General features: G+C 46.5%; 186 protein-coding genes across 186 annotated transcripts in view; 103 read left to right on the forward strand and 83 right to left on the reverse strand.

Annotated features, from left to right (window-relative positions):
- Positions 1-761: 761 nt before the first annotated feature.
- Positions 762-2,672, reverse strand: N7457_009342 (putative sterol o-acyltransferase (APE2); the record flags this gene model as incomplete). The annotated part of the gene is made up of 7 exons (XM_057180385.1): positions 762-788; positions 856-897; positions 954-1,209; positions 1,274-1,981; positions 2,038-2,320; positions 2,412-2,482; positions 2,548-2,672. The coding sequence occupies 7 exons, from the start codon at positions 2,670-2,672 to the stop codon at positions 762-764; spliced, it is 1,512 nt and encodes a 503-aa protein (XP_057028771.1).
- Positions 2,673-3,379: 707 nt separating this feature from the next.
- N7457_009343 (AP-1 complex subunit gamma) lies at positions 3,380-6,168 on the forward strand (the record flags this gene model as incomplete). Its single annotated transcript, XM_057180386.1, has 5 exons — positions 3,380-3,389; positions 3,458-3,581; positions 3,638-3,826; positions 3,879-6,006; positions 6,073-6,168. 5 exons carry the CDS (start codon positions 3,380-3,382, stop codon positions 6,166-6,168), a joined length of 2,547 nt encoding a protein of 848 aa, XP_057028772.1.
- A 685-nt stretch (positions 6,169-6,853) lies between these two features.
- On the reverse strand, positions 6,854-8,346 carry N7457_009344 (putative nucleotide-sugar transporter; the record flags this gene model as incomplete). The annotated part of the gene is made up of 4 exons (XM_057180387.1): positions 6,854-7,127; positions 7,187-8,053; positions 8,129-8,205; positions 8,263-8,346. 4 exons carry the CDS (start codon positions 8,344-8,346, stop codon positions 6,854-6,856), a joined length of 1,302 nt encoding a protein of 433 aa, XP_057028773.1.
- Positions 8,347-9,087: 741 nt separating this feature from the next.
- N7457_009345 (uncharacterized protein) lies at positions 9,088-13,602 on the reverse strand (the record flags this gene model as incomplete). The annotated part of the gene is made up of 5 exons (XM_057180388.1): positions 9,088-10,425; positions 10,482-10,876; positions 10,927-11,781; positions 11,832-13,324; positions 13,388-13,602. The coding sequence occupies 5 exons, from the start codon at positions 13,600-13,602 to the stop codon at positions 9,088-9,090; spliced, it is 4,296 nt and encodes a 1,431-aa protein (XP_057028774.1).
- Positions 13,603-15,076: 1,474 nt separating this feature from the next.
- Positions 15,077-17,182, forward strand: N7457_009346 (LMBR1 domain-containing protein; the record flags this gene model as incomplete). Its single annotated transcript, XM_057180389.1, has 2 exons — positions 15,077-15,384; positions 15,448-17,182. The coding sequence occupies 2 exons, from the start codon at positions 15,077-15,079 to the stop codon at positions 17,180-17,182; spliced, it is 2,043 nt and encodes a 680-aa protein (XP_057028775.1).
- A 3,750-nt stretch (positions 17,183-20,932) lies between these two features.
- Positions 20,933-22,111, forward strand: N7457_009347 (Ubiquitin supergroup; the record flags this gene model as incomplete). The annotated part of the gene is made up of 1 exon (XM_057180390.1): positions 20,933-22,111. The coding sequence occupies one exon, from the start codon at positions 20,933-20,935 to the stop codon at positions 22,109-22,111; it is 1,179 nt and encodes a 392-aa protein (XP_057028776.1).
- Positions 22,112-23,258: 1,147 nt separating this feature from the next.
- N7457_009348 (uncharacterized protein) lies at positions 23,259-24,972 on the forward strand (the record flags this gene model as incomplete). Its single annotated transcript, XM_057180391.1, has 2 exons — positions 23,259-23,354; positions 23,464-24,972. 2 exons carry the CDS (start codon positions 23,259-23,261, stop codon positions 24,970-24,972), a joined length of 1,605 nt encoding a protein of 534 aa, XP_057028777.1.
- Positions 24,973-26,082: 1,110 nt separating this feature from the next.
- N7457_009349 (glutaredoxin) lies at positions 26,083-26,519 on the forward strand (the record flags this gene model as incomplete). Its single annotated transcript, XM_057180392.1, has 2 exons — positions 26,083-26,233; positions 26,365-26,519. 2 exons carry the CDS (start codon positions 26,083-26,085, stop codon positions 26,517-26,519), a joined length of 306 nt encoding a protein of 101 aa, XP_057028778.1.
- Positions 26,520-26,821: 302 nt separating this feature from the next.
- On the reverse strand, positions 26,822-28,075 carry N7457_009350 (chalcone isomerase domain-containing protein; the record flags this gene model as incomplete). The annotated part of the gene is made up of 1 exon (XM_057180393.1): positions 26,822-28,075. The coding sequence occupies one exon, from the start codon at positions 28,073-28,075 to the stop codon at positions 26,822-26,824; it is 1,254 nt and encodes a 417-aa protein (XP_057028779.1).
- Positions 28,076-28,775: 700 nt separating this feature from the next.
- N7457_009351 (iron-containing alcohol dehydrogenase) lies at positions 28,776-30,200 on the forward strand (the record flags this gene model as incomplete). Its single annotated transcript, XM_057180394.1, has 3 exons — positions 28,776-29,123; positions 29,242-29,748; positions 29,829-30,200. The coding sequence occupies 3 exons, from the start codon at positions 28,776-28,778 to the stop codon at positions 30,198-30,200; spliced, it is 1,227 nt and encodes a 408-aa protein (XP_057028780.1).
- Positions 30,201-30,232: 32 nt separating this feature from the next.
- N7457_009352 (quinone oxidoreductase family protein) lies at positions 30,233-31,237 on the reverse strand (the record flags this gene model as incomplete). Its single annotated transcript, XM_057180395.1, has 1 exon — positions 30,233-31,237. The coding sequence occupies one exon, from the start codon at positions 31,235-31,237 to the stop codon at positions 30,233-30,235; it is 1,005 nt and encodes a 334-aa protein (XP_057028781.1).
- Positions 31,238-31,970: 733 nt separating this feature from the next.
- N7457_009353 (uncharacterized protein) lies at positions 31,971-33,080 on the forward strand (the record flags this gene model as incomplete). Its single annotated transcript, XM_057180396.1, has 3 exons — positions 31,971-32,199; positions 32,269-32,641; positions 32,726-33,080. The coding sequence occupies 3 exons, from the start codon at positions 31,971-31,973 to the stop codon at positions 33,078-33,080; spliced, it is 957 nt and encodes a 318-aa protein (XP_057028782.1).
- Positions 33,081-33,335: 255 nt separating this feature from the next.
- On the reverse strand, positions 33,336-36,985 carry N7457_009354 (nuclear import receptor PSE1; the record flags this gene model as incomplete). Its single annotated transcript, XM_057180397.1, has 6 exons — positions 33,336-33,543; positions 33,609-35,680; positions 35,729-36,160; positions 36,219-36,394; positions 36,465-36,687; positions 36,803-36,985. 6 exons carry the CDS (start codon positions 36,983-36,985, stop codon positions 33,336-33,338), a joined length of 3,294 nt encoding a protein of 1,097 aa, XP_057028783.1.
- Positions 36,986-37,778: 793 nt separating this feature from the next.
- N7457_009355 (CBS and PB1 domain protein) lies at positions 37,779-39,970 on the reverse strand (the record flags this gene model as incomplete). Its single annotated transcript, XM_057180398.1, has 4 exons — positions 37,779-38,609; positions 38,660-38,754; positions 38,807-39,680; positions 39,758-39,970. The coding sequence occupies 4 exons, from the start codon at positions 39,968-39,970 to the stop codon at positions 37,779-37,781; spliced, it is 2,013 nt and encodes a 670-aa protein (XP_057028784.1).
- A 369-nt stretch (positions 39,971-40,339) lies between these two features.
- On the forward strand, positions 40,340-41,201 carry N7457_009356 (40S ribosomal eS26 domain-containing protein; the record flags this gene model as incomplete). Its single annotated transcript, XM_057180399.1, has 5 exons — positions 40,340-40,391; positions 40,444-40,480; positions 40,680-40,807; positions 40,927-41,029; positions 41,096-41,201. Coding segments are annotated over 5 exons (426 nt in total), but the record flags the coding sequence as incomplete, so codon positions are not given.
- A 407-nt stretch (positions 41,202-41,608) lies between these two features.
- On the reverse strand, positions 41,609-43,504 carry N7457_009357 (uncharacterized protein; the record flags this gene model as incomplete). Its single annotated transcript, XM_057180400.1, has 1 exon — positions 41,609-43,504. One exon carries the CDS (start codon positions 43,502-43,504, stop codon positions 41,609-41,611), a length of 1,896 nt encoding a protein of 631 aa, XP_057028786.1.
- A 1,096-nt stretch (positions 43,505-44,600) lies between these two features.
- N7457_009358 (lanthionine synthetase C family protein) lies at positions 44,601-46,396 on the reverse strand (the record flags this gene model as incomplete). The annotated part of the gene is made up of 4 exons (XM_057180401.1): positions 44,601-45,454; positions 45,514-45,527; positions 45,584-46,157; positions 46,216-46,396. 4 exons carry the CDS (start codon positions 46,394-46,396, stop codon positions 44,601-44,603), a joined length of 1,623 nt encoding a protein of 540 aa, XP_057028787.1.
- Positions 46,397-47,274: 878 nt separating this feature from the next.
- Positions 47,275-48,878, forward strand: N7457_009359 (putative histone acetyltransferase Spt10; the record flags this gene model as incomplete). Its single annotated transcript, XM_057180402.1, has 2 exons — positions 47,275-47,772; positions 47,826-48,878. 2 exons carry the CDS (start codon positions 47,275-47,277, stop codon positions 48,876-48,878), a joined length of 1,551 nt encoding a protein of 516 aa, XP_057028788.1.
- Positions 48,879-49,347: 469 nt separating this feature from the next.
- Positions 49,348-51,384, forward strand: N7457_009360 (chaperonin-containing T-complex subunit CCT7; the record flags this gene model as incomplete). The annotated part of the gene is made up of 6 exons (XM_057180403.1): positions 49,348-49,393; positions 49,476-49,642; positions 49,717-50,053; positions 50,113-50,485; positions 50,545-51,206; positions 51,281-51,384. The coding sequence occupies 6 exons, from the start codon at positions 49,348-49,350 to the stop codon at positions 51,382-51,384; spliced, it is 1,689 nt and encodes a 562-aa protein (XP_057028789.1).
- Positions 51,385-52,493: 1,109 nt separating this feature from the next.
- On the forward strand, positions 52,494-54,059 carry N7457_009361 (caspase family protein; the record flags this gene model as incomplete). The annotated part of the gene is made up of 6 exons (XM_057180404.1): positions 52,494-52,573; positions 52,643-52,793; positions 52,856-52,901; positions 52,961-53,317; positions 53,373-53,981; positions 54,034-54,059. 6 exons carry the CDS (start codon positions 52,494-52,496, stop codon positions 54,057-54,059), a joined length of 1,269 nt encoding a protein of 422 aa, XP_057028790.1.
- A 575-nt stretch (positions 54,060-54,634) lies between these two features.
- On the forward strand, positions 54,635-56,582 carry N7457_009362 (uncharacterized protein; the record flags this gene model as incomplete). The annotated part of the gene is made up of 2 exons (XM_057180405.1): positions 54,635-55,313; positions 55,372-56,582. The coding sequence occupies 2 exons, from the start codon at positions 54,635-54,637 to the stop codon at positions 56,580-56,582; spliced, it is 1,890 nt and encodes a 629-aa protein (XP_057028791.1).
- A 1,314-nt stretch (positions 56,583-57,896) lies between these two features.
- Positions 57,897-59,169, forward strand: N7457_009363 (uncharacterized protein; the record flags this gene model as incomplete). Its single annotated transcript, XM_057180406.1, has 2 exons — positions 57,897-58,135; positions 58,218-59,169. The coding sequence occupies 2 exons, from the start codon at positions 57,897-57,899 to the stop codon at positions 59,167-59,169; spliced, it is 1,191 nt and encodes a 396-aa protein (XP_057028792.1).
- A 361-nt stretch (positions 59,170-59,530) lies between these two features.
- N7457_009364 (Major facilitator superfamily domain general substrate transporter) lies at positions 59,531-61,398 on the forward strand (the record flags this gene model as incomplete). The annotated part of the gene is made up of 5 exons (XM_057180407.1): positions 59,531-59,911; positions 59,968-60,440; positions 60,507-60,624; positions 60,676-60,854; positions 60,909-61,398. 5 exons carry the CDS (start codon positions 59,531-59,533, stop codon positions 61,396-61,398), a joined length of 1,641 nt encoding a protein of 546 aa, XP_057028793.1.
- Positions 61,399-65,440: 4,042 nt separating this feature from the next.
- Positions 65,441-66,789, reverse strand: N7457_009365 (uncharacterized protein; the record flags this gene model as incomplete). The annotated part of the gene is made up of 2 exons (XM_057180408.1): positions 65,441-66,671; positions 66,722-66,789. The coding sequence occupies 2 exons, from the start codon at positions 66,787-66,789 to the stop codon at positions 65,441-65,443; spliced, it is 1,299 nt and encodes a 432-aa protein (XP_057028794.1).
- A 2,438-nt stretch (positions 66,790-69,227) lies between these two features.
- Positions 69,228-71,591, reverse strand: N7457_009366 (VHS domain protein; the record flags this gene model as incomplete). The annotated part of the gene is made up of 7 exons (XM_057180409.1): positions 69,228-69,428; positions 69,490-70,497; positions 70,567-70,839; positions 70,892-71,185; positions 71,245-71,320; positions 71,374-71,461; positions 71,525-71,591. 7 exons carry the CDS (start codon positions 71,589-71,591, stop codon positions 69,228-69,230), a joined length of 2,007 nt encoding a protein of 668 aa, XP_057028795.1.
- A 274-nt stretch (positions 71,592-71,865) lies between these two features.
- Positions 71,866-73,098, forward strand: N7457_009367 (ribosome biogenesis TSR3 family protein; the record flags this gene model as incomplete). The annotated part of the gene is made up of 3 exons (XM_057180410.1): positions 71,866-72,107; positions 72,166-72,302; positions 72,368-73,098. 3 exons carry the CDS (start codon positions 71,866-71,868, stop codon positions 73,096-73,098), a joined length of 1,110 nt encoding a protein of 369 aa, XP_057028796.1.
- Positions 73,099-74,229: 1,131 nt separating this feature from the next.
- On the forward strand, positions 74,230-75,480 carry N7457_009368 (uncharacterized protein; the record flags this gene model as incomplete). Its single annotated transcript, XM_057180411.1, has 1 exon — positions 74,230-75,480. One exon carries the CDS (start codon positions 74,230-74,232, stop codon positions 75,478-75,480), a length of 1,251 nt encoding a protein of 416 aa, XP_057028797.1.
- A 1,718-nt stretch (positions 75,481-77,198) lies between these two features.
- N7457_009369 (uncharacterized protein) lies at positions 77,199-78,094 on the forward strand (the record flags this gene model as incomplete). Its single annotated transcript, XM_057180412.1, has 4 exons — positions 77,199-77,247; positions 77,298-77,676; positions 77,760-77,969; positions 78,028-78,094. The coding sequence occupies 4 exons, from the start codon at positions 77,199-77,201 to the stop codon at positions 78,092-78,094; spliced, it is 705 nt and encodes a 234-aa protein (XP_057028798.1).
- Positions 78,095-78,897: 803 nt separating this feature from the next.
- N7457_009370 (phosphatidate phosphatase App1 family protein) lies at positions 78,898-80,148 on the forward strand (the record flags this gene model as incomplete). Its single annotated transcript, XM_057180413.1, has 1 exon — positions 78,898-80,148. The coding sequence occupies one exon, from the start codon at positions 78,898-78,900 to the stop codon at positions 80,146-80,148; it is 1,251 nt and encodes a 416-aa protein (XP_057028799.1).
- A 473-nt stretch (positions 80,149-80,621) lies between these two features.
- N7457_009371 (Alcohol dehydrogenase superfamily zinc-type) lies at positions 80,622-82,646 on the forward strand (the record flags this gene model as incomplete). The annotated part of the gene is made up of 1 exon (XM_057180414.1): positions 80,622-82,646. One exon carries the CDS (start codon positions 80,622-80,624, stop codon positions 82,644-82,646), a length of 2,025 nt encoding a protein of 674 aa, XP_057028800.1.
- A 457-nt stretch (positions 82,647-83,103) lies between these two features.
- N7457_009372 (GOLPH3/VPS74 family protein) lies at positions 83,104-84,363 on the reverse strand (the record flags this gene model as incomplete). The annotated part of the gene is made up of 4 exons (XM_057180415.1): positions 83,104-83,154; positions 83,207-83,700; positions 83,759-84,005; positions 84,091-84,363. The coding sequence occupies 4 exons, from the start codon at positions 84,361-84,363 to the stop codon at positions 83,104-83,106; spliced, it is 1,065 nt and encodes a 354-aa protein (XP_057028801.1).
- Positions 84,364-85,333: 970 nt separating this feature from the next.
- On the reverse strand, positions 85,334-86,127 carry acpA (acyl carrier protein; the record flags this gene model as incomplete). Its single annotated transcript, XM_057180416.1, has 6 exons — positions 85,334-85,341; positions 85,396-85,434; positions 85,502-85,550; positions 85,625-85,705; positions 85,808-85,825; positions 85,915-86,127. The coding sequence occupies 6 exons, from the start codon at positions 86,125-86,127 to the stop codon at positions 85,334-85,336; spliced, it is 408 nt and encodes a 135-aa protein (XP_057028802.1).
- A 286-nt stretch (positions 86,128-86,413) lies between these two features.
- N7457_009374 (NuoI/complex I 23 kDa subunit family protein) lies at positions 86,414-87,250 on the forward strand (the record flags this gene model as incomplete). Its single annotated transcript, XM_057180417.1, has 4 exons — positions 86,414-86,679; positions 86,785-86,875; positions 86,920-87,049; positions 87,120-87,250. 4 exons carry the CDS (start codon positions 86,414-86,416, stop codon positions 87,248-87,250), a joined length of 618 nt encoding a protein of 205 aa, XP_057028803.1.
- A 790-nt stretch (positions 87,251-88,040) lies between these two features.
- N7457_009375 (putative 60S ribosome biogenesis protein Rrp14) lies at positions 88,041-89,761 on the reverse strand (the record flags this gene model as incomplete). Its single annotated transcript, XM_057180418.1, has 2 exons — positions 88,041-89,519; positions 89,639-89,761. 2 exons carry the CDS (start codon positions 89,759-89,761, stop codon positions 88,041-88,043), a joined length of 1,602 nt encoding a protein of 533 aa, XP_057028804.1.
- A 609-nt stretch (positions 89,762-90,370) lies between these two features.
- Positions 90,371-90,929, reverse strand: N7457_009376 (putative phosphoglycerate mutase family protein; the record flags this gene model as incomplete). Its single annotated transcript, XM_057180419.1, has 2 exons — positions 90,371-90,597; positions 90,707-90,929. The coding sequence occupies 2 exons, from the start codon at positions 90,927-90,929 to the stop codon at positions 90,371-90,373; spliced, it is 450 nt and encodes a 149-aa protein (XP_057028805.1).
- A 2,059-nt stretch (positions 90,930-92,988) lies between these two features.
- On the forward strand, positions 92,989-93,651 carry hel10 (putative high expression lethality protein Hel10; the record flags this gene model as incomplete). Its single annotated transcript, XM_057180420.1, has 1 exon — positions 92,989-93,651. The coding sequence occupies one exon, from the start codon at positions 92,989-92,991 to the stop codon at positions 93,649-93,651; it is 663 nt and encodes a 220-aa protein (XP_057028806.1).
- A 487-nt stretch (positions 93,652-94,138) lies between these two features.
- On the forward strand, positions 94,139-95,317 carry N7457_009378 (mitochondrial 37S ribosomal protein uS2m; the record flags this gene model as incomplete). Its single annotated transcript, XM_057180421.1, has 3 exons — positions 94,139-94,169; positions 94,232-94,435; positions 94,506-95,317. 3 exons carry the CDS (start codon positions 94,139-94,141, stop codon positions 95,315-95,317), a joined length of 1,047 nt encoding a protein of 348 aa, XP_057028807.1.
- Positions 95,318-114,624: 19,307 nt separating this feature from the next.
- On the forward strand, positions 114,625-114,979 carry N7457_009379 (uncharacterized protein; the record flags this gene model as incomplete). Its single annotated transcript, XM_057180422.1, has 2 exons — positions 114,625-114,672; positions 114,821-114,979. Coding segments are annotated over 2 exons (207 nt in total), but the record flags the coding sequence as incomplete, so codon positions are not given.
- A 6,081-nt stretch (positions 114,980-121,060) lies between these two features.
- On the reverse strand, positions 121,061-122,306 carry N7457_009380 (uncharacterized protein; the record flags this gene model as incomplete). The annotated part of the gene is made up of 5 exons (XM_057180423.1): positions 121,061-121,091; positions 121,164-121,792; positions 121,848-121,984; positions 122,036-122,047; positions 122,198-122,306. The coding sequence occupies 5 exons, from the start codon at positions 122,304-122,306 to the stop codon at positions 121,061-121,063; spliced, it is 918 nt and encodes a 305-aa protein (XP_057028809.1).
- Positions 122,307-122,595: 289 nt separating this feature from the next.
- On the forward strand, positions 122,596-125,713 carry N7457_009381 (translation initiation factor 2; the record flags this gene model as incomplete). Its single annotated transcript, XM_057180424.1, has 3 exons — positions 122,596-122,619; positions 122,670-125,508; positions 125,562-125,713. 3 exons carry the CDS (start codon positions 122,596-122,598, stop codon positions 125,711-125,713), a joined length of 3,015 nt encoding a protein of 1,004 aa, XP_057028810.1.
- A 576-nt stretch (positions 125,714-126,289) lies between these two features.
- N7457_009382 (uncharacterized protein) lies at positions 126,290-128,479 on the reverse strand (the record flags this gene model as incomplete). The annotated part of the gene is made up of 3 exons (XM_057180425.1): positions 126,290-126,676; positions 126,731-128,365; positions 128,420-128,479. The coding sequence occupies 3 exons, from the start codon at positions 128,477-128,479 to the stop codon at positions 126,290-126,292; spliced, it is 2,082 nt and encodes a 693-aa protein (XP_057028811.1).
- A 599-nt stretch (positions 128,480-129,078) lies between these two features.
- Positions 129,079-129,981, reverse strand: N7457_009383 (EI24 domain-containing protein; the record flags this gene model as incomplete). Its single annotated transcript, XM_057180426.1, has 3 exons — positions 129,079-129,253; positions 129,304-129,881; positions 129,931-129,981. The coding sequence occupies 3 exons, from the start codon at positions 129,979-129,981 to the stop codon at positions 129,079-129,081; spliced, it is 804 nt and encodes a 267-aa protein (XP_057028812.1).
- Positions 129,982-130,394: 413 nt separating this feature from the next.
- On the reverse strand, positions 130,395-131,002 carry N7457_009384 (haloacid dehalogenase, type II; the record flags this gene model as incomplete). Its single annotated transcript, XM_057180427.1, has 2 exons — positions 130,395-130,948; positions 130,999-131,002. 2 exons carry the CDS (start codon positions 131,000-131,002, stop codon positions 130,395-130,397), a joined length of 558 nt encoding a protein of 185 aa, XP_057028813.1.
- Positions 131,003-131,327: 325 nt separating this feature from the next.
- On the forward strand, positions 131,328-132,212 carry N7457_009385 (HNH endonuclease; the record flags this gene model as incomplete). Its single annotated transcript, XM_057180428.1, has 2 exons — positions 131,328-131,516; positions 131,634-132,212. 2 exons carry the CDS (start codon positions 131,328-131,330, stop codon positions 132,210-132,212), a joined length of 768 nt encoding a protein of 255 aa, XP_057028814.1.
- A 437-nt stretch (positions 132,213-132,649) lies between these two features.
- On the reverse strand, positions 132,650-134,791 carry N7457_009386 (uncharacterized protein; the record flags this gene model as incomplete). Its single annotated transcript, XM_057180429.1, has 2 exons — positions 132,650-134,229; positions 134,530-134,791. The coding sequence occupies 2 exons, from the start codon at positions 134,789-134,791 to the stop codon at positions 132,650-132,652; spliced, it is 1,842 nt and encodes a 613-aa protein (XP_057028815.1).
- Positions 134,792-135,623: 832 nt separating this feature from the next.
- N7457_009387 (neutral/alkaline ceramidase) lies at positions 135,624-137,972 on the reverse strand (the record flags this gene model as incomplete). Its single annotated transcript, XM_057180430.1, has 2 exons — positions 135,624-137,703; positions 137,761-137,972. 2 exons carry the CDS (start codon positions 137,970-137,972, stop codon positions 135,624-135,626), a joined length of 2,292 nt encoding a protein of 763 aa, XP_057028816.1.
- Positions 137,973-138,840: 868 nt separating this feature from the next.
- Positions 138,841-139,554, forward strand: N7457_009388 (pre-mRNA-splicing factor SPF27 family protein; the record flags this gene model as incomplete). Its single annotated transcript, XM_057180431.1, has 2 exons — positions 138,841-138,877; positions 138,941-139,554. The coding sequence occupies 2 exons, from the start codon at positions 138,841-138,843 to the stop codon at positions 139,552-139,554; spliced, it is 651 nt and encodes a 216-aa protein (XP_057028817.1).
- Positions 139,555-140,256: 702 nt separating this feature from the next.
- Positions 140,257-141,771, reverse strand: N7457_009389 (putative 3-beta hydroxysteroid dehydrogenase/isomerase family protein; the record flags this gene model as incomplete). The annotated part of the gene is made up of 2 exons (XM_057180432.1): positions 140,257-141,491; positions 141,549-141,771. The coding sequence occupies 2 exons, from the start codon at positions 141,769-141,771 to the stop codon at positions 140,257-140,259; spliced, it is 1,458 nt and encodes a 485-aa protein (XP_057028818.1).
- Positions 141,772-143,239: 1,468 nt separating this feature from the next.
- N7457_009390 (MFS transporter) lies at positions 143,240-145,142 on the forward strand (the record flags this gene model as incomplete). Its single annotated transcript, XM_057180433.1, has 4 exons — positions 143,240-143,571; positions 143,631-144,007; positions 144,069-144,345; positions 144,413-145,142. 4 exons carry the CDS (start codon positions 143,240-143,242, stop codon positions 145,140-145,142), a joined length of 1,716 nt encoding a protein of 571 aa, XP_057028819.1.
- A 384-nt stretch (positions 145,143-145,526) lies between these two features.
- N7457_009391 (nuclear telomere cap complex subunit Ten1) lies at positions 145,527-146,079 on the reverse strand (the record flags this gene model as incomplete). The annotated part of the gene is made up of 2 exons (XM_057180434.1): positions 145,527-145,905; positions 145,994-146,079. The coding sequence occupies 2 exons, from the start codon at positions 146,077-146,079 to the stop codon at positions 145,527-145,529; spliced, it is 465 nt and encodes a 154-aa protein (XP_057028820.1).
- A 477-nt stretch (positions 146,080-146,556) lies between these two features.
- N7457_009392 (ESCRT-III subunit protein SNF7) lies at positions 146,557-147,451 on the forward strand (the record flags this gene model as incomplete). Its single annotated transcript, XM_057180435.1, has 4 exons — positions 146,557-146,731; positions 146,827-147,031; positions 147,095-147,303; positions 147,372-147,451. 4 exons carry the CDS (start codon positions 146,557-146,559, stop codon positions 147,449-147,451), a joined length of 669 nt encoding a protein of 222 aa, XP_057028821.1.
- A 997-nt stretch (positions 147,452-148,448) lies between these two features.
- N7457_009393 (chromatin structure-remodeling complex subunit RSC7) lies at positions 148,449-150,387 on the reverse strand (the record flags this gene model as incomplete). Its single annotated transcript, XM_057180436.1, has 3 exons — positions 148,449-149,058; positions 149,119-150,229; positions 150,339-150,387. The coding sequence occupies 3 exons, from the start codon at positions 150,385-150,387 to the stop codon at positions 148,449-148,451; spliced, it is 1,770 nt and encodes a 589-aa protein (XP_057028822.1).
- A 3,623-nt stretch (positions 150,388-154,010) lies between these two features.
- Positions 154,011-157,047, forward strand: schA (serine/threonine protein kinase SCH9; the record flags this gene model as incomplete). The annotated part of the gene is made up of 3 exons (XM_057180437.1): positions 154,011-154,060; positions 154,156-155,547; positions 155,610-157,047. The coding sequence occupies 3 exons, from the start codon at positions 154,011-154,013 to the stop codon at positions 157,045-157,047; spliced, it is 2,880 nt and encodes a 959-aa protein (XP_057028823.1).
- Positions 157,048-160,904: 3,857 nt separating this feature from the next.
- On the forward strand, positions 160,905-163,266 carry N7457_009395 (uncharacterized protein; the record flags this gene model as incomplete). Its single annotated transcript, XM_057180438.1, has 2 exons — positions 160,905-161,296; positions 161,361-163,266. The coding sequence occupies 2 exons, from the start codon at positions 160,905-160,907 to the stop codon at positions 163,264-163,266; spliced, it is 2,298 nt and encodes a 765-aa protein (XP_057028824.1).
- Positions 163,267-163,893: 627 nt separating this feature from the next.
- Positions 163,894-165,837, forward strand: N7457_009396 (glutamine--tRNA ligase; the record flags this gene model as incomplete). Its single annotated transcript, XM_057180439.1, has 1 exon — positions 163,894-165,837. The coding sequence occupies one exon, from the start codon at positions 163,894-163,896 to the stop codon at positions 165,835-165,837; it is 1,944 nt and encodes a 647-aa protein (XP_057028825.1).
- Positions 165,838-166,276: 439 nt separating this feature from the next.
- On the reverse strand, positions 166,277-171,046 carry N7457_009397 (uncharacterized protein; the record flags this gene model as incomplete). The annotated part of the gene is made up of 7 exons (XM_057180440.1): positions 166,277-168,094; positions 168,155-169,674; positions 169,734-169,770; positions 169,821-169,855; positions 169,912-170,492; positions 170,536-170,778; positions 170,826-171,046. The coding sequence occupies 7 exons, from the start codon at positions 171,044-171,046 to the stop codon at positions 166,277-166,279; spliced, it is 4,455 nt and encodes a 1,484-aa protein (XP_057028826.1).
- Positions 171,047-173,013: 1,967 nt separating this feature from the next.
- Positions 173,014-173,910, forward strand: N7457_009398 (uncharacterized protein; the record flags this gene model as incomplete). Its single annotated transcript, XM_057180441.1, has 2 exons — positions 173,014-173,035; positions 173,111-173,910. 2 exons carry the CDS (start codon positions 173,014-173,016, stop codon positions 173,908-173,910), a joined length of 822 nt encoding a protein of 273 aa, XP_057028827.1.
- Positions 173,911-175,124: 1,214 nt separating this feature from the next.
- N7457_009399 (proteasome regulatory particle base subunit RPT5) lies at positions 175,125-176,693 on the reverse strand (the record flags this gene model as incomplete). The annotated part of the gene is made up of 3 exons (XM_057180442.1): positions 175,125-175,783; positions 175,836-176,251; positions 176,380-176,693. 3 exons carry the CDS (start codon positions 176,691-176,693, stop codon positions 175,125-175,127), a joined length of 1,389 nt encoding a protein of 462 aa, XP_057028828.1.
- A 298-nt stretch (positions 176,694-176,991) lies between these two features.
- On the reverse strand, positions 176,992-179,039 carry N7457_009400 (putative trimethyllysine dioxygenase TmlH; the record flags this gene model as incomplete). Its single annotated transcript, XM_057180443.1, has 8 exons — positions 176,992-177,107; positions 177,161-177,232; positions 177,289-177,771; positions 177,829-177,928; positions 177,979-178,078; positions 178,133-178,285; positions 178,328-178,510; positions 178,984-179,039. 8 exons carry the CDS (start codon positions 179,037-179,039, stop codon positions 176,992-176,994), a joined length of 1,263 nt encoding a protein of 420 aa, XP_057028829.1.
- Positions 179,040-179,322: 283 nt separating this feature from the next.
- On the reverse strand, positions 179,323-180,517 carry N7457_009401 (putative peroxisomal dehydratase; the record flags this gene model as incomplete). Its single annotated transcript, XM_057180444.1, has 5 exons — positions 179,323-179,665; positions 179,756-179,849; positions 179,911-180,231; positions 180,295-180,343; positions 180,398-180,517. 5 exons carry the CDS (start codon positions 180,515-180,517, stop codon positions 179,323-179,325), a joined length of 927 nt encoding a protein of 308 aa, XP_057028830.1.
- A 573-nt stretch (positions 180,518-181,090) lies between these two features.
- rmtA (protein-arginine omega-N methyltransferase HMT1) lies at positions 181,091-182,512 on the reverse strand (the record flags this gene model as incomplete). The annotated part of the gene is made up of 7 exons (XM_057180445.1): positions 181,091-181,097; positions 181,156-181,627; positions 181,684-182,015; positions 182,074-182,183; positions 182,254-182,273; positions 182,351-182,364; positions 182,421-182,512. The coding sequence occupies 7 exons, from the start codon at positions 182,510-182,512 to the stop codon at positions 181,091-181,093; spliced, it is 1,047 nt and encodes a 348-aa protein (XP_057028831.1).
- A 698-nt stretch (positions 182,513-183,210) lies between these two features.
- On the forward strand, positions 183,211-184,379 carry N7457_009403 (PGAP3/PER1 family protein; the record flags this gene model as incomplete). Its single annotated transcript, XM_057180446.1, has 4 exons — positions 183,211-183,336; positions 183,385-183,427; positions 183,484-184,258; positions 184,325-184,379. The coding sequence occupies 4 exons, from the start codon at positions 183,211-183,213 to the stop codon at positions 184,377-184,379; spliced, it is 999 nt and encodes a 332-aa protein (XP_057028832.1).
- A 415-nt stretch (positions 184,380-184,794) lies between these two features.
- agm1 (phosphoacetylglucosamine mutase PCM1) lies at positions 184,795-186,784 on the forward strand (the record flags this gene model as incomplete). The annotated part of the gene is made up of 6 exons (XM_057180447.1): positions 184,795-184,887; positions 184,959-184,972; positions 185,082-185,226; positions 185,301-185,315; positions 185,374-185,865; positions 185,924-186,784. The coding sequence occupies 6 exons, from the start codon at positions 184,795-184,797 to the stop codon at positions 186,782-186,784; spliced, it is 1,620 nt and encodes a 539-aa protein (XP_057028833.1).
- Positions 186,785-187,063: 279 nt separating this feature from the next.
- rrp3 (RNA-dependent ATPase RRP3) lies at positions 187,064-188,560 on the reverse strand (the record flags this gene model as incomplete). The annotated part of the gene is made up of 2 exons (XM_057180448.1): positions 187,064-187,297; positions 187,361-188,560. The coding sequence occupies 2 exons, from the start codon at positions 188,558-188,560 to the stop codon at positions 187,064-187,066; spliced, it is 1,434 nt and encodes a 477-aa protein (XP_057028834.1).
- Positions 188,561-188,768: 208 nt separating this feature from the next.
- N7457_009406 (Brix domain-containing protein) lies at positions 188,769-190,168 on the forward strand (the record flags this gene model as incomplete). The annotated part of the gene is made up of 2 exons (XM_057180449.1): positions 188,769-188,969; positions 189,020-190,168. The coding sequence occupies 2 exons, from the start codon at positions 188,769-188,771 to the stop codon at positions 190,166-190,168; spliced, it is 1,350 nt and encodes a 449-aa protein (XP_057028835.1).
- A 708-nt stretch (positions 190,169-190,876) lies between these two features.
- Positions 190,877-191,689, reverse strand: N7457_009407 (riboflavin synthase; the record flags this gene model as incomplete). Its single annotated transcript, XM_057180450.1, has 3 exons — positions 190,877-191,424; positions 191,480-191,602; positions 191,659-191,689. The coding sequence occupies 3 exons, from the start codon at positions 191,687-191,689 to the stop codon at positions 190,877-190,879; spliced, it is 702 nt and encodes a 233-aa protein (XP_057028836.1).
- Positions 191,690-191,901: 212 nt separating this feature from the next.
- On the forward strand, positions 191,902-193,545 carry N7457_009408 (CaiB/BaiF CoA transferase family protein; the record flags this gene model as incomplete). Its single annotated transcript, XM_057180451.1, has 6 exons — positions 191,902-192,075; positions 192,135-192,166; positions 192,248-192,371; positions 192,428-192,932; positions 192,984-193,277; positions 193,334-193,545. 6 exons carry the CDS (start codon positions 191,902-191,904, stop codon positions 193,543-193,545), a joined length of 1,341 nt encoding a protein of 446 aa, XP_057028837.1.
- Positions 193,546-194,153: 608 nt separating this feature from the next.
- N7457_009409 (phf1/phf2 family PHD finger domain-containing protein) lies at positions 194,154-195,659 on the forward strand (the record flags this gene model as incomplete). Its single annotated transcript, XM_057180452.1, has 1 exon — positions 194,154-195,659. The coding sequence occupies one exon, from the start codon at positions 194,154-194,156 to the stop codon at positions 195,657-195,659; it is 1,506 nt and encodes a 501-aa protein (XP_057028838.1).
- Positions 195,660-196,187: 528 nt separating this feature from the next.
- On the forward strand, positions 196,188-197,455 carry N7457_009410 (Short-chain dehydrogenase/reductase SDR; the record flags this gene model as incomplete). The annotated part of the gene is made up of 2 exons (XM_057180453.1): positions 196,188-196,709; positions 196,868-197,455. The coding sequence occupies 2 exons, from the start codon at positions 196,188-196,190 to the stop codon at positions 197,453-197,455; spliced, it is 1,110 nt and encodes a 369-aa protein (XP_057028839.1).
- Positions 197,456-197,649: 194 nt separating this feature from the next.
- N7457_009411 (rRNA-processing protein SOF1) lies at positions 197,650-199,049 on the reverse strand (the record flags this gene model as incomplete). The annotated part of the gene is made up of 2 exons (XM_057180454.1): positions 197,650-198,990; positions 199,047-199,049. The coding sequence occupies 2 exons, from the start codon at positions 199,047-199,049 to the stop codon at positions 197,650-197,652; spliced, it is 1,344 nt and encodes a 447-aa protein (XP_057028840.1).
- Positions 199,050-199,270: 221 nt separating this feature from the next.
- N7457_009412 (proteasome regulatory particle lid subunit RPN6) lies at positions 199,271-200,594 on the forward strand (the record flags this gene model as incomplete). Its single annotated transcript, XM_057180455.1, has 2 exons — positions 199,271-199,532; positions 199,588-200,594. The coding sequence occupies 2 exons, from the start codon at positions 199,271-199,273 to the stop codon at positions 200,592-200,594; spliced, it is 1,269 nt and encodes a 422-aa protein (XP_057028841.1).
- Positions 200,595-200,924: 330 nt separating this feature from the next.
- N7457_009413 (SWIB/MDM2 domain-containing protein) lies at positions 200,925-202,522 on the forward strand (the record flags this gene model as incomplete). Its single annotated transcript, XM_057180456.1, has 3 exons — positions 200,925-201,015; positions 201,077-201,945; positions 201,998-202,522. 3 exons carry the CDS (start codon positions 200,925-200,927, stop codon positions 202,520-202,522), a joined length of 1,485 nt encoding a protein of 494 aa, XP_057028842.1.
- Positions 202,523-203,103: 581 nt separating this feature from the next.
- Positions 203,104-204,440, reverse strand: N7457_009414 (TLC domain-containing protein; the record flags this gene model as incomplete). Its single annotated transcript, XM_057180457.1, has 2 exons — positions 203,104-203,838; positions 203,961-204,440. 2 exons carry the CDS (start codon positions 204,438-204,440, stop codon positions 203,104-203,106), a joined length of 1,215 nt encoding a protein of 404 aa, XP_057028843.1.
- Positions 204,441-205,169: 729 nt separating this feature from the next.
- On the reverse strand, positions 205,170-213,411 carry N7457_009415 (uncharacterized protein; the record flags this gene model as incomplete). Its single annotated transcript, XM_057180458.1, has 2 exons — positions 205,170-213,240; positions 213,329-213,411. 2 exons carry the CDS (start codon positions 213,409-213,411, stop codon positions 205,170-205,172), a joined length of 8,154 nt encoding a protein of 2,717 aa, XP_057028844.1.
- Positions 213,412-213,920: 509 nt separating this feature from the next.
- On the forward strand, positions 213,921-214,941 carry N7457_009416 (60S ribosomal protein eL27). The gene is made up of 4 exons (XM_057180459.1): positions 213,921-214,010; positions 214,068-214,123; positions 214,292-214,628; positions 214,694-214,941. Exons 1-4 carry the CDS (start codon positions 214,004-214,006, stop codon positions 214,699-214,701), a joined length of 408 nt encoding a protein of 135 aa, XP_057028845.1. The 5' UTR covers positions 213,921-214,003; the 3' UTR covers positions 214,702-214,941.
- Positions 214,942-215,869: 928 nt separating this feature from the next.
- N7457_009417 (uncharacterized protein) lies at positions 215,870-216,667 on the forward strand (the record flags this gene model as incomplete). Its single annotated transcript, XM_057180460.1, has 1 exon — positions 215,870-216,667. The coding sequence occupies one exon, from the start codon at positions 215,870-215,872 to the stop codon at positions 216,665-216,667; it is 798 nt and encodes a 265-aa protein (XP_057028846.1).
- A 2,798-nt stretch (positions 216,668-219,465) lies between these two features.
- Positions 219,466-220,079, forward strand: N7457_009418 (putative pathogenesis associated protein Cap20; the record flags this gene model as incomplete). Its single annotated transcript, XM_057180461.1, has 2 exons — positions 219,466-219,516; positions 219,588-220,079. The coding sequence occupies 2 exons, from the start codon at positions 219,466-219,468 to the stop codon at positions 220,077-220,079; spliced, it is 543 nt and encodes a 180-aa protein (XP_057028847.1).
- A 413-nt stretch (positions 220,080-220,492) lies between these two features.
- On the forward strand, positions 220,493-221,691 carry N7457_009419 (MAGE domain-containing protein; the record flags this gene model as incomplete). The annotated part of the gene is made up of 3 exons (XM_057180462.1): positions 220,493-220,516; positions 220,570-220,912; positions 220,991-221,691. 3 exons carry the CDS (start codon positions 220,493-220,495, stop codon positions 221,689-221,691), a joined length of 1,068 nt encoding a protein of 355 aa, XP_057028848.1.
- A 1,569-nt stretch (positions 221,692-223,260) lies between these two features.
- Positions 223,261-224,763, reverse strand: N7457_009420 (translation elongation factor EF-1 alpha; the record flags this gene model as incomplete). The annotated part of the gene is made up of 3 exons (XM_057180463.1): positions 223,261-224,369; positions 224,429-224,697; positions 224,759-224,763. 3 exons carry the CDS (start codon positions 224,761-224,763, stop codon positions 223,261-223,263), a joined length of 1,383 nt encoding a protein of 460 aa, XP_057028849.1.
- A 1,183-nt stretch (positions 224,764-225,946) lies between these two features.
- On the reverse strand, positions 225,947-226,508 carry N7457_009421 (DNA-directed RNA polymerase III core subunit RPC11; the record flags this gene model as incomplete). The annotated part of the gene is made up of 4 exons (XM_057180464.1): positions 225,947-225,982; positions 226,036-226,130; positions 226,217-226,426; positions 226,499-226,508. The coding sequence occupies 4 exons, from the start codon at positions 226,506-226,508 to the stop codon at positions 225,947-225,949; spliced, it is 351 nt and encodes a 116-aa protein (XP_057028850.1).
- Positions 226,509-226,963: 455 nt separating this feature from the next.
- N7457_009422 (ankyrin repeat-containing protein ANK1) lies at positions 226,964-227,611 on the forward strand (the record flags this gene model as incomplete). Its single annotated transcript, XM_057180465.1, has 3 exons — positions 226,964-226,975; positions 227,038-227,215; positions 227,286-227,611. 3 exons carry the CDS (start codon positions 226,964-226,966, stop codon positions 227,609-227,611), a joined length of 516 nt encoding a protein of 171 aa, XP_057028851.1.
- A 256-nt stretch (positions 227,612-227,867) lies between these two features.
- On the reverse strand, positions 227,868-229,649 carry N7457_009423 (alpha-1,2-mannosyltransferase ALG11; the record flags this gene model as incomplete). The annotated part of the gene is made up of 2 exons (XM_057180466.1): positions 227,868-229,209; positions 229,264-229,649. The coding sequence occupies 2 exons, from the start codon at positions 229,647-229,649 to the stop codon at positions 227,868-227,870; spliced, it is 1,728 nt and encodes a 575-aa protein (XP_057028852.1).
- Positions 229,650-229,907: 258 nt separating this feature from the next.
- On the forward strand, positions 229,908-230,921 carry N7457_009424 (putative mitochondrial export translocase Oxa2; the record flags this gene model as incomplete). The annotated part of the gene is made up of 1 exon (XM_057180467.1): positions 229,908-230,921. The coding sequence occupies one exon, from the start codon at positions 229,908-229,910 to the stop codon at positions 230,919-230,921; it is 1,014 nt and encodes a 337-aa protein (XP_057028853.1).
- A 610-nt stretch (positions 230,922-231,531) lies between these two features.
- ptcF (type 2C protein phosphatase ptcF) lies at positions 231,532-233,438 on the reverse strand (the record flags this gene model as incomplete). The annotated part of the gene is made up of 3 exons (XM_057180468.1): positions 231,532-231,643; positions 231,701-232,720; positions 232,774-233,438. 3 exons carry the CDS (start codon positions 233,436-233,438, stop codon positions 231,532-231,534), a joined length of 1,797 nt encoding a protein of 598 aa, XP_057028854.1.
- Positions 233,439-233,726: 288 nt separating this feature from the next.
- N7457_009426 (transcriptional repressor TCF25 family protein) lies at positions 233,727-235,913 on the forward strand (the record flags this gene model as incomplete). The annotated part of the gene is made up of 1 exon (XM_057180469.1): positions 233,727-235,913. One exon carries the CDS (start codon positions 233,727-233,729, stop codon positions 235,911-235,913), a length of 2,187 nt encoding a protein of 728 aa, XP_057028855.1.
- Positions 235,914-236,607: 694 nt separating this feature from the next.
- Positions 236,608-237,825, forward strand: N7457_009427 (PQ-loop repeat-containing protein; the record flags this gene model as incomplete). The annotated part of the gene is made up of 5 exons (XM_057180470.1): positions 236,608-236,697; positions 236,803-237,404; positions 237,457-237,506; positions 237,560-237,618; positions 237,676-237,825. The coding sequence occupies 5 exons, from the start codon at positions 236,608-236,610 to the stop codon at positions 237,823-237,825; spliced, it is 951 nt and encodes a 316-aa protein (XP_057028856.1).
- Positions 237,826-238,781: 956 nt separating this feature from the next.
- On the reverse strand, positions 238,782-239,528 carry rpp1 (ribosomal protein P1; the record flags this gene model as incomplete). The annotated part of the gene is made up of 4 exons (XM_057180471.1): positions 239,377-239,528; positions 239,123-239,200; positions 238,885-239,017; positions 238,782-238,828 (listed from the first exon to the last, which is right to left on the reverse strand). The coding sequence occupies exons 1-4, from the start codon at positions 239,443-239,445 to the stop codon at positions 238,782-238,784; spliced, it is 327 nt and encodes a 108-aa protein (XP_057028857.1). The 5' UTR covers positions 239,446-239,528.
- Positions 239,529-239,870: 342 nt separating this feature from the next.
- Positions 239,871-241,594, forward strand: N7457_009429 (uncharacterized protein; the record flags this gene model as incomplete). Its single annotated transcript, XM_057180472.1, has 8 exons — positions 239,871-240,090; positions 240,147-240,228; positions 240,283-240,307; positions 240,380-240,658; positions 240,720-240,886; positions 240,940-241,153; positions 241,203-241,388; positions 241,439-241,594. The coding sequence occupies 8 exons, from the start codon at positions 239,871-239,873 to the stop codon at positions 241,592-241,594; spliced, it is 1,329 nt and encodes a 442-aa protein (XP_057028858.1).
- A 1,165-nt stretch (positions 241,595-242,759) lies between these two features.
- Positions 242,760-244,346, forward strand: N7457_009430 (uncharacterized protein; the record flags this gene model as incomplete). Its single annotated transcript, XM_057180473.1, has 1 exon — positions 242,760-244,346. One exon carries the CDS (start codon positions 242,760-242,762, stop codon positions 244,344-244,346), a length of 1,587 nt encoding a protein of 528 aa, XP_057028859.1.
- Positions 244,347-244,603: 257 nt separating this feature from the next.
- N7457_009431 (uncharacterized protein) lies at positions 244,604-247,870 on the forward strand (the record flags this gene model as incomplete). The annotated part of the gene is made up of 1 exon (XM_057180474.1): positions 244,604-247,870. One exon carries the CDS (start codon positions 244,604-244,606, stop codon positions 247,868-247,870), a length of 3,267 nt encoding a protein of 1,088 aa, XP_057028860.1.
- Positions 247,871-248,341: 471 nt separating this feature from the next.
- Positions 248,342-248,707, forward strand: N7457_009432 (uncharacterized protein; the record flags this gene model as incomplete). The annotated part of the gene is given in 3 exon segments (XM_057180475.1): positions 248,342-248,466; positions 248,478-248,526; positions 248,666-248,707. Coding segments are annotated over 3 exon segments (216 nt in total), but the record flags the coding sequence as incomplete, so codon positions are not given.
- An 18,480-nt stretch (positions 248,708-267,187) lies between these two features.
- N7457_009433 (uncharacterized protein) lies at positions 267,188-268,061 on the forward strand (the record flags this gene model as incomplete). The annotated part of the gene is made up of 3 exons (XM_057180476.1): positions 267,188-267,212; positions 267,659-267,778; positions 267,991-268,061. Coding segments are annotated over 3 exons (216 nt in total), but the record flags the coding sequence as incomplete, so codon positions are not given.
- A 4,323-nt stretch (positions 268,062-272,384) lies between these two features.
- Positions 272,385-274,889, reverse strand: N7457_009434 (DEAD/DEAH box helicase family protein; the record flags this gene model as incomplete). The annotated part of the gene is made up of 1 exon (XM_057180477.1): positions 272,385-274,889. The coding sequence occupies one exon, from the start codon at positions 274,887-274,889 to the stop codon at positions 272,385-272,387; it is 2,505 nt and encodes an 834-aa protein (XP_057028863.1).
- Positions 274,890-274,963: 74 nt separating this feature from the next.
- On the reverse strand, positions 274,964-275,803 carry N7457_009435 (uncharacterized protein; the record flags this gene model as incomplete). Its single annotated transcript, XM_057180478.1, has 1 exon — positions 274,964-275,803. The coding sequence occupies one exon, from the start codon at positions 275,801-275,803 to the stop codon at positions 274,964-274,966; it is 840 nt and encodes a 279-aa protein (XP_057028864.1).
- Positions 275,804-281,287: 5,484 nt separating this feature from the next.
- N7457_009436 (uncharacterized protein) lies at positions 281,288-282,160 on the reverse strand (the record flags this gene model as incomplete). Its single annotated transcript, XM_057180479.1, has 1 exon — positions 281,288-282,160. The coding sequence occupies one exon, from the start codon at positions 282,158-282,160 to the stop codon at positions 281,288-281,290; it is 873 nt and encodes a 290-aa protein (XP_057028865.1).
- A 3,621-nt stretch (positions 282,161-285,781) lies between these two features.
- On the reverse strand, positions 285,782-287,076 carry N7457_009437 (Heat shock protein 9/12; the record flags this gene model as incomplete). The annotated part of the gene is made up of 3 exons (XM_057180480.1): positions 285,782-285,916; positions 285,988-286,000; positions 287,054-287,076. 3 exons carry the CDS (start codon positions 287,074-287,076, stop codon positions 285,782-285,784), a joined length of 171 nt encoding a protein of 56 aa, XP_057028866.1.
- A 7,949-nt stretch (positions 287,077-295,025) lies between these two features.
- N7457_009438 (uncharacterized protein) lies at positions 295,026-295,382 on the reverse strand (the record flags this gene model as incomplete). The annotated part of the gene is made up of 2 exons (XM_057180481.1): positions 295,026-295,109; positions 295,158-295,382. The coding sequence occupies 2 exons, from the start codon at positions 295,380-295,382 to the stop codon at positions 295,026-295,028; spliced, it is 309 nt and encodes a 102-aa protein (XP_057028867.1).
- Positions 295,383-296,545: 1,163 nt separating this feature from the next.
- Positions 296,546-297,134, forward strand: N7457_009439 (uncharacterized protein; the record flags this gene model as incomplete). Its single annotated transcript, XM_057180482.1, has 3 exons — positions 296,546-296,862; positions 296,927-296,944; positions 296,999-297,134. 3 exons carry the CDS (start codon positions 296,546-296,548, stop codon positions 297,132-297,134), a joined length of 471 nt encoding a protein of 156 aa, XP_057028868.1.
- A 321-nt stretch (positions 297,135-297,455) lies between these two features.
- N7457_009440 (glycoside hydrolase family 71 protein) lies at positions 297,456-301,049 on the reverse strand (the record flags this gene model as incomplete). The annotated part of the gene is made up of 2 exons (XM_057180483.1): positions 297,456-300,914; positions 300,969-301,049. 2 exons carry the CDS (start codon positions 301,047-301,049, stop codon positions 297,456-297,458), a joined length of 3,540 nt encoding a protein of 1,179 aa, XP_057028869.1.
- An 873-nt stretch (positions 301,050-301,922) lies between these two features.
- On the reverse strand, positions 301,923-302,438 carry N7457_009441 (uncharacterized protein; the record flags this gene model as incomplete). The annotated part of the gene is made up of 2 exons (XM_057180484.1): positions 301,923-301,982; positions 302,049-302,438. 2 exons carry the CDS (start codon positions 302,436-302,438, stop codon positions 301,923-301,925), a joined length of 450 nt encoding a protein of 149 aa, XP_057028870.1.
- A 2,187-nt stretch (positions 302,439-304,625) lies between these two features.
- N7457_009442 (transcriptional regulator family TF) lies at positions 304,626-305,916 on the forward strand (the record flags this gene model as incomplete). Its single annotated transcript, XM_057180485.1, has 6 exons — positions 304,626-304,824; positions 304,892-305,005; positions 305,083-305,427; positions 305,505-305,591; positions 305,646-305,669; positions 305,771-305,916. The coding sequence occupies 6 exons, from the start codon at positions 304,626-304,628 to the stop codon at positions 305,914-305,916; spliced, it is 915 nt and encodes a 304-aa protein (XP_057028871.1).
- Positions 305,917-306,288: 372 nt separating this feature from the next.
- N7457_009443 (uncharacterized protein) lies at positions 306,289-308,250 on the reverse strand (the record flags this gene model as incomplete). The annotated part of the gene is made up of 1 exon (XM_057180486.1): positions 306,289-308,250. The coding sequence occupies one exon, from the start codon at positions 308,248-308,250 to the stop codon at positions 306,289-306,291; it is 1,962 nt and encodes a 653-aa protein (XP_057028872.1).
- Positions 308,251-322,572: 14,322 nt separating this feature from the next.
- N7457_009444 (aconitate hydratase ACO2) lies at positions 322,573-325,020 on the forward strand (the record flags this gene model as incomplete). Its single annotated transcript, XM_057180487.1, has 3 exons — positions 322,573-322,617; positions 322,667-324,145; positions 324,172-325,020. 3 exons carry the CDS (start codon positions 322,573-322,575, stop codon positions 325,018-325,020), a joined length of 2,373 nt encoding a protein of 790 aa, XP_057028873.1.
- Positions 325,021-325,798: 778 nt separating this feature from the next.
- On the reverse strand, positions 325,799-328,123 carry crzA (putative C2H2 transcription factor Crz1; the record flags this gene model as incomplete). The annotated part of the gene is made up of 2 exons (XM_057180488.1): positions 325,799-326,814; positions 326,869-328,123. 2 exons carry the CDS (start codon positions 328,121-328,123, stop codon positions 325,799-325,801), a joined length of 2,271 nt encoding a protein of 756 aa, XP_057028874.1.
- Positions 328,124-329,142: 1,019 nt separating this feature from the next.
- Positions 329,143-330,271, reverse strand: N7457_009446 (uncharacterized protein; the record flags this gene model as incomplete). The annotated part of the gene is made up of 2 exons (XM_057180489.1): positions 329,143-329,874; positions 329,942-330,271. 2 exons carry the CDS (start codon positions 330,269-330,271, stop codon positions 329,143-329,145), a joined length of 1,062 nt encoding a protein of 353 aa, XP_057028875.1.
- Positions 330,272-331,650: 1,379 nt separating this feature from the next.
- N7457_009447 (putative serine/threonine protein kinase) lies at positions 331,651-335,199 on the reverse strand (the record flags this gene model as incomplete). Its single annotated transcript, XM_057180490.1, has 1 exon — positions 331,651-335,199. One exon carries the CDS (start codon positions 335,197-335,199, stop codon positions 331,651-331,653), a length of 3,549 nt encoding a protein of 1,182 aa, XP_057028876.1.
- A 5,044-nt stretch (positions 335,200-340,243) lies between these two features.
- Positions 340,244-343,075, forward strand: N7457_009448 (uncharacterized protein; the record flags this gene model as incomplete). The annotated part of the gene is made up of 1 exon (XM_057180491.1): positions 340,244-343,075. The coding sequence occupies one exon, from the start codon at positions 340,244-340,246 to the stop codon at positions 343,073-343,075; it is 2,832 nt and encodes a 943-aa protein (XP_057028877.1).
- Positions 343,076-343,670: 595 nt separating this feature from the next.
- N7457_009449 (bifunctional chorismate synthase/riboflavin reductase [NAD(P)H] ARO2) lies at positions 343,671-345,002 on the reverse strand (the record flags this gene model as incomplete). The annotated part of the gene is made up of 3 exons (XM_057180492.1): positions 343,671-344,491; positions 344,553-344,914; positions 344,968-345,002. The coding sequence occupies 3 exons, from the start codon at positions 345,000-345,002 to the stop codon at positions 343,671-343,673; spliced, it is 1,218 nt and encodes a 405-aa protein (XP_057028878.1).
- A 238-nt stretch (positions 345,003-345,240) lies between these two features.
- Positions 345,241-346,578, forward strand: N7457_009450 (putative lipoate--protein ligase; the record flags this gene model as incomplete). The annotated part of the gene is made up of 1 exon (XM_057180493.1): positions 345,241-346,578. The coding sequence occupies one exon, from the start codon at positions 345,241-345,243 to the stop codon at positions 346,576-346,578; it is 1,338 nt and encodes a 445-aa protein (XP_057028879.1).
- Positions 346,579-347,097: 519 nt separating this feature from the next.
- On the forward strand, positions 347,098-349,173 carry N7457_009451 (glycoside hydrolase family 154 protein; the record flags this gene model as incomplete). The annotated part of the gene is made up of 3 exons (XM_057180494.1): positions 347,098-347,579; positions 347,647-347,945; positions 348,020-349,173. 3 exons carry the CDS (start codon positions 347,098-347,100, stop codon positions 349,171-349,173), a joined length of 1,935 nt encoding a protein of 644 aa, XP_057028880.1.
- Positions 349,174-350,186: 1,013 nt separating this feature from the next.
- Positions 350,187-352,214, forward strand: N7457_009452 (sugar porter family MFS transporter; the record flags this gene model as incomplete). Its single annotated transcript, XM_057180495.1, has 8 exons — positions 350,187-350,282; positions 350,342-350,418; positions 350,475-350,699; positions 350,758-351,302; positions 351,357-351,364; positions 351,451-351,881; positions 351,941-352,014; positions 352,075-352,214. 8 exons carry the CDS (start codon positions 350,187-350,189, stop codon positions 352,212-352,214), a joined length of 1,596 nt encoding a protein of 531 aa, XP_057028881.1.
- A 477-nt stretch (positions 352,215-352,691) lies between these two features.
- Positions 352,692-355,467, reverse strand: N7457_009453 (uncharacterized protein; the record flags this gene model as incomplete). The annotated part of the gene is made up of 3 exons (XM_057180496.1): positions 352,692-354,362; positions 354,412-355,272; positions 355,342-355,467. 3 exons carry the CDS (start codon positions 355,465-355,467, stop codon positions 352,692-352,694), a joined length of 2,658 nt encoding a protein of 885 aa, XP_057028882.1.
- Positions 355,468-355,777: 310 nt separating this feature from the next.
- N7457_009454 (glycosyltransferase family protein) lies at positions 355,778-356,673 on the forward strand (the record flags this gene model as incomplete). The annotated part of the gene is made up of 2 exons (XM_057180497.1): positions 355,778-355,876; positions 355,933-356,673. 2 exons carry the CDS (start codon positions 355,778-355,780, stop codon positions 356,671-356,673), a joined length of 840 nt encoding a protein of 279 aa, XP_057028883.1.
- Positions 356,674-357,271: 598 nt separating this feature from the next.
- On the forward strand, positions 357,272-358,537 carry N7457_009455 (SDR family NAD(P)-dependent oxidoreductase; the record flags this gene model as incomplete). The annotated part of the gene is made up of 9 exons (XM_057180498.1): positions 357,272-357,321; positions 357,389-357,533; positions 357,613-357,699; positions 357,753-357,815; positions 357,877-357,984; positions 358,048-358,099; positions 358,161-358,249; positions 358,302-358,364; positions 358,427-358,537. 9 exons carry the CDS (start codon positions 357,272-357,274, stop codon positions 358,535-358,537), a joined length of 768 nt encoding a protein of 255 aa, XP_057028884.1.
- A 102-nt stretch (positions 358,538-358,639) lies between these two features.
- Positions 358,640-359,993, reverse strand: N7457_009456 (methionyl-tRNA formyltransferase; the record flags this gene model as incomplete). Its single annotated transcript, XM_057180499.1, has 4 exons — positions 358,640-359,372; positions 359,431-359,558; positions 359,606-359,676; positions 359,735-359,993. The coding sequence occupies 4 exons, from the start codon at positions 359,991-359,993 to the stop codon at positions 358,640-358,642; spliced, it is 1,191 nt and encodes a 396-aa protein (XP_057028885.1).
- A 160-nt stretch (positions 359,994-360,153) lies between these two features.
- On the forward strand, positions 360,154-362,760 carry N7457_009457 (uncharacterized protein; the record flags this gene model as incomplete). The annotated part of the gene is made up of 4 exons (XM_057180500.1): positions 360,154-360,419; positions 360,477-360,570; positions 360,620-361,867; positions 361,924-362,760. Coding segments are annotated over 4 exons (2,445 nt in total), but the record flags the coding sequence as incomplete, so codon positions are not given.
- An 814-nt stretch (positions 362,761-363,574) lies between these two features.
- rho1 (Rho family GTPase RHO1) lies at positions 363,575-364,534 on the reverse strand (the record flags this gene model as incomplete). Its single annotated transcript, XM_057180501.1, has 5 exons — positions 363,575-363,742; positions 363,807-363,941; positions 364,038-364,235; positions 364,350-364,377; positions 364,467-364,534. The coding sequence occupies 5 exons, from the start codon at positions 364,532-364,534 to the stop codon at positions 363,575-363,577; spliced, it is 597 nt and encodes a 198-aa protein (XP_057028887.1).
- Positions 364,535-368,016: 3,482 nt separating this feature from the next.
- N7457_009459 (mitochondrial 54S ribosomal protein uL24m) lies at positions 368,017-369,207 on the forward strand (the record flags this gene model as incomplete). Its single annotated transcript, XM_057180502.1, has 2 exons — positions 368,017-368,433; positions 368,518-369,207. The coding sequence occupies 2 exons, from the start codon at positions 368,017-368,019 to the stop codon at positions 369,205-369,207; spliced, it is 1,107 nt and encodes a 368-aa protein (XP_057028888.1).
- A 282-nt stretch (positions 369,208-369,489) lies between these two features.
- rtt106 (putative negative regulator of DNA transposition (Rtt106)) lies at positions 369,490-371,081 on the forward strand (the record flags this gene model as incomplete). The annotated part of the gene is made up of 4 exons (XM_057180503.1): positions 369,490-369,592; positions 369,679-370,023; positions 370,092-370,448; positions 370,528-371,081. The coding sequence occupies 4 exons, from the start codon at positions 369,490-369,492 to the stop codon at positions 371,079-371,081; spliced, it is 1,359 nt and encodes a 452-aa protein (XP_057028889.1).
- Positions 371,082-372,432: 1,351 nt separating this feature from the next.
- N7457_009461 (casein kinase I) lies at positions 372,433-373,978 on the forward strand (the record flags this gene model as incomplete). The annotated part of the gene is made up of 4 exons (XM_057180504.1): positions 372,433-372,685; positions 372,742-372,890; positions 372,945-373,350; positions 373,404-373,978. 4 exons carry the CDS (start codon positions 372,433-372,435, stop codon positions 373,976-373,978), a joined length of 1,383 nt encoding a protein of 460 aa, XP_057028890.1.
- A 7,521-nt stretch (positions 373,979-381,499) lies between these two features.
- Positions 381,500-382,567, forward strand: N7457_009462 (regulator of G-protein signaling domain-containing protein; the record flags this gene model as incomplete). The annotated part of the gene is made up of 1 exon (XM_057180505.1): positions 381,500-382,567. The coding sequence occupies one exon, from the start codon at positions 381,500-381,502 to the stop codon at positions 382,565-382,567; it is 1,068 nt and encodes a 355-aa protein (XP_057028891.1).
- A 1,024-nt stretch (positions 382,568-383,591) lies between these two features.
- On the reverse strand, positions 383,592-385,207 carry N7457_009463 (RUS1 family protein; the record flags this gene model as incomplete). Its single annotated transcript, XM_057180506.1, has 4 exons — positions 383,592-384,329; positions 384,395-384,439; positions 384,516-384,856; positions 385,195-385,207. The coding sequence occupies 4 exons, from the start codon at positions 385,205-385,207 to the stop codon at positions 383,592-383,594; spliced, it is 1,137 nt and encodes a 378-aa protein (XP_057028892.1).
- Positions 385,208-386,563: 1,356 nt separating this feature from the next.
- On the reverse strand, positions 386,564-387,009 carry N7457_009464 (alpha-ketoglutarate dehydrogenase subunit KGD4; the record flags this gene model as incomplete). Its single annotated transcript, XM_057180507.1, has 2 exons — positions 386,564-386,847; positions 386,934-387,009. 2 exons carry the CDS (start codon positions 387,007-387,009, stop codon positions 386,564-386,566), a joined length of 360 nt encoding a protein of 119 aa, XP_057028893.1.
- A 1,052-nt stretch (positions 387,010-388,061) lies between these two features.
- Positions 388,062-388,933, forward strand: N7457_009465 (mediator of RNA polymerase II transcription subunit 18; the record flags this gene model as incomplete). Its single annotated transcript, XM_057180508.1, has 2 exons — positions 388,062-388,555; positions 388,615-388,933. The coding sequence occupies 2 exons, from the start codon at positions 388,062-388,064 to the stop codon at positions 388,931-388,933; spliced, it is 813 nt and encodes a 270-aa protein (XP_057028894.1).
- Positions 388,934-389,351: 418 nt separating this feature from the next.
- On the forward strand, positions 389,352-391,149 carry N7457_009466 (putative DNA 3'-phosphatase Tpp1; the record flags this gene model as incomplete). The annotated part of the gene is made up of 8 exons (XM_057180509.1): positions 389,352-389,442; positions 389,498-389,655; positions 389,726-389,838; positions 389,896-390,201; positions 390,252-390,379; positions 390,451-390,705; positions 390,779-390,924; positions 390,985-391,149. The coding sequence occupies 8 exons, from the start codon at positions 389,352-389,354 to the stop codon at positions 391,147-391,149; spliced, it is 1,362 nt and encodes a 453-aa protein (XP_057028895.1).
- A 1,493-nt stretch (positions 391,150-392,642) lies between these two features.
- N7457_009467 (uncharacterized protein) lies at positions 392,643-394,213 on the reverse strand (the record flags this gene model as incomplete). Its single annotated transcript, XM_057180510.1, has 2 exons — positions 392,643-393,832; positions 393,934-394,213. The coding sequence occupies 2 exons, from the start codon at positions 394,211-394,213 to the stop codon at positions 392,643-392,645; spliced, it is 1,470 nt and encodes a 489-aa protein (XP_057028896.1).
- A 937-nt stretch (positions 394,214-395,150) lies between these two features.
- Positions 395,151-395,345, reverse strand: N7457_009468 (uncharacterized protein; the record flags this gene model as incomplete). Its single annotated transcript, XM_057180511.1, has 1 exon — positions 395,151-395,345. The coding sequence occupies one exon, from the start codon at positions 395,343-395,345 to the stop codon at positions 395,151-395,153; it is 195 nt and encodes a 64-aa protein (XP_057028897.1).
- A 1,162-nt stretch (positions 395,346-396,507) lies between these two features.
- N7457_009469 (putative NRPS-like enzyme) lies at positions 396,508-399,863 on the reverse strand (the record flags this gene model as incomplete). The annotated part of the gene is made up of 4 exons (XM_057180512.1): positions 396,508-396,900; positions 397,025-399,201; positions 399,252-399,519; positions 399,582-399,863. Coding segments are annotated over 4 exons (3,120 nt in total), but the record flags the coding sequence as incomplete, so codon positions are not given.
- Positions 399,864-401,407: 1,544 nt separating this feature from the next.
- On the forward strand, positions 401,408-402,682 carry N7457_009470 (M20 family metallopeptidase; the record flags this gene model as incomplete). Its single annotated transcript, XM_057180513.1, has 1 exon — positions 401,408-402,682. The coding sequence occupies one exon, from the start codon at positions 401,408-401,410 to the stop codon at positions 402,680-402,682; it is 1,275 nt and encodes a 424-aa protein (XP_057028899.1).
- A 364-nt stretch (positions 402,683-403,046) lies between these two features.
- Positions 403,047-405,232, reverse strand: N7457_009471 (glycoside hydrolase family 47 protein; the record flags this gene model as incomplete). The annotated part of the gene is made up of 3 exons (XM_057180514.1): positions 403,047-404,011; positions 404,067-404,711; positions 404,773-405,232. 3 exons carry the CDS (start codon positions 405,230-405,232, stop codon positions 403,047-403,049), a joined length of 2,070 nt encoding a protein of 689 aa, XP_057028900.1.
- An 855-nt stretch (positions 405,233-406,087) lies between these two features.
- On the reverse strand, positions 406,088-407,653 carry rpt4 (proteasome regulatory particle base subunit RPT4; the record flags this gene model as incomplete). Its single annotated transcript, XM_057180515.1, has 4 exons — positions 406,088-406,208; positions 406,267-406,723; positions 406,785-407,171; positions 407,233-407,653. Coding segments are annotated over 4 exons (1,386 nt in total), but the record flags the coding sequence as incomplete, so codon positions are not given.
- An 852-nt stretch (positions 407,654-408,505) lies between these two features.
- N7457_009473 (uncharacterized protein) lies at positions 408,506-408,936 on the forward strand (the record flags this gene model as incomplete). The annotated part of the gene is given in 3 exon segments (XM_057180516.1): positions 408,506-408,579; positions 408,643-408,796; positions 408,811-408,936. The coding sequence occupies 3 exon segments, from the start codon at positions 408,506-408,508 to the stop codon at positions 408,934-408,936; spliced, it is 354 nt and encodes a 117-aa protein (XP_057028902.1).
- A 434-nt stretch (positions 408,937-409,370) lies between these two features.
- Positions 409,371-410,872, forward strand: aspf22 (enolase acuN; the record flags this gene model as incomplete). Its single annotated transcript, XM_057180517.1, has 4 exons — positions 409,371-409,494; positions 409,562-409,618; positions 409,685-410,024; positions 410,077-410,872. 4 exons carry the CDS (start codon positions 409,371-409,373, stop codon positions 410,870-410,872), a joined length of 1,317 nt encoding a protein of 438 aa, XP_057028903.1.
- A 405-nt stretch (positions 410,873-411,277) lies between these two features.
- On the forward strand, positions 411,278-412,260 carry N7457_009475 (eukaryotic translation initiation factor 3 subunit J; the record flags this gene model as incomplete). The annotated part of the gene is made up of 3 exons (XM_057180518.1): positions 411,278-411,296; positions 411,397-411,473; positions 411,562-412,260. The coding sequence occupies 3 exons, from the start codon at positions 411,278-411,280 to the stop codon at positions 412,258-412,260; spliced, it is 795 nt and encodes a 264-aa protein (XP_057028904.1).
- A 1,304-nt stretch (positions 412,261-413,564) lies between these two features.
- N7457_009476 (14-3-3 adaptor artA-like protein) lies at positions 413,565-414,956 on the reverse strand (the record flags this gene model as incomplete). The annotated part of the gene is made up of 8 exons (XM_057180519.1): positions 413,565-413,942; positions 414,023-414,110; positions 414,180-414,454; positions 414,525-414,536; positions 414,593-414,612; positions 414,681-414,727; positions 414,792-414,799; positions 414,945-414,956. The coding sequence occupies 8 exons, from the start codon at positions 414,954-414,956 to the stop codon at positions 413,565-413,567; spliced, it is 840 nt and encodes a 279-aa protein (XP_057028905.1).
- Positions 414,957-417,562: 2,606 nt separating this feature from the next.
- On the forward strand, positions 417,563-420,828 carry N7457_009477 (calcium-transporting ATPase; the record flags this gene model as incomplete). The annotated part of the gene is made up of 6 exons (XM_057180520.1): positions 417,563-417,680; positions 417,743-417,900; positions 417,980-420,105; positions 420,126-420,294; positions 420,351-420,673; positions 420,726-420,828. The coding sequence occupies 6 exons, from the start codon at positions 417,563-417,565 to the stop codon at positions 420,826-420,828; spliced, it is 2,997 nt and encodes a 998-aa protein (XP_057028906.1).
- Positions 420,829-421,754: 926 nt separating this feature from the next.
- On the forward strand, positions 421,755-424,340 carry N7457_009478 (putative l-fucose permease; the record flags this gene model as incomplete). The annotated part of the gene is made up of 7 exons (XM_057180521.1): positions 421,755-421,889; positions 421,949-422,049; positions 422,159-422,376; positions 422,439-422,783; positions 422,840-423,276; positions 423,333-423,511; positions 423,965-424,340. 7 exons carry the CDS (start codon positions 421,755-421,757, stop codon positions 424,338-424,340), a joined length of 1,791 nt encoding a protein of 596 aa, XP_057028907.1.
- Positions 424,341-424,523: 183 nt separating this feature from the next.
- N7457_009479 (uncharacterized protein) lies at positions 424,524-424,792 on the reverse strand (the record flags this gene model as incomplete). Its single annotated transcript, XM_057180522.1, has 2 exons — positions 424,524-424,737; positions 424,767-424,792. The coding sequence occupies 2 exons, from the start codon at positions 424,790-424,792 to the stop codon at positions 424,524-424,526; spliced, it is 240 nt and encodes a 79-aa protein (XP_057028908.1).
- A 305-nt stretch (positions 424,793-425,097) lies between these two features.
- Positions 425,098-426,030, reverse strand: N7457_009480 (LysM peptidoglycan-binding domain-containing protein; the record flags this gene model as incomplete). Its single annotated transcript, XM_057180523.1, has 1 exon — positions 425,098-426,030. One exon carries the CDS (start codon positions 426,028-426,030, stop codon positions 425,098-425,100), a length of 933 nt encoding a protein of 310 aa, XP_057028909.1.
- A 6-nt stretch (positions 426,031-426,036) lies between these two features.
- N7457_009481 (uncharacterized protein) lies at positions 426,037-426,883 on the forward strand (the record flags this gene model as incomplete). The annotated part of the gene is made up of 4 exons (XM_057180524.1): positions 426,037-426,111; positions 426,170-426,541; positions 426,593-426,640; positions 426,692-426,883. The coding sequence occupies 4 exons, from the start codon at positions 426,037-426,039 to the stop codon at positions 426,881-426,883; spliced, it is 687 nt and encodes a 228-aa protein (XP_057028910.1).
- Positions 426,884-426,923: 40 nt separating this feature from the next.
- N7457_009482 (uncharacterized protein) lies at positions 426,924-427,168 on the forward strand (the record flags this gene model as incomplete). Its single annotated transcript, XM_057180525.1, has 2 exons — positions 426,924-426,992; positions 427,034-427,168. The coding sequence occupies 2 exons, from the start codon at positions 426,924-426,926 to the stop codon at positions 427,166-427,168; spliced, it is 204 nt and encodes a 67-aa protein (XP_057028911.1).
- A 30-nt stretch (positions 427,169-427,198) lies between these two features.
- Positions 427,199-427,732, forward strand: N7457_009483 (uncharacterized protein; the record flags this gene model as incomplete). The annotated part of the gene is made up of 3 exons (XM_057180526.1): positions 427,199-427,253; positions 427,332-427,392; positions 427,471-427,732. 3 exons carry the CDS (start codon positions 427,199-427,201, stop codon positions 427,730-427,732), a joined length of 378 nt encoding a protein of 125 aa, XP_057028912.1.
- Positions 427,733-427,924: 192 nt separating this feature from the next.
- On the forward strand, positions 427,925-428,707 carry N7457_009484 (uncharacterized protein; the record flags this gene model as incomplete). The annotated part of the gene is made up of 3 exons (XM_057180527.1): positions 427,925-428,188; positions 428,257-428,638; positions 428,688-428,707. The coding sequence occupies 3 exons, from the start codon at positions 427,925-427,927 to the stop codon at positions 428,705-428,707; spliced, it is 666 nt and encodes a 221-aa protein (XP_057028913.1).
- Positions 428,708-429,047: 340 nt separating this feature from the next.
- Positions 429,048-430,007, forward strand: N7457_009485 (uncharacterized protein; the record flags this gene model as incomplete). Its single annotated transcript, XM_057180528.1, has 2 exons — positions 429,048-429,101; positions 429,150-430,007. The coding sequence occupies 2 exons, from the start codon at positions 429,048-429,050 to the stop codon at positions 430,005-430,007; spliced, it is 912 nt and encodes a 303-aa protein (XP_057028914.1).
- Positions 430,008-452,386: 22,379 nt separating this feature from the next.
- Positions 452,387-453,014, reverse strand: N7457_009486 (uncharacterized protein; the record flags this gene model as incomplete). The annotated part of the gene is made up of 2 exons (XM_057180529.1): positions 452,387-452,593; positions 452,616-453,014. The coding sequence occupies 2 exons, from the start codon at positions 453,012-453,014 to the stop codon at positions 452,387-452,389; spliced, it is 606 nt and encodes a 201-aa protein (XP_057028915.1).
- An 899-nt stretch (positions 453,015-453,913) lies between these two features.
- On the forward strand, positions 453,914-454,305 carry N7457_009487 (uncharacterized protein; the record flags this gene model as incomplete). The annotated part of the gene is made up of 2 exons (XM_057180530.1): positions 453,914-453,975; positions 454,062-454,305. The coding sequence occupies 2 exons, from the start codon at positions 453,914-453,916 to the stop codon at positions 454,303-454,305; spliced, it is 306 nt and encodes a 101-aa protein (XP_057028916.1).
- A 1,755-nt stretch (positions 454,306-456,060) lies between these two features.
- N7457_009488 (non-specific serine/threonine protein kinase) lies at positions 456,061-458,985 on the reverse strand (the record flags this gene model as incomplete). Its single annotated transcript, XM_057180531.1, has 5 exons — positions 456,061-458,369; positions 458,434-458,581; positions 458,630-458,747; positions 458,811-458,839; positions 458,935-458,985. The coding sequence occupies 5 exons, from the start codon at positions 458,983-458,985 to the stop codon at positions 456,061-456,063; spliced, it is 2,655 nt and encodes an 884-aa protein (XP_057028917.1).
- A 733-nt stretch (positions 458,986-459,718) lies between these two features.
- cdc43 (protein geranylgeranyltransferase type I subunit CDC43) lies at positions 459,719-461,152 on the reverse strand (the record flags this gene model as incomplete). The annotated part of the gene is made up of 5 exons (XM_057180532.1): positions 459,719-459,852; positions 459,901-460,009; positions 460,059-460,396; positions 460,449-460,494; positions 460,556-461,152. 5 exons carry the CDS (start codon positions 461,150-461,152, stop codon positions 459,719-459,721), a joined length of 1,224 nt encoding a protein of 407 aa, XP_057028918.1.
- A 271-nt stretch (positions 461,153-461,423) lies between these two features.
- N7457_009490 (uncharacterized protein) lies at positions 461,424-462,219 on the forward strand (the record flags this gene model as incomplete). Its single annotated transcript, XM_057180533.1, has 3 exons — positions 461,424-461,561; positions 461,655-462,077; positions 462,148-462,219. 3 exons carry the CDS (start codon positions 461,424-461,426, stop codon positions 462,217-462,219), a joined length of 633 nt encoding a protein of 210 aa, XP_057028919.1.
- Positions 462,220-462,477: 258 nt separating this feature from the next.
- On the reverse strand, positions 462,478-463,240 carry N7457_009491 (CFEM domain-containing protein; the record flags this gene model as incomplete). The annotated part of the gene is made up of 3 exons (XM_057180534.1): positions 462,478-462,830; positions 462,950-463,079; positions 463,157-463,240. The coding sequence occupies 3 exons, from the start codon at positions 463,238-463,240 to the stop codon at positions 462,478-462,480; spliced, it is 567 nt and encodes a 188-aa protein (XP_057028920.1).
- Positions 463,241-463,718: 478 nt separating this feature from the next.
- Positions 463,719-464,345, reverse strand: N7457_009492 (nuclear transcription factor Y subunit beta; the record flags this gene model as incomplete). Its single annotated transcript, XM_057180535.1, has 1 exon — positions 463,719-464,345. One exon carries the CDS (start codon positions 464,343-464,345, stop codon positions 463,719-463,721), a length of 627 nt encoding a protein of 208 aa, XP_057028921.1.
- A 1,420-nt stretch (positions 464,346-465,765) lies between these two features.
- N7457_009493 (putative MFS transporter) lies at positions 465,766-467,831 on the forward strand (the record flags this gene model as incomplete). Its single annotated transcript, XM_057180536.1, has 6 exons — positions 465,766-466,014; positions 466,095-466,484; positions 466,544-467,008; positions 467,057-467,465; positions 467,523-467,690; positions 467,761-467,831. The coding sequence occupies 6 exons, from the start codon at positions 465,766-465,768 to the stop codon at positions 467,829-467,831; spliced, it is 1,752 nt and encodes a 583-aa protein (XP_057028922.1).
- A 1,000-nt stretch (positions 467,832-468,831) lies between these two features.
- N7457_009494 (Eisosome protein 1) lies at positions 468,832-469,287 on the forward strand (the record flags this gene model as incomplete). The annotated part of the gene is made up of 1 exon (XM_057180537.1): positions 468,832-469,287. The coding sequence occupies one exon, from the start codon at positions 468,832-468,834 to the stop codon at positions 469,285-469,287; it is 456 nt and encodes a 151-aa protein (XP_057028923.1).
- Positions 469,288-470,518: 1,231 nt separating this feature from the next.
- N7457_009495 (uncharacterized protein) lies at positions 470,519-473,284 on the forward strand (the record flags this gene model as incomplete). The annotated part of the gene is made up of 4 exons (XM_057180538.1): positions 470,519-470,570; positions 470,627-470,710; positions 470,771-472,198; positions 472,251-473,284. The coding sequence occupies 4 exons, from the start codon at positions 470,519-470,521 to the stop codon at positions 473,282-473,284; spliced, it is 2,598 nt and encodes an 865-aa protein (XP_057028924.1).
- A 248-nt stretch (positions 473,285-473,532) lies between these two features.
- N7457_009496 (alpha/beta hydrolase) lies at positions 473,533-474,547 on the reverse strand (the record flags this gene model as incomplete). Its single annotated transcript, XM_057180539.1, has 2 exons — positions 473,533-474,363; positions 474,428-474,547. 2 exons carry the CDS (start codon positions 474,545-474,547, stop codon positions 473,533-473,535), a joined length of 951 nt encoding a protein of 316 aa, XP_057028925.1.
- A 1,316-nt stretch (positions 474,548-475,863) lies between these two features.
- Positions 475,864-477,569, forward strand: N7457_009497 (Cytochrome P450 E-class group I; the record flags this gene model as incomplete). The annotated part of the gene is made up of 4 exons (XM_057180540.1): positions 475,864-476,247; positions 476,298-476,818; positions 476,875-477,163; positions 477,252-477,569. The coding sequence occupies 4 exons, from the start codon at positions 475,864-475,866 to the stop codon at positions 477,567-477,569; spliced, it is 1,512 nt and encodes a 503-aa protein (XP_057028926.1).
- A 2,460-nt stretch (positions 477,570-480,029) lies between these two features.
- On the forward strand, positions 480,030-480,262 carry N7457_009498 (uncharacterized protein; the record flags this gene model as incomplete). Its single annotated transcript, XM_057180541.1, is given in 2 exon segments — positions 480,030-480,136; positions 480,154-480,262. 2 exon segments carry the CDS (start codon positions 480,030-480,032, stop codon positions 480,260-480,262), a joined length of 216 nt encoding a protein of 71 aa, XP_057028927.1.
- Positions 480,263-480,801: 539 nt separating this feature from the next.
- Positions 480,802-482,130, forward strand: N7457_009499 (ankyrin repeat domain-containing protein; the record flags this gene model as incomplete). The annotated part of the gene is made up of 1 exon (XM_057180542.1): positions 480,802-482,130. The coding sequence occupies one exon, from the start codon at positions 480,802-480,804 to the stop codon at positions 482,128-482,130; it is 1,329 nt and encodes a 442-aa protein (XP_057028928.1).
- Positions 482,131-483,727: 1,597 nt separating this feature from the next.
- Positions 483,728-484,863, forward strand: N7457_009500 (tyrosine-protein phosphatase; the record flags this gene model as incomplete). The annotated part of the gene is made up of 5 exons (XM_057180543.1): positions 483,728-483,834; positions 483,910-483,946; positions 484,028-484,107; positions 484,175-484,387; positions 484,440-484,863. The coding sequence occupies 5 exons, from the start codon at positions 483,728-483,730 to the stop codon at positions 484,861-484,863; spliced, it is 861 nt and encodes a 286-aa protein (XP_057028929.1).
- A 538-nt stretch (positions 484,864-485,401) lies between these two features.
- On the reverse strand, positions 485,402-486,272 carry N7457_009501 (Frag1/DRAM/Sfk1 family protein; the record flags this gene model as incomplete). Its single annotated transcript, XM_057180544.1, has 3 exons — positions 485,402-485,822; positions 485,873-486,142; positions 486,193-486,272. 3 exons carry the CDS (start codon positions 486,270-486,272, stop codon positions 485,402-485,404), a joined length of 771 nt encoding a protein of 256 aa, XP_057028930.1.
- Positions 486,273-487,956: 1,684 nt separating this feature from the next.
- Positions 487,957-489,629, reverse strand: N7457_009502 (cytochrome P450; the record flags this gene model as incomplete). The annotated part of the gene is made up of 2 exons (XM_057180545.1): positions 487,957-488,516; positions 488,570-489,629. 2 exons carry the CDS (start codon positions 489,627-489,629, stop codon positions 487,957-487,959), a joined length of 1,620 nt encoding a protein of 539 aa, XP_057028931.1.
- Positions 489,630-490,549: 920 nt separating this feature from the next.
- N7457_009503 (uncharacterized protein) lies at positions 490,550-491,333 on the forward strand (the record flags this gene model as incomplete). Its single annotated transcript, XM_057180546.1, has 4 exons — positions 490,550-490,630; positions 490,683-490,719; positions 490,877-491,071; positions 491,206-491,333. 4 exons carry the CDS (start codon positions 490,550-490,552, stop codon positions 491,331-491,333), a joined length of 441 nt encoding a protein of 146 aa, XP_057028932.1.
- A 1,856-nt stretch (positions 491,334-493,189) lies between these two features.
- Positions 493,190-494,395, reverse strand: N7457_009504 (uncharacterized protein; the record flags this gene model as incomplete). The annotated part of the gene is made up of 1 exon (XM_057180547.1): positions 493,190-494,395. One exon carries the CDS (start codon positions 494,393-494,395, stop codon positions 493,190-493,192), a length of 1,206 nt encoding a protein of 401 aa, XP_057028933.1.
- Positions 494,396-494,421: 26 nt separating this feature from the next.
- N7457_009505 (putative COPII vesicles protein Yip3) lies at positions 494,422-494,940 on the reverse strand (the record flags this gene model as incomplete). Its single annotated transcript, XM_057180548.1, has 1 exon — positions 494,422-494,940. One exon carries the CDS (start codon positions 494,938-494,940, stop codon positions 494,422-494,424), a length of 519 nt encoding a protein of 172 aa, XP_057028934.1.
- A 619-nt stretch (positions 494,941-495,559) lies between these two features.
- N7457_009506 (uncharacterized protein) lies at positions 495,560-496,873 on the forward strand (the record flags this gene model as incomplete). The annotated part of the gene is made up of 3 exons (XM_057180549.1): positions 495,560-495,629; positions 495,683-495,748; positions 495,849-496,873. The coding sequence occupies 3 exons, from the start codon at positions 495,560-495,562 to the stop codon at positions 496,871-496,873; spliced, it is 1,161 nt and encodes a 386-aa protein (XP_057028935.1).
- Positions 496,874-497,658: 785 nt separating this feature from the next.
- On the reverse strand, positions 497,659-498,171 carry N7457_009507 (uncharacterized protein; the record flags this gene model as incomplete). The annotated part of the gene is made up of 1 exon (XM_057180550.1): positions 497,659-498,171. The coding sequence occupies one exon, from the start codon at positions 498,169-498,171 to the stop codon at positions 497,659-497,661; it is 513 nt and encodes a 170-aa protein (XP_057028936.1).
- Positions 498,172-498,992: 821 nt separating this feature from the next.
- N7457_009508 (putative DnaJ chaperone (Caj1)) lies at positions 498,993-499,806 on the forward strand (the record flags this gene model as incomplete). Its single annotated transcript, XM_057180551.1, has 4 exons — positions 498,993-498,999; positions 499,054-499,065; positions 499,119-499,179; positions 499,230-499,806. 4 exons carry the CDS (start codon positions 498,993-498,995, stop codon positions 499,804-499,806), a joined length of 657 nt encoding a protein of 218 aa, XP_057028937.1.
- Positions 499,807-500,385: 579 nt separating this feature from the next.
- On the forward strand, positions 500,386-501,443 carry sec53 (phosphomannomutase SEC53; the record flags this gene model as incomplete). The annotated part of the gene is made up of 5 exons (XM_057180552.1): positions 500,386-500,487; positions 500,545-500,607; positions 500,658-500,974; positions 501,059-501,133; positions 501,194-501,443. 5 exons carry the CDS (start codon positions 500,386-500,388, stop codon positions 501,441-501,443), a joined length of 807 nt encoding a protein of 268 aa, XP_057028938.1.
- A 327-nt stretch (positions 501,444-501,770) lies between these two features.
- N7457_009510 (CCDC90 family protein) lies at positions 501,771-502,807 on the forward strand (the record flags this gene model as incomplete). Its single annotated transcript, XM_057180553.1, has 3 exons — positions 501,771-502,287; positions 502,352-502,685; positions 502,750-502,807. The coding sequence occupies 3 exons, from the start codon at positions 501,771-501,773 to the stop codon at positions 502,805-502,807; spliced, it is 909 nt and encodes a 302-aa protein (XP_057028939.1).
- Positions 502,808-504,721: 1,914 nt separating this feature from the next.
- Positions 504,722-506,081, forward strand: N7457_009511 (uncharacterized protein; the record flags this gene model as incomplete). The annotated part of the gene is made up of 3 exons (XM_057180554.1): positions 504,722-504,962; positions 504,992-505,256; positions 505,319-506,081. The coding sequence occupies 3 exons, from the start codon at positions 504,722-504,724 to the stop codon at positions 506,079-506,081; spliced, it is 1,269 nt and encodes a 422-aa protein (XP_057028940.1).
- Positions 506,082-506,282: 201 nt separating this feature from the next.
- N7457_009512 (V-type proton ATPase 16 kDa proteolipid subunit) lies at positions 506,283-506,964 on the reverse strand (the record flags this gene model as incomplete). The annotated part of the gene is made up of 4 exons (XM_057180555.1): positions 506,283-506,353; positions 506,418-506,521; positions 506,584-506,740; positions 506,793-506,964. 4 exons carry the CDS (start codon positions 506,962-506,964, stop codon positions 506,283-506,285), a joined length of 504 nt encoding a protein of 167 aa, XP_057028941.1.
- A 1,172-nt stretch (positions 506,965-508,136) lies between these two features.
- On the forward strand, positions 508,137-512,827 carry N7457_009513 (uncharacterized protein; the record flags this gene model as incomplete). The annotated part of the gene is made up of 5 exons (XM_057180556.1): positions 508,137-508,170; positions 508,237-508,421; positions 508,484-511,721; positions 511,776-512,233; positions 512,288-512,827. The coding sequence occupies 5 exons, from the start codon at positions 508,137-508,139 to the stop codon at positions 512,825-512,827; spliced, it is 4,455 nt and encodes a 1,484-aa protein (XP_057028942.1).
- Positions 512,828-513,228: 401 nt separating this feature from the next.
- On the forward strand, positions 513,229-519,069 carry N7457_009514 (ECM29 family proteasome component; the record flags this gene model as incomplete). Its single annotated transcript, XM_057180557.1, has 3 exons — positions 513,229-518,145; positions 518,295-518,568; positions 518,684-519,069. The coding sequence occupies 3 exons, from the start codon at positions 513,229-513,231 to the stop codon at positions 519,067-519,069; spliced, it is 5,577 nt and encodes a 1,858-aa protein (XP_057028943.1).
- A 1,610-nt stretch (positions 519,070-520,679) lies between these two features.
- N7457_009515 (uncharacterized protein) lies at positions 520,680-522,710 on the forward strand (the record flags this gene model as incomplete). Its single annotated transcript, XM_057180558.1, has 5 exons — positions 520,680-520,728; positions 520,781-521,418; positions 521,477-521,659; positions 521,712-522,233; positions 522,288-522,710. The coding sequence occupies 5 exons, from the start codon at positions 520,680-520,682 to the stop codon at positions 522,708-522,710; spliced, it is 1,815 nt and encodes a 604-aa protein (XP_057028944.1).
- Positions 522,711-523,324: 614 nt separating this feature from the next.
- N7457_009516 (WW domain protein) lies at positions 523,325-527,328 on the forward strand (the record flags this gene model as incomplete). The annotated part of the gene is made up of 4 exons (XM_057180559.1): positions 523,325-523,772; positions 523,829-526,082; positions 526,132-526,738; positions 526,792-527,328. The coding sequence occupies 4 exons, from the start codon at positions 523,325-523,327 to the stop codon at positions 527,326-527,328; spliced, it is 3,846 nt and encodes a 1,281-aa protein (XP_057028945.1).
- A 351-nt stretch (positions 527,329-527,679) lies between these two features.
- On the reverse strand, positions 527,680-528,892 carry N7457_009517 (lipase family protein; the record flags this gene model as incomplete). Its single annotated transcript, XM_057180560.1, has 2 exons — positions 527,680-528,621; positions 528,677-528,892. The coding sequence occupies 2 exons, from the start codon at positions 528,890-528,892 to the stop codon at positions 527,680-527,682; spliced, it is 1,158 nt and encodes a 385-aa protein (XP_057028946.1).
- Positions 528,893-529,226: 334 nt separating this feature from the next.
- On the reverse strand, positions 529,227-529,566 carry N7457_009518 (uncharacterized protein; the record flags this gene model as incomplete). Its single annotated transcript, XM_057180561.1, has 2 exons — positions 529,227-529,267; positions 529,323-529,566. 2 exons carry the CDS (start codon positions 529,564-529,566, stop codon positions 529,227-529,229), a joined length of 285 nt encoding a protein of 94 aa, XP_057028947.1.
- Positions 529,567-529,661: 95 nt separating this feature from the next.
- N7457_009519 (WD40 repeat domain-containing protein) lies at positions 529,662-530,493 on the reverse strand (the record flags this gene model as incomplete). The annotated part of the gene is made up of 2 exons (XM_057180562.1): positions 529,662-530,203; positions 530,271-530,493. 2 exons carry the CDS (start codon positions 530,491-530,493, stop codon positions 529,662-529,664), a joined length of 765 nt encoding a protein of 254 aa, XP_057028948.1.
- A 274-nt stretch (positions 530,494-530,767) lies between these two features.
- Positions 530,768-531,451, forward strand: N7457_009520 (U2 snRNP complex subunit MSL1; the record flags this gene model as incomplete). Its single annotated transcript, XM_057180563.1, has 3 exons — positions 530,768-530,841; positions 530,902-531,118; positions 531,176-531,451. 3 exons carry the CDS (start codon positions 530,768-530,770, stop codon positions 531,449-531,451), a joined length of 567 nt encoding a protein of 188 aa, XP_057028949.1.
- A 117-nt stretch (positions 531,452-531,568) lies between these two features.
- On the reverse strand, positions 531,569-532,445 carry N7457_009521 (ATG3/ATG10 family protein; the record flags this gene model as incomplete). Its single annotated transcript, XM_057180564.1, has 4 exons — positions 531,569-531,742; positions 531,802-532,014; positions 532,073-532,174; positions 532,254-532,445. 4 exons carry the CDS (start codon positions 532,443-532,445, stop codon positions 531,569-531,571), a joined length of 681 nt encoding a protein of 226 aa, XP_057028950.1.
- A 1,219-nt stretch (positions 532,446-533,664) lies between these two features.
- Positions 533,665-535,602, forward strand: N7457_009522 (uncharacterized protein; the record flags this gene model as incomplete). Its single annotated transcript, XM_057180565.1, has 1 exon — positions 533,665-535,602. One exon carries the CDS (start codon positions 533,665-533,667, stop codon positions 535,600-535,602), a length of 1,938 nt encoding a protein of 645 aa, XP_057028951.1.
- A 792-nt stretch (positions 535,603-536,394) lies between these two features.
- On the reverse strand, positions 536,395-537,000 carry N7457_009523 (Hsp20/alpha crystallin family protein; the record flags this gene model as incomplete). The annotated part of the gene is made up of 1 exon (XM_057180566.1): positions 536,395-537,000. One exon carries the CDS (start codon positions 536,998-537,000, stop codon positions 536,395-536,397), a length of 606 nt encoding a protein of 201 aa, XP_057028952.1.
- Positions 537,001-537,712: 712 nt separating this feature from the next.
- Positions 537,713-538,112, reverse strand: N7457_009524 (succinate dehydrogenase assembly factor 1; the record flags this gene model as incomplete). The annotated part of the gene is made up of 2 exons (XM_057180567.1): positions 537,713-537,853; positions 538,032-538,112. 2 exons carry the CDS (start codon positions 538,110-538,112, stop codon positions 537,713-537,715), a joined length of 222 nt encoding a protein of 73 aa, XP_057028953.1.
- Positions 538,113-538,294: 182 nt separating this feature from the next.
- N7457_009525 (fumarylacetoacetate hydrolase family protein) lies at positions 538,295-539,353 on the forward strand (the record flags this gene model as incomplete). Its single annotated transcript, XM_057180568.1, has 3 exons — positions 538,295-538,309; positions 538,437-539,158; positions 539,221-539,353. The coding sequence occupies 3 exons, from the start codon at positions 538,295-538,297 to the stop codon at positions 539,351-539,353; spliced, it is 870 nt and encodes a 289-aa protein (XP_057028954.1).
- A 188-nt stretch (positions 539,354-539,541) lies between these two features.
- Positions 539,542-540,449, reverse strand: pre4 (proteasome core particle subunit beta 7; the record flags this gene model as incomplete). Its single annotated transcript, XM_057180569.1, has 3 exons — positions 539,542-540,146; positions 540,220-540,367; positions 540,420-540,449. 3 exons carry the CDS (start codon positions 540,447-540,449, stop codon positions 539,542-539,544), a joined length of 783 nt encoding a protein of 260 aa, XP_057028955.1.
- Positions 540,450-540,460: 11 nt separating this feature from the next.
- The window catches only part of N7457_009527 (uncharacterized protein), a gene marked incomplete at both ends in the record, with an annotated part of 1,154 nt that continues 1,060 nt past the window's right edge, over positions 540,461-540,554 (forward strand). Inside the window, one exon of the mRNA XM_057180570.1 lies at positions 540,461-540,467. Coding sequence (XP_057028956.1) covers positions 540,461-540,467 — 7 coding nt within the window. The remainder of the gene's footprint in view (positions 540,468-540,554) is intronic.

Consider the following 540,554-nt stretch of genomic DNA (forward strand, 5'->3'; position numbering starts at 1 on the left):
CACCTGTAAACCATCGAGTGTGCACCATGCTTCCTTTCCGGTTCACAGATAGCTGGATGCACCGAGTCCCTGTTGGTACCGGATCATACTATGCGGAATACCTATTCTGTCAAGCCAAGTACTAGGCCGGGCTTCAAAGATATCAGCTTCTCGTCGTATTAACCGAAGGTTGTGCATGATGAGAAGAAAGAACACTGTGAGATAGATGGTCGAAAGACGACCTTTTACTACATTGGATCAGCTCTGCGTAGTGGTTCACAACTGGAATCAATGTTGCTCGGTTTTTATTCCCCTACACCGAATATATTGCAGGCATGTCGAGGCTATTCATTGACGGGCTTGTGGATAAATCTCTATTTTGAAGATGGCACACAGAAATATATGCAGGAGAGAAATTTGGGCAAGCTGCAAAGAAACCCAATGATTTAGTGCTATTCCCCAAGGCCGTCTCAATGGCCAGAATGAGTTCCTACTCTGTGATAGAGGCGCATCAGCGTCAGATCCCCTTGTAGAGCGTACAGTTGATTAAGTATTGTGGCGGTCTACCTGGTCAAGATGGTATCTATGTATACTTCATTAGAGTTAGGATCATTGTCAAAACACAGTTCCGAGACTAATAATAATAATAATCGAATCTATATACAAGAGCAGAATGAACCCAATGATGGGGTCATATATTAGTAGCAGGCTCCCCGGGTCCCATTCCTTTGCCAATCTATCAAACTCCGCCAACCTCAACCGTATGAAAATGCGTGTCCAATTTAAACCAGGACATAAAGTGCACACATCTAAGCGCCAATCACGGTTAGAATTTTGCATATTGCACATATCAGATATAAACATTAAGGAACTTACCATGGATAGTCCCAAGATCATTGAGAACCAGAAGAATGCGTTCTAGTAAGAATGTCAGTGCAATCCACAATATCTCAGAGTATCCTAAAATAGCTTACATTAAGGGTTGTGCGACCCCGGAAGAAACGAGACTTCTGAATCGCAACAATAGGTAGCTGTAGCATCATAGCGAGGAAGCCGTATCCCCGGAGCTTCTTGGTGATGCAACTCATGACCAGCTCATGGAACACAGAGCTGACCAGAAATGTGATCACCATGGCCACAGGTTGGGAAAAGTTAGACCGGGCGGGGAAATAGACGTGGCGGAAAAGGAAATGGTGAACAGGTACGTTCCATTCGCGAGAGAATTCCATCCTAGATAGAGGGAAGATTGATTAACCAAAGTAACAAGTCACCTATAATTAGAATGCCAACTTACCAGTCGCATGAATTCCACCAGTCTGAATAGAAGTGGCGATCAGCGAATCGGGTTAGCTCTGCAAACGCGCCCAGCACATATTCAAAAATGACGAGGAACACGAGCAGGAAGATGATCATGAAGGGAAAAAGTAGCATGCTGATGGTTTCGGCGAGGACGAGGGCCTTATCCGTAACGTTGGAGACGGCGCGAAGCTGGGAACTGGCCTCTGACAATACAGGAACAATGAATTCCTCGCTAGTTAATGTGAGCAGAAAAATGCAACCAAAGACGGCAGCAGCCTTCCAGCCAATTTCTGACCAGCGTCGCTCTTGACGTCGTGGATACTCTAGCTCATAACAAAGGGTCGGACAAAAGAGGAAGTCGACGTAGTTTCCAACGTGGAGGTTCTGTGGATATGATATGTTGCCTAGTGGGGAGGTCAACTCCGTGGCTAGATCTTCGCGCAGCCTTTCCAATGGCTCCACAGACTGATCTTCATTAGACTGCTTCAGTGACGGTCGATGTCTGTGTATCTCCGGGTAATGAATGGCAGCCGCGGAATCGGTGGACTTGTGGTCCGGTTTGTCGAGGGAAGAAAGACGGATCTCGGTCTCGCTAAGATGGCCATTGTAGAAGGCGTATGAGTGGAGTTTCATTAAAATGGTCAAGGTGTGCAGCGTGAAGAACACCTGCGCAGTCCAAGTCCATTGCATCATGAAGGGCCAGCTTAGTTGCCATGTCAGCACTCCTAATCCCAATATCTAAACAAGCTGTCAACTTACTTGATCCACAGGACCAACCAAAAGGCTTCAGCCAGACTCTGCAGAATCATACCCCCGCGCGACCATCGCAGCCATTGTGGACCACTTCGCCAAAGCCGGTGCATAGGTAGGACGAGTCCGGAGCTCATCACCATGGCTGCATCACTGAGTCCCATCCCCCATACATTGGCTGTCAAGAGACTCCAAACACGCACTTGCAGGGGGTATCCGGTATCCTTGATATTGCGCAAAATACTGGTCCCGACCATGATGGCCAGGCCAATCCAGAAGAGAGTAAAGAATCCTCGGAAGTTATGGTAGTCACTGTCGGGATCGAAATGCGACACGCGAGGTACATAGTCTATAGTATAAAATAGTCGATTGCGGGCGCGGACTTGCTTCCTCGCGGATGAGATGGAATGCGCGGACGGGGGGTGCATCTTCGGCGACGGGGGTAGAGCGGCCACTAGGATTAATCAATTAGTCGTTATCCTTTGTCAATTTCGATTGTTATAATGGAGAACAACCTACCTTGTGTCGTGGACTAACTTGTCCACTGGGAGGGGGAGAGCAACATGGGACTTTCCGTTTGGTTGAATCGGCACGGCGCGCGGCCGTAATGTTGCGAATCCATCTTGAGACACGGCAGTAGACATCCTTTCTGGATGCACTTGCAGAAGTAGGGGGGTTGCACATTGAAAACACAAGAAGTGGAAAGATATTAAGCCCCTAGGATTATGTGGGGACAGTTCTTGGCTTTGTGTCAACTGGAAAGTTGAAACCAAAAATAACACTACATACGTCAGACTGCTTTTATATGTTATACAGTTGTCTCATTCTTCACATGCGATCTAGGCAGATAAATTTACAGAGGCAAAATGTTGTGTATATCCTGTATACTCCTTTATTTTGGCATTAGCTGAACGTCAACATGTTACCAATTACGCATTGTATACATGTCGCTGTGCCTATACTCCGTATCATACACCGTACTCCGTACTCCGAACTCCGTCCACGGGTCCCCTCGGTGCTGGTGACTTCCGGGCGGAGCATGCCACTTCCGTCATATTGATGCCTCAGGTGTCCGGCCCAAAGGCGGTGTGTCTGGATGGGGTAGCAAAAAGTCAGGTGACTGGGACTCCACGCTAGTCCGCTTTTACACTAGTGCCCCATGCCAAGAAGCCAGGTCGACTGCCATGAGGAATAATAATAAAGCAGTCCAGACCTCTAGACAGCCCCGACGCTTCTCCATTTCATTGAGTTTATGACAGTCCTTGATTGACCTTCCTGGACCTTATCTTTGGGTCTTCTTATCCATTGAATATATCTCCTCCTCGCCCCGCCGGGGGTCCTTCTAGCTGTCATGTCTTCCCGTAAGTGCTGCCCGCCGCCCCTCCTCCCCTGAGATGCACCCTAACCGCGCAATTCAATCTACCAATAGTCAAGCAATTTATTCGAAATGTCCGATCAGCCAAGACCATCGCCGATGAACGTGCGGTCATCCAAAAAGAAAGCGCCGCTATTCGCGCCTCGTTTCGAGAAGAGAGCCATGACTCCGGCATTCGGTGAGCCTCAACACTCACGTTGGTTGAACACTGGATCGAGCTCTAACAATTGATAGGAGGAATAATGTCGCCAAACTCTTGTATTTGTTCACACTCGGAGAGCGTACTCACTTCGGCCAAATCGAGTGTCTGAAACTACTGGCCTCACACCGATTTGCTGACAAGCGATTGGGGTATTTGGGGACTATGCTGTTGCTGGATGAGAATCAGGAAGTTTTGACACTTGTGACCAATTCTTTGAAAAAGTATGTATTACCGTGCTTGATCCGGTTGAAGCTGTGCTGACTTGAGATGCAGCGACCTCAACCACTCCAACCAATACATCGTCGGACTCGCCCTATGTGCCCTCGGAAACATTGCCTCGGTCGAAATGTCTCGTGATCTATTCCCCGAAGTCGAAGCCCTTATGTCAACGGCCAACCCTTATATTCGACGGAAAGCAGCGATTTGTGCCATGCGAATCTGTCGCAAGGTTCCAGACCTTTATGAACATTTCCTCGAAAAAGCCAAAAACCTTTTGTCAGACCGAAACCATGGCGTTCTGCTCTGTGGGTTGACGCTGGCGATCGATCTATGTGAGGCGGAAGAAGAGGACGAGGAAGGACCGGAGGGCGTGATCGAGGCGTTCCGCCCGCTGGCTGGAGGACTGGTGCGCGCTTTGAAGGGACTGACAACATCCGGATATGCCCCTGAGCATGATGTATCCGGTATCACGGATCCTTTCCTCCAAGTCAAGATCCTTCGATTCTTGCGTGTGTTAGGTCGGGGAGATGTCGCCACCAGCGAATTGATCAACGACATTCTGGCCCAGGTGGCCACCAACACAGATTCTTCAAAGAACGTTGGCAACTCTATCCTGTACGAGGCTGTTCTTACGATTCTGGATATTGAAGCCGATTCGGGCTTGAGGGTATTGGGTGTCAATATTTTGGGCAAATTCTTGGCCAACAAGGATAACAATATCCGCTACGTCGCGCTGAATACCCTGAACAAGGTTGTCGCAATTGAACCAAATGCAGTGCAAAGACATCGCAATACGATCTTGGAATGTCTGCGGGATCCTGATATTAGCATTCGCCGGCGAGCGCTCGATCTCAGCTTCATGTTGATCAACGAAGGTAATGTGCGGGTGCTGGTGCGCGAACTGCTGGCCTTCCTGGAGGTGGCCGACAATGAGTTCAAGTCCGTGATGACGACACAGATAGGTATTGCGGCTGATCGTTTCGCGCCCAACAAGCGCTGGCACATGGATACCATTTTGCGGGTTCTCAAGCTGGCTGGGAACTACGTCAAAGAGCAGATTTTGTCCTCATTTGTTCGTCTCATCGCGACAACCCCTGACTTGCAGACCTATGCGGTTCAGAAGCTTTACTCATCATTGAAGGAGGACATTTCACAAGAGGGTCTCACACTCGCTGCGACATGGACCATTGGCGAATACGCCGACAGCCTACTCCAGGGTGGTCAATATGAAGAGGAGGAGCTGGTCAAGGAGGTCCACGAAAATGACATCGTCGACCTCTTCAACAACATCCTCAACAGCACCTACGCCTCTCAGATTGTTGTCGAATACATCATCACTGCATCCATGAAACTTACCGTGCGCATGTCAGATTCCGCTCAGATCGAACGCTTGCGCCGTTTGCTTTCCAGCCGTACCGCAGATTTGAGTGTAGAGATCCAGCAGCGTGCCGTTGAATACACCAATCTCTTTGGCTACGATCAAATCCGCCGTGGAGTACTCGAGCGGATGCCCGCACCCGAGATTCGTGAGGAACAACGGGTACTAGGTGCCCCTGCCGCCAAAAAGCGCCAGAGCAAGGTCCTTCGCAGCAAGGCAACAACGAAGGCTGCCAAACCCGCAGAGCATGACCTACTTCTTGATCTGGTTGGCGGGTCCGATGCCCCCGTCACCAGCCCGACCTCGAACGGATCGAACACCGCCGATCTGCTGGCAGACATCCTTGGTGGAGATTCGGGCGTGTCATCGCCTTCGCCGGGACCTGCCGGCCAAAAGAACCCGCACAGTGCCATCATGGATCTGTTTGGCTCTACCGGTGCTTCACCATCCCCTCAGCCTGCACAATCAACATCCGCATCGATGGATCTGCTCGGTGCTGGAGGCATGGGCGCATCTGCTCCTTCGCCTGCTACCTCTCCCGCTCCTGTCACCGCTTCCACCCCTGCACACACCGCGCTCAACAAGGACGGTCTTATCCTCACCTTGCAGGTCCAGCGAAGTGGCACCAATGCCCAGATTCTTGCTCGCTTCCGCAACGACTCCAACTTCGACCGCTTCACTAACGTCGGCTTACAAGCCGCCGTGCCAAAGAGCCAACGCTTGCAGCTGAGCGCAATCAGCAAGGCCGATCTAGAGGCCGGTGACGAGGGCACACAATCAATGCGTGTGACCGCTCTGAATGGGGTATGTCAAGTTTCTCCCTTCGCTATATTGCACTTCTGAACCCACCAACTAACCCACTATCTCCAGGCTCTTCCTGCCAAACTCCGTCTCCGTCTCCGTGTCACTTCCGCTCGGGATGGTGGAGATCCCGTCACCGACCAGGTGGATTGGTCTGAGCCATAAATCAGACCGGTGCTTAACAACCCGAACGAATGTTTAATTTTCTCATGAACAGTCACATCCAGTTTTATACACTCTAACTCTCTGCGCCTTCGCTTTTGCTCCCATCTAGACTTTTGTTTTGCCATTCAGTTTTCTTCTCTTCTCCTGTCTCACTACAGAGAAGGTTGTTCTTATTGTACATGCTTCTAGCAGATGAAAATTTTAGAGCGTGAGCAAGTGCAGGGTACATTGCATTGAGTCTAAGTTTCCGGTGTGTAGTCTATGTAGAGCCCTGTATGTGAAGGTATAGACTTACCTACATGCGTGGATCTAAAACCATGAAATATCGGCGTCAAGCTTCTGAAAGTACCCTATCTTCATACAGCTACTGTAGACTAAAATCAGAACATGGACGCAAGATGCAACACACGACATGAATCAAGACTCTATAACTCGAGTAGGAAATCGAAATGAATTGTAGTCGCACGAAAAACGAGAAAGAAAGTCAGTATATGATCAAAAACACAAGACGATAACTCCGCCGCAAGGTAACCAAAGAAATGCAAGATCGTATGATTTATCCAAAAACCGAAAACATGAGACCAATCTATAACACCAAGCCCAGGTCTTCCATGGTCCAAAAGGGGTGTTTATATGAGATAGACTTTGACGGAGATCAAGATCCAAAACAAGCACATCGAATTAATCAAATGTGCTCAATGGGTTCCTGGGGAAGCAATACCTGTCCCTCTCTCCGGTGACGGGGTAGACAGGCTTTGAGCGGAGGCCGAACGATATCGTTGAACATGAAGGTTCCGTAGACGAGGAGCACGAAGCCGAGAACTTGAAGCCATTTGAAGGACTCCCAGCCAAGGCTCAGCGAGACAAGCCAGATAAAGAGCGTCCGACAAGTATCGATTGTGCTGCGGGAAGTGGCGGAGACCGTGCGAGTGACGGACAAACCAAAGAAGTTGAAACCACTAGGACGAACGTTAGAGAAAGGGGGACAATGATGGCTTGAGAAGCAAGAAATACATACCCAATGCTGATCATGATAAACACACTGGAAGTGGCAACAGCACGGTTGTTGAAGACCTGATGCAATCCCTCCTTGATATCAAAGTAGCCATACCGACCGGCATCGGTCCGTCCAACAGCAAGATACATGATTACCATGCCGACGACAGTAACCAAAAAGCCGAACACGCCTTCCCAACCCACAACCTGGATCGGGTCCATGGCGTAGTTCTCCAAAATCCACTCTTCCAGCACAAACTGCGAGGCTGTGAATATCTGCGCCGCAGCAATAAGGAGTACACCAATGATGGCCTGTACAGCCTCGGGGGTTCGGGCGACAGCACGCGCCTGCATCATAGCATGAGACGCTTTCTGCGTGACATCGTGGCCCGGCTCATTACTAAACAGAGCTCCGGCGAGACCAACAATTGCCACGCCGAGGACGACAATGAACAATGCACTCCACTGGTACAAGTGGAGCTTGCGGCGCAGGAAGATGACACTGAACAAACCGACGAAGAGGACGAGGGCTCCACGGGTCATCTGATAAATACTTGCTGCCACAAACAGCAGACCTACGTTCATGAGGGTTGTGCCGGCAATGTCGCAGCTTGACGGCGCTGCAAGAAGGAAGGTCCTCCACCCGCGGAGCGGGACGCGAGTGTCATCCTCTTCCAGGGGCTTGGGGCGTCTGCTATCGGAGTCGAGTCCATCCACTCCGTGATCATCGTCGTGATCGATGCCGTCATCATCGCCGTTGATCGGGTGATATCCGCCGGCTAGGAGGGGTGAAGGGCCGCTGGATAGGCGTGGTGCGACGTATCGGCGGTAAAGCAAATTGAGGCCGAGTACTAACCAACAGCCCATCTCGCCAATGAACATTGTAGCTCTGTGAGAACGCGTGGTGTTAGTGTTTTATCGCGAGTGTTGCAAAGCGGCATGATAAGCATGAAGCGAGACCTACGTTTGAATGACCGGCTGCTCGAACAGCTTCCGCTGGCTGGGGTCAGGCGAGTCGCAATTCCGCACACATTGCATATCCTGTCCGTGAGAAGGAGATTAGCCCGTAGTCCTCAGGGTGACTATCTCTGGACGAACCTGATACTTATTAAGAATGGTATTGCACACCCCGGTCACGAGCATCATCGTGACCAGGAAGGGGATAAGGGCGTTATTGGCCATCTTGATGTGTTGTAAGCAGTTAATGTCAGGACTCGGATTCGAGTCCCTGGGGTGAGGAAAGAAGGTCCCCAAGTGAGGAGAACGAAGTGTAAGCTTATCGGCTGATAACATCATTGTCACGCGGCACCTCCGCACCCCGATTCGGGAGGATCGACATCACGGGGATCGCCTATGCTATCGAAGAGGATTTGAAGGGCACATAGTTGTCCTTATATCTGAGGAAGATCTGAGGTAGGAGGTAAAAAAGAAAGTCCAGAATACAGATTGGAAATAGTACGAAATCATGATCTTGAAGGCAAATCCAGCAAGTCGTGGAGAACTTCTTATCAGGAAGGGATATGAGATATGACCATTCTGAAGGGCGAGTGCCTATATAGCCCAGGGTACTCCGTAAGCATCGACTACCTACGAGCTATCACCGTCACCATAGTCAAAATGTTCGAGTCAAAGAATAGTTTTCAATCAGAACCTAATCCCTATTTTCCCCTCAAAACGCCATCGCTGAGGCCAATGGACAGTCCAAAAAAATAATTAGAACCCCAAAAGGTTGATCTTCACAAGAAATTAACCAGGAGTTCCGCGTAGTGTACAGACGCACCGCTCCTGAATCGTATGTACGCTGGAAACGAAACCGCCGAAATAAAAAAGACATTTCATAATATCAGACCATCTTCATGTGCACAGCCTAAAATAGGACGAGCCATGTGTACATGCTTTGAATACAACCCGGAAATCCGACTTTCAAGTCATGGGGATGGATATCCCTTCCTTCTCATAGCGCGCAACGGCGTCCCAGTCAACCTCGAGCTGGCCCATAGGACCGATGCCCTTGACCTGGATCTCAGGCGGGATGCGGATGCGTGCCGCAGCCAACGCAATGGACTCATCGTCCCAAGGTTCGTAGAATTTCTCCAAGAAGGCAGCCTCCTCGGCCTCATCTGGAGGAGTCAGACTAGCAAAGGCTACCCAGTCATCTACCGGGGTAGCTTCGTTGATATCAAAGTCCTCGAGCGAATCATATCCCAGATGAGGTAGATCCTTGCTCGCGAGATTTGAAAAGGTATCGTGGAGAGTGTCTAGCGAGGTGGGACAATCCGCCCACGGGTCCTTCGTCTCGCTATCCTCCAATTTAACAACAGCATCTTTCTTTTCGTCCTTGCCAACAGGCTTGACTCCCTTAACGGATGACAACTGTGGAGTGAGCAGCTGGGCTGATGCAGCAGGAGATGCGCTCTTGACTCCGAGTTGGCTGGTAACCCGAGCCATTGGCGTAGTATTAGCAATGATAGGGGTAGAAATACTCTGTTTCGCGGGAGAGGCCGCTGCACTGAGTTTGGTGGAGGACGGTACTGGTCCAAGTGTAGCCATCTGCTGAGCTTCAAGACTATCGTTGGAATTCAGACCAAGTCCAATGGAGATACTCTCATGATAATATTTTAAGGGGTCTTCGATGAATTCTTCCTCCTCGGGTTGATGGCTTTCTTCGACGTGCTTGTCCAAGGCAGCCTGCGTAAGGAATCCTTGATAATGGTGTTGACACTCAACCGCACTGCACTTGAAAGCACCCACCATAGCTGCAGCGTTCGATGTGGCATCCGCCACCGCTTTGTTGTACTTCGTCGCAGCGCTAGGCGTTGCAGCTGCTTGGATTGGGGACGATGCTACACCGTGAGACTGCTTTCGCTTTTTAGGCGGGGGTAGCTTGAGATTCTCGGGAGCAAGTCCTCCCGAGGCATACTGAGGAACACCTCTTGGAGATGGAGCCGCAAATGGTGCAGGCGGAGCGTTCACGGATTGGCTAGAGGCGCGCCGAGCTCGTTGCAGTGCTTCTTCCTGTGCCTGCAGCTGCTGTAAATTGGTCGCGTTCAATGCTGGCATAGTACCTTGTGTTGCTGGAGCGGTGGCCCCAGGAGGTTGCGGGGCATTTGGGCGTTGGCCGTGATGAATGCGAGAGATCATAGCTGCAAACAACTTCCGCATGAAAAGGATGGCACCAGCAAGATAATCGGGTTTAATTGTGAAATGTTCGTTCACAACCCAATCCTGCGTAGGTTTGAACTGTCTCATCAATTGAATCCGCTAAATGATATCAGATCAGTGAAAAAAAAAAATATTATGATCGAATAAGAACTCACCATGGCAAGAAGATTCTTCACATTCTTCTCCTGGCCTTGTATCTTTGAGAACCACTGCACCAAAGCATCAAGGCGGCAGAGGAGATCCAAGGCTTCACGCAATTGCTTTGTCATAGCAGCCTTCTGATCTGGGGAGAGAGGTGTAGGCATTGCGGGTGGAGCGTTAGTGGCGATATCTTTATAGACTTCCATGATCTGCGGTGGCAAGTTCCTATTCCATGCCTCTTCAGCAGCAGCTCTACTGAGAATCTGGCCCCGATTTTGAGGCTGTTGCTTCCGCATGTGCGCCTCAAACTGAGCCCGCTGCTGGGGGTCATTTGTGCAAGCTGTTCCTGCGTAATTGGGAAACCTGGCCGTTGGGGGGTATTCCCTGGAGCGCCTGGAACTGTCGCTGGCTGGCTCATCTGAGGGGTAGCTGTGGCTCGAGCTTCTGTATCATCTGTACTGGGTCTCTTTTTCGAAGGCTGCTTCCCAGTAGCGCCCTTGGGCCCCTTGGTCGCGACTCCAGCTTGGGCCTTTGAATTCATCTCCGGAGAAATGGTTTGCGGTTGTTGTGAGGGGGGTTGCGGTTTGGTTTGGGGAATTGGTTGTGCTGCGGGAATGGGAGGTTGCGCGGTCCCTTGACTTTGCTGACCAGAAGCTTCGAGCTGTGATGCTCGGTTTTGGGCTGCCTGCGCTAGTTGCCTATGCCGGTTGCGATACAAAATCTCACGGATTTGTTCGTCGGTGAAATTGGACGCCTGCGGTCCGAGCTTCTGACGAGCCATTTGGACCTCTTGGGCGGAAATTGGTCGCATGGCAGACATATTGAAAGGAGCAGGTTGTTGACCAGGAGGGAAGCCCGGCGCATTCGTAAATGGAGACTGTGTGCTTTGAAATGGTGTTACCGCTGGACCATGGCCATTCTGGTCTCTAATTTGATTGGCGGAGGCAGAAATGAGTTGGCCAAGATGAAGTTTTTGTAACATCATGAGACGTGGGAGGTCGTTGGGGCTGGCAACTTGAGGGTTTGAAATTGCCCATTGCTTTAGTTGGCCCCAAGTCTTAACATGCGGAGGAACCTGCATTGAGGTGCCATGCATGTTCAGAATGGACGGTGGAAAAGCTATGCGATCCATTTGCTTGCCCTGCTCAGAAGTCATCTCCACGCCGTTATTCTGCTGGCGTAGTAATTGAAGCTTAAAGGCCTCATTCTGGCGTTGTTGACGCTGCTGCGGAGTCATCTGCTGGCCTTGTGGCAATCCCCCTGGTTCAAGTCTTGTGGGGCACCCATCGAGCCTCTCATCATAGCGTTGCCCATCTGGTTATTCATCATGGATTGTCCTTGACCTTGAGGCTGGGGCTGCTGACCGGGATTGGCCCGAGCCATGTTGTTGAGAGCGGCACGACGCTGTTGCATGATGAAGGCTTGAGCCTGTTCGGCGGGCATTCGAGCAAGTTGTTCCTGAATGTGCGGTGGAATATTCGTAGGTATTTGGGGTCGGCCTTGCATCGCAACCTGTCCGCCAACGCCAGCCGGATGCTGGCCCATAGTCGCGGGTCGTGATGGGGGACGAGCTTGGGCAGGGACTTGGACTGGAGACATCTGACCGGGAGCCATGGGTTGATTCAGCATTGGCATGACGGGGCTTTGTCCGTTGAGTTGCGCCTGTGCTTGAGGGGGGCCCTGACCGCCATGCCCCGAGATTGCCATTTGAGCCTTCTGTGCTGCTTGCGCACGCGCCTGAGCTTGAGACTGTGGTGTCTGGAACTGCATAGGGGTATTGGATCCAGTCTGCATAAGCTGCTGGGCAAGGAACTGGGCCTGAGCATTGGGGTTATTGCTGTTCATATTCGCCTGGCCATTCTGGCCCATCTGCTGCGAGAACATATTATTGTTATTGTTGGGGAACGGCGCCTGGTTCATTTGTGAGGAGCTTGCAGGAACCACGAGCTGGCCAGCCTCCTGTGAGCGTAGGCCATCGGCTTGCTGTCCTTGAATGTTTTCCACATTACCAATGAAGTTCGGAGGTTCCATCGTCTGACCGGGATTTCCAGGAAATGCGGAGTTGCGTTGAAGGTTCAACATGTTCTGAAGCATCTGGCGCTGATGTTGAGAGTTCATCGTCGGATCGCCCATCATGTTGCCATTCACATCCACCCCGGCATTTGGTCCACGTCCACCCATCTCCAGACGAGCACGACGATGGCGTCTGATCTGGGTGAGTGCCTGAGATTGGAAGAAATAGGTCATTGGATCAAGCTTCTTTCGTTGTAGATATTGGCGCTGTTCGGCAGTCATGTTTGACAGATTCATCTTGATCTTCTGAATATCCTCTGGGGTAGTTTTGTTCAACATCTCGGTGGCCAATCGAGAGACATGGTCGTGGTCTTGGGGGGAGAGTGTGCTGAGCTCGTCGACCATAGGGAAGCCATTCACAGAGCGCTGTTGGGTCCGCTGTTGCGGCTGTTGCTGCTGTGGCTGTTGGAGCATCGCCTGTGACTGCTGTTGCTGTCGCTGCTGTTGCTGCATGGCCATCTGCTGGTTTTTTCCATTCATTCCCATCGCTATCTGTGGTTGACCAGGAACTGGGGACGCCTGCATGCTCTGGTTGATGTGTTGTGGAAAAGTGCCTGGGATCTGATTTTGTGCGGCACCCGTCTGCGGCATCATACCAGTTTGGTAAGCGACCGCGGCCTGTCTCTCTCGGGTGTTTCTGATGTGCAGGAGCTTCTCGGTGCATTCTTTTTCGTACTCAATCTTCTCGTTGGCCTTGTTGAATGCTTTTGACTCGAAGCTCATGGCCGCCTGGGCTGCTTGGTGGAGGTCGATGCGAGGTTGGATCAACCGGAGGGATGTGATCCTAGGTAGCAGATAGGTTAGATCAAATCAAAAGGATCATATAGCAAATGTCAGGACAACTCACATTTGATAAACATTTGTCGCTCGGGTCTTGATTGGAACCTCTGCCTGCCAACCTGGTTGTGGACCCTGACCTTGCAAGATTTGCGCAACGTAGCTCATCATAGATTGCACATTGTCATTCTTCGGGGCCTGCATGTTTGCCTGCATCCTCATCGCGGCGTTCGGGGCTGGCCGGCCAGGCCCCGCGCCCGGGTTGGGGAACTCTCCGGGATTCATAGCAGACACCCCATCAATGGAAATAGAGTAGCAATCCGCGAAGAGATTCCTTGGAGATTAGCATTCGCCGGAACACCACACGCGACTGCGAAGACGTCACAGGGTCTGCAACAAATATGTAAGAAAGAGATTCAACACGGGTCGCTGGTTGGAAGGGAGGGAGGGAGAAAAAAAAAGGAAGGCAAAGCAGGTGCTGGTGTGGAACCGTGATTCGAGTCGATCAGGGAGGGTGGGGATGGGTAGGAAATGGACGAAACGGAGGACGGGAGGGACTAGAGGGAACCAACACCGACCAACACGACGAGGAAAGCAAGGCGTTCGGGCACCAGCGTAAGAAGGATTCAATTCGCTGGTCAACGCCTGATTGTGGCTTGGGACGAATGAGAGCAGGTGTAAGGTGGATGGGATCCGTGACAGGGATCATGCAGCTTTCAAGTTGCACCGGACCTCAGTTGCTAATCCTCTCTACTCCGTACAAGAGATTCGGGGAGAAGCAAAAGAACACACGTACCGAAAGTCAAAAGGACAAAGAGATGCACAGATATCTCGAGATGGGAAGCAATGAAGAAAGTGGATGTATTATTATCTTAAGAATTTATGGAAAAGTGACAGGAAATTCAAAGGTGTTTGATCAACCCGTTGAGGGTTGGATTGAGGAAGAATCCATGAATGGGGGGGGGGAGGAAGGGAGGTACATGGAGGTATCAATAGTCTGGTATTGACTCGTATTGCGATGTCCTGGGGTCAGCAGGCAAGCTCGGAGGTACTTGGAGGGTGGCTGGAGTTGCGCAGAGGAGTCCAAGTACCACGTTCTCCCTCGTTTCTTACGGGTACTGCAAATACCGTACTGTCACTCCCGCTGATCCCTCAAGCCGTTATCCCAAGTGAAGCCTCACCACCCATCGTCATCATAGTGTGGATCTTAAAGAATGCTGTTTTTAGACCTACCTAATATGTATATAGGGAGTCGGAGGACGGTTATATGGGAACCTCCAGGAGCGAAACGCTGAGATGAAAATGATTTTCAATTTGCATTAAGTACCTTAACCCCAACCTTACGAATCTCCAAAAGCAAAAAAAAAAAGAAAGAGAGAGAGAGAGAGAAAGCCATTCAATTCCCATCGGGATCGACAGGCGTTCTGGCCCTGACCTGATCCGGAGAGACCAATTGGTCAGAAATTCGGAGACACTGCCAGGAGGCTATGGCTGGGTACCAGGTACTCCACTTTACACCTGAGCACACGACCAAAACAAAGTCTCCAGTACTTTGATTCAGTTAGTCAGAGCTTAAGTCAGCCACTCTCCTGGAAACGTCAACCCCCCCAGAGTGGACTGTGTTCTATATATACACTTCTCTACTTTCACCTTTCGACATCCGGTCGCGTATTGCCCTCAATTTGCGCCATCCATATCTCGCCATGAACAACGCTTGAGATCGTTTCTTCACCTTTTTCTTTTTGGCTGGCTCTTCAGCATGTTTACAGTATCTGTGCCCACCATCTCGGTGGGCTCGAACGTCTTTTTCGCATTTGCCTTATTCCTCATCTCCGCACTTGTGTTACTTCTCCTGCGCCGGTTCCTCACCCTCCGGGCCACTCCGGGGTATTTAATTGTCCCTATATTCTTGGCTCTGGCTCTGCCCGCTAGTGTGGTACTGCTTGTCCCCATCGATTTGGCGTCCAGTTCGCGAGATGGATCCGGTCCTAAAGCAATCTGGCTGCCAGAGCGAATGGTTCTGGTATGCTGGCGCATTGCCTATTGGCTGATCTTCGTTCTCACCTGGTAAGTGTCCGCGCGTTCATCCAATTGAACAAGAACCGTCGCTTACTTTTGTTTGACTTGCAGGGCTATCCTCCCATTACTCGGTGAATACGTTGACTCGGGTTACCGTGAACCAAAAGGCCGCCTTATGTACTCTCTTCGCTCGAACGCTAAATACCAATTGACTGTCCTGGGATGTGCCCTGGTGGGGCTGGTCTACGTTTCAATCTCGAATGGATTCGAATTCACGTCCATCAAGGGTCTGGTGATGGCATTGGCATATGTGTGGGGTCTGGTTCTTGCCATTTACCTCATGGGCCACGGTCTTGTCTCCATCCCGCGCAACCTACTTAGAAACTCCAATGTGAGTGGTCGGTTACGCAGAATACAGGCACATGCACCCCGAGTGCACGATCGCCTAATGGACTCGGTCAATGAATTGGAGAACCTCAATTCTCAGGTCTCTCAACTTCAACGCCGTAAGACCGGAACCGCACGTGACTTCAAGGAGTGGATTGAGGAGCTTCGTGATGGGCGTGATCAATCAGATGTGCGAGCCCCGATTCTCGAGGCTCCGGATACATCCGCCACGGTGCCTTCTGTCATTACGGAACGCTATCTGGCTGATCTTACACGGCGGCTTCAACGTGCTCGTCATATGAAGGCCCGGTTTGTCGATGAGTGGGATCGTTTGGTCCAATTATCAGCCGATCTTCAAGCCATCATCAACTCTGCCGCCTCAAAAAAGCTCGAATTTGCCCCAGCTCCTCGTCGGTCGTCATGTATCCCTCGTGTGAAATTCATTACTCCGTACATGCGCTATCAAGTGTATTCGAACGTCATTCCCTCTGTTAGGCTGGTGCTTGGTGTCTTCTTCGCTGTGGCATCAGCCTGTATCGTTTGGTCGGAACTAATCAAATCCTTGGCACCCCAGCTCTCTGCCGTGAGTTTGACCGTGGTTCCCAACTGGAAAGACCACCCTGTTGGGTTTGGTGGCCAGGTTACGGCGTCTGCCTGGTTGTTGTACATGTGTTCCGCCGCTCTCGTTGGTGTCAGCGATGTCAAAGTGTGGGGAAACCGCGCGCTGGTTCGCCGTAATACCTATGGCGAGAGTGCCTGCTGGTACGCTGGTCTTGTTGCTCGGCTGACAGTTCCAATCGCGTACAACTTCTTGACATTCTTGCCAAAGGAGTTCCGCAGAAACACCACGTTCTATGAGTTCCTTGGTAAGCTCATCAACCTGACGCCACTCGGTAAAGGATTTGATTTTATCTTCCCGATACTCATCCTACTACCTATCTGTGCAACACTTTTCAATCTGTATGGGCGTATCAAGAACATCTTTGGGTTCGGTCTTGCAGAGGATGATGATATACACGACGTTGAAAACAACCCTGCCGGATATGGCATGGGTGGCTGGCGTGAAGGTCGCGATCTCATTGAACGGGAACTGAACGGTTTCGGTTCTCTGGCAGTGTCCTCCCGTGGTAGCCGTTCAACTTGGGCGTCGGACCGTGAAGATGAAGGCTCTCCTGGCTCGTCTCGACTCCGGATCCCGATCGCAGAGGGCTCCCAGTCTGCCCAAAGAACAGTAGCCGCGCCTACTATCATAGACGGCGAAGACGAGGAAGATGAAAACTTCTTCCAGTCATTCGCGCACCGCGTCAAGAACACCTTCGACACTACTAACACACCTCGATGGTTCCAAGGCGAGCCATTCCGACTTCCACGATGGATGTCGGGAGAAAATAACGCCTCAGAAGAGGGCGCTTCGTTGATTGGAGGTCGGGCTGTGCCTGGTCATTTGCGTCTGGGTTAGAGCACGGATTGTGGTGTTTTGGTCTTTTCAACTGCTGGACAGTGTAATCTGTATCGTTTTACTTGTATATAGCTCAATTCTTTTTGTCGGGATCACTTGGAACCCTTGCAGTTCGAACCAAGTATTATTATAGAACATAGCTAATATGCGGGAATGGAGAACAGGATCCAAACACAAAAAAAAAGATCTCATTGAACTACAAAAAAATGCATCCATCTCCCAACGGGCATATAACAAAAATATAAAAAGATATGCCCTCGTCCAGGATCGAACTGGAGACCTTCGGATAGCAATCTTGTTACCAAGACCATCATAGGAATATATATGAGACCAACGTCATAACCAACTAGACCACGAAGGCATTTGATGACATCAGCCACACTTTTATGATATATGACAGGGATTGGAGTTGAAGTCAAACTTGAAACGGATATCGAACACTTTTAGGCAAATGAATGCGAACAACCCAGCATTTCAAAAAAAAAAAATTTACACAGAACTAATTTCAATCGAATTTGCCCTGCTCCACCCACTGGGTCAATGCTCAGTGGGCAAAAAAAAGAAATGCCCTCGTCCAGGATCGAACTGGAGACCTTCGGATTGCAATCTTGTTACCAAGATCATCATAGGAATATATATGAGACCAACGTCATAACCAACTAGACCACGAAGGCTTGTTATGATATCCGTGCGATTTGATGACCCTATAAGCCAAGACTCAAATCAGCAGCCACACTACCTGTAGTAAATTATTGAATTATCCATTTAATTCTTGAAAATAATTCTGGCGCTTTATATTTAAGTTGTTCTCCTTATTAATATTCATCATTCTATTGGGATTAGACATGGATACGAGGAAAATCGTGGATTGTGCATCATAGCATTGTCGAAAAATATATATCGGGTGCTAGCGGGAATAACTATGGATAGGGCTACGAGGATAAACCCCGACCACCCTGAAAAGTGCCAGAAACAATGATAGAAGACGTAATTTAGCGCAAATATAGCCCGGATGTCGTCGTCAACAATATGGGTAACTCACAAGGAAAGAAAGGATCACTGGATTCTCAAACCATCATAGTGCGGACATGGAAGCATGGGCATATCTGACAACCCAATAAAAAGGTATAACCCGAAATACCACAGAGCCAATGAAGGCAAACAAGCAGCAGTCCACAATCATACAAATTGGCCATATTCTAATACATCTCGATAGATGTATAGATCTAGGATCGTGTGCTCCAAACTCTCGACACGGACTCCAATGTGTGATGCATACCCCCCGAAACAACGTATGTATACAGCAAGTCCAAGTATTCCACCAAGGCATCTGTATTCAGGGAACCATACATATTAAGTGCAGAAAATCAGTACCATCGAATGATCCATAAGCATCTTGTTCTAATGCTTTGATCACACCAAAACTACCATGTAACAACTAAGAACGACGTCGGTTCCCATGACAGACTTGATATAGAAGAGGACTGATTTAACCCAAGGCGCTAAAGTACGAGTGACTATTAGTAGCGACAATAATACGAGGAGTTGGATAAATTGCTACCCGAAGCGAGTTTTAGCTCCATCCGATCCTTGCTACTCCTATGTCCCTCCATCGCAGTTACTATGTGCATAAAACCTCATTACAGACACACAGGGCAATATGACCTGGAAGGCATGACTTGACGTGTAGCTAGATATCATGTCCATAGGCCTATCTATATAGGTATGTACCTATGGCCAATAAGAACATAACATACCCTGGACTGGAAGTATGCATATAACCGCGGATATTCTCGCTCGTCCGGATGCTTTTGATAGATCTAACGTCAGCAATCGGCACGGGTCATCCATAACTTATCATACAGTGGCGTTCAATTTCCCAGTGCATCAATTCATCACCGATACATCACCCGCATACCCAATAGTACCTTTCATCACACACCATGTCGAGCCGCCCAGCCTCGACACAAATAATCGCATCGGTTCCTAGACCTCGTCAACAGGAAGATATATGGATATTTTAGGGATGAGATATCGATATCATGCTAAGAGACAGCTTACGCCGTTTCCCTCAAACGGCAGAGGCTGGACCATGGAGGTGCGCGGGCTGCGAACACCGTCGATAGGAAGAAGACCTCAAGCGGCCACCAAAAAATGCACGACACGTGTATAGGGGGTTCATAAGGTGGACTATGGAGATCATAGTAGGTAGAAGCTGAGTGACTATAATGGTAAGATCGTGGAAAGTACCATCTGTTTTATTCTTCTACACAGAACCCAAAGGTAGGATACACCCGTGGATGTACATATACCTCAGTGAGCGAGTCCATTCAAAGCCAACGAGAGGGACAGAAGAAAAACCACTCGACTCATATCGAAAGAGAAGATAGATTTAATACATAGATGAAATGATAAGATAGCCTTGTAACCATCGTACCATGTAGGGAGTCAGCACAAAAACAGCAATAAAAAGATTCGAGACGATATAACTCATCAGTTGTATACATGACCATCTCAAAACTAGCACATTAGTCGGTAGATGCCCAGTGATCAAATCAAAGTACATTGATAACAATGATCTGATCTTTGGAAAGAAGTGAGTCTGATTCGCACACTGTACAGAAGAATACCCTGGCACAGCCAGACTGACCGTGGATTGGGGTTCATGTGTATTTATTGTATGGCGAGCTTCCAGGGGTCATTTAGATGCTAGCCGAGTATTTCCCAGCCTCATAGAATCTATGGACTACTTGACTTGAATTCTGATGCGTCGAAGCAAGTAGGCACAAGGGTGCATGTTAGTACATACCTATACCTATCTAGCTCACACCAAAGTTCGACGACACCTCTCCTTCACAGGGAAGCCTAGAGACATCAATTGGAAAAAAAGATAAAAAAAAAGAAATGCCCTCGTCCAGGATCGAACTGGAGACCTTCGGATAGCAATCTTGTTACCAAGACCATCATAGGAATATATATGAGACCAACGTCATAACCAACTAGACCACGAAGGCAGTGATGAAGTGACCGTTAGGCCACCTGATCAGATTATATTTTTGGCAGCGATATTTGGCTACATGAAGCATTACTATTTCCCGCACATAACTGTGAGACAAACCCGTAAGTCCACGGGTTAAGTTGCATGTAATGTCCACTAGCGACTTTTTTTTGACTATTTATTGCCCAGGATAGCAATATACCTAGATAACTGACCAGCAATTTATATCTATTTGTACTTATCTCTCTACCTACAACATAGGTCGGTACATACCGATTAAAAAAGGTGGGGAGCTGCTCAACCCCACGTTTTAGAGCGTGTATACATACGCCGATCAAGGTCAAATGGGGTTACTCGACGTGGCAAAAGAGCCTCTATCTTACAACAAATGAGGAATGGATCTCGCTAACGCCGGTGGCATCAAAAGTAGATCATGAAAAGAAAAGCATATGATCGTCCATAGCACAATATGTAATCTCAGGCCTCAACTGGAGACTGTAACTATCACCACATTTCCCGCTTATAGGAAAGGAAGGCATCGGTCGATGTACCCCAACCATTCTGAATGCCAAAATCCCAACATTCAAAAGGGCCGATCTGCAAGCAGACGAACCACTAGGCAGATACGCCCTGGGAGTACACAATTGTCCAATACGATGGCAAAAAAAGCACTCTCCGCCTTATCTGCCTATTTGGGACCACTGGGGGGCATGACTTCACTACCACCTGGTCCTTCTCCTCCACAGAGATCCATGACTCTACTGCCCCCGACTATCGCTCAGTCCACCTTGGGCGAGAAGTGCGCAGTCTACATAGATCACGTCACCGACATTATTCCCATTCACCTGCACTCCCTGCGCTCCCAACTGGATCCTATTCTCACCTACCTGTCCACCACACCCCTCGGTCCCCTTGCGCAAAAACTGCCACTCGCTGCCGAAGACCAACTCCCTGCCCTCCTAGCAGCTATCATAGTCTGCTTGTTTACTGTCGCTGCGATGAGTTGGCGCAACCCCTTTAGTATGCTGCGTCGCTCGCCGAGCTACGCTCCCGCCACAAACCCGCAGGTTAGCGATGAACACTTCAGCTATATCACCCCCGACGATATCGTGGACCCGCCCGTCGACGATACCGAGCCGGATATAATTGCCCTCCGCCACCGCGGCACCATCTACCCACTTCATTTCCGTGCCTACGCAATTGACGACGGCGTGCTGACCATCGGAGATCTACGAGAAGCTGCGGCCAAGAGCACGGGCGCCGGACACCCAGACTGCGTGAGACTGCTCTACAAGGGCAAGTTGTTGAAGAACAACACACGGACATGCAAAGCCGAAGGGATCAAGCAGCACTCCGAGGTGTTGTGCGTGGTTTCCGAAGTAGGAGCAGGCTCTCCAAGCGATGGCTCTGATGACAACGGACAGAACATCCCCGTCACCGCGTCAGCTCCAGTAGCTACACAGCCGTTCCACCCCAGTAGTGCAGAAGCATCATCACCTCCCACATCGAGTGGGAAGAACAAGAGCTCGAGAAAGAAGAAGAACCGCAACGGCAAGAAGTCACCCGTTAACGCAGAGCCCCCGGCCCCCCCTCGGCCGCCTCGACCTACCTCTTCTGGCCGTTCAGGCAACCCGGCACTAGCGCCTAACCTCAAGTTGTTCCATACCCCCTTGGACCAGGTCAATGCTTTAGCTGGATGGTTCAAGCAAGAGCTGGTGCCGCTTTGTGAAGAATACGTCCTGGATCCGCCTACCGACCCGAAGAAGCGGGATTATGATTACAAGAGACTGAGCGAGACGATTCTCGCACAGGTCATGCTGAAGGCAGATGGAATTGAGCCGGACCATGACATGGCACGTGCTGCGCGACGAGCCCTCATCAAAGATGCACAGGCGAGTCTCAACAAACTGGATTCAATTGCAAAGCTATAAGGGAGCTCACCGGTCGTTTCCTCTTGTTAATCTGCTCTGCATATTCTGCATAATATGGGATTCAAGTTTTGGGATATGGACATACGTTGTAGACATGTACAACAATCATTTATCTCGCACGGGGCACTGTTTTAGCGGTCAAGTTTCACTTTGCTAGGACCGGCCAACTCCTCGGGATGTTTCTTTGCATGGAGAGGATCGGCGTATATGCGATGTATCATCTTTGGGGTTGCCAAAGACTATGGAGTCAATCTGTCAAGAGTGATTTGCTGACATGTATGGAGTCCTTCCCCATACTCTGTACACATCTATTCCACCATCTATTCCCTTTTTTTATATATATTTCGTGTAAACATCAAGTGGGGGAGCTCAGCAGTCCCCCCTCGTTGCCGTTATTGTCTCGATCGTGATCAACATGTCCAGCTCAGGGGCAATGCACGGCCCAGGATTGAAAGCCGCGAGCATCCTCGGAATTTTCTTTTGCATTTTGGGTAGGATGTTGGGTACAATTATTGATTAATACAGGGAGTCAGATAGAGTCCGATAGACAGGGTCATCGGCACCGAAATCCGTCAAGAGGCCTCCATGTCCGTACGGAGTACTAAGACTGGGATCTAGGCTATTCTAGTCTTCTGGCTATTTCCAGGACTATTCCTAGTCTGGCTATCTTCCTCCTTTAGACGCTCCCTCTTTTTCTTCTAGAATTCCCATATTCCTCTTGACATTTCTGACATTCGTGCCATTTTCTATTTGAGCTTCATTTATTCGTATCCTCAATCACCCCGTGGTAATCCCCCCCTGTCTCAACCTCCGACGCTCCGAGTGGACCCCGCGAAACCTCGAGGAGTGCATTCCACCGGACCAATCCTCCAGCAGCCTTCACCTGTGGTGCTAAAGTCACCGACTGGGCTTAAGAACCCTGCAGTCGTGTACTTGCCACCGCAAGGTTCCTCGCTGTTGACAATTTTCTGCTTTCGGCTTGTGTATCCCCCTTACACACACTCTTACTCCACCTCCCGCCTCTGGATTCCAAGTGGAATGGCTTGATCCTACAAGCCAATTAACCCATTTCAATTTCGGCAAGCCCTTTTATTGAATCGGGTTTCAGCTGGACTGGCCTTTTTCCTCTCTGACAACAATCTCTGGGATGGCGGGCGTCGCTACAGCGGCATATTCTACAGATGCCTTAGCATCGCCCGTGGACGGCTCGCAATGGGAGTTTGCGGTGCCACTCGGGAATGAGGTTAGATGATCCTGTCTACCACCCCAGCTTTTAGCCTAATAGCTTGGGAATGTGAAAGAGAGAGTGTGAAAGAGAGCAACAAAGCGCTGATCCCTTTTTTCCCCCGCAGGAGCACCACCTCTCGAACTCACGCAACTCGCACGACTCGAATTCCATCCCAGCAAAATTTTCTCGACAGCATAACTCCAACGGTTCACGCAGTTCCTCGATCTCCCGCACTATCCACGCACATGAATCGCCGTATCTAACCTCCAACCGAGGCCGGAGAGAACATAGTCTCAATAGACATGGGAACGAAGTAAGCGGTATGCGAGAAGCTCCTGGAAACGATGCAGCCACTCGCAAAGAGCTCGAAGACGGTAACGACAGTCACAAGTTGCACTTGGACGGTCAGACAAGCCAGGAAAAGTGGATCCACCGAGACAAGCTAGCAAAGATCGAGAGCGAAGAGCTTCACCAGGCCGCTATTCTCTTCCAGCGACGGATGAGAGGGGAAAGCAAATCGAGTGCAGGACGCGGAAGGCACCATGATGCCCATCAGAACGCTGCTAATGGAACCGGTACGGCGACCTCACCAACTACAGAATACTCCGAACCATGGCCGGAAATGAAGGAAGAACGCGGCACTCGGGGCGTGAATAAAGAGGTAAAAGATGAAGACCGGCAGCACTGGGATCTCCGCCGACCGGAGGAGATTGCTGCGGACGATGCAGCCACTAGCCTCTACAGCAACCCAAGTCTTGGAAAAAGCGCCTCTCGTATACCCGTTTCTACAGTTAGCCCAGTTCCCGTATCCGGCGGCATGGGACGTGATTCTCGCAGTTCACGGAGCCGTGCCGCAACAGACGAAGACGACCGATCTTCCCGGAGCCGCAGAGCTAGCGAGCCTATTAATATCGAGCCCGATACTTCGACTCCTCCGCCAGGAAGTCGACCAGGTAGCCGGGGATTTAGCAACACCCCAATTACCTCAGGCAAGAAGATAGCAAAGACCGCGGGTTCTACCAGTCGAAAGACCTCTGCTCCCCCCGCAAGCAGAAAGACAAGCACTGCTCGCTCTCGTGCTGTATCCGGTAACACTACACAACGACCTACCACCCGGTCAGGCGAAAGCCGCCCTCCGACTGCGGCTAACCGACCTGAAGGAGACCCACCCTGGTTGGCAACCATGTATAAGCCCGACCCTCGCCTGCCACCAGACCAGCAAATGATCCCGACCGTCGCCAAAAAGATAATGCAGGAACAATGGGAGAAGGAAGGTCGGACACCGAACATATACGATCGCCATTTCGCGCCCCTCGCAGTAAATGCATACGATACACGACCCCCTGCTCCCACCAAGGTTGAGGATGAGAAGCTCGAACCGGAACCGGAACCGGAACCAGAATCACAGCCTGTTGAGTCTTTGCAGCTCGAAGAATTGCCACCTCGACCCCCGAAGAGCCCGGAACCGCCGCGCCCGAACACAAGTACAGGCTACAGCACTATGCCCAGGGTGCAAGATACTCCTCCAATGGGACTGATGCCTAACCCTAACCCCAATTGGAACCCCCCTGTTGTTACCGCGCAGGAGCTACCAAAGAAAGAGAAAAGCTGTGGATGCTGCATTGTGATGTGATGGGGTCGCACTCTCTCCACAACTTTCTTTCTTCAATCTCTATTCATCTCTAACATATGCTTGATAATTGCACATCTGCTTTATTCCCTTCTCTGTTTTCTTTTTTTCCAGCGTCTCCGGCGGGATGGTGTTCAGTCTGTTTTTTTTTCCCGTGGCTTTATATCCCGCAATTTAGGGCTATTTCCCCCCTTCGCCTTGAGTTCAATTTTCTGCAGACTCCCTTTTTAATCCGACGTCCTTCTTCAGCAACAGAGCATGGCTTTCTCCTTCCTTCTCCCATGCATCCATTCCTTGTCATTTCCCTTCTCTTCATCTCTGACCATCGCTCTTCCTATCGACATGATGAGAAGGAGCTTCAAAAGAACTTGTTCCAGATTGCAATGGGTAGGATGGGAACGAGGGGCTAGCCCCGAAAGGAATACGACTTGGAGGCTAATGCCTTTCGTTTCCTCTCCTATACCTGCCTCTGAATCTTCGACTCGACGCTCTCTTTTCTTGTTTCCAATCTTTTGGTTCCGCATTTCTCTCCGAAACATATTGAAGCCTCTTTTGCCATATTCCCAACCGTTCTTGCAAGCGCTTCTTTCTTCTCTCTCTTTTTTCCATCTTATCTGCCTGTCAGCAAGAGCAGCCAGGTATCTGGGTTCGCTCGCATTCCAAATGCCAGACTAGTCGTTTACAGGGCTAATCAGATATCAGGTTGAACCAATACATACCTGCACACAATTGCCACCTTTACTTGTAAGCATGTAGACAATCAAAATTCCTACATGTAGGCATTAGATTATTCCACGATCCAGAGCATTCTGCCTTGCAATCACCGGAACCTTCAAGAACCATTCTTGAAGATCGGGGCCTCAAAGGGCCCAGGGCCCCGGCCCCGGGGGAGCTCCCAAGCTGACAAATATCACCTGACATCATTGCCGCAATGTATCCCGCAATCTTGACCAAGCCAACCAATCCACGCTTCATCTTTATTTGCCTGACCCCGCCCGAATATTGCATATAAAGAGACCCTTCGCCTCGTCCCAGACCCAGCACAAACCGCCCACCATTTCGTCCATATTCACCCGTCTTTTCGGCTCCTTCGCCGGCCCTACTCCCGCCGCCATGTCCGCCGCAAAGACCCGTGCCCAGTCTCTCATCGATGAGAACGCTGTCATCGTCTTCTCCAAGTCTTACTGCCCTTACTGCAGCTCTTCCAAGAAGCTGTTGTCGAGCCTTGACGCCAAGTACACCGTCCTTGAGCTGGACCAGGAGGGTGAGTGTCTTTGTTTTGCTTCTGCGCATTGCGTGGATTCGCTATTCCTCGGATAAGAAGAGATCCTCTGGCTTCTCTTTCTTGATTTGTATACATCCCGCTGAGCAAATGCTAACGTGATTATCTTGCAGAGGAAGGATCCGCTATCCAGAACGCCCTCGCCGAGATCTCGGGACAGCGCACCGTGCCTAACATCTACATCAAGCAGCAGCACATTGGTGGTAACTCTGATCTCCAGGCCAGGAAGGACCTGAAGCAGCTGCTCCAGAATGCTGGTGCGCTCTAAGCGGTGATACCGCGGGAATTTTCCCGAGGTCCGATACTCGAACATAGTTTATTATTTTACAGCCATTTACCATCTAGAGGTCTCCTCGATTTTCTTTTTCTTTTGTCCACTTTGATCTAGTAGATCTACACAATGCAAGAGTACGTTGAACTTGGAATTTAACCACTACCATTTTCCGAGGTTAGATGCGTATTTTGAAGAGTATTGCCATGCGGTTCTGGGAGTATTTTGTAGAGCCTGGGGAGAAACGGAAAAGCGACGACCTAACGTACAGGTATGATGATACAACAAAATTAAACCTTTTAGATAACCTTCTGCACAACTGTTCCGAGCGGCCTCTCGACAATCGACATCAATCCATCAACAACGCTCTTGCGAGCTCCCTCACTCGAAACAGTCTTGCCAGCAAGATAATTCAACCAAACAAGACGACTGATCCGCTCATCCGCAACACGTCCCATCCACTTCACGGGCTTATCAGCGCCGGGTTGGAAAAGCGCATCCAAAGCGCCCTGCGCGTCCCGCATCAAAACAAGTGTCTGTCCCTTCGGCACAGCCTTGCCCTTGCCGGACCCGAACACTGCCTTGAAATCATTCATCGAGGTTCCAAAGCTCTCATCCTGGAACTCGCCATCGCCAGCGGCAGACTTCTTTGCCTGTGCGCGCGCAGTGATACCGCGCACCCATCCGTCGCGCAGATGCATGAAATCGGTGTTACGGGTGGGCACGATGCGGAATGCAGTGCGGATTCCGTTATCCTTCAGGATAGCAGACCAGGCGGCGTCACCGCGCTCGGCATCGAGGAGGAGCTCCTTGAGCTGCTGGCGTTCGAGGGAAACGAGGGAGGTTGCGGCATCAGCGCCAGCACCGGAGATGGCAGCATCGGCTTCGGAGGAGGGCGGGTGGACTGCTGTGCGGAGGAGGCGCTGCTGGAGGTCGGTGATGTCGGATTTCGCGACGTACAGGCCGACCACGTAGACTTCGATTGAGAGGAAGGAGACGGTGCGGACGCCCAGGCCGAGGAGTTGGTATTCTTCGCCTCTGGATGGGGCGAGCTCGTCGCCGGATTGCTTGCCTTCTGTTGCCTCGGAGGTGGGGAGGCGGATTGTGCTGGGGAAGTGAGGGATTGTGCTTGTTCCTGTTGGCACTTGCTCGAGTCCGTCTTGGCCTTGGATTGTTATTACGGATGGGCCGCCGTTTGTGAAGCCGACTGGTCCGTCCATGCGCAATGCGCCGCTCTTTGGGGGTGTGGGGGTGGCCTTGTCATCTTTGGTTTCGATTTCGTTGAGTCCGAAGACGTCGAGCTTGATGACGCCGTAGAGACCTGCTGCGCAGGTGATGATGCCGGCTCCGGACAGGATCATCTTCCGCTGGGCTTGAGAGGCATGCTGGAGATCCGCGGCGGCGGATCCTCGGGAGCGGAGAGGGTTGTTGGTTGCATTGGAGCGGAGTGTGGTAGTGGAGAAATGGCGGGAGGACAGGCGTGTCGTGCGTATTTGTTGCCGGCTGAGGCATTGGTAGGCCCGCCAGGGGCTTTGACGGAGTGTAGAGGCCATTTTGAGCTTGTTTCGTTTGATGAGGAATGTCAACGGCAGGATTGGCGGTTGGTGACGGAGAGTGTGGGGATGCACGTGATATGGTATGATCTACATCGCATCTTCAGTCTCGAAACGTACATCCATGTACTCTGTAGGTATACGAGTATTATTGAGTAGAAGTCTGTCCCGAGATCCGGAGAAAAATTAATAGCACTGATGGCTACGGAGCTTCAGAATACCTTCACAACCACCTATATATGAGAGGCGCCTCTCGTCATTGCCTATACATACATCCTTCGATCCCAAAATGCCTACTCTGATGACACTGGAAGAAACGCCAAAGAATATGTATACCAAAAGAGATACTCAGAACCAAATATTTAAGATGCTGTTAAGTGGGAACTTAATAAATGTACTTTATATCATCCCGAACTATATCTTTTGCAGTGTGGTCGCGGACCAAGCAAGCACGCAGAATATAGATGAATGGACAGGTTCAATGTTGAAATTGCGACCAGACAAGTAATCGAGGGCCCTCATGTCTATCTAGGTACGTAAATACATCAAGCCAGTTCATAATACAAGCATCAACCAGCACAGCGGACCTCGGCAGCCCCGCCTTCCAATTATAAATCTACCAGGCCATGCTCTTTTCCAGACTCTTGGTTTACCATCCCTATTCGTTTAGACAATATTTGATATCGTGATCTGTTATATCATGTCTGAAGAAACAGTTCGACCTGCCTTCGAAAGCCGTGAGCGCCCAATCCTTTCCTATGGCATTGCCTTCCCCGCAGCCACGGCCTCCCATGTCACGCACACCTTCAAGGCCTCCCGTGTATATGTCATCTGCTCTGGATCACTGGCCCGAAAAATAGATGTTATAAGCCAATTGGAGGATGCTTTAGGACCAGAGAAGCTGGTGGGACATTGGATTGGCATGCGAAGCCATACCTTGTGGTCGGAGGTACTGCAAATTACCGAAGAGGTTCGGACTGTGCATGCCGATCTGCTCTTGACTGTTGGAGCTGGGAGTTTGACTGATGGTGCCAAGATCATTGCATTGGTTAGTATTTTTGTTTTGCTGTGGAATCCGTTGGGTTTTGCTTTTCTTTCATTCCCTGTTCATATACTGTCTCAAGGATCATAAGTAGTTATTTATGGTCAACCTAACGTATTTTTAGGCCCTAGCAAACCAGGTCAGCACACCAGAAGAGCTTGAAACCCTTGCACAAGGTCCCAAAAAGCGATCAGACATCAAAGCACCAACTCTCCCGATCATCTCTGTGCCAACATCCCTCTCCGCGGGCGAGTATTCCAACTTTGCAGGTGGCACCGAGGACCATTCAAAGCGCAAATACAGCTTCCAATCACCGACCCGTGGACCCGAGCTTGTGATTCTAGATTCAGAGCTGGTCAAGACCACTCCTGATTCAGTCTGGCTCAGTTCTGGTGTACGCGCAATTGACCACTGTGTTGAAACTCTCTGTGCTGTAGTCGGTACAACAACAAAATCAGACGAGTTGGCCCGTCGTGCGCTGAGTTTGCTGGTCCCTGGTCTCTTGCGCTGCAAGAAGGACCGCAGAGATAGCGATGCACATCTGCAATGTCAACTTGGATCAGTAGATGCCATGGCAGCCTTTACGAGTGGATCAAGTGAGTTAGGCGCTAGTCATGGGATTGGACACCAGGTATGCATTTCTGCTCTTTCAATTGTCATTCAAGATGCACAGATCTTCCGAAACACTGATTCTGACTAACCTTCACCCAGCTGGGTCCGTTGGGTGTTGGCCACGGTGAGACTAGTTGCATCTTGCTTCCTGCTGTCTGTAAGTTCAATGCGAAATATGATGCCAACCGTGAGAAACAAGCCAGCTTGCGCCAATTCCTGATTCAAGACCCGGTTGTCTCAAGAGTGCTACGTAAACGCTTGGTTAACTTGGAAACATCCGACTTGGGCGACGTTTTGGATGCCATTGTTCGCGAATTGGGAATGCCTCGTACTCTGAGCCAGGTCCATGTAGGCCGAGACCAGTTGGATGCTCTAGCAGAAAATAGCCTACACGACCGATGCTGCAAGTCGAACCCGGTGCCACTGGAGGAAAAGTCTCAGGTACTGGAGATTCTGGAGATGGTGGTTTAAACGAAAGCGTGAAACAACAATTATATCATTTTTCACACTCGTGCCATTTCAATGACCACCTTCTCCCCAGCCTTCCTGTAGCCATCTTCAATACTATCCTCCAATCTTACCCTCTTAAACCCTCCCTCATCTTGCGCACCAAGTAAACCCTGTTCAATCCACTCACCGAGGTTTCTCAGAAGCCCGGCCGCACCCTCAATAGACAAGCTGACAGAATTGCACCCAACTAGCATCAATTCTCTCCGATAAGCCTGGAAGATATCAAAAGACAACATCTTGCTGACATCCCCTCTTGGCGCAGCAATCCACGCATAGCGACCCCTTCGAGCCAACTGCTCAATCGCCGCACCCATCAAAGCAACATTACCAACAGTATCAATGACGACATCCACACCTCTCCCCCCAGTCAACTCAGCAACTTTCAATGCAAGATCTTCAGCCGCCTTCTCCCCAGCCAAAATCACATCCGGCTTCGCCTCCACCCGCCGCGCAGCACTCAGCACCCGCTTACAGCCCATAGCTTTCGCAATCTGCACAGCAGCAGAGCCAACAGCCCCCGTCGCACCAATGACGAGAACGACATCATCATTAGTGACCTGTGCCTTCTGTAGACAGACCAATGCCGTCGTGAACGGAACACCGACAGTCGCGGCTTGCAGAAGTGATAGTGAGGTTGGTTTTTCAACCAGCGCCTCTAGCGGTATCAGGCAGTACTCCGCGTGGACTCCGTCAACAGTGAAGCCCAGAGTTGATCCACTGGTCCCGTAAACTTCTTTGCCAATCCAGGCTTTTGATGAGCTTGTCTCGTCGGCTGTGTCGACTACTACGCCTGAGAAGTCTCGCCCTGGTACGCGTGGGAGCGTGGTGGAGGGGAAGAGGCCTTGTGCATTGAGTCGGTCCGATGGATGGATGCAGGCGTAGTGGATTTTGACTAGTGCATGGCCTGGTTTGAGGGTTGGGATTGGTAGAGTGCTCAATGATAGTGTGGGGGTGGAGCTTGTGGAGGTGATTTGGAGGGCATTCATTCTGTTGGCCATTGTGGATGGCTCCTAGATTGAATAATTGGGATTGAGGGTTGGGATTGGGAGGATTTATAAGAACCGTTGAGATGTTGCAGTATAGTTGGATGCGGTATCGGCCCCCATTTGGAGTCCTTATAATGGGGGTTGTGATCCACCTGGACAAGGCCGACCTCGGAAGTTCTCCCGCGTTTGAGATGACTTCAAATGTTATGCTGGTCTGGTCGTCGTATTGATGTTTATATCATTTAGATGTTTTTTCGGACTCAGATCTGGGTTATCGCCCGATTTGAATCTGAACGCGTAGATATCAGACCCCAGAGCGTGATGAGAGGCATTGGAAGAATGTGGGCTTGAGGCCTTGTGCCTCAGCTTCCTCATCGTGAGACTGCGAGAGTTGAAGCCATTCAGAACAAGGAAGAAGAGTGACATCCTAGATGAGACAATCTGGAAGACCAAGATACTTCAAGACGAAGTTAGAGCCGATGTCAGGGAGCGGACAAAGAGCATCTATATAGTCTCAATATCCATGGATTCCTGCAATTGATCCTCTAAGCCTGTTATAAGGTCCTATCTAGATATGATCCAGAGGTAGAACACCCTGAAATAGAATACATATCGCCCTGACCTTGTGGAAGCCTTCAGAAATGGGGCATTGAATCGTATTGATAAGCAACCCCCACACCCCACATTCCACCGCGTATATAGAGCCCTCAGTCTACACTAAAACACCCCATTGCTAAACTCCACCATGTCTCTCGCCAAGAACATCCTCCTATTCGGCGCGACGGGCAACATCGGCTCGTTCATTCTGGACGCCATCCTCTCCAAGCGGTCCCAATTCGGCCGCGTCGCCATCTTCACTTCCCCACATACAGCCGAAAATAAGGCCTCACAGCTAAACAAGCTAAAGGAGCAAGGCGTCGAGGTGATCGTAGGCAATGTCGAAGATGAAAATGCCGTCAAGGCAGCATACAAGGGTAAAAACTGCCTCTACCAACATCAAATCTGCCCAGCCACAAAAAACAAAAGCTAATCACGCAATGTAGGAATCGATACTGTAATCTCAGCTCTGGGTCGTAATGCCCTGGCCCAGCAGATCCCGCTTATCCGCCTGGCAGCTGCCAGCACCAGCGTGAAATGGTTCTTGCCCTCTGAGTACGGCACAGATATCAAGTATGGGCCGGCTTCGGCGAATGAGAAGCCGCACCAGCTGAAGCTGAAGGTGCGCGCGTATATCGAGAACGAGATCTCGCGTGACGACCTTGCCTACTCGTATGTGGTTACTGGTCCGTTTGCGGAGATGTATCTCAATCTCATGCCTGGGTTGGAGGAGGCCGGTGGGTGGGATGTTAAGAAGCGGAAGGCCGTCTTGCTAGGCGAGCAGGGAGCGGGGGATATTAGTTTGACGACGATGAAAGAGTAAGATTCTTCTCGTTACCTCTTTCTTTCTCGGAGCTTTTGTTTCGTTGGAACGAGTGGATCATAGGCTGACTATTCTACTAGCGTTGGAACTCTTGTCTTGAATACTCTGCTTCATGCTTCGGTTGAGACGCGCAATGCTGCTTTGTGCGTCAATTCATTCACTACGAGCCCTGATCAGATTCAGGCGGAATTTGAGCGCCAGCTTGGTGGTCAGTCGTGGGATGTGTCTCGCGCATCGCTGGCAAAGTTGCGTGAATCGGAGGCGGCGGCGTGGGAGGCTGGGAATCCCGCGGCTACTGTGTTGACTTTGCGTCGGATCTGGGGTGAAGGTGGCACGCTGTATGCAAAGCGGGCTAATGAATTAATAGGAGAACCTAAGGTGATGGGGTTGGAGGAGGTGGTTGCGAATGAGATCCAGAGGGTATCAAAGCTGTGAATGTAGATAGTTTTCCGATTGGTTCTTCATAGCCACACTGGAAAGGCCAGTATGCGATCTACTTGGATATGGTTCACATAGTGGAATCCAACGTCTAAAGCTCATGGCATTCATACGTAGGAGATAAAAATTAACGAAACATGTCGGGGGTTCAGGTAACATCAGATTTCACATGATCGAGGGGAATGATTTGGGGAAATAATAAGAAAGAAAGGGCATGAAGCTCTACCGGATATAAAACAAAAGGTTCGAGCTTTATTGGAAGAACTTGCGCACGCGCTCCTGGCTGGCTGGGTCGACGGAAGCCAGGATCTGGTCTGCATTTGCACCGGTCACTGCCACCAGTTGCTTGGCAGATGTAGCCACCCGGGTAGCAGTCTGGCCCTGCAGGGTAGCCGCCTCAAGGGCCTGCACGATGAAACCAAAGACACGGTCAGCCTTGGCAAAGACAGCCGGGTTTTGCCTGGAAGTAGAATAATATTAGTATATGTATCAAGCAAAATGTTGGTACGGATCGAGGAAACATACTGGTCAATCAGCTGTGCGACAAAAGAATAAGCGTAGGGAGCAGCCTCTTCGTCGTAGGTAATGGGCAACGTCTCAATCCAGTTAGTCACGACATCCTGGGGAGCCTGAACCTTGGACGGGTTGTAGTGCAGAATCTTCGCGATACTGGCAGATGCATTCTCAGTTGCGAAGACATTCTCCTCTGTACGAGACTGCGCGTGCTGTGTAATCTGGAATAGGCTGGGAAGACTGGCTGCCACAAAATCGCTCCATGCGGCACCGCCCTTCTGAGCAGCCACACCCACTCCGTATGCTGCTGCCTGACGGTTGGCAGCATTCTCATCTTGCAATCCGGATGCCAAAGGCTGCATGATGTGATCCTTGAATGCCCATGACTCTTCGCCACAGAACTCAAGCACATCATCCATGATGCAAAGAGCCCATTGCCGCTGTGTGGGATCTTGGCTTGTGATGAAAGCATCATAGAATGGAACAAGTTGTTGCCAGGTTGGCAGGAACGTGTTGCCCTGATTCTTGAAAATAGTGTGGAATGCCTTGTTCATATCACTCAGCAAGTTTTGGTCATCCTCAACTGCATACTCGAAGTCAAGGTTCTCCTCGTCGCCGTCCTCGAGCTCAGCCTGCTCCTCCAACCGCTGCTTCACGCGCATCTGGTAATCTTCAAGAGTAGACTTGGCCGATTCAATGAACGCCTGCAAGTGCTGAGGCGTGAGGGAGTTTCTGCCAACGACCTCTACTGACTCGTAGAAGCACTGGTACATCTCAGCCAGCGTATCGACAGTCGGCTCAGCGCTCAGAACCTCGATGATCTTTTCAGCCACCTTGTTCCACATTTCAGCGAAGCCCTGTGATTGGCCACCGTGGGCCTTCTTGTAGGAGTTAAGCAGCTGGGGGATCAGCTTGGCAGCTGACACCCGCACAGGATCGTGGAAGAAGAAAGCAAGACCGGGAACCGCAATCTTCTCCATGGTTTCCAGAACGTAAGGCTCGAAGTTTTGCTCGAGAATCTGCGCATAAATGGTGATCAATTCAATAGCGGTGTTCTTGTCCTCCAGAGCACTAGTCTTGATGCCGATGATCTTGCCCTTAAGTGGCACCAGCTCCCAGCCGTCATCCTGCTCAACCTGTTCGATCTGATCCTCGTCATCGAGCAGCTGAATATCAGCCTTAGCAGCAGCCACAGTCAGAAGAGGAGGCATGACACCGGGGAGATAAGGCACGAAGTCTTGGCCTAGAACACGGCACATGCGGCCCCAGCAGTGAAGGAGGTACTGTGATTGTGGGTCGTCGGCGTCGACAATGTTCTGTTGAATGTTGCCGAGAATCTGGACAAGGTTCAGGGCATCCTGGCCCATCTTCTCCTTACCAACAGCCAATGCAATCAGAGTAGCACACTCCATGGCTTTAGCACGGAGAAGGCGGTACTCCTTACCCTGCTCCTCCTTAAGGACGTTGAGCAGAAGAGGCATCAAAGTGGCATAGTATTGATCGAAAGCGGTCTCAGCGGAATCGGCAATGGTTGCAATAGTGGACAGGGCCTGCTCCTGCAAATAACGCTTAGGGCTGCGCAAAAGGTCCAGCAGATGGCTGAGAAGGTTTCCGAGATAAGGCTCCAGAGTGCTGCGCTCTGCTTCCTCGCAGAAGTTGACAAGAGCGGCAGCGGCGTGTGACTGCACACGAGGCTCGGTAGAAGCGAGAACGGGAATAATGTTGGTGAGGACGATATCGTGGTACTTCTCCTGCATAGTACCAGCAAAGTCGGTACTCATCTGACCAAGGGCGTTGCAGCCTGCATAACGAACTCGTGGGTGGGGGTCTCGGAGGGCCGGAACGACCAGGGCCAGAACTTGGTCTAGCTCGCCGACCATCAGGTCACGACAGCCCTCAGAGATGGCGGAGATGGCCATCAGAGCAGCGTGGCGATCGCGCCAGTTAGTTGATGACATCATGCGAGGAATCCAAGAGAATGCGGGCTGAAGAATGGCCTGTCCACCCAATTTGTTGGCGAGACGATCCATGCACTGTTCACCAGCAATGTGGTTCAGGTCGTTCTCTTCAGGTTCGAGCTGTGGCTAGAGTCAGCGATACGTCAATTGTGACAAATAAGATATCGAACTTACATCCTCAGACGCGTTCCATTCCTCCGCATCGTCGTCATCCGCACCGACATCGGTCATCAGGCTCAGACACTGTGTGACCATCTCCTGTGCGAAATCCGACTCCTTTCTACACATATTCGGGGCGTAATCGGCAAAGGTGGCCATAAGCTCGAGTGCGTTCTGGCGCACCTGATCGCTGAGCTCCTTGTCAGCAATGACACTGATGCTGAACTTGACCAAGTTGTTGAACATGGCCCTGAACATCTTTGGGCTGATTTCAGCCAACTCAATCAGGGCGAGCAGTGCTGAGGAAAGCTCCTCGCTGTCGGAGGACTCCTTCAACGGAGGGAGGATATTGAGGAGATCGGGCATGAGGCCGAAGAATTTGGGCTGGGACTTCTTGGAAATCGACCGGAACAAAGACGCAAAGGCCTCCATAGCGGAAATTCGCACCTGGTGAAATCGTCAGCACTGACCTCAAAGTACGTAACTTAAACCCATCGTAACATACAGAAATATTATCATCCTTGAAGCCCTTGGTGAAAACACCCACGACAGCCTCTTCGTGCTGTCTCTCAATGATACCGGGGGTGGTTGTGAACACGCGATATGCGGTTTCCCGCAGGCCCGAGTCGGGGTTCTGGCTGGCCTGGAAGAGGACACCGAGGAGTTCAGGCCACTGTTCTCCTACAGATCATAGTTGAGTTCATCAGCATCCACAATCCGAATTCCATCTGGGGCAGTTCGAAGGACATACCATTGTCGGTGTATTGCCGAGCCACCTCAGCCAGTGCGTCTCCAATTTTCTTGCGTACGTCTGTAACAGTCTCGCTCGTTAAGCAGGCCACCAGCTTCTCACGAATGGCGACTCGCTGCTCAGTGGGGAGGCTCGAGAAAACCTCCTTGGCGTCGCCTGAGGCAGGGTCCTTGCGGGTCTTTGTTGCGATTCTCCGGAAAAGCACAGCGGAGAAAGCACGTGTCTGCCAGTGACAGTTTCTCGTTAGCTTCGATTTGAGAACAAAGTAAAGGCTCTTCTGGTGATTCGATCTTCTGAAACACTCCTTCCAAGCACCCCTAGAGTCGAGTGGGACTTACTATCGTGTCATCTGCACCTCCAAGCTGCTCTGCCAATCCCATCAACAAGACATCTGGTCGATTCTGAACCCAGTCGTTATTGAGCTGGTCTTCCGCCTGGGATCTAACGGCATTGTCCGGGGTGCTCAAGGCGCGGAGCAGCTGAGAAAGCGCGGTGTGGATTTCGGGGGGTAGAAGGGACATGTTGGGCGTGTCTGTTCCCAAGTTCCAGACGATCCAAGCAACCCAGTTCTTTCAACCCTCGTAGAAGTAATTTGGTGGGGGAGAGGGGTGGAACGAAGGAGAGGAGTTTTGTTTTTGGTGGGGCGGGGAGAAAGGGAAAAAAGAAGAATTTCTGATTAGGAGAGCGATAGATAGGCCCTCGAGGAAGTGAAGAAGAATGAATGTGCCACTGCAATCACCGCAACAAGTGGTGGAATTTGACAGAGGGCGCCGAGGGTTGCAGATTGGATTCCTTCTTGACAAAGACTGATCTTTCACTATCAAAATAAATTCCAAGGACACTTCAAAGAGCCCGTAGTGACGATGATGCAGTCGGGCGCTAAGCCGAATACAGTAACTTTCAGGCAACTAGGCCACAGGATCTGAACCGACATGACTATAAAACGGACTATAAAAAGGACTATAAGAAGGACTATATACATAATGGGAACATGGTCGATCGCGTCAAAGGACTGTTTCTAGAGAGACACCAGCCATAAGCACCTAGTTAACGCGGGTGGCATTCAGCCAAGGTCTATCTTGAAGAATTATTTGCATTGAAGGCTAAACTGAGGCCGCAACTGCTCACGTGAACAGCGGTATCTTGACGCGACATGAATATCGATATTAGAAAGAATGGGTATGCAACACTCCGGACAATCAAAGAAGTTTACTCCGCTCTCTCAGGAGGTGTGATAACCAAGGTGAATGAGACAAAGGGAAGTATTTGGAGACGAAAGGAGAGATTTGGGAATAGCGCCGAGGCCAAATTTATTTAGCGTCCACTGGGACGGCTGAGGATGAACACACCTGCAATGACCGCAGCTAGGGTGACAATGGCACCGGGGAGCAGCAAATCGTTGGGCACGCCAGCGATCAATTGCTCGTCTGGAGAGTGAGCGGACATAGCTTGTTGCTGCGGCCGGACCTTGCTCACAACAGATTCTTCTGGTGCAGGTTCCTCAGCGAGGGTCTGCTCCTCGACAGGAGTCACAATTTTGACATGTTGTTGGGATTCAACGGGAGCAGCAATGGGTGGCTGGGCGGGGTCGTGAACAAACAAATCGACCTTGTCGCGGTCAGCACGACGAGCCAGATCGATGGCATCTGTCATATCCTGGTCCGTAGTGATTGAGACGGTATCCCCTTCATTGTCCAGGTAGCTGAGCGCATATCCAGTATTGCTTAGGCAGCCCTCCTCAACCGTAGGCACACCTCCAACTGCCTCGACTTCCTTACCAAGCTTCGCTGTGACCTGCGACACAAGGTCGGTAACACCGCTGGTGGTGAGTACATTCACACGGTGTACTCGGCCGCCAGGAGCCTTGAACTTGAAGGGGAATGGTGTAGGAGGAGCTGGTTCTGCTGGGTGGTGCTGGGAGATAACTTCTGAGTGCTCGTCACCGTGGTGCGATGCAGAGTCGTTGGGAAGAAGACTGTTGTCGTAGCCCGAGCGAGTGAGATCGGGGCTCACCACAGAGCGGTGTGGGGTGTGAGGCTGATGGCTTTGGCTGCCAGAGATCATAGAGTCGGACTCGTGATCCATAGACAACCAGAACTTGTTCCACGCGGGACCCTCGTCGTCTTGGGTTGACATGGTATTGATCTACATGCATGAGTGAAACGAGCTTCAAAAGTGAGACCTGCCAAACATACCTGTTCAAGAGTGGCATATGTGAGCTTCAAGACATCCACCATGCCGACAATTTCACCACCCTCGTTCATCACGGGTAGATTGAGGTAGTGGCCATCTGCTGCGGAGTTAGCATCCTCTAGATTTGGTTACAGAAGGGAGGAACCGACCATGCATCTTGCGAAGCGCAGCCTGGATACTCATATCCGACGGGGCAAAATCGGGGTGGGGAGTCATAACACGGACAACACTGCAAGTGGAAGGGTCAAGGCCGGGAGCAATGACACGAAGAACAATATCCTTGCTAGTAAAGATACCGGTGATGGAGCCTTGGTCCTGAACCAGCAGAGCAGTAGTGTGGTGTTCCTTCATCAAAGCCGCAGCCTCCTTCACTGTGGTGCGAACAGAAACAGTGACGGGCGGCAAGCCATCCAAGACGGTCTCAAGGGTCGGGCCGGACATCTTCGACCGCAATGCTTCCACATATTGGATGACCTGCTGGGGTTGACTAGAGCCAAGTTCGGTCTGTACACCCTCCAGCGCGTCATAAAGTTTGCGAGAAGAACTGTACGCACGTTCCAACTTCTCCATAGCATCATAGAAACACTTGGTAATATCCAAAACACCGGAGATGTCCTGGTTCTCGTCCATGACAGGCAAATGTCTGAATCCTTTTCGCACCATAAGGTCGAGTGCGTCGGTCGCACTGGTATCCGTTCTTGCGCATAGGGGGTTTTTGGTCATGATCTCAGCAACGGAGACATCTCGCGCCTTTAGGCCCATTCCAATGACTCTGAAAGCCAAATCCTTGGCAGTGAAGATACCCGAAATTCGCTCGTTGTCGTCCGTGACCAACACACAGTCCTCTCTCTTGGCCGCCATGAGCTGTGCAGCCTCTGCAATGCTCATGGCGGGCTTGATCTGGAGAGCCTGACTTGGCTTTAGGGCGAGGACGGTACCAGGGGGAGCCTTGCGGGAGCTTCTCGATTTTGCTGGAGCATTCCTCTTTTTGCTGAGGTCGGCCTCCATTTTGCGGCGGATAGCCTTGTGTCAAAGTTAATAAAAAGTCAAAGCTCAAATTTGGCATCAGGAGATTCCCCATATAAGCTCTCATGACGTACCTCATCGCGTTTCGACTGGTTTTGTCGCTGTCTGCTACTTGCGGCGCTCATTGTGCCACTTCCAACTTCACTTGAGGGGGTTTGGGTTGTAGCAGCAGTTTCTGGTCGGGGTCGGGGGATGTGGGAAGCTGTGGGATCGTTTCCGAAGTCGGGCAGCCTTCCTCTCCCGATTGTTTGATTGGGCTTTCCCCGAAAAGTACCAGTGGCCGACATACTGATTATGCCAAAAGGGGAAAGTCTCACTGAAAAATGGACGGAGGGGAGGACACAAACAAGACAAGGATGTCAAGTTGTGAGACTGGTATGGGAGAGATAGCAAGGAGAATTCCTGGCAAGAGCAGGAAAAAATGGGCAGTTCAATAGTCGATCCTAACAGGGGTGTTCGTATGAGCAGCCGTAAACATGAATGATACGGTACGATCCGGGCACTAGTCTCAATTGGGCAGAGGTGCTGGTCGTGACTCGGACCACGTGATGCACGTGATTCCGACTTATTTTCGCCTGACCTTTGAGGCATCAGCCCCGTGACCCATCTCGCTTAAGGGCTTAGGGCTACCCGCACAACGCAATCCCAATCCATCCCGAACGAGACTGTGTGAGCGAGCTTCGACAACCCACTCCCGACAAGTCAACCGTACGCTATCTACCCCCCTTTCACCCACAGACCAATATCTGACCACCTACAGAACAAACCGTCAAAATGGTCAAGAAGAGGGCGAACAAGTAAGACCAACACCCCCATCTCGGCGAAGCAGTATCCCATTCGACATCTCCGCAATGACGCCGACGGAAGCGCACACGACATATATACACCAACAACATCGAAAACCGCGACCTACGCACATTGCCGGAAACGATGAATGGGAGACTGGATTCGATCGATTTGCAATCTCAGGGGCACGGTAACTAATGGATTTAATAGCGGTCGCAACAAGAATGGCCGCGGCCACGTCAAGCCTGTGCGCTGCTCCAACTGCGCCCGCTGCACCCCCAAGGACAAGGCCATCAAGCGCTTCACCATCCGCAACATGGTCGAGTCCGCTGCCATCCGTACGTGACAACTTTCCCGACACCTCGAATCTACGCCAAGATCCCGAATCTACCGCTGCAGATCCATTCGAGGAAGTTCCAATATCGAACCAGTCCAACTAACAATCTCCGCTCTACAGGTGATATCTCCGAGGCCTCCGTCTTCGCTGAGTACTCTGTCCCCAAGATGTACCTGAAGCTCCAGTACTGCGTGTCCTGCGCCATCCACGGAAAGATCGTCCGGTACGTTTCCACCGATTCTTCGCAATATTCAAATTCGCCTATCATATACTGATTTCTGGTCTATAGTGTTCGCTCCCGCGAAGGCCGCCGCAACCGTGCTCCCCCTCCCCGCATTCGCTTCAACAAGGACGGCAAGAAGCTCCAGCCCCCTTCTGCCGCTAAGGCTTTGTAAGGAGATGAATGTCGCATGACGAACAAAATAAAATGGAACTAGTTTGAAATGAATTCTTTTATTTTGTCTTCACTCTTCGCATTGGTGTTCTTGTCGACCGGATCGCAGGGGTGATGCTCGGTCCCGAAACTGCCGGCCATGCTCCTACACAGGATGAAAAAGACGACACCAGTTGTCCGATGAAGGCAGGTTGCGTGTCTCCTTACCATTGTGATGTTCATGGGCCCTTTGACGACGGCTTGTTATGACTGGGAGGATGGATGGTTCAAGTCCAAAGAAGGATTTAGAAAATATCAAAAATTCCTACAAAACATGATTGGATGACGTAGAAGTATAAGGAGTATAGTCCCTAAGTGATCTGTGCAACTGGATAGCTTGCCAAGTATGACCTTGGCAACCCACATGGTTCATGGGTACAGGTAACCCTTCTCGAAATAGTTCCCATACATGTCTACCATCCCGGTCCGCACCTTGGGCATTGGGTTCCGAACGATCTTCACTTCTCCCTTCCAGTATCCCTCGACATAGTGTGACAGTGAAACATGGGGTGATGATGGCACCAGAAGCCCGGAAATACCCGCCCCGGTCGTGCTCCGCCGCCCTCTCTCACGTCGAACCACCTGCTCGTATTCAGCCTTCTTGCCCCGACGAAAGGCCGCAAGCTCTGAAACAAGATCAACCATCTGCCCCGCATTATTCCTAGAGGTCAATGGGGAGCTGGGGCCTCTTGTGCTTTGCGATACATGTTGTCTGATTTGAGGAGAATCGGGTGAGTATATCGAGTCATCCTCGGAAGGCACAAGCGTAACCTTTTCGTTAAGCACAGCCATTGGAAAGTACTTGCTAGGATCGTTTTCAGGGACTCCACACTCTTCTTCGCCAAAGAAGCTGAAGTCGTCGGCAGCTGCAGACCAAAGATTTTCCGAATCGCGGTCACCTGTGCTTGATTGCCCCATGGCATTATATTGATTTCCGGGTTTCCATGATGTCAGTTTGGAGGTGTCGACAGGTGTGATTTCAAGAACTAAGCGTCGCAAGCCAAAGAGAGAGCGTGAGCGTTGCTGCTCGGCTTGCATGCGTGCTTTCCCTGGTGGAAGGGAGTAATCCGATCCCGCCTGTAGAGTTGCGAGCAATGCTTCATTGGAGCAGGCTGTGATGAATCGAGTGAGAGCAGAGACAATCGATGAGTTGGGTGCCACATGTGACGGTACATCCGTCAGTACCAATGTTTCCATGTGGGGAATATGTGATGGGTGCAGGTAAGGAAACCGGCTCTCCTTCCCTCCTTGGAGTGGAATTGATTGGTTACGGGGTCGTTTGGCCAGTAACATTTGTATCATCTGAGCGCGAAGATCGTTGGATGAATTCGGGGAACTGCCTCTTAAGGTTGTCTGGAGAGAGAAATCCGTCGCGGGAGTATCGCAGTCTGGAGACATGCAGATAGACGGTAATGTATTTCCATCATTCTGCTCTGTACCCGAAGTTTCTGTCCTAGAAACACCAAAGCTCATGCTTCCACTGGCGTGGTTGTGTACAGAGGTGGACTGTACAACTTCTGGAGCAAAAGCTGACCCACGTCGGACCGACGGCAAAGGCTCATCCTTGTAGAGGGTCAATCTATGGGAAGTTTGTAACCCTTTGGTTGTCCAAGTTGGATTGAGTGCACCGCTCATTGACGTATCTGCAAGTTCAAAGATTGGTCGTGTGTCTTCAGGCAACTCATGAACCAGCTGTGTGGCGTCTAGCTCGAATTGACTAACTTCACGGGGGCTTTCTTGTGCCGAAAGCTCTGGAAGAAACTCAATCTCAGATGCAGCGTCCTTGGCTGGTGGCTGGCCGGTAAGAACAGCATGATGCGCTCGAAAGTATATCAGATTGTCCCCTGCAACCTTGCCCAAAAGCGGGACAAGTTTCTCAGCTCCAGGATATTTCTCCTTCCCATAGTGGTGCGATTGATGTGCTTTATCTGGAATGCTGATGGTCCCGAAATCTAAAGCGTGTAACTGGGCAGAGACCAAAAGACTGGCGACAGCTTCCACTGATATCTGGTTGCCAGTAATATAAAGATGCGTGATTCCCGTGTTTGGTAAGTCTTCGACCCATGGATGATATAAAACAGGCTGGGCAAGTAGTCTGGCAAACTGCTCATCTAAGTCTGGGCGTCTGAAGAAGTCCGACCCAGATTCGTGGATTGAAAAGTGAGAGAAAGGATCTGGCGAAGCAGTAGATCTCCTTGGATATTGCTGCCGTGCTCTCTCGTTTGGCGAGAGAAAGGATGCCTGTAAAAGGGAGCGAACTGCCATGTCTGTGAGGATATTGTCTCTCAAGTCCAGACAACGGACTCGTCGTCCGATTGCATTAGCTAGAAATTCAGCGTCAGCATCTTTTAGCCCAATACCACGCAATTTTAGTACACGCAGAAACGGCATTCGAGTTATTGTAGACAACACGCCGCGGTCTCGTGCTGGGGTGGTGTACGAAAGATCCAAATAGGCCAATGCCGGAAACAAGAGGAGAGTCTCTGCGAGACTCGCGGATGTAGTGTTCGGCTCGCGCTCAGCTAATAAGAGCCGTATATTATACTGACTCAACCTTTGATGGTTCTTCAAGGCTGTCATGGCATTGTGATCGAAGAAAGGTAACTTTGAGACCATCAGACATTGCAGGCATGGCAGGCATTCGAGGATGTCTCTCAGCCAGCCTGGTCGCGGACCACCGTAGATTTCCGAAAGAGCTGGTGGAAGATGGAGGGTATGAGTCAATGCTCGCACCTCTCGGCGAGCAAATTTAAGAGTTCTTCTGAACCGAGTGAGAGCCACTATATAATCAAATCAGACGCTGCTTTTAAAACCATCCGCTATTGTTTTCATTCTTACCGTAGACTGCATCATTGTCTGTACCGAAGTGAGATGCTGGATCGCCCCAGAGGAAGGGCATGAATAAACCATGCCAACGACGACAGACTAGCGAAACAGCACATAGGTCGCTAGATGGGATGTAGCGCGCGATAATTGTCCAAGCATCTCTGTCCGTTGCGGATTCGTAAGAGGGCGGGATGAGATCCATATTGTCACTTCACTCCATGTATACCTTTAGTATATTGAGAAAATAATATCTCATTATGTCGTAGTCTACTGGCTTCCTTCGCAGATGACAGAAATCGAAGGCTTCTGGAAATTTGGCCCGATGTGTTGCCCGACTCAGCCACGCTGTTGTTTACAATTGCTTTTTTGGGGGGGCCATTAAGCGATCGTACCCGTGACGTGTATATACTTCGTTTGTGCCATACAGTTGGCTTGAGAAAGAATATGGGAGATATCTATCTTGTAAAATGCTTCACGATGTATTTTGTGTATCAAAGTCCCCTTTCGATGCCAATATCGGGAGGGGAATATGACGTCACCGGGGAAAGCAACTATATAAACACGTGGGGGGCTGGAAGGGCTGTTCAATAAATGCCCTTTGCACCATTTCCCCCAAAGCTGGGCAGCCTAGCTGTCTGTGTAAAGCATCACGGAAGATTTGGTCTTGTGGAAAACCTTTCGGCGGGCATAGGCCCTGCTCAACCAACTCCATCTTGCGCATCCTGGCTCGAAGCACCGCACACGTATCAGCCCACGCGCAAATATTGCCCGCGAGACCTTCAAACAAAGAATAAGGCTCATCGGGCGTACGGTAATCTTTATCGGAAGATGTAGGTGAGGTGTTGTATGGCTTCGTCTCACGTGCATGCAACATAAACGCGAGGGCCTTGGAGAGGAAGAAGTCACTAGTGAGCTTGGGACTCACCTCCGCATCTGGAAGTGCTGACAATTGATTGCGCCGAAGAAAGTTGGCTCTAGCCTCGTCTAGATTGCTTGAGTAGTATTCAAAGCAGTCATGAAGGAGGAGCCATGCCCATGCATTGCCGGCCACGCCGTGACACAGACTACCTCCCTTGGACAGCAGGCCTTCTTCCCATACACGCTCAGTGCCCAAGCGTATGGCTTGGTCCCAAATTGGTTCCCAATAATTACATGTCAACCATTCATTCTTCAAGGCAGCTCCCAACAGAACTAACAGCCCTGGGCTCCCGTGGCAGAGTTGAACTAGCTCCGTGCGTTTCCCAGAGCCAAATGGAGGTAGTGCCATCGGAAGATGACCGTTGGCGGCAACGGATGTCTTGCAAAATGCAGTGATAGTATCACCAATCAGAGGAAGGTAAGCAGTAAGCTCTCCAGGCTTACATGAAAGTAGGATGGTCAAAATACCGGCTGAAATCACACTTCAGGGTTAGTTGTTGTAAGCACCGAAAGATCATTTGCTAGCTTACTTATTCCATGGACGCTAATGAAACTTGTTAGTGACCCATTACGATGCTAGTGAAGTGGCCATGTACTCACGCCCCAAAACAGTAATATCCTTCTACCCACGCATACATCAATGGATGTGCGTCTTTGTGTCCGTTTTTCTCAATGTATTCCCTGGAACCTTGTTGCCCAGCATCAACAACTACTCGGATGAATTCAGGGATCGTCTCCAGCACAGGTAGAAGGAGGTTCTGGGTCTCTTGATCGAAATTATGAGCACGAATATTTAACAGGGCCCAAAGTAGTCCTGCTCGGCCAAACAACATCTCATCTCCGCCCATTCTGCGGCCATCATGGGCAACAAGAGGCTCGTTATTTAGAGCCAATTGCACGGCATCATGAAGACAAGTGATATCCTCTCTTGCGATGCTGACATCGGCATTCTTCTGCCAATGTGTCTTCGCAAGAGTAGCCAGAATGCGCAGAGAGACAGCAGTCATGGGCGAAGATGAACCAATCGGAGACAGTCGGGAGGCTAGGAGAGGAGTATCCGGGAGGCTTGACGGTATTCTTTGTAGCGCGTAATTATGGTAGTCGGGAGAGTTAACCGTGGGATCTTCTAGCACTGGCAATTGATAATCCAGACGTAGGAATGCCAACGCAATGCCTGTCATCAGCTGTTAGTTGATCATCGTTTCGAAAGGCGCGGCTCGAAGATGGAATACCAGGCAAATCTCTAAATAGGCCATTGGCGCCCCATCCCTTCGGGATCAAAGTATTCTCCTGTATCAACTTGGCCCCATTGCGAACGGCGATGCGGAGTTCTTCGAGACTCTCGGAGAGCGTGGCTGCGTTGACCGATACTGGGCTTAAGGTATTCTCGAAGTATCGTGGACGCTCTGACATGATGCAATTTTTGTATACTTCAAATTTGTATAGATTTGCGAGAGATTGCGTGGCAAAGAGGAAGCTCAGCTCTGCAGGTCTCAAACTTGGGGCTTTCTGACAGTGGGGGCCTCCCGGGGCCGCCCCCAACCTTGTACTTCTCTATAGTTACTTGGAACACACAGTCATCGGCAAATTCTCCCATCTCCTCTAGCAAGTTTAGTGATATGATCACAGAATGACTCTGTTGTACATAGATGTGTCAAATTGGACCCACCAAAACTCAGCAGCCCCATAGTCCCACAAACCGAATTAGGTACATATGCAGAACTCCGCAGTATGTACTCCGTACATACATATTACCTAGGTACATCTATGCTACCGGATGGCTCCATGTCTTGGTGCGGGTGAAGTGTCGTTTCTATCCTTCGGCCCTCAATGATGCGTAGGTGATATTGGTCGTGTCTGCCCTGAGATCCCGTCCACTGTTTATAGGTCATCGTTTCACTTCAAACCCCAGTACGGAGGACAACATCACCTGGGTAGGCCTGTACCTACCCCGGACAACGGTGTGCACCGATCCAGTTCCTTCCCCAGGACATAAGGCAGCAACAGGGCTGCCTGAACCCCTTACCTCAGCCCTGAGTCAGCACGGACCACGACTTCCCGAGTTGCGTTGTGGCCGTTCCGGACTCGAGAATACTCACGCGGTCCTCGAAGTGCGATTGAGGACATCCTTCTAGAAGCAGCCCAGAATGTCAGTGAATAGACCCCTGTTAAGTCCAACTTGATATAGCCATTGCGATTTTTTGTTACATCCATTTAGCTTTGTGGAATAGATTCAAACTAACCATGGCAAACAGTTGTGTGATTGGCAGATCCCAGAGTGCCATCTTACCATGTCTGAAGTACATGGAGATTCAGAGCTCGTCCCAGCGGGCCCTGAGCTAGATTATCCGCTTGCTCTGGCGCCGCGACAGGTGACTTTGCGAGATCGGGTTACAGTCGCAACGTTGGTCCCTTTTGCCTCAGCAGAGGAGGTACCCCGGGCCCTAATGAAGTACCTCTCTGATCAATTCAACAAAGAGATCGAAAAGGGTGATACATATGCTATGACTGAAGCCATTCCATTAGCTCAATTTGGACGCTATTGGTTCTCGAATTTTGGCGTGGTCATGCTTACTGGTGAAATCGAGAGTGCAGAACAAACACATGCAATGGACCGTGCAGGAGCCAATTGGAACAAGATCTGCCTCGGTGGCTTCCATATTCGACCCAACTACCCTGGCCGTAGTAGTCATGTCTGCAACGGTACATTTATTGTCACCGATGCTGCTCGAAATAAGGGTGTGGGTAGACTGATGGGCGAATCATATCTGGAGTGGGCGCCTCGGCTCGTGAGTGTTTCATCGCTAGATCTCTAAATGGGCACTTCATTAACATTGACTAGGGCTACACATATGCAGTCTTCAATTTGGTCTATGAGTCCAATGTTGCATCGTGTCGTCTGTGGGATTCGCTTGGCTTTAAACGCATTGGTAGAGTCCCCGGTGGAGGCAGTATCAAGTCTCAACCTGGAGAATTCGTCGATGCAATCATCTATGGAAGAGGCCTCAGTCTGGATGGGGAGGACTCTGTGTCTCAGGATCGCTTTGAGAAGATTCGTTATTACCTGAAGCACGCCAAGTATCCCCGTGGTGCGGATCGAGCTGAGAAGAGTCGACTCCGCAGTGCGGCGACACATTACAAGCTCCTTGGAGGCGAGGATGGCGAGCCTGAGAGGCTGATGCTGAAGGATAAAGAAGTGGTGTCAGACCCGCAGCATCAGTATAATATTGCCCAAGACGTTCATCTCAAACAGCATGCAGGAATCAACAAAACCACGGCAGCTATTGCAACCAAATATCACTGGGTCAGAATCAAAGAAACTGTCAATCGTGTGATTCGAGACTGCCCTCAATGCAAGGAGACTCTCAAGACGCCCCCCATTCCAGGGAGCAAAGAGGATGATCGTTCGCCATCGGAAACAATTTCTGGCATGGACATGGACAGTACACTGGAACAGCCACATAAGGAGCCTGTCAACCTTCCGCAGGCGATGGACGAAGCACCCGATGAACCTAGCTACAACCCTCTCATGCACCAACCCCTTCCTGCTGCTGGGCCCGGCACGGTCCAATCCATGGCTGGGTTCGCACCTATGCCTCTTGACCCTCAAATCATGCAAATGCAGCACCAACTACGACGCTACCAGCAACATAATGCTATGGGGCAATTCGCACCGGTCCCGCACAGTATTGGCATGTCAAGCTTTGACGATGCAATGCGCTATCATACAGCCAGCAACGCTTATCAAATGATGGTCGATGACGGCTCAGATCCTTTTCGACAAGACGTCCTTGGGCTTGTGAATCCACCGCCACACGAGTTACAGCATGATGCTGAGTTACTTGCCAAGTTCGAGTACGGAAGTCCATCGGATGGGAATTACGACTTTACGTGAACAAGCCTCCACTTTTTCTTTCGGCCTTTTTTTATCCTCTCGGGGTTTTCTCTTATAGCTTGATCCTTTCCCTAGTTATTATTATTTAATTGTCCATCGGCGTCTGAGGCGTGCATTCGTTGGTCTGGGATACTACTGATACTCCACCAGTCTTGTACTATGGGCAGTGAAGCGACGCATTTTGCTACATACACTTCTGGTTCTCTTTTTCTTTGAATGTGATAATATCATCAAGATCATAGAGCTTGGTTCTCAATGTAAATTGGGTATATTACATGTGTACATACATAGTAGGGTTGAGGAGCCCTGATTGGTCACCGCCTTGCGCGACTGGGGGGTTTTGGGGGAACAGGAGCTCTGGGAAATTTTGGCAGATCAACCCCTCCGACCTTTCACCCCAACATACCCCTTTTCTTATTTCTTTTTTTTTTTTTATTGAACCGTTTAGTATCCGAATACCGATCTAATCATGGCCTTCAACGGCCAAACCCCCACGATTGTCGTGTTGAAGGAGGGTATGTGTTGTCTCCAGCGCGGGCAGTTTTGTTGGTGGGATTCCGTCACCCATGCTAACTACTGCTGCTTTGCAATCTACAGGCACCGATGCCTCTCAGGGAAAGGGACAGGTTATTTCCAACATCAACGCATGTGTTGCAGTGCAAGCAACAGTCAAGAGCACTCTCGGCCCGTACGGTGGTGATCTCCTGCTTGTGGATGCCAATGGCAGACAGACCATTACAAACGATGGAGCCACAGTTATGAAGGTGAGTTTTTGTTTTTGATGCGAATCTGAAATCGGGATAAAGTGCTGGCTCTAACTTTTGTTTCTCTCTGACAGCTTTTGGATATTGTGCACCCCGCCGCCCGCATTCTCACGGATATCGCTCGGTCCCAAGATGCCGAAGTTGGTGACGGAACGACCTCCGTGGTTGTCCTGGCTGGTGAGATTTTGAAGGAGGTGCGAGACCTCGTTGAACAGGGTGTCAGCTCCCAGACCATCATTAAGGGTCTGCGGAGGGCGAGCGCCATGGCAGTCAACAAGGTTAAGGAGATTGCGGTCGATATGTTGCACGAGGCAGATAGCCAGGAGAAGAAGGTCGAGACACTAAGACGGTTGGCCGCCACAGCCATGAACAGCAAGCTTATCAAGCGGAATTCGGACTTCTTCACAAAGAGTGAGGAACTTCTACTTAGCGGCTGCGATTATTCAGAGGCTGACGATATGGTATCATAGTGGTTGTGGATGCGGTGCTTTCGCTCGATCAAGATGATCTTAACGAGAGATTGATCGGTATCAAGAAGATTACCGGTGGTGGTCTCCAGGATTCGCTTTTCGTTGACGGTGTCGCCTTCAAGAAGACTTTCTCCTACGCCGGTTTCGAGCAGCAGCCCAAGCACTTTAAGAACCCCGGTATCGTGTGCTTGAACGTCGAGTTGGAGTTGAAGAGCGAGAAGGACAATGCCGAAGTCCGTGTCGAGCAGGTCTCAGAGTACCAGGCTATCGTCGATGCCGAGTGGCAGATTATCTACAACAAGCTTGAGTCCATCTACAAGACAGGAGCGAAGGTTGTGCTCAGCAAGCTGCCCATTGGCGATCTTGCCACACAGTAAGTGTTCTTTATCTACTCTGTGGCATGCGTCTAGATACTGACGGTACGATTTATAGGTACTTCGCGGACCGAGACATTTTCTGTGCCGGCCGTGTCGCCTCGGACGACATGGACCGTGTTTGCCAGGCCACCGGAGCTGCAACCCAATCGACCTGCACTGACATCCAAGAGCGCCACCTGGGTACCTGTGGTGTGTTCGAGGAGCGCCAGATCGGTGGAGAGCGTTTCAACCTGTTCTCCGACTGCCCTCTCGCTAAGACTTGCACTCTTGTGCTGCGTGGTGGTGCTGAGCAGTTCATTGCGGAGGTGGAGCGCAGTCTTCACGATGCCATCATGATCGTTAAGCGTGCTCTGCGCAACACAACCATTGTCGCTGGTGGTGGTGCTACTGAGATGGAGCTGTCGAGCTACATGCACGGCTTCGCCGACCGTAACGTTCCTCACAAGCAACAGGCCGTTGTCAAGGCATTTGCCAAGGCTTTGGAGGTTATTCCCCGCCAACTGTGTGATAACGCTGGCTTCGATGCTACAGACATTCTGAACCGCTTGCGTGTGGAGCACCGCAAGGGTAACACCTGGGCCGGTGTGGACTTCGACAACGAGGGCGTCCGTGACAACATGCTCGCCTTTGTTTGGGAGCCCAGTCTGGTCAAGGTCAACGCCATTCAAGCCGCAGTGGAAGCCTCTTGCTTGATTCTGAGTGTGGACGAGACGATAAGTAAGTGACTTGCCAACCCTACATCGTATTAATTTTTATTATCTGCAGCATGGCTAACACATCCGTTCCCACAGAGAATGAGGAGTCAGCTCAACCTGGTCAACAGCGCGGTATGCCACCAGGTGCTGCCCAGCGCGCCCTTCGGGGCCGTGGCCGCGGCATGCCCCGCCGAGGATAAACGCGTTTGGCCAAGATTGGATGATGGTCGATGATATTCCCCCTAAAAAAGAAAGACATGCAAGGCCGATGGACACGCAGCAATCGGAGCGAACTCTGCTCCGGGCTTGGTGGCCTCCCAGCCAGTGTCTGTGAGATGAATATTGAATATGAAGTACAGGGCGAATAGAAGACGAGTTTGTAGACATAATCAGACTTGAACCGGTCTTCCCAAGTACATAGTTCTCATGAAAGTATTGCTTCTTCGATTTCGATCTCGTGCATGCAGGGGATGTGTCCCATCTCTCAAGACCGATCAATTCCGGATATGGCCTACCTACCTAGGTACCCTGGACATTCGCGAGACCGGGTATACTTTTAGATTAAGTGGAATGAGATTTGAGCCATACTCAATCGACTCCGTACTCCGTACTCCATATCGCGTAATTAGCCCGGTAATTAGGGAAGCCCTTGGCCGTTTTATTGGCCAGTGCAGCCTCTTTGCGCCAAGCCAGCCCTATTGAATCCCCCCTCTGTATGACGCGCAGGACGATCAATAGTCCTTGTAGGTGCTCCGTGGCAACACGGAGGATTTTGTATGAATCAGTCATGCCCAGGTCATTCAACGTACTCGGTAGTTGCAAGTGGAGCCCAATGGCTGGGGCCTTGGGCTTCAGTCTGACAGGGGCTGGTCGGAGGCGCCGATGAACGCATGTCAGATATAAATCCCCATTACGTGGGATTCTTCTTCTTCCTTTCCCCCTATTTTGCTTGATCTTTCTGGGACTTGGTGAGTTCCAATCAACTGCCTTATCGGGAAACACGGGAGTCTTCGTAAGTGATTCAGGTTGACGATCCCCTCATTCCCAGAACTGCCTCGGCGCTGTAAACCTGCGAATCCCAGCTTCAAAGTTCTTTTGATTTGTCTTTTTGATTCTTTATCTTCTTTGCTTCTGCTCTTTCCAGGATTGATTCGTTGCACTGTTCGAGGCTTGGCGGCTGCCGTGCTTCCGATCTCTTTTGCCTTCAATCTTTCCTTTCCCCACATCCAACGTCGCGTGTTGCTCTTGATCTTCATTTCGGGGCCTCGGTCGTTTTTCCACTGGTCTACATTTGATCCTATCGCGAGTGATGTCTTACTATCCACCCTACTCGGGCGCGCCGGGTTACCCCCCGCAGCAGCCATCTTATCCCCCGCAACAGCAGTACTCGTATGCTTGCTTGATCCTTTTGCCTGCAGCCTGGAGAACACCAAGAATCTGACCATAACCTGATCGCAGACAAATGAGTCATCATCAGCAGCCATCTTATGGCGGTTATCCCGGCCAGTCGTACCACCAACAGCCGCAGCAATCCAACCCCTATGGATACAGCCATTCGCCTCAACCCCAACAGTCCTACGGCGGACATGCTCCTCAGCAGAGCTACAACGTATGCGATGACGAGACTCTGGCTTAATGTATACGGATCTGACGTATCTCAATTATTTGCAGGCCCCGCCATCCGGATACAACCAGCAGCCAATGCAAGGAAGACCAGGTTCGACTGCTCCAGGCTCAGCAACACATTCACAGCACAAGCTAATGCCAAAACTCTAGCTTACGGTCAAAGTGGCGGTCCACCTCGTCCTCCCAGCAACCCCGTCGCCTTCGGTCACGGCGCTCCCCAGGGATATAACTTCCAATACTCTCGTTGCACGGGCAAGAGAAAGGCATTGTTGATTGGTATCAATTACTTTGGCCAGAAAGGACAGCTGCGCGGATGTATCAATGATGTCAAGAACATGTCGGCCTATCTGAACCAGAACTTCGGTTATGCTCGTGAAGACATGGTGCTCTTGACTGATGACCAGCAAAACCCGATGAGCCAGCCGACCAAGGCAAACATTCTGCGGGCCATGCACTGGCTGGTCAAGGATGCCCAGCCCAATGACTCGTTGTTTTTCCACTACTCCGGTGAGTAATCAAGTTCAACTGCACTCCCATGAAGATGAATTAACAAGATATGCAGGCCACGGCGGTCAGACACCTGACTTGGATGGCGATGAGGAGGATGGATATGATGAAGTAATCTACCCAGTGGACTTCCGTGCGGCAGGCCACATCGTTGATGATGAGATGCACCGTATCATGGTGCAGTCTCTACGACCCGGCGTCCGGCTCACAGCGATCTTCGACTCCTGCCACTCTGGCTCCGCTCTGGACCTCCCTTACATCTACTCCACTTCCGGTGTGCTCAAGGAGCCCAATCTGGCCAAGGAGGCTGGACAAGGGTTGCTTGGCGTGGTGTCGGCATACGCGCGTGGTGATATGGGCAGCATGGTGTCAACTGCCATGGGCTTCCTTAAGAAGGCCACCAAGGGTGACGAAGTGTATGAACGCAACAAGCAGACCAAGACCAGCCCCGCAGATGTCATCATGTGGTCCGGCAGCAAGGACGACCAGACCAGTCAAGACGCCCAGATTGCCGGCCAGGCTACGGGCGCCATGTCCTGGGCTTTCATCGCGGCCCTTCGGAAGAATCCTCAGCAGAGCTATGTCCAGCTTCTGAACAGCATTCGTGACGAACTCTCTACCAAATATACCCAAAAGCCCCAGCTGAGCTGCAGCCACCCTCTAGGTAAGTGTCCTCGGGTCACTTAACAGCCGTAAAATTCTGACCAGCTTCACAGATACCGACATTCTCTATGTAATGTAATTACAACTGGAACTGCAGATAAGGAGTGATGAGTGTTTAGCTCGCAACGAAGCATGCTTTGAGTCTAATGAATCGTTCTGTACGTAATTTCGCCCTCGGCTGCATATTTGGCCTGTGGGTTGGTGCCCTATTCGGTGCGCTATTTGTGATTTATTATCATAATCCCTTGATCACTGTCTTCTTCCTTATGCAGATTGGCTCGGTGACGAAAAGCATCGGTCTGTCTGACATCATTCGTAGACCACTTAGCCCATATGCACGACCAAATACACCACACATGTACACTTGTCGCTGTGAGGCTACTGCTAGCTAAGAGCAATCGACTACATGTTATTCGTGAATTGAACTAGTCGCCTCTCCATATGATGAGATCCTTCGTCGGTCCATCATTGGCGGGAGAGTGGACCGAGTGAAATGGCGTAGGGCTGTGCGGATTTCATATCCCCAGTGTGGGGATGTTTATATGTCATTCTTGTTCCCGAAGTATTGAAACTCCTGAACTAATATGACAGCTTGTACATTTGTCAATTGAGAGTGGCTTTGGTGCTGGCACGCAAGCTTCTCCAAGCAGCACGATGCAGTCTTTCTATCAGCACCGCAGGATCCGCAGAAAGCTCGAGCTACAATTCGTTACGAGGCATGAGAAACCCGAAGACATCTGGACCCACGAGGGCCGCTACTATTACCGTGATGGAGAAATCCAAACATGCCCTCATGAGCCAGATGACGACCTACCTGCCGATAGAAGGAGGGAGCATGGCCACCGTACTTTCATATCCGGGCCTTCGCTTTACCCTCGCCATTCAGTTCGATCCCATTTGGAGCGGGAGGGAGACTTTGAGCGAGCGGATTTCGACCCGGAGCTCCAAACAGATCCGCATACTATCAACACAGAGGAGACGCTGGGAGATACAACTGAGATGATGATAACTGGCATTGAGAGACCCCGGCCAGGCATCGGTGCAGCCGCTGGGATATCCGAAGGTGCTCCCGTTGGGGTTGACGACCGTCCTATCGAAACTGATTCTGATATTGACTCAATTAAGAAAGACAAACTCATCGCCGTCACTTTCGAGGGGGAATGTGATAAAATGGATCCTCACAACTGGAGCTTGGCATGTCGAATGTATACTACGATTCTTACTTCGCTTCTTGCGTGCGTGATCTTCTGGTCGTCTACTATCGATACCACTGCCCTTACCTCAACCAAGTTATTGTTTCATACTAGCCTCGAGGTCCAGACTTTACCAACCGGTATGTAACGAATCTCTTTTCATAACACGAAGAACACTAACCGACATTCTGTCATCAGCTATGTTTTTGATCGGCTCTGGGCTGGGGGCCTTGGTAACAGCACCTGTATCAGAACTTTTCGGCCGCAATCCCGTGTACATACCGACCATGGTAGCATTCATGCTGTTCAACATGGGTGCAGGGCTTTCCCAAACAGCGGTACAGCGAATTATTTGTCGTGGCCTCGCTGGACTCTTCGGATCTGCCCCGTCAGTTCTAGCAGCAGCAACTCTCGTAGATGTCTGGTCCCGCATTGAGCGAGTCTACGCCTTTCCAGCTTTTTCCATCATAGTCTTCACGGGTCCACTGGTCGGCCCAATACCGGGGTCTGCCGTCGTGAGTGAGACAAGCTGGCGCTGGGTGGACTGGATGACTATTATCTTCGCAGCCCTCATCCTGGTCCCGGTCATACTGTTTCTACCAGAGACATACAGTCCAATTTTACTATACTGGAAGGCAAAAGAGCTCCGTCGTCTGACAGGCGATGACCGATACCGGTCCCCACTGGAGTTCAAACGAGTCTCGTTCCTCCATCGCCTACGAACCTCACTATACCGACCAATTCTGCTCTTCACGACCGAACCAATCATCATGATCCACTCGGCCATCCTCTCCCTCCTCTTCATTATTCTGTATACTTTCGTTGCAGGCTATGTCGCCATATTCGAACATGAATACAAATTCAGCTCGGTTACCACCGCCGTCGCATTCCTGGGCATAGAGGTCGGAATCCTCCTCTCTGCAGCGGTAGTCCCACTGTCAATGTGGCTCATGCGCAGAGAGATCCACCGCAGCCGTGCAAGGGGCCAGTCACGCCCAGACCCGGAAATCACTCTATACATGGGCATGTTCGGGGCCCCGGCCGTGCCCATCTCGCTGTTCTGGATGGGCTGGACGTCCAGGCCGGAGATCTCGCACTGGAGTCCGCTAATCGCCTCCGTGCTTTTTGGCTTCGGCACATTGTGTATCTTCATTTCCGCGTATCAGTATGTCGCTGATGCGTTCGAGCTCCATGTTGCCAGTGCGCTTTCGTCTCTACAGGTGTTGAGACTTGTTTCTGCGGGTGTCATGGCTATTGTGGCGGAGATTATGTATCATGCGCTTGGGATTGGGAGGACTTTGACGCTTTTGGGTGGTCTTTCGTTGTTGTTTTTGCCTATGCCGTATTTGCTTTATTGGAAGGGGTATAAAGTGCGGAAGTGGAGTCGGTATGCGCGTAGTAATGAGTAGGGTTGAACTATATATACGTACATAGATCAGCTGTTGAGTACAGGAATATCAGCTATCTGTCAACCTGATACTGCGATACATTTTTGAAGTGCTCACCCTTTAACACAGAGTCAGCTACAGACTGGGACACTAACTATGAGGAGTAAGTGCGGACGAAGCAGATGTGGATTACGGGAGTATATTCATTGTTCCTAGCAAAGATATTAGCATATACACCGGATTTTAGGTGTTACAACCTAACGTACGCGGAGTACGAATACGGTGCGCATATATCTTGTAGCACATATCGGGTATTTAGGTTGGTAACCTGACATGACGACCAGTTGGTCGTCATAGTGGCTCTTTTGGTAAACGCTCTACCTTACCATTACTTCCTAGTTTTGCAGTGGTGTCAGGCCCACTTGCCTTAACAGAAATAGATGATAAAAGTAATATTCAAACCTAAACAGTGCTAAATAACAGTGTCTAGGGCCTAGGCGAAAAGAGAGTCGTACCAAGCTAAACAGGTCGTGAGTGACAAGCTCCCCATTTGATAATTCAGAGATGTTCATCTTACCTCGGACTTTGCTTTGCTCAGCCAGACATATACGGCCGACGACTCCATTAGCGACTTGAAAATCTTCCTCGTGGCGGGCTACATGCTTCCGCAAGTTTGCAGTGGCATAGCGATGCTAATAACAGGAAGAGCAAAGCTATCGGTTACTGATGCCTTGTAAATGCATTAATGCTTTATTTACCTTTTTTGTAATACATCCAGGGTAGCGACAGAATTGCTCCCCAACGTGGATAATCACTCGGTTCTGCTCATCCTATATGTTATTGATCAGCCACTTTACACTCGCTATATCCATCACCTCCACTCTTTGGTTTCGCAATTTTTTCGAAGTGTAGGAGCTTATACTCTCGTACTCAGGCATCACAAATTCACCAGAGGCAACTTCATAAATGTAACGGACATATGAAGGGTGCTTGGCCAGAAAGGCTGGACTAGTCATGATCAGGCAAATTGGGACCCGGAGGAATATTTTAACAAGAAGCTTCGAAGGCTGACTATCAAGAATTTGATGGCATAAAACGATCCTGCCCTCAGTGTCGAAGATCATTTATGTTTGTATGCACTCTATAAAGATGGTCACGTGCGAGCATCAAACAGTCGTACTTGAGGTTGTGTCCTCGAATTTATCTATCTGATTTTGGGAAGACATCGGGGCGTTTTCTTTTTCTTCTAATTCTATGGGGTGGGAGATAATCGGATGAACGTTTACTGATCGCCAGCGTCCGTCTGGTCTCCGTCATGATCCTGTTGCTCTCAAGATGTCCATCACCCTTGAAGACAATCAGCCCCCTGGGTTCTTGCGTTTGGGTCCCACCTGGTATCATGAAATCCCTTATTTGCCTCATGGATGGGAAACGACCAATGATAGAGGCTCTGGATCGCTCAAGCATGCAGCAATGAAAGCCCTATTGCAGGACCAGTCTGCCCTGGGACCGGAGTTGTTCGAACATATCCACTGGTATCTAGCAAAGTACCTTTGGGATTGTCTCAAAAACTGGTAAGTCAACCCTTGAATTTTTTTTTTCGGATGCCCTAGCAGGTCTGTGGATTGACTTATTCCGATCTAACTGTTCGCACAGCAACAAGCAGACCATGCACATGTGGAAAATCATGGCCGCTGTCTATCCTGCGCAGTTCTACAAAATTTCTCCCCACTATTCCCTCAATGCTGGCTGTCCCAAAAAACCACTAGAAGACTACATGGGTATCCTTAATAGCAACGACTTTCACTGGCGTGCAATCTTGACCATTGCAACTACCTTCTGTTCTACCACAGATCTCACCGCTATCCCAAATATCAAGAATTTGGTCGCACTGGATGTATACAGTGAGCCCTACGCATCGAATCTCGTCCCATTAAATCCCGTGGACGTTGGCAACGGAGGTCTTTCCCTGCAAGATGGATTTGTGCGGGGTTGGATCGAGTCCAAGGCACTGCAGCACTTGCGCATCCTCCGGTTTTACCACCAGCACGAGATGACTATTGCCACACTGAGAGCTCTGCGTGAGCTACCAGAGCTCCAGCTTGTTGTAGCATACGAGTGTAAAAAGATCAAAAAGACGATTCAGGAATACGATAAACCCGCAGATGCAATCATTCCCATCGAGGGTTGGTCGGCCTGCAGACTCGATTGGTTCTGGGAGAAACATGGGACGGCCAAAACAATTGATGATTATCTCCTGGCTCTGTTTGATGTGTACCAGTCCAGTCTGAGGACTTCCGAAGGCGAGCAACCACAGAGACCATCGTCGTTGGATACAAATCTTCCGATCTTGGAGTTCAAATTACCTACTGTCGATCACAGCAGAAGAGAGAGGGTGGTTATCCGCTCTCGTTACAATGCAAAGTCAATTGTGCTGTTTACAAGAGATCCTGCGAAGTTAAATTCTGACGCTGAGAAAAGGAAGCACCGCGACAGAGTGAAAAGGCGAGCTGAGCCACTGGAAAAAGGTGATCGTCCTGCTAAGAGGGCGGTGATGAAGGAAAGAGGAGCAACTGATATTTCCAAGACCTTGAGTGATTTCTTTTGATCGCAGACTAGTGCAATGGAATTGAAAATGCTGTGTCATTTCTCGGCGTTTCTCCGCATTTCTCGGCATTTTTGCGTATGTCGATCTCAGTGCGGAGTATAGATCAGTCTGTACATGTATGCACACACAATCCCAGTCTGTACTTTGATCCCAGGGACGCGCGAATAGAAGATGACTCATCGGGGAATGATGTCAGCGAGGTCAGCATCCACGCTGATTGGCTCGACGATCAACCCCGCTCAAGATGATCAACATCACCTGATGACCTCAGTAGAGGCATAAGGAACACTCTGCATCTCATACCATATTGATGACCCTGCTGTTTAAATAAGCATCTCCAAATTGGAGACGATTGACCTCCATGACGGACCGGATGCACTCCCGCGAAGGGTCCGAAAGTTCTCTCAACAATGCCATTGTTTCTCCACGATCAAGCGCCGAATCTCGCTCTCCCTCCGCACGAACACAACTCCGCGTTTCACACATGCCTCCATCAAATCATCAGCATAGACCCAGTTTGAGCGAGTCACTTCGGGGCCCTCCTGGCTCTCCCCGTGCACGCCGACAACCGTCTCTTCCACAGTCTGCTCTCCAGAGCCTTATCGACAACCCTCCGCCACCGAAGGCCACTGACCCTGCCTTTGTTGGACGTGATTGGAGAAAAATTTCAATTGGCGAGCTAGTCAGTCCGGATGATTTGAAGTTTGTGGAGCTCGATACGGGCGTCGAGGAGGCAACTAACGTGGGTTACATCAAAAAACAATACTGGTTCCTGGACTAACTAGGTTGTTTGTATAGATCCTCATCGACTCCGGTGCACCTGTGTTGCTGATCCGCGAGACTCCTGAATCTACCTCTGCTGTCGCCACGTTTGATTATTCCGATCTCAACTCCTATCTTTTGCTGGCAGCGGGCCTGACCTCTCCCGACGAAGCGTACCGAGCGTCGTATGACGCGCTGGCCAAGAAAGCCCATGATGGGGTGCCGATTCCCCTCCGCGATGTCAAGAAGTTTGGCATGGAAAAGGAGCCGCTGATCAATCTGCCAACCTCGGCCAATGTCTTGAATGCAGTGGAGATCTTTGGTGGTGGTGTTCACCGGGTTGTGGTGGTCAATGAGTCAAATGACAAAGAAGTCGTTGGCATCTTCAGTCAGTTCCGATTGGTGAAATTCCTCTGGGAAAATGGTCGCAGCTTCCCGATTATTGAGGAGCTCTATCCGAAAGCCCTGCGGGAGCTGGTGATTGGTTCCCATGAGGTGATCTCTATCAAGTAAGTCGTTGTCGTGTACAAGGAAGTTTTTGAAGACCAGCCTAACCACCATGATGTCATCTGTAGTGGTGACAAGCCTCTATCTGATGCCCTCCATGTGATGAACAACGAGGGAATGTCCTCAATCGTGGTCGTTGACAATTATTTGAACGTACTTGGGAATATTTCCACGGCAGACGTTAAGGTACGTGCAACGAGTGATCTTAATTGGTAAAATCGACTGACCGTTTGGTAGCTTTTGACTCGCTCATCTTCATTGCCGCTTCTTCACAACACGTGCACTAACTTCATCTCGGTCATCCTGTCCACACGGGGGTTGGTTGAGGGTAAAGACTCATTCCCGGTCTTTCATGTCAACCCAGGATCGACACTGGCTCATACCGTCGCAAAGATCGTGGCAACTCGATCACATAGGTAATGATTGCAAACTCGAGATACAAAGACGAAATATACTGACTGATATTCTAGGCTGTGGGTGACCGACCCCTCATCGCCCGCCTCGTCGGGACCGCCAACTCCATCTCATTCTTCAGTACACATTCCTATCTCTAGCGGCATCGGCCCAACTACTGGATCGCAGTCCGCGAATTCTCCACCACCATCCCCCCTTCCAGCACCTGTGACACCCTCAGCACAACCCTCTCAATACACCGCTCCTCATCTACCAGCTCCCAATCCACCTTACACATTCCCAGCCACAGGTGTGCCGGCTCCAATGCCGTCCCCAATTTCGCATTCTATCCCTTCCGCGGCCCTAGACGGAGCCAGGCTCTCCGGGCGCCTAGTTGGAGTAGTCAGCTTGACTGACATCTTGAACCTACATGCCCGAGCCAGTGGACTGAACCCAGCAGATCCCTCCGAGTCTCGGAACCGCCGCCGACGCAGTAGTTCGTCGAGCCAGAGTGTTCGTCGCAGTGGTGATATTGGCCGGGAGCTTTTCAGCCGGGGTGGTATGTAGAAGCATCACTACTCCGTACATGGGTGCACTTGGGCTCCTTCGTAGAGCATGGAGCATGTTCTCTAGCGCTTGCACATTTGGAGACAGGACACACCCACCGCCCCTGTCCTATGTGTCTGAACTTGTTACAAGCCCAATCCCACTCCCCTCCTCCAATCACCATGGATATCTGTCACGTCTTACCGATCTCGCAAGACCAGAGACAAATGAGTTGATTTTGGACAGTCATCATTATTAGCAGCGGATATGATCTCCATTGTGGAATAGCATTACCAAATTCTCCAATTGACCATGCGCCGTAATCCCTCGTTTCCATCTAGTCATCCAGATAGAAGATCGGTCTACAATTTGTCACGATGTTCTCAAATTTGAGTCTCTATCTAGCCTCCACTCTGTCAAGAGTAAACCAGATCTACGCATCGTCTCCTTGAGGTCAAGATCACCACCCACCGGACAAGCCCGATCCAATCCCATGTCGAGTCACCGATCAGCCCAGGCCAACGTCCCCACTGTATTCCACCCAAACACCGAGAAATCCCCTATCCGCACGCACAACGTGCGGATTCCCCTCTCAGCGGAACACCGACTGACCATACAGAGTACTCCGTATAACATCCACCATCGCCCATCACACATACCGGAGAAACATCTCCGGCAAGCAGTGAAGGCAAATGTCTCATTGAGTCCCACACGAGTCCAGTGGCGCAACCACCCCCATGGACGCAATTGTACCCACTTTCGCACACACCAGCGGACCAAGCCGCTCGACGTGTTGGGATTTCGTGATGGACGATGCATATCGTGGAATGGCAAAGGTTGCGTTTGGGAATTAGTCACGATGTTGTGATCAGCTGCAGGGTCCGTATATCTCTGTTTCCTGGTTCTGGGGCTCGGGGGCTTGACGCTCACTGGCCCGTCAGATTTTTCGCTGGCGCTCTGTTTGTGACACAGGCGCGGCATTACCGGATGAGGTAGGTAGGTTTTGGCTGACATAGGAGGTGGCTGTGGATGGTGGTGCGATATATGAGTGCTTTATATACAATAACATTGCATGAGAAGTGCAGTCTACTCGAATATATAGTGCGGTAATGTATTTTGATATAGTTTGACGATATCATGACAGAGATATGAAGACATACACGAACAAACAAGAGGAAAAAGGAAGTCTATGTACAAGATACATACTCGACAACAATAATGGCCGAGATCCAAAATCCGGGGAAGACCACGGACTCGTTCACAGCCACTTTGAATGCTTCTCCACCTCACCTACGTGGATGTAACCAGAGCCTGAGCCACTCCCACTGCTCCCGACTGACTGGTTAGGGTTTCTACGGAAACCCCGCCCCGGTGCTTTTGCAGGCGCAATTGGGCCTTGTTATTGGGTGTTCACGGGTATGGAGATCATCTCGATTAGGAAGGAAGTATGCAATTGATGTCATGTGGTTGGAGAAGAGCGTTTGGGAGGTTCAGGTTCAGAGGCTTCGCAATTCGTGTTTACAAGGGGAGGAACAATAGCTGTGGATCTAGTACATATATCTTGTAGTCAAACTGTACATACAACATAGATATCTAATAAACGTTATGTGTGTATATTTTATCCTGGCTACAACATATGACAATAACCTCGATTATATATAGAATACCTATTATTGTATACCCCCACATACATATTAGGTTGTTGCAGATAGTAAGATTAATTCCACTTCACCCGATCACCAGATAGACCGATCTAGCCTCTATGGCCTGGCCTCCAAAAAAGAACTTAAAAAACGCAGACACGCAAGCCTCAGGGCCAAAGGTGACGAGAAGGGAAAACCCAATAAATCAGCATTACCAACCATCATGCCTCACCTAGGCATCACCTGCACATGCCATTGTACTCATCCCAGAACCACTTCCCACGTCAATCAGACAACCCAACGGACCCCCAAGCCACACACCCAGCTAAGCGCAGATAAGCAAAAATAAAAAAAGGCCTCGCCACCAATCACCCTCCACACCCGTGCACGGGGTCAACGTTACAGCCCAATCCAGCCAGACCCAACGATCCAACTCTATCGACCCAGACTACAGTCCTCCAGCCGTGGTTGACAACTGGACCTGGCCCCGTTGGAGCTGCGGTCAGAGGAGACGGGGGCGTATGGGAAGGTCGATCCAGGAAGAAACAGAGTTTGCAGGTGGACTCTTATCCTGCAGTACGGTTTATACCCTGGGGATTTGCAAGGCCGAGAATACCCAGCTCGGAATCCATTGGTAGGCTTCGCTCGGAATGGTCTTTGGGTCCCTGGTTGAGGGGTGGACTCTATAGTTTGTCGTGGGTCAGTGCGGCTAGTGTGAATAGTTGGCCAATAGAGAAATGGACTTGGCTGCGCCGAGCTGCAACCTTAACCCCGCAATCTGGAGACTCTCTGCAGGTGGCTTGATTGGGGGGTTTTTTTTTTTTTTTTTTCTATTTTTTTCGCTTGTTTTTTCATATTTTTTCTTTGGTCTTGTCTTGTTCTTGTTACTTTTGTGGTTGGGTTGGTTTGTTTTGAATGTTGCGTATGTACCCATGTTTTTACTTACGAGTTACTTGATCCAGTTCACCGAAGCTCGTACATCATACCACCAACACTACATACCTAAAGCCTTAAGGACATCGTACATAGACAAGGGTCATTGAATCCTGCACGATCGCCGTTGATCCACGATCCCGGGAACGCCTCTTCGAGCCAAGAGGAAGAGACAGGGCACGGGGCATCCAGTTTACTTTCCATAACACCAAAACACCCAATTCATTCTCAACAAGCAATGGGACCATCCAAACCACCCTTTATTTTCTGTTTTACTTCCCCTCCCGGAGAATTGCCACCTAGCTACGAAAGTCTAACATAGCCACGAGTCGGAAACGGCCCTGGCACCTACACAAAAATCAAGGAATAGAAAAATTACAAAACAAGACGTCAGAGCTCGTAGACCTAAACACAACCAAGGCAGAATCGGAATCAGAATCTGTCCCCCCTGCAGCCAAAAAAATCCAAGTACCTGTTTCGAGCATCACGCTTGGTCTGGTTTGGGAATTGCTGGAGGCTATGACATAGCACCGTGGTCACGGTATGACTAATTAGGTGGGGGGATTCCCTGGGCTGACGATGGTCTGATCGCTGGAAATAGATTAGACTACTCCCGTGAAGATCTAGCGCAAATCCCTCATACTTTGCCCTAAGATACGTGTGGTAGGGCTGGAGATTGGTTATGCTGTAAATTGGGTGGGGGGGGTTTTCTTTTACAGTTTGCTGGATGTGCGGCATTTTGGAAGGTGAGGTTTTTTTTTGTGTAGAGCGCTCGTTAGGGTTTGGCCATTGGAGGTAAAATTCTGAGCACGAATGGGAAGTCGGGGAAGTTACTATTTGTTGCCTGTATGTAATGTCTGGTAGGGCCTGAAGGTGGGACTGGATAGGAGCTGTAGCTGTAGCTGTAGCCACAGCTAGCTGGCCCGGCCCGATGGAGCATTTTTTAATCCACAGTAAGAGGTTGAGATGCCAATCATGGTGCGGTACGTAGTGCGTGATGGGGGTCAACGTAGATCATGAGAGGGGTGGGGAGTCTTGGAGAGTTCCGGATTAGGATGAGGAGGGTTGTTTGCGGATCGATGCAACGTCAAACCGACTTGGGAAAATTTGAGGTCAAAAACAGAGTTACCTAGGTTAAAAAAGGTAAATGGGGAGGGAAAGTCAAAGTTATGGAGTTGATTCGTCTCTTCGCTGTATGCACAAGGGGAAATAAAGTAAATGAAGAAGCAAAATAAATTCACCTGCAAATATCTGCCACCCTGACTCCTGTTCAGGATATTAAAAAGAAAATATGATATGATACAAGAGCAAATGTACATAGCCAACCCGATATACAATCCCAAAATCCAAAATCCAAAATCCAATCCCAGAAGAAAGTACCTAATGTGAGGGGGAAAAAAAAACAAAAGAAGAAAAATCAGAGCCAAGAACTACCTGGGTATATCAGGTAACAGATCGTAATGGGCGTAACAAAAGGATCGAAAAGTTTAACAAGTGACGCTGGTGAAGTCGTCCACAGCGATAAAGTCGTCGAAGCCAAAAGGCTGCTCGCGATCAGACATCGGAACCGCCGAGTTACCCAAGTGCAGGGCAAATTGGCTGAAGTCTGTAAAATCGGGATCCATCCCCTCGTGCGAGACCATAATACCATCACCCCCAATCTTCCCACCCGGCGACATAGTAGCATGCATAGTAGCAGTCGGCGACAGAGGCGTATTGGGAGTGGGACAAAAGTCTGGAGTGGAGTGAGTGCCAGCCGAAAGTGCCTCGTTCTTGGGCGAGCTAGCGCTTGAAGGTGGGATCTGGGAGTGGGCGAAGTTTGTGGTCTGGGTGAGGAGATGGAGGTTGTAGTTGTTAGAAGGCTGGGACTGGCCGCGCGTGTGTCCATGGGTAGGGCCGTGGCCGGTGGGGCCCGCAACGGAGCCTGAGGGAAGCAGCGGAGCTGCGTGCTGCAGAGGCAACTCTGGTGCAGAAGCGAGGCGATCTCTGAACTGACGCATTTGGATAGCCGAGTCGGGCATCTGGGCTTGTTGCATCATTTGTTGCTGCCACATCTGCACGGCGTGTGCATCACTGGGGTTTTGCCCTGGGGTGTGGGCCTGCTGTTGCATCGCCGCCCAGGCAGGTACTTGCGAATTCCACATGGGAGTCTGTTGATTCATGTACGCTGGGATTTGTCCCGAGGAAGCCCCTGTCGAGGCGGTGACCATGTTGGAGTAGGAAGTCTCGGGACCGCTCATACAGGGCATGTATGATTGTGCGCTCTGGTCGTATGATGCCGAGGGTGATAGTACGTAGCCATCACCCGTTGTAATTGGGCTTGCCAGTGATCCTGGACCCTGGGAGAAGGAGGAGTGAATGTTGGATAGATCCAAGCTCATCTTGGAAGAACCACCGTCGACTGATGGGCGAGGTGTCATATGGCTTGATCGGCGGCTGTGGATCGAGGCATTGGAGTAAGAACGGGCTGCTAAAGCGGCCAGGAGATGGCGGTTGAATTGTTCCTCGATCTGCTTGTTCTGTTGCTGCAGCATGCGAATTCGCTTTTCTTGGTACCGCTCGTCCACCTCTTCATACATGGCTTCTTTCTCGACAATCTCCTTGGTAATGTGAAAGGCCTTGCCCGTACGCTTCTTGTGCAGCATAGAAGCCCGATTGGCAGATTCCAGACGAGCATCTAAGCTGCGATCCTTCCGCCGTGAAGCCGCAATAAAGGCTCTGCGTGGTCGTCAGCGGATTGCACTTTTTTTTTGGGTATATTCACATACCTCTCTTGGTTCTCCTCCCGCGAGCGGGGGACAGGCGCAATATCGTGGTCAATATCTGGCAAGGGCATGTTGTAAGAATAGAATAGATAAGCTCCGATATGAAGCGTGAAAGGAGTGAAAGAGGGGAAGGAAAGCAATATTAAATACTGAGGGGAAGCAGCCCTGGAGCACAGACTCTCTCGACCCTAAGCCAAGCTCGGGGCCAGAACCATGGAACCGAGCCGATCATAGTTTGGGCGCTGGAAAAACTTACGGCCACTCGGTCCATGGTTGTCCGCTTTCCAGCTTCATGGCCCAGCTCGAGAGCGCCACGACCCGCTAGATACGAATGGCCGAATATGGTGCCACTCAGAGCCGGAGACTATTTCCAGCTTCTGCAAGTAAGCTGCAGGATACATCTGGGCACAGTTAACGGGCAATTGGCGTGCAACTGAGGGGCCTAGGCCATTGGCAGTTAGGAAGTGGGGGAGGTTACTCCAGACCCCGATACATGGACTCCGTATGAGATGTTACTGTCGACTCTCTGCAGATCTTCTTCCTGAAGCAGTTGGACATGGCTCTTTTTTCGTATTTTTCTGTTTCTCCGGCGAGACATGGCCGTTCGGTGCAGGAAAATGGGACCACGTGATGGCCGGATCGGGTAGGTGCCTTGCGTTACTCAGGGCGTCAACCTGAATTCCCAGGCGCTGAATCCCTCGAGCAGATCCCGGGATAAGGTTACTGCACATTCGGCCTGGTGCAGTAGTGTTCCGGACTCGATCTGATTCCATTCAACCGGCTCCAGCGCGTTTTACTCTGTATACCGCTTTACTCTGGCGACGAGTGCCTATCAGAAACACTAGATGCAAGGCCTAGACTAACCATGATTGCTCTACCTGTTCTCTGTTCTCTGTTCCTCCATGGCTAATCCTCGGGACAATCCAACAGCATGGCCACCTCGGCGTGCCGGTCACCCGGTAACCCTTCTCCGGTACTTTTTTTTGGTTAGCGGGGAGTATTGCAAGGTGCTAGTAGTAAAACATCGTACGTTCTAAACATCTAGAAGCATAACCTCCCCACGATGTGAGTCAGCGTTATACAGCCTTTTTATGTATACACAAATCCATTATAATCACAATCACAAACTAGCTCCAGGGGCTAGCGATGCAGGTGAACATAAACGTAGACCTGCATATAGGTCCATGTCAGTTGATACTGTAGGGCTACCAAACACTCGAACTCCATTGGCCTCGGTTCGGTCCCAACTGCCATTTCGCGTCAATTCACCAATTCGCCAATTCGCCCATTCCTCCAATCCCCAGTGGACATATACCCGGTCCAGTGTGCGTTCCCATGGGAAAAAACAGTGAGATTTGCCACCGGGCCTAAGGCTGTTATCTCTTATCGTCCGGCCGGGACTAGGCGATTTCGAGATATTGCCACAGCACTTTTCTTCAGCTGAACTGCCGACGTCTTACGGAGGTACGGAGTACGGAGTACGGAGAACTCCTTCGTTCCCAATCAGTTAGCAATAGTTCCCAACAAAAGCACATTTGTCATACAGCAACACATCCACGATTAGCTAGTGGGGTCTTGGCGATCAGGGCGATCATTCCGATCCTGAGTCCACATTTAATTTGCCAAAATAACACTATCCCAAACCAGATAATTCCAAATATGTGGCAAGAGGAAAGAAAAAGTGTCCCCAAATCCCCAGATTCCGTCTCCAACGTTGATCGGATAATCATCGGCTACGCGAAAATGAGAGAAACTCCCTGCTTTCCGATCCCCATTTACAGTGCGGTTGCATCTGTGTCGCATGTTTCCGACGCGGAACTCCCCGATTGTGGAAAGGCCAGATCGAGATCTGCAGGCATCCCTACCGAGGACGGCGGTGCCTGCCCAGGTGGTTATCCCATGGGCCTGATGGGGAAAGGGGGGATCTCCGCGGATTTGATTTCAGGGTCTTTTTTTATTTTTATTTTCACTTCGAGGTACTACCTACGTAGGTATGATATGCCTGGTGGATACACTGCTAACGCTGGCACCTCGTGTTGGATGTGTTCGCGATGGTTACCTAGTAAGGTAGGAGAGTATTGTCACTCTGGAAAATACATAGATGCGAGGATTGGATGACGTGTGGCAAGGGTGCGTTGGGAGAGAATGGGGATTGGTTCACTGCGTGGTTCTGAACTATATCATTGTGAATCAACTCATTCACGAAAAGAAAAAGTGCAAATGGAATCTTTATAAACAACATGAATAGGTAAAAAGACGCTAAGTTCTCAATGAGTGCAAAGCCAAGGGGGAAAGAACATCAATCAAGAGATCAATCAAGAGAACAGAAGAGGCGAAGCCGCCGATGACGCTGCACTGGAAGTAACCGGCATCCAGAGATAAGGAACCTCCAACGTTGCTATCACGGTGAATGCGAGGTTATTCGTTGAGCGCGAGCTTTCCACCGGACAGATCTAGGGAAACCTCGGACAGGGAAACAGTAACACAAAGAATTATGGCATCGATTCTCTCAGGCGATGCCTAGCGGTGGCACCATACCCTGTTCCTCGCGGGCCTCACCGCCGAGTTGGTAAGACACCTTGAACCGGATTTTCACTGAGTTGCCCTTGCCTATGTCGATCCCATCCATAAGCATCTCCTGTTGCACACCATGCTGCTGCTGAGGTGCTATGTCGCGGCCCGATTGCGGGCGGAGCTGGAGCGTGTACGACTGATTCAATATTAGTATGTAACCTCAAAATGAAATACAATACGAGGTGAGGGCTATTTACCTTCTCTACGGCGACCTGGAAATGGAGCGCCCCAATGGGTTGACTGGTTGTGTTGGAGAAAACGGCCACAACATGAATTTGGCGCGGCTGATTCGGCACCCGACGCACAGCAAAGTCAACACGAAGTTGGGAGTTGAGGACCTGAATCTTGTTGGTCGATGGGAGGGCATTGCTGGCTGGCAGCGAGGATGCAAAGTTCCACTCATCATCTTCTGCCGGGGCTTGCTGCACGGGTTGCGGAGACGAACTCGGGCCTCCGACCAGATCAAGCAATGAGGACGAAGGAGCATGTTGGCTTTGCAGCGGTGGTTGGAAGGGACTGGATGTTGCCCGCGGGCTGGCAGAGACAAGGGATGCGAATGGGTCAGCCGCTGGTGGTGGCGGAGTCGCTGTAGGCTGCACTTGGGGTGAGGCTCGCATGATGGGTGTGGGGGACTGAGAGACAGGTCGCGAACTGTTCATAGAAGCAAGCATATCATAATTAGGTTTGAAGGCTGTTGATGCCTGCTGTTGGGGTTGTGATAGAGCAGGCGGTGTTGAGCTTGCTGACATAGACGGGAAGTTGACTTTGATGTTGGTCAGTGATATTGTTTCGAGCAAGAATGCGCCGAGGTACTTACTGGAAGATCCGAGAGAGATACCACCTCCAGGAGAAGGTCCTTGTTCGCCTAATGAAAGTCCGAGCAGGTCATTCTCCAGTGAGCTACCACTTTGAGCTGGCCCAGCCTCGTTACCATTGGAACTGGTTTCAGGCTCCGGGTCGAAATCGATTAGAGAGAGCTCATTGTTTGCATTCTTCGAGACACCGGTGGAGGTGCCCAGTGTTCCCTTGGGGATCCGCGATGCTGCATCCAGATCACCCTTCTTGACTAGCTTATACCGCTCGATTGTGCGATGTATGCTGTCGTTAATTTCCAATAACTTGTTGACGGCCTCGGGATCATCGGACTCTTCTTCGCACATTTTTTGAATCTTGGGGTGGGCGCTTTGCAAGGCACCCGCAAGCTCCTAGTAATTGGGAAATTGTGTTAGAGACCAATCAACTGACATCAGCGCAAAGTGTAGCCCATTATTTACCTCGAAAACGTCGCCCTCGGGGAGAGGTTCTCCAGGCTGCTGATTTTGTAGCATTTCTTCCAGAATCTTGGCCTTCTGTTGAACCTTGACGACCTCCTCTGCAGCTTTGGCCCGGTAGTCAGTTTTATGCCGATTATCGAATCCGGCCATGACCTTCATGAGCCGATTTGCTTCCTGTAGATCGGAGGGAGTGCCTCTCCGGATCAATTCTTGGAGTTTAGCAGACTGCGCTTCTCTCTCTTCCTCCTCCATCTCATCAGCAGAACGAAGATTCTAGCTAGCGTTAACTTGAATCCGACGGCAATACCATGTGGGGGCCACATACATCACTTGGGTTCAATACCGCTGCATCTTCCCGACGGACCTCTGGGAACATATAACCCTTGTATAGCAACAGGCGATGCATATCCCGAATGAAGCCGAGATCCTCTTTATAGCGCGAAGTTTGGCAGATAGTCTGGCGCCACTCCTCGATCGACTCCAGGATGCGGTGTTGGACCCTGGAGGCCCGTATGGGGGGTCGCTCGGGGAACCTGCGCACCAATTCATTGAGGAATTCCTTTGTGGCAATCTGGAGATGGAACGGATAGCCGCAGTTCTTGACGGCAATATCGAGTAGCTAGACAATCGGGTTGTTAGTCTCCCCCGCGCCAGCTGTCATTTAAGCTCCCTACGTACCGCCAACGCCAACAACGCCACATTTTGATTTCGGGAATTGATGAGATGAACGATGTCGAATGCGGATTCTCGGGGCCTGAGAAGTAGAACTATAAGCATGCGCCATCCAATATAGAGGTGCCTACTCACGCATTGCCTTTCTTGGAGTTGATTAGGTCCGCAACTTCGAGGTTCAGGGCCAGGTTCGGTTCGTAGTTCTGAGGATCGCAGGCTCTTCCTACAAGAAATCAAATATCAGTATAAATCATAGGTGTTAGATCCATTCTTAAATCAAACTCACGAATTGCCCGCTGTAATGGCGAAGAGCCGGGGTCAGCGTAGGCACCGAAGCGGTCCCTAGCCGCCATTCGTGCAGATGCAGCCTCCAGGATGACGGTTGTCGAAAAAACCGGAGGAGAAAAAGTACTAATCGGATAAAAAGGGAGCTGGACAACGCAATGAACCCAGAGGGGAGATGTGTACAGTCGATGGGGAGGCGGGCGGAGAACCGGTAGTTTGCACGTGTGGCGCTTGTGCTTGGCCTTGATCTTTTCTCAATCGGCCCTGCGTTCACCACTACAAGTTACTACAAGCAAATTACTCTTTGGACATTCTCTGCGCGATTTGTTCTCCTTCCTCACCATGGTTCGCCACAAGAAAGACAACTTCGCGCGAGGGGGCAAGAAATTCAACAACCCCCGCCCCCGAGTGCCCCGCGGCGATGAAGAAACTGAGGGCGCGACCTCCTCGCGACCTCCTTACAAAGCTGCCTGTTGGGATATGGGTCACTGCGACCCTAAGCGATGCTCAGGAAAGCGATTGATGAAGCTGGGTCTGATGCGAGAGCTTCATATCGGCCAGCGGCACTCCGGCGTGATCGTCTCGTAGGTTCTGCGCATTCTTTTTTTCATTGTATCGGCATGAATACTGACGAGATACCAGTCCTAATGCCAAAAAGATCATCTCCCCAGCAGACAAGGATATCATGGAACAGTACGGTGCCGCAGTCGTCGAGTGCTCTTGGGTGCGAGTCAGTGAAGTTCCCTGGTCGCGGATCGGCGGAAAATGCGAAAGACTTCGTATGTGATACGGATTGGACAGTGATGATTTGGATATATTGGACACTAACTATTTTGGTATATAGTTCCCTACCTTATCGCTGCCAACACAGTCAACTACGGCAAACCATGGCGTCTGAACTGCGTTGAAGCGCTCGCCGCTTGCTTCGCTATCTGTGGCCGCTTGGAATGGGCGGAAGACTTGCTCAGACACTTCAGTTATGGCCCGGCTTTCTTGGAAATCAACAAGGAATTGCTAGCGCGCTACGCTGCTTGCGATTCAGAAGAGGCAGTAAAGAAGGCGGAAGTGGATTGGCTCGCCAAGATCGAGCGCGAATATGAAGATTCCCGTGTCGATGGCGGTGATGATATTTGGACCAAGGGAAACACCAACCGCTTGCCTACGCGGAATTCAGATGACGAGGACGACGAGAGCGGAGACGAGGATGACGAAGACGAGGAGAGCGACGAAGAGGAAGAGGAGGACAAGGATCCATTCGCGATTTCTGATGACTCTGAGGATGAAGAGCAAATGGCCGAAATCCGCCGCAAGATTCTCAATTCGAAGGCGTTCAAGAATCCGGAAGAGGAGGAGAAGCAACAGCCGGAGAAAATTTCCCGTCCTGAGCAGGTATATGTCGACTCCGACGCTGAGTCCGGCTCAGCAGGAAGCGAGGACGAGGCTTTCGACAACATCATCAATGCGACCACCGTCACTGACCGCACCGGGATCAAAGCAATTCAGCAGCGGAAAGGAAAAGAGACTGTTTCTGCTTCGTTCTCTCGGACAGAGATTTCTGCTCCGAAGAAATGGTGAAAGTGAGACTTGTTGGATCTTAATCACTCACGCGCTGGCTTTGGGTAGCCTGTTGCTCTAGGTCTCAGAAAGACACAACCATTATCTAGAGTATCTTGGGGTTATTCGCTTCTTGCGACACCTGAAGCCGGCACCACTGCTTACACAAGCGCCACCCTGCCGAGTGGACTAGAAAATCGGGCACTCTGGCAACCAGTACTGTCACTCAGTCTTTTTTATGGGACGGATTCATGTTTTTAGAAGTGCGCTTCAACTTATCTTCCTGACTACCCTGAGGACGTGCAGCCCATGCAACTGTATACGTCCCCTGGTGCTCTGTGGTCCTGTTCTTTCAATGATGTATGACTTATGCTATAAGCCTTCAAAATCTATGGATGTGTTATGACTCATTTCCGGTCTTTTTTTTATGGCTATCACAGCAGCCCGGGTCTCTTGCTGGCAGAAATCCATACTTCCAACCACCCAGCAATAACCTGGACTACCACGGTCATCCGGTTTTCCAGGATGGCAATGATCATGGATACATAATGTAGATAGGTACATATTTCTATGTATATTCTAATATTTCTAAACTTACATATATTGGATTCCCATCGAATGTGCTAAATTGTAGCACCTAGGTACTATATGGCTGGGCTCTTACTAGCATCTTTCAACTTCATTTCTCTAGATTTCTTTTTTTTCTCATCTCTCTCAGGCTAGTAATCTAATATAGGGCAATATGGAGGTCATAGGTATGATCCAAAAAGCACAAAGAGTACATGCTTTTCTTGTATACACGAGAGAATGTCTCTACATATCAACCAACGCATCGAGATATCGTACCCGGGGCAAGATATATGCATCAACCTTGGAAGGAAAGGTTTCAACTAATAGTACCTTGGTAGAATATTGTTCTCAGTCCAATTCCCAATCATAGAGTTTGCGGTCCTGCTTTTATGACTCCCAAAGGCGAGGTCATGTTTTCCATGCCGAATTAGGAATCGGAAGCAAGGCCTGATAGGTATTCGGCGATGAACAAGAAGACAGCAGTCCCCCCGATCTCTCACAATAAACACTCGCCTTGGAAACATCCATCATCTTCATATACTCAGACATCACTTTATCTTATACTCAACGGCAAAAAAAGACATGACCATCAAAGACATGCCTTCCCATCAAATATCGATTAATAATATCGACACCAATGACATACCGGCACTCAAAGCGCAATGCATGAGTCTGACTCGAGATCTGGAAGAGCAGACAGCAGCCGTATCCAGCCTCGAAGAAAGACATCAAAACATGGCCCGCTACCTTCGCGAAGACACCGAGTCGATCAAATCCTCAATCAAAAGACAACATAACATCAGCGACATTGGAACATCATGGGACTTCATGCGAGCGCAGCCAAGAATTATTCTAATGCAAGCTTTGGGCCAAAATACACGTCTGAGGCACGAGATGGAGGAACAGGAGAAGATTATCCAGCATCTTACCCAATATCACTCCAAAGCAATGAACGAATTTGGAAAATACACGACAACCATGATGTCCAAACTCGAAGAACAAACAAAGACAATCGCAGAGTTGCAGGGAAAAACCAGGATAGTGCCTGCACAGGAAAAGCGAGAGAAGAATATGAAAGAAGTCCTCGATATTATTGCCGGCATCATGTTTTCCGAGCTCGAGTACCAACAAGAACTGATTGATGAGTTGAAAACGGACGATGAACAATATTTCCAGCCAACGCATAATACCTTGCTGGATTTGGTTGGAGTTATTGAACAATGGGCTGTGGACGACGAATATCCAGAGATGATATTCAAGCTCGAGGACGACGAGTCACAGATGAAACAGCGAAATGAGGAGCTGGGGTCCCAGGTTGATGATCTATCCCACAAGCTAAAACTGCAGTCGATGAAGGTCAACGGACAGCAGAACTTGATCAAAGAACAGGCCAACGTGATTCTAGAACTCGAGGTCCAGAAAAGAAGACTTGCAGGCGATCTCGAGGCAGTTGATGAACAGTTGGCTTCCATGCTTGAAATCCAAGGAAAGAATGCATTATCGCAGACCGAGCAAAAACATAATGAGCAGGAGAATTCGATGAAGTGTGAGATCGAACAATTGAACCACAGACTCGGACCTCTCGAAGACAATCTGTTCAATGTCAGACAGGCCAAATTCTGCAACTATCTCCGCGCCAACGGCTCTATCGGTCTCACAGAAGCCAATATCATGTTTCACAATATCGACCAGATAGTTCCGACTATCAGCATGGCGGAGGTAGATGCGCGGATGTTCGAAAAGCGACTGGGCAGACTGAGCGGCGACTATATCCCTGATTTTGTCCGTGTCTACGGGGTCCTCCCCTCAAAGATTCTAAATTCTAGTCAGTAAACCCTTTCTCTGACCTAGGCCCCATTGCTAACTGGATATCATATTTAGATACCATCAGACACCCTTTCGTTATCCGGGTCTTCAACGAAGTGGGTGCTATCCATCTGGCAAACCGAAGACTCACCAAAGAGAGCCAGGATAAGTTCAACTTGGTTCTGAGACTGCTGGAAGAGGAAAAGGCTGGGGATGCAATTTTGCTGTGTAGGAAAATGTCTGTACATGCGAGACGAAATTGAAATGATTGTTTGAAGATGGAGAAGGGACTAGGTAGTGAGACTTGCTCCTACGAGTTGTGACTTGCAATTGGAATAAATCTGAATTTTTTCTGACCTCTGCATGCTAGAACAGACACCTTAACTCCACTAAAAGAGATATATGTTTATTTGTATAAATTGTGTGAAGCATTATAGCCCTCACCCATTCCATGGCCTAACAAATTCCACTGTCTGAATGGCCCCCCTCCCAAAAGTATAGTCATAGGAAAGTAGTATGAAAAAAGAGAGAAAAGGATAAAAAAAAGAATGAAAAGATGTAGTTCAACAGAATAGAGACAGCACCGTTGTCTGGAATGCCACTATGTCGAAGATTTTGTTTGCGAAGTCAACCTCTTCTCGCTATCGCTGTTGCGTGCAGAAACTGACACCGTGGTGTCGATGGCATCGTAGACAGTCGACCGTATGATGCTGAGGCCAAGAATGCGTCAAAGAGTGTGAAGAAGGGTGAAAAATGAAGGGATTTGCGTCTGTATAGACCGGGCGGATGGGAGTTTGATGAGGCCGGTACCGCGGATTGGGAGCGTCACTGTAGACCACTTGCGGTGGAGATGATGAGGGCATAAGTAGCATAGGTGAGATAATTGAAGGCATATTGAAGGGACTTTGTGGACTGATTTCTGTGTACTCCGTACTCCGTAGGGATTGCCTATATATAGTTTCAAATGGTGTGGTAAAAGAGGTACCCAAGAGGCTACCACCTGCGGAGATCTTATTTTATGCCCAAGTCAATGTGATGTGTCCGCTGAAGATAGTCGGTTAATTCGGCTGTGTCTCTGCTTCAGGGGCAAGTATCGTCTTAAATCGATTTTCGAGATGGAAGACTACGGAGTCCCTGATACATGTATGCAAGGGTTAGACCACACAGGTTCAGTTGGCCCTGGGGGTTGATTCGGATATATGCACGGGATGGCGATCTCTGGATACATATGTCTGAGATGTGATATATAAAGGTATCAGGGGTCTGAAACAGTGGCTTGCATTGTATCACATTCTATGGAGTATGGAGTACTCCGTATTGATCTTAATGTATGGACTAAAGGGAAGTGAACAAGCAAAAGCCTGCATCTGCCTGAAGAAAACCAGATATAAGACGTGAGATTTCAAACCTGCGCCCTATAGAGTAGATCCTTCAATCCTCAAACATCCAAAATCAAAACATCATCCACCCATACATCCTAGGGAGACATCGAGAACACAATACCCTCTCCCACGTTATAAACCCCGCGGTTGGCGGGGCACCGATTCCCGCAGGCCCAACCCCCCCCTTGATCAAGATGTTTTGTACCCTGTAGATGCAATATCTCGAGTCTACAACGTAGAATAAAATCGGAGTCCAACCCAATGCCTTGAGCTAGTCCACGTGGCCGGTGAAGGGACCGGGCGGCAACTCTGTCCACTTTTCCCACAGTCCCGCAATCCACTTCCTCCAAACAAGTTCCCAAAATGCCTGATAAAGATTCCAGCACTCCCCGTGTCTTCCTTTACCGACACGGTATGTTTTAGAGTGATTCCGCCTATTTCCGTAGTCTAACTAGGTTCTAGGGCAGACGGAGTGGTCCAAGAATGGACGGTACACCGGAATCACGGAGCTTGAACTCACTCAAGATGGTATCAACCAAGTCAACGCATCCGGCAAGATGATTGTTGGATCGGGCAGACTGATTGACCCGGCTAAACTTGCCCATGTCTACATCAGTCCTCGCAGGCGAGCGATGCAGACCTTCGAGATTGCTTTCTCGGATGCTGATAAGCAGGCGCTGAACGATGCGCAAAAGGTCTCTGAGACTGATCGACTGGCTGAGTGGGACTACGGTCTGTATGAAGGCCTCTTGACTAAGGAGATCCGCGCGTTGCGTAAGGACCACGGTCTCGACACCGAGAGCGAGTGGGATATTTGGAGAGATGGATGCGAGAATGGCGAGTAAGTCACTGTCCTTTTATCCAACGCTATCTCAGCTGCACTTCTGGTTTCCACCCGGAGCATATCTGACGAGGTCCATGTAGATCCGCTCAACAGGTGACGGACCGTCTTGACAATCTGATTCAAGAGATCCGTGCGATCCACAAAGACAACATGCACAGCGAGAAGCCTTCTGATGTCCTGCTTGTTGCACATGGCCATCTGCTTCGTGCCTTTACGAAGCGCTGGTTGGGATATCCCATGGAGTTCCCCCTCTCTCTGATGCTCGATCCCGGCGCCGTTGGCGTCCTCAGGTAATTTGCTCTCATCCCATCTCACTCATTGACTTCGCCGTTAACCTTCCATCTCCAGTTACCAACATCATAGCATTGATGAGCCTGCCATGTTGGTTGGATACGGATACCCATTGCAGGATTGATCTGACACGTTCGGACAGTGTATATTTCAGCATAGAGGGTGACTAGATACAGGATATAGACTAGATATATGATGCTGTGGACGGCTTGGTTGAGATAATCAACTAATGTTTCTGACAGGATGGTTAGATGCATATCCGGAGCCTCTTTATGACGTCTCTTCTCCCCCCTGACTTGAACTATAAAAATAACAGAAACCCGCCAGTAAAACAAATCCCCGATCAATAAAAACAAGCAGGGCCCTGAAAACTGCATTATTGGGATAGTCCCTGAGAACGTATTGATCATTCAGCCCGTTGGCGTCAACATCGCAAGAAATGACCTAAATCCCAGCTTCCAGAAGTTCGCCTACGAGGCTATGCTTTTCGATCACCAGGCCAAAAAGGAACCTCCAGGGCTGTTCGTCGAGTTCGTCAGCAGAGCCCTACTGCCAAGCGTACGCCTGACCCGACTGATGCGTCACCCGGGTAGCCCCCTATACATCACGGTCTTTCATGTCCCCAATGGACATCACAATACGAGTGCTTTCAAGGACGCAGAAGTAACATCAGGTGGAAATGGGAGGCTCTTGGCTGGCACTCCCCATGACACTAACACTAGATCAACTAACCGGGGCTAGCTATATGATCAGCGTCTCTCCCGGGTCTCCCCTGATGAGTTTCCAACACCAATTTCTCGCGTCTTGACAGGTGCTTATTGTATATCGGGGAATTTCTCTCATTCTACACGATTATCTTCACATCTCAACACCCCAAACAAGAAAATAGCTTCAGATCTGAGACTGGACGCTAAGCTGGCGGCCATCATGTCGCTCGACAAACCAACCGACCTATCGGTCGCTAGTGCCATAAAGACCATCCACCAGACATCAGAAACCTGTTCCCCGACATCTCCACCCTCAGCAACAGAAAGACGTGGCTCCTCTTTCATGAGCTTCTTCTCATCCATCCTCGGCTCTAAGAATCCACTCGCGCAGCCGGCAGACCCTCACAAAAACACCGTGTGGCTGCTGGACAATACAGCATACCAACCCGTAAATGACGAAACAGACGAGATCCCGACGTGCTGGCATGCCGAGGTCGTCGCCTGTATATTCGAAACAGACGGCAGGAAAGATGTCGGCAAGCTCGTCGCCACCATCGCCGACTACATCGGGCTGGACGGTGAGCTGGGCGGCGACCAGGAAGCCCGCAGACGTATCGAAGAGCGCATCCAACCCTTCGTCAACCAGGTCTCGCCGTCTCGCACGGTCACGCTGCAGGTACCCGTGACTAGACCGGCACAGTCGCACGGTCTCGGCCCATCCGACCGCAATGGCATCGTCAGCCAGACGGTCGATATGGGCGCAGTGGGTGTGTACGATGGGACGATTGTGCGACCACGACTGCAGGACTTCGGCGATGAAGCCGTAGCGATGCACACGACTTTTGCTGCGCCGGAGGGCTGGCTGGTCATCTCGGATATTGACGATACTATCAAGCGGACTATGACGCTGGAGTCGACGGGGGTGATCCGTACGACGTTTGCGGATATCCCCGAGCCGATTGCTGGCATGTCTGAGCTCTATCGATATGTTCATGATGAGCTGAACCCGGCATGGTTCTATCTCTCTGCATCGCCGTATAACCTATATCCCTTCTTGCGTGACTTCTTGGATGAGTACTATTGTCCCGGCACGTTGGTGCTGCGTGATTACTCCTGGATGGATATCACGGGACTTATCAGGTCGTTCACGGAGAAGACGCAGGAGTACAAGGTTGACCGTATGGAGAAGATTCATGGGTGGCTGCCTCGTCGGAGGGTGCTTTGTATTGGGGACTCGACGCAGAAGGATCCCGAGGCTTATGCGGAGATGTATAGTCGGTATCCCGAGTGGATTCATGCTATTGCCATTCGTAAGGTTACGGATGTGGCTCATATGGAGGAGAAAAATCAGCCAGAGAGGTTTGAGAAGGCGTTTGAGAATGTGCCGTCACATCTGTGGACGGTCTTTGAGGATGCGGAGGAGTTGTATAATTTTGTTGATTGGCTGGGGATGGAGGATCAGGTTTTGTAGTTACAGTATAGCCATTTGTACATATTTAGCTGGAATGATCATGGGTCACATAATGTATAATTCTATTTCTCTGTCTGAACAACTTATCTTTGAGCTTTAAAGACGCCGATCTAGGTATCTGATGTTGATCTTCGTGCCCGAATACACCTGCATGGCCAGCCCCTATCCTTGCACTCATCCACATTCTATGAACCACAGACCTTTCCCAGCAGGTTCATATGATACCGAGCCATACATAAGACAGATAAGATCTATTATTGATTGCAGAGGAATTGACCGGGATTGTCAAGTGGCGATGCTGAGCTCGCCCTACATACGTCAAGATTAGGAAATGGCCTCCGATCTATAGACCTCAGGGCAAAAGAGAAGACTCCTCAACCTTTCGATTAAAGACACGATCTCTCTGTACAAGCAAATCATTAGAACATTTCAAAAGAATACATACCAACAAATTGCATCAAAGCCCCAATTCCATGAACATGCAGCCAGAAATACCCCCAACGCAACCCACTGAGGAACCCGAGCCCGCAAAGAAACGTCCCTCTGAGGTCTCCCCAGGAGACACAGAAGGCACAGAAGACACATCAGAAGCAATAAAACCTGCACCAGAAACTCCCAAGCGTACTTCACAGCGCGCAAAGCCCACCTCAACAACGCTCAACGACTCACCCTTGACGCCGCTCTCAATGCGAGCCCTCTACTACACCCCCGAAGGACCAATCAACGACACATCCGACAGAATCCCAGAAGGAGACATCAGCGAAGCCCTCGCGCCCGATACAACCACAACCACCATCCGCAAGAAAGGAACAAATCTCGTCTTCGACGCTAGCTTCCCAACACCGCAACCCTCCCCTCAGCAATATATGCTCAAGGTCTGCACAGCAGCCTTTTGCCATGATGAGGTCCGTCTCGCCGGACTGCTCAACCCGCCAAATACCACACCGTATATCCCACTGCACAGTCTCTGTGGAACAGTCATCAGCACGCCCAGTGAAGACGACGAGCGGGAGGAAGGCCCGAAATTTAAAATCGGCGATGTGGTCTTCGGTCTGGTGAGTTATACGCGCGATGGTGGGGCTGCCGACTATGTTGTTGCGCTTGAAAAGGAGCTCACGCTGAAACCGGATAATGTGACCGTCGCTGAGGCAGCGGCACTTGCGTTGCCGGGGCTGACGGCCTGGCAGGCGCTTTTCAGATACGCTGGGCTTGATCCCGATGTACCTGGAGGGTTGAACGATGATGAGGCTGGCGCCGTAGGAAATAAGACTGGACGGTGGATGTGGCAGCGCAAGCGGCGCGATACCGTGGTCGGCAGCGGGGAATTTGGCTATGGGCATCGCAAAAGCACGGTTGCTGGTTTAGGAAGCGAACAGCGTGGTGCTTTGACTACTGACACTGCCAGTGGCAGTGTTAGCGGGAACGCGAATGGGAATGGGCGTTGGGTTTGGCAATGGAACCGCAATGGCGGTGTTGACAACAATGTCAGTGGTAACGGTAACAACATTGACAGGATACCCGGCACAGCCAGCGCAGCAGCCGAGCCGCCTCCTGATAAAAAGACTGTACGTCGTGAAAGCCTCATCAGTCTCGTCAGCGGTAATCCCAGGGGCAAAAAGGCCGTTCCTCGCGCCGCCAGCACAGTCGACCCCAATCCCAAAGGCACAGTCCGCCGTAACAGCTTACTCAGTCTGATCAAAGGCAATACCAACGCTTCCGGGTCGGTTGATTCGACTGCCAATGCCGGCTCAAATGGCACTAGTCGGCGTGCCAGCTTAGTCGAACTAATCACCCCTAGCCCCGGCCGACGAGGCAGCAAGCTGGGAAACCTAATCAGCGCCGCCACTAATGGCAACGGCAATGGAGAGGATCAACTGCCCAAGATCCGAGTGCTTGTTACCAACGCACGAGACAGCGACATTGGTCGCATCGCCGTCCAAATCCTGCGAGCAGAGTCCCTTTTTCCAGATCCCGTTCGGCCCTGGATTTGTGTGACTTGCACGCAAGTCGAAGCCGATATCATCGAGAAGAACTGGCAAGTCGACGAGCTCATCATTATCCCGCATCTCCCGACGCCTGATGAGTGTAATATCGCCAAGGTATTCCGCACGCGCCGATGGCAACCGGTTGATATTGTGCTCGACTGCGCCGGTGATGTAGTGTTCCAGGCTGCTCATGCTGAGGGTGTCGTGAAGGACTACGGGGCTGTGTTGACTGTTGTGGATGGGAAGGTTGCGCAGCAGTCTCCTCTTGTTCCTGAGAAGGATGTGTTGGGCGAGAGGAAGCGAGGGATTAGGAGCCGGTTTGTACCTGTTAATCCCGATGGGTCAGCCTTGGAGCGGATTGCAGATTTGGTTCAGGAGAATCTTGTCCGAGGGAGAGAGAGTAGTATTGTTGATATCGCACGGGCGGCGGACCTTTTGGCGGCTGGAGCAGCAGGGACAGCGGGGAGTCGGCGTGGTGGTATGGTGGTTGTCAGGGTAAATACTGTTGCTTGAACATTGAGAAGTTTGTGCATTGTTTTAATACAGAGGTCTCAAAAATATAAGCACATTGAAGACACCATGGCAGCAATACCTAGGTAGTTCCGAGGAGAGCAAACCAGAGGCTGCATATCAATTTGAAGCAGACGACATTGGGCCACTTAATAGGCGTAAAGGACTTTCGCAATGAATGCCATGCCCCAAGAGCCAAGGAAAAAAAGGATTCAGAAAGGGGCAAAATAAAACAAAAGGTGAAGTAGATCAAGTTAATGAGATATCCCATACAAGAATAAATTTTGACCCAATGGTTCCATATAAAAAGAAAAGACGACGCTCTGCCCTGATCCCAACCCACAGGATCAAACTACATCAACAGAGAAAAAAGAACCGAAGTTTTGTGGCCAGGGTGTAAGGCAAGCGGAGGAGAAGAGGTCGTGAAAAAAAAAAGACAGTGTATTACGCGGTACGTCCGTTAAAGTAAAGAATCAAGTCTGGTAAAAACGCTCAAGCATGCGGCGACAATCTGTTGGTTGGTTAGCAAGAGTCATTGTGGAAGAAATAGGGGTGCATCTTACCTCCATCTGAAGCTCCTTATCCTTGTTCCGATTGATCTCCTCGTTGATGGCTTGAGCCAAATTGGCTCCAATCGCCTGCGACCCTCCAGTCCTCCGGCCAAATGGCCATTGCGAATACTCGGCCAGCAATTCATCCACCTGCGCAAAAGCTCTTTCGCGAGCCTCGTGGCTCATGGTGACCAAAGCGTTTTCAAGGACATTAGCGGCGTATGCAGCACAGACCATGGTGATCGAACGAAGATATCGGTATTCAGAGTCTTCAGGGAGCCATGGAGTGGGGGGTAGGATCACAGTGCGGTTGGTGCAGATGTTGCGCACCCGTCGATGAAGGTCTTCTTTCGCGCCGCCATCGGCCACAGGATGCGTTGCCATATCAAAGAGGAGGAAGTTGCGCTTTTCGGTCCGGAGAATGCCCTTGTCCACAAGGCCCTTGGCCAGTCTTTCCCGGACTTGTTTCAATTGATATCCGATCTTCATCAAATTCCAGGTTTCGCCTACAAGCAAACCAGTCAGTATTTCATATCACCGAGTGCTGCTCTGGGCTTTTCTCACCACTCAGCAAATCAATCCATGAGTTGACGCTCATCTTCTCGCTCGACTTCATCATCTTTAGCGTCTCGTCCAGCAAGACCTCCCCAGTCAATGTATCGTCGATGACCTCGATGATGCGGTCGGCCAGGGGGAAGCGTCGTCGCGACGAATCCTTTTGCATGCTTATACGACCACGGAGCGCCAGCTCAATGACAATACACCCTCGCAGGGCGTAGGAGATGTTTTCGTTCCAGAAAGACAGATAACCCTGTTACAGCGCGGGCGCGAAGTCAGCATCCGAACTAACAATTGAACAATCAAGCAGGGGAAAAGCATCCCCCATCAGGACTCACCTGTTTATCCTTCAAGCCCAGCAATAAGATATCCTCCATCAAAGTCAATTTCGGCTGCTTGCCCCGTTCCTCGTTTTCACTGATATCGCGGGGGTCGAATGCGATCTTGTGGCCATTCTCCGCACTGGTGAACGATGTCTCCGGCCCGCGGTTTTCCACCGCGGAGCCATTTCGTGAGATGGGTGATGACACTCGGCTGTCATCTTGTTCGTCTGCGCCAGCGACTCGACCGGCGCCTCTGCGGCGAGTCAAGCCCCCGGCTGGTGAGGCCATGAGATCGGGTCGGGTTGGGTGATGGGAGGTTCAAAAGGGGGTGAAGAGGAGTATGGCCGGATATGACCAAGAACTCGAGACCGATCTATATGGCGGCTGTTGGAATTGTCTAGATGGTGATGAGATGTGAGACCGTGTAGACCGAAAGTCTGCGGCGGTTGAAGTGGGACTCTCGGGGTCAGGGGAAACCAGGGACCGAATGGGCTAGCCAAAATAATAGATTGTCGTAGGATCTATTAAGCTAAACCCGCTTGAACGTGGGGGGGGACGAGAACACAGGACTGTCGTGAAGTGGGTTGTGGAAAGGGTGATGGGCCAAGGTCAGTTCGGTGAGGTGGCTCTTCAACGTTCGCCCAAAGAGAACCTGGTAATCTCCCCGATGTGATTCCTTTTTGCGGCTCTACTAATTACTAAAACTGCATTCTAAATTACTTGGCATAAACCTGCAAATCTTTTACTCCAGATCCGTTCATTTTGTCTTTCACACACTGTTCTGGTATTCGAGGCCGTATATGTACATATAGACATAAAGATTCGCTCCAGACACTGCCACTACCGTCGTATGATACGCTGATGGTGCGAGCTAGTTGGATGATTGGACATGTCCCTATGTACATACATGTAGCTCCATCTATCATGTATATAGCTACATCCAGGTCTGTATGTACCTAGGTATCAACCGCAACATTACATACATGTACTCTACGCAGCTCAATGCATGAGCTGAGAACACATACCAATCATCGCACATATTGATGCTTCTCAGCAGACTGCTTCAAAATTGCATAAATTGCACTCAAATGATATACACGATATAGGAAAGAAAAAAACCACTGGCATGTATTCAGCATACAAAGTGGCAAGTCAGTCGAGGGTCACTATGCTCAGCGAGCCCCTCCGATGCCAACATCCCGATTCCTTTTTCTATCCGACTCTCCAACAACCGATCCCAAGTTTTCAAATTAAATATTTAGTGGGCTGTGGAGAGGTTAGCAAGTGCGAGAGAAAAGAAGTACTATGGGATTCACATACCATCGGGCTGGGCCAGGATGTACTCAACAGCCTTCTCGACTATGCGCAACATTCGTGTCAGCTCTAACCAACCATATACATCAAAATCACCGGATGATAAACGTACCGCTGTGGATCTGGTCAGCCTCCTTGTCGGGGATCTCAATGCTGAACTCCTGTTAAGACTGTTAGATATCCATCACAAAATGTGCAATATTGATGTTTTCCCGAGGGAAACCGGGGCGCGTACCTCCTCAATAGCCATCACAACCTCGACGGTGTCCAAGCTGTCAAGACCGAGGTCGTTGGTGAAGTGGGAAACGCCGTTAATCTGCATATCAAACGGTTTTAGTTGATGAACGTTTTTGGTCACCTCTACCGTAACTCATGGCTACGTAAAGGTCACAACGGTGCACCCGATAGATTGACTGACCTTGCTGGCATCGGAGACCTAAAAGTAAGAACGATTCTAGTTAGCATTTTGATTTTCATGCAGAGCCAATAGATAGCGAGGTTCCCCGGGAAAAGAAGATGACGCACCTTGTCGAAGTTCTTGAGCAGGTTGACTATGCGGCCCTCAGCCTCGGACTTGCTGAGACCAGCAGGGGCGGAGTAGAGGCGGACACCCTGAGCGAAGCAGGGAGTGAATTGAGGGACAGCAATGGGGGAGCTGCGGATGTGGAAGGGAGCCGGGGTCTTGACGACACGGGGCGCGGAGGCCTTCAAGGAGCGGACAATGGCGGAGCGGAACATGATGGAATTGATTGGTCGGACGAGCGCAAAGGCTGAGAAGATCTAGAAAAAGGTATTAAAAGGAAAGAAAGGTGGAGAGTAAAAGGGTAGAGATGGGGGAAGACGGCTAAGAGGAAAGATGTGAGGTCGCGCCCAGCAAAATCCTGCGGGCCAATCAACGCCCGACAGATGAGAATGACCTAAGCCCGAAACCTGCAAACCACCACAACCTGAGACTTGCTCCCCTTCCACCTCCAATTGAACCTCGACTCCCTCCCACACACCGTATCCTCACTCTTCTCTAACTATGGCCGCCACCCGATCGGTCGCGAGGCTTGTCGCCTACCGCCGGCCGACCCCCTTCGGCTTGCTGGGCTCGACCGCAAACTTCTCTTCCTCGATCTACCGCGCAGCAACCCCAGCGGGACCCCCTCAGGCCGGGTTCCGCCTGCCCCCGCCCAAGCGCTGGGATCAGGACTCCGAGTCCGCCTTGGACAAGGCCAGCAAATACTTCCTCATGGCTGAGATCTTCCGCGGCATGTACGTGGTGCTCGAGCAGTTTTTCAGACCACCGTAAGTCCTTGTCCCACAGAACATTGCCGGCGACGCGGATATCAATCCACAAAAACCAATGGCATCGAAATATACCAGCCGACTAATTGCGTCGCCCCATTGTAGTTACACCATCTTCTATCCCTTCGAGAAGGGTCCCATCTCCCCCGTTTCCGTGGTGAACACGCCCTCCGCCGCTATCCCACCGGCGAGGAACGTTGCATTGCTTGCAAGCTCTGCGAGGCCATCTGCCCGGCCCAGGCTATTACCATTGAGGCCGAGGAGCGTGAGGACGGAAGCCGCCGGACGACCCGTTACGATATTGATATGACCAAGTGCATTTACTGCGGTTACTGCCAGGAGAGCTGCCCTGTGGATGCCATCGTTGAGAGTGAGTCCAAGGCCTTCTATTTATGCTTAATCGAGATCCAGTCCAAATTTACTAACATGCTTTCTTTCAGCTTCCAACGCTGAGTATGCCACCGAGACCCGTGAGGAGCTTCTGTACAACAAGGAGAAGCTCCTCTCCAACGGTGACAAGTGGGAGCCTGAGATTGCGGCTGCTGCTCGTGCAGATGCTCCCTACCGATAATCTATTTCCCTCCAATTTGATTGCCATCTTCAAGTACACTCACATCAATTCCAGATGTTAAATGTGAGGACATGACGATGCTGATCGCAATACCCCTTCAAGAGGCACCACTCGTGCCTTGAAAAACAAGAAAGATTCTAAGCCCCATCACATCACTGTACATAACTTGCCCTCGACTGTGTTATCATCTTGTACTAGTCAAAATCCTAAAGGAAATGTTTTCCCTGGATCCTTGGCTCCCTTGTCCCTTTTTATTTCCTATGTTGTGGAATCTAGCATTTCGTTTTTTTTTTTCTTTTGATTGAGATTCACTTTTAAAATATAAATATGAGATCAATTCTACCTATCTTACATCTGCGTGGAACCCTTTTCCGCCAACCGTATACTCACACATATTGAGATGTAGAAGTTGACATGGATATAAAGACATAAGGAACACAGATACAGCTCGATAAGAAAATGATATTGTATTCACAGATAAATCAAATCGCTACCGATGCTGTCATGCATAGACATAAATTGACGGACCAAGCCGCCAAAGACACAAACGCAAACACCAGGCACCTTGATCTCCGGACGGATATTTCCCAGTTCAAAGTCTCAAAACACTTTTTTTTGTAGGTTCGGGGGCTTCTTTGAGCAATCTTGGTTATAGGATGTGGCATCCAAGAAACAAAGATCGGTTCGAACGGAATGCAGAGAAAAGAAAAAGAAGAGTTTAAAAGAAGACGGGTTTATGTAAAAGCAAGTGAGAAGTGAAGTAAAGTTAAGCCACTGTGTAGAAGCTCATTTATTTCTTCTTGCCACCACCCTTGAAGCTGCCCTCAAATCCAGGACGAGCCTTCTTCTTGCCACCGCTGCTGGACTTCTTCTTGCCGCCCTTGGTGCCCTTCTCATCCCGACGCTTGCGGAGGTTTTCATCACGCTTGTTTTGGCGTTGTTCCTTGGCGTTGGCGACAGTGTCGATGCGGTCTCTCCACTCGCGCTCAGACTTCCTCTTCGCAGTCTCCTTGCGCTTGAGTGCCTTCTTCAGCAAAGAGGTATCGTCACGAACACGTTCGCCGTGAGCACGCTTCTTAGCATTGAGCCAGAGATCCTTGTCTTCGACATCGGCACGCTTGGCAGGGTCCATCTCTGCGAGACGAGCCTTCTTGGCCTCGACGGCCTTGAGCTGGGAAGCAGGGTCACGGGCACCATTGGTCTTGGGCTTGTCACGCACGCTGGTTCCAGTGGCATCTATCTGCTGACCGTCGGTGAACATGACGCGGCCGAATGAGAAGCTGTTGCTGGCGGAGCCGACGGACTCAGCGGGAGAGCGAGGGGATGCTAGCAGAGATCCGGAGCCACCGGGGGAGAAGCGGCGGGCCATAGCCTCATCGTTCTTCTTTTCTTCCTCAACCTTGGCCTTTTCACGCAATTCCTTCTTGTGTGCCTTTCTTTGCTCTGCCTTCTGTCGGCGGGCTTCGATCAGCTCTTGGCGGTTACGTGCAGGCTTGCCATTGAGTCCGTCTGCGTGACGCTTGGCCCGGAGCTCATCCAGACGCTTCTGTAGGCGCTGCTTCAGCTCTTCGGGTGTGTGCTTGAGGGGTTTGGGCTCTGAGGATTTCGCTTCGGCGGAGGCGGAGGGAGGAACGATGGAGGAGGTGGAGGAACTGCCGGATTTGGGATTTGAGGCATCGAAGCTGGGAGAGTGAGGGGTGGATGAGGCAGAAGAAGGGTTTTCTGGCTCAGCATTGAACTCAATAGAGAATCCTTCCTCAACAACGCCATCCTCTTCGTCATCATCTCCTTCATCCTCGGACGCCTCGTTATCCTTGGCTGCACTGGCCTTAGGCTTGGGTGCAGATTTTTCCGAGGCCTCAGTGGAGGTAGTCGATGGCTTTTTATCCTGCTGGGTTTTCTCCTTTCGGGCAGCATCCTTGGCCTTCTTTTTCTCCTTTTGGGTGGCCTTCTTCTGAGCCAATTTCTCTTGCTTTTGCTTTTTCCGTGCCTCGGCCTCTGCAGCCTTGACAGGGTCTGCCTTCTCAGTCTTCTCGGCCTGCTTCTGCTTCTTCAGATTGGCGGTTCCACGGTTGAGTCCTTCTTTGGGTGTTTCAGTGCCCATCTCTCCGTCCGATGAGTCGGACTCAAGGGTGCCGTCCTCCCGCTTTCGCTTGCGTGCTTTCTCATCCATCACGTCCTTGGCAGTCTTAGCGGCTTCGGGGTTCAGCTTCGCTCGCTTTGCCTCGCGGGCTTGTTCTTTGGTTTGCTTTTTGCGTTGCCATTGATCCTACAATTGAGGATGATGGTTAGACAGAGATCATCAGAATAAACGATGCGGCGAATAACGCAGAATTGATATCAATCCCAAAGCGTTCCGCTTGTCAAATGCAACAAAGGCCTACATACACTTGTATCTTCTTCGCCATAATAGTATTTGGCGGGGATCAAAGACAGCAAACCGTCAAATGCCTGCGCATGGCTGCGCAGCCGTTCCTGAAGGGCAGTCAGCTCGCAATCCTTGCGGGACATTCTCCGAGTGCACAAACCTCGATGTCATCCATGATCTTTCCCGTAAACAGAAATTGAAGTCTGGAGGGGAAAGCTCGACAATCAAGCGCAACGAAAAATTTGGGGGGAGGAAATCTTGGCGCTATAATTGTCTCCGCTTCGGCTGGTTCACCGCCCTCCCATTGCGATTTTGCTGGCTTGGTCTGTGCGTTGATAGACACTTATTTACTAACGTCGATGCTTTTTGTTCAACTCGTCCCATTGTTCGGAGTACATACTTCAATCTCTTTATTGATCTCTTTATTGAATCATTCAACTCATGAATATACCTGAATAATAATAAACAGACTTCATATGCCTTACACATCCAGATCAGGACTGATCCACGAGGCTCGTCCGGATATCTAATCCAGGACAATTCTCGCTTTTGATACTCGTCACGTTTCCATACGGCCATGGATCAGTCCAAATGAGGTCAAATCTGAAGCAGTCAGCGACAGCATGCACCATATGACAATTATATACTCTTCAAGGGAGTTGCAGGCTGAGCCTTCACTGGAACAGCATACTACCAGACACTCCAATGCGACTCGGACTAACATCGAAAAGCACAAATTGAATTGCAAACACTTACCGCTCATCCGGATACTTGATAGGCTCAAGGAGACCAAGCTCCTCCTCAATGCCGCCCATATTCGAGTGCCGCCACGCAATCAGAATATTGCCCGGTCCATCATATGACCTAATGGTCTCCGCCACGCATTCCACTTTCTTCCGCTTGCAATGCGTGTCGACTGCGAGGCCAAGATCGTTAGCGAGGGGCAAAACAGTCTGAAATGCACGGCCATGTGCGCCATCTGCGGTCAGAAAACATATCGTCAGCCATCTCCATGAAGCTCAATCTACCCTGCCCCTGGTCCAGGTAGTATGGTTTTAAATTGCCTTCGAGTCTTGTTATCAACCTACCCCATCGCACATGAGGCGCCATGATATGCCCAATCTCATACTCCGAGGCTTTGCCGAAAACATGTCGCAGACACTGGGCCCGCTTGACTCCATCCAAGGTCAAGCCATGGTCGTTTGAGTTTGCAGGCTTCTCGCCGTGTCGGATTATATAGACTGTCGGATGGAGCTTGGCGGATGCGGCGAGTTGAAAACACATAGCTGGGAGGATCCAATGCAGTAACATTTTGGCATGTAGACTAACTATAGCCCAGTCATGTACCAAAAAAAAATGCCAATAGCTAATGATCAGGCAATGAAATTCAAAGAATTCAAAGAACAAGGTCTCGCTGTGGTTTTCAATAAAAGTGAGTAAAAAGCAAACAACCCCCAAGAACACTCCGTCGACCGGGTACCCATAGCTTCAGTTATATGTGCAGGGCACGATAGTTCTGACCGTCTTCTTGAGTCCACAAGAAAAGAAAAAAAAGGTAGTGGATCAGCAGAGCAGCATTCCAATGATCATTCAGTTATAAAGGCGCCAGGACTAAAAGAGGGATAAAGTGCTGGAGCTACGGGTGGATGGTTGACAAACTACAGGTGAGCACTCAGTCGATGTGCTTCGTCCTAGCGATTTGATTGGTCTGCGGTGTGCTGCATGTCCACTGCACTCCGCTGATCGGCTCACGAGGGATGAGATCCCGAGTGGTGTCAGTAAATATCTCATTTTGCATCGATTTCGTTGTACATGTAGAGCGGGGATGGATTCCTAATATTGCAAATTTGATTTGCGACCAAGGCTGTGTTTTCGGGGCATATCTCGGGCTTTGTGCGAATACTTGACTTCGAAATCATTCACTACGTATATGGTGTTGTACAAGGTGATATATACATGAGAACCCTGAGGATGGATTAAGCTTCCGCCATCAGATCATGTCCCATGTACGATTCATATCCTAGTCCAACGCTTAGATCGCAGTCACCGGTTCATGATGATCAATCCACTAGCAGATCACAAACACGAGTGTCCGAGTTGCCCACAGGGTCAGGAGATAGGCAATATGGTGGGTTGCCTCGAGATAGCCCTCCAGAGATGATCAGATGACGATTTTCCTTATTAACATTCGTGGCGACCCGCGACCCCATTATATATATGTATATTATAGGTTTTGGTCGCAGGCTCTACATATCAATGTAGGAAAAGATCTCACTGATAATCCAACACTTTGCATTGATATTCACACCCCCGAAGGCAAAATCACCCATAGGATCGGCATGTTAAGACAGCATCATGTGAAGGCCGCTTGAGTATGTCATTATGATTTCAACTCAATCTGGTTTGTTCTAGCGACTGGATTTGGAATGTCGCAATGTCGAACAAAACAAAATAAGTGGGCTAGCTGATGCTAAAGCCTTGGCTTCAGGTGGTTGGGCAGAATAGGGCTGGAGATGTATGGTTCTTAGTCAGACTGTGGGCCGGCTGAAGCCCTCATGACGTCAATCACCGGCTATGAGGATCACCTCTTTGTACTCCGTACAGATGCTTAGATCGGCTGATCCCGCCACCTAATATCGATGGAGTACTCCGTATGCACCTGGTAGTTCCCATGTCAGCTCGGAGGGCAACAACTCCTGGAATCGGTGATCCCGCTCGGTATCGGGCAAACCGGAGAAGAAAATCATGGAGGGGCTTAGCGTAGGCAACCAGATAAAATACCCCAATCCAGAATGCCGAGCGCCTTTGTGCAGCGTCTAGCGGAGAACGTAAAGGCTCGGCATTGCCCCAGGGCGCAAATGCAAACAGAGATTCAATACGGACTTCTGGAAGAACCGTGGAAGCCGAGGGATCCGTGTAATTTATCTATTTAGGGATGTCGATCTGGTATTGCATAACCGCCGAAAGGGCTCAGCCTGGCATAGCCACAAGGCGAATGGAGTAGTATGGCGCGCTCAGTAGTGTGGCGGTGGCTGTGATTAACCTGATCAGGAACAAGTGCGTCTTTCTGGGTGGATTCGAATGCAATTACGGAGGGGGAATGGTAAGAAACGGTAAATGCAAGCTGCACAGCGTGCACAAGGCGGACGCTTTGGACGCTGCGCCCCTCGTCCCGTAACTTTTCGCTTGCCATGTGGGGTTCTTACCGTCAGCCCTGTGGTTACTTCAAGTCACGTCTTATAAAAGGTGACCCCTCTTCGCTTTGCTTCCGTTACACTCTCACCCATCACTCCTCCAAGGTTCTTACAATCCTTCCATCAATCTTCCATCAACTCCCATCACATCCCATCACATCAAATCAATCTTCATCATGTCCGGCTACGATCAATACAACCAGGGTGGCCAATACGGCCAACACGGCCAACAGCAAGGTTACGGTCAGCAGCAAGGTTACGGCCAACAGCAAGGCTATGGCCAGCCTCAGGGTTACGGCCAGCAGGGTGGCTCCTCCGACTACTACGGCGGCCAGCAGCAGCAGCAGGGCTACGGTCAGCAGCAGGGCTATGGCCAACAGCAGGGCTATGGTCAGCAGCAGGGTGGCTCCTCTGACTACTACGGTGGCCAGTCTCATGAGCAGCAGCAGTATGGTGGTCAGCATGACCAGAACCGCCAGAGGTATATACTTTCCTCATCCTCCACTTTATTCGGCAATGTGCTAACAGAAAACAGTGGCTATGAGCAGCAGGGTGCACCCGGTGATGCCCAAGAGGGCGAGCGTGGCCTCGCTGGTGCCCTCGCTGGTGGTGCCGCCGGTGGCTTCGCTGGTCACAAGGCCAACCACGGTTTCCTCGGAACAATCGGTGGCGCCATCATCGGTAGCATCGCCGAAGACGCCGTCAAGAAGCACCGCAAGAGCAACAGCCAGTCTCCTCCTCAGTACGGTGGTCCCGGCAGCCAATACGGCGCCCCTCCTTCTCATAACGGCAGCAACAACTCTATGATGGACCAACTCGGCGGCTTCTTCAAGAAGTAGAGAGGTTCTGTCCTTCTTTCGACTCCATGATGACACGTCTCTCATGAATTTCTTTGCTTTTCTTTCTTTGTTGCAATGGGTTGGCATGCATTTCTTTTCGCCAGATCGCTCTTGTTCTTGACAGTATTTTTTTCTCATGGGTTCTTCTTCTTCGCCCTCAAGGGGCTTTTGTATCATGACAGAACTGCATCGATATCGGACACCGACTTTGCGTGATCTGACCATAATCTTCCCAATTGCAACTCAATCATCTTCATGAAAATATGTGCCTAGACCATAACAGACCACAATCGTAGAAAATGGTATTAGTTGTTGCCATTAGGTACGGAGTACTCCGTAGATGTACTTGTTATCGCGGGCGGAGAGGTCAAAACACTGGAATGTCTGGCGGCCTCAGGCACCAAGTGCCAAGCCCGACAAAAGTTCGAGCGGACAAGTCCCCCAGTAATCTCCCTGCCAGACACATCTGCAATTCAGCATCCCCAAAATGATTGTACGGAAGCTTTGTATGCGGCAGAGTGAGTGTGGTTCAATTGCTGATATTATATCTATTACTTCTGCTAACAACACAATTCCACAGGCCGCCAGCTCCTTGCTCTGAGCCGACGAGCCCCGGTTTCGAGTCGCTTCCAGTCGACATTGCCCGAAACACCAGTTGAGACGGTGCAAGCGCTTCCTAGAGATGAGATTTCTCGTCCTGAAAATCCCCTTTTCGAGATGGTGCAGGCACAATCAGAGGCCAGCACTCCTGCACAGCAAGAAATTACATCAAACGCATCGCATAGTAAGCCGCGAAATCCTGATCAGAGACCCTTGGGATGCAAGAACTAACAGATGCTCTTCTCTTTCCCCAGAAAGCAAATTTAACAAACTCGGCACAACCGTGAAAGCCCTCTACGATCCCGAAAATGTCATCCGCAACCCTCCCAAGCCATCCCAAGTCTCGTTGGAAATGCTGCTCGCAGCAGGAACCCACCTTGGCCACTCGACCTCGCGCTGGAACCCACAGAACTCGAGATATATCTTTGGTATCCGTGAAGGAGTGCATGTTATCTCGCTGGATGTGACCGCCGCACACCTCCGACGTGCCGCCAAGGTGGTCGAAGAAGTCGCCGCACGCGGTGGTCTTATCCTCTTCGCCGGTACACGCAAGGGCCAGAAGCGGGCCGTTGTCAAGGCTGCCTCGCTGGCCAAGGGTTACCACATTTTCGAGCGGTGGATCCCCGGTTCTCTAACGAACGGTGAGCAGATTCTCGGCCACTGCGAGACTAAGGTTGTCAACGCATTAGATGAGGAATTGCCTAATTTCAAGGCCGATCTTGCGGATCGTCCTTCCCTCAAGCCTGATTTGGTGGTTTGCCTCAACCCATTGGAGAATGTTGTTCTGCTGCATGAGTGTGGATTGAACAATGTCCCCACCATCGGTGTTATTGATACTGATGCGGATCCCACTCGTGTTACCTACCCTATTCCCTCCAACGATGATAGTCTGCGGGCTACTTGTCTGATTGCGGGTGTTCTGGGTCGGGCTGGTGAGGCTGGTCAACTGCGTCGGTTGAAGATGGCGGAGGAGGGTCAGACTACTTACAAGCCTATCACAGCTGCGGAGCTGCGTCTTGATCCGTTCACGGGCCAACCTCCCGGTGGTGAAGGGCAGAAGAAGTAGATGGATGCCTCTTGTATCTTCTGATTGCATTTTGCTTTTTTCTTAGTATCCGGTCGATTGCATTGAAACGACGGGACTCTGTACTGTATAGATGATTCCAGGTCTTGGTGTTGACATATGTATTAACAACTCTCACTCAATTTTGGTTCTTTTTTACCTAAGCTTCTTATGATTGTGGTTCTATCTTGCAGCGATGGGGTCACTCGTCAGTAACAGCTTGTTAGGCCTCAACCATCGTAACTTCGCTACGGGGCTGCACAAACTTATAGTCTTGCACCTGTAAAACCTGATGTTAAGGTCAAAAGGCTGGACATGATCAGTATGACGGTTCTTTTAGGACTATCATGACAATGTATACATGTATTCTGACATTTAGAGAGATATACAGACCTATCTGTAGGTAGATCATTATCAACTGCAATATAGATTTTGGATCAGGTATACATACCACATGCTATAGCCCCGGAGACGAGATGACTTGAAAGTATCTCCTGGGTACGTGTGACGGACGAGTGACCGTTTGGGTCACGTGAGTAGTCACGTGTGACGCCTCCGCGTCAGTAGCTAGTGGCAGATAGCTGAATATCATCATCTTGATCTTCCCCTAGCTTTCTAGCGCTACATCTGGTAGCACGTCTCTGGTTGTTGATCCAGATCCACATACTGGAGGGCGTCCGCCCTCTCAAAAATTTTTTTAACAACACCTGTTATGCGATCGGCACACTAGGTGGGTGGTGCGCACTGCACCACGCTATATAGTACGCCACTAGCGATCAGCCATTAGCTTCATCCACCATCAATATCATAGCGACGAGGACGTCGCCAGCCTTTTCGTATGCCGGTAGACCTACCAGCATATAATCGCCTCTCTTTATTACTAGTTAGCAACGACTAAGCTATCTAAGCTACCATCACGTGATACGGCTACCCCGCTAAGGAGACCCTAGTGTTACGTCATCAATATCCACACCTCATTATAGACCCGACGGGCATATATCCAATATAGGCACTAGCCTAGCCCTCGGACCGTCCGAGTAATACCGAGCGGATACTATAGAAGGTAGTAGAGATAGTATACTAGCTTACCACTTATACTGAGGATCTAGAGCACCCCCACCTTAACGTATATACCGATACGCTAGCTTAGCGTCTAGCCTTCTTCACTAGGGTCTTTCTACCCCTAGTTAATTAGCGCGCTTACCCGTATCCGCCGGACTAGGCGTTAGAATCACGGAGACCGTTAATATAAGCGGCGAAGGGATTTACGAGACTAGCAGCGAAGCTCCTAGCGAGCTAGCTAGACGGATACCTAGCTAGCCCCCCGCTACTAGCGGCGTCGGAGGCACCTATCCTAGCGGCCCCGCTAAGAGTAGTAGCACCGCTAATTAATAAACCCTAAAGGCCTACGACTCTATAATTTACGTAGGCGATATCTCGCGTAAGAGACCCGCTATAGCTAACGCCGCTACTAGGCCCGGAACCTATATACCTACCGCCGTTATATAGACCTCTGAATCTACGGCTAGACGAGAACTATAATTCTATCTTCGGCCCTTCGAGACTAACGAGGCTACGTTTTAACGACGGCCTATAGCCGGAGCCCTAGTAGCCTAATCATGTGCTAAATAGCTTCTAGGAATATAGGGAGCTACCACTACTAGTACCTTTGTTATTACTACGTATACGCTAGGTACCGCCGTAGGTACCGCCGCTAGATCTAAGTTAAAGGTTACCGTAGTATATATAACTAACGGTAGAAGAAGCCTATACACCTCTAGTTACGGAAATAAATATAACGTAACGAATACTTAATACTATTCGTTAACACGTATCGGCGTAATAGTTAGCGGATATTTCCGCTACGTTAGAAGGTAACGGCGCCTAAACGAATATAAGGCCGAGTATAGAAGCTCCTATACCTATAAGACCCCCCTATTAGCGCTTACTAACTACCGAGTCATATACCGGCTCGCCTAAATTAGGGTTCTCGGATAAGCAGCTCTAGTAGCTAGTAGCTATAATAGCTACGGCGCGAGGCCCACTAGGACTATAAGGTTAACCTAGTATACCGGGAAGAAACGGTTACGACGGCGTTAGTGCCTTTATACCGACTACTTTATAGAAGCTAGAGGAAATCGGCCTATTTACGCCTAACCTAATATAGGAGCGCTATATACGTATAATTAGAGGTGCTATATACTACTCTAACGTTTATGTGTTTCTAAACTAGTTACGAGCGTAGTTGCCCTTAAAAACCGAACTAGTAGTACGCGCGAACGTCTAATCGTGTGTTACGGTATTTCTTTGTTATACTATTTTGCCTTAGGCTCCCTTTCTCTTAGACGGAGGAGACCCCTCCGAATACCCCACGATGTTGGGATAGAACTAATATGATCCGGTCCCGAGAAGCGGGGAACCTAAATCATAAAAGGAAGACACCTATAGGAAAAGGGAAGGTAAGATTTAGTCTTATAACTAATATAGAATCGAATACCCTTCGTTCTAACTACGTATCCCTCTCGTATCATTATTCACCTAGTTAATAAGTACTACCTTAATAAATAGTTACCTTAATAATTCTAAATCTTCTTCTTTAACTACCTAAAGAAATGATAACGAGATAGAGTTCACGATCCCGATAGGGTAATAAGGAGATACCTCTATAAGAAAACCCTACTATTTATAAGATAGAGGAGGGAGAGACCTAATCTTTATTAGAACTCTCGGAAGTACCTACTACTACTAGTGGAGATAACCGATAACCCTCCGAAACCACCCCGAATCTTTAGCGAAATAAGGATAATTCTTAAGTGATACTTAAGAAAGAAACCTTCTAAGCCCTTATAATAAGGATCGAATAGCTCGAAAGAGTAGCCGAAACACTAATATACTATAGCCGGATTCGTAGTAATTCACTAAACCTACGTAGTTAGGAAATCCGTTTTAAGAACTCTAACTTTATAGAAGAATTCTCGATCTAAGAAAGAGAAGACTAGTTACTTAGACTACGCCTAGAATTCGAAGGAGCGAGTAAAAAATATAGTACCGAAAAATAAAAGATCCTCGGTGCCCTATTGTTAGGACCGGCGTGCTAGCGGGTCCTAGTAGGTAATATAGAACTAGAGTGAAGGAATAGTAGGGTGCTGGTATATTCATAAACTAATCGCTAAAGAGCTAAGTTCCCCTAGTAGTCTCTATATAGATGACCTTTAGCGGGTCACGGGACTAGGTCACCTAACCCGGTAGGACTTAGTCTCCCTAGTGCGGTCTCTAGCGGGGGGTTATGCTACCCCTACTGGGTTACGGGTTCTAGGTCACTAGACTAGGCGGGATCTAGCCTATAAGGCACTCTCCTAGTAGAGGGTCGTAACATTTTCCCTTTCCTTAAAGAGCTACGTCCTCGTAGCTGAGGGTCGGGGTCGAGGGTCTTTTGTAGTCGAGATAGGGAGGGTTCGAAAATAGTATATATGTCTAGCTATCTAAAAGAGGGTAATTTGTCTTTGTGGTGGAAGGTGTAGATAGACTCGGAGCTTTGAGCGTTGTCTCTCTTTGTCGCGTATGATCTAAGTTCTTTGTATATTTTTCACTTATCTCTCTTCGAGTTGTAGCTTTCTTCTTTCTACACTTCCTCGTCCTTTCGCTTTTTCTTCTCGTAGCTTTTCGTCGCTTTACTTTTCTTCTTATAGCTTTTCGTCGTCTCGCTTTTCTTACTATAGGTTATTTCGACTTATTATAGTAGCTCCCTTTCCTCTAGTCGCGAGTGCGACGTATACCTCTATTAATAATTACGCCCCTCCGGCCGTCGTCTCCCCTACTAACCCTATAAGTACGTAGTGTCGGCGTTATATAGACCGTCTTAGATATAACCCGGGGTATATATATATCCCTCCGCCTAGCGGGATTAACGTTAATACTCCCCGGTATAACTATTATACGAGGAAGCGGTAGTCTTATATAATAGTAAGTATAGGCCTCCGCTCGTATTAGCGGTTATTAACGTTCCTTAGGTCAATTCTAGGCTCGACGCTTAAGCTAATACTTATATCTTAGCGCCCTGTACTACCCCCGCGTAGAATATATCGTTCCTTACGATTATATAGGGGTTTCGAGGTACGCGGAACACTTTAACTTAAGATATCTATACGGGTATAGTTACGCCTTTCGGTCCTCCTCGCGCTACGCCCCCTCTACCTCCCCCTACCCCCTCCGCCCCCTTCGGCGTAGGTTTTATTAATAAGTCGGGTTATAGGTTAGCTTCGGGCGCCTCCTTAGGCTAGGTTACGTATATAGCGGTAAGGATATAGGTATATCTTAGAGGTTACTCGTCTAGTATAGGTAGTTATTACGTTATACCCTTAGAGAGTGTTAGCTATATTACTTTTCGTCCTATTTTTCGGCGATAAACTCCTATATATCCTTATTATACGTCTATAGTCTCTTTAGGATATTTTTCGTCCGCTCCTTATCTTTACTAGTATTCTAGATCCTCCCCTAACCTATCTATAGCGTATACTTACGTAGCTAGTTATTTTCTAGGGGTCCGTTCGGTAGTTAGCTATCGGGTTCGGCGTTCTTAAGTCTACTCCGGTCCTTCTAACCTTCCCGGAACGTATCTAGTAGTAGATCCTAGGTTATATTAACTTCTTCTTTACGGATCTTCCTCGGTATATTATACGCTTTAGCCGTTCTTTCTTCTTATTATAGTAGCTCTCGAATACTAGTATGTCTTCTACGTTTTCTCTTAGCTCTTAAGTATTTTCCTCGTGCCCGTATCCTCTCTATTTAATAAGGTATTCGGCGCCCTTACAGTTATCGGTAAGGATCTCCTCGATCTCCTATTTAGGTTAGTTATCTACTAGTATAGGATTAGGCCGCTCTTAAGCTTTTAGTGGGTCTCCGTAGTATAGCTCTAATATTAAAGTATATTATATAGGGTAGATCTTACGGTATCTCGGCGTAAGGATTAGCTAGTATACCTATTATCCTACCGTACCTACTATCGCGAAGAGTCCTATATAGCGGTTATCTAGCTTTTTATATAGTCGTCCTAAGTCAATATACTTATTTCTTAGTATAACCTATTATCCGATTACGAAAGACTTCTCCGTATATTTCCTATCGTAGGCTCGCTTTATTATAGTTTTCGACTCTTCTAGGCGCTTCCTTAGTGTTTCTCGTATCTTTAGTATTTCCTCTACGCGGCTTTCGGCGTCGTTATAGATTTCTATCTTCCTATCTAGCACTAACGTTCTTAGTTCCGGTCGGAATCCTAGTAATACTTTAGCCGGGGATATTTTTAGTACGCTATAGGTAGTAGTATTATAGACGATCTATATAAGGGGGATCTATCTTATCTAGTCGTCCTAGCACTAGCTTACTATATTACGTAGGTAATACTTAATACTCTAGTTTTATCTCTCCGTCTACCCGTCGGTTTATAGGTAATAGGCTATTAATAGTCTACGTCTCGTAGCGAGGAGGTAGTAGAAATAGCTCTAGAATTTTAATATAAAGACGGTACCTCTATTACTAACGAGGTTTTCTAGTATTCCCTATAGGGGTATAACCTTTTCGTAAAATAAGGTTACGAGTTCTAGCGAGTCTACGTCCTTAGTGTAGGAAATATAGAGGGAATATTTTAAAAATAGATCGACTATAACTATAATTACGTCGTAGGCCTTCCCCTCCTATTTTAAAGGTAGTAGGCCTATAATAAAGTCTACGCTTATCCACTAGCCTAGTCTCTCTAGTACTAGTAGTAGTTCGAGTAGTCTATATAGCTTATAGCGTTTAATAGTATTAGACTAGTAAATCTAGTATATAAGGACGTAGTCCTATATATCCTTAATAAGGGTTTTCTACTAGTATTTATGTCTAATAGCCTATAGCGTTCTCTTCCTCGTATAATAGCCTACCTATAGATCGTCGTAGTAGATCCTTATAATTTCCTAGTAGATTACGGGTTCGCCTTCGGGAATATAGACGTAGTTATTATATCTTAGTAGTCTATCCTAGCTCCTTACGCTCTATCGTGTCTTCGGGGGTTATTTAAAGTCGCCGGTTTCCCGTACCCTTCTAAGCGTATTCCTATAGAACTTATTCTTCGCCTATATCTTAAGTATAAGTTCTACTATAGTTTCTAGCGGCTCGTAGGTATATACGGTTTCTCCTTTAGCTACTTCGCGTACCTCCTTTTAACTTAGTAGTCTATTCGTCGCGGGCTTAGTAGGGATCTCTACGCGTGCTATAGTTATTATAGCGCCTAAGTATATTATATCCCGTAGATCCCTTTAGTAACTAGCGCCTTTACCGATAGTCTCCTTAAGTCTCTATATAAAGATATTACGACTTATAGCGTCCGGTAGCTCGTCTACTATATAGTTAGGTCGTCTACTAGGAGCGTCTATAGGGTTCGTTTTCCCTAGGCGGAATATAATAACGAAGTTAAAACCTACGAGGTATTCTACCTAGCGTACCTAGCGTCTCGTAAGCTCCTTAGTCGTTATAAATTAGACGAGATTAGCGTAATCCGTTATCACTATAATCGGGTACTTATTTCCTTTAAGGAAGTAGCGCTATTCCTTAAACCCCGTAAAGATTGCTAGTATTTCCTAGTCGCCGACCTAGTAATTTCTCTCTACTACTAGTATCTTCCGGGAGTAGAAAGCGATAGGATACTAGTGTCTATCTTTACGGAGCTATAATATAATTACGTAGATAGCGGCTCCTAACGTATCCGTTTCTATTATAGTTTTTAGCGTAGCGTCGAAGTATACGAGTATCGGCGTAGTCTAGAAAGCGGTCTTAGTCCTTTTAAAAGCTTCTCGCGCTTCTTCTATAAAGACGAACCCTTCTTAGCGCTTATTTCTTCCCTTCTTTTATACGTCTAGCCCCTTAATTAGATCGTTAAGGGGGGCGCTAATTATCGACTATTTCCTAATAAAACGTCGGTAGAAGTTAGCGAAGCCTACGAACTACTATACGTCGAAGATATAGGTCGGCTCTAGCTACTAGCTTATCGTTTCTACTCGGGTAGGGTCTATAGTAACTCCGTAGCGGGAGACGATAAAGCCTAAGAAGTCGACCCTCTCTATATAGAACGTATACTTACTAGGTTTAATAAATAACCTCCACTTAATTAGGCGTTCTAGTACTTCTCGGACGTGGTATACGTAGGTCTCTTTATCCTTCGAGAAGATTAGTATATTATTAAGATACACTATTAGGTAGACGTTAATAAGTCCTACTAAGGCTCTATTAACGTACGCCTAGAAGGTAGCGGGAGTATTCGCGAGTCTAAACGGTATTACTATATATTCGAAATGTCCGTAGCGGTATCTAAACGCTATTTTCTACTTATCTCTCTATTTTATATAGATCCTATAGTAGGTATCTCGTAGATCTAGTTTAGTATAGATCTATACTCCTAATAATCTTACTAGGGACTTATTGATTAGTGGTAGAGGGTAGCGGTTCTTAATAGTGATCGTGTTTAACCCTCTATAGTCTACGTAGAGTCTAAGCTTACCGTCTTTCTTTAGTATAAAGAGAATAGGTATACCCGATTAACTCTTTAAGTGTCGGATCTAGCCTTTTTCGAGGTTCTCCTTAATATACTAGCGGAGGACTTCTAACTCCTTAGCGGATAATACGTATACTAGCCTCTAAGGGGGTATCTTACCTAGTATTAGCTCGATTACGTAATTATACTCTACGTAGGTTAGAAGGGCTATAGTACCTTCTTTACTCGCTACGATAGCTAGATCTTAGTATTCTAGCGGGAGTTTAGTTAGGGGTTATACCGGATAAGGGGTCCTATCCGAGCTTTATATTGCCCTTAGTATCACTATAAACTCCCCGGTAACCTTATCGACGTCTAAGCGTAGCTCTCCGAGTATACCTTATAGTCTTACTTCTTCCTCGAAGTCTTCTAGCGGGAGGGTTTTAACCTCTAGCGGGGCTATATTTCTATATACCTACTTACTAGTTACCTAGTTAATATCCGGGTTTACTAGTCTAAGCTAATCTATTCCTAGGATTATATCGTAGATCGTTATATCTATAGCTTCGTAGGTTATTTTAATAACTCTATAGGTTCTATTCCGGTCTATTAGACTAAGTTACACTTCTCGGCTTCTATATAAAGGGATCTTACGCCCGTCTACGGCTTCTACTAGGCGGGTGCTTATTATATACGTCTCTTCTAGGTTCTCTTTTACCTATTTCTAGCTTACGAAGCTCTAGGTTACGCCACTATCTATTAGCGTCTTAGCTACCCCTATCGGGGCTCTAGTCTTAACGTCTAATATTAGTGCGTTATAGATAAGTGCTCGGTACACTTCCTTACGTTCTCCGAAGAGAACTATCCCTAACACTATAGGAGTCTATAGTATAGGGTCGTCTATTTTTTTAACTCTTCCGCGGCTATAGCGTTTACTATAGCTTTCTTACGGTAGTCCTTTATATAGTGGCCCGGCTTACTATAGAAGTTATAGAATTTACTATCTCCGCTTTAGTCTCGTTTAGACCCTATAGTAGCTTTTCTACCCTCCGTAGTAGTCGTAGCTTACTATATAGGGAAGGCGCTATTTCCCTTAAAGGGTCTTCTACTAGATCCTTACGAGTCTATAGTATTTCTTAGCGCTATCTTCCTAGCCTCCCTAAGATATAATATCCTACCTAGTATTACTTTCTTAATTTAGTTATAGAAGGCTACCTAGTCGTCCTATTAATCTATAGCGGGGGCTATAAACCTCCTTACTTCGTCTCGTACCTCCTTAACGATACCTATCTCTAAACGGTCGATTCTTATCTATCTAGTCGGCGTATCTTTTAGGCGGTTATAGAGTCCGGTAAGCTTTAAGGCGTATTAGTATATATCCTAATACTTAGCTTACGTTATCTACTACTAGTCGTATTTAGCTTCTCGCTATATCTCGACGGGATCGGTGATCTAAGCGAGCGCCTATATTTCGAAGACCGACTAGGTAAACGTCGTACCTAGGTTATTCCTACGGTATTCTATCTATATTATATTAACCTTTAGCGCTAGGAACTCGGTCACTCGGTCTACCTTATATACGTCGCTAGCGAACTAATCGGGGTATCTATTCTAGAAGGCTTCCTAGTTCGACTTAAAGAGATTATATTCGCCCGAACTCTTAGCTCTATACGTTATTATATTATAGGGTATACGTAGTTCCCTCGCTTCCTTCTAATAGGATAGGTAGCCTCCGGCACTTCCTTACGATATAATCGAGTTCGTATAGGTAGTATCGGGTAGTTAGTAGGTAGTTTAGCTAGTAGTGCTACCTAGCGAACCCCGACGGATCCTAGATCCTTATATTCTCGCCTATAGGATTACTACGTTTTCTTCTTCGTCTTATAGCTCTACGCGGATCCTATTTTTCTCCTTTACTAGAGCTAGACGTCTTTTAAGGGTCTCTAACTCTCGGAGTTCCGCCTCCTCGTCTACCTCGGTCGGGGTTATCGGATCCGGCGGGTTTCCTCCCTAAGGGTTATCGTCGACTCCCTATATCTCTGCCTCTTCTAGTAGGGGTTATAGGGGTCCTAGGACGTCGTTCGTTTCCGCGATTAGGGCTAAGGTTCCCCTTAGGCGGTCGCTCGTATGTCGAGTTATCGATATTACGTATTCTAACGGTCTAGTTCAATTAAGATTTAGCGATTAGAATATTAGGACCGGCGTACTAGCGGGTCCTAGTAGGTAATATAGAACTAGAGTGAAAGAATAGTAGGGTGCTAGTATATTTATAAACTAATCGCTAAAGAGCTAAGTTCCCCTAGTAGTCTCTATATAGATAACCTTTAGCGGGTCATAGGACTAGGTCACCTAACCCGGTAGGACTCAGTCTCCCTAGTGCGGTCTCTAGCGGGGGGTCATACTACCCCTACTAGGTCACGGGTTCTAGGTCACTAGACCAGGCGGGATCCAGCCTATAAGGCACTCTCCTAGTAGAGGGTCGTAACACCTATCCTATATAAATAGGAACTACTAACGACTTTAGTATAACTACCTAGACGAAATACCTTCGACTCTAAGCCGAATCGTATAGGGTTCGTAGGCTTACCTTAAGGAATAGACTCTATCCTTAATAAAAAATTCTATAAATATATAAGCTACTATTACTAACTAAATATAAAGGATAATCTAGCGAAACGATTAAGACCTAAGAGACTTTTACTATAAGTTAAATCTCTTAGAAAAATATTTCCTAAAGTAAAGCGAGGAATAAAGAGTCTTTACCTTTTTCTTAAAACTTAATTATAGACTTTAAGCCTATATCTATAAATATAACCTAACTCTTCTAAAAACTCGGGGGGAGATAGTCTCTATTATATTAAAATTTTAGGAGCTTTAAAACTAGAAGACGAAACCTAAACGAAAAGCGACCGAATCGGGATAGGGAGACCTAGATATAAAAAAGAAAAAGAGAAAGTTCGAAAAATATAATAAAAACGAAAACTCCTTCGAAAAAAGAAATCTAAAGGACTTAAGGTCGAAAAGGCGCGGAAACCCTATCGATAAAAAGATAGGAAAGAAACTTACCTATTATATCTATTAAAGTAAGGATCACCTTTTAAATAAATATCTAAACGACTCCCTAATAAAGAAAATAAAAGTATAACTAGTAAAAATAAAAGGATCCTCGACGAAATAGTAGGGAAACGAGAGCGGGTCGGAGTAGATTCCCTTACTCCGACCCTCTAGATCGGAACGATAACACGCTTCTATACTCCGATCTTAGTAGGAAAAATTAAAACCTATATAAACCTAGATAGTTATACGGAAGTCGACCTCGTTAGTTACGAGTTCGTAAAAACTTAAAAACTTTAAAAAGCGAAACTTATACCTCCTATTATTAAAGTAGTAGGACGTAAAGAAGTAACTACGTATAGGGTATAGAACGTCCCTATAACTATTACGGATAGTAGAGGAATTACTAGAACGTTTATATAACCTTACGTTACTATCGATAGAGATCTAAGGATTTCGGGTAGTTTAATACTACTATTAATAATAACCCTAATCGACTAAAAAATTAATCTCTCTTTACTAAATCGAAAATAGTAGTTTAATACCCTAAACTATAAAGCTATAATACTATATCGGTTTATAAAAGAGTATAGGAACCGCGTATATATCTATACCGTAGTAAAAATACCCGAAGAAGTATAGCTCCTATATAAAGAGGATAGGAATATAGAAGAATCTCTTAACTTATCTTTAGAACTATAGGGATTCTATAACGTCTTCTCTATAAAAAACGTACGAACCCTTCCCTTAAATAAGGTTATAGACTATACTATCGATATATTACCGGGAGAAAACCCTTCTTACGGACTAATCTACCCCTTATCCTAAAAGGAACTAAAAGAACTTCGGGAGTATATCGATAAGAACCTAAAAAACGGACGAATCCGACTATCTAAAAGTCCTATAGAAGTACCGATCCTCTTCGTTCTAAAAAAGGATAGCGGATTACGTCTCTACGTAGACTACCGGGGGCTAAATAAAATCTTAGTTAAAAACCGGTACCTATTACTATTTATCTTAGAAATTCTAGACTAATTAGCGGGAGCTAAATAGTTTAGTAAAGTCGATATCTAAGATATATATTACCGAATTTATATTAAGGAAGAAGATAAGTAGAAGACTACGTTTTACACTCGATATAGGCACTATAAGTATACGGTTATACTATTTAGACTAACTAATACCCCTACTATATTCTAAAGTTATATCTATAACGCACTAAGAGACTACCTTAATATAATCTATATAGTATATCTCGACGACGTACTAGTGTTTTCTCCGATAAAGGAATCTTATACGAAATACCTCCGAAAAGTTCTTAAAAACCTTAGGAGAGCTAGTCTATATATAAAGGCCTTAAAGTATATATTCTATTAGGAAGAGGTAGAGTTCCTAGGATTTATAGTAGGTTCGAAGGGCGTCTCTATAGACCCCCGAAGAGTAGAATCTATTAGGAACTAGGAACTCCCTAAAAACTATTATAATATCTAAGTATTTATCGGATTCTATAACTTTTACTATTAGTTTATACCGCGGTTTTCGTAGATTATACTCCTATTAACTTCCTTACTAAAAGGGTTAAAAAATAGAAGAAAACCCGGATAAGTCTAGCTTAATATCTATAAAAGACTTACGTTTCGCTATCTAATTATAGCGTTTTAGTTACCGACACTATTATACTATTTCGACCTAGAAAGGGATATATAATTAGAAACTAATACTTCTAATAAAGGAATAGGAGGGATTATATCCTAGAAGGATAAAGATAGGAAATAGTACCCTATAGCCTTTTAGTCCTAAAAGTTTAGTAGGGCTAAACTTAACTATTCTACCCTAGATTAAGAACTATTCGCTATCGTTTACTCGTTTAAATATTAGCGAAACTATTTAGAAGGAAGTATCCGACCTATAGAAGTTCTATCTAATTATATAAATTTATAGATTTTTATAAAGTAGCTAAAGCTAAATAGAAGATAAGTAAGATAGTATATATTCCTATCCCTATATAACTTTTTTATTAAATATAGACTAGGAAAAATAAATCCTACGGATATATTATCCCGAAAAGTAGATTTAAAACTAGGGGACGCCTTAGTAGAAGATCTACTTAGACTATTACGTAATAGAATCGTTACTAGAATACTACCGAAACGGAGTATTACTATAGCCGAATCGCTAAGTATTAGCGATTTATATACCGATAAATCCTAGTTTAATCTAGAACGGACTAGTATAAATAGCGACGAAGCTAGTATAGAAGTAGCTAACTAGGCTATATAGGAAGAGTTAGGTCGCGACTAACGGATACTCTATAAAACGGTTAAGTATATATACCGAAACTAATCTATATATATATAGAAAGTGTAACCGGACCTCTAAAACCTAATCGAGAAAATCTAGGATAGCGATCCTAAGATATACCGCCGAAAACTTACTATTTCTTAGTCGAAACTAGGTAATAAAGGTTAGGGCGTCGATTTATATAGTATTACGAGGTATAAAGAAAGACTCTATATCCCTATAGGGGAGAACTTAAGGAAAAAACTCCTTAGTCTTTATTATAATAATACCCTAGTGGGATATTTTAGTAAATATAGAATATTAATATTACTATAAAGATATTTCTACTAGCAAAATATATACTAAGACGTCGCGGAATACGTATCCGAATATATAGTATATTAAGGAAACGTAGCTCCGAGGTATCGGCTATATAACGTACTCGGAATACTACCGATTCCTACTTAACCCTTCGCTAAATTATCAATAGATTTTATTATAGGATTACTACCTATAATTTATAAAAACGATATAGTAGATAGTATCCTTATTATTATTAATAGGATAATAAAATAAGCTCTATTTTTTACTATTTCTATATTAATTAACGCCTCCGAGCTCGTAGAGCTTTTCTATATAGAAGTAGAACTTCGCTATAGACCCCTATAGAGTATTATATCTAATCGAGGCCCTATATTTACTAGTAAATTTTAGTCTTAACTATACTACGAAAGTAAGGTAAAACTACGCCTTTCTACTACGTTTTACCCCTAAACGGACGGTTAAACCGAGCGTATAAATTAAACGCTAGAATATTATCTTAGATATTTTATTAATATAGAGTAACTTATATAGCTAAAACTACTACTAATAGTATAATACGCCTATAATAACTCGCCTAATATAACTATAGGCTACTCTCTATTTATAGCTCTTATAAGCTATAAGCCTAACTTTCGTATACGTTCCGAGGACGAAACGTATAAAAAGAAGGTCCTAGCCGTAACTAAAAGAATCGAGATTCTAAAAAAGTTATAGGAAGATATAACGGAACGATAGCGAAAAGCTTCCGAATTATCCGCGAAACAATTTAACTCCGTTTATAAACCTATAGTATTTAAAAAAGGCGACTTAGTAGGGTTATTAATAAGAAACCTAAAGTTTAAAGTCTATACTAAGAAACTAGCCCTAAGATATATTAGACCGTTACGGGTCCTAAACCCTATCGGATCCTAAGCGTACCGGTTAAGTCTCCTAAACTAATACGATAAGATATATAACGTATTCTATATCTCTCTTCTAGAACTATAGAAGGGAGAAAAGTCCGAAACCTTACTAATACTAGAACTTAAAAAGTCCGACGAATAGGAAATTAAAAATATTAAAGATAAGAGGCTATTTAATAAGGAGAGATACTTCTTAGTAAAATAGAAGGGTTAGCCTACTAAATATAACTAGTAGATCCTAGAAGAAAATATAGGAAATATAAAAGAAGCTATTAAGTCCTTTAGAAAACTTAAGGAAAAGAAGAAGAAAGCTTAAAGTATACGGTTAAATTTAATACCCTATTAATAAAAAGAAGATAATAAATCTAGATCGAAACGAGCCTATTTTACTATCGAAATACCTCTAAGATATTATAGAAGAAATAACCTTTAAAAACGAGAAAATAGAATAATTCCGGAAACTATACCGAATATATAACGAACCTATAGCGTATCTAATATAATCGGAAAGCTAGCCTAGACACTAAGGGAAAGTATAGGGCTTATATCGGTATCTTAACTACTTATAATAATCGCTATTATTAAATCCCCGATAAACGAATACTTTATAGCGTTCTATAAGGTATATCCCGAATCCCTATAGCGGATAAAGTAGCGAATAGAAACGTCGTAGGCCTTCCGCTCGGCTAGTATAGCTAAAAGACTAGGGCGAGGTAAAGGGGTTAGACCTCGAGAAGAGAGGAACCGTTTATAAGCGTTAGCGATATCCTACCGATTCGTTAGGGAAATATACCTAAAAAGGAGAAGGTAATACTTACGATAGGAGTCTTCTTTCGAGATAGGGGGAAACTATAAGTAGCTTAATAACTACGGATTAACGTAGAAAAGTCGGAGATTAACCTACGGATCCTATTCTTAACGGTAGCCTAGATAGTAGGCCTATAGAAAAATCGGGACCCGTTAACCCTATCCTATTCTATATAGTCGGGGCGATCCTCTAGCTTTTCGAAAAATTAGGTAGACTATTCGATAATTAAGGTTAGATCTATAGCGTTACTAGTAATACTACTCGGAACCTATATAATTAGGGTCCGATACTAATAAGAAAGGCGAACGAATCTATACCGAGTTATATATCCGTTATTTCTCTATATAATACTAGTAAGAGATAGAACTAATAGCCTTAGATTTATACTTAACCTTAAGGGGTTCGTCGGTAACCTACTTCTTCTTAGCTATATATAAATAGGTAACGTACTAATTTAAGCGATATCGGATAGGACGATTTCGTTTCGGGCGCGTAGAAGAACCGGAGTTTCGAGTACGACGAGTAGTCCTAATAGGATCTATACGAGAAGGAGTCGATAGTAGATCTACGTCGGAATAGTTATAAACCTTAGATACTATCTTAGAAGTAGCCGAAGGAGAAGAGGGTATAGACTAGTCTATAGATAGGTCGTTAATAGGAATTATACTATAACCCTAACTATAATTATAACCGCGACTACGACTACGACCTCGCGCTATAATAAAAGAAGGTTCCTATAGAAATAAATAGGACTTATAAAAAGATAAGACGATAAGATATAAGGGGATTACCTACGAAATATATAAGGAACTACGTATAAATAATAACGAAATAACGTAAAGAAAGAAAAGATTATAGTTAGAAAATTAAAATAAATTCCTCTTTTATTCTAGGCTACCTTTATTATAAGGAAAGAACTACGTATATAGTACCTTCCCTTTTATCGAGGAGAATAAGTTATAAACCTCCTATACTCGTTAATCCCGAAAGTATTAAGTAGGATCGTTCCTATAGCTTCCCCGAATATAGCTATAAAAGTATTAGAAACGGACTCTAAATACCTCTATTTTATAATAGTCTAATAAATATATCCTATATCCCTAGGGAGTAGACTTAAAAGTCTACCCCGATCTAATAGAGTTAAACTATAACTATTAAGTATAGTCTATATATCGGCCCGACGACCGTTCGTAAACTTATTATAATTCGCTTAAAATAGCTAGACTATTATTAGAAGACGAATCGTTAACGAAACGGCTACGAAATACTTATAGCTTATATTTTCTTCGTACTTACTAAATTCTAATACGAATAGTAACTAATAACCGCCGCGTTAAACGCCTAGGCTAAATTATACGAACTCTTAGCGACTTCTATATAGATCCACTCCGATAACTCTATTTTATTATCTAAGAGAACCTTTAAAAATTTTAAGATAGTAGAAAAATCCTAAGTATCCCTTATTATACTAATAGGTACCTATACGGGATAAGTACGGATCTATTATAATAAAAGCCCGAAAACGTACCGTATTATAAGTCTTCTTATCTATATAATATCGCTCGTAAAGGATAGACGCGATCGTATTATACCGATAAGAGATAGAGAAAACCTCCCCTTCGGTAGTATTAAAGGACTTTAAGTTAGAACGTAAGTAGCCTAGGCACTAGACTAGTTCTAGTTCCGGTATTAGATCGCTAGTATCCCGCCCGTTAGCTACTACTACGGCTATACTAACGAGGCTCTATAAAATAGAGAAAAGAATAAACTCGATAGGAACCCTTCTTATCTTATAACTTATACTTCCCTTTATTTAACCTAAAACCCCGGGACGGGTTTTATAGAGAAGGGGGGATAGTTATTACGGTATTTCTTTATTATACTATTTTGCCTTAGGCTCCCTTTCTCTTAGACGGAGGAGACCCCTCCGAATACCCTACGATATCGGGATAGAACTAATATGATCCGGTCCCGAGAAGCGGGGAACCTAAATCATAAAAGGAAGACACCTATAGGAAAAGGGAAGGCAAGATTTAGTCTTATAACTAATATAGAATCGAATACCCTTCGTTCTAACTACGTATCCCTCTCGTATTATTATTCACCTAGTCAATAAGTACTGCCTTAATAAATAGTTACCTTAACATTGTGTCTACGAGAGGTAGCGGCGGAGTGGTACGCCTTAGAGCTAACTAATCTATACCGTAACGGCCTACTAACATACCCCGTTAACCACGAATACGGTTAGTTTAATATATTACTATAGAGATAGAAAGGTAAGGCTACCACGGCTACTTAGTAATTTATAAAAGGCTATTACTTATAGCGTAACGTTTAAAATAACCGCTCCCTAATATTATAGTGCTAGACTATACTACGCCTAGCACAGTTAGTAGAGATAATAGACCCACTACTATAGCTACGTATAATCTAGATACGGATCGACCTATACTTATAACGCGATATACCCGAGCTAATAATAGGCACTATAGTTATAGTATTTATAATATAGCTAGAGAAGAAATATTCCTAATAGCTTAATATAGAATCCCGTAATAGGGATAAGCGCCGCGATAGAGGTAAAACCGATAGGCCCCGTAGGAGTATATAGCCTAACCCCGCTTATTAGCGTAACTACGGAAATAGCGAGAGAAACCGCGATCGCGACCGTCGTAATAACGACTAGCGTAAGGATAAATACTATATACGTAAGCGTCCCTAAAGAGATTACTTCCGTGAACGTACCGGTCGTAACCGTGATAATAACCGTAATAATACCCGTAAAAACGGTAAGCTAGATAGTAATAGGCGCCCTTAGAATAAACCCTAGCGGAATACGGTGTATATAACTAAGGCTATATACGACGCTACCGACGACGACCGAAGATCACTAGATTATAGCCCTAAGCGCTACGATCCGGGTAATCCGTACGATAAGAACTACTACGACTCTCTAGACGAGGACAATCCCGAGGAATACCCCGAGGACCACTCTCCTTTTCGGGAGTTAGGAAGCGGCCCCTACGAGCACGATACGCGTAAAGGAAACCGCTACTAACACTTTTATCGCTAACTACTAGTATTATAACGCGGGCTTTCTATCAAAGTCTAAGCTATATAACCACTTACTATACTAGTAGAGCGAGCCCGCGAAGGTCGGTAAGGACCTAAGCGACTCCCCTATATATAAGCTAATTATTAAATCGGACCGTATCTATAACGCGGATAGCGTAGGTAGTATATATAAACTATAGCACTACCTATCGTTACGGGTAGGTATAGGCGTACTAGAAAACACCTACGATATTTACCTAGACTTAGGTTATATTATAACGTTAATTAACGAAGTATTCGCTAAGACTATTAAAGGAACGATACCGTTAGAATTAGCTCCTATCCTAGTATTAGGTATAGGCTCTAACCACGTATTATCCGCTTATATTAATATACCCCTATATTTCGAAGGTATTTATAATATTACACGTATTAATATCGAAGCGTACCTTATGCTAGACCTAAACGCTAAACTACTCGTCGGAATAGACGTTATAGCGTACGAAGGCTTTCGTATAGACCTAGAGTCTAGTCGATTACGTATTATATTATATATAGGACTTATATACCTAGTTAATATCCGCGCGAAATCATATCACTAGAAGTCTAGACTAGTAAGAGTATCTATAACTATAGTGATACCTCCTAACGCCCGTATCTACGTCGAAGCTAAGACTAATCGAGACTTACTATAAGACCGCGACTATATATTTAAAGGTAAATATCTATAACTAAGCTTCTACTCTTACATCGTCGACGCTAAATTTTTATAGATACTTACTATAAATACCTCTAATAAGGAAGTACGCTTACCCGCACGAACGAGAATTAATAACCTACTCGAGTACGAAGGAACCTACTATTACCCTATAGCCGCTCACGTAGTAGAGCTAAGTCGTTCCGATATAGTACCTCGTACTTAGGATAACCTTAGGCACGCCTAGAAAGAAACCGTCCTACTAAATAATATAACGATCTACGGTAACTAAAGAACGGCTAAGAGGTTAGCCGATATCGTTAACGCGTATAACGTATAGGTAATAGAAGGAAACACCGGCCTCGTCGATATTCCCTAAGATAGATAGATATAGATCCTACTAACGGACGATTAGGAAAAAGTGATACTAAAACCTAAGGTCTACCCGCTAGGCACTAAAGACCGTAAGCTCGTCGATAAAACGTTCGATAAGCTCTACTAAGAAGGTAAGATAGAATAGGTAATAAATTATACCCTAATAGGGTACCTAGTATTTATAGTCTATCGTATAGTTAATAGTATAAGCAAAGGACGAGTAGTAGTAGATATTAGGGGCTTAAATAAAGCCTCCTAACACAACGTCTATCTAACCCGTATATAAGAAGAAATCGTATATATATACTATAGAGCGAAGTATATCACTATAGTAGACGCGAAAAGGTTCTTCTATTAATAGTAAGTAAAACTAGATAACCGTAAGAAGCTTATAGTTATCTTATACCGTAGGTAAGAACTATTTAATATCGCTATTATAGGCTACTATAACTCTATCGCCTACGTTTAACGCTAAACGGATCTTATTCTTAAGAAATTCTACGAATAGTGCCGTACGTATATAGACGACTTCGTATATACCTCCGATATACTAGAGGATCACGAACGCTACCTATATAGCTTATTTAGTTACCTAGAAGAGCATAATATCAAACTAGAACTAAGTAAAGCCTATATTAGCTTTCCCGAGGTTACCTTACTCGGATAGCGCGTAGACGCCTTAGGTCTATCTACGCCTTAAGAAAAACTTAAAGCTATTACTAATCTATAGTTCCTAGACACTCTAAAGAAGCTAGAAACTTATATTAGCATAACCGGAGATCTACGCTATATAATACCGTATTACGTATAAAAGGTAGAACCACTCTAGATACAAAAGATAATATTACTTAAAGGGAGCCCGCTCGCGGGCCGCCCGCGATAATAATAGGCTATAAAGACTCGCCTAGATATACCGATACCCACTAAACTCCGCGCGTTCGAAGACCTATAGAAGGAATTCGGTACTAATTCTACTATACTTTCGCACTAGGATATAACCCGTTAGGCCTACGTCGATATAGACGTATCCTAGTAAACCGGTTTCGGTGTGATTATATACTACGTAAAACGTACCTACTAATATCTCGATCTAGCGAGGCCTCCCCTAAGGTCAGCTATTAAGCTAGTTATATTCCTTAGCCGACTACTTATAAACGCTAAGAAGAACTACTAGGTAATAGAACTAGAAGTTAGCTATATTACCTAGATAATACGGAAGGTTAGATACCTTATAGAAATAGCGAATAACCTAGTTATCTTCTATACCGATCACTTAGCTACGATCGCTATCGTAACTTCCTTACGTATAGTAGCTACTAAGAAGCTTAACCTTAGGCTAGTACGCGCCGCTATATTTATCTAGATATACCGCGTTAAGGTATATTATCGGCCGGGCAAAATAAATAAGATTACGGACGCTTTATCTAGGCTACCTAGTAAGGACCCTACGCTAACCCGGCTAGATAACGACCTTACAGCTCTAATAGCTATAGTAAATCCTATAAAGGAACTAGAATATAACTACCCTTACGCGTTTCTAACTTCTATTATATATCTATCCGACGAGATATATTAAAAGATTATAGACGGCTACACGGGAGATCCTAGATAGTTAGTAGTACGCGAGTAACTATAAGTAGAAAATAACGACCCTATAACGCTAGTCCTACTATATATTATCGAGGACGACGGCTTCCTCTACTTAATATAGGAAGATAGTAGTCACTAGCTATATATTCCGAAATTATTAGTAAAGGATATCTTTTAGCTAATATATAACGACTAAGGACACTAAGGGTTCGAGAGATATCGCTAGAAAATGAACGGCCTCGTTATCTATTAAGGTATACGTAAGCTTAAATAGTATATCTAACACTACCTAGAATACCTACGTAATAATACGCGTAGATATCGACTATACGGATTACTCTAGCCTATAGTAGGGCCGCTAATCCCTTTCTATATAGTATATATCGACTTCGTTATAGGGCTCCTAGCGAGCTAAAGTAGTCTTAACGTAGTCGCCTTTATCACCTATAAGTTCACTAAGCGTATAGGCGCTATCCCCGGTAAACTAAACTACACTAGTAAAGACTAGGCTTTAGTAGTCCTAGTGTATCTATAGAACGCTAACTAGGGCCTACCGACGGTATAGATATCCGATAGGGACCTAAAGTTTATCAGAGGCTTCTAGCGTTCGATATTTAACGCTCTAAGGGTAGCGCTATTCTTTACCGCCGCCTACTACGTATAGGCCGATAGCTAGAGCGAACGTATAAACTAAATAGTAGAAATCTAGTTACGGCACTAGGCAGCACTATACCCTATAACTAACTAGCTAACTAGCCTACCTAGCCTAACCGTAGCGATAAATAGTGTTATATCCGCGTCTATAAGGGAAACGCCGTATAAACTAATATTTAGATTCGACTTACGTATACTATAGAACCTACTATATAACGCCCTAGGCCGCGACTAGGACCTATTATCGCGCTAAGACGCCGTAGAATACTTAAAATACGCTACTATATAAATAAAGAATTACTACGATCGCCGTTATTAGCTAAAACACTTCTCGGTCGGCGATAAGGTCCTATTACGAATCGGTAAAGGCTATAATATTCTAACTAATAAAGCTATATCCCGTAAGCTAGGCTAATAATACGTAGGCCTATTTATAGTATTAGAACGAGTAGGCCGCCTAGTATATAGACTAGAGCTACCGCTATCCTAGCGTATATACTTAGTTATTAGCGTATAATATCTCGAGCTAGCGCTAACACCCGATCTATTTAACCGCGAACTAAGGGACCCGTAAGCTACGTTCGACCCCCGCTTCCTGTAAGACACTAATAGATATAACGTCGCTAGGGTCCTAGACGTACGCGTACGCTATCTTAGTAGGTATAGAATACTAGTTAAAGAATACCTTATATAATAGGAAGGCGAAGCACGCGAATAAGCCGAATAGGTTAAAGAACGCGACGCCGTCGGCGTAGAAGAGAAAATCGTAGAATTCGAGGCTACTAGGAATATCCTAGTCGTAGAAGGTAGCGACTCCTAAAAACCCGTATAAATATCACTATATCTATTATAATTATAATTAAATATACGTTTACCTTCCTTTACTCGCGCTTCTCTTACTTCCGCTTTTCCGCTTCTCTTATTTATATACCTCCTATAATCCACTATTTATAGTTATACTTAACCTCTTTTATCCTACTAACGTATAATAATATCTCTTATATCACCGACGTAGTTATAGAGCCCGTTATCTATAACGAGAGGATTAAGTAAATACTTATTAATCTAAAGGATCTACGGTATAAATATAAAAACGCTATTAAGCGAGAGCTATCTAAGGGCGTTTATCCCCTAACCCTAGCGTAGTAAGACTAAATCGGTTAAGACGCGGCTACTAAAGGCGGTTATCTTAAACTCGCCTCTATTACCGGATAGACCTTTAGAAACCTACTAGACGACGCGGATATAACTAACTAGGGTAGTTAAGCGTGGCACCTAAAGAATTAATAACTTAGTAACGCTATAGTTATCTACGCCCTCCTTACACTATCTAAGGATTATAGAGTAAAGCATCTCGTATATAACTTTAATAAGCGAGGAGACGTTCGCTTAGGACGTATACTAAGACCGCCTATAATTATCATTTATTAAAATAATATCCGCTTCTTACTAATATAGAAGGGCGTCTATATATTTATAGGAGGTTATAATACCGCCGGCTAGCTACTATAATCCTACTATATTAATAGTAGCGCTTAAGCTATTATATCCGGCCTAGTTATAGCACTAAAGTCTATTATCGCGTTTTAGCCACTTAACACTACTATAAACGTATTCGACTAAGGACCCCCCGATAACTCTATAATCTAGGGATACGTACGGCTCTAGTTTAGAATCTAGTTAAAAGGCTCTACTTACTTCTCCCGTTACTACCTCGTCCTACACGATAATAACGCTATTACCTTATAAATTATAAAATACCTTACCGGTCTACGCCGATTTATATCTTAAACCGTAGAAGACTACTATAATAAATACCCCTTCGTAAGGCCGCTATCTATAGTAGCTATCCTACGACCGTAGTTACCTATCGAATATACTATATAGATACCGTACGACTAGCCCCTATATAACTAGATAAGATAGCTAGATATTCCTAAGAAAGTTATACCTAGGAAGAGTATATAGAAGCGTCCCGCTAAGTACGATAACGATTCTATAGATAACTCTATCGCCGAAGACTACGCCGACGACGACTCTAACCTAGATATCCTACCTAAGCGTAACCGTATAGATATAAACCGTACCGATATAGATATTTACCTTATCCTAGCCTCTATCTCGTATACTACTAACAATAGTATATCGAACGTATTTATAATATACGCTACGCGCTTAGCTATATTAGACTCGTTTAACTACCCTAACCTCCGTATAGCCGCGCGTTATCTAGAATAGCTATAGCTATCTTAGATATCTAACGACGTTACTACGCATATAATAGCTTAAGGTCCTATTTCCGATACCGACATCGATTATCTATCTATAGCCCTCTATACTAAATTACCCTAGTATCTAGAACTTATCCGGTAAGCCGCCTTAACTCCCTAAGACATAGACGCCGTAAGAGACGCCTTAGCCTTTAAGAGAGGCTTACGCGCATTCTAGTAGAATTTAGAGTCTATACCCGTATCTACCGAGACGTAAGTAGCTAGGGACCTAATTCTATTCTTCGCCGTAGCCTCATAACGCGAGATAAGCGACGACTATACGCATACACTATAAAGCACTATACGATACGCTACCACCAGAAGACCCCTAACGCGTTTAATAACGAAAACTATTATAAAAAAATCGGGTCATACGTCCACGACACGCTCATTATATAGCCTCTTATCACGCATAAGAAGCTACTTCTCACGCTTCTAGTCATTACATAAGCCACGAGAAGCTTCTTCTCGCACCACGAATCAAGCATTACTTACGAAGACGACAAGGGAAAGGTATTCAGCCAAAAACGCCATCTACTACACGTAGTAGATATCGGCCGAGGACGGCCGACTCTTTATGAGCCGGCAGATATGACGGACGAGTGACCGTTTGGGTCACGTGAGTAGTCACGTGTGACGCCTCCGCGTCAGTAGCTAGTGGCAGATAGCTGAATATCATCATCTTGATCTTCCCCTAGCTTTCTAGCGCTACAGTACGCATGGCATGTGAGCAGCATCTTTCCGAAGCTGATATACACAAGGTTCTTTACTTTCTTTATCAGTGTTATTCGTGGTGTCTGCAGGGAATGACCGTACAGGCAGTGATCAAGGCAAGTCTCTAATATGGCTTGTTGTTGTGGTCCCATAAAGAACCCCCGTACTCCATATATTGGTGACCTGCAGGTAAATAATGTATGTATGAAGCTGATTCCTAGTCCTTGGACATTAGAGAGTAAGTGTCTCCCAAGAGAGAGAACCGGTTATATGCAGGTACATGCCAACAAGTGAAGTCTGGACCTGACTATAGTTGTGTAAACTCGAGCAGATGGCACTTTCCATTTAGTAGCAAGATTCCTATATATACCTTGGTGGTATCAATTCTCTTCTTTACATGTACTTTTGTCCTCCTCGTCTCCCCTCTTCTTCTCTTGCCTCCTCTTGCCTACTCTTGTCTAAATGTTCCTTGTTTCTCTCTGGCAGGCCTCTTGATCAGCATGGGTGGAAAAAACGGGAAGTGATATGATATCACCGCTGAATGAGATGCCTCGAGGAAACACAATCTAGACGGTTCATCAATAACAGCTAAGCAAGAGCAAGATGTTACTGTTATGACATCTGAACATCTGTGGACCGCTTTGAAAATCCCAAGGCACCTCGTGCCAAAGCGCTGAGGATACCATATCAGTGAATTCATCTCGCTTCCACAGGCAATCCGTAAGTAGAAACCTCACACTTGTATCTTGATCCAAGCTGATAACCGACAGTCGTTGAACTTGAAATGACGAAAGAGTTTGACTCTACCAAGAGAGATAACAACTGAAGCACTGTAATCGCGAAATTCGTAAGAGTCACGTACAAAGACTTTCGGGGTCCAGAGCTCCTTGACGACTCTTTCTACTTCGGCGAAAAAGAAGAACATGCGACTTACATGATACTTGTTGAGGCAAATCACATTGGCCTCTCACATATCTGGCTATGGTATGGCTGGGACAGAGTGGCTGCACAGTGTATTGATGCCATACTCAAACAGGCTTCGATTTGTTGCAATTGCACTCAATGCCAACGATTCCATCCCAAGACTGCGTTCTTCCTGACGCTATTATGGCTGCTTCTTCTGAAGCGAGAATCTCAATGCTTCGGACTCTCATTCTCATACTAGGTTCACGTTCTCCCGAAGTAAACCAGCGATTGAACTTTAAATAAACCTAGATGTTGCTTTGTCTTCTACTTTCCTATGACTATTACTTGATACCCAAACGCGAAATTTTTGGGCATTTCTGGTTGATTATAGAAATCTCAAGTCTTTAGATCGGGAGCTTTGTGTATATCTAATCTGCTCAATGCCAGATATGGAAATTGATCTCTATAAGCTTTGAATCGCCGTGCACTTTTGTAGTGGACCTCCATCCAATTCGTAGATGTTGAATGGGTCCTGGATATCAAAGAATTAAAGTGAAACCGAACGGAAACCAAATGCGTCAACTTTCATCATAGACCAAACCCATCTCGGTACTTTAGCCGAGGGCTTGCATGGCCAACTCGACACTAGAGAAGGATATTAGCAGCGCTTCGAGAATGCAAACCATTAATAGCATGCCAAGGCAGGAAAAAACATACGTTAGGAATGTTCCGGCGGAGACAGGCATAGCTCTCAGCAGAGTAGGGCCGATACCCTTCCAGAAGCCACCGAGACCCTCGACAGCATAGGTCTTCTTGAAGCAGTCGCGCATGGTGCTGAATTTCTGCTGCGCGCCGAATCCATCGGTCTGCATCTTACTCTTGATAACGTCAAGCGGGTAGCTGGAAAGCCAGAGAACCTCACCGGCCAGACCACCGTAGATAGCAATCTTTGCCTTAGAGAGATCCTCGCGTTTAACATTGTTACGCTTGGCATCCTGGTTCATCATGTACTCAAAGGCCATGAACCAGGCACCGTAAGCCTGGGCCTCACGAAGGATAGTGACAGCCTGACCACGGTAAAGACCGCGAAGGGTACCGCCCTGTGCAGCCAGCTTGCGCACACAGTCGAGGGGCCCCGAGTACAGACGACCAGCGCCATGGGGCTGTGCCTGCAGACGAATACGGACGTGCTCAATGGGGCCCGACAGCACGGAATTGGTGACACCAGCAAATGAACCGGCCAAGTAGTACTGTGTGTAAGAAAGATCGGAAACGGCATATTTCTTCTTGTTCAGCTCTTCCAAGCGGCGGCGCGCTTCATGGTAGGCGCCGAATTGGACAGATACCTGGATTGGTGGGTTAGAGGGGTGTCTATGGTGGACCCAAACGGAGACAACTCACGCAAGCACCGATACCGATAAGCGGGGTTAGTGTGCCTTTGTAGAAGGCTGCGGGGCCTTCATTCTTAAAAATCTTGGTTGCGCACTCCAGCGCACTCTTATATTGAGTGGTAGTCTGCAGGCGCACCTTAACAATATCTGCGGATTGTTAATCAATGCCTCGCGAGGACGTGCATTGGAATTTCATACCGAAAGGCTGACCTGGGGTTTCGTTAGCAATTGCTCTGGTATTGCATTTGTGTGTATATGTCAAGGATCCTTCAGCTCAGGATGAGACAAAAAAAAATCATATCATCATGTTCAAGCCGTGGAGCTTCCCCGGAATTCATATAAATTAGGGTGCACACATACCGAGGAGAACTTGAGCCATTCCACCTGCTGCGCCTGCGGCCAGATCTTTAATAGTCCGGAGGGCGCCACCGCCGCCCGGATCCATCTTGTCAATCACTTCGGTCTCCATTTTTAAAGAATTCAATTGCAAAAGATCAAAAGTATACAAGACAGGAACTCATTCTGGAGACTCCAGACTTTATATCCATCCCGCTTATCTTTATGGCGCCATCTGCCCTCTGATTGGCCAAAGGGGCCGAAGCACGTGACTTTACCGGCGGACAATTCACAGGCCCGGCCCGGGTCTTTAATGCTGACCTAAGCAGTGACATAATCTGGTCCCGTGCCCGCGGGCCTATCGATCTTCTGGAAACGGTAAAAAGTGTTGACAGATCCAGATGTGGAGATATTTTTAAATTATGCATCGCCGGCCAGTCTGCAGGGTGAGTCCAGAGTTATTTGATGCTGAGGATTTATCTAACCTCAATCATAGCTATCGCGTCGGGCTGAGTGGACGAATTCAGTCTACCGAACGCCATCTTTAACAACTCTTACAGTTCGACGGGCCTTACAATCATCCGCTACCCGTCGCGATTCGTCGGATCCATCGACCGGAAACAATGATGGCGCTGCTTCACCTCCAGACGCGGCGAAGCCCAAGTTCGGCAGCCGATGGGGACCTACACAAACTACGAAACCGGCGGGTTTGAGTGCCGCAGAGCAAGCGATGCGCCAAAACCTCGTCGCCAAAAGCCAACCGCCGCCGCCACCACCGCAGCGCAACCGGGAGCAACAGTCAAACCAGCAATGGAACTCGGGGCAATCGAACCAACAGAGGAAACCGTACGTGCGACGCGACGCGGCCTCTCGGGATAAGCCAGAAGGCCTAATGAAGTGGCCGAGAGAAAACTCGCGGAACAGGGGGAGAAATCTGCCTGCCCAAGAAAAGAACCCATTCACATCCGAAAAGAACCCCTTCGTGGCCGAGGAGAACCCATTTACATCTGAAAAGAATCCGTTTGCACCAGAAAAGACCCAGAACAGATTCCCGGATCGATTCCAGCGCAGGACACAGACTAGGCCGCAGGAAAAGATTTATAACGACTGGGAATGTCCTAGTTGTAAGGCAAATGTGTTCGCTTCAAAGCTAACGTGCCCATTTTGCAAAACTGCTCGACCGGGTGGTGCTCAACCAAAGCCCCGGATAACCAGAGACTATGGCGATTCTTCAGCACCTTCACATTTCCAACGGTCTCGACCTCAATCCGAGAATACTCGGAAGTTCCAGCGGTTGGGAGACTCATTCTTGTCCGAGCTAGAACAAGACGGTCAGCCGGAGACAAAACAAACTACGGAACGCGATCTGGAAAAGTCTGACAGCGAAAAAGCAAAGCCTCAAACAGAGCAAGAAAAAGAAGATTTCAAGAAGAACCAGTGGACCTGGGATATGTCTGCATTAGAGCAGCTAGAAAACTTGGAGGCGCAAGAACAACAGCCGCAAAAACCTATTAAGCGCCGCGATGGACGCGATGGACGCAAGGGACGGCAGGGCCAATCTGCTGACGCCGACTTTGACGCTGATGACCGTGAGCGCCTCCGCGGGGAGCGGAGACGTCAACAGAAAGAAAAGAACGAACAAAGAGCTGCGAAGAAAGCCGCCGCGGTGGCAGCGCCAGCTCCTCTTTACCTACCTGAATTCATCAGTGTCAGCAACTTGGCCGATGTAATCGGTGTGCGGCCAGCTCAGTTCGTGCAGCGAATGGAGGACATGGGTTTCGAGGAAATCACGTATAGGGATATCCTTGATGCAGAAACTGCTGGATTGGTGGCAGCTGAGTTCAACTTCGAGGCTATTTTCGACAGCGGCAAGGAAGACTTGCAGGCTGCTCCTGAACCAGAGGACAAATCTATTTTGCCATCTCGTCCACCTGTGGTCACCATTATGGGTCATGTCGATCACGGTAAAACTACCATTTTGGATTGGCTACGTAAATCATCTGTGGCGGCGTCTGAACATGGTGGTATCACCCAGCATATTGGTGCCTTCTCTGTAATGATGCCTTCCGGGAAGGCCATTACCTTCCTTGATACCCCCGGCCACTCTGCATTCCTGGAAATGCGTCGCCGGGGTGCCGACGTGACAGATATTGTGGTCCTTGTCGTCGCTTCCGATGACAGTGTCAAGCCACAAACCATCGAGGCTATCAAGCACGCCACTCAGGCCCGAGTTCCAGTCATTGTTGCTATTAGCAAAATTGACAAGGAGGGCAACAACCCCGATCGAGTCAAGGGTGATCTTTCTGTTCATGGTATCCATGTGGAGGACTATGGTGGTGATGTCCAGGCCATCGGTGTCAGCGGTAAAACTGGCCAAGGAATGGTCGAGTTGGAAGAAGCTATTGTGGCACTCTCAGAAATGCTCGATCACCGCGCAGACAAAACCTGCAATGTTGAGGGTTGGGTCATCGAAGCCGCTACGAAGAGCCATGGCCGTACAGCATCCGCCCTCATCCGACGTGGAACCTTGCGCCCGGGCGATGTTATTGTTGCCGGTACCGCGTGGGCGCGTGTTCGCACTCTCCGCAACGAGGCTGGTGTGTCCATCAGTGAAGCTACCCCAGGAATGCCTGTTGAGATTGATGGCTGGAGAGAGCAGCCAGGTGCTGGCACTGAGCTCCTACAGGCCCCAACCGAGCAGAAAGCCAAGGATGTCGTGAGTTACCGCTTGGAGAAGTCTGATACCCAGAAGATGGGTGTTGATATGGCTGCCATCAATGAAGCCCGTCGTGAACTTGTCGAAAAGCGCAAACGCGAGGATGAAGATGAAGATACACCTCGGGAGGTCGAGTCCACCGGGCCCAAGTCGGTCAATTTCATTCTGAAGGCCGATGTGGATGGCTCGGCGGAGGCGGTATTGAACTCCGTCGCGGCAATTGGCAACAACGAAGTCTTTGCCAATATTCTCCGTTCGGGCGTTGGCCCTATCAGCGAGTTTGATATTGAACATGCTAGCAGTGCCAAGGGCAAAATCATCTCCTTCAACCAGCCCATTGAGGCTAACATCATGCGCATTGCAGAGACCGAGGGTGTTGAAATCATGGACCACAACATCATCTACAAGCTGATTGATGATGTCAAAGCCATTCTCAGCGAGCAATTGCCCCCAACTGTCACTACTCGCGTGACTGGAGAAGCCGAGATCCAGCAGCTGTTCGAGATCACTGTTAAAGGCCGCGAAAAGATGGCCATTGCCGGAAGTCGTGTACGTAACGGTATGATCAACAAGGCTCGCAAGGTCAGAGTGCTTCGTGGGGAGAAGGTCGTCTACGATGGTAAGCAGATTGTAACCCTCGTAACTTGGGATCAAGCTAACCTTTAACAACAGGTACCATGACCTCCCTCAAGAACGTCAAGAAAGACGTCACCGAGATGCGCAAAGACACAGAATGTGGTATCGGTTTCGACAAGTGGTCAGCTTTCGAGATCGGTGACCACGTCCAGTGCTACGAAGAGATCTTCGAGAAGCGTTATCTGTGAGATACTCGCTTCTTGCGTCCGACTTCTGTGCGGTCTTCTTGACCGCTTGTATTATTTGTCTGGGTCATTTGGCATTTCTCCATTCCCTTCATGATCTTTGTCATTCAAATTTTGTATTATATTTCCCCCTTTTTCTCTCTGCATGATTGACTTGCATCCAGGGTTTGGGCGTTGTTTGCATCCCTAGTGGAGGGGATTGGACCAAAGACATACAATCGATGTAATTAGGGAGGGTGCTGCCGTTGCAGCGCATTTGTAAATGCTGAAACAATATGGCCGAATAGCCAAGTTGTGTACCTGCTCCTTTCTTCCCATAAAGTACTATTTGTTTACTGTTTCATCGAAGCCCGTCGGGCAATAATGCATCATAAAAATGTAGTGGGTAACCAGACACCTGTATATGAGGTTGATGAGATTAATGCCATACTATAAAGAGAGGATATATTGCCCAATCTTGATCCACCACGCCAGAACCCCTGGCTTTTCCATGCCAAAATATTACAAATGTCAAAAAGAAAGAGAAGGATGCAAAGGGAAGGGAGGGAATGGCTGATTATGAGGATGATGATGAAAACGCTACAACTCATATAAAACGCCTCCAGCCTCGGCAAATTTGTGCTGATACTCCTTCAAACAGGCCCACTGGCTCAATTCTTCCTGGTCACGCTCGTAATCACTCAGATAGCTCATAGCGCGGCCGTTCATTTGTGAATCCGCGCCATCGGAACTGACAAGTGCGTCAGGCACGGACGAGTGGCACTCCAATCGAATGAGAGTCTTGATGAATGCGTGCAGGTAGGACTCCGCCTCTGTGGCAGTGAGAACGTGAATGCCCGGAGGTGCTGTTGGTGATAGTGATGGTGCTGCGGGGGTTGCAAGGCTCGGGATGTCTGTGGATGGTGATGATTTGGGTCGATGAGAGAGGCTGAGAAGAGTTGATGCTACCTGGCGGATTTTGTTGGTCTGTCACGTTTTGTTAGTTTGAGACACGACAGGTTGTGGGTGAGGATCACGTACAATGCTTGCTCCATTTGGTTCCATGTTCACTTCGTTTACTGTTCGTAATAGCACGAAGAGGTCCTTGATGACCAGCTTGCGCTCCTCGGCCATCATATGGTTGATATAGTCTGTTTGTCCATGGGGTTGAGGTTGGGTATTGGTGTCTGACGAAGTTGTGCTAGTTGCAGTCGAAATCGAAATCGGGTCCAATTTGCTTGCAATCTGAATATGTGGTGTCGTGCTGCCCGAAGCAGTAAATTTGTGAGATTTTCCGTACCTTGAGAAGGTCTCGAAAAGGCTCCAATACTTTTCTACAAGAAAGGATCTGGTGCACAGCTGACTGGCGTAGATATTGGCTTTCTGGATCTCATATTGTATAGCACGTCGTTCTTGGTGGATGTGATCATCTGAGTAGCTGTAGATTGTGCCGTCTCCACCAAGGCTGGCAAAACCAGATAGATTCGTGTCTTTCGGATGGCAGAGAGACAACTCAGAAGGAACATTTAGTAGTGCAGATTTTGCTTGCTTGAGACAGTCCCAAATGCTATTGCGCTGGTGCTCCCAGTCAAAAATCTGGCCGCTGCCAAAAGCTATCTCCCAGGCTAACAGATTGGTATATGAACTGTAGACACGGACATTCGCGTTGAATCCGACCAGCTGTGAAACCTGACCAGCTGGCTGTGGCTCAATATGTGTCGCAAACAAGAATTCGTCGTCGATCTCCAAAGGTAGTGGTGGATAACGGTCAGTTGGAGTCTCTGGAGGAACATGGATCTTGACATCGGAGGAACCCAGTTGATGTAATGTCTGGTACCCGACTAGTGTGACATAGAACAGACGCCGACCAAGCTCCTGGGTGATGAAGTCGACTCCTTGAGTTTCCATGAAAGTATGTGCTGGTTGATCCTGTGCCATTGCTGGCGCTGGCGACAACGGGCTGGTTGGCCCTAGTGTCGATGATGGAGGGTTGGTACGAGATTGGCATAGATCATATACCTGAAGCATGGCTCGACATTCCGACAGATAGATACGGCATCGGCGCATGTTATATATATAGCCGGCACATATTGCTAAAAAATAGCTGATCGCCGCATCATATACAGTGGCGTTGCGATCAAGATAACCGGTGCCGCGAGCTTGAACGGCAACATCAACGCACTGTTTTACCAGAGCTATAGAGTGAGGGAAAGCAGTGCGTTCGGCTTCAGTGTTGAGGCGAAGTTTGGGTCTCCGTGGAAAGGAGGCCACTAGCAATCCAATCATTGAGGCCAAAAGTGCCAAAAATGTATGATTTGTCACATCTTCTCGGCGCTCAAAGGCTGCTCGGAAAGATGGCTCATGTGGTATTGGAACCAAAGGATGAATGTAAGTAAAGTAGTCATCAACTAGCAGCTGCACTGTATGCAAAGAGCATATCGATTCCGCCGAGAGTGAGAGTGACACAGATTGGGGGTGGAATGATGACGTTGTCTGGGGAGTCGTCGATGGACCATCTGCGGGACTCAGCGACGCCGTGTCATCGGGCTCTCGCTTTTGTTTTTTAAGTGCTTCTGCATGGCGGTTGGGAGGCCCACGTCGTCTGCTTGGTCTTTCATAGGTGCAGGGAATATCCAAGCTAGCGCATGACCGACAAGGTGGCCCACCAGTATCACACTTGTATGAAAATCAGTATTTTCTAACTGGCTATGGCAGAATAAAGTACTATACCTTTACTTTCCGAATACTGCAGGCATCGCAGGCCTTGCGCAGCCTCGTTTTTAGGTCCATCTCCGAGTAAATTGCGCAGGGATGACCACGCCTCGGTCTATAAGGTCATGTTCCATCCCATGAAATATCCAAGCTGAGAAACCGAAGATGTGCCGGTGTCCGAGTCCCGAAAGCCAGAATAACTCCCAAGGTGTTGACTGAAACCCGGGGAAGAAATCCAGATCTCACCTGGGCAGTGGGCGGATTGTGTAAGCGGGCGGACCTCAATTTTGGAAAATCTGGGGAAGTCGACTTTGCCAAGGCGACTATCAAAGGGCTTCTCTAAGAAGTTCTGCTCAAGGACAAACCCTCTATGGAATATACAACATACAATTCTGATAAACAGGATTTCAAAAACATCTCAGATGGTGGCGCAATCACGTGGCATATGTAATTTAGTAATGTGAAACAACAAAGACTTTTTCTACGAAACGCAATGAAACAGAAGAGAATTACGATTGGACTGAGGGAGACTCATTAAAGCCATGATCGGCTCTCCCCCTAGGGCACAGACCATGGGGGGCCAACAAGTCGGCTGAAATCAGGGACCCGAGGGGGAAAACCAGATGCACCTTGTAGCACCCTTGGTCACCCAAAAGAGATAAAGGATCGTTCACAGGTCATGGCATAATGTCATCGCGGTATTGCTCGCCCAGTCGGCTAGACTGTTGGGCGGCGGCTCGTCGTTTACGTTCGAGGTCCGTCACCCAAAGCGCCGACCCAGCAGCTGTGGTCATCAGAAATAGCATGGAGAAAGGAGGAATCAATTGGAGGAGCAAAGCAACCGTCCCGAAGCTAGATATTCGTCAGATCACGTATAGATAGAAAGAAGGTCCAAAACTCACGTGGTGTACTGGAGCTGGCGCCGTCTTATACTTTCCTTTCTCTGCTGCTTAGACATGTCAAGCAGGTGGAAGTAGCGCCAATGGTGGAAGGGACCGGCACGATAGCCTGTCAAAACTAGGAACATAGGAGTTCCAGCGACCGGAATAAAGATGAGTGGAAGCAGGATGATAAACTCGGCGATCTGGCGTAGCGAGAATGGGGAGTAGACGGCATTGGTGGTCGGTGTGCCGAGACGCTTGGCCGGGTTACCGGGCTCGGGATAGATGACGCGCGATGTAGTAACAAGCTCCTCTTGGCCCTCTTTCACCAATACTGCATCAAAAATATCCACCAAGGTCTCATCGACAAAGAATGCCTCGAAGAGTGCGGCAACAATTGCTGCACCTTCACCAAGCACCAAGAAGGCGCCGCTCACCCATGCTGAGCTGCCCTGGAAGACAGCAAGGAAAGCTACCTGAGGCAAATAGGTGAAGAAGAAGAGAATAAAGTATATGAAGGTTGATAGGAGGACGATGGGAAGAAGACGAGCCTTGAAGAGAGGCCATAGGAACCGATTGGACGCAAAGTAGTAAATACCCTATAGAAATTAGCTGGGAAGATTCCAAAGAACAATGATATTAACACACCCGAAGAGGATACAGCCAAGCAGCTCGACTGGGGTCCCAGAGTCGCGACATGGCTTGCAGTGTTCACAGATTCAAAGAATCCCTGTCATTGACGATAGCCCAGTTCGAAAGCAGGCAGCAGCTTATCGATAAGCTTCACACGTGATATGTGGATTCATGGATCCATCCCAGCTCCCATGATGACTAAGCAGGTACTATTTGTTCTCGAAATTTTTCGCCGAGCGCCCTTTTCCTCTTCTTCTTCACATAAACTGAATTCCTCCCTATTCACTCTGAACTTTTGTTACAATCGAAGTTCTGGAGGGGAAATGGGAGGAAAGAACGAATCTGCTGGCTTACCCCAAACTCTTCTACTCAAGTGTGGAGCGTTTGGAAATATATTCAGCTGTACATCCCTCCTTTTCAACCCTCTTTGGGGGTTGAAAGCCCTTCTTTTGAAGACTCGATTTTGTAAGGCTTTTGGTCTAGTACCGATGCCCATGAATCTTGTCCGTAATATGCTCCAAACTGTGTACAATGGCAGTTGGCTGTAGATTTGGAATCGCGGCATCTGCCCATCCAGTGCCAGCACGGTCAATCCAGATAGCTTGCATTCCAGTTGCGCGTGCCCTGACGATGTCGAAAGGGTTACCGCTGATTAGCCAAAGCTTGCTCATCTGTGATGGGTTTGTATCTGTCTGCTTTGCGAGGTGCTCGTAGCTTGCCTTCGCTGGTTTGTATTGCCGGACTTCGTCCACAGTGACAATATCCTTGAAGACACTCGCGTGCGGCGAAAGGTCCTTGGACTGCAACACCGAATTGGATACCATGGTTTTAGTCCCGTTGGAGAATATCACTGCTCGGATAGTAGGGTCCGTAGCTATGTGGGCTAATGCTGGATTCACGTCGGCGAACGTAGAGAGGCTGTCGTACGCTTGCATTATGTCTTCGATATTGACATCGCTCAACTGCTCGCTGTTCTCGGCTAGTGCATGCTGTAAAGAGTGACGTGTGATGGCTGAGAAGTCTTCATAGTGACCTGTCGACTATCAGGTTGATATTGGGAGCATTGAGGGTAAGATTGCTCACCCATGCTGTTCAATCTCCAAGTGTACTCCAGTTGGTACCGCCTCCAAAGCGCGGAGATCGACTGCGCCCTGGCAGGGTCGTACTATTTCTCTAATTGCTTTGCAATTGAATCGGTAGAGAGTAAAGTCCCATACAGATCAAAAGCCACCGTTATTGTGTCTGCCATGGTCAATGACATGGATGGGCCAAAGTACAATCGACAAAGTTGGAGCTTCGAAAGAATGCGGCTGAAGAATGATGTCAATCATCCGTGGCGGGGCAACACGGGCACATTCAACTCACCTTCACCATGACACAGGGTCGAGGACGTCCTCTCGAATCGAGTTCCAATGACCTCCCATGAAAATTACGCCGTCTTTCGCGAATGTCTATCCAACGCCATTGTCGCCCGCTCCGAGGACAAACCAAAGCCCACCAAACGGAAACAAAAGGGCAAACGAAATGAGCCTAAAGACGTGACCACCTCATCAGTCCCTACTGGAAGAGCAGACCCTGAAGAATTGGCCGAATTCGTCGATGTAAATCTACCCAGATTGCCCAGCGCAGCGCAAAGCGATGAAACCTCTTTCCAGAGAGCTAGTCTAGACAAAAGGAGACAGCCTCCAAGCTAACAGAATCAACGCTAACAACCCCAGTTCCTGGCCTCAGAAACTTTCACCTCATTCCCAACCGCCCTCCAAACCCTAAGCTTCGCCGCGATCCAGCACGACCCAGCTCTGTCAACGCTCTACGTCGCGCCGGACGCCGATACACCCCTCCCGCGCAGTACACTCGAAACCCTTACCTCCCCAATCCCAGTCAGCGTCACAGACTCGCTGCTCGTCTATGGCATAATTCCCGACGCGGCAGACTTGCTGGACTTCCTTGCCCCCGTGCTAGCGGAATATACATCGAGCGTGACAACGGGCCCACCAGTGTGGGCTAGTACGCGTGCGGACGCGTGCGAGATCTGTGAGCGCGACTGGATTCCGCTTTCTTACCACCATTTGATTCCGCGCGGGGTGCATGCGAAGGTGATTAAGAAGGGATGGCATGATGAGTGGATGTTGAATAGTGTTGCGTGGCTTTGTCGTGCGTGTCATAGTTTTGTGCATCGTATGGCGAGCAATGAGGAGCTTGCTAGGGAGTGGTTTACTGTGGAGAGGATTTGTGAAAGGGAGGATGTGCAGGATTGGGCTAGGTGGGTTGGGAGGGTTAGATGGGCGGCGAGGTAGTTGGTCTTTACATTTATATCTACTCTGCATAGTGTTCAAGGGCTCAGACCATGGAAAGCATACCTCTAGGGCTCTTGGGGAGTAATTAGGAAAGAGACATGGCATATAATCACAGCGATACATATACATGACTTTCGATCAGCAATGATCTCTAAGCAGCGTCTTCGGCAGGGAATAGCAAAAGCTTAACCCTCAGTAGCTAAGTGAACAGGCGGTCCACTGAACAGATTTTGGTTCATGGTCCAGCATGAAGTAGGCATGATTGACATAGTGAATTATGCAAAAGGCATGATAGATCAAAGCCCCAAAAGATCGGACATAACTTGATCAAGCATGAAAAAGGACTGAAAGTCTTCCATAAACATCGGATTGAATAGGACCTCGATGTATTTTATAGGAAGCAAGAATTAAACACAATTTTCCTCCCAACTTTGTACCTAACCCCGAGTTACAGTAGCAGTGACAGTCTCAGTCACCCGATCCGTCACCGTCGTAGTTTGAATCTGAGTCATAGTCTCAGTGATAGTGATAAATCCAGCCGGTGTCACTGGATTCACAGAAAGGATGCCTTTGCCCGGCTGGAGCGTCGTAGCAGCAGGTTCTGCATCATCGGCATCGGCAGATGTGCGAGTCTCTGGATGTTTGGGATCCACTATGTTTGTAGCTTGCGCTATCGCGGCAGGGACCGTGTTTTCGGCTGCAGAGGCTGAAGTTGTCGGATAAACAGTCACTTGAACGACTTTCGTGGAAGTAACATGCACTGTATCCGGAGGGGCATTCTGGGTTGGGGCGATCTCAATTGAGGGTGACACTGATGCCGCCGAAGGAGGCAGCGATGTGTAAATGGTCACAGCGATGATTCTTGTGGAAGTGATATGCACTGTCTCTGTAGGCTGCGTCTTTTTAAGGGGCTCCCCGGTTGGGGCGATCTCGCTCGAGAGCGGCAATGGCGATGCCGAAGAAGGTAGCAATGTGGTCGCGTTGATAGTCACAGCAATAATGCTTGTGGATGTGACGTGAACTGTCTCTATAGGCGCTGCATTCACACTTGTAGCATTCGCACTTGAGGGAGGCAACGACACAGGCAGAGGAGGCAAAGAAGTTGTCGGATAAACAGTCACACGAACGACAGATGTTGCTGTGGAATGGATGGTCATGAATACCAACGACGTGGTTGTTGGTTCGGGCTCGGGAGCCGGTTGTCCTGTGGGTACTGCCGGTGGGACTGACGAACTGATTATAGCGGGTGCAATCTGTTGAATGGTGCTTGTCGAGAAGGGATTTGGTGATCCCTTGGTCACATAGACAATCACAGGCTCGGTTACCGTCAACACTGGCCGAAGGGTTGACACAGAAAGCTGTGCTGATGCAGATTGCCCTTGCACGGAATTCACTGGTTGGTTGGCTTTGGAAGTTGGTATCACTGGTGGATTTGTAAAAGCCTTGGTGCTGTTTGCAGGTAGAACAATTCCAGCAGCTGGGCTGTTGCTCGTGGGAACTATCGGCAACTGTGTTGCTGGCCGGCTAATAGCAGAGGTTGGATTTGCCGGTATGGCTTGTGTACCTGTGCTGTTACCTGCATTAGAGAGTGGAGCGATGATACCATCACCCTGATTGGTTTTCTGAGGGGTGATAGAGCTCGTTAACTTGGATGAAGCAATCGCCGGGGCATTGGCAGAGTACAACGGTTGAGTCGTCTGGCTGGGCGCAGGAGGCACTGCTGAATCTGCTGAAGTCTGGGGTGCATTTGGTTTCGCACTTGATGATACGCGAGGCGCTGAGGAGCTTGAGACATGTATGGGATCCACATATATAGGTAATGAACTAGTTGCTACTGGCGGCTTCTGCGAGGAAAGGCCTCGAGCAGAGCTGATAATGACGCTGGTCGGTGCTGGCACAGCTTGAGAGATGATTGGCACAGTATGAGATGCCAATGGTTTGGTAGATGTTGAAGGCAGCGATGTCACAATGTTGGCCAAGGTTGAGGAAGCAGGCGTTGTTGAAGTTGTAAGAGGTGCTATAGATGATATCAAAATATTGCCGTGAGAAACTGAAGACGATGAAGTTGAAGTTCCAAGAGGCCCAAAAGGCCATGGAAAAGGAATGCTATGGGAAATCGAGGATGAAGTAGTTGAAGTTCTGAGAGGCGCAAAGGGCCATGGCAACAGAATGCTATGGGAAATCGAGGATGATGTAGTTGAAGTTTTAAGAGGCGCAAAGGGCCATGGCAACAAAAAGCTATGGGAAATCGAGGATGATGTAGTTGTGCGGGATGAAGAGGACGCATGGGTGGTAGTTGGCTTGGTGGTCGACTTACTGGAGCTGGATGACCGATGAGTAGTTGGCTCAGCAGGACTGGCGATGGAAGTGAAATTTGGATCATCGATGGTAAACGGTAACTGGGTAGGTGCAGCAACGGGGGTGATTGTCAGTATCCCGCCACGCCGTTCGAGATCTGGCGTGAAGGGAGAAGTCGGCTCAGGGGCCTGTTCCAATTCCTGAGACTGCCAGCGAGAGATCGGGCCAGCCGAGGCAGTCCATGCCAACAGAAAGAACCAAAGGAACTGGACGCGGAGCATCCTGATTTAGAAACAACGCGAACGAGTGATTGTTGCAAGTGATCAGGATGCCACTCCGACGGAGGAAGGGGAACTGTAAAGAGAACGGGGGCACTCAGGCAGAGATATAGAGCGGTTGAATAGAATGGAAGATGTCAGCTGTATAGGTACGCATGATCAAGGAGAATATTACTGCGATATTAGTGGAAAGGCACACCAGGTGTCTTGATGGCTTGCAAAATGAAAGAATGGCTGGGTCACTAGGGAACCACAAAAAGGAATAGAAACAAAAGAATGAAGCAAGATGAAGCAGGTTCAATCTCAACCGGAAGGCAATTTTTCTTTCAGATTCTTTGCCATCGAGGATTCTGGCGAGTATATCTGCACTTGTTTCGTTGGTGCCGCTTTGGGCTTAGGGCTTCTTGACAACCGCCCATTGTTGCAAGGTTGCAAGGTCTTCAGTAGAGATGCAACTGGCTATGACCATTCTGAGAAGCAACCGCCATTGCAAGGGGCTCTTTGTGGGACGTTTCACTAGAAATAGATGGCGCGACAAAGAGACGTTGCAGTAGGCGCCCTGGTCAATGGCGCGTGGTGATTGGTCGGCTGCAGGCACAGGACCACCCTCGATTCTATTGAAGACTCGAATGTTGACATATGGACTGAATACATATTGTCATAGGTTTGGCTAGTCCATTTTCTTACGTCCGGGCGCGTAAGTCGAGATGCACTGACTGTGGGCTGGTTACTCTATAATCTTCAGCAATTTAAGATGAGTTACCACCAACGTTTCATTTCCATTAGCTATCATCCACTCTTATAACTAGATGATAAGCACCGTAAAGTGAGTAGACTACGAAGTCGTAACCGCAAATGTCCCGCCAATGCCCTCGAAGGACTTGATATGGCCCAGGCTGTTCTTTGACTCCCCATAATAATGCATCCGATAGGTTCCAGCTTGCAGGGACTTCGGATTGTCGACATTGTAAAAGTCATCCTCAATATGCCACTGAATAGTCACCTCGCTTTGCCCAAGGATTTCATTGGTCCGCTTCCACAAAAAGGCCAAGTTCCAGTCACGATCATCGCGCACAACCTCCCAGCCGGAATCAGTTTTTCTTTCGACAGCAGCATAAGTCGATTCTAGATGCAGATTGTTGCGTGGGTTAGCACCCACAAAGACAGTCTCGACAATATCGCCGGGGCCATAGGGTCCATTTTCCGGGTTCGATAGCACATTTCCATAGGACTTGCCCAAGGGTTTCCCATCATACACAACCCCTGTTATGAAGCTCAAGGAATTGTTGGTATTGATTGGGGGATTGGGACCGGGCTTGATGGCAGGAAGTTTGGCAACCTCTGATGTGGTCCCCAGATATGGCAGGTAGGTGAGAGTCAGATTGATGTACGCCGCCAAGGTATTCGGGCCGTATAGCGTAGACGCGCCTTCGTACCGTTGGACACCGTATTCTTCCTCGGTTGTCACATAGTGAGCGTAGGTGTTTGACGGAGCTCCCAGGACAACTTGAGGGTCGGAAACTGAAAGATGTTGCTTTGCTCCCTTCGCAATAGCCTCCTTCCAGCGTCTGCCAGACATCGTGGTAGCCTCGCTGGTGGAGATGATGATAAACAGCTGGCCCACTCGCAGAACTTGAATATCAACAATGTCTGCGGCCCATGCATACGGTTGAGTGAGTCGGCCAATGTCCAAAAGCACCTTTTTGGGAGCTTGGCACTCCTGCTGCTTTTTGGTCGGCTGGTGAATGAATGCACGCGCAACTTGCCACAGGGGGTTCTTTGAAGCCGGACCAGTGGCGTTCTGGGTAAAGTCAAATGCACCCGGTCCATCGGTGGTTCCAGCAGCAAATGAGTACCCCATAGCCGCAGGGCACGTCGTCAGCGTACTCGAGTTGAAGGGCGAGGGGAATGTATAGCCATCCATATTTTGATATACATGGAAAGCTTTGACTGCTGAACTTCCAGTGACCTTGATAGGGTTGGTGTTCATCTGTTCATAGAGTTTCTTTGCTGCAGAATACTGGCGCCGTCCAATCTCGAAGCAACTCTTCGCTCCATTGTCTTGCTCACGGAAGAATGGACCTCGACCATGGCAATCTTCGTTTCTGCCACCGCAGGTGCTGTCTGAATATCGGCACCTCTGTCCAGAGCCATCTTCACACCAAGCTCCTAAGATGTTAGGGCTTGTGTCTCCGACATTGGCTTGGGAGAATCCAATGACGGCATCGTCAGTGAATCTCGCATCGTCTTTGATGCTGCGCTCGAAGAGATAAGCTGCGACACCCTTATTGTCACCAGTGACCAGACTGTTATTGTTATACAGAGAGGTACCATGAACAGGGAACCATGTCAGGACTGCCGTTGTTTTGCTGTCCGATTCGCGATCGAACCGGATGAGAGAAAGAGTTTTTTCAACATCAGCAGAATAACGTGCCCTTTCTTCCTCAGGGTTGTGTTCATATGAATAAGGACTACGGTTAATATTGGTGTCCTGCAAGTCGATGGACCCAACGGAAAGCCGACCTGGCGCCAGGTTTTCATGAGCGCGGATGATTGACAGAATAGTACCATCGACGATAGCTTGGTAGCTCTGTTTGTCAAATCCCAGCGAAGGAATTTGAGGAAGCAGGTAGTTTGTCCACGCTCCAGGCCCGGAGTGCGAATGTGTTCCTGTCATTGCGACGTTGTGTTCGCCGTACCGTGCATACTTCCCACCGAGCGCACTGAGACCCTGCAGAACACCATGTCGCACAGCCGTATCACCTGTGAGTATGTCGAGGACCAGGTACACAAATGTCTCATCGGGCTTGTTTGGGTCTGCGAAGATGAATGCGCGAGAATACAGTCTCTGCTTTAAACCAGTGCCTCGTTGGTCCAAACTAGCATAACCACCGAAAGCAATCTCCACTACCGGTCTATGAAGCAATATTAGTCCAATAGCCCAACAAGGAAGAAAGGATGGATGAACGTACCCTGTTATATCTGCCTTGCCCGCTCCGACCAAAAAGATATCATCAGCTGCTGCCTTGTTTGCCCTATGTTTCCACTGGTTGAAGTTCGAACTGAAATGAGGCAAAGGCGACTGCGACTGATTATCGATCTTGAAGACTGCAATCAACTGCAAAATCACCAGTGCGGCAAGAGTCACCCCAGCAAAGGTAACGCCCATTCGAAGGTTAGCCATGGTGGGGAATGATCGCCAATATAGCACAAGTTATATAGGATTATGGCATCCGCAAAAAAAAGCCTTGCCAATGATCTGAGAAGACTCGAAAAGCCGAGAGGAATTCCACGCCTTCCGAGGAAGACATGGGTATTTATACAAGTCAACCAGCGGGGGAATCCAGCGGACCACGAACCTGTTAGTCCCGAAGATCATCGCCCAAGTATCCCAAGAACGGGAGAGAAGCTAAGAGTTAGTGTACATGAAGTACTCCTTACTCCGTACTTCGTAGGTGACGTCCGTCTAAGCGATAGGCAGAGGCTGGGATCGTCATCCATAGTACTTCACACTCCCCAAAAGAGGAATAGGCTCTGGCTGAACTCCCCCGCATGGGGTAGGACTTGATGTGATATGCCTGCTGATCGGGCATGCGAAGCGACTCGCTTACAGTGATTTGCGGCCAGTCACTGAGTTGAGAACATGCATTTGTCCTCAGGCACCTCGGGAAAAACTGTTGAATTTGGTTAGGATCATCGGTGCAGAGTCCAGCAAGCATCCTACAGGGCAATGGCCTTACCATTTACCTAAATCTTCAGCCCTGTTCTTGTTGGTGTATCCCATGACTCGGATGTAACTGTGAGAAATCCCATTTTTAGAATATATTAATTATGTCACGATTAGACGTACTCTTTCATCCATTTGAGGTCTCCCAAGGTCGTTACCTAAGTACATACTTCGGTGTATAAATATGCATAACTCGAGATCACGTGCCATATACCCACTTAGTCATTTCTATGCATCTTGAAGCTCACCGCCTTCGTATAGCAATCGTTCTCAGATTAATCTACGGATTCTAGTCTTGACATCCATACACCAAGACCACTCAAAAATGCCTCTCATTAACGAATCCCACGACTCTCTGCCATGTATGAATCGACCATAGACACAGATTGTCCATTTAGAACCCAATAACTAACCCTTATCGCCAGACATTGATGCCGCACCCACTGCCTCCGCGCAAGCGCAAGCGCAACAGCTCATCAATGCAGACCTATCCTCCGAGCATGCTACTACACTACACCCTTGGATTCCAGAAGCACGAGAACCCAAGTTCACCCCGTTCATGCAACAAGAAATCGCTCGCAAAGCGCAAGGAGCACCCCTCACAGGCGGAATCGACCTATCCCGTTACGAAGCACCAGAAGGCCCAACTCGCACATCAGACACCGATGCACCCAATCTAGACGAATGGCGCCAGACCCTACAGAAGGCCTACGCGTCAAGCTCGCATCTGTCCAAGCGCCACGAGAACCTGACTCTGCTGGAAGAGTATGGCAAGAATGCGTGGCTGATTGGCAATTCGCAGCTTGAGGAGATTCTCGGTTCTCTGGAGAAGGAGCTGGCAGAAACGAAAGAGGCTGCCGAGGAAGTGAACAAACAGAGAAAGATTGCACAGGAGGCGAGCCAGGGCGAGCTGGTTGGTCTGGAGGAGACGTGGAAGCGTGGTGTCGGTGCGATTCTTGATGTCGAGCTTGCGTCGGAGGGTCTGCGCATGCAAATTCTTGAGCATCGGCGGCAGATGGCTCAGCAGCAGGCGCGCTAAGGAACAAAAACTTTCGTCTTGTCTGTGTACTTTTCCATAAATGAAAGCGTGTCTCTTTAGCAGGCTAAGCGGGGCTAGCACCTTTCTGTTTGGCCGTGCGACTTGACCATGTTCTTTGTCGCACGGTCTGCTTGGTGGAACGCTTGCATGGTGGAGTGTCATATGTGCGACTTGAGGGTCGCTCTGCGCCTGGTTCCTGCGTCCATGAACGCCTAGGTTTACCGGCCTTGGTGTATCATGTATCGCCTTGACTTTTCCGCCGAGAACTTCTGTTCATCGCAGGGCTGTGAACACTGTGTGCTCGGTACATTCTCATCTACAACCACCACCATTGATCTCGGGCTACGGAGTACAACTTCCAAAGTTTTGATTGAGGCTGGCAAATTCTCATCCCAGCTCTGACAAAAGCCTTTACATCTGTGTGAGGATAGGAGAGGAGTCAGTCGCTGATATAGCCGGGTACTGCGGGTCGGCTCCGGATATTGCAGAAGATTCAATGAATAATAGCTCATATCAGAGCTTTTCTCTCCAAGTACAGTTTCCTGTCGCACTATCCTCTTATCCATATTAGGCCTTGAAATTGACAATTAATGTAATTTGCTTGCTGTACGCTCCATTATGCTAGTCGAAAAAGATGAACTGAATGTTTTCTAAAAGGACCAATGGACCCATCCATGGATCATACCAAAGAAATCCTCATCCTCACACCTTCGGCATAACAACATCAACACCAATTCCATCTTCCGAGATCTTCACAGGACCCAAAATCACCTTCTTGCCTTTGACATGAACCCCCTCCGCCTCAGCCTTTGTATTCCAATCCACAAGTCGTCGACACATACCCTCCAGAGTGTTAATAGGCGGGTTATAACCCAACCCACCTAGTTCCGGCGCCAGCTTCGCCCGCGAATCATCCGCAAACACATTAACATTCAAGATAGAGAATAGCGACGGCTGAATCTGCTCCAGATCATGGGGCAACCTCGGCAGCCACGAGAGATAGTTAATCTGCAAGAAAGCGTAAACCTCTACGAAGTACGCCATAACCAAGAACGGCACGGGCTGTAGCTTCGGGAAAGAAGTCGGCGTCTTAGACAGCGTCTCAAGCAACAGATACATATCACTAAACGCAATAGCCGGGCTGGGATCACTGACGACAAACGCCTGTCCACCGGTGTTTGGAAGCTGGGAACCCGGCTCGCTCTGCTGGATCAGACGTTGTTCGTAGAGGAGATGGGCGAGGGAGACGTTTTCGGCGTGCACGAAGCTCTGCATAATCGGGTGAGCCCAGGTTGGGTTACCGCCGTTGCGGAGGTAAATGTCCGTGACAGCAGCATTGGCTTCGCCGCCTGTGCCGTAGATACCGTTCGTGGGTCGAATGCAGCCGGTGCGGAAGTTAGATGTTAGATCGTCGGCTGCGCGGACGAGCCGTTCTGCTTCGGTTTTGGTGACGGCGTAATTGCTGAAAAATTGTTCGTGGGATTCGGGCAGTTTGGTTGAATCGCTGATTACCTGCACTACGCGTGAGGGCTCGGTTGCCCACGGGGCGATCCAGAAGTTTGGCTGGTGCAGGGCGATGGAGCCGGAAGATGTTGAGATGAAGACTGTGGCGCCGGCGAGTTTGGAGGCGTTGAGAATGTTCCGTGTGCCATCGACATTGACCTTGCTGCAGAGCGGTAGGAAGCTCTTGAGACGGTCTTGAGGACGGATTACGGCTGCTGTGTGGTAGACTGTCAAGGGGAGCTTGGTGACTGTTGCATTCCATGGCTCTGCGAATGCAGCTGTCACTGCGAGTTCGTCGGTGACGTTGGTTTTGATCCAACCCACACCTTGGCTGAGGATGTTCTGCTCCGGGGAGGCTAGATCCAGAATACGAATGGCCTTGGGGTCTTCGCCACGTGCCAGGAGATGAGATACTATCCAAGCCCCAACTAGGCCTATACCTTGTGATCAGTGGATGGTTGTATTAAGAGATACCTTGTATCTAGACGTACCGGTTCCACCAACGATCACATATCGGCGGGATTGCTTTGGTGGCAGGCTCTTGGTCACATCGATGGGGGCTTCCAGGCTCTTCTTGTAGGTAGCATTGATTTCTTCGACCGTCCAACGATGGGGCGATAGCTTGTGTGCCTCTTTAGCGACTACCTTCATAGCAGAATTCACTCGACACAGGTAGGCAGCACCTAGAGCCAGGCCAGCTGCTATGAGCCACATGATGGCGATGCTAAATGGTTACTTTTCCAGGTGTTTGCGTTTCACAAGGTTTTAATGGAGAAAGATTACAAAAGAGCGTGGGAGTCTAGGTCCAAAAGAAAAAGTTGGCTATAGGGCTGTTCGAAGGTTTGGCCTCCTGGAGCAGCATGCTGTTTCAAACAAATTGGAATCTCCAGTCGGTTCCTCAGATTGATCGCGGTTCGATCGGATCAGATCTATTTTGGCAGATCGCTTAGGCCTTAGTCGCTTCGGTTATTTTAAACGAGCGACCCAGGGCCCTCTGTGGCCAGTGAGAACAACAGCAGCATCCGGAGTTGACCCGAACTGCACACCATCGATCCATTCAAACCGGGAGTCAACGGATCTGATTGAATAGAGACCCATTTGCACCAGAGATTTTCCTGTCATTTGCGACCAAGCAGGTTTATGGAATAGGGGGTACCTATATTTAGCAGTTCTAGGTCTCGAGACATCAGACCTCAGGTTTGAAGCACTTCTTCTTTCACAGGTGGCGTTGACGTTTTATATGTTGTACATGGTCGATGGAATGGATCAGAACCCCTACTGCACGACCCGGAGCATCTAATATTCCGGGGGCTCGGGACTCTTCGCTTCGATATCACTTTCGCCAAGATCCTCCGTCCTATATGATAGACCACATGCAACAGGCGACACATGGCCACAGGCCGTATTCTAGGAATTGCGATACACCTTACGCCCTAGCTCAGCACTTTAGCGAGGTTGAAACTCTTGAAATTTGAAATCGGCAAACCGGCACGCTAGGACACCTGCAACCCACTTTTTTCGGGGTTAATAGGGGCGTGGAGACGATTGGGTCGACACACATTCAGATGGGGACATGTGAATGATGGAGTCTTTGCTCGTTGCCCATGGGGCCCCATACCATCTACAAAACGGGGCATGGAGGAGTATAGAAATGGATATTAGGCAGTACTCTGGTGCTCCGATAATAGATACCCAGTTGCTCTGCTTTCGGGGAAAGCTGGCCTGTGTCTCCCAAGCTACATCCCATGCAGTCGAGAGATCATCTTCCGATGCACACGTTGTGCTCGTCAAATATGCTTATCATCTCGGCTCCACCTTCGGAAGATTCCAAGGTGCCCAGCTCAAGGCTGTTTGGATGTTAAACGCCGACTTCACTTCCGAGGCTATGTATGCTGCTTCCCCCTGGACGGTGTTCTGAATCCGTCTCAGCTGCAGGCTTTCCTCCAGCTTGTCTATCGTTTGACTCAATCATCCCCATTTCTGAAAACAGAGAAACACTAGCCCCGCGCTCTTATCTTGGGACGAAGATCGCAGGACAAAGGAGCTACCTAGCCATATCTTTTCCTTTCGATTAATAAGATCCCCTAATTCTCGAATAACGTGTTCCATAATCTCGGGGATCCCTCACAGGCCCTATTTCACTGTCCACTGCCCTAAAAGCCCTCGTGGGAAGCGTCTGAGAATGGCATCTCAGTGCCCTCATTCGGCATCCCAAGAAAAATTTCCCCAAAAGACGGAGAGCCCGTCCCAAGACTCCGACTCTATCGTGTCTATTTCTACAGTAGACACGAAGACCGACCATGATGCATTGGGAAAGGCGTTAACGGCTCGCGCCTCGCGAAGCTCTCACATGTCACTGTCGGGACGGATAACGACCGTCGCAACTAATGCCACCACCGACCCCGACTATGAGGTCGATTGGGATGGCGAGGATGACCCACAGAACCCCAAAAACTGGAATTTCGGATACAAGTCCATGTGCATCTTGTTTCTGTCATGGAACACCCTCATCGTGTGAGTATTTATATTCGATCTACCATGGCATGAGAACTTCTAGCTAATTCACTTGGAAGTGTGCTGTATTCAACATCTTATACATCAGGTACCGCATTGATTGCTGAGGAGTTCGGTCAGCCCAAGACCATCGTCACCCTCGGCCTGACCTTCTACCTCTTCGGTCTTGCCATTGGATCCATGTTCATGGCCCCGTTGAGCGAAGTCTACGGAAGGAAACCCGTCTGTGTGATCTGTCTTGCCGTGTTCACCGTCTTGATCATTCCCTGCGCGCTAGCTAAATCTGTTACGACACTGATCGTAGTTCGCACTATTGCTGCTTTCTTTGGTAGTGTCATGATCTCCGCGGCGCCTGGTATGGTGGCTGATCTGGTGGATGATGAGCACCGTGCACTTGCGATCTCTGTTTGGAGTATCGGGCCGCTAAATGGACCGGGTATGTCCTTTATTCTATCCTCTTTTTATACCGCAATGGATCCATTGCTAACAGGCTTTAGTCGTTGGTCCTGTTATCGGAGGCTTCGTCACTCAATATCTTGGCTGGCGCTGGATGTGCTGGATCACGCTCATTCTCTCCGCTATTGCATTGGGATTCGCGATCATACTGAAGGAAACATATGCCCCAGTACTGCTCCAACAGAAAGCAACCAGACTTCGCAAGGAGAGCGGCGAGCTCCGCTGGTGGAGTCGCTATGATCAGAAGGAGAACCTTTCTGAGATCCTCAAGTTGAACCTCAGTCGTCCATTTGTGATGGCAGTTACCGAGCCAATCTGGTATGTTCCTTAGCCCTTGTAAATGCGCCAGATATTCATTGAAGCACGACGCTAACCGACTCTCCAGTATCTTCTGGGACATCTACATCGCAATCATCTACGGCATTCTGTACCTCTGTTTCATCGCCTACCCAATCGTCTTCCAAGACATCCGCGGCTGGGGCCTAGGCCTGTCAGGTCTAGCCTTCCTCGGCATCGGCATTGGTGTCTTACTCACAATTGCCTGCGAGCCTCTAATCCGGCGGCTCATCAACAGCCACGCTAAAGACCCCGAAACCGGCAAGCCACCCCCGGAAGCAATGGTCTCATTCGTATGCATCTGCGCAGCAGTCATTCCGATCGGCGAACTCTGGTTTGCATGGACCTGTTCTCCAGCTTCAATCCACTGGATTGCACCCTTGCTAGCGGGCATCCCGTTCGGCGCAGGTAATACTGGCGTCTTCATCTATGCGTCCAACTACCTCACCCACAGCTACGGTATGTATGCTGCTTCTGCTCTGGCCGGTAATTCCGTTATTCGGAGTGTCCTTGGTGGTGTGCTACCACTTGCTGGCTCTTATATGTATGCTAGTCTGGGGCCTAATTGGTCGGGTACCTTGCTGGGGTTGTTGGAGGTTCTTATTGTGCCGATTCCATTTGTGTTTTACAAGTATGGACATAAGATCCGTATGAGGAGTCCTCTTATTATGCGCATGCAGGAGGAGAAGAGGAAGTTGGAGGGGAAGCGGGCTAGGAGGCAGCTTCAGCTTCAGCAGGCGAGCCAGTCGGATGAGGAGAAGGCTGAAGAGGTTGCTTAGCTTGAGGTTCTTGGGTCGCTTTTTGATGTACGTCCCGATGCCCCTCGGCTTATTCTTGGGGTGGGCGAAAAGTTACTTTTTAACAAAATGTTTAATGTCTGAATGCTCGTCTAACTGCTCTGCGTGTATGGAGTCAATGTCAAGACTACATATATACACTTTTGACCTCACTTTTAACCAAGCAAGCTGATAAACACGACCTATCTTATGGCCATGTGCTATACCAAGTGGATATCATGATAAATAACACAAATTCCTATGTAGATACCAAGGGGCCTAATAGAAAGGGATTTAAGTGTCAAATAGAAAATCTCTGTGTTTCTAAAAATTCCTCGATCTATGACCGATTTTGTATGCAATCTGGTCATGTTCACAGGTGATTCATCAGTGAATAGACTGTATCATCCGCTCTACTTGCTGGGAATTGCAAAGGATCCGCTCATACTCGCCGAGTGCAATAGCTCCTGCTGGGAAAACCATGATTGCCTCGATGTACACTGGACGAGGGAACACCGTGGAAGGCCTCTGACTTGACCGGTTTGCGTCTTTAGCAGTCGAAGAGAATGAAGATGGTGGCAGCGCTGGCTCCGACTCTCTAACATAGCCCAGAACATTCAACCATGCCCCCACGCGCAGATCTTCGGCGGTCAGGTCCTCAAGGAGGGCATTGACATCGACAGATACAGAGCTTGGCGCAACCTTGCTGCGTGGATAGTTGTGTTCCAGGATCAGATGTCCGGTGGCGATGGTATAGTGCGTCACGCTGTGTGCGACAAAGAACGTAGATCATCGTTAGTCTTGCAAATCCTCGAAGCTATACTACTTTGTTCTCTGCTCTATACCGGACGCACCAGCCAAGAAAGCGGATCTTCGAGTCCGCCTGTAGAGATGAGAGATCGGATAGGAACGCGCGAGTCGAGGGACGCGGTCCATTCATCTCTGCGCTATTGAAACAGGACGTTTGACATTGTAAAGCGATAAAGCGCGGCAATTGGAAGAGAAAAGAAAAACAAAAGATCGAAATGTCACAAACACATCGGTCTTGTTGTCGCACGTGACTGGCCTTACTGTGTATGTCATAGGCCCAGCGAGGGGAAACCCGGGCGCTCTCCCCTCCAACTTTGCATTCATCCAGAATTATCTGCCTGAAAGCATTCCCCAACGAGACGTGTGCCCCGAGCCATACCGGTCATTTGGAGCTTATTATCACTAATCTTATCTCACCTGTCAGCTCACTGAGTTTGCTTGGAGCCTATTGCTCCACCTGACTTGCAGCAAAGAAATCAACCTACTCTCCACTCCTCCGGATTTTAGGCAACTGTCTGGTCTGCTTTAGGTATATTTCTGACTCCTGAGGGTCTATCATATCTTTTGATTTCCTTTGGTTCTTAGTTACACAGACACCGATATCACCATGTGGTCTTGGTTTGGCGGGGCCGCCGCTCAGAAGCGAAAGGATGCGCCCAAGAACGCTATCCTAACGCTGCGCGAGCAGTTGGATATGCTGCAAAAGCGCGAGAAGCACCTTGAGAGCCAGATTGCGGATCAGGAGGCTTTGGCGCGGAAGCATATCAACACAGATAAGAATGGTATGGATGCAGATCTTACAGATTATTGCCGAACATCTATCTAAGAGTTTCGGATGGTGGCTAACTATGTATTTATCTTTTCTTATGTTAAATAGCTGCCAAAAATGCCCTCCGACGGAAAAAAGTTCATGAGAAGAACCTCGAGCAGACAACGGCGCAGACCATGCAGCTCGAGCAGCAGATATACTCCATCGAAGCTGCGAATATCAATCACGAGACCTTGGCTGCGATGAAGCAGGCCGGTGCCGCTATGAAGCAGATCCACGGTGGAATGAAGCTCGAGGATGTCGACAAGACGATGTACGTTGCTGCCGGGCTAAGGCTTTTGTTATACGATGTTACAGCCGTACTGATCATCTGCAGGGAGGAGCTCCAAGATCAACATGCGCTCAGCGCCGAAATCGGAAGCGTCATCACCAGTTTCCCTATCGGCGAACAGCCCGACGAGGAAGAGCTCGAGGACGAATTGGGGGCTCTGGAGCAGGAGGCTATGGACGCGAAGATGCTCAACACCGGAACTGTACCAGTGGGCACTCAACTGGACCGGTTACCAGCTGTGGGGAACACAGATCGTATGTTGGAACGAAATCCTATATCTAAGCGGCATATGTATCGTTTACTAACCATGCGGGTTGCACAGTCAAACACCCCACCAAGGCACAAGAAGAAGACGACGAGGAAGCCGAGCTGGCGAAGTTGCGCGCGGAAATGGCCATGTGACAGCCTCTTACCTCCAGCCACGCGACCAATGCAGCTTCGTTTTCTCCGTTGAAATTTCATCCGTCAACTCTTCCTTTGTTCCTTGCCTTACCCTCGCATGCATGACCCGGCCGTTCTATCAAGCAAGCCTCTTTTTGCCTTTTGTTCTCGGTGCTGACTTTCCGAATTACTTACTTTTACTCTTTTTTACCTAACTATCTTCCTCTCCATATGATTCAGCATTAACTGCTCATTTACGGCATATCACGCCGATCTGTCTTGCCCTCTGTCACTTTTCCATCTGGCTGTTTCACTCACCAACACCCTTTTCCAGACCAACTCGATCGATCTCTTGGGTCCCTATTGTTCATTTTTGCTTTTGAAATGGAGTTTCTAGATGACTTCGGTTTATTCTTTCTTTCTTTCTTTCTATCTATCTATTGGTGTAAGCTATGATCCTAATTCTACATTTTCAACCTGGAATACGCATTCGGATTTGATGTTGTAGTTACTACCTACATGCAACCCTGGATGTAGCTATCCAACATTTACCAAGTGAAGTACACGCATGGCATCATGGATCTGTAGCACCTACTATAGGTAGTTATGCCATATGCTACAATGTGTTTACCATACTCTGCCTTCCTTCAAGGCCGCTCAGACCGAGAACGACACCTTTCCAGAAAGCCCCAGAAGAGCAAACTTACTCGGTTAGACCAACGAGGTAACCAACTACAAAGAGGCAAAACATATTCGTAAAAAAGATGGTTCATTATTATCTGAAGTTCCAGCACTCAAGAAATAGAGTGCTAATATGGACCGAGAAAGAGAGAACCATTCAATAGATCATGAAGATGAAAATCCACCCATGACACATGTCGAGAATGCAAAAGCACCCTCCAAGCACAAAGAAAAAAAAAACTCCGGCGTTCGCCCGCCATGTCCAGCCACCCAGCCCATGCTAACCCGTAAATTTCGCCGACGCACAAGAAAAAAGAAAAGAAATTAAATCCAGGATTTAGGGGTACCAAGCGTAGCTCTTAGTGGGCTGAGTACGCTCGCCGTCCGTGGTCTCGGTGCTCCACTTGGACTTCCACTGAACTTCCTGCGCCGCAGCATCGAGGAGAGCTTCCTTGCACTCAGGAGGGAGCAACGCGATGATCTCGGGGCTCATGAACTCAGGATGCTGGGGGTTGGCGACGCTGACCAGACCGTTGGGGCCGATATCGTGCACATCGCCGTCGGGACCCGGGATGCCCATGTTTGAATACTGGGGGGATTCGTAAACGACATCCTGGATAATGTAGCGGTCGTGGAGATGAGCGGGAACAGGAGGGAAGGTGGTGGTGGATTGTTGAGTAGAGCTTTCGCCAGTAACAGCCTCGCGCGACTCTTCGGGTTTGTGGGGGATTGGATCTCCGGGGGCAGGGGAACTTCCGTTGGCGAGGTTCATTGAGTCCATGTCCGTTGTCAATTCAGTCGAGCCGGTCGCTGGAGCAGGTGGGACGCGCTCCCAGCGGGCGTGAGTAGGCTGCATGATCTTCGGATACTGCATGGTGTTGGTGTGGACATCGTAAACTCCACCCAGGTTCGCACGGCGCATTTCGGCGAGTTTCGAGTTGAAGTTGCTAGAACATGCGTTAGTTGACAGGTTTCAATGGGTTGCTCGCAATCAAATTTGGGCTCACCTTGCAGCACGGGCATGCTCGAGCATCCAGTTGTCATCAGTAACTGGGACGCGACGTTTCTTGATATCAACTGGCTTTCCGCCTGCAAGAGGAACCGAGGGCGCATTGGTATGGTAGACACTGCTCGCGCCGTGCCAAGCGACATACTGGTTCCTGTTGTAAGTTTCTCCAGGTCCTGGCAGTCTGTCTTCTGGAACAACTAGCTCGCCCTCCACATCGCCGCGCTCACGAGCAGCGGCCTCGTCGTAATCATCAGTGATCTTTTTGCCGCCGACGATGATCTTTGCGCCGAACTCGCGGAACACAGATCGCGCGGTCACGACACCAATGGCACGTCCTTTGTAGGAGTGGGGGATGAGTTCGCGTTCAATCAAATCACGCTTGGCATCATCGTCAATAATGATCTTGTAAAGCATCTTGTGCTTCTGGAAAAACAGGTAGGAGTCACGGAAACCAATGCAACGGGCGGGTTCAGTCGACAACATGTAGAGACGGTCTCCACGGCCAAGGATCTTGAAGGTACGGACTCGGTACTCACGTCCACCTTGGAGATGACCATTCTCGTCGACCTTGGTGGCGCCAATTGGGTCGGGTGGGATCGACACCTCGTCGTTAATCACATCCATCATGTTTCCTTCTTTGTCGACAGGAACCTGTGTGAGATGGGAAGGTCCACGGTTGCGCGCCCAGCGTCCGCCACTAGCAGCAGGGCGACCACGGCGTCGTTTCACTGGGGTAGTTACTCGAAGTGGTGTCTCGCCGTCAGGCGCATCCCATTCAGGCCGAGGGTTCTTAGGTGGACGACCGATGCGACGTTTACCGCGGGGTGGAAGTGACGGGCGGCCAGGACCATAGGAAGGCGTATTGTCGGTATCGGGGATAATTGAGTCTTCTGCGGGGGTCGATACACTCAATTCCTCTTCGGGCTTGGGTGTAGTTGTAATTTCGCGAGGCTGAACTTCCGCGCTTTCGGCTTTGGCTTCAGGTTCAGCCTCGAGCTCAGGATCTTTCTCTGGGGAACTTTCTTTTTCGGGTTCGGGTGAGGAATGATGGGAAGAAGGCGCGTCAATCATCTCCTCATCAGACCCATCTGGAAGTGTTGGTACATTTTCTGAAGCTGGTTAATCGCAAACGCGTCTAACGGGAGCGTGGAATTTTGAATGGTGGGACGTGGTTTTTATCGCAGGTGCGGGCAAAAGCGGGGGTTGAAATCAACTTACTGATCAACTTCGCAGCCGCCTGGGCGGCCGCCCTTGACTTTCGAGGCATTTTGTCGATGGTTGATCGATGCTGGGGAAGCGCGAATGGGGAGGAATAGCTGTTTTGCGAAGGGCCGACCTTTTTCCGAGATCCCACTTAGTCACCCGGGACCCACTTTTATCATGCAAATCAGACAAACATCAATACAAGCCTTACCAGTGCAAACAAGGCAAATCCATATCGCTTCCTACCTCCTGACATCATATGTTCTTCATCCCCACCAACCCACCAACCCACCAACCCATCAACGGAGGATTTCGGGCAGATGTGCTGTCTGGCCGTTGATCGGCAAACATACTGCTTCTGGCTGTTCGATGTTCATTCTTTTCTAATTCTAGATTCCCAACCGCCATTGCCGGCCCAAATTGCTCATGTCAATTGGATATTACAGGCTGCCCGCATAGGACAGCATTGCGGGCTTTGTGTTACCCCCTAGTTGGGCAGTATGAGAGTGCGGGGGTTCAATGTTCAGCAAGATGAGTTCATCTATGGATCTACAACTCAATGAAGCCCCGTAAATACTCACCGATCGTTTATTGCCTCGTTCCCTTCCGAATCACATCGCCCTTATTGGGTATCAATCGTGTCAATCCAATAAAGAAACCACTGCATTGAAACACATTGGTTAATTGCTCGTATCACCACTGACCTCATTTGGGTCCCTATACATCGTACGGTGGACGCCCACTGGTTCTCCATACAGTCAATGTTCAATATCACATGTGAGTGATAGCTCCTGGTTTGCAATTCTCCCAGGCTGCTTGAACATTTCATATCTCGGGATCACTAGAAAACCGTGGATTGCGAAATATTTGCATCGTGATATCTGCCCAAGGTACTGCTTGGGGTCATATCGAATTGGCGCTACTTGTGGGGTTGAGCTCTCAAGCTAGGTAGAGCTCTGCCCGAACAGCATATCACAAGCTCCTTGTCAGGCTTCGGAATATTAACTGGTGAAACCCGACGAGCATAAGAACGTGCCCGTGAATTGTGATCATTTTCTGCAGAGAGTTGGAAGCTTGGCAGAGATTATGCGAGTACATAGCTGCTGACAAGTCCGCAGATCGTGACACCCCTTAGTGCAGATGACCTATAATTTGTAAATTAGCTCTAGGCTCGGACTCGGTCCTGTGCATAACGGAGAATGCACATTGAGCCCATGCAGGTTTCGGCTATAGGTTGTATGCTCCAAGGTTGTCGAGGAACCCGAAATTAGAATATCAACCGCACGAACCCATGATTCAATTGAAATCGAGTTCCCTAATTATAACTGGATTTGGGCTGGTAAAACGCTAAAATACCCGAGTTACTATGCCAGCGACCTTAATAAATGCCTTGCCAAGGTACCTCAGTCCAATCTTGCAACGTGAAGCAGGCAAAGTGATGCTTTTCATATAGTCGCCTGCGTTCCAAGGTTTGCGGGCTTGCAATCTCTTTTTAGTAGTCTTTCCAACTGCGTTTTTAAAGTCATTTTTACACATATATTGTTCTCAAGATACTCCGTGTACGTGGTATGAATGGTTTCAATTAGGGACTATGATTTACAATACAATCATGAGCGGTGTCAAGAGCGGTCCAAAGCCAGGCATATTTAGGCAGAGGTTGCGATTTTAATTGAACCCGACCCCTGGGCGCTACCTAATAGGTATACACCTTCGCATTCGGGTCAGGAATATTAAGAAATTACCATCTTAAATACGACAGCCTGAGAACAAATTGTGGCCAGCGGGAAATATCCAAAAAGCAAAAGTGTTAGTCAATACGGAGTAGTGTGCCCGTAGTCGGTCTCTTACTCAAAACTTTTCTTCGTGCAAGTCCAGGGTATGCGGAAATCAGATTCCATTCTTGAATTCATCTACGGGATCTTTATTTCCATCCCACACCATTCGTCATACATAAAATCGAGGGGTTAGGAAGACGATCCCCACTCCACCTCTTATAGGCATGGATACTACGGAGTACGGAGTACTCCGTCCAGGCTGAGCACCGGAGATCAGCAACAGCTCTTTTCCTAGCGTCGCGTTTCCTTCTTCTACCAGCAAGCTCACATCTGTGGCACGTACATTGTACATCACTCGCGCACGACCCGGGTCTTTGATCCGCCAAACCACATGTTAGCGTTGCAGGGGCTGGGACCTCGCGGCGCCCGATGACGCATGTGGAGGGACCGCCTTGAGCACCCCAACCACAGCATATTTCATCTTTCACCGTGGTATGCAGATGCAAGGGGAGCTGAGAGCTAGGCTCGGGCCATATTGAAAGCTGAAAGGCCACGATCGCGATCGGCGTCGATCGGGACTTGATCAATGGTTTCACGAGGGATGTAGTGGGCATGGATAGGGATAGACGTACCATGGACTTCACTGTATACAACGTACTTCCTGGAGTCCGATGTACTGGTACAAGAGAGAAAACGGACAACACTGCTCCGAATCAAAAGAAGCGGTCTATCGCGCTACGCCGATGTTGTCACCAGGTGATGAAATGAGAAACTGCCCCGCTGCAACTGCGGAGAGGAAGCATTCAGAGCGCGATAAGAGAACTAAATAGGAAAAGGGAGGAACCGAGAACACGGCGCATGCTGAGGGCATGAGAGACAAACTCCCGCTCAGCCTCGAAAAGGCCGAAAAAGATACCATCGTACTCCCTATAGCCACATGCCGAGCCCAATGTCATCAATGTCATTCGGACTACTCCGTAGTGACCGTGACCTGACCATAATCTTGCTTTCTGTGCATTTCGCTACCTTGGGGGAGACTAAATTAGGAAGGGAAACGCCGAAAGGCCAAAAAAGGTCACCAAAGGAAGAGGGCAAAAGCCAATTTGGCAATTCCCTTGATACTCCTGGGGACTCGAAAGCGACACTATTGACCACTCAGGTCTCCCCACATGACGTTGGGCCTTCTTCTTTCTTTCATTTTGCTTTTTCTTTTTTTTTCTTTTTTTTTCGAAAAAGATTTCATTTTGATTTTGATTTTGATTTGATTTTCATTTTCATTTTCATTTTCATTTCCATTTTACTCTTAGTTCTTTTCTCTGAATTTCTCATCTGGAGTTCCCCTCGGATTTGGCGCAGTTAGCGGGTTAGGTCATTAGGCGTATAGTGCGGGACTAGAGAATACAAAATGCCTCCTATGCCTTTTTTTAGGTCCGGTCTCTTTCAGAAGCTTTTGTCCTGCTTACGGTCAGCTTCCTTCAGCTGGGCCGATTAATTGTAACTTCATTCTCCCAGGCTATCTCTCAAAGCCTCGCATATAACCCCGAAGCTCGGAAACATGGACTATCAATGAGCCTATGGTTTATCTTCAGCCCAGTGGGGTCCTATTACCGAAACCAACAAATCCCACTCTAAAGCCAGAATCCTCTCAAAGAAAACGATCGAATCACGGCGTCGAGTCACAAAGGGAAAAAAACGAAAAAAGGGAACTCCATTTGCCAGCGCCATTCAGATTCATCTGTTGGGGGGAAAGCACCGAAGCCGGGTTCATCAACCCGCAAAATCCCTTAGCTCATCAAAAATCCTCAAAGTTTCTTTTTCCAACTTCCTCCATCTTTCCAACCCAACCCCGCCCCCTCGTTCCTCTTCATTTTCCGACTCGGTTCTCCTCGAGAGAACGTTGAATGGAAACGCAATGGCCGCGCCGAGTGGACCCGTGTTGCACGACGACATGAAGCCAATGAAGTGAGTCACTTCTATATTCTTAATGATTCCGAAAGGCGGGGTTTGGAATGGGAAAAAGAGGGTCCATGATCCCCTCACACCGCATTGCATTACAGTCTGGTTGTTTGTATTGGGGTTGTCCTGCATGAAACACTGCTCGAGGAGAATGGCCTCCTCCCCGTGTCTCCATGTCTCGCCATTCGTCTCGGACCTTGTCGGAATTTGCCTACAGCTCCGGAATTGATGTTTTTTGTTGGAGCCATTGTTCAGCCCGTTTTGTTGCATGAACTAACCACCTTCCGTCTCAATAGCGCTGGACTGGACGACGAGAGCCAAGACCAGATCAGGTCAAACGGGTCTACCCCAACGCCGACTGGAATCGCAACGCCCGAACCCGATCTCGCGGACAAGCGTCTGCCTTCCATAATGCACAACTACTTCCAGGTTGGTTCTTTCTCTGGTGATAAAGCGAGTCTGCCACGGTTATGGTCATGTCTGTCGAAACCCTCTGTGGACCCTCAATCAAATGCGCTTCCAATCCATTCCTCTGGTTCCTCCGAGTCTTTTGTCATGATGGAGCAGGAAGATGGGTCGGATAAGATGGAGGATGAACACCCCAGCTTGCCCACACCTCCACATTCGTTGTTGCAGCATGAGTCGGACGAGATGGAACTCGGGACGAGTCCAGGCGTGTCCTCGATTTTTTCAACTCTGAAGAAATACCTCATCCCACCTGCAAGCACTCCTCCTGATGACTCTTCTTCCCGCCGTCAAACATCTCTCCCAGTGTCCAGCATCTCTGACGACTCTGTTCTTGCCACACATTTCTCCAACCCCACTCTCCCTTCTTCCTCAGATGCCTTTTCCCTGACCGAAGCCCCCCTCCTCGACCATGAAAAGCCGCATGTCTCTATATCTTCTGAGAATCTTGCCAAGCTAACTGAAAACGCGCCCGATGGGTCGCGTCTTAAGAATACCCCACCTCTTACTCCCCGGGCCATGTCCAACGAGGTCCCAGCCGCCCAGGACAAGACCATCACTTCGGCCCCGCAGGAGACCTCCTCGGAGACTCCCCAAGAAACGCCACAATCCGAGTCGAAGTCGGACGATATGGAAAGCTCTACAGATGAGATTACGATGAAACTCGATGAAGCATTCCCATCTCAACCCCAGTCTAAATCTACGACAACTCCATCCAACGGGGCACCCACGGGCCCGATCAACGGTAAATTGTTTGTGAAAATCACCGACGGTCGAGGACTGCGACCCAGTTTCGATCCGTATGTGGTGTGCGTATTTGAATGGAATGAGTACATTTCAAAGGGTGCTCGCGACGGCGAGGAGGAAAAGAAACGACGCCAGCAAGAGTCAGATGCCGAGGAGGCTGCTGGTCGGCCCATGGCCATTCCCTTGAAGAGCCGCTCTAGTAGTCACAACAGTGCAATCGAGAGTGATCACAAGGGGCGGACGCCTGTGACAGACCCGCACTGGGATCACGAGGCCACCTTGTATGTTACTTCCTAACCCAGCTTCTCAAACCCGAAACGCTCAACTAACATGTTCTATGAAGTGACGTTATGGGAGATCAGTCAGAGCTCGATGTCACAGTTTATGACCGCAACAATCAGGAAGCTTTCTTGGGCCACGTACGCCTCTGCATCAACCTCAAGGAAGATCACAGCCGACTGGAAGGCTGGTTCCCCTTGGTCGCCCGCGGTGCCGGAGATAACCAAGTGTCTGGAGAAATTCACCTCGAGATGAAATTCGAAAAGACAGATCGAAAGCAGGTCGGACCGAATGATTTCCTCATCCTCAAACTCATCGGCAAAGGAACGTTCGGCCAAGTCTACCAGGTTAAGAAGAAGGACACACAGCGTATCTATGCGATGAAAGTCCTCTCCAAGAAGGTTATCATTCAGAAGAAAGAGGTCATACACACCCTCGGAGAGCGCAACATCTTAGTGCGCACTGCGATGACAGCCTCTCCGTTTATTGTTGGGCTGAAGTTCTCTTTCCAGACTCCAACAGATCTTTATCTCGTGACGGATTATATGTCGGGCGGTGAATTGTTCTGGCACTTGCAGCGTGAGGGTCGGTTCCAGGAGGCCCGGGCGAAGTTCTACATCGCCGAGTTAATCTTGGCTTTACAACACCTACACGATCATGACATTGTCTATCGGGATCTTAAACCGGAGAACATTTTGTTGGATGCCAACGGTCACATTGCGCTTTGCGATTTCGGTTTATCCAAGGCGAATCTGGCACAAAACGACACCACCAACACCTTCTGTGGTACCACTGAGTACTTAGCTCCCGAGGTGCTGCTTGATGAGCAAGGATACACAAAGATGGTCGACTTCTGGTCCTTGGGAGTATTGGTCTTCGAGATGTGCTGTGGCTGGAGTCCGTTCTATGCCGAGGACACTCAACAGATGTACAAAAATATCGCATTCGGCAAGGTTCGATTCCCCCGTGATGCGCTCAGCACTGAAGGACGAAACTTCGTCAAGGGCCTGCTGAATCGTAATCCCAAACACCGACTCGGTGCGAACGGCGATGCCAAGGAGCTCATGGCACACCCGTTCTTCCACGATATCAACTGGGAGACACTTTGCCGCAAGGAAGTAATTCCTCCGTTCAAACCACAGCTGCAGTCTGAAACCGACACATCGAACTTTGATCCCGAGTTCACAAATGCGATGGAGCTGAACAACTCGCTCAATCTCCGAGCAGCAGCTCTCGCCAACGGTCTTATGCCAGCCTCTACGCCCTTGTCCCCTGGGATGCAAGCCAATTTCAAGGGCTTCACCTTCGTAAACGAAAGCTCTATCGACCATCACTTGATGGATGACAGCGATCATATGGATGAAGACGCCATGCATGACGGGCATTGGCAACATGGCCACCGGTCGGGCGATTCGACCGACCAGCGCATGACCGGCGTTCAGAAGACGCACGACGGCACCGAACCCGGTATTTTCAACGTCGATGATACCTTTGACATGTGATTACGTTTCCTTCACTCTCTTTCTGCATGATCATGGAGTCTTGATCTGGCATACATTATTGTTTCTTTTCTTGTTGTACATGCCCTCGGATTGCATCACTTCCCACCCGCAAATATGGGTTTCGATTTCCATTCCCATTTATTCTCGTCTCGTTTCCGACTCCCGTTTCCTCAAGTTGGTTTTTCCACGAACTTCCGCCCTCCTCCTTACTTTATCTTTTAAGTCCGATTTCGGTGATGTCGAGCACCGGCTCAGATTGATCTCAGATTCTGGCCCTTTCACGAACTTTTCATGATATCAAACTTGATACTCGATAATCGAGATGATTCCATTCTCTGGTTCGTTTCCTCGGCCAGTTCCCAGTCACATACCCCCTTCTTCCGGGTTTCCGGTGAGTATCCTCACGTTCCATCTTATAGGGAATCCCGGGAGAATTTTGCGTGTTTGGAGGAGTTGGGTCTTGGGTAATGTTCATTGCGTGCTTTCCTACTGCCAATCATCGTGCTCTGGGGGTGATTAGTCGCAGCGAACTTGCTTTGCCGTGTTCTTCTGTCTTTGATCCTGTCTCCAGCGCAGTGTTGATAATCTTATTTTCTATCTTCTGGGATTGATGTCCTGAATTCTGATACCTGCTCTTCTTCATTGAATCTTTCCCATGGTATCTCCTACCGTCACCTACACTTTCTACCTCTCTTTGTGGGCATCAACATGGCAACGGTGGTAATTTGAGAATTTTCCTGCCTCGGGGCTTTTTCCATTCTTGCACATCTCGGTGTGATTCGAGCTGTTCGGATTTGATCTCTGGGTGGTAGCAGAGCGTTTCGTTCGAGTTCCATTTTCCATGGCGTTCAGACTGGCATCGGCACGGGCTCGAGCTGCATCTGCATTGGGGGGGGACGGATATCCTTTTCTAGTTGAATGTCAGATTTTCCCATATGATATCCTTGCAGTAAAGGTCATCACTACTTCTGGGAGATTTTCTCGGGATTGCAGGCTCCTGTAGATATTTTTTCTCTCACTGGTTCACACTGTATACTTGCTGTACCGAACATATAATCCCTCGAATTTAATTGCTTCACTTCGTGCCCATTGGGATCATGTCCCCTCACTCTCGCACGTTCTTATCTACCTCCGTCATAGTGTCTACTCCCTTCAGTATCCACACGCCGCTAATACCTACACACAGACCAAGCGGCCAGAGATCTCAACTCCTTTGTAATACACCGATACAGTGTGACTCCCGGTCATTGTGGGCTCCCACTTGGAAGAAGCAGTTATCGAATAGCCTAATATAGACTAGCGCAGTTTCGGGTACGGGCCGAGAAACAATGCCGGGAGGACTCCGGACAGTTAGCACTCCCGGGAAAACGGCACGGTGTCGATTCCATCGCTCTGGGTCGTAGTAGGCTCGAGCCCTTCTCCAGAGGTGGCAGGCTATGGTCTGATCGTCTTTTTGTCGGATGATCGGCATACAATGGTCAATACTGGGACTGTGGACTTCAGATGGGTGAGTTTTCTACTGTGAGTTTAGGAACGTTGTTTATCGATTTATGGTGGATATAGAAGGGAGGGAGACGAGATTATGAGGGGACGAGACTTTTTTAGACTTTTTGTTAGATGTACGAGTAGGTATGTAACGAGATGCAAAGCTCGGATTTCCGTTCGAGGTCAAGATATAATATATTGTGTTAGTATTTTGTGCGACTTATATACATTCTCGTCTACTCCGTACGGAAGAACAGAATGGAATCGCCCGTAACCCTCTGTTAGCCGCGTGACCCGAACCAACCCTTCCAAGGATTGAACATATGCATGTTCCAAGGTTGTATATTGAACTCCGTATCCGTCGTATGGTCTATGGGTATCACATGTGGAGGCAATAGACAGAAGCGTCGTGGCTTGACCTAGTCACTTTTATCGTATCCATCAAACCCACTCGAACATTCTCTCCTTATTCTACGCGATTTCCCGAAACTACGGCACGTTTAAGTTTGCCTTGCATTTTCACGCGAGACCGCGTGGCTGTCAGCACCTCGTAAAACCCAGAGACGCGTGGAACTCAGCTCCAGCACGCCCAAGAAACAAAAGTGGCCATAAATAGAACGGATTCCAGGCCGCGCTCGGTTCTCCCATGGTATATCCAATGCCATCAGGCCCGCCACGCCATATCATAGGCACATTAGTGCACAGAGAAGGCACGGTGGACCCACGGTATGCTGCAGGCACGGAGTATAGTACAGCGAACGGACCATGAACCTTCCAATTGGAATTCCGAATTCCAAGGACAACGACAGTGGCACCTTCCAAGGTTCTATCGGTACTTACAAGATCCAATGGTGCCATTGGCTGCGAGACTGCCAATGGAACCCCCCAGCACGTCTCCACCAGATCGGAAATTCAGCGGTGATGCCCATCCATGGATATTCTGATGGATTTGAGACATGCTCTGCCGGGCTTTCCGCCATTTCTATGATCACCATATGGGGTACATACAGACGACGAAGCAATGAGGTAGACGAGGTGTTGCACTGGACAGAGGAAGCGCTGAGCTCCTTTCGTGTTGAGGGCTCTAGTGGCCAATCCACCGCCGATCTTGCTAGATCGATCTTGGGAGATTGCACGGAGGATAGATTTTAGTGGCGGAGAACACGAATCATGTTTTTTTTTTTAGGTTTAATAATAGGCACGAAGTGCTAAAGTGTGTACAATCCACCTGCACAGTACGGAGTATAAGGAGTACGGAGTAGTGTCAATAGTGATATGCCGATCACCTAGGTTCTCTGTTGTACGTGCAGGGACGCGCAGACCACTCTGGAGTACAAAGCTAAACCAAAAAAATCAAAGTGAAAAGGTGTTCCTGCACCAGCCGTCTAGTTTCCTATTTCATTGGCCTGCAGGGCGATATGCGCTTGGGCCGTTTGGATATAAAATGCAGCCTCGGTACTCCGTACGGAGTAGATATCACGATAACCGACGATGAAAAAGGAGAGAACAATATAGATCTACTATAATCTGAAACCCCTCCCAGAGTACAATCTAAAATCAATTAGAATACGAAATCGTCAATGCAAAGCAGCAAGAAAAGCCCCAAAAAACGGCCAAAAGTAGGGGAAAAAAAGAGAAGGAAAAGGGGTTGATTTGGCCCTAAAGAGGGCCCACCCCGAACTAAACCCGAACGGGTAAGGGCGCAGTTAGTTCGCGAACCCTCGACACTCGGACCTGGCGAGCCGTTATTTTGATATTCCTGCGATTTGAAGAATAACACCGTACTCGAACCAAAAGAAGATGCATAGGAATCTTGGGTGAGTGGCATCCACTGCTCAGTACACGCTGATCGGACGACCAGATGCGATAGGGCAAAGGATTGAATGTACGGAGTACAACTAGTTCAACCCCTGAACCGCCCCTGTCACCCGAGCGTCTCCGCTTTCCAACACGCGTGCTGCACGGCTTACTCCTTCAGCCCATTCCTGATGTGGGGGGAGATCGCCTTGCTCACTGTCTCGTTTTTTCCCTACTGGTTTTGGAAGAACGTGGCGTGGTACTAAGGGTCTCCAGCGTTTCTGATCTAATGGGCCTCGTACTCCGCTCATTCTCGGAATTATATCCCTCTATCATTCTTACCACTCTCTTCTCCTTCATTTTTCACTTCTTGTGACGCACACTATTCAATACAACGCTGCGTGTTGTGGCTATCAAAAAGCATTGGAATTCGCCGATCTCTACTCCGTAATCATTACGCCATATCCCCAAGTCCCCTACATTCCTGCACCCCTCCACCTCCCTATTGGGAATTGACATTGCTTTTTTCCCCTCGTGTCTCTTGTCGTTTGTTCCGATGCCAGAGCAGATTCACAATGAGTGTTGTCGCCACTAGAACAGCAAGCCCTGCGCTGTACAATCCCATTTCTGAGGACCATGTCGACTATTCCATCCAACCAACTGCCTCCCGGACATCCTCAATATCATCCTACAGATCAAACTATACCGCCTCAACAGCACCTACTACATACTCGCCATCCTCACCATCTTCATCCTATTGCCAAGGCGACTCAGTCAACTCTTTGCCCAAGTTCACTGAACCAATTCAACGACGAGTGCCCAGGGAGGTCTATGAAGTGATAATCCACCATTTGGAAGAATTACACAAAGGACAGCATCAAACAGGATGTACAACATGTTTTCAACGCGATTTACATGCCTTATCGTTGACTTGTCGGTCTTGGGAAAAGGCTGTCAGAGGTCCTCTGTGAGTTTGATCAGTCGGGGTTCTCCTTGTTTCATTCAATGGCTAATTGAACATGCTGTGCTAGATATCACAGTATACATATTGTCGGAGCTGACTCCCCAGCCCAACTCAAGAAATATCGCCTGAAGAGAGGGAGTCGTTTGAAGCTCCTGAGACGGACTCTTCGCGAGCGAAAGCTGCTGGCCAATCTTGTCTACGAACTACGGGTGCCCCAGTTAGACTTGCTCTTCACCACGACGAAGCAAAACTCGCCATGGCAGGATTATCGCGACTTGGTCGCATCCGTGGTCATGGTGTGCCCAAACCTGGAGCGCCTCTTGGGCTTAAATATCCCGTACCATCACGAATTCGATCGGTTGACCCATGCTCTATCAACGAGAAAAAAGCTCAAAGAGCACACATGGGTATTAGGCGAGGCCACAGAAGTATCTGAGGTGTCACCGCGCGATGACTCCTGCCCTGGGAGTCTAGGTCCCTCCCAAATGTTCGAGTTTTTGGACTACCATACCTCGTGGACAAACCTCGAGACATTGATGCTCTATGGATTGAATGGAAACGGGTCGTTGGAACCTAGCGTCTCCCTCCGCATGTTCGATCTTCTTCCCTCATTGCGAAACCTTTGCGTCTCGTCATTCAATGAAGACTCCTTTGATGACAACACATTGATGTGCCTACCCCCGTTGGAGTCACTAAGGCTGGAGAACTTGCCTGGGATCACAGATGCCGGTCTCTCGCAGTACACGTCACGACCCGAATCGGCCTCCCTCAAGACATTCGTCCTGGTGGAACAGAACATCGACTCGCTGCTAGTCATTTCCAAAATTCTTGCTTCATTGCAACAACTCGAACGCTTCAAGATCATCCAGACCGGCAAGTGTTTAACTTTGCCGAAAGCACACATGGTCTTCCAGCCTATCCTCGCCTCCTCAACCCTAAAATACCTCCATTGGGATGTGGCGTGCCCCGATCCAGGCACAGCTCTCACCCAACTTGATACCCTCCCCTTCCAGAAACACACAAAACCATCTGATACTGCCAACTATCATCTCGCTCAAAGTATCCTATCCGCCGGTTTCCCTGAATTGGAATCGCTTCGTGCACCCAACGACGTGGAGCCCCCTGGTGCGCTCCAAGCTACCTGTCGACCCATATTGAAGGGACAAGCTTTACTCCGACCAGACCGATATAGCTTGCCTCGCAGCTCCCACGGTTCCGTGAGCACCCGACCGATCGCTCTACCTGCGGGCAACAATCTGACTTCGGCTCGAATCCGCGCCCAGACATTCATCGATATGGCCGCCAAGGACACCGAGGAGGGCATGTCGGTACTAATCCAAGATTTTTCGGATGAATACGTGCCGGACAACGCGCAAGGCTCACAATTTGAAGATGAACCCGAGCAAGAAATGGACGACTACGGCATCTGGGCCGCATGTGAGCGTTTCAAACATCAGGACAAAAACCACAGCGGCCCCAAAACGGTCTACGAGTTCCGCATGCCAACCTTGATGGGCCGGAGTGGTGTCCGGGATCCAGCAACAGGTGCATCGATTCCTCACTTCGTTCTTCGTCCGGATATTACTGGCCAAGAGTTAGACGGCGGCTTGATTGGGTGGAAGCAATTGCTAGCCTCAAACCAGTCACTGACATATGCCGCCGGTGTAGGCGTGAATTGCTTCCGCGGCGGAAGTCCTTGCCTCTCATCCCCCGAAGACTTTACCTCACCTGCCTCCAGTACGTCCCGGTTTGGCTGGAGCAGTTTGAGTGGTCGCTCTATGATGGGTACATCTCCAACTACACCCACGACACCAATCACGCCCATGAGTAGTACAATGGGCTCAGCTTTACCCTGGGATAAGGATACCTGTACTGGCTCCTGGAACCACAAAATGGGTCGAGACTGGTGGTTCCATATGGAGCGTGATCGTCCGGGCAATTCAGAGCTCATTGACGTTAAACAACTCTTCTGATCCATTCTCCTTCCTTCTGATCATTTTTCTTCTTCCCTTTCTTGTCTATATCATCTACGCCATATACCCCACACTTGTTAGAACATCTTTTTATCCTCTCTTTTTCTCGATTCTCGTCTCATTGTACCAGGTCACGATATACGCGCTGCCATGTCAGGCGTGCGGAGATGGGCGTTGCATAATGATTCGATGCGCACCAAACGCTTCGACCTTTGATCATGTGGATTTTCTTTTACTATTGTATCATTATTTGCGTGTCTGTGGAAGGTTAATGAGTGGTACTCATATTCTTCTTTCTTGTCATCTTATTTTTGAGTCTGCACACTCTTTGTATCATACTTGTACAGCATTGACCACATAATTATAATCAAACAGCATATGCAATGACTCAAGATTCTCCATGTCACCTAAAAATAGCCCTAAGCTGGTCTAGATATCCTATCTGAACAATAAGCAGCCATCCAGGCCCAGCTACAGGGCTGTATCCCGGCAGTATAGATGATGACTCATCCCGGGCTGAATCGGACCGATAAGCGAATGCCAACTGATAAGCATCGAATACAAAGAGCCCCTCGTTGAGAAAAAAATATCCCCCCACCTTCGCTTTCCCAATCGCTATCCGTCGCAATGGACCCCGCAAAGCCCGTTGACCTGCCCGAGAGGCCTAAGGAGGCCGTCGATCCCACGGCTCCGCCCAAGAAGTCCAAGAGCCAGGAAAAGAAAGAGGCCGCAGCCGCTAAGAAAGCCGCGGCCAAGCTAGCAAACAAGGATAAGCCCAAAGCAGCTGGAACGCCCAAGGCACCCAAGGCCAAGGAAGCTCCTGCGCCCCGGGATCCCAATGCTATGTTTAAGGTCGGCTTCCTGCACGACGTGTACCAGGAAAAGCCTCTCTCCGAGACCGTCCCCAAGATCCGCACGCGATTCCCGCCCGAGCCCAACGGATTCCTCCACATTGGTCACAGCAAGGCTATCGCAATCAACTTTGGATTTGCGAAGCACCACGGTGGTGAGTGCATCCTGCGCTTCGACGACACCAATCCCGAAGGTGAGGAGGAACGATACTACAACGCCATCCGCGAGATCGTGACATGGCTCGGCTTCACACCTGTGCGTGAGACCAACGCCAGTGACAACTTCGACCGCCTCTACGAGCTTGCAGAGGATCTTATCCAGCGCGATGGTGCTTACGTTTGCCATTGTAATAAGTCCGAGATCAAGGCCCAGCGTGGTGAGGTCGAGGGTGGCCAGCGTGGTGGAGAACGCTTCTCCTGCAGCCACCGCACACGGCCCATTGAGGAATCTTTGGCTGAGTTCCGCGCCATGCGTGACGGTAAATACAAGGCCGGTGAGGCAGCACTCCGCATGAAGCAGGATATCACAGACCCGAACCCTCAGATGTGGGATCTGTTCGCCTGGCGCATCATGACCACCGAGGACAAGCAGCACCACCTCACGGGAGGCAAGTGGAAGATCTTCCCCACTTATGACTTCGCCCACTGTTTGTGTGATTCCATTGAGGAGATCTCACACTCTTTGTGCACCACCGAGTTCGAGCTTTCTCGCGTGTCGTACGAGTGGCTCTGCGACAAGCTGGAGGTCTACCGCCCTAACCAGCGCGAGTACGGCCGTCTCAACATCACCGGCACAGTCCTTTCCAAGCGCAAGATCATCCAGCTTGTCAAGGAAGGTCACGTCCGCGACTGGGATGACCCACGTCTGTACACTCTCATCGCACTGCGCCGCCGCGGTGTCCCCCCCGGGGCGATTCTCGCCTTCGTCAACGACCTTGGCGTAACAAAGAACACCACCAACGTCCAGGTCGCCAAGTTCGAGCAGATCGTCCGCCAGTACTTGGAAACCACCGTCCCCCGTCTGATGGTCGTCCTCGAACCTCTGAAGGTCATCATCGACGATCTTCCCGATGGCTACGTCGAGCTGCTCGACTCCCCCTTCTCCCCCAAGGACCCAGCCTTCGGCACCCACAACATCCCCTTCACGAAGACCGTCTACATCGAGCGCTCTGATTTCCGCGCCGTCGACTCCCCAGACTACTTCCGTCTCGCCCCCGGCAAAACCGTCGGCCTCCTCAAAGTCCCCTACCCGATCACGGCGACCTCCTTCGAGACCGACCCCGCAACCGGCGAAGTCATCTGCGTGCACGCCAAATACGAGAAACCCGCCGAAGGCGAAGCCATCAAGAAACCCAAGTCCTTCATCCACTGGATCGGCGAGTCCGCCGCACACAACAGCCCCATCCGCGCTGAGGTCCGCTCCTTCAACCAGCTCTTCAAGTCCGAGGACCCCTCCGCCCACCCGGCCGGTTTCCTGGCTGATATCAACCCGGATTCCGAGGAGATCTTCAAAGATGCGATGGTTGAGACCGGATTCCAGGATATCTCCCGCTCAGCTCCCTGGCCCAAGGAGGAAGGCGCGACCGAGCCTGGTGAGAACAAGCACTCCATTCGCTTCCAGGGTATGCGCGTTGCGTACTTTGCTGTTGACCGTGAGTCCACTGATGAGAAGCTGGTGCTTAATCGCATTGTTACTCTTAAGGATGCTGGCAAGAACTAGGATCTAGAAGTGAGGGGCTTTTGTGAATGCCTTTTTCTTCGTTGTACTCTGTTCTGTTCTCTTATCCTGTTCATTTTAAAGAACGAATCTCATGGCGGAAGGTGTGTGTGATGAGCCACGGTTGTTGGTATGGATTAATGACCAATTGCATCTTTGCGTGTCTTTCTATTTCTAGTTTTTTTCCCCTTGAGGGATTTTGTTGGGTCATATCTTGCAGAAGTGATTATAGTAGCATTTAGTATCGAGATATGTTACAATGCATAGTGATTGACAAGGACTTCTGAGCATGAACATTTGTGTTTACGTGTGTGATATTTCTTACCTTCAATTTAATGCGCCTGATAAACGATCTACGCCCAGGGGAAAGATTTTCTTAGTTGGCTCTACCTATATCGCTCTATGTCTCGACATTTATTTTGTCATCTCTTCCGTTGTGGGATCAAGACCTCAATGCGCTATGGGGATTTTTGGGAATCTCCAAGAGCAAGACACGTCCTGAAGCACAGCCGATAGCTATGGTCGTTTCAAACATAACCCATGAACAAGACGGCCGGTATTCCGGGGGAAGCCACAGAAAATTTTGCCCTCCATCTGTTATCCAGGAAGAACCCTTGTCTGATTGGCCGTTCTCTGCCTCTGGAAGAGGGATGGAAGGGTTGAGAGAGGTCGCAACGAAATCGCTGGGTTCTAGATTGGATGAGCTAACGGTGGTATGTAGGAGGTCAAAATTGTCCTCACCAAGCTTGTTCGTGCACTTTCCAGTCGTCAGGTCCCAGATCTTAACTGTGCCACCGTTTGACGCTGACTCGAGTCGATTTCCATCCTTCGACCAGGCAATCGACGTGACGCGATGACGATGTCCCTGGAGCTGTAGTATGCACTGTCCAGTCCTCGTATCCCAGATTCCGATTCTCCGATCCGCTGATGTTGATGCGAGTCGACTTCCATCCTGCGACCAAACAATTGATCTCACCGAACCGCTGTGTCTCTCGAGCGTCCCGCGGCTTCCCGGGGGCGCTGATATGCATTTTCCAGTCGTCCGGTCCCAGATCTTGACGGTGCCATCCATTGACGCCGATGCGAGTCGACTTCCATCCCGCCACCACGCAATTGAAGTCACCGAACCATCATGTCCCTCAGCTATTGTTGATATACACTGTCTGGCCGTTAGGTCCCAGACCCTGACTGTGTTATCGACTGACGATGATGCAAGTTGCCTTCCATTCTTCGACCAAGTAATCGACGTTACTCGACCACGATGCCCCTTGAGCTCTGATATACACTCTCGCGTCTTTGGGTTCCAGACCCTGATGATTTGATCCTCTGACGCTGATGCGAGTCGACTTGCATCCTGTGACCAGACAATGGACGTGACCGAGGCATGTTGTTCCCCGAGGGTTGATATGCATTCCCTAGTCGCCAGATCCCAGACCATAATTGTTTTATGATCTGACAGTGATGCGAGTTGCCTTCCATCCGGCGACCAGGCAATAGCAGTGACTGCATCACCATGTCCCTCGAGTGTTAAAATGCACCGTCCAGTCATCGGGTCCCAGACCTTGGTTGTGTTATCGTATGACGATGATGCAAATCGGCTTCCGTCCTGCGACCAGGCAATGCAACGGACCGAATTACGATTCTTGTCGACCGTTGATAGCTTCTGTTGGGTCGCTAGGTCCCAGATTCTAATAGTGTTATGAGATAACACTAATAGAAGTCGACCGCTATCCGGGGACCAGGTAATTGACGTGACTCGATCACTATCTCCCTTAAGCGTTAATATACACTGTCCCGTCACGGGGTCCCAGATCTTGACAGTGCCATTATTTGACGCTGATGCGAGTTGACGTCCATCCTGCGACCAGGAAACCGATGTGACCGAATCATCATGTCCCTTGATAATTAATATACACTCTCCCGTCACCGGATCCCATATTCTGACCGTCCCATCGTTTGACGCCGATGCGACTCTAGTCACTCTACTTCCCGGTGACCAGGCAATGGACGAGACCGGACTCCCATGTCCCTCGAGTGTGTGTAGGCATAGACTCCAGTCACTTTCTATCATCTGTTCGTTCAGAACATAGTTTGGTCGATCTCTCTTGTAGCAGAGCCTGGTCAGACTACTGCTTGGGCTGAAGATAAGCGAAGAACTGTATAGTTGAAGGGGGCTCGTCTCGATTGCCACTCTATGGTATCGGATGAATCGAGAAGCATCATCGACTCGCTTCAAGAGTGCCAGTGCCATGTCTTCGTCCTATCAGGAAGTCAGCGAGTGAACGAGGGAAATCATTTGCACATAGGAACGACTGCTTACATGGCTATTCTCCCGAAGGATGACTCCCAAGGCCAAGATGGATGAAATTGCTTCCGAAATCTTCCCCATCCAAGAAAGAGCCTCGATCCAATGCAGGAAATGCTTGTCTAGAACAATGCGAAGGCGCTCTAGGTCACCGCGCTCAAATACTGCTCTCCGTAGGTGCTTGATCCAATAGCGACAGGCATATTGGACCTCTGGCAAAAGAAATTCATCAACTGACACTTCAGACACAGTGGTACCAGGTGCTTCCTTCTTGCCAATGTCTTGCTTAAGGTTTTTGCACATGACATTTACACAGCATTCAAACACTGCCCTGTGCGCTTCTTTTTCACAGACCCAGAAGTTTGGATCGAGACATCTCTTGTCATCAAGAAGGAAGTAGCGAAATGAGGGATGGTGTATCTTTAGTGGAGTGTCCTGACCCGGTGGGATATCCAAGACTGAATGACAGTGGTCAAGCGCTTCGTGAACATCTCCCTTCGGTATCTCGAGCAGACCACCGAGACCACGTTCTGAGAGAGGGGACAGAAGAACCGCTATGGTTCTCAGGAGCCTCTGGAGCAGTTCTTTTTCCGTTTCCAAACATTCGGGTGGAAGAGATTTCTCCAAAACTGCCCGGTAAATCTCCCCGAGATGTTTCACCGGCAAGGAGGAAACATCAGTATTCTCGAGGATGACGCGGAGTCGGCGGGTGGCATAGTTGCCGTTCACAGACTTTATTTGTTGACAGGCGCTCGCTGCCCAGACAAAGATCCGGGCAGATCGGCGGACGAGTGCTTTAATATCACCATCGGTCACGATTTCCCTCGATAGATTGTGTTGAAGGAAAAGTGTAATATCGCGGTCTACTGTGGCTCCGTCGACTCTCTGAAGAACAAGATCCGGTTCGAACAGACAGCGAGCAAGGTTGCGGATCCGAGACTCTGGTCTGCTTGTAATGAGGACCCGGAGCTGAATGTGCCTGAAAGCACTCCCAGGATTTGCCAGAAGCTGCAAGATCTGTCCGATGTCCTTGTCATTCTCACACTCATCCAACGCATCTACCACAATGACGAGTCGAGTCGGTAGAGATGAACGGGCAAGCCGAGAGATCGGCGTAGCAATGAGATTTTCCCATTGGTCAGTCAGTGATATGCGCTGGGAATTCTGCTTGTGTTCGGATATGACCTTTTCCAAAACGGTTTGAAATTTCGATTGTTTGGAGCGCAGTTGGTAAGCAATTGTGCTGAAGAATCTTTCGCCATGGCTAGTCTCCTGATCTCCTCGGGAGAAGAAAAAGGAGGCCATCCAATGCTGATCATCGAATCCATCCACGTCCCGAGCAATTGTCGAGGCAATGGTTGATTTGCCTGTGCCAGGCCAACCTGCTAACCAAAAGATATGCTTCTGGTCATCGCTATCCAGCCATACCCTGATCCTGTTCTGAACTTCGACTCTTGTACCGGGAAGACAAAATTCTCTATCGAGTGAGTTCCAGGCGGCCCTGGAGGCATAGGGCAAGGGGCTCGGATCGTTTCCTGTCCGGATACGGGGTTATTAGTCTTCTGGGAAGTAGAATCCTACTTTGAGCACTAACCGATCTTCAGATCTGCCTGCTGTCTACTGGTATATTCCTGTACTTTTCAGCAAGGAACAGGGGCGGACCCGGCAGTGATGCACGTACCTCTATCACAGTGGCAAATTCCAGTCCAGTCTTGTCTGCAAACATTGTTAAATGTCTTTAATTCGCTATGCAAAATCTTCGAGATACACACTCTCTTTGAGTCCCATGTTCTGAATACAATCTCGCACCCGGAACTTCTGTGTCAGATGTCTGAGGAACTCCTCTGTTGCCGAATCTATCGCTCCCTTCTTCTCACACTCATTCAGCCCAATCCCCTGCAGCCCCTGGTCGACATTAAACCTGAAGTACCGCTTCTTATCGAAGTGACTTGCCCATCTCGCTATCATTCTCTTCTCCGTGTTCTCTGTCTCGGTTGCAATCTGCACCAGTGTCCTCCCTAGGAACTCGAACATCTGGTCCTCAAACGGGTTGATGCCTGGGTGGCCTGTTCCGATCGAGATGAAGCACTTGACCAACGGCTTCAGTTCAGCGGTTTCATGGCACCATATGTTCGACGCCTCGCCTTCCACCTCTTCCACTGGATTATTTGCGCCAAGTGCGCCATCAGCAAATGAGCGGTCTCCGATGCTGACGGGTTCAAAGAAAGTTGTAGCGGCCGATGTCGCGAGGGCGGCCTGACATATCGTCGCCCGGATATTTGATTCGTGAGAGAGGCTGTAGCTTCGGAAGCGGACGATGGCCTTTGTATAGCGATCGGCGGTGCAAACGAAGCTAACTATGTTAGACCGATCCCCTTGATTGGAGATATACTCACGTTCTGCATCCGCGTTCAATGCCGTCGTCAAACAGGTCCTCCTTGGATGCACCGCTGTCCTCAACCACTTTTTGGATCGCGCTTTCCAGCTTCCCCAGGTTAAACCGGGGTCTGATACCACCCCTAAGGTTGATAGGGATTGATCTCAGCTTCTCGCCAAAGACTGCTGCTGCAAGTTCGCTATAGGCATCTATGCACCTATCAACATCCATCTCGAGGCGTCCCAGCATAATCGCAATGAGGCTGGCTGATAGTTAGCACGTCGGATTGAACAAGGTAGGCCCACTCACCCGCCAGTGCTTGTGCCTCCGATAAGGTCAAACACTTCGCACGGTTTCACCGGAGGGAGCCCTCGCCTCCGCCGCGCATCGTTTAGTCGGTCCATGATCCTCTTCAAGATATAGAGTGATGAGAGGCCTCGCACGCCGCCGCCATCCAAGGACAGCAGGCATAGGCCCTTTGTGTCAACTGGGTGCAGCCCGGCGGGCGCGAGAGTACTTTGTGCCTCCATGGTGGGTTCAAACGTCCAGCGGTGTGCTCATTTGCAATCTTGTTTATTCACAAGCTGATGACGCGTTGAGCAGTGGGAGCATTAACAGTGAGCCTAGGTAATGTAGCGGTTATATAGTGGCCTGCAGGTCATGAGGTACGCTAGGAGAAAAGGAATTTGGGAGGGGGGGGGGCTAGAAGTGAACACACCTACATGTAGGCAGCCTCCACTCTCTTGCCAGCTCCGAGGGCAACACCCGTCTCGTATTAGCCTACCCCCCAGGATCAGATCAAAGAGTAATTTAGATACTCGGTACAGTATTCTACCACGGTCATCGCCGCCTGCCATCGAGAATCCACATAACATGGTAATTAGAGCACGGGCCGCTGGAATATGCAGGTCTCCTAATTTCCCTTCGAATTGATAAGAGACCACAGGAAGCCCGGAGCCTCACAATTTGGATGGGGCCGTGCTAGGTACTGGGTACTTGCAGGGGGAATACCTACATGTAGGTATGCTCCGTCAACTAATCACAACCCATAACTCCTCCTGCAGGCCAGTGACGGACAGTGACGGGCCACAATTCACGGCGCCCATGACCTCGCTGGCAGTGCAGTCTACTTGACCATCGCTGGCTGTTACCCCTTGCCCTGCCCACTCATGCATCTGAGGGATTTTCTTTGTGATATGTTGATCTCTAACTGGCACATTTTACGGAGTTCTCCGTACTCCGTACGGCTTGCCGTCTTGCTATAGTTTTTAGAAAAGCCACGCTAAAAAACATTGGCGGGTGGGTCCTCCGTACCTTTCACTAGTGAGCTGTACATTTGTACGTAGGGGTCTTGGTAGGACAGCGAGCCCATCCAAAAGTACGGAGGTCCGGCTTACTTAGGGCTAGGGGCCAGAGCCCTGCGCCATACATACCTGTAGGTTCAAACATCCAATGCCACCGTTGTATCAGCAGCTGAACGGTGGAAACAGCACAAAGCGTCTGGCAACATAACACGAACTTGATTATTGCCGTCTACGGAGTAGGGAATACCTTGAGGCCCTGGAGAGGAGACAGTGCCGTTGAAGTCTGGTGGAGATTCCACCCGATGTATGGAGTCTGGAGTATGAGTACATGGAGGTACATTAGGTACTTCGTTTGAGACATCGAAATAAAACATAACATCATGAAATATAATCAAATCAAAATGATAAAAATGATCAAAATGATAAAAATGATAATAAAATGAAATAAAAGATGAAACGAAAAAGAAAAGAAAAAGAAAAAGAAAAAGAAGAAAAGAAGAAAAGAATAATCGAAAAAAAGTCGGAAAAAAAAAAAGAACATCCTCCGTGTCGCCAGAGAGAAAAGGGAATACGAATACGCCTTTTTTTTGTTTGCTCTTTGATCTAGACAGGCGGAAGATCGGCGACGATCAGCAGCTACCAGGGCTTTTTCCTGCGCCCTCGTGTGCCTGCTGGCCGCCTCTGCGGAGTAAGATCATCCATCCCAGCTGAGCCCCAAAAGAGATTGCTACATTGGGGGGGGGACACTTCATGTTGGTTCGGATCCTGCCAAGGATCACATACATCACATTAGGCATGGTCTAGCCACCCGCCACAACATCTTGAGTCGGGTCCCTGGGAGTGTGTGCACTCGGGAGCCAGTAAGCAGTCAGTGTTCTAGAATACTGTACGGATCCTCCGTCCTCCGTATGAAGGACTGTAATTCGGATTTAAACCTGCGGGTTAGACGGGTCCGGGACCTGCATCTCCCTCGGAGCTGGCCAGAGAGTGTATAAGGAAACAGTATATGAGAGACCCTCCTCCCAAGTCGATTTGCATTTAGCTTCTTTCCAATTCGTCCCGCCAGAGTCCCTCTTCCTCCCCTTGTTGAATATCTCAATATCTCAATAGCCTTCATGGCGTTCCTGGGAAATATGTATAGTATGATCTACATCAGGAAGATTTCGGTTTGCTTCCTGATATTTTGTGCTATAATGACTGTCCTAGCGGAACATGGTGCGAGCAACCCCAACTCCTTTTTTGCCTGTGAAGATCGTTGATAACTGATTTTGGATTGCTTCGCAACTGAAGACGACGGATATAACAACGACGAATCTGACAACGACGAATTCGACAACGACGAAGTCGACAACGCCAAATTCGACAACGACGAAAGCGAAGACCCTCCCATGATCACAGGCCTCCTTATAATCGAAGAACCTAGTCAACCGCTCCCTACCGATGCGGTCACTATCAGATGGACTTACGACGCCACGGAAGATGATATATACACCGTCGAACTATCCCCCAACAACCGCCTAAACACCAATCCATACAGCGACTCGTGCAACGGCCGGTGCGAATCTCGATCCTTTTTTGCGTCTGATATCTCAGAATATCCGGCCTCCCGTTGGAGAACAATCGTTTCTGCATCCCGTTCCGAGCTCACTGTTCCTGCGGCTAAGTTGACCTCCATAAGGCCGGGAGCGACGTCTGATATCAACCTTGTCGTTTATCAAGCGTACTACAATAGTTACTTCGGAATATACGAGATTCAGTCTGGATGTGCCTGTATCTCGATAGATGTGTTCGCCTCAACTTCAACATCTGCTTCGCCTGTCTCAACTGCCCAATCTGCTTCTTTTGCATCAACCCCCACGCTTGCGACGGCGATGGCTACTCATACGACCACAACTGCCGACAGCGAGCTTGTGTCGACACCCAATCCGGGAGACGGCGAACAAGAAAGAGAATCCACAAGTCAGGGTTTATCAAATGGCGCCAAAGCCGGTATCGGGGTCGGAGTAGGCGCCGGGGTTCTGGCTATCCTCGCACTGGTGCTCTTTTACCGATTTCGTCGCCGCGCCGCCAACGGAAACGCGACCACCTAGGCTGCTACCAGAGACGTCTCTGATGGGTGTCGGGGATGTTCGGCTGGAAGAGCCTGTAATACTCTTGTTTTATGGGAAAGCTCGCACGGCTAGCTTGAAGGCCTCGGTCTCTGGTGGCTGGTCAAGCCCCTATGTACCCGTGCGGGTATAACCCGGTGTAATATTGATATGGATTTCCGAGACTAGCAATTTGTACCAGAAGGTCCTCGATGGGAAGTGGGAGTGGTTGGGGAAGTGGAATTCCACGACTCCTGGTTTGGCAGGTGTCCTTGGCTGCACGCCCGTTTACAATACAATGATCAATTTAGGCGTTGGTGTGTGAAGATTGGACTTGGATATGTGCTTTGTTTCAGGCTACAACTAATATATTCCTCGTCATGCTTCAAGTGTTGTACTCCGGTATACTTAGATCTCGTCGATCTCTTCCGTGAACATCCTCTTGCCTGAGGTCTGGGTCCACCCGAAAATGGTTTACACTCTCCCCTGTCACAGCTCGTGTTATCCGGTCCTTATTGAGATTGCTATTGTCACTGTCGCCCCCGATGGCCATAATGTCGTGCTCTGGTTGGAGGATTCGTCTTGGACCGCGGTATATATATATCTAGATATATATCTGTATTGTGTGCAATCTAGCCCTTTCGCGCCATAGCTATCCTCTCTATCTCCGCCTGAAATTCATTGAGAACTGTATGTAGATTAAGATTTTCCCTCATAGGAGCCCAAGATTCCGGGGACGCATCTGGTCCAAGGATGCGAGAGACCATGCCAATTTCACAGCCCACAGCCACGTGATATAATTGGTAAAAACGTCCCTCTTCCTCACGGATGACCCTTGCCATCCATGCACTAGTCATCAGCCCATTCTCTCTTAGATAGGTGACGCTGTGATCATAATATGATTTCGCAGTCGCAGTCTATCATTGGCCAAATGATGCAGGCTCAGGTCGAATTAAAACGGACAAACATTATACAAGGGCAATTCTAGTATAGGCCTCAACCCATGGATTAGATGGCAAGTGGTTAGACACTACTGACTTAGAAGTATCAAGACGAGCGTAATAAAGGGCTCACGACGTTCATGCATAACGAATTACCGGCTCCCATTCAAACCGAGGGAGCATACATACACGAGATGACTCGAGACACATGGGTGGGGAAAAAGGGCATAGAGATAACGTGTATGAATCAGGACATAAAAACCAAGACAATCTAGTCTAAACATAGATGCCCATGTTGGTATCCCTCTTCTTAGCCTGGACTTCCGAAATAGCATCAACGTAGTTCTCGTGACCGATCTTGCTCTGACCCTTCCGTAGCGCAATCATACCAGCCTCAACACAAACAGCCTTGAGCTGGGCACCACCGAACTCGTCCGTGCTGCGAGCCAGCTCAGCCCAGTTGACGCTGTCCTCGACGGACATCTTACGCGAGTGGATCTGCAGGATGTTGGCGCGGGCTTCCTCGTTTGGCAGAGGGAACTCGATCTTGCGGTCCAGACGGCCGGAACGGAGGAGGGCAGGATCCAGCACGTCGACGCGGTTAGTTGCTGCTAGAACCTTGATACGGTCGTCTGAGGCGAAGCCGTCCAGTTGATTCAGAAGCTCCAGCATGGTTCGCTGCACTTCACGGTCTCCGGATTTCTCTGAGTCGAAACGCTTGGTACCAACAGCATCCAGCTCGTCAATGAAGATGATAGAGGGGGCCTTCTCCTTGGCTAGGGCGAAGCAGTCGCGCACAAGCTTGGCGCCGTCTCCAATGAACATCTGCACAAGTTGGGGTCCGGCGAGCTTGAGGAATGTGGCATTCGTCTCAGCGGCACAGGCACGGGCCAAAAGTGTTTTACCAGTTCCAGGGGGTCCGTACATCAAAGCACCTAAGGGAATTCGTTAGCTCCGAAGTACATATGAGAGGAGAGATGGACTCACCCTTGGGAGCCTTAATGCCGATTTTCTTAAAGCGCTCTGCCTCCTTCATCGGCCATACGATGGCTTCCACAATCTCTTCAATCTGTTTATCCAGACCACCGATATCTGTGTACTTCTCTGTAGGCTTTTCGTCGACCTCCATTGCCTTGACACGGTTGTCATACTCGGCTGGTAGTGTGTCCAGAACGAGATATGAGTCCTTGTTGACACCGATCAGGTCACCGGGCTTGAGCTTTTCGTGGTCTACGAGGCCGATAAGCGGAAGGAAGATTGTTTGGCGGGTGGAGGTCTTGATGACAGCGGATTTGCCTACGCGGGTGGCATCCAGGTCGATATTAGCCCCTTCCTCTGCTGCCTCTGCCTCCACATCAAGGTCCAATAGTTCGACGACATTTCCGACAAGGTATGGTAGTTGTCTAGATAATTGTAGATAAAAATGTCAGTATACTGTTGAAGATAAACCATGTTTGGGTCGATCCGCAAGCTGGCCATCAAGCTCCGCGGCTTTGCAGAACAGCCAATCTGGGGACCGATGAAAGCGCACCTGTTGTTTTCAATCTTCTCTTGATTATCCTTCACCTTCTCCCTCATTGTGCTCTGCTCATGTGTCAAACGCTGGAACTCGCTTTTCATGATGCGCATCTCGTTCTCCAGCATCCGCCGTCGCGTAACGATGTCTGCCGTGCTTGAGTTCAGGATATCCTCGTCCAACATCTCTTCTTCTTCATCCTTCTTGTCGGCGTCTGCCATTTCGGCATCATCGTCGCCTTCGGGCTTCTTGCCATTGCCATCGTTCTGGTCTTGCTTCTTGTCTCTCTGCTCCTGCTCGAGGTCGTCGAGGTCCTCAAGAGTAGACATGGTGGGATCGGAGGGTTGGAAATTATAGGTTCGATAAAATGAGAAGCTCCGTAATGCAGAAATAGCAGGCCGGTGGATTTGAAGGGGATGGGGGAAGATGAGAAAAGGTTGCTGGGACGAAGAGCTGTCGGTGGCCGAGCTCCAACAACGTCAGCCATGGAGCATCACGTGATGGGATCTAGGTTTCTAATCAGGTGCGATTGGGTTCTATCTACTTGCATTACTTTGTTTTTGTATAATATCTCATTTTCTGCTCGTATCTCTTGGAGATATATTTTGAGTCAAGTCTATGTCCAACTCAGTTATAATAATAGGGGTTTCTGGGGCTACCTCGGACGTTGCCCAGGTTGTTCAGCACCTCTTCTCGGCCAAACTTGAGCAGACGAAGTCGAGAAATGTAGTCATCGTTATTGACTGGTACAACGTTAGAAATAAATCATAAAAGAAACATAACAGCTGGTACATACCGTAGCCACCACACATTCGCCTCTTCCCAGTAAACTGAGAGCGACCATGCAACATTCTCCAGTTATCGAAAACTAAAACAAAGATGTAAGTTGATATGATCATCAAAATGACAAATGAAGAAGCCTACTGAGCGCAGAGCCTGGTTCAAGCTTCGTCCACATTTCCTTGCTCTTCAAAATCTCGTTATAGTGGCGCGCAGCGCGGTACCACGAGGATTGTTCCACTGCCGTCCAATTGACCTTTGGTGCGCGGTCATAGTTGTTCCAGCGGATTTGATACAGCGACCGGAAGTCTGGATGGAGCGAAAAGACTGGGGCCATGGAAGATGGTTGGATACAGGTATCTTCATTCCCGCTTGCGTGCCATGGCTGCCGATGCTTCAATAATTCGCCATAATGCATCGGTTCCTCGAGGCGTAGTTGGGATGCGGCTGCAAACCCATCGACTAAGAGATTTTCTCCCCCAGAACCCTCGGTATGGGATAGCAAATGGAAGAGCTGGAGTCTGGCAGGATCTGTGAAATAAGTGTTGTCTGTGTGAGCACCGAGGAACTCATTGGTATATGCCGTATCTTTGAAGGTCAAATCGGCTGTAAAATCCCAAAAGCCACCTGAGGTTTATATGAGCCAAGTAAGACCTTAGCGCAAATCAATTCTGGAGTACATACCGTAGTGGGTATGTCTGATGAACGCGATCCGCTCGATGAGCTTCTGTGTGGCCTCTGGGTTCACAGGAACACCGTCTACAAAGCAAAATCCCCGATCCCACTTCTCAGATATTAGTAATTTTCACGAGTGGCTCAGGTCCAGGCGCTTACAATAAGGCTCAACCAAGTAGCAAGTGCTTTGTCGTCTGCCATTACGTCCTCATATTTGACTCTGGGACTTCGACTCGGATCCACAACTGGCTGAAAAGGCCTCCGGGGTATCAATATCAATATCAGTCAGTCCATGTGCCTTTAGGAAACTTACCGTGGCCCTTTTACATAATTTGGATTGAATCCAATTGAAGGCGACGATTTAATCGCTTCAAGATTGGCCCCAAACTTGTTCTGTGCGTGTGGGTGAAGCCAATCATATGGGTATATTCCCAAATGAGTATCAGACCCTGAGACAGTGTCAGTTCTGGAGGGTAAGAATTAAACCCGTGCGTGCCATCTCTCACACTGAATCTCGACGACATTGTCCTTATGCACGATTGACTCTGCCTGAACTTCCTGTGGAATCTGTAGGAGCACCGTTAGAGATAGAGTACGAACACCTTGGATTATCATATGTCCTACCGCAAAAGTGTCGCTTGTTCTTTGCCTAGTATCCGGATGAATACATTTGGGACACTGGCAGTTCTCTCTGATCGAAAAGATCAGTTGTCAACAAACATCCAACCTTCTACTTTCATATCTCGGCCACTAACCTGAGAAAAAATTGACCACTAGCGAATGAAAGTCAGTGATTATTCGACTTGTCTTGGGGCTATGACTCACAATTTTAGAGTGCTTGTTTGATCCTGTTTTTCAATTCCTGGAAGAGTCACTATATCAGATCTGGACCAAGCTGACCGAGTAACTTCGTTGGTTATCGTGATGTTCTGCAATCTTGGGGAGCCAGATGTGACATGTCGGGAACCATTCTATCGACAATAGGACACAAAGATCAAGTTAGTTCCAGAGATCTTCGTCGATTAATTCGAACAAGATCAATTGTACTGGATACATACCAGACTACCGGGGAAAAAGCGGGGTCTCAAGCTCTTGAGCCTACTCCGAGATGAATTAGCGTCCAATGGATGTTCAAAGACAAAAGAATATGACAGGAGGTCTTACCCTGCGCGACTCCACATCTCACTCGATCTAAGTGCCGTACGCCAGCCGAAACTCATGGTTGTTATGTAGGTAGTACTAAAGGTGCAAAGGGGGGAAAGGTAAATACACAATGCAGTTCCCTCAGATCCGGGGAAGCAATTAGGGTCAAAGCTTCAAGTTCGGGTTGAGGGGGCTAGCCGAGGGTAGGATCACGTGCAAGTATAAGAAGGACGATATTAGACCGGAAAGGTATAGATCAATGGATATGGTACGATATTCGGACCCGAGATATAACTATTTACCGCTTATACATTTTAAGATGCAACCGGTATCTGATTGCTTTCAGCTCGGTTGTAACAATCACAGCTTGCTCTTCACGCCCGTCACTTTCAATAGACAACGGCCATTGCTCAACACAACCCGACCCTTGTCGTTTTTAGTAACAAAGCGGACCTCCTCATAGCCATCCTGGACATTGCCCATTCTCCAAATTTCGGTGATGAGCTTGTCGCCGGGTCGCACAGGCGAGGCAAAGCGAGCCTGAAACTCTTTCATATTGGCAGGGTTACTACCACCCAATTCACGTAGAACTCCATGCGCAGCGGAATTCCAGCTGAAAAGGCCATGAATAATAGTGCCACCGAAGCCCATCTTCTGTCCAGGCTCCGGGGTAGCGTGGAGAGGGTTGTAGTCACCGTTGAGACTGGCAAGAAGTCAGCATCGGATGTCTCAATCATCTACTTTTTACCGCTCGGAAATATCAGAATGAGCCTTGTATGCAAAGTATACTTACCGATACAGGTGAGCTGTCTCCATATTGCTCTGAACAACATGGGTAGCATCGGGGGCCTTGCCCTCGGGCGGGGGGTAGTTGACAGTGCTAGGTCCTATTCAAATCAGTTGGTAAGTACTCCATATTTTCCACTGAATAGAGTAAATTGAACTTACCCTTAGGACCACCCCAGCCACCTTGGCCGACCAGGAAACTACTGCTCAGGACCTTTGTGTACACCTCGCCGCTCTCCTTATCAACAATAGACTGTTCAGTCTCGGTCACAGTACCGGGCTTGCCTTTATCATAAACACCAACGACCTTGTTGCGCAGCTCAAATTTGCGCCCTGCGCTAGTAGTGGGAAGCGACTTGAGGATCGTGATCTTGCGCTGGCCATCAACGCCATGGCGATAGTCCAGGTCCGGCACGCCGGGAATGCGAACTGCACTTTGACGGGCATAGAAATCAATCACCTCCTGATCAGTGAGCTTAAAGGCTAACGGGTTTTGGCGAACGTCAATGTGATGGTCTTCAAGTTATGGGATACATTCAGACATACGGAGAATGAGAGAATAGGTCGGGAAGACCGAGAAGTTCGGATCAAGTTCCTTTATACTGGTTAGATGAAAGTACCTTGCTAAGCTATATGACTTATTGCTTACATAGAGGAAGTGCAACTCGTCGGCCTTGACGCCGATGCTGTTGGCGAATAGTAGCACATCGCGCTTCTGCCAAGAAACCTCTTTGGCGGGAAATTCGTGACCAGCTCCGGGGGCCGACATTGGAATAGTTGTAGATGGTAATTGACAAAAGATCAAATGGACAGGGAAGTAGAGTGAAATCAAGACAAGGGAAATTCGGCAGTTTAATATAGCTCCAGCAACTGCGGGGACTGTAAGAAGCCGAGGATCTGATAAGTTTTTGGGGCGCCCTTTGCTTTGCCGACGACGGCCTTCTTGGCACGTTTTCCCGCTGCCAATCACCGACGCTCGTTTCCTATGATATTGTACCCTACGGGGTACAAGGGTGGGTTTTGATTTACATGGAAATCATGTCCAGAAGAAGAGCGTTGGGGTTTGCTAAACTAAGCATCGACTCGGGGTATCTACCTGGAAATTCGAGGAGCTTCAGAATGATATGCCTCCGTTCGCGCCGCAAAATGCCTTTTTTTTCCTGCCTCCCAAGAACTAAACGCCGAAATAAACAAAGGCAAAAGCAGATGTCCGATTCGCCTCGGGCAATTTCATATATGCCCATGCCATAATGCATTGCCTGGACGAAAATATTTCCCTCAGATGGTGCAATCATGCACTTGTACATCACAATGACATCATATTAGAAAAGAGATAGAAGATTTAACACCTATAATGCATTAGTATGATGACCTAAATCCGAGGACAAATCTGAAGAGAAAGCTTACATGCGGTAGAAGCAGCCACCCTCGGCAGCACGGGTGGGGTCAGCGGTCTCAAACTTGTATGAGACGCTGATGTCCAAGTCGCGCTTGTTCTTATCGTTAGGGCGGTTCTCGATCCAACCGGTCACACGCTCATCCTCTTCAACAGTGAGGACATCACGCAGGTAGAACACGGTCTGCTTCCAGTGGGTGTACTTGGCGTGGGGACCAGTGGAGAAGTGGATGGGCTTGTGGCAAGCGCTGAATTCAATATCGAACCAAGCGATCATTGCGTGGATGAAGTCGGGGCGCTTGGCGGTGAGAGCATAAGGCACCTTGAAGGCGAGATCGGCGGTGGTGACGGTGTTGAGATCAAAGGTGATGATAGGGCAAGGATCAGTCACAAGGGCCTTCATCTCGACGGTATCGACGAGGGGCTCGTTGAGGGCAATCTCCTTCATGGGGCTGTAGTCGAATCCGTAGACGTTGTCCCAGACTAAGCTTGGTTAGTAAAACATACAGAAAAAGGTCTGACAGAAGAATGCTACTCACATCCGATCTTGTCATCCTTGTAATCGCCATCCTCGATACCAGCAACGTACATGGTGGCCTTATCGGGGAAGATCAGACCACCGGGGTTGAGGTAGGTGTCACGAGCGTAAAGCACGGTATCCAGCATGGATTCGTAGAGAAGGAAGTAACCCATCCACTCAGAGATGATGATATCAACCTTGGGGAAAGGAAGGTTGACCTCCTCCATCTTTCCCTGGAGCAGAGTGATCTTATCGGACAGGCCGTTGACGTGAACGATCTGACGAGCCTTCTCGATGATCGAAGACATATCAACACCAATGACGTGCTTGGCGCCAGCACGAGCAGCGAACCTATGACAAAAGTCAGTCAACAGGATATCCTGGACTAGGGCAAGAGGTCAATACATACATGCTCAGGATACCAGTTCCACAGCCGACATCGAGGACAACTTTGTCCTTGAAGATGTGGCGGTTCTGGTAGATGGAGTCGCGGTAGGAACGTGTGCGGACATCGTCTTTCTAGAAGAAAAAGAAAGAACGTCAGTATCATATACATAAATAGCAGATGAGCCAGCCAATTTATACTTACAAGCATCTCCTCGTGGATACCTGTGGCGGGATAAAAAAAAATGATCGTCAGTAAAAGCCACACTAGAAATTTCCCGTCATGCATCGGAATAATTTACCGTGGTGGTCGTAGCTATAGATTTGTTAGCATCAATGCCCAGATATCCCAATCAATGAAGAATAACGTACCTAGTGAAGTAGCGGACTTCAGAATGTTCCATGCCAACCATGCGATCAGCACTGCTGGTCATCCCCTGAGGGGTATCGGCTCCGGTATCCATCTCGACGGTATGGAAAAGAAGAACAAGTGTTGAATGAAAAAAAGGAAGAGTGAAAAAAAATAACAGGAAGGATGTTAAAGATAAAACCTCAACAGCGATCGAGTCCCTCAACTTTTTTTTTCTGATTATTTGCCCACCCGCCAAGCTTAACTCCAATCCCCGCCCGCGCTAACCGCCTCCGGGTATCACGTGAGATAGTCACATGAGATTGGAAGCCCTTATTTCCATAGGGCTACCGGTATAGATGTACAACCCTGAGAGGCCCAGAGTACAATACCTACATAACATACATGTAGATATGTACCTGCATCTTACCTGGGTGATATTTGTGCTGAAATTAGCAAACTTGGCTGTTTAAACCAAGGACAATAAATACCAATCAATTATATCCATAGATCCGATATCGAAAGTAGATCAATTCCAAGGTTGCGCCATTAGCCTTGCATTTTGCTACGATAATGCTATATATCCTTGAAGGCTACACGCAATAAAACATACAAGACTGATAGGTTCAATTAGACTTTAGAGATTGAAGTTGTACAAGTCGATCCATGGCGCTGTGGGGTAAATAGAGAACTGGTTCGATCCTGCCAAGACCACCGAGGGAGGCTCTGTGATGCCGCCGGGAGCTCCGCTCAACGTGTCATTCTTCACCAAGCTTACGCGTGGATCGCCTAAGTTGAGATATTTGGATCAAAATGTATCTGGGCGTTGGAAAAGTGAATATCTACACTCTCTTCGCTTTTGTTTTCCTAGCCTCACTTATTGGCAGGTCCAACGCGTCGTTAGGGGACCACCTCCCGGACTTCAGAGAATGCGTCCAGGTACGGGTCCGCAATCAACAAATCCGTGGACACAGCTAACGATCCCAGGTCTGTAAAACGGAAAACTGTCAGGATGGGAATTCAGTCTTACGTAGGTCTATCATTATTCTCACATTTCTCCACGTTCCCCCTTTCTGACCTTGCTAGCCTTGCACCACCGTTTGCTACTATGGACCTGCCCTGCCGAATGTGACTACACCTGTCAACATGTCATTACCGACCGTCGAGTTGCGCGTGACCCTCCAATGATCAGCCCGATCGTACAGTTCCACGGGAAATGGCCGTTCCGTAGGCTTTTGGGTATGCAGGAGCCCTTTTCAGTGCTCTTCTCCTTCTTCAACTTCGCCGCGCACTGGCACGGCATGTCGCGTATCCAGGAATCGATTCCCTCCTGGCATTCACTCCGCCCGTACTACATGATGTTTGGGTACATTGGTCTTGCAAGCTGGAGTTTTAGCATGATCTTCCACATTCGGGATTTCCCCTTGACCGAAAAGCTGGACTACTGGGCGGCCGGGGCCAACGTGCTATACGGACTCTATCTATCTGTTGTCCGAATCTTCCGTCTGGACCTTGAAACTACTCCATACCGGCCAACCCTCCGTCGTCTGTGGACTGCTATTTGCATTTTGCTATACACGTTACACGTGTCTTATCTCACCTTCTGGTCCTGGGATTACACTTACAACATGATAGCCAACGTGGTGGTTGGTATTATCCAGAACCTCTTGTGGACCGGGTTCAGTATCTTCCGATACCAAAAGTATATGAAGTCTTGGACCGCCTGGCCTGGTATGATTGTGGCGTGGATTATCTTGGCCATGAGTCTGGAGTTGCTCGATTTCCCTCCTTGGAATGGGCTGATTGATGCGCACAGCCTGTGGCATCTGGGCACAGTTGTACCCGCTGTTTGGTGGTATTCGTAAGTCTTCTCCATTCATACGACTTAAGGTACTCCTATGACTAATACATCGGGCGCTGCCGACAGGTTCCTGATCAGGGACACACAGGACGATATTGCGGCGCATAGGCTGAAGGCATAGAGGGGATAGGAAATCAGTAAAAATTGGGGGTCTGTATCCAAAAAGCCCCTACAGAACAGCATAGATATGCCCACATGTCATGCTTGACTGTATCTTAGAAGTGGAGGTAGCTATAATGAAGATGGAGATGCTCCCCACCAGAATGTTTACAGTCACGATTAATTTCCACGGGGGCTCGTGCGCTAGATATGTTATTGCCACGTCCTATGTCGCGCCCTGGTACCTGAGATCCCCGCTATTCGCTCTCACCGCTAAGGCCGTCGCAATAAGTCGTGTCTCACCCCAAACCCCTCAGCCGCTTTTTTTTATTTCAAGTGCTCCCCTTCTCCTTGACCTCGACTTGACTGGAAGCTTCAAAATACCTTTTCTTTTGAAAGTTCTTCCTGTGATTTATCCCTAACCACAGACTTGCACCATGGCGTCCCCGGCCGTCAAGAAAGCGATCACCGAGGCCGCCTTGCAGTACACAAAGCCCGAGGGCAAGGTCTTTGAGTATGGCACTGCAGGAGTAGGTCCCATTGCTGAAGGAATACTTTATTATGGAACCTGTTCGACTGACTTTTCTGTTTTCCATTACAGTTCCGCATGAAAGCGTAAGTTTTTCTTCCAATATGGCTGATCCACCCCGCCTCCACATCCTCTAGAACCCCGCGATCATCCTATTGTTGACGCCGACTTGTTCTGACCGATTTGGCCGCGCAGCGACCTGCTCAACACCGTTGTATTTGCAGTGGGCTTGCTTGCAAGCCTGAGATCCAAGAAGCTCAGCGGACAATGGATTGGTGTTATGGTTACCGCCAGTCACAACCCCGCGGAGGACAATGGTGTCAAGTTGGTTGATCCCATGGTGAGTTGAAGCCATTGATACCCGCTATATTAGGATTCCCCTTAGGACATATCTGACTATTTATATTTCTTTAGGGTGAGATGCTGGAAGTGAGATTAACCCGCGTCGAATGACCAAATTCGGAAATGTGCTCACTGTCATAACTAGGCCGAATGGGAGGAGTATGCGACAAGACTGGCAAATGCTCCACTGGATAAGATCGCCGATGTCTATGATGATCTTGTCAAGGAGATTGACGTGAAGATGTCGAACCCCGCCCGTGTCGTCTTCGCTCGTGATACCCGCGCTTCTGGCTCCCGCCTGGTGAGTGTCCTGAACGCTGCGCTTACCGCAACAGAGGTCGAATTCATCGACTTTAAATATATGACCACTCCCCAGCTTCACTATGTTGTTCGTTGCAAGAACACTCTTGGCACACAATACGAGTATGGCGAGCCCACCGAGCAGGGATACTATGAGAAGCTCGCCAACTCCTTCAAGAAGGTTATGCGAGGAGTCAAGGTCCAGGGTTCTTTGACTGTCGACTGCGCCAACGGTGTCGGTGGACCTAAGTTGAGGGAACTGATGAAGTTCCTCTCTGGAATTGATATCAAGGTTGTTAACGACGATGTGATCAACCCTGACGCACTGAACTTCGATGTACGCTTCCACCTAGTTAAGGTCCAAATTTCGATCATCCCCCTAACCATGTGTGCAGTGTGGTGCCGATTACGTTAAGACCAAGCAACGCGCCCCTCCTTCTTCTAAGGCTGCCGTGCTTGATCGATGCGCTTCCCTTGACGGTGATGCCGATCGCCTGGTTTACTACTTCCAGGATGAGAGCAACGTGTTTCGTCTCCTCGATGGTGACCGCATTGCGACGCTTGCTGCCTCTTTCATTGGAGATCTTGCCCGTAGTGCCGGAATCGCCTCGAAGCTCAAGATTGGTGTTGTCCAGACCGCCTATGCTAACGGCGCTAGCACCGATTACATTGAGAAGGTTCTCAAGCTTCCCATTATCTGCACTAACACTGGTGTGAAGCACCTTCACCACGCCGCATTGCGGTTCGATGTTGGTGTGTACTTCGAGGCCAACGGACACGGTACTGTCACCTTCTCCGAGAATGCCCTGAAGGTCATCAAGAACACCGAGCCCCAATCACCCGCTCAGCAGCACGCCCTGGAGAGCCTCCAGGCTCTGACTGACCTGATTAACCAGGCTGTCGGTGATGCTTTGTCCGATGCGCTTCTTGTGGAGGCCATCCTCGCCCACAAGGGCTGGTCCCCCAAGGAGTGGCTTGGAACCTACACTGATCTTCCCTCGCGCCTTGTGCGTGTTGAGGTCAACGACCGTTCCATCTTCAAGGCATATGACGCCGAGCGTAAGCTCGAGTCTCCTGCCGGTCTGCAGACCGTTATTGAGTCTCTGCAGTCCCGCTACAACAAGGGCCGCAGCTTCGCCCGTGCCAGTGGTACTGAGGATGCCGTCCGAGTCTACGCCGAGGCGGCCAGCCGCTCCGAGGCCGATGACCTCGCTACTCGCGTTGCCAACGCTGTTAGCGAGGCAGGCAGTGCCTAATGGATTCCCTGGTTTTAGTTGGTTCTCCAGTCTTCACGAATGTCGCTAGACATCGGTGCAAATTTGGAATATGTTGCATTTGAGTACTGGCCTCAGTGAATCAAGACAGCGGAGACCTCTGTTGACTGTATGGGCCCCCGCAAATATGGTCCAGGAAAATATTCGATATCATTTTGACGCAGTAATGAAATCTATGGTTCTTTTATTATTCAAACTCCCCAAATTCGTAAGATAGACCACTTTTTCATGTACAAAGAGCAATAAGACCAGACTAACATTCTAGCCCTCTTCCTGATCCATGGCATCCCGACTTCGCTTGCCCTTAAAGGAGAACTTTCCTTTGCCTTTACTTCCCTTCTTCTCATCATAATGCTTCATCGCCTGAATGGCGTCACGCTGTGAATCACTGGTTCTTTCAGCAAAGACCATGGCCTCTTCTTTATCCACATCATATTCAGGAAGCTCTTTTCCAAGTGCTGATTCTATACGCTGCCAAACTTCCACGTCGTATTGCTGTAAACGGGGAGAGGAGTTAGTATCAGGATCCCGTAGATGAAAGAATGAAATATAACTTACCGAGACGAGGGAGATAGCTTTTCCACTCTTTCCAGCACGCGCGGTTCGACCCACACGGTGAATATATGTTTTACTATCCGACGGAAGATCGTAGTTGAGAACCACATCCACACTGGGAATATCCAAACCACGAGCAGCAACGTCAGTGGCGACCAGAATCTCTCGACTCTTGGAACGGAATTTGCCCAGTGCTCCCAGACGAGCAGATTGCGACATCTGTCCATGAATTGGGATTGCGCCGAAGCCCAGACCGCGCAGCAAGAAAGCGACACGCTGAGTTTCATGCACGGTGCGCATGAAGATGATAACGGACTGGCCAATAAATTCATGGAGGAGGTAGACAAGGTAAATATCCTTGTGCTTATAGGGCCGCAGCAGATAATATTGCTGCAGGGTCTGCACTGTAGCGTATTTGCTGGTGGAGATCGACACGCGAGCAGGGTTTGACAGTGAAGCTCGCTGTAAGGATTCGACCTTTGAGCTAAGAGTTGCGGAGAAAAGGAAGGTGCGGCGTTCGCGAGGCAGGACCTTGAGAATTTTATCGAGGATGGGACCAAAGTCCATATCGAGGAGTCTGTCGGCTTCGTCCATGACGAGGTATTTCAGATTGCGGAGGGAGAAGCCCTTGGTGTTCTCGAGGTGGTCGAGAAGTCTGCCGGGTGTGGCAACGATAATGTGAGGCTTCTTGCCCAGGGCGATCGATTGGGGAACCATGTCCATACCACCGACCAAGCAGGTGGATCTCACGTTGATTGTTGAGCCGAGGGACTCGAACGATTGTGAGATCTGGTATGCGAGTTCACGGGTGGGAGCCATGACGAGACAGAAGAATGGCTGGGGCTTATCCATCAGGGCAGAAAGTACAGGCAGTGCGAAAGAAGCTGTTTTTCCGGAACCTGTCTCCGCAAGTCCGATAATATCACGACCTTGAAGTGCCAGCGGAATCGATTCGGCCTGAATTGGGGTAGGTGCCTTGTATCCCATCTTCTCGCAAGCCTCGCAGAGTGAGTCAATGAGGCCTAGCTCCTTGAATGTCTTGGGGGCGCTGGGCGCACTGGGCTCGGTTTCGGAGGAAGCATCTTCGACATCCTGCTCCTCAACTGCAGCTTCGGGGCTTGGAGACCGTGCAGAAGCATCGCTCTCTTCAACCGTTTCAGCAGGTGCCGCGTGTGCGACCTTGCGCTTCTTGGTAATCGGCATTTTGGATCGTGTTTTATCAAAACAAATAGGGAAAGATGTCGTCGTCGTTGACTATCTCAAAAGAAATAATTTAATGTGGGTCCGCAACATTGTTGATCCGGCGCTGTTTCTGAAGTTAATTTTTGGAGAAAAAAAAACCTCGAGCTGTTGGACTTGGTATTCATTGCTTTTCGCTGCCAATTTCATTTTTCTCGTTTCTAACATCAAAATGGCCAAGCAACGTGTTAAGAAGCGCACCCACCAGAAGCCGCAAAATGCTTCTGCCGTGAAGGGCACTGCTGCCTCAATGTCCAAGACCCCAAAGTCTATGGTCATTCGAGTAGGCGCTTCTCAAGTCGGTAGCAGTGTGACCCAATTGGTTAAGGATGTCCGTCGTATGATGGAACCCGATACCGCTGTGAGATTGAAGGTATGTTTCATCACTCGAGGTTTGCGCGCTCTATCTAACAGACAACCTAGGAACGCAAATCCAACAGACTGAGAGATTATACCGTTATGACCGGCCCTCTCGGTGTTACTCACCTTATGCTATTTTCCAAGTCTGCAACTGGCAACACAAACATGCGACTCGCTGTCACCCCTCGTGGGCCGACTCTCCACTTCAAGGTTGAGAACTATTCGCTGTGCAAGGATGTTGAGAGATCCATGAAGCGCCCAAGAAGTGGCGGACAGGATCACAAGACCCCGCCGCTGTTGGTCATGAACAACTTCACTACGCCAGACGCAACCGAAGATTCCAAAGTGCCAAAGCGCCTCGAGACCCTCACAACCACGATCTTCCAGTCCCTCTTCCCTCCCATCAACCCCCAAAGCCAACCTCTGTCATCCATCCGCCGTGTCATGCTGCTCAACCGAGAGCCTGCCGAAAAAGATAGCGATTCATATATCCTGACTTTACGCCATTACGCCATTGCCACGAAGAAGACCGGTGTGTCGAAACGAATCCGTCGCCTGGATCCCAAAGAGATCCGCAACCGAGACAAGAAGAAGACCGCCGTCCCCAACCTTGGAAAGCTAGAGGATGCCGCCGATTATCTTCTTGACCCATCTGCTGCAGGCTACACATCAGCAAGTGAGACCGAGCTAGACACCGATGCCGAGGTTGAAGTTGCAGAGAGCACGACCCGCCGAGTCCTGAACAAGCGGGAAATGCAGCGCCAAAAGGCCGCAGAGAAGGGTCAGGACAAGCCAGCCCATACCCCTGGTGTCGAGAAGCGAGCGGTGAAGCTGGTAGAGCTTGGCCCTCGCTTGCGGCTCCGCCTGATGAAGGTTGAGGATGGAGTCTGCGATGGCAAGATTATGTGGCACGACTTTATTACGAAATCTGAGAAGGAAGTGCGGAAGCTTGACCAGAGCTGGGACGTTCGCAGAAAGGAGAAGGAGCAGAGAAAGAAGCTGCAGAAGGAGAACATTGAACGAAAGAAGCAGGCCAAGGCTAAGGCCAGGGCTAATGGCCAAGAAGTGGCTGATGACGATGAGGATGTTGATATGGATGATGATGAGGATTGGCTCAGCGATGATGACTTTGACAAGGAGGCTGATGGTGAGGGTGAACCCGAGGATGACTCCGAGTCTGAAGCCGATTCGGATGATTCCATGGAAGAGTAAATGGTCTTCTCGAATCACCCCATGCTTTTTTATCAACTTCTACTTGGTTGCGTACGTTTGATGAAGGAGCCGACTCTTGCGATTGAAGCATCTCAGGAATTCAATGGCTTGTGCCCCTTCGTCTGTCAAATTGGTGAACTCAATCAAAAATGACGGGCCCCGCCTTCACGTCTCCAATGTTATATCCATGTCATATATGGACCAAAATTTCTGTCACTGTCACATACCCGAAGGCATCTCGGCGTTATCTTAGGTTTTGTCTTCACATAATGCAGTCTTGCAAATCCATTGTTCAATGTCAAAAGTGTCTAAGATTTAAACAAATCACGCAGTATACAGTGCCATGTATGGCAGTAACAGTAGCAAGATTGGGGGCCTTTTCTCAGGCTTGCATAGAGCTGCGAGTCCTACTCGTGAGTCTCATTAACAATCGCCATGCAACCTTGGGTGCCTAAGGCCATTCTGTAATGGGTCGTAGGTCGTGCCTGCCTTTTACGCATTCGCGTTCCTTCCCAAGTCGACAGGATGTAAACAAAAATCCAACTTCGTCTTTAGCGCTACATCTGAAGTTCTGAACTATCTCCAATTCGCTACAGCCAGGCCTTGGAGAGAACAAAACAATGGCCAGGTCAAATATCGATTCATTCATTTCAGGATATACAAAGACAAGGGTGATCCATTCCGCAATTCGTTATTCGTGAATGTGGTCTATTTCTTCAGCTTTTCATCGACGATCCTGTTGACCATCTTCTCCAAGATAGCAAAATCTCCACCGGAAGTACCAGCAAAGTATCCCTGCACGCTCTTCTCGACATACTTGCCGACGATATCGATTTCAACGTTGACAAGGTCACCGGGCTTTTTGGCCGCAGTGACCACCTTCTCTTGCGTGTAGGCAATAAGCATAACCTCCCAGTATCCATCCTGACCATCGACAACCTTGGTGACAGTCAAGCTAGCACCATCGAGAGTCACGTAGCCCTTCTCCACAACATAGCGCAAGATATCTCTATCGCGTGGCTGCAGGCGGAATACCAACGAGTTTCCATCGGGCGTGACCGAGAGAATCTCTGCAACGGTATCAACGTGGCCCTGCACAAAGTGTCCTCCCATCCGGGTGTTTGCTGAGACGGCGCGCTCGAGGTTCACGGGAGAGTTTGCCTGCAAGGAGCCTAGATTTGTGCGCCGCAGCGTCTCCGGTGCACAGCCAACCTTGAACCAGGTCTTATCGAATGCGGTGACGGTAAGGCATGTTCCTTAAGCCCAAGATTTAGACAATATCCCACAGATCATAGTTGAAGAGCGAATTACCATTCACTGCGATACTATCGCCCAAGTGCGCGTCGGTAAGGATCTCCTCGCAGTCGGAAATGGTGAGCGACGTTCCCCCGCCCCCGCTTGACGAGGTATCGAGGGGCTCCAAGGCCGTGACAGCTAGTAAAACCACATAAGCTATGGTTTCGATGGTCTCATGGATCGGCGAAACTCACTTCCAATCGTTTCGACAAGACCTGTGAACATAGTTGCGGTTGATGATTACGAAAATGTGCTGTGGTCCACCGTGAGCCACCTCGGCTTCGGCAGCTCCTCCGAGCGGTGTCGGCGTCGGCGTTTTGGCGGAGATTCGCCGGTTTCCCCAGATCCCATTTAATGGGTCTCCTTGCTATGTATTTTAACTTCGCTGTTTGAATTGCATCCTTTTTGTCTCTGCTGCGCTCTCAGTATATATCATCATGACAGTCGCGCTGAGATTCCACGCTGTTGCCCGTCGATCGGGCTTGTCCTGGGGTAGCTATACCCTGCGGCGCACGGTGCCAGGACGGAGCTATTCCACTGCAGTTCCCGCTGATGGATCATTGCCTTTGGCTGGTATTCGGGTGCTTGATATGACGCGTGTTCTGGCCGGTGTGAGTATATATCTGGACATGTATGCCGTGTGTTTGTAATTCGTGCTGACTTGTTTTAGCCTTATTGCACCCAAATCCTAGGTGATTTAGGGTATGTACTGAGCTTTGGAGCTATAAAGAAGCTCTGATTAGTGACTTCTGTGATATGATATGCTGACACAGCGAAATATAGAGCGGACGTCATCAAGGTTGAACATCCTGTACGCGGCGACGATACTCGAGCCTGGGGTCCGCCGTATGCGCCGTATGAAGATGCTTCCAAGAAAGGACCTGGCGAAAGTGCCTACTATCTGGCTGTACGAGCATTTTTTAAGCCATGAACAAACAATCATGATCCTAACAATGGATATAGGTCAACCGGAACAAGAAATCTCTTGGTCTCTCCTTCCAACACAAGTCGGGCGTCGAAATTCTACACAAGCTTGCAAAGGAGTGCGATGTCCTAGTCGAGAACTATCTCCCTGGAGGTCTCAAAAAATATGGCATGGACTATGAGACATTGCGGGAAATCAATCCTAAGTTGATCTACGCCAGTATCACCGGGTATGGCCAGACAGGCCCATACAGCAACCGAGCAGGCTACGACGTCATGGTGGAAGCCGAGATGGGATTGATGCATATCACCGGTGCCCGGGATGGCGCACCAGTGAAGGTCGGTGTTGCCGTTACCGATCTGACCACGGGACTGTACACATCAAATGCCATTATGGCGGCTTTGATTGCTCGGGGTCGCACTGGGCGGGGTCAGCATATCGATGCTTGCTTGAGTGACTGCCAGGTCGCTACGCTATCAAACCTGGCGAGCTCTGCGCTTATCAGTGGCAAAAAGGATTCAGGCCGTTGGGGCACAGCACACCGTAAGCAGCGAACGGTCTCTTGTGGTATAATGACAGACTAACATCTCCCAGCATCCATTGTGCCTTACAGGAGCTATAAGACCCTCGATGGAGACATTCTCTTCGGCGGTGGCAATGACAGACTGTTTGGTGTGTTGAGTGATCGATTGGGCTTCCCTGAGTGGAAGACAGACCCCCGCTTCGTCACCAACAGTGACAGAGTGCAACACCGAGCTGAAGTTGACGGTATGATCGAGAGCACCACGGTTCAAAAGACCACACAGGAATGGCTGGATATCTTTGAAGGCAGCGGTATGCCCTATGCAGCTGTCAACGACATTCAGGGAACCCTGAACCACAAGCATGGTCAGTCTACTTGTTTTCTCTACATATAACAAGACCCTTGCTGACTCTATAAACAGTTTTGGCGCGAGATATGGTCACAGAAGTTGACCACCCTGCATGTGGCCCCATCAAGCTGGTCAACACACCTATCAAGTACTCTGAGGCGAAGCCGGGTGTGCGCACACCTCCTCCCACTTTGGGCCAGCATACAGATGAAATCTTGGGTAGTGTCCTTGATTATGGAGAGGCAGATATTGCCCGTCTTAAGGAACAGGGAGTCATCTCCTGAACCTGAACTTATTAATGAGAAACATGAACAACATCTCCCGAGGTCTGTATATAAAAAATTAGAAACATAGGAAGCTAGAAATCTCTGGCATTCGAATGGCCACTCGGCGTTTGTCGTGTCCTTTTCTTAATTTTAAATTGTCTTTAATTTGCACATAAATTGTTGTAGCTTAGCTATAATTCTATAGATGAACGTGAAGGTAGTCACAAGTACTATGCAGGTCTCAAAGGCGACACTCAATCGTGCACTCAATCGGCATATAAATGAACAAAAATCTCCGATAATGTGTACAAAACAGAATAATCATAACGAATAGCCTACAATCAACCTTCAGACGTCAGTTAACAATGGAGCAGGGCGATTTAAGGTTGCATCGGAAGCACGTGACCCTATACAGAAGGCTTTCATTCGACGACTTCACTCCAATCCTGCTTTCAATACAAGGGTTGAGAGGGACTCACTATGTTTGTCTGATCATTTGAGCAACCTCCCTGGTGCCTATTGTGACCAGTGTTGAATTGGAAGACAGGCATTGTCCTAGAAAAAACACAACTATTCTCTTGAAAAATCTCCGCCAAATCTCGTTTTAAGATTAAATTGCAAGAAAAATGACGATGCGAGTCTCAGCAGCACTCATGGATCTTCCTGCCCCAGAGATCAACCCTGTTCATCCCCAAAACATTCACGAGGGCGATATATTTGACCACAAAGGCATCTCTGACCTGCCACGCCACCCTGAGCTTATGGCTAACAATCTCCCTTGGGAAAGTCGTCAAAACCCAGCACAACTTGAGGAAGAGGCAGGTTGGGCAAATTCCAGAATCACAGAAATGATCCAGCAAAGTGCCGGTGCGGAGCTAGCTTCAAATCGAACTCGATCTGGTCGTCGTGTCAATCAGCCAGCTGTCCCAGATGCGAATTCCATGACAACCAATGGGCTAGCTGCACCTGTCAAAGCAAAAACAAAGAAGAGGAAGCGTCAAACCCGCCAGGTGAACATAATTTGCACGGGTTGCTATCGAGGAAATAGCCCCTCGAACAATTTTATTGTTCTCTGTGATACATGTGATGCTCCATGGCATCAGAAATGTCATAGTCCGAATATTGAGAACGAGGTCATTGAGATTCCGGAGATGCAATGGTTTTGCATCAAGTGTAAGCCTGCTCAACGCCAGCCGAGCCAGACCAAATCTCAAAAGAAGGCTGCAGTCATAGGGCAAAAGGCTGGACGCCCAAAGAAGCACCCTGTGTCTACACAAGAAGTTGGTGGAAATTACTATTCAGAAGAAGAGAGACGGGCATATCTGTCGTCCCTTTCACACGATGCACTGGTGCAGCTCATATTGAAAGTCTCAAACAAATGGCCCTCTGTCCCCATGTTTCCACCTAACATGGAACCCGTGACTGATTTCACTCCATCACTTCCAGCGGCGCCACACAATCAGCGGACTTCAAATCCCGCATTGAATACAATCTCTGATTCTGCATTCATTGAGAGAGCAAACATATCTTTGAATCCCTATGCCATGGATTCGACTACCACTGCCCCGGAGTCCACTGGCCCGGAAGCCCATCAACTCTTGACTGAATTGCTCTCCGAATCTGCTCCCATTCCTTCTCTACCAGAGCCTCTTGGAGATCTAAATACCCATCAGGAGTTGACTGCAACTTCACATGGATACCCAGCAACAATTGCCCCCATGTCTTCTGTTGCGACGGCGTTGCAGCACCCCTCGGAGACTGTGCTCAAGTCTACATCTCAAGCTGCGAACACAGCTCAACCTGCCCGCAAGGCTTCTCTCGTTTCTTGGAACTCTGACCTGCTTACCGATGACGAATCATCTTATTCTCAATCGCGCCCACAGTCTCTTACCCCATTTGCGTCTCGATCCTCACAAATCGGATCCTATCATGGATCGGAGTTTGATGCTGAAGATTACCGCGCCTACCCTGAGCCTGGTCAGGGATTTCGTGTGCCGTCGACCCCGAGTGATCTTGACATACTCGCCGAGGATAAAGATTGCCCTACCTTCAGTCATTCGATTAGAGCAGTCAAGAAAGCTCAGAACAAGAAGCCTCTTTCGCCCTTGGGTCAACGCAAAAAGGGTCTTTGATCTACGATTTCGTTTCTAACTAATAAAGGGAAGGGTTCAATATCTGGCATAACCATGGGGGGACTTTCGGCGTTCTGTACTGGAGTTTCTTTTCAACGAAAGGAGAAAGAGGCATAATCGCTATGATCATGATCTGGTTTGAATATCCAGCTTTGTTTTCCAATAATCTATCTCCTTTCTTTCGTGTTTTCCGCTACAAAGATCTCGTCATTTGACATGGAATTCTAACAATGTTGTTATTTCCTTGCGTAGCCTTCTTACCTTTTTTCCGGGTCCGAATGAGACCAATACCTATCGGTAATCCAGCAAGCAGTGCTTTCTAGGGCTATTTCTAGTCTAAACCTTTCTCTTCTAAACAGACAGGCAACTTGGCTGGAGAGAGCTGATCTTTATAGATTCCCTTATCTTATCGGCCCCGCAAAGCCAAACGCGTGTCGAATCTCGTGTCTGACCAGGTACTCACTGCACACCTGCACGTCCTGCGCATCTGATTGTTAGACCGGAATCAAACCCAAAGCAGACTTTGCAATGTCGACTCCAAATCCCCCGATTCTAAAAACAACGGCGAAATCACCCCGTCCAACCGCGGGGCAAACAAACTCACGCTCCAATCTCCTAACAATCGACACCCTAATCAGCATCCTCTCCAAATCTCTCCTAAACCCCTTTATAGCCTGGATCCTCGTTCTCTGTCTGCGTGCTCAAGTAACACCATCAACAGATCCAGCCTGGATTCTGACAGTGAGCTATGCAACTGCCATAACAGTCCTGTTCGTTGCGCGGACCATCAACCAGCGCATTGCGCACGGTGTCCCGCGCACAGTCGACTTCGAGAATGAGGTCGTTGTTATTACAGGTGGTGCGAGTGGCCTGGGTCTTTTGATCGCACAGATGTATGGTATGCGTGGAGCGAGTGTCGCCATACTGGATATCCAAGATGTTCCGGAGGATAGCCGGGATGAGATCTTTGGGGAGAGTGTTTTATATATCCCGTGTGATGTTGCTGAAAGGGAGGCATTGGAGGCTGCGAAGGGGAGGATTTTACAAAAGGTATGTTTGCTTTTTTGCTTTTGATTTCGTTGTGTGACCTTTGAAACCAAATGATGCTACTAGTACTCGGTACTGGGGATTTGTATGGTCGGACAGGTTGTGTTTATAGTGCTCTATGGCTTGCTTCGATTGAGGTCTGATTTGCTAAAATAATGCAGTTAGGAACACCGACGATCATTATCAATTGCGCCGCTGCTAGGATCAACGGTCTTTCGCTGCTCGATTTGCCAGCGGCGCAATTTGAGAAGACCATCCGCACCAACCTCATGGCGGCGTTCCATCTGTACCAAGTCTTCCTTCCTGGGCTCATAGCAGCAGAGACCGGGGGAACGCTTGTCACAATCAGTTCGGTGCTGGGTCAGCTCACTGCCGCGGGGCTGTCAGATTACGCAGCAAGCAAAGCGGGACTCAGCGCGCTGCATCGGACAATAGAAGCGGAGACCCGAATTTATCCGTCAATCAAGACATTGCTAGTGGAAACTGGGCAGATGTCAACGCCACTGTTCGATTGGGTGCGTGCGCCGAACAACTTCTTTGCGCCAGTCTTGGAACCTGTCGAAGTTGCGCGGGAGATGGTGGCAGCGATTGATAGCGGTCGAGGCGGCGTGATCAGATTGCCTTTTTATGCATCACTCGTGAATTGGTATGCCGTGCTACCCGCTGCGTTGCAGCGGATTGCGAGATATATCAGTGGAATTGATGCGGCTGTGACTCAAAGTCAAAAAGCATCTCGGAAGGTGGATTGAGATGTGGCTCGAATAATGACGAGCAGTGTATATTGGCATGAATCATGAAAAGGGCTTTATATGGGCCCAGACAGCATGTAAATAAAGCAGAGCGGTTTGCTTCACTGAACATATTCTCCATTCGACCATATTCTCGATTGCAAGACTTGGGGCGGAGCCTGGCCAATGGAAAGTCATAAAACAAGTTGAATGGTTTATTGTTCGCTGGCCAAAATCATCTTCTCACGCTCATGAGTTCTGGGCGCCAGGTTGGCCTTCTTAGTATGCTTGCGCACATTCTCCTCACGTCTCTTAATAGCATTGAGCTCCTCGCGCTTGATTTCGCCAGCCTTCTTGATAGGCTTGGGCACATGACGCTGGCGCTTGATGCGGCGGATTTGGGGCATGTGTGAGTAACGCTTGATCAGGGCTTGATCATATTCCAGCTTGGAACGTTGGCGAGCAGTCTTAACTCCACTGCGGTCCGATGCCTTAGCACGCCAGAGACGCACATTGCCATCGTCGGATCCCGTCAACACATACTTGTTGTCGGGCGTGAATGTTGCAGAGAAGACACGCTGCATCCGCTTTGTGTGATAGATGTCACGCGAGTGACCAGTTGATCTGTTCCATAGGCGAATTGTCCGGTCATATGAAGCAGTGACCAGCTCTTCACCTGTGGGGCTGAAGTCGACGTCCATAACAGCGGCCACATGATCCTTCAGAACATTGAGGGCGCGGTCCATCTTTCTCATATCGAAGATATAAGCGTTGTGATCTTCGTTTGCCACGGCAAAGTTGAATGCTTCCATGGGATTCCAAGAAATGGCGTTAGAGGCCAGTCTCAGAATCGTCTTGTGGACCGGCTGGGAAGTACGCAGGTCGTACATGATAACCGAACGGTCAATGGCAGTTGAAGCAAGGATGGAGGTCTCAGTCTGGTTGAAAGCAACTGATGTAATGGTATCAACGCTGGTCGGCCAGTGCATAGTCTGCGATGGTGTAGAAGAGGGCCGTGAGAGGTCATAAATAGAGATAACACCAGATGCAGCAGCAAAAGAGGGGAGAGTCCGGTGATGCGAGACGCTAGTGAAGGCACTGTTTCCAAGATAGGTTGCCATCGGCGGAGCCTCAGATGACGAGTTGTAAGGATCCCACAACTTGATTGTCTTGTCACTTGCGCATGACAAAAGTTTTCGCTCCGGCGTCCAGCACAAACCCTTGACCATGTTTTCATGGCCTTGGGTATTCCAGACTTCGCCCTGTGTCGTCAGATCCCACACCTTCACCACACCATCGCCACTGCCACTGGCAAAGCGTTCAAGAGAACCGGGGTCCTTTGCCATGGAGTAAACGCCATCAACGTGACCGTTGCCCATTTGCGCGAGGAAAGGAGCAGCAAACATGCGCTCCATCTTGATTGCATTGAGAGCTCGAGTATATTCACGAGCCCGCTCAAAAGGGTGCTGAGTCGGGTCCAGATTCCGCGACTGGCGAACGACAGCGGACCCGGGGGCCTGTTGAGACGCCGTGGAGCGGGAAAGTGCTTTGATTTTCTGTACATAATGAGCATGGCCATCCAATAAGCAAATTTTATAGGAAAAATACTTACCATGTTGGCGTTGTGAAAACTATGAAAAGAAGAAAAGAAAATCGCTGATGGAACTTTTTTTCTGTTTGATTTGCCAAGCGGGCGGTGAGAGGACGATGAGCTGCCGCCAGCTTCGAGCTCCCCGTTCAACCTGGTCATCAACCTCTCTTCAAACCACCATCTTTTCTTGCTCCCTTTCCCTCTAATTCCTCATCTCGATCGCTCGCCATTTGCCGTCTTTTATCATGTCATCCCAGGTCTCGCCACGGATTCAAGAGGTCCGAGACTTGGTCAAGCAGGATCCCTCGAAAGCAGCGACCAGTTACCAGAAGATCCTCTCAGAGGGCCCCGGCTCCACAGAGGCCTCTTCGCGAGACTATGAACATGCTTTGATTGGTTTGGGCGAGTTGCATCGGGATGCGAAGAAGCCGCAGGAGATTGCGGACCTCATCAAGACCAGCCGTGACACCTTCTCATCATTTGCCAAAGCGAAGACTGCCAAACTGGGTAAGTTGCGCGCCAGTTTACGTGCATAGAACCTAGCTAATGATAAATAATCTAGTCCGTCAACTCTTGGACCTGATTAGCGAAATCCCCAACACACTCGAACTCCAAGGCAACGTCATCCAATCATGCATAGAATGGGCTATCACTGAGCGGCGATCGTTCCTTCGCCAGGCCCTTCAAGCCCGACTTGTTGCCATCTATATGCAGAAGCAATCTTATTATGACGCTCTTACTCTTATCAATTCTCTTCTTCGGGAGCTGAAGCGCCTGGATGATAAGCTTATGCTGGTGGAGGTACAATTGCTTGAATCGCGAGTGTACCATGCTCTGGGTAACCAGGCTAAGGCACGCGCTGCTCTGACAGCAGCACGGACATCAGCTGCTTCCGTTTACACGCCGCCAAATCTACAGGCCGGTCTAGATATGCAAAGCGGCATGCTGCACGCCGAAGACAAGGACTTCACCACATCATACTCCTATTTCATTGAGGCACTTGAGGGATACAGCTCGCTCGATGAGGGCGACCTTGCTACGGCGACAATGCAGTACATGCTTCTTTGCAAGATCATGTTGAACCTGGTTGATGATGTCACACAGCTGTTGGGCTCGAAACAAGCGCAAAAGTACGCCAGCCCACGTTTGGAGGCTATGAAGGCTGTTGCACGGGCCCACGCCAATCGGTCCCTCGAAGAGTACGAGAAGGCCCTTTCAGACTACCGGTACGAACTGGGCAGCGATGTTTTCATTCGGAACCATCTCCGTCGTCTTTACGATGCCATGTTGGAACAGAACTTGATCAAGGTCATTGAGCCCTTCAGCCGGGTGGAGCTGGACCACATTGCCAAGATGGTGGGTCTGGACACACAGCAAGTGGAAAGAAAGTTGTCTCAAATGATCTTGGACAAGGTGATCATCGGTGTATTGGACCAGGGTTCGGGATGTCTGATCGTGTATGATGAGACAGAGCGGGACCAGGCTTATGACGCAGCACTGGAGACAATTGAAAAGCTCGGAAATGTGGTGGAAGGGCTGTATACTAACCAGGCATCTCTTCTGGAGTAGAAAGATGGGATTTATCCAATGCTGTTAGATGATGACTTGATAGGAAATAATCGAGACAATGCACGATCACACTCGACCATTAATCCTTGCAAGTAGCTATAGAGCACATCATTCCATGACAATTAGCCCTAAGCTCTTTTCTGGAATGTTAGACCGCAAAATCCGCGTGAAATCATAAGTTTGTTCTCTTGGATGGTGTTCTTCGCGATCGTCCGAAAAGGGTAAAGCGCGACGGGCAAAAGAATCGCGACCTCGCATCTCCAACATCTCGCATCTTTCCCCTCCATCCGCCATCTTACCACCACCGTTTCGGTGCTTGATTCCTCTACAATGCAAGCTCCAATGCAGCAACACTATGCTCGGGCTATGCCCCCAAACGCACAACGATCCCCAGCCGCACCACGTCGCCCCCCAGGGCCGGGTATGTCCCCTTTCATCGGTCTCCACCTATTTAACTAGTCTCTAATCTTACATTTCCATAGGCGGCGCAATGCCTGTTCCGATGCCACAGCACGCGGTTCCTCAACAGTACATGGCTGCGCGTGCCATGGCCCACCCCAGCGATGCTTCCCTTCGGCGCAGCCGCAAGCCGACCGACAAGAACCTCCCCGATGGCATTGAAGACGTGATCATCGGCGAAGGTGTTCAACAATACAAGAACCTTCGCGATTTAGAAAAACGGTTGGATGCTGCCGTTGTGCGCAAGAGGCTAGATATTCAGGATTCCATCAACAAGACCGTCAAGAAGTATCGGACTATGCGCATCTGGATCTCTAATACTGCTGAAAGCCAGCCGTGGCAGGGCCCGGGTAACAATCCAGGCTCGGGTCGATACAAAGTACGCATCGAAGGGCGGCTATTGGATGATGAAACCGATCCTACGGTTCCCGCTGAGGACGAGAAAGATGACGACGCCATGGATCACGACGGAGCCGAGGAGGATAAGACGAACAAGTCCGAAACTAAAAGCTCGTCTCAGCGTTTCTCGCATTTCTTCAAGGCCATCACCATCGATTTTGATAAGCCCGCTGCAGCAATTCCTGACGAGGTTAAACCAGTCAACTGGTCTAAACCAAACACGCATGCCAACACACCAGCGCCCCCGAACGCTGAATTCGATAGTCTGCAGTTCTCTCGAGCCTCGCAGGATAATTTGAATGTCACCATTAGTCTTGTCCGTGACGAAATCCCAGAGCGATACAAGCTTAGCAAGGAGCTGGCTGAGGTTCTGGATGTTGAGGAAGAGACCCGCAGTGGAATTGTTCTCGGGCTTTGGGATTACATTCGTGCTATGGAATTGCAGGAAGATGAGGAGAAGCGACAAGTCCGCTGTGATCACCGTCTGCGCTCGGTATGTGCTATGACCATTTGATCTCTGTATAAAATACTAACGATCCAGGTAGATCTTCAATCGGGAGCAAATGTTCTTCCCCCAAATCCCTGAAAGCATTGGTCATCACACCAGCCCAATGGAACCAATCAAGCTCCCTTATACCATTCGCGTGGACGAAGAGTTCCACGCTAATCCTACGCCGACGGTCTACGATATCCAGGTTGCAGTTGACGACCCCCTGCGTACTAAGATGATGGCTCTCACTCAAAACCCGGCGTACGCAGCTGGCCTGCGCCAAATCTCCTCACTTGATGAGCAAGTTGCCCTGATTGTTCAGGCCCTTACACACTCCCGCGCCCGTCACTCTTTCTACACCGCTTTAAGCAAGGATCCAGTCAACTTTATCCGTCGCTGGGTCAGCTCTCAGCGCCGCGATCTCGAGACTATCATGGGCGAAGCTACCCGTGGTGGCGGTGAGGATGGCAGTGGATCTGAGTTCCGTTACGGCGGCGTTGATGGCCCCTGGGACTCTAACGTTGCCAAGGAGGCTGTGCGTTATATGTTGGCCAAACCCGATGCTGCAGCTGCTCGGTAGATTCCCCAGCTTGTCTTTCCTTTCTAAATTGCAGCTCCACAGTGTTTCCCATCATTCAAGGGGGATGGAGCGGTGTATTCTTTTTTTTTCTTTCTGATCTAGGGCGCTTGTGTGGTGTTTGGGCTGGTGTCGCCGGGGTCTGACAGGCAGGATTGAAATGTTTCAAAGTCTGTATTCTAAAAATCCGATACGATCCAATATGATTTCGGATTTAATTCACAATCTTGTGAGCAAAAGAACAAAAGACTGCTAGAAACCCCAAATCTGGTGGTCTGTATTGTTGACGTGTGCAATGGTCTCCGGCGCAATCAAAGCTGACTGTGCCCTAAAAACTCGCAAATATTGTGGGAAAGCCATCCTCATCTCAATGTGTCGTTTCTCTGCGTCAAGTAGATCCAAGAGGCCAACAAAACCAATACATATATGCATCCAAGACAACCAATAGAACTCCAAGGGAAAGCAACATCATGAAGATTCACAAACACTCCACTAATAAACTATGAAGCCAACTGCACGAAAGGGGAGAAAACTTATCATCTTTCAAAGCCAAAATTTACCAATCATCAACTTCGATCCAGACCTCAAGCGCCGGGCAAAGGAACCTTTGCAACAAGGTCTGCTCTTCGTTTACGCAACTCTTCACCAAGACCCGCGTCCACAGCAGAAGAGACATGTTCCCGCACTGCAGAAAGATCGCCTTGCAAGACAGCAGTCTCCTCTTGCTCCAGCTGGGCGGCTGTTTCGAGCACAACATCACGCATAATGTCTTCCTTGGGTTGCGCAGCCTTTTCCGCGCTAACAGTCCCCTTCTTGGCATCAGACTCAGCCGGAACGCGGAAGCGCTTGAGAACGGTCTCGACCATCTTGGAGAACCAGTAGAAGTTCAAGGAGTTCAAGATCAAGTTCGATCCAACGTAGGTCAGGATCAGCCAGGTCGGCACGCCTCCGGCGGTGTAGTCCTGATACTTGGCGATCTCGGCGTTTGCGCGCAGACAGGCTTCGTTGACGCATGAGCTGCCGTCACGAGCTGGGTAGAAGACGTTTGCGTTGATGTTCACCGGGTCTGAGAGTGGGGCGGTGGATGCAGACCAGGTTAGCTGCAGCGCATTCCACATATCCCCGTACACCACAATGCTTTGCCAGGTGCCCCAGACGAGGCGGCAGGCGAAGAAGCTGGAGAGAAGGGCCATGCCGTTGTACCACTGAGTGCGGCTACCAGTCATGTCGACTTTGTCGAGGAACCAGTGGATATTGAGGAATGGGCTTGAGAGCTCATAGAGGATGAAAGTCGGGGCGAAGTAGTTCAGGAAGGGTCTCTGTGGATACTCTGTTAGATGATGTCTTGTATCTTTCTCTTTTGTTCTATATATGAAAAGCATGTAGGGCGATGATCTTCTTGATATCGAAGTATATCAAGCAGATCGGCAAGGCAACTTACAAAGCCAAGACTAAACACCCACAAGGCGCTGACAGCATGGAAAAGCAAACCGATGCCAAACATGCGCACATGCACAATGCTAACAATGAGGTCGTAGACAAAGTATCCCACGGCCAGAGCCTGGATGAGACCACAGGCGCCTGTGTACCCGAAGACTCGCTCACCGGAGGTCATAGACTTGCGCTCCTCGTCGAAGAACATGACCCACAAGGCGACAACATTGATAACGATACTTTGAACAAGTGAGACAACGTGAATATCCCAGTTCAGCTTTGTTCGAGGTGTGAGTTTGTTATAAGACCGAGCAAAGAGAATTGGCGAAAGCACAGGCGAGACCACTGCGTGAATGAACAGGTAGAAGGCAAATGCTCCTATCACCTCATGGATATGGTCGACAAGTGTTGGACTATTGAGCGGGAGGAGATAGGGCTTTACGAAGCTCCGCAACCATTCTGGAGGTGGTGGGAAGGGGTCCAACATTGTCGGAGTCCCCTTAGCTAGTTATGATCGCCGATGTGGGGGGAAAGGGTCTTTCGAGGTCGTTGGACGGTTGGAGGAATGTGAATCTATATGCAGTTGAGAAGGCACCCTATCCCATCTAACATGGAGAAGAGACAAAGGAAAGATGGAAAGGAAACCAAGGACACCCCAACAACCAGGAATAGGAGAGAGGAAGCTCTATGGGAAAATGGAGTCGAGATAAGATGGCCAGATGAAGCCTCGGCGGAGCCTTAGGCAACAACAACTGTTGGGAGCGTCACATGACCACCTGCCTTGTTCGGTTGGTCACGCGGACTTATAACGGAGCAGGCTGACGCTGCACAGGAACACGTGGACTGCAGGGGTTAGGCAGGGACTAAAGTGAATGAGATGGCTAGAAATATGATGGTGATTCGAAGAAATATATCCTGGTGACCCTGGCCACATGGATCTACATACGTGGATACACACACTATATACATATACAACACAGCTACGTCACATAAGGAAATTCATTATTGAGGAATTACACATTGAGAGTCACAAACGAAAGTCATTCAACATCATCCAAGCGCGAAAGCATAACAAAAGTGGTATATGGAAAAGAATGAAAACTTCACTGGTGCTTCCAAGCACTCAACTCCAATCTGGAAAACATTTCAATCAAACTGTAACACCCGTGGCAACTCCATTCTCAGTAGATGGAGCCAGCAACTTCATGACTTCGGCCTATGCGGCCTCATTGGCTTCCCTAATCGGGCAGCACATTTTGTGATCTCCCGAATTGTGGTCCTCGTGCTCAAAATGCGCTTTTTGTGTTCGCGCATTGTCTTCTGACTCGGACCCATTAATAGAAATATCATCATGATGCCTCTGGTGGGCATCCTCAGCAATTGGGCTTTCAGCCGCACCAGATGGGTTTATGGAGCCCACTCCGCTGACACGACGCGAATTTGTGATATCCGTGGCCACACTGTCGGCAATACTGCCGGCGTAACTTGTCTTTCGTTCAGGGCCAAAGTCTGATTCTGCGTAGCTTGTCCTGCGGTTGGTAGTGGCGTTGCTTGCTGCGTAACTAATCTTCCGTTGGGGAATAGCATCCTCCACTTCGCTGGCAAGCTCGTCTTCTTCATAAAAAGGCTCGTTCTCCTTGTCGGCAACCGAAATTGGGCCAGCCCAAGAGGTCTTGCGAGGAGAGTTCGATTTGAAAGAGTGGCTGCGCTTCAAGCTAGTGATACCAGATTTACCGCTGACCTTTCGGTCGGCTCCACGGTTGCCTGTAACGTGACTCAAGCTCAGGATACGACGCTCCTTTCCGATGTTGGGCGACACAGCGACTGTTCCAGCCTGAAGCGAGGTTGGCACTCGGCGTTTCAGAGCCATTCCGACACCATTGCCAACTAGACAACTGTTGTCCTTAAGCTCCTTGGCGGTGCTGGCGGTGCTTGCAACACTGGGGCTGCGAGCACCTGCTCGAGAAGAACGGGTACTCCGGGTACTGCGGTTCCTCCTCAGGTTCATGGCATGCAAGCTATTGGAACGACCGAGGAGAACGGTGCGCGCATGGTCGAGCACACCCTCCAAAATACGTTTCTCAAGGCCGTCCGCACGTTCCTCCATTTGTCGCATTTCTTCATGACGAATTTCTAGAGCGGTTTCAAGCCCAGACAGATCCTTATTGAGTTTGTTGTTTTGCTTGATCATATCTTCCTTCTCGGCTCTCAGACGGTGGATCATCTTCAGCATAGAATCCTTCTCTTCATGCAAGCCGACGAGCTCGGCTTCCACTTGCTCACGCTGGGCGACTCTCCGTTCAAGAGCAATCGCGGCCTCCTCAGCTTCGCGCCGCTTCCGCTCAGTATCCTCGGCGATGAACGTGGATTGGACAGCAAACATTTCGTTCATTCTGCGGGAGTTTTCCATGATATCCATATGCATCTCGTGCAATTTGGTCATCTGGGTGACCGACTGATCAGATTCTGGTGGGTTCGTGGGGCGACTGAGGAGCGCATCCAACTTTTCGTGGACAGGACCACTACCACTGGTGGCGTGATCGAGAAGTTCATTGAGCTTCTCGTATATCTGGTCGTGTGAGCCCGATCCTTGATCCAGAGCCCGGTCAAGTTTCTCGTGAAGTTGGTCGTTCTTTGAGTGATCAAGGAGTTCAGTGAGCTTTTCGTTTATCTGATCATTCGATCCGGATGTTTGGTCCAGGACCCGGTCAAGCTTCTCGTTTAACTGATCGTTCTTCGAGTGGTCGAGGAGTTCACTAAGCTTTTCGTAGATCTGGTCGTTTGACCCGGATGCTTGATTCAGAGCCCGGTCAAGCTTCTCGTGAAGCTCATCATTCTTCGAGTGATCGAGGAGCTCGGTAAGCTTTTCGTGTATCTGATCATTCGATCCGGATGTTTGATCGAGGGCCCGGTCAAGCTTCTCGTGTAACTGCTCATTCTTCAAATGATCAAGGATTTCACTAAGCTTTTCGTGTATCTGATCATTCGACCCAGATGTTTGATCGAGGGCCCGGTCGAGCTTCTGGTGTAACTCCTCATTCTTCGAGTGATCGAGAATTTCCCCAAGCTTTTCGTGTATCTGATCGTTGGAGCGTGATGCGTGATCCATGACTTTGTCAAGCTTCTCATGAAGCTTGTCATTCTTGTAGTGGTCAAGTAGAGTGCTCAAAACCTCGTGAACCTTGTTATCCCTAGCAAGTTCCAATAGGTCATCAAGCTTGCTTTGCATCGGAGTATCCTCTATGGCGAGTTGACGCTCAGTTTCTGGCGGGGGAAGGGCGGGCAGCATCGCTGGGATGTTGGAAGGCAATGCCGAAAGCTCTGATTTGAAGTCCTCCGCTGATTTCTGAGAGTGATCGTAGTGCTGGCTAACGATCGTCAAGATTTCTTGCACGGATTCCAAAATCTGAGGGTGGAACTCCAGGAGTTTACTCTCCACTCGGTCGGTGGCAGCGGCAGCCCTCTCATTCTCGGCCTGGGACTGCTCCTGGCGTGATCTTACATCGTTATGCATCTCCTCCATTTGCTGGCGAGACTGACCGACTTGTTCCATGAGGGACTTGGTGTCGACACTCAAACGTTCGCAGGTCTCATTGACACTATCACCCATAGCTCCAATTACCAGCTTGATGTCTTCAGCAAGGCTCTTGGTGGTCGTCAAAGATTCAGTGTGTGCAAGATCTCTTTCCTCGGTTTCGGCAAACTTGGACTGGAGAGAGGTGTGCGCGTCCTCGTATTTTGCAAGCACTTCGGAGATTTTTTCATCGATCTTTGTACCAAGGTCCACAATGATGGCGGCTCGCGTCTCGTCATGTTTGACTGAGATAGCAGCGTCTCGCTCCTCTTTCTCGGCCTTACTAGCGTCTTCTTCGCCGCGGGAACGTTCGAATTCCCTGTTGATGAGATCGGTGAGTTCCTTGATGTTGTCGACGGTGCCGAAATTCTCAGCGGTAACAGCGAGGCCTTCGAGGAGCTGTTTTAGCTCAGCCAAACCTTCAGAGCTGCCATCAAGTTTGCTCTTGAGTTCGTCCCCAAGCTCGCCCACGACAAACTTCGCCTCATCAATCTTCTCGGCTAGACCACCATGTTCGATCTTGCGAGCATCAAATCCTTGGGCCGTCAAGTCGTTGTTGGCTTCCATCGTCTCTCGGAAGTCGCTGACGAGGGAGGAAAGCTCGTGGATTTGCGTCTTTGTGGGGAGAGTTTCTACATCAGGAAGCACCAACTCGTCCACTTGAGACTTAACTTCGAAAATCATGGCTTCCATGGTTTGAAGATCTGATTTCAGTAATTTCTCCGAATCCTCTCCTTCTTCTCCTTCCTTGGTCTTGCTTATAAGTTCTACCAGCAGAACCCAGACATCTTTGATGAGACCCTCCAAAGTACCGATCTCAGACTTTGTGGGAACCTCGGCTTCGACATGACTGGAGAACTCAGCAATCGAATCCTTGGCCTCGCGGATCATTGCCTCAAGTGCTCCTATCTGATCAGGAGTGGCGACTTGATCTGGCGAAGGAATGACCAACTCGTCAATCTGTGTCTTTGTGCTCAATAGTAACTGTTCGAGGGCCTCTGTGTCTTGCTTGCGAGCGGTATCATCGTTCTGGGGGTTGATTTGAGCCCCCATTTCACCTATGGCAAGTTGAACTTCTTGGAGGGCAAGAAGGACTTCGTCAATATGCGAGCGCTTCAAGGCATCCTCGGCGGGCTCTGGGGCGCGAGGAGTAGTGTCAATGGATTCAACTTTGGCTTGAAGCTGGGTGATGAGCAGTTTCAGACCATCAATGTCAGGTGCTATGTTGGTCTCATTTGCCAGCACGAGCTCATCGCCGCGGGTGGTACTGATATCCTGCAGCTCTTTGTTGGTTTGACGGAGAGAATCCATCTCAAGCTTCAGGCCAGCGAGACCATCTTTGATGGTGTCGAGGATCTCGGAACTGTCGAACTCAGTCGGCTTCTCTAGTACTCTTTTCAAGTCTTCACGGATCGAGCCAACACCGTCGGTGAAGGCATCAATGAGCTCGCTTGTCGCAGATAGCATGCTATCGTTTTCATCTCTCCGCGAGGTCTCTTCGCGTAGGTTGTCGAAGTGCTCGCGAAGTGCAGAAATGATTTCGTCTTTCTCGACACCAGGCTCTGAACGAACGACACTCATATCCATTTGTTCGCGAAGGGTGTCATCTCGACGCAAGGTCTCTTCACGTAAGCTGTCAAATAGCTCACGGAGCGTGGAGATGATTTCGTCTTTCTCAGAACTGGGCTCTGACCGAACCACACTCGTGTCTATCCGCTCTCGGAGGCTCTCAAACTCCTGCTTGACAGTGGTAATCACCTCCTGAGTACCAGATCCGTTCTTTTGCTGATCAGAGACTTCCCGGATAGCGTCTAAGATCTCATCTTTGTCCTCGGTGCTGTTATTGCGCAAAAGCAGAGTCGTGATTGTTCCTCGCAGGTGCTCAAACTCCTTTTCCATGGCATCTAGGAGCTCAGGGGTATCAGGATTACCTCGAGGCGCATTTGCAAGAGAAGTTTCGGTAATAGTCTTCTCCATGTTAGCATGAAGGAGACGGAAGCCTTCCTTGACCGTGTCGATGACTTCGTCCTTCCCCGAAAGATCGGCAGCTGCAACCACGTAAGTTTCGATCTCCTTGTGGACGATATCAAGACCATCCTTGATCGCGTCAAGCACCTGTTCAGTGTCTCGGCCTCCGGCGGAAGAGTACTGTTTGAATTCCTCTTTCATCCCGTCGAACAATGTCTGGAGTCGCTCTGTCATCTCCCCGCTAACATTGGTATTGGTAGTACCCATAGCCTCACTGAGACCAGCCGTGATCGCCTGCATGAGGTCATCCTGGTTGAGTTCGATCTCCCGGGTAATAGAGTTACCATTCTGAATGCCTTCTGCAATGGCACTCAAAATCTCTTCTCGTGAGATGGAGGGCTCTTTGACATGTGTGCTAAGCGCTGATTGTTGACTAACTGTGGAAGCCTCAATGCCTTCAACGATCGCGCTCATGATATCCTCTTTGGAAACACTAGGCTGTGAATTTGAGCCGAGTGCAGCATGAGAGTGTTCAATGCCATCGACAATGGCAGTGAAGATCTCTTCCCGGGAGAGAGGGGTGTTTTGATTCTCGGGCTCAGGATGCGTCGACATGAGAGCACGCGAAGAAGAGTTATTTGAGTTCTCAATACCATCCGCGATAGCATTCAAGATTTCGTCTCTGGAGATAGTTGGCTCTTTCTGTCTTGACGACTGCTCCACGCCTTCCAAAATGGCTCCCAGAATCTCGTCACGAGAAATGCTAGGCTGACCGCCAGTGCCAGAGGAAGACCGGGATTGCTCAATGGCGTCTACAATGGCGCCGAAGATTTCTTCACGGGAGACTGTTGGTTGAACATTGGTGCTTAGTGCGGATTGCTGGGCATGCATTGAAGTTTCAATTCCTTCGGCAATGGCGTTCAAGATCTCATCACGAGAGATATTCGCGTGGGCAATGGTGAGGGCGGATTGTTGAGCGTCAAACGCTTCATTGACGGCGTTCATAACGTCATGTCGGGAAAGGCGTGGCCCATCTAAATCCTTGGCCGCGGTGAAGTGAGCCTCCAAACCATCAGAGACAGCACTGACAATCTCATCACGTCCAAGCCCAGAGTCATAGGAATCCTTGCTGAGGGCGCTTTGAGCCATGGTGCCAGCTAATGCCCCGAGGATCTCATCACGCATAGAATTGAGTTGACCAACATGATCTTCATCCATAGACCTAGAAGCTTGCTGGTTGGCCATAGCTCCAGTGATAGTCTCGATAATTTCATCGCGAACGGAGTATAGGTGATTGATGTGTTCCTCGTCCAACTCCTTGCAGCCTGTATTGTTGCTCACCATCGCCCCAGCGACTGCTTGGAGGATTTCGTCACGGAGCGAAGTCAGATGACTAGCATGGTCTTCGTCGATGGGTTTGGGACTCTTGGCATGATTGGTCACTACCCCGGTCACTGCTTCAATGATTTCATCGCGGACAGAGTGAAGATGATGGAGGTGATCTTCATCCAGAGCCCTGGGCGCTGTGTTATTGGCTGCCATGGTACTCGTAACGGCATCCAGAATTTCATCTCGGACGGAGTAGAGGTGGTTGACATGTTCCTCATCGAGAGACTTCGTTCCTTCGTTGTGGGCGGCCGTGGCTTTAGCCACCGCATCGAGGATCTCATCTCGCATAGAATGGAGGTGGCCCACGTGTTCCTCTTCAAGGGACCTCGTAGCAGGCTCAGGCTGCTTCTCTAGACATTCGCGAATAGTCAAGATGATCTCATCCCGAGACATACTTGGTGAGTGCTCAATTTGAGGAGGAATAAACTTCTGCATGCCGTCTTCCACGGCCGCAAGCACCTGGTCGTAGGTTACTGCTTCTTCATGCTGCGGCTGATAAGATTTGAGCCCTTCTTCGAGACAAGTGAGGATTTCGTCTCGTTCCAGGCCAAAATTGTTGAACTCGATCTCTGGCTTGTACGTCTCCCACGCTTCACGGACAGTCTCAAGAATGTCTTCCCGGTCCATTTCAGCGCCTCTCGGCTCGGCTTGGGGTTGAGGAAGTTCTAGCTCATCGAGGGCTTTTTTCACAACAGAATAGATCGTGGCGCTGTTCATTGTTGATAGGAACTCGGATAGGTCGGAAGATTGCTGTCGACTCTCATTGATTGTGGCAGCCAGCTGCTCTTTGAGGTCGTCCAAGCTGCGGTTGACGATGGCTGAGATTTCCTCTGGGCCAGCACCCCGAGGCTGCTCCTCAGGGCCTTCATTGGCATGCGAAGTCTCGATTTCGTCTAGTCGACGACCTAGTTCTCGGCCCATGCCCAGAACCTCCCCTCTCAGTTCACGTACCAGGGACTTCACACCATTGGTCATTCCACCTCCTTCTACCACACTGTGTTTCACACTTCGAAGAATGGCCATAACCTCGCTAGCGCCATCTCCTTGATCAGACTTGGAAATATCTAGTGCACGTACGATTTCGGGATCTAGACAATCCATAGAACCAGATCGGGTGGCCTCGGGGGAGGCATCGTGAGCGTGGGTATCATCGAGCGCGTCTGCTTTTCCGTAAGACCGCACAAGGGCTTTGCTTGAGGGATCCTCTTTGACGAGATTGAGAATCTCTTCGAGCATGACGGTGACTTTGGTATCAGCTTCTTTGTCAGAGGAGCTACCAGGGGGTCGGGATTTGATTTCTTCGACGACCTGCAACAATCTCTCCTCGCCTTCCTTAGTTGCCATTTCGCGCAATACCTTTTCGAGCAAAGCGAGAGCCGCGGAACCGTCCGAGATCGGCGCAGGGGAGGAACAAGAATCTCGATCAAAGGCGAAAGGATTAGGACTCGGCATGCGAGGCGCGGAGTAGCTTCTCTTCGACAAGGGACTGTCCGGATCCTTGGGGTTAGGCCCATCACCACCTTTGAAAAGATTACTGAAATCAAACCTTGCAGCATCGGTATCAAGATATTTGTTTGTGAGATGTGAAGACAAGTCTTTGAGGCTTTTGCGAATGTCCTCATCCCTCGCATTTGTTGCAGCCTTGAGACTGACCAAGTCGGTGGCGTTGTCTTTGCTACGTCGGCTCAAATTCATCATCTCACGTTGCAAGCTGCTTGCAATGGCAGTAAGACTGTGGATTTGGCTTGACAGAGTGTCCATATTTACGTTCGTGGTTGGTTGCGGCAGAGGCTCATATGGCGCAGCGATCAATTTTGGTGCTTTAGAAGGTGACGGAGAATCGAGTTCCACAGGCAGCTGCATGTTCTGCAAAGCCAGCATTGTAGCCGATGGCGGAGTGCTTTCCCCCAAGATCGGCTTGGATAAGTACCGGCTTGATAAGGAGTAGTTCATCTCCCGGTCTGTCTCTTGACGGAGGGTTGGCGTACTGACAGACTTGCTTGGATCGCGTGGCTTAGCCGCTTCAATAATTGTCGCACGAAGAGGTCGCTCTGGTGATCTGTTCTCGAGATAATTTAAAAAGTCACTGCGCGCGTCGTGTCGTATATCCTCAGACTGTAGTGACTGCATGCGCTTGTGATGCTGACCTTTAACCAACGACCTCTCTGGAGAGGACGACTTCAAGGGCATGGGATTTGTTGTGTACGAGCTAGGTGCATGTTCGCTCGGTCTCTCTGTAAATTTTGCGGCAACTGCTTGAATGTTGGGCGACACGTTGGATCTCGTCGTCGGGCTCATTGAACGAGGATTCATTGGTAGTGGCGGAGGCGCACGCTCAGGATCCGAACTGTCCCACCTGCGCAAACTGCGTTTTAGCATTTGTTTCAAATCACTCATAGGTGCCGTCAAGTTAGGAGTTGGAAAATATTGGTCGCATAACCTACATTGGAACTTTAGACTCGGAGTATGTCAGCGAATGCCGGACCAATTCCCGGTCACGGGGTATGTCCTTTTCTGGGGACAGCATGATGGGTTCGTGAATGGATTGCCAAATTGTCTCGGAGAGTTATTGGCAGTATGGATGGAATGTACTGTAGGGGGTATGTGTAGAATGTGTTCAAAGTTAAAACAAAGCAAGGTCATCAAGGCATATCAACACAAGGGAGGAAACGCTGGGAGAGCAAAGCAAAAGCTGATAATCGCCAAACTCGGTGGAAGCGAGAAAATCACCGAGAGATCAACTTGATAAAGAAAAAAACAAGTGGAGATGAATGTTGTCTGCAGAGGATGACAGAGGGAGCTACATATGCGACCTTGTACACATCACTCCTGCCCATAGCAACCGGGGCAACTAGTCGCAATGTAAACAAATCCCGAGTCAGCGCAAGGCGGTGAACCGTCGACGATTATGTCATAGATTTGATCCGGGCCCAATGGGGAAACTATCCCTAAACAGGCTAGCCACCGTCTGTCGGTAAGTCGACCAATCAATCGACAGCACACAAATCGCTACTGTGCCCTGAAACCCTCTACCTCACACCCGAAAAAACGAATACTTCGATCTTGACCGTTCCGTATCTCGACAACCACCCAATCTCGCCGCCCCCGGGACCTTCAAAATGAAGTGTACGTCTTCACCATTCGATCCCCCTTGCGATTTATATGCTGACGGATATGCTACAGTCATGAAAGTGGGCCGTGTGGCCATCATCACCCGTGGCCGCTACGCCGGTAAGAAGGTACGACAACATCCTGATCCTCCCCGATTTGAATACGAGCATGGAAAGAGGCGAACGACCTGCAAGCGAAAGACTCGAGATTGAAAGAGCACGATCAATGAGGAGGAAATGCGCGACAAGAAGAAAAAAATCGGAGTGCTAATCAGGCATTTTTGTTCGGATTTACAGGTCGTCATTGTCCAGCCTAACGATGCTGGCTCCAAGTCGCACCCCTTCTCCTACGCCATTGTCGCCGGTATCGAGCGCTACCCCCTCAAGGTTACCCGTGGTATGGGCAAGAAGCTCGTCGACCGCCGCAGCCGCATCAAGCCTTTCATCAAGGTCGTCAACTACAACCACTTGATGCCCACCCGTTACACTCTCGAGCTTGAGGGTCTCAAGGGTACCGTCACCAACGACACCTTCAAGGAGGTCTCCCAGCGCGAGGACGCCAAGAAGACCATCAAGAAGGCTCTTGAGGACCGTTACACCAGCGGAAAGAACCGTTGGTTCTTCACTGCCCTGCGTACGTTTGGCCCAGGATATCCATCTCCATACCATCTGGAACTCAACACTAACCCTCCGGAACAGGTTTCTAAACGGTTTACTTGGGCGTTTTGTCGTTTTGAGCGCACGGGTCTAGGTGAAGGCGAGGTCGAAAAACCATCGAGCACATTCGGTCCCTGCGAACATGGGATGGGAAAACATATACCATGGCTGGAAACAGATTCGGGGATGTGTCGATGAACTCCAGTTTTTAACGGGGACGCCACTTCCATACCTGGTGTCCGTCTGAATGAAATGGAAAATGAACAATTATTTCAAAATCAATGTTGTCTGTTCCCCGAAAACCGGTCGAGATTTATTTTTCTCCCCTATAGGCCGGGCTCGATTTTTGGTTTGGCAACTACGTGCAAGTTATGCTCGCGCCACCAAAATCTATTGTAGCTATGGGGTTTGTCCCATATCTCTCACCTTGATAGTATTGTTCCCACGATTGAGATACCCACGCCCATCCACGTCGCGCTATTCTACGAAGTAGCTCCAAGAGTGCAAATACGCCTTCCCTGCTGACAATGCTAAATTATCCTCTGGATCTAACCCCAAGCCTGTAATTTTTTTCCCTTAGAAGACTCGAGGTTCTCGACTCTCGAGGAAGGTATGTTAAAGGCCTTGAAGGTCTAGGTCTAGGTCCTCACATTCATGTTCAAGGAGACAATTATAGATTTTCCCCCTCCACAGCCCGTTTACCACATGCGAACCCCACCCCCGCCAAGAAGGCAAGTCTATCATTTCCCAAGGGAATGTCGCCCTCGAATGCTTCCACATTCCCAATATCTGTCTTATGCCGTGCTATATTGATCTTACCAGGATAGTCCTATCTACAAGGCAAACAACTCAAACAAAGAATTCATGGACTGCTTAGCCCCCAGCCGATGGTACACATCCTAGACCATTCTCATCAACGAACGAGAGAACAATGGCAATGAATGATCTTTTTGATGTCATTTTTGGAAGCAGACAAAGACAATCTTTATCTCCATTGTCTTCTTTCTATCTTTGCTGGTCTCCAGAACTTCGATTCTGACCTTTCATCGAATACAAGCTATATAACCTTCTTCGCCAGGAATGTGATGTCCACAAGCTTCTTCCCAGATCATCTCATTATTACTACGGTACTCACGCAACTGTCCAAACAACATTCAATCAACAAGACACATACCAAGTCCCAATTTTAATATCGCTAACCGTCCCATTCCCGCAAGCATGTTCCGGCCCATTCCTATCCTCGAGGCCGACAACGAGGAATGGCAAGACAACCAGATTCATAATCATTATAAAGTGCCCATGCAAGCTGTGCGAGCCAAGCCTCGAGTTCTGATGCACTGCGATGTGTGCCGCGATACCACCTCGGGTCTAAAGACATCAGTCAGTATCGATAAGTGGATTAACGCCGATTATTTCATTTGGGAGATGGCAGCAGGTCTAGCTGACAGCGGCACTAATCCAAAGTGGACTCAGTTCTTCGATGAGAACTACAAGGAAACGTGGACGCAAGTCCAGCACGAGTTCGAGGGCATCGCCGACCTCCCCGAGAGATTCCTCCACAAGGTCCAGCCCCCGCCCTTCCAGGTTGCGGAATTGAGAATCCAATCTGACCGAGCCTCCCGGTATTGGCGGCTTCGTGCAAACACAGATCAAGATATGGTCAACAGTGCCTTCTGGGATCTTTGGAGTTCCATCCTTAAGTGTGATGTCCCCACAGTTGGTCCCTTTGCCGTTGTTCTCAAAGCACCCTTGCGTACCCCTGCTGGCGAGGATCCTATCGATCCTTGGAACATGTCTCCATCAAGCGATCGCCAGGAGTGTGGTTGTCATTCGGATATTTCGAATTTTATGGAGCCTCACACATTCGATGATACCGCTCCGTTGGATTCCTTGCGCCTCCCGGCCGAAGCATATGGAGGTTTTTGTTCCTCAACTAACCTTGGCCCATCAGAGTCTCTCGCAGCCCCTAAGGGACTAGTACAATGTCTGCAAGATTGTCTATTTCGAAGAGGGTGAGTAATAGCCATTATAGCTGAGTGGCATACTCTTTGAGACCCTGTGAGTTCTTTACTTTGTTTCTGCGCTTGCCTTTTTTCCGAGGTGGTATCTCTTTCTTAATACAGATTCTCAAATGTAAACTGTGATCGAACTAGCCTTTCCCACTATTGCAATATTTAGATTCACATGTAATAAAAACGAATATTATAGAAGTAGGTAAGTTCTACCCTTCCAGAAGCATGTGCCTCATAAAGAATTCATTCACCATTCCAACATAAACTCCGAGGATCCATCTCCGAGCTATATTACATCGGAGGAAGACAATTCAGAATCAATGCCTGCATGCTGTACATCATAACCCCTCATTTCCAAGGTTCTCTACATCGTAACATGCTGACATGCTGTACATTCATATGCTATCACCGATTTCTAGCTTCCAGACAACCCATGCAATAACATCACGAATATGAGAAAACTGAAGAGCAATTAGGTGGCGTAGTCTAGATAACAAAGCGGCAAGAATATATTATTATATACCAACTAATGCATGGCATCAAAGCCCCCCGACGGCTGATTCTTGGCATACTTGTTGACGTGGTATCCCTCTTGGGGGCTATTATGCGAAAAAAAACAATGCCAAGCCAAGCTAACAAGGGCAAAGCGCTTCGAGACTATTGGGATTCAGAATAACTGATCTGTCGTCTATTATTGGACCAAACCGCATAAGAGCACACATAGTATCAGATGGTGCGTATTGTGATGGACAGATAATCACCAGAGCCGTTATTCGCCTAACGCATGTGATATTCGCCTGGGTTGACAAGGCAACAGAGAACCCTTGATATCAAGAGTGGTAACGTCGAATGGCAGGCCAGTTTCGCATGTGAAACAGATACCTTCCAACCCGATGGCGGATCACGGGCGTCCGCGAAGGCTAGATTATCATAGGGCTATACCCGAGATGCTACCTTCCACCCTTCCGGAGAGGTATTCGAAGCCCGCCACCCGGAGTTGGTGCATAGATCTAGGTAGGCAATTGCACATATATTCGATCGTATTGATAGGTATTTTCTCTGTGGGAAGATTCCTGTAATGAGGTCAAGTGTCTATAGAGAGTTAAACATGAAAAGGGAGTGGCGTGCTTGTCACAGTCTATTCCAAGAAGTCCGCCGCACAACTTTACACTGCATATCGCAATGTCATTTAGGGCAGCAATAGGGTCAAGAATGATGTTCCAGTAATGATTTCAGCAAAGCTTCATACCTGGAAAGGGAAATTGTTATGGAGTTGTATATGAAGATGTTGAGACCACTGCAGATGAAGGCCGATATACCGTGATCTGCAAGTAGCTCAATTGCCACTCGCGGGAAGCCGCCTCTACGGAATTCAAAATTAACCAAATTAAACGCAGGCAAGGTCCACCTCTCTCCCCTCCCTCTCCCCCCGGCTTCGGCTTCGGATTACGGCGCTATGTATATTCTAATTCCCTTAGTGGAGTCTCCAGTTTGGCATGTGCTACGTGCTGGTAACCTTGAGAGTCGTACCGGATAGCGGTCCCGCCATTCGCTGGCTGGGTATCAATGAGTCCACAGCACGAGGTGAAGATACGTACCAAATACCTCCGAGTCCGTAAATCGCCCGGGCCAAGACATATGATATACATAGCATGATCATATGTAGTACTCCGTACAAGAGATTCACTATCAAACGCAACCGTTTCATATGTCTATATGTCAAACGCCGAGATTCGGATGAATCCACAACGAGTCATCTCGCCAGCAGTTGCATGCCCGGCCAAGGGAACGATCTCCAATCTGGCTAGGAACTTGCGCAATCCCTTGCTCGTCAAAACCGCACTTGCACCGGAAGCCGTTACGTACTCCCGGAAAGTGACCTGCGTACTTCGTACAGAAGGGAGGTTCGGGGGCCGACGCTCAGGCCAATGGGTGGATACATCATGGGCATCGCTAATGTAGGTGCAAATGGGCTAGACCCCGGGGCCAGTATCCGATGCGAAAGTCAGAGTATCCTGGCAAACCCCGATCTGCGGCCATAGGCAGTTTTATTATAGGACGCAGATAAGCAAGGTTGTCCAACGAGGCACAGGTGAAAACAAGGTTTAACTTGCAAAGCTGACCCCTCATTTAGACCCGGAGGTCAGAGAGATATACCTTGAGTGTATTCCAGGATATTTCGGGGAAAACATACCAGATGCATCTAGAGAAATGGCAAGCTCCAATATTGCCAGAGGGTAACGTGAAGTGGAACAGCGTTTGCGTCGATGGACCCGCTATCACATGTGAGAGCCGCTTATCAGAAAACTCATTGGCGAGTCTTTTTCGCCGCTTTTTACTCCCTGTGATCTCATTAAGGAGAAACAACTATAGCAGATATTAAATAGAGGGAATGGCCTATATAGAAAGCTCAAATAGCAGTAATCCGATTGCGGGCAACAGTTTCAGGTGCATAATGCCCAAACTCAATGGCGCATTGGCGTGGGGGCATCAGGCCCGAGACCTGAGGCTGTTATACTCTTTGCCCACGAAAAATAAAAGCAAAAAGGAAAGAAGAAAAGTAGAAAAGATAAAGCAAAATTCCAAGGCGAATAACCAGCCGAGAATACAATCCAGTGCACAGATGATGCGATGGCGGTAGAACCCATTGCATAATGACAGCGCAATCACATGTGAAAATCCTATTTTTCTATATCCCAGTTTATCTTCGCCTTCTTCCCTTCTTTTTTTTTTCTTTCCTTCTTAACTATTGCAAGATTATACCTTACTCTTACTATCTTCATGCCTCACGCAGAAACCAACATGGGTGAACCGGTCGTCAACGGCGAGAAGCACTACTCTCAATTCATCGATGTATGTATACCCCCCACTAGCCAACACACCTCAGAATCAGAATCACCCCACTAACCACGCTCAAAATCCAGCATCTCACCTCCTACCCTATCGTCTCAGACTCTATTGCCTACTACAAGGGAAATCCCTACGGAGCCAAGTCCCTCGAATTCGCCGACCAAGGCTACACCCGTCTCGCTAAGCCCGTTCTGCCATACTTCTCCACTCCTTACAGCTATGTCGCACCCTACATCGCCCGTGCCGATTCTCTCGGCGACAAGGGTCTGACTGAGATTGACACCCGTTTCCCTATCATCAAGGAGGATACTGAGAAACTGCGCGGCTCCATCTACAACAGTGCCTCCCTGCCCGTCCGCGTCGTCGGGGATGTCAAGCACCATGTCTATGATATCTATGGCTCCGAGTACAAGAAATGCGGCGGTGATGGTGTCTTCGCATCCGGCAAGGCTGTTGTCACTACCAGTTTGGTCCTGTCGCAAGAGTCACTAGCTTGGGTCAGCGCTTTCCTGCAGACCAGGAAGGAAGAAGCGAATGAGGTTGTCAATGCAAAGAATAGCCATTGATTTGAGATACCTTTGAGCTTTTGGGGCGTTTTCTTTCCTGTTTTTCTGCCCTTTTTTAGAGAAAATAATACCTTGTCGCTGTTTTGTTCGGAGTACGCTACTTTGCTTTCGGTGTATTTACTTCCCCTCTCCCGGGTTTTATTGATATATCTTTTTCTAAACCTCCCTAGGTATTATAATCAGCTTCATAAGCATGTAAATCTCTCTTTTCATAACATATAGAAATTTATTTCCTTGTGACATAATCAAAGACAGCCCTCGAAATAACCCCGAAATAAGAAGATTCGAACATGAGGTCTCATACACTGCAACAAAGAAGCCATTGATAAGGGCCGCGCACAGACCAGTCCAGATGGGGTAAAATCATCTATCGCGTCGCGTCTCCTCGAACGCAACCATAATCACCAGCCAACATGCCCGTAGGTCTTAAAAGACGAGTACGTGATCCTAATTCTACTCACAATTTCCATCAACTAACCTCGCTGTCCAGGCCAACGCAGGACCCGACCTCGCCACCCCGAACGCGCGCCGGCGCAGAAGGCAAAGCGAAGAAACAGAGTCATCGGCACCGGCAGACAGTGACGATGGCGGACCAAGCGCACCCACAAGCACCGATGCAATGGTCAAGAAATTAGTACGCCTAGCCATGGCAAGCGAATACTCACGACTACCAATCCGGCGCAACGACATCAGCACCAAGGTGCTGGGCGAGCAAGGCTCACGACAATTCAAGCCGGTTTTCGAGCAAGCCCAGCGCGAACTGAAGCAGCGGTTTGGTATGCAAATGAGCGAATTACCAGCGCGAGAAAAAGTCACGATTTCCCAGCGACGAGGTGAGTTTTGGTGCGCATTGCTATGTTGCGGCTGCGAGTCCCCAGACTATTTTTTTTTATTGACATGGCGTTCAATAGCTGCGCAAAAAACCGAAAAACCTTCTGCGGCCAATAAATCTTGGATCGTAACTACTACTCTGCCAATGCCATATCGCTCCCCAGCTATCCTGATCCCGACAAAGGCCCCCTCCTTCTACGCTGAAAGCACATATACGGGCTTTTACAGTTTCATCATAGCGGTGATCATGCTGAATGGTGGTTCGTTGGGTGAGCAGAAACTCGACCGGTACCTGGCCCGCACAAATGCGGATGTCGGTACGCCGATCGATCGCACGGACAAATTGCTGCAGCGGCTATGCAAGGAGGGGTACATTATCAAAACGCGGGAGATGGATGGCGGTGAAGAAGTGATTGAGTATATTGTTGGTCCGCGGGGCAAAGTGGAAGTTGGCACCGGTGCTGTGGCGGGTCTTGTGCGTACTGTTTACGGCAAGGAGAAGGGTGATCATGGGAACTTGACACAGCTCCAGAAGGATGAGCTCGAGGACTTTGAGGGGAGGCTTGGGAGGAGTCTTGGCATCAAGCCGGCGACTGTTCGGCCTGCTGATGTGGATGCTGATACTGATGGAGTAAATACTCAACGTGAGCAGAACGGAGTCGAGCGCGAGGCACCGCCAAGTACGGGACCTAGACGATCTTCGAGGCGTGAGCCTGCTCACGACGAGGACGAAGATGACGAGGACGATGATGAGGAAGATTCTTATGATGAGGACGAGTAAACCATTACTGCTCTTGCTCTTTAGTTAACATGCTCTGATAACTTCGGGATACATACTACGTGTAGGTATCTACAACTTGATACCCAAGATACGATAGGCCAATTGAATACATTCGACCAGCATTTACCTTGTAAACAATCTGGGTCGTAGCGGTGGGACCGATTTAGGCCTTCATGGAAATATTGAAGACCAATAGAAGCTTGTATCAGATGTGGACATGTGCTCACTACGATTTCTGGGAAGACAAATTGACACAACTAGTTGTATACCGATAGAATAGAACAGAGCCAATCCCTAGTTTTCATCTTAGATCTTGACCTCTGCTAGAGTTATAATCGATTCTGGGTCCTCCTAGGTTAACAACTGGCCTTCAATGTCTTCTGAAGTTCACGTTAATTTGTCAACTTCGCAGCTGTGTATCTCTTTGGTCGAGGACGGCTAACGGGGAATATCAGGAGTTTATGGCAAAGATGTCTATGTTTCTAGGTATTCTCAATGACATTGCATCACATATTATAGTCCCTAGGACCTTCCCAAATACTACAGCTTCAACTACCATGTCGACTATAATCACGGCTATAACCGTCTCCAATTTCTAGGTTGGGCACGATCACTTTCCCTACCATTACTACTACCACAACGGTCCTTCTCCCCCCATATACAGCAATGAACTTTCCAGTTTAGGTTCATAAATTTGAATTCACTTCGCTTTGAGGATCGACTCGACCCTTCGACAGGTTGAGATCGAGTTGAATACATCTATCTAAGGTCTAGGTAGGTAGAGTAAAGAACTTTACCTACCTAGGTACACCATGGAACATATCTTGTGCACCTAATTACATATAGGCCCTCGAAACAATGACTGTCCGACCATCGTTTTTCATTCAGAAGGGTGAAGTCCATATTAGGACTATATAATTCGACTTTGAGGCATGTAAAAGTCGCAAAGAATATATATTCACTGTGAATTTCCACATATCTGGGTTACAATTAATCGGCATTAAAACTGCACAGAGGGGGTATAACAATCTCCAATGAAGCTTGATAAAGATCCATAATCCATAAGTCTGTGGTAATCCTGGTATTTCCAAATATTGGGATGATGTAGTGCTTCCAATGAACATCGCTCGAGTTGGAGTCAAGGCAAGGTATAGATATTCCCTTCTTTAGGTGGATGAGTTTAGGTACGAGCTAGAAAATAGGTGTTATGCAGTGTCAACTACGTTGAATTGAGGCTACATGTACCTTGTGATGATGTAGTAGGGAGGTATGTACAGACGTTGCCAGCCCTAGGCCCACCAAGCGCAGATAACAGACATGAACGACCGAGTCAACGAGGGAGGACACAAGGGTCAAGTTATAGGGACATGCAGATTCTAAGATTCTACCCTACGGCCTCATTTACGTATACACGAGTTGTCAAAATTAACGAGGAAAAGAATTGATTTGATTCATGAAAAATGTATGTAGCCATTTTAAGCAACTACACAGCAAATCTACCTCGATCCATAATTGTTTTTGAAAGAAAAAAAATCATCACGGCATAATTGAGCATCATCCGAGAATCATTTATTTCTTACCAGCCTTGACAGCGGCCTTGGTGACCTTGCCAGCGCCACCAGCGTTCTTCTCAACGGACTTGATGACACCGACGGCAACGGTCTGGCGCATATCACGGACGGCGAAACGACCGAGAGGGGGGTAGTCGGTGAAGGCCTCAACACACATGGGCTTGGAGGGAACCATCTTGACGATAGCGGCATCACCGGACTTGATGAACTTGGGGGAGGTCTCGGTGGCCTTACCGGTACGGCGATCGATCTTCTCGAGGAGCTCAGCGAACTTGCAGGCAATGTGGGCGGTGTGGCAATCGAGGACGGGAGCGTAACCAGCGCCGACCTGACCGGGGTGGTTCAGGACAATAACCTGGGCGTTGAAGGAGTCGGCAGCAGCGGCGGGGTCGTTCTTGGAGTCGGAAGCGACGTTACCACGGCGAACCTCCTTGACGGAAACGTTCTTGACGTTGAAGCCGACGTTGTCACCGGGGTTACCCTGCTTGAGCTGCTGGTGGTGCATCTCGACGGACTTGACTTCAGTGGTGACCATGGCGGGAGCGAAGGTGACGATCTGGCCAGGGGTGATGATACCGGTCTCAACACGACCGACGGGAACTGTGCCAATACCGGAGATCTTGTACACATCCTGGAGGGGAAGACGGAGGGGCTTGTTGGAGGGACGGACGGGGGTCTCGATGGCATCGATGGCCTCGAGGAGGGTCTTTCCGGTGGACTTGCCAGCCTTGGTCTCCTTCTCCCAACCCTTGTACCAGGGGCAGTTGGCGGAAGCCTCGAGCATGTTGTCGCCGTTGAAGCCGGAGATGGGGACGAAAGGAACGGACTTGGGGTTGTATCCGACCTTCTTGATGAAGGAGGAGGTCTCCTTCACAATCTCGTTGTAACGGTCCTCGGACCACTTGCAGGTGTCCATCTTGTTGAGGGCAACGATGAGCTGCTTAACACCGAGGGTGAAGGCAAGCAGAGCGTGCTCACGGGTCTGGCCATCCTTGGAGATACCAGCCTCGAACTCACCAGTACCGGAGGCAATGATGAGAATAGCGCAATCGGCCTGGGAGGTACCAGTGATCATGTTCTTGATGAAATCACGGTGACCGGGGGCATCTGTAGTGGCATTGATTAGCATGCTGGAAATACTAGATGGAGAAAGGACAATCTCTTACCAATGACGGTGACCTCATACTTGGAGGTCTGGAACTTCCAGAGGGCAATATCGATGGTGATACCACGCTCACGCTCAGCCTTGAGTTTGTCAAGAACCCAAGCGTACTTGAAGGAACCCTTGCCGAGCTCGGCAGCCTCCTTCTCGAACTTCTCGATAGTACGCTGGTCAATACCACCGCACTTGTAGATCAAGTGACCAGTGGTGGTAGACTTGCCGGAATCGACGTGGCCGATAACGACGATGTTGATGTGGGCACGCTCTTCCTTACTGTAGAGTCAAGTCAGTCCGAGTGCTCTCCATATCAAGTCGCAAACCCAGAGAAACATACCCCATGATGACGGTTGAAACTTTTTGTAGTTCTTTGGAAGATACTAGAAAAAATCTGTAGGAAACTTGCTCAGAGACTACGGCAGAACGCGTAGAGGTACTGAGCAAATGTAATCAGTAAGAGTAGTCGAAGAGGGAGAGGCTGAATAGCAGTAGGGGGGCAGGAAATACTCACTGTAGCAGACGGAGGAAGAAAGAAAAACTCTGTGGGAGGGGGAGGAGGGGAAATCCTTATATGGAGGGGCAAGCGAGAGAGGCGAGTCAGCAGGTGGGGCCCAGCCCTTCTCGGTTAGGGCTGCTGATTGGCTGTAGCCCTTACCCGTGCACGCAGATTTTGCAAAGTGGGTTGACGGGAAAAAGTACTGCTACCTGCTACAGTATGCTGCTTCCCATAACTTACGATGTACTCACTACCTGGATGCTTGAAACTCCCCTCCGTTTCCCTGGTTTCGTCCTGCCCAGGGGCTCCACTTCGAAGTGAATTTTTTTTTCATCGGCTCGTTCCCAGCCCACTTCGTGGCTCTAAACTCTTGAGCTGGGCAGCAACGCAGAGTGGTTGGGTGAGAAACCACTCGTTTGCATTGTTTATTTTACACTTTTTTTTTGCCTCTTGTGTGCCCGTGTGTAATTTGGTCTGTGATATTGGGTGCGAATTAAAAATCTCTGCTATTTCGACTTTTCTCTTTGTCTTTTGAGAACCCCGCGGGTGAGGGGCATATCCTCACCGCCAACTCATCCCACCAACAATGTCATGCATAGCATTTCTTATTTTTTTTTTCTTTTTCTCCCACCTACCCACCTAGGTAGGCTGTTTTGCCTCCGATGATTCATACACAATTTCCTAGGCAGACGCTATCCTGTAACGTCGGGCTCTTAATTTGTACTAGATTCAATTGTATTTATAGGCGAAATTGAAATCATAACAAAAGTCAAGCTAAGCCACCATGTGATAGAAAAAATTGCGAAAGAAGCTAGATCCAATATGTATGTCCCACCACAAACTTTCCGGCAAAAATAATACATAATCAATGCGCTGGACTGTGACGTCGATCAATTTGGGTATATCAAACTCGATGGTCTGATACCCAACGCCAGTCCCTCGAAATCAACACTCGATCAATGCGCCATTTACACCTCGCTGTAAAACCAAAACCCTCTCTTTTGAATGTAAAAAGAAAGACATGTAACTCTAATTTTCTCTCCACCGAGCACCGCAGGAAGTACACTAGAGCTGTCAGAAACGGGTACCTCGCGTTAGGAGTAAGGAGGGGAACGTACCTTCAAGAATGTAGTCATCGGTTCATCTGCACTACGAATCTGCAGCTGGAAGAAGTATGCACGTTCCCCGTTGCAGCTTTCAGCGGGGCATTGAGCTGCAAGAGAGAAAAAAAGAAAAGCCATGTTAGCCTTACATATCTTGATCGACATGTCATCCGAACACGAAGCAATGAAAACTTACTTCCAACACTGTCTGCATTGGCAAACTCCTCCTTGCCTCCAAAGACATCGTCGACTTCCTTCTGCTTCATGTCTGTCTTTTCGAAATATTCCTTGTCCAGTGGGGCTTCGTAGGGACACACGCGACATTCGAAGCGGTTCACGCCCATGGGGAATCTTGTGTTCGAGTCGGCTTTGGAGATTGTAAGCGCATTGCTGCAGTTGGGGCAGACTGGAAAAGAAGTAGTCAGTTTTCACGCTCTAGGTTGTTCCTGGGTAGTGTCGACTCGGACATAGCACATACAGACGAGCATCTTGACGGTTTGACTGAAAGATATAGTGGGTAAGGTTGGAATATATCAGACTGGCCCACCAAAAAAGGGAAAAAAGGGTTCAATAGCTGTTCAATAAGACGCTGTTAGGTGCAGAACATCACCGGCGACGATAAGAGGCATAGGCGCGCGGCTAATTTGGAAGACGGAGAATACTAAGTCCGGACGGGCCGCGCGTGGGATGTCCCTGGGGAACAACTCCGATAACCTGTAGGGTAGCTTGCCAGGAATTTGAATAATCGTTTGATCCAACAATCCACCTTGTACATATCCCACTTCGTCTGCTGGCACGAGACACATAATCACTAGCAAAAACGCCCATACAAAAATCTTTGGCGATCAGCTCAACTAGCTTCTTTTGTCCCTTACCGCCAAACCCCGAATCCTCCACTATCCCCTTTACTCTCGGATATTCCGGACTGTCATTCCAAGTTCAAATGGCTGACGAGGTGACTATCGAATTTCTGGTTAACACTTGCTGGTGATCGACGCTAACGCTACTGTGCACTAGGGTGCATCACCCCGCGAACTGATCGTGGAGGCCTGCCGCCGGGATCAACCCCACCTAATTGAGCAAGTGCTGAACGATATGGAAGAGAAGTCAAATGAACAAGTGGCAGAGTTCTTCAATGGCGTGACAGACTCAATGGGAAACTATGCATTGCACATCTGTGCCCAGTATGGCAGCTGTATGTGTTTACTTTGCCACTTCCTGGTGCCTATCTTGGATCTAACCTTTTATTGTTTCTCTTTTTTCAGATGACACTGCAGACGCGTTATTTGACATCCAGTTCTTCGAATGTGACCCCTTGACCCGGCTGGACAAGGATACACCGCTTCACATTGCTGTGCGGTATGCCAACGAAAAAGATGCAGCGCTGGGGGAGGCCATGATTAAGATGATGTGTGAGGCTGGATGTGATCCTCGGGTGCGGAATAAGCATGGTCAGAAGCCTGCTGAGCTGGTCTTCAACAACAGTGAGATCAAGAAGACCCTTCAGCAGAGTGAGTATATTATGGCTGAGGGAATCCACAACACCAATGGAGCCGAATCAGATGGTGGTGAGGCTAGTGACAGCGATTAGAAGGGAACCTAAGGACGGCTGCGTTATCACTTGTTAGTATTGCAGGAATTATCTGTGTCTGCTTGGAAAGCTTGAGATGCTTGAGTTGAGATGTCTGGTTTACACACAAGTTCTAGACGTGGCCATGCCTTTATTTCCATTTTACGATTATTACGAATTCAATTCAGTCTCAAAGACTGCTATCATAGATTTGACATCGTCTCGGTGAATCGCCAGTAAAATTAATGAAATGTGATTTGTCTATTTCAATGGGATATCACAATTGAGTCTTCGATGCCTTGACAAGCTTTTGCACTTGACCCAGCCATTTGCGGGAGAACTCCTCTTCGGTGAATCTTTGAGCTGAACGACGAGCCCGCTGTCGCATAGCTACCTTCTCCGCCTCAGGAAGAGCAAGAGCAGCCTCGAAAGAAGCAGCGAACTGCTCCTCTGTTTCAGCTCTGAATCCAGTCGCACCATCACCTAGGTCAACAACGATGTCTTCACGTGGACCACCGGAGTCATGTGTCACGCAAATGAGACCAGCAGCCTGATACTCAACGACACAAATACCGAAGTGTTCATTCCACATGGCATTGACACCAACGGAAGCCGTGCCAAGATGTGACAGCACAACAGGCCAGCTGGCATCGCATAAGAAAGTGGTATGATCGCGGATGCGGAGCTCATGTGCCAGGAGGCGGAGATTATAGATGTGGGTCTCGTCGGGGCTGGAATGGCGGACAGACCCGATAAGCACAAGGCGTGGAGTAGGTTGATCTGCGTAGGTTGGGTTGCTGGCTCGCTCTTGTAGAAACCGTGCAAAGGATCGTAAGACTAGCGGGTGGTTCTTCTCTGGCCGGAATTGGGCGATGTAAAGCACGACTGGCTCGCGAGTCTTTTCGCTCTCCGCATCAACGGCGATACTTGATTGCAATTCGGTCACTGCCGTTGGGGGAAACACCACAGCCGGCGATGATGCGGTCCCATCGCCGCTGGTGTTGCTGCTCTTGTTGCCGGTGCCCCAAAGTGTGCGAATGTGCGCTGCCGTCCAAGACGAGTTGCACATCACTACATCCACCTGGCGGCCAACCCAGCCATATAGCTTGGCAAATAGCTGCCAGTACCGACGCTTGAGCTTACCTTTCATTCCTTTCCCTGCACCAGAGTTGATCCCCTGCACCCCAGTCTTGTCGTCAAGAGAGGCGAGCATATCGGTTGATATAGTCGGGTAATGAACATAGGCGCCGACAGGCACTTTTGGGAAAAGCCATTTGCAAAGAGCCAGCGTAAAGGCATAACCCATGGTGTCAACAAAAACATCCGGCACGAGCAACGTGAAAGCATCGTAGGCGACAACCAGTGACCCCAGTGATTGCCCCAGCAGCGTCATGTAAGGATATGAGCTGCTAACAACGTACTTGCGTGTCGTCAGGTATAAAAGCACAACATTTGGCGCGTGTAGGTGAATGTTGAATCGGTGTTCCACCCGCTCTAGCATCGTAGCCTTGTTGACTTCGTGGTCACCTGTGTAGATAGCGCAGATTGCTTTCGGCCAGCGCTTCTGCGTTGCGCGTACTGCTTCCCATAAGACTCGTTCACCACCTCCACCAGCATTGCTATCGTATTCAGTCAGTGCTGCGTACATCAATCATGTATAGAGAATGCCATACCAGAATGGGTGGAAGAACCCAATAATGCCATCCCAGTTATCTGACCCCTGGTTGCTTTCCCCAGCAGTGCTGCCGCTGTTTTCACTGTTGGCGGCCTTTTGTACCTCGCCCGGGCCTGAACTGTCCACCTTCTCCCAGTCCTCATCTTCGGCACCATTCCGCGATGGTGAATGAGTCGAAACCTTCGGCTGTGAGGCGCGTAATTCTTCCTCCTCAGATCGCGCCCGCGCGACCACATAATCGCGGCGAGACCGCGTTCTTCGCCATATCAACCAGCCCAATCCTCGGAACACAAGACCGAGAAGAACGCCTGTCAGCTTTGGGAGCAGGACAGCTGTGGCGGTGAGGACCAGAATGGTCGAAACAACGTTGGATAGGAGGGCCATGGTGGAAAGGCAATGATCAAAGAGGCCTCATCAGAGATCACACATAGTAAGAGGATTTGGAGCGTAACTGAAATGACTGGTTGTAAGAAAATACTCCCCCTCTTGCTGTCAATAAGTTGATCAGTCGGGCCAAATGAATAACTTACATACGCGTCACATGATAATCCCCAAACATCCGTTTTCCGCTCCCCAATTACTCCAGCTCCCTTTCTCTGGGTTCTTTCTTTTGGTTGCTTCTGCTCCCAGCTGCTCGCAGCTATGTATTCCCTCCACTCGGTACAGGCTTTGCAATCAACGCGGCTGGTCACGCAATTGACTCGCACGCAAGTTCGACACTTCCACCCGACAAGACCAGCGTCATTCTCTATGATCAATCTCGTCTTGGACGGCTCTACTGCATTCATTCATGGCGTTCACACTGTTTCCTGTCTGCCATGGGTTGCCTCAATCCCTCTGACGGCCGTACTTGTTCGAACATTTATCGGATTCCCCCTCCAGATATACACTCGATACCAGGCGCAACAAGAGAAAAGATTGCAGCCACTCTTATCTGCTTGGGCATTAAGATATCAACAGAAACATAGCATGGCAGCTGACTCCCGGCTTTCCAAAAGGCAAGCTATGATGGATCTACAAAAGCGAACCAGTGAGCTCCACAAGCGCTGGGGTATCTCCCGCATATATCGCCCTATGATGTTCCTACAGCTGCCTGTTTTCATTGCACTCATGGAAAGTCTGCGTGGTATGAGCGGTAACAACAATGGTATTATTGCCTGGTTGCTATCGCTTGTTGAGCCATCACAAGATCCCGCGTCTCCTACCCAATCTCTGCATTTAACCGTCGAGCCCACATTTGCAAATGAGGGCGCCCTGTGGTTCCCAGATTTGTTGGCTGGTGATACGACAGGTGTTCTGCCAGTCCTTCTGACTGCATCAATCTTGGGAAATGTAATGACTGGTTGGAAGACTAAGCCTTTGTCAGAACTCTCGGAGCTTCCAAAGCCTCAAATGTTTAGGGAGGTCACTTTCCGCGGCTTGCGGCTGCTTATTCAAGTCTTAGCATGCCAGGTTGGCGTGGCAAGCTATGTCTCTCAGATGCCAACCGCGCTATTGCTCTATTGGATCACTAGTACCAATGTTGCCACGCTGCAGACTTGGATCCTGGAGAAAAAGGTGTTCAAGCCGCCAGTGACTGGGTCTCATAAGACGCGGTTCGTCGGTTTCGAAAAGCCGGGTGATTCGGATCCCTTCCAACTGAAAAATTTACGCTGATTCCATTGCCGGTGATATCTCGTCTGGAGTGGCATGTGCTCCAACTTTTCCACACCGTGACTCAATCATAGGATGCTCAGTCATACCCCATCACACCCTTCTTTGCATCCCCCACAACATTCACTTGCAGGCTTAGATTGCTACATTCGCATCGAATTCTGACAGAATCTAATCAACCTGGAAGAGGCTCTGGTCGACTGGTACATACCGTATGAGTGGACTGGGAGAGGCTCAGTTTCGCGAAACGGCTTTGAGACTTACAAGCTAAAGTCCATGATTTGGTTCAAGCCTGCAAAAACCTCCTATAAAAGCCGCATATTGTTCCTCGACTGGTTTCGAGGATTCATGTAAACATCATTTTCCTTGTCTCCGCCCACATTCATGTACAATATTCTTTACTTCTCACGCCGCAAATGCGCGTAATGCATTTTACAAACAGTGGAGGCCTGTAAATTTAAAACCCTTTTCTGATATTTGATATTGGTCTTGCCATAAATCGCAACGATCGCCTACGAGAGACTGTACGTAAATTGCAAAACGTATTAGAAAATCCGCCGCCTTTCAAGATGCTTTCGCGATTCCGCGAAGAAAATACAAGACAATGGAACACCTAAAGCTTCGACTTGGGAGACTGTTCTGAGGCACTTGCTTCCTGGTTCACTTCCACAGTACGCGAATCGGGGCCCTGTCCGAAGAAGATAACCTCAACAGTAACATCGTCACTAAGAAAAATTAGAGAAATTGTGTCAAAGGAAATGTGAGATATATGATATACATACCGGTATCGGCGAGAATAAGGACTGGGTAGCGTCAACAAAGCACACATCATATCCTTATCCTTTCCACCCATTGCATTTCGCACAAGATGAGTTGCCGCATTCTTGTCCTCAACAACAAATCGACTAGCCACGCCAGAAATATCATATTGCTGCTGGCGGATCGGACGGCGTTGGCCCTCGGTCGAACCATCGGCTGCGGCTTCTACGGGCAGTGTCTTCTGGCTATCAAACTTGAACCAGCTTTGCAGCCAAGCCTTACTACCAGTGCTGGCAGAAGCAGATTGTTGTTGCTCAACCCACTGACCTACTAGACCAACAACTTCTTCATTGCTCAGCATTTCCCATAGACCATCGGTAGCCATAACGAGGAAATCGCCCTTGGAGGGATCGATCTTGGTAGTAGTAATGATAGGCTCGGCGGTGACGTAGGGGGGTGTCTTCAGCATAGGATGAGGAGTGCGTCCAAAGAACTTCGCTTTGATTGTATCTTGAACGTCCCGGCTCCACTTATAGAAAGCATCACCGAACGCACGACTAGGTTCAAGCTGGCCGAGGATTCGCCCATTCTTGGTGACATATTGCTCGCCGGGGTGTTCCTCGCGCAAGCGCTTCATTTCGGAAGGAGTACCGCCAGTCTGATCTTCGGAAAGGGCAGTAGCAGTCCATTTGCCGGTAGGGCCGCGACGGCCCAAGACTGCGCGAGAGTCTCCGGTAACAGCAACCTTGAGGTCTTTGGACTGTGAATCATAGAAGCTGAGAAGAGCACATGATCCAGAGAGAGCGGGAGCAAGGAGCTCGGCAGCAACTCGTCGTGATTTCGACTTCATCACCTCCTTAACGCTTTCATGTACGATGTCATTGTCGAGGCGGACAAAGCCCTTCTTGATAGCAGCATCAATAGCCTCAGAGGTCGGCACAAGAAGTGATGGATCGGCAGAAGCCGCTTTGTAAGTAGTGTTCAATTCACGGGCCACGTATGAGATCAGAACGTTCCGCAATTTAGCGGACGTTGTCCAACCCCTGGTTCATAGTCAGTACTTGCATGGTATTCTTCCAAGCTTAATATAACGTACGAGTGACCGTCGAAAACTCCCCAGAACATCCAGTCACTGCTCGACTCGCCATTGTTGACAGCAGCCACGGATGCTGGGATCTCCACTATCTTCTCCGCATGGTCATCCTCAATGGGCGAGTTGCTGGGAACTTGGACCACATCATAACGAACAACACCCTTGCCCCGATTGACCAAATATGACTCCTCATTCTTGCGCAGCTTCTGCGTTGCTTGGTCCGGTGTCAACATCTCCAGGACTCGGCGGTCTGAATCGTCTGTATTCTTGGCAAGAGGCTGGTCTCCGGAAAGTGTCGCGGTGTAGAATTGATCCCCACTTACTAACAACGCACGGCGCGTGGACTCGGTGGGATTTTCTGCGTAGGCGGAATTGAGGGCACCTGAGGCGAAGCCCCGGATCTGGGTTGCTGCCGATCTAACAGTGTCACCCTGATAAGCATACCATGCCCCGGAGGCAACGACGGTCGAGATAACGGCGAGGGAAAGGTTTCGGCGATGCATAGATGTTTGAGGAGCTACTGAACTGTGTGATGAGCGTCTGCCGCCGGAATATGGTCGAATGCCTCGTAGCTGGTTGAAGGTCAAAGAGCACGGCCGTTTAGCGGCGATGTTCCATACTGGGGCACGCCGAGCAGTACGGCAGACCTGAACAGTGGCCCGACGCATTGTTTCGACGGTGTAGGTGACGGTTGATAACCTTGGAGACTTCCTTGCCTTTTGTCAGGCGAAGAAAAGCTCTGGGACTATGTGTAAATCAAGATTCAAGCTTATCGAGGAGCTGGGCTTCCTCAAGATGGAGGTCACGTGTGGAGGTTATTCAAAACGCGCTAGTCCCCATTGATCTGTGTCGTCATTCCCCGCGGTTTCGTTTCGGCGAGTTGCTTCTTTTTTGTTTTCACTCCCGCAGACAGCGTTTACTTCACACGTTAGAAGGCTTTTGCCTCAGCGCACAGGATGTCGTCACGAGCAATTCGCAAGCTACAAAAGCTGCGCGAACAAGAACAACTGCAAAATTCCGACCAACAGGATGAGTCAAGTGAAGATGAAGCCCCACGCCCCGCGAAGCCAAAATTCAATGCCTTCGATTTGCTAAATGCAGACGATGAAGATGAGGAGAATGAGGAAGAGGAGGAGGAAGAAGAAGAAGGGACACACGAGCAATATCGAACTCAATCACCAGAACCTGCACCAACCCCATCAAAGCCCAAAAAGAGCAACAAGAAAAAGAAGAAGAAGAAGGCTGCCAAAGCCTCTGGACTGGTCAATACGCCACCAACAAAATCAAATGAAGGAGAACTGGATGAAATTGATCGGGCGCTGAAGGAATTATCAAAAAAAGGGCACTTGCCCTCTGGCGCAAATTCATCGAATGCGAAGCATGATCGCGACGCCTCCTTCCCGAAGACCACAAGTGAATTGCTCGGGATTGACCCCAAATACCTCAATGCAACAAATGAGATGCGCCGACTATTTGGCAATGTTGTTCTAGAGAACTTTGATCAAACACCGGATAATGGAACGGGCCGCCGTCGAGAGCGCAATCGACAGATGATTGATCTTGCGCAGGCCTTATCGGGAAAATATAGTCCAGCTAGCAGAGGTCAAAGTCTGGCTGGAGCCACACAACGACGTAATGTTCTCATGCAAGGCAAAGAAGAATGGCCTCGTGCTCCAAGTGGAGGGCTAGGCATGGAGACTGTAGAGAAGCTTTCCTCCGGGGAGACTCTCTACCAATTGGTACACAATACCGGTTATCAAGATGTCCAAAGACAGTTCGATCTCTGTGTCGAATCCATGGACCCACAAAGAATGATCGGACACTTGCAATACAACCCATATCATATCTCTACTCTTCTCCAGGTCTCGGAAATTGCCAAACACCAGGGTGATCATGCTGTTTCTGCTGATCTGATGGAAAGAGCACTTTTCAACATCGGGCGCTCAGCCCACTCTTCATTCACTAGTCGCCTCAAGGATGGCGAGGCCAGACTTGATTTCATGCTTGCAGAGAACCGGGAACTCTGGCTTGTCGGGTGGAGGTACATCTCTAACCTAGCAATGAAGGGCACATGGAGAACTGCTTACGAATGGGCCAAGTTGTTGCTGAGTCTGGATGACAATGATCCTTACTGCATGAGACTGCTTATTGACCACCTCGCGCTCCGAGGTAGAGAGTATGCCCAATTCGTGCAGCTGTGTACCCAGACACGCTTTAGTCGGGATTGGGCCAATCTCCCTAACATACAATGTTCGCTGGTAATGGCATACCTCCGGTTGAACAAGCCCCAAGAATGTCGTCGACAGCTGCAGCTCGCCATGTCCCATTACCCTTGGATTTTCAGCAGACTGGCTCAGGAACTTGATGTCCAGCACGTTCCCAAACAAATCTGGGGCAAGATGCCTCCCACAGGCACCCACGAGCTACTTACCGAACTCTACATTGCTCGTGCAAAGGATCTATGGAACACCCCCGAAGCTATTTCTCTCATCATGGAAGTCGCAGATTCTATGTCCGGCGAAGAGCCGTATGATCCGCCTGAGATTACTTTGGACATTGCTCGACATGTGATTTTATCTGATATCAAGGCTGTGACAACCCACCTGCCAAACCACTTTGTGGCTGGTCGACTTTCTTCCTCCGATCCTCTACCCCCCTATGAATCAGAAGCTTATAGGCAGCAGTCTGAGCCTGCTCCTATCTACGCCGCTCCCGCTGCCGCTGGGGGTGGTGAGAATTGGCTGCAGGATCTTCTTGGTCAGATGAACATTAATGCCCGTGATCCCGATGCTCCATCCGACGATGAAGAACCAGCTGGGTTCGATGATGAGCCCGAGGATAGAGGGCACTTCGATATTCCGCAATCGCGCCCACCTCTGAGAGACCCGGCGGCCCTCGAAGGGTGGCTCACACGCGAGGGCATGCAAACCCTTCGCATCTTCCTCGCTCAATATGGAGTTGATAGGGGCAACTGGAGCGAAGTAGTCGTGGATTATGCACCTTTGACAAATTATTTGGAGGCATTACAGCGTCTCCCAGAAGCAACGCGCCAACGATTGTTGGAGGGCCCTATCAAAAGCTCTCTTGGTGACTTTGCGATCAGCATGCTCGAAGACGAACTCGAGATCATGCGAGGCGAATAATCCAGCTCCATGATGGACATGAAATCCAATTGTATTATTCCGAGTACAGTACAAACTAATTGAATGATTCCATGTACAACATCCTTGATACCCTAGCAACAATTTCGGTGTAGCCTCGCATCTTATAGAGGGTCCTCCTTAGTTAAAAAGCTTGGATTTGTGGATTTTGAAGGAATTTCTTTCTAGCCATTTCCTCAAATCTTGACCGAGGGATGTATAGATATATCTTCTACATCCTTTGAGCATCGGAGAATTCCCACGGAGAATTTTAATCCCACCGAGGCAATAATGCCCATTTTGTACAACGTGTCTTGAAATCTTGCTCTCGATAACCTCTATGTGTTCGTATAAAAAAAGCGCAAGCAGCGTATTACGCTTCTGACTGCATGACCATAACGAAGTATATCATTGGCCATGGAAAGCGCCCAAATGCTTGGCTGATGCACATCATGCACCGACATTGAAAATAAAAGAGTGCTTACCTAGTCGATATAAGGAAATGATCCGAGAATATCTCCAATGGATACCTAAATAGCCCTATTTTGCCACTTAATTTGAGTCTCTGTCTCTCCTGGACATCGTATGAAGTGCGCTTAGACTGCAAACCCGGGGGACAAAGCGGGACCCGAGTAGATTGTGTCATCGCCTTATCTCCCGCGCAATTTTCTTTTCCTCCACATATTCATTGCCCAGCATGGAACAAGGTCCTATACCCTTGACAGCCCGAGAGGCTGCATCTGGTCTCTTGGGATCGGTCTCTATGACCTGTTGGGTTTTCCTTTTGGTATGTTCCCCATTGAAGAGTGTGCGAACACGGGCGCGATAAACCAAATTCACACCTTGAAACACAACAAAAGCACGTAACTCCTAGCTAACAAGACTTCTACAGGTTCCTCAGCTGATTGAGAATTACCGCAATGGCAATGCAGAAGCTATATCTCTCCTGTTTGTCTTCGTTTGGTTCATTGGCGATATCGCCAATCTCGCTGGCGGCCTCCTTGCTGGGCTCGTACCCGTCATCGTTGCGATTGCAGTATACTTCTGCATTGCTGACGGTGTACTGATCGCCCAGTGCCTTTATTTCAAGGCGCGCAACTCTCGCCCCGAGCCTTTCAGCCGCCGACGCTCATCCACCGAGATCCCGGATCCGACTACCCCACTCCTCGGCCGGCCCTTCAGCGACTCTGTTGAACCTTCTGAGTCGCGGCGCCGGCCGTCGGGCTCGCAGCGTCGCAACCAAGCTAGTGGTCGACGTGAGAGCGAGATCGAGGATACCATAGCCAAGATCGTCGAGGAGAATGATCATGGCCGTAAGGCGTGGGTGAAGAACTTCACCAGCGTTATCGGGATCTTCTTCATTGGCATGGTAGGTTGGACTATGGCCTGGCAGACGGGAATGTGGGCGCCGGCGCCATTGGAGAACAACAATCGTTCTGAGCAGGCTACTGGGGGGCTGGTGCTGGGATATTTCAGTGCTGTGTGTTATTTGGGGTGAGTAATACTCTCGATTGAGGCTGTGAATTGGAATTGACTTTGGTTGCAGAGCGAGATTGCCTCAGATATACAAGAACTATAGCGAGAAGTCTTGCGAAGGTACGTTGCCGCTCCCCCGTGCATGTGCGAAGTCGAAATTAACATTGATACAGGGTTGTCGCTGTTATTCTTCATTCTATCCCTTCTTGGAAACCTGACCTACGGTGCGGGGGTGAGTGATTCTGCAAAGTGCTTCATAAATCGAAGTAAGCTAACAGTCTGGATATAGATCCTTTGCCATTCTACAGAGAAAGATTACTTCCTCACCAATCTTCCATGGCTGATTGGATCTCTGGGGACCATGGTTGAAGATGTGGTCATCTTCATCCAATTCCGGATTTACGCTGTCCAGCAACCTGCGCTCTCGGCGGTTCTATAAGCCTGGATCTCTTATATTTGAATTTCCCATTATACTAGACAACGACTTGCGTCTATATACTGTCGACGGGAAGTCTGATTCTGAGCTCGCTCGTCGGTAGGCGAGAATGATTTATGTGTGTTTGTTGGTGGTGCTGGACATCAGAAAAAAAAGGGAATCGCATAGCGTTTTGTTTTTGATAGTGAAATGCCCAGGTGGCGATTGGGCTTCATGTACAACGTTCAAATGTTATTAGAGTCGATACGAATTTTAGCGACGTGTTGGTTGAGATAGTGCAATGAATATCAGTGCCTGAGAACCATTGTGACTTGATGTAACCCCGAACAGCAGTAGGGCACTGCGATGTTCACATATACCAAGTACATCTAGATGGGTCTTAGAGACAACATGGAGACTCAAAGATCCATGCGAGTTCGAGATCAACACCGACGATCAGCCCTACAGCACTACGTCATATGGCCTACAGATACCCCGTAAGATTCAGACGGCATTCGTTGGCTCGTGGTCGCATGACAGACACAACAGCAGAGCAGGGCGAACTAAGCTATCTGATCCGTGAACAGGGCGAGATAGCGCATACATCTACTCGCCAAACCAAAGCAGAACTTTGATTATGGACAAATCAAATAAGTGTGCCAAACGTCTTTCTTCAATTCCCCTATAGTCCAGGAAGCAACAAAGTTTCGGAGTCGCAGCGGTATCCGATCGAGTCTACCTCGGCCACATTATGACGCGAAGGCACACCGAGCACCCAGTCTCCATTGAATGTCCGTGTCCGTTTGAATTCTTTTGCTAATTTTCTTTTTTTCTTCCCCGGGTTCTAGGTCGTAGCGGGGGTCGTGGAGTATCGAGTACAATAGAGAATCGTCGAGGGAGCCGCCATGCGGCAGTAGGAAAGGAGGTGAGGGATAGAGAAAAAAGGAAACGAGTTCAAATTCGATATGGAGATAAGACGCTTAGTCGAAGAGACCGAAGCCCATGTCCTCATCAGACTCCTCCTTCTCTGTAGGGGGGATTAGTATAGTGATTCACAAACCAGAAGTCCATGTCAAAACTTACCCTCCTCCTTCTCCTCCTTCTTCTCCTCAGCGGGAGCGGCGGCACCGGCGGCACCAGCGGGGGCACCAGCGGCGGCGGGGCCAGCGGAGCCAACGTTGGTCAGGAGCTCCTTGATGTCCTTACCCTCGAGGGCCTAAGTTGTAAATCGGGTCAGTCTTCGAATCTCAAAATTGTCGCGCGCGGCCATTTCCGTTGTTTCGATATTGGCGCGGGTGGTGGAATGGGGTCAGGTATTTACCCGGGCGAAGATGGTGGCCCAGATGGGCTCAACCTCCTGGATCTTGGCGGCATCGAGGATGGTCTGGATCTTGTCGGCCTAAATGAACATTGAAGGTCAGTCACATTTCTCGCGTGATGATTGTTCGTTCCCTTGATTTCGCGGCGGCTTCTGGTGTTCCTCCGAAGGCCCCATTTCACACAAAAAATAAAGCTTCAAGTGCGATCTTCAAGCCTCCACTATTCCATCAACATCAAGGAATTTTGGATACGTACGGAGACCTCAATACCGTCATCGGCCAGGATGAGGGCGGCGTAAGAGCAGGCGAGCTCGGCGGTAGACATGTCGACGGGTGGTGTTGACCGGACTGGGTGTCTTGAGGAGAGTTGGGGATGGGAAAGAAGAAGAGAGGAGAACGCCAATGATAGACACCCGAACGGGCAAGCCCGTGTGTGGGAAAAAGCCCTCGCTTAGGGCTTGGACTAATTGGGCCTAGTCCGTGCCCCTCCTCGTGACTTTGCGCTAAGCCAAAAGCAGAGCTAGCCCAAGATGACATAATCCCCCGTTAAACTGTAGCGGGCCCGTGCGGTCTGGTCGTATCTGCATGATCTCGCTATCAATCGATCCATTAATTGACATCACAGTCCGGTGGGGTTCAACCGTACGATTGCTTTAACTTCCCTTCACATTCAAAGCAACTTACTTCTTCGACTTGATCTGCCTTAACCCCTGCTATTCCGAACTTTCCTACTTATCATATTCTCCAACCATGGAGTCCCCCGCTATCCCGGTCCCGCTGGATCCGCGGGAGCAGCCCATCCTCGAACGCTTGCTCCGAACCCGTGACGCCTTGCTTCTCATAAAACAGGACAAGTCCTCATATATCAAGTCTCGCGATGTGTTACCACTTTACGAAGAAGTGATCGAAGGAGTTGAGAAGATCAATGCTGCCCGTAAAGGACAAGAGCGACGCATGGTACACAATCGCCGTGAGTTTTACATAGGTCGCGCACTGAACTCAGACCTCTCTGACACTCAATGATAGTGGATTATGTCTTGGATGACTGCTTCCAGTTGATCTCTCTGCTCTTTTTGACGGTTGGGAAGAACAACGAAGCTCCTGCAGTGTAAGACAATACCTTCACCCCGCCATCTTATGATTATGACTGATATCTTGATAGATATTCTTTGGTGACCACAATCAAGGTACTGATTTCTGGGTCTTCTTGCATTTCATCGAATTAGATAGGCAATTTGGGCACTGACATTTCTCTGTAGCGCTTACTTGACCACCTCCAAGAGGCCGGCTTTTACAGCTCGAAAGATTTGAACTCGATCACCAAAACGCTAGAGTCTACAAGGGAAACTCTTGAGCGAGGACGCAACACATACTCACCAGCTCTTCTGACACTTCTGGAAAGTCGCCTAGAACATTGTGAGCAATTGCTGGTGAAATTGCAAGAAGGTCTTGCCTTATTGACTCCGCCCTTGGCGCAAACACACGAGACACTGGTTTCAATTTTGCGGTCAACATCCGCTGTTAATACTCGGTCAAAGGTACGGCACCGGATGGTCGCATTGTTCGGGAGCTTTTCAACTAATGCTTAACCCCCAATAGTTCTCAGCCTCGGAAGTAAACGGTCTTCGGGAACAATTAAAGAGGATTGAAAAGACACAAAAGGATGGTAACTTCGTGGATGCCGAGGGAAATCCGTTTGAAGGACAGGATGGTCTCAAGTCTTTGATCCAAAGGTGTTGGCAATGGACCGATACTGTGCTTGAGCGGTATGTTGAAAGCGCTCGGCTTGATGACTGGACATTCACTGATTCAACCACAGCGAGGGAAAAATTGACGAGCGATTCCAAGATCAGTATGAGCGATTGTTGGACATCCGTAACCAGCTAGACCGTTTGTCTGTGACCCAGGCCTGGTCGCTGCGCGAGACCGATCTGTTCGGTTACCAGCGAAAGCTAGACCGCATTGATGAGGCACGAATCAACGGAAACTTTGTCGATACCGAGGGTCAGCCAGCGGACTTGCATGCGCAGCGGGTAAGAATCTCCAAGTATTTCTTGGCGAATTTAACTAACATAAGCCCAGACGCTGTTATACCTCATTCGCCGCAGTTATGCATACATTTACGCACTTTTGATCTCATCAGAGCCTGTTTCAGAGGCTCTTCTGCCAGTCTATAACCAACTTCAAACTCTCCGCCGGTGCTTGATTGAAGTTAAGGAATCTGGGGGCGTCGCAAACTCGCGCGAGCTTTACCCCTACAGCATGAAGGTATATGACTGTCCACATTCCTTTCATAACACCGAAGCTGACCAAAACAGCTCAACTCGATTGACAACATGCGAGTCGATGGGAAATTCTACGTGGGTCCAGATATCCCTGAGGGCCAAGGCAGTGTCAATAACCTGCTGGCCGAATGTTACGATCTGGTCTGGGAACTACGCGCCGCAGTGGTCGATGAGGAAGAGGAGTCTTAGAACAACGATTCTAGTAAACCAATTTCTCTTTTTCTGCCTATCTGTTGTATCTTCCACTTATGTTTGTGAATTTGCACCGATGCCTATGAAGAAATGGCCATCGATATGTTCTTGGCATACAGTGGTACTTGATTGTATGATCAGAGTTTTCCTTGTTTTCTCTTCCTCGGTTTATGTTATGGTAGGCGTTGGCAGTTGGGCAGTTATGGGCCATCTATGGCATTGTTATTTGTGTTCACGGCTGGGAATGGGGGCACTCTAGTGGCCTTAGGTGGTTTTACTGAAATTTCAAGGGAACTTCCCTGTCAACGGACGAATTGATCAACGCTTTTGTTTCGTGCTATTGAATTTCATGGAGTTCTAACTGCGACTAGAGAGAAGTTATGCCCCCAAACGCTAGATCAACCCCTGATCAGTAGGTTTCCTCTGACTCAACCCGATTTTGCCGACTCTACTGCCGTGAGTTTCCACGACGGCGTCACAACTATCCCAGACTTCTATGTTGTAGGCTCGCTCAGACATGCCGATGCAGCTGTGACGAGCCTAAAGAATTGCTGCCCTTTGAGGCACACGTTGCTATAAATTCTATCAGCAACCAAAGTACTCCGAAGATCATCGAAGTCCTGCGAACGAAACGCAAGAGTCCATGATAACCTTCGTGTGTACGAAGGTGACTCCTAAGATAGGGCTGCAAACGGTGGTGTAAGGGACTCGCTGATTTAGGCTGTCGGGCTTGCCTAGGACTTGGGATTACTTCGAAGGCAACTATGACTATATATTTTACAGAGAAGCCCCTACCTACCTAGGTAGTGTCTCTACATTTCTGATATGGGAGGCAAACAAAGTAGTTACTCCTATTCAAGAACCGAATTCCACCGCACCAGGAGGTTCCGCTATACACGCCCTAGAAGACTCCGGTCCTCCTTCATTAGGGGCTATTCGGAATAACCAAATCTGTTGCTAGCTCCTTTCACTTAGTGTGTTAAGTTATGCTCAAAGAGGCAAGGTTCGCACGGGGCTCTCATCTGAAGGGTCATCCTTTCGCCTGGACATCATGAGTCACGGTCGAGGCTCAATTGCCCCGCTTCGTATGTCTTACTATTAAAACCCCTTATCATCGCAGAGAAAAATCCAGTTGACCATTCTTTGCGAACAATCTTGGAGAATGATTCCTGAGGCTCTGCAACCCAAGGCGCTCCTTGCCCACCCGAGGACTTTGGCCCCACACCTCCGCACTCTGATAGTTGCTGATGCATCGACCGAGAACCTCGACTTTATCAGCTCATGTATTCTGGATCAAGTTCAGACGGAGGCAATTCCTTCCTCCGTATTCAATATCTGGCTGTCATTGACATGCAAGCACTCTTGGTATTTCCCCGTCAAAGCACTCCACGATCCGTCTTACGGAGTCCGTGCCGGCGCCACTAAAGTTGTCAAACATCGTCTTTTCCGTGGTAGTCACTGGAAAGAGCGAGGATGGGATGTACTTGGAGGTGCGCAGGGGACCAAAGACATCCTTGACAAGCTGCCTTTGGTGGAAGTGCCACGCTTGGTCGATGCCATTTTCGGCCGCTGTGACGGCTTTTCCGACAGAAAGTTAGTGTCGACGTGTATCGAGGAGTTCCTGACTCTGATGGAGGATACAAATCGCTGGGTTTCGAGATCGTTGCTACCCCACCTCACCTTCCTATACGCGCTTTGTAGCGCCGAAAAGGTCGAACATCTGCTTCGATCCCAGTCGCGAATTTCTTTCAAAATCCGCAGCCATGTTCCCCGATTTCATACCCATCTTCTGCGGCTGATCGGAGTTGGAGCGGTGCATATGCCCAACGAGGTGCGGCTCGGCATTATAAAGCGGTATCGAAGCTCTTTACTGAGCTCAAAAGAACCATATGACCCAATCTACTATCAGAAAAGGGCATTCGACATGTCCCCCGGACTATTATTTGGCATGGATCTCCTTATGGCCATGGAAAAGGAGCCGGAACAACACAGTAATGATGAGATTGATCAATGGGTGGAGGAAATCCTGGATAAAATGATTCGTGAAAAGCTGCCTGTCGAATCGATATTGTTGATTCTGAATCAGGGATCAGCAGTTTGCCAAGCTAGTGCATTGGCTCGACCCAAGGACAGCGTGGGTTGGCTGTCGCGGGGTCTCTCTCAATTCGTCATTCAGCTTTGGTCGATTTCGCGATTTGGGCGTGTGGGAGGCTCCCTAAGTGGGCTAATGGCGAAGTACCGACAAAGGCGGCGCACGAAACCATTATCAGGCCATCAGGCCTCTTTGGAGCAATGCCTAATCCAGAAGATATTGCACGTTAATGATGAGAGCTTCAGCATTCAACAAGGCCGTCCACGATTCACTAGGACCATAATCAATCTTCTCTCGCTCGTGGATAAGCAGGGAAGAATGGAATTTCTTCAGCTGCTATTCCAGCATTCCCCAAGCCTGCAAATTGACCTTACAGCCTGGCCGCCGTCGAAGAAAGAGGAAGAAGTTATGCCATGTTGGGACATAGATGTTTTGCGGATACTACCACCAGAGGACTCGAAGTCCCTTTTCAGACGTTCTCTTCACATTCATCATTGTGAAGAGTTCCTTCCAAGCTCTCAGGGCAAAGATTCAGGCTCGAAGATTCCATCATGGGAAGCACAGTGCCGGCTTTGGGCAACTTGGGAATCTGTTGGTTCCCAAGGGGATGATTTCCCTGTCACACGCAAAGGTACACAAAATCTTGCCCTTCTCTAAATTCCGAACGTTTTACTAAGAAAGGTAGCACTTGATGAGATGAAGCAAAAGTCGGTGCGGGCACGCGAGCCCCCTGAAAGGCTACGCTGGGCAAAGTCGGCCATCGAGCTGGCCGTCGCAACAAGCTGCGTTGATATCTTCATTCAGATAACAGAGTGGAGTAAAAGATTCATACGAGACCCAGTGAGTTTCATATCCTCATCGTAACGACTGCTTTACTGACCGAGACATAAAAAAAGCTTGTATTTTCTGGTATAATGAAGGAAATAACCAGCAATTGTGGTCGCATGTTCTCCTGTGGTGTCGATTTGCGAAGAGTGGCATCTGTTCCGAAATCCTGCCTGCTGCAAGATGCGCAGAAGGGGCATCAATTCCTGAACGATTTACTCAAAACCTTTTTACTTCTTCTGCGTGAACCCTGGGCTCGATCATCGATGAAGAAAATGACAGGAAGTGTCCCCCGCATGCTTTCTACCGTCATCGGTCGCAGAATGGACTTGATACGAAAGAGGCCCTGCGGTGAGTCAGTAACTGAATCTGAACTAGCTGAAATACTTCTCAACCCCATGATTCCAATACTCATCGAATACGAGCGGGAGGGCAACGCAGAGGGCCAGACAGCTGTCGGATGGAGTGGTATATCCGGCATGATGGAATGGCGCTGTCTTCCTGATAATCCCAATCCTATGGAATTGTCATTTATGGACCGGCTCGCAAAGGCACGAGACGAACTTTGGCAGCAACACCGAGTTCAAAATGATCCAAACGTTCTGGAACTAAGCGATGCTTGGCCTCGAGGACTCCCAATCCAAAAACTAGTCAATAGTTCAACCTGGTTATACCATGCTATGAGACACCAAAATCACGCGCCATTTTTGTCATCAAGAGCCAATCGCGTGCTTTTCAGTCCGGCTGACACCGTTATGGTTGTCATAAGGAATGAAATAGAGCATGTTGGTGAATTTGTGGATGATCTTGGATTTATCATTCGTGCTCTCCTTGAAAATGACGCAAAACCAGACAAAGCTCGCGAGGCTTTGCGCATCTGGGAGTATTATTCACAGCTATTACAGCCACATCCGATTTATCTTGGATTATTCCAAGACTGGCTGGTCAATATCATCCAAGGCCAAGAAGACATGATCGGAGTCTCCGGACTCATTCGCCCCTTTTCTTTGTCGGCCATACCGATGGTATCGGCGGTGCCTACAGGATCGGAAATCATCGAATGGGATCCCCACGAGGGTGAATATCCTCTTCCCAAGACAATCTCCAATGATCAGAAAGAGCAACCTGACAAAATACCCTGTACAATCCTCAACTGCCGTATGGGGGGCACAATACCCTCAAAAGCTCCGTTTGTGCGTGCTTGGAAACCGCGAGCATTGCCTGAGCCTCTTTCAATCTGGTCGCCTGACTTGAGTTCACTAACAGAAGACCGCCAAGATCCTTCGCGTTGTGTACAAGACTCGGTCATCTTGGCAGCTCTCTTATTGCTAGACACTTATACCAAAACCCCTCGAATCTTGCGAACAAAATTCCCTGATGTCGACTTTCCGCGCTATACTCCTGTATATCTGGCGGATGAGTTCATTACTTTTCAGACCAAGGGAAAGTCCAAAGAAGCGTTAGGACGGGCGATAGAAGCGTTGGGACACTGTTCCAAGAGGATTCCTGCACAGATCTTGCGAGATCTTATTTGGTCATTCTTGGATACTTTGAAAGCTGAACCAAATGCCCCAATGTATTCAACACTTCTCTACGCCACGTTCGATCTGATCGAAGTCCTTCTTCGCACCGATAAACCGCAGCTTGCAATCGATGTGGTGATTAGAGTGTGGAAGGACTTTACGAACGAGTCTTCTCTCCATCGAAAAATAAGCCTCGTGAAGCTTGGGAGGATTTTTACCCCAGAGCAGGCAGGTGAGATGATGCGCGGATTTGGCGGATATGTCTGCAGTACGTTAGAAGCCCAACAGAGCCAACAACAGAGCCAGCAACAGGAGAAAGAAGAGAACAAAGCCTTCATCAAAGTGACGACTGCGAAAATGCTTGCCCAGGCTTTGGCCCAGGCAAATTTTCTTTCACAGTCTGATAAAATGGAAGTACTACAGAGAATGTTCCATTCTAGCCACCAAATCGACATTCGAAGAGAAGTTGTCGCTTCGATTTTGGAGCTCGTCGAAGATAGTGACAATGCTGAGCCATACAAGATCTTTACTTCCATCGCCTCCTCGGTTGCAGGGCCCAACGAGCGAGCTGGAATCACTGAAGCGGAATGGGACATGGCGGAGAACCAACTGGGCGCACTACCCTACGTTGCGCCACATTCTGAGCGCCCTGTACTGGAATTAGTGGTCTCTACCGCCGCTTTCAAAATTCCAGAGAAACTGCGGTCAGATTATGCACAAAACGTGTTGATACCCCTGGTGCAGGAATCCACTCGACAGCATACGAGATGGATAGCTGCGATGACTGCTAGACTGGGGCTTTCCATGTCCGACCTCAAAATCACGGAGCAGGAGATTGGGCCCTTTTCTCCAGATCTACCAGATCAAATCCTTTGGAAGTGGATGAAATATCTTCCTGGGTCATATCTTGAAAAGTACCACCGTCCCTGGGCTCTTAACTACCTTCAATACGGGTCTTTCAGTTCCATCGATAAGGCACTCGAGGTAACAGTTGATAAGCCGCTCAAGGATATCACCGTTCGAGACCATTGGAATCATTTCCTCAAGTCCCATCGAGCTCGACCTGCTATCTACCGTCTAGGTCGTCTTCTCGATTCGATCGTCGAGAAGGAAGTGGAAGCTGCGAACGGGTTGAGCACTGCGTTGGTTCTCGAGGACTTCGCTTGCCGTGCGGAAATCATCAGCAAAAACCCAGTCAAATACAATGAGGCCTTGAAACAATACACCGTGCGTCCGGAATACACATTGGAACTATTGCGAGCTCTCAGAACGAGCCGCGTGGCAAGTATCTTCGCTGTGGAGGATACCGTCTACAAAGCGACGGTCTACAACGATCTGACCGATGCCATGGCCCGGACGGTTGGGATTTTCGAAGATGTCAGGAAAGAAGGGTGGTCAGCCGAATTTACTGGCGGATATCCTGCGACTCTGCCGTCCACCTTCGAATACGATGTTCTAATGCTCCCTTCTCCAATCTATAATCCAATGGCCTCGGAATCCAATTTGGCAGCGGATATATTCACTTCAGCAATCCTTGATTTGATCCGCAAATATTCCCGGGGTCCGATCTTGCTCATGAAGTTCGATTCTCTCCAACCCGTCGTGCGAGAAGTTCCCACCGCTGACCTGAAGGCTTCCACATTGCGTCTTGGGGGTGCTCAGCCAACGGAGCATGATTCACTCGTGATGTGGGCTAGGGTGAAGTTGGCATGTTTATTACTGCAAAAAGTGCAGTCCAACAGTAAACCGTTGGATGAGGACATGCTGGGAATGATAGATGAGTGGAAGAACAGTGACGTTGAAATTGTGCGGCAGATTGGATGGGAATGCTGAGAGCGTTGCTGAACACAAATATGTTTGAATCAAGGAGCAGAGATCGCGTGGTCGGATGCTTAGTAGTGTTGATGTGAGGAGGATTCCAGAGATAGCTAACTTAATATAAGTACAGATGGACGAGACAATCTTGGAAGAAGGCGAACTGAGCAGAAAGAAAACAGAATCTCTAAGTACCAAGTAGATCGCGGAGGCCTACCGGGCATGGGCGCAGTGATCATCTCACTAGTTGCTTCTATCTCCCATTCATAGGGTCTGTCAGGTAGTCCCAGCTCCAGCTCATCCTCGGGCTTAGGCGGTTGCACATTATGTGACCGATGCTTGCTACCAGCTGATCCATACGGGGCGCGGATGTGTGTTTCAACGGGCTGGATATAGCTCCGACACATTTTGAGGTGGATTGGGTCATCACCAACGCAGTTCTGGAGCAACCTTGGAACCTACGATACATACATAGGTACATACATAGGTAAAGGGCTACTACCTAGGTCGAGGTACCTAGGTAGCTCTACGTACCATTTTTCCTCTGCCGGGTGGGGCTTTCCTATCTTAGCTGCCGCCGCTTTTACGAGGGCGCTCAGAGTCAGGCTCACTGAGTAAATTTCAGTCCGGGCTCAGACTCAGTGAGCTGCTTTGGTACATTATGTGACAAAGCCGTGAGGTCCAATAAGCGCTCAGTGAGCGCTTAGTGATTGTGATTGGATGCTCACTAAGCGCTCACTGAGCGCTCACTGACCACTCACTGATTGCTCACTGATTACTTAGGCTAATCAGAGCTATCTATTAAGCACTTAGTCTACGCTTAGTCCATACCTAAGAGAGCACTTTAGCCTATAATATTATTTATTTTGCGATCACTTTTTAATAGCCCTCACTTCTTACTATACCCCGATTTTTTAAGGTACGCGATCCTTTAGTCTCGCTTCCCCCTTAAAAATTAATAACACTAAAACACGATAACGTAAAATTAGAAGGCACCGAGCTTATCTATAACGGGGCGATATAAGAGTAAAGTTTTAGGTTAATTTAAATTACTAAGTTATAGATTAGAACTATTTCCTTACTCTAAACCTATAAGATAGCTTTATCGGTTTTCTACTTTATCCTTTTAGCTCTTCGCCTTTTTCTTATATTCTATAGGAATCTATTAAGCTATGTGACGATCGTGGAAAGGAAACTAAGTCACGTGACTATGGTTGTCGCAGAGTGGGTCAAAGGTTTGTGAGGTTTATAACTCAAAGACTCTCTAAAACTCGGCGATAGCGAGTTTCCTTTCCTCTTTTCCTTTATTTCTCCGTCTTAGTATTTTCGTTAAATTACACTCTTTCTTTAAAGATCTAGCTCGTAACATAATACTAAGACTACTCTTTAAATTTTATAAGACGGTATAGCTAGATCTAGCAGTGACCCTCCGGGTGGTCCATGACCTTAGACCCTCCACCCGCCCCTCCGAGGTTTAGGGTCGCTTATAAGCGACCCTGACCCTAACCCTAGTTCTATAAGGGTCGTATGCGGGTGACCCTTAATAACCCGTAGCGACCCTCGGATATATAAATTTCTAGCGCTAAACCTAATATAGGTGGATAAAACTAATTACTTATCTTAATAAAATACTATTATTTATACCTATTTTATCTATTAGACTATAAACACTAACACTTAACTATTAAAGTTATAGAATATCTTAAATTATTTTAATAATATTATTTTTTACTAATAGTTCTATTAGTTTTATACTTCTTTTATATTATACGACCGTAGGAAAGAAGTATAATAGGTAGTAGAAGTTATTAGTCTATAATAGAGTAGAGATATATATCTATAGTATATATTATATTAATTAAAAGGTTTATTAGAGGTCTAAGGTTTACTAAGGGTTAGAATAAGGTTCGTAGAGGGTCTAAAAGGGTTACTAAGGGTTAAAATAAGGTTTATAAAGGGTCTATAAGGTTCGTTAAGGGTTAGAACGAGGGTTATAGAGGATCTATAAGGTTTATTAAGGGTTAAAATAAGGTTTATTAAGATTTACTATAGGTAATATATAATAAACTAACTAATAATAATAGCTTATTTAAGAATATAATATATTAACTTAGTAAATCGTATATTTATACCTCTTATACTTAACTTTAAGAAAATAATTAACTATAGATTATTTACTCTTTATTATCTTTCTATTTATATATTTATATTAAGTATATCGTAATTTTCTAATACTTATACTTCCTTAAACTATAAGGGGGTACTATTAGATACTTTTTAATATCTTATTCTAGATAATACTCTATTTATAACCTTTTACGTATTAGGTAGTTAATAAATCTTAATATCGGTATATAATAATTCTCGATTTACTTCTCTAAGCCCTTTATAATATCTATCTTTACCTCTCTTTATTACGATACTTAATCCTAACTATATTAATTCCTTCGCCTTATATAGTAATATAATAAGTAAGGAATTTATTAAATAGTAGCTTTAGATAGAATTTAGGAAGTCTAAATATATTAACTAGGATATATACTATTAAGCTAAATACTAGAAGTCTTTTAATTAAGTAGTAAATATAAAAGATAGGAAACTATATATAATATATAAATAGTATTAAAAGATTTTTAATTATTTTATAGTTATTTATATAGATACTTTATCTATAAATAAGTATTAGAAAGGAGTTAATTATATAAAATTTATATTAAGAAGACTAAATATTAAGACTTTACTTAAGATAGCTATATATTATTTTTCCTAATATTATCTTCTTTATTAACTAATATATAGATATTAAATATATTAACTCTTATATTCTTATAGGATATTTAGAAATAGAAATTATTAAATCTTATTACTATATTATATCTTCTATTTTTATTCTTTAAATATTAGGAGTTTATTAATATTATTAAATATATATATCTTACTCTAACTATACCTACTATTCTTTTATAATATACTATCTATAAGCGGTTAAAAGGATTTATTAATAAATATTAAAAGAGACTACTTTAAAGTCTACTACTAAAGATAAAGCTCTCTCTTATACTAGACTATTAGATATCGCTATTTTAGTAGGTATTTATAGTAGTTATAGACTATTTTTTAGATAAAGAGTAAAAGTACTAAGAGATTCTCTTTAACTTTAAGCTACTTTTTAATACCTATTCTAGTATAAATCTTAGTAAGGTTATTACTTAAATACTATAAAAATATAATATTCTTAATCGAGTATTTATAATTACTATTAATAATATTTTAAATAATATAATACTACTTTAAGCTATAAATAACTTAGTAAGGATAATTTAATTAAATATTAATTCTACTATTATCTATATACTATATATTACTTATATTATCTAAATTAGTCTTATAGATTTATTTAGGAAGATAAAAGTATCTTTAAGTAATAATACTACTAAGCTAAATTAGTCTAATAACTATATAAGAGCGCTATATATATATTAAAAAAAGTATAAGATTATAAATACCTTTAATAAAGTAAGCTAATTCCTTAATATTATTTCTATATACTAATAGTCTATCTAGATTTATAGTTTTACTATTTATATTAATATAAGCCTATAGTATTAAGATATATTCTATACCTTTTAAAATTAAGAGTCTAAACTTATTCTAATCTAAAATATAAAAATATAATAAAACTTAATATTTCTAATACTTTAATAGATAAAAAGACTATAGTTAGTTTTTAATACCTTCTATTTATAGTATAAGTAGTCTTATTTTATACTAAGCTTAGGAGAATAGAGGTAGATTAAGTATCTACTTTTTATTCTAGAGCTATTCTTTAGATTTATTAGTCTTATATTATAGACTAAAGACTTAAGTATTTATCTTATTTTTATAATATATAATCGTCTTTTTAATTATTTTAAGTATATAATTACTATATTAAGATAGAAGAAAGTTCTTTAGAAATAATTTATATAATCTATATTTAAAGCTATATTAGAAAAGCTTTTAAAATACTATAAAGATATAGATAGTATTAATAGGTATCTTTATACTATTAGTATAATTTTATCTCTAACTTAAAAGCTTTAATTTTTTTTTATAAAAGAATAAAAATCCGAAGATCCTACTAAGACTTCTTAGAAAAATATTTATAAAGATAGTCTTAAGATCTAAGTTAAGCGCTATAAAGAGTAGTTTAATATTAGGTAGAGTTAGTTATTATTAAATAGTTTATTATTAAGAGTTAGAATATCTAAGCTTAAGTCTATATTAGAGTTAAATAACTCTCTATAGTTTAATACTTTAAATAAGAATAAGCTAACTTAATATTTTAATATTAGTTAGTCTTAATATCTATCTTAATTTATTATATCTAACTAACTTTTATATAAATTTAGTATTATAATATTTATTACTTTATACTTTTTAGAAAGATAGCTAATATAAATAGTCTATTCTTATAAGTATTACTTATAATATTATATTTATTCTAGCTATTAGTATAAGTATAAAGTAGCTATTTAACTTTACGCGCGATATTTATTATTATTAATAAGATTCCCTAAAGCTAAAGATAATCTAGGATATTATAATATTTATATATATAATAAGATTTAATCTATAGGAGAACTAGCGTCTAATTCTTTAAGAGTATCTAACTTCTTAAGAGATTATAACTTTAATAGAGGTAAGTAGTATAGATACTACTTTATTTAAACTAATTAGTAATACTAAGGAAGATATAGTTAAATAAATCTAATTACTACCTATTTTATAACTATCTCTATATACTATTCTTAGGAGGAGATAAAGAAGTAGCTTACTAAGTAAAGGTAATAAGATATAATCTAATCTAGAGAATAATATCGATAAAGATAGTAGACTTCCTCTTCCTCGATTATCTAGAAGAGTTTAAAAGGTATTAAGAAGGCTTAATAGATATATAGTAGATAGAAAATAGAATTAAGAATATACTTTAAAAGCTTCTATAGCCTTAGAATATTATATAATTATAAAATATTCCCTAAAGAAGTTTAGTTACTATAATTAAGATACTTAAAAATATAAGGTAAATCTATATAAATTATATATATTACGAGATTTACCTATTTATCCTATTTATAGACCTATAGATAACCCTAAGGGTCACCCTCTAAGGGTCTAACCCCTAGGTAGACTACCCTTAGGGTCGGGAGGTTAGACCCTCGAACCGCCCTAGTGGCGGGGCGGTCTAAGGGTTATAAGGGTCACCTACGGGTCACTACTAGGTCTAGGTATAGCTATATAGATTATTATTATAATTAATCCTAGCTCCGTCTTATCCCTACTTTTCGCCTCTTAGTACTAACCTTTAATCCCGATTAGATCCCGAACCCTAACCGAAAACTAGACCTACTTATTAAGATAGTAGGTACCCGACGAACCGAAGATTATAGTAAGTAGCGAGCTACTATAAATAACTCTAATAAAGAACCTAAGAAGGAGAATATTCCTTAACCGACGACCCCGATTAACGATATAATCTAACTTAAAAATACTAAAGAAGAGAAAGGCGATATTAGAGAAGGTTTCTCTATACGTATATATCTATAGAGGACTCCTACTAAGGATCGCTTTATAGAACTAGTAAGGATATATAAATAACTTAAAGAAAAGGTTTTCTTCCTCTAAGCTAATAAAATTAACTTAGAGCTCTATTTAGAATAAATAGTATAGGAACGAGATAAAGCTATTACTTATAGAGATCTTACTATCTATAAATAAGAAGATCTTATTTTCCGCTTTATTAATATATAATAGAGTATACTAACTATAGAGACTTTTATTTATAAGACTACTAAAATACTTAATATTTTAATATTTAGTAATAGAAAAGAAGTCCGATTTAAGACTTAGGAAACTATTATTTATTAGAAACTAAAAGTTAATATAGATTATTATTTTTTACCTATTTACTATAAACTCTATATATAAAGTTATTATAAAGAAAAAGCTTAGCTATATATTACTTTATAGATAAATACTAACTTTATAAATCCTTATACTAATATAAATAATATAATTAACTATCTATAAAGTATTTTTATAAACCTAAATTAATAAGTAAAGATATATACTATATACTATAAGCTTAAAATAAAGTCTAAAGAGAGTTTTACTAATTTTCTTATAGAATTTATATAGTTAATAGAAGAAGCTATTATTATAGAAAAAAATAAAAAATATAATTTATATTTAAAGCTTCCTTATCTCTTTTAAAGATAAGTTATATAGGTAGTTAACTTAGATAATATATTATTTAAAACCTTTACTTAGTATTATTAGAGTATATTATATAAAATTAATCTATAATAGGAAGCTAAATCGAACCGAACTAGAATTTTAACTATTAAAAATAGAAGTACTATAACTATTATAACTATTTAATCTTAGGGAACCTATATTAAGTAAGAATTAAATACTATTATAACTAGATTAATATCTACTACTAAATAAGAAATATTAATAAAGAAAGAATAATATTTCTATTATAAGAAGTAAGAATATATAATTTATAAATATCTAAAAAAGAAAATAAATCTAATTATAATTATTATAAAGATTATATCTATTACTAATAAGATTAAAGCTCTTAAATTAGATATTAACTAAGGAAAAACTTATATTTAGAATAAGTCTTTTTTTTAAATAGTAATACTATATTACTTTATCTATTAAATTTATAAAAACTAGTAAATAGCTTTAGGAATAATTTAGTTTTTAATATATAATTAATATATAATAGATAATCTTTTTATATTTCTACTCTAGATAATATAAAAGTTAATAGTTATATATTTATAAATAAAACGATAATCTTATTATTAAATAAGTATTTTAGAATCTAAGTTAAATAGTTACTAAAAGAATATCTAATAAAGGATTTTAATAATAAATTTATAGTATTTATTATATATATTACCTTTCTCTTTTTTATTATTAATAAGAGAATTTTATATTAAGTCCTAATATTTATAGCTAATCTTAGATAGTATAATATAATTCTTAGGAGAATATAGTTTATTATATATAATATCCTATTAGATTATAAGTAATATCGGATAATTTAGCTTAAGAAGAGATCTCTTTTTAATAAAGTAGTAAATAAGATTATAGTACTAATATTAAAGATTATTTTTTAGCTAGATAGGAATCTTAACTAAATTTATTAGATAGATATAGATTAGAGAGATAGGTTATTTAATAAAAATATTAAAAAGAGAGCTACTAAATAGTCTATTTCTTAGTTAGAGAGAAGGAAGGAACTAAAACTATTAGTATTAACTACTATTAATATTTATATAATTAGAAGGTCTATATTTAATAGATATAAAGTCTAATAATAAGTAAGTATAAAAGATATCGAAATCTTTCTAACCTCTTTTAATAACCTAGATTATACTCTTAATATAAAGAAGAAAACTACTAAAATAGAGAAAGATAATAATCTTAAAATCTCTAAGATTCTCTAAAAACTACTAAAGGAGTATTATAACCTAGTATCTATATTTTTAAAAAGATAATCTAATAAGCTTTCTCCCTATTATCTAAGTATAGATTATAATATAATCTTAGAAGAAAAGACTAGATCTAGATACTATCTACTTTATAAACTTTCTATTAAGAAATTATAAATAGTAAAGAAGTATATTATAAAAAACTTTAATAAAGACTTTATTATATCTAGCTTATCTTTATATATATTTCTAATACTAATAATAAAAAAGTCTAATAGAGATTTATATATTTATATAGATTTTAAGAAACTAAATAGTATTATAAAAAAAGACTATTACTTATTATCTTTAATTAATAAGATATTATAATAAACTAATAAGATAAAGTTTTTTATAAAGCTCGATATCTAATAAGGGTTCTATTAGATCTATCTAACTTAGGCTACTAAAAAACTAACTATCTTCCGAACTTACTATAAATCTTTTAAATATAAAATAATACTATTTAAATTAATTAATAGACTTATAACTTTTTAAAGGTTTATAAATAATATATTATATAAATATTTAGATAAATATATTATAATATTTATTAATAATATTCTAATCTATAGCTAGAATCTTAAAGATTATTAAAAGTATATATAGAAAGTATTAAACCGCCTATAAAAGATAGGATTTTAAGTAGTACTATATAAATATAAGTTTAGAGTCTAAAAAACTAAGTTCTTAAGCTTTATTATTAGTACTAAGGGAATTAAAGTTAACTTAGAAAAGATCTATATTATAAAAAACTAAAAAATCCCTACTACTATTAAAGAGATTTAGTCTTTTCTTAGTTTCTTTAATTTTTACTAAAGATTTATTCTAAAATATAATAAGATTATAAAACCTCTTTACTATCTAACTAGATAAGATACTTAGTTTAAATAGATATTATTATATAAAGAAACTTTTAATAAGCTAAAAAAGCTACTAATAACTACTCTAATCTTATAGTACTATAATCTAGCGTTATCTACCTAAGTTAAGACTAATACCTCTAATAGTATTCTTAGGGATATTTTAATATAATATTATAAAAATAGTTTCTAGTATCCTATTACTTTCTTCTTAAAGTTAATATAGTTTATAGAATTTAATTATAAAGTATATAATAAGAAGTTACTTATAATTATATAAATCTTATAGGAATAGCGTATAGAGTTAGAAGATCTTAATTAAGGGGATTATTTTAGAATTCTTATAGACTATTAGTCCTTAGAGTATTTTATAATAGTAAGATATCTAAATTAATAATAGATTTAATAGAGTAAATTCCTTTCTTAATTCTATTTTATAATTAAATATTATCCTAGAAAATAAAATATTATTACTAATACTCTTTTAAGAAAGAATATATTATATAAAGATAAGAGTAAGTTCGTTACTTTACTTTTTTATAATTATCTTAAGGAAAGTATCTACCCTATCTTATTAGCGCTAATATAAATAGCTATAGAAGAGATTATTAACTATATAAAATAAGTAAACTATATAGATATAGGTCTTAAAGAGTTAAAATAAAAAGCGTAAGATAGAGAGGATCTTTATTAGTATTTAGAAGAAGGACTCTTACTATTTAATAATAAACTAAAGATATCTAATTAAAAGGATCTATATATTTAATTATTAGATAAATTTTATTATTAGTCTTTAATTATATATCTAAGTATTAAAAAAATAAAAAAGTTAATCTCTATCTATTATTATTAGTCTAAATAAGCTAATAATATATAATAATATATAAATAACTATCTAGTATATAAAAGGATAAAGTTATAAAGAGATAAGATATCTAGACTTCTCTATTCTTTACCTATCCCTAATTAACTTTAATAATATATTTTAATAGATTTTAGATTATTCTTAAAAGATTAATATAGCTTTAATATAGTATTTATAATTATAGACTATCTAAATAAGCGACTAATTTTAATATCTTATTATAAGGATATAAATATATAATAAATAGCCTAACTCTTTATAGACTATATTATTTATATTTTAAAAATACTAAAGACTATTATATTAGATTAAGGTAGATAGTTTATCTCTAAGTTCTAAATAGAGTTCTATTAAATATTAGAAATTAAGAGAAAACTATTAACTATATACTATCCCTAAACTAATAGCTAGAGTAAGATTATAAATTAGTATATAGTTTAGCGTTTTTATCTATATATAGAACTAAATTAAGATAATTAGTTAAAGATTTTATCTATAATTAACTTTATAGTATTTATTCTACTATAAAATACTATAAAAAAATCTCCTTTCTTTATAGAGAGGGGGTATAAGCCTATAATAATCTTTAACTAAAAAGATTCTAAGTATATCTCCGCTAATAAATAAGATACTATAGATATACTTTTATAACTATAAAATATATAGTCTAAGATAAAGAAGTAGATTAATAAGTCCTAGAAACTCTAGATCTAATAAGTAAATAAATATTATTAGGAAGAGGATTTTAAAGTAGAAGATCGAGTTTTTATTATAATAAAAGATTAGTTACTTAATAGACTAAGTCGGAAGTTATCTTATTCTATAAGTAGACTATATATAATTATAGAGAAAGTGTTAAGGTAACTATTTGTTAAGGTAGTACTTATTAACTAGGTAAATAATAATACGAGAGGGATACGTAGTTAGAACGAAGGGTATTCGATTCTATATTAGTTATAAGACTAAATCTTGCCTTCCCTTTTCCTATAGGTGTCTTCCTTTTATAATTTAGGTTCCCCGCTTCTCGGGACCGGATTATATTAGTTCTATCCCGATATCGTAGGGTATTCGGAGGGGTCTCCTCCGTCTAAGAGAAAGGGAGCCTAAGGTAAAATAGTATAATAAAGAAATACCGTAATAACTATCCCCCCTTCTTTATAAAACCCGTCCCGGGGTTTTAGGTTAAATAAAGGGAAGTATAAGTTATAAGGTAAGAAGGGTTCCTATTAAGTTTATCCCTTTCTCTATTTTATAAAGCCTCGTTAGTATAGCCGTAGTAGTAGCTAATAGGCGGGATACTAGCGATCTAGTACTAGAACTAGAACTAGTCTAGTACCTAGGCTACTTACGTTCTAACTTAAAGTCCTTTAATACTACCGAAGGGGAGGTTTTCTCTATCTCTTATCGGTATAATACGATTATATCTATCCTTTATAAGCGATATTATATAGATAAGAAGACTTATAATATAGTACGTTTTCGGGCCTTTATTATAATAGATCTATACTTATCCTATATAGGTATCTATTAGTATAATAAGGGATATTTAGGATTTTTCTACTATCTTAAAATTTTTAAAGGTTCTCTTAGATAATAAAATAGAGTTATCGGAGTAGATCTATATAGAAGTCGCTAAGAGTTTATATAATTTAGCCTAAGCGTTTAACGCGGTAGTTATTAGTTACTATTCGTATTAGAATTTAGTAGGTATAAAGAAAATATAAGCTATAAGTATTTTATAACCGTTTCGTTAACGATTCGTCTTCTAATAATAGTCTAGCTATTTTAGGTAAATTATAACGAGTTTACGAATAGTCGTTAGGCTAATATATAGACTATACTTAATAGTTATAGTTTAACTCTATTAGATTAGGGTAGACTTTTAAGTCTACTCCCTAGGGATATAAGATATACTTATTAGACTATTACGAAATAGAGGTATTTAGAGTCTATTTCTAATACTTTTATAGCTATATTTAGGGAAGCTATAGGAACGATCTTACTTAATACTTTTAGGATTAACGAGTATAGGAGGTTCGTAACTTATTCTCCTTAATAAAAGGAAAAGTACTATATATATAGTTCCTTCTTTATAATAAAGATAGCCTAGAATAAAAGAGGAATTTATTTTAATTTTTTAACTATAATCTTTTCTTTCTTTATATTATTTTATTATTATTTATATATAGTTCCTTATATATTTTATAGATAATCCTCTTACGTCTTATCGTCTTTATCTTTTATAAGTCCTATTTATTTCTATAGGAACCTTCCTTTATTATAGCGTAAGGTCGTAGTTATAGTCGCGGTTATAGTCGTAGTCGGGGTTATAGTATAATTCTTATTAATAACCTATTTATAGACTAGTCTATACCCTCTTCTTCTTTAGCTACTTCTAAGATAGTATCTAAGGTTCGTAACTATTCCGACGTAGATCCGCTATTAACTCCTTCTTATATAGGTCCTATTAGGACTACTTATCGTACTCGAAACTCTAGTTCTTCTATACGCCTAAGACGAAATCGTCCTATCTAATATTACTTAAATTAGTACGTTACCTATTTATATATAGCTAAGAAGAAGTAGGTTACTAACGAACCCCTTAAGGTTAAATATAAATCTAAGGCTATTAATTCTATCTCTTACTAGTATTATATAAAGAAACGATAGGTATATAACTTAGTATAGATTCGTTCGCCTTTCTTATTAGTATTAGACCCTAATTATATAGGTTCTAAGTAGTATTACTAGTAACGCTATAGATCTAACCTTAATTATTAAATAGTCTACCCGATTTTTCGAAAAGCTAGAGGATTACCCTAACTATATAGAATAGGATAGGATTAATAAGTCCTAATTTTTCTATAGGTCTACTATCTAGGCTACCGTTAAAAGTAGGATCTATAGATTAATCTCTAACTTTTCTATATTAATCCGTAGTTATTAAGCTACTTATAGTTTCCCCTTATCTTAAAAGAAGACTCCTATCGTAAGTATTACCTTCTCTCTTTTAGGTATATTTCCCTAACGAATTAGTAAAATATTACTAATACTTATAAATAGTTCCTCTCTTCTCGAGGTCTAACCCTTTTACCTTACTCTAATCTTTTAGCTATACTAGCCGAGCGGAAGGCCTACGATATTTCTATTCGCTACTTTATCCGCTATAGGGATTCAGGATATACCTCGTAAAACGCCGCGAAGTATTTATTTATTAGGGATTTAATAATAGCGATTATTATAAGTAGTTAAGATACTAATATAAGCCCTATACTTTCCCTTAGTATCTAGACTAGCTTTCCGATCGTACTAAATACATTATAGGTTTATTATATATTTAGTATAGTTTCCGGAATTATTCTATTTTCTTATTTTTAAAGGTTATTTCTTCTATAATATCTCGGAGGTATTTTAATAGTAAAATAGGCTCGTTTCGATCTAGATTTATTATCTTCTTTTTATTAATAGGGTATTAAATTTAACTATATATTTTAAGCTTTCTTCTTTTTTTTCTTAAGTTTTCTAAAGGACTTAATAGCTTCTTTTATATTTCCTATATTTTCTTCTAAGATCTACTAGTTATATTTAGTAGGCTAACCCTTTTATTTTACTAAGAAGTATCTCTTCTTATTAAATAGCCTTTTATCTTTAATATTTTTAATTTCCTATTTATCGGACTTTTCGAGTTCTAGTATTAGTAAGGTTTCGGACTTTTCTCCCTTCTATAGTTCTAGAAGAGAGATATAGAATATATTATATATCTTATTATATTAGTTTAGGAGACTTAACTAGTACGCCTAGGATCTAATAGAGTTTAGGACCTATAATAGTCTAATATATTTTAGGGCTAGTTTCTTAGTATAGACTTTAAACTTTAGGTTTCTTATTAATAACCTTACTAAATCGCCTTTTCTAAATACTAGAGGTTTATAAATAGAGTTAAATCGTTTTACGGATAATTTAGAAGCTTTTCGCTATCGTTCCGTTATATCTTCCTATAACTTTTTTAGAATCTCGATTCTTTTAGTTATAGCTAGAACCTCCTTTTTATACGTTTTATTCTTAGAACGTATACGAAAGTTAGGTTTATAGCTTATAAGAGCTATAAATAGAGAGTAGCTTATAGTTATATTAAGTAAGTTATTATAGGTATATTATACTATTAGTAATAGTTTTAGTTATATAAGTTACTCTATATTAATAAAATATCTAAGATAATATTCTAGTATTTAATTTATACGCTTAGTTTAACTATCCGTTTAGGGGTAAAACGTAGTAGAAAGGCGTAGTTTTACTTTACTTTCGTAGTATAGTTAAGACTAAAATTTACTAGTAAATATAGGGTCTTGATTAGATATAATACCCTATAGAGGTCTATAGCGAAGTTCTACTTTTATATAGAAAAGCTCTATAAGCTCGAAGGCGTTAATTAATATAGAAATAGTAAAAAATAGAGCCTATTTTATTATCCTATTAATAATAATAAAGATACTATCTACTATATTATTTTTATAAATTATAGGTAGTAATCCTATAATAAAATCTATTAATAATTTAGCGAAGGGTTAAGTAGGAATCGGTAGTATTCTAAATACGCTATATAGCCGATACCTTAGAGCTACGTTTCTTTAATATACTATATATTTAGATACGTATTCCGCGATATCTTAATATATATTTTATTAGTAGAAATATCTTTATAGTAATATTAATATTCTATATTTACTAAAATATCCTACTAAGGTATTATTATAATAAAGACTAAGGAGTTTTTTCCTTAAGTTCTCCCCTACGGGGATATAGAGTCTTTCTTTATACCTTATAATACTATATAGATCGACGCCCTAACCTTTATTACCTAGTTTCGACTAGGAAATAGTAAGTTTTCGGCGGTATATCTTAGGATTACTATCCTAGATTTTCTCGATTAGGTTTTAGAGGTCCGATTACACTTCCTATATATATATAGATTAGTTTCGGTATATATACTTAACCGTTTTATAGGGTATCCGTTAGTCGCGATCTAACTCTTCCTATATAGTCTAGTTAGCTACTTCTATACTAGCTTCGTCGTTATTTATACTAGTCCGTTCTAGATTAAACTAGGATTTACTAATATATAAATCGCTAATACTTAGCGATTCGGCTATAGTAACACTCCGTTTCGGTAGTATTCTAGTAATAATTTTATTACGTAATAGTCTAAGTAGATCTTCTACTAAGGCGTCTCTTAGTTTTAGATCTACTTTTCGGGATAATATATCTATAGGATTTATTTTTCCTAGTCTATATTTAATAAAAAAGTTATATAGGGATAGGAATATATACTATCTCGCTTATCTTCTATTTAGCTTTAGCTACTTTATAAAAGTCTATAAATTTATATAATTAGATAAAACTTCTATAGGTCGGATACTTCCTTCTAAATAGTATCGCTAATATTTAAATAAGTAAATAATAGCGAATAGTTCTTAATCTAAGGTAGAATAGTTAAGTTTAGCCCTACTAAACTTTTAAGACTAAAAGGCTATAAGGTACTATTTCCTATCTTTATCCTTCTAGAATATAATCCCTCCTATACCTTTATTAGAAATATTAGTTTCTAATTATATATCCCTTTCTAAGTCGAAATAATATAGTAGTATCGGTAACTAAAACGCTATAATTAGATAGCGAAATATAAGTCTTTTATAGACGTTAAGCTAGACTTATCCGGGTTTTCTTCTATTTTTTAATCCTTTTAGTAGAGAAGTTAATAGGAGTATAATCTATAAAAACCGCGGTATAAACTAATAATAAAAGTTATAGAATCTAATAAATACTTAGATATTATAATAGTTTTTAAGGAGTTCTTAGTTCCTAATAGATTCTACCTTTCGGGGGTCTATAGAGATACCTTTCGAATCTACTATAAATCTTAGGAACTCTACTTTTTCCTAATAGAATATATACTTTAAGGCCTTTACGTATAGGCTAGCTCTCCTAAGGTTTTCGAGAACTTTTCGGAGGTATTTTATATAAGATTCCTTTATTAGAGAAAATATTAGTATATCGTCGAGATATACTATATAGATTATATTAAGGTAGTCTCTTAGTATATCGTAGATATAACTTTAGAATATAGTAGGGGTATTAGTTAGTCTAAATAATATAACTATATACTTATAGTACTTATATCGAGTACGAAACGTAGTCTTCTACTTATCTCCTTCCTTAATATAAATTCGATAATATATATCTTAGATATCGACTTTATTAAACTATTTAGCTCCTACTAATTAGTCTAGAATTTCTAAGATAAGTAGTAATAGGTACTAGTTTTTAACTAAGATTTTATTTAGCCTTTAGTAGTCTACGTAGAGACGTAATCCGCTATTCTTTTTTAGAACGAAGAGGATCGGTACTCCTATAGGACTTTTAGATAGTCGGATTCGTCTATTTTCTAAGTTCTTATTAATATACTCCTAAAGTTCTTTTAGTTCCTTTTAGGATAAAAGGTAGATTAGTCTATAAGAAAGGTTTTCTCCTAATAATATATCGATAATATAGTTTATAATCTTATTTAAAAGAAGGGTTTATACGTTTTTTATAAAAAAGACGTTATAGAATCCTTATAGTTCTAAAGGTAAATTAGGAGATTCTTCTATATCTCTATCCTCTTTATATAAGAGCTATACTTCTTCGGGTATTTTTACTACGGTATAGATATATATACGGTTCTTATACTCTTTTATAAACTAATATAGGATTATAGCTTTATAGTTTAAAGTATTAAACTACTATTTTCGGTTTAGTAGAGAGAGATTAATTTTTTAGTTAACTAAGATTATTATTAATAGTAGTACTAGACTACCTAAAATCCTTAGATCTCTATTAATAATAATATAGGGTTATATAAACGTTTTAATAATTCCTTTACTATCTATAATAGTTATAGGGACGTTCTATATCCTATATATAGTTACTTCTTTATATCCTATTACTTTAATAATAGGAGGTATAAGTTTCACTTTTTAAAGTTTTTAAGTTTTTATAAACTCGTAACTAATAAAGTCGACTTCTATATAACTATCTAGGTTTATATAGGTTTTAATTTTTCCTACTAAGATTAGAGTATAGAAGCGTATCGTTATTCCGATCTAGAGGGTCGGAGTAGAGGAATCTACTCTAACCCGCTCTCGTTTCCCTACTATTTTATTAAGGATCCTTTTATTTTTATTAGTTATACTTTTATTTTCTTTATCGGGGAGTCGTTTAGATATTTATTTAAAAGGTAATCTTTATTTTAATAGGTATAATAGGTAAGTTTCTTTCCTATCTTTTTATTAATAGGGTTTCTACGTCTTTTCGACTTTAAGTTCTTTAGATTTCTTTTTTTAAAGGAGTTTTCGTTTTTATTATATTTTTTAAACTTTCTCTTTTTCTTTTTTATATCTAGATCTCCCTATCCTGATTCGGTCGCTTTTCGTTTAGGTTTCGTCTTCTAGTTTTAAAGCCTCTAAAATTTTAATATAATAAAGACTATCTCCCCCTAAGTTTTTAGAAGAGTTAGGTTATATTTATAGATATAGGCTTAAAGTCTATAATTAAGTTTTAAGAAAAAGGTAAGGGCTCTTTATTTCTCGCTTTACTTTAGGAAATATTTTTCTAAGAGATTTAACTTATAATAAAAGTCCCTTAGGTCTTAATCGTTTCGCTAGATTATCTTTTATATTTAGTTAGTAATAGTAGCTTATATATTTATAGAATTTTTTATTAAAGATAGAGTCTATTTCTTAAAGTAAGCCTATAAACCCTATATAATTTAGCTTAGAGTTAAAAGTATTTCGTCTAGGTAGTTATACTAAAGTTATTAGTAGTTCTTATTTATATAAGATAGGATACTAAGAATCTTTTATTTTTCGGTACTATATTTTTTACTCGCTCCTTTAAATTCTAGGCGTAGTCTAAGTAACTAGTCTTCTCTTTCTTAGATTAAGAATTCTTCTATAAAGTTAGAGTTCTTAAAATAGATTTCTTAACTATATAGATTTAGTGAATTACTATAAATCCGGCTACGATATATTAGTATTTCGGCTACTCTTTTAAGCTATTCGATCCTTATTATAAGGGCTTAGAAGGTTTCTTTCTTAAGGATTACTTAAGAATTATCCTTATTTCGCTAAGGATTCGGGGTAGTTTCGGAGGGTTATCGGTTATCTCTACTAGCGGTAGTAGGTACTTCCGAGAGTCCTAATAAAGATTAGGTCTCTCCCTCCTTTATCTCGTAGATAGTAGGGTTTTCTTATAGAGGTATCTCCTTATTACCCTATCGGGATCGTAAACTCTATCTTATTATTATTTCTTTAGATAGTTAAAGAAGAAGATTCAGAATTATTAAGGTAACTATTTATTAAGGTAGTACTTATTAACTAGGTGAATAATAATACGAGAGGGATACGTAGTTAGAACGAAGGGTATTCGATTCTATATTAGTTATAAGACTAAATCTTACCTTCCCTTTTCCTATAGGTGTCTTCCTTTTATGATTTAGGTTCCCCGCTTCTCGGGACCGGATTATATTAGTTCTATCCCGATATCGTAGGGTATTCGGAGGGGTCTCCTCTATCTAAGAGAAAGGGAGCCTAAGGCAAAATAGTATAATAAAGAAATACTATAATAGAAAGTTAGGAATTTATATAAGTTAGATCTCTTAGGATTAATAAAGATATACCCTATTTTCTATCCTAGTAAACTATATAAAGTATCGAAGACTAAGCTATTATAGGGATAATATAAAGATCTAATATTACCTATTACGATAAATAAAACTAATAAATAGGAAGTTAGTAAGATCTTAGATACTCGTACGTATTATAAGAAGCTTTAGTACTAAGTAGAGTAGGTAGGATATAATATAGATCTATAGTAGTATCTAGTAGGTAATCTAAAAAACGTACTAGAAAGGGTTAAGGAATTCTATAAGAAATATCCTATAAAGCCCGGACCCCTAGTACGTCTATACTACTAGATTAAAGCTATAGAAAGCGAGAAGTTATTATAGGATTATAAAAATAATAATAAGCTAGTATTTAAGGACTAAATACAATTTAGATAGGGGGGTATATAACGATCGTAGCAAGGAAACTAAGTCACATAACTATATTTATCGTAGAGTAGGTCAAAGGTTTATAAGGTTTATAACTCGAAGACTCTCTAAAACTTAGCGATAGCGAGTTTCCTTTCCTCTTTTCCTTTATTTCTCTATCTTAGTATTTTCGTTAAATTACACTCTTTCTTTAAAGATCTAGCTTATAATAAGCTATAGATAGAAAAAACTTCTTTACTTAGTAAGATAAGATCGCTAAAGAGAAGCGCTATAAATAATTATAAGAGAGTAGTTATATTTTTAGCGCTTATATAGATAAAGATTCTATCCGAGAGAAAGATAAAAGAATACCTAAGACTAAGAGGATATACTACTAGGCTATTAATCTTTAGATAAAGTAAGTTAATATTCACTTATATATAAGGTATATCCGACGAATAAGTGACTTACTTACTATTAGGTTCGTTATACTATATTAAATTAAGGGCTATAAATTAGGGCCTAGCTATATAGTTCTAGACTATATACTTATTAAAGAATTTCTTCGGTAGTATAGTTATTTAGTATAAGGAAAAAAAAGTAAAAATAGACGGCTAGTAATAACCTCGGTTCTTAATTATATAGAGAGGCTATTTAGTAGATTTAAAGAAAAAATATAAATTAAAATTATATTAGAAGACTAAAAAGAGATAACTAGTATAAGCCCCTTTATAGATCTTATTTTCTATATTCCGGAATAAAAGCTAAACTAACTTAGGTATAGTAGGTAAAGAGAATATTAATAGAAAAGGAAAGAACGATTAAGAATATCGAGGATCCGGCCTATAGCTTTACTAGGAAGGATTTTCTCTAAGTAATATCCTCTATATAGCGAGCGGATTATCGACGGTTTATACCTAGATTACTTAAGGCTACTATTATACTAGCTCTTTAACTATATCTTTTTACCGGAGTAAGGATTAGAGCTTTTATACTAGCTTATAAGGATAGAAATTAAAAGGGCCTAAGATACGAGGTAAGAGTACTACGACGTAGAGATTATACGTAGCTAATTACTAAATAGGATATCGATCTATTTTTATTTCTATCCTCTATAGAACCTTAGACGGTAGAGTATAAAGTTAACTAAAAGTGGCTTAAAGGAAATCGAAACCTAGACTATATAGTATAAGTTAAATACTAAAAAGAAAGCCTCGAAAAGGGTAGCTTAAATTAAGAGCTTACTCGCTAACTAAAAGTTAAGGTTCGGAATCGGTATTTATAATACTAAGAGGCTATAATTCGCGTCTAGTTATATTCTCCTATCTATTACCCTTTAGTACGGTGCTCTATTTAGTATCGAAATAATAGAAGACTTCGCCTAGTTTAACCTTTTAAGTAGAAAGCCTATAAAACTACGCTAGAAGGATAAATATCTAAAAAAGCCTATTCTTAGAAATATTATAGCTAATAGCCTATAAGACGTTCTACTCTATAAGGAGCGGTTTTATAAGTTATTACGTAGAATAGTTATAACCGCTAGATATAGTAAGAGTTTAACTATTTATATGATTCGGAAGTATCTTAGAAGTATTATTAAAGGTAGGGTAGTTAAAGCTTATAGTATATTAAAAGAGTATATTTACTAATCCCTAGTATAGAAAACTATAGCTCTACCTTAGTATCTTAGATTTATAGATATAAAGATATAGGGATATACCCTAAAGAGTATTTATTATACTACTCTCTAATTAATCTAGTCTCGGCTATTTTAGGAGAAAAAAAATAGTTATATTATATCGAGTACTTCTAAGGTATTAAAGACTTTTATAAGCGCGGACTTCTAGAGGAATTACTAGCTAAAATCGAGGCGAGTATCCTATAGATACTAGAGCTCGTCGATACTAGACGTTAGTTCGAGTAACTTAAAGAATTAAGCGACAATAAAGAGCTTTTAACTACCGAGAAGCTAAACTATAGAAAGGCCTTAATTCGATTTCGTCTTATAGAACTAAAGTGATACTAGAACCGCTAGGTACGAGAAAGACGAGACTAAAGGATCCTTAATAGGGGTAAAGAAGAGCTAGTAATTAGTGACGATAACGTTTCTACGCGGGCTTAATCCTTACTTATACCCGAAATCGCCCGGATTTTAAAACTAATATCTTCTAATAAGGAGCTTTTATTTAATAAAATACTCCTTTTCGTAGATAATCTAAAAGCTTATTATAAACGCGATTTCGGGGTAGCTTACCTTCTACGGGAAAGTCCTATTTAAGGTCGCTACCCCGCTAGAGGCTACTTTAAAGAAATTAAATAGTAGGTTACTATATTATATAATTCTAAAATAAATACTAACTTCCCTAGTCTAAAAAAACCCGATAGAAGTACTTATATTTATAACTATATTCGACGTAAGATTACTTTAGATCTTAAAGTCTTAGAATTATAGTTAAGGTTTTATTACGAGTATATAGATTAGCTATAATTAACTTAATAGCGAAATCACTACTCTTCCTATCTCTAATTATAGAAAATATAGCACTATAAAGTTATTATATACCGCTATATAGTTATCCGGCCTAGCTACTACCCCTTCTACTTATAGGATATAGACCTTAACGCGGAAGATTAATTATATTAATAGTTAAAAAGCGGTAATCTAAAGTAATATATTAAAGAGAAGTATATATTTAGAGACTAGGGGTCTAGAGCGAAGCCGACCTATAGATATAGCTAAGCTTTCGTAGATAAGCGTAGCCTTCGATATTATTTATATAATATCTATAAGCTAAATAAAGCTATATAGTTAAATCTAAAGCTCCCGAGAAAGATAAAGCGTACCTATAAAGTAGAACGGTAAGTATCTTCTATAGAACTAGAGGAGCGACCTAAGAGACGCCGTAAACGATATTATAGTTCGGAACTCGGAGATACTTTAAGTAAAAGTAATAGAAGTAGCTTAGTTATATCCTACTTTTCCGTAAAAGATTCCTTACTTACCTCCCCGCTAATAACTCCCGGTCCTAATATTATTAGTCCTACGATCCTTAAACCTATTAGACTTAATATAGAAGATAGATACTAGTCTTATAACTAAGTACCTATTTAACTAGACTTACCTAATCTCTCTATAGACAAGCCGGAGATAAAGAAAGAACTATTTACTTATTCTACGCGATCTAGTAAAGATTATACTAACGATAAAGCAAGTAAAAGACTAGGTAAGGCTTTACGACTAGATTCTCTTATCTCCCCTAGCGATTAAAGGCTAAAGCTTAGGCGCGAGGAGCACTATTATACGCTAGTAGGATCTAAAAATAAAGCCCTTTATAGTAATTAAGCCGGTATCCCGCTCACCCGAGCTAAGTTAAGACTATAGCCACCACTTAATAATCCCGGTGGTTCGAGTACTCGTAAGGCCTACTAGAAGCTTAATATATAAGAAAAGCGAAAGATACTTAAGCTTAAAAGCTAGAAAATGACACTAAGGTAGATTAGGGCTCTCTTCGTAGATATAGATACGGCCTTCCTACGATAGAGCTAGGAGGATATAGAGCTTCCTCGGCGATATACTAGATTATAGGCTAATTAAACGAATTATCGTATCTATACTCGCTAAGATATTTTTCTTTAGTCGAGCACTATACTTTATATTAACTATAGTATAATATATTTATATATAAGTTAAGTTAATTTACGTTTCGAGAATAATAAAAACTAAGCTCTTTACTACTCGTTTCCTAGTAATTACCGCTCTTACTTATAATATACTCTCTTTCTTAGTAACTAATATAGATATTAAACGTCTATTTAATACCGCTTAGGATATTTATTATTATTACTATAGTAGAATAAAGTTCTATACTATTAAAGATCTAATAATATTCCTCTATATAACTAGATTTAATATAGAAAAATAGAAACTAAGGCTTTTAGAGAAGTTCTTTTCCTAAGAAGAAATTAAGGTTATAAAGGAAGAGAGGGAGGAAAAGCTTAAGGTTATTAAGATTAAACTAATTAGTGATATAAAGAAATAAGAGGATAGTATCTAAGAGGATAATACCCCTTTAATTAATATCGATATTAATTCTAGGCCTAATTTACTAATACCTTCTAAAGCGACCTAGATCCGGAGCTTAGGAAGAAAGCGGAAAACTTAAGAGGATAATAATTATATATATTCGAATTAGATATTAATTATTAGTATACTATTTATCTACTAGTATTATAATATTAATATTCCTAGACCTACTAAAAAATAATTCTATATAAAAAATAGTTATACCTATTAGGGATTATAAAGTGAATACTTAAATATATAGGGAAAATCTATATAAGTTATAAATCCTATAATTTAAGGTATTTATATTATTTATATTATTTATAACCTAACTTAGGGCCCTAATAACCTAGCCGGGTCGAAGGCTATAACCTAGACCTAACCCCGGTGCGAAGGTATGGCCCTAAAACCTAACCTAAGTTAGGTTAGGTCCGGGTTAGGTTAGGTTTTTTCTAGGTTCTACAGAAGTCTATACTTACTATCCGGCTAATTATATTATAGAGTATAAGGAAGACGAAGGTAAGTGGTACCTCCCTATCTACTCCCTATAGGCACTAATAGAAGCTAGAAATAGAGGATTAGTTCGATAAGATAATAGGTAAGGATAGCGGCTTACTGCTTAGATTAGACTATGACTATAAGAGGGAAAAGAAGCCGACCTAGGGATGTCCTTTTGGATGTCACCGATATTAGGAAAATGTCAGCTTGCATTATCTTAAAAGGTTTTGGTACTGCATTCGATATAATTGATTTAAGGTAACAGAAGTTACATTTCTTTCTCTATATGGAATTTCTCTATTATATACCAAGGAAAAAGGTTCCAAATTTACTATTAAGATATATGAATAGGACATTAGTCACATATAACGTTTCTAGCCTTAGAATAATTGCCTAGGTGGAACACTTCGCTTGATTGTTAGAATGAATAGACACGGAGACAAATAAGCCCTAGGATCAAAACTGGGCCGCGGGGATATTAAATGAGCAGAGATTCTCACACGCGAAGAGGCCCGAGGAAGACTTATATAGAGTGAGTTAGGAAGAGTCTGATTTTTAGGGCGTTCTTGCTGCTTAATCAGGGTCTTCACACCTCCCGCTACGGAAGTTATATATATTTAAATATATACCTAGCCGTCGGTGATTAGTTTAATCTAACGCTTATTGTCTTAGGGAGCTATAAGGATTTCGGCGAACTTACTATTGATCTAATATGTGAAAGTATCTAGAGATAATCAGCAAGATTCATAAGTCAATAGTTTAGAAAAAGAAACTTTACTAGCATTTATGACAGTAAGTGATAAGGTAGCATCAGTTTGAGCGTTGTCGCTTTTAGTAAGCGCAACGATACGTTCCTAGCCATACTGTTCATCCGCTAAAATAGTTTAGAGAACCATTCCTTAGCAGACCGATATATTGAAAGTCGCATCATAAAGTACTTGCGCGATAAGCACCAAATCGAGTATGCCCGCGGGTGAACTCATGCGCGAGGAGTCGCTCTGGTGTGTTGTGGATCATACCAGAAAGGAATTAGTCGGAGGTGACGAGACAGTCTGCACAGAAATTCGCCGGGAGAAGTAAAAGGGTCCATACAGGTGTACTGGAGCACGACGCTCAAGAAACAGCGGCGATCTTTGGCGGTTGCCACGTAGGAAATGCCATCCTAATCGATACTTGGACCATTCCCTCGTTTTCTCTTGCACCACAAACTTACAACTAGAATTTGAGGACCTGTGAAACTTCGGGATTTTGGGCTTTCCTTGGCTCGCAATTGGGATGTCTCCAACTATGGCTCAGATGAAAGACGACTATCCAGCCCCAATAGTAGTGATAGACAAGGATCTGCAGCAGGGTGATAGAGATACACCACAAAACAACCTAAACGAAGTTGTAAGGCTACTTCAATGAATTTATTGCACGATGAGTTTGAGTTGCATAGTTGTGATCTCTATCCGAACCTACTTGATCCTTAGGAAAGAAGCTCACCTTCGTTTTTTTTTTTTTTTGTTTTTTTGTATTTTCCCTTTTCAAAAATGCAAGTGGACAGCTTGAGATACTCCATATTCCTTTTTTCCGTTGTTTTTTTTTTTTCGTTTTCTTTGGGGTCGCGTGGTGACGAAAGCCACCATAACGGATTTTCCAGTTTAATCATTGAAGATGCGCCCAGTATTTCTCCGAGATCGCAAGATTTTCGACCACTTTTGTCCGATTTCCCACGCACCGAATCAATCGTCCTGCCGTATCATGATCTCGGATCACCTTTTTCCAGCTGTCATAACCGTGACCCTCGTGCCATTTGGCCATATTCTCGTGTCCCACAATTACAAGGCCATCTTGCGCTCGGCTGAGCGCAACACACTGTCGATTGCGGTCTCTCACAAACCCGATGCCCATTTCGCCCCCTGGTCGAGTCATCGAGAGGATTACAAAGGGACTTTCGCTACCCTGAGAGGCATCGACGCTTTTGATTTCGATTGCTCTCAGGCGCAACTTGTCATATAGCAAAGAACAGAGAGCACGGCGTTCTTCATCGTAGAAGGAAAGGATCAAGATGTCGTTCTCCGAAATTCCGTTCCGAGTCATTCGACTAACCAATCCGCAAATAAAATCGACATATTCCGGATTGAGGACAGACGTTGAGCCTTTGCGGCGCCAAAGTGAAGATTTGTCAACAGATACGAAATAGGAAGTTCCGCGCCCACAGTCATACCAGCCGGCCATCTTAGTAGAGAAGTCCTTTGCCTTCGGTCTATTGAAGCACGATTGATGAGTTTTCAATTTCGAATCATAAAAGCTTTCGCTCACATGCTTGCAAATGTCTGGAGCCATCCGGTACTGTGTGCGGAGCTGCGTGTGAGGATGACCGGTTCGAATCATTCGTTCAAACAGCGAGACCTGTTCCGTGTTGAAACACTCATTTGATCCTCTCGATATCACAGTGGGTGCAAGCTGTGCAGTATCCCCACTGAGGATTACTTTTTTCAACCCATTCAGATTGCGCATGATACCATTTAGCGCTTGTGACTCGACCATTTGAGACGCTTCTTCGATAATCAGGTATGAGGGCCGAAAGCCTCGGAGCGCCTTTCGACCAGCGGTTGATGCAGTGCATAAAACTATCTTTGCATTTTTCAGGTAGAGCTCTTGCAGGTTCAACCAGAGTCTCCTCTGCTCTCTGACAATTTTTGCGTTTGTCTGAGGAGGGGATTCATCCGCATAAGTTGATCTTGATACCGAAACAAGGGCGGTTGACTCTAGAAACAAGTCGCCCTGTCTTCTGAGAAGTTCTTGGGAGGTTATAAAGTCCCACAGGCAATCTCTTTCCTTAACAGAAATGTCACTAGCAGTTTTGTCTCTCGTGATCTGTTTGGGTTGGCCGCTTGCCATGACCATTTCCAATGCGTTGGTGATATGTGCTCCTAGTGAAAAATGGTGACCTGGATCCGTAATTCCCTCCATCGAGGAAATAACAATTTGCCGGAGTCCTGGATCAATGCCACGTTCTCGGAGATCTCTGTCGACCCTTTTGAACATTGGAGACGGTTCCCCTGGGTAATCATCGTCCTCATATTCATCATCATCTTCATCGCCTGCGTGTGAAGATGATCCTCGCGGCATTTGCATTTCGTGTGACTCACGGTAATCAGTCCCTAGTCTGTAAAATCCCGCCATAGAGATCTTCTTATCTTCCATATACCGAATGATGCGTTCCGTAATCACATCAAGGCCATGGTTGGAGGCGCAGACAATCAGGAGTGGCCACTTTCGCTCAAGGCAATGGGCGGCAATAGAGACAGACACAGAAGTTTTGCCAGTGCCGGGTGGACCTGTGACAAGAGAAAGAAAGTTCCACCATAAACTTCCATCGGAGAATGCGGATCGAATTGCATTGATCTGCTCCTCGTTCCGGGTTCTCTGGATGTTATTGATGAATTGACCCGTTTTTTGATCGATCGGGTCTCCATGCCGATGGAACTCGATCGTTGTATTGTCGTGGGCCAACAGCAGACGTTTCACTTTATTGTCCCTAGCAACAGCAAAATGGTCGTTTCCCCACATTGCATATCTGATTGCCCGGCGTGCTTGTACAATCGCTGGATTAGGAGAGCCAAAGGTTGCGAACCCTGCTAAATTCAGTCTTATCCCTATCGACTCCTGGATCGCTGGTCTTTTTAGCCGTACACAGATTGCATGATAAGAAGATTGGCGATCGATAATAGAAGATATCCCTTGTGAAGAGACAACAACGCCCTGCCAAAGCTTGATCTTGTTATCTTTGCGAGGTTCTTCACTGGCATTTGGCCTCTGTGGGGAAATGGTGACAGGTGTTCCAGGTTGCGGGAGGGGCATCGCTTGTTCTAACATCTCCTGCGCGTCTTCTCGATCTCGAAGTATAAACTTCGCATCGATAACTCCGTAGAAGTATTCATCGAGCCCCTTGCCTTTGATGTTATGAACATCAGACGCTCGGAAAAGCTCGAATTCGTAGAAATTGTTGAACTGCGTGATAGCCGTCTCTTTTTGAGCATCTGCTTCTCGGAGTAACCCAATCATCCGGATTGTCTCGTATTCTCTCTCATTAAGGAACACGCCAAACGGTGCATTTGTGTGAGTGAGTAGCTCAGGATTTTCCTGAAACCCACTGTCCGTCATATTTGGCCATCCGAACTTTCGACGTCGATGATGATGCTTTATAGTGGGGTCCGTAACTGGGGGGATCGCCTTCATCATTGTAAAGATTTTTGCCTGTTTAACATAACGACATGCGTAAAAAGGGTACGGGGCAATGTCGGCCGAGGCATAGCAGCCATACCACACCAGTTCTGTAGAATCTCATCACGTTGAATCCGCGTCACGACACGGATAGAGATGCTCTTTGCGCGCATATTCCGAAATCGCTGAAATGCGTGGATTTGGTCAGGTGAGAACAACCGTTCCAGTTGGGTGTCCGGTATTTCGAAACCCGAGACCATCTGCGGAAAAGTGTGAGAGGTCCATTGAATCTGGAAAGCTTCCGCGCCGTCCTTTCCATTGCATGCTTTTGCTGAGCTTTTATCAAGCTTAACCTTCTTGAGATTCACATCTGTCAATGATGCTGAAAAAGTGAATCTCTCTGCATCAGACGGGGTGAAGGTGGGGGTTCTTTCGGAATCAAAGTCATCGTCGTCCCAGGCAGTCCATATCATAGTGAATTCACGGTACAGCGTTTTGGAGTTTTGCACTTCTAGGCGAAGACGTAGACCGAAATGAGGAATCTCCGTTCCCCCTCCGATGAAAAAGGAGAGAAGAGCACGGGGCTCGGAATATACGGCGCAGGTTTGACCGTCTTGGAGACGCGTAGCTTTTGCACCGCACACAATTGTCGTATGAAACCGTTGGAAAAGATTCACGGTCAAAGTACCGGCTCTTTGTTTTCTCAAATCGGCTGGTCGCTTGCCTTTGTACTTGTCGTCATAACATGCAGTCGTTGCGTTATACCAGTTGAGCTCATCACTGCCTCGTGTCATGCGCTTCGAAATCTCTATCACATCATGGTCGCAACTGAATGGCTCGTCGGGCTCCTCCATGGTGTCAAAGTGGGGGACGTGATACCTGCACGAATAGAATGGATTAGAGCCGAAGAGAAGATTCAGTTGGAGGTTCCTTACCTGGCTTGAGGCTTGAGGTTCTCAGTTCTGCTGAGATAAAGCACCTGGCAAACTTTGCCTATCTAAATTTTGAGGGGAGTGTGTCTTCATGGGTTAGACCGGGGGAAATCATGGGCTCAGTTGTTGGTCACTCACCTGGCTCAAACTCGATGTTGTGAGGTGAGTGGACAGTAACAATGAGAATAGGGGGACCTGAATAAGTCAGTATCGAAGAAGAATGTCTTGACGGATGTCAAACGATGCGATCAAGTGAGAAGAAGTTGAAAGGCAGAGCGAGAGGAAGCTGGGAAGCAAAGTGATAGATGGCGATGGATGGGAAACATACCGGCTGAGGACTCATAGAAGACCGTGGAGTGATAGTCAAAGTACTGCGCAAGTTCTGGAAGACAGGAGACGAGAAGAAGGAAGATAGTTGAAGGAAGAAGAAGGATAATGAAGAAGGTCAGGGAGGTTTATATAGTATATGCTATTTGTTTGCCATACGTTATCTCATATACTTTATGTATATCCCACGGGGTTATGCATATCATCATTTCTAGCTTCTAGTATCGATAGATGGAGTGATAGCAGACATGGGCAGCTTTGCATTTATACATAGTAGTGCACTTCCTCTTCAAAAGGGATGGCGCCATCTGTTAGCTTCCAAGTGCAAAAGGTATTAAATCTAATGTTTAGTGGGGTGTACGGCAGGCAATAGGCGCCAATTGGACTACCGGCTTTTTATTGGTTTAGCATTTTTCCAAATTCACCGCCTACCTAGGTAGCTCTCCGCCTTCTGAGGTTCTAGGCAGCTCTCCCTCATCAAAATGGATTTACCCCTTTATTATATCAACATGCCTTTATACGTTGATCTACTACCTTTTCGAGATCGCATTATTGAACTCTCTGAAGATAGTGCATCCCCTAGTATTATCTGTAGTACTCTTAATCTTAATTGCTACCCTCGTACGATCTAGAGACGCTTAATTAAATAGGGTAAGAAACAGCCTGAAATTGTTACTACTACTAATGAAGCTCTATATACCCGTGTAAAGGAGCTTATGTTTTCTATTAGGCTTTTAGATAAATAGATACTACTAATTCTCTATAAAGAAGGCTTTACTCTTAGTAGCTATATACTCTCTAGAGTATAGAAATAGCTTAGTATTTACCGTCGTACGGACGCTCTAGAGGTACGATAGGAGTAGATAGAGTAGATTAAGGAGGTTATTACTAATAAAATTAATATTAGTGATATTAAAAGCTATAGAAAAGTCCTTCTCTATTATTATTTATACCGTTATAATTATTTATATTCTTTATAAGTAAGTCTATTTAATATATATATATATTATATATATAGAGTACTAATAGCCTTAAAGGACGTATATCTTTTAAGTATACTATAATTAGCGGCCTAATATCCTTATTAATCGTATATATAATATTTAATATATACGTAGTATATATATTAATCTAGGTCCTAACTTTATATAGTATATTAATAGCTATATAAAGTTAGTAAACTTTAGAATTAAGATCTATAGATTAATTAATAGCTACTTACGCTATATTTCTTAGATATATATTAGAATTAGCGCTTATATATAAGTTAGTATATACCGCTAATACCTTAATACTCTCTTAATTCGCTAATATATTCTATATATAATTCGCTTAGATCTTAGTACTAAGATTACTATATTAAGAGATATTTATTAGACTCTTCGCTAATTATATAATCCTAAGATTACCTATAATTAATACTACTAGCTTAGAAGAAGTATTAAAAACTAGAGAATTAAGACTTAGTAAGGCTAGCTTTTAAAATTAGTAATATATCTTTATTATAATTTCTTCTATAAGCTCTAGAGTAAAAACCTTTTTTCTTTAGCCTCTATTCCTAATTAAGTTATATTACTTATAATCTATATACTAATCGTACGATAAAAGGTTATATTATATATTAAAATATAGAATATCTATTATATCCGTAAATAACCTCGCCGGCCTTAGAGTATATATAGGAAACTATATATAAACTATTTCTATCTACTAGATAATATATATAACTATAGTTTATATATTAACCTAGTCTTTCTTTTATTACTCTATAATCTAGTAAAAGAATAGGATCCTAATAAATATCTACTATTTAATATATAGATATAGTATCGTACGTAGCTAGCGGAGATTAGATTTAATCCTTATAACCCTATACCTTATATACTATAGGAACGTTCTTAATCTTATCGTACGGTCTATAAAGAGCTACGCTAGCGAGCTATTTAGTATAAGAACTTTAGTACGCTTCTAAAACTATTATTATATAATAAGCCTACTAATCCGAGATATTAGATACCCTTATTTAGCGAGAATAGAAGTAGTTAAAATTAAGATTTATATTTATAAAGTAATTATATATTCTTTCTATCCTCCTTTCTTATCTTCTAAATTATCCTTTTATATAATTATAATAATAGGCGACTCTATTAATTCTAATACTACTAAGGTTTAGGATCTTACTAGTACCTCTTTAACTCCCTAAGTATAGTTAATCCCGATTACTAAGCTTTAGTCTTTATTTCTCTTATCCCGCCTATTCTATATAATACTATCCTTTAGTACTACTATTATATACTATATAACGCGTATTAAGGAAGAGAGAGGAGATTATTAATCCTAGCGTTCTATTATTCTAGAATCCTCTAAAAAGAGGATAGCTATAAAATCTAAGTAAATTACTATATTATCTAGTTAGTATAAGATCTCTATATAGGTATACTTTAAGCTTTAGTAAAATTTAAAGAAGCGTAAGGTCTTTTAATTTATTAGTAATTATCTATATCTAGGCGACCTTTTAGAAATATCTAACTAATATCGTATAATATAGGGTAATAGATATCGGATATTACTATTTATACGATCTCGGACTTTAATAATTTTATTAAAAAAAACCTCCTCCTTTTAATACCTCTAAACTAGCTAAAATATAATATTAAGACTAGCCGTAAAAAGGACTAATTCTTTCTTATCTTAGATATTAAAGATAAAACGCCTACTTTTCTATTAAATTAGTAGAACTATAGATAATATAGTAAGGATTTAATCCTTACTCGCTTTAATAAGGTCTCTTAGCTAGGTAGTAGGAAAGTGTCTTTAATTTATATCTTAATTAAGGAAAGAAAAGAGAATAAAAAAGAGTAGGAATAGCCTCCGCTAGATCGTACGATAGCTACGCTAGAGCTAAAAATTAAATAAGAGCCTCCTAGTGATACCGAGAAGAAGTAAGTATAGCCTCTACTAGATCGTACGATAGCTACGCTAGAGCTAAAAGTTAAATAAGAGTCTCTTAGTGATACTAAGAAAGAGCGTCTTAACTAGGAAACTTAGGAAAAGGATTATTTACCGGATACTTTACCTAATATCTATAACCCTTTCTTTATAATAACCCCTAGCCGATATACTCGGGAGAGTAAGGCTCGTGTTATATAATAGGAAGAAGCTAAGTAACCGGAGTAAGCTAAGTAGCTAAAGGCCTAATCTTAAAAGCGCTATAATATATTAGCCTAGCCTATCTTAATACTACCTATTTATTATATAAAGACTTACTTATAGAGACTTTAAGAGTAGATAAATTAATTTATAGGAGTTTATAGTTTAATACTATAGGTTCTATTAATACTTTATATTAATACTTTATATTAATACTTTATATTAATACTCTAATATAATATTTTCTAGTAAAAAAAATATAAAAAAAAGGTTTAATACCGCTTAATTTATATCTCGTACGACTTACTTAGTTTTACTATAAAGGCTAATTATCCTAAGTACTATATAAAGATATAAGTCTTACTTAGGTACCGTATATAGACCCTATATAGCTAGAGGGGTAGGAAAGAAAAGAATATCTATAATATAGAAGTATAGTATACTAAAGAAATCGTATAAACCTATCTAATTAAGAATAATAGGATCGTCTTAACTACTATCTTTATAAAGAGTAATAGGATTATTACTATTACTACTTTCTATAATTAAGAAAGAGTAGGCTCGCGATATACCGGGTAATATAATATACTTAAACAATATATTAGGTATAGGATTAGGCTAACTTCTTAGTCTATTTTATTTTCCTCGATAATCTTATATAGTATACTAACTTATATAGTCCCTCTATTTATAATTACTATATAAACCTCCGAAGTAGCCTAATATATAGATATATAATAGGAATAGGGTTATAATTCCTATACGATTACACTAATCCTAATATTAATCGTATTTAGTAATAACCGGCTATCTATAAGATTAAATTAAGAGAGTATTTATATATAAGAGTCGTATACTTATAATCTAATAGTCTTTAATACGATTACGTATAAAAAAGATATTATAACCTATAAGGGTTAGTAAGACACGTCTTTTATCGCTATATACGAAACGCTAGAAAAAAGGGCTTCCTACTAGGAAAGGGCGCTAAGAAATACCTCTACTAGCTTACTAGGTATTAAAAGACTATATAAGAGATTAAGTCTCTCTAGAATCTAAACTAGGGCGTAGACTAGTAGTAATCGGCTACCTAAACTTAGCTCTACTTAATATATAGCCTTTATAATACTTAATTACCTATTATATTATAAGTACCTAACTACCCGTAAGATTAGGACTACTATTAATAAACCCCTAAAGCTCGTCGTACGTAGCTTATATTATATATATATAAGCCTAGGACTAAGTAAAATCGGCGGTAGAGGAGGGGTTAAATTAGCGGCGGGGGCGCGGGGCGTAGAGAAAGCCGAACTATATAGTAAAAGTATAATTAGTAATAGATCTAATATATTATAGCGCTTACCCGCTATACAAAGAAAGTATTTTAATAATAATAATTAAAAAAACTTAGGATATAGAAGATAGAGGAGAAAGAAAGGAGGAGAAAGAAAGAAAAGAGGAGATAGAAACTAGGGCTATAGACTAGTTTTAAATTAGTGAGGGCACTTCTAGATTAGGAGATATTAATACCTAATCTCTAAGGTATCAACCACTTTTAAAAGGAATATCATTAAACTATAAGATTCTCAATAGATGAATTGAGCTTCATTAATAAGATTCTTAATAGATATAGGGCTACTCAATAAATCAGGTCATTTAATAAGGCTCTTAATATATTAATTAAGATTTACATATCAATAATATTATAGACATTGTACGAACCTTAGAATTCCATTTATTCTGCCAGGCAGAATGCCAAAATGCTAAACCAATAAAAAGCCGGTAGTCCAATTGGCGCCTATTGCCTACCGTAGGGGTGCACCAACACCAGGTATGTATGTTAGGTGCTTGGCACGATTATTGTAGCAAAGATTGTTTATTGTGTCATTGTTTGAAAAAGCTAAGATAGCTAACAGAGGTAAGAATAACTTATAGACCTTGCTCCTTCCAGACGTCGCTTGAGATATCTGCCAACTGATCAGGTGAGATCTCAATGTTATGCTCGGGCGGGACTAGTTGGCGACAAAACAATTCTTCAAACCCAATGGTCAAAGGTACTGCTGGCCTGATAGTAATCTGTGAGTTGGATTTATTTGCGTCGCGGGATGTTGTAATGGACTGCCGTATAGTTAGGACGTAGCGGGGCCGCTGGGATCGTAAGGAGCTGACCACTGTGTCCAAAAAAATAGTCTCAAACTTGATATCGGGTGCCTTTCGATTGACAGACACAATGATTACAAGCTTCACATCGCCCTTCGAGTTCGTGAACCACCATTCTGCATCTGCCTTCAACTTTTGATAGGACTCAGAGACTCCAACTTCGACCACAACGGTCGGCCATTTTGCATCGCGACCTGGAATAGGTTGCGTAGGGACCCACGACTCGTCGGCCTCCTTTGAAGAAGACATACCTCGGACGCGTTTAGACCCTACCGGGCGAATCGACCGACCCAGTCCCATATCGCGTACCACATCTCGCACTTCACAAAGTAGGCCGCGTGAAGCTGTGTCATGGGCCCCAGTCACGAGCTTTATTATCATAGATCGAGTGTCGTAGCTGAACATATGTCGAGCGGAGCTCGAAGAAAACTCTTCCGCAATAGTTGGTGGGACGTTTGTGAAACGCAGGTATTTTATCACCTTGATGGGAAGGTTCTGCTGCTCTCTAATGATATTCCGGATAGCGCGGGCCTCCGACCCGATGGCTTCATATGTGTCATCGGGTAGTTCTTGGAAGCACTTGACGTCGGGGGAGTCCGTGTCATCGGACATATCTGAATGTCGCGACATGGTGGTCAACATGGGCGTTTCCGAAATGGTATCGAAGTGAACAGAAAGTGCTGACTTTTTTTGGCGTCCGAAACTATATAGTCTTAGTAAGTATTGGATACGGTTTGTAGTAATGAGTCATCCTTACCTTATCAATCGGATGAAGGTTAAAGGTGATCGGCACACTGTGCCAGTTGGAAAGACGATGGCAATGGTGCTTGTTCGTCGATTAGAATGATCGGCACACTATACTAGTAGTGATGGCAATAGTGATTATTCTCGTCGACGACGAAGAGAAGGAGAATAGTCGATAAGGATGATCGGCCTACTATGCCAGTTGGTAAGACGATGGTAAAGGTGCTTATTCGTCGATTAGAATAATCGGTATACTATACTAGTAGTGATAGTAATAGTAATTAGTCTTATCGACGACGAAGAGAAGGAGAATAGTCGATAAGGATGATCGGTACACTATACCAGTTAGTAAGACGATAGTAAAGGTACTTGTTCGTCGATTAGAATGATCGGCACACTATGCTAGTGGTAATGGCAATAGTGATTGGTCTTAGACCTCCGTAATAGGCCTGGTTAGGCCCGGACCTCAGGCCCATAGCCCAACTAGCAGTGGGCTATAGGCCCTACCTTCGAAGCCTAACCAAGCCTATAGCCCATTATGGGGGCCTATAAGGCCCCTATTAAAGCCTATTTGTATATATAAATATAGTCTTAGCGCTTATAAGCCTACTGATTAATGTCTGTTCTTTATATATATTTAAGTCTATATACTTACCGCGGAAGATCTCGGCGCCGGCCCTGATCTAGCCTAATACGGGGGTTCAACAGTTAACAGAGAATCAATGTGCAAATATATATATTTCACATAGAGAGAAGTTAGTGTATCTTTCTATTAATTTATATTTTTCTCAAATTTCAAAAATCTTAATTTTATTAATTTAGTTAATTCAGTCAATTCAGTCAATTTAGGGGGTAATCTGAATACCTAGAAATACTAGAAAAATCTGCATTACTTATGTATCTGCCAAGCATTAGCATGTTTGTATTATTTGAAGCCCATTGGGCCCCCATAAAAGCCTAGTGGGCTTCTACCCTAGGCCCATAGCCACCGATGGGCCTAGGGACCGGGCCTAAAGCCTAGCCCATTTGCGGGTTGGGGCGGGTTGGGCTTTGGGCTTTGCGGGCTGGTGCGGAGGTCTAATTGGTCTTGTCGACGACGAAGAGAAGGAGAACAGTCGATGAGGATAATCGGCACACTGTGCCAGTTAGTAAGACGATAGCAAAGGTGCTTGTTCGTCGATTAGAATGATCGGCACACTATACTAGTGGTGATGGTAATAGTGATTGGTCTTATCGACGACGAAGAGAAGGAGAACAGTCGATAAGGATGATCGGTATACTATACCAGTTAGTAAGACGATGGCAAAGGTGCTTGTTCGTCGATTAGAATAATCGGCATACTATGCTAGTAGTAATAGTAATAGTGATTGGTCTTATCGACGACGAAGAGAAGGAGAATAGTCGATAAGGATAATCGGCACACTATACTAGTTGGTAAGACGATGGTAAAGGTGCTTATTCGTCGATTAGAATGATCGGTATACTATACTAGTGGTGATGGTAATAGTGATTGGTCTTATCGACGACGAAGAGAAGGAGAATAGTCGATAAGGATGATCGGCACACTATGCCAGTTGGTAAGACGATGGTAAAGGTGCTTGTTCGTCGATTAGAATGATCAGCACACTGTGCCAGTGGTGATGGCAATAGTGATTGTTCTCGTCGACGATGAAGAGAAGGAGAAAGAAGAAAGAAGAGAGAGGGGATGGGCGTAGAGAAAATAATGGAAAGGGAGGTCAGAGATGTCAGATGAGGAAGGTGTTAAGGTGACATCTCCTACCTACTGAAATAAGGAAGGAGTAGGGGGACTTTAGGAAAAGCCACTTTAAAGTGATGCTACTCTTTAGGTATTATAACCTGATTCATTTAGCTTAAGATGGTATAAGGGCATGATGGTAATGGCCGCCACTAGGCCACTACTAGACCTCCGCACCAGCCCGCAAAGCCCAAAGCCCAACCCGCCCCAACCCGCAAATGGGCTAGGCTTTGGGCCCGGTCCCTGGGCCTATCGGTGGCTATAGGCCTAGGGTAGAAGCCCACTAGGCTTTTATGGGGGCCTAATAGGCTTTAAATAATATAAATATGCTAATGCTTGGTAGATACATAAGTAATATAGATTTTTCTAGTATTTCTAGGTATTTAGATTACCCCCTAAATTAACTATAGGTGCCTGAATTGACTGAATTGACTGAATTGACTGAATTGACTGAATTGACTGAATTGACTGAATTAACTAAATTAACTGAATTGACTAAATTGACTGAATTAACTGAATTGACTAAATTAACTAAATTGACTGAATTGACTGAATTGACTGAATTGACTGAATTGACTGAATTGACTGAATTAACTGAATTGACTAAATTAATAAAATTAAGATTTATGAAATTTGAGAAAAATGTAAATTAATAGAAAGATACACTAACTTCTCTTTATATGAAATATATATATTTATATATTGATTCTCTGTTAACTGTTAAACCCCCGTATTAGGCTAGATTAGGGCCGGCGCCGAGATCTTCCGCGGTAAGCATATAGACTTAAATATGTGTAAAGAATAGACATTAATTAGTAGGTTTATAAGCGCTAAGACTATATTTATATATATAAATGGGCTTTAATGGGGGCCTTATGGGCCCCTATAATGGGCTATAGGCTTGGTTGGGCTTCGAAGGTAGGGCCCATAGCCCACTGCTGGTTGGGCTATGGGCCTGAGGTCCGGGCCTAACCAGGCCCATTGCGGAGGTCTAGCCACTACCTCGCCCTCATTTACCTTAAACCAATGATTAGAAAAACTCCCCTAAGCAAACCAAAAGTATAAGGTGATCGAGTTCTGAGAGAATCAGAAGTAAAAAAATGATCGCATTCTAAGACGATTGAAAGCAACAAGAGAAAGACATTCAGCTTCTCAAGAAACAACTCATAGCCTCTTTTTAAGACGAACCGGGGCGCTAGGCCGACGGGGCTCCCACGGCTCCTATATTAACCAAACTAGTTAGTGATTAAACCTCTTGAAGATCTTTTTATGAAGTGGAGTACGAGTCGGTAGTCTCATCCCGAGACTTGTGCACGTCACCCCTAACGCAAATGTTATTATTTCGGCTATTCACCCGGATACCCGCGAGAGCGCGAATATTGATGGGCCTGAGGTATCCTATGTCATCGTTGGGGGCATTTGCGCGGTTCAACGTAGTGATTATGACGGCTGCGATGGAGCTCAGACGAGGTGATACCTAGGCATCCTAGCGAGTTGGATCGGTGGAAGAGTCCACTCTAAGAGACGACACCATGATAGTGCTTTCGTCACCAGTTATGGTGATGGAGTTATCGATGTAAGTATTGATTGGGGAATCCCACGGGTCGTGTATGTCGTTCTGATCGACGCTTATGACAGTTGTATCGCTGTGTCTGGTGATAGACAATGTGTATGGGAGTGGAGCTGTGGCTGGAGTGGAAGTAGAGATAGGTTCAGAAGTAGATGTAGAAGAAGGATTGAGGTTTGCCCGCACTTGAGCGAGTTTATGTAGGTGGTGTCGCAAAATCCTCTTGGTCAACACCCTTGCTATCAAAGCCGCGGGAAGCGCGGTCAGTGGTGTCGGTGACTGTCTCCTTGACCTTGTCCCGAGTGTACTTGGTGGAGTCAGGAGTGAGCTCCTACTAGGCCTCTGTAGGAAGAAGTGGTCAGTACCTACAACTTGATAGGCAAATAAAGCAGTGTCACATACTGGTGGAGAAATCCTTGTGGCCGCAATCAGACGTTATTAATATTGATAGGATTTTGGTAGTTGGAGATAGAAGTAAATTGTATAATATAGTTTGGTTGAAGTATGAGATGTTGAAGGAAGAACTGCTGAAGAGGCAAAGATGGGGGGTTTAAATGAGCGCGAATCCAAATTATAGGGGAGACTAAACCCAGAGGGCTTCAATCTTGTGAAGAGCGTAGTCAGAAGACTTTGAGCCACTACAGTCGCTGGGCTGTTGCGGCCGTCAGTCAATGGACCTAGAGCTGTGGGCGTACGTCCAGCTTGGACTCAAATCCACAGCCCGAAGTACTTGGCCACAGATCGGGTGCTCTGGGCCCTTGGCTATGGAACCATAGCCCTCCCACCATAACTCATCGGTATTGGACGTGCGTCAGTCGACTACTGGTCCCTAAACCGCAGTCACTGTTCCCAAAGCTATGCGCCAGCTGGGCTCAGTATCCATCAACTGGCGATTTGGTTGGATTACTAAACTTGATGGCCTGGTATCGAGTACTGATATGTTATCTTAAATACACCCAGCCAAAGAAGCTACTCGGCCACCTATTTTACCCCGAGTTACTTTAAGTTCCTGCCCGAGGTTCATAGATATTGTCGCCCTACCTCTCTATCTCGGGTCTAGCCCTAACGGACCTGATCCAGTATACTTTCAAAACACACCTGGCGCTCCCTAATCTTAAAATTTGTGGTTTCTTTATTCTCAATTTGTTGATTACCACTATCCCGAAATCCACGGCCTCCTCAACGACTTCTTAGTAAATACAGTGAAAGAACTGCTCGGTTAGTTGCCTAGGACAAGCCCCGAGCCATAACTATCCACTTTTCTGCCATATTCCCCAGGCCTCCAACCCATGTCGGAGCAGAGCACTAGGGCTAAGCCCCACTTTTTGTATTTAACCCAGTTTTTACCCAGTAATAGAAACCACCGTTTTTGACCCTTCGCGTTGACAGTTATGAGCCCGGTTCGCAAATTCTAACCCCCCCCCCCGACGATGGAGATAGAGTCAGCGGTCGCCTTAGGAAGGCTTACATCCTATGAGCAGTGGAAACCATGGTTATTACAGATCAAGGCAATAGCCCTCGAGGCAGAAATTTGGTAATAGATCAATCTAGATCTCCTAGTTAAACCCGAGAGACCCCTACTACCTATAAAACCTATACCTTCCGGGATCCGACGAGATACATAATCGATCGACGACCTTACCGATTAAGAGGTCGCTCGTCTTCGTGATCTTCGAGGGATCTACTAATACGAAAAGGCAGAATACGATATATAGAATAAGGTACGACGAATGATTATAGGGATAATTATAACCACGATAGACCCGAAATTTAAAATATACCTTCTCGGCTAGCTTACCCTATACTAATAACTCTATACCCTCTCCGAGATATTCTAAGCGTCCGACTAAACCTATATCTAGACGTTACGGTGAAAGTAGCGAAGCCTTATCGAAGTTAAGGTTACCTACGATACCGCCGAAAAGTAGCTTCTTAACGTCTACTAATAATATATTAAGGGTAACGCCGCCGGCGTTCCGGAAATTTAGTATTAAAAAAGTATAATTTTCGATCTCCTCGAGTATCTTAAATATATCGTACCCGGCTTTTATAATATCTAGTATTACGAGGTTTTTAATAAGTTATAGAAAATTAAAGTCCCCCGGTTAATCCGGATCTTCTAAGGATAACGAGAATTCTAGTCTACTTAATCGGGGTACCTACTCGAAGTCACACTAGGGGCTTTCTTAACTTAGTAAGGATATCTAGAGGCGAAATCTAACTCGAAATTAGAACCTTATCGATATATATATAGTAAGCTACACCCTTTCTAGCGGTGTTTCTACCTTAACCCGATCTTACGACTATTAAATTTCGAGCTATACGAGCCGACTATCTCTCGTATTCGAGAAAAACTTATAGATAAGGCCACCCTTACTAAGATTAAGAAAGTGCTTCTAGGATTTAAGGGTTTAGAAGGGGAAATTCCCTAGGAAGCTCCCTAGCAAGCATACTTAGTATGGTCCTTAGAGCCTATAACTAGCTTCTAGTTTCTAGTTTCTAGCTATATATAGTTTCCTACCTTATATCGTTAAATAATAATATACTATAATAGTAAATAAGGACACTATATAGGTTAGTATATAGATTAAATATGACGATCGTGGATAGGAAACTGAGTCACGTGACTATAGCTATCGCAGAGTAGGTCCGAGGTTTATGAAGTTTATAACTTAAAGACTCTCTAAAACTCGGTGATAGTAAGTTTCCTTTTCCTCTTTTCCTTTCTTTCTCTATCTTAGTATTTTCGTTAAATTACACTCTTTCTTTAAAGATCTAGCTTATAATATAATACTAAGACCACTCTTTAATTTCTTAAGATAGTATAGCTATACGGATTATTATTATAATTAATCCTAGCTCCGCCTTATCCCTACTTTCTGCCTCTTAGTACTAACCTTTAATCCCGATTAGATCCCGAACCCCGACTAAAAACTAGACCTACTTATTAAGATAGTAGGTACCCGACGAACTAAAGATCGTAGTAAGTAGCGAGCTACTATAAATAACTCTAATAAAAAACCTAAGGAGGAGAATATTCCTTAACTAATAACCCTAATTAATAATACGATCTAACTTAAAGATACTAAAGAAGAGAAAGGCGATATTAGAGAAGGTTTCTTTATATATATATATCTATAAAGGACTCCTACTAAGGATCGCTTTATAGAACTAGTAAGGGTATATAAATAATTTAAAGAGAAAGTTTCTTTCCTCTAAGTTAATAAGATTAACTTAGAGCTCTACTTAGAATAAATAGTATAAGAATAAGATAAAATTATTATTTATAAAGATCTCGCTATCTATAAATAAGAAGACTTTACTTTTTATTTTATTAATATATAGTAAAGTATACTAACTATAAAGATTTCTATTTATAAGACTATTAAAATATCTAACGCTCTAATATTTAGTAATAGAAAAAAAGTCTAATTTAAGACTTAGAAAACTATTATTTATTAGAAACTAAAAGCTAATATAGATTATTATCTCTTATCTATCTACTATAAACTCGCTATAGATCTTTTAAGTATAAGATAATACTATTTAGGTTAACTAACGGATTTATAACTTTCTAGAGGTTTATAAATAACGTACTATATAAATATTTAGATAAATATACTATAGTATTCGTTAATAATATTCTAATCTATAGCGAGAACCTTAAGAACTACCGGAAGTATATATAGGAGGTATTAAATCGCCTATAAAAGATAGGACTTTAAGTAGTACTATATAAGTATAAGTTTAGAGTCTAGGAAACTAAGTTCTTAGGCTTTATTATTAGTACTAAAAGAATTAAAGTTAACCTAGAAAAGATTAGTATTATAAAAGACTAGAAAATCCCTACTACTATTAAAGGAGTTTAGTCTTTTCTTAGTTTCTCTAATTTTTACTAAAGGTTTATTCTAAAATATAGTAAGATTATAAAGCCTCTTTACTATCTAACTAGATAAGATACTTAGTTTAAATAGATACCGCTATATAAAAAAGCTTTTAATAAACTAAAAGAGCTACTAATAATAGCTTTAATTTTATAGTATTATAATCTAGCGTTATCTACCTAAATTAAGACTAATACCTCTAACGGTATCCTTAGAGGCGTCTTAATATAATATTATAAAAATAATTTTTAGTATTCTATTACTTTCTTCTCGAAATTAATATAGTCCGTAGAATTTAACTATAAAGTATATAATAAGAAATTACTTATAATTATATAAACCTTATAGGAGGAGCGTATAGAGTTAGAAGATCTTACTTAAGAGGATTATTTTAGAATTTTTATAGACTATTAGTCCCTAGAGTATTTTATAATAATAAGATATCTAAATTAACGATAGATTCGATAGAGTAAATTCCTCTCTTAATTCTATTTCGTAATTAAATATCATCCTAGGAAGCGAAATATTATCGCTAACGCCCTCTTAAAGAAGGATATACTATATAAGGATAGGAGTAAGTTTATTACTTTACTTCCTTATAATTATCTTAAGAAAGGTATCTACCCTACCTTATTAACGCTAATATAGATAACTATAGAAGAGATCGTTAACTATATAAAATAAGTAAACTATATAGATATAGGTCTCGAAAAGTTAAGATAAAAGGTATAAAAAAAAAGGATCTTTACTAGTAGTTAGAGGAAAGACTTTTACTATTTAATAATAAGTTAGAAGTACCTAATTAAAAGGATCTATATATTTAGTTATTAGATAAAGTCTATTATTAGTCTCTAGTCGCCTATTTAGGCGTTAAAAAGATAAAGAAGCTAGTCTCTATTTATTATTATTAGCTTAGATAGGCTAATAATATATAATAATATATAGATAACTATTTAGTATATAAAAGAATAAAGTTATAAAAAGATAAAATATTTAGATTTCTCTATCCTTTACCTATCCCTAATCGACTCTAGTAATATATTTCGATAGATTTTAGATTATTTCTAAAAGATCGATATAACTTTAATATAATATTCGTAATTATAGACTATCTAAGTAAGCGACTAATCTTAATTCTTTATTATAAAGATATAAATATATAATAGATAGCCCGACTCTTTATAAACTACGTTATTTATATTTTAGGAATACCGGAGACTATTATATTAGATTAAGATAGATAGTTTATCTCTAAGTTCTAGATAGAGTTCTATCGAATACTAGAAATTAAGAGAAAACTATTAACTATATACTATCCTTAAACTAATAGCTAGAGTAAGATTATAAATTAATATATAGCTTAATATCTTTATCTATATATAAAACTAAATTAAGATAATTAGTTAAAGATTTTACCTATAATTAACTTTATAGTATCTATTCTACTATAAGATACTACTAAGAAATCTCCTTTCTTTATAGAGAGAGAGTATAAGCCTATAATAACCTTTAACTAGAAAGATCCTAAGTATATCTCCGCTAATAAACGAAGTATAGTAAATATACTCTTATAACTATAAGATATATAGTCCGAGATAAAGGAGTAGATTAATAAGTCCTAGAAACTCTAGATCTAATAAGTAAATAAATATCGTTAGGAAAAGGATTTTAGGGTAGGAGATTAAGTTTTTATTATAATAAAGGATTAGTTACCTAATAAACTAAGTCGGAAGTTATCTTACTCTATAAGTAGACTATATATAATTATAGAGAAGGTTAGGAATTTATATAAGTTAGATCTCCCGAGATCGATAAAGATATACCCTATTTTCTATCCTAGTAAACTATATAAAGCGTTAAAAACTAAGCTACTATAAAGATAATATAAAGATCTAATACTACTTATTATAATAAATAAAACTAATAAATAGAAAGTTAGTAAGATTTTAGATACTTATACGTATTATAAGAAGCTTTAGTACTAGGTAGAGTAGGTAGGATATAATATAGATCTATAGTAGTATCTAGTAGGTAATCTAAAAAACGTACTAAAAAAGGTTAAGGAATTCTATAAAAAATATCCTATAAAGCCCGGACCCCTAGTACGTCTATATTACTAGATTAAAGCTATAGAAGGCGAGAAGTTATTATAGGATTATAAAGATAATAATAAGCTAGTATTTAGAGACTAAATATAATTTAGATAGGGGAGTATATAATAATCGTAGATAGGAAACTAAATTACGTAACTATAACTATCGTAGAGTAGGTCTAAGGTTTATAAAGTTTATAACTTAAAGACTCTCTAAAACTTAGCGATAGTAAGTTTCCTTTTCCTCTTTTCCTTTCTTTCTCTATCTTAGTATTTTTCGTTAAATTACACTCTTTTATTAAAGATCTAGCTCGTAATACTAAGAATAGTATAATATATATCGAAGATTATTTTAAAAAGCTTTAATTCTATATTAAAAGAAGTTTCTCTCTACTAATTAAGAAATAAGGAGCTTATAGCTTATTACTTATTTAAGTATAAAGCTAGATAAGATATTAGATAAAGATAAAGTACCCCCTTAGGTAGTCTTAGATAAAATAACCTAATATCTTAATAATAGTAAGTCTAAACCCTACTTATATACTAAAAATTTACTTATCTAAATAAATATTATCTATACTAATTTACTTATATTCTAAAGAGAAAACTATACTTATTTTCTAATAATTACCGCTCTTACTTATAATATACTCTTTTTTTAGTAACTAATATAAATATTAAATATCTATTTAATACCGTTTAGGATATTTATTATTACCGCTATAATAGAATAAAGTCCTATACTATTAAAGATCTAATAATATTCCTTTATATAACTAGATTTAATATAGAAGAGTAGGAACTAAGACTTTTAGAGAAGTTCTTTTCTTAAGAAGAAATTAAGGTTATAAAGAAAGAGAGAGAGGAAAAGCTTAAGATTATTAAGATTAAACTAATTAATAATATAGAGAAGTAAAAGAATAGTATCTAAGAGGATAATACCCCTTTAATTAATATTAATATTAATTCTAGGCCTAATTTACTAGTACCTTTTAAAGCGACCTAGATATAGAGCTTAGGAAGAAAGTAGAAAAATCGAGAGGATAATAATTATATATATTCGAATTAGATATTAATTATTAGTATACTATTTATCTATTAGTATTATAATATTAATATTCCTAGACTTACTAAAAAATAATTCTATATAAAAAATAATTATACCTATTAAGGATTATAAAGTAAATACTTAAATATATAGGGAAAATCTATATAAGTTATAAATCCTATAATTTAAGGTATTTATATTATTTATAACCTAACTTAGGGCCCTAACGACCTAGTCGGGTCGAAGGCTATAACCTAGACCTAACCCCGGTACGAAGGTATAGCCCTAAAACCTAACCTAAGTTAGGTTAGGTCTAGGTTAGGTTAGGTTTTTTCTAGGTTCTACAGAAGTCTACTAATAAGTAGGATACCTTAAGACTATCTACCTACTACCGGAGCTCTTATACTTACTTAGAGCACTTAGTAAGAGATTGCTCCTTCTATTTAACTAATATATAAAGTGAGTTAACTTAATTAAGAGCTTCTTTTTACTTCGCCTTTTCGCTCTTATTAGCTATAAATATCTCCTTAACGGTAACTCACTTTCTCTTCTTTAGATCGAGGATTTTATTTTAGGCTTTCTTTAGCTCTTTATTTCTAATATAGACTTATTTACGCTAATAACCGAATTCTTTTATTATAACCGACGTAGCTTAGGACTTAGGGCTTAAAGCTAGTGCACTAACTTACTTAAGAAAGCTCTAAAGGCTATCGCTATTAAATATCGAAGGTGCGATATACTAGCTTACGCTTAAATAGCTTTAGATACTAGAAGAAGATATAATTAAAAGACTTTATTAGGCTATAAATATTCTTAGGTTTACTAATATATAAAACGAATTTTTAGTCCGATAGGAGAGTCTAACGTATTTATAAGTATCTAAAAGAGCTATAAAAAAATACTATATAGCTATTTTATAGACTATTAGGTTATATCTAGAGATTACGATTAAGCACTATATATAAATAAATACTCTATAAATATATAAGAGGAGCTTTATAAGCCCTATAATTATAAGCGTAGTAGAAGTAATACTAGTTTATATATACGAAAATAGGGCTAAAATATAATATATTTTTAACCCTATAGGCTTAATATATACGAGTAATTACGCGTATATTTCTTATATCTATATATAGCTACGTATAGCCCGGAATATAGTCGCCTTATTAGAGTAAGTCCGATTCTACTATAAGCTAGGATAGTTAGAGTAAGTATAGAGTAAAGATTTATAGTACTAGTATAACTTAGGAGAAATAAGTTTAATATTTCCCGTTCTCGCCCGAAAACTCGGAATAGAGCGGAGGTGTTAGTAAGTAGGTTAAAATAATTTTTAGCTAGTAAGCTAGGGACGTAAATAGATTATAAAATATACGGATCTACACTTTAGGTAGAGAAGGGGCCCTTAGTTTATTACTATACTTTAACTACTATTTTGTACGCCCTTTTAACTAGTAGGCAAACTTATAGCTAGTTATTAAATTATAAGTTACTTAGAAATACGAGATAGAAAGAAAGTTCTTAGAGAAAAAAAAAAATTAATTCGTTTATATCCTATTTAAATTATATAATGCTTGACCCGGACTTAGATTCCGAGTAGATAACTATACGTAAATTCTTAGGCTAATAGATATAGTCTAAAAAAACCTAAACGGTTACGTAAATAATATTATAATATACGATAATATAATTCGGATAACTTACTTAATCGAATATAGTAAGTATAAGGCCTATAGTAGTGAGAAGTTTAGGCTAATAGTAAGCAAACTTACGGCTGTTAATTAAATAATCGGTGGTCTTAGGAAAAATGAAATAATTCTTTTCCTTTTAAATAACTAAAGTGTTTATTGAATATCATTACGTAGATAGTAGTCTCTACTCTAAATTAGCGCATTTTTCCTAATACCTAGGCAACCCCTAAGTCTAGAGTAAAAAATTAATTTCACCTAGGTTAGATATCCTGTGTAAGCTATACCTATTTCTGCTATATTTTCTAGGCCGTATATACCTTGTTGATTCATAATAGTTCTCGAACCTTCACGAAAACTTCTTATTTATTTACGTATAGTATAGGCTTTTCCATACTGTACCTCTAGAAGTCACTTTGTCTAAACCATGCTCGAATTACGCACGCTATAAGCTGACTACATAGGCTATCTACTTTCCCCTATCCTTAGGCCTAACTACGAGTAGTTAGTCGTAAATGACTTACATAAGAATATACCGCGAACTCTTTAGTACAGTATGGAGATTTTACTTCGGAACTACAAGTCATCGTGCTTTACCCTCGGGGCCTCACTAATTTCCAGTCTATTGATATAATGGCTGTTCCAATTCGCATACGGAAAATATTGCATACAAGATGTTGATTGCAAATGTTGTGGTCTGGTGTAAGTTCCCCTTTGGTCGTACAACTTCATTTATGTTGTTTCGGTGTATCTCTATCGAGCTCCTCCAGACCCTGGTCTGTTACGAGCATTGGGGATGGATAGTAGGAATTCTTGAAAGGTCAGTTGTCTTTTTATCAAAGGCATAGTTGGAAACATACCAGTTGCGAGCTAAGGAATGCCCAAAATCCCGAAGTATCCGCTGATAGGATAAATACTTGGCCGGTTTCCCGAAGGCGTATGCCCACACAGACGTCTGCATCGCACATCTTGCTATATTCGGACGCTTTTTTCATTAAGCTTGATTTGCGACGACCTCGCTTTTGGCGCATGGACTTTTTGACAGATTGAGATCGATTAGAATGGGTGGGAGGTGCGGAAGCCATGCTAAGAGATTCCGCAAAACGCCGCTATTGGGAATGGCTGAGGAGATCAGGGAACTAAATATATAGATTAAGTAGTTCTCAGGGATTCTGAAAACCTTTGAATGGCTACAGTGTTGAAGCGTTGAAAACCCGTGTCACTCTCCAGAAACCGTGGTCTTCAGAGTCATGGCCCACGAAGACCTGAAACTGTCCCTGGTGAGTTTAATGCCACGGCCAAATTGATGCCTGCCGCACCAAAAAGCGGTTGGTCCCCCCAAAGGCCGAGGAGCTGGTCAATAATATCATAGAAGATCAATAATATTATAGTAACGCATCAAGCTGAGGCCTAGTTATACATATTAGAATTTCGTTTTCGACAACTAGATATGTAACCTATGTGTAAACATGGGAAGAACTGTTCAACTTCAGAGCAACCTTTTTTTTTTTTTTTTTTCAAAAGAAAGTAGATTCTTTTTTTGTGTTTATTCAATTTCACAATTGGCATATCTCAAATTCAGAAGAAGAGTTAATTCATCTCCCGTACATATGTACTCGAATTCCTGAGTCAACTAATCTTTTAATCACCAGCCGTAAGTCTTTTGTTATTTGACCATCATGTTTTCACCCCTCATCGGCTGGTATATGATATTTGGTCTATTCTACTGTAAGATACCAAATTTGCCAAATCCTAAGATAATCAACGTTGTGACTCCACGAGCAGATCTTTGCTTGCTATTACACAATCGGTTCAATGGGGCTTTTGGTGCACTTAGGGAAAGAGTAGGCTCTACTCGACGATAAATTAATTTTTTTTTATGGTACTGCGCCGCAACGTCCCCTCTTCCACTCTGTTTATTTTATTTTATTTTTCCATTTTTGTTTTATTTATTTCCATGTTTTCTAACTGACCAACTCCAAGCTCCATATTCATTCCGAAGTCGCTGGATGCCCACTCGGAGACTCAGGTACAACTCTCTTAGTGGACAGGGATGTATCCGTCTAATCTATCCTTCTATAGGGACCATGGGCGGTATCAATGACAATAACCTTCTCGGCATTTTTTTAATTAGACCTTTAAAAGGAGCAGATCCCCTCGCTGAGGAGAGAAGTTACCCTTCATTCTTGGTCCTCAAACTTCCAACCCTTTTCTCCTTGGTCTACCACCTACCACCAACACAATAACAATGGGTGTCCAAAGAGCTCTGCCTAATAGCATCTCGCAGAGATACTCAGAACGAATGTCTGAAATGTTTTCATCGGGCTCGCCTGAGCCAAGCAATATCTACAGTCCACGAAGATCAATCGCTGGCTCTGTCGACGTACCGTCAGATGACGAAGGTAGTACTGGTTCAATGGATGAATGCAGTGACGAAGAGGATACCCATGGGCAACGCGTTGTCGAAACTAGAAGTGCCATGGAGCATGACCAAAGACATGTGAAGCCTCAGGACCCTGGGTACCCTAGAGACTCGACATCGACTATTATCGAGTGTATGGCGGAGTAAGTGTCCCAAACCATATCAGGAATCCTCCTCGGTCTGCCTACTAAAGTACTTTTCTTCCAGATTAGATGTGCGAGTGCAGTAAGTATATAGATTTGAAAAACATGGCAGTAATCACATACTGATACGCGTCAGGTCTGTTGAGGACTCCCTCCTGAACCAGAATCTGTGGAACAACGAAATGCACCGAGAGGTGGCACATATCATGGCGATTGTCGAAGCGATGAGGGAAGACGTGGCTGCATTGAAAGAAAAGGTTGGGATGGTCTAGGAGGACAACGGCAGGGACAGTGATATTGAGGATCGAAAGTCCGGACGCTTCAAGCGCCCAGCGCAGTGAGGTGGTGTCGCTATCATTCAGAAGTAAATTCAAGTGCACATTGTACTAGAAGGGCGCTGAATATTACAATAATCGACACCAAGTCCTCAGTGATCCGTCAATCGTCTACAGGTCCCTTCGCTCTGTGTATCGATTACTATTGGCCAACGGTTCTCCCTCTGCCGCTATCCCCGTCGCCATGACCATCTGGTACTATTGGGTATATATCAAACACTCTGCACCATGACACGATGCCATACGGCGTTGAATCTATCAGCTGCCATTGCCTTTGATACAAAGACAGAGCGGTGCGCCGTGAGAATAGTCCCGCTCCTCGCACACCATATTGTCCCCAAGCGCACAGTAGTAATTATCTGTGCAATCCTTGAGGCTCTGGCACATTGTCCCATAAGGCGGGACATTTTGGTCAGTGACGCAAGTGCACTTTGCGCCGCCGCCATAATCGGCGCATTGAAGGACCTTGCCTTTGGCGCAGTCGCCCTTGCACTGGCCGCCAGAGTCACAATCACCTCCAATCGGGATAGAGGTGGGCTTAGTAGACGTTGGAGCGGGCTTGGAAGTGGTTGTGGTTGTGGTTGTAGTAGCGTAGATAGAAGAAAACATAGCTTCGATGGAAGACGATAAAGCACGAGCGGCCGAGGTGTCAAAAGTGTCATCAGGGTTGTAATAATCGACCCAAGCAGTGATTGATTCTTCGTCAATCGTCGTGGTGGTGGTTGAAGCCTCAGCGCTGCAAGCAGTAATGGTCTCACAGCTGGTAGAGGTCTCGGTTGTATATGTTGAGGCGGGCGTGACAATAGTAGAGTAGACAGTTTCAGTGCAAACATCAGCCTCTCTAGCCTCGCAGTCGTCGTCTTCTGATTCACAGCCTGGGCCCGTGCAAATTCCATCTTGACAATTGGGACCAGTGCACGAGACCCTATGACACTTTGACCCGGTGCATTCGCCTGTGCTGATGTCACAATCAATGCCGATGCATCCGACAGAAATACAATCGAGTCCAAAGCAGCCACCTGAGTTGTTGCAGTCAGGGCCCTCGCACCCTACTCTCTTACAATCAGGACCGTCACAGGATCCACCTTTGCCACAGTCACTGCCAATGCAACCAGAATACTTGCATGAATCATCGAGACAGGTGCCGTTGTCACATCCGGAGCCTGTGCATCCCTTTTTCTGACATTTGGAGCCAGTGCACTCTCCATTGTGACACTCAGGGCCAGTACAGCCGGAATGACTAGCAGGAGGATCAGGATCCGCTGGGTCCTTCCAGCTTTCATGGGCCTTGGGGTCATCACAGTCAAGCAAGCACGGTGTATGGCAGAAGGAGGTACACTTCGTTCCACAGCCAGATGTACAGGTAGGGCCTGGGGGACCACCTTGAGTGAATTTGATGGTAGGGGTCGGAACTGCCACAGGCAAAGGAGAAGTGGACCAAGGCCAGGGAGGCGGATACAAAGTACGGTTGGCTGTCCCGGTGTGTGTGATGCCTGGGAAGTCTGGTTTATCGGTGAACACGATTGGGTCCAGTGCAAAACTAGGGAACAGTGTTGTGGAAGTACTTTTGACGTTAGTTGCGGTGATGTTCCAATTCCACCATGGGATTTTGTTCGTCCTGATCTCAGGTATAGCAAAGGTTGTCGTCTGCACAGTGCGGGTCACTGTAGTAATGACGGTAGTCTGCCCAGAAACAGTCACAGTCTGAATCGTAGGCCAGGCCACCTCGATTGGAGTCACCAAGGATCCGATAAAGAATATAGTCTCGGAATCCAAGGTCGAGGGAGCAACAATGATATTAACCGGACCCACGCCAGTGACAATGTTAGAGCCTGACTTTGAATCGGCAACAGACGCGTCGACGTGAAGATCGCCACTATCACCATCAGAACCAGAGCCAGAACTCGAGCCAGAACCCGATCCAGTGGAGCTCCCAGATTGCGCTACACAGGCGCCTTCGGGACAGTACCCGCGCTGACAGGTGTATTCACACAAAGGACCATAGACGGCTGAGTCTTGCTCGGGGGCAGCCGCGCCAGTGACATCGGTCGTGGGGTTCATGACATTCACAGCTCCCTGCCCTGTACACGTGCAGGCGTTGATTGGACAGAAGCCATGGTTACAGGCGAAGTCACAAAGGCCACCGAGGTTGCCCACGCCAGTGCCTGAAGTGCACGCCGGAGGTAAGAATGGCGAGACGGAGGGCGTTGACAGGGGGACCTCAACGGTACCACATGCCGAGGGAGGACATAATCCGAGATTGCAATCAAAGTTACAAAGTCCGCTGTAGCTCGCACCTTCTCCTGCGATCGGATATCCTACCACACCGGTCGAGTTCGGCTTTTCATAGCCGAGTCCCATTTTTGTGCAGGTGCAAGCTCCGAGAGGACAGTAGTTGTATGTGCATGCGAACTCACAGAGACCCGCAAAGTTGTTAGCGCCGGTCCCGTTCATACACTTTTGGTCAGAAAGCTCGATCTCTGTTTTGGCAGACACTGTGCTCTCTGTCGTCGCACTACCTACCCAGGCATTCCAGTTCTGTATGCCATTTGTGCAACTTCCAGAGATGGCTTTGCCCTCAATAGTGGCGATCACAGTGGAACCTCGCCTCAAAGACACTGTGACTGGTCCAGTGCGACCATCAAAGGCGACACTGCCATGGTAAACACCAACATCATCGTCTGGGACAGATGACCAGCCGACTGTCTCGGCAACCCCTCCAATCGAGACCACGGCTCCAGAGAAAGAGCCCAGAACAGCGGAGAAGAAAATTCGATCTTGAACCATTTCTGCCGGAGGGAATTCGATTTGCAACTGACCGGCAGTGTTACCACTAGTGCCTCCACTGCTGCAAGCCGCTGCAGGAGCCGGTCGATACCAGGCAATGATGCTCTCCTGGGTCACCTCTGCCGACCCCTTTTTGTACATATCAATCCAGTAGGGTAGAGTGTTTCTCCAACCATCGTGAGGCATATCAGTGACGTAGTTGTACGGGGCCTGGCCAATCTCAAATGCTTCCATCGCTTTGTCAACCAAGGGTCCGATGTAGTGGGACTCTCCATAATCGTTCCATGAGATAATTTCAACAAATTCGGGCTGCACATAAAGGACCTCCTGCCAGCGGTCATGCCAAAGGTGATCGCCTCGCCATATCCAGTTTTTCTTGTACCCCGGCAAGTTGGTAAAGAACCAAGGTGAGACCGGCATCATGTATGGCATGCCTTCCAGGTACTGAATATAGGATGCATCGATATAGGTGTTCATGTCTTCATCGCCCCAAGGCCAGCCAGCCCAGCTGAAGAGACCATCCACAACACCTGTCTCCACAGCGGGCTTAGCTCCAAGAGAGGACCAGCTCGGAATGAAAAAACAGTTCGTAGCAAGTTTGATCAAAGGCCAGTCATCGGCGCGACCTGGTCCCTCGAATGTGGAAACAAAGGCCTTTCCCTTGTAGAAAAAGTACGATGAATGGGCGCTGTATTCCTGGATCAAGGCGATAACATCATTTTTCGGCCAGTCTCCATTGCCAGCATAATCAAACGAGAAGAAAAGTTTGAAGCCGACAGAATCAGCCGTCGCAAAGGCAGCAGAAAGAGATTTCATGTTTGTTGGATCATTATAAGCCATATTCAAGGCAAAAGCATCAATGTGCGCATCTTGTGCTAACTTCATGTCATTTTCCCAATCACTGGATGTATAATTGGCCGAGTTCGTGAGCTGGTTGTGCTGTCAGCAATTGGAAGTCATCTTCGGCGACAAGTCGGAAAATACCATAAAATGAGCAAAGACAGCCGCTGCCTGCACTCGGCAGGCGAGCAGGAGGGCTGTAACCCAAGCCACGAACAATCGCATGGCTGGTGTTGATATGTTGAACACTGGGTGCTAAGGTCTTGCCCCCAGTACCTCAATGCCGGTTGTTGTTCTCTTGAATATAGAGATCTCGAGCTCCTTTTCTAACTTGCATAGCGGGTGCCTCGGCTGGGTGAGGTATTTTTTATATTTTCTTTCGCGATAGATAATTTCATGAAAGGTGGATTCTATTATCAAATTTAGAGGCAAATTTCGGTGATAACCGGTGAGCTTGCCTCCTACTAGGTACTCGTTACTAGCTTGCATCTAAAGTATTGTATTGGCCCACTACACTAGCGGTATTAGTGAGAGAGATGCATTTCAAGTTGAATGCCGAAAGCGCCGAGCGTCTGGCTGGCATGCCAAGCCGCGCTAGAGATAACGCCCTAAATCTTAGCTCGGTAGACAGTTCAAAAAGTGCCATCGCGGCAACTCTCGATACAACGTCGCGTACTCAAGCAGGAAACGCGCTCTGAGCTAGCGTTGGAAAGCTATACATTTTTTTTTTAAAAAAAAAAAAAACTAAGTCAATCTGTGAACCTAAGTAGCAAGCTAAAAAAGTATAGGCTAGTTAGTTTTTTGAAACAGGTGAAAAAGATCGAGGACCGCAAGCGGAACCAATCTTGGATACAACCCAGCGAAAGAGCGCTAGCTATTCTCGAAGCGCAATTAGAATTCTCTAATACTATGTTTGCTGTATCTCCGTCTGAAGGTTTTCCTTGGTACCGAAGCTCTTTCCTTTTATTGGGCACCTCTTATTCAAAATAACACATGATAACTATTCCATACACGAACAACCCGAAGTCCTGCCGACACCCAGTACAATTCCCTCGCAGTGACCTAAACCACCCAAAGAACGGATATGTTTCCACCAAATTAAAGCTTTTGGTGGTGACCCTTCTGCTTATGACGGAGGATTTCGCGTCTAGCATGAGCCTTCGAGAGCAGAATCACGTTAGCCGTAGGTCCAGAGCAACATGCTTGAAAAGAATGATAACGAACCGAGTAAGCAATCTCTGATGTTCTTGCAGTACTGATAACAGCGGAGTGCAACGAAGAGCTAGGAGTAGAAGTTGTTGGAGATTCATTGGCCGCTCTAGGCGTGCACCCGCCAAAGATGAATCCTGCATTATCCGAAACGCTCAACGCCTTCGTACGATGCAGGTCACATTGATTTGACTGGTCAACATAGAGCCATGCTTGGCATGTTGATACCTTCTCACACCATCTTTGGCAATCCAAGGCTGTTGCAAGCTCATAGCTAAAGGTGATGGGAGCGCTGTTGAAATAAGCGATTGTACCACTGTGGATGTAGCCTTGACAATCAGGCAGTGCCTCACTTCCTTGGAGAGCCAGGGCAATCACAAGTAAAATCGAACGGATAGAAGCCATGGAGGTAAGACGGTGGAACGGTGCGGAAGGAAGATTGCAAGGACATCAAAATCTTGGGCAACTGGAGGTCAATTTCCACATCATATTAGCCCAATTTTGAGTGGATAGTTTAGCCTATATTAATGGATAAAAGTAGTAAAATGCACTATCGGGTTTTCCTCGTTCCTCCCCTGTCTTATGTCTCTGCAACTCGCTTCGAAGACCAGCTAGAGCCCCGGGGCACAACTTTCAAGTAAAAATGTGGGAAGTGGATCGTGCATACTCGTACATCCAAGTCAGGTTTTAGGATAATAACAGTCCCGCTTCAGTTCCACTAGATAAGTACTACCATGTGCATCCATGGTTACATATATGGCCCCCAATCTATCCGAAAGGTATATATGGTGTAACCTAAGCATTTGACCTCCCACCATTGTAGTGGGCATACTGTCGACGGCACTAAAAAGTTGTGTCACTGGCTACTCGATCATCTGATCCGATAAGCAACCTTACCATGCAAAGAGGTATGGTTTTTTGGAGGCCTTTAGCCTGCACCTGGGCAGTAACACAAGTCGTGTTCATTAGCCGGAGCGCAAATGAACCATTCTATAGCGGATAACGCCCCCAGGACCTAATTACACTATATCCAAGTGCGGTATATCCGGGTAAAGATGCCTTCATTTTAGTCGTATGTTCAGTCGTATTACTTCTTACTAGTATAGTACAGTATACGGAGATACTCCACACAGGCTAGCACGAGGGTTGTAGATTTTCCGGTCCAGACAGATCCGCTCGGGAAGGAGTGGAGCTATCCGGACGAACAGTCGAAAATTTTTCTAGCGGAGACCCTACGGAGTACAGTGGCCGCACAGGCCTGAGTACATTCGGCGCCTAATTTCTGCCACTTAATCTGCCGGTTCAAAATATCCCTGACTTCCTAACGTTCGATATACCATCCATTTAACGCAATAATAGCCTATACTCTCCATAGCATGCTCTCCGAAAGGCTTTTCAAAATACTCAGATCAAGCTACTACCATGCCTCCTCTGCAGTTTTAATTGAAATATCCAAATATTTGAAGCTGGACTAATCTGAATTAGGAAAGGACGAGAAGAAGGCGGTAAATTTGATTGCCTCAAACATTTGCGGCGCCACTGCAGGAGCTAAAGCTTGTACGAAATGAATATACCCATACTGCGAAGTGGAGAAGGGAATGGTAGTTAGCCAATTTTCTGTCCTCGGTACCAGGTTCCCTTTTAGCACCACCTCCGAGGTTTTGGCTGGCGTTGTTGATTTTGGCTGGCGTTGTTGACTTTCATATGCTATACAGTACTGTATCCGATATCCGAGGAGCCGGAAAACCTCCGGGCCACATTCCATTCCAGATCGACTATAGGTTCCACTAGATAAGGGGCAACAATGAAGACGTACTCGTCCAATCAAACGTTTTGTATACCACACTTAAAGGGTCTAAAGGTCCTTTTACTCCACATTTGTGGCCCTTCGCTTACATATACGCTAGGCGTATCTATAAACCATGGGCCCACTCCCGGTGGGAGTTGTATAGGGACTAGTATGTTGCGCGATTAAATTAGTACTCAAAGTAGATTTCACTGGAACGCTACTTTGACAAGTTTGAGAATTTCTACTGTACCACATCGTGTTGGTATTAGAGTGAGTTGGTAATAGCCCTATTGGAAAAATTATCATGGTTTCTGGTCTATCCCGTACCTGAGTATTTTGTACATATGACAGTGCCATCCTCCAGTACTTTCCAGTCCCAACATCATACACTCATTTCCAAATATCTTTTGCTTCTGCACATTACACCTTCGTTTGACTCAAATGATGGGTTTTGCTCGCCCTGTAGGGGCTTTCAGAACCCTACTTGCCCAGCTTATGCTCTTGACGCAAATTGTGTTGATTGCGCAAGCTCACCCTTACAGCAATCACTCTATTTTCCCACTAGGCTCGGAGGATGACCTCCATCATGTCTTTACAAGAGCCACTGATGCTGAATTTACGGCCCTGCCAAATTCTGGTAGAATTCGAGTGCACACGAGCTGCTTGAACCATTGGAGTTTAGGTGACTGGGATGCCACTATTAATCAACTAAAAGCTGTGGTAAGTGAATTTGTCCAGAATTCTCGGGGCATGAGCACCGGGATGAGCTCAGAGGTGGGATTTACATTTTTCTAATACCGATCATGAGGCAGGCCAATTACGGCGCGCTGGCTACTCAAATGACACTCGACATGATCAACAACAACATGAACAACAACAATCCAACCCTGCATCCTCAGCAAAGACGGATGATAGATCTCTTCATGGTTCTTTATGGGACCTTCAAGTGGAATGATGTCGCTGCAAAGACAAGAGTCAGAGACCGCGCTATACGAGTGAATCGTAGGTTACAAATACCCATTCAGCACAAAATGCCACTGCCTCCAACCTTACGAAATAAATATTCTAGAAATGGCTGCTATTTTTGCGAGTGGTCTGATCCAAAACACGGCCATCTGGAATTTCATTTGCGACGAGAGCGAATGGGTCCTCGACCCTAACGTCCCTTCTCATATCAAAAAAGGTGCGTATTATCCAGAAATATCCCTTCATTCGAACGTTGATCATCATGGAACCATATCTGACCTTTAATATGTGTAGAATATTGGATGATCAATGCCCTACCAGCTGGTCCTCGCAGTCAGAAAAACAGCACGTCTCTTTGTACGATTCCAAACGGTTTTGCGGCTGGATACGGCGGTGGACAAGCGGAAGCAGTGACGTTAACAGCCACTCACACTCCGGGTCAACCTAGTTGGATGGTATTTTGTGCTGGGGTGTGGTATGTGTTGCAATTTCAGACGAAAGTCTGGTTTCAACCTGCAAAGAAAGCAGCAGTTGTGCAAAACGGTGATTTTCTTTATCATATGATACACAACACACCGGAGCGACTCCTCGCGCATGAGTTCACCCACGGGCATACCCAATTTGGTGCTTATCGTGCAAGTAAGTACTCCACGATACGACTTCCAACATATCGGTCTGCTAATGAATGGTTCTTTAAATTGCTTTAGTGGATATAGCGTATGGCTGGGGAGAGATCGTTGCACTTGCTATAAAAGACAACGCTCAAACTGATGCTACCCAGTCACTGGCTGTCATGAATGCTGGTACAGTTTCTTTTTCTGAAATATTGACTAGTGAATCGTGCTAATTATCTCCAGATACTTTCACATATTGGATCAATGGTAAGTTGCAGAAATCCTTATGGCTCCCTAAGACGACAGGCGCTACATTGAACTAACCACCGACGGCTAGGTGTATATTTAGAGATGTGTAACTTCCGTAGCGGGAGGTGTGAAGACCCTGATCTGGCAGCAAAAACGCCCTAAACCCCGGACTCTTCCCGACTCACCGTGTGCAAGCAAGTCTTCATCGGGCCTCTTCGTTTATGAGGATCTCTGCTCATTTGGTATCCCCGGGGCCCAGTTTTGATCTTAGAGCATATTCATCTCTGTGCCTATTCATTCTAACGAGCAAGCGAAGTGTTCCATTTGTTCCAAGGTTAGAAACGTTTCATATGACTAATATCCCTTTCACGTATCTTAATAGTAAACTTGGAACCTTTTTTCTTAGTATATAATGATAGAGCTCAATAATTCTGCGAATAATTGAGATAAATTCAAGCTGACATTTTCCTAATATCGATGACATCCAAAAGGACATCCCCAGGGCGGCTTCTTGTTCCTTTTGCAGTCACAGTCTAATCTAGTAGATGAGCCGCTGTCCTTCCCTATCATCTCGTCGAACCAATCCGCCATTTCTAGCTTCCATCAGTAACTACAGAGTGTAAATTGGGAGGTACCACTAACCTTTGTCTTCCTTGCGCTTAATAATGCGATCGGCCGGGCAGCTAGCAATTGGCCTTAACCGGGAAATCCAATCCTTCAACGAAATATTGGCTTTGTGAATGTCAAAATCCACTTTGCCCCTTTGTTTATCTGCACTGTCGATTCTTTCGAAATCGTAATAATTGTCGTCACAGATAATATCTTCTAGGGAGAGTGTTTCTAGAGATAACTCGTTCCGTAAAAATTTCAAAAAGCTGGGCACAGAAGTGATCTTTTCTTCGTTGCGTTTCCATGCCATTACGGTTTCCCGGGTGGGACAGACAAAACCTCCAGCTGTTTCGGATGGCTCATATGGGTGATATGTAGACATCCACTTTCTGCTCCAATATTCTTCTGTCGACGCCTCAGAGGAATCGGAAGCCGAGGAATGCTGGGGTGATTGGGGTGCACTTTCGGCTGATGCTGTTTCTGATGCTGGTAGGACTGATAGAGGGGCTGGTCCATATTCTTGTGGGGATACAGTCGGTCTGTACGGTGAAGATGTTGAAAATGATGGCGGTGTTGGTTGAAATGATGGGACTGTAGGTCCATATGATTGCAAGTTTGGTTGATATAATCGGACTGAAGGTCCATCGTATGGCGAAGTTGGTTGGTATGGTGGCACGGTAGGTCCATCGTATGGCGAAGTTGGTTGGTATGGTGGCACGGTAGGTTCATTGTATGGCGAGGTTGGTTGGTATGGTGGCACTGTAGGTTCATCGTATGGCGAGGTTGGTTGGTGGGATGGCACTGTGGGTTGATATAATGGCGATGTATATCGGACAGATCTTTCATTTTCCTGGCGGTCAGGGGACTCAGCATCTTGTGATCGAGGATTTTCTGTGGCTCCTGACTCCTCGCTGCGCATTCTAACCCGTTTGACTGTAAGAGTGACCAGACCTTTCTTGACACTGAGCAAAAGTGATCTCAAAGAGCTGAAATCGATATCAAGCTTCTTTATATGAAGGTTTCGGAGTCGAGTGAAGCTAATGTCATGGAACATGTTTCCAACGTAGCTTTTAGCCGGATAGGCATGCATGTCATCTTGAACAAGATCAAAAGGCATATGATGTTGCGACAGGGTCAGTACTTCCAGTTGAGGTGCAATCTTCCTGAAAAGCTTCAGCCAAGCCGCCTCATCGAGATCGATGCATAAATGAAGATCCTCGAGGTCTTCTAAAGTAGATAGTAGAGAATCAAATTGCTCTTCGGAGAGGGCAATCCTGGGGCCGATATCACAGCAGAATTTAGAATCGCAAGTGGATAGCTTTCGGGGTCTGCAGCTTAAGCCACATAACGCAAGAAAAAGCTTTGATAACGCCAAGGAGTTCATTTTCCGTATCTGACTATCCTGGTGGGTGCGCGTAGACTCTTGCAGGCTGTAAACATCGAATCGAAAGTCGATGCGGCTCATCATCTGTCGCCTTCCGAGGAATGGAACTGTCTGCTGTCGGGGGTCAAGCAAAAATTCCGTTCTGTAATGTGCGAGTCCGATTGTTTGGATGTTCTTGAATCGATCCATACATTCCCGAAGTCGAAGACTGAACGTTTCTGATTCCAGCAGGTTGCGATTGTCCGCAAGCATGTCTTTTTGGACAGCACGCCGGCTTTCCAGCTCGTCGCCTTTGACCTGCCGGCAGCTTTTTGACGATATAGATATCATGCCGAGGGACCCTTCAGCGCCATCGAACACCACAGGAATCATCCATAGCTCTTGAACGTGCTCGCGGAGACCATTTGACTTGGATAGTGCTTCCAGTTCGTGGAGACCTTCACTTGTCACAATGAAACGAATTTTTCGGAAATAGGTCTTCCCAAAATTCTCCAGTGAGTTTTGGTACAATGCGCGACATGATAACCTCAGAGCAACCAATTGCTGGTAATCCAAATGGTTACATATTTTTGAGATCAATTCGACGGGCAGGACTGCAATGGACATTTTGGCTGCGCGCGCGACGTTCGAGGTTGAGAACAGTAATACCAAAAAGCTCGGATTGTTATCCGCATTAGTGAGTAGGAATCGTAGAATAATTGCTTTTCAAGTTCCGAAATTCACGAAAAACATGGAGTTCAGTGACCGGGAAAGTCAGACAATGGTGTCTGCCAGAATTTGTGCGAGGTAGAAAGCTTTCCAAAGGTAAGGAGGAACAGGAACAGAGGCGAGAATTGTGATTCCAGACGAGGACTAGCCCTGGAGCCCTGGAGCACCCAGGTGGGCCGGACTAGTAAGGGGTACTGCACACATGTACCCTGCTACGCAAGCTCGGAAGAAAACCCGCATTAGCGCGCCCCATGCACTAGTAATAAGAATTGTATTTTTACAGACTCATACAGCGTAAAAGGAGAAGGTTGACACTGGAAATATCAATTTAACGGGTTCTGATCCGCGCACAACGGATTTTGGGGCTTGGCACAACATTAGATAATCATATTTTTAGATAATCAACAATTTCGGGGAAAACAGGGTAAATATCACATGATTGTTAACCTCATCTATCAATCTGATCATATATGAAAGCACACAACAAAAATAACCTCATAATTTCCGCATTGGGCAGCCCCGAAACGTATGACCGCCCTCTCCGCACTGTGAGCACCTGCTTAGAGCCTTCCGCTTCCTCTTTAGACCTTCCTCCTTCCTAATTAGGCCATTTCCACCCCTTTTTAGCTTCTCTAGTATCATCGGAGGGAGAATTAGGACTAATTAGGCACTAGAAACGGGTTTGAGATACTAAAAAGGGTCAATTTCATCTAATAGTGTTACGGTATTTCTTTATTATACTATTTTGCCTTAGGCTCCCTTTCTTTTAGACGGAGGAGACCCCTCCGAATACCCCACGATATCGGGACGGAACTAATATGATCCGGTTCCGAGAAGCGGGGAACCTAATTCATAAAAGGAAGATACCTATAGGGATAAGGAAGGTAAGATTTAGTCTTATAACTAATATAGAATCGAATACCCTTCGTTCTAACTATATATCCCTCTCGTATTATTATTTACCTAGTTAATAAGTACTACCTTAATAAATAGTTACCTTAATAATTCTAAATCTTCTTCTTTAACTATCTAAAGAAATAATAACGAGATAGAGTTTATAATCCTAATAGGGTAATAAGGAGATACCTCTATAAGAAAACCCTACTATCTATAAGATAGAGAAGAGAGAGACCTAATCTTTATTAGGACTCTTAGAAATACTTACTACTATTAGTAGAGATAATCGATAACTCTTCGAAACTACCCCGAATCCTTAGTAAAATAAGAATAATTCTTAAGTAATCCTTAAGAAAGAAACCTTCTAAGCCCTTATAATAAGAATTAAATAGCTTAAAAGAGTAGCTAAAATACCTATATATCGTAGTTAGATCTATAGTAATTCCCTAAATCTATATAGTTAGGAAATCTATTTTAAGAACTTTAACTTTATAAAAGAATTCTTAATCTAAGAAAGAGAAGACTAATTACTTAGGCTACGCCTAGAATTTAAAGAAGTAAGTAAAAAATATAGTATCGAAAAATAAAAGATTTTTAGTACTTTATCTTATATAAATAGGAATTACTAATAACTTTAGTATAACTACTTAGATAAAATACTCTTAACTCTAAGCTAAATTATATAGGGTTTATAGGCTTATTTTAAAGAATAAACTTTATTTTTAATAAAAAATTCTATAAATATATAAGCTACTATTACTAACTAAATATAAAGAATAATCTAGTAAAATAATTAAGATCTAAGAGATTTTTACTATAAGTTAAATCTCTTAGAAAAATATTTCCTAAAGTAAAGCGAGAAATAAAGAGCTTTTATCTTCTTTTTAAAACTTAATTATAGACTCTAAGCCTATATCTATAAATATAATCTAACCTTTCTAAAAACTTAAAAGGAGATAGTTTCTATTATATTAAAATTTTAGGAGCTTTAAAACTAAAAAACGAAACCTAAATAAAAAGCGACTAAATTAGGGTAAGAAGATCTAGATATAAAGAAGAAAAAGAGAAAATTTAAAAAATATAATAAAAATAAAAACTCCTCCGAAAAAAGAAATCTAAAAGACTTAAGATTAAAAAGGTAAGAAAATCCTATTAATAAAAAGATAGGAAAGAAACTTACTTATTATACCTATTAAAGTAAGGATTATCTTTTAAATAAATATCTAAACGACTCCCTAATAAAGAAAATAAAAATATAACTAATAAAAGTAAAAGGATCCTTAATAAAATAATAGGAAAATAAAAGTGGGTTAGAGTAGATTTCCCTATTTTAACCCCCTAGATCGGAATAATAATACGCTTCTATACTTTAATCCTAATAGGAAAAATTAAAACTTTTATAGACCTAGATAGTTATATAGAAGTCGATCTTATTAGTTATAAGTTTATAAAAACTTAAAAACTTTAAAAGGCGAAACTTATACTTTCTATTATTAAAATAGTAGAATATAAAAAAGTAACTATATATAAGATATAGAATATCTTTATAACTATTATAAATAGTAAAAGAATTACTAAAATATTTATATAACCCTATATTACTATTAATAAAAATCTAAAGATTTTAGGTAATCTAATATTACTATTAATAATAATCTTAGTTAACTAAAAAATTAATCTTTCTTTACTAAACCGAAAATAGTAGTTTAATATCCTAAACTATAAAGCGATAATCTTATATTAGTTTATAAAAAAGTATAGGAACTATATATATATCTATACTATAATAAAAATACCTAAAGAAGTATAGCTCCTATATAAAGAGAAAGAGGATATAAAAAAATCTCTTAATTTATCTTTAGAACTATAAAGATTTTATAATATCTTCTCTATAAAAAATATATAAACCCTTCTCTTAAATAAAGTTATAGACTATACTATTAATATATTACTAAGAGAAAACCCTCTTTATAGACTAATCTATCTCTTATCCTAAAAGAAACTAAAAGAACTTTAAGAATATATTAATAAGAACTTAAAAAATAGATAAATCTAACTATCTAAAAGTCCTATAAAAGTACTAATTCTCTTTATTCTAAAAAAGGATAGCGGGTTATATCTCTATATAGACTACTAAGGGTTAAATAAAATCTTAGTTAAAAACTAATACCTATTATTATTTATTTTAGAAATTCTAAACCGATTAATAGAAGCTAAATAGTTTAGTAAAGTCGATATCTAAGATATATATTACTAAATTTATATTAAAGAAAGAGATAAGTAGAAGACTATATTTCGTACTTAATATAGGTATTATAAGTATATAGTTATACTATTTAGACTAACTAATACTTCTACTATATTCTAAAGTTATATCTATAATATATTAAGAGATTACTTTAATATAATCTATATAATATATCTTAATAATATACTAATATTTTCTCTAATAAAGGAATCTTATATAAAATACCTCTAAAAAGTTCTCGAAAACTTTAGAAGAGCTAGCCTATATATAAAGGCCTTAAAGTATATATTCTATTAGGAAAAGGTAGAGTTCTTAGGATTTATAATAGGTTTAAAGGGTATCGCTATAGATCTCTAAAAAGTAGAATCTATTAGGAACTAAGAACTCCCTAAAAGCTATTATAATATCTAAGTATTTATTAGATTCTATAACTTTTACTATTAGTTTATACTATAGTTTTCGTAGATTATACTTCTATTAACTTCCCTACTAAAAAAGTTAAAAAATAGAAGAAAATCTATATAAGTTTAGTTTAATATCTATAAAAAACTTATATTTTACTATCTAATTATAGTATTTTAGTTACTAATACTACTATACTATTTTAATCTAGAAAGGGATACGCGATTAGAAACTAATACTTCTAATAAAAATATAAAAGGGATTATATCTTAGAAGGATAAAAATAGGAAATAGTACTTTATAGTCTTTTAGTTCTAAAAGTTTAATAGGGTTAAACTTAACTATTCTACCCTAAATTAAAAACTATTCGCTATTATTCACTTATTTAAATATTAGTAATACTATTTAGAAGGAAGTATCTAATCTATAGAAGTTCTATCTAATTATATAAATTTATAGACTTTTATAAAGTAGCTAAAGCTAAATAAAAGATAAGCGAGATAGTATATATTCCTATCTTTATATAACTTTTTTATTAAATATAGACTAAGAAAAATAAATCCTATAGATATATTATCCTAAAAAATAGATCTAAAACTAAGAGATATCTTAGTAAAAGATCTACTTAGACTATTATATAATAGAATCGTTATTAGAATACTACTAAAATAGAGTATTACTATAGCCGAATTACTAAGTATTAGTAATTTATATACTAATAAATCCTAGTTTAATCTAGAACGGACTAATATAAATAGCGATAAAGCTAGTATAGAAGTAGCTAACTAGGCTATATAGGAAGAGTTAGATTATAACTAATAGATACTCTATAAAATAGTTAAATATATATACCGAAACTAATCTATATATATATAGGAAGTATAACCGGACCTCTAAAATCTAATCGAGAAAATCTAAAATAGCGATCCTAAAATATATTACCGAAAACTTACTATTTCCTAATTAAAACTAAGTAATAAAGATTAAAGCGTTAATCTATATAGTATTATAAGATATAAAGAAAGACTCTATATCCCTATAGGGGAGAACTTAAAGAAAAAACTCCTTAGTCTTTATTATAATAATACCCTAATAGGATATTTTAGTAAATATAGAATATTAATATTACTATAAAGATATTTCTATTAATAAAATATATACTAAGATATTATAGAATATATATCTAAATATATAGTATATTAAAGAAATATATATCTAAATATATAGTATATTAAAGAAATATAACTCTAAGATATTAGTTATATAGTATACTTAGAATACTACCGATTCCTACTTAACCCTTCGCTAAATTATCGATAGATTTTATTATAGGATTATTACTTATAATTTATAAAAATAATATAGTAGATAGTATTCTTATTATTAATAATAGGATAATAAAATAGGCTTTATTTTTTACTATTTCTATATTAATTAATACCTTTAAGCTTATAAAGCTTTTCTATATAGAAATAGAACTTCGTTATAAACCTTTATAAAATATTATATCTAATTAAGGCTCTATATTTATTAGTAAATTTTAGTCTTAACTATACTATAAAAATAAGATAAAACTATACTTTTCTACTACGTTTTACCCTTAAACGGATAGTTAAACTAAGTATATAAATTAAATACTAGAATATTATCTTAGATATTTTATTAATATAGAGTAACTTATATAGCTAAAACTACTATTAATAGTATAATATACCTATAATAACTCGCCTAATATAACTATAGATTACTCTCTATTTATAGCTCTTATAAGCTATAAGTCTAACTTTTATATACGTTCTAAGAATAAAATATATAAAAAAGAGATCCTAGCTATAACTAAAAGAATCGAGATTTTAAAAAAGTTATAGGAAGATATAATAGAATAATAGCGAAAAGCTTCCGAATTATCTATAAAACGATTTAACTCTATTTATAAACCTATAGTATTTAAAAAAAATAACTTAGTAGGATTATTTATAAGAAACCTAAAATTTAAAGTCTATACTAAAAAACTAGCCCTAAAATATATTAGACTATTATAGGTCCTAAACCCTATTAAATTCTAAGTATATTAGTTAAGTCTCCTAAACTAATATAATAAGATATATAATATATTTTATATCTCTCTTCTAGAACTATAGAAGAGAGAAAATCCGAAACCTTACTAATACTAGAACTTAAAAAGTCTAATAAATAGGAAATTAAAAATATTAAAGATAAGAGGTTATTTAATAAAGAAAGATACTTCTTAGTAAAATAGAAAGGTTAGTCTACTAAATATAACTAGTAGATTCTAGAAGAAAATATAGAAAATATAAAAGAAGCTATTAAGTCCTTTAGAAAACTTAAGGAAAAGAAGAAGAAAGCTTAAAGTATATAGTTAAATCTAATACCCTATTAATAAAAAAAAGATAATAAATCTAGATTAAAACGAGCTTATTTTACTATTAAAATATCTTTAAAATATTATAAAAGAAATAACCTTTAAAAATAAGAAAATAAAATAATTCCGGAAACTATACCGAATATATAACGAATCTATAGTATATTTAGTATAATTAGAAAGCTAGTCTAGATACTAAAGGAAAGTATAAAACTTATATTAATATCTTAACTACTTATAATAATCGCTATTATTAGATCTTTAATAAATAAATATTTTATAGTATTCTATAAAGTATATTTTAAATCCCTATAGTAGATAAAGTAATAAATAGAAATATTATAAGCCTTCTATTTAGCTAATATAGTTAAAAGACTAAAGTAAGATAAAAAGATTAGACTTTAAGAAGAAAGGAACTATTTATAAGTATTAACGATATCCTACTAATTTATTAGTAAAATATATTTAAAAAGGAGAAGGTAATACTTATAATAAAAGTCTTCTTTTAAGATAGGGGGAAACTATAAGTAGCTTAATAACTATAGATTAATATCGAAAAGTTAGAGATTAATCTATAGATTTTACTTTTAATAGTAGCCTAGATAGTAGGCCTATAGAAAAATTAGGACCTATTAACCCTATCCTATTCTATATAGTTAAGGCGATCCTTTAGCTTTTTAAAAAATTAGGTAGACTATTCGATAATTAAGGTTAGATTTATAGCGTTATTAGTAATACTACTCGGAATCTATATAATTAGGGTCCGATACTAATAAAAAAAGCGAACGAATTTATACTAAGTTATATACCTATCGTTTCTCTATATAATACTAATAAGAGATAAAACTAATAGCCTTAGATTTATACTTAATTTTAAGGGGTTCGTTAGTAATCTACTTCTTCTTAGCTATATATAAATAGGTAATATACTAATTTAAGCGATATTAGATAAGATAATTTCGTTTTAGATATATAGAAAAACTAAAGTTTCGAGTATAATAAGTAGTTCTAATAGGACCTATATAAAAAGAAGTTAATAATAGATCTATATTAGAATAGTTATAAATCTTAGATACTATTTTAGAAATAGCTAAAAAAGAAGAGAGTATAGACTAGTTTATAAATAGATTATTAATAGGATTTATACTATAACCCTAACTATAACTATAACTATAACTATAATTATAATTACGACCTTATACTATAATAAAGGAAAGTTCTTATAGAAATAAATAAGACTTATAAAAAATAAAATAATAAAATATAAAAGAATTACTTATAAAATATATAAGGAACTATATATAAATAATAATAAAATAACGTAAAGAAAGAAAGATTATAGTTAGAAAATTAAAATAAATTCCTCTTTTATTCTAAGCTACTTTTATTATAAGGAAGGAATTATATATATAGTATTTTCTCTTTTATCGAGAAGAATAAGTTATAAACCTCCTATACTTATTAATCCTAAAAGTATTAAGTAGGATCGTTCCTATAGTTTCTTTAAATATAGCTATAAAAGTATTAGAAATAGACTCTAAATATCTTTATTTCGTAATAGTCTAATAAGTATATCCTATATCCTTAAAGAGTAGACTTAAAAGTCTACCCCGATCTAATAGAGTTAAACTATAGTTATTAAATATAGTCTATATATTAGCCTAACGACTATTTATAAACTTATTATAATTTACCTAAAATAGTTAGACTATTATTAGAAGATAAATCGTTAATAAAATAGCTATAAAATACTTATAGCTTATATTTTCTTTATATCTACTAAATTCTAATATAAATAGTAACTAATAACCGCTATATTAAATATCTAGACTAAATTATATAAATTCTTAGCGACTTCTATATAGATTTACTCTAATAACTCTATTTTATTATCTAGAAGAACCTTTAAAAATTTTAGGATAGTAGAAAAATCCTAAATATCCTTTATTATACTAATAGATACCTATATAGGATAAGTATAGATCTATTATAAAAAAAGCCTAAAAACGTACTATATTATAAGTCTTCTTATCTATATAATATTACTTATAAAGGATAGACGCGATTATATTATACTAATAGAAGATAAAGAAAACCTCCTTTTCGGTAGTATTAAAGAACTTTAAGTTAGAACGTAAGTAGTCTAGGTACTAGACTAGTTCTAGTTCCGGTACTAGATCGCTAATATCCCGCCCGTTAGCTACTACTATAGCTATACTAACGAGGCTCCGAATAATAGAAAAAAGGATAAACTCGATAAGAACCCTTCTTATCTTATAACTTATACTTCCCTTTATTTAACCTAAAAACCCTAAGACGGGTTTTATAAAGAAGGGGGGATAGTTATTACGGTATTTCTTTATTATACTATTTTACCTTAGGCTCCCTTTCTTTTAGACGGAGGAGACCCCTCCGAATACCCTACGATATCGGGACAGAACTAATATAATCCGGTTCCGAGAAGCGGGGAACCTAATTCATAAAAGGAAGACACCTATAGGGATAAGGAAGGCAAGATTTAGTCTTATAACTAATATAGAATCGAATACCCTTCGTTCTAACTACGTATCCCTCTTATATTATTATTCACCTAGTTAATAAGTACTACCTTAACAAATAGTTACCTTAATAAATAGGATTAGCTAGTTTAACCTAATAAGATTAGCTAACCTATATTTATAAGGGAGCCCTATTAATCTTATAAAATAGCCTATATATTACCTAATTAGGGTATTTACTAGGGCTAATTCACGTTAATTATAGATTAATTTGATTATATATATACCGATATATAATCGAATAGTCCCGTAAAGTGTAATATAGGCTATTTTTAGGGTTAAGATCTTATTAGATCTAGCCTAGATCCGGATCTTAGCGAGTTATTAGGTAATTATAGTATTAATTACGGTAAAAACTGTTAGAATATCCCTATTTAGTGTATTAAGCTACCGTTTTAGCTATATATAGGTCCCTTTAGATCGTAATAATACTAAATTACCGAAATAGGTAATATTTATAATCTAAAATCAGATAAATTTCTATTTATAAATTAGCTAAGTATTAAAAAGGTAAGAGATTAAAAGAGGATAGGATTTAAACTCGGATTTAAGGTTATTTAACCTTAAATTATACTTATCTAGTGTATAAGACTAGTATAAATCACGCTATTACTATATAAAATCCTAAAATTAAGCGTTTTTTAGATTATCTAAGTATAGATCTATAACTATAGTAATAAGGGTTTTAGCCCTTACTAATATAGCCTTATTAATATACTAAATATATAGTAAATATAGTAAACTAGGAAAGAGGGAGTTAATAGTACCCGAAAAAGTAAGATCTCGGTTAGTAACTAGTACTATATTTAGAAGTAAATATACCTATCTTTAGAATAAAATCTCTATCGCCTAGTAATAACCCTCTATTTACTTATAATATATAAAATAAGTAGTAAATAGGAAGGTTTAATTAGTTAGTGTAATACTAACTACTTCTAAAAGCGGTATTTTATACTTATTCGTCTTATATATATAATCTAATATAAAAATCCTATTATATTTATTAGCTAGTATAATTATATTAGGGTAGGCTAGTGCGAGAAACTCGATCTAATTAGTAGATAAGAGTTTATACTTATATTTATACCCCTTTTTATTTATTTTATCGATTAAAAACTCGATTTTAGATCGAAGACCCCTCTCTTAGCGTTTAAACTAGGAGATCTAATTATAAATATCACGATCTTTAATTAGTTAGGGCGTAGAAGACTATATTATCTAGATAATCTTTGTTAGGGGTATAGCTTAATTAGATAACTCTTTAATCTAATTAAGCTAATCTAGGGTAAACTTCCGAGATTAATAGTAGCCTATAATATTATTAGCGGTATAGTTATAGGTAGGGTTCTTAATCTATAGATACTAACTACTACTTTTAGTAGTTATATAGAGCCTAAAAGGGCAATCTTACCGTTTTAAGCTAATATTTTAAGGTTTTTTCCTAGAGAAATACTATAGGCACACCTTTTTGACTACCGGCACACCTTTAGTAATTAATTCTATAGTAGACACTATTACCAAAGTCACTATATTATTAAACCTAGTTTTCGCCTAGTATAATGATCAATAGTTATATAATTAAATATTACCGCCCCCCCTAAAAAAGGATCACCTTATACCGCTACCTCTCCATTTTATAAAGCTATTCCTAGAACCCGCACTATCGCTAGTATTATTGATTCTATATATAAATAATATTGAAAATTCTCAATTTTAGTAGCATTAAATAGCAAATTCAATTTGATATTATACATATATTTTTAATTTAGTTAAAATCATGATTATTAAGTTAAAAATAACGCCGAAAACAATAGGTTTATAGGGAGGGAGAGGGAAGGGGGGAGAATATAGGGTTTGTAGGGTTTTTATAGTTATATAACTTTAAAATAGGGGCTGATTTTTAAATATACTACTAAACGACTTTTTAGTACTTAGCTCTCTATTTCTTTTTATTATATAGTATAAACTAGAGATCAATAATTACTATCCTCGAGTCCCTCCCCCTAGCCTACCCCTTTCTATTTCTAGTAGTAACACTACTAACTATAAGCTAATTATTAGAGTTTATTATCTCCCCCTATATAGTCTAATTATTATTATACCTCCTATTCCCTCGCCTATTTCGCCCTAATCGACGTATAATTCCGGCCTTCTATAATTATATAATTTCGAATTACGATAGTTCTTAACGACTTAAGTTCTTAAAGCGCTATAAAGCCCGCGATAAGAGTATAGAGGACTACTAAGAGGACTACTAGGAGGACTACTAGGAGGACTACTAGGAGGACTACTAGAAGGATCTTACTAAGCGACTATACGCCTAGATAATATATAGGTTTTATACCTAGAGCTTTATTACTTATAGATAAATAGCTATTAGGTCTAGCTATAGCTAGTAATAATAATAAAAATTAGCCTAGGTAAGGCTTATACCTCCTACCTAGGCTTTATAAATATAGTAGATATATAGATACTCTTTAGTAAATATAGACTAATCTAAGTATAAAACTAGAATAAGTAGCTTATCTAGGTTACTTAGTAGATAGTAATTAAATATTACCTATACCTTTTTAATTATATAATCTATAACTAAAGTTTCTACTACGGTAAATAGAGGGTTACCGCTAATCTACTATACTCCTTATTAAGATATAAGCTCTTAGCTAATCTCTACTATAAGCCGCTTAATAGTATACTCTATTATAGTACTAAAAGCTAGTAGATTATAGGTCCTATTTTAGCTATTAAGCTTTAGGTAGCGATATACTACCTCTATATAAGACGTTAAAGTCTTATCTAGGTAGAGAAATCTACTAGTATAGTAGTGTAGAAAATACTAACTATAGCTACGAAGCTACTCCTAGTCGATATACTATAGTATATTAGGGAAATACTAATATTTCCTTTAGAAATTAGTCTAATAAGCCTCTATTTCTTTATTTATCTATACGTAAATTATATAGTACTAATAATTTTTTATACTACTCTACTAGGAGTTAATTTTATACTAATTTTTATCGATAGTATAAGGGGTATTAGGATTAGTATAGAGGACTTACTAGCGAATATAAGGTCTAGTATAAGACTTAATATTATAAGTAATATACTAGATATAAAGTATTATATTTATAGTTAGGAAGACCTATATATATAAGTAAAGATCTAGAGTAAAAAAATATAACTTACTAAATTAATTATATTATATATTACCTATTCCTTATTAGTTAAGATTATCTAGGGACTATAGATTAAAGGCTTATCTCTAAGAAGGCTAATAGAGGTAATAGTAGTAGTCCGAATAAATAGTAGAATATCCGTACCTATACTAATAGCTATATATAATTCCTAGAGCTAATTAAGTACCCTTTTATATAAATCCTCTTTCTTAGAGCTAAGAAATACCTACCTAATATAAAAAATCTTACTAACTAAAGATACGTTTATAATATTTAGTAAAGGTATCTTCTATCTATTAGTCTTATATATATAATCTATCTATAGAATATATAGATAGGTATATAGAAGCTAGAGACTAACTTTATAGACTATAAAAAGGGTACTAAGTCTATTATCTATAGTATCTATAATATATTAGATAATCTATATCCTATCCTTTAGAAGATCTATAAGAAAGGCTTATACTAAGGTCTAGCTAGCTAGCCGCTAGAGCTTCTTTTAGGCGCGGATATTAGCGATATTACGCCTTTAGAGATATAACTATACTCCCTAACTCTTAGTATCCTACTATAAAGTACCTAAAATATACCGAGATTATATCTAGTATATAAGTTAGCTAATAATAGTCTAGAGGACTTCTATAGTTTTATACCGCTAAGGGATAATTAAGGTTAATAGATCTATAAGTCTATAATTATAGTAAGAAATTAGGTTAACGATCTTCTAATTTTACCTAGTAGAATTAAGTCGGAGTCTACTAGTAAATATATAGGCTATTAATTAATACTTCCGGGATCGCTAGCGCCTAATAGACTAGCGATTATACCGATATAGACGGGCGAGGGAGTAGTAAAACTAGATAGTAGTAGGCTTTAAGCGTTTACTCACGATTAAAAAGCTAAGAGGTAATGACTAGGTATTAAGTATATTAAGCCCCGCTACTCTTATAGCTTTTTTTTCCTTAGGAGTTATAAGTAGACCGCTAATTTCGATAGTTTCGAAAGGGGGGTACGAGTCTAGGATTACTTAATCTATAATATTAGATAGTATAGAGAGATAGTATAGAGAGGAGAGTTAGGTGCTAAAAAGTCGTTTAGTAGTGTATTTAAAAATCAGCCCCTATTTTGAAGTCATATAACTATAAAAACCCTACAAACCCTATATCCTCCCCCCTTCCCTCTCCCTCCCCATAAACCTATTGTTTTCGGCGTCATTTTTAACTCAATAATCATAATTTCAACTAAATTAAAAATATATATATAATATTAAATTGAATTTGCTATTTAATGCTACTAAAATTAAGAATTTTCAATATTATTTATATATAGAATCAATAATACTAGCGATAGTGCGGGTTCTAGGAATAGCTTCATAAAATGGAGAGGTAGCGGTATAAGGTGATCCTTTTTTAGGGGGGGGGGCGGTAATATTTAATCATATGACTATTGATCATTATACTAGGCGAAAACTAGGTTTAATAATACAGTGACTTTGGTAATAGTGTCCACTATAGAATTAATTACTAAAGGTGTGCCGGTAGTCGAAAAGGTGTGCCCATAGTATCTCTCTTTTCCTAATCGGGGGTTTTGTGGACTATTTCGGATCACCCGATCTAATATATTATATAGTCACGTTTTTGCCTATAGTACTAGCTCTAATAGTAGTATAATAACCTTAGGAAAGGGTATATTTTTGCACTATTTCGACTAGCTCCTCGCGGGTATCGTATACCGCTTCCGGGGGGGGGAGTAGTTACACTATTTATTACCTAATTAGTATAAATTGATACCAAAGTAAGATTAAACTAAGAGAGATCTGGGGTAGATCTGAGATCTTGGTATATCTGGAAACTGAGGGAGATCTGGGGTAGATCTGGGAATAAGCTCACTAGTAGACTCAGCAATGGGGCTGGCGGTGGGGGTGGTATCAGTCATTTTGATGATGATGATTGGAATATTGATAAAAATCAGAGATGTGGGGTGCAGAGAGAGAGATCAAGATCTGGGGGGTGGGGGGGAGAGAGAGAGAGAGAGAGATCTGGGGGGGGAGAGGGTTTAAATAGATCTTGTAAATAATGGGTTGCTATAGAGATCGATATCAGATTGATAGATGAGGTCGACAATCATGTGATATTTACCCTGTTTTCCCCGAAATTGTTGATTATCTAAAAAAATGATTATCTAATGTTGTGCCAAGCCCCAAAATCCGTTGTGCGCGGATCAGAACCCTGAGCGAGCCTATTGATTATATAATACTTAGGGGTATGCTCAGTTGTACTCAGTGAGCAAAAAGCGGCAAGGACTGAGCACTAAGACGGAAAGGGAAAGCCAAGAAGTGGCAGAGGAAATCAAGTACCTAGGTACATAGGAAGGGATGTCGTGTGAGTCAGCGCGGCTTCCCCACAAAATACACTTCGCCACAGGCTGGATTCCGAAATCGGCACCTCCGCAGGCCAATCAGAGTGGAGACAAATAACAACCAGCAACCGGAGGAATAAAAAGGATCATCCTCCTCTTCTTCTCCAGTTTTCTCTTCAAATTTGAACAATTGTGAAGATGGTGAGCCAGCTCGTTTGGCAGCAGGCTTCTGCATCTCGTGGGGTAAGGACACACCGCGCATTCTCAATTGGACCAACTAACACTCTTATAGATGGCCAGACGGCTCTTCCCACAACGGCTCTTCGCCCGTGGCCTGGCCACCGAGGCCTCCTCCTCCCGCATGCCCCCGTACCCCAAGCTCGTCCGCAACCTCGAGCAGGTCCGCCGAGTCCTGGGTTCTGACCGTGCCCTCACCCTCGCCGAGAAGATCCTCTACGCGCATTTGGACAATGCCGAGGAGTCATTGCTCACTGGGACCAACAATGGCCGTGACGTTCGAGGCAAGGCCAATCTGAAGCTGAAGCCCGATCGTGTAGCCATGCAGGATGCTTCTGCCCAGATGGCGTTGCTCCAATTCATGTCCTGCGGCCTTCCTTCCACCGCTGTCCCAGCCAGTATCCACTGTGACCACATGATCGTCGGCGAGCGCGGTGCCGATACTGATTTGCCTGCATCAATTAAGGGCAACAGTGAGGTCTTCGACTTCTTGGAGAGCGCCGCTAAGCGCTACGGCATCGAGTTCTGGCCCCCTGGTGCGGGTATTATCCACCAGAGCGTGCTGGAGAACTACGCCGCCCCTGGATTGATGATGCTCGGTACTGACAGCCACACTCCTAACGGAGGCGGTCTAGGTGCTATTGCTATCGGTGTTGGTGGTGCCGACGCCGTTGATGCGCTTGTCGATGCTCCCTGGGAATTGAAGGCTCCTAAGGTCCTCGGTGTTCGCCTCGAGGGCCAGCTGAGCGGATGGGCTTCGCCTAAGGACATTATCTTGTCTCTGGCTGGTAAGCTGACTGTCCGCGGTGGTACTGGCTTTGTGGTTGAGTACCACGGCCCTGGTGTCGAGACTCTCAGTTGCACCGGTATGGCTACCTGCTGTAACATGGGCGCTGAGGTGGGTGCCACCACCTCAATCTTCCCCTTCTCGCCCAGCATGGTTCCCTACCTGCAGGCGACCCACCGTGGCCACGTCGCCGAAGCTGCTGCTAAGGTTGCCGCCGCTGGTCCCTCGAGCCTGCTACGCGCCGACACCAAGGCCGAATATGACCAGCTGGTCACTATCAACCTGTCCGAGCTCGAACCCCACATCAACGGACCCTTCACCCCCGACTTCTCGGTGCCGCTGTCCAAGTTCGCCGACACCGTCCGCGAGAAGAAGTGGCCCGAGACCTTCGGCGCCGGCCTCATCGGTAGCTGCACCAACTCCTCCTACGAAGACATGACCCGCGCCGAGGATCTCGTCAAGCAAGCCACCGCCGCCGGCCTCAAGCCCAAGGCCGACTTCTTCATCACCCCCGGCAGTGAACAGATCCGCGCCACTCTCGACCGCGACCAAACCCTCAACACCTTCTCCGAAGCCGGCGGCATCGTCCTCGCCAACGCCTGCGGCCCCTGCATCGGGCAATGGAACCGCACCGACGGCGTCCCCAAGGGCGAAGACAACGCCATCTTCACCTCCTACAACCGCAACTTCCCCGGCCGCAACGACGGCAACCGCAAGACAATGAACTTCCTCGCCTCGCCCGAGCTCGTCACCGCACTCGCCTACTCCGGCAGCACCACCTTCAACCCAATGACCGACTCCCTCACTGCACCGGACGGCTCAACCTTCAAATTCCAGCCCCCAAGGGCTTCGACCTCCCCAGCGCCGGTTTCGAAGAAGGAAACCCCGCCTTCCTCCCCACAGCCGCCGTCCCCGACGCCAGCAGCGAAGTCATCGTCTCCCCGACCTCCGACCGCCTCGCCCTCCTCGAGCCCTTCGCCCCCTTCCCCAAGGGCGATCTCACCGGCCTCCAGGTCCTCTACAAAGTCAAAGGCCAGTGCACCACAGACACCATCTCCGCCGCCGGCCCCTGGCTCAAATACAAGGGCCACCTCCCCAACATCTCCGCCAACACACTCATCGGCGCCGTCAACGCCGCAACCGGCGAGACCAACGTCGCCTACGACGAAGCCGGCAAGCAATCCGGCATCCCCGAGCTCGCCGAGTCATGGAAGCAGCGCGGCATCGAGTGGCTGGTCGTCGCAGAGGATAACTACGGCGAGGGTTCCGCCCGTGAACACGCCGCTCTGCAACCCCGCTACCTCGGCGGCCGAGTCATCGTCTCCAAGAGCTTTGCTCGTATCCACGAGACAAACCTCAAGAAGCAGGGCGTTGTGCCTCTCACCTTCGCCAACCGCGAGGACTATGACCGCATCGATGCCTGTGATAAGGTCGATACTGTTGGTCTTTACGATGTGCTGCAGGCTGGTGGACAGGGTGAGATCCAGCTGCGGGTTACCAAGCAGAAGACCGGAGAGGTGTTTGCCGTTCCTGTCCAGCACACTCTGAGCAAGGATCAGTGTGGATTCATCCTCGCTGGTAGTGCTTTGAACTTGCTGGCGAAGAAGGCTAATGCGCAGTAAAAAAAGGGGAGCATTTCAGACTGTTTTAACACTTTAAAAGTGGGTTCTGGAGTTGATTGTGATTGTATGCATTATAGCACTTAGGTATTTTACTTGCCGGACGGCGATTGGTTTTAGATTTTGTTTTGTTGACTAGATGATATCCAATGTGATCTGTATTCTACTGTTTCTTGATTCCTGGGAATGTAAATAGTGTGAGATGATATTGGTTAGGCCGTCAAAGTCGTTGAGCACAATCCCTTGAGTGCTTGCTATGGTATGTAGTCTTGAAGCCTGTGGCATCAAAATATAGCAGAGCTCATGGGAAAGAGTAAAAAAAAAGAAAGAAAGACAACGCGGAGAGGCGTGAAATGAGCATGGGAATATATCATCAAAAGCATTGTGATGCCTTGTTGTCCGGTCCCTTTATGGAATCCAGGACTGAAGAAAATGGAATGAAACACAACATCACCATGATAAAACGACGGCATGGTGGCTACCGATGTCTAGAAAAGACCAAAGAAAAGAAACCCCCAAACCATCATATCCCTGCGGGCGAAAATCCTCAGATATCCCCGAGAGCATCCTATGTCTGAACGCCAACAAGCCTTTCTATACAGGCAAACTCGAAAAAAACAAAAGAAAAACAAAAGAAAACCGGCTATATGCAGATGGAATGCATCATGCAATATATTCCTTTTGAAACCCCAAACCACGGAGATAAAAAGGAGAGAAGGAAGAAATGGAAACAAAGGAGAAGGGGAAAAGGCAAGAAAAACCAAGGCAGAAGGTATCAGTGTCATCCACTCCACTTCTGATCGTACCCAGGATCCCCGGGGTTGACACCCAACATCTGACCAGGGGTATTGACACTGTACATAACCGCTTGGTTATTGCCGTATCCCCCACCCATCCCAGAATCATCCTCGTCAAAGCCAAACTCCCCACCAGAGCTAGCATCGAAGCTACTCCGCCCGCCAATCTCACCAGCATCATCGCCCGCAGCTGGGATCTGGTCCCACTGCAACGTCTGCAGAGCTGGGTACTGCGCCAGGAGCGCAGCAGGCAGAATGAAGTTGCCTGTTGACTGCCCGTCCATACCAGGCATGTTAGGCATGACAAGTGGCTGCGGAATGGGCTGGAGATGGCTGGAAGGAGATTGTTGTTGCTGCTGGTGCTCTAGCAAGACACGATCGCGCTCTTGCGACTCCTCGTCTAGAAGAGGCTTGATGCATACGCGGCCGGCTTCGGAGCGGAAGTGGCGACCTAGGGCATCTGCACGGGCGAAACGGCGCCCGCAGCCCCATTGTCCGCTTCGCGAGAGCTCGCCGCGGCAGACGAATTTCTTTTCGCCAGAGTGGAGCCCCTCGTGGCGTTTGCGGTCGTGTTGGCGGGCAAAGGCTTTGCCGCAGACTGTGCATACAAATGGTCTCTCGTCGGTGTGGGTGCGGAGGTGGGATCGCAGGTTGTATGCGCGAGTGAAGCGCTTCGGACACAGGCTGCATTGGAAGGTGGCTGGGTGTTTCTGGATCCGTTTTGGCTCCCCGGGTGCTGCGCCGGGTCTTTGTGGGTCTGCGAGATCTAGAATGTAGTTCCGGTTCTCGATTGAGGAGGTGGAAAGGCGTCGGTTGGATCGCGAGGGCGATGGATCTCGCGAACCGGGGTTACTGCGCGAGTGCGAGCCAATCGTTCCAATAGGCGACAATGATCGCGGTGTGGGAGGCGCATGAGGCTCCAACTTTACTGTTGGATGCGCCGGAGAGCGTGGACGTGAAGCCGGGTGGTAAGGATCAGATTTACTACGCATACGGGATCCTGATTTTTCTAGTTAGTATCATGGTGCAAATGGATTGTCGGATTAGCACTCACGCATAGCAGGAGGACTCAGTGAATCGAAATCTGCCGTTGATTTAGACAGATCGAAGTTCGTATTCCGTAATGGCGGAGCAAACTCAACATTAATGGATGGAGGTGCCATCTGTGAAGCTTGGCCAATGTCGCCCGGGGTATTGTTCAACTGGCCCATGTTCATCATGTCCTCTTGCGGCATTCCATACATATCTGTCGGCGCCGAGGGGAATTGAGAGAGATAAGATGCATTCGGTACCATTTCCCCTCCCTGCTGTGGCATTAGGCGTGGAGAGATATAAGGACTGTGGAGGGGGCTAATCCCCTGCTGTTGTTGCTCCGACAATGTGAATGATTCCATGCCGAGACCAGGATCATAAAGGCTTGGATCAGGCTGTGGGGCCAAAGAAGGTGACGCGTTGTTCTCGATGCCATCGAATTCATGCTGGGACAAGTACGGGGAATGATTGGCGGATGATACCTCGGACACCTCAGATGGTGCGCGTCGGTGTCCCCGGAAGGAAGCATTGTTCATGACTGACTGCCAGTCCGGGCCTGTTTGGCTGGTCATGTATGCCGTGGCGGGATCAAGCGAAGCGTGTCGCGAATGCCGAGGGGTATAGTATGTGCCCGGTGTGGATCCTGGAGGGGACATCGGACCAGGTGAGGAATGCTGCTGATCTTGCGATGACGGGTGCGAAGAGGGCGAGGGATTGGAGACGGGGCTGACCAGGTCCGCGGGGTTGATCGCTTGATTGATTGACTGGCGCTGGTGCATTTGCGGGTCCATCATCAAAGAAGAATCGTACTCGGAGGCGGAGCCACTGTTGGGACTGTGATTCTGGTAGAGCGAGAAATCCAATTCGGATTGGGAGTGAAGCATGTTGGAGAAGTTTTCGTCGCCCTGGATCGGCCGGAGTCCCGTCGCAGAGTGCTCGAGCTGGTTGGCTAGGGTTGTCTCGAACGACTGCGAGATCGGGATATTATTGGTATTGATGACGAGAGGGTAGCTCTGACCCGTCGGGGGAGATGACATATGTGTGGGAGGCGCCCCAGAGAGGTAGTTCCCGTATCCATATGCTTCAGGACCACCGATACCGCCGTCGGGATTCTGAAAGGAGGGGATTGTCGGATAAGCAGCCATGGAGGGGTTCACACCTAGAGCACTGGAGTTGGGGTCATGATACTGCTGGCCGTGCAGCGAAGGGCTCACACTCCGATGCTTAATATCATCGGGGGAATGAACCGAGCCCTGATTCTGGTCATGCGAGGCCATAATTGCGAATGCGCGCGGGTGAGGCTCGTGGCCTGGAAATAGGGCTGCGATCAGGTACGAGGGGTGGAGTCGGGACGAAATCGGGACCAGGAAAAGCGCGAGAATTCAGCGAAAGACGCAGATCGGACGAGCAGCTCTGTCAGGGTCGTAGACGCCCGATGATGTAGGGAGAATGGTGTCTGGTGATGTGGGATGTCATTCGCAAGGGTCCAGGGTTTGGGGGAGTTCCGGTACGCGAATGAGCCTCTGGGCCAGTGTCAGCGGTCGCAGGTCTGCCTCATCCTTGAGAGCAATGGTACCTTGTGTTTTACCAAGGGTCGTGAGAGAGGGCAAGTGAGCTGAAGATGAGACGGTTTCACGTGCGTAAGGCGGTCTAGGTGGAACACGTTGTATACGGAGTCGAGCATACAGAGTACAACATAGGGATGAAGATTCTTTTTTTTTAATATATAATCTCGCGGTGGGTGCCCTAAGCGTAAGCAGAGAGAGGATGAGGGAGTTTCCAGGTCCACCTTCTCTTCTCTTTTACAAGTCTCACAACCCCAAATGGGTCTCCCCACACTATCAGTGTTCCCACCTTGATAACACAGATAGGCGAAGACCTATTTTTATATTTTGGAAACGCATTCCAGCATGTCAATTGCAAAAGCGCCTGTTGACCATCTCCATGCAGCGATGTCTATTCTCCACGATTCAAGTGGAGTGCAGAGGAACTTGTAGCTTTTGCACAGCCACCCAGCTGGAGCCCGGCCACGCTAGTCCTCTTTGGGCATATAAGCTATTGGGCAAGGCTCACTCTGCGGTCTGCCTTGCGTCCGACTTGCCTTCGGACATGCCCATCTACTCCATACGTGCTGCCTAACCTCACAGACCTCCTTGCATGCGGCTATATCGAGTCAGGTGACAGGGCTAGCCCCTTATGCAGTTCGGAGAGTCCCCCCAGGCCTCAGGGGACATAGCAGGATGTCCTCCGTACTTTGTCCGGAGTACGGAGTATAGATCGTCTACGGAGTATGATCTCACAGACTACCCAAAGTGTCCAAACTCGCCCTGGCCTGATCATCCGACCAAGCAAAAAGCAGATTATCCGAGCAACTACTCCCCAATCCCGCATTATCCACCCAAGCAGGCTCCCAGTAATACACTCCCAACCCACCCGCAACACCCTCAACCGCAGCTCCAAGTCTCTGCAAAAACGTCTGCTGCCCAGCAATCGAGAACGGAATATCCTTGAGATCCGAGGGAAACGCATAAGCCGGACTGGGACAAGCATACGGCCAATTCGTCTCAACGACCAGCGTCTGCTTCCCGTACGTCGAGTACAAATTCGCAAGACTCGTCTTCAGCGCAGCGAGCGTCGCACTCGCACTGTAAAACGGATAAAACGAAACCCCAATGTAGTCAAAGTCGGTGGAGAGCAGCGCAGACCCCGACGCCAGGACTTGACCGTAGAAGTAGGCCTGGTCGGACCAGCTCCAGCCGTTGTCGAGGTGGATCATGATTTTGGGGGTTGTGGCTAGATTGGAGTCTTTCACACCCCAGGCGCCGGAGTGGAGGATTTGGGCGATGTTGCTGTAACTGGCTGTGGCGCCGAGTGGCCAGAGTAGGCCGTTACGGATCTCGTTGCCTATCGAGATGATGTCTACATCGAGGTTGTGGGCAGCGAAGGTGTTGCATACATCCAATGTGTAATTATAGACTTGCCAGGTCAGGGTGTCAATGTCCGTTGTCGACCAGCCGGAGGGTGTGCCCTATAGACATCATGACATGTTGGATCAAACCCCTAAAAGCCTGAGGAGTTGGGTCTGTTTTCTTTACCTGTTTACTCGGATCTGCCCACGTATCACTGAAATGCAAGTCGAGATACGTGCCCATGCCCTGCGCCTGGACTCTCTTCGCCAGCTCGATGTTGTAGTCCAAATCATATGACCCATCACTGGGGTTTACCCAGATACGCTGGCGAACGGAGTTGACGCCGCTGGCTGCAATGATGGACTCTAGCTTTGCCGTGGCACCGGCGGCATTTTTGTAGGAGATGCCTGCCTTCTCTTCGACGAGAAGGGAGGAGATATCAGCACCACGGTAGGTCAGCTTGGCGGATGTTGAGACGAAGAGCTGGGCGGCAGCTAGAAGGAAATAGGGCAGCATCATGGGAATTCCCGCTTGCTAGAGCCAATATAATAGCTAGGGATTATCAGACGCCTCTACAAAAAGAAGGAACAAAAAGTAGCCGGTTTTTATCCTGTCTCATGTTTCGTCCCAGCTTGCTGGTGTAGACTTGTGTAGGGTCAAATTTCTCCGAAGGATACACGGCATCCTAGAGAAAACCCGACAGAGAACGGTTTCCTCTATTTACCCGCCTATTGGATCAAGGTAGAGAAATACTCCGGAGACGGACCTACTTTAGCTCAAGTTTCTATCCTGAAACAGGAGCTGAGACAGGGGAAGACTCCGTCAGTCGGGATAATTGCGCAACAGCAACGCCCTACAAGCCTATCGATGCAGTTTCGGACTTCAGGCTCAATTATTGATGCAATACGACCATAGCAGTCTGCAACTATAGGGTACATCCGAGACTAGGGGCATAGTGACGGTATCATCCCAGGGAAGCGACAAACTTCCCTCTGATATTACCATTGGTGGAAGTAAGAGAACGCAAAACCAAGGCCCAACTGCCCAACTTGGGGATCACACCGTAGCTGCAAAGCATGAGGGGGATATAAGCCCACCCAGAAACTCAGTGGAGGAATTAAGATGGGAGGATGCTAGGGACCCGTGTCGAATTAGCCAGACCCAGGGCCTTGACTTGGGACGAAACGACTCTCAACTTCTTTTTACCATAATCAGAATGGTCTTCTCAGGGGGGAATAGAACTCGTAGTCCCAAACCCCGGAACATTTCATTTCTTCATCACGCGCTAGACGTCTTGCCTCCAATCATATATCATGTCGAAAGTCCTCGAAAGCCTCAGACATATCGCCGAGGATAAAAAAAAACCCAAAATATTTCCCTAGAATCCAGCCGCCCGATTTTGACAAAGTCAACATTACATACAGTTAAAAGAAGAAAAAAGCGATCTGGCCCCGTATCAATGCAAAAGACCAAGCAAGAGAGAACAAAGTAAACGAGAAATGCGCTGCGGTATTTCTGCCCTACAAATTCATAGTCACAGACACTGAACTCCACAGAGCAGAGCAGAGCAAAACAGATATGCAGACGCGGCCGGTCGGAAGGCACCGCGGATCTCGCAGGGGAGCAATGGTTGCTCATGCGAGCTTGTATATGTACAGACCATGTAGAATGTATCGAACAATTTCTAGGATGTCACAGTTCCCAGATATCAGCCCGCCGGGAACCGGGAAAGAAAATCAGAAGGAAATAAAGTGGTATACAACAACTTCGCTAGAGATGATAGGAAGCGTCGAGGGACGAGGTGGTAGGCGGAGGTGGGAGTGGTAAGAGGTGGTGGGAGGTAGCGGGTCAAATGAAAAGAAGACTGGGTTGGACTGATCGGGGCCGGCCACAGTTCAGTTCGACGATTGCGATGGGGAATCCACGGCTGCTTTGGGAGGCGGCTTGCGCTTTCCGATGACAAGGCCTTCGTCTTCCGACTCATCTTCATCCTCGTCATCACAGTAATATCTCGACTCGTCCATTTCGGAGGATCGGGGGGAGCTCGGGCGAGGAGGTTTAACTGTTTCACCGGTGCGGAGCATAGATGGTACTTCATCTAGAGTATTTTCCTTGATCGAATAACCATCGCCGGAAAGAGAGGAGGCGTTTGAAACGACCGACGGGATGCTTGGGTGCGAGGCACTTTGGGACATCCCGCTAGTGAAGTCGTCGGCAGAGGAGGAAGAGATAGTGGCCGGGGTGGAGGTAGCCAGCCCATTGTTGGAATTGTCGGCAGAAGACCCTTGATTAGTAGCTGGAGTGATGGGTGGCAGGAGGAGCGATTCGGTAGAATACATCGCGTAGTCGACTCTGAGGGTACCTCCTTCATTCGCATCCATATCACTCTGTCTGCGGCGCAGAAGTGCATCTCTGGTCAGATTGAATGATTCTGCAGGTGAAGTACCCTCGAGTTGCGATGATCGATTGCGACGGTGTGCGTGACTGACACCCAGTGTCTCCGGTGTAGAGTTATCATCATCATGCCATAGGCCAGGAGTGCCCACTTGGCCCTGAGCAGATGCATTGCTGACAGCGAGGCTGGGTTCAGCAGCGCATCGTTCTCCATCTACATGCGTAGATCCCGCCTCGCCAGACAGAGACGTGCGTCGGCTGTGACTACCACGCGATGCCCGGCGGGTAGCTCCGCTGAACAGACTCCCGAAGTTGGTCTGCCCCAAAGCTTCGATAATGGAAGAATGCACTCCCGACCGTGGCCGTAGAGTCAACGGGGTATCAAAATGAGATGACTTGATCGTCTTTGTAGAGTCTGCTGTAGAGATGGAGGACTTTGCGCGGCGAGGAGGACCAGGTCGCGGTGTGACGGCCGGAGGTGGAGCAACAGGCTTTGTCGCCGCAGCAAGTTTAGCTGCAGCTGGCGAGGCATCAAAGTAAGATTGCCAATCGCCTTCGTCTACTGGGCTTGCAGTAACGCTTTGGGCGAGCGGATGTCCGTGAGCAGGAAATCTGAACGGCCGAAAGAGATCATCATCACCTCGCAGGCTGGACGGACGACTGTCGCGAGAGGTTTTGCCGAATGTGCTATTGCTTGAGGCAGATGAAAAAGTGTCCGTGGACGGTGTTGTACTCGATGTACGCTTGCGCGATTCCTTATCCTTTGATCGACCACCGAACCACTTGGCAACATTTGATCGAACACGTTGAATGAAGGGGACCTTGCTGACAGCACTTGTGACTTCTTCATTCGAGACCTCGATTCGCTTGCCCTTGCTTTGGAAGCCAGGATCACTCTCTTCGATCCAGATTCGAGGATTGGGGAGACCAAAGAGGGTCCAAGGGTGGTGCTTAATCTCCTTCAGGGTAATTCTCTTGACCGGGTCCTTGGTCAACAAACGCCTGAGCAAATCGTATAGCTCGTCGTCAATTTTCTCATAGACAAGCTCATCATCATGCCTCAGGTTATGCTGGTTGGCGTCGGATGCATCATCCATCACGGGCACTAGACGCTTCCGTGGAATGAAGACTTCCTTCTTCACAATGGTCTGGAACATGCTGTACTCATCATCTGAAACGAATGGCAGGCGACCGAAGATCATGCCGTACAATGTGACGCCGAGTGACCAAACATCGATCGCACCAGTGATTTTGGGGATCGACCCAATGGTCTCCACGAAGTCATCGCCCGTGTAGCATAATTCAGGAGCGTAGAAAGCCGGAGTACCCACAGTCTTTGACAATTCACGGGCGTCGTCCAGCTCTGTTGCGTCAGTCTCGCCGACATTCTCCTCTTCCTCGTCGCGCATCGGTCTCCCCAGGTAGGAAACGCCGAAATCGGAAATCTTTACCCGATGGTTGCTAGTGACAAGGAGGTTGGCAGGCTTGATATCACGGTGAATAATCCCCTGGTAATGAAGGTATTCCAACCCAAGTACCGAGTCCCGGAAAGCGCTGCGAGCTTCAGTGATGGTTAGACAAGGAACGTATGCCATGTCATCACCTTCTGCAGACCACTCGGGCTCAGAGGGGGCATAGCCAAAACTGCTAGACGCTGTGCTGAACCGTCGTTCGAAAGGGTAATCTGCATAAGCGCCATACATGGTGCCTTCGACAGCACTGAGGGATGTATCCTGGATGGAAGATGGGCTTGACTCGTCCGTTACCGCAACAGACCGGCTAGATGATCTCCTCATGGGAAGACCAGTCTCCTCATCCTCCTCATCTGAAGACTCCGCGCCGTGCTCCAAACTCCAAGCGGGGATTGGCCCTTGTTGGGCATCGGCTGCCTGTGCTTCAATCCGCTCACGAGCCTTTTCTCTTTGTCGCCGTAGATGCTGAGCAGTTCGAATGAACTGATGGCTTTCTTCTAAGAACGCGGGAGTGTCTGGGATTCCACTCTTCTCCCGCTCAAGACGTAATTTGTCAACGTGGACAATTTCTCGTAAACCCTTCTTACGCCAGACGATCTCGCCATTTTCAACATACTCCAGCACAATGTACACCTTTTGCCGATTCGGGTCGTCGATGACTTCAAGCAAACTGACAACGTTGGGATGCCGTGCTTTCTTCAGAATAGCAACCTCCTTTTTCACTTTGTCTTCCGGATTGCCCAACTTGCCTAACCGGCGGCGGGTGGAGTATCGCTGGACAATCTTGATGGCGACTCTCTGCCTAGTCGCGACATGCTGGCCTAGTTTCACTTTGCCATGTTCACCACGTCCAAGCTCTTCCAGAATCTCGTATTGATTGATGGTTTTGTTGCCCGTGATCATGTCTCGATCCACTTCGGCGGTGTGGGTTTCTTTCGGTGGTTGAAGGTGTGAAGGATGGAGAAGGGAGCTTCGCATCGAGATGTCATCGTCAGACCCGGATGGAGTTCCTGTGCGGGGATGTCTCATGGAGAATAGCCCTGGGCTCGACACCGGGGTGTTGCCCGCAGTGCGAACACCACGAGCATAGGCGTATCGAGGTAGAGGATCGGGTTGTGTGACGTGGTGCGATTGCCAGGTGGGATGCACTTGGGATTGGAGGGAGGCATAGGATTGATCGGGGTAGACTGGTAATTGATGGTCCGAGTGTCTTGATGTTCGTCGGGGACTTCTTCCAATGCTTCCATTTTCCGATCGGACATCGACCACGATATCTTCGTTGAGGGCTTGGAGGGAGCTCGATGAGGATCGGTTCGAGGGGGGCCGGGCACCGTAAAGGCCGGGGAAGGCCTGGCGGAAGGTCGCCGTTGCTTCTGAGACATCGGTTATGATGGGTGGTATTTCCGCATGAGATTTCGAGTGGGGTGGTGACTCGGAGCGGTCGTTTGACGCGGACGAAGGTTGCGATGACTCCTCGGACCCGCTCAAATCCCGCTTGGAATTTTTTGAGACATGACCATTCCGAGCCAGCTGATCCGGATCCTCCAGACCAGCTTGCGAGGATCGAATTTCTGTCATATTCCCTTGTGTAATTATTTCGAAGGGACTAGAAGATTGGGCCAACTGTGCCGAGAGTGCAGTTGAGCATCCTAGTTCAACATCCTCCAATTTTCGGACGCTTTGTATTTTTTCGTACTAATTGATTCAAGGTGAGCTAATGAGAAGCTCCGTTGGCACGCAGGAATGGACCGGCATTACTTTCGTGTCAGAGGGGAAGGCGACAACTATGCAGCGGAAACCGTGTACCGGACAGCGGGTTGTCGCCTAGGGGGAGGACACGAGGTAGACCTGCTACAGCACGAGGACTGGGACGATCCCTCATCCACACGTGGGGGTAGTCAAAAAAAAAAGGAGTGCCGTTATAACAGATGCTATAAATAATTCGGCGTTAGGCTCATTCGGACGAGTTCTCGGGAGAGCGAGATCGGCTTCAATCAAGGGTGAAGGATGAAAGTGACGTCCAAAGGAGAGGCAAAACAGCCGAAGAGCTGTAAATTCGAGCTCAAAAAAAGAACAGAGAAAGGAAAGAAAGAAAAAAAAAAAGGTCGAGGTAGGGACCGAGACCGAGACAAGAGGGGAGTTGAAGAGGTGAAGGGGGGAGGTTGGGTGGGTAATAGGGCAGAGCGATGATCGGATGCCAAGAATCCAATGAGGTTCCCAAGGCCAAATGAGATTCAGAAAAGGAAAAAGAAAAAAGAAAAAATACAGCGGGAACAAAGAGCACCCAAGAGCACTAAATACTGACAGCAATACTTCATCGTGAATTTGCCTGAATCTATTTCCCTTCCCATAGTGGGGCTGTCAGACGGCTTCATCTGAAATTCTTGGTCCGTGGGCTGTTTGCAGATTAACCTCATCTTGATATACTCCGTATACTCCGTATACTATGTGATATATAGGTGGACACTGCCACCTCTATCCACGCTCTCCGGTGTGCATGGGATGTTGCCTTTTGAAGGATCCGCCGCAGGGGTCTAGTCCTTGATTACGTCGGGGACTCATAACACAGCCCACACCTCTTCAGGAAGTATGAACATTAGGCCATTAAGACAGTCCAATTCCTTCCGTAGCTACCCAGCCGAAGAATCATGAAAATCATGAAAATCATGAAAATCATGAAAACGCCAAGTCAGAAGAGCCGACCATGGTTGCCCAACGGGTGATGATTCCTCTTTCCGTTTTGCTGGGACTCGACATTCTCGGCTCCGAGGGTTGAATGATCCGTACAAAAGGTCTCCTGTTCGTGAAACGGGAGCGAAGGTTACTCTTGGTTACGCTTGCCCTGGCGATATGTCTCCAGGGCCTTTGCCTACACTCCCATCTCCCACCAATCGTATCACGTCCGCAACTCAGCTCAGCAACTAATTCAAACTTAAGTTCTGCCACCCGAACTGCTGAATACCCAAAACCGACCAGATTCCCCCGTAATCTCCTCTTGGGACCTTCCTGATTGCTTCCCCAGGATGCGAGCATCATACGCGCCGCCCAGGGGCTGGTCTGCAAGGATCTCCGTTTCTGTACGGAGTATCCATCCACGGCGAATACCGAGGTAGTTCGTGAGAGGGTCAACGAAAGGTAAAAAAAAAAAGAAAAGAAAAGAAAAGTGGTCCATGGATGGACCTTCCCTACGATGTCCTCCTGTTGTCCACTTTCTTGTATATCCGCCCACGGGAGCCATCGCCTATCCTAGCCTCCCCGGTTAGCCTACTCCGTACTCCGTACTCCATACATCGTGGGCATCTAACATCGAGAACTGGAATGGCTATCATATCCCAGTCTTCCGGCGTTCTGCAAGAAGCTGTTTAGAGCAGCGCGAGGGCTCCAAAAAGACAGAGAATCTTACGTCCGTGCGTAGTCCGTGCGCTATACTCGACGTCATATAGAGGTCTGGCCCCTAATTAGCCTGGTTTCTCTTCTTTTTAACAAGCTACCACCCTACATGTATGGAGTATGGAGTACCTAGACACAGAGAGAATGCCAACATCATAGCTCCAATCATCGTCATCCAGGTAGATTGCCCTGTACGGAGTGCTTGGCACCTTCCGATTGCTGCGGTATATGGGGCAACCAACACCTCGACGTGGTCAGAATCTTAATGGACTATTATCGGTAATTTGCTGTCTTCAAGATGGAGATCGATTGCAACCTGCATCAACATGACAGTCTGCACTGTCACCATGGACGGAGACAACATTCCACTCCTGCGGGGGGATCCTCAATTGATCCAGAAATAATAAAAAAGCGCTCAAGAGACTAGCCAAGGATGGACGCGGGGGTTTAATAAGTACACCTGGTTCGGAATAGTGTATCTAACGCGGCCACATTAGCCTCTATTGACTCGAACTAGTACCGTGTACGGCGTACGGAGCACTCCCTCCAGCAGCAATGTACAGGAGCATGCGTATATGCTCCAGAGAACACAGCTGGGTTAGAGCAGACGCTGTTGCGCATGGACGGCTCAGAAAGGGTTACATGCTAGATCTAAAGTAATATTCGTCATCTTATAGCACAGGAGTCGAGGCCAAGAGTGATAGTCCCCGCAGTGGAAGTTCGGCCTTGACATCCGACATAGCACTCTCTGCAGCCATTTCCGTCGCCCAAGGCCGCCAATGCATGCGATTTCAGGCCAAGCTAATCCTCTACAGTCGGAGCGGGATTTTCAAAGCTCTGACCGTTTCAATGTGGTTTTGTTCGGTATGAATCGTCTCCTTAAACCCGCATCGCATTCGTTTATTTTATTTTATTTTATTTGTTTTTCGCTTTTTTTCTCGCTTTTACTCTCTATACTCTACATATGTACTCCGTACAGGCCCCGAGCGCCTCCTGCGCCAAAAAAAAAAAAAAAAAAAAAAAAAGACCAAAGCACACGAGACGAACATGGCCTCTGCCACGAACGAGGCGCAATCCTATTCCCTAACCCCGACTGATACTCATTGAGGGGATTGCTCGTGTTGATCGCCCTTTATGACACAGGCGGCGGGTGAGATATATTTTTCTCTCTCTGCTTCTGGTCGTTGATTGACTCCCATTCGACTGGGCCTGTGCCACGCTGCGAAGCTGTATAGTCCTCAGGGGTCGGTTTCAATTCAAATCAAATTTGCTGCCTGAACATGCCCGTGTTGGGACTGCTATCGATACTGCCCAGGTGCTCATCACTGTATTGCAGATCACAGTCCGTAATTGATGCTATTCTTACAATATAACTCTTGCGAAGGGAAAAGCTTCGTTTTGCCTACGTTCCAAGGTTGGACCCAGGCACATCAATTAGGTCCCTGTTAAGAACTTGAGATCTCATGGAAATTCAGGGATTCTCGTTTTATGCCAGCTTAAATTCAGGCATATTCAGGCATATTCAGGCAGTGAATCCAATTTAAATCGAAACCGACTTCTGAGGACTATACACCTTTGCACCACGCCCTGATCCCTACTCTGTATTAACATCGAGCCGGATTTGCAATTTGACAGTTCGGCTGTCATAGAACGCCAGAAATGGACACGGATGAAAGACACTCGTGGACTAAGCACTCTTGTGCATAGTGGTGCGCAGGCACAGTGCGATGTGGTTTAATCTGCATGATTTTCGGTGGCTTGATATCCGCTGATGTTGCAGTAATTACAGAGTACGGAGTACTATGTCAGAAATTAAATATCGAATATAATCAAGAACAGATCGTACGCTGTAGATGTGGTACTTCCGAAGGGCTGGCGTCCACATGTGATTGTATACAACTCCGCGGTGGCGACCCTCTTCAAATGCTGTGCTATTTATGGGCATTTACGGCCATCTACTCCGTACCCTGTACGGACTACAGGCTAACGAGATATACCACAGGGTCGGATATTTCGCCTCTTCTTACTACGGTGTACAGGCTATAAATCATCTGTGCACTCCACTGATCAGCTTCCATTTAGCGATTCAAACCCACTAGCTTTGGATGTTTGCTTTTTCCTTCGCCTGTCTCGTACTCCTAAGGCTCAGCACCGTCGAAAGCCGATAACTGACGATGGTAGCCGCTGAACTAGTCTGTTCTTCCTTGCTTTACTCCGTATACACCTATCACTTTTTGCAGCCCACTTGTGCTTCAAGTACTCCGTACGCTCGGCACCGAATACGGAGTAAGCCTATCCAAGCTAGTCCACCCCGTACAGCACTAAGGGGGTGATTGGTCTATGTTGGGGGGGGTACTAATACCTAGACTGTGTGTCCATAGTAAATAGGGTGTAAGCTCTAAAGAACACCCAATCCAACATCCAACTTTCATATATGCGAACTGGCTACACAAAGAAGCCAAATGTTGGCGACACGGCCTGGTTGTCCTGCCAACATTGGGAGTAAGCCAGGTACTCCATGATTCAACTGCTAGAACCCAAGAGAACCATTGAGACGACATGGAAGTCCTAGACGTCAGGTAAAACAAAACCTCTCCATATACTCCGTACAACGTTCTGGAACACATCTACGACATAACACCCGCTCTAAGGCCCACTTGAAGAGGCAGGATAACGTCAGATCAGGGAAAGGAATCCAGGTCCCCACGGTAAATCAAGTTTAAATGCTATTGCCTGGTGCTATAGTATGCTGGGTAATATGCGTTGCATAGGGAATAACTATACGCTGCATAGAAATAGATTGAAAACAGCGGGAAAACACGCAATCAGCCTGCGTTGCCGGGCAACGAGGTTGACCCAACGTCGATCTGGCTCTCGGCACTCTATTAGGTTCCCTCTTTCTTCGTTTAGCGCCAGCAAATAGAGTAGTCAAAGGATGCTAATCCGGGTGATTGGTCTACAGATAATCTAGAAAGAGGGGAGATCCAGCTCGGATCGTCACCTGTTTACTGCGTTTCTGTACCTCGGGAGCTGTGCTCCGTACTATGCGATTCGAACACCTCTTCGGCACCTTATCTGTTTACCTTTGCACCGTTGAATGACACCTGTCAGTTTTAATCTTCCAATATTTGTTCCATCCGAAAATAGATCCCCCTTCTCTGCCGCGTGGTGCGCCATGCTCGCCGATCCTGGAATGTATCCCTGTCTGTGATTGTCTCAGATCGCAAACAGCATGAAGCATCGAAAGGCACTGCTTGCGCTTCTGGCGCTCATCAGCCCCTCTACTGCTATTCCATACACTCCTTCCTCCGTCTTCCTGTCCTCGAGACATAACGGCTCCCTCGCATACATCCTCCGACCCAGCGCCGGCGGGGATACGGAGTTCCTCTCCCTCAACCTATCTAGCAGTATCGACGCCGAAGATCTTAAATCCCAGACGTTGCTGAAAAATACGCCATTCCACAGCTCTGAGCAGAACTCGACTTTTGTCTCTGCCATCGATGACCAAGGGCGTATCACCGTCTACACCGGCAATTGTCATGACGCATTCGATAATCCGGAACTATGGCAGTTCAGCCCAAATCCCAAAAAGTCGGATGGGAACGGGACATGGAATCGGCTGCCAGTCACCACCAGCGATGGCACAGCTACTGCAAACTACCTGGCTGCGGGGTTCACATACGCAGCGCAAAATGCCAAGGAAAGCTCCATGTACGCGTTTGGTGGGATGTGTCCATTTACGAATAGTACGGATGAAACATGGATCTCCGCAGCAAATTACTCTCAGTCGATGGTCGTGCTAGGGCCGAATCCCTACTACACCACCAAGTTTTCTGCAACTACGACTGGGAAGCGTGCGCCCCCTGTCGCTGAGGCTGGAATGGCAGTCGTGCCGCTCCAAGCTACCTATTCGACCGGCTCGAAAGGAAAACAGCAGGACTTCTTGTTTATTGGTGGTCATACCAGGGAGGCGTTTCTGAACATGTCGCAACTTGCCATTTTCTCGCTGCCGCAGCAAAGTTGGAGCTTTGTTTCTACGACCTCGGATTCTCGACCAAAGACTGAGCTGACTGTTCGAGACATGGCTTCTATTGAGCCTCGATCAGGTCATACCGCCCTGCTTTCAGAAAAAGGCGACAAAGTCTTTGTGTTTGGAGGTTGGGTTGGTGATATGACAGTCCCTGCGGACCCGCAATTTGCGGTTCTGGATATTGCAGAAGGATTTGGTGGAGCCACCGAATGGGCTTGGAGAGCTCCCTCTTTGGATGGATTAGGGATTGCAGAGGGTTCCGGTATTTTTGGGCACGGGGCGGTCTTGCTTCCTGGAGATGTGATGATGATTTCTGGTGGATACAGCATTCCCAAACCATCCTCGAAACGAGCCGCAGCGACTGTACAGTCCAATTCGCGAGTCTACCTCTACAATGTGACCTCCAACAGCTGGGTCACCTCCTACACCAACCCTGCAGCCAAGTCCTCGAATGCACCCACGGGGGATACCGGTAAGCTTTCCTCGTCCCAAAAAGCGGGCTTAGGGGTAGGAATCGGAATTGGATGCCCCGCCGCTCTAGCTTTCGTTTTATACGGATGCAACTACCATCGAAAGCGCCGCGTCAAGAGCAAGCGAGACTCGCAACTACGGGAACTTGCTCTGGGAGCCGAACGATCTCACTTCTGGGGTCGAGATGGTCCAGACCAAGCAAGCAGTATCCGGGGCTCTGGGATGAGTGAGAAAAAGGAACCTCCTGTGTTTCCTTGGTCAGCAAATCGCAGCCAAACGTCGAAATCGAGCTGGAATGACCAAGGAGAAGGCACGGCGGAGAGAACGGGCCTGCTTGGGGGCGCTCCTCCACCCAAAAATAAACGACCTCCTGCGGTGCCTCCCGTAAATGCGAGGCCGTATTCATATCGAAACAGTGAATACCGACGCAGTGATGCTACGGGCGATATTCACCCTATCGACGAACGTGAGGAAGACGAAGCCTTCCGGGAACAACTCATGGCAACCATTCCAAGCGAAACAAAAGCCACGACTGAGATGACGAAGCCAGATGACCCATTCTCTGATACTCCCTATGCAACTCCTCGGAGCACTATCTTCGGCGTTGGCCTGGGTCCATTCTATAGCCGGCGGAAGGATATTGGATCTGTTGATGCCGAGTCTCCAACAAAAAGCGACAGGACAGCCACCGACTTGTCAGAGAATTCAGGGCGTTCACTTGCATCCAATCAGCCTGTAGGAAAGGTCAGTCAAGCACAAGCCGTGCTCGTCGACCGACCTAGGAGCTGGGGGAGTGGACGCCATTCATTAGAGTATCTCGCTGCAGCCTCAACACACAGTGATCCAGATGGCGTAGCGCCCTCAGACCAATCCGTTTCGGCGGACTCCTTCTCTACAGCTCAGACAAACCTAAACCGCCGCCAGTCAGAGAACGAGTGGCTTCTGTTAGATGGTCAAGACCCACCCACATCCCTCACCCCCTTCGGTTCATCCTCCCCCTCCAAACTACCCCGAGAGTCCAAGCCCAAAGCATCCGATTGGGTAATGAACACCATGCGCCGAGCCCTCACAATGACCCGCCGCAGCCCCGACAACCAGTCAGACACCGATCATAGCACTACCAGTACAGCGGAGGTCGCCTCGGGCATTGACCGTCGCAGCACGCTCGTCGGATCCGGCCAACGAACCCCAGCCTCGGGTCTCAGTACGCCACGTCGGGCAGTCAGTGCCTCGGCAGAGCTATTCCGCCGCAAGCAAGGTGCCAAAGACTGGAATGCACGCAAGAGGGTCTCAGACGATGTATTCAACACTGCCCAGCCTGCGCGCGATGACATGTTCTTCAATGCACCAGGATACTTGGGCAACGACGACATCTGCGCCGACGACGAGGAAGATGTCCATGACTGGGATCTTGAGGGTGCAGCCGAGGGCCGACGAGTCCAGGTGGCATTCACCGTTCCTCGAGAGAAACTCCGTGTCGTGAACGCCACCGCCGGCGATATGGACAGTGTCTCTGAGCGTTCTGTTAGTTGGAGCACTGGGAACCGGAGGGTTAGTACCTAGATCTGGGATCTGGGAAAGGTATTTCGGTTCTTGCTGCTTCTGTCTTCATCTTTTCTTTTCCCATCCCTCTACTTCTTGCTTGTACTTTTTGCATGTGTCCTTTTTTTTTTGGCCAAGACTGGTCGACTTTTCGGTGTCTGCATTTGAGACAAAACGGAGTCTTGTTTTTTTTTTTCGTCGCGCTTTTGGCGGGATCCTGCTGTTTTCTTTCGTTTTGATATCCACAGCTATGCTTTGTTTTTCGCCCTGATAGGTACCTAGTTCCTGGATCGACGTGTCTTGGACATATTGTTTTTTTTTTATTCTTTGCAGAGTGGCGCCTGTTAGATTATTACATAGCGAGTCCAGACATTGTATTTGGGGTTTGGCACTTGGTGCATTGAAAATTACTACTTTGCTCAATTTACACATTTCATGAGAAAGATTTTTTGAAAGAATATGTAGATTTTCCCCGAGATCAATCAACGCATGAGTATGGCATCAATTTAAGTACTTCGTAGCTCCATGATACATCAAAAAGGACACAGACGTGTCTCTCAATGACGCTTGCGTATAACATTCTGTTGTTTATATGAATCTTTAGATTACCTCCCGTTTAAGATGAAGGAGCTTGCTTGGGCGCGGTAGCAGGCCGGGTAGGGATAGTCTCAGGCAGCGGGGGAAGCAAGTTCTTCGCGCTCTCGCGGGTATACTGAGCCATGAGGGCATCAATGATAACAAGCGACGACATAGCCTCGACGATGGGGACAGCACGAGGGGTGACACAAGGATCGTGACGACCCTTAGCCTCCAGAACACCCTCCTCACCGTTGTAAGTAGCAGTCGTCTGTGCCTGGCCGATGGTAGCAGCGGGCTTGAACGCGACGCGGAAGTAGATGTTCGCGCCGTTGGAGATACCACCCTGGATACCGCCAGAGTTGTTGGTCTTGGTGGTGAGGCGGGGAGAGCCCTCGGAGACGATGAAGGGGTCGTTGTGGATGGAGCCGGGGAGCTCGCAGCCGCCGAAACCGGAACCGATCTCGAAGCCCTTGGTCGCGGGGATGCTGAGCATGGCGTGTGCGAGCTTGGCTTCCAGCTTGTCGAAGCAGGGCTCGCCAAGGCCGACGGGGACGTTGCGGATCACGCATGTTACGGTTCCGCCGATGCTGTCGTGGCTGTCGCGGAACTTCTCGATGACTTTGGTCATGCGTGCGGCAGCGTCGGTCTCCGGGCAGCGGATGGGGGCGAAGGTGTCGACGGTCTTACGGTCGATTGTTTCGATCAACTTCAGGAACTCGGGGTTCGTGGAGGGGGAGGGGTGTTCGGGGGTGGGGGGGAAGAGGTGCTCGTTGCCCACGGAGGAGACGAAGGCGACAATTTCGACGTTATGCGACAGGCGGAGGTACTTATCAGCGATGGCGCCGGCGGCGACACGACCTGTGGGGATTATGTTAGTATGTGTGAATCCTTCTGTTTGCATGATATGAGAGTGCCATACCAATAGTCTCACGGGCACTGCTGCGACCACCGCCACTGCTGGCCTTGACGCCGTACTTCTCAAGGTAGGTGAAGTCGGCATGACTGGGGCGGGGGTACAGGTCCATTGTGCTGTTGCCATAGTCCTTAGGACGCTGGTCCTCGTTGCGGACGATCATGCCAATCGGTGTGCCCAAAGTAACTCCGAACTCAGTGCCTGACTGAATCTCGACTCGGTCCTTCTCGTCCCGCGGGGTAGTGAGTAGACTCTGGCCGGGGCGGCGGCGGGTCATCTGGGGCTGGATGTCGGCCTCAGTAAGCTCCATGCCTGGAGGGCATCCATCGACGATACAGCCGACAGAGCGGCAGTGAGACTCGCCATAACTAAATGGTTGTTAGCAACGATGGTTGTGCTAGAAGGTGGGCGGGCACCTTACGTAGTGACACGGAAATGTTCACCCCACGTCGACATGATGGGCGTTGAAAGACAGTCTCAAGGTACGGAAGAAGAACAAGAAGCAGTCTATAAGTTTATAAGACTCAAGGCCAACGACGGGAAAAAAAAATCAGGCAAGAAAACTAGAAGATGGGGAAGATGCGAAATAGAAATTCGACTCATCCCTTGGGTACCTATCTGGGACTAGCGCAACCGACTATCGGCCTCGATAACTTTCGTGATGCGATCAATACCCTGGCCCACCTTTGCTCCAATGCTCGCCCTTCGAAGATGTTCTTCGTCTCAGACATTTTGGTCTCTGCCATTGAAGCATGGTTGGATCCGTCATAATTCGTCCTACCCAATCCACCAGTTCGCCGAGCTCGCCCGCCGTCCGTCCTCTTTACATCAAATCTACCAGTCGCTATCAACAGATCCCTATGTGAACCTCTCGATCGAACACTTCCTACTGGAGAATGCCCCAGCAGACTCCAGTATTCTATTTCTCTATACCAATCGGCCATGTGTAGTCATCGGTCGCAATCAGAACCCATGGCTTGAGACGGATCTCCGCGCCCTCCATAATGACCGCAAGAAAGGTGCCGCCGGAGAAGACGAAGCTACAGTACTCGTGCGTCGGCGATCCGGTGGTGGGGCTGTCTTCCACGATGAAGGTAATCTAAATTACAGCGTGATTTGCCCGCGCACCTCATTTACGCGTGACAAGCATGCCGAGATGGTGGTGCGCGCACTTCATCAGGTCGGAGCTACCAACACTAGTGTCAACGAGCGGCACGATATTGTTATGGCTCGGTCAGAGGCCAAACAAGATGATCCAAATGAACCTCTGACACGCAAGGTGTCTGGTTCTGCGTTCAAGCTCACTCGACACCGAGCCCTCCATCACGGCACTTGTTTACTCGATTCCCCAAATATCCATGACCTTGGCCGGTATTTGCGATCATCCGCACGCGGATATATCCAGGCCAAGGGTGTGGAAAGCGTTCGCTCTCCTGTCGGAAATGTTTCAGCTGCCCTCGCCGATTCCTTTTTCTCGATGCAGGGCGTGATTCAAAGTGTGATTGAGCAATTTGCTCAGCTCTACGAAGTACATCCTGATGCGGTTCTCAGGGCCCAGCGCGCTCATGCCAATGAGCCCGAAGTCTTTGCTGGAGATTCCTGGGTGGCTGGTACAGTAGGAGAGGTGCAAAGCGAGCATGAACCTGCCATTGCGAAAGGAATCGCAGAGTTGCGCTCGTTAGACTGGAAATATACCCAAACACCCCGGTTTACTTTCTCCACATATCCTATCGAAGAGGACCCTCGCGAACGGCCGCCATTGCCCTTCTCGCTCCCTTCAAGTACTCGTGCATTCCTCCGGCTACAACACGGTGCTATCGTCGAAAGTGACATCTCCGTCTCACCTGATGAGTCCATCGCATCTGATCAAGCCAGTTCTGTCCATTCATTACTAAATGGACAAAAGCTGCATGAGATCACTGAAGCGCGGTGGTCGGAAATTCTCAAGCAGGGCCTTGGTGAGACAGAGGGAGTTGATGATGCTCTTGTGAAAGAGTTGGCCCGATTCTTGAGTGGCCTCTTGGGAGGTTAGTTGCCCAATTAGATGATGCCATGCGATCTGTGGCTTGTATAGATATTGAATGCTCTCGGGCCCTATGTACAACAATACCATGAGACCATATGTGACAACAGCCAAAAACATTATTGGCTATCTGGACTGTCCCCTTAATTGGTGGACGACAATTTTCCCACTTATCAGAATCTCAACACAAATAAGCAGCTTGTTTTGGACAGACTAGCCTTTTGTTTCTGATCTCCCCACGTTACGTCGGCCGGCTAAATGGAAACCCCACGCTGCCATCCTCAGCTCCCCTTCAAATGTCCCCAAATGGCTGAATCGGCGTTCTCAGCGAGTTCCGACTCCAAAAGCGTCCCGGTTGTCATTTTACGGGATGACTGGCGCAAAGTCCGATGCCCTATTTATCAGCTAATAATATCAAGCCGAGTTTAATATATATATCCTGTCTATAAAATCCACCTTCCACTGAAACAATATCGAAGGGCGATCGCAGTGTGTGCCCTCCATAGCTCACAGACATCCTGACTTACAATGTCCATCCACGCCAATGGCCGTACCCCCTCACAGGCCTTCAGCAAGTCCCCCTTTCGCACCAGATCCGACCTCCAAGATGCATGCTGCGCCATTCTCGACCCGCTAGTGCCCCTCTTTACACCAGGCGGTACACGGGTCAAAGTAGGCACGTCAACAACACGATTCGACGAAGGCGGCGCCCAGATTGAGGGATACGCCCGCCCGCTATGGGGTCTAGCGTCGCTACTGGGCGGCGGATATGAATACGCCGAGGCAGAGCGCTGGCGCCAGGGAATCATTAACGGGACCGATCCCGAGCACGCGGAGTTCTGGGGTCATATCGAGGATATGGACCAGCGAATGGTGGAGATGTGTCCGATCGGATTTGCGCTTGCTGTTGCGCCGCATGTGTTTTGGGATCCGTTGACGGAGAAGCAGAGAGGGAATGTTGGTGCATGGTTGGCGAGTATCAATGCGCGCGAGATGCCGAATACGAATTGGTATGTCATGGCTTGACTTTGGGCCTTGTGGTATGGATTCAGCTGATTGTGGTTGCGACGACTGAAGGTTATGGTTCCGTGTCTTCGCAAACTTGGGACTTAGAAAGAACGGCGCTGAATATTCGTTGCCCCGTATCGAGGCTGATATGGACCATTTGGATACCTTCCATGTTGGCGGGGGATGGAGCAATGATGGTCCCAAGAGCCATCACCAGATGGACTACTATTCGGGCTCGTTCGCGATTCAGTTCTTGCAGCTTCTTTACTCGAAGTTGGCGGGTGACTTTGATCCTGAGCGTGCTGAGCGCTATCGCCAACGGGCACGGGAGTTTGCGAAGGATTTTGTGCATTATTTTGATCCTAACGGTATGTTCGAGACTAGTCTTCCTGGTATTATTGATTCCTTCCTTAGGTATTCACGGGTTATGTTCTTCATATAGGCAGCGCCATACCATTCGGTCGCTCTATGACCTACCGATTCGCCATGGTTGGATTCTGGGGAGCATTAGGCTTTGCAGATGTCGAGCTTCCGGAGCCATTGACATGGGGAGTAGTGAGAGGAATCCTCCTCCGTCATTTCCGGTGGTGGTCTACGCAGGAGGATATGTTCAACAATGATGGTACATTGAGTCTCGGTTACTCATACGCCAACATGTACCTGACAGAGAACTACAATTCTCCCGGATCGCCGTACTGGTGCTGTCTCTCATTCACACCACTGGCCCTACCAGAGGAGCATCCCTTCTGGTCCGCCCAAGAAGAGCCCTATCCAAGCTCCTCTCTGCCTGAAGTGATGGCCCTGAAATACCCCAAGCATATTGCAGTCCGTCGTGGTGGACACTCATTCCTGCTGTCCTCAGGACAAGCATGCCACTATCCCCTCAAAGCGACACAAGCCAAGTACGGCAAGTTTGCGTACAGTTCTGCCTTTGGATACTCGGTTCCGACGGGTGGGTATCAGCTGGAGCAGCACGCCCCAGACAGCATGCTGGCATTATCAGATGATGGCGGTGATATCTGGCAAACTAGACGACTGGCGCTCAATGCTCGCTTTGAGGAACCCGAGCCCAACGGCCAACCTATTCTTGTCTCTAGCTGGAAACCGTGGCCAGATGTCGATATAGAGACCATTCTCATCCCGCCAACGGAAGAAACCGAGAACTGGCATCTGCGCGCTCACTGTGTGCGCACCGGTCGCGCTTTACAGACCTCCGAGGGTGCCTTTGCCATTTATGGATGTCGCAGCGATAACGGCCGTATGTTAGGGCCTATGACTGGGGGTGATTCTGAGGGGACAATGCATGGCAGCCAGAGTGGGCTAGTGGTCTCCTCGGCTGGCGCTGTTGGTATCGTCGAGCTTCAATCGGACATCGAGCGGGCTGGTCGGATTGTCCTGGCGGATCCGAATTCTAACATTATTCACGGTCGGACTCTATTGCCCTCGCTCTCGGTAGACCTGGCGGCTGGTCAGGATTGCTGGTTTGTGTCGGCTATTTGCGCTGTGCCAGGTCATCAACGTGACTGGAAGGCTGCTTGGGCGAAGAAGCCTGTTATTCCAGAGTGGCTCTTGAAGAGAATAGAAGGCTCGGCTTGAGGGAAGCATTGCACTTGGCTAAATATTACACATATAGGATTGAATATAATTGACAGTCCATGAGACAGCCTGATCTATATGTCAGAAACAACCTATAGAATGAGTTTCCTATTCTGGACGGGATCACTGAGTTGGGACTCGTGCGAAGGTGTATGGCCCTCAGGGGTTTCGATTCGAATGGGATTTGCTGGATATGCTTGAGTCGTCTTTTTTTGTGGTCTTCTTTGTAGTTCTTTTTGTAGTCTTTTATCTAGATATTTTCGTCCCTTCTCGAGAGTTATATTGTAGGAATAGCCTCAATTACGAACTATAATCAGCAATACAGTGCCGAGCACCTGGGCAATGTCCATAGCAGTCTCAACACAGACATATGCAGCAAATTGGATTTGAATCGAACCCCCTGAGGACTATACACCTCCGACTAGCCCCCAGTCTGACTTCCCCGCAGAGTCCGGGGTAAGAGCAACAGCCGATCCTCCGCTCTTCGGCTAAACTTATGTTGCTCTCCCCATATAGCCAGTCTCCTCATGGCCACGCTTGATCCTCCCGTCGGCCTATTCCTGAGGAGTCTCTAGTAGGTACCCTGGAACTCTCCCCCACACGGCTCCAGCCTATCTGAGAGCTGCACGTGAGCCACCGGTACTCGAGACACTTGGACCAGCTCCAAACCGTCCACACATGTGAGCATCACCTTCTGCAGCCCGTGTCGGTCTTACTTGGGATTCGTGGATATTTTTCTCCATGCCTCCTCGCCTTATTTGGTGCCCTTGTTTATGCCTCATAGGCCGCTCGGTGGCCAGCCAAGACAACATGGCTTGGAATTACACTTCCCATAGGCTTAGGCCCGTAATACTTTTGCCTTTCGCGATACATCGATCAATAGCCGTCGGCATCCAAGCTGTTAGCTTCGTCGTGAGCAGGTCTTAGAGAGTTGTTTTTAAGCTGGTCACTTCCCTCGTTGTTGGGAGGCTACTACGAGTACATCGGCTTGATTCTTCTGGCTACTCACCAAGATGTCTTGGCTCTTGAAGAAAATCGTTCACAATGAGGCAATGAGAGAGGACCCCAAGGAGATCTATGGATGGAGAGTCTTTGCGCTTGCTGGCTCGGTCAGTCGTATCGAGAAACCTACAATGATGCTACAAGCACACAGCTAACATCTTTCCAGGCCTGTTTTGGTGGAATGCTCTTTGGCATGGACTCCGGTATTATTGGCGGAGTTCTCGTAATGCCAGGATTCAAGAAGTGAGTCTATATCGCGCATTGATGCCGAGTTATTCTGACCTGTGCGATCCACACAGGACATACGGCCTGGGAGGTCTCGACAAAGTCGAGGCAGCCAATCTGTCAGCGAACATTGTGTCCACGCTCCAAGCAGGATGTTTCTTCGGAGCTCTCATTGCCTCCCCAGTTGCTGAGAAATGGGGTAGAAAGGTTGGTTTGATCGGCGCAGCGGTGGTGGCTATACTGGGGATTTTCATGCAAACTGCAGCCAGTGGTCACATTGAAGCCATGTACATCGGACGGTAAATAACCCACCTTCGGGCAGTGAAGCGCCATTCAAGCTGACACATACGCCTCTAGACTAATCACTGGCTTCGGAGTTGGCGCTGCATCTATGATCAACCCACTCTACGTCTCTGAGAACGCGCCGCGCGCCATTCGTGGCGGTCTGACTGGTCTATACCAGCTTTTCATTACAATGGGCATCATGCTCGCGTTCTGGGTCAATTACGGCTCGCTGCTGCACATCAAGGGTTCTGCAATGTACCTCGTTCCACTGGCACTGCAAGGCCTCCCTGCAGTGCTCTTGCTATGTGGCATGTTACTGTGCAACGAGTCCCCCCGCTGGTTGGCCAAACAAGACCGATGGGAAGAAGCCCGCGCAACGCTCTCTCGAGTCCGCAACCTGCCCCCTGACCACCCATACGTCGAAGAGGAGTTCCAGGCTATTGCCAACCAGCTGGAACAAGAGCGCGCTCTAGTCGGCGGGTCAGGATTCTGGGACTTGATGAGAGAGATGTGGCTGATTCCAGGGAATCGCAAGCGCGCAATCATCTCCATCGTCCTAATGATTTGCCAACAGATGACCGGAACCAACGCGATTAACTACTACGCACCCCAAATCTGTAAGTTTCTCGCAAATCCAATATTGAAAGTCTCCTTCCGCTAACCAGTCACAGTCGAAAACGTGAGCATGCATTTCTCCAACCTTTGATCCGCATCCCCCTACACTAGAAAAGAACAGCGCAATTGCTAACCATACCCAATCTCCAGCTCGGCGTAACCGGAAACGCAACCAATCTCTTCGCAACCGGTGTTTACGGCATTGTCAAGATGGTCGGCTGCGGCGTGTTCCTAATTTTCGTTGCGGACTCGCTTGGTCGACGCCGCTCCCTCCTCTGGACATCCATCGCACAGGGTCTGGCAATGCTCTATATCGGATTATATGTGCGCATCGCACCACCCGTTAAGGACGCACCCGTCATCCCTGCCGGCTATGTTGCACTAGTGTGCATTTTCCTATTCGCGGCCTTCTTCCAATTCGGATGGGGACCCGTCTGCTGGATCTATGTCTCTGAGATCCCGACTGCCAGGTTGCGGTCACTGAATGTTTCGTTTGGAGCAGCGACGCAGTGGTTGTTCAACTTTGTTGTTGCGAGGGCTGTGCCGAATATGTTGGCGACGGTTGGTGCGAATGGTTACGGGTGAGTTTTGGTGACCGGGGAAGTTGAATTGGGCAGTTTGCTGACTCGGTGCTATCTAGAACTTATCTTATCTTTGCTTCCTTCTGTTTCTCGATGTTTGTCTTTGTCTGGTTCTTTATCCCAGAGACGAAGGGTGAGTCGAGTGCTTCGATGCTGCGCTGGTTTCTGTTTGCTAACTGTGGTGGTTCTATAGGTCTGTCTCTTGAGAAGATGGATGAGCTCTTTGGTGTCACGCAGCTGGTTGCGCAGAAGGAAGCTGACGCCGAGCGTGGCTCGATTGGCGATGGAACGAGTAAGATGTCTCAGTCGCATGTTGAAAGGGTGGCTTCGTAGGGTGCTATTTGTCTCTGCGTGGAATGTCAACGGAATTTGAAAGTGACGTAAATCAATAAATCCAAGTTTTAATTTTTAAACAATATTCACATCGGTCCTCGTTATTTCATAGACATCGTCAAAGAACCGGACCAATTCTCTCAAGAGATATATACGGCGGTTTCAACACCGTGAGGGACCGCTAACCCTGTCAATATGGACCAAAAAGAGAGATTCGCCTGCGCTATGAACCCACAACATTCGCTTTAATAAACACCCGGAGACTGAAATTGACGGAAGAACAAAGAAATGAGTGGCTCATTATACCCACACCTCGGGGAGGGCCATTGAAGCTGGACGAAGTGGCAGGGCTCAATCCGACAATGGATGGACAAAGACCACATGATCATAACCCAATGGTGCAAAGCAAAGAAAAACAACAGTAAACAAAAAGAGCTATCAAGGAATGAAATGATCAACGCCGGATGAATTGGACAATCATCGGACGTAGTTTGGCGGACGACGACCAAATAAACCCTGCTGGGTCTGACTGCGAGTCATACGGCGGGGAGTGGGATCATCATCCAAGCTCAAGCCGCCCATACCTGATCCCAGACCATTTCGCCGGGGCGAGAAGAAGGCATTGGAACCCAGGCCGGAATTAATCCCGTACCGAATGTTGCGGTTAGTGAAATTGGTAGCGGCTGTTGTAGTTGTAGCTACAGTCTCGCTGTCGGAGTCTTGCTCGTAGTCAGATGCGGGCTCAATCTGCTTGAGAGTCTCCATAGTGAAACTGTGCGGGTTTCTGTTTTGATTAAATGCGTTTTGGTTGTCGGCGGGGAACGAATGGACAGTGCGAGATTGGGTAATGCCATACTCTGGCACGGAAGGTAACGCTGATGAGAAACTGGAAGCACCATCGGTATCGCTAAATGAAAGTGGGGGAGCCGATGACTGCGATTCAAATGATCGGTGCATAGGCGGACTGTTGACTCGCGGCTCAGGTGTCGGCTGAGATGAAGATTGGTTTCCCGGCCAATCGATGGCACCCGATTGACTTTGGTGCGGTGACTGTGGCTGCTGCGGCGTGGGGACAGATTCTGATTGCTGGGGGCTCTCTAAGCTGGCCTCTCTATAGAACGAGAATACGTTCATAGTCTCCTGTGCGGCCATGAAAATCAGCAGCAATTTGCCGTAACGATCGAAGTAGTCCCTGCTAAGTGAAGCCGTGGGTAAATGTGCCCCCATGTGAACAGCCATGCCAAGTTCAGTGATAGAGATCAGAATCTCCATGCCATTCCACTGCACAAGGGGTCGTTTCACCATGCTGATCAAAGCGAAACCCGCAACAAGGCTTGCAACACCTAGAGCAGAAATCTCCACGTAATTTCCTGGGAGTAAGACCTGATGGTTTTGGGAGAAGGTCCAGGCGCAGATAAAGCTGACTAGCAACCCTAAGCGGAGCAATGCATAGAACAAGGAGCTCTGCGTCCCAGTGTGATATGCAGAGCTCTGGTTTTGTGCGCTCTGAGACCAGTTGGGCCCCTGGGTCGTATCTGGTTGAAAATTAAAGGCACGGTCAAACAACGTTTCCAACCCAGTAGATGTGTCATGGTCTTGAGGGGCGAAGAATTTCGGTGCCTTGAAGACTGGTTCAGCATTGGCACGCTTTTGCTGCCATTGACCTTGTGGTTGGGTAGGACTGCGATGGAACGGATTGGGTTGGATCACTTGCTCGATGGGTTTCGTCGAAGTCTGGGTGCGAAGCTTCCATGCAGGAGGAGTTGGGGCTGCAGGGATCTGGCCTTGGAATGGATTAGGTCCGTCGAATACAGACGGCTGATTGCGCCGTGTCACAGTTGGACGGAGATTATGAGTGATAGAAGGGGACCAGTCCATGCCATCATTGTCTGCATGATTAGAAACGACCGCAAGCGACTGCTCAACGGGTGATTGAGGTTGAGGTTGGGCTAATTTGTCAATCGGAAAACGCTGGCTGATTCCGCTGACATCAGCCTTTGGTGTGCCGTCTCGAGTCGACACAGGTGATTCGGCCACTGCTGAGGAAACTGCGCTGGGGTGTTCAAACCGAGTTTCCCAGCTATTGTCGGACCAATTGACGAGTGGAATATTTGAGTAACTGACAACATGTCGAGATAAAAAGACCGACTATTAGAGTTAGCGCATATAAAAATGGACAAAGAGAAAAGAGGCTCACCATAATAGTAAAGAGCATCATTAGAGCATGGAAGGCCGGAAGGCGCTTGGAATCCAACCGACTAGCAGATGGATCCTTAAGTACTGCCCAAAATACACAACGTACTACCATGACTATAAGTTGAGCTTCATAGTACTCTGTAAGACCGCCGAACTTGCCGGGCATGCCATCGATCTTCATGCGTAGCTTCGGATTCCACCAAAGCGAAAATGCGCCTGCAATCAACGCCAGTCCCGCGGTTGGCACTAGATCAGGCGAACAAGCTTTGGGAATGCGCCGCATATAGATAGACTGGTTGACACACGAGATTGCAGAGATGGATGCCATAGAAAGTTGTTCGGCGCTGGGCAAATCTTCGCTGGAATTTTGCGAGGATTGAGCGAGAGTGGCCATACTGATCAAGTCCCATGAAAGCTGGCCAGCAATGCTAGCCCAGTATGCAAATGCACCCAAATAGAGAAACAGGCTGCTCCAGCTCCGGTTCCGGGCCTGTCGTGATTCCCGGTTTGCCCGGGTTTGATCCATCATGCGCCTAAGGTGATCCGACTTGGCTTCATAGCCGGCTCTTCGGATGCGAGACTTCACAAGGGGTTCGCAGGACGCGCAAACCTGGGGATACCGGTCCTCCAGGCTGCTGCGGAATTGCTCATAGCCACGTTCGTATTCGCTATCGGAGGGTTCATCGGAGGGGGGAAAGTAGGAAGCTAGTGAGCTTGTAAACAAATGCTGATTGCGAGCACATTTGGCGCAAAATGACTGCGATCCGCCAAAATCAGTCGATTCGAAGGTTGCGCTGGTTGCGCCAGGCGCGTAAACTTCGGCGTTGGTGACGACAGCCGGTGGATCTGTGATTTCTCCTTTCTGTACCATCAAGGAGCGTTAGCAACCTTCGATTCTATATGGTTCGCGGAAGGATACCGGGGAAATTACCTCGTCGAAGAAGTTGTCAGCCTCACAGTGTTCGCAGCGGAAATTACGAACGGACCCGCGGTGACAGCGAGCAGACCGTTTCCCACAATAAAAGCAGGTTAGACGCTTGGAGAATAGAGAGGCCATGACATAGTAGCATGGAAGGAAGTGCAGGTGAAAACGTGGGTGGAAACAAGGGAGAAGGGCCCGGATGCCAAAGAAGTGTGAAAATAAACGGTCAAGCTTGCACGTGCGGGGAGACGTGTACCGCGACTCCAATTTTATCTGATCGGCACTAGGCGTTGTCCTTCGCTACGAAGTAATTGCCATTGCTTCTAAAGTTGTCTGTCTGCGTCGCTCTTTCACTTTTCAGACATCTCATTCTAGGATCATGACACGCTAAACCCCTTTAGCTATCTGACCAAACTAGGAGGCTATCCAATAATCGCCGCCCAAGATGCATTTCTCTCTTGAGTATCTTATATCGCTCTTCAGCTGGGACTTGTTTCTATGGCCCTGTTTCCTGGCAATTGTGATTGGGGTCTGCATCCTCTTTGTGAGTGCTCCGCCTCGACCAGGGCATTGAACCAACCTGACTTCTACCGCTCTTAGTTGCTTCTCCTCGCTCTCACGATTTCCCAAAACACTATTCCGCCAAAATGCCGCAAAAGAGGATCTCCTACTCACCTCTTGGTGGTCCTTGGAAGTGGTGGCCATACAGCTGAGATGTTTTACATGCTCCGGCATATGCAACTCGACCCTAGACTCTACACGTATCGGACATATCTCATAAGCTCCGGAGATAACTTCAGCGCTGGTAAAGCCGAAGAGTTTGAGACTCAACACGTACAGAAATTGCAAGGCCAGGCTGGTAACAATAACTACACCATCCTCGCTGTGCCTCGTGCCCGAAAAGTCCATCAATCCTACCTCACTGCGCCATTTTCCACCCTCCATTGCTTCTGGGCCTGCCTCAACGTGCTTCGTGGACTTCACCCAGACCAGAAGCTCCCAAAGGAGTTTACCTCTGTTTACCCAGATTTGATTCTGACCAATGGTCCCGCTACAGCTGTCTGTGTAGTTGCAGCTGCAAAGCTCATCCGCTTCTTTCTACGCGCGGGCAAACTCGCTGTCTCGCATTTGGGCCTACAACCCGGTTTCGCAATCTCGTCCGTGCCAAAACTGCGCACTATCTACATTGAATCATGGGCACGAGTGGATTCACTGAGTATGTCTGGTGTCTTGCTGTTACCCCTGGCTGACCGTTTTCTCGTTCAATGGCCCGCCCAGGCTGGACGGCGGGCCTGGTGGGGAATGAAGCGAACACAGTATGCAGGATGGCTTGTGACCTGAGCACCCTGCAATTCGAGGAGTCTTCTCTGCTTGAAACTATCTTTGAAGCTCTGGTATCTGCAAACATCTCACAAGAAATGATATTGACTGGGTACATAGGTGCCCAGTTAAGGAATGAATTGCTAAACACAATATCTAGTTTTCAGTTGCTCTTTTCTCTGCATGTCGGACTTAGGAATCAAATTCAACTCTTACCTGTGTAAAAATTTGTGGTCCATCTTGTTAGATTATCTGTCTCAACTTGGTATGCCCTAAGATACTCGGATAGTTCCCTACTTGTATAGATCATATAGGTCTTTGTCGAGAGAGACCACTCAGCATAAATCGGTCTTATTACCTGGCAGTCAGATACAGCCTACAGATTAGGTATTTTGAACAGCCCATGGGCCTATCAATTAGGTATTGTACCTGCTTCGATCAGCGCGTCCACTCGCAAGTCCAAATCGCATCATCTACCCCGCAGCGGTCTTCCTCCGCACCAATATCCCTCGGCACTTTAGTCAAGGGAGTTTGAGTCATTCCAATCTTCTGGTTCATCCTTTTCGTCCGGAGCAGCTCATTCAGATTTCATAAGTACAACACCTCAATTTCGCTCACCATGCCCTACTCTTTGTCGGGTCGCAATGTTTTGATCACCGGTGGCTCTCGGTACGGCCCCAGATACAATCGGAGCATAACTGCCCAATGATGGAACTGATTTTTACAAACTTGATAGAGGCCTAGGTGCTATTTCAGCTGAAAAATTCGCCGCTGAGGGCAGCAATGTTGCCATTAACTATTTGTCCAGCAAGGAGAGTGCGGAGAAGCTTGCCTCAGATATTGCAGCTAAATATGGTGTGAAGACGGTGACTATTCAAGGAGTATGTCCCTCGATTGGTCTTATGTTGTTTGTTTTTGTCGGGAATTGAGCCGCTGACAGGGCTCTTAACCCGGTGACAGGACGCAGGAGTTAAAGAAGACTGTATCAATGCCGTCAAGACTACTATTGAAAAGCTAGGCGGGTTGGATGTTATCGTCTCAAATGCCGTGGGTCATCATGCTGAACTTAAAAGAGTTGTCAAATGCTAATATTAGAGAAGGGATGGACCAAAATGACCAATTTTAGTGATCTTGATGCTATGGACGACGATGACTGGGATAAGGTATTGGGCCCATTGTACCTCTATGGTCAAATGTGCACGTCGTTGGTTAACATTGAACTAGTGCTGGTCAGTCAATGTCAAGAGCAGCTTCTACCTGTTCAAGGAGGCTTTGCCCACGTTCAATGCGAACCCTGAAGGTGGTGTTTTCCTCATCACAGCCTCGACCGCGGTAAGCTACTGGTTGTAATATACCGTGGGAACATACAAGTATTGATCGGAGTATCTTCTACAGGGCGTCACGGCAAGTGGAAGCAGCTTGCCTTACGCTGTCTCGAAAGCAGCATGTACGTTATCGTTCCCATAATGAGTGAGACATGCTAGTTGGTTACTGACCGGGCTACGCAGCTATTCATCTCATGAAATGCCTTGCTCAAAGCCAAGGCCCGAAGATCCGCATCAATGCTATCCTTCCTGGTCTGTTGCTCACTGAATGGGTAAGTGTCGTTCGCTTGGTACCAGCGTTAACAAAATCTAATGATATGTCAGGGTCAACGATTCCCTCAGGAGAAAATTGAGGGCTATATAAATGGCACAACCCTCAATAGAGCAGTGAGCACCTCCAGTCTCCCAACCCTGAAAAGCCTCCGGTGTACTAATCAGTCTCGGTATAGCCCGAAGTGGAAGACTGTGCGGATATGTTTGTCTCATTGGCCAAGAATACTTCTATGACTGGAAGAACAGTTCAAATTGGTACGATGCGCAAATCCAGCGAGTCGAATTGAAACTGATAATTCTTAGATTCCGGGTATGCCATTTGTTAGAAACGAGAGAAGGGTATCGTATTGGTTAGAGCAGCAGATAAGGCAAATACAGCTCCTTCATATTTATACAAAAGCATTGCGGAAGGGAGTTAGATCCCGACCTTCATATTGGAATGCTTGATCCCCAAACATTCGAGCCTTGATAGCAGCCCGAAGACCCTCCGCGTCTTGTTCCCCTTCCACCTTCATTCTGTTGATGCGCAGCACTTTGCCATCAGCAGTGAACACATATAGTTGCCGTGATTTCTTTGGCTCGACAGGATATGAGGCGTTTGTAAAAGGCAGACCTGGGAGGATGGAGAACATATTGCATCCCATTGGTGGCTCCACCTCCTCGGTATCTGTGAAAATCACTCGCTTGTATTGGAATTTCAGAGGACCGTCCGCAGGGTTAGTTGAGCAGAGCACCTTGCTCCAGAGAGGTCCAATGACACGATTACGTCTGTTAATTTCAGTCAAGTTCCAGTTTGCCCAATCAATGTGCCGGTCCTCTGGGGTAATCTTGGAAGCATGAACCAGCTCTCCGGTTTGTTCAGCACCTGCGAATGAGATAGGCGGAACAAATAGTCCCTTCTCAATGCTTTCCACGAGCATTTGTGCTCCTTTGGGTGCAATGAAATCCACCAACTCGGGAACAGTGCAGGACTCTGCATTGGGGATATCGACACCTGGGGCTGGTGTTTGAGATAAGATCACTCCATGATCAAATTTTTTCGGGTGCAAGGTCTGGACAGTCACGCCAGTGGTGGTCCGGCCCGCGAGAAGAGTATGATGAAGCGGTGCAGGGCCGCGGAACCTAATCAATCAGGTCAATTATCTCAGTCTTGGAATCTGAATGTGTAAAGACCACATACTCTGGTAGTATAGAAGGGTGCACATTCAAGCCTCCATACTTAGAGCCATTCAATATGCGCGGTGGAACAAGGAGTCCAAATGAGACAGCAATAACCAAGTTTATGTGTCCGTTCGGAGAGGACGGAGGCTAACACAGTCAGCGAGAACCCCAGTCAGGTTGAGCTATAGTATTACCGTCCATCCAGTAAAGGTATCAATCTCATGGATAGGAAGGGAGAGCGCAGAAGCGGCGGCTTTGATCGGAACTGCGAGAAGTTGGATCAGAAACCATTTGACGTTCAAGAAAGCGCTAAGCAAATTTACCTTCTCGGATCTGCTTCAATCCTCTTCCGACTCTCTTTCCAGGTCTACAGACAACATCAATGGAAGAAATACGCTCTGGTTGTTTTAAATGATAAGCATGGAGAGCTTTCAAGTGCGCGATACTGAATTCATCGGAACCGCAAAAGAGGATGCGGAGTGGATCGGAGGTCTTGGTCGCATATGACCTGAAGAGAAGTCCTCGAAAGGCAAGAGGCCTCTTGCAGAGGCGTAGACTCCCTGGGCCTGGAATAATCCACATGTCTCAAGTGAGTAATTGTGAGAAAATGAGCGTTGACTTGAAGCTCTCATAGTAGCTCTTATCGGCGAACCACGTGATGTCAACATCCACCCCAAATCCCGCTGCGGATTCATCTGTCTTTCTACCATTACCGCTCTTATCTGTCTGGTGTGGGCTGTAGACGCCGTCCAACGATGCGATGCCAGAAAGCGACCATGATTCGGTGATTCCAGCCCAACTTGCGTACCTTGCCATCTATAACCCGACACTTGGGCCTACCGACGAGACGATAGCGGACCAGATCGTATTCTATACCTCGAAATCGAGCCATGAACGGCGCACCGATGGGTCTACGGCAGAAGAAGACATTTCTCAAAGCCCTGAAGATGAGGGGAATGAGAGACTGCGCCAGATAGGTTTGGCGCAGGGCATGGTCAACTTCGCTAGGTAGGTGTCCCCCGCAACTCCGCAAATACACCAATCTAATCGCGGTTGGGTATGTAGTAACTTCTCGGCTGGGGAGACTCTAGAATATGTTGAGACAGAAAAAGCGCGGGTAGTTCTGCTTGAACTAGAGAAGGATTGGTGGATTGTTGCTGTAAGTGCTTGATACAAATGGCAATGCCTCCAAGCTCATGTTCCGCCAGTCTGTCGACCTGACTCGACTTCCTGCCGATCCAACCCAAAAGTCCTCTGAGGCTTCCGACTCTCCGAAATTCCAATATTCGTCACGAGAAATGACACCACCGCCTCTATTGATCCAACAATTACGTCGCGCGCATTCGGTATTCCTCCTACACCATGCCTTCACGTTGGACAATCTCCTCAATGAGGTTGGCAGGTCCAGTTTTTGCCTGTTCCTTGAACGTTTCTGGGAGAAATTTGCGTGGAATTGGGAGCTTCTCTTAACCGGCAATCCAATTGTTGAGATCTACAATGGCATCAAACTCTCTGCGGGAGGGGAGTTAGGGATCGGCGTTGGGGAGGAAGAGTGGGGCAGCGGGGAACGAGAAGTACTCGAGGATTTTGTGACAAGAACTGAGGGTTTGGTGGATCTCGTCGTTTCGAGATTTGGTGATCTCCCCACGCAGGTCGAGGGGTCACCGTCGTCGACGGGGTTAAATGACCAAAGCCGATGGCTTGGGACAGATAATCATCCTCGACCATCCGATGGTGTAGTGTTCACTGGTGTTGGTGCCCTTTCGCGAGATTCGTTGTCCAAAGTGTCTCATTGGATGGAATGCATTTATCGATTCGGAGATGCTACATATGGGGTTGGGCGGGACCCAACCTCGCTGCGTCGCCGCAAGTCACGAAAGCAGCGTGGAAGGCAAGCTTCAAAAGATGCTCCTCAGTCCTCAACATCGGATCGCCGCAGCTTTACACCAGGCATACCCCGTCCACTCGTAATGGCAATACCACAACCACTCCCAGAACGTGTCGAGAATCGAACAGAACCAAGACATGAGGGCTCGCCGCCTCGCGCCCAAGAAAAGAGCGAACTCACAGGTTTCCCAACCGAGACAGTGATGAGATACCTCACTCTTGGATATGGTTCCTCTTGGGGTTTCTCTCCAAGGCCGGCATCCACGCCTCCAACGCAAGATGGATCTAATCCGAACACCTCGGCCCCAAAGGAGCAGCCTAACAGTGATTCACAATCGCCGCAGGGTGACGCGAAACCCCGCAATAGCGCGACGAACAATCCTTCGGGTCATTTTGTATTGGGACCTCGTGATGATTTAGAAAAATTGGATGATCTAGAAGAGGCAAGCCCAGAGCCCGAGTCTGAGAATGGCAAACCCAAGACGCGTATTGTGCATAGGACTGTATATCTCCACCTGGTAGGTGGTCCAGATACGAGTCCAAGAAAGCTTCGGGTCGTGATCTACGTGGTATGTTTCTGTCTCTTCCTATCTCACGGAACCCAGCTACTGATGTATTACACCAGTATCAACCCTTCATGTTTACATTCCTCTTCGAATCTCAAACACCAGTATTGTCATCACCGTCTTTCTACACCAGCATTCATCACCAACTCGGTCCTCTTCAGAAATCACTTCTGTCATCAACATCCCCAACAACAGCAGCTTCTCGAATCGCCATGTCTGACACATCCACAGACCCCAGCAGACGGTTCTCCTCTCGAACCCAGCCTGTATATGACCTAGTCTACGATCCATACAACTTAACCATCCGCTCCTCCATCCCCAACATCCCCAGCCTGAGCATTATCTCCCACTCCCCCCAACCACCCAACTCACCATCCCCCTCCCCCTCGACTTCTCCCTCCAAATCACCAATCCCACCACCCTGGTCCCGCGTCGAAAGCCTAGCAATTCACCACCGCCTTCTGTCAACATACATAGACACGCGGTCTCGTCCTCAAGAACTTGAACGCACAAGCAAAACCCACCGCGGATGGTGGGTTGTCTGGGTCCGCATTCCCCAGAGCACACCTCACACTCCAACCGTATTATCTACTACCTCATCATCCGCAGCCCTCTCATCCATCAACACCGATGACCCCTTCCCCGCAACCGAGTTCCAAGCACATTCCGCCCCTCCGCCACAGGAGGCCTTCCTTGTCCGCAAGGCAAGCGACTACACCTCCAGCCATGGGCGTGTCAGCAGTAGTACTCGCTTCTTCCGTGATCTAGGGGGTGGGTCTCCCTCTACTGGATTGACGTCTTCCCGTGCGGCAGACATGGCTCCGTCAAAGCTGGTAGAAGGGCTTGGGATGGATGCCCGGCGGTATATCGAGGGTCTGCTCAGTTTGAATCGATGAGATGGGGCTGAGTGGAGTATGCAGTTGTGGAGTTGTGGGGGCTTTGTATGCATTTCTACCAAAATAGGTATACATGACAGTTCAATCAACCACCCTTGCATGGACACATGGGAAACGTTCGACAGATTCAATATTTACATATACTGAACTACGCAAGTCGGAAAGATTCCGAACTACAGTGGACAAGATACACATATGTCAAATGAAAATAGACAGTACCATGCATTAGCTGTAACAGAAAAAAAAAACAAATGTAATGAAGGAGAGAGAGAGAAAACAATAAAAGCCGAATCAAGCTCTTCGCGTATGGGGAGATAACCGCAGGGAGAAGAATCTATGACACAGGGGGAGCTCGACCAGGGAAGGCGAGTCACAGCGTTGACCAAATTGCACAACCGATGCTACACTGCATGGCTTCTCCTCTTCACCTCCTGATTCTTCTCATTCTGATTTCTTTTTTGGGTTCTTTTCTGTCGTTTTATACTTGCCACTCCAACGTGGCAGTTTGGCATTTGAAAAATTCACGGTGCGGGAACGAGGAGAAAGAAAAAAAGCCCACAGGGTTATGATGAAGACAACGCCTCCCTAGACAAATTCTGCAAAATAAAGGCAAAAGAAAAACACAAGGTCGACCAGCTGAATTGTGGGGGAAACTCCACGACTCGGGTGCCCGGATTCGATATTATCCACAATCTCGCATGCAGGCCATGAAGCCCTCCTCCTTTCCGAGAACAACATCCCCGATTGTTTTCTGTGGAGGCTCTCATCCATATGATCTTTGCTCGAGCCAGACCACCTCGACAATAGGGTTAGTTTACAGAATCAGGCAGGTGGGTCTGGGCTTGCGGGCTCCCTTGCCCTTGACGGTCTTCAGGAGGGCAGCACGAGTGGCAGCCTCGAAGACCTCACGGACACCCTCGTTGGTACGAGCGGAACATTCAAGGTACTTGTAGGCGCCGATCTTCTTGCGGACTTCCTCACCCTGTAGAAATAGGTTTGTTAGTTCAAACTGAATCGACCATGAGCGGGGTAGAACAAAAACGCACCTGTTCTTGCGAAACGGGGCGCTGCGAGGTCTTAGCAAGCTCATCGATAGTCTTGCGGTCGTCGCGCAGATCCTTCTTGCAGCCGACGAGGATGATGGGGAGACCCTGGCAGAAGTGCAGAACCTCGGAAATCCACTATTGGAGCGTGTCAGCATATTCGGTCCGCTTGGAACCCAGAAATTTGGTTGTCCTAGGATTTGTGATCGATTAACAGAAAAGGGGAACACCCACCTTCTCCTGGACGTTGTCGAGCGAATCGGGTGAGTCCACGGCGAAACAGATCAGAATGACATGTGAGTCGGGGTATGAAAGGGGACGGAGACGGTCGTAATCTTCCTGGCCAGCAGTATCCCACAAAGCAAGCTCGACGTGCTTGTTATCAACCTCCACATCGGCGACGTAGTTCTCGAAGACGGTGGGAACGTAGACCTGACAAATAAAGTCAGATTATGATTCGGTTTGGTACTGCTTTGCAAATGTCCCATTTTGCTGGGCAAAAGAACATAATATCGGGAATCGGAATGTCTAAGGAGGAGAGCTTACCTCGGGGAAGGTACCCTTAGAGAAAACACTATGAACTTTAGTCAGATCGCCGAGCCAATAAGTACACACGGGGTTTCGGGTAGCACCCTCGATAAGGGAGCCGACTTCAATACTCACATGAGCAGACAGGTCTTACCGCAGGCACCATCGCCGACGATGACGAGCTTGCGACGGATCTCGGCCATCTTGATAAGGAACAAGTCAGTATAGGGGCAAACGGCAAGAACGGGCCAGGGAACCCCGCAAGTCCACAAATTTCAAGATGAAGAATGTACACAAATGTGTGGGGGGGGAGTAACAGGGACAAATGGTCCAAGAGAAAGGGAGAAATTTAGGTCCCCTCCTGGGGGGTAAGGGAAAAGGGTGATCCCATGTGGTGTCCTCGGGCGCAACGGTGTCGTACCTTTAATGTAATAGGTCAGCTAGTGCCAGCAGCAACAGCTTTAGAGAAATCAGGAAGATGAAGGAGATATTTCCGATGGGAAACGATGGAAAAAAAGACGATGGATTGATGATTTGGAGGTGGAGGAGAGAAAGATAGAAGACCAGGCCAGACAACAGCGGGCGGTGGCAGTATTACGGTATTTGTTGTTGCTTGGTTTACGGTATTGTGGTTTTCCCCCTGGAGGAGTCACCTCCAACAGTCCAGAGCAAGTATCGGCTTGCGCATGTGCCCACGTTAAAGGTACAGCCCAAATACGTCGCACGGGTCTTGGTTCTTGGTATTTGGTATGTACTTTACCCCAATCGTGCTAACGCTGTACAATGAGCACACACATGCCTAGGTCCCCATGTGTACTCCGTACTCCGTAGTATACCCCCTGAGTTTCAGGCTTCCTCTTTTCGATACTGTGGCTTATCGCTTCTCCCCTTTTGCGAAAGTGGAAAAAGTCCTGAGAGCGACACAGCCCAGAGGATGTGTGGCTGAGACGTAAGACAAGGTCCACTTGGTCTCTTTGTTCCCAGTCAGCAACAACACCGCCACGCGTGGCGGTGTGACCTCGATGCATTGCATCTGATATCCAATGTGATATCCAATGCTGTGGGCAATGAGCTCCTCTCATACTACGGATTACGTATTCTACGTACTCGATTTTGCTTTTCTTTTTCCCTTTCTGAACTTCGAGAATTGATACCTCGAATACCGTTGAACATCAACCGCCAGATCTTTCTAAGATGGCAAATTCCTAAGCTCGGTCCATTCAATGTCTATTTACGATACACTCCGTATACATATATTTTCCGTCACAACTTGAGTTGGGCGTTTGTGGGGTAACACTGGAAACCGCAAGATACGTATCCATGGGACTCACCAGCGCATAACTCAGAAGTATCGCTCAGCTCTGTTCGAGTTCCGCAGACAAAGTACTTCGTATAACCGGTTATCTGACTAGGATATGCGAGCTACGTTTACGGGCAGTGCTCCTACGTGGCTGCCTGCGCTGATAACCTTCCTCTAAAATGCTTGACTTAGGTGTCCAGTGACGATCGCTCCGATAGTTCCCTACTCCTTCTGGCGTTAATCTTCCCTATCCCTCCGAGCCTTCGGCTTGCATTGCGATTATACACTGGTACGTTTACGTTCTATACAAACTCAGCACTTTTGGAGGCTGGAGGCAGAACATCGCCTTGAGCTCATGTTCTTTGCTCCTGACACAACCCTTCCCATGGGCGACTGTATCCAAGGGGGTCCTAGCTGACTCGAGTGTGTTGTCAGATCGGGAAGGGTGGAATTTTCGATATTTAGTTCGAACCAATCAAATTCGAACCCTTTTCGCTTGGTTCTGAGCTTTCATCACTCCATAACATTCTTCAAGCTGCTGTTTTAAAAGTGGATCTGTGATATTGCCAGCTCCAATAATGGCGCTGTGTGGGCTAAAAATAGTACCCAGGGGCTAAATCCTGGAGCTTGCATCCACAAGCCGTTAAAAAGTGTCTGAGGGACAAAAATAGGAAACCCGATTTCCTAGTGGGTACAAACTCTTTAGCATCTCAATTACGGAGTACTCCGTACATATTCCGCCGTAATTAAATCCGAGTGGTACGTCCTGCACATCTGGAGTCCGATATATTGGTCCTCCGTACTCCGTTCGGACCGTTCCTCTTTGTGATTTTCTGCGACTCAACCTACATGCCTGTGGAAAGGTGCCAATGTTGTGGCGGTCGACTCGACATACAAAAGGAGCGCCCTGGCATATTCCAATTCTTGACTGAAGACATGACTGAAGCACATGCAGGTCCTGACGACCTCCAAGGATTGGTCATAACTAATCAGAATCTCCTTGCCCACCAGAGGGCTTTATATTGTCATTCTAGGGCACTATGGCGTACAGAAGTTCGGGTTTTGGTATAAAATGAGGTGATTGTATAAAGACCATGTGATTTCGACTTCATCTCTTGCAAGAATGTGAACCTCAAAGTAACGGGTGTCTTGGGGGCACACTAGACACCATCCACAACATTTTTGATTTCTTTCCTCTTCTTTTCCTCTAGCGTTCCCCCTCCAGCTCACAAGCGTCTAGCAAGCAGGTCATGCTCTCATTTTACACGACAACGGGTCGAATTCCTCAAGATTGGACGCGTTATCTTACTCCACTCGCGATACAAATGAAGGTATTGGCTGCCTTACATATGGAGAAAAGCAGGCCAAGCATTTCGCCTCACAAGAGCGTGGCCCATCCTGGTTGGTGGTTTTTTTCGCTGGATTTTTTCAATAATAACTATCCCAATGAGGACTTGGAGTTGACACATACTAAAGCAGGGTATTACCAGTAATGACATGGCCATGATAGATCCAATACGCCTGAGACATCCAGTTGTCTTGTGGTACGGAGTAGGACGCTGCCTTATAAGTTATAAGAGGTTCATCCGCCTGCATTCCTCTGAGACGATGTCCTAGTAAATGCCTGTGTTTTAAGATCGTCCGAAGCATAAAAATTGGTAGCAAGGCTTCAGCCGCTATAGGCGATGTTGACCTGGATGAGCTCTGCTAGGTGATGGCCTTTCAGATAATTTGGCATCTATCTACGGGAAGGCCCCCAGGTATGGATGCTTCCGGGCTCTTGATATCCCTGTCTTACAACTATAGATCATTATGACTAAAATACTATATACTGTCGAATATGGTATTAATATCACCTAAATATATCTTTTTAGTACTATATGTTCCAAGATTGAGATGGTCCCTTTCGTAGTCTTCTTTCCATTGTAGCGTTCGATACTGCGAAGTGATTAGCTTCATGTAGATAGATTACGTACTTGCACCTAATTCGTTAATAACAAGTGGATTGAGACGGAGGGCTGCATATGGGGATGATATCATTTAACATGACCTCTATAGGATTGGCATCTATAGACATGTTTGTTGGCATTGTCAAGTCTGGTTGATCATCCCTACCTTTTGTGGAAGTTTCCCTTCTGCGGATATATCCATTGTTGGGGCGTATTCTATACGCCATGATCAACGGTATTTTTGTCTGAATCACCAGCTCACGGTACTGGCAAGAGTGTCTAGTCTCGATGTCGTTGCGAGCTATTGGGAGGATGACATAATACATATTGACCGCCCGATCACGTGGCTCGTCGGACACCTTCAATTTTCGATCCGCATATCGGGGATCCCAGGACAGAGACAACGTTCGGCCATTGCTGGACCACCACGCCCGATATGCAGAGAGTCATCCAACGGACGGCTTCGGCCCGGAAGCAGGCACTGCGAAAAACCAACAAAGCCCATGAACGACAGGAACTGTTGGAACGTGTCGGGATTCGACGCTCGCGGAAGGAGTTCGGCGCCGCACTATCTGGTCAATTTCAAGCAGCACGAAAGAACCGTTGGGAGGATTGGGAAAAGGGACCGCTTGCCCCCATGCGAGATTCTGGTCTGGACCGCACTACATACGGTGGTCAGGGGGCTGTGACCTTGCACCCACCGCGCCTTCCTAAGCATGAACAGCGGAGGCACGTCCTCTTCGCCGAAGGCGACCGGGTCTGTGTTGTGCGAGGACGCGACCAGGGCAAGATCAACGTCATCCAGCAGGTCAACCGGGATAGCGAGACCGTTCTCATCAAAGATATCAACGTGGTATGTCTATGGCGGGTCATGTGTCCATCTCAATGATGGTTCAGTCGTCAGAACATGTCGCTAACCTATGTTTCTTCTTTCTAGGGTGACGTGATCATTCCTGAATGGGCCAAAGATAGGATGGCCGGCGCAGGCGATACCCAAGCGCAGCCCTTCCCAGTGTCCTTCGACGATATCCGACACGTCATTCCACTTGAAGACGCGGAGAGTGGAAAGTTGCAAAACGTCATTGTTGAGCATGCCTATGCTGCTGGGCCTTATACCGAGCGATCCGAACACAGCAAACTCCCAAGATATACTCGCTATGTGTCCGGCTTGGACATTGAGATCCCCTGGCCGTTGGAGGACGAACCTGTCATCACCGATGGTGACATGGACACAACACGAATGGCGGCTGAGATGAGCACATTCATTCCCACACTGGCGCAGCCACCCATGCCATCAACCGTTATTGATGAGCTGCGCAACAAATACTCTAGGTTCCGCACTCGACACGACCCAGAATATCTGGCACAAAAGATGAAGCAGGACTATCGCAAGGAGTACAGACAAACTGTCTCCATGATGACACCGCAGACAGATGCCAAAAACATCAAGATTGCTCAAGCCGCGGCACGGAGGGAGGCCAAATTGGATGCCAATGGAAACCCTCAAATGACCAAGGCTTCCATTGCTTTCATTGCCCAGCACCTCCAAGAATCAGGGAATTTCGTCCCGACCCAGCCCAAGAAGTCCAAGAAGTCCAAGAAGTCAAAGTCCAAGCAGGTTGCTTGATTGAGCGAAGAAGATTGAAGTCAGGGAGGGATTTCTACCCTGTAGCATTGTGTACAAACCACTGTATTCTAGTATGAAGCTTTGCATTTACTCATATATCTATTCTCCGGCAGAGCTATCTGAAATTTGAGCCTTTTAAATTCATAAAATCCACCTTGTCCTGTTAGGGTTTCTTGTCGATGCGGATATTTCGGGCCCGCCCTTACATTTATTTGCCCCCAATCCCCCGAGTAACCTGCATCTCTCTGCACTGCTGTTCTGTTGGAAGCAGTTGCGATAAACATGGCATTTGCCAGTATTAATTCAACGGGCGCGCCCATCGCCGCCATCGAGGAGGCATTCGCGACGGAACCCTCGTTGAAAAAGCGAGTCTACGATGCGATCGGTGCGTAGCCAACGGCGCACCCACGTCCCCATTCGATGACCCCGTCGACTCCCTACTGACTGTCGCCAATTGGTGTTATCGTATAGGCCAAACACCACACCACAAACCTTTGTTCGAAGATCTTGCCAAATACACCTCCAGCCTGCTGGCCAGGACTGCCAACACTAGCCTCCCTTCGCGGCCCCCGGCCGCTGATGGCCCTGCCGCCAAAAAGCGCAAGCTTCAGAATGGAGACTCAGGGGAGACTGCGCAGGCGTCAGTTGACCTGAAAGATCCCAATGCGCCAGTCCAGTTCTACGTCCAGGATGTTTCGTTCTCTACACCACAGAGGAAGAAGCTCACGCTCGAGATTACTGCCGGGCATGCGTATCTTCGGGCAAGAAATCAGGCTACGAAGGAGATTGAATTCGGTGTCTCAATGGATCAGATTCGTAAGTTCGAACCTGGTCGACAATCAGGGTCAACAAGAGTTGCTAATGTGATCCCTTGCTACAATTAGGACATGCTCTCTGTCTTCCTGTGCCGGAAAAGACACAAAAGCAGTTCAATTTCTGTATCATTCCCGAGTATGCTGATGGCATCACACCACCGCCCGAAGGAACAACAGCCTCTGAAGCTATGGTGTTTACGATAGCTGATGGGCCAGCCAAGACTGCATTCTCAGGAGACGGGAAGCAGATTGGCCACGGTGCTGGAGAAACGGCCGAGGGATTGATCCGGCAGATTCTGAACGAGAACATGCCTCACGCCAATGTTGTGCGCCCCGATGAGAAACAGTTTGTCAGTGCTATGCCTGAGGCGCACCGAAAGGGCGAAAAAGCATACCATGTCAAGGCATTCCGTGGCAGCAAAGAAGGTATGTGATACCCCTATCTCGGTTTTGGGGTTGAGTTCGTTTCGTCCTCGCTCTTGCTAATATAATATCACTCCTCCAGGCTATCTGTTCCTTCTCTCCACAGGTATCTTATTTGCATTCAAGAAACCGCTTTTGTTCTTTTCGTTCGCTACTGTTGACTCTGTGTCATATACATCTGTTCTCCAGCGCACCTTCAACCTGAATGTCATGGCTCGCCCAGCCAATGGCTCCGAGGAAGACATTCAAGAATTTGAATTCTCGATGATTGACCAGGATAATTTTTCCGGTATCGATACCTACATCAAACGACATGGTCTCCAGGATGCCAGTCTCGCGGAGGCACGGCGCGCCAAGGTCTATAATGTCAATAAAACTGGAGAGGACGCCGCAGTACCCGCCGATGGAGCCGCTGAAGATGAAAGCGAGCTCCAGAAAGCCCAGCGGGAGCTTGAAGATCAAGAGGATGAAGAAGAAGAGGACTACGATCCCGGCAGTGACGACAGTGAAGGCAGCGGGTCCAGCAGTGAAGATGACGATGATGAGGACGACGATGGACAAGACAGTGATGAGGAGATGGACCTTGTCAAAGACGAGCTCGGGAGTGAAGCCGAGGATGTTCCTGCAGATAACTAGGGACCAATCGACACGGTGTCGGCCGTCTCGTCACACTCTTCTCCCCTAACCTGTAACGTGGGATAAGCCTGCAGGGCGCGCTCTCCGGAGTACAACATAGGCATATTCTGAAATGTATTCCGTACAATCGTGTCTGGTGGACATGTCATATCCAATGAAGATCGGGGTATGCATCATATAAACTTCGCAAGTATCGATTTCTGCTGCGATCGACAACCCATTGCAGAGAGGAGCCCTTCGTCCTGCCAAGACGGTAATATTACCACCTGATTAAGCACATTCCAGACCGAGTCCAGACGGAAAAACTCCCCTGAGAAGAAAAAAAAAAAAATTGAAACCGGCCCTTCTTCCTTGTCATTCCAAGTTTGGAACATCTTGGGAGCTGCCTAGGTATTTTCGGTCCAAGAGAGATCCTCCGTACCCCCCCTGCGGAGTATGGAGCCGTGCTTGATTTTGCTATGTGTGCCTGGTTTCTTGCAGCCGCCTCGGAAGCGCCGAGGAGGTCTGAGCTATAGGATAGAAGATAGAAAGCTTGGAAGGTGGCCAATTCCGTGGCTTTCCCCGGCATGATAGAGATGGGCAAAAACGCCTTTTAATATAGAGCGAGAGTGTACGGAGTATGGAGAGCAATGGAGACGATGGCCTCTCATAGGCTTCAGAAGGGTTCCCCCCAACAGCCCCAAAATTACCATACGGGTGCCGTACGGCTGAGACCGTCAGTTCCTCCGCCGTGGCCCCCCAGGAGTCGTTTTCCAATACACACCTAATACCCTCCCTCTCTCCAGCACACCTTCCCTTTCTTCCTCTCCTCCATCCCCCTTCTCTGGTCTTCTGGTTATTCCTTGAACCACTGCTCAGTGCGCCGAGTACTCGCAGTAGGTCGAGTGCCCTGCCTTTTGCTCTTCCCTCCTTCCCCCCCTTTTCTCTCTGGCTCCCGGCCTCAACCCCCTCGTCACTCCCCCGACCGTCGAAAAGGGACCCTCAATTCCTCCTACCAATTCTCCCCACTGGTTGCGACAGCTCTATACGTCCTTTCCTTTCATCACACTCCGATCCTGCATCCTGTTCGCCGCCCTGTCTCGTATCATTGCCGTCCCCGGTCCACCGGCTATTGGGCAATCCACTAGACCCCATTGTGACCCTGTTAGACCTCCTTCGGCCGGAAGAAAATATACATCATTGTGGTGTATGTCACTCTCAATACCGGCACTGGCACTGTTCGCCGTGGACTGAGTGTTTGCTGACTGCGTCCAGTGAGAGTATCAATCACGTGTTTAGGTCCCTGAAGCCCATTCCCCCCCCGTGATCTAAGGTTTCCTTTCCCCGGGTTCCAATTCTCACTCCCGCATCCATGGCTTCCTCCTCCTCGAACGTCGTGGGCGTCCACTACCGTGTGGGCAAGAAAATCGGTGAAGGATCCTTTGGTGTCATTTTTGAGGGCACCAATCTCCTGAACAACCAGCAGGTCGCCATCAAATTCGTACGCTTCCTTCCCCCTTCGTCGCAACGACCTCCCAGGCTGACCCAAAACAAGGAACCTCGAAAAAGCGATGCACCCCAACTCCGCGATGAGTACCGGACATACAAGATCCTGGTTGGATGCCGTAAGTGTCCTACATCTAGGGAGAGATGTCGTGCCATTTTCCTAACTTCATCTCAGCGGGCATTCCCAATGTCTATTACTTTGGACAGGAGGGTCTGCACAACATCCTCGTCATTGATCTCCTCGGTCCTTCTCTTGAGGACCTCTTTGATCACTGCAACCGCCGTTTCTCTACCAAGACCGTTGTGATGGTTGCTAAGCAGATGGTACGTCTCCCTGCTGAGAATTGCAATATGGCGCATTATTCACGGTTACTCTAGCTTTCCCGCGTTCAAACGATCCATGAGAAGAACCTCATCTACCGAGACATCAAGCCCGACAACTTCCTTATTGGCCGACCATCAACCAAGGCGGCCAACGTCATTCACGTGGTTGATTTTGGTATGGCTAAGCAATACCGCGATCCCAAGACCAAACAACACATCCCCTACCGTGAGCGTAAATCTTTGTCCGGCACTGCTCGTTACATGAGTATCAACACGCATCTGGGCCGTGAACAGTCTCGACGTGATGACCTAGAAGCCCTCGGTCATGTCTTCATGTACTTCTTGAGGGGTGGCCTTCCTTGGCAGGGCCTGAAGGCCGCTACCAACAAGCAAAAGTATGAGAAAATCGGCGAGAAGAAGCAAACGACGGCGATCAAAGACCTCTGTGATAGTTATCCAGGTACATTATTACCCCCGTATCCACATATGTTCATCTGCTAATCATTCCGTCAGAAGAATTCAACAAGTATCTGAGCTACGTGCGCAATCTTGGTTTCGAGGATACTCCTGACTACGATTATCTCCGTGATATCTTGACACAAGCTCTCAAGAACGCCGGTGAGGTTGAGGATGGCGAGTACGACTGGATGAACCTCAACAACGGTCGGGGCTGGGACTACAAATCCTACTCGCCCCAGGCGCATCTGCACAACCAGCACCAAAACTCATCCGGTCGTGACCTCCACGCACGAGAGCTTCGCAACAGCCAACGTCCCGGCGTGACCGCCGATCGTTTAAACGCTGCGCAGCCCCCGCCACCTTCTCCGGCAAAAGTTGGAGCGGGAAAGACGCGCGATCGCTCAAGCGCCGGCGGCATGCAACCCAAACGCCAGAGCGGGGGAATGGAAGCATCGACTCCGGCCGCGTCCACCCAGGCACAGTTCCAGAACTCCAACGCTCACCTCCCAGCTCGCCTCGGAAGCGCAGGCAATCAAGGATTGAGCAACCAACAACCTGCTCCTGGCACCAATGACGAGCCACCCACTTTCACGCAGAAGTTGATGAAAGCTCTCTGCTGCGGTAGGTGATTCGGCTATCATTCATCAGTTGAGCACTTAGCTCATATCAGGATCCAGGTTGAATTCAAGTCAAATGAAGCGATGGCGCATCTAGACTTTCCGCGCCACGCTTAAACCTCTGCTTCCTGCCCTTTATGTCAGACAATGGCCCAAGGAGGTCGGCATGGGATTTCTTCGTTTTGTTTCTTTATTTTTTTTGTTTCTTGTTTACTTTCACCTCTGGCTCTTTTCTTGTCTCGTGTTGAAGTGGTTAGTTCCGCTTTGCGAAGCAAGAATCGAGCTTCTCGGCCTAAATCTCCTTTTGGCCTTACTCTGCTTGTTCTATTTTTTTTTTCCCATTCGACCCTACAGCTTATTCATTTGACTGTGGGTAGGAACAACCTTTCTCTCATTGATGTTACGTCTCATCACTCATTCATGGTGCTACGGCTCGGAACGGCGAACTTGTGAGATTTCTGTCTTGTGTTTTCGATTTTGCTTCCTCATCTCGTCACTATATCCGGCGTGCACCGATTAATACCAATTTTGGTCTTTCAAATGGGCAGATGCCTCAGCGGTTGATCCTCTGATGCTATCGGCTCACGGTCCGTCGTCCAGGGACCTTGTTTCGTGGCTGGCTCGAGAGACAAATAACTTGGACTGATGGCTTCCACTCGCGCAGGAGAATTGGCAAGGCTTGGTGGCTCAGCCCCGCCCTGGGGATGGAGTGAGCTGCGCGCGAGAGAGAGAGAGAGCAATCAAAACCTGGCGATTGACCTTGGGCCATGCTTGCCCGTGTCTCTGGGAGACACTTCTCGGTCTCATTTCGTCCCGTTCATCAACTGGACAAGTACGTCAGATAACTCTCGTTTTGGTTTGCGTGCTTCATTTTCGCCAGGCTGCCATGGTCATGTCATTCTTGCGATTTCCTCCCGTCCTATGCGCATCCGGGCAAAAGAACCTCCTTTCCCCTACATGGTTCTGTTTTCATCTACAAGCCCTAGAGGAAGAGCATATTGCATATAACCCCGTCTCAGTTCCGCGTTTCTCCGTTTTCATCAACTCGTCTGCTCTGCCCCCTTTGATTGTTCCAAAGATCTATTGTCCATGTCTATAATCGTCTTTTTGTTTGTTTGTTTTTTTTTTTGGTCTTTTCTTGCTCTGTTTCAGAAGCGAGTCCTTGTTACTGGTAGTTGTGGCATAAGATAGCATTCTTCTTTTTTTGTTCATTTGGTTTGTGCTCACAAGTGTTTTGCGGTTATTCGTACGGCGTATATAAATAATCACTGTAATAAGAGCTGTTGCATTTTAAATCCTCCTTTCTAGATCCGAAGAAGATCCATAGCAATATAACTTGTCCTTTGTCCATTTCTCTGTAATACTCGGGCACTTCTTGCATCCGACTGGGTGTGGGCAGGTTTGTGGGGTGAGCGGTCATGACTCTACGAATTCTCACTCAAGTTTCGTTGATGCAACTGTAGACTTGGGAGATAGGTCTCTCCAAATCCGCGCATAGTGGAAGTGAGTCTTCCAGTCATTGTCGGTTGCCTTTTTCGATGCAGAGGTAGAAACGGCTGCGACTTGAGACTACCTGGGGTACTCCCCTAATGCAAGGTAGCCCTGAAGTACAGCAGTGCCTACATATAACTAAGTACATCCATTCTGTACCTATCTACATATAGCTGTCCCCCTTCTGCTTCCCATCTCCAGCAACGTGCCACTTTTGCCCTCGACGCTCTCTGGCAATACATCCAGACCCAACCTATCTACGGAGTACATAAGGTAATGTTGCCACTCCATTTCTCCCTCTCGTGGCAATCACACGCCCCTGACTGGTTGCATCCCTGACATAGTGCAGCCACCGTGTAGCTATTCTGCAGCTCTACATGATACCACGCTAATGCAAGGATCACCCGTCCGTGGCATGTCAGAGCATGACGTTGGCCACCGACACACAGTCACAGAAGATCGGGGGTGGAGTAGTCTAGCGTTGACCTGACATCTCCCAAGTACGGAGTAAGGTATGCAATGTCCACCTTGTCTATCTGGACTACCCTTCCCGGGAGTCATACAATCCAAGCCGTCCCCCAGTCCCCCCCGTCCTCCGTCCTCTGTACTTCACAGAGTGCATATAGCACGCATGTGCAGCCCAGCAACATGCCCACGTTGAGACTAGCCACCCTCCACCCCGTCGTATGATCTCAATTGCTAACAGAAACCATGTCCGCCGATCATCCCGATTTCTGCAACTGGAAACCCTAACGATGGCCACTGCCGAGAGTTGCTGCAATCGTTGCCCTAAACAGCATCGCCGACTCGACATGCACGTCCGTTGCACAATGAAGCGTGGGGAGCCCACTGACGTCCATCTACCTTAGGTCCGTTCCCCTGCCAGACCCAATAAGCAGAAGCCATCCCCCCTTTTCTCAGGATACATGATCCCTGTCCTCGTACTCTGTACTTCGTGCTCCGCCAATAACGATCCCCGATCCCCCACATTAGAGCAGTCATATCAGGACCTGTCAGCCAATGACGAGAATCTGCATATGCATCTGAATACGGGGGCTTCAGCACAGCCAAGACCCCGGATTCGAGAGGATCCGGGATTCTCTGAGCATCTTCTCTCCCTTTCCCTCTCCTTCCCTCTCCTTCCCTCTCCTTCCCTCTCCTTCCCTAGCCACCAATACAGCGTCAGCACCAGCCAACAGTAAGAAACCGTCAGGATCAGAACTCCACGTCTACAAGCCCCACCGTCCAAGGCAACCAGTCAGCGGCCCGTCCTCCGTCCAGCTCATGTTCAAGCTGCGCGTATTAGCCCGATCCGCTCTAGTGGCAGGTTAGCTGCGTTGGCGTGTGTTATTTCCCCGCATTTGGGGGAGACCTTTTTTTTTTCTTTTTCTTTTTCTTTTCTTTTTTCCTTGGCGTGGCTGGGAGACCAGTTTCATTTTCTCTTTTTTTGGTCTTTTTCTGCCTGTACGGAGTATGCGGGGATGGGCTGACGCCGTGGGCGTTTCTGACTGGGGGACTACCTCGTTCTGCATGCATCTCGATTGGTCCGGTGTTTGGGATTGGGTGGCTGCAGTGGGACGGGCTGCTATTGGTTTGGAGCTTAGCTTCTTGAGCTGGGAGCGATTGGGGACTTTTTTCTTTTTCTTTTCCTTTTCCTACGCAGTACGCAGTACTCCGTACATAGTACTCCGTCCACAGTACTCCGTCCACGGTGCTCAATGCACAACAGAGTTGAATCTAGCGAAAGGGTACATGTGATATATCCCCAGAAACAAAGAGCGCAGGGTGCACAATGTATAGCCAAGGCAACCCTATGTAATCCAGGATCTGAATATGAAACAGACTCCTCAGTTCCGGGGATCGGCGTTCGAAACGGGAATGGTCAGCTTCCATGAGCGCCTAGAGTAGTAGCATACGGAATATGAATGACCAGATGTATATATCGTTGCCTACAGTCTAGGCTAAGACCGAAGTGTCCTACTAAGCGCCTGGAGCGAGGTAATCTAGAAGGCTCCCCACTCTTCTAAAATACCGCATACTGCGCTACAGAATATGGAGATGGAGTGTTTCCCACGCCAGACTCAGGTCTTGAGCTCATCTCTGGAACCCCGTCTCCTGCTATTATTTTGCTTGCTATCGTGTTGGAAACGTTCGAAATCAAGATTTGTGGCCACCGAGTGGAGCGAATGAGGTCATTTGCGGCTTCTGCCGTCTGATCGACTCCGGACGCTCTGTCGGGTTGCCGGGTCTATTCTCCTGGTCCTCTCGTGCTGTGTGATTGTGTTAGCGTGTTCTTTGTATTTTGGGTTTACTTCGCCCAGGCTAGCTCACCGGATTGGCTAGTGTCGAGCCAATGTTCCCACCGGTCTGGAACAGGGCCTTAACCCATGATCATCCCGTGTTGATCTGCAATCTATTCACTGTTCCTATCGCGAGATGAATATATTGCTCGGCTAATCTCAAGGCCGTAGTGACGCCGTGGCTGCACGTCATGCGAGAGTGCAGACTAAGATTTCAGGGGTAGATCCGGCCTCGTTTTATCTTCTCCTTGCTTGGGCCACTTTTCTTTTTTTTAGATCAATTTTTGGATTGAATGAGGTGGCTATGAACAGGCTCGGATATCGTCGGATCTTCCAATAGGGCGAGACTCCCGACTTTCGTCAAAGAAATGGTCACACTAGCTAAGACACTAACGGCGATATAGGCATTATCGTCAAGGATCGTGCAGGTGCTTCCCATGCACGAGTCGCAGGCTTAACAGTGCTACCACAAACGATAGACCGATATGCTACGACATCGGTCCACACAGCGGAGGGCGCCGACTGCCCCAATTCAATAAAAAGAGGACTAGAGACGCCATACGGAGAACAGCCCTGGATCATTAGTCAAAAAAGCCTCATTCTTAATAATTCCCCAGACCCAGAGAAATATACTCCGTACATACTCCGTACTCCGTACTCCGTGCCCCTACCCCATATACAAATAAATAGTCATCCCAAAGCCAAACACACGAGTGACGTATCCACTCGGTCTCGCTTAAGTCGAAGCCTAGACGCCGTTCCCTCAAGGGCGTGAGGGCATCCCGTGCGCACCGCTGTGGGGAACGTGTCTCTTACCACATCCTATGTACGGAGTACGGAGCACGGAGTACGGAGCACCTGGACCTTGGGGAACGGGGAAATTGTGGATCTGCGGCTTTTATTGCCCCTTAGCTCTGGTAGCTGAATCATTAGATGCTGCGAGGTCGCAAGTGTCCGAGGCTCACGGGGTCTCTGCTACGTGGGAGGGTTCTTGGCTTTGGTTACTGGACTAGGATGCTGCCCTTGGCGCGTTTGCTGGGGGGACTTGCGAGGATATTAGGCAGCGTGTGGTTGGGTTATTGATATGCACGTTGCTGTATGTATATTCTTTGGTTCTACAGATCTCATGCTCCCTGACAGTTTAACGGTTTGCCATTGAATTATGGTTTGTAGGTGCAGGTGAACTCTGTTGACTCCGTGCCGGAGGACTGTCTTGCTATCTCATCTGTCGAGGCTGCAGACGGAGAGTGATTTGGGTCTTCCCCGATAGGAAATGGGGGTTGACTAATTGACTAATTGTAATAGCTCTGGCCTCTGGATGCTCGCGTAACCTGGGAAACCTTGTGACGCTTGTCACATACGCAATCCCCAGCGATAGGCGAACCAAGCTTCCAGGAGCCATGTCCAACGGGAACCTTATATTGCAGAACCTAGTTCCAGTCCCAGGAGGATGGATGACTCGATGTTGACGATCGCCTAATCTCCGATAATAAGACCCAATTACCTATTTCTTATCACACGGTGAAGGCAGAAGTGGATCGACCGAGCTCCCGTCCAGCTCACAAGTCTTGGCTCTCGCTTTCAATCGGCCGAACGTGTCACCCACTTTTATTTGTATTTCTTTTTGGGTGTTATGTGTCTCGCAAAGGCCCAATATCTGAATCTACACCGTACGCACGGAGCATTCCGGAGGTCGCAGGCTCGGAAGAAATAGGATGTGACTGAGTCGACTCAGTCACAGCCATCACCGTGTCAACCGCGAGGAACGGTGTAGTTTGGCTTGGCATGCATACACGTAGGGAAGACTCGGCAGAACAGCAAATGGAACGTGAAGCATTGACGGTGGCGACACCCGGGAATAAAAACTCTCTACAACGTACGGTGGAACTCAGGGCCAGGGGGGTTTCGCATGATTCGCTATATTGGATGTTGTGTGTTGTGTGTTGCGTGTTGCGTGTTGTATACACGTTAGTAACATTGCTCAGAGATTTTACTTTGGACGTGGCGATCGTGTGGATTGGAGGCAGAACTAAAGTGCTTCGGCGGGGGTTTCTAGAATTCTAGAAGCCGGGCCCGTTCCGGGTGCGGTCACACTGATGACCGATGCATAGTTTTTATACCTTGATGCAGTAGCATTGTAGCATTGACAAGAAATCTCTGCAATTTGGTTCTCCATCCTGCACGGTGTAGCCGGCTCTTTCTCTCTTGTATGAGTCTTTTTTTTATAAATTCATTTTTTGCGGTGTCTACAAATGATCTTTTCGCCTCCACCAAATCAAGCCTCATCGGTTCTTTGACATAGATGTACACTAAGCGGCCCAGCCCTGTAAGATCCATCACGGAGGAGCTACTCCGTACGCGTCCAGAATTCCAATGGGAGAGACATGGAAGCTTGTGCAACAAACATTCCAACGAGGCTGCAGTATGTAGTACAAATGATCTCCCTCCCCCAGAACCGGTTTTGGCAAGATGATCGGCAGGAACATATTAAAACACAGTTCTTGGTTGAGATTTAATTTGCTCCGTTTGAGTTTATCAAGGTTAGCCAGATTAACGTGACAGGGGAAAGGTTTGGGATGACGTGCCAAAGACAGGCGAGTACCCTCGACGCAAGGGAGGACATGCCGTGACACGCCTTTATCGGTAATCTATCGGTATCGATCCAGTCATTGTTTGGATACAGAACCGTGGGTCGAGGATTGACTTTCCGGTCTCGGATGGTGTGCTAGCGGCTACCGTGGGCCGAGGTGGCAGTGAGATTGGCCCTATCGTCAATTAGGAATGAGTTGTTTACTACATAACAAAGTAGAGAAGAAAAAAAGAACACAGGTTACAGAAAGTAGTATAGCAGGAATGCGCGTACCTCGAATCATACAAAGAGTGCTCGGTGTTCCGTGGTGGAGTTCAGGGGAAATGAAAATTTGCACTCGCCACGTTGGGCGCATTGGTCGTTTTTTTCTTTTCTTTTCCAGAACCCGTGGAAGCTTATGTACTCCGTACACGTATGACTTCTGGAAGGATTGTGGAGTGGTCGAAACAGCCTCCTTGGAAGGATGCAAGCACGGTGGATTTGCATCACCCTTCCAGGTGTGCTGGTGGTGTACCGGCTGAGTCTCGACAGAACAACTGTACTCTACATTTTCTGGTTATCCCTTGCAGATCGCAGGCGCTTGTTCAAACGTGAGAGTTCAGCGTGTCGCCACAGTAGGTCCAAGCCTGAGCCAACCAGAAAATAGCACTCGGAAAAAGCCCGAAAAAAGCCGGATTGGGGCAAAGAAAAAGCAAGAAAAAGTAAGAATCCCAAAAGAATAAAAAGAAAAATAAAAGGAAAAAGCGCGAAAAGAGCGCGAAAAAGGAATAAAAAGAATGAATTATGACATCTTATCGAACGACGACTCCACTTGGGCGCAGAAACTAATTTAGCGTCCCCACCGTAATCCACTGAGGTGCCCCCGTAAAGATTACCCAGGGTATCGTCATGAATGATTCCAGAATCCGCCCTTTGCCCTTTTTATTCTGCGGCTTCTTTAGTGCTGTGATTTCCGCCCTTTAGTCCCCGTTTTATATTCCCTGTCTCTATCATTTGTCTATAAACTATACTCCCCCTCCTATCGCTCGATCGCAATCCTATGTCTGTATCTCGATAACCCGTTCTTTTATATTCTGGAGCCTCGTTTCACACGTAGGGGACGACCGGTGAGAAAAAAAGCCGAAGAGAGGTCCCCGACGCACATTCTACGCTATGCTTAAAAAGAAGACCTTGGCTCCGTCCCTCTTCTTCCGGCACCACACTCCCACCGCCACCCCCGAATTGTCCCCCACCTCCTCAGACAGCGATTCCGAAGAGGACATGGAATCACCTGGCTCCCGACCGGTCAGCCTGACCATCTCGTCGGGGGCCTTTTCCATGCGCCCGACGCTCGACGAGGTGCTGGCCAACATTGCCCCACCCCCATACACCCTGAGCGCCTTCATGGCCTACCTCTCCCAGAACCATTGCTTGGAAACGTTGGAATTCACCATGGAGGCCAACCGCTACCGGGATTCCTACTACAGTTTGGCCGAACGTCTCGGTCCCGCCGCCTTGGACTCAGAATGCCCCGACGCCCAGCACCTGCGAATGCTCTGGCAGCGTCTATTGACCGCATACATTTTCCCGGGGTCGCCCCGGGAGATCAACCTGTCGAGCGAAGTCCGCGACGCGCTTCTGCAGTACACCAATGTGACCGTGCCGCCAGTGCCTGAGACGTTAGATTCCGCCGTGAAGCGTATCCACGAGCTTATGGAGGAATCCATCTTCCTCCCTTTCATCAACAGCCACACCACCTCCCCTTCCATGGCCCCCTGCAGCGATCCGTTCATGGGCCCCGACGACTTCATGAATCTGTCCTCCACCAGCCTGGATGAGCATCAGGTGAAAAGGGTTCGGTCGCGTGTCTCCAAGCGCATCTCCCCGCAGTCATCCACTAAGGATCTTCCCGCGACCGGCCACACTCGCTCCACTATGTCGCTTGGCGCCGTGCATGCCATCGGCAAACGCACTTCCGGCGCCCTTCTCAGTTCCAGCGGCGAGTCGGCCTCTCTGACCGATGACTCCAGCTCCCCGCAGTCCAGTCCTGCCGTTGATGAGCCTATGACACCACCAACCACCCCGCCTGCCAGCGAACCACACCTGCCCATCCACAGCCCCAGACTCCGCACCGAAAACCCATGGAAGAAGATGGGTATGAAGCTTGGCTTCAAGAAGCGTTCCACTGGAGGCAGCAATGGTGGTCCTCGTGATCCCAAGATCCTCGGTCTGGACGACTAAACATTCTCCCTGATACTCCCATCTTCATTTCCACTCCTGTCGACATATCCAAAACCTACAAAACATCCCCTTTCTCGCCTCGGCTCATGACAACTACGACCCCTTCAACGACCCTTCTCATCTCATTTCCTGCATGAAAATACCGAAATGCATCATCCCACGACTTCATTCTAGCCTTTGTCGAGCGTTTATATTGGCGGTGTATGAGAGCATGACGCATCGAAAGCATATGAAACCGGCGTTTTTCCTTTTGTTTTTTTTTCATCTGGATGTCTCCAGCTGAGCGTCCTTTTTTCACAAACTTCACTTGTCAATTTTTTTTTTTGGCCTTTGTTTTGCGGCGGGCATCACGGGAAAAGAAACCCCATATATATCATCTCATGTCCTCATCTATAGATTGGATAGAATGCCTGGGTCTATCTCCAGGTCTTCTGGACACCGGCGTTTTTGTCGAGACATTGTCTTGGTCTCATTTCCCTCCACGGGATCTTCATTTTATTCGGAATCAATAGACTTGATACCCCCCTCTTCACATGGTTTCCAACTCATCTAGTACATGTAGGCTGTAGAATTCAACGTATCTCTCTTTGGCTGTTGTATACTCCGCACTCTTGCCCTGACATACATCAAAGACCCTGCACCCGTTCGACGATGGACCGTTTCAAACTCATATTTCCATTGATTGCCCGGATTGCATGCTTCAATCCGATATATTAACGTAAGAAAATACAGCAGATTTCCGACTCTCTTCTCATCCGAAACCCAACTCGTCTAGACCCTTCTCGATCTGCCCAGGTTGCACATGTCGGACAGCCACACCCAACGCAATCCAGAAGCCTGGAGACAGAGGAAGAGACATCTCTAGACTTCCAATAGGGGTGTTCCACAGATGCACCCGTAACCCCCATTCGCAGATGCTCGTTCATATTGCGACAGATCCCAACTATCTGACTACACCAACGCCGCCCACAATCCACGATTTCAACAAAAGGCAGCGCCAAAGCGCCAAATCTAACCCCGAATACTAAACATCAACCCTCCGCCCACCCCTCGTCTCCAAGGCTGCAATATCGAGATTCCACCCGACACCACCCAATCCAGCTAGATACCTCTCGAAGCGGTTATCCGAGTTCAGCGAGCTAAGCGTTGTCTCGATAACGCCGACAACTGCATCGGTGGGATAGTCCGCTGATGTCTGGGCTAGGACTCTTGCGGCTAGTAGAGCATGAGTCCATGCTTTGAGTTGGCTGGGGACTGGACATCCCCGTTTTAGCAGAATACAGGCATGCCATGATGTATTCTTCGAGAGGAAGAGAATGTAAGCTTCCCTTGAGAAGATAGTTGCAAGGGTGTGCAAGGGCAGGGTGGGTTTTGAGCTACTGCGTAGGAAAGTGGACATGGACACGCCTATCTGTGCGGATCCGAGATGTTGGATTGATGGGGTTGTGGTTGGGTTGTGTGTCCACTGTAATGCTCCATCGCGGTGGAAGATACGTTCGTGTTTGGATACCTGTGCCGGGGTAAGGAGTGTCCATTGCTTTTCTGTGTGTTTGGGGGGTTTGGGGGTTGGATCGAGGCTGAGATCTGGGTCTGAGTCTAGGAGGGCTGAGAAGGCGATGTTTGCTCTTTGGCGGTTTAGACTTGTCATTTGGACGGCGCGGACGGCGGCGTAGTTCATGCTTAGGTGGAGGGCTAGGAGGGTTAGGAGGACGAGCCAGGTTGTGCTGAAATTGGTTATGTGGGAGATGACTACGGAGCCGACCTGATGGGTTTCATATTAGGGGGTTTTGTGTTTGGGTTGGAGTTGGTGGGAAGGGGGTTTCTTACCAGCATGCCGAAAAGAGAGATGATGGTCTCTTGGGATGAATCTTTCTATAGAAAGGAAGAAGGTTAGATTTGTTGAGCGAGCAAACTAGACAGTTACACTGTGGGAGGTTTGGATACGTACGGCATTCAACTCCGCCAGATTCCCCCACCGTGCGAAATGAGCACTCAAGCTCGCCTTCGAGCTACCACCGGCTACACCACAGAGGGCCCGGAGGATGCCAGCTGTGCTGAGAACGGTCACCCGCATTGGTCCTGCGGGGACGCCCGGCGAGAGACAGTCGAGGATCATGGCGATGTCGTTGAAGACGTCTGCTGCCAGTCGGTAGGTTTTGCACTCTGGCTCGAGGGCTGTGCCGACGCGGTGGGCAAAACAGATCGTTGCAATGCGACCCGATATATCCTGCAGAATGTGTAGAAGGAGTGCCGAGGTTGGAGAAGCGTTTGCATTTCCGACACCGACTCCTGTGGGATATTAGTTATCTTTCTTGGTCTATGGGTTTTTGGGTTAGGTGGGATACGGACCTTGGAGAACAGCGCGGGAAGAGAGTAGACCGGCTATTGAGCTGCAGAAGGCTTGGAGGGAGTCCTGGTTGGGTTGAGGTGGTTATATTAGATTTAGATGGTTCATGGAGGTTAATCTTGCTCTGGAGCAAAATGGTTTGAGCTATGGAGCTTCTATTTCTGACAACCAGGGAGTGGATGCTCACAAAGATCTGATATCTAGTATCTGTATTAGTATCTTTCACAGATAAAACATTCTAATTCATCATAGATATCAACAGGCTGTCGTCTGTACTCACGGAAGATAGTCATCGCTGACACTTTGGGGATATCCGGAGGGAAGAAAAACATCACTCAGCGAGCTAGTTAGAGCCTTTGCTGACCATGGTGAGATGGATATAGAAGTGCTCTGCTAGATGTCCGTTAGTATTTTCCAAGAAAACGAGACATCAATGCATGGCTCTCCAAGCCTGCCTGAAACATGCGAGGAAGTTCATCAACTTGGGGGCGATGCATAGTCTTGATCCAATGTATCACCGGTCACCAATTCCAGTTGCTATGAAACAGCCATGCATGGAATAGGATAGAGAACACATGTTTCCCAGGGTATGATGCATTCTTGAAGCCATTGGAAGGGGTTCATATGCTCGCCTGCAATTCGGCACGATGAACGCCAACACACGAGGCTGGCTTGGTTCGTGTCTTCATTGAGACGCCCAGTGCCTGGAGGATTCGAAGGGAAAGTAATATCGAGGGCTGTATGGAGCAATGAATGGATACTTACTATTACATCTACTCGTCCAGGGGATGTTGACCTAGTAACGTCTCCTGAGTAGATATAGGTTGCGGTAGGATTGCCAGCCTCGTCTGTCTCTTGAAAGGTCAGTCTATCCGTGTCAGTGATGTGGGATGGCATATTCAATCAGATACTCCGTAGATGGGAGGTGGGATGTCGAAGTCATTGTTCAAAGCCGATCTAGAGAGGGGGCACGTGAGACCACGTACTTTCTACTATGTGCATATCCCCGATGTTTAATGCAGATGCTATTACTCTGTACGCGTCGAGGCTGCAGTTCTACAGCCGAAAGGATTATGCGTTTGAAAAGCTTAAGGAGACAGTGGATCGAGAAAGTCATTTCTTTGAATAGTGCTCCCAGAGCCTACTTTGAACATCTCACACCAAGTCCACCACATCTATGTGTAAAACGCACACTCCGCCTTTCGACATCAAGACGACACAGCTGCGAGTTGCGCGTGGAAACAGGACACCCAGAAAAATCAACCACCAGCGCCGGATACAACGAGTGAAAAAAACACCAAAAGAAGAAGAAAAGGGCAGCAATGAATGGCCGCTAAAGAAAGGCGTCCTTGTGAATGGGTTCCGCCCAAGCACAAGTAACGAGGTATAAATTGAGAAGCGTTGATTCGGAAACTCTCGGGAACGAGGGTCCCAGCGTTGGAATTGTTGCTGTCCCCGTCCCCCAGCGACCGTGAAGACAGTCGCCCAATGCCACGGTCGGCCAGAGCCAACTTCGAGGCCGCGTTTCACCGGCTGCAGACTCGAGCTCTAAGACTCGAGCCCACTCATCACGCAACTTCCATGAAAAGTATCATGCCCCATCGCTCATACATTTTTGAAAGAACAAGTTATATATCGCGTCGAGACGCTTATGCGAACATGCTGGCACCGCCAGTCTCAATGGCGTCGATCTCGGCCTGGGTCCAGGGGAGACGGCCGAAACGCGCAGGGAGCTCAGAGCGGTCGAAGAACTCGCCGGCCTGGGGCTTGATGGGGCCCAGGGAGGCGCCGGAGTGGCCGCCAATGGTGCCGTTGAAAGAGGAACGACCGAGCGGGCCGTGCTGCTGAGCCTTGGCGCGGTAGGTGGCAAAGGAGTCAGGGAGAGTGCCGGTGGGAGAGGCAGGGTGGACGCGAGGAGTGTGGTCAATGGACTCTGAAATATGAGGTTAGTCTCGGAATTGGGGGTTGGGGGGGATTTTTTTTTGGAAAAAGAGAGAGAGAGGAAGAGAGATCACATACTAGGGACGGAACGCTTGCCCACGAAGCGAATAAGAGGAGTGCGAGCTGCACTGCAAAGAACGGAGGAGACACGCATTATGGTGGTTGTGATAGAGAAGGTGGTTGTAGGTGGGAGGTTGGTAGGATCAATTTGACACGGGTTAGTGCGAAATTGAACGGGTCCGGTAGTATCCGAACCGACCGAAAAGGCAAAGTGTAAGAAGAAAGTAGGGTGCTAAAGTGGATTGAAAGCCTAGAAGATGGACTGGAGAAGACGATTGAATAGAAATTAAGTAGGATGAAGAGGGGAAGAGAAGAAGAAGAGAGAAGATAAGAAAATGGGAGGGTTGCCGCTTTGGGACACTTCGGAGCCGGCAGCCTATGAACTGCCGGTTCTTCTTTTTTCTTCTTTTTACGAGGGCGACGTTGAGACGCTTTGTACACGGTATAATCGAGTCCAAGGGAGTGAAGATATGCAATAAGTCAGCCAATGTCACGCAATGAACATGAGCTACGCCCTTCAGTGGGATATTCCAGACTGCGCCATTAGTACGGAGTACCTCTGCATCCACACGGACTCCCATTCCGATGCACCTTTGGCCCTTGGCACCTCTTATTCTTGGGTGTTCCTCCAATTCTCCCCGCAACCTGAAGCCCTTTCTGTGATCCAAATTGCCCCGATCCTTTCCCAGTCGGTGGGCCGGTGAGCTGCCTCCCCGTGTTCCATGCTTCACGCTCATGATCTTCCCCTTTGAAGCCGCAACCCACCAATCAGTGTCTCTTTCTCAGAGTCTTTAACGCCTTCAGCAAACCGTGCAAGGTTATCTTGTTCCACAGCTTAGACCCCGCAATCGGAGGCCAAAGTCCAACGTCTCTAGACTGGGACTGGCGGAACACCCTGACAGGTCACCCCGGAAAGTGATATTCCAAGGATCACAAGCCGATCACAAGCACATCACAAGCCCCCAACGGGGAGCCTCGAAAAGAAAAAAAACCAGATCAAGCCATAAGACGCTATTAGCAATAGTAGCGACACATAAGAAATCAATTTCTGATAACGAAATTGCGCCACTGGATCGCGGGAAGCTTGGACCCTGCCTAAATCACATCCCGGCTTCACCCGCTTATACGGAGTACGACATCTCAACTATGCACGAGCAGTCGCTTTTCGCCTCGGTCCCGGTCCACCAACATCATGAGCTTCTACAGCAGCTCGCTGGGCTGACAGCTATGCAGCCCCGCCATTGCCTAGAGCGGCGCTTGATCTTCAAGGCGTACCGTAAACCGGGCCTGGCGGGGCGCACCGGAGCGAGTCAGGACCTCCAACAGGGAGACCTGCAACGGCTGAACAAGATGCTCAATGGAAACATGTACTACACCCAGGTGGTTGGTCCGGTTTCCGAGAAGGATTTTGGATCCACTGTCCCGGGCGACTCTGACACCCAGATGGCCGGTGTGGATGACTCGAAGCCTGATGGTGCTTCATTGTCATCCACTTACAACTATGAGCGCCAGCCATGGAAGTTGGAGTTCCGAGATATTCCTGAAGCCGGAACACGCTCGGCGGTCACGTCGCGTCTGATGTCGAGCGCGACGCTGCCCCGGGGAGATATCGTCCAAGCTATGAATGCGTGGGGCTATAAGTGAGTGGCGCCATCGCGTCCGATCTCCTGATTGCGGGAACTAACCCTGTCGGCTCTAGTTTCATCACGGAGTATCTGGTCGAGGGCGATATGTTCGTCCATAATGACATTGCTATTTTCTTGCACCGGGTGTTGCACTACCCGGGCGCAGATGAAATGACCTCTCCCCGACAACAGCTGCCTGCTTTGAAGGACATGACGTTGTTTGAGAAGAGCGGAAGCTACGTTCTACAGGCCTTTATCATTGTCCAAGACGGTAGCAACCAAGAGACGATGAAGACTGCCTCGCAGCATCTCTTTGGACTCCGCGAGCAATTGAGGTCGGCGGTTCTTCTAGAACAGGCAGATCGATTGTCTCTTGATACACGGGCGAAGTAGCCGTCTATTTTAGTCCGGGTTGTTTGAGTATGCTGGAGACTACGAAACACCTGGTCTTCAGCGACGATAGGGCGTTGATAGACATTTCGAAGATATTTTACTTGGGCAGAGAAAAAAAGCAAGATACCCATCATAGCAATTGAGATACGCTGAATATTTGCATCTCTATCTCCATTTCCACTCTCATTTCCACTTTCATTTTCCTTAACATCTTCTTCATTTTCATGTCGCCTGTCGTTGCTGTAGAAGGTCCGTTCAATGTTCAGAAACATGTGACTTCGTGACTCCTCCCGCGTCTCGGCGCGTCCATGACCACAGACCAAATCCAACTACAACTCACCTCGGCTGAACAAACCACCGCACATCCAGTAAACCCCATAAATCCTCCACGACGTTTCCATTCGCCCGTACTGCGAGAATGGCCGAGGGGGCAGTCAAGAGGAGTGCCTCCCCCACTCAAGCCATCTCTCCACCACCACTGCGCCGAAAGGCTGACCCGACAGTAATCAGTAAGTTTGTACTAGCCACTGCCATTGGATCACCCATTAAATCCCCTATCTATAGAGAAATCTGCGGCAAACTTCTTCACTCCGACCTCACAGAAGAAACCCCAACCGATCACATGGCGCGTCATCGGCACAAGTGTGGTCATCGGAAAGCAGATAATTGGCAAGGCAGGCCCTGTTACCGACAAACAGCGCCGAATTGCTGGCTTTGACTTGGTGAGTGGATAAATCTGACCCCACGGTTAACATCGAGAAATCGAACAGCTGTGCTTACACCGTTATGTAGGATTCGACATTAATCAAAACGAAATCGGGCAATGTCTTCCCCAAATCTGCCACCGATTGGCAATGGTGGAACGCTAAGGTTCCAGCCCGTCTAAAGGAACTCAATGCCGAAGGGTATGTATCGAAATCAGACACGGTTGGCCTGGTGCACTCTAGCTGACACCCTCGCAGCTTCCAAGTCGTCATTTTCTCAAACCAAAAGAAGATCAGTGTCCAGAAGGATATTAAAGGTGGACGAAGTGACTCAAAGAGTCTTTCCAACTTCAAAGAAAAGTTGACCGCCGTCATGACGGAACTGGATTTCCCAGTGAGCGTCTACGCGGCAACAACCGACCCTGAATATAGGAAACCCCGTCTCGGGATGTGGCGCGAATTCCTTGACGATTATGATCTTGACGTTGCGGGCGTTGACTTGCCAGCATCGGTTTTCGTTGGGGATGCTGCTGGAAGGCCAGGGGATCATTCGGCAGTGGATAGGTAAGAGCAGGATGATAGTATGCTGTGACAAAATCTGATATCGGGCCTAGGGGACTTGCTACCAACATCGGTATGCCGTTCAAAACTCCAGAGGAATTCTTCCTTGGACAGACTACGGAACCGGCGCCGAAGATATTTGATCCAATGTCCTTTGTGAAAGCGGATCTCGAAGAGCCGAGTATGTACTGTCTTATATCGAATGAGCCGCAAGGCTCTAAAGCCTGGCAGTTTATTGACATGTCTTCATAGCCAAACCATTTACTCGCAAGCACCCGCTTGAACTTGTGGTTTTCTGTGGCAGCCCAGGTGCCGGAAAGTCCACTTTCTACTGGAACCACCTAGAACCTCTAGGTTATGAACGAGTGAATCAAGATCTTTTGAAAACGGTACTTGTCCCACTCGACAGTGAAGGGAGTGAATCAAATACTGATGAACTGTTACAGCGCCCGAAATGTCTCAAGGTTGCTCGTGAGCACCTAGAGGCCAAAAAGTCCGTGGCTGTCGGTACGTTGTGATCTCTCTTTTTAACTATATCTTCGTCTTCACCGTTCGAACTAACACGAGAGGCCTCACCTAGACAACACCAACGCTGACCCAGAAACGCGAGCCCACTGGACGGCTCTTGCGAAAGAGTTCAAGATTCCTGTCCGCTGCGTACAATTCATCTCGACGCCTGACCTATGCCGACACAACAACGCGGTCCGCGCATCTAACAAAGAATTGGTATGTATTGGCAACATCCTCATTTCCATATCACCTCGTTCATGTTCTTATAACAACCAGAACCCCGAATCCCGAACCTCTTTACCCGGCATCGCCTTCGGCGACTTCGGCCGTCGTTTCCGCGCACCAACCCTGGACGAGGGCTTTGACGACATCATCCCAGTTGAGTTCAAGTTCCGCGGTAGCGAAGAAGAAAAGCGGCTTTGGAGCCAGTACTGGATTTAAATGTACCAGTAGCCCATCTGCACAATCTCGCATTGGCCTACTCCTCTTGCTCTACCGCTCGAGCCTCCATCCAGCCTCCTCTCACCATTCCCTCCCTCTTCTTCGCATGCTCCAACCTACACGCTTTGAAACCGAAACACGACTCACATCCATCAACCTATCACACCATCACAACGAAGTTTCATCCGCCCTCAAAATCACGAATGTCGATCCCGACCGCGTCAACGCATGTTTCGGCCCTGCAGTCACCTGCATCCCCCCAGCATTCCCAGCTCGGCTCAGACCCCCAGGGCCCAATATAGCATATATCGAATATAATATAACCCATCACCCACCAATCTCCCGCGTCCAATAGATCCCCATCTCAGACATTGTCTACACCCATTTCGAAATGCGCGCATGACTACATATATCCCACGTATAGCATGCGATCTGTAGGCCTAACACCAAGCGACCAAGCACAAGTAACAACCATCTACGTATCTCGATCACCCAACAAACCCGGATCCAACACAACCACATCCCCGACCACCAACGCCTCTCTGACTCATATTCCAAACCCCCAATTCCGAGCTGAACACTTTATGCCCGGCCAATCCCATACCCGGATCCGGTGGGCTAATACAAGCCCATACATCATGCAGGTTGCAAATGGCGGTAGCCTCACAACGTGGCCGTACCCACCAGTCACCCACACCGATTGTTCATGTGACTCATTCGCTTTATACCGACCACGTGCTGTGGATTCCATTATGCACCGCGTCATCCCTACATGTGCTTTGTATATGCTAAGGTGTTTCAGTATGAGGGGATGTATTGGGTCTATATTTAGGTATTGTATATGGGGGTATCAATGACGATATGTGTATTTTGCACAAGAGGCTCGAGATTTCCACGACAATCGCGGGGGAAAAAACAGAGCTGGGTTATATATACATATTGAGACATGGTATAGTACTTGTTTTGCTTGTGATGCTTTGGTTTGTTAGCCCTGAGTAGGCACGTGGGGGAGGATAGGATTGGAGTCTATGGGGTACAACGGTTTGGTGTATGGGGGGTATAATGTAACAAGACAAGGAAAAGGAGGGGTGTGTACCCAGTGGGAGATGATCTTCTTCGTTCTTTTTGTTGGGGAGCTTGCATGTCTGTGGGGATGGGAAACGAGACAGGACCAAAAAAAAGAAGAACAAGATAACTCGAACAAAACAAGACTCATGGGTGAGGACGAAGGAAAGGCATGATTCGGGACGAGAACAGTAGTCGCTGATCCGAATCGGAAGTCGTAAAGAGTCGTTATAAAAAAAGAAGCTCAATTCAAAAACAAAAAGATGAAAGAAAGACATTAATCGTGGCGGTGCGGGCGAGATGTGAAGTCAAACGCGCGCGGGGAATAATCTATCGTCATTATCGCTGTGGGTCGCTGGAAACAAAAAGATGGAGGAAATAGAAAAGTGAAAAAGAAGAAGGATGAGAGCCCAACACAAGACTCAAGGCTAGGTCCGGGAGACCAAGTCCTGGAGAAAGCGGAAGAAACTCCTCTTCTTCTCAGAGCGGCAGGGACCTGCAATCCCAATAGATGGCGCAACACTCATTGGACCAACAATTTCCTCATCCCCCAGCTCGGGGAACTTGTCGTCATGCAGACGGGGAATGCGGACTTGTTGGCAAGGGTGGATATTAGATTGTGTGAGGGTGAGCGCGACACCGTCGAGAGCACCGAGTTGGCTAAGCATGGTCTCGTGCTGGGCGGCCCATTCGCGGTTGATGGACTCCCATTTCTCAATTGTGAGCTTGTAGATGTTCGAGGTGACGCCGTAGTGCTCGCCCGTGCGCACAAGATGCCTGGCGAAGTTGCACCGCGCGATATTCCAATCCGCACGCACCTGTTGGAAATTGCCAATGTCGCAAACCACAGGGACGTATGGCTCTGGCGTGATGTTGAAGTTGGCGTGGCCGAGTTTGTTGGCCCATTCATCGTTGGGATCGGATAGGACGAAAGGTGTTGCGTCACCTGAGACCGTGCGCACAGTGCTAGCTCGCGGCCGGTTGAAGGAGGCCACGGAGGGCTTGGATGAGAGTGGTGGAGAAGGAAGCATTCCAACGAATCGCGGGTCCGAAATCATGTTGTAGTTGCAGGTGGTTTGTTCGCTCGCATCTGCGACTGAGGGGGACTGCAGTGGTGACTGGACGCGGGTCGCTGTGGTACTGTTTGAATCGTCTCCCATAAAAGGTGGCAAAAGAGGAGTTGTCGCCTGCGGCGCATCGTTGTCATCTTGGCTAAGGCTGTTCGCCCGAGTGATATCGATTGGGCGCACACCGGACTCGCTAGCACGTTCCTCGAAAATGGTGCGCGCAGGGGAAGGCGGAATGGAGTCAACTCGACTCATGGAACTAGCGATAGGGCTTGCCAACGCAGAGGCGGCTGAGTTTGCGCGCGAGCGCAGATCATCCGGGAACATTTCGCCTTCAGAGCCACCAGAAGATCGTTTTGTCTTCCATCGGGCCGACATGGTCGAGATGTGAGAGTTGATGCGCGAGACGCCTTTCATAGAAGAACTATCTGAGCGTCTCTTCTTTGGGGATGGTGCTGTCTCCATGCCAGTATCACTCAAGTCGTAGTTATCTGAGTTGTTGACGGGAGGGAAATATGACTCTTCCGCAGACACTCCGTAATCAAAGTGCTCTAAAAGATTAGGGTTAGCAACTGTGACAGTAGGAAAGAAAGTATATCTTTTTTTTTTCTATACTTTCTTTCTTTGCGGTGGCGTTAGGTTGGGGACATACTAAAATATTGATCTTCCAATGAGTCGCGTATGCACTCTTCTTCCTTAACTCCGGTCAACTGAGTCCGACTAGGACTGTCCATAGAATTGCCCAGACCCGCAGAGACGAGGGACGAGACAGAACTGGAGACCCGGTTGTGGCCGGCCACAGAGAACAAAGAAATGGCAGGTGAAGCCGGCGCAGAGGTATTAATAGTCAGTGGTGATTGCGGCGGGCGTAGAGATGAATCCGCGTCGAGACTTTCTCGTGTCGCGTCGATTATCTGAGACAATTTGTACATTCTCAGGAAGAGAGCGCCGCTGAAGGACGTCGGGGTGGCTGGTATATAGGTGGGGAGGGTTGCCGATCAGCATCGGAGGTGAGGAGTGACCAGAAAAAAAAGAGAGAACAACGCTCAGTTCGAACAAGTCATCCTCCGTGCCTTTGGGCGGGAAAAGACGTGGCGGTGTGATGAGAAAGAGCAGTCAAGAGTCCGGGAAACGCGGGAACTGGAGTTTAGGGCCAGTTAGCATCCGATGAACCTCCAGGAAACCGATGCAATCGAATGATTCTCGTGGGAGGAAACACTCCAAAAATACACCACAGAAACCGAAAAACAAAATGCAAATCCCACCAAGCGACGTGGCCCAAACAAGTTAACTAGACCAGCTGGCTGGGCAGGAAGGACTTCGCGGGGTGTTTTTTTTTCTTACAATCGGCAAACGGACTGAAACGAACAGGGAGATCCTGGGTTGTACGAGACGTTTCTTTTCTTTTTTTTTTTTCTTTGATATAATCGAGGTAAGAGGTGTAGGAGGGGTAGCGAGGTAAAGAATGAAAGACGGCTCTAGACTGCCACAACGGTTTAGTGGAGATGCCCTTTGGCCAAAAAAAGAAGAAGTGACTAAGGCCAACGGACTAAACTCGCCGATCGTCGGGCCAAAAACTTACTCCGCTCAGTTCCGGTGGTTGACATCAGTTGAACCATGGGAGGAGGGAGTCTGGAAGGGCTCGAATGAGTGTTATTTTGTATTTTCTTTTCTTTTCTTTTTTTTTTTATATCATTTTGGTGCTTTTTGATTTGTGTTCCTTCACGTCTCTGCTCTATGCAAGCAGACACTAGTCTCTGTAATCGATTCATCGTACGATTCCAATTCGATTGTTTTTCAAACGGCTACACAGGTCTGTTGTGTAGCCCAATATGCCTGCCGATTGCCAATCACTCCAGGACCCTGTCCTCAATTAGGTATCTTCTCCAGTCCGGTGTGCGATCGGCGGCATCTAGACTGAAATCGATTGGCGATGGGAACCATTATGATGCCATTGCGACCCAGTTGCCCGGTGCTGATTCGCTTTGCAGGTGGGGGGAACAGGTTGGATACATCCGGTCCTGGGCCATCATTCTTATCATCTTCTGGGAGGTATGTATCCATGTTTGTTACCTATGTACCTAGGTGCTCATTCTCTGTCGACTCGGTCATCCTCATTCGGCCCAAACGGACCACCTAGGGGGTACCCATCCCCATTCTCTACACGGGCTGGTGCATCCACCCGTTGGTGTCAGAGCTCCGACGATGCTGAGCAACTGCGGACAAGGTCCCGTCCCGTAGACGTAAGAACTTTGTCCGAGTATGACGAGCAGGTCGCACGGGCAGTTACCAGTTCAGAATCCTCTCCAGAGGGCAGTACGAGCCAGGTATAATACTATCTGGTGCCCGTCCTACGAGTGTATCTGTGCGAACTCCGAATTGAACCTGGGCTGCAACAGGCATCCAAGCACGACCATTAGGTGCTTAGGCAGTGATACTGTACGGAGCAAAGAGTGAGAAAGATGACCATCCAATCATGATAAAGGTCGGAATGCTCAGGTACATGCCCGAGAGAGGTACATTCCGCGAGCAAAGGAATAGAGACAGCTCTTCCTCCATTCTCCAGACGTCCCGTCCACATGGCCTAAACCAAACTCCCAACGCGCTCGGGGAGTCGAGGAACATTCCACGGTCCCTGATGATTGGAGAGTTTACGTGCTGAGTTGCCTGAGGCGAGGCGAGAGGTAGCGCCTCTCCCCGCCGGGTGTGCCTTGGGAGGCGTGAGGCGTTGAGCCTTGGCGCAGGAACCGGGATTGGTTCTCGGGTAGGAGAATTTTTCAGCGAACAAGTCACCTTTTTTTCCTCACCTGATTTTTTTCTGTCTTTTTTTTGCCCTTGAATCCTTGGGCTGGTTGTTAATTGTGATATATCGCGTTCTTGTTGAATTTTCCCTTCCCCCTGGAGATCTCCGGTGCCATCTGTCACTAGAAAGATCCCTGCAGGTCACTAGCACCGAAAAGACCGTGCTGCGGCCCAAAACGGCATGGCCTAGGTGTGGGCTATCCTGGGTAGCCAATCACACGCCCTCGGCTAGGAAGAAGCAAAAAAACCTAATCGTGTGGGCTTCTGAGGTAATCGCCTAATTAGGAAGGCTGTCCGGTTACGCGGGCAGCTATGTCATAAACAAAAACTTGGAACACCACATGGCAATATGTATAGGAAGTCTCGGATACATTGTTATAGATAGATCTATTCTTGGAGATAATGTATACAACATACCGCCCCATCAAAACTCCCATTGCTGCAGCCAGTTTCGCATCAGCGAGATAGAGATCGGCTTCAGCTCCCTCATGCTGACACTCGCTTGTTTTGCCCGCTGGACATCCAGCGCCACGGACAATGCATTGTTCTCGTCCTGCAGCCCACGATAGAAAGCTAACAGCTTAAGTGCAGGCTTGGAAGCAATATCCGCACCGTTGGGGTTGGGGATACTCTCCAGCTCGGCAATCCACGCAGAGAAATCAATTGGCTCAACCGCATACCGACTCTGGATAGCTGGGATCAACGACGACCACGGTATCAATTCCGGATTTGTGAGATGGAACACGGCCCACGCTGCTTCAGACGAGCTCTTATGACGTGTGTTTACAATCTCCACTATGATTTTGGATAGAGTGTCCTAAGTAAAGTAGATCAAATCAGCAAGTGATCAGCGTGGGGTCTTCAGAATTTTTTTCCCTCTCTCGGATACTCGGCTTTTAGAGCTGGTGAACAAGTCAGGTTCGTATTCGGGGGCATCTTACCACTGGCACCCAATCAACCGCGGCCGACCCCAGTCGGTCGGGAATTTTACTCATCGCTTTCGATGTCGCGATGATCGTTGGCAACCATTCGTGGCGGCTCCATTGACCGCTCGTATGGGTCGGTCCTGCGATCTGTCCGACCCGATACACCGTCGTAGGGATCTGAGATTGTCGGGTGGCTTCGATACAGATACGTTCCGCGATGTGCTTGGATTCACCGTAGCCTTGCTGCAAAACAGCTGCACTATCTTCCATTGGGATTTCTGGAATCGAAGCTCCCATTTCCGGGGTCCAGCCACCTACCGTACTAACTGAGGAGATGAAATGAAGATGGGCATTGTGGTGACTGGCCAAGCTGAAATCAACAAAGCGCCGCACACCCTGAATGTGAGTATCCTCGAAGGAATCGACGGAATGGTTGAAGTCGACTTTCCAGGCATTGTGGATGATGGTGTCGACTGAGCCAAGGAGTTCTTGATACTTGGACTCGTTCAAGCCGAATCGTATTTCTCCGAATGAGGCTTGAAGAAATTCGACCTTGTTTTTCCAATCGTTTGCATCAATCTGCAATCCTTTAGTTTCAAAGCCCTTCTTCTGCCGGAATTGAGCTTCCGAGCGGTTGAGGCAGTAAACTTTAGTGACTGACTCGCTAGTCAATAGCGAATGCAGTAGATAGGTTCCCAATGAGCCAGTTGAGCCAGTCAATATCACAGTCGAGGGCGATTCCGATCCCGTTTGGGGGCAGATTGCCCGCGTTGGAAGATCGGACGTATATTTTTCTACCAGATTCTGGATCTTCTCTGCCCGCGGGATCCCAGCTTGGGCTGTCCCATCTAGGGTATTCATCACAACTTGAGACAAGCGGTCAATCGTTGGATTGCCGTAGATCGTCTGCGGATTAATGGTTCCAGGTTCTAACTCCGACCTTCGCAGCTGGATGCTTTTTTGCAGCACTCGAGAGACCTGGATGGTCATCAGAGAATCAAGACCGGTAGTGTACAAGTCTTGCGTATTTGCAACATCAGGCGTTCCCAAAACATGGGCAATAACTTGGCGAATATACTCTTTGACACTGTCGTAGTCCAAGGTCTCCGGCAGACAGTAGTCCAAGTCATCCTCGAGCTCCTTGGCATAGATTGCATCAATCTCTTTCTCGTAGTCTCGAAGAACGGGACGGCGTTGCACAGTGCCTTTCGGGGTTCTCTTGAAAGGCTTCGACTTGACCGAGAATCCAATCATGTTCTTCATCACCCGCCCATGAGCAGCGATGGACTGGTTGGCCACTTGCACAGTCGGCCAAATCTTCTCAATGAAATCTTTTGCGTCCATCTCCTGCGCTGCAGTGCTTCGCTCGACGAGCAGCGCAGCCTGGAAGCGGGACTGGCCGACGACCACCGCTTTGCCAACCAAAGGGTGTCCTTCAATGATGTTCTCCATACCGACAGGATTGAATTTCTCGCCATTGCTTAGTACCGTTATGTCGTCCTGGCGTCCATAGTACTTCCATAGATATGGGTGCTCTGGGTGTTGGGTGTAGAGATCTTTCGTTGAATACTCACTAAGGTCAGGGTATGTGTGGAAAATACCCTTGAAGTCGCGGGCATGTTCATCGCGAGGAATCACCATTTCAAACACGCCGTCGCCGAGATCTCGCATCTCCATGCCGAATGGATCACTCCAATCAAAGTAGCTCCAGTGGGCTGGGTCTTCCGGTAGCAATGATGGGAGCCAACCGATTTCAGTGGCCCCAAGCAACGGTATGATCTTGGTGTACTTGCGTAGTTGCTCTCCGGTCTCTAGCGAAAGAGATGCACCGCCGAAATAGACCTCCTTGAGTGCCTTCAGAGTTTCTAGTGCATCATCAGAGTGGCACATATCTTGCAGAAGCGAGGGTGGACAGATTGCAGCTGTTGGCCGGGCAGCACGCAGAAGCTCTACCATATGGCTGACAGAAAGAGGTTTCTCTGGGCGGATCAGGATAGGCATCTTGAGCCACACTGAGAAGACAAAAGATACGAGTCCCAATAAATGGAAGCAAGGCGTTGTGGTTAGCATCAGGTCCTCTTGGCCCAGATGGGCGAATAGAGATAGTCGACGACCTTCTGGTTTTGGAAGATGAGCACTAGCCTCAAGGGTCATGAAAAAGCCGTTGGTAAGGTACACTGGCTTTGGCATGCCTACGGCAGGAATCAGCGTGGTCTCACAGAGTCACTATCATAAGTCTTACCTGTCGTTCCAGAGCTATGGATGATACACACCGTGTCGTTCTCAGCATCAGTATAAGACTTGGAGTACGGATAATGGCACAAACCCCTCTCATCATCGAAAATTATCTCAATGGTCGGAATCAGGAAGATACCCAGGGCTGGGATAAGTCCCTGGATCTCCAAGGTTTGTCTCCGATGTTCCTCGCTGAAAAAGAACTTGGTGCAGTGTGTAGCTTCCAGCAGATGAACATAAGTGTCGTTCGAGTTTCTCGTAGAAGGTAGAAAAGCCTATTGAGGATTGGAATTGAGCCAAGTATCATAGTTTCGGTTCCAAAGATTTCCTTTCCTACCTGATATCCAGTCTTCTGGCAAGCAAGCATAAATATGAAATAGCGCGCATCATTAGCCCCCATATAAGCCAACGTTTCCGGGCACTGTGCTGGTCCGATGGTGTCTTCAATCCACCAGCACATGTAGTTCACAGCCTGCGCTAGGTCTTTGATCGAAAGTTCTCGGAAACCATTGCTCACTTCTGATCCCCGAGGAATCACAGCAAAGCGTTGGAGGGGATTCTTCTCGGCAGACTCATCGACTGTTGGCGCCAACAGTCTTTTCAAGTGTGGCTCCATAGTCTGCGTATAATGTAATGCAAGCTATTGGGACAATCAAACGAGTGTGATGAGAACTAATTATCTCCGGCCGGAATCCATAGAGGTACTTATAGAGCGTTCATTAGCCCGGGCCCCTCCTACCCTCCTTCTAGAAGGGGATCTGTTCGGTACCATCAAGAGGGGAACGATTATCAACGCACTATTAATATAATTCTTACAATCTAACACCCAGGTAATTGGAAAGAGCTTTGCCATCAACTACTTGACGTCATTTGGTCATTTTTATCTTCTGAGTGTAAGATTCTGCCTTGTCTCTCAGATGCAAGACTTCTCTCGGATTGTTAAACATAAGATTCCATAAACGGCACCAACGTGTAGATCCTCCCGTATTGCGTACCTTATACAGCAAAGGACATGTTTTACCCCGCATCGGGAAACTCAAGATATGGGGCTGAGCATTAGTTTCGAACTTGTGCTTGGCTTTGGCTTTGGCTTCACAACTAGGGCTTTAGTCTACGTGTTCCAGATATTAGTGCCGCGCTATGGAGCCAGCAGGGATATGAATATGATTTCATGCTTAGCTGTGTGATAGCCCATCTGTGTGCCCTGAGTATTCAATACCGTCAGCATGTTTTTCTCTTTGCCAAGGACCATGGCTGTAATCGTTTCTATGACTGTGCATAACCGATCTGTATACTCCACACGTACACTGCGTACGGAGAACGGAGTAAATATACTAGCATTCCATGTTTCATTGTACGAAGTACATGTGGCTTATATGTTAGCCCTGGAGACTCACAGTGCTAATATAATAGGCTGTTCATGTTTAGGGGCATGGGCTAGGATGTGATTGTACTTTGTAGCCGCATAAACCAATCCCGGGGTAGCATGTCGACCTTCTTGTTTACGAGCTACATATACGTGGGTACCTAAATGCAATCCATATAACCAGGAAGTATCCATGTTATGTACCTATATAATATATATCAGCCATTTTGCATGCACCTGGCTCCTAGTACCTAGGTATCTTGTTGCAATAATCAGCTATGAAACCATGTCCACCGCTTCAACTCTAAGTATGACGCTAGACCAATTCTTGTTGGGGACTAGTTTAGATGTTGCTGTAGTTCATGAAACCCAGGTACCAGATTTGCTAGATGTATATGGGATCATGACCGCTCGTTGCCTGTAGACCATTTAGTATACTCCGTACCTAAGTTTGATATGCGCCAAATGGGGCAATTAGCTCGATCACGCAATAAAAGCAGTATCCACATCACACAAACCTGTGTGGGCTATATCCAATCCGATTTAAGCCATTCTCTACAGCTATCCTGGCTATATCCAATCGTGAGATCCCATCCAACTCTTATTAATAATGGGCGCCTTGAAAACGTAACCATCTCCAACCCACGTGACCTTATACTATCGGGCGATTCCGACCTCGGACTCCAACTTGCAAAGTTCAACAGAAGCACTTCCACTTTCCAAGTGCCGAGGTTGTCCAATTTACTTGGACACAGAACTTCATCTCCATTGGAATAAGTTTGAATCACAATCCTCCAATGAAGTTCTCCTCATACGTTGCGGCCGTGGCCATTATCGCCGGTGTCCAGGCTTCTCCGCACCCCGCACCTCAACAGCAACAGATCCTGAATGTGGTATCTTCGCCCTCTCAGCCCAGCTACAGCCAAGCAGACTTGAACAATGTAATCAGCAAGTCACCTCTACTATCACTGCACCGAGATCTGGTCGAAATCGAGTCAATCTCCGGTAACGAGCACAATGTCGGCCTCTTCGTCGCACAATACCTGGAGGCCCGGAACTTCACCGTGGTAAAGCAGGAGGTACCCCCAGTGAAGGGCCAGAAACCTACCAAGCCCCGATACAACATCTACGCCTATCCGAAATCACACACACAACCTCCCTCCATCCTCCTCACCAGCCACATCGACACCGTCCCGCCCTTCATCCCATACTCCGTGCACCAGGCCCAAGCCGACGACTCCACCTCCATTGACCGAGAGAACCTCATCCTCGGTGGCCGCGGCTCCGTCGACGCTAAAGGCAGCGTGGCAGCGCAGATCTTCGCAACCCTCGAAACGCTAGACGAGCAACCCGACGCCAAGCTCGGCCTCCTTTTCGTAGTCGGCGAGGAAATCGGCGGCGACGGCATGAAAGTCTTCTCCGGCTCAGCCCTCAACGACCAAAGCGCCTTCAACACCATCATCTTCGGCGAGCCCACCGAGGCAGCCCTCGTCGCTGGCCACAAGGGCATGCTCGGCTTCAAGGTGCTCGCCCACGGCAGCGCCGCTCACTCGGGATACCCATGGCTCGGCAAGAGCGCAGTCTCAGCAATCCTGCCTGCACTGTCGCGTCTCGATGTGCTCGGTGATATCCCCGCCGAAGAAGGCGGTTTGCCCGCTTCCCCGAAATACGGGCCGACGACGCTGAATATCGGTGTTATTCGCGCCGGCGTCGCGACTAACGTCGTTCCCTCCGAGGCGTGGGCGGATGTTGCTGTGCGATTGGCGGCTGGTACGCCTGCTGAGGCGCGGGAGATCATTCAGCGTGCTGTTGATGAGGTTGTTGGTGATGCTGATGCCGAGGTGGTTTTGGATTTCATTTCTCATAATGAGTCTTATCCGCCCCAGGATTTGGATGTTGATGTTGATGGCTTTGAGGTTACCACTACCAACTATGGCACTGATGTGCCCAGTCTGGCTGTGAGATCTGGTGTCAAGCGTTACCTGTATGGACCTGGTAGTATCTTTGTCGCTCATGGCGATAATGAGGCCCTTAGCATTCGCGAGATCGAGGAGGCTGTGGTTGGATTTTAAAAAGTTGATTCAGGCTGCGTTGGAGAGAGAGTAGAAGGGTGAGATAGTCTGATGTTTGATGTTTCTTGTTGCACATCTATATTCAATGTGCCTTCGTTAGACACGATATACAATTTCGGTTAATGCATTAGTTCAAGTATCCAGCAAGGGACGTACGCAGAAGATTTTATTATAAATATGATGCCAACTCTCTATGTTCATCTAAACAGGTAGATTTTTCAAATAAAACTAGCCATGTACAAAAGGTTGGTATACAAGTCTGGGTTTCCCCAAAAGGCGAACGAAAAGGCGCTGCATAGAAAACAAAGCATGGATATCAAATCCACAGCAAACCACCGTCATTAGAGCAGACCATCGGGCAAGTTTAATGCCTAGGTGCCCTCTCCCACCCGGTCTTGAGATCCCCACTAGGCTTGAACCGCGGGAATGGGTGGGCTTCAGTATTGAAAACGTGATCCTCCAGCGAGATGAAATCACGATCAGAGAACAGCAAGTAGAAATACTTGAGCGTCTCAGCCATCCAATAACTCTCCATATTGTCACGCTTGTACGAAGGGACTGCATCCGCATTGCCGAGGGATGTGAAGCCCTTGATGCGGAAAACGGGTTCCGCGCTGGTTGTTGGAAGACGAGAAGTGCGCAAGGTGCTTTTCTTTTCAGTCACGGAAGTGTGTTTGACAAAAGACTTGAAGAGCTCCCAGCCCCACTGGCGGTACATATCGTCGCCGGTAATACGGTAAAGATAGAAGAGGGACTCGACTGTTTCCGGGCGTTGCAGGTTATGGCGATCGTTGCGGCGGATGTCGATGTCCTTGCGCCAGGGTTCGGAGGCATCACTTTGCCTGTCTAGCGGCTGCGAGATGCCACGTAGTATCTCGGGCTTGGATGCGCGATTGGGGTCCGTCATGGGATCTGGGTACTTGTCTGCCATCATCACGGGTGGCGAGTCGAGGACGAAATGAGAGATTTCAGCTGCGAGACCTGTGGCTGTTGTTTGGTGCATTGCCCAGCAGGTTTTCATCAATTCTCTAGCCATGAGAATCTCCTCCTCGCGCTGTTGAGACCAGTCTGCTGACTTTCGAGCCTGGGACAAGGGTTGGCCACCAGTGGCGCCAAGCGCGATAGTTCCGGGCATGAAACAGACCAGGTGGTCCATTCTGGGGGAGAGCTCCTGGTCTAGGCCCTGGGGCCGCTCGCCAATGATCATCAGCTGAGAGTTCTTGGTAAATGCAATGAGGTGCTTGCGAATGCCTCTCAATGCCTCGTCCCACATCTCTTTGTAGACGGGCTCCTGTTCTGAGGTCTGCAGATATTGCTTGATGAGATATTCTGGAGGAAAGTCAGCTTCCAGGGATCAATGAGAGCGGGCATTCCATCGACATACCATAGTACGAGTCTGCCTTATTGCCCAAAGTAATGCTGTCACCCATGAATTTACCAGTGTCGGGATGGATGGCGGTTTGGACAAGACCGTCCCGCGGCGATTGCAGATCGACCAGCTGCATCGGTTTTTCAACCAACTTCCAATATTCTGCTTCACCAGTCAACTTGGCCAGGTACTTGAATTCAAGTTGCATCGATCCAGCTTCAGCGATGGATGTAGCTCCCTCGTCAAAGTGAACCGCGACACCTGCCGATGTGTTGAGATTGACGTTCGACCACGGAATGCCACTTGGAGACTCAAAGGCCCCGAGGAGTCGCTCCGAGAGATCAGCTGCTTTCTCGATATATAGATCTTCACCAGCGGCACCGACATCATCGTCATTGAGAGGCGCCAAATCAGGATATTTAGTCGACAGATAGTGTGCAGACAAAAGGCCACCCAACATTCGGATAGTAGTCTCGAACGTATTGACATCACGATCCTGATTGTAGTTCAACGAGGTCGAGATCCATTGTCGCGCACGGTGAACCTTGGAGGTCAGATTCATGATCATTAATGTGTCCAGCGAGTCAACAATCATCCAGCCTAATGCGCCGCTCGTGTCTTCCTGGTTGACGTTTGAGACTGGGCGATACTGATCGTAACCTGAATCATAGTGTCAGTCCTGCCGCAATCCAAGCACTGCAAAGATTACTAGATGACCTACCCCATGCGTTCTTTTCATACCCTTCCCAGCTGACAATGAAGGCGTCCCGCACTTTCTCTCGTCTTGCTGTCCAGTCAGATAAGTCCCCAGAAGACTTTCCATCTTCCAATGTCTGAGCCCATTTCCAAAGTTCTACCCCCTTGTCATTCGACTGTAGCCCTGACCATGACCATGTGGGGAGGTAGAAGTTATAATACAACACAAACAAGATTGTACACGCTCCCAGCACCTTCAATAACACTCCCCATCTTCTTCGAGGACCAGTGCGCCGGGGCGAAAAAAATGGCTTATCTTTGTATAAAGGGAGTGTACGGTCTTTTTCGAAATAACCGTTCACTTTATTGGTCAGGGGGATTGGTTGATTTGATAGCCCATATCCGCGGAGCCCTGTCCGAGGGTTTGCGTAAAAGCTGTCTTGTTGCGCGGGTGCAAAGGGGCTGCGCGATGGCTGGTATGCCATTTTCTCTTTCAGTCAGCCCCTGACTCTGTGTGTGATTCTCTACGGGTCTTGCGATTATCGAGTGCGACGCATGGGAGTGGGGACGGTGTCGAGGTGCTGTCGGAGGATTCGCCTTCGTTTAGTATCGATCAATATTCCAGTTCAAAGTTCATAGAAGCGTTATTCCTATTCAAATGCAAGGATCAATCAGTTTTGTTCTTAGGAGCAGCCGGCCCCCGTTGGTCTAGGATACCCAGGAACCTACCGAAACCCGGAGATAACAAGATTCTGATAGGTAGATCTCGGTCGCAAGGACAATCTTGGCCCTGGAATGTGAGATAGGAAACCACGCGCACAGATAGCGTTGTGGTTTGGGGGTTTGCTGGTTTGATGGTCCGTAAACAATTTATCTGCGGAGATGCGGAGCGCGGAGGTTGTCCCGCGTGTCCTCAATTTCAGGGCCGAGAAAAGCCAAGTCTTTCAAGCATACAATCTAAACTTCGACAATGTATGCGCACATTCGACAATCGAGAACGTGGCAAATGCAGATTGAAGGAAGCTGGGGAAGTGGAGTGCCAGCATTAGGTAGCAAATCAGATCTCATTGCTCGCGTAACACTGATGTCTAGTCGCAGAGTGGACATCTCCAGGCATATAGTTATATGGAGATTCGCCAAATCTCATGATATTGATTGTTATTCCGTCGGGCAATTATAGTTTGTAATTCCCATTAACCTGATAAACCTATGTTTCATCTGCTACGGATTGGAACTTAGCCCAGGGGAAGAATAGATTGAATGCATAGCATTAGCGCTTCAAGATAAAGATCTAAACCGTGCACTAGATGTGGATCACCAACCCCGCAAGGTAGATACAATTACAGCTTCTGGTATTCAAGCTTGCCCTCCAACTTCTTCGCCTCTGCCACCTTCCGTACCGCCTTGTTGAAGTCATCCTGGTTGATAGCGTCACGATAATCCTTGATCGCGAAGAGACCACTATTCGAGAGTTAGTCGACAAATCCATAGTATCTTGTGGAATACAGGTATCACTCACGCTTCAGTAACCACGTTTCGAAGATCAGCACCGTTAAGACCATCGCTCATCTTGACCACACTCTCAAAGTCAAGATCACCGTCCTTTTGAACTCCGGCGGTGTGAATCTTCAGGATCTCCAGACGGCCCACCTCATTAGGAAGAGGAATCTCAATCTTGCGGTCCAGACGACCGGCACGCAACAAAGCAGGGTCCAGTGTATCGGGTCGGTTGGTGGCCATGATGATTTTCGTCTTTCCTAGGTAGTCGAAACCGTCGAGCTGGTTGAGCAACTCCATGAGCGTACGCTGAATTTCTCGATCTGCCGAAGTTCCCTCTGAGAATCGTCGTCCACCGATGGCATCGATTTCGTCCATGAAAATAATGCAGGGTTCGTGTTCCTTGGCGTATCCGAACATCTCTCGGATCAGTCGAGCGGATTCACCGATATATTTATCCACAATAGCGGAGGATACAACTACATACGGTGGCTCAGTTAGACAATTGCAAAAATGACTGTAATAGGAATATAAACTTACCCTTCAAGAAATTGGTGTCCATCGAGCTGGCCACTGCTCGTGCAAGCAGTGTCTTACCAGTACCCGGAGGACCATAAAGCAACACACCCTTCGGAGGCTTAATTCCAACTCTCAAGAAGAGCTCTGGGTTCTTCAGAGGCAGTTCGATAACCTCACGAAGCTCTCTGATCTGGTCGTTCAGACCACCGATACCCGCAAAGTTGACCGACCCTGGATCTTCCAAAGACATGTTGTACACCATGGGATCAACTTCGCGAGGCAGCATCCGCATGATAGTGAGTGTTGTCATATCCAAGGCCACACGTGTGCCTTGCTTCATCTTGGACTTATCCACCTTTGAACGACAACCGACCACATATCGGGGACCCGATGACGCCTTGACAATGACTATAGACCGGATCAGCTTGCTGCATGATGGAAGCGCATCTCTGGGGGCTCGGATACTTACATCGCTCTTCATCCAGTTGCTTCAACACCTCACCGATGATCTGACCAACACTTTGTAGTGCCTTGATGTTATCCTCGGAAACATCAAACTCTCTTTGAAGATCCTTGATCCCCAATCGAAGGGTCTTCAATTTGGCTTCCCATTCTCGTAGCTCGAGCAAGCTCTTTTTATAATCCTCGAGCGCCAGGCCGCGCTCCGGGTCGCTCATGATGAATGACGGTGGACGAACGACAGATTCACCGAGTGTGGACGAGTGGGGATGAGAACCGATAGAGGATCGTAATTCAAGTAGATGCTTGGGTTGTCGTGTAAGGTCGTGGATGCGAAATGGATGGATATCGTGATTGAAAAGGGCGACAGCACCTTGCCCTGGGGAGCTTCCAGCTTCCAGCGCGGCGTCGATGAGATGATCACATGATGCCTTATGTCATAATCTTGGTCATCCATATATGATGCCTAAGGCATGCATTGGGGAACATCAGCCTGAGGCAATAATATTGGGTGAACAAGGTGGCGATGAACGGCCTGAACGGATGGATCTATGCTGTATGTAAAAAAAAATACTATCCATGGATCCAAGATACATAATGGTGATAATTTTCCTTTTCCTCCTTCCTCTGTATCTCTTTACCTTCTTCTCAGAATAGTACTCGCCCTTCAGTATCTGTACATGTACATATACCTTCTTTTCATTAATCTCACCAGTCTCTTGCCCTAGAGACCTCTCCATCCATCTAGGCTTCTCCACACCCGGGTTCGACTATTGCCTGTGTTTCGCCCAACCACTTGGCTCAGTGGCCTCGGGTGGACTCGTGCTTCTTTTTACAGAGCTGGCCATATGGTCTTGAGGGCCTTTGCGGTATAATTGCCCGCTTGGCGCAGTGGTAGTCGCGCATCACTTGTACTTCTCAAGATCATGATGAGGTCCCTGGTTCAATCCCGGGAGTGGGCTTTTCCTTTTTTTGGTTTTGGTTTTTTCTTTTCTCCATTGGCTGCCGATCAATCTTACTCTTGCACTGTTCCGAAATTTTAAACATATCTGCCAGCTTGGCGCAGTGGTAGTCGCGCATCACTCGTACTTTCTGCATGAGTTTATGATGAGGTCCCTGGTTCAATCCCGGGAGTTGGCATATGATTTCCTTTTTTTGGTTTTTACCTTCATGCTTCTCTAGCTCTTCGATCTAAGATCACATCACATTGATATATCAGCTTTTCTTTTTGTTTACTAACTTCACGGTGCGTGGCCATAAAGTGGAAGATGAATGGTCCGATCATGGCCCGACACACTTGCGCCTCGAAAATCAGGCACCACGCCTGTCTGGGTCCAGAAGACAGAAGGGAACGCTAGTACGTAAGACCAACCTTGGAAGCCAATTCGTTGCAATTGTGTGCAATTGGTCAGATTAACAGTACCAGCAGCTTCGAGGAAGAGGAGGAAGACCTCCTAATACGATTGGCTCAGACTACAAGGTACTTGCGCGATGGAGGGGTAGTAGAGGGGTACAGCACAGGAGGTACGTCCACGTCTGTGATCGACGTGAGGGCATGTGCAATCGGGAGAACGGTATGCCATCATAGTCTCATATCTTCCGAGGGACGGGAGATCTCGTAGCTAAGGAGGCCGCATATGGTCGGATCAACCAGCAAGCGCTGGAGAACAGCCGTGGAGCCCCACTGTCGCATTGGAAAGAATCGGAGCAGTAAGGAGCTTTCCCGGGGTTCATGGGGAAGTATTTAAGTCGGGTGTCGCCCAATATAGACGGGTTTCTCTTATTTTGCTTAAGTTGTTTACTTCTTTCTCACAGGTGAGTTCAAGTTACATATCATCTACCCCGCCATATACACCTCTCCCTCTCCCTCTCTCTACCCCTCCTATCCACCATATCACATCATCAGGTCTTCTGGAAAGCCATAGAAACATACCCAAAAGACCTCCCCGGTGATCGTAGTAGGAACTGGTTTATTGCCCACTGGGTGAGCTCCAAGCAAATCATATCATTCTTCCCTCTCCCACCCAATCTTTTTCGGTCATCGGTGAACCTCCCCCCGCCGTTAGTCACAGCTTCCGCCATATATCAGCCCAGATCCTCTTTTCTCCTTTCTTACTGACTTTATCATCAGCCCTGTTCATTTCCAACATGCCTATCTCCAAGATCCACGCTCGTTCCGTGTACGACTCTCGCGGCAACCCCACCGTTGAGGTGGACGTTGTCACCGAGACCGGCCTTCACCGCGCCATTGTGCCTTCCGGTGCTTCCACTGGTTCGTTCTCCTTGCCTTATGGGCCCATCTGGCAATAACAATTAGCTTGCTAACATTAACACCCTAGGCCAGCACGAGGCCGTCGAGCTCCGCGATGGTGACAAGACCAAGTGGGGTGGCAAGGGTACGTAACTGGATACCTCTGTTTACACCATGAGGGATCGGAAACTCACATCTTACTTTCAAATAGGTGTCCTCAATGCCGTCAAGAACGTCAACGAGATCATTGGCCCCGCCATCATCAAGGAGAACATCGATGTTAAGGACCAGGCCAAGGTTGACGAGTTCCTGAACAAGCTCGATGGAACCCCCAACAAGGGCAAGCTCGGTGCCAACGCCATCCTCGGTGTCTCCCTGGCCATTGCCAAGGCTGCTGCTGCTGAGAAGGGTGTTCCCCTCTACGCTCACATCTCCGACCTTGCCGGAACCAAGAAGCCCTTCGTCCTCCCCGTCCCCTTCCAGAACGTCCTTAACGGTGGCTCCCACGCCGGTGGCCGTCTTGCCTTCCAGGAGTTCATGATTGTTCCCGAGTAGGTGTTTCAGCTTTGAATCGACTTGCAACAATATACTGACGGGATATAGCACTGCCCCCACCTTCTCCGAGGGTCTCCGCCAGGGTGCTGAGGTCTACCAGAAGCTCAAGTCTCTCGCCAAGAAGAAGTACGGTCAGTCCGCCGGTAACGTCGGTGATGAGGGTGGTGTCGCCCCTGATATTCAGACTGCCGAGGAGGCTCTCGACCTCATCACCGAGGCTATCGAGCAGGCCGGCTACACCGGACAGATCAAGATCGCCATGGACGTTGCTTCCAGCGAGTTCTACAAGGTCGATGCCAAGAAGTACGATCTTGACTTCAAGAACCCTGAGAGCGACCCCACCAAGTGGCTCACCTACGAGCAGCTTGCCGACCTCTACAAGTCCCTTGCTGCCAAGTACCCCATTGTCTCCATCGAGGATCCCTTCGCTGAGGACGACTGGGAGGCCTGGAGCTACTTCTACAAGACCTCTGACTTCCAGATCGTTGGTGATGATTTGACCGTCACCAACCCTCTCCGCATCAAGAAGGCCATCGAGCTCAAGTCCTGCAACGCTCTTCTGCTCAAGGTTAACCAGATCGGTACCTTGACCGAGTCCATCCAGGCCGCCAAGGACTCCTACGCCGATGGCTGGGGTGTCATGGTTTCCCACCGCTCCGGTGAGACCGAGGATGTCACCATTGCTGACATCGCTGTCGGCCTGCGCGCCGGCCAGATTAAGACCGGTGCCCCTGCCCGTTCCGAGCGTCTCGCCAAGCTCAACCAGATTCTCCGCATTGAGGAGGAGCTTGGTGACAAGGCTGTCTACGCTGGCGAGAAGTTCCGCACCGCTGTGAACCTGTAAATGCAGCCTGTTGGCAGCATAGATCGAACCTCATGAAAAGTTCGGCAAAAGCGATGGTTTGATGATCCATGGAGCCATCGTCCATGATGATTATGAATTTAATAGGATCTTTTTCAATGAAAACAAATTCCCACTACTTGAGAAATAGCAAATAATCACTCAAAAGTAAATCCAACGTAAAAGATGTATCAAAGAAAGGGTCATGCTCATCGGGCATCCAATGCCCGAGATCACGTGCGCATCCCACCTGGGGACGATAAGTGTGTCCCACATAAAATTTGCCCTCGCCCCTCCATCCTTTGCTGGGTCCTATCGTTGGCTTGTTCTTTTTGTGTCTTGCGTATAGCGCATTACGTTCTTTCATTTCTTTTTATCTCGTACCAACAAGGTTCTATATTGCCCAAAATGCCGCCTTCTAAGTGGGGTATGTAATTGTCCTTTATCAATCCTCTTATAGTGCTCGCCACAATCATTTAGCTCGTCAGGTTTCTGTTGCAGTTGGTTAATACTTTGATTCCAAACAGATGATGAAGAGGAGGATGTCCCTCCTCCTCCTGTTGTTGCCCCTCGCCGCCGCTTCGACGATGAAGAAGAAGAGGATGTAAGGCAATCCGATCTCAGCCTATTCCCCAGGGCCAACACATCTCGCGAAGAGAAAACCCAGCAGACTAACAAATCCCAAACGATAGGTCCTTGACTCCTGGGATGCCGCCGAAGACTCTGAGGTAGAGCGCGAGAAGGCCAAGAAGGCTGCCGAAGCCGAAGCCAAAGCTAAGGCCGCCGCCGCCGCCAACAAGAAGACCAAGGCCCAGCGGATAGAGGAACGCCGGGAGCAGCGCCGACTCAACGAGGAAAGCGGTGATTCCGACAGCGAGGATGAGACCGAACGCCGCGCTCGTCTGCGCAAGACCGAGCAAGAGGCCGATCTCGCCCACGCCGAGGACCTGTTCGGCTCCGTCGACGTTAAGCGCAACAAGGGCGCCCCCAAGGCCGTCGTTGTCAGCGACTCAAACGACCCCACTAAGGCCGTCGATCTGTCCGCCATGCCGCTCTTCAAGCCCGTCACCAAGGACCAGTTCACCCGCCTGACCGAGACTCTCCTGCCCCTTCTCACCCCGCACTCCAAGAAGGCCCAGTACTCCCTCTGGGCTCAGGACTTCACCCGCAAGCTTGTGAAGGAGTTGCCCAGCGCTGAGATCAAGAAGATCGCTAGTGCTCTCACCACCGCTTCCAACGAGAAGATGCGCGAGGAGCGTGCTGCCGACAAGGGCAACAAGAAGACCAAGGCCGCTAAGACCAAGATTTCATTGAATGCCAGCCGTGACAGCCACGTCGATAACACCAACTACGATGGCGATGATGGTCTCGCGGATGATGACTTTATGTGAACGCGAACACGGACCTCACGACTCGTCTCCATTCGAAATTTGTTTCGCTGCTTCCCGGATTTGATCCTTGAAAATATGCATTCCAAACGAAGGCTTACACCTTTCTTCTCCCTCCCCTTTCTGCAGGTTTTATGATGGGTACATGATGTTATCCCCTCTATTTTTCTCCTTTTCATAAATCTCGCCATGTACATCCCCTTCCATCTCGGACTCTTGAACCCATAGAAAGATTCAATCCATTTCGATTATTATATGACTTCACACACATATGATATGGAACTGTAATCAACCCCTAGCTTTTAGCCATAATTTCATTTGAACATCAAGCAACAGATGTTTCTACTGCTAGCCCTAACAGCACGACTCGAACTAAGCACCCCAAATTTCCCAGCTTGCTGCTCAGTATATCCAACACATCTCTAGGGGTTTGGTTTTATTTACTGGTATCATTCGAGTTAGGCTACTTCTCCCCAGAGATATGGGAGATACTGGGCGAGGAACTACCTACATGTTTGATCCTCATGGTCTCCTAGCTTTTTGTTTTGTTCGGGGTTCAAAGACGGATGCCCTGGTAATGCCAGTTCTGCATATCCCGCCAGATGACTTTCTGCGTGGCGGTTCTATAGAACATTTGGAAGGGTTCCACGTGGTGATCCCTTGCGTTGGACATGGATATCGTGGCATTTTTCTCCGATTACGATCTTCGAATCTTAGAGAGTTGATAGTATTGTGGTTATATACTGCTAGATGTGGGTAAGCAAAAGATCTTCGAGGGGATCTTGGACTATCGCTGATCAGAGTTATATGTAAGCAAGTTTTTGTTGGATACACATGCACATCTGCAGATCTCTCGCAGGGGTTTTCGGCCAAATACGAAGATTTATAGAACTTCTACGGCGTAGAAGAGAAAGAATGACTTTTGTTGGAATCGGGTCATACTTCAAGAATGAATACGGTTAAGGGGGAATCATTGGCTACGCAAGCAACCCAATACAGGGTGCATATCAAGTAAAGAAGCTCCGAGTGGAATGGAAAATAAACACATTGAAACGTGCTGGAGTGGGAATAGAGGTAATAAAAGAGAGAGAAATTTCCACTCAGCCCCTTTTCCGCTCGCGTCAACCGAATATCAAACTCCGCCGGCCGACCCACACGGTCCCGAAGACGTGCAAGATATCTGCCGGTCCAACCCAGCGCTGCGGTGAAAACAAAGAAGCGACTTGCATGACCACGTCCAGGAATAAATGCGAACCCCCACACCCTACCAAACGGCATACGGCTCGTGAGCCCCTAATATTGCTCCTTTAGGATTCAGTCTCAGCGGGCTTAGCCTCCTCGGGCTTCTCCTCAGCGGCAGCCTCGGTGGCAGCAGCGGCAGGAGCAGCAGCCTCCTCCTCAGACTTCTCCTCCTTGGCAGCACCCTCACCCTCATTGCCCTCAGATGAGGTCCAGAGGGTCAGGTTGTCACGCAGCAACTGCATGATCAATGTGCTATCGCGGTAGCTTTCCTCAGAAAGCGAGTCGAGCTCTGCAATGGCGTCATCGAAGGCCTGCTTGGCCAAGTGGCAGGCACGATCGGGAGAGTTGAGGATCTCGTAGTAGAAGACGGAGAAGTTCAGGGCAAGACCCAGGCGGATGGGGTGAGTGGGAGTGAGTTCGGTCTGGGCAACGTCGGTAGCGTTCTATGACATGATTAACGGCTGTTCATTGCAAAGCATAGAGAAGTCGAAGAGTGGCAAGCCAATTTGGGAGTATTGCTTACCTTGTAGGCCTCGTGGGCAGCGGTGGCAGCACTCTTGCGCTTAGGGCCGGAAGCGAACTCGGCGAGGTAGCGGTGGTAATCACCCTTCCTGTTTATAAGTCAGCATAAATCACAAAGGGAAGATTTTTAAACCTAGATTGGTTGGAGATTGACCCACATCTTGTAGTAGAAGACCTTGGACTCTCCAGTCTCGGCCTTGGGAATGAGAGCCTGGTCGAGAACATCAAGCACATCCTGGCACACCTGCTCCAGCTCGGTTTCAATCTTTTGGCGGTATTCACGGATGATGCTGACGTGCTCCTCAGAGCCCTTATTCTCCTCCTTCTGTTCGATGGAAGAAATGATGCGCCAGGAGGCACGACGGGTACCGACCACGTTCTTGTAAGCGACGGAAAGCAGGTTACGCTCATCGACAGTGAGCTCGCCACCGATCTAGATATGTGTCAATCGCAGATACTTCCAAAGCAGACCCGGAGGCGATGGGAAGATGATGGTGTCATACGTTGGCGACTTCCTGTTCGGCGATTAGCATAAATGCCACAGTAAACAACACGAGGGGTTGCGACTAACCTTCATGTAGGTGACCATTTCTGAAAATCAAAGAGTGATACGTTAGTAGCCATATCGAATTGAACCGAACCAGCATCAGTCAACTCACCATCGTAGCGCTCGGCCTGCTCGCAGAGCCGCGCAAGGAACGTCTTGCTGATGAGGGGGTCAGTTATGTTGGATAATGATTACAGGAACAGGGGGGCAACGATAGCCATACTTCTCACGCTGCATATTCGAGACACTTGTTAGCCCAGTTCTAATCGACAGGAATTCCAGATGGGGGTAAGCTCAGGTGAGGATGGGAATGTGGGATTGCGATGGCGGTGACGATTCCAAGAGCGCTTGATGGAGGGGGTGGACAGCAACGTACCTCAGAACCCATGATGAGATTGAATCGAGATGGGGAATTAAAACTTGGGACTTAAAATAAGGAATAGGAAGCGCGAGATGTAGAAGAGGAAGATGGGTAGAGACGACCAAGTGGGGGGGGGGGAAAGAGAGAGATGGAGTGAGGTGAGTTGGGGGATTTGAATCATAAACAACAATACGCTCCTGTCTTGTACCGGGTACCTCGCAGCCCCTATTGTGGCACCGCTTGGTGGAAGTACTCCAATACTTGGGCCGCGGCCCAGTATTCACTTTACCGTCGATCCCCCTATCGAGTAATTAATTTAGCGGGGTGGGGTATACCTGACCGTATTCATTACCACTCTCCTGGAAAAGAGACATGATCCCGTGAACCATCTTGGATGTATTCCGTACAGTTTTTAAGTCCAAGATATGGATCTCTTAGGTACCTATTACCTTAGGTACAGGTAGATGTAGTAGTTCACAGTTGCTACTGTGTACCATATTGTATGTACCTGCGAGAAATCAAGGCTCAACCAGATGTTCCGCGCCCTAGACACTCCGACCGGAACTGTCACCCCCTAATAATAGACCAGTAACAAACCCTTTAGTTTTTCCAAAGCTGCATCCATAATGTAAATAGTGATATTGACTATCTCCTACTGACTTTCTAATATTAAAAAAAAAACACAGGGGAGTACTCCATACAGCATGAATCAATGGAGTAGGGATGATGCAAATTTGGAACCTTCCAGACAACGACCGGGTATGATGTCGTTGATCAGCCGTACACCAAAGGTGTCACGAGTATCAAAATGGATTTTACCCATGGAGTAGATACAAGGGCCTGATGCACTTTTATAGCGCACTTCGTATTAATAGAACAAGAGTGGAATGCTTATCGGCATAGTCATCACTCGACAAGATAGCCCTTCTTTGGAGATGAATTCTACTTTGCCCCCTAAGCATACTTGACCCTAGCAGCATGTAACAACGTTAGAACGTTAGAAGATTGAAGGATTCGTACGACATATTTGGAGATGACAGGTATGTCTCGTTGCCACTCATGCATCGATTAAGTGTGTAGTGTGCAATGCGCAAGGATATATTACTAGCGGTCAAAGCAGATCGTTGTCACCACTATATATATCTTTATTCCGACTCTATCATCTGCACCTACCAATATGTCACATATGACAAAGATCAGCAATGAATATAAACAGGTGTTCAGAATGGCAAAAGACGGTAACTAAAATAAAAGAAACCCCAATGTCGAGAAGATGGCTGTCGTTGATAATTAGGATTTCCCTGCCCACAGGTAGATACATGTATGTACATATGTATAACTAACTACATGTAGTTAACTATCTAACTATATCTCAGCAACATATTATTCTTAACTTGGTCCATGTTAAATCTTATCAACAAACCTGTGATTTTAATATGCACCTGACTAGATTCTAGACGAGTACTTATGATGACCAAAGGACGCAGAAGCCTACGCGATAGCAACATTGAGCGGTCAAACACCGCTACGAGTCTGGAGTTTAAAATTCGTGGTCTAGTGCCAGGAACGAAAGCCTCGACCAATTGTGCCTCGTCAACGGAGTATTGGTGATGCAGCAATGGCCTATTTTTCTCTAGTGTCAGCCCTATGTCCAAGGATATTTTAGTGTGCTTACAAGAATGCCACACCTTATGCATCTAGTCGAGACTGTGCTTTAGCCTGGGTGATCTCTTGCCTTGAGAGCAAACTGATTTCTACGACGGAGCACCGGAGTCCTCCGTATCAGGCACAGGTGGACCAAGCAGGTTCATAAATCAATGATCTCTATCCGACGAGGATGTCTCAGAGAACAGCACACAGTGCCCATAGGTTGGGGATATGTGTGGAGAACTCTAGCCATGGTGCAAACTGCAGCCAAAAAGATTCACTTCCAATTGAGACGAGTCAACCCCAACATAGATCAATTGAGAAGGCTGGGGACCCCTTCAAGATGCGGTGTCTGGTGAGGGCAAAGTTGCCAAGAGAAGAGGCTGCCCACAAGTACCAACCGATAAGCACAAAATCATGCAGCCTAGAAACGCCCCATAGTCATCTCCAATATCGGAGATCAAGCTTGGGGATTGTCGTTTGTGACATCAGAGCAGCCCTACGAGAAGTCTCTTCCGGCTCGGAAGTCCTTCAAAAGGAACACAACAGAAAATGTAAACAGACTAAGAATATCAATTGACTAGACAGATGGATGAAGCAAAGAACAACAGAGTAAAGCGGAGCAAATGGAAGACCCGCCTCAGCCCTGCCAGGTGCGGTTCACGGGTCCTGATGACTCAGCCTCCTCAAATGGGCAATGAGAACACGTTGTCTGGAGTCTCCCCCACTGGCCACTGGAGGTTCCCCATTCGGTCTTCGATCTTCAGGCTATTTCCAAGCTTCTCTTTATTAGATCCATCTCCCTCCTTCGATTTCATTCTCTTTCCGATTTTGGGTTTACACCGGGCATGTATCTCATTTAGAACACTCATTTCTTTTCTTTTCCTTGTTTACCCCAACTTTTTTTTTTTAAAAAAAACACCAAACCCACTTTCGCAGCTATTGCAATTGATCGTGTCTATTGCCGTTGAAGGAGTTTTACAATCATGGAGAACGCCTTTCTCCGTACTCCAGCGGAATCGCTGGAGCACTTCAAGGTGTCCGAGCAGACCGGTCTGTCGCAGAACGCGGTACTGAAATCCAGACAGCAGTATGGACCCAACGGTTAGTATACACGTCGCCACAGAATGATGACAGTGGTAGAACTGACATCTGCTCTCTGCTAGCTCTTGCCGAAGAACCGCCAACTCCTATGTGGGAACTCATCCTGGAACAATTCAAGGACCAATTGGTTCTTATCCTCCTTGGCTCGGCCGCCGTGTCCTTCGTGCTTGCGCTCTTTGAAGAAAGTGACGATTGGACTGCATTTGTGGACCCCGCTGTTGTATGTGTTTAGACAATCCATGGTTTACCTAAATACTTGGGTGTTCGGTCTTACTGACCGGTGTGTGCTTCGCGAACAGATTCTCACTATCCTCATCCTCAATGCCGTGGTCGGAGTGACCCAAGAAAGTAGCGCGGAAAAGGCCATCGCAGCTTTACAGGAATACTCGGCCAACGAGGCCAAGGTCGTCCGTGATGGAATGACGCGCAAGGTCAAGGCCGAAGATTTGGTTCCCGGCGACGTGATTCACATCGCTGTCGGTGACCGTGTCCCCGCAGACTGCCGACTACTTTCCATTCAGAGTAACAGCTTCCGTGTCGACCAGGCTATCTTGACTGGCGAGAGTGAAAGTGTCGCAAAGGAGACTCGGGCCATCAAGGATGACCAGGCAGTCAAGCAGGATCAGATCAACATGCTTTTCTCTGGAACTACCGTTGTCAACGGTCACGCTACTGCGCTTGTCGTATTGACCGGTGGCTCGACTGCCATTGGAGATATTCAGGAAAGCATTACTTCCCAAATCTCCGAGCCGACCCCTCTGAAGAAGAAGCTGAACGACTTCGGTGACATGCTCGCCAAGGTCATTACCGTCATCTGTGTCTTGGTTTGGGTTATCAACTACGAAAACTTCAACGACCCCGCGTTCGGTGGCTGGACCAAGGGTGCTATCTACTACCTGAAGATTGCTGTCTCCCTTGGTGTGGCAGCTATTCCAGAGGGCCTCGCAGTTGTCATCACTACTTGCTTGGCTCTAGGCACTCGCAAGATGGCTCAGAAGAACGCAGTCGTCCGGTCTCTCCCCTCTGTCGAAACCCTGGGCAGCTGCAGTGTTATTTGCTCTGACAAGACCGGAACCTTGACTACCAACCAGATGAGTGTTGAGAAGATTGTTTACCTGACCTCCTCTGGAAATGGCCTAGAGGAAATCGATGTTGAAGGCACTACTTTCACCCCCGAGGGTAAGCTCACCCATAATGGCAAGGTTGTCCAGAATTTGGCTGTTTCTTCCTCGACTGTCGCACAATTGGCTGAAGTCACTGCTCTCTGCAACACTGCTACTATTTCCCACGATCCCAAGAGCGGAGTTTTCTCCAGCATCGGTGAGCCCACCGAGGGGGCTTTGCGCGTTTTGGTTGAGAAGATTGGATCCACCGATGCTTCCCTGAACGAGAAGCTTTACCGTCTCCCTGCACCCGAAAGATTACATGCCGCCAGTGCTCATTACGAGTCACGTCTTCCCCTCAAGGCCACTTATGAGTTCTCCCGTGACCGTAAGAGCATGTCAGTCCTCGTCGGCGAGGGCAAGGAACAGAAGCTCCTGGTTAAGGGCGCTCCTGAAAGCATCTTGGACCGCTGCTCGTACGTTATTCAGGGCGCTAATGGATCTCGCGTTCCTATGACCATGAACCACTTGAACCTGCTATCCCAGGAAGTTGTCGAGTATGGTAACCGCGGTCTCCGTGTCATGGCCATCGCAAGTATTGATGATATCTCTGGTAACCCTCTCCTGGACACCGCAACCACCACCGAGGACTACGCCAAGCTCGAACAGAATATGACTCTCATTGGTCTCGTTGGAATGTTGGATCCCCCTCGTCCTGAGGTTGCCGACTCTATCCAGAAGTGTAACGCCGCCGGAATTCGTGTCATTGTCATTACTGGTGATAACCGCAATACCGCTGAGTCAATCTGTCGCTCCATTGGTGTGTTCGGTGCCGATGAGGATCTCACTGGCAAGAGCTTCACTGGCCGTGAATTCGACGCTCTCAGTAAAAGTGAACAGCTGAAGGCCGTCCAGACTGCCTCCCTCTTCTCGCGCACTGAGCCTAGCCACAAGTCTAAGTTGGTCGATCTCCTCCAATCTCTGAACCATGTCGTCGCTATGACTGGTGACGGTGTCAACGACGCTCCCGCTCTCAAGAAGTCTGATATTGGTGTGGCCATGGGTACTGGAACCGACGTTGCCAAGATGGCTGCCGATATGGTTCTGGCTGATGACAACTTCGCTACCATCACCGTCGCCGTTGAGGAGGGCCGTTCTATTTACAGCAACACTCAACAGTTCATCCGCTACCTGATTTCTTCCAACATTGGAGAAGTTGTCTCTATCTTCCTGACTGCAGCCCTTGGCATGCCCGAGGCTCTGGTTCCCGTTCAACTGTTGTGGGTCAACCTTGTCACTGACGGTCTGCCCGCCACTGCTCTGTCCTTCAACCCCCCGACAGCGATGTTATGAAGCGTCCTCCTCGCCGTCGCGACGAGGCTCTTGTCGGCGGCTGGTTGTTGTTCCGCTACATGGTCATCGGTATCTATGTTGGCGCTGCCACCGTCTTTGGTTACGTTTGGTGGTTTGTTTACAACCCCGAAGGTCCCGGCATCTCTTTCTCGCAATTGGTATGTTCCTAATGTTTTTCGGTATCCATTGTGTGTTGCTAACATGGTCGTATCAGTCCAACTACCACAAGTGTGGTGCTCAGTTCCCCGAGATTGGCTGCGAGATGTTCAGCAACGACATGGGCAAGTCTGCCTCCACCGTGTCTCTCTCCATCCTTGTGGTGATTGAGATGTTGAACGCCATGAACGCGCTGTCCTCCAGCGAGTCTCTCTTCACTTTCTTCCTGGGCAACAACCCTATGCTGATCTACGCCATCACGCTGTCCATGCTCCTTCACTTCGCCATCCTCTACATTCCCTTCCTCCAGAGCCTGTTCGCGATTCTGCCTCTGAACTGGAATGAGTGGCAGGCCGTGTTGGTTATCAGTGCGCCTGTGATGTAAGTGACAACTTTTGCCAAGTCTTGGATGAAATTTTGCTAACCCTCGTAGCGCAATCGATGAGGTTCTTAAGTTTGCCGAGCGCCGTCTTTACAACACCAAAGCCGTCAACCCAGCCCAGAATGGGGCTGCTGGTAAGCCTAAGCGGGCTTAAAGGAAGGGTATATCGGCGGACGCCTAAATATGACCCTTTCTCACCAGGGGCTTCTTGTGTGGGTAGGTGCTAACGGCCCTAAATAGATATAGATTGTACCTGATTGGCTGGATACTAACCACACCCTGAATGTGCAGGGCGGATGAGTGATGACATGCTATCATCCATGGATGCCCCATAGATCAAGACCCCTGAATGAAAGCTTTGACATGCTCTTGTTGGCTCCCATCGTTTATAGTAGGATGCGATGTCCGCGCCCCACGCTCGTAGAGAAGAAAGTTGTACCTGATGATCGGGATGGCATGATATTACCCATTACCCATGCCGTCTCGTTGATACCTCAACCTGTGATTCCCATGTCTCGCTCCCAGGGCCGTCATTCCCTTCCCAATGAAGCTGCTGGATGATGTGATGCCACTGTAATGGGAACCTAGGGACACACCTCTTCCGCTTTTCGGTCTGCAGCTCTTTGAGAACCCCAAATGGAACCAAGAGCCAATGACACGTCGTCTCGTCGTGAGAATCAAGTATAGTCTCTGCTTTCCCGTTAAGCGAAAGCAACCAAGTAGCATTCCACGGGGCACAATACCCCGAAGGAGCACCGGAATGGCATCCCGTGCAGGCCATCCATGCAACGTTGACGCCACCCAGCCGTGTTTTCTGAAGCGGGGGGGGCTCAGGTCACACCACGCCAAGTGGGCTCCTAAACAAGGTTACCTCCGACCCTCGGGACAACTCCGTGTTCCTCGTTGCTGATTGGCCGTGGCTGCTCTGGCTTCTGTTCCCCAGGGATCGGCGGTGGGCTTTCCCCGGACTGGGGCCCAAAAGTGTGGAGTTGCGGAGGTCTCCATGTCCCTGGCCTTTCAAATATCAGGGGTTTTCTTTCTTATTCCTTCTCTTGTTCGTTTGCTCGATAGCCAGGCATCATGGGTGTTAAGCAATTCATTAAGAATCGTTCGAGCCTGCGAATCGACAACCGTGCAACTACTTCCGCCGCGACTCTCACTCTACGACAGAGTCTGTGGCCGTTGACACTTGTCACGACCTTGTTCTTCCTATGGGTGTGTGCTACGATGTACAAGAAGAATGGTCGGTTTGGAATACTAAGATCTCACTTTAGGGTTTTGCATATGGTTTGCTGGACACCCTTAACAGCCATTTCCAGAAGACGCTCCATATCACCCGAACTCGTTCGGCTGGTCTTCAGGCTGCGTATTTCGGGTATGAATCTCCCCATGGATGGTTTACCATGTGTTCTTTGTTCTTTGTTCTTTGATCTTTGATCTTTGATTTTTTCCCAAAAGAAAATCCCCCATCTAACAACCCCCAGCGCATATCCTCTAGCCTCCCTCGGGTACGCAAACTGGATCCTCCGTCACTATGGCTACAAAACCGTCTTCATCTTCGGTCTGTGCCTGTACGGCGTCGGAGCCTTGTGCATGTGGCCTGCCGGACTAAACCAGTCCTTCGGTGGCTTCTGCGGTGCAACCTTCGTTATTGGATCGGGACTCGGATCTCTCGAGACCGCCGCTAATCCCTACCTCACCGGTAAGGCAATCGAAAATACATTAGAACCTCCCAGATCGATATTAACATTTATATCTGTCTAGTCTGCGGTCCTCCCCGCTACTCTGAGATCCGTATCAACTTCGCCCAGGCCTTCAACGCCATCGGCACAGTCGTCGGCCCCGTCCTGGGCTCTTATGTCTTCTTCACCGAGACCGAGGACGATGTCACTGCCCTGCAGCGTGTGCAGTGGGTGTATCTCGCCATCGGTATCTTTGTCTTCTGTCTCGCGGCAGTCTTCTTCATTTCCAGTATCCCCGAGGTCACAGATGAGGATATGGCCTTCCAGGTGGCGCAGACTCATGTCGATGAACAGGATAAATCGTTCTGGAAACAGTACAAGTTGTTCCATGCGACGTTGGCACAGTTCACCTATACGGGTGCACAGGGTATGCTCTCTTCATCCATTCCCTACTTTGTTCGCAGAAGACTAAATCCCTGGCAGTCGCTATCGCGGGCTACTTCATCAACTACGTCGCAGACACTTGGCCCGGTACACCAAGCGCCACATCTGCGAAGTACCTCGCCGGAGCGCAGGGTGCATTTGCAGTCGGACGATTCCTCGGCGCCGGTATCATGAAGTTCGTCAAGGCGCGTTGGGTCTTCCTGGTCTACTTGACGGGCACAGTGATATTCCTCGCTGCATCAACCACACAGAAGAAAGAAGCTGGTGTCGCCATGCTCTTCATGACTCTCTTCTTCGAATCCGTGTGTTTTCCGACAATCATGGCCCTGGGTATCCGTGGCCTCGGACGCCACTACAAGCGTGGATCTGGATTCATCGTCGCTGGTGTTAGTGGAGGTGCCGTCGTGCCTCCCATTCTGGGCCATGTTGCCGATATGCGGAATAACACCGGATTTGCGTTCATCATTCCCACTATGGTATGTCCTACTCGGGTTCTTCTTTTTGTGATTTTCAGTCGCTCATCCTAATCTAGTTCATGGTCATTGCCTGGACCTATGCCGTTGCTGTGAACTTTGTTCCTGCCTACACCCACACGGTCGATGCAGTCGGCGAGAGCGACGTTGGTCTCGCGAGCTCGAATGGAAAGGATGAGGAGGCTGTCATCGAGGCTACCGCTATTGATGAGAAGCACCAGGCCGTTCATGTCGAGCGGTAGAGGGATTGTTCTGATTTCGTTTCAATGTCTTTAAGAGGAGGTAATGGGCTAATGGGTGAGGGAAATTCGGATTTTGCTTTAGCTTCTCGGAGTTATCAATATTACACTCGAATAGAGTAGTCGTGTCTGATGTCCAATGCTCCCCTTCGTGGGCATGTGGCACGATTCATTATTAATGATCAGACGACACGCAACTTGATTGATGGAAGATGTTCCACGTAGCTTAGGGGAATAGCCAACTTCCAAGATCGGAAGTTCAGATACATATGTACCGGATAATGACTGGCACTCAAAACCTTTCCCTTTCCGTTTTAGTGCTCACCTCTTGCCACTTTTCGATCACTGAGTAAAACTGAGCACGCCCCGGAGTATTCGGACTTGAGCACGTGCCATTACATAATCAACCTGATCTGCTCGGGTGTTGATCCACGCACAACGGATTTTACTAGTGATGCCGTTCCTCTTCAAGAGCTTGGCGCTCAGCGCCAAGCCAAGGACGACCATGGCAATACGAAGGGTGTATTCCAAGTGGACCTTGCGGTGCTCGAGGCTGGTATTTCACGGGGTTGCGGGAAATATGGGATTATAGGATTCGTTCCATTGAGCAGCGATGATCCGATGGTCTTGCAACAACCGGCAGAAGATCTCGACTCAAAGAAAGCTCTTTGTTACCAGCACCTGCATTCAAAGTACCTGCAGGGATATGCAAAAAGGTGCAATCTTACAAAGGTTCTTGGATTTGACATATACAACGTTTTAAAGCAGTGGTATGAGGAACATCTCGAAGATATTTGTAACCGCCTCAAAAAGCTCGGGTACTGTTAAGCAAAGCAGATATAATTAATGTCATATTTTGCGCTTGTATTGATCACTAAATGGGACTCAATTTAGGAAAAGCAAAAAGTCAAAGTTTGAAGGGGCTATTTCACACATAATGCTTTGATAGCGACCTTCAAGTATTCTCCTCACTTCATTATCGTGAGGTTGTCTTAAGAAAGTAATCAAGCCCTACGATGCTTCAGAAGACGAAGCATTAAAATACCAGGTTATCAGCGCTAGCATTAAAACAGTACCATAACCGAGTTTATATAAAGCATTCCCCACGGAGGCGCACAAGTCGTTCTCAAAGGAAAGTTTCGCATCATCAAGTGACGATTGCCTGGATCTGCTGTTTTTCAGAGCCTGACAAATGTCTAGCAACTTTCTAGCATCTTGGCTTAGGCTTTCCGATGGGTTCCATTCCAGAGTGACAGGGAATCAATTCGCAAAATGAGCATTTCCTTCAAAGCAATTTCTGCAGGCCCATATAGGAATTGGATTGCATATACATATAACGAACAACTGCTGGCACTTCAGTCAACTACTCTGATTAAGGCGTATCGTCAAACAGATATTTAAAAGGTCTATAATATAAGAGTAGGATTCGAAGCGAATATAGCGTAAATTCCGACATGACTATGTCTATGTGACCATCAAAATCAATTCGAGTAAATAATCAAATGAGGCCGACACAGACAGCATGAGCCACAGACCAACAGCCGATACATTAGAGCCAAGAAAATAAACAAGAAATCAAAAGTGGCTACTGGCCCACGCAGACATAGAAGTCATACTTGAGATTCGTGCAGTCACTGCCAACATCCGGGTTCCACGCCAGCAAATCCTTCAGAGAGATTTTACTGTCGTCCGCAATCAGCTGACACCACTCACCTTGCTCCACTTTATGGAAGGCAGTACAACCCGCAACCATGCCAGTCTGCGTCGGAGTTGGAGTGGTACCCCCGGTGGTGGTTGTGAGGGTTGGACCTACGTTTGTCGAAGTAGCAAGGGATGGATTCCTGTGCACACAAATATAGAAGTCATACAGGAGATTTGTGCAGGTGCCTCCAACATCCGGATTCCAGCTCAGGAAATCTTCCAGGGAAATTTGGCTATCATCGGCGATAGATTGACAGCCTTCATCTTTGACGACCTTGTGGAATCTGTCACACCCATCGGCCATGCCGGTTTGTGTTGGCTTAGGGGTGGTGATCCCAGTGCTGGTGGCGGATCCAGACGTTGAGGTAGGTTTGCCAACACAGACGTAGAAGTCATATTTAAGATTTGTGCAGGTGTCTCCAACATCCGGATTCCAGCTCAGGAAATCATCCAGGGAAATTTTGCTATCGTCGGCGATAGATTGACAGCCTTCATCTTTGAGGACCTTGTGGAATCTGTCACACCCCTCGGCCATGCCGGTTTGTGTTGGCTTAGGGGTGGTGATTCCAGTACTGGTGGCTGTCTCAGAGGTCGAGGCAGGTTTTCCAATACAGACGTAGTAGTCATATTTGAGATTCGTGCAGTCATCGTCGATGTTATTCCAGGACAAAAAGTCTGTCTCAGAAATACCAGCGTCATCTGCGATGGATTGACAGCCTTCATCTTTCACTACCTTGTGAAATTTGCTGCATCCTTGAGTCATGCCACTAAGGGTTGGAGTCGGAGTTGTGACTCCAGTGCTTGTTGGCGTCGACATTGGGCAATGGATACCTCTGACCAGACGCCGGCACATAACAAGCGCTGGTTTGGCGTCTTTGGAGATTGGTTGAGCAAGTTGGTATGTTGTGCCCTGACTCTGCTAATTGTATCTTTGCACATACTAACCACGAATTTAGACAACGGTGACAAAGTCTAGCGTGGGCGTTATAGAATTGGGATTCAGCAAAACCATCAACCTTTTCTATGCGCAGTGGGGGTGTCCCGGCAAGACCTATTACGCTGATCTCCGTATGGATCTGGAGGCTGATCTGGCGATGGATGCAACGTACGTATACTATCTCTCAGCAACGTTCATTCCGCCGAGTAAACCAGAAACATTTGCCTACTTCGGCATGGAGCCACAAGCCTATATAGGTCTCCATATTGAAGGAAATGCCCAGATACAGACCCCCAGTGTGCGGAAGAAGATTGTCGATACTCTCTCCTATCTAGGTCTGGCTGTCAAGGGGATTACAGCGGTTGGTCCTACTTTGGACATTTACGGCGAGGTAATACCCCACTATATACCAATTACTCGAAGTATCTAATCTTGCGTATAGATTCGGGGTAAAATCACCCTACACGGGGAGCTTGATGCAGGAGCAATGGTTACATTCGGAAAGGCCGAGGTCTACTAGCCTCAGAATGATAAGGCTCAGGCGAAATATGGATCCTTACTCGGAATTACGAGTGACGCCAAGGCACTAGCTCCTGGAAGCATTAAGCCGGTTTTCTATGTAGGAGTCGCCGTCGATGCACAGCTATATGTAATTGTCACACCTGAAGCTAATGTCGGTATCAAAATTGGTGGCGGCAAGCTGGTCGGCGGCAAGACTCTCATGGACGCCTAATTGATAGGGTACGTGATAGGCGACCTATCATTCCAGGCCCATGGTGACTATGATTCCTCGGACAATGCCTTCCATTACCGATTTGGTGCCTACCTCCTCTATAACCTCGGTTATAAGGCTAAGGCTAACATCCTAGGTTTCATTGACTAGGCTTTGGCCCCTCGCAAAGCATTTACGCCAGATAACACAGTGACTTTATACGAGAAGAAGGGCACAATCCCGATGTCTTCGTCAGATATAGAGATAAGAGACCTATCACTCGATAGCGCCATCCATCGGCGATAGGGATCTGAAGCACTATCTATAAATGCTACGATGCCCTACCTTGATGTAGCTATAGGGCTTACTCGTCGCGAAGATGGGAGCGCGGGTATGAAACTGAATGCTATAGATCTGACTAGAAGCTCGAAGGCTGACAACTCTCATAGATAATCCCAATGATTTAGAGTTTTCCCTGCCAGGCTCTTACCCGCCTGGAACTTCCGGGTTCTAAGTGCCGGAGATACGATGTAAGTTGATGTTGCTACGATATTCTATTTGAAACTCCTGTTAATCTAAGAAATAGTCAACTGTACGCATCTCTCCAGACTGAAGCTTACCGGAGCTCGGGCTAGTAACCAGGGCAAGACCGCAGAGGTAGCTGGCTTTTGTGACACTATCCTGAAAATCCCTAATCTGCCGACGGACTTGACCTATTCCAATGATAAAACAGCAACTAAAGCAAGATACGAAGCCCAATGCGGATCTACAACCGACTCAAGTGGCAAAAAAAGAAAGAAGGGCGCATGTGCAGACGAAACAGACAACTTGAACGCCCTTATGGGCACGGGCAGCGCTCTGAAACTTTAGTGTGACGAGTTTCCCTGGAAGTCTTCTAAACAAGGAGGGCATTATCTCGATTCCAACAGCCGTCGAGCAGCGTGCGTGCTATACTGGCAGAATAACTGGCATGGGCAATGCCTTGGTAAGTACCTGTTGAATGACAACTCGATGAATTCTTTCTTCTTTTTGGAATAGACACTCCGCTAACAAATTCTAGCAATGATCGGTGATATGAGCTCAAATTGGAAAATGCTAGACGCCGACACCGCCAAGAACGACGATGTGGAAGACTTTTGGGTGCCATGGAGAAACGACAGTATGTTTTTACGGTTCCCTAATGATCCTTTTGACAACCCTTCTGACTCTCTTTCGAACCCTCTAGAGTGGACTAGAACCGCCACATTTGGAACCAACAACGAATTTGCGCAGAAACTGAAGGAATACGGAGTGAAACAACCGCCTCCGGATGGCATTTCAGTGCGGGTAAGTCTAGATACTGGCGGTAAATGCGTTACCCAATGACCTAATTCTGACAAATGACGCAAAACAAGAACAATGACAAGGAATCATGGACGTTCAAGAGAGACTATCGTGCTACATGGATCACTGATGGCTCCAAGCCTGACGACTGGTGGAACTTTGTTAGCCGCCGCTGGTACAGTGAAGGCTACGAGGGAGATGCAGGAGGCGAGGCGATCTTTTGCGCAATGAATCACTTCGGTCAGGACAATGTGTACAAGTTGGAGACTGAAAAAGGGAAAAAGTATAATGGCTTCTGTCTTAGGAATGACGGCTCAGGCATGGCGACCGACTGGCAACAAATGCACAATCTGGGCAAATGCTTGATCACATTTGGCAACACACAGGGCCAAACCCCGGACTCGACCAATACCAAGAGAGATAGCCAAAGTTGGAATGGCTGGGAAGTTGAACGTAAGTCAATATACCCCAATATTTCAAACGCCGTGGCTCACCTACCTAGGCGTGGAATTTGTCGATTGAATTTTGGCGTTATAGATAACTGTGGGGTGTTAAATATTTTATAGCAAATATATGTGAGCCGTTATTGAACATTCTCGTAGTCGGCTTGCTTGTATATAAAATTGGCTTTGATCCTTTCCCTTATACATGGTAAATAATTGCTATAGATGGAGCTTTCAAGCATATCCTTTTTACTTTGTTACTAGTGAAATAGCTTGTTTCATATTCTCTCTTTCTTTCTCCAAGCCAAGCCAAGCCAAGCCAATTTGGCCCCCTCACTATAGCCCCACCGCCACTACCTCAATAAACCCGAGATACTTTTCCCTTGTGTTTCTTCCTATTTCTTCTCACTCTTTCCATCATGAGGAGGGAACACATTCCATGGGGCGGACTAGCCGTTGAACAATATTTGATCGTATGTCTCAGAGCCTTAACCTTGGAACTCGCTAACACGTTGAAACAGAGAAACTGGGATTCAGCCTCGCCAGAGTCTCCCTCTGAGCAACGTCTTCGACTTATTTACGGCTTCCTTGACTTAGACGGGATCCCGTATGAATGGTTTATGGATTTACATGCGACCTCGCCCTCTCGACAGCCAACCGCCGAAGAAATTGAAATAATCCTTCAGCCTTGGAGACCCGATGCCCTCCGTAAAAAGGCCGAGTGGATGCATAGCGGCGATGGAATACCTATCCTTCTTCGAACCCACTACAGCTCCAACCTAGAAGACGAGGAGACACTGAAAGTATGGATAGATGAAGAGACGTTTGAAGAAGCCTTAGACTGGGCATGCCTCAACGACGAGAAACTCTTCAATTTCGGCGATGACTGGAGGCAAATATTTGAGATTCTACCCGAGGTTGCTGGCCCAACGAACTCAAGACAGCTACGATATATACCTCACGATCATCTAGAGTTGTTTCGAAATAACTTTAAGAAGCATATCTCTACCGTGAAGCAGAATTGTCCAGATGACTGGAAAGAAAGGGAAAGCCGGGATGAGATTATTCTGGATTGGGCCAGTAGTCTGCATAGGGTCGTTACCGAGGTCTATCTTCTCATCGCGGATGAGGAAGCCTTCCAAACCAAGCAACTTCGGCTACTCTATTTGGATGGGAAACGAAATATTGTCCGAGAGGCTCGTGTCGACCCGGACGTTTGGCAGATGTACGACATTATTATGCAGCATCATACTGTCCCTACTGAGCCTTACGAGTTTTCCACTGTGGGCGAAAAGTATCGTGTCGATGGGGAATTGGGAAAGGAATTGTACCAGCTATCTGAGGGAGATCTTGGACCAGATGGAGGGGTAGCTCACTAGATCGCTTTAAAGTACAACCTGGTAGCTTCCACCTTTCAACAGTGCACCTTTATAACTCCCTCTAAAACGGGGGTATCTTTTGCCTCACGCCCTAGGGCTCCCAAGAGTCCCTGTTTTCGATCACCGCTACCTCCCCTACCGAACCACTGACTCTGCTCGCCGCTACCCCGCGCTAAGCCGAGGAAATAGAGGCCTTAACTCCTACCCGTATCCCTATAGACGTATACGATAACACCGACTTTACTCGCCCCTAGGACCCGGAGTCGCCCTCTAACTTCCGTACTGTAAAGAGAATAAAGGACTATTAGTCCTACGCGCCGCCGCCTATTCTTAACCTAGGTCTAGGTATACCGACTATAGCCTTAGCCGCTATCCGCACTTAGATAGACGAAGCTAATCGTAAATATACGGCTAAACGGGAGGTTTATAACTCGCTTATAGATACTATCGACGACTTCGTTAGGGGCTATAAAGAGCCTGAGTATTAGGACCGGCGTGCTAGCGGGTCCTAGCAGGTAATATAGAACTAGAGTGAAGGAATAGTATAGTGCTAGTATATTTATAAACTAATCGCTAAAGAGCTAAGTTCCCCTAGCAGTCTCTATATAGATGACCTTTAGCGGGTCACGGGACTAGGTTATCTAACCCGGTAGGACTTAGTCTTCCTAGTGCACTCTCTAGCGGGGGGTCATACTACCCCTACTAGGTCACGGGTTCTAGGTTATAGGACTAGGCGGGATCTAGCCTATAAGGCACTCTCCTAGTAGAGGGTCGTAATATTTTCCCCCTCCTTAAAGAGCTATGTTACGGTATTTCTTTGTTATACTATTTTACCTTAGGCTCCCTTTTTCTTAGACGGAGGAGACCCCTCCGAATACCCCACGATGTCGGGATAGAACCAATATGATCCGGTCCCGAGAAGCGGGGAACCTAAATCATAAAAGGAAGACACCTATAGGAAAAGGGAAGGTAAGATTCAGTCTTATAACTAATATAGAATCGAATACCCTTCGTTCTAACTACGTATCCCTCTCGTATTATTATTTACCTAGTTAATAAGCACTACCTTAATAAATAGTTACCTTAATAATTCTAAATCTTCTTCTTTAACTACCTAAAGAAATAATAACGAGATAGAGTTTACGATCCTAATAGGGTAATAAGGAGATACCTCTATAAGAAAACCTTACTATCTACGAGATAGAGGAGGGAGAGATCTAATCTTTATTAAGACTCTCGGAAGTACTTACTACCGCTAGCGGAGATAACCGATAACCCTCCGAAACTACCCCGAATCCTTAGCGAAATAGGGATAATTCTTAAGTAATCCTTAAAAAAGAAACCTTCTAAGCCCTTATAATAAGGATTAAATAGCTTAAAAGAGTAGCTAAAATACTTATATATTATAGCCGGATCTATAGTAATTCCCTAAATCTATATAGTTAAGAAATCTATTTTAAGAACTCTAACTTTATAGAAGAATTCTTAATCTAAAAAAGAGAAGACTAGTTACTTAGGCTATACTTAGAATTTAAAAGAGCGAGTAAAAAATATAGTACTAAAAAGTAAAAGATCTTTAGTACTCTATCTTATATAAATAGGAACTATTAATAACTTTAGTATAACTACTTAGACGAAATACCCTTAATTCTAAACTAAATTATATAAGATTTATAGGTTTATTTTAAGGAATAGACTTTATCCTTAATAAAAAATTCTATAAATATATAAGCTATTATTACTAACTAAATATAACGAATAATCTAGTAAAATAATTAAAATCTAAGAGATTTTTACTATAAATTAAATTTTTTAGAAAAATATTTCCTAAAGTAAAGCGAGGAATAAAGAGCTCTTATCTTCTTCTTAAAACTTAATTATAAACTCTAAGCCTATATCTATAAATATAATCTAACTCTTCTAAAAACTTAAGAAGAGATAGTTTTTATTATATTAAAATTTTAGGAGCTTTAAAACTAGAAAATAAAACCTAAATAAAAAGCGACTAAATTAGGATAGAGAGATCTAGATACGAAGAAGAAAAAAAGAAAATTCGAAAAATATAATAAAAATAAAAACTCCTCTAAAAAAAGAAATCTAAAAGACTTAAAATTAAAAAAGTAAAGAAATCCTATTAATAAAAAGATAGAGAAGAAACTTACTTATTATACCTATTAAAGTAAAGATCACTTTTTAAATAAATATCTAAATAACTCTTTAATAAAGAAAATAAAAGTATAACTAGTAAAAGTAAAAGGATCTTTAACGAAATAATAAAGAAATAAGAGCGAGTTAGAGTAGATTTCTTTATTCTAACCCCCTAGATTAGAATAACGATATACTTCTATACTCTAATTCTAGTAGGAAAAATTAAAACCTATATAGACCTAGATAGTTATATAAAAGTTAACTTTATTAGTTACGAGTTTATAAAAACTTAGAAACTTTAAAAAGCGAAACTTATACCTCCTATTATTAAAATAGTAGAATATAAAGAAGTAACTATATATAGGATATAGAACGTTCTTATAACTATTACGGATAGTAAAGGAATTACTAGAATATTTATACGATCTTATATTACTATTAATAGAGATCTAAGAATTTTAGGTAGTCTAGTACTACTATTAATAATAATCTTAGTTAACTAAAAAATTAATCTCTTTTTACTAAACTAAAAATAGTAGTTTAATACCCTAAACTATAAAGCGATAACCCTATACCGGTTTATAAAAAAGTATAAGAACTATATATATATCTATATTATAGTAAAAATACCTAAAGAAGTATAGCTCTTATATAAAGAGAAAGAGGATATAGAAGAATCTCTTAATTTACCTTCGGAACTATAAGGATTCTATAATATCTTCTCTATAAAAAACGTATAAACCCTTCCTTTAAATAAGGTTATAGACTATACTATTAATATATTATTAAGAGAAAATCCCTTTTATAGACTAATCTATCTCTTATCCTAAAAGGAACTAAAAGAACTTCGAGAATATATTAATAAGAATCTAGAAAATAGATAAATCTAACTATCTAAAAGTCTTATAAAAGTACCGATCCTCTTTATTCTAAAAAAGAATAGTAGATTATATCTTTATATAGACTACTAAGGGCTAAATAAAATCTTAGTTAAAAACTAATATCTATTATTATTTATCTTAGAAATTCTAGACTAATTAGCGGGAGCTAAATAGTTTAGTAAAGTCGATATCTAAGATATATATTACCGAATTTATATTAAGGAAGGAGATAAATAGAAGACTATATTTTATATTTAATATAGGTACTATAAGTATATAGTTATACCGTTTAGACTAACTAATACCTTTATTATATTCTAAAGTTATATCTATAATATACTAAGAGACTACCTTAATATAATCTATATAGTATATCTTAATAATATACTAATATTTTCTCTAATAAAGGAATCTTATATAAAATACCTCTAAAAAGTCCTTAAAAACCTTAGAAAAGCTAGCCTATATATAAAGGCCTTAAAGTATATATTCTATTAGGAAGAGATAGAGTTCCTAGGATTTATAATAGATTTAAAAGGCGTCTCTATAAACCCCTAAAGAGTAAAATCTATTAAGAATTAAGAACTCTTTAAAAACTATTATAATATCTAAGTATTTATCGGATTCTATAACTTTTACTAATAATTTATACTATAGTTTTTATAGATTATACTCCTATTAACTTCCCTACTAAAAGAGTTAAAAAATAGAAGAAAACCTAGATAAGTCTAGCTTAATATCTATAAAAGACTTACGTTTTACTATCTAATTATAGCGTTTTAGTTACTAATATTACTATATTATTTTAATCTAGAAAAAGATATATAATTAGAAACTAATACTTCTAATAAAGGTATAGAAAGGATTATATCCTAGAAAGATAAAGATAGGAAATAGTACCTTATAATCTTTTAGTCCCGAAAGTTTAGTAGGGTTAAACTTAACTATTCTACCCTAGATTAAGAACTATTTACTATTATTTACTTATTTAAATATTAGTAATACTATTTAAAAGAAAGTATCCGACCTATAGAAGTTCTATCCGATTATATAAATTTATAGACTTTTATAAAGTAGCTAAAGCTAAATAGAAGATAAGTAAGATAGTATATATTTTTATCCCTATATAACTTTTTTATTAAATATAAACTAAGAAAAATAAATCCTATAGATATATTATCCTAAAAAGTAGATCTAAAACTAAAAGATACCTTAGTAGAAGATTTATTTAGACTATTATATAATAGAATCGTTACTAAAATATTACTAAAATAGAGTATTACTATAGCTAAATCGTTAAATATTAGTAATTTATATACCAGTAAATCTTAGTTTAATCTAAAATAGACTAATATAAATAATAATAAAGCTAGTATAGAAATAGCTAACTAGACTATATAGAAGGAGTTAGATCGCGACTAACGGATACTTTATAAAATAGTTAAGTATACGTACCGAAACTAATCTATATATATATAAGAAGTATAACCGGACCTATAAAACCTAATTAAAAAAATCTAGGATAGCGATCCTAAGATACGCCGCTAAAAACTTACTATTTCTTAGTCGAAACTAGATAATAAAGACTAGAGCGTTAATCTATATAGTATTATAAGGTATAAAGAAAGACTCTATATCCCCGCGGGGGAGAACTTAAGGAAAAAACTCCTTAGTCTTTATTATAATAATACCTTAATAGGATATTTTAGTAAATATAGAATATTAATATTACTATAAAGATATTTCTATTAGTAAAATATATACTAAGATATTGCGGAATACGTCTCTAAATATATAATATATTAAGGAAACGTAGCTCTAAGGTATCGGCTATATAGTATACTTAGAACACTACTAATTCTTACTCGACCCTTTGCTAAATTATTAATAGACTTTATTATAGGATTACTATTTATAATTTATAAAAACGATATAGTGGATAGTATCCTTATTATTATTAATAGGATAACGAAATAGGCTCTATTTTTTACTATTTCTATATTAATTAATACCTCTAAGCTTATAGAGCTTTTCTATATTAAGATAACTATTTATTAAGGTAGTACTTATTAACTAGGTAAATAATAATATAAGAGGGATATATAGTTAGAATAAAGGGTATTCGATTCTATATTAGTTATAAGACTAAATCTTATCTTCCCTTTTCCTATAGGTGTCTTCCTTTTATAATTTAGGTTCCCCGCTTCTCGGGACCGGATTATATTAGTTCTATCCCGATATCGTAGGGTATTCGGAGGGGTCTCCTCCGTCTAAGAAAAAGGGAGCCTAAGGTAAAATAGTATAATAAAGAAATACTATAATAACTATCCCCCCTTCTCTATAAAACCCGTCCCGGGGTTTTAGGTTAAATAAAGGGAAGTATAAGTTATAAGATAAGAAGGGTTCCTATCGAGTTTATCCCTTTTTCTATTATTCGGAGCCTCGTTAGTATAGCCGTAGTAGTAACTAACGGACGGGATACTAGCGATCTAATACCGGAACTAGAATTAGTCTAATACCTAGGCTACTTATATTCTAACTTAAAGTCCTTTAATACTACTAAAAAGGAGGTTTTCTCTATCTTCTACTAGTATAATACGATTATATCTATCCTTTATAAGTAATATTATATAGATAAGAAGACTTATAATATAGTATATTTTTAGGCCTTTATTATAATAGATCTATACTTATCTTATATAGGTACCTATTAGTATAATAAAGGATACTTAGGATTTTTCTACTATTATAAAATTTTTAAAGGTTCTTCTAGATAATAAAATAGAGTTATTAGAGTAGATCTATATAGAAGTTATTAAGAGTTCGTATAATTTAGTCTAGGCGTTTAATATAATAGTTATTAGTTACTATTTATATTAGAATTTAGTAAGTATAAAGAAAATATAAACTATAAATATTTTATAGCTATTTTATTAACGATTTATCTTCTAATAATAGTCTAGCTATTTTAGATAAATTATAATAAGTTTATAAATAGTTATTAGACTAATATATAGACTATACTTAATAGTTATAGTTTAACTTTATTAGATTAGAATAGACTACTAAGTCTACTCTTTAGGAATATAGGATATATTTATTAAACTATTATAAAATAGAGGTATTTAGAGTCCGTTTCTAATACTTTTATAACTATATTTAGGGAAGCTATAAGAATAATCCTACTTAATACTTTTAGGATTAATAAGTATAGGAGGTTTATAACTTATTCTTCTTAATAAAAAAGAAGGTACTATATATATAGTTCCTTTCTTATAATAAAGGTAGTCTAGAATAAAAGAGGAATTTATTTTAATTTTCTAACTATAATCTTTCTTTCTTTACGTTATTTTATTATTATTTACGCGTAGTTCTTTATATATTTCGTAGGTAATCCTTTTACGTCTTATTATCTTATCTTTTATAAGTCCTATTTATTTTTATAGGAATCTTCCTTTATTATAGCGCGAGGTTATAATTATAGTTATAGCTATAGTTATAGTTATAATTAGGGTTATAGTATAAATCTTATTAATAATCTACTTATAGACTAGTCTATACCTTTTTCTTTTTTAGCTACTTCTAAGATAGTATCTAAGATTTATAACTATTCTAATATAGATCCGCTATTAACTCCTCCTTATATAAGTCCTATTAGGACTACTTATTATACTCGAAACTCTAGTTCTTCTATATATCTAAAACGAAATCGTCTTATCTAATATCGCTTAAATTAGTATATTACCTATTTATATATAGTTAAGAAGAAATAGGTTACCGACGAATCCCTTAAGATTAAATATAAATTTAAGACTATTAGTTCTATCTTTTACTAATATTATATAGAGAAACGATAGGTATATAACTTAGTATAGATTTATTTACTTTTCTTATTAGTATTAGCCTTTAATTATATAAGTTCTAAGTAATATTATTAATAATACTATAGATCTAATCTTAATTATTAAATAGTCTATCTAATTTTTTTAAAAAGTTAAAAGATCGCCCTAACTATATAAAATAAAATAGGGTTAATAGGTCCTAATTTTTCTATTAGCCTACTATCCGGGCTACTATTAAGAGTAAGATCCGTAAGTTAATCTCCGACTTTTCGGTATTAATCTATAGTTATTAAGCTACTTATAATTTCCCTCTATCTTAAAAGAAGACTCTTATTATAAGTATTATTTTCTCCTTTTTAGGTATATTTCCCTAATAAATTAGTAGGATATCGCTAACACTTATAAATAGTTCCTCTCTTCTTAAGGTCTAACCCCTTTACCTTATCTTAGTCTTTTAGCTATATTAGCTAAGCGGAAGGCCTATAATATTTCTATTTACTACTTTATCTATTATAAAGATTCGGGATATACCTTATAGAATATTATAAAGTATTTATTTATTAGAGATCTAATAATAGCGATTATTATAAGTAGTTAAGATACTAATATAAGCCTTATACTTTCTCTTAGTATCTAGGCTAGCTTTCTAATTATATTAGATACGCTATAAGTTTATTATATATTTATTATAGGTTCTAGAATTATTCTATTTTCTTATTTTTTAAAGATTATCTCTTCTATAATATCTTAGAGATATTTCGATAGTAAAATAGGCTCGTTTTAATCTAGATTTATTATCTTTTTTTTATTAATAAGGTATTAAATTTAACTATATACTTTAAGCTTTCTTCTTCTTTTCCTTAAGTTTTCTAAAGGACTTAATAGCTTTTTTTATATTTCCTATATTTTCTTCTAGGATCTACTAGTTATATTTAGTAGGCTAACCTTTCTATTTTATTAAAAAGTATCTCTTCTTATTAAATAGCCTTTTATCTTTAATATTTTTAATTTCCTATTTATTAGACTTTTTAAGTTCTAGTATTAATAAAGTTTTAGACTTTTCTCCTTTCTATAGTTCTAAGAGAGAGTATAAAATATATTATATATCTTATTATATTAGTTTAGGAGACTTAACTAGTACGCCTAGGATCTAATAAGGTTTAGGATTTATAACGGTCTAATATATCTTAGGGCTAATTTCTTAGTATAGACTTTAAATTTTAGATTTCTTATTAATAACCTTACTAAGTCGCCTTTTTTAAATACTATAGGTTTATAAACGGAGTTAAATCGTTTCGCGGATAATTTAGAAGCTTTTCGCTATTATTCTATTATATCTTCCTATAACTTTTTTAGAATCTCGATTCTTTTAGTTATAGCTAAGACCTTCTTTTTATATATTTTATCCTTAGAACGTATACGAAAGTTAGGCTTATAGCTTATAAAAGCTATAAATAGAGAGTAGCCTATAGTTATATTAGGCGAGTTATTATAGGCGTATTATACTATTAGTAGTAGTTTTAGCTATATAAGTTACTTTATATTAATAAAATATCTAAAATAATATTCTAGCGTTTAATTTATATATTTAGTTTAACTATCTATTTAGGGGTAAAACGTAGTAGAAAGGCGTAGTTTTACCTTACTTTTATAGTATAGTTAAGACTAAAATTTACTAGTAAATATAGGGCCTCGATTAGATATAATACCCTATAAAGGTCTATAGCGAAGTTCTACTTCTATATAGAAAAGCTCTATAAGCTCGGAGGCGTTAATTAATATAGAAATAGTAAAAAATAGAGCCTATTTTATTATCCTATTAATAATAATAAGGATACTATCTACTATATTATTTTTATAAATTATAGGTAGTAATCCTATAATAAAGTCTATTAATAATTTAGCGAAGAGTTAAGTAAGAATTAATAGTATTCTAAGTATACTATATAGCCGATATCTTAGAGCTACGTTTCCTTAATATACTATATATTTAGAGATATATTCCGCGATATCTTAGTATATATTTTACTAGTAGAAATATCTTTATAGTAATATTAATATTTTATATTTACTAAAATATCCTACTAGGGTATTATTATAATAAAGACTAAGAAGTTTTTTCCTTAAGTTCTCCCCTATAGGGATATAAAGTCTTTCTTTATATCTTATAATACTATATAGATTAACGCTCTAGCCTTTATTACCTAGTTTCGACTAGGAAATAGTAAGTTTTCGGCGGCGTATCTTAGGATCGCTATTCTAGATTTTCTTAATTAGATTTTATAGGTCCGGTTATACTTCTTATATATATATAGATTAGTTTCGGTATATATACTTAACTATTTTATAGAGTATCTATTAGTTACGACTTAACTCCTCTTATATAGTCTAGTTAGTTATTTCTATACTAGCTTTATCGCTATTTATATTAGTCTATTCTAGATTAAACTAGGATTTACTAGTATATAAATTATTAATACTTAGTAATTTAGCTATAGTAATACTCCGTTTCGGTAGTATTCTAGTAATAATTCTATTATATAATAGTCTAAGTAGATCTTCTACTAAGACGTCCCCTAGTTTTAGATCTACTTTTTAGAATAATATATTTATAGAATTTATTTTTCCTAGTCTATATTTAATAAAAAAATTATATAGGAATAGGAATATATATTATCTTACTTATCTTCTATTTAGCTTTAGCTACTTTATAAAAGTCTATAAATTTATATAATTAGATAGAACTTCTATAGATTAGATACTTCCTTCTAAATAGTATTACTAATATTTAAATAAGTAAATAATAGCGAATAGTTCTTAATCTAGAGTAGAATAGTTAAGTTTAGCCCTACTAAACTTTTAGGACTAAAAGGCTATAGGATACTATTTCCTATTTTTATCCTTCTAGGATATAATCCCTTCTATACCTTTATTAGAAGTATTAGTTTCTAATCGTATATCTCTTTCTAGATTAAAATAGTATAGTAGTATTAGTAACTAAAATACTATAATTAGATAGTAAAATATAAATCTTTTATAGACGTTAAGCTAGACTTATCTAGGTTTTCTTCTATTTTTTAACCCTTTTAGTAGAAAAGTTAATAGAAATATAATCTATAAAAACTATAGTATAAACTATTAGTAAAAGTTATAAAATCTAATAAATACTTAGATATTATAATAGCTTTTAGGGAATTCTTAGTTCCTAATAGATTCTACCTTTTAGGGGTCTATAGAGACGTCCTTCGAACCTACTATAAATCCTAGAAACTCTACCTTTTCCTAATAGAATATATACTTTAAAGCTTTTATATATAGGCTAGCTCTCTTAAAGTTTTCGAGGATTTTTTAGAGGTATTTTATATAAGATTCTTTTATTAGAGAAAATACTAGTATATTATCGATATATACTATATAGATTATATTAAGGTAGTCTCTTAGTATATTATAGATATAACTTTAGAATATAGTAGAGGTATTAGTTAGTCTAAATAGTATAACTATATACTTATAGTACCTATATTAAGTACGAAATATAGTCTTCTACTTATCTTCTTCTTTAATATAAATTCGGTAATATATATCTTAGATATTAACTTTACTAAACTATTTAGCTCCCGCTAATTAGTTTAGAATTTCTAAAATAAGTAGTAATAGATACTAGTTTTTAATTAAGATTTTATTTAGCCCCTAATAGTCTATATAAAGATATAATCCGTTATCCTTTTTTAGAATAAAGAGGATTAGTACTCCTATAGGACTTTTAGATAGTCGGATTCGTCTATTTTCTAGGTTTTTATCGATATATTCTTAAAGTTCTTTTAGTTCCTTTTAGGATAAGGGGTAGATTAGTCTATAAAAGGGATTTTCTTCTAGTAATATATTAATAGTATAGTCTATAGCCTTATTTAAAGGAAAGGTTTATATATTTTTTATAGAAAAGATATTATAGAATCTTTATAGTTCTAAAGGTAAATTAGGAGATTTTTTTATATCCCCCTTCTTTTTATATAGGAGCTATATTTCTTTAGGTATTTTTACTATAATATAGATATATACGTAGTTCCTATACTCTTTTATAAACCGGTATAGGGTTATCGCTTTATAGTTTAGGGTATTAAACTACTATTTTCGGTTTAGTAAAGAGAGGTTAATCTTTTAGTTAACTAAGGTTATTATTAATAGTAGTACTAAACTACCTAAAATTCTTAGATTTTTATCGATAGTAATATAAGATTATATAAATATTTTAGTAATTCCTCTACTATCTATAATAGTTATAAGGATATTCTATACCCTATATATAGTTACTTTTTTATATCTTACTACTTTAATAATAGAAGATATAAATTTCGTTTTTTAAAGTTTCTAAGTTTTTATAAATTCGTAACTAATAAGATCGACTTCTATATAACTATCTAGATCTATATAGGTTTTAATTTTTCCTACTAAGATTAGAGTATAGAAGTATATTATTATTCTAATCTAAGGGGTTAGAGTAGGGAAATCTACTTCGATCTACTCTCGTTTCCTTATTATTTTATTAAGGATCCTTTTACTTTTACTAGTTATACTTTTATTTTCTTTATTAGGGAGTCGTTTAGATATTTATTTAAAAGGTGATTCTTACTTTAATAGGTATAATAGGTAAGTTTCTTCTCTATCTTTTTATTAATAGGGTTTTCTTATCTTTTCGATCTTAAGTTTTTTAGATTTCTTTTTTTAGAGGAGTTTTCGTTTTTATTATATTTTTTAAATTTTCTCTTTTTCTTCTTTATATCTAGATCTCCCTACTTTAATTTAGTCGCTTTTCGTTTAGGTTTTATTTTCTAGTTTTAAAGCTTTTAAAATTTTAATATAATAGAAACTATCTCTTCTTAAGTTTTTAGAAGAGTTAGGTTATATTTATAGATATAAGTTTAGAGTCTATAATTAAGTTTTAAGAAGAAGATAAAGGCTCTTTATTTTTTACTTTACTTTAGGAAATATTTTTCTAAAAGATTTAACTTATAGTAAAAGTCTCTTAGGTCTTAATTATTTTATTAGATTATTTATTATATTTAGTTAGTAATAGTAGCTTATATATTTATAGAATTTTTTATTAAAAATAAAGTCTATTCCTTAAAATAAGCTTATAAACCCTATATAATTTAGTTTAGAGTTAAGGGTATTTTATCTAGATAGTTATACTAAAATTATTAATAGTTCCTATTTATATAGGATAAGGTATTAAAGATTTTTTACTTTTAGGTACTATATTTTTTACTTACTTCTTTAAATTCTAGGCGTAGCCTAAGTAACTAGTCTTCTCTTTCTTAGATTAAGAATTCTTCTATAAAGTTAGAGTTCTTAAAATAGATTTCCTAACTATATAGATTTAGGGAATTACTATAAATCCGGCTACGATATATAAGTATTTTAGCTACTCTTTTAAACTATTTAATCCTTATTATAAAGACTTAGAAGGTTTCTTTCTTAAGGATTACTTAAGAATTATCCTTATTTCGCTAAGGATTTAGGGTAGTTTTAGAGGATTATCGGTTATCTCTACTAGCGATAATAGATACTTCTAAGAGTCCTAATAAAGATTAGGTCTCTCCCTTCTCTATCTTATAGATAGTAGGGTTTTCTTATAGAGGTATCTCCTTATTACCCTATCGGGATTATAAACTCTATCTCGTTATTATTTCTTTAGGTAGTTAAAGAAGAAGATTTAGAATTATTAAAGTAACTATTTATTAAGGTAGTATTTATTAACTAGGTAAATAATAATATAAGAGAGATACGTAGTTAGAACGAAGGGTATTCGATTCTATATTAGTTATAAGACTAAATCTTACTTTCCCTTTTCCTATAGGTATCTTCCTTTTATAATTTAGGTTCCCCGCTTCTTAGGACTAGATCATATTAGTTCTATCCTAATATTATAGGGTATTTAGAGGGGTCTCCTCTATCTAAGAAAAAGGGAGCCTAAGGTAAAATAGTATAATAAAGAAATATTATAATATTCTATATAGAAGTAGAACTTCGCTATAAACCCCTATAGGGTATTATATCTAATCGAGGCCTTATATTTACTAGTAAATTTTAGTCTTAACTATACTATAAAAGTAAGGTAAAACTATGCCTTTTTACTACGTTTTACCCTTAAATAGATAGTTAAACTAAGTATATAAATTAAACGCTAGAATATTATCTTAGATATTTTATTAATATAGAGTAACTTATATAGCTAAAACTACTACTAATAGTATAATATACCTATAATAACTCGCTTAATATAACTATAGGCTACTCTCTATTTATAGCTCTTATAAGCTATAAGTCTAACTTTCGTATACGTTCTAAGGACGAAATATATAAAAAGAAGGTCCTAGCTATAACTAAAAGAATCGAGATTCTAAAAAAGTTATAGGAAGATATAACGGAATAATAGCAAAAAGCTTCTAAATTATCCGCGAAACGATTTAACTCTATTTATAAACCTATAGTATTTAAAAAAGGCGACTTAGTAGGGTTATTAATAAGAAACCTAAAATTTAAAGTCTATACTAAGAAACTAGCCCTAAGATATATTAGACTATTATAGGTCCTAAACCCTATTAGATCCTAGGTATATTAGTTAAGTCTCCTAAACTAATATAATAAGATATATAATATATTTTATATCTCTCTCTTAGAACTATAGAAAGAAGAAAAGTCCGAAACCTTACTAATACTAGAACTTAAAGAGTCTAATAAATAGGAAATTAAAAATATTAAAGATAAAAGGCTATTTAATAAGGAGAGATACTTTTTAATAAAATAGAAAGATTAGTCTACTAAATATAACTAGTAGATTCTAGAAGAAAATATAAAAAATATAAAAGAAGCTATTAAGTCCTTTAGAAAACTTAAGGAAAAGAAGAAGAAAGCTTAAAGTATATAGTTAAATTTAATACCCTATTAATAAAAAGAAGATAATAAATCTAGATCGAAATAAGCCTATTTTACTATCGAAATACCTCTAAGATATTATAGAAGAGATAACCTTCAAAAAACGAGAAAATAGAATAATTCTAGAACCTATAATAAATATATAACGAACCTATAGTATATTTAGTATAATTAAAAAGCTAGCTTAGATACTAAGGGAAAGTATAGGGTTTATATTAGTATCTTAACTACTTATAATAATTACTATTATTAGATTCCTAATAAATAAATACTTTATAGTATTCTATAAAGTATATCCTAAATCTTTATAATAGATAAAGTAGCGAATAGAAATATTATAGGCCTTTTACTTAGCTAGTATAGCTAAAAGACTAAGGTAAGGTAAAGAGATTAGACCTTAAGAAAAGAGGAACTATTTATAAGCGTTAGTAATATCCTACCGATTTATTAGGGAAATATACCTAAAAAGGAGAAGATAATACTTATAATAAGAGTCTTCTTTTAAGATAGGGAGAAACTATAAATAGCTCGATAACTATAGATTAATACTAAAAAATTAGAGATTAATCTATAGATCCTACTCTTAATAGTAGCCTAGATAATAGGCCTATAGAAAAATTAGGACTTATTAGCCCTATCCTATTCTATATAGTTAGGGTAATCCTTTAATTTTTCGAAAAATCGGGTAGACTATTCGATAATTAAGATTAAATCTATAATATTACTAGTAATACTACTCGGAACTTATATAATTAGGGGCTAATACTAATAAGAAAGGCGAACGAATCTATATTAAGTTATATATTTATCGCTTCTTTATATAATACTAATAAGAGATAGAACTAATAGTCTTAGATTTATATTTAATTTTAAAGGGTTCGTTAGTAACCTACTTCTTCTTAGCTATATATAAATAAGTAATATACTAATTTAAGTAATATTAGATAGGACGATTTTATTTTAGATATATAGAAGAACTAAAGTTTTAAGTATAATAAGTAGTCCTAATAGGATCTATATAAGGAGGAGTCGATAGCGGATCTATATTAGAATAGTTATAAACTTTAGATACTATCTTAGAAGTAACTAAAGGAGAAAAAGGTATAGACTAGTCTATAGGTAGATTATTAATAAGATTTATATTATAACCCTAACTATAACTATAACTATAGCTATAACTATAACTATAATCTTACACTATAATAAAGAAAGATTTCTATAGAAATAAATAGGACCTATAAAAGATAAGATAATAAGATATAAAGGGATTACCTATAAAATATATAAGGAACTATATATAAATAATAATAAAATAATATAAAAAAAGAAAGATTATAGTTAGAAAATTAAAATAAATTCCTTTTTTATTCTAGACTACCTTTATTATAAGGAAAGAACTATATATATAGTACCTTCCCTTTTATTAAGAAGAATAAGTTATAAACCTCCTATACTTATTAATCCTAAAAGTATTAAATAAGATCGTTCCTATAGCTTCCCCGAATATAGCTATAAAAGTATTAGAAACGGACTCTAAATACCTCTATTTCGTAATAGTCTAATAAGTATATCCTATATCCTTAGGAAGTAAACTTAAAAGTCTACCCTAATCTAATAAAGTTAAACTACGACTATTAAGTATAGTCTATATATTAGTCTAACGACTATTTATAAACTTATTATAATTTACTTAAAATAACTAAACTATTATTAAAAGACGAATTATTAATAAAATAGCTATAAAATACTTATAGCTTATATTTTCTTTATATCTACTAAATTCTAATATAAATAGTAACTAATAACTACTATATTAAATACTTAGACTAAATTATATAAACTCTTAGCGATTTCTATATAGATCTACTTTAATAACTCTATTTTATTATCTAGAAGAACCTTTAAAAATTTTAAGATAGTAGAAAAATCCTAAGTATCTCTTATTATACTAATAGGTACCTATATAGGATAAGTACGGATCTATTACGATAAAAGTCTAAAAATATACTATATTATAAGTCTTCTTATCTATATAATATTACTTATAAAGGATAGACGTAATTATATTATATTAGTAGGAGATAGAGAAAACCTCCTCTTTAGTAGTATTAAAGGACTTTAAGTTAGAATATAAATAGTCTAGGTACTAAACTAGTTTTAGTTCTAGTATTAGATCGCTAGTATCCTATCTATTAGCTACTACTACGGCTATACTAACGAGGCTCTAAATAATAGAAAAAGGGATAAACTTAATAGGAACCCTTCTTACCTTATAACTTATACTTCCCTTTATTTAACCTAAAACCCCGGGACGGGTTTTATAGAGAAGAGGGGATAGTTATTATAGTATTTCTTTATTATACTATTTTACTTTAGGCTCCCTTTTTCTTAGACGGAGGAGACCCCTCCGAATACCCTACGATATCAGAATAGAACTAATATAATCCGGTCCTAAGAAGCGGGGAACCTAAATCATAAAAGGAAGACACCTATAGGAAAAGGGAAGATAAGATTTAGTCTTATAACCAATATAGAATCGAATACCCTTCGTTCTAACTACGTATCCCTCTCGTATTATTATTCACCTAGTTAATAAGCACTGCCTTGATAAATAGTTACCTTAATAAGCTATATCCTCGTAGCTAAGGGTCGGGGGTTAAGGATCTCTTATAGTCGAGGTAGGAAGGGTTCGAAAATAGTATATATATCTAGCTATCTAAAAGAGAGTAATTTATCTTTATAGTAGAAGGTATAGATAGACTCAGAGCTTTAAGCGTTATCTCTCTTTATCGCGTATAATATAAGTTCTTTATATATTTTTTACTTATCTCTCTTCGAGTTATAGCTTTCTTCTTTCTATACTTCCTCGTCCTTTCGCTTTTTCTTTTTATAGCTTTTCGTCGTTTCGCTTTTCTTACTATAGGTTATTTTAACTTATTATAGTAGCTCCTTTTCCTCCGGTCGTAAGTATAATATATACCTCTATTAATAATTACGCCTCTTTAGCTATTATCTTCTCTACTAACCCTATAAGTACGTAGTATTAGTATTATATAAACTATCTTAGATATAACCTAATATATATATATATCTCTCTATCTAGTAAGATTAATATTAATACTTCTTAGTATAACTATTATATAAAGAAGTAGTAGTTTTATATAATAGTAAGTATAGATCTCTATTTATATTAGTAGTTATTAATATTCTCTAGATTAATTCTAGACTTAATATTTAAGCTAATACTTATATCTTAGCGCTTTATACTATCTCTATATAGAATATATTATTTCTTATAATTATATAAAAGTTTTAAAATATATAGAATATTTTAACTTAAGATATCTATATAGATATAATTATATCTTTTAGTCCTTTTTATATTATATCTTTTTTATCTCTTTTACTCCCTTTATCCCTTTTAATATAGATTTTATTAATAAGTTAGATTATAAGTTAGCTTTAGGTATTTTTTTAGATTAAGTTATATATATAGTAGTAAAGATATAGATATATTTTAGAGATTACTTATCTAATATAGGTAGATATTATATTATATTTTTAGAGAGTATTAGCTATATTATTTTTTATATTATTTTTTAGTAATAAGCTTTTATATATCTCTATTATATATTTATAGTCTCTTTAAAATATTTTTTATTTACTTTTTATCTTTACTAGTATTCTAGATCCTTCTTTAATCTATCTATAGTATATACTAATATAACTAATTATTTTCTAAAGGTCTATTTAATAGTTAGCTATTAGATTTAGCGTTCTTAAGCCTACTTCGGTCTTTTTAATCTTCTTAGAATATATCTAGCGGTAGATCTTAAATTATATTAACTTTTTCTTTATAGATCTTCTTTAATATATTATATATTTTAGCTATTCTTTTTTTTATTATAATAGTTCTTAAATACTAGTATATTTTCTATATTTTCTCTTAGCTTTTAAATATTTTCCTTATACCTATATTCTTTCTATTTAATAAAGTATTTAGTATTTTTATAGTTATTAGTAAAGATCTCTTTAATCTTCTATTTAGATTAGTTATCTACTAATATAAGATTAGGCCGCTTTTAAGCTTTTAGCGGATCTTTATAGTATAACTTTAATATTAAAGTATATTATATAAGATAGATTTTATAATATCTTAGTATAAGAATTAACTAGTATATCTATTATCTTATTATATCTACTATTATAAAAAGTCCTATATAATAGTTATCTAGCTTTTTATATAGTTATCTTAAGTTAATATATTTATTTCTTAGTATAATCTATTATCTAATTATAAAAGACTTCTTTATATATTTCTTATTATAAGCTTATTTTATTATAGTTTTTAACTCTTTTAAACGCTTTCTTAGTATCTTTTATATCTTTAGTATTTCCTCTATATAGCTTTTAATATTATTATAGGTTTCTATCTTCCTATTTAATACTAATATTCTTAGTTCTAGTTAGAATCCTAATAATATTTTAGTTAAGAATATTTTTAGTATACTATAAATAATAATATTATAGATAATCTATATAAGAGGGATCTACTTTATTTAGTTATTTTAGTATTAGCTTATTATATTATATAAATAAAATTTAATATTTTAATTTTATCTCTCTATCTACTTATTAGTTTATAGATAATAAGCTATTAATAGTCTATATCTTATAGTAAAAAAGTAGTAAAAGTAGCTTTAGAATTTTAATATAAAAATAGTATTTCTATTATTAATAAGGTTTTTAGTATTTCCTATAAGAGTATAACTTTTTTATAAAATAAGGTTATAAGTTCTAGCGAGTCTATATCTTTAGTATAGGAAATATAAAGAGAATATTTTAAAAATAGATCGACTATAACTATAATTATATTATAGGCTTTCCCTTTCTATTTTAAAGATAATAGGCCTATAATAAAGTCTATATTTATTTACTAGCTTAATCTCTTTAGTATTAGTAGTAGTTTAAGTAGTTTATATAGCTTATAGTATTTAATAATATTAGATTAGTATATCTAGTATATAAAAATATAGTTTTATATATCCTTAATAAGGCCTTTCTACTAATATTTATATCTAATAGCTTATAGCGTTCTTTTCTTTATATAATAACTTATTTATAAATTATTATAGTAGATTCTTATAATTTCTTAATAGATTATAAGTTCGCTTTTAGGAATATAAATATAATTATTATATTTTAGTAGTCTATCTTAGTTTCTTATACTCTATTATATCTTTAAGGGTTATTTAAAGTCGCCGGTTTCCTATATCTTTTTAAATATATTTTTATAGAACTTATTCTTTACCTATATCTTAAGTATAAGTTCTACTATAATTTTTAATAGCTTATAGGTATATATAGTTTCTTCTTTAGTTACTTTATATACCTTTTTTTAATTTAGTAATCTATTTATTATAAGTTTAATAAAGATCTTTATATATATTATAGTTATTATAGCGCCTAAATATATTATATTTTATAAATCTTTTTAATAGATAGTATCTTTACTAATAGTCTTTTTAAGTCTCTATATAAAGATATTATAACTTATAGTATTTAGTAGCTTATCTATTATATAATTAGATTATCTATTAGGAGTATCTATAAAGTTTATTTTCCCTAAATAAAATATAATAATAAAATTAAAATCTATAAAGTATTCTATCTAATATATCTAATATCTTATAAGCTTTTTAGTTATTATAAATTAAATAAGATTAATATAATCCGTTATTACTATAATTAGATACTTATTTCCTTTAAGAAAGTAGCGCTATTCCTTAAATCTTATAAAGATTACTAATATTTCTTAGTTACCGATCTAATAATTTCTTTTTACTATTAGTATCTTCTAAAAGTAGAAAATAATAAAGTATTAGTATCTATCTTTATAAAGTTATAATATAATTATATAGATAATAACTTCTAATATATTCGTTTCTATTATAGTTTTTAATATAGTATTAAAGTATATAAGTATTAATATAGTCTAAAAAGCGGTCTTAGTCTTTTTAAAAGCTTCTCGCGCTTCTTTTATAAAGATAAACCTTTTTTAGTATTTATTTCTTCTTTTTTTATATATTTAGCCCTTTAATTAGATTATTAAAAAAAGCGCTAATTATTAATTATTTTCTAATAAAATATTAGTAGAAGTTAGCGAAATCTATAAACTACTATATATTAAAGATATAGATTAGCTTTAACTATTAATTTATTATCTTTATTTAAATAGGGTTTATAGTAACTCTATAGCGGGAGATAATAAAGCCTAAAAAATTAACTTTCTTTATATAGAATATATATTTACTAAGTTTAATAAATAATCTCTACTTAATTAAGCGTTCTAATATTTTTTAGATATAGTATATATAAGTCTCTTTATCCTTTAAAAAGATTAGTATATTATTAAGATATACTACTAAGTAAATATTAATAAGTCTTACTAAGGCTCTATTAATATACGTTTAGAAAATAGCGGGAGTATTAGTAAGTCTAAATAATATTACTATATATTTAAAATATCTATAATAGTATCTAAATACTATTTTCTACTTATCTTCTTATTTTATATAGATCTTATAATAGGTATCTTATAGATCTAGTTTAGTATAGATCTAGGCTCTTAATAATCTTATTAGAGACTTATTAATTAGTAGTAGAGGGTAGCGGTTCTTAATAGTAATCGCGTTTAACCCTCTATAGTCTATATAGAGTCTAAGCTTACTATCTTTCTTTAGTATAAAGAGAATAGGTATACCCGATTAACTCTTTAAATATCGGATTTAGCCCTTTTCGAGGTTCTCCTTAATATATTAGTAAAGGACTTCTAACTCCTTTATAGATAGTACGTATACTAACCTCTAAGGGGGTATCTTACCCGGTATTAGCTTAATTACGTGATTATACTCTACGTAGGTTAGAAGGGCTATAGTACCTTTTTTACTCGCTACGATAGCTAGATCTTAGTATTCTAGCGGGAGTTTAGTTAGAGGTTATACCGGATAGGAGGTCCTATCCGAGCTTTATATTACCTCTAATATTACTATAAACTCCCTAGTAACCTTATTAACGTCTAAGCGTAGCTCTCCGAGTATATCTTATAGTCTTAGAGATAATCAATGAATTCTGAGTCCCCGGGAGCTAATAAGGTGGCAGAATTCGCGGATAATCTTCTGGGTCCTACGGAGAAAATTCTGAACCCTTCCGAGCTAGAACCCGGTCTTGGCGTCCTGTTCTCTTCTGCACCTTCGGCATAACAGGACGCTAACCCCACGCGTCCGCCACTCGAACCCAATAATCGTTCGGACAGTGTGTCAGGTGATCAGCTTATGCTCTCGCCACAGGTCGATGGCACGGGAGATTCAGTGTATACCGTCCCATTGACCATTCCGTTCAGCGTTGGGACATTGAATATTTCCCGCACAACGGAAACGAAGATGATGGCTCAGCTGTTATTGTGTCAATTGCAAAATTTACATCAGGTACGCTAGGGTCTTGATCGACGGGTCCAGGGTGCTGAGAATATGCGGGGAGAGAAGAACCTATGTGCAGGGTCCAATGCGCAGCTCCTAGAGAAGGTGGGAGAATTGCAACGTGTGTTGGCGGCGGTCTGTACGCAGACACCGATGTAGAATATGTGTGCGACTTGTCAAGAAACAGGAGTGCCATATTGATGATCTGGTCTTTAGTCTCCAGGCTTCCTCTTTATAACGTTCTTCTTCTTTTAGGCTGTAGTCATGGTCTCAATCGTTGGCTATCTGCCCCGGATTCGGACGCCTTTTGGCCACCTGCGCAAACCCGTTTCATTTCATTCCTGACAAAGCCGCGGTCAATCCTGGACACACTCCAGTTAGCCAAGACGAGCGTGGGAAAAGAGGGACTCGGCACAACGAAAGTGCGTTGGCGAGGGCTATCTCGTGTTCTGGCTGGGTCTAGCACCGCTCGCGTTGGCTGTGACTTGGCTGTGACTTGGCTGTGACTACTCATATGATGAAGACGCCGAGATCGAACCCCCATTTAGACTGTCTGCTTCTGCTCATTGAATAATCCAGACTCAGCCGCAATGGCGGCCTCACTGCGCAAGCTCATGGGACCAAGGCATTTTGGGGCGAGGAACAACGGGAGATGAACTCAAGTAAGCTCCATGTGGCCTTGGAACTACGCGAGAGACACCTACGGCAGCGATGGAGGTGTCGAATCGAATTGGGTGGCTATACTTTCCACTGCAAGCAAAGCTAGCTAGGTAGAGCAATGATGACAGGTATATATCTCTTCAACCTCCTCCTCCCACTTTCTCCTTCTTTCTCCACTATATCCATGGACAGCTCGTCCTTCTAGTATAACAGCGACACAAAACTGGGAACAGTAACAGCAAGTATGACTTTCTGAAGCAGCTGACCGGCTCTTCCTCTCGGACAACGTTAGCGTGAAGATCTCCGCAAATAGTTCTTCCAGTTGCTCCCTTGTGATTCCTCAGAGGGAGTTGCATATCTTGGCGGCAAGTCAACGATGAGATCCAAAGGGTTTTCGTAACTACCGGCCATCAACCCTAGCAGAGAAGCGGTCCTTATTCGATTGTAATACCATGCACGGGTAGATTTGTAATCAAGTTTGAAGGACTCCCGGATTTGGGATTTCTGCTCAGGGTCGAGTGCAAACCCCCGGGCTCTCTCGCAACAAGAACATTCCACGGTACAATGACCCACTGCAAATTTCCGTTCTGACTGGCGATGAGAACAGCATCCACAGTCTCTGCCACAACAGCCTCCTCTCCCTATACAATCTTCCACAAGTACTTGATGCATATACCATTTTGGCTGTGAGCGCCAGAAATCGATACCTCTGCTCAGCGGGCCGTCGTCATACGAAGACCTAATCTCCCACCAACGTCGTTCTAAGGTCCAATATTCCGTCGAAAGTGTCGACAATTCCTCCTGTAAGTCCTGAAGAACAGTCACGTATGTGTCTTCCTTAGAGAGATGCCCTATTTTCTCCTTCAAGGCTATCTCGCGTTGAGTATTCTCCCGAAGTGCAACTTCTGTCTGCAATAGCCCCCTTAGGTTAATGGGGCACATGGATGGTTTATCTTCGTCGGTGAAGGTAGCGTATCGGTATCTTTGAAGAAGACATATATCTCCTGAGCTTTCTAGATCAAGCTCTTCGTCGGATTTGTCACCCCACATGTAGTAGCGCATCTTGAAATATCGTTTTACTCAAGAATGTTAGGATGTTGGGTCTGCTAAAGGACCTTCGGATTGGAGGTTGATGTGAAATCGAACAGATTACCTGTTAAGTCCTAATTGCAGTGGAGACATTTCCAGGGATATCGGCTAAAAGTCAAATCACCGGGCCTAAGAAAGGAACCGGCCGTGGGCTAGTATTATCATGAGAGCAATCGTCAGGATGACGGGTATATAAAATTGAAGCCAGTGGTGAGCAGAACATACATAGGTTTCTGCAACTCTCTAAGACAGAAATTTAAGTGACACACACGTAATAACGGACCTATCTATCTATCAGAAGTGGCGGCAAACAGACACATCAGAACGCATGATGTGAATACCGATGTCTTTTCTTTCTCCTTCATGAAAGGAGAGAGGGCACTGCCATGCTACGGGAACTAAGCAAAACGTGACATTATCCAACATCGTCAAAGACGAACCCTACCTAGGTAGTGAGATGCCTACATAGCAGGACATCCTCTAGTCCGGATTACGGCTACACCACGGTTTTACTTCCTCGAGGGTTGTATACTTTACTAGACCGAATATTACTCTATAACATAAACGGGTAACTACTATCAATCCCCAAAATATAAAGTGTTTACCAGTACGGTTAACAGTGGTTTATGTGACTCTTATCACAATTGGTCTCACTATGGTACAAAGGTAACCTGGACTAGTGGACTGAACGCTATGTACAAGTAAGGGTAAGAATGAAAGAAAGACTATAGAAGTCAAAATAAAAGTAAGAGAAAGGTGAATAAAAAGTATAAAAAAGTAATAAAAAAGTGAATGAAAAAGTGAAAGAAAAGTAAAGGAACACTGAAAAAACTTGACTTTCGGCATTGACGGCTCATCGAACTCTAGATCCAATGTTAGTCGTTTCCATTGCCGGGCAATTTCAGATAGAGGATTTCGCCGTGTTCAGACCTTGGTATGTATGTTTTATAAAATGTAAGTAAATGGCTTCTATATCTGTTTCATGTTAATGCTTAAGTGTACTCCTTACTTACAATTCAGGCCAGCCTTCCTCCATCGGAGTCATCCGGTTAAACCGGCGATTGTGGCAATCTTCGCAGCTGCAGGTTACAGAGTGGCCGAGAGTTATGGCTGGCAGCTCGTTAATGCGCCGGAGGCGATGTCGGAGGTGGCTAGAGGTAGATGCAGACGCCTGAGGTTCGTTCCGGACGGCGTCCGGAGGGCGGATGGGTGGCACTGGGGGTATGTCGGCCACGACAACGATGTCGGAGCACTCTGGTACTAGTCGGGCTGGGGGGCGCGGGCCAAGCCACCTATGGACAATCAATCAGTAATTATGCACATGAAGCTTGAAACAGCCATCCCCAGTGTGACAGCGTACATAGGCGACACATTATTCACTGGACCTTGAATCACTAAACATGAAGCAAGCTTTCTCTCTCTCCCGAGATCATAGATCCTCATACTCCGTTTCCCCCCTCACGAAGATCCTTCTATCCTAATATATCTAGCCCAATGCGACCAAATACCAAACCTCCCAGGCCATCTAAGAAACCCAAGCAGAGAAAACAAGAACCCCGATCTCCCTCCAAGCTCCTGATTGGACCGTTTAACCAAAACTCCGAACCCCCGAGTCATCCTCCCAGTCCTCGGTGAATGTCCGAGATCCCAACACTCTCGCTTCGAGCGGATTCTAAGCGACATCCTGGCCCCAAAAACACTCTTGGCTGCTCTGAATGTCGGTCAAACAACCAACGACCTCCCAAACCCAGAAGGGTTAGCACATCCACGGGTGGATTAACTGCTAAAGAAAGGTAACAAAGTGGTGGAACTCTTGATCTGGGAACCCAGAGTCCCTAGCATCAGCGCACCCCCGAATGTGGCGTTCAAGATCCCGCCCCCAGAAGGGAAATACGAAGCGCTTCAGATATCGCGTGAGAGACACGGAGTACGGAGGACAGGGGAGGTGGTCAGTGGGCAGGATGGCTTGTACAAGGGTATGGAAGGATGGCGTGAACGGGAACTAATGATCTCGATACGAACAATTGGAAGTCAAGTACGGAGTACTCCGTACTCCGTATACAACATGCAATGTCTGTGGAATACGGAAGCCTCCCGATACCTTAATATAGCCGAAGAGAGGTCAGCTAGATGGCTTGAAAATGAAGAGCTGGGGGTTTCTGGCGCTAAGACAGATCGAGGATTGTGGCTAGACACTGGTGGGTTTTCTGGGGTTTGATTTGCTTGAATACTATTGTTGTACTGTACTCTGGAGTATTGCTCTCAAGCCTTGTTTTTGCTGAGCTTGTCTTCAATCTCATGATCTGTAACGTTGCAGTTCGGCAGGCGGAATAATTGCAAGCGTGCGGACTGAGCTTGTGGATGTTACATGTGTTCAGACGATATAGATATAGTTCATGAGGGTGGGATTCCCGAGGTTGGGATTGAAGATGTCCGATACTCATTTGACGTGCTATAGTGTTCAAAGCGTTGCGCTGTGTCTGTATGTAACTTAAGTTCAATCATTAGCAGCAGAGTGTTCAAGGTGACTTGGCTGCAGCAGTTCACAAGGATCGAAGTGATTGTGTATGGAACTGAAAGGAAATACAAGTTGATATTGGTGTATGCAATTCCATTATTCAATATTTAGTTGCTGATCGCGTTCAGTAAGATGATGTTCTATATGAAACAGGGGAATTCGAGAGCCAGAGATATGGAAACCAAGCGAAGGTGGAATAATCATGAAGGGAAAGAAAAGGAAATGTCAATGGGGTAAAAAAGCGCTGCATGGAGAAAGGAAATGCGTGACGACAAAAGAGCGCAAGAGGCATAGATCCAAAAATGAACCCAAAGCCCGAAGAGACAAGTCAAGGAAAAGCAAAGGAGATGACACGCTGTGTAATTGGGGGTATAAAAAGATCTATCATCTAATCAAACATAGGAATCAGGGATCGTGGGATGAACAAGAAAGAAAAGCAACGCCCGATTTTGATATAAAAACAATGGGTATTGCAGGAAAGCTGTTGGGTTAATGGGGGAATTATTCAGCTGGAACGATTTTAACTGTGGGCTCGGTGGGCGAGGGTAAAGAGGACAAACGAGGAGGTCGAGAAGGGCTGGTCTCAAGACTGGGAACAGAAGTTAAAGGTATCTTGCCGCCCAAGGGAGAGCCAGTCTCCAATTCGAGTGAGACTCTGGGCGTCTCATTTGCTCGGTGGTCATCGGGGATGACAATATCACCTGGTGTGCCGGGGTCGTCAAACTCATCGACCTCTTCGATTTCTTCCTCGATCCCCTCGTCGTATTCCTCTTCTTCGATGATTTGGCTCTTGCGTGCACCAGGTCGCCCAGTCATGATACCGGGACCATTGGGTGTCACTGGGTGACCGGGAAGCGGGGAGTTGCCTATCCCACCAGACAGCATTAAATTAGTGGTATGAATCATAGGACCCTTGAAAAGAGTTCTCTTTCGTCTTGCAAACACCAGGCTTGACGAGGGTGAATAGAGTAACGGTGCCGGTGCCGCTTCGTTAAACGACGAGGGCATTGAACCAGGGTGCTCGCTTATCTCGCGAGGCGCTCCACCTGGCCCTCTTATCAACCGAATATTGCTAGGGAAACGGGTAGAGCTCCCTGGGGTAGTAGGCAGGACTTTAATAGATGAATGAGGAGATTTAGAAGCTCTGCAGGTGGGCGTAGATATAGTGTCTATACTGTTGGACGAAACTGAGGAAGCCTTGGAGTGAGCCCGAGTGTGGTGAATGCTGCGGATGGATGAGACTGAGGAGGACGTAGATTTGCGTCCTCGTAGTCCGGCTGATGAACGGCGATAGGATCCTCGTGGTGTGATAGGCGAGGGTGAGAGGGAGTTCCGATGACTGTTGTGACCGGTGTTGAGTGGCCGGGGTTGGCGAGGGTAGGAGTGTCGGTTTTGTCGGTATGAGGCACTGCTGGGAGCGAGGCTGCTCGCGTTGGAAACTCGTTTGACCTGAGTGGGTGTTACAACATCCTCCGCTGCGGTTGCGCTTGCCGGAGAGGACGAGAGTGAAGATTTCTTTCCTGCTTCCTGACTCTTTCCCGGGCTCAGCTTCTCGGAAAGAAACTTGCGCGAGCTCGTCGTTTTGGCATGAGGAGACCGCGCTCTCTTCGCAGACTCTACAAACCAGTGCTTCAGGGACGCCAGCTGGCTGAGTATCGGATACTGGTGGCGACGACTAGTGCGCCGCCGGAAAATACTTTGATGCTGTGTCAATTCTGGCTGTGATGCGCTGACATGCAGCACACTGGGCTGCGAGCGCCGTCTGTCTTTTGGCGGGGGAATTGGTCGGTGTCGGGTTGAGTCGTGAGACCGTATAGAGCCTTTGTCGAGGGACAGTGGCGGGGTGGTGACATCAACTGGGAACATGGGAAGTGGTTCAGGGAGCGCAGGGAGCTCTGGCACTGCCAACTGGGATGGCAAGCTTCTCCTGTCCCGTCTTCCACGATCCTGCAAGCCCAAGCTTGGTTGACCTTCTTCATCTACCTCCATCAGAGCCGAGGATCGCTTTTCTAAACGACTGCTTGCAGCGCTCAAACGACGAAGATTCTTTGCCTCTGCATCCCGTTCGCGACGCTTGCGCTCTCTTTTTCGTTCCTTCCGTTGCTCCTTTTCAATTAGCAACGCCCACCAACCAGCCAGTGGGTCGCACCGCTGAGCCAAGACATTTTCGATAACCTCGTCAATATTGACACCAGCACTTTTCATTCGCTGCAAAGTAGTCTTCTCCAATGGTGTAGTAAATGGCGATGGCCTTGGGATTTTCAAGATGGCAAGCTGTTCAGGAGCATGTTCTGCGAGGAAAGGATGAGCCAAAATCTCATCCAGACTAGGTCGAATCAACGGTCGTTTGGACAATAATATATTGATCAAAGATTTGGCATCTTCCGTGAACTTGTCGTTGAAGGTCGGTTCGTCCGACAGAATCCGCTTTTTGGTGACCTGGTCGTCGTCATCATCGTATGGCAGCTCGCCCGCCAAAAGCGCGTAGAGAATAATCCCCAGGCTCCACACATCCACTTTTTCGCCCGCATATTTCTCTCCTTTGAGCATTTCGGGCGCACTATAGCATATCGTGCCACAGAATGTCTGAAGGTAACTAGCTTTGCCTTCATATTCGCGCGTAAATCCAAAATCGCATAACTTGACGTTTTCTTGCTTGTCGAGCAATATGTTCTCCAGTTTCAAATCGCGATGAACACAGGATTTACTGTGGACGTAGGCGACCGCTCCCACTAGTTGTGTAAATATCCGCTTCACTTTCTCCACCGGTAGTGGGCCATGTCGAAGGAGGTAATTGTAGAGTTCATCGCCTAATCCAGACCCTTGTCAGTATGCTTCCCAGATGTCTAGTGTCGTGCGCCAAACACGACGTACCGGGACAATATTCCAACACAAGCCAGACCAGACTCTCAGTCACCACCACTTCGTATAGCCGCGCGATATGGGGATGGAGGAATTGGCGATGGTGGTGGATTTCGCGCACGAGATTGGTGTCTTCCTTGCTGGACGACTTGAGCACGACCTATCGACTGGTCAGTATCGCCTCCGGCGGGATGTTCTTCACACCTACCTTAGAACCATTGGTGAGCTTGTGCGACGCGAGATAGACCTTGCCGAATGAACCCTTTCCAATGAGTCTCCCAAGGGTGTAATTCCCTACACTCCGGAGATCCTTGGAGGAGAACTCCCTGCGAAGAAGGATCAGGTCAGCGCAACGAATCACGTAGACCGGCAAGATAGAGGCAGCTTACTCAAGTAGTTCATTGTAGGAGTTGGCAAGCTATAACCGAGGATTCCGAGTTAGCCATATGCTCAGGGTGTCCGCGCAAGGCCCCAAGGGAGAGAGAGAGCTCCTTGTGTCGCATGATGACGCACCTTCTCCTTCTGTTTCTGGCTTTGAACCCCCGCTCTCGTTCGGGGCGGCATGTGTTATGAGCACCAGGGTTCGCGGGGAAGTCTCTGCGCGTCAAGCGTTTGGGTCGAGTGAGAATGGTGTACGGGGGTGCCATTCAACGGGACACGAGGCGGAGAAACGGTAGCGGGAGTGGGGACTGAGGGGATCGAAGAGATTCTAGAAAGGGGTAACAGAGTCTCGGAGACAAGAAGGTGATTCAAGAGGAAAGTCGCATCTAGGAATACAAGAGCCCTGGCAAGTTTCCAAAGACGTCAACGGGAACGTGGACCGTGTGGAGAACTCTCGGGACTCGAATCTCCTTTTTCTGCTTCTACTATTATTATCTCGACTCCAACATTACGGAATAATATACTATTGATTACCTGTTCATGGATATTAAGAATGGATCTTATGACTTTCTTGTTTATGCCTGTGTACACGGGATCTTAGCCCCTGGACGGTGGAAATTGGACGGTCCACTTCCTTTTCCCGCCATCTCTCACATCGTTTCGAGGGCATTTTGGTCTACCTGGAGCGCTGGAAAAAAAAAGGTGATCGGCAGAGAGCTACGTTGTCGGCATGAGCAGATGTGCTGGTTACTGCCTAAGAGCCAACCTCACTGATCCCTTACTTGTGTACTCTCGCACAAGTACACCGACGCCTAATCTAGGCGGCTGCAGCTATTGGCTGATTCGGGCGGACATGGGCCAATCGAAAGAATGTCTGAATAACATCGTCATATTAAACGCACGGGCTTGATATACTTCATTGCCACCAAGGCAGTGATTCAAGGTGTCGGACTGTGCGTTGACTAGAACCCATCGTGGGATCGACCCGGTTGAGTCCCGCCTCGCCCTGGAAAGCTAAGGATACCATGCCAAAGTATGAGTGGAGCAGATCTGGAAATTCGGTTAGCAGCGTCTTAGATTGGTTTACGATGGTCCTACCAGGAGGATCCCCGGGCCCCTTTCCAAATCCACCGACAAGATGTTGGGTCTTCTCCAGCAAGTAGTGGCGATTGCGAACCTCATCGACCACAGAATAATGATCCAGCATCTGAAAATTCCGTTAAACGACAGTTCCTACTAACAAGGGAATCACTTACCATCAAGGTCGCTCCATTCCAAAACGAGTAACATGTGTCGGCGTATTTATTGCACCGGCCATTGAACCCGGCGCATGGTACCGTGCTGGGCTCAACCGGTTGCACGTTAGGCAACCCTCGGACTCGGTCACCAAGAGAACCCGTCTCTGGTGCCTCGGGCTGTTCATAATCTTCATCCTCCGCGGGTTCCTCGAGTTGGGCGGTCTGTCTCGAAGCCAGCCATGTAATCAGAGCCTCGAACTGCTTGGAGCCTGCCGAGAGTAACGGCAATGATTCCATATTATTAGAAGCTCGGCGCAAGAAGTCCAGAGAACTGATCGCGCAATATGTATGTCCACCTATCAATTGTTAGGAGATTCAAGTAGCATAGCACAGGGGAAAAGTACGAACTATGCGATTCACAGAAAGGAGATTCGGCCATGCCACCGTCGTATGTCTGTTCCGTCGGGATGCGTTAGTATCTCTCTTGCGAGCATGATCCCAAAAGAGCCTCCTACCTGGCACGCCTCAATAAAGGAAACCAGACCTAGCACATCAATATCCGCTACACCCTCAAGCCCAGTCTCATTCCGGCCGCGCAGGATATACCGTATGCCCGCAGCACAACAGCAGTATCGCAGATCACGAGCTCCTCCTACCTTCCCCTCAGGGCCAACAAGTTCACCAAAGCTTCCATCTGCGCGCTGGACTGTAGGGAGCCATTCAAGACATTCCCGTCGTTTAACACGCGACAGATCATCCCCGAGGATCAGCAAGTTCACCAGCGCGAAGAACGTCGCGGGGACATTGGCCGGGTCCCAAGCTTCATTATCCTTGTTCCTCTTTTCTGACCCAAAGTCTGTTCCTGGGAAGCCGCGGAAGCCGCCCGAAGGCACCTGGCAGTGGTAAAGCCAGTCGATGTACCCTTTTCTTTCTTCGGGGGTGGTTTTGCTCTGCAGAACGCCGAGCACATCCAGTCCTGAGAGGGTCAGGTAGGCGAGGAGCATGCGATTGGAATCATTGGAAGTGTAGGCAGACGGCAGGAATGTCTTCAGGCATCGGAGATAGTATTTGACATGGCGCTCGGTGGTGAAGGTTGGGTCCGGGTCGGTCATTGTAGCGGATGGTCAGTAGATTTACTAGATATGACAGCAAATGGAGATAAACGTTCGGTTTCCGTAGTTTGGACAAGCTAATCAGCATGCATCAAGTAAATCAGGTCCAATCACCGCCGTGTTGACTTGGTGGGGGGAATCTCGACCGGAGCTGCTGTTTCCCCACATGTCGCCAAAAAAGAAAACACTCGGACCAACCCAGTTATTTCCGTCGGCCACTTTCTGCAACTTCCACCTGTCCACACCCTTGTGCCATTGCGACTTGCCCAACATGGTTCTAATCTCCTCCAAGACCCTGATCCAGGCGCACGCCGTGCTCCTGGTCGTGGTCGCCGGCTACCTGGTCAAGAACCCGGAAATGATCACTGACTCCGATCTGGTCTTTATGATGGGAGAAGCCTTGAAGATCGTACGTCACTATCAACCTCTGAGCTAAAGATCCAATCCCAGCAGATTGGCATCGGATCTTTCCGAAGAGTGACCACTAACATCCTCGATACAGGACTTCCCATCCCTGTCAAGCCCGCAACAATCCCCCTTCACCTACTGTGCCATCCTCCTCTTCGCTGAGGCCGTCGTCGACCTCGTCCTACTGTCCAACATTCCATTCCACGAAGCTCTTGACGATGCTTTGCCCTATATCCGACCCTTGCGAAATGGCAACCTCCCTGCGGAGGATCTCCAGGTCCTCGAGAGCCTGCCCGAGTATATAACCAAGTCGTTGACTGTTTACTGGAACGTTTGGATCGGCATTGCTGGGTGTCGCTTTGTCGTGTATGCCGGTATTGCATTTTTCATCTACCAAACCAGAGGTACACACATGGCCTCGTCTTATACTAGCGCTGCTGCTCTTGGAGGCCTGGATCGCCTCAAGAACCGTGTGGTTTTCAGCTTCTGTTTCTTCGAGATGATGTTCTGGTTCTGGGTAAGTGGCCTCTATCTGAATCGAATAGGCTCGATCTCGGTCTATGCTCTCCATGCTAATACAATTACAGAACTTCGCTACCCTTCGCGAGGAGCGCCAGGAACGCCTGACCAAGTTGCTGGAAGATACCCGCAACCTCTGAGCACTCTAACTTCCCCATATTGCTTTCTACCAGTGTATTATTGATATGAAATATTGCGGTTTGCTATTGAAAGATTATTGCATTCACTGAACACCGTGTACCTACTCAATTAGAATTCTTATGGATGCAATGAGATACATATGCGTCATAATCCCGAGACTCGGTTTCCGTGTTCCATTCATTCCATCATCACGAAGACATCTCAACGGCACAGTTATGCTGAACTCGTCTCCTTTCAAATCCAGGAAGATTAGTCTTCTAGATCAGAATGGCCAACGCCGCCGCAGCACCAGCAGCAGCCACAAGCGACGAGTCCTTGTGGGTCAGCGCAGCCATGGCAGTGCTAGTCGCCGCAGCAGAAGAGGAAGCGGAGGCGCTGGTTGAGGTGGTAGTGGTGGAAGCATGTGTGCCAGTCACAGTGGTCGATTCGCTCGTCTTCGTGGCAGCAGTAACCGAAGCCTCAGTACCAGTCTTGGTTCCAGTCGCAGTCGGGCTGGAGCTAGTGCCAGAGCTAGAGTGTGAGCTCGAACTGCTGCTAGAGCAAACTACCTCGCTGGGTAGATTGGTCACACCACCACGGGCACAGATTGACTTGGCGACCTTGATGGTTGCTACAGAGAAGATGACAGGTCAGCTCATATTGTACATTGTACTATATATGGAGTACTCCGCATCGACTGCGCAGTTTGCACACTCGGCTGGAGATAGAGCAAGGTGAGGGGTCACATACTCTCCTGGTCCGCCTTGGAGCACTTCTCAGCGACGCAGCAGGTGACATCGCTCAGGAAGGACTTGGCTTCGCAAATACACTTGAAATCAATTCCGCAGCTCTCGGGGATTGCACCTGTAGCACATTCTTTCTATGCATCAGGTCAGGTTAGCAGGCGGTGCATTTGGCGCATTCCCATAATACTATGCTAGAAGTAGGTAAACATACCGAGCAGTCAGGCAGATCGCCCAGGCCTTGAGCAGCAGCGGTGGTCAGCAGAGCTGCCAAAGCGACAGACACGGCGAACTTCATGATTGCAGTGAGGCTGTTGGATGAAGTGAGTTGACAGGGGAAAGGAGAAGTCAGACGTTTGTTTGTCAGGTCTACGGGTCTCAAGTCCAGGCCGTGGTAATAGGGACACCAGTACTGTGTACCTGTAGAGATGGCAAAAATACGGGCTTTCCCCGCAAATTCCCAGGTTTCTGCACAAAACAGGCAGGTGGAGGTGTTTTGTTATTTTTTTTGAAATATTAAATACGGGGGATATAAATCTTAAAACTCCAAGCTATTGTACATAAGGGGTATTTAGCCGCTGATTGTCCCGCTTTATCTCTCCGGCTTTCTATACCAAGTAGCCGAGACAACGGTGCGGATGGACAATAAAGAAATCAAAAATGCCTCCCCTCACGCTCTCCCGTTGGAGCTATATCGTCGGTTGATACTCATCACGTCGGGGCATATCGAGATTGCCTAGAGTCTCTCGACCAGTCGAACTCCGTCATATCATACACTAATATGATTCGCCAGTCGCACCGTTGTGAGGTTGGTTGGCTATAGGTGGATAGCCATAGGCAGAAGGATCTTGAGACTGGTCCAGACCGGGATTCATCATAGGGTTTGCGCTTTCAGCTTCAGAGAAGCCCGTGGGACGAACAAGTCCAGGCACACCGGACCCACCAACAGGGCCTCCAGCGCCATATCCAGCACTTGGAGGTCTTTGGTTCTCGCCACGAGCAGACTGGGTCTCACGGTACTTGGATAAGTAGATCTTGAGGGCTTCCGCATAGTTCTCGAACCCAAGCGATGTCATGGCGAAAAGGATGTCCTCGCCATTGACGGTCTTGCGCTTCTCCTGCTGGCATTTCTCCGAGGCTTCACTTGTGATAAATGAGATGAACTCGCTCACACATTCCTGCATGCATTCCTTCGCTTCTTTCGCGATCTTCGCATTGTCAGGCAGTGCCAATTTCATGATTCGAGCCACATTGGCAATTGGAAGCCATCGGTCCTGCTCCTTCACTTCGAACTCGCCTTGGTGTCCCTGCGTATCGTGATGGTCTTTGTCTATGTGCTCTTGGTCCTCTCCCGATTGCATCTCCGGGTCCAATTCGGGTTCTTTTGGAGGAGTGTTCGACATGACTATAGCTGGTTGGAATATAGGCAGCGAGCTCTTGCTTTGGGGGTCAATGCTTTGTGTTTGTCGCGTGCGCGCTTCCTAGTGGCCTTGAGTGAGGGCGGGTTTGTCAACGGTACGTGATATAGCAGGATATAGCGCTTCCGCAACGAAGGGTTCAATTCCAATATAGATTGCAATCACGTAACAACGGCTGCTTTGACAATAACGCGCCTTACACTCGAAATGTAGCCCTTGAGACCTGGAGTGAATGTGATGTGACAGCCACGGTCACATGATACGTCACATGACGCATTACAGCCACGTGACCTATAGTATCTGTGTACTCCGTACGGAGTATGTCTTTGTATTGTAAGAGCGAAGGTCTGAAGTTTGCGTTTCAAACCGCTCTGGTATTGGGAATGTGGCTGCCGTTTCTGGAGGGATCACGAGGATGTACTCCGTACATTAAAGGCGTCTGAAATGGTCTGGAGGTACCTAAGAACATGCGATGTGGAAGGCTTGGGTAACAGTATTTCCGAGGATTCTCTTCAAGCTGTGGCATTGACTAGGGTATTTTCTACGAACTATACTCCCTACATGTCGACCTCTGATGATCTTTCCTCCTTACTTGATCTGCAAGCTGCTCCTGCACTCCATACGTATGCTATAGCTATCTGTCGGGTTGTACGGATAGGCTATGTAATATCCTCACCGCGGGCAATCTGGAAGATCATGAAGCTGCAAGCCCCCGGTCAGCACTAGCTCGCTCCACAGTGGGCCAGTCTCCCGAACTGCGAATGGGGTTGGGCCTCATGTGTTGAGAACCCCCTTCACTTAGACTCAAGTCAGTCTGGCCTGGAGGATGCAGAAGACCGTTCAACGCTCAAGCCCCAATGCGATGTCGAGGCCTAAGCGCCCAGAAACCGGCCAAGTACTCATTTGGGCAATGGGCTCAACTTCCCCGCGTTCGATCCAGAGTGACATGGGTTCTGAATCTGGAAAAGAATAGAAGTTAGCTGAAATCTAGAAAGTCCTGTATGTAAATACCTTGTACGGAGAGTAAAACCGGGATGGGGACAAGAGAGAGGGCAATATGTCTCATAGTTCTAAATCACATCAAAGTCACTGGCAACACTGCATGCTGCAGGTTACGCGCACCTTCGGGCCTCGTACATACGGAGCGGCTTATCTTTTTCTTCTTTTTTCTGGTGTTCAATATTCAGTCTCAATCCTCAGTGGAAGTGGAGAAGAAAAGCCCCATCTACATCTCTGTCTATGCACCTCTATTGGCCCTGGGAACATCGAAGCTTTGCTAGGGTTTCTTTGGGAGGGTCGTGGCTTCCAGAGTCTGCTATGAGCTCTGATACCCCTCCCGACGGTTTGGCATTTTCGCTTTCAACCTCTGCATCTGCAAGTACCTCATTGCTAGCTTGCTGCAACTATGGGTCTTGGAGTACTGGACGATAGAAAGCTGGCGCATGTTCCAGGTAAGGATGCCGTGCAGTCTTGTTCTGACTACCGAATCCAAGATGGCTCATCGCAAATTCACTCAGGCACCTCCGATATCTACGAACAAAGCAGGAATGCAGGCGAACAGAGCCCTGGCACTTCAGGCCTCAAATGCGACTGGTCTGGCAAACAGCCAATCATCCTCGTTCCCCAACCGAGCGATGACCCAAATGACCCATTAGTATGTCCCCGAAAGCATCAAACCCCCAATACCTATCTCTACAAACAAAAGACAGGAGCTGATGAAATGGGTACTGTCAGAATTGGCCATTATGGCGACGCGATCTGATCCTCGCCATCCTCTCGTTTGTGACCGTCCTTTGCACAACCTTGAGTTCCATCTTGGCTGCAAATACAGTCACAATTGCCGACTATGAGGAGATCACGTTCACGGCCGCTGCACTGTTGACAGGATATCACCTATGCGGTGTTGGTGTAGCGGGGATTTTGATCGTGCCAACGGCTCGAGTCTGGGGTAAACGTCATCTGTTCCTGATCGGGCATGTCTTGATGATTGTTAGCTGTGCTTGGGCTGGCGCCAGCGGGAAGAATACAAATAGTCTGCTCTGGGCACGGATCTTTCAAGGAGTTGCATTGGCGCCTTTCGAGGCTTTGGTTAATGCCTGTGTTGGGGATCTTTATTTCGTCCATGTAAGATGAGTCCGCTCTTGCCAGCTTATGAGGTGATAATGCTGATGAACGTAATATAGGAACGTGGAAAGAGAATGGCAGTGTCAAATGTGGCACTCTTTGGGGCGGCCTTCTTAACCCCTGTCGTGGTTGGCAAGATCACCAAGTCCATGGGATGGCAGTGGTCTTTCTACTTTTTGGCAATCTTCCTTGGTGCTTCGCTGCCGCTGATGTTCTTCTTCGTGCCTGAAACTGCTTTCCGGCGTGCTGATTACTTGAACACGGACTTCAAGTGCAGTGGTGGCCATGAGGGGTCTTCCGAGTCTCATGCGTCACTGGGCGAGGTTGCCGATGATACAAAGCAGCTAAGACCAGACTCAAATGGGTTAAATGGAACTTCGAAAATCGAGACCGTGACAACAGTTCCTCAAAAAGACTCGTTCACCAAATCACTCAGACTCTTCAACGGACGAAAGACAGATGAAAACTTCTTCAAGCTACTTCTTCGTCCTTTCCCGTTGTTTTTCCACCCGGGCATTCTTTGGGTAAATCAGCCTCTTCTTATCCAATCTCAGACGCTAATTCGAATCTAGGCGTGCCTGATCCAAGGCGTTGTCATCGGCTGGTCTGTCTTTGTCGGGGTTGTTCTGGCGATTGTGTTCCTCGGACCTCCAATGTGGTTCGAAGAAGACAAGACCGGATACCTTTACACAGGTCCCTTTATTGGTTCCATGATCGGCCTTGTTCTCTCTGGTCTGTTATCTGACTCGATAAATAAGCTGATGATCAGGCTTAACCACGGCAAATACGAGCCAGAGTTCCGTATTCTGTTGGTTATCTTCCTGCTCATTTTCTCTGGCATCGGGCTATACGGGTTCGGATGGACCGCGAATAATGTAATGCGATATGACTGGCTACTCCCGGACGTCTTTTTCGCACTCTTGATCGTTGGAATGGTCATGGGGGCAGTTGCCGCATCGCTTTACATCGTTGATGCCCATCGTACGTGATGCACTAGACCTTTCAAGGTTGTATAGAAATGATTACTAACTTTACCAGGTGAGATTGCCATTGAGGCATTTACCTGCATGTTGATTTTCAAGAACATGTTCAGCTTCGTGCTGACTTTCTTCGCCTACAATTGGTTTGCCCACGGCGGTATTAAGCATACCATGATCGTCATTGGTAGCATCCAAGTTGGCATCTGCTTGTTGAGTGTGCCTATGTGTAAGTGTGCTAGCCATGACCGCATTAATCTATGTTATTTTCATCAGACTGACTGCTCTTCACGTTGTAGATATCTTTGGGAAATGGAACCGGTCGTTCTTTGCACGGCATGATATCCTCGAGATGCTTCATCTCCGGTAAAGTGCTGGCAATGTCGACTTTTCTGAGCTGTTCAAGGGACCTCAGGACGAATATGTATGATTTTACACATGAGGTTTAGAGCGAGCATCTATTACGAGGGGATCTTTGCATCTTTACATATTTCTTAATACTTTACCAAAGAATATCGCAGATTCCCCATTCAATATAACCTTGGAACAAGTGGAAGATTTGACACATTGTTGTGTTTGTGTGATATGGTGAGATGACATTGCCAAAAGAAATCGTGCTTCTATCCATACCGATATCTGTCTGGTCAACTAGCGGTAACAATATCACCCTCAATAAATCAGTTCTATGGTTTCTTGAAAGGACATCTGCTCCTTTTCATTTACCGTCATTTGTTTTGTTTTCTCCCATTCCTCCTTGCTCTGCTATATCATTTGTTGCTGATATAGAGTTCCTTTGTCGCCATGACATACCTCGCTTTTCTAGAAGATAAAGTAGCGGTACAGCAGCAACTGGGATGAACCCTGTATTTCCTCCATTTTCGACACTGTCAATTCTTACAGTCGAACGTCAAATGCCTGTTTCGAGACCAAGATTCCGCCATGATCCTAAACCTGAGGCATCTCTAGCTCATCCAGGGACGGCCATTGTGATTGGATCTGTTGGAGTCTACTATACGATATACACCTACATCTAAGCCTCCCTATCGGGCCTGTTTAGGAATATATCAGGAACATGTCGATATCTTTTGCAGAAGAGTTCGAAGAATGGCTTGATTCAGATATTACTAATATCCTATGGATACACGCCACACCCCGGGGGAGGCTGGACGGTCTATTATAACCGGATTCCTTCAATTGCACTGGGACTGTTTGGAGAAACATATTCGCTGCCCGATTTTCAGCAGCCAGCTCAACAACTATCAGAGGACCGCGAGAGCGTGGCGACTTGCAAACGGAAATGAAAGGGCAGCATTGCATCAGATCTATATGAAGAAGGCAGCACCATTTTTTTACTGGCATCAAATCCAGCCATGGCAGTCGCAATCTGCGCGAGAAAGCCAAATGAAGTTGCCTGTGCCACGGGCGATGGGATCGAGATCTGCGACATGCAAAGCAAGCTTCAACGCCCAGCTATGGGGTCTTCCTTTCGCAAGAGCATTGCCCACCTTGCCCTAGCTCAGGGTGGCTACATCGCGTACGATCATTTCGGTCATCTCTCGGGCAAAAGTCAATTTTCCCTTGATACCGGAAAAGATATCCACGTAAAAGTCTGTTTTCCAATACAACGTCGATCAGTCTCGGTGGGATCCGAAAGACTCCCAACGGAAATTCTGAGCGACGACTGGTATGCAGCTGGACCGATGAGTATCGCAGATGGCAGCATAATTGCCGAGAGGGTAATCGAGCCGACCGATAAATCGGCACAATGGGGCAACCGTCCCGATATTGATCCGAATACGGAGTACCCTTCTGGCTTTCGCTGTTAGCGGAGTTGGCGCACTTTCTTGATGCGCCCTCGGAATCTAGTATGCATAGTGTGCGCTCTCGCAAAACCTTGCTCGTTCCAGTCGTGATACTGATCCAATACCCCTTCTGAGATTGGAGGCTGTGTCGCCAACATATCACTCCAAAATGCACTTCGCCATCATCGCAGAGAATGATGAAAATCAAAGGGTCGTCTAGCTTTTGCTGTTGGGCTCTTCTGGGCTGTATGGGAACCACACAGATTCATCTTCCACTTCATGTTGTGGAATGCTCGGAGCAGCCGGTGGGGATTCTCGCCGATGGCATGTCTTCCCTGCTAGGGCCTTGTGAGTGTGCACAGCGCAGTAAACGTTAGTATCTATTCGCGGGTCAGAAACTATAGTATGAGACAGCTTTTCGTCCCGCGTGACCGGGTCAATAGCGCGGGATTGGCATTGTGCAAGGTGCAGGCAGATGGGAGATTCTTGTGTCTGAGAAAGGGTGGGATGGCGGTGATAAGGAGCAATGTTGGGATCGATTGGTGATCTATGAATAGTATGCCCAGGTGGTGTCTCAGCCCGAAGAATGTGATGTACGGAGTACACACCATGCATCTCCAAACGGGGGGATTCCATGATCTCGAACTCGAGTCTTCCAGGCAGACTATAGACTATGCCCTTCAATGTAACTCGCCCTATACTGTGGGAGTCGATCGCTACCCAAGGCGGTAGTGTTACCGTCATCCTCATTTCACGATATCTTCAGGAGACATCCAAGGTTGAACCATGATCAAGGTGTCAGACGGGCTATTATTTCCAGTCCTTGGTGGCTGGAAGGCAGGCGCACCTAAAAATAGGCTATATCTTTATCTGCCTGCATCTTTAGATCACTTCCTAGATCAGACATCAGCTAGGAAGTAAAGAACGTGGAAGATCAGCATGCGCAATGTAGGTCGTAGATCATCCGAAAATCCTTCGAGTCTCCACGTCACTGTAAAAAAAAAGCAATCAGGGTGGACTCGGCTGGTCAAATGCGGAATCTACCCTCCCCACTTAGTCGAGCTAGGGTGCATAGCTCCAGGAGCTCCAGTTCATCGAAAAGCCAAAAGCTCGCGATGATGCAATGGCTTTCTCAATCGCCGATCTTCCGTTACAGTCGACGTCACGCGAAAGAAGCTTTCCGGACTTCCATTCCATCGACTTCATCTTATAGTTTTGCTTCTGACCTGTTCCCTTCCTCTCATCTGAAGCAAGAATGGCAACTGCGCAGCAATTGCCTGCGGGCCGGACTCGGTTAGCAGATGATGGTAAGGTGATCGCCGTGGTTTCTAGCTCCCCGATCGCTAACCTCACGTGCGACCAGCCGCGACGGCTGCCCTGTATGTTACTCATCCTCAACGTAGGGCGTCGGTGCACACCCCGACCGCAACCAACACCCAATATTTCAGTAAGTACAATTCCCTCGATAAATCACAGAATCCCAGGCTGACTATGTGTTTTGCGACAGATCCACGCTCGGCCGTGACCCCAAACCTCAGCCACGCCTCCGCTGCCTCGGCTCTAGCGCACGCAAATCGCAAACCTGTCGAAGTATGGCGGCCACCGACAAGACTGCCTGCCGCAGAGAAGGCTGCATTTTGCGTAAAGGATTTTTCTCCGCCCCAGCAACCCCAGCCATCCACACAGTACAGTGCACATGGTCTGGGAGCTGCGGTGCTCGCTGTTCGGGAACAGAGGGCGTCGATTAGCCAGGCTTCTGTTTCTAGTGTTCACCGACGAGGTAGCTCTACTGATCGCTACCACCATACTGCTGTTGGCGGCAATCCGCAGGAAAAGGCTCTTCAGGCCGCGACGGGTGCTTACACCCTCTCACGAAAGAGAGCTGACTCGGCACCCAGTGATCCTGGAGTTCCCTCCGGCCCACCACATGCCCGCTTAGCAACTGGTACATCGCGGCCTTCTCGCGTGGAAGAAGAGGATCATCTCGGCCATTTGAACCCTGCCATGGAAGCAAGCCGAATCCAACATATTGCTAACGCTAATGCAAAGCTGTATACTTCATCGCCGCCTGTCCAAAGCGAAATTGAGGCACGAAACTACAAGAATTCGCTGCGCGCTGCAGCGATTTCTATGGCAAATGACATGTATAAAGCCAATGAGACCAAGCGACGCCCCAGTGAAACAGATCCCGCTATCGCCGCTGCCCAAAAAGGTCAAAGTCAACTGGGCTACCGCAAGACGGTTTCAGCCGCAGATGGGTCTGCCGTCCGGCGTGCGATCGCACTGCAAGATGCAGCGCACAAGCGAGCCGCTGAGAAGCTTGCCCGTATGCAAGACGAGAACGCTGATTACCGAGAATACTATGGTACTCCACTTGAGCCGCAACGATCGCGCTTGACCAGCCGCCGCAAGCGAACATCGAGTGATGCGGATGTCTCTCAGATGGATGCAGAGCAGTCGCGCCAGATTCGGAGCCAGATGACCACTCTCAGAACCAAACTGGACCGAGTGGATGTGAAAAGAACGCAGGATCGGGAAATGCTTATGCAGGCTGCCCGTCGCAATGTGAATCAGACTATCCAGGATATGGAAGCGCGAGTTTACGCAGACACCGGCCGCGCTCCACCCTCTTTGCAGAGAGAATGGGATGAAGTTGCCCAGGAGCGAGTGCGACAAGAGGCAGAGACCTTCGAACTAACTACCGCGCAAAGCGGCCGAGTGAACATTGGTGGCCAACAGTTCATGGACATGGCTGACATCGAAGCTGTCGCTCGGGCTCGACTACAACCTGCTCTCGACGAGATCACTGAGGATGCTGAAACACGAAGGGCCCAGGAACTTGAGGCTCGTTTGGATGCGGAGGAAAAACAGAGATATGCTGCTGTGGAGCGTCAGCGTGAAGCTGAGGTGAAGGCTTTGGAAAAACAGGAAAAAGGTTATTTGTCCTGGCTTCCCTCCTTGGAAACATCTTCTGACCAAAAGACTAGGTACAAGCAAGCGTGACAACAAGTCCGAGTCAAAGATCCCAAAATTCTTCCTGTGGAGGAAGAAGGGCAAACGAGCTCGTGTCGAGGAATCTGAGACCGAGGGAGCGCAAGCCGTCTCACCGGTCCCTCAAGAGGCTGTAGAAGAGCAGGCTCCAGCTACGACCTCGGAGACTGATGTATCGAGGGAGAGTATTCCCGAGGTAGCCTCTGTTGAGACAGACACGGCCGATGCCGCAACTCCAGTTGCAATTACTCCAGTTGCAACTGTCCCCTCCGTCCAAGAACCTGAAACTTCAATTGCCACCGTCTCCTCCGCCCCAGAGACTGAAACTCCAGCGCTTGTCGAGGAAGGAGAACCGGAGGCAATTCCCCGTCGGCCGGTACGAAGCCAGACCGACCCCCTCGCGTTCGAGCAGCAAGATGCAGCTGCAACCCCAGGCCCAGCAATCGTGCACTACTTCACGCCGCCAACCACCAGCCCCCGCGCGGATTCTAAGCTTAAGAACTGGTTCCGCGACCGTCTTGTCCGCCGATCAAGCGGTCCTATGGCTGTCTACCCCCACCAACCAGGTCCAGACTTGAATTCCGATAGCGAACCTGCTTTCCAAGGCGGCGCTGCACTCACCGGCCGCGACGAGTCTCGGGGTGCCGCACTGAGGTCGCACCCCCTAGGCATGACCGATACCATCCCGACGCACAACAGGTCTTCGAGCTACTACAACAATGATCTCGATGTGACCAAAATTAATAGCGTGGAATCCTCCCCGGAATTCTCGAAGCCAAATGGCAACGGGAGGAAGAGGGACCGCCTCCGCAAGTCCTTCCTCAAGACTATCTCTGGTAGCTCGGATGAGCCAGCGTCGAATGGTGCCTCCCGCCGTGCATCAGAGATCCCGGCTCAATCTAAGGAATTCGGCGCCGCTGACATCCAGAGTTTGCGGGATAGTGCAATCGAGCAGGGTCTTCCTGTGCCACCTCCCCTTGGCGACGCGATGAGCGCGAAACGAGAGTCGAGATTCTCCGAGGATCTGTGATTCCGATATTGAACACTGATATGTATGTTTATCTAAAATGTTGATCTGATGTATGATTTGATGTTATTTTCTTTGGAAGGATCTTACGGGTGATTTATTGGCGCTATTTGGAACTGGGAATTAGTACCCTCCAGGATGACGGCGGTTTGATATTGGGTGCTCTCTTCGCTATGTAATATCTTTCAAGTGCTTCGTATATAATCGACTAATTGATATCTATTGCTGTCCTCCATTCCTACGATCAAATATCATTGAACATGTCTTTCAAGGTGCGCGACAACACGCTTAAGCGTATCCGCAAAAGCATTGTCTCTCAAACTTCCATCATCCAAGTCAATAACCTCTTTCGCCTCAAACCCATGCCCCTGTCCCTCAGCCCGCTCCAAAGCAACATCCACACCAAGCGTCTCCAAAGTCCCAGCCACCTTCGCACTCAACTCATACCCAACCAACAAATCCGCATCCCCATGCAAAAGCACCATAGGCGGGAACCCAGCCCCCAACCCAAAGCTAGCAGGAAACAGCCCCCGATCCTCCGCCGCAATCGCCCCAACCCCCTCAGCAGCAATCCTCGCCGCCAACCCAGGCTTCCCCACAAGCACATCCGGGAACCGCGCGGCCTGATGCAAAGCCCTAATCCACCCAAACCGCCGATCAACCGCCGGATCGGACGGGAACGCATACCCATCAATCGCCTGATCGCGCGAAGCAGCCTCCACCTCCGCCAGCGCCTGTTCCTCGTCACGAACTACCCCAGGCAGCGGCCGACCTCGGCATGTGTACCGCTCGTCCGCCGGGTCCAACAAACCGTATATGCAGAGCACGGCGAGCGGACGTGGTGTATTCGGACTCGCAGCGGACGCGAGCGCCAGATACCCGCCTGCGCTGGACCCAGCGATGATCACCCGCTTGCTGATATTATCGTGCACCCAGTTGACGGCGTCGACTGCGTCTTGCAGGATTTCATGGCCGGAGGATTCGGGGAGGAGGCGGTAGGAGGCTGTTGCGTATGTCCATCTGCGTTTGCGACAGGCGTTGATGAGCCAGTGAGGAGGGAAGGTGGTTTTTTCTCCGATTACCTGTGATAGAGGGTTAGTTGCGCTGCGCTGAGGGTTACTCGCTTTTGAGGGACTTTGGCCTTACTAGGAATCCTCCATGGAAGTGGAGCAGCACGGGGTTGTTTTCTTGTTTTGGGGTGGGTTCGTGGACGTCTATCTCCAGAGAGAGTCCGTCCACGACTTTGAAGACGTGTGTTACTGCCATGGTGTGTGGGATGCTGCACTGGCAGAGTAATGTCTACTCTGTTCAGTTTCTGTTCATAAAGAAGGGATGAGGGGTGAGGGGTGAGGGGGGGCCGCGGGATTTCCCCACAGCGGATTCATCCTTCCGACTTGACTGCGGAGTACATTAGGGCGTCTTTTGCAACTGGCACTTCTCTCGGATATCACTCTGCTCAGGTTCCTCTCCTGGCTATTCCGATTGAGCAGGTGTTTCAGTCACGTTATTTGAGTTGATGTTCCAAAATCTCATGTCTCTTTTAGCCCTCTGTTCCTCGACTCGCCTTACGTGGTTCACCATCCAATTTCGCTCGCTTCGATGTCTCCTCAACTGACACCAGCGAACGCCTCTATATAAGCCAAAACCATCGAATCCGTTTTCAATCGAAACGCAGACACTTCAATCTCCAAGGGTTTCAGTTCATTTGGTACGATCGAGTAATAGCTCCAAGGCACACAATGCCGATGTTACGAACGCTACGATTCTCCCGCCCTAGACAGGGCATTATTATTTTCTCTCTAGAGATATACAGGTGCAATTTTCAAAGAGGATGACCGGGCGAATGATACTGAATATGGGTAGGGATCCAGAAGGAGGGCTAATAGCCGGCCTAGCCCTCTATTACGGGTGATATCGTAGTATCGGAGGCCAAAGTGAATCCCAATATCTGATTCCAGCACGGTTCTCAAGGTGGAATTGGAATTAGAATATATACAGTTTCTTCAACATTATTCTATAGTCTTAGTTGAAGCCCAAATAGTTCTCTGTTCTACTACAAACATATGAAATGTTATTCTCTTATATTCTGAAGATTTGCTAAGTTAGATATCCATGGATATGAGAAGATTAGCCTTTTAAAGGTGTAGCTTTTACGAGGGATACGGTCAGTAGGCCGCGGGATTTCCCCACACTATCACGGCCTTGACGGGTTCGAGTGTACGTAAGAAGGCAGAATGGTTTTATACTCGCAACTATTTGAGAACGCAAATATCTAGCTCTCGTGAACTATGTTGAAGCTAAAGCCCGGAGACATTGACTCCGGAGACCAATCGGCATGTCCTATACCGGAGAGCATCGAGGTGGGAAATCCCGCGGCTACAAATTTGTGGAGAAACCCCACTGATTTACCTATATGGCAATCATTCAAGGCAATTATTGTATCCTGTTCTCGAATATATACTGCTCGAATGTGAATGTCATATGTAAACTTATCAGAAATCTACCTCCATATTTCTTAGGTTTGGGTTGAAAGACTCCCGACTCCTCTTTCTATATCCGGTCTCAGTCCAACAACACCCAAAATGCTAGAATCTCCACTCCTGGTGGCATTATCCACACTGCCACCGCTAGGAACAATAAGCCTGGCAGTTGGTGTCATGCTTATGGGATATGTATCCTACATGATATACTTCCATCCCCTTTCTCGATACCCCGGTCCCCAAATAGCTTCTCTGACGAATCTTTGGAAGGCTTACTATGTGTACAAGCTTGTTCTGCATGAGAAATTGATCGAATTACACCAGCAGTATGGCCCAGTGGTTCGAGTCGGCCCTAACCATCTTCATTTCTGGGACGGTGAAGCCATTGCTCCAATCTACAAAGGAGGCAGGAAAATGGGGAAGACGGAGTTCTATAATGCCTTCACTGCTTTTAATCCTAATCTATTTGGAGGAAGGGATGAAGACGTAAGAGTCGCATCTTCTTTATAGCAGAGTTCATCTAACAAAGAGCACAGATCCATTCACTTCGTCGACGACAACTAGCCCATGGATTCTCCCAAGTATCAGTCGAGAACTTCGAGCCTCTGATCAATGGACATATTGAAATCCTTGTCAACAAGCTCAAAGGATTCGCGAAATCAGGAGAAATTTTCGATTTCAAGTCCACAATCTCGTACTTCGTACTTGATATTCTAGGCGAAGTAGCCTTTAGTCGACCATTCAACGCCCAAGCCAGAGGAGAGGCAGATGAGCTACACGCGATCAATGATCACCTTCTCTTGTCATGCGTCATTGGCGAACTTCCTCTCCAGAATCTCACAAAGCTTCTAGCACGATATTCACCCATTCGGTGGATGCGAAGACTTGTGAAGAGCAGAAACAATCTCAAAGCAAAGTGTGCCGAGTGTGTCAGAAACAAAATCAACAACGCATCCGGCCGTCGAGATCTACTTCAGAGCCTTGTGACAGCAAAAGATGTTGAGACCGGTGCTGGTCTAACAGAGCAAGAAATGAATTCAGAGGCATTTGCTATGCTGTGAGTACTAAAATACCCCTGAGTTGAACTCTCCTGCGTATACTTACTCGCACCAGCGTGGCGGGTTCTCATTCAACATCTGGGACATTGACACTACTCTTATGGCATCTTGTCCATAATCCGGAGATTTGTGCTGCGGTCGCTGCCGAGATCTCAAGTATTCTTCAACCACTGCAAAATGAGGACATCGCCTATCCCATTCGGGGACTAGAGGCATCTCTACCGTACACCATGGCATGCGTGAGAGAGAATTTCCGCATGAACCCGGTGTTCACCATGCCATTATGGCGATGTGTTGGGTCACCAGGCGGAACGAAAATTGGAGAATTCGACGTCCCATACGGTGTAAGTATAACCCTACCTACTTTTCGAGTCTCACTATTCAGATCAACAATGTCAATGAGCAATATTAACCTCGACGCCTTCCAAATAGACGAGTGTCTGCATCTCAAACTATGTTCTTCATCATAATCCTGAAATCTGGGGTGAAGACCATGCGGTGTTTCGACCTGACCGGTGGTTGGGCAAAGATGAGCCCAACCGGAGTCGTTTCCTGATCCCGTTCAGTATTGGACATCGCATGTGCATTGGTCGGAATCTTGCCATGACCAATATATTGAAGACTGTCACTACCTTGATCAGTCAGTTTGAGTTCCACCCAATCTCTGCGGATGAGCAAGTCTGGGTGCGCAGTTCGGGGATTGGGGAGATGGAGGGATCGTTTGAATGCAGAGTATCGCTGAAACGATGAGGGCTGGCTCATATATGATTTCATATGCCGGGGATATCTAAAGTTAGCAAACAAATATAGAGAAAAAAACGAAGACTCCGTTATAACAAAGTAGTATGTATACTTTACGCAGTTGGCATGATATTGTAATGTTGTATCGGAAGATTACGGTAATATGGATGCATAACCCAAATTCATGGGGGAAGGCCGCGGGATTATGTACGAGCACATGTGCATCCAGTGTATGGCCCGGGTAATAATACTCCGACCATGTGACCATCCATTGATGCCGATTAGGTATCCCACAGCGTTTCTCCACTCACACTACCTACCTACCCCGAAGCATGGAAGATACTGGTTTTGAACACATAAACTACTTAGAATTCTATGGAAATGGATATACAAACTCCATCAAGTGACCGATTGAACTCTATGCGTTTCCAATGTACTGTCTGCTCCCAGACTTTCGGGAAAATCCAACATCTCAAGAGACACACATCAACCCGTATGATTCAAATCCCTCTGAATGCTATTTCCTTTTCAGCCGGAGGCAAGAGCTGAGACTCATTACATCAGATAGCGATAGGAAACCACATCTGTGCGAGTTCTGTGGTTCCGAATTTACACGCAGGTAAAGTCGGGCCGATTTTAAATGCATAGTTCAACCATTTAACGAAACCCAATGTTGACAGTGATGCCCTTCGCCGTCATTGGAAGAACTGCACAGCTCGCGTAGCGTCTGGTAATCAAGTGCCCCAGCGTACGCGATCTGGAAAGCGAAAGCATGCCTGCGATCGTTGCACGGAGCGCAAACGCGCTTGTAACCAAGGCAATCCTTGTGCCGAATGTATTCTGCAAGATTCGGAATGCACGTATTTTCAAAAGAGACAAAGGTATTCCCAAATCCTCGTGGATACAGAGGATCCTCATGGCGACTATGACTTGAATTCCGCCACTGAGACCTCAGAGCCTCAGCAAAACCCGAGTGTCCAAAGGGAACAGTTGAGGAATAAGATTAGTATTGCTGATCGTTGTCGATTCGACTTCCTCTTGAAGTTTACTCGGGCAGCTGGAATTAATCAGGGGTATAATTGCAACCGCCTATTCATGAAAGATGGAGCATATGAACACAGTGTATCTTCGGAAGATGGTGAATCCCACACCGACCCATATACTTCTCTTCTGGAGGAAATCTTGATATGGCCAGATGAGAGTATGGACTCTCTTACAAGGCTCGATATTCCTGCGAGAACAGGCCTCGTGACCGAAGCACTGAGACTTCAGTCCAGTCGCATTTGGGATATGTTTCTTCCATTCTGTGACCAAGAAACAGAAAGCACGGTAACTATGGCGGATGTCATATCATTCTTCTCGCCAGAGAATATCCTGCATTTTGTCAATATATTCTGGGATCGCTGGTATCCCCACTGTCTAATTTTCCACAGAGTGACCTTTGATGTTGAATGCTGTCCGCCTCTTCTTCTTGCAAATATCATACTTATGGGCGGGTGTACATCCTCATGTAAGGCAGATCGCAGCATTGCCAGGTCACTGCTAGATATCGCGGAAGGCATCGTGTTTTCGCAGGACATGTTCTCGACCATAATAAGAACGGGAACTGGCAACGGAAACACTAATACTGAACATACGGATAGCAGCCATCTGGCCCAGATCAGCACTTTGCAAGCAACTTATTTGATTTGTATAATGCAAAAATGGGAAGGGAGTGATGAGTCAAAGATCCGTATCCAGCGGGATCAATTCACGAAATTCGTTTCGGTACGTATAGTGTGATGGATTGACTCAATCTGCCGTTGGTTGCTAAATGAGTACAGGCAACTCGGGCCATGGGACTGTCAAGAGCAAGGCGTAGTCACCAGCCTATTACCGCGACATTTGATGATCGGGCATGGCGAACATGGATTCGAAGGGAAGAAGTCAATAGGTGGGTTCAACGACTTCAAACCCTTCAGTAGTATGCTGATCTCAACACAGAATGTGCAACTATGTTTTCCTCCTTGACTCGGCCTTTGTGATCTTTCACAACTCATTCCCGCGAATGGCTCTTCAGGAGATGCAGATTGATCTGACATCTTCAGAGTCATGGTTTCAAGCATCTTCTCCTACCGACTGCCTATTGGCTATGCAATCAGATCCAGGGCTATCAGAAAAGCATTTATCACTCGTCGATGCCGTTCGTAGGTTATGTAATGACGATGCAACAGACTTTCTGGACGGTGCTAGCAAGTTAAATTTGTTCACAATTGCTACTAGTGGGTTCCCCCCTGGTATTATTGTTATTTGCAGAACGTCCTATCTAACTGTGGGAATATAGCACTTCATGGTCTTATATTCCATCAAAAATCCTCACTGTACACCCTTCCGCTTTCTGAAAACCCACTTGGCAAGGCACTCGACCGGTGGGAGGTTGCTTGGGAATCAAACGAGCTAAGGAAATTGAGTACACAAGCCGCGAGGACCATGACTGGTGCAGGCGATGAGCAAGATGGCTTTATGGGATATGCTGATGAGTTTGCTGTATTAGCACGCATTTCTCTGGAACTTTCATATTTCTCATCAACAGAATGGTCAGAGCTTATTGAAGGGTTATCTGGGAGCCCCCGCGTGGTGCATTTGCGACATTTGACCAGGCTGGTATGGGCCCAATTGGGGATTTGATGTTAGCAGTGGAGAATTTGAACTTGAATAAGTGAATGAATGATCGTTAGCCCAACCCTTGAAACCTTCAAGGTATAGTCTCGTCTTATCTTAGTGTCTGGCTTGTCGATGACAGGGAGGTTTGTGGGTGAGGTCATCGAGATTTAGCTCTGTCAGCCCATTGGTATAGACGAGGTAATTTGGGGAGAGAAAAAGTGAGCTTTTGCTTGAAGAGGGAAACAGAAAGAAGAGAAGGAGAGTTGCCGCCTCCCAATTTAGCCACGGAAGGAACATCCATGGTACGTCGGACTAAACCTCATTGGGGCCCGGGGTCTATCAAGTCCGTAACTATAGCTGGAAAGCCAACTTCCGATCTCTTTTGATCGAATATTTAAAGAGGTTGATCGACTTCCTCTATCTTGCTTTCACTCTCGACTTAACTATCTCTTCTAGGTATCAACTCACATTCTTCTGTGACGTTTCTCATCTCCTTCTCATCTTTCTCGTATCTGAGACCTATCTTCTTCGTCCACCATCCTTTTTTGATCCTCTCGGTTGACATCACTTTGAACCATCAACCGACACTATTGTCAATATGGCAAAGACGTCTCTGTTCTCATTGCCAAATGAACTTCTTTGCATGATTGCCGCAGGCTTGGGTGTCCGGGATGTCATAGCCCTGCTGGAAAGCGTTCCTGCCTTCTACAACCCACTTATGTGGCATTGTCGTCGCCGAAATTATCCAGATCGCCGGGAAGGCCTCGTCGAATCTGCCAAAGCTGGGGATGTTTATGGGACACGGCTGTTACTTTCGACGGATGCAGACATCCGATGCGTGGAAAGTGACCCTGAGGAGGAAAGAAGATTATGGTATGATTATGGGGAACCACACGGGCACTATTGGAGCAGCTCAGCATTGGAAAATGCTGCGCGCAGTGGCTATAAGGAGATAGTAGATGCTCTCCTTGATCGCCTTGTTCGAGTAAAAGCGGCGATCCCAAGTCTTCACATTGATTCCGTTGAGTATGCACTAGATTTAGCGGCTAAAAGAGGCTATGTCTCCATCGTCAAAAAACTGCTTGATCTTGGTTCCGATCTCAAGAGTCCATCAGATCTCAATGAAGTCCTATCTGACGCCTTGATGGGGGTTCCTGATTGGAAGAACAACGAGCTTTGCTTCTGTGACATACACGCCTACACTGGATCTGGCAACCAGACCAGGAAAGACTACTATGGCCTTGTGGAGCTGCTTCTCGATTCTGGTGTCAATTCCAACTGGCCAAAACGTGATCGAGGGCTTTCTTCGCGTGTATGGGGACCGGTCACAAGTGCCCTCTTCCGGTGCAGCTCTATGTCCAACGGAATTTTACGCCTGCTCATCGAACGGGGTGCAAGTGTGAGTGAAACTGTACTTCATGCTTTTGTGAAAGCTTCGAATCGATGTCTGTATCCACAAGAAGGGACTGCTAGTTTCCTCATCCAGCACGGCGCAGAAATTGACGCTCGGGATGCCAACGGTGGGTCCGTTTTGCATAAGGTCAGTAAGGAAGGCCTGGTGGAGTTGTTCATTAATCGTGGGCTCAGTCCAAATGTAACCGATGATTGGGGCCAGACTCCTCTACATGCTATGGCTTACTGTGCGCCAAACACTATGGTTGGCCCAATTCGATCGCTTTTGAAACACGGTGCTGACCTGTCTGTAACCAATGATGATGGTAACACACCTCTTCATCTAGCGATAGCGACCTCAGAATGGGAGATCGTCGACTTGCTGATTAGCCATGGAGCCGAGCTGGGTTGTCACAATTTGAATGGAGAGACACCCTTATCCCTTTTGGTCCATCGTCATCCAACTTGGGAATATAGTGGCTTGAACAGAGACCAGAGCAGCGATCGCTGGATCACATATAAATATGAGATATAGGAGCCTATCTATATTAAGTCTCTTGCCCAGTCTAGTGCAGCCTATATCGATGAAGATGAAATCCCAAGATACCCAGCATGCACAGCCCTGGAGATATGCAAGGAGAATATGTCAGACGGTTACGAGGATGAAACCACCTGTGCGCGCAAGTCAGAATACCGAATCTCGAACTGACCGAGAGAAACCATGATTCTTTTTGTTGTCTTTTTTTCCTCTGAAACGTTCTGTATTAAACATCGCAGTATATTTAGGCGCGAACACACACTTGGGTCAAAAGCCTTTTTTCACGCATCTTGACGATCTCACGCGAGGACCAAGCACAAACATACTATTTTAAGACTTTTCCAGTGTGGAACATACACCTAACAGCATGACCTGGCGTGTTCTAGAAGCGATATGGGAATCACAACTGACAATGTCCTCAAGATGAAGCCAACATACCACCTAACAGGGCCCAACCCCCCCGTGGTCCACTAAGCGCTACACTTCTCAGTGGCAATTTCACTTCCTAGCGCATTGAAGATAATGCAGGGGGCAACGCCATCGTTGATCCTATCGGATGAACAAAGGAGGTCTATACAGAGAACGCGTTGGCTGGCATCTCCCCGGATATAGCGTTCCGAAAACCGCCGCACCAGACAACCCTAGATGGCATGTCTGGCGTAGCAATCCGATTCCACACGACAACCTTCTAGCCCGACCTAGACTCCGGCCTAGACGTTCCGATTGGCCTGCGGCTGAGAGCATCAGCTGATACACCCCAGTTCGGGTGTCTATGAAGGGTTGCCAGTTCATGATCCTGCCATCGGTCCACGGACCAGGGTCCCCTTCCCGGGCCTGATCAACAATCGCGGGGGAAATACCTTGGCGATGAGTGGGTGCTCACGGGCCAGGGAGACCGAGTCAGGTGGAGCTCATTGCATATGGAGCCGGATTCAATTTCAACTACGATTGGTCTCGACCGTATGATGAGACGACCGTTCGCGGATAATATGGGCCGTTATATGGATGAGGAGCACGAGGCAAAAGCTCTGGGGACATTTATCCCAAATTCCGGTTTCTTCGGTCCTGGATCTAGATTGACATGAATCATCGGTTCTTTGTTAGCTCCAGTCCATACCGGTTTGATGGCAATATGTGGAACCTCTATTTTTCTTGTTTTGAATCCCTGTATTGTCTGCATTGGGCTAAGGGATTTGTGGATCCAAAGGATTTCTAGAAGCGTATAACATATGTAAAGGGGTCCTTGGAACAGATGTCAGAAGCACTCCTAGGCAATGCATGGGACAGGGTGTCCGCAGCCATATATACACCCACAGCGTCCTGCATCTCGTAGCCAACGCCTCAACACATCAGCGAGCGAATAAATGGCCCCCCCCCAAAAACCAATGACGATAGATCAAATGCGAAATTAAAATCAAGACCAAATGCAAGTTCATTGTCCAGGCGACTGTCGGCCACGACATGTCTGCCCAACGTCCGTGTGTCCACCGCCATTTGTACTTCTCCACATGTTCTTCTCATTTATCAGCATTTAAAACATTGTATTCTGTTTAGATTCTGTCTATATTTCTAATCTCTAATTTATTCTCTCACAATGTCGCGCCATAACAGTGTCGATCTAGACTCGCCCGACCGGCCCTTCGACAACATCATCAATTTCCGCGATGTCGGCCGATCGATTAATCAATTCTGTCGCAAACCGTGAGTCAAGACGCGTCTGGGATCCGGATCTGTCCAGTCCTCCAAAAGACCCAACTGGAACTAACAATCGCGTAGCATCTTGAACGAAGGCGTATTCTTCCGCAGCGCAAGGGTAAATACCTTTCCCCGCTTATGACTCTTTTCCTGATGCGTTGTCAAAACCCCCGACAACTAACCAGTGTTGATTTTCCAGCTCGACGATGCTTCAGAACGAGATAAACGGCGTTTAGCCGAAGAATTACACATTCACACGGTCATCGATCTGCGCTCACAGTATGTTTTTTTCCCACTAAAGCACTAAATCCCCGAATCCCCGAATCCCCGACTAACCCCCCAGCAGAACAGAACACCGCATGGGCACGCGAAAACGCCGAGATGAAATCGCCAGCTCATTAGAATCATCATCAGAATTATCTCTCCCAACAACCCCCATCCCCTCAAACGCAGCCGAACACCTCCTCCAAATCCCCGGCTCACAGCGCACCCTGATCAGCCTAACAGGGAAGGGGTTCGAGCGCGCATTACTAGGAAAACTAGACTGGCTATCCTACCTGTAAGTCATAAATCCCTTCCCATATAAACCCCCCCAACTAACAAAACCCCAGAAAAGCAATCGGGCTCGTAACAACCGGCTACCGCAGCGACGCGGTCAAACTAGTCTGCGGGCAAGTGATGCAACCGCGCGGACTGACGGGGCTAGCCCAGGACACGCTGGATTCCAGCATGAACGAGATGCGCGCGGTATTTGAGATTCTGGCGCGCGAGGAATCATACCCGACGATCGTGCACTGCACGCAGGGAAAAGACCGCACGGGCCTGGTGGTGTTGTTGATGTTACTGCTTGCCGGGACGGTGCCTGTTGATGCGATTGTCGATGATTACAGTCGGTCTGAGCTGGAGCTGGTGCCGGAGTTTGAGGAGCGGATGGAGGAGATTCGGGCGATTGGGTTGGATGAGGATTATACGCGGTGTCCGCCGGACTTTGTTAAGGCGACGACGGAGTATTTGGATTCGAGGTATGGGGGGTGAGGGGGTATTTGGAGAGGATTGGGGTTGGGGTTGAGATGCAAGAACGTATTCGGACGAAGTTTGTTGCTTGAGGGTGTGCCTTTTTTTTTTTCTTCGTATTTTCTTTTTTTTGAGGGGACTTGATATCCGGGCTTGCTGTATAGCGGCTCTTTTGTATTTGATATGGGCGATGTAGATACGTTAATGACCCCTTTGGGATGGATATAGCATTAGATGGACAATGGAGCATCGAGTTTAATAAATGGTGGAGGATCCCGTGCCGATTGTTTTGTAATGGTAAATGAACTGATTGACTGTACGGAATAGATCAATTGAGACACGTCTTATATTTGAATTAATATATAGCGGAGTTGAATATTCAAGACCAACGAATTGGCTCCAACGGTGTATGCCAACACGATCAAAAGTGTATCCACAGGAAACAAGAGCATCCACAGGAGAATTAACAAAAGTAATGGTGTATCGGATGAGATCGTTCACATCATAGAAGTAAATACAAGAACTGCAATAGATCAGTGAATTTTAGCAAGCGACGGAATCAGACCCGCTGGCCACGGTAGAAGCCAGTGATCGGGCCCCCCGAGTCATGGGTCAGAGGCTCTTCGATAGAGACAGCCTCAGTGCCTCGGCGGAAGCCATTCGGGCTCATCAAGTACTTCTCGCCCTGGGGCACGTGGTTGCGGGTCCGCACGGAGGGCAGTAGATCGACCACAAAGGAGAGAACGTAGCCAGTGAAGACGAAAGCAATTGCCCACTCGAGCACCGCGCCAGGGTTCTGCTTCCACGCATCCTTGCTACCCATGCACACACCGAAACCGATAGCGAGTCCAACTTCGATGACGATGAAGGCGAGCTTGATGAAGAAGCTGACTAGCAAGATCCGGTGCTCGCGGCGATAGAAGATTCCGATGCGGAAGTACTCGGCGCAAATGAAAATGGCACTAACGATATAGCCCGCACTGGAGAGTGGTTAGTTACCCATTGGCAGAATCATGTCGAGACGACTCACAGGAACATGCCGAGAAATCCATCGTGCATCTTCGGGTGGCGCAGTGTATCGAAAACAGAGAGTAGAATCAGACCGGCTGCGCCGGCAATGGCGAATAGAATCGATAGCACGGCGCAGGCCTTGTCCAATCTACCCTTATTCGCGGCGAGTTGTTTGGAGTGGCGAAGCCATCGCTCTGCAAGGAATGCTAAATCGAGGAAAACGACTGTAACCACGCTGCCTCCGACGAACAGCGGTTTCAAGTGCTGTGCTCCGACGTCTGAAATGTATCTGCAAGAAGATTAGCGCCTGGAGGGGCTCACTGGGCTGGGAAGACATACGCAATGTGTTGCCCTTCCTCCATACTGGGGTAAATGGGTCTCCCCTCTCTCACCCAACTGACCAGCATGGCAATCAACATTGCTGAACTGTACGTTAGCTGCAGGCCCAAAGGAAACAACCTGTTCCATGCGGGGATGCCTTACCAACCCACATGCAGGCCGATATCAGCGGAAACATCCAAAAAGATATGATCCACATCGTTGCGATTGGCTTGTGTGCTTCGAGACCGAATTGATGGTGTGGGAGCTACCTAGGCAGCTACAGAGGATGTCTAGATACCCACACGATGGAATTGCGAGTCCGCTAAACCAAAAAGCGAGTGCAGGGTTCGAAGACACAGCACTGAGGACGGGACTGCACGATCTCGGCGTTAGTCGCAAATTCTCCACACAATGCCGGCGCTTCCATGTCGAGCTAGGGTCTATTTTCAGCGCGATGTTTCCCGCCCATGCGCAACTCACATATATCAGAATTTATGTACAATGCTTCACGGAGGCATACAGGCACTCCAGAACCCAATGATTGACACGAGGGAATGTCACGAAGGCGACAGTGGCGCTTAGAAGGCAAATCAAGGGATGGGATCGGGAGAACAATAATGCGCCAAGAATCGAGGGGCAGTTTCAGTATATTCCCTAGGGTATGTACTCTGTAAGGCGACTACCCTAGGTAGATACCTCGAATGGACAAGCAAATCGATTTCAAAAAGGGGAAATTTCAAAAATTTAAGCTGCTAAAAGGGGACAGCCGGTTCGAGATCGACGTCATCAGCCAAGGCAGAAGAGAATGTGATCGGCTTTACTAAATCGACACGATGCCCTGCCCCAATATGGAGTACACTAAACTCCGAGCCTTGGGGCTAACTCATCGTCTAATGCAATGGCATAAAGTGGTTGTGCTTGTCGGGGATCGGATCGACGCCTTAACCGGGTGGCTGGACGCTTGGCGGAGCTGTGTTGCGTAAGATCGGATCGAATTCGAACCGGTTATACTATTCGGCGAGAGCTATGATGTAGAAGATCAAAAGGTCAGGCTTGCAAGAACCGACTAAAGTTACTGCGGACGGAACTACTCCCAACGAACCGAGACATTGAAATTGCGAGGGACACACTAGAAGACGGTCTCCCATGAACCCCGGTGCATTATATCGCCAAAGCATCTTGGAAATGACGCAGACCTGCATTCCTACGCTTCGAAGTCCCCACCTAATCGGTGATCATTGGCTCAGCGCGCTTTTTGGATATAGTAGCCAAGTCTCGTGTATAGCCTCCGTTCAGTGTCGATTGAAATCTGCATTGCTGCCTGAGAATGCGTGGAAATGCCTGAATCCTGCCTGATTTCAGACCGCTTCCGCTACCGCTGGATTGTCACGGAAGCTGTGATGTAACGATGTTCGAACCACCCCGCCAACCTGAAATCGAAGCTATTCACACCATACAAATTTCGAATTTGTCTCTTCCTGAGGCGTTCAAGCTGCTCCGACCTGATAATAGGAAATCTGTCCAATCCGAATCCGTCGGATTTTTAGGCCCTTCCTCCTCTATTCTCTTCTAAGGTCTATAAATTTTCCGCTGGATGTAAATAAGCCACCAAGGCAGAAATCAGGCCGAACTTTGGATTCTAATTGAAACTGGACAGAGGCTATACACCTTCGCACCCGGGACCTCGGGAGGACTACCAGCGGAAGTGATCATTTCAAACCACGCTATAGGCAAACACCACCGAAAAGAAAAAGAAACGAGATAGATCAATGCTCAGGACTTTCAAATACTTGCCGCCTCCAAAATGGCCGAGTGATCCAAGTGATGCGTGGTGCCCGCCTTCAAGATCGCATCACGCACCCACTGCCCTCTCGGACGCATCACCGACCTAAACGGCTTGGGCAGGCTGATAAAGCCCTCCGTGCAGTCCATATCATCGACTTTGTGTCTCGCGCCTGTAGCCTCGTCCACAACGCCAGCCTCGACATCAAACGACCACAGCATGCGCGCCATCTGGATGAACAGCTGGTTGCGCGCAATGAGCCGACCCGCGCATATTCTGCGTCCAAACCCGAACCCCGTGTATGGTAGGTCCTTGAGGGCGGATGTGTTGCAGCCGCTGGCATCGATGTGCTCCTTGCCGGCTGCCTCGGCGAGCCACCGCTCGGGCATGAAGTTGTCGACATCCTCGCCGAAGGCGGCCTCATCACGGGTGATGGCGAATGCATTGGGGAGGACAATCGAGTTGGCGGGGATATAGTAGCCCATGTATTCGTCCTCCGTCTTGGTGAAGTGTGGCACGCCCTGGACGACCACGGGGCGCCAGCGGAGCGTCTCGCTCGCTGTGTGATATCATGTCAGAACTTGCCCATTCGGAAAAAAAGAGTAAACTCACCAATAGCATCGATATAAGCTAGCTTGGGGCGGTCTTCAAAGCTGGGTAGGCGGTCTTTACCAACGACCTCGTCCAGCAGCTGCTGCGCCCTCTTCACCCAGCCACGCGACCCCGACGTAATCCAAGCAACGATAAACCAGTCCAAGGCAACAGTCGAAGTATCCAAACCAGCATCAGCAATAATCCCCAAATCAAATGCAAGCTCGATCTCCGACATTGTCGCACCCTCTGGCGAGTCGTTCATATGCTTAGTCCAGTTCCACCTGCGATTCCTCAGCCCTTTCTTCAAGTTTCCAACATGTAGCTGGCGCTCCAGCTCAAACAGCTCCTCGGCCTCCCTCTTCCAAGGCGCCAAAAACTTGGGCAGGTAGTTCAGCGACGGAAAGGAGTCAACAAGGTACGCGCCCACCTGCCCGGTGCGCGCAAACTCCGCCTGCACGCGCTTCCCATCCATCAGCTCCTTCTCAAATCCCGTTTGCAGCCGATACCCGTAGATCAGACAGTAAATGGTACTGGCCATTGCGCGCTCGAAGTGGTGGTGGAAGTCTACGCCCTTCTCGCCGAACTTGTCCCACTCGCCCAGCACATCCCATAGCAGCTGCTGCGACTCGAGGTCCTGTAGCGGGCGGTAGTTGCTCGCAGCACGCGGGGTTAGGAGCGGGGCTTCCATTTTCTGGTGTAGTCGGTACTGGTCGTTATATGGTCGGAGGAGCATATGCATGCCCTTCGTGACCAGCTCACCAGCCATGACCATGCGCGGGCGGTCCGAGTATCGCAAGCTGCGGCGATTGAGAAGATCGTGTGCAGCCTGGTGAGTGGAGAGGACGATGAGCGGCTGCCCACCCATGCTGAGATGCATGACCGGGCCATACTTCTTGCTCCAGTGATATAGCTCCAGCCACTGCAGACTCTTGGGCAGCTGGTGAATATTTCCTATTACAGGCGCGGGCTTGGGTCCTGGCGGTAGGGGCAACGAGGGCCGTTTGACGAGTGAGCTGATCAGACGTGCAATTACGATCGCGCTAAGAGCGCCAAGCAGATAGGTCGCAAAGCCGGCCATTTTCCTGCAAGTGTAGAGACGAGGCAGATGAGTGCGACTACGACTGTATGCAGGGACGGCAGCGAGAAGACCAAGCAGGACGATTTAAGTACTTCGTACGGTGTCCGTCCCTCTCCGCCGGGTCAACAGCGAAAGCTGAGCTGGATGGGACGATTGTACAGGGGCCAATGAATGCGCACAGCTCTTTTATCCAGATCTTCATTGGGCTCATTGGGCTCATTAGGATCGGCCGGATGGATTGTTAGCCGGCTCCTTCGACAGCGGGGCCATACTGTTCTCGTAGTAAAGTGGAGGATGCGGCCCCGTCTGGGCTAGGAGAACTAAGCCACATATGGGATGGACTCCTCCAGGTCTGCCTCATTCGTGGAGAGACGAGTAATCAACCGTCTTGCACCGATCACTCGGTGTTAGCTTTCAATCGCCTGGCCATGCCAGTTAATGCGTAACAACGTTTTTGAGCGGCGGACACGGACGTTATGTACTTTTGTTGGAAGGAAGAGCAATAGACCCCTGAGTATCAGAATGGATTCCTCATTTCTTGGGGTGGCGCCGGGAAGTTGGAGAAACGGCCCGTGTGGGGACCGTTAGATGTCATATGGCAGTCTAGATTCCCAAACTGACACATGCGTTAGGGCAGGATGTCTAAGGCAGCCCCGAAAGCAAAATTTGAAAAGATCTTCAGTGGCTGGCCGTCCAACTGTGAGGCAAGATGATCTTTAAGACCAAGTTCTAGCGTGAAGCTATCATCGAGCTATCCCTCGTCCCCTGTCTGTGGGAAATGAGACAGATATACTCTATACGGAGTACCAGATGCCGATTCCTGGGCGCCGTCTCGAGTCCTTTTTATTACCTCTGCTCTTCGTGTGTCTTTGTATCTGTATTCATTGTAGAGCTTCCAATTTAGTGGCGGAGGAATCACAATGCTGCTAGCAACGTGGTCAGCATGTGCCATTATCGCCTTTGCGGCCATCGCTAGTGCCCAGAACGTGCCAGAATGTGCGGTATGAAAACTCTTGCTGGTGAAACTAAGACGCAGCTGATAATGATCGCCAGGCCAATTGTCTTGCCGAGAGTGTCAAGAATTTAACATGTTGCGCGACGGACACCCACTGCATATGCGCTGACGAGACATTGATGGCCAATGTCGGGGTTTGCTCATTGGAAGCCTGCACCGTCATTGAGGGACTTCGCATGTCCTAGACACCTATTCATAATATGGGCTAACTGGGCTGACATGCTATCCTTAGACTCCCGAAATGCCACGGCTACCCTCTGCCACTGGCCGGTCCGGGACAAAAGTCTTGTCGCTCCCATCGCAACAGCCGTTACCGGTGCCCTGGCTCTTGCGTTTATCAGCATCAGAGTAGGTGACTGTATTGCTAAGAAGGAGTCCAAGTGGGCCGATCTGTGCGCGGTCCTTGCATTTGTGAGTGCAACACCGTGTGAGCATGGAAGTTGAGAGTCTGCCGGCTAACCAGCAGACTTAATATCTTCGTTATCCATGGATATATTTTAATTCTTCAGTGTGTTCTTCCTCAGCGACTTAGATGTCGGTTCTGTGCTAACAGCAAAACAGTGATGGGCTCGGGGATGGGAAAGGACGTTTGGACGTTGACGGAAGAGCAAATCACAAACATGGGGAAGGCAAGTACCAGAGGCAATAGCGTTCCAGATGGGAGAACTGACAAAATTCGTGGACAGTAGACCTGGGTGACTCAGATATCGTATATCCCAGCAATTATTCTAAGTATTTGTGGATAGCATTCCCGTAGACCGATTGACAGAATCCCAGCATCAATCACCTTGCGCCGGAACTGGCCTGCTTTGCTCCGACATACTTATACTGGATCTTCATTCCTTGTGATTTTATATCACTCGGTCCGCAGGGTGCCGGGGGCGCTCTGTCGGCTGATTCTTCGGATCTAGCCAAATTGGGGTTGATATTGCGATGGCCGGGCTGGTCTTCCAAGCTTTTACGCTCATTAGATTCTCTATGCTGTTGGGCAACTACGTGATTCGATGCTCGCTGTCGAAAAGTGGCAAGGGAATCGACACCCGGGGAAAGTTCTTCTTCGGCTTTCTATCCCTTGCAGTACTCACTACTCTCATCCGTTGTATCTTCCGTGCCGTTGAGCTGAAAGATGGTTACAGTGGTGATTTGATCTCAAGTGGGAGATTATTCATCGGGTTGGATGGAGTGCAATGCTTCCTTTTTTTGGCAATCTCTTTTGAGTGCTGTTTTGCTAACACAATACTGGATGAAATAGACGATTGCTGCTAGAGATGGGACGGGTTGAGACCCATGTTCTATCAGCTCCCATAATGTCTCATAGCGCTGGGCATATGAAGGACGCTGGACAATGCGAGCTACAGGGTGTACTGCATCCCAATAGCAGTTTAACAACCTGTCAGCAACACTGCGAGGAGGAAAGTAATGGGTCAGGTTGGTGCCTAGGGGATCCTGGTCAAACAGTAAATTGATCGACGGGGCCGTAAAGAAAGGACTCGGTCACAAGAGTTCTTCCCTCGAAATTGAGATCTCCGGTAAAGATATATCTGAGGATGACCCTCTACTGGGCATCTCTAGAGAGATCGAGATCTATCATGGTACGACTCAGTATAAAAAGTATGACCTGTTGCTTCCTGTATACGTATCTCATCTGCTATGTTAGAGCGGTAGAATCCCGTGATCCTCTCTCTCATTCGCATGTGTTCAAGTCTGAAACCCAAGTCTTCGATATCATCCATGTCATCATCGGCTTTGATGCGCTGCCATCGGCGAATCCATTGGCACTGGTAGTAGGAGCGCTACCAGGAGGCATTTCGCTTCAATTGCGCTTCAGTAATCGCTAATGTAATTGAATGGATGTGGTGACAGTGAGTGTGTAGTAGCATGATTGGCGCAGGAAGGTCAAGCAGATGCCTAGGTAGGCCACCAGAATGAATAGCGCAGCCTGGAAACGCCATGCCTTACAGTCAGATCCAACTCCGCACCAAATAGCCAGCGCACGATTATGCGTCAGCGTGAGGCTGACGTTGATCCATCGCATGCTAGTAGAGGAGCTGACGTCTCAACAAAAATAGGACTTGGGCATGAAGCTGGCTATGTTCCGTTCTTAGGTAGGAGGCACCGGAATGTGGCACTGCAAGATGTAAATGCCAGACACGCTTTCGCTTCGTGTCTTGTATACGATTTGTTTCAGCCTTAGGATGGCTTCCGCTGGCTTGATGAAGCTTTGATGAAGCTTTGATGCATGTTCAAACATGACTTCCCCAGGTGCAGTTGATTAAGGTCATCCGACTCTCAACCCTTGGGGATCCGAAGCTCTACAGATATCTACAACACCCAAGCCGGGACAGATTGAGTACTGGCTAAAAATGACGATAAGACATATGTTTGTAGCCTTAGAAACCTGATCTAAGCCCGGTCTACCTGAAAACGCCATTTGCGTTACGGAAGGACCGCAGTGAATTAAAAACAGTAAAGCAAAGAAAACCTCCCAGACCGAAAGTAAATTTTTTGAGAGGGATATCAGGCAACTCTGGGAGACACTTCAACATCATCGACTGGTTCGCTTACGAGCACCACCTCGTGTGGCCCCAGGAACGGTCCGTCTTTGAGCGACTGGAACTGGCTGGGCCGGACGCTCCGCCACCTTGGACACCTTAACGATTTTGACATCCTCATCTTCACTGCTCTCGGATTCCTCGCTGGATTCCTCGCTCGATTCATCAGCATCCGCCCCAGTGGTAGCAGGAGCAGGAGCAGGAGCAGGAACGGCATCTCCCCGGGACTGCACTGTCCCCTGAGATGAGCGTCTGCTTTGTGGAGGAGCTTGGTACGGAACAGTCGAGGGATAACTCATTCGATTTTGCGGTCCAACTCGGAGATCAGTAGGAAGCTGCGCCGGATATGGCAACGGCTCTCCGTACGGACCCATCTGCATTGCATTGTAATATGATGGAGCCCAGTGAGGATCGTCTGGCAGTGGTCGTGGGTACATAAGCGGTTGCTGCATCGACTGTGGTCGACCATTGGAGGCAAAGCGCTCGGAAGGGTATGGCGGGTAGGTAGGTCGAAGTGGTGAATTGGACTGCTGAGGACGGAGTGATTGTGTCGTCGGAGTCCGGGGGCGGGCAGCGGAAGATGAGCTGGAAGGTCGGCTATGTGTCGCAGTAGCGCCACGAGCCCAGTTGCTGAGTGGATCAGGCGGAAAAGCTGGGTATCCGGCGGGTGGTTGGTCTGGTGCGAAACCTGCTGCGCTTCTTCGAGATGATGGCCGCGACGATGTCTTAGCAGGATTGGCAGATTGTTTTGGGCGCCAAGTTCCACCTGAACCGTCCGCCTGCTGGCGCTTGCGCTCCAAAGCTTCCAGCTCGCGTTGCGATAATCGGACGTTGTTCTTCCCCAGCACTTGCGCGCGGCGAATTCGCTCAAGAGCATTGTCCACCAATTGATCCTCCTTGTCACGCAAAGCTAACTGAACCGCATAGGCCACCGTGCTATCCCCGTAGTCGTATAGATCATAGTTGCCTCCCTCCCCCGATTCAGAGTCATCTGTCAAATCGTCATAATCCACAGGTCGCCTGCGCGCCCCACGTCCTCCATACTCCATCCCTCTCTTATATCGACCGTTTCGCACCAACTCCCTCCCGTATCCATCATTCTCACCGTCCACCTCCTCCACCCGTGTCTCATCCCACGCCGCGCGTCCCCAATTATTTCTCCCCGTCCGTGCCCCTAGTGGTCTTCCCCATGGGGGCATGTCAAAAGGAGCTCGCGGCCGACCACCTAGACCGCCTCCTCGCAAAAAGCATTTTCAATCGGTTTGTCCAATAAAGCAGCGTGGCCAAAGACGGTCACGCCAGTAGCGCCGATCAACCACAGAGCAGTCGCCAGAGGCGAGGCCCAGATACCAACGGGGATACCGATGATGAGCAGTCCGGTGTAGAGCTGGGAAGTGGTGAATCGAGAGAAGCCCAGATCCAGATCACGGCCTTGCAGCTTGTTGATTCCGTAGATACCGCAGGTCACAAAGATCATGTCGAACAGCAGCACCAGGTTGGTCAGCAAGCTGTAGATGCTGAGCATCACAAACACGACGGCATAGTTGCTGGAGAAGTAGGACAGGTTGTAGTTGACGCGGCTCTGGGCTTCCGCGAAATTGGCGGGCTTGGACAGGCGCTTGAGATCGAGAAACTCCGAGACCGGGCGCAGGTTTGAGAATCGCGTACTCAACGAGGTGCTGCGCAGGCTGCTGAGGCGATCACCAAAACGCGAAGTAAGCATGTCAATGGGGATGGAGACCATTTTGGAAGATTGGTAAAGAAGGAGTAGAAACGAGGGTTCAAAACAGGAGCGAAGTTGTGAAATGAACAGATAGGATGTGATAGAGAGGAAGGAGAGGAAGTCAAACACGGAGACAACTTGGGCCTTTCCCCCTTTCGATTTTAGTCAGAGCACGGCCGTTTGAAAGGCCAAGAACTCCGTAGTCAGCGGCAGGAGTAAGAAAGATGAAAAGCGTTAGGTAGAAACCATCAAGGTTCTCTTGATGCCCTGACTAATAATAGGAACGGGTCCTCCATCCAGTGTTCCTGATTCCCTCAGCTCCTGGGTGCGGAACTGATCACGGAAGACATACGGAGTATACACTGTAGAGGAATAGAACTTCAAATCCAATTTAATTCTTTGGCTTGCTTCTCTTTATATATACGTGTACAGGAGCTGTCCGCTCAGGCATGCAGTTCAAGAAACTGAACCCAAATTACGTCCATTGGGCCACGTTTGGCTCTTCGCAGGTGGATAACTTCGAAGCCCGACCGCTTTTTTTCCTGCAACATGTCCTCCACTAACCCTCGACTGCTCATTCGTTCATTTCTATAGCCACTTCTGTGAATTCTGGCTTCCGCGGCATTGACCGCTCATCATCATGAAGCCTGTTGCGCTTTTCCTCTCGCTGTTTGTCTTCTTCGGCCTCGTTGCTGCGTGGTCCAAAGAAGGTGGGTACTGTTTACCCTGACCGGAGCCCCATACTCATGATTTTTGGGAACAGACTATGAGATCTTTGGTCTACAAAACGATGTGGCCACGAATGAAGGTGCCAATGTGACCTTCTATGGTACGTGATTTCTCCAATGGAACCGATACAACGAGCTTCGTACGCGTTGGATGCTCGCCCCAGGATTCTCTATCTAACTTCTACACCCGTGCTCCTGCAGACCTCCTCGAGATCCGTCCCAATGCCAATCAGGAGCAGATCACCAAGGCCTATCGCAAGAAGTCGAGAACCATCCACCCCGACAAGGTCAAGCGCGCCTTCATCGCCAATTACGCCAAGGACAAGAGCAAGGCCAAGTCAAACCAGGGGGTGAATGTCAACAGGGGTCCCACTCAGCGTGAAATCGACGCGGCGGTCAAGAATGCTGATGCTCGCTCTGCCCGTCTGAATCTCGTCGCCAACGTCCTCCGCGGCCCCAACCGTGAGCGTTACGATCACTTCCTCAAGAATGGCTTCCCCTTGTGGAAGGGCACTGGATACTACTACTCGCGCTTCCGTCCTGGTCTGGGCTCTGTGCTGATCGGCCTGTTCCTGGTCTTTGGCGGTGGTGCTCACTACGCTGCCCTGATCCTTGGCTGGAAGCGCCAGCGCGAGTTCGTCGATCGCTACGTTCGTCAAGCCCGCAGAGCTGCCTGGGGTGACGATATGGGTGTTCGTGGTATCCCTGGAATTGACTCTCTCGGAGCTACCCCTCCTCCTGCCCAGGAGTCCGGTGAGACCGGCGCCGTCGCCGTCAACCGTCGCCAGAAGCGTATGATGGATAAGGAGAACAAGAAGGATAAGAAGGGCGGAGGCCGTTCAAGTGCCCGTGCCTCCGGTACCTCCACCCCCACCGAGCAGCCTGCCAGCACTGGCGAGCGGAAGCGCGTTGTTGCTGAAAATGGCAAGACTTTGATTGTCGATTCCATCGGCAATGTGTTCCTGGAAGAGCAGAACGAGAATGGCGAGCGCCAAGAATTCCTGCTTGACATTGATCAAATTGAACGCCCCACTATCCGTGAAACAATGCTGTGCAAGCTTCCTATCTGGTGCTTTAACAGTACCGTTGGTCGGGTGCTGGGAACTTCTGCTGACGAGGAAGTGGAGTCGGATGAGAGCGAGGAGTCTTTTGTCGAGGAGGCTGAGACTACTGCCACCTCCAAGCCTCGTTCTCGGAAGCGTGGAAAGCGCTCCCAGCGATCATAGATCTATCCTCGCTGCACCTTGGGCGTTCATCAAGGCTTTTTTCGCTGATCACAAAAGTATCAAGGTTGGTTTGCTATAGAATTTCTGTATGGATTGTTAGTTGGTTATACCCAGGTAGAACCCAAAATGTACACATAATTATTCTCCATTGAATTCAAGAACTCAGCGCAGAATAATGCACATCAACTACGGAGTACTTGCCATCGATATCCCAGATCTGATTTTCCGGGGCAATTGGCAGCCCAAATTATGTACTTGCATATCCATGTCATACGTGGCACGCTACCCACAAACCTCATAAAGCCACTGAAGAGATCTACATAAGAGGTATCTAGGTACCGCGTGTCTGGGCGGGTCTTCCATAAGGTCAGTGCACCATTCTACCAGCTGCATAGACAACTATCTAGTGCGGTGTACACCTACCCGGTGTCGTATCCATCTTGGGCACCAACATGCGACTAGGTTGGTACAAATAGCGAGAGATCCCGTTTTTTGGATTCGGTCTGAAGCCCCGGGTGTCCTCATTGTTTTACAAGAATCAGAAGAAATGGATTTGAAGCAAAATCAATTCTATTGGACTGAGACGAGCCTTCCGATTCCTTCCAGGAAAAAAAAAACGGCAAAGCTCAGCAGACAAAGAGTTGGATATCGAAATCATAGAAGGCATAAAAGGCAAAAGTGAGTAAGTGAATCATCATGATCGTTATATGTTGAGGTCCAACAAAGCGTTGCAAATCGTGGAAAGGCGCAGATCAAATAACCCAGCCAGGGGATGTCAATGCTGCCTATGTGAACATCTTGGCAATGTTCATCAAGCTGCTGATGTGCTCAGACATTCCTCTGCCACCTCCATTATCTGATCCATGAGACTTCGAGCTACCACCGAGGGCCTTGGTGATCGCATGCGGCAAGCGAATCCCAATCATGGCGAGCAGCCTCGGCAGAACACCGCTGGTCAGGAGAGGCACAATGACCATCATGAAGACCTTCATTGGATTCCGACGAGCCCAGCGATAGATGTCACGGAACAGCCGCTTGATGTCGCGGATCATGCGCTGCACAAATCCCTCGCGGGGCCGAGCCCGCCGCGACGAAGATGAGAATGAGGAGAAGACTGATGGGCTTGATCGCCCTCCACTTCGTGTTCCCAAGAAGGATGGTGCAGACTTTTGCGAGTGGTGAGTGGAATGGCCTGATTTGCTGCGCGAACTGCGTCCACTATGCGTGCTGGAGGCGGGCGACCGCCGGCGCACATGTCCCACGGATGAAGCGGTTGATTTACCGTCGAACCAGCCCATTATGATGGTGTGTGGTATGCGCTTACGGGTACAGCTTTGTGCGCTTGGTGATAGTCAGATAAGACGTCTTTTGGGGCTGAGACGCAGGTGGTGCGCTGGCAGAAGGATTGTGGCCGATTGATACGGAAGAAAGAAAATTCTCAGGTGCCGTGAAACAATGCCCCTGATGATCTCGTTTGAGACCTTTTTTTTGCTTTGTGTGGCAATCAAAAGAGTGGAAAGAGACAGATGCAGGTCAGCCACTAGCTGCTGCGGAGATGTGCGATCTGTTGGTCTAGGCCGATGTGTGCACCCGCTTTGTGGATTTTCTATGCAAGCAATTTTTTTTGACAGTTGGCACGATGGGGATTCTCAGAAAAGGAGGTTATCACCGCAAGGGCTGTTTCCAGGCGAATCAGAGGAGATACTCAATTGGGCTAAACAGTCACCCCTAGCGCAAGAAAGGTGGCTTGGGTTTGGCCAGCTGAACTTAGTCTCCAATTGCATTTTTGCCTTGAACAAAGTACGTAAGAAGTACGGAGTAGAATTGACCTACTCCGTACACCATACACAGCGCTAGCAGTTTAGACTATGATGCAAAACATAAGAATTATATGTACAAAATACCTACTCCCTAGATCGCTTGGGTATAAGCTTGTTGCTTCTGGAGCTTCAGACCCGATGCCACTTGAATGGCCGAACCATGGATCGTGGTGAATGCCTTAGGCGGCAACGACGTCACTGCATGTGATGGCTTTCCATGACTCTGCCTAAAGTTCTACTTGAGTCTTCCTTAATACCCTCAAGTGGTGGTTATTTGAGATCGTTTACCAAGAGTGACCATGTCGAGTGCGTTGATATTACCCCGCTCTCTCGCCTAAATCAATACTAACTCGCAACTAGGCCCCGATTACTGTAAGCCCTCATCAACGGCCGAACATAACGAGGTTCCAGCTAATACAGACCAGACAAGATCCTGAATATTGCCCAAGATGCAACTCAACAACAGATTCGCAGCGCTTATAAGAGGTACGCGCATTACAACATGCGCCAAAACAACCCTCTAACTAAATCTACAGGGAATCACTGAAATCCCACCCCGACCGGGTCCCCGCCGACTCCCCTGAGAGACCTGCACGCACACGAAAATTCCAGGATATTAACGACGCCTACTATACCCTATCAGACCCCGCGCGCCGTCGGGAATATGACGCTACTCGCGCCTACCAGGCAGCAGAAGAGGAAGCAGAGGAGGACGTACCACCAAGCAACGCTGGTGGTTTCTCCTGGTCCAGCTTTGGGTTTGGCGAGAACCGTGATGACCGGGATAACAATCAATTTGGATCCGTGTTCGAAGAGATGCTGCGCGAGGAGGGTCTCGCCGAGGAGAACGATGGACAAGGCGGCCGACAGACTCGTCCAACCGGCCGATTCTGGGCTCTGGTCGGTGGTGTAAGCGGTGGTGCCATGGGTTTCATTGTCGGTAATTTCCCTGGCGCACTAGCTGGCGCGGTTGCGGGTAATCGTCTCGGTGCTGTTCGTGATGCCAAGGGCAAAAGTGTCTATGAGGTTTTCTTGGACCTTCCAACGCCAGATCGGACGCGACTCCTGAGTGAGCTTGCTGCTAAGATTTTCCAGTCTACTATGGGTCATTGATCATGGCAATCCAATCTGGGTTGCTCAGTGGTTTGGGCGTTGGGCACGTGGGAATTGGCTCTTATAGGCCTCGGTATGGAGTGGGTTGGTTTGGGACATTTTAGCTCTATACCCTAATGGCTGTAGGCCACACATGGTACAGTCTGAAGTACATATCCCAATTACATAGCAAGTACTCTGTAGTTAGATCTTCTTCGAGTACATACATAGGTTGAACTCTGTCTACGTGTAATTTCATGATTGACCCCTCATATCGTCTCTTATCGATAACGGCCAGGCACGAGAGGAAGGTTTGACAGGATGCCACCGCTGCATAACATGTTATACGTAGGTTCCGGACAGTGATGAGTTTATACCGACCACTAAACTGAAACGTCGCTTATCCGATATAGTGATATTGTCTTAACAAGTAAGACCAGGTGACCCTGTTCTCTGCTTCTGGACCCAACGCTAAGCTCCCGCCTTCGCTCACCGCTTGCGGCCAGAATGAGCCCCCCTCTCTATATTTACCCTCGAGTGGCCCGCAATTTTGATTGTTGAGAAATTCCATATTGAGGTTCAATTTCTAAATCACTCAAAATGACTGAAGCTGCCAGTGTCTATCCCTCGTTGGAGAACCGTCCCATCAAGAACACCGTTGTTCTGTTCGATGTTGACGAGACTCTTACCCCCGCGAGACGAGTACGTTGCGACGGGATCCATGGCTGTTGATTGATACTAATATCTCTTTTATTATAGCATGCCTCGCCCGAGATGCTCGAGTTGCTCTCTCGATTGCGCCACAAGTGCGCCATTGGATTCGTTCGTCCCGTCCCAACCAATGCACCGATCGATTCCCTAACATGATTCAGGTTGGCGGTTCGAACCTCGTGAAGCAGCAAGAACAGCTTGGATCAGCTACTATCGATGTTACCTCTCTCTTCGATTTCTGCTTCTCCGAAAACGGGTTAACCGCATTCCGCCTCGGCGAGTCGCTCGCCAGCAACAACTTCATTCAGTGGCTCGGGGAGGACAAGTACCAAGCGCTGGTGGATTTCGTTCTCAAATTCATTGCCAACACCAAGCTGCCCCGCAAGCGCGGTACCTTTGTTGAGTTCCGGAACGGAATGGTCAACATCAGCCCTGTTGGACGTGCTGCAAGCATTGAGGAGCGTGATGAGTTTGAAGCGTATGTGCCGACATCTTCATACATTTTTCGCCACTGCATTACTGTGGTATTGGCACAAAAGTGGTTAGCTGACACAGGATATAGTTTCGATAAGATCCACAACATCAGAAAGACCCTGGTGGAGTCCTTGAAGAAGGAGTTCCCCGACTATGGCCTCACGTAAGTCTGTCCGGCGAGCTTGGTTTCATAATATGAGACTAACCTAGCCCACCAACGCAGCTACTCTATTGGTGGTCAGATCTCTTTCGACGTCTTCCCCACTGGTTGGGACAAGACCTACTGCCTGCAGCACATTGAAGCCGAGAAGGGTATCTCAGGTGTCGAATACACAACCATCCACTTCTTCGGCGATAAGACTTTTGTCGGAGGAAACGATTATGAGATTTATGAAGACCCTCGCACCATTGGACACGCCGTCGATGGCCCTCAGGATACCATCAACCAGTTGAAGAAGCTGTTTGACCTGTAGATATGAGGTTACCACGAACAGGGCATGGATTTGTGATAGCGTTTACATGCGAGGTTTGATTCAAATCATTGAGAAAGGATTTGGTCAAAGATAGATCAAGATAATACTCTAATTGCATGGAATGAGGATATAACCCTGGAATGTAACAAAGGGCCATGCAAGTGGACCAACGGGGGCGGACAAGTAATCTGGGGCCGGGAAACTCGTCCTTTAGTCATCCCGGCCGTTTCCCGATCCAGGCCCGGAATCTTCTATGTAAGCTTCACTTTCTGCGTCAAACTTCCCAAGTGCAATTATTGAATTGTCTACTTGCCCGCTGTCGCTGACATGGCGCCTCAAAAACACGTCGTGGAGATTCCGCGCAACATCCTCCCCCGCTTGACTTGGAACAGCTCCTCTTCGCTCGTCACCAACCTTCCCGCACTCGCGATAAGTCAACGGCGACCATTCCCGCAAGGCTGGAGTCCTTTGAAACAACAAATTGCTTCATTATGCCTATCCACTCAGTCTTCTCGTTCTATCTTCACATCCTCCCGGGAAGTCATATCCGAATATCTCGTTTCCCGACGAATCTCTATAACGACACCGGCAACATCTAAAACCCCCCGCGGCAATCCTATCCGACATAATGGTGTTTATGTGGCTACTTTCAATCCCGCTCGCCGTGCGTTTCATGCCACGCCAACCCGGAACCGCGATCATCACTTTGATACACTGAAATTCGTGAAGCGCCTGCAGACAGAGGGCTTCAGCGAGGAACAGTCCGTCGCCATGATGCGGGTATTGAACGATGTCATTCAAGAGTCAATCCAAAACCTGACCCGGACTATGGTCCTGCGGGAAGGTATGTAACCCGGCTTCCGGGAAGTTTGCTTAGTGCGGAAGTCTAACGTGAAATGATTTCCCAGACTCGGAGAGATCGACTTATACACAAAAGGTGGACTTCGCCAAATTGAGATCTGAACTACTTAATGCAGATTCGACTGAGGCACAACTGACCCGCTCATCACACGAGAAGATCGCAGCAGATCTAGCCAAGCTGAACTCCCGACTTCGCGATGAAATTGGCCGAACTCAAGCCTCGGTTCGGTTAGATCTGAACCTTGAGAAGGGTCGGATTCGGGAAGAAGCAAATGGCCAAGAAATGCGGATTAAGGAAACTGAAACGCGAATTGAACAGGAAGTAGCAGGGCTGAGAGAACGAGTGGAGGCTGTCAAGTTCTCGACCTTGCAGTGGCTTATGTATGACACCCGAACAGATTCCTTAATCGGACGCGAGCTTATGCTGACTTTCCTTTCTCTCCAGGGGTGTGTGTACCGGTACTGCAGCTCTTATTCTTGGTGCCTGGCGCCTGTTTATGTGAATTTTGGGTCAAAATCCCATCTGCATTGTACACGGAGTGATATTTTCTATTGGCGGGGTTTACATGAGACTTTGATGTCTTCCAAATTTTCTTTTCTTTTGTACACATATTATACTCTCTACTCGTCTGGCCATGCTTTCCAGCTCACAAAGGTTTAGACAAAACCAACCATTTATTGCAAACTATCAAGAAAAATCTTGAAGTATTTCTGATCTCGTTCTCACAAGCTCCATACCATGTTCACTCTGTAGAATATCTTCCCGTGCCGGTTACTTATTGACTGTGGCTACATACATGTAAGGATCTACGTTGGAAGCCCGACGCACTTTCCCTTTATCTTGCGCCTTATCGCTAGGGGCTCTGTGCCATCACACGGAGAATCACCTAGTCTGTTAGCCTGACGCCGTTTTAGGTGATCACAATAATCTATCTGCCTAGGTAGGCAACGAGAACAAAATCACTAACAGACTAGGTCTCCCGGCACGCTTATCTTGACTGGTGATGGATCCCTAATTCCCCATGGAGTATTGTTTTACCCGGCTAGCTGTCGGCTCTTTCTTTATAATTCTGCTCTAGATCGCAATCACATTCTATAATGTTTTCAGGTCGAATCACAGGCCTTGAGCTCAAACTTCGCAGTTGGCACTTGGTCAACAACCAGTGAAGTCTCAAGAGACTTGTATAACAACGGACACCGTCTGGTCTATTGATCACAACGGTTCCAAGTCGAATGTAAATAACATCCAAAGCAAACCGCCTGTGGTCAGTTCAAGCTTGACACTGCTAGCGATCATGGGTTTGGTGGCCATATGTGGGTGGATGCTCTGGGGGTATCTCGCCTTTGGCTTTCTCGTAGAGCGGGGGTTTGCTCCAAAGAAACATGGGAAACGAGTTACTCGGTCACGTTTGTCTCTGGTAGCGGCACCTCCCGGGACAAAAAGAACCCTGAAAATCCGCTACGCACTACATACTCCGTAGATTTAGTACCTAGTTCATACAGCCACTCGCCTCTCCCTCTTCCCGCTTAGCTCTTTTCCAGCCAAGTGCTATCCTACTGCTGACTATCATGTAGCTACGGAGTATATACTCTGTATTTAATGATACCCCTGGGCAGCTTAGATATTAAGTGGCATGTTAGCCGAGCCAAATGTGTCGCAGTAGTGTATCAACTATCTTCTAGAGGCCCTTCTCCAAGACAGAGAATGTCATTATGGCCGAACTTCTCTACATGTTAATCGTGCGTCCCTAACTCAATCAAATCTCGGCTATCACGGGGTTCGGTCGATCGGGGTTCGGTCGATCTTCCCCGATTCCTTCCGATTGGCAGAAGCTGGCCAGGACCCAGTAGCCGGCCCGACCCTTCGAGCTCATACAGTCACTCGTCTCCGCCTTCCCCCTTCTACATATAGCCTAGCTCTTTTGCTAAGTGCTGCCACCTATGCATGTAGGTTGAAAATTCGAATCACTAGCACATATCACTTGAAAATTCTGTCCTATCGAAAGCGACCTCTCGCGTGAATCATGGGTCTTCGTAAAGGTTAAGGCTCACGCGTCGGCTCCGAGCTCTTCGTAACTTCTTGATACCCGTTTTGGACAACCGTTGATTCGGCTCAGGACATGCAATGAGGTTACTCCGTACATCGCGCCGAGTTTAGCTATCTCGCAGCAGTCTTAGACGCACGCAGACCCAAGCGGATCCTTGCAGGAGTCATCTCCGAGAGTACTCCGTAATGACCTACCGAATGCATGTTCCTGAACACGCGATATGTCATCCACGAGCAGACTGGTTTTTGTCCTCTCACAGATGCACTACTCATAATTGCAATGTTCGCGAAAGCCTTGTCGCAGCCATTCCCATTTCAGCACTCATAGAATCTATTGCACACTGGCTGATGCCTGGGAAGATTCATCACGATGGCTCTTCCCTACTTCACTCATTATCTCAAGTTTCGCGCGTTGAGGATACTTCTTTCAGCCTTGTTTGTATGGCTCTTATTGTTTCAGCTTTGCCGGATCAAATTCTGGCGCGATCCACACTCTGCCTTCTTCGAGGACCGCCATGTGTATGAGATGGATTACAGTCTTTATCGGGAGCGCGAAGCATGGCATTTCCTATCTCGACACAACTCCGATATTAACCCCCCTCCTACGTCAAGTCCGATCGCACACCTACTGTTTGTGTAGCAATCGTCACGGTTCGACGACACTTGGATGCCTATTTTGAGCCATCTGTTGGTTCATTACTTGAGGGACTGGACGAAAGAGAGAGAAGCAAAGTATATCTCAGTGTACTATTTGCCGATACCGAACCAAGGGTACACGCTAGCTGGGGTCAGAAATGGGTAGAGAGGCTCACTGACTCGGCTACAACCTACAATGTATCGGATGAGCAATTTAAGCATTTGCAAACCCTGGAAAGGGAAAAGAACATTTATGAAAAAGGAGTATTGTGGGTACCCATATCATGACCAAGATCCGACGAGTGACACCAAAAAAGCTAATCAATGGCAGTGACTACTTATATGCACTACGAAGCTGTCAGCAACTGAACACTTCCTACACCATCATCTTCGAAGACGATATCATAGTCGCTACAGCATGGTTCTCGAGAACGTTGAAGGCGCTGGCGGATATTGCCCGACTCGAACGACAGTCGGGGAAGCCCTGGATCTATCTCCGACTCTTTTATACCGAGACGGCATTAGGTTGGACAAGATCGGACTTTGCGTATAGTTATATGCCACTTGTCTTTGGGATTCTGATACTGTCTGGATTAATATGCTTGATCTTTCTTCGCCGCTCCCGCTTCACGCGATTTCATTTAGATCCTACTAGCATAGTGGTCATCTCAATGGTTTGCATTCCTGCATTCACTGCACTTGTCTACATGGTCGGCAAGTACAACTTAATGCCTCTTCACGGGGTTATTGAGATGAACAAGTCTGGTTGTTGCACGCAGGGACTAGTGTTTCCGAGGGAGCGTGTGGATGGACTGATTGACTTTTTGAGCGCACGAGGACATGGACAGACGGACTCTATAATCGAGGAATACGCCGACTATCACAAACTGAATCGATACGCATTGGCACCGCCGCAGCTCCAACATGTGGGTTTGAAATCAAGCCGGGATAATCTCGACATCAATACACGCAGCACATGGGCATTTTGGTTCGAGACCAATGATCCAAGTATACTCAGCGAGGACCACCGGAGACTACTAGAAGACCATGATGTGAAGAGGATGCTGAATTTGTCAAGTACAAAATATGATTGAAGTGATAAATTGGAAATTTCTCGTTCGATTTTATCGCGAAACGAAGCCATCATCTGTGTTCTGTGTCCCTATGTCCTCGATCCCATGGCATGTAGAACCCAAGAAACCCAAGACCCCCGGGGTACATCATGTACATCTATTGTCACTGTAAGCCATCTTCCTCACTGCATCATCCGTAGCTCTAAGGAAGCAAAGGGTTAATCAATCACACGGATAATCAATGACGCCTGCCCTGGAATTCATGAGGAGAGCGACAATCAACCCGTATAAGCCTTCATCTCAGATGCATTAGCCCTATCTCAAATGCCATTGCGAACATGGATTTTCACATCTCACCTAAGACTTCAGCAAAGATTAGGATTAGTATCATGCCGACATAAAGCCGAGGCTGCTGAGCCGTTCCTCGGACTCCAGCGTCACCAACAATTCCGATCGCAAACCTTCATCCTAATCAGCAAACTCGCCGAAAGCTATAGAGGTTTCCAAAGTTTGTTCAACTTACCCCGCGGCTAGTCCACAAAGACCTACTGACAGACCTGCACCCAGTTGAAGTAGGCTTGTATAGAGAGGGACTCTTTGCGTGAGGTTGTTCGCAATTAAGACCGAGACCACTAGCCCATAGATCCCGAGAATACCAGCCATAACAACAGGGACGATGTCTAGCACCTTTATTAGCGCTGGATCACAGTTCATTCTTTCAATCAGGCATACTTTTCACGATGAGATCAGGTCTCATGATCCCCGAGGAGCAAATCCCGACACCAGACTTGGCAGTTCCATAGGCTGCACCAAAGGTCGTGAAAATGATGGCACTCGCACAGCCCAAGGCTCCAAAGAATGGCTGTCCACGGACATTCAATATCCAGAAGACTCCATCGTGCATCAGCCGATAAACCGGAGGAGACTTACTGCGTACGTAGGACTTTATGCCATCAGTTAATGGTCTCACGAGGCTGCTATAGTATGGACGGGTGGATAATTAGCCTCACCAAAATTCGGACAGCATCTTGTCTTTTATTTTATTAACAGGTGATCTGGTGTCCGAATGCTTCAACGAGACACAGAACAATAAATTGGGGAGAACAAAGTCAGTGAAGGTTAGGCAGCAAGTTAGCTCTAAATAAGAGGAGGTCCGCCATACCCTGTCAGTTCATCCTGTAAGCCATTAGAGATCTCACCGCAAGGAAGACATTATAATTGGCGGCCAAATCACTCGCCAACCTTTGTTCTCGTGGCGGAGGGCCCACCAGGTAATGATTGGGAGCCTGGGGCCTGAGACCGATCTGATGTAACCCTACCGCGCATACCTACTCCGGAGAAGCCAGCTATTTTGGGGATTGAATCGCCATCCCCAAGCAGTGTCGCAGAGTCTATGTCTGTATAATAGCAAAATTGGCCATTTTTTCTAGCCTCCTGGTAAATTACGTTACTCAGCCGTGCTGAAGTCTCTAGAAATGTTTATGTTCACCATCGATAGACCAAATGTGGCCAACTGACGATGGGCATATCACAGCAATTTTTGTTGATGTGCCACTACAAACAGTGCGATCCTCTGTTCGAGGGTTCAACAAAATCAATCAATAGAACTCCAGATATATAGTGACAAACAGACATCGATATGGTTGATTACTGCGGAGTGATTGATGAACCCTACAAGTATACTGCCCATCTCGTCAATCTCTATTGCGGTTAATATTGATCTGGTTGAAAAACACTGGGATGGAGCTATTGTTGAGTGGTTTTCATAACAATCAGTTGTTCCGGCCAGATTTGGCTTACTCACTCCTATTGTGCATAAATAAGCGCTTTCGAGGAAGCAAAGGCCAACACGAGGGAACATACTCCGTATTTATCGCGCCTCTAGGTATTCCGTAGGTTTCCTATATGTACGTGTAGGTGGGTACTGTCATCGGGGAAAAGGCGGACTCCACATTTAGCCGAGATTTAGCCACTTATCTTATCATCACATGATGATTGCGATAAGATAAACCCGTCGCATTTCTCTCCCCTCAACTCTCTCCATTCGTGGCGACAGCATAGGTTGTGGTTTGCAAAATGAGTATCATGGCGAAGGATATCACACTACCAGGTAAGATGCTTTTGTTCTGTAACTGTATTGCCAAAATTGAAGCACTGACATCAATCATTACGCTAGACACGGTCCTCGAGTCTCTGCGCGCCGATCTCCAGCAATGCGGACCTCCTAACCTTGATGAGCGTCCCATCAAGCGGCGCAAGACTGCCAAAGGTGGCGCGAGAAACCTGGCTAATGAAAATGGGATTTCAACAACAGGAATACCTTTGGGCTATATTCCATTGGCAAGATTAATATTGCATATAGTAAGTTGCGACTGGATTTCCCTCTCGACAGGCAAAGTGACTGACACAGCCACCTCCTGCAGAAACCCTCGGACGCAAGCATATACAAGCATGAAAGTACTTCGAGCGCCAATCCTTCATTTATTCGATTTCCAGTACTGCTAGATGTTCGAACTATTTGTTTACTCGATGAAGATTCAAACAACACACCACACTCGGCCAACGGCGAAACTAAGCATATGGAACTGAGAATAACCGGTCTTGATGGCAAGGAATTGGTATCATATCCATGCGAAGATATCCGGCTATATGACCTTCTTGAGCAACTTCAAGCCGCTAGCAGACTGGCGCATGTGGATCAGTTCTTCAATCAGGTGCCTACGGCCTGCTATCAAGCAAGACTGTGTGTCTCATCAGATGGAACTACTTTTACTCTCGAGACCGTCGTACTTTGGAAGGATTCTCTTGATGGCCCGGATCTTAGGCGATTAGGGGAAGCGGAGCTAGAAGCTTTTACAAGGTATGTGCTGCGCGAACGATGTGTTCGGCCATCAAATTTGGCCGATTCGCGCGAATATCGTAATAAATTGCTCGGAACACCCCGACAGTGGTCTCCTCGGGACTTTTACAACAATGTCCACGTTCCCCAGAACACAAACGGCGCGGAAAATCTCAAATGCCCTGCAATAGACTGCAAGCTATTCCCATTCCAGAGAAGAGCGGTATGTTGGCTTTTACAAAGGGAAGGAATGGAAGTTCAACCGAATGGCGAGGTTCTGCCTGTGAAAGAGCTTTCGAAGAGTGGCCTCCCAGCATCGTTCAATTCCTTGGAAGATGCGGATGGACGGACGTACTATTTCAGTCAGCTTTTCATGATTTTGACAACGGACCTCTCTCGTTGGCATGATGCTGCAGATCGTTTGAAGGGTGGGATCCTTGCAGAAGAAATGGGGTTAGGCAAGACAGTGGAAATCATTGCGTTGATAAGTCTAAATAAACGAAAACCGCAGCTGAAGCCCGACCCCGATGGGTTGAAACATACTGGTGCCACTTTGATCATCACACCACCCGCCATCCTTGAGCAATGGAAACAAGAGTTAAAAGAGCATGCTCCCGCCCTCAAAGTTCATCATTATACCGGCATAAAGCGGGGGAAAGAACAATCTGACGAGATGGTCGTCAACGAGCTTGCCGAGTTCGATGTTGTTCTGACCACCTACAATGTCATTTCTAAAGAAATCCACTATTCAGGTGTGCTCCCGAAGCGGAGTCTCCGACATGAAAAGCGATTTGAACAGAGGAGGACGCCACTTGTTCGCCTCTCGTGGTGGCGTGTATGTCTGGATGAGGCGCAGATGATTGAGAGTGGAGTCAGCAATGCAGCCAAAGTAGCTCGTATGATTCCCCGAGAGATCGCCTGGGCTGTAACTGGTACTCCGTTGCGCAGGAATATCGATGACCTGTTTGGCCTTCTTCTTTTTCTCCACTATCAGCCATATTGCTTTTCAGGTCCTTTGTGGAAAAGACTGTGTTCGTGCTTTGGGTCGGTCTTGTCGGAAATTATTAACAAAATCACCCTCCGGCATAGCAAAGGTCAATTACTCAACGAGCTGCGCCTGCCACCTCAAAAGCGCATTGTGATCACTACTCCCTTCACAGCAGTAGAAGAACAGCATTATGCACAGATTTTTGAGCAAATGTGTGAACAGTGCGGTTTGAATGAAGCAGGAGCCCCGCTTACGGATGACTGGGACCCCGAAGATGCTGTGATTATCGCAAGAATGCGTACTTGGTTGACAAGACTCCGCCAGACTTGTCTTCATCCGGAACTTAGCGGGGGCAAACTTCGTGCCTTGCCTGCAACTGGTGGCCCATTGCGAACTGTTGACCAAGTTTTGGAAGTCATGATTGAGACCAACGAGGCCGCCATTTGTGCGGAAGAGCGATCACTTCTCCTCTCCCAACTTCGACGAGGCCAGCTTCTAGAAAATGCAAAGCGTCGCCAAGAAGCCCTCGCTCTTTGGCAGAAAGCATTGGACCATGCTACCGAGCTAGTCGAGAATACTAGACGGCAATTACGCTTACTGGATCTCAAAGATGCTACCACTGACAAGGACGGGGCCATTACACCGATTAGCGACGTGGACGGTGATGAGGCCGAGGAAGCGGAAAAAAACAGCCGGCTCGGCCAGTGTCGACTGAGGCTTCGAGGCGCCCTTGAGGTCCAGCACATTGCAGTTTTCTTCACTGCGAACGCATATTATCAAATCAAGAGCGACACAAACCTGACCCAGCCGGATTCAGATGAGTTCAAGGCGCTTGAGAAACGGGAAGAAGAGGGCTATGAGGCCGCAAAAGTCATTCGTAAGGAAATGCTGACTGATATTTCCCGCAAGGTTGAGCGTTATATGCAAACAATCAGGACCAAGGCACGAGACAAGGGGTTTGCGGTTATCCCGAAAATGAAAGCCCATCTCTACAGCGAAGGAATTGAGTCATACAATCTGCTCAGCAAATTTGAAGACCTGTGTGCAGCTCTCAACAAGCATGCTGAGCAATACAAGGAATGGCGGGATATCATGGTCAAACTGGTCTCTCAATCGCTCATTGACCAGGAGGAAGATGCAGAGCTGGAAGGCAATGAGTACGAGCGGTCGACGAAACATCAAGATGAAATGTATGTTTACATGGAGGCTTTGCGGTCAATGTACGCCGACCGTCATGACGCTCTTACCGGCCAAAAGAACGTTCTCATCTCCCATGAAGCCAAAGCGGGGATCATTCAGGCCCAAAAAGGCGAGGGTCCGTCTCCGGAACTATTCCTTAAGGTCATGAACATCCGTAGTGAGCTCATGCCTGACCCTGATCTCGGATCGCTTCGTGGCATTGTCAGTGAACTTCGTAGTCTTGTGACATCGCTCGATTGGCAGGCCAGCTCAGGGAATTCACGTGCTCGTGCTGAACACGAGGTGGTGGAAATGGTCTTGAAGAATGCTGGCCAGATGATTGCCGAGCAACTCAAAGTCTCGGCTAATCTGGCGAGGGAAGTCGAAATGTTCCGCGACACTATGAACAATCGACTGCAATATTATCGCCAATTGCAGCAGATTTCAGATACCGTCGCCCCATACGACGAGGAAAGCGCAGGAAAGCCACTAGATGAAGCTCCTTTCGCCGCGAAGCTGAGACAAGAGGAAGTTATTGGCGAGAAGATCTCTACTCTCAAGTCTAAAGCGAGATATCTCCTTCATCTACGGGACGACTCTAGTTCCGACAGTAGCCCTCGGATATGTATTATCTGCCAAACCAACTTTGAACTCGGTATGTTTCGCTATTTTTGTCTAAATCTTATGGTTCTAGCTGACTTTGATGCAGGTGTGTTGACCGTGTGTGGCCATATGTACTGTGCTGAATGCTTGCGGTTATGGCGGGCTGCACATCGTAATTGTCCGATGTGCAAAAAGGCCTTGGGGCCCAGGGATTTCCATCAGGTCACATACAAGCCGCAGGAGCTAGTTGCGCAAGAGGAAGAATCACATGTCAAATTGGATCAAGAAGGCCATTCTCAGAACGCGATTTACAGTGACATCAGCTCTGGACATCTTAAAGAGATCAACAGCATTGATCTGCGAGGCTCTTATGGAACAAAGATCGACACCTTGGCCCGGCACATCTTATGGCTCCGGGAACATGACCCTGGCACAAAATCAATCATCTTCTCCCAATACGGCAACTTCTTGTCGATATTGCAGGCAGCATTCACTAGCTTTGGAATCACCAGCACCAGTATCGACACCGTGGATGGAATTGAAAGATTCAAAAAGGATCCAGCTGTATGTTATCCAGACTCTTTTCTGACCATAAAATACGCTAACTGTTCATTCTAGGTCGAGTGCTTCTTGTTGCACGGAAAAGCACAATCATCTGGTCTGAACTTGATTAACGCAACCCATGTCTTCCTATGCGAACCACTTATAAACACTGCAATTGAACTACAAGCCATCGCCCGAGTGCATCGTATCGGCCAACTTCGACCAACAACAGTATGGATGTACTTGGTCTCTGGCACTGTGGAAGAATCGATATACGAGCTCTCTGTGACCCGACGCCTGGCTCACATCATCCAGAAGGAGAAAGACAAGCAAAGGGCCGCTCTTGGAACCGCTGCAGACACTGATGGTGTTACCGAGGCGGCCATTGAGTCTGCTAACTCGATGGAAATGCAAGATGCCACTCTTATGAACTTGATGCAGCGTGGCTCCTTGGCTGGAGAAGTAGTGAAGCAGGACGACCTTTGGCAATGTCTCTTTGGCAACACCCTTCGGAAAGATCGCAATGACCGTTCAATCGAACAAGAGAGAGAAGTTGGCCGGTTTTTGAGAGGTGAAGCTGCTGAGCAGAGAAGAGAAGGAGATTTGAATCCATAATAATTGTAGATAATGAGGTTATTTAGCTATCTGATGCCTATTTTCTGGACCTTCTTCATCTGAATTTCCTACTCATTTGTAGTCGCTATGAATGCTTACCTTGTTCAAGCATACATACATGATAGTCGATTCTTGTTCCTTCCCTGTGGTTCTGAAGAAGTATATAACCCATAACCGCCCCGATGATGCCAAGAAATGACTAATCAAATGATGACTAATATCGGGTGGAGCCCGTCCGGCGGCGTGGACCAGATGCCTCCAGGGCCGCATACTGTTCACCTGAACGATGACGTGGAGTGTGGTTACCTATATCATTTAGAAATCTGGTGATAGCTGTGACTTTTCTTTGAATCTCTTTGTTCAATGCCCCGTTAGATTATCTTTTACAAAACACTCTCATCATGGCGGACTCACAAAGTCCTGAGGCTCGTGAGTTGAGTCTGATAGGGAAGGTGGAATTCAGAATTGCCATGGCAGATACAGATGAGAAATTGCAGTCATTACTTGGAACATATCTGGCTCCTCTGCTACTGAAGCTTGGCTCTGACAGCGTGGAGGTGCGGAACAAGATCATCTCGGTCTGCCAGCATGTCAATACCCGAGTCAAGGCCCCCTCTATTCAGCTGCCCGTGGCAGCGTTGTTGAAGCAGTTCAAGGAACAGAAGTCGCAATTGATTAGGCACTTTGATCTCATTTATGCCCAACAAGGTATTGATCGCCTTGGTTCCGAAGCCAGAGTCGATATTCTATTACCCTTGCTCCAGGGTATCTCCAAGATCGGAACGTCTCCCACTCAGGGTGCTATTGTGTTCAACTTGGTTTTGCGTCTCCTGCCACTCCTTAAACTTCCAGTGAGGGGTAGCGAGGAAGATAAACGTTTGAAAGATCGACTAGGTCTCTCAGACGATGACTCTGAATTCTTGTCCTTTTGGCTGGCCAAATTGCTTCTTCTGACACCTGGCCCCAAGGAAACTACAACATGTCCCGGTCTGTCTCCAGACGAGTATACATTTTTGAATAAAGGTGTCCCTGCAAATGAGACATGGAATCCCTCTACAGATGGTGGTTTGAACTTGACCGAGACCAAGGTCACCGCTCTTCGATTCATCGGAAGTGGTGCTTTCCAGGATTCCCAACGATTCCTACCTTCACTGATTGCTTCTGCCGATGCAAACTCCCGCCTTGCTGATCTGGGCGATGAGACCCTCAAGCGATTCACTGCAGATATTGAGAACCCCCACGTCGTGCAGCAGTTGTATGATTTGTACTTCGGCACTTCCTCCCCTGGTGGTGCTCCTCCCGCGCGACCTCCACTTCAAGTGAAGCTTCTCGTATTCTTGGGCAAATCTATCAAGGCCACTGCTGATCCGCAGCGAATTATGAGGCTCATTGAAGATGGTCTTCTATCTGACTCTGCTAGATCCTCTCAGGGGCTGCAAGCATCGAAGCTACGAACTCAAATCTTCACTTTCACCACGTGGGTGGTCCGCATGGGCGCACCCTCTGATCTCAAGCAAATCGCACCCAAACTCATCGCAGGGTTGAGGGATTTCATTCAGTCTCAAGGATGGCCCAGCCCGGCAGCCAGTGGGCAGAAACTACCCACCACGGATCTCAGTTTGCGCGGTCTCGCCTATGAGAGTATTGGTATCATGGTACCCAAGGTCGACTTTATGTCACAAGCTGATGACGTGGAGAACTTTGAATTTGACTTGGTTCGGTGGCTCTTTGCTTCCTTAAGTGCGGATGACTCAAGTTCTCAAATCTTCGTCAGCATCGATCAGGCGCTAGGAAGTATTCTCAATTCTTCATTAGACAGTCACGATAAAATCTTCCAGGATCAGCTCCGGCCATTCTTGGTCCGTCAGATGAGCATGCAGCCGGGGGATATTGACCCTGATACTGGTTACCGTGCTGTTCGAGGCGTCCAGTATGCTGCAGTGCGATTTGCAAACCGCTTCCTGCCATTTGGAGATGTGGTTGCCCGTTGGATCGACCTGATGGCGATTGCAAAAGGCCCAGAGAGACAACAAGAAATTGTCGAAGAGGGAAAGAAAGGCCTCCATCCTTACTGGTACCGATTGCTCAATCCCGCCAAGGATGGCAAATGGTCCGCCTCGTCGGCAGCTCCAGTCCAGGATGAATCCTGGTTCAACTTCCCAAAATTCGATGAGGCTACTCGTTTCCTGCTTGGTTCAGGAGGACAAGAAGACCACATGAATGTTCAGGCTTTATCTGCATCGCAGCTCCTGTCTGGTCCTTACAAAGGTTCATTTGTGCCGGCTATTTCATTCCTTCGAAATACCTTGCTTTGGGAGGCATTCTCAGCCTCCGGGGTGACTGTTGACCTAGAGCAAGATTGGGACTATAAACTAGAAGTCCTCCTCTCTACCAGCGTGGAGGCCCGTTCGGCTGTTAGACAGTACATCCGCGAGTCGGCAAAGGAATCCGTCTTGTCCTTTTTGTCAGGCACCCTCGAAGGTCTTGTAACTGGCGACCGTGAAAGCTTGCGGCAATGTGGTGTTCACTTTGTGGAAATCTGCTCGCTAGCGCCCAATGACGTTGTTGAACACTTGCTCTCGCGTGCGAAATCCTTGATGGAGCCTATTTGCAGCAACAATCAAGACAACCAGGGCATTACAGCACGAGCATTTGGAATCCTGGTTTCGCATCCTGCTTTCCCAGAAGAGCAATTGAAAAGTTTCATTGCCCAACTATCTGGGACTATTCAATCGTGGAATACAGCTGTTGGCGAGGAGGTCATGCGCGTCCGCGGGGCTATTTTAGCGCTTTCATACCTCCTGAGTCGACTTGCGTATCGTGGACTCGTGAACCGAACCCCAGAAGCACAAGTCAAGCAATTTATTGAAACCGTGTTCGATATTCTAGATGTTTCTAGGGATAAGCTCCTCCAAAGAACTGCACAAGAGGCTATTGGACAACTGAGTCTATCTGGGGTACTATCTCTTGATATTATCTCGGAAGAAGGCTGGAAGAAGATACAGGAAAAGCTCTCGCGCGATGCTAAGACTGAGAATCAAATCCCGATCAGCTCGCTGGGGCTGTTGACGTTAACCTTCTCCCGATCTGGTTCTCACAAAACCTTGTTTGGTGATTTCCTGGCCTCACTGTACAGTCTACATGAAATCCGCAGTCCCGAAGTTCAGTTCACTGTTGGCGAGGCCTTGAGCAATGTCGCTGTGGGATGGGATTCTCGGGCTCTTATTCAAGATTTCGACATCGATGCTGAATTCCCCCGTTCAGATGTCCCGCGCTCAGTATTTGCAGATATCTGTGACAAAATTATTGCCGATTGCATTGCCCCTAAACCATCTCTACGGAAGGCATCTGCGATATGGCTATTGTCGTTAGTGAAGAACTGCGGTCACATGCAGGAGATGCAGGAGCGCCTACGTAAATGCCAAGCTACTTTCAGCAGCCTCCTTGGAAACCGGGATGAGGTGGTGCAGGAGACTGGAGCGCACGGACTCAGCCTTGTCTATGAGATCGGCGACCAATCCTTGAAGGACGATTTGGTCCAAGACTTGGTTGAGTCTTTCACCTCGACTGGTTCAAATCTCGGAGGTGGCAAGATAGACGCTGACACTCAGCTCTTTGAGCCGGGTGCCCTCCCTACTGGTGAAGGGTCATCTGTCAACACCTATAAGGACATCATGAACCTGGCCGCCGAGGCCGGTGACCCGACTCTTGTTTACCGGTTCATGTCACTTGCTTCAAACAATGCCATTTGGACAAACAGAGCGGCATTTGGTCGCTTTGGAATCAGCAGCATCTTCTCTGATTCTAGTGTCGATGGGTACCTGGCGAAGAATCCTAAGATCTACCCCAAGCTTTTCCGTTACCGATTTGATCCGAACCCGAACGTGCAACGATCCATGAACACAATCTGGCAGGCACTAGTCAAGGATCCTACAGTTGTCATCGATACCCACTTTGATGATATCATGCAGGACCTTCTCAAGAGCATTCTTGCTGGCCGCGAATGGCGTATGCGGCAGGCAAGTTGTGCTGCTGTGGCTGATTTGATTCAAGGCCGTCGACCAGAGAAATTCACTCAGTACATCGATGAGATCTACAGCAAAGCTTTCAAATTGCTGGATGATATTAAGGAGTCAGTTCGTACCGCTGCTCTGAAGCTCTGTCAAACCATTACCAATGCAGTTATCCGCACACTTGAGACGAGTGGCACGGAGAAGCGCGCAGGTACTCTCCTCAAAAGTGCCATTCCGTTCCTTCTCAGCGACAAGGGATTAGATTCCAGCGTGGAAGAAGTGCAAGGGTATGCTATTGGTGCTCTTATTTCGATGATCAAGAAGAGTCCTGGCAGCTTGCTACGTCCTCATGTTCCCAACATGCTGGAGAAGTTCCTCAGTGCTCTTAGCTCTTTGGAGCCACAGGCTGTTAACTATGTCCACCTCAATGCCGACAAATACGGTCTGACTGGCCAAGAGATTGACAAAATGCGCCTGTCCAGCATCCGTACATCTCCCATGATGGAGGTCATTGAGCGATATTTGATTGACAACTTGGACGACAGCAACATTGAGGAGCTAGCACAAAGACTCGAAGATGTGCTACGGTCGGCCGTGGGCCTGCCTTCCAAAGTAGGCTGCAGCCGGGTTTTGGTACTGCTTAGTATGAAAACCTTGCTCTTCCGCCCGTACGCAGACCGATTCATCCAAATCCTCACCAAGTATGTGGTGGATCGAAATGACACAGTCAGTGCCTCCTATTGTTCTTCCATGGGCTATCTGCTGCGGCTTGCCTCGGACGATCGGGTTCTCAAAACCATCGACTTTGCCAAAAATCTCTACTTAACGGCCGAGGACGCCACACCGAGGGTCATCTCGGGCGAGATCCTGTACTCGGCATCTAAATTATCGAACGACCGCTTCATGGCGTTTGCGGCGAGCGCCTTGCCGTTTGTGTTTGTGTGTAAACACGATGGTGACGAGCATGTGAAAGAGCAGTTCGAAAAGACGTGGCAAGATAACGTCGGTGGTTCGCGTGCTGTGACGCTCTACATTCGCGAGATAGTGGGCCTCGTTTCGGATAATTTGGATTCTCCCCGGTGGGCTATCAAGCATACGGCCGCACGGGCAATTGCGCAAGCAGTCTTATCGCTCGACACCGAAATTGACCTGCCGACGGCTCAATTGGTGTGGCCAGTGCTAGAGCGCGGACTGGCGGGGAAGACGTGGGAAGGCAAAGAAGTGGTGCTTAAGGCACTAGTGAAATTTAGTAGCCAAGCTCAGAAGTTGTGGCAAGCCAATGCCGAGTTGAGTAACTTGATGAAGGTACGTGTGGGCTGATCGGTTGCCAGTTGTTTTTTTTTTCCACATTTGCCCGGATGCGGAGGATGAATACAGTGATTGGGAGGGAAAAGAATTTGATTACAAGGGGCAACATGGGGACGAACTATGCAATTGATACTAACGCATGTCAGACAATTACGGTTCGTGAAGCGAAACGAGCTAACGCCCTTTACCGGCCGCATGGACTGCGAGCAATGGGCGAGATCGCACAGGCACGCAAGGACCTTAACTTCATGCCAGATGCATTGAAGGTTATTCCCAATGTGGTGGAGGAAACGGTGGACCAAGATCCAGACCAGATGGAGATTGACTCTAGGAATGGGGGCTCGACCCAGGATGACACCCTTACCGCATGTGTCCAATGCCTCCTGCAATGTTTCAACCCCACCGCCAGTTCAGGCGAAGGTTAGTCCTTTCCTCGATTCCCCAATCCCAAGTCCATCCGAGAGAGAGAAAAAAAAGAATTGAAAACAGGACGCGGGAACCCCCTAGCGTCATGCCTTGCTAACATTAACCACAGTGCTGGGAAACTACGTGGAACAGATGACCGATCCGTTGGCTCAGGTGCTGCAACACGGTGGACGACAGGTCGTCAGCACGGGCTACGAGGAGCTCCGGGCGTTCTTTACGCGAGTGGATCAGTGGATCGGTTCACCGGATGGCTCCGGTGAACAAGTCAGAGGGCCCCTGACTGCTCTCGCGAACAAGATTCTCACGGGGGAGGTGGACGGATCTGTCGAGGCCATCCGCAAGGGTCGTGCAGAGTCCATTCTGGCGTACCTGAAACTGTGTGCCCAAACGGGTGTGCCTGATGGACTTATTGTCAGTCTACGAAAGTGGAGAGCCAGTGAGCGATCCGGACCGATACAGCATCTCCTCGATGAGGCCCTGGCGCTTCTGAATTAAGAATCCCACGTGGTTGATCGACAGTGGGAAGACGTCCACTTTTTTTTTTAGAGTCATGAATCCTGAACCAGTTTATTTCCCCTTTTTAGTGCCGGGCGTATCTCCATGCTCGATTCAGAGACAATACGAAAAGGGCAACCAATCGGAGGGAAACAGAACAGTTGAATTGCCCGAGTCGGATTCCTCAGGAGAGGAAAAAACCACTAGTCTCATCTGCGCCACTCGCTTAATCCTCGGCCAAGTCCGTGGGAATGCGGAGAGCCCAAAGGAACCGTGATCTCTGTGCTTCATGCGATGAGTCGATCCAGACCGGGGCCCGGGCCGATCGAGACTCCTAGCGTTCTCTTTAGTCCGTCAATTTTTCTCTTCGCCTTTCCCCAGACACCAATGGACACAATGGACTCGTTCCCAGTCCATTCTTCGGCTCCGATAAAAAAGGCCCTTTCCCCCTGGGATCAGTTTCTCCTCGATCGGTTCCTGTATGGTTCGACGTGGCTTTTCAGCCAGCCCCTTGAGACCTTTTCTATCTCCTAGTTTCCCTTAGTGTCGGCAGCTCCCTTCGATTTGGGCAGAAGCGTAATAATAGCAACTTGATGTCCACATGGTTGGCATCTGCATGCCATCCCGGCTTTTGGTTTTTTTTTTTTTCAGGCCTTTTGACTGGGTTTTTCCTATTTTTTTTAGGGGGGGGAGCTGGTGACTGGGGAATTCCGGCTTAGCTCTATTCTCTTCTCTTGTCTTCGGCGAACCGGGTTATATCTCGTTTTCGGACCTGTTCCAATTGCCTTATTATTTCTCTCCAGATCCCGCCACCCAAGGCTGTGTGCCCTACAACCATCTGTATGCTGCAGAGGTGCATTTTTTTTCCCATACATCTAGCCTTTCCCCACCCTATATTATCCTAATCACCTCATTCTTTCCCTTTAATTTGCCTCCCCCGCTACATTCTCTCTTTCGGTGCCTTCTCTCTTCTTTTTCTGTGTGCCCCATTAGACTATAACTATTGTTGCCACCCCCTGTTATTACACATCGTTACTGATTCCCCAGAGCAATCGGTCAGCCTTATGACCGTGACCAGTCTGGTAATGCAGAACCGACGGAGCAAAGCCTCTGGGAAACCACCACTCAGATTGCCCATTATCGCTCCCAAGGAAGATCTTTTTGCAGATGGCTTTGCCAAGTCTGAAAAGGCACTGATCGCTCCACCGCGCATCCGCCTTCCTCCGCGATCTCGGACTGGTTGCTGGTAAGTGATCGTCTCTATATTCAAATCCCGGAACACAAGCTTATTCATTGTTCCAGGACATGTCGAGTGAGTTGCCTTTGTTTGGGTCCCCCTTGATTCAATCCCAGCGAATTAATTGGTTTCTTTTTTTTTTCGTGTGGCGCAGAGTCGAAAAGGTCAGTGGACAATTGCTGCCGCCCAATGCCGTGGCTGACACACATTCTCTAGTCAAATGTGATGAAGGTCACCCACAATGTAATGTATGCATTCCTTGGCCATTTCCTCATTTCCACATCGCTCACAGCTCTCCTAGCAATGTACTCGTCTGGGCCATACTTGCGATTACCGCCCACGACTGGCGTTTCGCGATGATACCCCTCGTATCATGGGCCGAATGGCCGATGTGAAGACAAACGGCCATGTCGTTTGGGATCGTAAGCGCTTAATCGGATGTGTTTAATTTTAGTCCCCTACTAACAAGCGTAGTCACCTCGCCGGGCTCCAATGATGAGAGAACCGATTATTTTTCTCTCGGGGATTCGCTCCCGCCATTTTCTCTCCTCACCTCAGACGAGGACCGGGAAAGGAAAGCAGAGGCATTTAGTCCCGGCACGTACCATGTCGTCATGACACCCGACAGTTTCTCCTCGCTGCCAGAATATGCAGACGATGCGGCTGAGAAACCTAGATCAAACCCCATCAGCGATTGTAGGAAATCAGCGGCCCCCAGTCCTACTAGGACCGAGTGCAAGATCAAACGCGAAGACCCCAATGTAGTGATCTTGAAGACTTTCGAGGATGTTACTCGTCGCTCACCGTCCAGTGGAAAGATCTCGAGGATTTCTCCAAGTTCCGAGATCTCGGATCCATTCTGCAATCTGTCTCTGTCTCCGGGTTTCACGTCGCTCCCCTCGCCAGATGTCAAGGTTGAGGAAATCTCATTCTTGGACCCGCGCCTTGATCAGCAAAGTCAAGATTCTACTCTCTTTACTCACTTCCGTCATGTCGTATGGAGGCAATTGTTCCCTCATGACTACCGGCTGGATGATTCTTCTGGATCGGATAAGCATTTCATGACACTCAGCGCGGACTTCCTAGAGCAGGAAGCCACTCATTTCCCTGCTGTGAGTATTTCATTCTTCCAGAGGTCTCTGTCTTGTTCATGCTGACAAGGGTTTCCAGCTTTCTCACGCTATGATGGCCGTATCGGCCCTTAGTCTCTCGCACAGCGGCACAGGTCACAATGTCGATGCGCTCCAATACTACCAACAGGCTTTCCCTTCCCTCCAGGTTAGCCTGCGGAATAATGATGATCTTGTTTCCGATGGGCTGTTTCTCACTCACTTCCTCCTCCTAATTTACGAGGTAAGACTTTACCACATCTACAGCTCTGGAATTTGAAGCTGACGATCCTCAGATCGCCGCTGCGGAACCACATGGCTCAAATCTTTGGTCTCATCATATCTCTCGTCTCCTCCACATCGCCTTCCTTCGACGGGACAAATATGGCCAGGAACCCCACCCATTCATCCTCTGGTGGGTATGCCACATCGACTTGTACGCCCTGTTAAGTGGGGCAGGAACGGGAGAATTTGTACGAGCCGTCATCGAGCACCAGATGCTTCCTGGGTCCGAATGTCTTCTCTATCCTTCTGCGCCAGAGGGCTACAGTGTGATTTACTCCGATGAGCATGAAAGCTTACCGGTGATCATGCGCCTATATCACGACACATTCCGGTTAGCTGCTCAACTAGGCATCTTAGCTACTCGACTTCGCCAAGATAAACAGAATTTGCCATTCGCAGAGTTCAACCCGCGATCACGAGAAGTGACCGATCTGCGCCAGGCTCTCGGCCGATTATGGGAATCGCCTGATGTCGCCTTTTTACATCAACACCAGGATAGCCTTCCGCGACGGTCTCAGGAAATCTTGCAGCAGGTCAGTCCCCTCGGGTATGCACCCTTTCTATGTATATGAACTAATTCCTTCCAGTCGGCAACATTGTACCATGCTTGCCAACTCTTCTCCTACAGCAGCATGTGGCCCGGGCAACGTGTCGGGTCAGAGTTCTCCCCGGATACTGAAATCGACCACCACGCATCCGAAATCTTGCGCTTGGCCGAGCGTACTACAAACACTCGGCGAGCTGACCGACACTTCCTGGTATTCCCGCTATTCCTGGCGGGTGCTACGGCGTCAGCAAGCGGGCTCAAGATGATGGCAATGGAGTTGATGACGAGCATGGAAGATGAGGAAGACGGCATGGGCCGCAACACAGCGACGACTCGTGCTATTCTCCAGATCGTCTATGAGCGGCAGTTAGAGCGACTCAGGCGCGTGGGCCATACATTCGATGTGGATTGGTCGGATCTGATGACCCAGGAGGGTCTGCAGATGGTCAATTTCGGGTTTTGATTGAATTGTGAAGTTAGAGTAATTTTGGGCTTCAAGGCATTGGCGCATACTAGGGGGGCATTTGTGTATTAATTTTGGACTGCGATTTTAACGGGCATGATTGATGATGGATATGGGCTGTATGTATAGAAACGAATATCTGGGATCTTTTCTTGGAACTGCGGGCCGACCCAGAGATTAAGATGTAAATGGCAAAATGTAAACAGCGCGATCTATAAATTGGAATCTAGCCCATTGACTGTGGATATCCCTAATCCTCAGTGTCCCCAGTGGCCTCTACTTCCAGGCCCCAAGGCAGCAACTTGTGATAGTCATTCTCGTCACCTGCGGGGTCGGCGTCTCGCTCAACTTGGCGGCTACAGAAAATCCTAAAAATCTATCGTCTGATCTTCTCTTCTTTTTTGATCTTTTCATACACTCAGACTCCTAAAACGGACGTGAAGAGTTTGTGTCTATGAATAGATGAACAATATCCCCTCCCCGCACGACTTGCCCCTCGTCCGCTGAAGTCGCATCTCCGCGCGTATCTTGATTGGTACTTCGACCTGCTCTGCTGTGGCTGAAATCTGTCTTCTGCAGCTTCAATCTCAGCCTCAATTTCTGTATTCCGCGCCATGAGTGCTAGTAGCAGTCGTGCCCTCCATCCTGAGGAGCTCTTCCTCAACAACGGCCCTGGTAGGGAGTCGCCCGTCATCGGCCCTTTGCGCATCAGCAAACGGGACTCGTCATCTCCAGCGTCGGCCACAGGCTCCAGTCCCCCACCAAACGCCCCGCTGCCATACCCCGATGATCGCCAACGGCTCCAAATGCGCCCCTCGAGTTCAAACGAGCGATATCACGACAACATCAGATATGGGTCTCCGCCAGCTGGTCCTGGGTCCGGGTCCGTGAGCCCTAACGAATACCCTTCGGCGCTGCGGCCGCGGGACGGTCGTGAGCCTCGAGTCGCAACATTGGCCGAGCGGAGAGGCGCCGCTCCCAAACCGCTTCCTGAATCCCCTAGCCATGATGCGCCCGATCGCGAAGCCTTGGCTGCGAGACCCTACCCTCGTCCCCCCACTGGTTCAACTCCAGGCCCATCGGAGGCACCAGTAAACGCAACTCAATATGATTATCAGCAGCAATACTACCCCCGCCTCAACGCCAAAGTTCAATGTCTGCGGCCCGTCCCCCGTCCAGTCTACAGGCCCCACAGGGCCCGCTCAACCGCATCAGCTCGACTTCGACGACTCGCGCTCAGCGCGGGTCGCCCCCGCCACCGGAAACACCTATTGTTGGACCTGGCCAGCAGCCCGGTTCGGATATCGAGGCCCGGTATGCGGCGGCTGGTATTGCCGGGACGGGAACCCTTCAGGGTATTCAGTCGCATAATGTTGCGGCGCAGAGACGCGCGGAGCAGTACTCCGGACAGCAGCCGACTTTCCAGCAACCGGTGTCGCAGCAGCGCCCATGGACTCCGACTGAGCAGCCTGGTTCTCAGCCTCATGGTCCTCCCACGGTTTACCAGGGAGGTGAGGTTGTTGCATCGGATAATCAGCCCCCTGTGCATCCTGGTCAGTACGGCAGCCCGCCGCCTCAGATGCCAGGTCAATATAGCAGTCCCCCGCCCCAGGTTCATCCCGGGCAGTACAGCAGCCCACCACCCCAGACTCATCCTGGCCAATACAGCAGCCCACCACCCCAGACTCACCCTGGCCAATACAGCAGTCCGCCACCCCAGGTCCATCCCGGGCAGTACAGCAGCCCACCACCCCAGACTCATCCTGGCCAATACAGCAGTCCGCCACCCCAGGTCCATCCCGGGCAGTACAGCAGCCCACCACCCCAGACTCACCCTGGCCAATATAGCAGTCCTGCACCTCAAGGCCATCCAAGCCAATATAATGTATCGCCTTCTCAGTCACACCCTGCATCTCAGCTACCTCAGCAGCAAGAACAACCGGGAAGAGTTGCCCCTAATTCACTGGAACAAGACATGGACCGGATGCGTCTCAGCTCTTCTCCCCCTCCTGCCTACTCAAGTGTGTCTGGTCCATCTGCTTCAAACGGATATCCCAATGAAAAGCATACTGCCGCTGCCGCTGTTGCTACCGCTGCTGCTGCTGCTGCGGCCACAGCAGGAGCTGCAGTGCATCCAGCCCTAGTAAATCAGCCCCATCCTGCTGCAACTGCGCCTTCCCCTGCACCAACACCCTCAGTACAGGATCACCCCGCCTTTGCGAACGATTCGAGACAGCAACAGCAAACGGGACAATCCCCGCAGGCTTCTGTTGCTAATGATTTGTCTGGCTTCCACCAGCAAAGCGTCCAGGTGACTTCTCCCGGACCTTCCAGTGCAACTCCAGCATCTCCTCCGCCTCTTCCAGAAGGATGGATTGCCCATATGGACCCGAGCTCAGGCCAATACTATTATATCCATCTTCCTACGCAGTCAACTCAGTGGGAGTTCCCGAAAGGACCTACACCGCTGAACCTCAACGAGACACCCTTGTCTCCCGTAGGAAGTGTGTATAGCGCTCATCCATTAGTCTCTCCAGGTCTGTCGGCATTTGGAAAGCCTCTTGCATCCCCGGGTGTGCCTTTGACTCCTGGCTTCGAGAGCCTGCAGTCTCCTGTAGTGACTGGGTTCTCTGGGCCTCCTCCAAGTAGCGGCATGGATCTTTACAAGACCACTCCAACCAATGGCGTTTACTTTGGGCCTTATCTGCGTTACACCAACATGGATCTCGAACGTGGAATCTGGATGGGATCTATTTTGCTCGTGACAGATGCCGCACAGCCACCCACGATTCATATGCACCAGAGTGTAGATTTGTCTCCGAACCCGAGACAGTTGAAAGCAGTCAATATTGCCGCTCATCAACGCTGGACGTTCTACAAGTATGAGATTGACCTGCAGATGGACGACGCGGGCCCTGCAAAGTGGACTTACGCTATTACTTCACACCTTGGCTGCACTCGGTATGAGTTCCTCGTCGCTGGTCGACATGAGACCAACTGGCGATTCATTGCTACCTCTGGAAATGACTTCTCGCTCAACGTCAATGCTAATGACCGGGCTCGTCTGGGTGGCGTCGGTTATCTGTGGAAAGATATCATGCAGAAGCATAATGAAATCGGAGGCTTCCATGCCCAATTATGTCTAGGTGGTCAGATCTATGCGGACCGCATGTGGAAGGAGATTCCCTCTCTCAAGCAGTGGTTGACTATCAGTGGAAAGGAGGCTAGAAAGAATGCTCCTTGGACAGCGGCTAACCAGCAGGATGTTTCTTACGCATACTTCCATTACTATACCAGCCACTTTGATCAACCTCATATAAGAGAATCGTTTGCGCAGATCCCTTACGTCTGCCAAATTGATGACCATGACATGTGAGTCGCCTACAGGCCAGCCAAAGAGCCATTATTGACATATTTCCAGCTTCGATGGATTCGGCTCTTATCCTGAGCACATGCAGTTCTCAAACATGTTCAAAAACATCGGCCGCATCGGCATCGAGATGTATCTCCTCTTCCAGCATCACACAACTCTCGATATCCTCCGCAACGTCAACAATGACAAGGATCTCTTCACTATCACCGGCACAGGCTGGCACTTTGTCAAATATCTGGGCCCAGGCGTGGTCGTCGTCGGGCCCGATTGCCGCTCAGAACGAAACCCTCACCAGGTCATGGCCGGTCCCACGTACCAAGGTCTCTTCCCGAAGATCGCAATGCTACCACCCAGTGTCCAACACTGTGTCTGGATGGTCGCCGTGCCACTCATCTACCCCCGACTGGAAACAGCAGAACACATCGTCCAAACCGTCGCGACCGGAAAACGCGCCGTGACCGGTGCATACAACGTACTAGGCAAGGTAACCAGCTCCGTAGCGGGGGTAGTAGGCGCCAAAGAATTCGTAGGCTCCGGCTTCGATTCCGTAAAGCGAGCCGTAGGCAAATCCGGCCTCATGGGCGGTATCCTAAGTCCATTTGGAGAGTTCAACTCCATGGACGAGCTACGCGACCAATGGACGCACGAATCAAAGGCAAGTCACCCAACCCGCTAAACATCATCCCGCCATATTAACGCAATCCCCAGGATCTCGAACGCACATATCTCATCCGCACCCTCCAAGGCATCGCCCACCAAAAATCCATCCGCATGACCTTCCTCTCCGGGGCAGTCAACGTCTGCGGCGCCGGTCTCGTCCACGACCCTTCAAACCCCTCAGACCACAAGACAATGTACCAACTCATCTCCTCCTCCGTCGTCAACACCCCGCCGCCATCATACATCATCAAGCTCCTGCACAGCCACAGCAAACCCCTCTACGTCCCTGCCAACGGCCACAGATCCTCGGCCCAGCCCAGCGATACCAAGGAAGATATGATGGAGATCTTCCAGACGGATGTGAACGGCCAGGCGCGTGAGCATCGCAAGCTCATGGCTCGTCGGAACTACGTCGCTATTGTGGCTTATGACCCCGAGGCTATCAATCCGTCGTTTGGCCAGACCCCCGGTGGGAATAGTAAGTTGAGTCTGGCGGCGGACTTTATGGTTCAAGGGGAAAGTGCGCATGGGAGCGTAGTGAAGTTTGGACCGGTGATTGTGCCGAGTTTGGAACATGGTCGCTGATGTTGAGAAGGGCTCTTTGCTTTTTTTTCTTTTTTTTTTCTCTTTTTTTTGCACATTATCACTGATCTTCTTTGTCTTATAGTTTTGATCTTGTTTTGGCTTTTGGCGTGTTTGCATATGTAGCTATTCACATTTTGTTCTTTTTCCTCGTCTAGTATGCATCTTTTGGTGGCCAGCAAATGACACCGCTATTATATATAAGCTATGGCTTTGTTCGGATTGCAGGGTCTAGGCTCTAGTGTTTCCTAGGTGTAAATGTCTCACATAAAAAAAAAGTATATGTACAACGGGGTATCCTGAATATATAACCACCAACAATGAGAACAAATATAAATCCCAGATAGAATAAATCTATCCAGTTGGATCACCCCCAGGAACGCAAAGACCAATACGCCAGAAATAATCCCGATGAGCATAAAACAACTCCCAGAGCCGATACCTCGCCGGGATAAGCGACCAATCCCACCTCAAAGGCCTAAGCCTCTCCTCACGAGCCATCTCACAACCTGAATCCCGCCCACGTCCTAAAACAGCCTGTTCCCCTGATCCAGATTCCCCCTCAGAGCGACAATCCTCACCAGAAGCAGCCAGTCCCAGCGGAACATTCATCTCACGATACATCTCCCGCAAAAGCGGCTCACTCTCCGACCTAGCAATACACATCGGATCATAGTCTCCGGCGCATAACCGCAAATCCTCCTTCCTCGGCGGTAGCTCCGATCTCGAAATAAATATCTCCCCGCTATGCGCTCTATACCCCCATTCGCGCAGTGGGAGCAGCGGAACCGGGTCATCGACGTGAGTGACGCGACGGAAGCGTCCGCCCTCGAACGGAGGAATAGTCACATTATCGAACCCGAATTGCTGGTTGATGAATTTCGCAAACTCTTCATTCCCGACCATCGGTTCCCCGAACGTCGTCACCACCGGATCCCAGCCCTTCAGCTGCATTTCCAGTCCTGCTAGTGCGGCGACGGCGCCGCCGAGAGAGTGTCCTACGAGGGCTACTTCGTAGTCTGGATATTTGGCTCGGGCGGCGGAGACGTGCGGGAGGATTGCTTTGCGGGTGTTGCGCCATGAGTTCATGAAGCCGGCGTGGACGGTGCAGTTTTCGCATTTGGTTGTGTTGGGGTTGTAAGGGATGTAGGATTGGGGTAAGGCGGAGAGGTCGATTATTGTGTTTGTTAGGGAGTAGGTGCCGCGGAAGGCAATGAGGATCCGTTTTGGGGAGGGGGAGTGGGAGAGGGCGACGTAGCCGCATGAGTCGGAGAGGAGGATGCCGGTGTTCCAGGTCTGTTGGTTGGGGTTGGTTAGGGTTGGGTGGTTTGTGGGGTGGGAGAGTGCTTACGGTTATGAGTTCTAGATCTGGGAACTCGGTGCAGTGGCTGAGACATTGGAAGGGCTGTTGGACTCCTGTGGTGCCGACGCAGTATGAAATGTCTACGATGCGAGATAACTCCTCTAGGGAGTTGAATAGGTCGGTTGAGACATGGTTGCTATGGGCTGTTACAAGCCCTAGGAAGTAGATAGATAGTAGAAAAGGAAGGAATAAGATGTTAGTCATGATTGCGCATATTGAAGTAGGTATGACAGGAGGTGGAGGGGCATCTTTAAAAGAAGAATAAGAAAAGCGTGTGATGTGGAGATGTGACCGAAATCCGGGGTAACCTCATTATGTCATCGTGATCCTCATTGGCTGGTCCACGTAGATCATCTGGGCCAGGTACAGGGATACATCGGGGTACTACATACGGAGTACATCGTACGTAGTACGTGGAATGAGCCTTGCAATATCAACTGTCACGAGGGACTAGCATGTACGCTGTACTCAAAGTTTCTATCCAATACTATATGCACGCTGACCATGGAATAAAGCCAACACAAAAGAGTGGTCAGACTTAGGCGGACCAAATAACAACACGACCGTCGACACCGCTCGCTATAACATTGTGTTAGTATCTTGTTCGTCCAATATTTAGGTAGGGTTAACTTACTGCTGAAGGAGCTGACAGCGCCATTGGCTCCATCGTGGACCCGGATGGTGTGTACAGTGTTTTGGTGGGTTGACTTGAGCTTGGTGTCGGACTGGGTCTGGCCCTTGAGATCCATCTGCCGGAACATGTTCAGAGCAGACTCCTCACGAACGCCTCCAGCATTTCCAGCCTTTTTCTCCAAAGAGCCAGCAAGTTGCCATCCATTTTCATCGCCACGGAAGCGGAAGGGCTCACAGTCCTGCATATGGTTAGCACGGAAGTTGATAAATTACTACAGAAAAGAAACGACTCACATGTCCAGCAGCGATGATCTCAGTCTCGCCGTTCCAGATGAGACTGTTAAGCGGCAGCAGACGAGTAGAGATGTTCAACATCGCCCGCGGGGGGTTGTTCCGGGGCGCTGGGGTACACAACGGTCACACTGCTGTCGTGTCCAGTGAAGGCAAGGGCGTTTCCACTAGGGGAGAAGGCAACACCCTGAATCCAGCCAGCGGTATCATTCAGATATTCACCACAGATGGTATTGAAAGGAAGGCGCTCTCCCCACGCGCTGGGCTCTGGACGAGTGTCAATGCCCTTGATGAAGCTAGAGAAAACTCGGGCGTGGGAATCGGTTGATCCGGCTGCCAGCAGGACGGAGTTCGGGTGCCATGCCAGGGTTGTGATGGTACTGCGAATGGGCTTCTTCAAGTGCTTCGAGATCCACCAGTCGTTCTCCTCCTCGAAGTAACAGACAGCAATCACTCGAGCGCCAGAGCCAACCGCGAACTTTTGCTCCGATGGGGACCAGCGCACAAAGGTTGCGGCTCGATTGATTCGGAGAAGGACTAGAGTGGGTTTCCATCCGGTGGCGGTCTTCTCCCAAACGTAGGCATTGCGGTCTATAAGGCAAACATCTGTCAGTGCTTGTACATAGTATAGGGGGAAGAGCTTTGAGAAAAACCATACCCTGCGAGCAAGTGACAATCCGGCCGCTGTTGGGAGCAATATCAACACTAGTAACAAGCTTTTCGTGCCCCTTGAGTTCATCGCTCAGCGCGAACTTGTTGCCTGATTGTTGATATAGCTCCACATTGTTCTCCCGGGCGACAGCAAGTGTCTTCTTATCAGAGGAGAACGAGTGGTCGGCAATTGGTGCATGGAAAAGGTGGTGAACCTGAGGAGCGGCCATATTGAAAATAAAAACGACAGGAGGATCTCTCTACCGTCGTGCTTGTGTACTTGGTGTTGTAGATGCGGGACTGCGGGAGGGGGAGCTGGCCCCGGGGGGTGATGACGGCGGTGCTTAGTCAGTGAACAGGTCACATGACTCGGAGCTACTTTGATGTCGAGGTTTTGAGATCCATCGATACACCGCGCGATTGAGCTTCACTACCCCACACGCTATTTCAATTTCTCTTTCGAATCCGAAGATAATTAGCCTACCATCTCTAATTACTTGCGAAATGGCTTCAAAATCACTGCCCGCCCGTGGAGGCCCTGACAGCAAGACCGTTGCTATCGGTGCTCCTAACCAGACGTAAGCCTCCCGTCCCACGCGCAAGTAGGCTGTCGCGCATTGATGCTAACAAAAGCTCAGACTTTATTGCATGAATTTGCCCGATAAGAAGATTGCGAAAAATGACCTACGAACATCACTCTACGCCCTGTTCTCCACATACGGCACCGTCCTTGACGTTGTGGCAATGAAGACCCAGAAAATGCGAGGCCAGGCTCACATTGTGTTCAAGGATGTCCAAGCTAGCACGCAGGCACTGCGAGCTTTACAGGGATTCGAATTCTTTGGAAAACAAATGGTACATTTTCATTGCCCTTGTACTATTGCAACACGCGCTCAATCAATTACTCTCTAGAAAATCGTTTACGCCAAAGGCTCCTCACATGTCATTGCCAAACTGCGCGGCACATATGTTCCTCCAGTTGACGCAGCGGCTCCAGTTTCGACAGACCTGCAGAAGTCCATCTTCGGTGGTCCTCCCGGTGTCCTCCCCACACGACCCACAACCGATGCCAGTGGAGAGGGTCACGGTGTGAAGCGAGCACGCGAAGAAGAAAGTGATGATGAGGAAGCGCCCATGGACGAAGATAGCGATGTGCCTATGGAAGCTTCCTCGGACGAAGAAGATTAAGTCTAATACAGGGACTATTGGTGGGGACTGAGAGAGTCTTGAAGTCCTTGCTTTTGCAGTTTTTTTCTTTATTTCTCGGCATTTTCAGCATATGCACGAGCATGGGCTGGTACTGTGCTAAGCAAAAAGCTCGCGTGGGACGTGCAGGTTCACGCAATGACCTAACAGGCCGAGCCAGATGAGGAGGTATGACTCAGGAGTGACGTTCTGTGTGTCTACAACATGCGCCATAGCATCCGCGGTGTTGCACGGGTGGACGAAAAAGGCCGGGGCACCAGAGTCAGGATGGTACTACGAGAAAAACAAAAAAGACATGAGCTCTTGTCACGAGGTTCCGGGAATGCACCTACACCCATACTAATCCCACCGATTACACCCACACTCTTCAATTCTTGCCTGTACTGTTCCGGCACGACATACTGGTAGACTTCGTCTAGTCCGAGTGGGCCGTGACTGTGCCACCTCGGACTGAAGTACAAGATGGGGACCTGATATGTGGGAGACAACAAGATGTCATAGTCGATCTGTAAGCCGGGCTGGGCATGTGCGCGAACGAGAGCTTCCTGCGGTGAAGGGTCAGGACAAGTGGACACGTCTGTCGGGGCCTAGAAGTCTGCAGACCGGATCATCGTCTTCGGGTTCTTCTAGCTCCGCCAACGCTGTGGCTTCTAACGAGCTGGAGACCTCAACATATTTTGTTATTCTGATGCCAGTCCCATCTGTCTAGTTCCATCCAAACCATATTTTCGCATCAGTTTTTTTCTTTTTTTTCTTTTAAACGCCTCAAACAAGGAATAGTCACTAGAAACAAGGGAGAATAACCAAAATTAAGATTTAATGGTTCATGCATGGAAAAAAGGGATACCTTTGTGAGCAGTCGAATGGCGGGCCATCCAATATCTTGGGCCGAGTTGCATCGATCGGCAAGAGCTTGACATGCACTCTCGAACTCCGAATGCCCCAGAAAAGGAAATGCAGAGCAAGTTGCAGCCATGCAGCTGAGACCTGGGTAGATGTCAAGAGCACAGTCAGCTAACTCCCGAAAGCAGAAGCTCAGCTGTGACTGCGGTGTGGCCGGAGGGAGACCGGTTTCGCAACAGAGAGCACTTGACGATGATGTTGTCACCGTACGGAGTACACGTGTCGACTCGAAAAGAACCGGAAAATATATTGGAAATAAGAGAGAAGTATGATTGCGGTGGTCCGGATAGAGGAGAAAAAGGGCGAGAAGAAACAATGGAGTTGTCAAGAACACCTCATCCGCCAAGAGGTATCAGGTACCTGAACTCTGTACGGCGATAGCACCAGAAATGCAAGTAGTGGGTACCTCCCGGTTGCGGAGAGGCCGTATATCTCCCCGCGTAAACATGATGGTCTTCGATCTTCCTTGTTCTGCATGCAGTGATGTTTCGATGGGCGTGTCGATTTGGGTGGATCACGAACCTCCGTAGCGGCAACGCTTGCGTCTTCTTTTGTTTCTAGCGTTTAGTTGCATCTTTGTTTGATTGTACTCTCTCCACCTCTTATGTATCGTATGTTTCCCCCTGGTTTCCAGCTGCCCCCCCGCCAAACTCCTCCTTGGGTTCTTTTTCCGGTTTCTTGTTTTATTTTTTTTTTATTGGATTGCAAATTGTCTATAATCTTAATGCCGATCTAGAGGGTTGGCCGTTTTTGATCTACCCCTGGCCTAGCACCCCCGTGAACCGAGAGCTGGAACCCCCGAAATCCTGCTTTGTGAAGGCACATCCAGCTTCTAAGCTTGGATATTTACTTTGACGTAACCTCAATTCCCCCCGTCCTCCTTATTCCAGCCTCTCCAGTCCAACCAATTCCTGCATCGCACCCAATCTGAAACACGGACCCCCCTATCATCTCCGGGCTTCTGTTGGAACACATTGAGCCGCCAATCGCACGCTCAATTCCCAATCCAGCTGGTGCACGAGCTTGGGGCTCGGATTGCATCCTCCGTGGGCAATCAGAGCGTGGCTTGACGTCAACGGTCCGGGGTGCGATCTAATCTGAAGAGGTCGATCTGGGCATACCGGAGCTAGGTCACCCCATCGTCGTGCGGGGGACAGTGCTCGCCAGGCTGTTACCACGCCCTTATTCAAATTATATATCATTCGAGCCATCTTCCATGCTGCGCATGCCCGCTTGAATCTGCCCAGAGCAAATTTGAATCTACCCGCATTGCATCTAGTGCTTCTGAAGCCATGGGCAACTCTCAATCGAGCTCAGCCAAAGACGAGACTCGCCGCTCCAACCGCCTTTCAAAGCCCCTAACAAAGAAATTCAGTGTCCGCAAAAGCTCACAAAAGCCCGAAACAGATCCTTCAGTGACCAGTTCAGGGCTGATCACATGGGACAACCCCTGGGTGGAGAAGAGTATCTCCACTCCGCCTGCGGAGAAACGAGGAAGTTATTCCAAAAAAGCAGAGATCCCGCCTACACTCTTTGAGACGGAAGCGTCCCAAGAGATTGCTCTGGAGGACCATGCTTTTCTATATGATCAGACTCCCGTGCAGCGTCGTCTGTCCCGCCCAAGCCCGGTAACCGCGCCTTCTTCAAGAAGAACGTCGTACCAGTCGGAACGCTGGGATACAACTGCCCCATCTTCACCTCTCGGTGAGCAGCCACCAAGGCGGGCTAATTCGAGTCGAACTCCTTTACAGAGACATAATAGCGCTGTCTACGAAAGCAATGCAACGTCCTCAAATACCCACTTTTTGGTTGGCAACCAACGATTTTCACTAACACGTCGACGATCACTCCTGACACGGCCTGGAGTTGCCACAAGACGAACCACAGGTACAGTTCGACGTGTTCCATCGCCAATTGGAGAGCCCGAATGTTCAACCGAGGATCCCAATGATTCAACCGTTTTGCATTGGCCATTGCCCGCTGAAAGACATTTGCGTCTCCCATCCCCAGCACGACCGACAAGTCCCTCAGATGCCCGATATACTCAGCTTGGAGCACTCAAGCTGGGATCTTTGCGGGTGGTCAATGGCTCGGCCTCCCCATGTCCTAGCGAGCGCATTCCTTTGAATGAGCCGTGCGTTCCGGGTTCTGGGCTTGGTCTTGAGAACGTGAAAGTTGGAGGGCCTGCCAGGGGTGCTAAGCTGGAGATCCCACTCTTGCCCGACTTGAAAAAATACGATGATGTTCCTGACAGTCCATTCTCTTTCGAAAAGTCCCCTACTATTACAGCCCGATCTCGGGCGCAGCCTATCTTTCCTGGAGATCAAGAAGATGAAGGGATTGTTCTCTCTGATGATACGAGAATCCAACTGGAGAAAGGTGCTTTGGATGCTGGTCATGTCCGGAGCACGTCTCGGTCCTTCAACAAGTCAGATAGCGGTTACAGTTCTGCCACCTCAGTCCATTCAATACAGCGGAGCCGGACTCAGAGCTCTGTTGAATCACAGACATCTATTTCATGTGGCACAGACAGTTCAAAGAATGGGTGGGTTTCGAATGGCTCGGCTTCAAGTCAGTCAAAGGATATGTTGCAACGTCACTTAAGCCTCCAAACAAAGCCAGAGAACTACTCAAGGCCTTACCCAGTCGCCTCTCGCTGGTACGATTCAAGCGATCCAACTCCCCACGCTCCGTTACGATCGCGTCGGTCAACACTCTGTGCGCCACGATACACAGAGTATTCGACGCCTTACCCGTTTGTTGTCGACGCCAAGTCCACACCCGGACTCTCTTCGCCGCTTCAAAGCCAACAAAGTCTGACCAGGGGTCCATTCTACGGCGATCGACTCTCCTTGGGTTTGTTGGATATCGCATCGACTACAGGTTCTTCTGTTACCGGAGAATCAAACCTCAGTCGCCAACAGTCAGTTAATGAAACCAAGGAGCGACTGCGTAGGTCGGCCTCCGATTATCGTATCCATGAAGAATACGATGCTCCAGTCTCCCGATCCAGAAGTCGACTGGGAAGTCGTATCTGGACCAAGAAACCGGGTGTAGACGCCCCTCCACTCCCCACTATTCTATCTCCAGGGTATTTGCAAGATGATCTCGATCTTGATATTGGATTGGTTACTTCTGAGCCGATGCGAGGCCGGCCTCGAAGCCGGAGCAACGATTGTCGCCGTCGCAGGTTGACAAAGCCACGTCCCCAGGCGGATTTGTGCATATGACGATCTCTTCTTTCTTTCTTTGTTTATTGATTTTGGGTGGTAATCTTACTGTCTGTTCCTGGACCTTTTTATGTTGATCTTGTCTCTTTTGCCTATTGGGATCTTCAAAAGTTCATGGTATGGGGGTCTCTTTTTTTTGTTTCTTTTTGGCCCGTCCACGGAAGTCCGAGGGCACATTTTGGGTATGGAGTTTATTCGGTATACCCTTTTTGGAATTGGAAGTGGAGTTGGTATGAATCATCGGCGTTGTACGTGGTAGTCCATCAATGCCAGGTGTCGCTTTGCAATACGTTTCTGTTCTCTTGCCATTTTGGCCTTTGATCCTAGCTCGGCCAGGGAGTATAGTACCCGACATGCATGCGAGTCCTCGAGGGAAATAGGCACGATCCTGATCTTCGGGTACATCTGCTTCCTGCCTTCGTGTTTGGCAACTCGTGTACTCCACCCTCCTTTGCCATGCAGGGTCTGTTCTCACTAGTCGAGCAAGGGGTTGCTCGCTTATTATTCCAGGCGCAGGGTCAAAGTGGCTGAGTGGTTCTCTACGAGTTTATGACAAGTGTCATACTGGCCAGTGCATGTTACCTATCTACAGAAACGGGATCGCACATATGTAAGAGAATAAAAAAAAATATGTAAGATTCAATTTCGAGTAATTCTCAGATCAATTAAAGGTACAATGTAATGTCAAACTCATAGAAACAGTGCAGCAAACCCAACGCCCTGGGATCCCAATGCAATCAATTATACATAAGTCATAGAGCCACGAGGCCAGAGTATGTTCTTGATTTCAAATCACAGGATTCGGATCTTTTTCGGCGTAGGGGCGGCCTCTTTCGGCACCACCACAGACAAGACACCGTTCTTCAAGCTTGCGCGGACGGAATCTTGATCAACGCGCGCGGTAAAGCTAAAAGTGCGTTGGAAGTCACCGACGGATCGCTCAGATGCCCAGAAATGAGGCTGATCCTTCTCAGCCGAGGCAGAAGCAGCGGTGTCGGCGCTGGCGGAGCTAGTTGTTGATGCTGCATCCTCGTCTTCGACTGTGGGCTGGTGCCAGCCTGCAGGAGATGAGCTGCGACTGGAGGTGGAGGCGCTGTCCTCGTTGTAATCGCGCTCCAGGTGGCCCTTGATTACGAGGGTGTGGGGATCGGTGAATTCGATCTCGATGTTGCTTTGGTCGACGCCTGGGAGCTCGCCGTCCAGGTAGTAGCCGTCGGTCAGCTCGCGCACGTCAAAGGCTGGTGCGAAGGCGCGGGGTGTTTGGATCTTGGTGCATTGACGAGGCTTGATGCACTGGCGTGACTTGGGGCACTGGCGGGGCTTGGATTCGCGATGAGCGTCGTAGTCATCGAGGATTTGGAAGAGTGGCGAGAAGCCGGATTGAGAGAAGAAGGCCATTGTTGAGGATTTTTGTTGTGGAAGTAGATTTGGAGATCGATAGAGTATCTGAGTGATTGTCTTGAAGATTGTGATATGATTATTTGAACTGGAATGTCTGCTATTTTATATCTCTTTGTTGTGTCTGCTCAACTGTGAGGTTGATTGCTTATACTTCGGCACGGAAGCATCCAGAATCCTGTGGCGCAGTCTACAAGCCGCCAGCAACTTCACGAAACAACCACCACCTTCTATCTTCCTTTGAGACCGCATTCTACGCTGGATTTGAGACAAATGAAGTTTCTCGATTGCTATGGAATTAATGTTCCGTATTTTACGATTGATAATTCTCTTGAACCTGGAAACTTCCATGGGTTGTACCATGAGTCGATGACGGTATCGTCCGGAACACATATTCTATACCAGAACATTCTGAGATTTTAAATGTGTCAACATGCGATGAAGCTCTAAAGTACATGCTCAACAGTCTATCAAGTATATATACAGAATTCTTTGTAATCCAAGGAGCGGCCACAGCCGCATCACGGATCGCCATGTCTGTTGGAACCCATGTCCGCGGATAAGAATATATCCTAGGTAGAGCCAGTGACTCTGGCAATCTCCGATTCTGGGTTAGAAGAGGAATCCATAGAGATAGGAGGCTGTAAGGTGCGGAACTTACCAATCCAGCTGCGCAAACTGCTCGGAAGGCGAAGATTCTGGCCCCATCCGTTCATCGGATATTGCGGATACCTGGGGAAGAATAGGTCTCAAGCTGTCGATTGCCTTTGCGCAAGAGATACTCGACGGTGTTGAAGTCTTTCTTATTCACCGAGAGAAACTTTCGGAATTCCGCGCTATAAACGTCTCCCGTCTCAGTCGGATTGCGCCGATATCTAGGGGGAATGCCGTCGGGAAAGGAAAGCAAAGTAAAGGGAGATCAACAATCTAATAGAGACATACCGGGCATAGTTCCTGAAATTGATCCTGGAATCCTAGAGCAACACAGCCGTTAGATGGGAAGACGTCGAATGCAGAAGGGATATACCCACCTCAGGCTTATTTCGGATCTCCCGTAGACATTTTCGGTATAGAGACAGAACGTCTCTTTGCAGACCGGAGAGACGAGCCATTGCGATGCTCAATATGAAAGGGGAAAAAGCTTGCCAATCATTGGGTGGAGCTAGATACTGTAGCTCCGTTATCCGGTGTGAACTGGGGAAAAGTGACGAAGGTGGTTTCCCGGCCGAGTGGCTCAGATATCTCAGCCCGCGAGCTTCACATTTCCCCATATTGCACACATCCACATCCAAAAATGTCGACTTTCACAGTGAGTAATTGCATTGGTATTAAAGCGAATTAAGAAAAAAGAAGGAAAAACAAAACAAGAATTGATCATAGAATTATCCATGTGATATACACTCGATTGCGTCAACACATACTGATTTTCTTCATAGCATCTCGTTCGCTTCCTGGCCAAGAATGGCCAGGTCTATTATGGCGATGCTATTCTCCCGTCTGGAGTGACCGATATTGCCAAGGCCACCCAGGCTCGTGTCATTCAGGGCGACATCTTCGGCCAGCACCAGGTTACCGACCAGGTCGCAGATGTGAGAATGCTCCTCGCACCTCTGGCCCGGAAGGACATTGGAACCGTGCGTTGCTTGGGTCTCAACTACGAGCAACACGCCAAGGAATCCAACATGCCCATCCCCAAGTTCCCCATCTTGTTCTACAAGCCCGTCACTTCCCTTTCCGGTCCCACAGATGACATCCCTGTCCCCCAGATGGCCCAGGAGGGCGAGGGATTGGATTACGAGTGTGAACTGGTCATCATTATTGGCAAAGAGGCCACTGATGTCCCCGAGAGCAAGGCGCTGGATTATGTCCTGGGTTATGCTGTCGGCAACGATGTTTCCCACCGCGATTGGCAGATCAAGCACGGTGGAGGCCAGTGGAGTCTGGGTAAGGGCTTTGATGGATGGGCGCCGTTTGGACCTGGCATTGTTTCTTCCAGTGTCATTGCGGACCCCAATGCCTTGGCTATCTCCACCAAGTTGAATGGACAGACTGTTCAGTCTTCCTCGACTAAGGATATGATCTTCGGTGTGGCTAAGACGATAGCCTTCCTTTCTCGCGGCACTACACTCTTGCCTGGAGATGTCATCTTTACTGGAACGTGAGTAGTTCCCGATGAGGAAGTAATTGTCCTTTGGATATATTAAACTAACAATTTGGCAGGCCCCAAGGTGTGGGTATGGGCCGCAAGCCTCAGTTGTGGCTGAAGAACGGCGATGAGGTCGAGGTCTCGCTCGAGGGTGTGGGATCCTGTGTCAACCGGGTGGTCTTTGACAAGCCCAGCCCTAAGCTCTAGATTTACATTTCTCGTTTGAACTTCTCTTGAGACCAATCAAAGGGTCTGATACTAGCTCAACTTGTATATAGCTATACTGGCATAGATTGGTCTTTGCAATTGATCATTGTTTATCTTTGACTTTGAGAAACATCTCTGCATCCATCATCCCGTGTGCATTACATGTAAAAAGAAATATAAATTAGGATCTAAACAGTCTGGGCGCCGTATCCCTTGATTCTCTCGGCGAAGGCCCAGCTCTGACCCTGAATCTGCTCATCCTCCTTCAGATCAATACCATCCTTGGTAATGACGGCTATCGAGTACTTATCGAGACTTCGTGCATCGCGGTAGAACAGAACCTTCAAGCACTCCTTCAAGGCCTCAACTGCATCTTCCTTGCTGACCTGTTCAAGGGGAGTACCCTCAGGGAACTTGCGGCGCAAGATTGGGACCGCAAGGTGAGCACCAAAGCCAGTAGCCAAGTGGGGAGCCGAGAATGTTGTTCCCAGCAAATCTGCCGAGCTGAGGAAGGGCTCTCCTTCCCCGTCAAAGCCTGCGACAAGGACGTGGTTCCACAACGGGTTGAACTCGGAGCGTCGTTTGTAGAAAACCTTTGCAAGGTACGTGTGTAGATTTTTGGCGTTGAGCATGTTGCCATGGGGCGAGTAGTTCTCCTTGATATCCATGGATTCGAGGAGACGGTCGAGATATTGCATGTCGGAAACGTCACCGCCAAAGCCAACCATTGCCTTATCGCCGAAAGAACGCAGGCGCTTCACGTCGGAGAAACGAGCCAGAGATCCGTAGGAGGCTATATATCCACAAATCATATCATGTCAGATGGCAATGCGAAAGAAACGGAACGTGACAACGGAATGGCATACCCAGGTTATCAGTAGCTAGAGCAACTCCACCATTAAACTTGACACCCACCACTGACGTTCCGGTCACTGCGGGGGATGAGGTATGGGCCTTGGGACCCGAGGTCTGCAAATATGAGTGGTCGTAGGCACCGTAGACATCGTTTCTGGGCTGGACAGATAGTTAGCAACGGAGCGCGGGTTGGGACACTTGTGCCACCTACGCGGCCCCAGGCTTCAGGGAAGTGGTTCATGGTGAATGAGAATGAATGGTAGGCTCAGCAGGTTTCGGAGAAGGGAGGGGAATGACAGAGAGGAAGGAAAAACAAAAGATGGATAGCACAGTAAAGCGATGACGA

Source organism: Penicillium paradoxum, assembly GCF_028828445.1.
Source record: "Penicillium paradoxum strain IBT 22861 chromosome Unknown utg000007l_segment0_segment0, whole genome shotgun sequence".
In the NCBI taxonomy this organism is placed as follows: Eukaryota; Fungi; Ascomycota; class Eurotiomycetes; order Eurotiales; family Aspergillaceae; genus Penicillium; species Penicillium paradoxum.

Coding starts and splice junctions, on each gene's coding strand:
- N7457_009416 (XM_057180459.1), top strand. Junction 214,124..214,291: donor GCCGCTACGCCGGTAAGAAG/GTACGACAACAT, acceptor TCGGATTTACAG/GTCGTCATTGTCCAGCCTAA.